General features: G+C 44.9%; 2 protein-coding genes across 7 annotated transcripts; one reads left to right on the forward strand and one right to left on the reverse strand.

Moving 5' to 3' along the window:
- Positions 1-8,479: 8,479 nt before the first annotated feature.
- Positions 8,480-191,573, reverse strand: STS (steroid sulfatase). Of its 4 annotated transcripts, XM_078064153.1 has the most exons (11): positions 175,703-175,923; positions 152,970-153,080; positions 112,870-113,010; positions 110,245-110,366; positions 110,035-110,157; positions 107,327-107,750; positions 95,303-95,439; positions 71,230-71,367; positions 53,334-53,493; positions 46,818-46,939; positions 32,959-36,193 (listed from the first exon to the last, which is right to left on the reverse strand). In XM_078064153.1, the coding sequence occupies exons 3-11, from the start codon at positions 113,004-113,006 to the stop codon at positions 35,820-35,822; spliced, it is 1,737 nt and encodes a 578-aa protein (XP_077920279.1). In that variant the 5' UTR covers positions 113,007-113,010; positions 152,970-153,080; positions 175,703-175,923; the 3' UTR covers positions 32,959-35,819. The 4 variants fall into 4 exon arrangements, with proteins under 4 accessions (XP_035943874.2, XP_077920279.1, XP_035943867.2 ...); XM_036087981.2 differs by lacking the exons at positions 32,959-36,193; positions 152,970-153,080; positions 175,703-175,923 and adding exons at positions 8,480-11,774; positions 191,065-191,573; XM_036087974.2 differs by lacking the exons at positions 152,970-153,080; positions 175,703-175,923 and adding an exon at positions 191,065-191,569.
- Positions 190,515-465,107, forward strand: PUDP (pseudouridine 5'-phosphatase). 3 transcript variants are annotated; one of them, XR_013444575.1, is made up of 6 exons: positions 190,515-190,664; positions 226,833-227,051; positions 261,553-261,782; positions 334,799-336,001; positions 351,504-351,719; positions 465,002-465,107. XR_013444575.1 is itself a non-coding variant. In XM_078064157.1 (5 exons), exons 1-5 carry the CDS (start codon positions 190,595-190,597, stop codon positions 334,877-334,879), a joined length of 714 nt encoding a protein of 237 aa, XP_077920283.1. In that variant the 5' UTR covers positions 190,515-190,594; the 3' UTR covers positions 334,880-336,371. The 3 variants fall into 3 exon arrangements, 2 of the variants coding, with proteins under 2 accessions (XP_077920283.1, XP_035943875.1); XM_078064157.1 differs by lacking the exons at positions 351,504-351,719; positions 465,002-465,107 and adding an exon at positions 334,134-334,247 and having other exon boundaries at positions 334,799-336,371; XM_036087982.2 differs by lacking the exons at positions 334,799-336,001; positions 351,504-351,719; positions 465,002-465,107 and adding an exon at positions 281,478-283,091.
- The last annotated feature ends 111,609 nt before the right edge of the window (positions 465,108-576,716 follow it).

The raw sequence follows: 576,716 nt of genomic DNA on the forward strand, positions 1-576,716 counted from the left end.
AACTGAGGAACACAATTAAAATGTACTTTCGCATTCCACTTCTCCCTATCCCTACCACCCCAGTCTCTCTGTAGATGCTGGAAAATGTAGATTTCTACTGGCCGGACTATAAAAAGCAGTGAAAAAAAGTCGAAATCTCTTGTTTTTCATGAATTGTCTTTAAAAACTGATGGATGGGTTTCAGATTACCCAAGATTGGAGGGGACTGTAAGGAGATTAGGAAAAAGGGGCAGAGGGCCCCCATAAGACAGAATGCTTACTTGTACCATCTCACTGTACTTCCCATCTCTGAAGGCTACCCGCAGAGAAAAGGAGTCTCTCAGACACCTAGCAGCCTCGCCACTTCCTATGCCATAATAAGGAGTCATGCTCAAGAAAAATCCAGCTCAACATAAGACTGCTCGATTGATTTCATGTTTGAGGTCAACTATTGCTCTTCTTAGGAAATGCATTTGAATTCCTCCCTGCTGGGTTCACCATACAATAAAAATAATTCTCTGCCACTGTCTGCATGAGAACAAGGCCTCAGAAGGAGAAAACAGGTGCTCACTCACGTTGGCTGAACTCACCCTTGTGTGGAAAGCAGGGTGAAACCTGCATCTCGGACCAGAAGGGACATGCTGGGTACATCCCAAGCACCTGCTCGTCTTGGGGCTTACCTGCCCAGGAATGACAGGTCGGGGAGATGTGATGTGAATCCGTGCTCCACCCTAGTCTAGCCTGGAAACCTCAAAAGGGCCGTGGATGGCCAGGAATCCAGGCTGCTACCATGCATGTAGGCTGCCTTTCTCTTTCACTGTGTTTCTGCCTCTGTGTTCATTCTAAGCAACGTGCCTACAGCTTTCACTCTCCTGCCCACGGTCACAGCAGCCCTGACTCATAACGTGTGGCACCAATGCTATTATATCCCGAATCTGACTTTAAGAAACACTACCACTGAGCCGGTTCAAGGCATCCAGTGAGGAGAGGGAGGATACAGAGGATGGTAAGCTGAATTAGAGTAATGCCCCTTTCCAGCACAGAAAGTGATTAAGAAAATGTCTCTACTGAAAGAGACAGAGATATGGACAAATGACATGCATACAACGTGCTTGGGTCTGTATCTGAGATATTTACAAGGACGGGTGTGATTAATTTTTGTTGAGAAGGAGTAACAGAAGACATGGGAATCACTACTCAGGCTGGTGTTGTTCAAAAATGGAAGGAAGCCATGCACAAAATAAGAAATGGGATGACAGGAAAAAGAAACACAAAATTGATAGAGAGCACGGAAGATGTGTTCCTTATTGAAGTGTGTTTCAGAAATGATTCGTAATACATCCCCTACTTGAATTTTCACATTTTCAGAAATAAAAAGGCCCAAGAAAAATCCAATAAAGAAACCTATTTAGAAGAACCAGGATTTCCCAGATGGATTGGACATTGGACCCTTTTTTTCAAGGAATACCACTTGGGACATACTGAGCCGGGGTACCGTGTGCCTTGAGAAGACAGTCTTGGGAAAGGAGGGTGCAGGGGTTGGAGGGGCTTCTGTAGTTAGAGCAAGCAGTGAGGACAACCCATCTTCTCATGGGTGCTCAACCTGAAATCACCATCCCCTACACATTGGGGAGGTCTCTCCCAGCCACGTTGTAGCTCGAGGAGGATCCTCTTTAATGAAACATGTACAACAGAACACGGATGTGTGCATGTGCATCACAAATACAACTCCCATGAAGAGCAGCATGATTGCATGGTCAGCCTATTCTCTCCCCTCCTGAGCATCATCAGGAGAAACTCCAATCCAAGAAGACAGTTACTTGATGAATGCATGTCTTGCTTTGTTAGGGCTGCAATAACAAAATACTGTCTCCTCACTGTGTCTTCACATGGTGCAAATAACCCGTCAGAGGCAGAGTCACCCCATTAGAACCACTCCTATAAACTTTGAGGCTGGTAGGTTCTATCAAAGATACTGATGTGACCTCTACAAAACGGAAATATAAATTGCCTACTACACATCTCTACTAAATATAAATTGCCTACTACACATCTCTATTAAAATGAGAAGCCAAGTCCTCAGAATACCCCCATTCCCTTGGTGTCTCTCCAACTTCCTTTGTCCACAGATCTCCATGCTTCTGCCCCTGGCTCATGCCCCTGCCTACAATACCCTCCCCACCATCTCTATCTGGCTGGCTCTTATGCCTCCTTTAAGACCTGCTCAGGATGCAACCCACTGGGGAGACTATCCATCTCTTGGCACATGGATATAAATGCTTGAAAAGTGCTGCTGAATGAATGAGGTAGTATCACTTTCATGCTTCAGCAGAATTATCTGTAGGCATGACCCAGGCTCAGTTTGCAAGTGTGGAAGTGAGCTGACAATAGTCATACAAAGGATATTGATTAGCCCTTATCCTCAGGGGACAAGAGTGAATAAAAGTTTAATTTCACACTCGGTACATTCAAGGCAGTGTATCAGAGACCCTGCATGTCAAGAGAGGTGCTGGAAAATGCTGGGGCAATCATCGGAAGGATTTACTGGCCACGGGCTCTGAGCCAGGGGGGTGGGAGGCCATGAGTATCACACAGGAGTGTGAAGAAAGGCAGAGAGTTTCTAGACAAGACCAGTGGAGGCCACTCATCTACCCCACTTCTTGAACTCCAGAGAGTGAACAAGAGGTCATGAAAATGCAAAGGCCTTGACCCAAAAGGCTGTTGAGAAAAGCTAAGAAGGCTGAGCTGGAATCTAGGAAGGACTCTGGGTTTGCCTTGAGAATAAAGCATGAGTTATCAAGTGAGGACAAGATGGGTCTACAGAGGTCGAGAGATCTCCCGTGGGGACATCTATGCCGTCCCATCACACAGGTAGATGGGGCCCATGCCGTGAGGCTCATGTGGTAGCTGCAAGACTGCTGCATATCAAACCCTCCAACTAAAAGAACCCATGTGTTGTCCATGCATCTGGAGTGGAGGCATGCGCATCACCTGGGCTTGCTCTCACGTCACGGGGGTGGCTGGATGCTGGGTGAGTCCAATGGCCCCAAGTGGGATGACTAGGGTGAGCCAGGGCTGCTGCAGCCCCTGCCGCATTCTCCTGCACCTGTAGGCAAGCCCGGGCTCATCCTCGTCTTGGTGGTGGTCGGGAGAAGAGCAAATGGCAGGACACCGATGCTTTCTCTAGCCTCTGCCTATGTCATGTCTGCTCGTGTCCCACTGGCCAGACACACAGACAGGCCAACTCTAGGATGACAGGGGAACGGCCCCATGAGCACAGGGAGGGGGGTGCACTGGGACCATCAACACTATGCGTCTGCACTCAGCACACGGGAGGGTTTGGAGGAGCCCCCTCCAACTGTAGTCCTAAACACTTGTGTTGGATCTGCTTAAGAACAGACAGACTGCTTTACTTAACCCAACGAAGAGAGTTCTATACTGGAAATCAGTGTGAACGTTGGCAGAGTACTTGAAAAGCAAACAGGAGAGGCAGAGGTGATGCCCGTGGAAATGGCTTTCATCCTGGGGCTGGTCACAAAGTGAAGAGATGATGTCAGGCCACCTAGGAGCCTGGAAAGAGGGGCCTCAGGACCTGTGCTGGGACCTCCTAGTTCATGTCTGAACCTCTGAGGGTCCAAGAAAGTGGGTCTAGAAGGTCCAAAAAGATGAGGACCTTGGCCAACGGCTTCTCCTTCTTCCTGCTTTGCTGTATCTCTCTAGCATCCCCGATGGGCAGACTCCAACAGGAATCCAAGAGGTAAAGGCGAAAGTAGACAACCCTGGACCACATGAATTGCCCGTATTCCACTGTTTTTGCCCCATAAGGACTTGTGTTTCACTTGGATCCCACCACTACTTTCCAGAGATCCAGCTCCAGCCTCCCAGAGCAGGGCACTGAAGGATGGCTAAGAACAAGCCAATACTCACCCTACAAGTTGTTTCATGGTATCTGACCATGGACCCCGTGTGCACTGGTTCAGTCTCCTCTGCATATCCATAACTCGATTCTGAACCACGTGATGGAGCTCCTGCTGTCTGGGGTAGGGCTTCCATGGAATTCTCCGTGGACGTCCAAGACTGTAGCCCAGGGCTCGCCCTGCAAAGCCACGGGACAAGAGTCTGCTGCTTCACCAAGTCAGGACGCCACGGGGGAGGGGTACGCAAGCATGTGCAGACGGGTGAACCTCTAAAAAGAAGAGTGATGTCATACTCTCAATGAGAGTATTTGTCTTTTCGTAGCAGCTTCACGGAATGAGGATCAAAAAGAAAGGCATCAGTAAACGCCCTCCCATGCCACATCTCACCATCCTCATGGTGGTCACTGCAGCAGGTGGACTGATGAAGTCTATGGCACGGATTATTTTTCACGGGCCACGTATGACATTTCCACAGAGCATGCAGAAACGCAGGATATCTCTGGACAGCCATGAGAGGCTGCCAGTATCCGAAGGATCCAGACGCAGCCGTGTGACAGGGCTCTGCCACAAAGCGTTTCCGGCTGGGCCTACAGTCTTCCTTCGGCTTCTGGTGGAAGCCGAGAAACCTCCAGGTACGCCAAAGAATGAATAAATGAAATTAGAGAATGTTCTTCAAGGCTAACCAGAGATTTTGGGTCACAACTGCGTTGAAGGAAAAGCTGAAGTCTGGACATACACTAGCTGAATCCATTGGTTTTCCATCGATAAAAAATACCTCTTCCAGATGTTTCTCTTCCTCCCTCCCCTCTGTGTCTTTCCCTGCTTTTCCCTCTGTTTTTCTCTCTCTCTCAATTATTCTCCCTCTTTTTTAAAGCTTTTATTTTTAAGTAATCTCTACACCCAACGTGGGGCTTGAACTCACCACCCCGAGCTCCAGAACCGCCATGCTCCACCAACTGAGCCAGCCAGGCGCCCCTCAAGTGTTCTCTGTAAATCTTTCTCTGTGCCCACCCACTGGGTTACACCTTTCAAGTGCTAACCCCCAGGTTCTACTCTGACACATACAGTTTTCTTCTGCTTCTGAACAAAAAACCGATTCTACCAGCAGAAACTGCGCTTTGTTCGTGGATGTGGGCAAAACTGCCAAGGCATTTACGACAGCAGGTGGATGGATGTTTCCACACATGTAAAATTTTTCAACACACAACTGTAATCCCGCTTCTCTGGCATGTCCACACCTACTACCCTTTGGGAACTCTCCAGCCTTGAAGCAGAGACAAGCGAGGGAAGTCGAAACCCTTCAGGCTAATCGAGGGACACCCTATGAATCGATGTGATGTTCCAGTGACCTTTTCTATGCCACACGTGGGAAGCAAGGGCCCTTCCTGAGCAATTGTGAACGGGTCGGTGGGCGTGCATCTTAGGGTCCTGGTGGTTCTGGGGGCTGGTGGGGGGAGCCCTACGAGACTAGTCACACCCTCTACCTCCCCACACCACGTGCATCCCCTGCTTCTTACTTCCTTGGTTCTTACCCTCTCAAGAAGGCACAGAAGCAAAGTGCGAACATTCTAGCTGAGCAGAAAGACATGGAGTAGGACGCAAGGCCAAAGTCAGAGCAGAGGGGAATGAGGCCTGAAAGTGCGGAATGCTGGAGTCCCCAGAGCCAGAGGTCCCAGGCTTCCTGTCCCTCCACTGCCACAGAGTGGGGCAATGAGGAAAGAGGGGGGTCTCTCATTCTTCTCCAAGGCTGACAAACACAGCCGGCCCAATAACCTGACCCCAACAAGGAAGGGGTTGGAGGAAGATTCGAATCTGCCTGGAGGATTGGAGTCTGCCCTGAGCTATAAAGACGCTCTTTGAGGAAGAACTTGACAATTGTCGGTCTTTATATTCTAGTCACCCCTCTTCAATCACTCTCCCCTTTATCAATCACTCTCCCCTTTAGAATATTAGAGTTGAAAATTGCTACTTACCCTAACTATAAATATGCAAAACTGGTTTATTTCAGTAAGTAGCTGTAGGCAGGGAATCAGTGATTGCATAGAAAATACACATATATTAATACATAAAGCTAACAGTCTACTTGGAGCATTAAACCAAAATAGTTTTTATTCCCCGTTGTTCCCAAGGCCGTGCCCACCGCACCCAGGGAAACAGCACAATGGGTTACTTCAGGAGAGGCCCCCGTGCCTAGAACAAAGAAAGCCTTGCTCAATCTTGGGTGGCACAGTAGATGCATTTCAAACTTTAGGGATACCCGCGTGTGTCATGCCAGGCATTCACGACAAAGGAAAAGGCTTTCGAAGTTCCAAAAGCTTTTTGTCATAGACCAAGAGCAAAACTTGGAAGGACGAAACTGGCATTTCGCTGCAAACAGTGCATGGACGGGTGCACAGGTTAACAAGTAAAGATGGTTCTCAGCAGACAGTAGGAGGAGCTGAGGGGGAGGAAGGGGAGAAGCGAAGCCAGAGAGCTGAGATGTGGGCAGGCTGAGCCACGGACTTCAGACCCTGAGAAGGGGAGAGACCCGGGAAGGTGAAGGCAGGAGTCCGAGGCACACAGAAAGCAGAGCAGAGTGCCGCGACGGCCTGGCTTGTCTACACAGAGAAACAGCCCCGAGAAACAGTTCCAGACAAACCTGCCTAACACCTCGACGCTCTGGCTCTCCAAACATCTCCAAACAACTCAGGTGAGGTTCAGTCTCTCCCAGCTGGAAGAGAGCGGACTTTTCTTCCAGACGTGGGGGAACATGACTCCGTATTGCAGGACTGCAGAGTGCAATGCCCCACACAAGGGACAAATGGAAGTAAGAGCCCGAATGCTGGGAGCAACAGAGCCAGCCATGGAAGGGGCCCCGTGAGCAGCTCCATGGGGGTCACGCTCGCTCATCCAGAGGGCTGACCCTGGGCTATGCCAACTGCAGGTACTTGAGTGGGGCAGGAAGCAAGGAAAGAAGGGAGAAGGAATGCCCCCCAGCCACTCTCCCACCTCTAAGAAGCTCTGGAGGCTCCCTGTGAACCATCTTGAGACAAGGTTGGGGGACAGGTTTTGAGATGGGTGGTAGAGGATTCTGACCTGGTCGGGAGTCTGATTCTGAACACTGACCCAAAATATAAAAGCAGAATTCACTGAGCTACCCTGGACCACAAGTTGAGTGTTTGAGAGGTTTCTTTTCTTCCCCCAGCACCAGTGTGCATGGGAGTTTTGCCAGGACAATGAGGCCACAAAGAACATAATGAAAGTTACTCCTCCGCCTCCACCCCCACGGGTGAAATGCAGTGTAAACTATTTTAACATGTTTTGTTCTTGGCCTCAAGTCTCTGGCTATTGTAGCAAGCTTTCCTTTAGCTTTTGATGGTTGTTTTGTGATAGTAATCCTCCAGGCAGATTCGAGTCTTCCTCCAACCCCTTCCTTGTTGGGGTCAGGTTATTGGGCTGGCTGCGTTTGTCAGCCTTGGAGAAGAATGAGAGACCCCCCTCTTTCCTCATTGCCCCACTCTGTGGCAGTGGAGGGACAGGAAGCCTGGGACCTCTGGCTCTGGGGACTCCAGTTTTCCTCACTTTCAGCCTGAATCCAGAGCCAGAGACAAACAAAGAAGTGTCACACTAATCCAGATCACTGGCCAGGATTCTCTCCTCTGCCAGGACTGTGTCTGGGAATTTCCCGCAAGCTTGTCTTGATGCAAACTCATCTGCCAATCTTATACGAATGCTTAGCCCCCATTGCCTTAAGTCCGGTGGTACACACGTGTGATAGTTCAGAGGCTGCAAAAAGATGCACCTGCTGCTGACAACTGGCAGCAAAGAAACCTGACATATTCAAGGAGATTCCAGTCTTCCCAAGATGCCAGGCTGAGTCTGCAGAGCTGGCTCTGAGACACATCCTGTGTGTGTGCCCACAGTAAACCACGATTATTTTAGAAAGCCACGGCCATCCTCTGCAACAACCACGTGTGTATCCACACGCTACATGACAAATGTTAAGAACCACGTATATATCCATCTGGCAAGCAGCAATAACGATAATTCATGACATTAAGATATGATTGTCAAGATGCACACAATATTCTTGGAATTAGTCAACAGGAGTGCCTTCTGTGGCAAGCGTGTTGGTTTCAGGATGGTTTCGCCGGGGCACACACAGCTTTCCCTTCAATCTCCTCGGCGATCAGCAGTTGGCGCCTCGAGCAATAAAGACTCCTTTGGTTTATGTGAGAGCACAACAGCACAGACGAGAAATCAGATCCTATCCCACGTAATGCATTCCAAATTCTGCATGGGCAACTTCTGGGTGATCAGGGAGTCATCCCACGTGACATGAGTTATATGCAGTACTTAGGGACCCTATGTACTATTTTGAAAGTACTTGCAATTACAGATTTTGCAATGATACTGTGATACAGCCTTATGAATAAATCTTTTATGCCCAGTAAGTACTCAAAACATCCTGAGCCTGTCTACCGCTGTGTTCGTATGAGTGCCGAATGCCAAGGTCATAAAATTATAATCTAACACGTTTGTGCACCTTAGATATATTTATTTAGCATCTATGGGATAATTACTCCATGTAACAGCTATATTTTGCCGATTAGTTTGAAGCATTGGATTCCTCGTGGCCTTAGCTACTTTTGTGACACGAGTGAATTGACCACCTCTTTTCTCATTTGCAGACGGATCCCGGATGCAACCTTACCCAACTTCTGAGAAATCTGAGAACCTGGCATAGGAAAAAGACATTGTCATTAAAAGGCTCATCAAAGAATACCTCTATGAGAAGAGAAAATATACTCAGCCTCATTAGTATGAGAAAGAGCTCAATCATTCCATTAAAATTAGGTTACTGAGTTTCACTATTTGACACATATTTATTCCAATTAATTTCAATTAGGAAAAGCAAGTGTAAATGGGTGTGTAGACACAGAGTCACCAGGCAGCTTGTCTGAGATCATTAGATGTGATATCCATGCATAACTATTAGTATAACTACTAGACAGTGAATCATTCCTTCTCACCATCAGCTGTACTGGGTGGAAGTCATGCTGGGACAATCCTTAAATTACATATCCATTAAGGATTCTCATCAATCTTGATATGCACATTTTTTTTTTTTGGTTAAGAAAATTAATAATGCATCAGAATTACAGAAACAACCAAAGCTGTCTTCCTGCCATCTCTTTTATCTCGTCTTGAACGCAGTGCACAAAGGAAGGTCAAGGAGGGGCTGATACTTTTGAGGCAGACTTTGGTAAGGAATAGTCAAGACAGATTCCCAACAGGATCGCCCAGTCATGGCCCATTCATCTTGGAACTTGGGATCTACCATTCATGGTACAGAACAATCAATTACAGTAGCCATATTAGCAGGGGATGTCCCTTTTTCTGAGGGTTCCAGACCCACACATCACAGAAAGTCAGCAAAATGAAAGCAGACATGTAGAACCTTTTCCCAGGGAAAAGTTTTTCAAGAACATGAAGCCCACGTGACAGATGGAAATGCAGGGCATGTGAACCAATGAGCTCAGGATACAGATGGCGGTGGCAGAGAGAGGGGGCCGCTTAGCATCATTAGTGATAAGAGAAATGCCCCCCAAAAATGTGTCTTACAAGAGGTGGTTATGGGGATCATTGAATATTTTAAAAAACCCATTTCTCGGAGAGCAGTGCATTGGAAAAACCATTATGTGAGCATACAGAATGGACCCTATGAAAACAAATTACACTCATTGCACACAATAGGATTTCTGACTTTGACAACACGATTGAACAGTAGACGTCTTTATTCCCATTTTGCAGCAAAGGGAGCCGAGACTCTGAGAGATGTCAAGGCACTCCCCCATGACCCAACACTCTTGGGACTGGTATCCCGCCAACCCGGCCATGCTCAGAAGAAGACAAACAGGTCAGTGCTTTATGACCGAAAGGTACTCCAGGTTCCATACGGGGAATCAGACGTGCAGCGGTAACACCAGGAATAGCACATGGTCCTTCATCAGAAATTTATACACATCTCCCCGTAGCATGCAAAGCAGCGAGCCTTACAATGGGAACGCCGCTGGGGCGTGAACGTTGAGAGTCACAGCTAAATTTTAAGACCACTCCCTCATGCAAGCTCGACTGATAACGGGGCAATTAAAAAACACTTGCTTTTAGAGGTACGTTGCTGTTCAATCAATATTCATTTTAAGTCCTATATATCTATCTCAAGCACGGCTTTATTTGTAATAGCCAGTGTTGCCTGTGGTATAAGTTTCTAGAAGCTTTTCAAGGTGTGCTTTAAGCAGATCAGAATTAAAAGATTGTTTCCATTTGTTTTTCTTTCCAATCCACTCTTTTGTTATTACAGAAACAAGGACAGCTCCTTTCGCCACAGGGTTGATATGCTGAACTATATCTTTATTTTCTTTACCATATGATTAGATGGTGCCCATTTCTTTTTTTTTTTTTTTAAGATTTTATTTATTTATTCATGAGAGACAGAGGCAGAGGGAGAAGCAGGCTCCCTGCGGAGCACAGAGCCCGATGTGGGACTCGATCCCAGGACCCTGGGATCATGACCTGAGCCGAAGGCAGACGCTTAACCGACTGAGCCACCCAAGTGTCCCAGATGGTGCCCATTTCTTTATCTTTATTTAACAAAGATCTTTGAAGGGTTTCATATTTCAAAGTATAGTGCAATAGACTAGGAAAGGCAAAGAATCTGCAGAGAGCTACCGAATCTAGTTGGACAGACATTTGCAAACACAAATAAATCAGTAAACAACACACACGAGTGACGTTCTGCATAAAGAAGGAAAAGGTACAGGTGAATACACGACAATTAAATTAATAAACAACCACCACTAGGAGAACCCAGGAGGCTCCGAAGACCCGGCTGTGGCTACTGACCGTAGAAATAGCCAGTAATAAGTTTCTTTCCCCGTTGAGAAGCTTTGCTTTGTTTTGGTGAACAGCAATGTGACTGATGGCAGGCAGAGACAATGGCCAGTGGAGGCTCAACCACAGAGCTGATGGCAGAGTGTGCACGAGCTCTCAGTAGAGTCGATCTTGACTTTCGTGACCTCCAACGGCCTCACTCAAGGATACTGCATGCTGGATCCTAGCTGAGCGGTTTGCAGAGTCTGAACCTTGGTCCCCTGGGAGTCTGGGAGTCATTTTTACAGGGTCCCGACGAACACATCTGTCTTCCTAATAATACGGAAATGCCACGGACTGTTTTCAGCATGCGAACCATTGCACTCAAGGAGCAAAAGCAGGGGTACGTGGAGCTGCTCTCACCTTATGCCTGATCAAGGCAGTGGTCCCAAACGGTGTTCACATCCATCACTACCACGCTCCTGAGAAGAACGTCACTTTCACTTAAGAATGTTGTGGAGTAAGCTGTAAAAATCATTCGTTTTCTCAAATATCTCTTGAGTACGTATCTTTTTAAGATTCTGCACGATAGGGCACCTGGGTGGCTCAGTCGGTTAAGCATCTGCCTTCAGCTCGGGTCATGATCCCGGGGTCCTGGGATCGAGCCCTGCATCGGGCTCCCTGCTCAGCGCAGAGTCTGCTTCTCCCTTTCCCTCTGCTGCTCACACACTCTCTCTCTGTCAAATAAATAAATAAAATCTTAAAAAAATATTCTGCATGATAAAATGGGGAGTACACATAGCGTTGTTCTCTTGCATGAGGATGTTTGATGGTTGTCTCCAGGAAAAAAAAAAAAAAGTATGCCACTGTTTGAGTTGGTGACAGGACTTAGTCGCGACCCTTTTTATGTGATAGAATGCCTGGCAGACGATTGTGGTAATTCAGACTCGGCTGTTTGGCAGACGTTTTCTCAAAAATGAACAAAGCGAGGCTGTCACTTGATGGAATACAGCTGACGAGTCTTTGCTGCCAATGACAAAAATCAAGATTTCAGGAAAAATTAGTATTTTAGACATCTTGTATCTGCCACCATAAATGTGATGGCCTCCCAAAACTTAAATCCATTCCTAATAAAACTGGTGGCGATGTTAATAAATGTGAGCTTCCCATGTTGTAAAATGAGATGTGTGAATATTTGGAAGGCTGACATAACTTAGCGAACTGCTATTTTCTGAAAGAACTAATGCATAATGTTACAAAATTGTGCATGGGTAAAATATGCACTTTAAGTGCAAGATTAAACAATGAATTTTAATGGTATAGAGAACAAAACGTGTATGGATATGGGTTCATAGGACACTTTTTAACGTGTAAAAACCTACTGGTGTTGAGTTTTGCTGTAGTACTAGAAAAAAGTATCCACAGCTATTAATTATCCTATTTTTTTTCAACTACATAACTGTGGGAAGCCAGATTTTCTGAGTACACACCAACCAACACAATACATTTCAACAGACTGAGTGCATTATCAGCAATGAGAATCCAGCTGTCTGTCGTTAAAATCGGGACATAAAAAAGACTGGAAAAATGTAAAAAATATATATATAATGCTACAAGTTTGCCATTTTGTTTTATTTTAGAAAATATAGTTATTTATTTTTTAAAAGATTTTATTTATTTATATAACAGAGAGAAAGAGAGAGAAAGCATAAGCAGGGGGGAGCGGGGCAGGGAGAAGCAGACTCGCTGCTGAGCAGGGAGTCTGACCTGGGACTCAATCCCAGGACCCTGAGATCATGACCTGGGCTGAAGGCAGACGCTTCACTGACTGAACCACCCAGGCATCCTGAAAATATAGTTATTTTTATAAATATTTTTATGTTAACATGAAATAGGTTTACTATTGTTACTTTTAAATGAATGAGTAAATATTTTTAAGCATCTTCATTTTCACTTCTAATTTAGCACACATCCATAGCTATAGCCCATATAAATATCTCTGTGGGGTCCTCAGTAATTTTTAAGACTGAAAAGGTGTTCTGAGACCAAAACATTTGAGAAGGACCATCCTAGAAGCATCCTGCTTTCAACACACAACGAGGAGCTCCATGGTGCTGCCCTATGCCTTCCAGTGGGCAGGCAGGGTTGTTAACTGCTAGACTACACCCTGATTACTTATTTCAAGGCTAGGAACTCTGGTCTTAGTCTCCCATTCATCTTCTCTCCATGTACCAAGTCAGTTTCCTCAAAGTATCACCAAGCTCTACCAACACCTGCTCTTGTTCTGTCCTCCCAGTGCACCTACTCTTCAACCCACTGCGTGACTTCATATGGTTCAACATCCCTGTCTCTGTAAAGATGGATGTGGCAGGCACACCCTTCACTGACCCCCAAAGATCCAGCCTCCTGATAATCCACACCTTTGTGTTACCTGCCCTGGTATGGGCGCTGACCTAGAAACCTGCTTCGAACAAAGAGGTGGGACGTTGCTTCCATCATTAGCTTACAAAAGATTAGAACTTCACCTTGCTTCTGGTCTCTCTGCCTTCTCAGCTTGAACTCTTGTAAGAAGCAAGATGCCCAGTTGGAGTTGCTCATGTGGGAAGGAACAGAGACAGGCCTCCAGCAAACAGCTGGGAAGGAACTGAATCTGCCAACAACCACATGTGCTTAGAGGGGACTCCTTCCCCAGTCAAACCTTCAGATGAGACCCCAGCCTGGACTGACACATGCATGGCACTCACATGAGACAGGCGGAGCTGTGGACCCACTTCAGCTGCGCCTGTATGCCTGACCCACAACGAGTGGTGAACCTATGTCATTCTAAGCCTCTGATTTTGTGATACTTGCTTATGCAGCAACACACGACTAATACAGCAAGTGTGGGGCATAGGGATGCCTGGGTGGTTCAGTCAGTTAAGCGTTTGCCTTCAGCTCAGGTCATGGTCCCGGGGATCATGTCCCACATCGGGCTTCCTGCTCAGTGGGGAGCCTGCTTCTTTATCTTCCATTCCCCTTGCTTGTGCTCTGTCAAATAAATAAATAACATCTTAAAAAAATAAAAAAATAAAACCGCAAGTGTGGGGCATATTTCTCCTTCCATGTAAGCCAGAGTGTCTTGATGTGAGGAACACTAAGGAAGATTTACCTATCATGCATTTACCTTTGTAGATTTTTTTTAATTTTTAAAATTTTTTTGTAGATTTATTTAATTATTTGAGAGAGAGAGAGCATGCACAAGCAGGGGGAGGGGCAGAGGGAGAGGGAGAGAGAATCTCAAGCAGACTCCTTGCTGAGCACAGAGCCCAATGTGGGGCTCGATCCCAGAACCCTGAGATCATGACCTGAGCCGAGATCAAGAGTCAGACACTCAACCGACTGAGCCACCCAGGTACCCCACCATTTACCTTTGTATTAATTGATGCCTTCAAATGGCTCATGATCTGGAGGTCACAGTGTCTCAGACATGTCAAGTATTTCATACATATTCACCAAACTATTATAAACATATTCATTTTATTTGACAAATGCACATAAAGCAGTGTGTTGGATGCCGCACATGAATATCAAGGTGATCACAGTGCCTTTCCTGAGCTCATGCAATTTATAATTGATGGGATGAGGCACACTTGTAAATTTGTAAAATAAAATATTACATAAAGGAAGATAATGCATTAGGAGGACATTAAGAAGCACAACATGAGGGTACTACTTTGAAGGAAGCTACTAAGCAAAAGTCACTTTATAGACAGACTGCGTTTTCCAAAATCAAAGGGCTTTTGTGTAAGCAGAATGCCCTCCGAAAGATGTCCACACCCTAATCCCTTGAATTTGTGGCTATGTTAAGTTACAGGACAATTACACGTGAAGATGTAATTAAGGTTATGGATCCTCAAGAAGATATAGAGATAATCCTGAATTATGCAGATTGGCCCAATCCTATCACATCAATCTAAAAAGGCGGAGAACTTTCTCTTGCTGGAATGGAAAAGATGTGCCACAAGAAAGAAGTCAGAGAGATCTGAAGCCTGGCAGGACTTGATGTTCCTGCTGCTTGTCTGAAGACGGAGGCGCAACATGGCAAGCAACACAGGTGGCCATAAGGAGCTGAGAATGGCTGCCGGCTGAGCCAGCAGGGGAAAAGAGAATGCACAGTCCCAACCCGGAAGGAACTGAATTCTGCCAACCACCTGAACGAGTCTGTAAGCTGATGCTCCTTCAGAGTCTCCAGAGAAGATCTCAGGCCACCCACCACCTTGATTTTAGCCTTATGAAACCCAAAGCAGACAAATCAACCAACCACCCTCCCCCCCAAAAAACTTCTGACCTACATAACTGCGAGGTAATAAATGTGGGATGTCTTAGGGTGCTAAGTCTGTGATAATTTTCTTACAGCAGCAAGAGAACATGAAGGTGGACATCCATGGGGGGCTGGAGAAAAGTCATTGCGGGTGGCACGGTCTGTTAGCATGAGCCAGGCTGTAGAGATGGCCATGAGCAAGAAGAAGAAACGGCAAGTTATCTGATGTGCCTCGAACATAATAAATATGAAGAAAAGAGCAAAGACAGACAGGAAGATAAGGTCAGGGAAGGAGCGTCGAGGAAGACAGTTGTGGTGTTTATCTGCAAAACAGATTAGAATGGGCCAGGAGCCGCAGTGGGAAAGACGATCAATCAGAAATAATCTAGATAAGAGATGACAAGACCCTAAAGTTAGAGCGTGGCATTTGGAATCAATACGAGCGTACAAGTTCAAGAGATGGTTCTCGAGTGGAATCAACAGAACTTGATAAAGTTAAATGAAGAGTTGCCCAAGAAGAAAAGGTGACTTCAGTATTTTGAGGCTACATGAATCAGAAGATGGGAGTGCAATTAAGCAAGAGAAAGAGGGGGGATACATGGGTTTTTTTAAACATTATTGGGGAAAGGGGAGGTGAGTCCATTCCGTGGGGAGTGTGCTGAGTTTCAAGTATGTGGGGAGGAATTAATATCATGGACTGCAACTTCGAGGGGGTTAGAAGTCACTTCTAACAGGAAGGATGGACAGCCAGGAGGGAGTCTAAGGAGAGAGGGCAGAGAGCTCCAGGAAAATCCCGACCCTGAATAGCAAGGCAGCAGGGCGTCAGATTAAGGGTGAGCTGGTAGAAAAAACAGGTTTTGGGGTGGCCACAAAGAGTGGGATGCAGTATCGGTATACAGAGGAGGGGGCCTGAAGGGAGTGTTGAGGGCAGGACAATCTGGTAGGAAGCAAGAGAGGCTAGAAGTTACCAGAAACAACATTCAGATGGCTCAGGGTCCTAGAGAAATGGCACAGTGACTGGACCCCAGCACTGAAGAGCCCAGCATGGCAGGTGGACCTCCCACAGGGCTCTGAGCTCTGGAGTCCAGAGTGGGGGGATGGGGCACAGGGCTAGAGACTTGAACTGGGACCCCAGGTCAGCAGCCACTGTGGAGAACGGGGCAGATCCTGCAGAGATGATGCAAGGTCTGCCAGAGGGTGGCCAATGCTGTTGGGTATCTGGGGGCCAAGGAGTGTTGGGAAATGAGGGTCAGCCAGACCGTCTACGTACTGCAAACATGCCAACACGTGAGCGTGTGTCTGTGTGTCCATCACACACACTACAGCCCTCCACGGTGACAGCGGTCTGCGCACCCACCCTACAGGAGAGGGATTCAGTGCACGGGCACATAGTCATCGACCAAGGGCTTTTAAGAGCAGGTTTGGTGGCTCGCAAGCCCATGTTCTCTGCAACAGCGTGGAACAACAGGGAAAGGGGGAGTTTGCCTGGGATGCAGGACATCTGGAGAAGTATGCCTCAACAAGGCTAGCGAGGGTTTTGTTCCTGGGACTCATGCCTCACCGTCACCCCTCACTCAACTTGCTCAAAACCACCCAATGGATGCAGTCAACAGAACGACTTCCCCGGTTAGTCACCTAGGAATGCTCCTTACACTGACGCAGCTCTTCAGGTGTAGCTGCAGTTTGTCTTTTTCTTTCTTTTTCCTCTAGAGCTGCCCTCTGCGTCATCACCATCCACCAGCGGTTATCGGCTAAATCACTGGGAAGCCCTGGCTCGGCATTGATATAAGTCTTCATGCAAAGCCAGTCCAAAGGCTGTCCCAGGACAACGGAGACTCCTCCATCATATGTGGACCAATTAACACATAAAACATACCATAAAACCCCACATTTCTTGGGGCGCCTGGGTGGCTCAGTCAGTGGAGCATCTGACTCTTGGTTTCGGCTCACGTCAAGATCTCACGGTCGTGGGATCGGGATCACGCTTAGCAGGGAGTCTGTTGGACATTCTCTCTCCCTCTCCTTTTGCCCCTCCCCATCCCCGTACGCACTCGCTCTCTCTCATAAGTAAATACATAAATCTTTAAAAAATAAAATAAAATCCACATTTCCTTCTGCTTCACATGCAATGGAACACATTCCCATGAGTCTCGCAGCCTGGTGGCTAATGCAGACGCTAAGGGAGTGACATCTGAGTCGCATTACAACTCTGACACTTCCTTGCATGGACGCTTGTGGCAAGGGGCTGCCCTCTTTAAGTCTCAGTGTCCACATCTGGAGAATGGGGATAAAATACCTCACCAATGTTCTCGGAGAAATAACGGAGTCGATATGTATAAAGCTTTTCAAATATTGTCTGGCACCTGAGCAATATTCTAAATATTGCAATCAATATTAGCTAATTTTGAGTTAAAGTGGGCTTTGTGCTTTTATAGAATTATTAGGTGTTCTCTTGAGAGAACTCTGGTTCACAAGGCACCAAATGTTATTGTAAGAACTCACCGAAAGCTCATGAAACATAGAGAAAGGCAACCAAGTATAGCCCACCACCAGGGACTCTGGACGTGGAGCCATGTTTTTGCAGAAAAGACAACTTTTGCTCACTCTGTCTTACACTGAGCTTTCGTGCTTCTCTACCTCTCTGTTCTCATCTCTCTACCTACCACCTCCCCCTATTTACCCAGCTTCTCTGTATGACTCCCGCCATCTGGTGGCTCCCAATGTCACCCCAAGAGAAGACTCATCATTGGGGTCTTGGCTGGAGGTCTTGCAGGCAGGTGCCTGACTCCAACCCAAATTGCTGGTAAGACATCTGCCCACACTGCTCTCCTCACCTGCAGCGACCCAAGATCATCTATTTCTTACCGGCCGACAGATGCATTCATCATCTACTCCAAGCTGCTTGTGTGAATGCCTGGGGGACAGCCAGGTGAGCTGAGAAGGGGATTACCTAGTTCAGAAGGAGGCATGGCCTCCGAGCAGGTGGTCTGGGCAGAACTCGCCCTAGAAGAGAGTTCATTACCTTGAAATACCTCGAGTACAGCCTGCCATGCATGGGATTTAGAGCCCTTTCACTCCCCGTACCGCCACTGTATTTGACTGTGAGGCATTTTCTATGGCACCTCAGAGTCAATAAGGAGAAAGGAGGAAGAGCCGTTTTTCCTCCGAGATATACAGTTTGGCATAGATGTCATATCTGAAGACGGCAACCAGTTTACAGTATCTGCCGCTCCTCCAATTCATTTACAACCCTCATGTGATTTAAATCTGCCTGCGACATGACATCCGAGGCTCTCCCAAAGACACTCAGTGTGGAGGGAAGTGGGTGGGAAGAGACCAGGGCTGAGCACCTCTGTTCAAGGGTCATTTCCACCTTCATCCTGGGGGTGGGGGGGCCACAAGCCTCTCGTGAAAACGACGCTCTCCCTCCTGGATGGAGATTCCAAGCCCCAAAGCACAACTCGCTGAAACGTGAGGAAGCGCTTCTGTAGTTTAGAGAATGCTGCACAGAGCCAGGTGTTTTATCCCTCCAATCCCACAGCCTGCAGTCTCTTGTCGAGACCGTGGCACAGAGACCGACTTGTTACAAATACTAAGCCTGCAACTTTTATGTCCATCGCCCTTCGGCCTGCCTGACCCAGGTGGGCTCTGAAGCTGCCAAGGAGCCACCGCGGACATGCACCTGCTGTCGTCTACACCAGCTTGGAGTAGATGATGATCGTTTTATGTCGGGGAATCATTTCAGCCCCTTCCTTCAAACTTGCAGTGCTTGCCTCTTCAACCAGACCTCTAATTTCAGCCCTCACAGGGAGCACATACAAACGCACACTCAAACATTGACACATGCACACACACAGGAATGCAGACACACAAACATACATAGGCATGCACATGAACACACAAATCCAGACATACAAACACACACAGGTATGTGCACACACACAGGAATTCAGACACACAAACACACGCAGGTATGTACACACACAGGAATTCAGACACACAAACACACGCAGGTATGTACACACACAGGAATTCAGACACACACACACACAGGTATGCAGACACAGAGGAATTCAGACACACAAACACACGCAGGTATGTGCACACACACAGGAATTCAGACACACACAAACACACGCAGGTATGCACACACAGAGGAATTCAGACACACAAACACACGCAGGTATGTACACACACAGGAATTCAGACACACAAACACACGCAGGTATGTACACACACAGGAATTCAGACACACACAAACACACGCAGGTATGCACACACAGAGGAATTCAGACACACAAACACACGCAGGTATGTACACACACAGGAATTCAGACACACACACGCAGGTATGTGCACACACAGGAATTCAGACACACAAACACACGCAGGTATGTACACACACAGGAATTCAGACACACAAACACATGCAGGTATGTGCACACACAGGAATTCAGACACACACACACACAGGAATGCAGACACATAAACACACGCAGGTATGTGCACACACAGGAATTCAGACACACACAAACACACGCAGGTATGCACACACACAGGAATTCAGACACACAAACACACGCAGGTATGCACACACACAGGAATTCAGACACACAAACACATGCAGGTATGTGCACACACAGGAATTCAGACACACAAACACACGCAGGTATGCACACACAGAGGAATTCAGACACACAAACACACGCAGGTATGCACACACAGAGGAATTCAGACACACAAACACACGCAGGTATGTGCACACACAGGAATTCAGACACACAAACACACGCAGGTATGCACACACAGAGGAATTCAGACACACACAAACACACGCAGGTATGCAGACACAGAGGAATGCAGACACATAAACACACGCAGGTATGTGCACACACAGGAATTCAGACACACAAACACACGCAGGTATGCACACACACAGGAATTCAGACACACAAACACATGCAGGTATGTGCACACACAGGAATTCAGACACACAAACACACGCAGGTATGCACACACAGAGGAATTCAGACACACAAACACACGCAGGTATGCGCACACAGAGGAATTCAGACACACAAACACATGCAGGTATGTGCACACACAGGAATTCAGACACACAAACACACGCAGGTATGCACACACACAGGAATTCAGACACACAAACACACGCAGGTATGCGCACACACAGGAATTCAGACACACAAACACACGCAGGTATGCACACACAGAGGAATTCAGACACACAAACACACGCAGGTATGCACACACACAGGAATTCAGACACACAAACACACGCACGTATGCACACACAGAGGAATTCAGACACACAAACACACGCACGTATGCACACACAGAGGAATTCAGACACACAAACACACGCAGGTATGTACACACACAGGAATTCAGACACAAACACACGCAGGTATGTGCACACACAGGAATTCAGACACACAAACACACGCAGGTATGCACACACACAGGAATTCAGACACACAAACACACGCAGGTATGTACACACACAGGAATTCAGACACAAACACACGCAGGTATGCGCACACACAGGAATTCAGACACACAAACACACGCAGGTATGCGCACACACAGGAATTCAGACACACAAACACACGCACGTATGCACACACACAGGAATTCAGACACACAAACACACGCACGTATGCACACACACAGGAATTCAGACACACAAACACACGCAGGTATGCACACACACAGGAATTCAGACACACAAACACACGCAGGTATGCACACACAGAGGAATTCAGACACACAAACACACGCAGGTATGTGCACACACAGGAATTCAGACACACAAACACACGCACGTATGCACACACACAGGAATTCAGACACACAAACACACGCACGTATGCACACACACAGGAATTCAGACACACAAACACACGCAGGTATGCACATACACAGGAATTCAGACACACAAACACACGCAGGTATGCACACACAGAGGAATTCAGACACACAAACACACGCAGGTATGTACACACACAGGAATTCAGACACACAAACACACGCAGGTATGTACACACACAGGAATTCAGACACACAAACACATGCAGGTATGTGCACACACAGGAATTCAGACACACACAAACACAAGTATATACACGCACACACAGGTATGCACACACATAGAATTTCCACACACAAACACACACAGATATGCACACATGGGGATTCAGACACACACACATGCACAGGAATTCAGACACACAACACACACAGGTATGTACACACACAGGAATTCCACACACACACACACACACATACAGATATGCACACACATATGAATTCAGACACAGACACACACACAGGTATGCACACGCACAGGAATTCCACACACACACACACACACACACACAGATATGCACACATGAGGATTCAGACAAACACGCACGCACAGGAATTCAGACACACACACACACAGGTATGCACACGCACAGAATTCCACACACACACACAGATATGCACACACACAGGAATTCAGACACACACACACACACACACACACACAGAAATCATCTGAGCACCTAGCTCTCTGCTAAAGACTACATTTCCCAGACCCCTCTGTGGCTTGGTCATGTGACTATGTTCCAGCCAATGAGAGCTAAGAGCCAGACACTGTCCAAGTTCTACAATAAGGTCCTAGACAGAACAGGCATGCTTCCCCCTTTCTCCTTTCCCCAGTGACTGTAATATCGCATGATAGTGAATTGTCTCGGAAAGCAGCACCCCGAGGATGACAAAACAACAAAATGGAAGGACTATAAACCCCTGACAAAGTATGAACAAAAAGGTGCCCAAATACTAGCACACATTTTATGGGGCAGAGAAATAATACTCAGTATTGTGTAAGTCACATTTAATTTAGGTCTCCGCTACAAGTGCAAAGCCCTTGATTGTAATTACTATGTGCAGTCATCCAAGCCCTAAATCGCAACTACTACCTGCCGTCATCAAAGCCCTTGATCCCAACACCACCTGCCGTAATCATGGCTCTGGTAAGCAGTGAGAAAGCCAAAGTTCATTTTGAGTATCCATTTCTCTTCTCTGAGCCCACGTCCTCCCGGTCTCCCCTCTTCCCATTCCCTGACTTCATGCCCCAGGGGCTCAGGCTGCCCTCAGCCTGTCCTGGAACTCATCGGCTCCCCATCTACACTGCCTGCTTCCTCCAGAGTGGGCGAGGGAAGCCATGGGGACCTTGAGCCCTTCAAAAGATCAGCCACCCTAAGAGAGGTGTCATCCTTTCCTCCTGGGGTGTTTCTTCGTGTCTCTTGTTCATCTTACTCTTTCCATGCAGCCCTCAACTATCTGCTTCCCCAGAGCTCCCTGTGTAGTCCAGCAATCCTTGTCCCCATAATTGTTAGCCATGTTCTCTGTGATAATCTCTGAGAAAGAAGAGAGACCCCATCAAGGGCTGCACCAATCCCTGTATGAGATGGGGAAGCAGAGCTTGTACCCATTCTCTACAACCCTCAGTTCCACACTAATACAACTCCCCACACCCCTCCTACTCACAGAAACCCACCTTTAGACCCTGGAGATAGTTATGGGGGGTCCCCAGCTACCCTCTATCCATATTCATATTCCTGATCTCACTCTTCTATTTTGTTAATTCACAAATTTGTTTTATATTAACTAGGCATTATTTATTACACAGCCTGACTGATGACCTTCTAGGCTCCACTCTGAGCTTGGCACTGGGGATCAGCAGGAACCATAACAGGAAGTCTTGCAAATTCCAGTGGAGACTCTGGAATAACATGGCAGTACTCAGTCATGGGGCAGATGCCCACATCACCCAGAAGGTTTAGGTAGTTTTGTTTTTGGTATATCAGTAACATGATAACACAAGATAAAAATTTCTATAGAGAACTCACAGACAGACACTCTGGCAATCAAGAGACTACAATTGGGAATCCTTACCCCAGAGTATATGTAAGATCTTTACAACTGTCCTGGGTCCCCTACTAGGGAATCTCCTTTCTTTTGCCTCAACTACTATGTCTGGTCAACCGCCAACTCTCGTCCACTTCACCTTCTAAAGAACTCTTAAATATGCCCGTTTTCCACATTCTACAATGCTACACCCAAGCCAGGCCACCATCATCTCTCACCTAGATGACAGCTATGGCCATGTACATAGTGAGCCCTTACCCCCTAACATATTGCTCTGTCCTTCCATGCAATGTGTTAACAATGCTCTTTCAAATGTGATCAGCCCTCTCCCCTGCTTCAAATCCTCCCATGGGGTCCCAACATTTTTAGAATACAGGCCAAGATCTCCTATGAGACTTTCCACACATGGTCCCTGCCTTTTCCCAGCCCCATCTCCCCTCCGTGTTTCAACAATGCTCATGAACTTGGCATGTTCTGTGACGGTTAATTTCATTATGTGTCACCTTGCCTGGGCTAGGAGGTGCCAAGATATTTAGCTAAACATCCTGTTCTGTGTGTGTCTATGAGGGTGTTCCTGGATGAGATTAGCATTTGAATCCATAAACTGAACAAAGTAGATTGTTCTCCCCAATGTGGGTGGACCCCATCCAATCCACTGAGGGGCTAAACAGAGCAAAACGGCAGAGAAGGACTTCACCTGCTGTTGTCAGTTTAAACATGGAGGAACCTATGTAGAAAGTGTGAGAAAGAAATTAATTCTGTGAATAACCATTGAGCTTGGAAGAGGCTCTCAAGCCCCAGGTTAGACCTGTAATCAACCCTAGCTGATGCCCTGATTTCAGCCTGCTGAGACCTACATAGAGAACCCAGCTTAGTTGCAATGGACTGTGGCTTGTGGAACTATGAGACAATAAATGGATATTATTTTATGCTGCTAATTTTGTGGTATGCATTACTCAGTAATGAAAACTATCTAACACAGTCCCCTCAACATCTATGGGAGGCATAGAGTTCCCTGCCACACGCTTTGGCCAAAGAAATGTGGACGGAAATGGCAATTATAGGCATAGACCTGAAGAGTAGCAGGTGTCTCTTCTTGCTCTTTGGGGGAGGGGGGTTTCTGTCCTCTGCCCCTGGGTCCTGAATGCAGTACACAGAGCAGAGCCACACCAGATAACCTGCAGACCCATAAGCATGAGAATAAATGCATATTTATATGCCATTAAGTTGGGGTGACTTGTTACACAGCATTACTGTGGAAATAGCTAACTAATACATGACACTTTCCAAGCCAAAGCCTGGGTCAGAGTGATACACTTCTCTGAAGGTCTACAACTATGTGTTTCTACTACATGGACTTATACGGAATGAGACACTAGAGTTGAAGACCAGAGATCATTACCAAACAGCCTCAAAACCAAGAAACTGACAAGAGAGCAAAAATAAACCCATACAAGTACAGGTGTGTTCTGAACCAGCTCTGCTGAATGCCACATACTGAAAACATGTGAATGTTTACACAAATTAACCACATTATAAATGCCTAAGAAATTTTACTTTTTTAAGGCACCAAATGACACAGTTCATGCATTAACAATCTATACAAAGTTGAGTCCTTCTGTGATTTGTCTCCCAATTCAGTAAGTCAGTCAGTTAATTCTGGGCCTGACATCAGCCCATTACTCAGATTGATTCCACTTTGCACTTGGAAAATCTACATCTTCTTCAGAACATCAAGCCTTAGGAAAACTGTTTCATGTCTTTAATCCCCAAAATGCAAGAACAGCTCAGACAATGAGAAAATAATTAACCAATCAATTTGGTTGATGGGGTATCGCAAACACATGCACATTAACACCCTGTTTTAAGGTTTTATTCTATGACTAAAGTTTAATTCTTGTTGCCAAACCCTAAGTATTTGATCTCTCAAATAATGGAAAGTTGTATTATGTTATATATTGTTAGGAATGATTTTAATTAGTCCAGGGCCCTATTCCTCTTATATTCAAACATGCATCAAAACTATCTTAGGTCTGTGTTATCCATATATATATATATATATATATATATATATATATATATATATATAATAATTTTTGTTTTGTGGCTCTGCTACCTTTATTCCTAGAGCTAGCTAAGGTTGCATTTTGATTTTTTATTACTAAAAATTTACCTTTCCGAATACACCAAAATATCACTGGGGATGTGGAACCCGGAAAAAGTTTAGAATCTGTTGTTCTAGGATTATCTCATGAGATGTTCAGTTTATTTCCAAGTAGCCGAAAGAAAAACAAGAAGTTGTCCTCTAAAGGGGTAAGTGGATCCAGATGACACAAAATCAGTCATTTAGTTGAGATTTTTAGGTTAATGAGAAATTAAGTAAATGTGCTGGGTATATAAATTTAGATTATTATGATTCTTACGGAATCATTACTTGTAAGAGAGCCATTTTTATTAGGTAATCTGGATGACTCTGAATGTAGCTGAGCTGATGTGGGTCTCAAGTGATCCGCACCTTCTGGGTGCCCCAGATGAGGAGACAGTCCAAAAACGTGTGCTTCTTTGAAAGATCATGTTAGCACCCTGGTCTATTAAGAATTTTTCCAATGCAGAACTTATTGGGTCATACAGAGGAGGGATATGAAAATATATACAACTCTGGAGATAAATATTATCACAGCGATTTATGCAGTTGATCTTGAAACATTGAAATGTTTATGTTTTGCTCATGGACGATGATGCACAATTTTAAAATATGGTAACACAATGGTGTTTGAAGACTGACACAGTGGTGATAATTTTTGAAGCTTGGGGATGAGTTCATGGAGGGTTCCATATTATCGTCTCCACTTTTGTGTTTGTTTGAAATTTCCCACCATGCGTTGTTTTGTTTTGTTTTTAATTATGGTTAGCAACTGCAATGCACTCTTTCTATCCTGTCTCCCCATTTGGAAGAGCATAGATAAGAGCGGATTTTAAAATTTAAAGTTTCATCTGTGTCTCTCTCATGAAACATGAGGACATTATTGTATTCTAAGCTTTCATTCCAAATTACTGAGGCTTCAATGGGTGGATTGAAAGCATGTTCCTTTCAGCATAAACACGGTGCAATCCCATGCATATTATAAATAGATGGTCTTTACCAATACCACATGTAATATAAAAATGCAAAATGCACAGAGTCTGTTCTAGAAGTTCACGTCTTATTTTAGCGTTTGATGAAGATGTGTTGCTTTTGTAACACCTATGGTACTAGCAGCTAAAATGAACCACAAAGTAGTCAGACAACTGAGTTTCGTGTTGGAAAGAGCTCTCTATTTCTCTGCCAAGATAAAAGAAAATCTAGGGCAATGTGATTAACTCTCTCCATTGGCAAATCCATACTTTATGGTTGAGGAAAATACTCATCGACCAAATAGGAAATGGTTTAGAGTACAATTTCAGTTTCCATTTGTCCTTAGAAACTACAATTAAAACAGTAGGAAAGAGATACCAAAACAGGTCTTAATATGGTGCTGCTGAAAACATTTCCTAATTGGGTAATGGTCTCTTATCAGGATAATTAAAATGTGTTCTATAAAATAATTGTGTTTAATCACAATGATGCCTTACACTTCAGCTACCACTGTCTTCACCATCCTGCCTTCTCAGGCACTAGAATTACTCACATTATAGAGATTGAATTCTTTTATGTTTGAAATCCTCAAAATTCGTGATTTGGAGTATTATTCATGGGCTGGGTCAAATCCTTTCCCTTTCATAAATGCTACTTTCTGTGGTCGTGTTGCAAAAAGGAGAAATGAGAACGCTAGCCAAGGGGGTTAGTCTGGAGAAACAACAGAAATACAGAAGGGGCAGAAGAGGACGGGGCTAGCTCCATGCCATCACAGAATGTTTCAAAATGGATGGGCGATGCTAATTATCTATGGTATTCACAGAGTGAGCATTTACGTAGCTGCCTGGGCTTCAGTAGGAAAGAGTTTTGTCACTGCCATTAATTTCTCGAAAGGGCACCATGCCATCTAGCTGTTAGGGACACTGCTCATGGCCAGATCTCATCAGAAGATAATCCAAGAGCACTGTCATTTCCTAGAATGAATGCTTGCCTCCATGCAGAGTGATTTCTTGTATTTCACGAAAACTTGTGTGAAGCAGAGAAGCAGAGAGACCATCTTCTGCAGAGAAATATGTATTTTTAAAGCTTGGTAAGTGATGAGCTGACACTCGATGCCTGCTTGGTTTTGACACACAAGACAGTGAGGGGGGAAGCTCTTAAATTCTGGCTTCTCTGCCTGCCCTGGAGCTAGACAGTGGTTTGGACAGAAGCATTAATCAAGCGCTTTCCTGTGCATTATCTAAGATTGTTGCATATGGAGTCTTACTGGGTAATTGCCACACCACGACCAATGGCATGCTGGATCCCCAACCTCTAATTTATCATCTTGAAAGAGCACGGGACCACAGACAGAAGTGGGGATGATGAAGCTTCCATCCTGCACACCAATCTCTGTGTAGCCTTCCACCTCCTTCTGCCACTGTTAACATATAACTCGTGGCCTCACCTTGCTTGGTGGTTCTAATTGTCACCGTTGTGAATATAAACAACTAACCACGAGAAGAACCATTTATAGTCCTGGAGAGTCTCTAACAATGCCTTGCTGGGACAGAAATTATACAACGTGGTTTTCAATATTTCCCTAATGTGAGATGCCCTTTAAATTGCCATGGAAGATAATGGCACTATATAATTTTTTTTTAGCACCAGAATTCACTAAACATTACTGGGGTGGGGGGAAAAAAAGGGCAAACTTAATTCAAATGATAAAAGGTCGAAAGATGGTTTACTTGCATTGAAAAGCTAACAGCAGGATGCAAATAAACATTAGTGTTCTTATTATCCTTTTTTACTTAAATTACATTGTCCCCAAATTTTAACATACAATTAAACAGGACTGAACATTTTAAACACACTTAAAATGGCATTAAAATGTAGGGTTTGTTGTTGTTAAAGCAAAAGAATTGAGCTTGCAGAACGGTTACTGAATCTCTGTGTGATGTAAGATATTCGAAGTGATATTTACCTCCCTCATTCCCACTCTGGAAAGGTTAGCAGATGTGTATATTTCTGAAGATACAGTCAATCTAAACATTCACTTCTGTTTGTTTCTTTCTTTTGTTTTAAACTGGCCCAAAACAATCATTTTCCTCTCCTCCAACTACTTAAAATATCTTTCTATAAGCCCGATTAAGCCTCAATTATTGCAGTGCCCAAAATGCCACAGGATTGCTTAGCATAAACAGCAGTGAAGTATTTTGCCCAATTTAATAACTATTCATTTGCAGGAACACGGTGGTAACAGGAGGTCTGCAAGATGAGGGGAATGTGCTCGTTCTGTCGTGACAACATGCAGCTCTCACTAACTAAAGCAACAAAAGAGTATCTTGTGGTCACCATGCGTGCCCACCAAGGGTCATCTGGGGCTCTGTCGCTTGTCAGCTTCACTCGGACCCCAGGCTGGGGGAGCAGCCTCTACCTGGGATGTTGATAACGTGCTGGGGGATTTGTATACTGGCTAATGCTCTAGCCCCGGAGTAAGAGGTGACATTTCTACTCACGATTTGCCAACAGCCAGAAGTACCTCTTACTATGTGTCTGGACACTGGAGCGAGCCGGACCTCTGTAGCAAATCCAAGGATGAGATGGTGCATAATGGTAAGCACACAAACACAAATCCAAGTGCCTTTTTCATCTTTGAATGCAATAAATCAACTATTTGAACTCTATTTTCATGATTGGCACACTCGGCTTGCTTCTTTCACTCTGGAAAGATCTCAAGTCTGTATGCCAGCTCATGGATTCAACACATGGCTTTTTAAAAAAATATTTTATTTATCTATTTGAGAAAGAGAGAGAGAGCGCATAAGCACAGGCAGAGGGAGAAGCAGGCTCCCCGTTGAGCAGGGAGCCCAATGCAGGACTCCATCCCAGGACCTGAGATCATGACCTAAGCCAAAGGCAGATGCTTAATCAACTGAGCCACCCAGGCGCCCCAACACATGGCTTTAATGCACACAATGCTTCTGTGTTCTTTGCCAGGCAAACCAACGTAAGAAGTGCTATCATTGACTTCTATATCCATCTAATTACACAATGTCACAATCTAACCAGTACTACATATGGTGGCATGGGTTGTGCACTGCACAAATTTAGGAAGCAGTCTTCCCAATGCAGTGTGTTAATGTGACCCCTAGAGTTGTGTGGTACACACCATGAGCAGTAATATCTGGAGATCATGAAAATCTATCCATTTACTTATTATTTTTTAAGATTTTATTTTTGGGGCACCTGGGTGGCTTAGTCGTTCGAGAGTCTGACTCTTCATCTCAGCTCAGGTCTTCATCTCAGGATTGTGAGTTCGAGCCCCGTATTGGGCTCCTTGGTGGGCATGGAGCCTACTTAAAAAAAAAAAAAAATTAAGGATTTTATTTTTAAGTAGTTTCTATACCCAACATGGGGCTCAAACTTAGCCTGAGATCAAGAGGCCCCTGTTCTACAGATTGAGCTAGCCAGGTGCCCCATTTTACTTATTTTCTTAACCAGGAGATCACTACATAAATCTAAGCCTAAAGCAACCTATTTATGTCCTGGTTCCATGTACCTCTTTCCTCCTCTGTAACAGAACCATTATAACATCTATTTGACAGATGCGGAGTGAAGATTAAGTAGATTCATGCACAGAAGTCCTTGGAGGCAAGCCGGGGATGCACGAGCCTAACTGAGCATGAGCCCCTATTCCATCCTCTCCCAATGGGCCAGCTCTGGGACCAGTTCCTACCTCACCTGCAGTGCTAGACAAGGTGCTACAGAAACTTGTCTGATCTCCGCTCTGGACACGATGGCTGGAAACAGGTCTCCCTGAGACCAGCTCTAACAGATGGTCTGTCCGATCCCCCCACTCTCTCTCAGCAGTTCCTGACCCAGGGCATCTCCCTCGTCTGATAAGACGCCGCCACACACATCCTCTCCTGAATTATCTGCAACCCTGACTTCTCCCAACCTCTTCACACCACGCTTGCTGCCTTCAACCTGAGAGGCAACAACTCTCAGATCTTCCTGCAGAAGGTCCTGATGTGTGGCAGGAAATGAATGTGTTCCAAAAGCATAAGAAGCACGAATCGCAGGAGTTACGTGGTATTATTTCAAAGGGTGCAGAAACAAGTCGGCTTGAAGACATTACATTGTCTTTTGATCTTTTTCTAAGACTAAAATCTGATTAACAAAAATAAAGCACCACAGTCAGCAGAGTGCTTAACGTATGCACAGGAAATATGGGTTTAAGGATTTCAAAGGTTATAAAGTTTATAGGGATTTCAAAGACTATTTTTATTTTTTTGAAGAGTTTTGTTTATTTATTTGAGAGAGAAAGTGAGAGCACAAGCTGGGGGAGGGGGAGGGGCAGAGGGAGAGGGAGAAGCAAACTCCTCGCTGAGCAGGAAGCCCGATGCGGGACTCGATCCCAGGACCCTGAGATCATGACCCGAGCCAAAGGCAGATGCTCAACTGACTGAGCCACCCAGGTGCCCCAACTGACTGCAATTCTTTTGGATAAATACTCAGAAGTGGGATTGCTGGATCATATGGTAATTCTATTTTTAATTTTTTGAGGACCCTCCGTACGGTTTTCCATAGTGGGTGCACCAGTCTGCATTTCCCCAATGCATGAAGGTTCTCTTTTCTCTACATCCTTCTCAACACTTGTGGCTTTTTTTTTTTTTTTTTTAAGTAACGTTCACCACCCTTCAATCTTGAAAAGGAAGAGAGTCCCGCAAAATGCAACAACACAGATCAACCAGAGGGATGTTATGTGACGTGAATTAAGTCAGTCACAGAAGGACAAACACTGCAGGATTCCATTGACAGGAGGTATGTACAATAGTCAAACTTACAGAAGCAACACAGCAGCATGCTGGTGGCGAGGATCTGGGGGATAAGAAAGATAGGAAGCTGCACATCATCGGGTAGAAAGTGGCAGTTATGCAAGATGAATTCTGGAGGTCTGCCATGCAGCCTAGTGCCTAAACTTAACAGTATTGCATTGTACGCTTAAAAGTCAAACAGGCTAGATCTCAGCTGAAGTGTTGGGACAACAATAAAATTAAAATAAAAATATAAAAGAACAACACACACACACACACACAAGAATTAACCCATGGGGCTTCTACTGAAAGCAACACCAGTGAATCAGAAAAACCGTCTGCAATACAAAGAGCTTTCACAACACGTCAGGCTCATCTAGTGTGACCAACCTACTGGATTAGCCAAGGTAACCAGTCTACCTGCCATGACACCATCAACCTCCGGATCTCAGTGGCTTAAGAGAGAAAAGTTTGGATCTTGGTCAGGTTGCAATCACCTGGTAACCAGGCAGCTCTCCGTGGTTGCCCCAGCTGGTGACGCGGCTCAGGGGTCCAGGCTCTTGTAACTGCACCGTGGCATCCTCATTCCTCAGGATCTTCTCTGAGTCCTTACCTGGATGTTCTGCGTTCAGCGGCCACAAGCAAAGATGACATGCACGGAACTTTCTGGCCAGGCCCGAGTGTCTCATGGTCCCAACACGACAATAAGGGAAGACAGAAATGCGTCCCTGCCTCGTACCAACAGACATGAAACTGTCCATTTGCTGCAGGAGAAAGTTTCTGTCTCAAATGTAATTACAAAGAGGCCATGCCCACTGGGGAACACGCCCTATCTTTGTAAATACGGCACTTTATGTACTTAATTTTGCACCTTGTGCTCAATTTAGACAATATGCATTTTCATAGTCAACTCAAAGTACATAGTTATAAAAAATACAGTCACTGGAGATTTTGCCTTTAGGAAAACACCACCATAGACAATACAGTTTGTAACGTGAGACTCTCACATGAACCGTGAGGCCAATTTTATATCCTAGACTTCAATACAAAAGTGACGGGTTGCACACTGGGTAAAGCAAACCTAGGCATTGTGCAATCCACCTCTAAGAAGATGTGATGTATTTGCCGCGTAAGCCAAACAGCGCTATCCTGCAAACTCATTTAGAGCATTTGAACCTCATGAGTAGAACCCCAAGGATGACCAGGGCGCTAGAGTCCCCCACTTAGACCCACGAGTGGTGTCCTGGAGGGAGCCTGGATTTAACAGGGACACTAATATCACACAGCACGTTCTTTGAGGGCTAACGAGCACATAATGAGGCTCGAAGCCAGCTCGGAGCATCTACAAGTCACCACGCGTCATCCACACAGACCTCTCCCTAAGGACCCATGTTAGCGTTTGTGCAGAAGTGCTGGGTCAAATGGGAACCCACGTGGGGCCCTCTGTGCCTGCACTCTTCCTTGTCCTTCTTACCGCTGCCGTGCTTGATTCTAACTCAGCTTCGGTCTTCCAAAGGAATCCCGTCTCAAGACCGGACGAGAGATCAATGTTTTCTGTTTCTTAATTTCGACCTGCAGACTTCTCTGCTGCAAATATCTCATGAGCACAAGAGGTGTTTCCCCCACGTACAGGGCCACTCGAGACTTTGACATGCACGCAAAGGGAAAACATAGTAAATAGGTTTTAAGATAATGACGTGTTGCGTGCGATCCTAAAACACGTGAAAACACATTAAGATCCTATTCTACGACTGTATGGGTACACAGGTGTATGTGATCTTCAACCTTCAATGTTCATCTTGTTCCTTCTGATTTTAAAAGGAATTAAGGCATTTTTCACGTGCCCCCGAAAAGACCTGAGGTGGTGTACACATCCGATCAGATGGGAGGGGCTGTTTTATTTCCTGTCTGTCTCTACACTTCCGACCCCTCCCTGCGGCTTAGGGATGCAATCAGTATTTGTCCCATTGAAACCCGTAGCCCCCATCACTTCACACAGTCAACCCTCCACATACTTGCTGCATCTAGTCACGCGAGAACGCAAAGCACTACAACACGTTTCGTTGCCAAGGAAAATTTTATTTTACTTTTGCATGGACATCAGAACGGTGTTTTCAGAAACCTTAAGCAGGTGCGTCACTTTACAGACGGCATCTTTCAGACGTGGACCAAGTCCTTTCCCTGCATCTTTTCTCCCCTCTCCCCTGTACGTCCTCCAGGACAATCCGATGTCTGTTTCTTTTCTTGAATCCTTCACGATGCAGGCTGCGGTTCTGCTTTTCACGCAGGGTTACTGACCTTGGGAAATAGGTCTGTCCATAGTTCCTGTTTGCTTAGCGTGTCAGATCTAGGACATGCTACGAATAGAAAGCCTTTTTTCTTTTAAAAGAATCTGTTTAAAGCTCCAAAACCCAGTAAGGTTTAGACGTACAACTCAAGAGGTATTAGTGAGATGTTTTGAAAACAAGTAGCCTCGTACAGACTCGTAAAAACAAAACAAACTAGGTCATAAAGAAGGCTTGCTAGGTGTCTGCTGAAAAAAGAATTCAAATGTCCTGCTGTGGACCCCAAGCAAAACTTTCAGATGGCAAGTGGGTTGAAACCTAAGAATTATGCTTATCATGAATAAATTTGATTTTCCAATACCCTGATTCATAACAGTCATAAGTTATTTTGAGGCAAATAGTTTTTTTTAAGATTTTATTTGCTTATTCGAGAGAAAGAGAGAACACAGAAGCAGGGGGAGCGGCAGAGGGAGAGGGAGAAGCAGGCTCTCCGTTGAGCAGGGGGCCCGATGCGGGACTCGATCCCAGGACCCTGAGATCATGACCTGAGCCAAGGGCAGACGCTTAACCATCTGAGCCACCCAGGCGCCCCTTGAGGCAAATACTTTAAAGCTGATTTTATTTCTAGAGGTATATGTCCTTCATTGGTTACTAACATTCAGTACACACTGAACAACTCTACACATACATACGTATTCACATATTCCATAAAAGTGCTTCCTTTCACTTAATCCTCCAACACACATCCCCACCCCCTGAAGTGTTGTCTAGAAGAGTCCACTTGCATTGAGTGTGTTAAACTTTGAGTAAACATGATCAGCGTAATACCGAAGTTTGTAATAGTGGTTTTAAATAGTTTCTGCATAGTAATACCAGCAATAACCCCACCCCGTTATTAACAAGCTAGTACAGTCGTTAGCGGAGTTTCCTAAAGCAATAGGACAGATTCTCAGCCATTTCTGGAGTTAGAAATCCACATGAAAAATAAGAAACCCGTTTGCTCGCCAACTTTCAACCTTTCCCGGGGAGGGGAGGAAAAAAACATCACTTGTACGTTGTAAGAAAAGAAAGATGTAAAATGTGAAATCACGGATCTCAAGAGGAAATGCAGTAGTACTACTGGATCTTGGAAATTCTTCCCGGGGTGGGGAACACGTGGAGAGACGTGTGGACCATGGTCAGGGCGTGTGAGAGCACACATTCTCTCCACAGGGCCATGCGGGGTCTAGGCTTTGCATCGATCTGCTGTCTCCTGGAACGGAGCAAACACCGGGCCAAGAGGGAATGCTCGGACACGTGCACTAAAGAGACGAATGGATAGGCACGGGAACAGCAGGTCCTCTCCACCGACCAGAAAAGGAATCCACAGGATACTGTTGGCAGATGTCTAGAGTCTGATCGAGTGACATGAGCATCCTCTACTCAGGTGCATTCTCTCCTCCGTGGGGGCGGGTGGTGCAGACTCAGGACCTTCCTCCTACACAGCCACTGCCCACCGCCTCCTACGTGGCCTGCTGATGCCCTGCCCCTCAATTACTGATGTTGGAGGAAGCAGGATTAAAGCGAAATTGTACATCTCATTGAGGACGGAAGGCACAGGTATTTGTTAGCCACACAAGTGTAAAAAACAAAGGTACTTATATGAACTACTGTGGTCTCATCAGTAAATTCTGCAAGAACGAAAGGTATCATGATATTGTGCATGGGTCATGGACTGCTTACGAGTTCTCCCCACCAAGTAACATGCTTTCCCGGCCAATAATTCTGCACTGCATTGGGAGGGATTCCTCGTGCTATACTATCCCCGAGGTAGCCTTTATCCGGGAACTTCCATTCACCAAAGAAACAGTAAAACCCAAATATAACACTATAAATTATGCAATGGAAATCCATTCAGGACAGATTGTCTTGGGATTACGGTTCCCGAAGGATTTCACAAAAAAGTCTGCTGCACGAGAAAAGTCTTATCTGTGAACCTCTCTTGCTTTTATCTAAATAGTGTGAAGCTTCTAGTTTTATAGTTTAAATATCTCTGAATTCCCGAGGAAAGAAACTGTGTATCTGTAAATATATCTATCATGCATAGTTTTTAATATGTGCTCTAAATAACACTGATAATAACTGCCTTCCAAATCAAATTGCAATTGAGCATCATCTATTATTGGTGAAGAAGATGGTCCTTTACTCATTCTAAGTTGCATATATTAAGATTTAGTAAGTGCTGTTTAAGTGCTATTCCATTGTTTATTGGTGTGCCAGGGAAATCATGGCGGCCGATGCACCACAAGGCATCGTGGAATAACGGCACCTTATGCCATGGGGTCCACCCATTTGCAGAGGAGTCAGCATGATACCTTCTGCTCCTTCCTACCCACCCGACCCCCCACACTTACAGGACTCTAAGAATTTTGGCCATGGAACCCCACGTCTGGCATTTATCCCTGTGTATACCGTAGACTTTGCTTTCCCCCTGGGGTAACCGGGGGGCTCCTGACGAAGCCTTTGGGCAGTAAGATGGAGAGAGCCTCCCAGTCCGAGGTGCCAACAGGGCTGGCTCTCCACAGGGCCACCGCCCTGTATGTGCACAAGGCCGGAGGTGCAGCGGGCGCCAGGCCTCTGTCCCCGGACGTGCACCTAGCGGCTCGCCCTCCTGGCCTGTTCCTCCCGGTCACACTGGCAGGACAGCCCGGAAGATGAGCAGCACATCTGAAGCCATGGCTTCCAGAGAATGTTGCCCAGTGACAGCTGATTGGGGACCTCCTGCAGGGTCTCAGCGTGGCGGTCTGCGGCCTGCCGCATGACGCCGATGATCTCCTGGAAGCGGGGCTCGGTCGTCGGCGATATCGGGTTTCTCTCCCTGGGGTCTCTGGAAATATCGAAGAGCAGCGGCGGGTGATGCTGGTTCACAAACTGCCCGTGGCATAAACACACGTGTGTGGAAAAGCACCCGTTGGCGCCCTTGGGGCTGAACTTGGGCGTGAAGAAGAAGGCCTTCCAGACGGACGTGCCTGTGGTTTACAAGGACACAGGTTGGCGTGGGGTGGGAAGCGCCCTGAGCCTCACCGCAGCGGGGAGCAAGCACAGACACTATGCGGCCGTGTGCTTCCGGAGTGCGGGGCACCGGACAGACGTCTCATCCTTACCGCTCCGAAGAAGAACACCATAGCCCGAAAAAACAGCAAGAGCATGCATTAAGCTGTAACGGCCAAAGAAGAAACAGTAAAACAGACAGAACGACAGCTTCTATGAGGCAAATTTACACAAGGCCACCATGGCGTTTTCTTCTTATGCACAAAAATCTCTCTATTTCCTCCCATCTCCTTCTTCCTCCTCTTCCCCAACCCCCAATGTCCGAGGCAATGCTGTGCAGGCAAGAGAAGAAAAAGCCTATGAATCGTCTGCTCAGAGAACTCAGCCAGGATGGTCGTTTGGGTCTCATGGACTTTACAGCTTGGAACCACAGGGCAGACGCTCGATAAACACACACACACACACGGACAGATTATTTTTGTTTGTCTCTCTACCACCCAGCTCCTTCACCTCTACCAGCTCTACCACCTAGCTCTAGCATTTCCTGCTCTCCAACCTCTTCAACCTGCGGCCTCTATTTCCGTTTAAAATTAAGAGGATCTTCTGGAAGAGGGAGGAGGCTCCCTGCCGACATGCACAGAAGAGATGCTAAAAGCACATGCACACACACACACATGCACACACACACCCATCACACACAATCTTAAACACGCGAAGACCTCGGTGAACATTGTATTTTCTCTGCTCTGAGAAAGCCTGAAAGCAGCAAATCAAGAATCAAATGAGCCTGCTAGCGAGGATGGGGAGGGACCGCAAATGGGCAGCAGAAGGGAATGTTCTCAGATTAGATTGGGACTGGGTGTGCACAGCTCCACACATTTGCTAAAAATTGTGGAATTGGAATTTTAGGGTGCATAAGTTATTTCTTAGTAAAGCTGTTAAAAATGCCAAATTAGGAGAATTCATTGACCCCAGAGTACGATGGTTACATCATTTAAAAATTAAGTTTTTTGTTTTTTTTGTTTGTTTCAATGCCTGTGCGGGGCTTGAACACGTGAACCTGAGTTCAAGAGTGAGCGGAAATCAAGGGTCCGATGCTTAGTCAACAGAGGCACTCAGGAGCCCCTAAAAATTAAGTTCTTTGAACATCAAGTCTGTGTTCCGTTATACTCCCCAAGTATTAAAATTTTCAGGAAAAACCTGCTTTACAAAAAATTGTTATCAAAAAACGGATTCCCTGTTTATTCCAGAATGTTCTGAGTCTGTGAGGGGCTGAGTGCTCATCAAACAGCCTCTGAGAGAGCTCAGCAAATGGCTTCCTTCGTGAAAAAAGTGGCAGGTAGCGAAAGAATTAGCAGCTACTGACCTACTGCAATCAGATGCAGAACGAGAATGTCCTCCTTTGCGTTTTCCTTACAGCGCTCTTAATGTCAAGCCCTGAAGACCTTCCCACTGTGTGGCATCCCATATGCATTTATTAATCCACTTCCATAATCTGCATATATTCTGGTGCATATTTAGTGACCAACCAAGGCCAATACAAAATAAACCAACGGAAGCAACTTAACACAATTGTGGTGGGTGTCCGCGTTCTCTCCGAGCAACCCCTGACCTCAGATGAGCGTATGCAAGGGAACGTGAGCCTCTCTGTGGTTTTGGGGGGCAGGTGGGAGACGTAGGAACCACAGGGCAAGCCCTGTGCATGTGCTAGAAATGAATAAACTACGGGGCATCCATATCAGGACGCCTCCCGTCTTAGCCTCGCTGATGCCAGGAGAGACTCCACCCCACACCTGTGTCACCTCCCAGGTGCTCAGCACACCTGCCTTTTAACGATGAAGTCAGGCAGACACGCCAGGCTGCAGACACCATTCCCTGAGCACCCTCTCCAGCTGCCGATCCAGAGGGCGTTTCCAACCTGACATTCGAGTCAAGTCTCCGTGTGTTTAAAACCCCCAGGCTCCCGAACAAATTCATTTTAAGGGCCCGTGCTCCCCACTTGCTTTTGAAAGCCATGCACACAGAGTCCCATGATTACCGCCTTCGCTCAGGCCTGCCCAGATGTGAACTGCAGAACTGACTTAAAGGCTGGGCAGGAAATCTCCAGCATCCTCACCCGGGAGCAGCGGGGGATCGCTACCCAGCCCGGACAAGTGTACAACGAAGAATTCATTTTTCTGATTCTTTGCTTGTTCGGTATGCTCTACGCGGTATGTGCCTTTTTATTTTCTGATCTGAAATTTCAACATTTTTGCAAAAAGATTGCTTATTCTCTGTTCTATTTCTTTGGACCATTTTGGATTTGCTCCACTTAGAGCAATGGGAATACATTTTATTGCACGTAGGCTCACAAGACATGGACCCCGTTCCATTCATTATTCACCAGGAACGCAGGAATCCACATCTTCAGAGCTGCCATTTCAAAGGAAAACACTACATCCCAGGTGTGTGATAAAATAGGAAGGATCTGGTCACCTTATAATGCTAATAGCTACATTCTGTTCTATCTCCCAAAATTATTTTGATAACATATTTCATCCTACATTTCTCCATATACTAGAAAAATGTTTTTTTAAATACATTTTTTCTCTTGTTAAAATTCCACTGTACTCTAAAGAAAGACTGTTCTTCTCACCTCTGCAGAGCCTACTTGAAAACAGAACGTGTTTCTTGTTTCCGTGGATCGTGTCGTATGATCAGCTTGAACCCCGGCTGTGACGGACGGCATGGGTTCTACTCTCAGCCCCACTGTGTCCCAGCTGTATGATGCTGGGCACGGCTATGACCCTCTCTGTGTCCCACTCTCCCCTTCCATGAAGTCAGGATTATCACAGTCCCTGCCTCGTGACATTGCTTTGAGGGCCTTCAAAACCCCGCTGCTACACAGAGTGGGTGCAGAGAGAAGACCACGTACGAGTGAGCTGTGAACATAAAGCATCCGTCCAAGCAAGACACGCAGTGGATTCCCTCTGCTCTTAAATCCCTTCACTGTCATACACGTCTTAAGACACTCCCCACCCCCCGAAGGATTCCTAAAGAGCATGGACAATTAAATGTAAGTGGCTTCAGCACACTGGCTCTTAATTCATCACTCGGACCCAGACTTCCCGTGATGGATGCCGTCGGACTGCTAGGCCTGGCAAGATGTACTCTGGACGCTTGGAGGACTCTGTGTATGTATCATGCAAGGCACACACAGACACTGTGGGTTTTCCGTCTGGAAGGGTTTCCTGCTACACCGCCATCTTGAAGTTCTTCAAGAACTGTTTCAATAATGCTTTGTTTTTGCACCGCGGGGGACCCACACCCAAGGGACCCCAGGAGTGCCTCCTCAGGAATGCGGACGCCATCTACTGATGTCTGCAAATCTGTCCCATGGCCCCCAAGCCCACAGTGACCTCCCTGCTTCCAAGATACACCTCAAACAGCACACCGTCTGTGCCCCTATCCTCAGCCAGCCACCCTACACCAACGCCCCTGTTCCCTTCTTAGACCCAGAAATGTTACATCGGGGGTCCCACCTGGAGCCGCCCAGGGGCACCAGCATCTTCTAACTCAGTACGCACTCACTGTGGACCCACACCTCGTTCTTCTTGACCCCCCAGGCTCAATCCCACCTGTTCACCTTAGCCCAGACCCTGAACGGTCCAGCACTGAGCCAGTGGATTACAGGTCTGACTGCTTCCTGGCTGGAACCCCATATGAGAATAGTAGCACAAATGAGGATGCAGCTAAGGGCTCTAGCTAAGAGCATCTGCCTCAAATCCAGGTAGGATTTCCAGCAATCCCAGCTCCCCCAACTGATGGCTGATTGTCAGAACAAAAAATACTCCCTTTGACTAACTCTCTGCTGTAGAAACAAACCAATCACTGGGGAAGAGAAATATCAACCCCAGTACAAAATGGGTACACGATGCATGCTAAATGCCCTGCCTCTTGCTCTTTGCCTCTGAATGTTGAAATCCCCCATCGTTCAAGGCTCTCCAACAATGCCATCACCGTGGGCCTGTCCAAATCTCAGTGGGACTTTATCAGGGTCTCTGTCTGCTCACCCGTTCTCACTATACATTCACTGTCTGTGGACTCACTCCATTTCCTTCACTCTCTGAAAATGAAGAAGGAGGAGGAGGAAAAAGAGGAGGAGGGAAGGAGAAGAGAAGAAGAAGGAGGAGAAGGAGAAGAAGAAGAAGTAGTTCCCATTCATGGAGGGCCAGACTCTGAAAGCACATGGCGTGGCCACAAATCCAACTTTGCCAACGACTCTGTTGTAACATGTATGCCAATTACGCAGCTTCCCACACCTGTGTCTCCCCATCTATAAATGAGAGAAATACCTGTGCGAGACACTATTACCTGTCCTCTGAGCCTTCCGCACTCAGCAGGGGTTACCTGGACACACAGACACCCATAATGAAGACGCCACTTCCCGGCCTCCTTTGAAGCTAGGTGTGGACAGGTGAGCACCTTCTGGCCTGTAGGATTTACTTGGGAGGGTCTGCATATCTTCCTTGGGAGAAAACTGACCTGCACTCTTTTCCTCTCATCATTCCCACCCATTCCTCCATCCCGCTGCCCCTCGGTGGACACTACCATCATTCATTCACCACACTCAGGAAGCTGCTCCACCCTCCAGATGGTGGGGGGGAGCCTGGAGTCTGCAACTCGAGACTGCGTAGACCATCCACCTCTACGTGTCACTCATGAGATGGACAAGGGAATCCCCCCCCACCCCGATGTACACTACAGTTCCTTTGTGTTTTCCTGTTACAGACTACCCTGACACTAATGTAATCAAAACCCCTTTAAATTATAAGGATTAGAACAGGTATCAGATGCAAAGTGTGCAGTAGGAATGTCTGATAGACCGTGGATAAGGAAGAGACGCCAAGGTTGACGGTTATCGAGTATGTTTTCAAAACACAGACAATGGCCACAAGAGAAAAAGGTGACAAATTTCAAGAATAAAAGATGAACAGAGGGCAGAGTATGTTACTACGTACAACACAGTTTTGCACAGAAGATGAGAAGATAACAAAGACTTGTTAAATAGGACGTGCCTTGCTTAGCACTCCAATGTCCCTGTAGCGAACAGCAGGTCACAGAGCACACAACAGCAAATCAGGAGGAAGCTCCAACAGCAGCAGGCATCCTGAGAGAACGGGGATAGGCCCTGTGTCGAAGAGAGGAGATGTGCAAGCCAGTGTAGACAACCGATAAAATGGTAGAACCCAGTATGCAGGCTGAAAAGGGCCAAAGACAGGACGTCTGGTAAGATGAGAACAAGCCGCATTCTGAGCTTTGACCGAAGAAGGTGTCTGAACACTCAAAACACTGTCTTTTTTGGTATTTCAGAAAGAAAATCTAATTTTGATTCATTCTGTCTCTATAAGGAAGTAACTTTTCATTTCTTCTTTGAAGATTTTATTTTTAAGTAACGTCTACACCCAACGTGTGGCTCGAACTCACAACCCCAAGATCAAGAGTCGCAAGCTCTACCCCCTGAGCCAGCCAGGCGCCCCAACGTTGTCACAAATTAACCAAAGTCACGGCTGACACTTTTTTCATCCATGATATTAATGAAATCTTAGGTCAGGCATATGAAAGCTTTAGTAGAAAAATGGATGTCTCTTCTAAAGATTTTATTTTTAAGTCATCGCTACACCCAGCGTGGGGCTTGAACTCACGACCCCGAGATCAAGAGTCAGGTGCTTCACCTACTGAGCCAGCCAGGCGCCCCTGGATGTCTATTTTAAAAACTGCCTAATACTGTCTAATATAAGAGAATACAAAGTGCCGTATGAAAATATATGTTTAATGGACTACATTGAAGAAAAAGAAAAATCCATTTATGAGGTGTGTTTTTTTTTTTTTTTTCCCCATTAAAGGAAATGAATAGCCGGGAAGTGCAGCCCGTTCCTGAGAGCCTGAGTGCTAATGAGATAAAATAAATGAAATAGAAGTCTCACAGTTTCAGGGAAGCCTCCTCCATCCTCGTACATCCCTTGCTCTCCCCGGGTTGCCACAGTGGATCCCGCTGTGTCATGGGACACCATCGGGCCCATATGGCCACAAGTGTGCGTAGGCGTGCTGTCCCTCCCACCGGGCTCAGAAGGCACATACAGCAATGCGTGCGTGAATGCCTGCAAAGGCTGAGCTCACGGGGTGCGGCTTTTGGTGCAGGGATTCACACACCAAAAGGAAAGCCTGAGACCTAACGTATATCCCTCCAGTGGCTGCGGTCTATCCACCTGCCACACGAGTCACAGCACAGGGCAAGAGCCGTCCTTCTCAAGGTTAGCTGAAGGACGAGCACATCCTTAGCGGGCCCTCGCTGCAAAATGCCACAGCCCATGTCACCACGATGTCGGCCCTTGATATTTTATTTCTGACCCTTTAGATCCCAAGTCCGACGATCAGACAGGGAAAGGCTTCCGGCGGAATGAGTCACGAAGACGAAAGCGAAGCACAACCCTGCTACCCTAGTTAACCGTCAACCCATGAAGACATAAGCAGCTGTAAGTAGGATATTCTCTCTTCTTAGGTGTAGTTTAGAGGCGAAATTAATTTGTTAACTGTGTGGAAAATTTAGATGGTCCACAAAGCGAGCATTTTTCTTTCCTTAACCACGGTCATGCTGCCTTGATTTTAAACCTTACTTATCTCTTGCATAGGCATGGGAAACAGAAAGGAGTTAAAGAAATCTGCATATTCATTACAGAAATTCTAATAATAAACAAGATTACATAATTGAGAAAGAATAAACCTTCCTCATCCCCTATTTTGGAAAGTAGGCACCTTTTAAAAAGTTGGATATGAACACATTTCTTGAGAAGGAATTCTATTATCCTACAGCATTTTGTTCTGATTTTTTTTTTTTTTAATCACAGATAAAAGTTTCCAGAAAACTTGAACTGAAAACGTAGCTGGATTTGTGAGGCCCTGTGGGTTCAGCATCAGGATAACCACATCCCGTGGATTTTTGTGTGACCAGCTCTGCTGGGGGCTTTCACACATTCACATGAACATTTATTTTATTTTATTTTATTTATTTATTTATTTATTTTTTTTTTTTATTTTTTTTAAGATTTTATTTATTTATCTGACAGATAGAGAGACAGCGAGAGAGGGAACACAAGCAGGGGGAACGGCAGAGGGAGAAGCAGGCTTCCCGCTGAGCAGGGAGCCCGATGCGGGGCTCAATCCCAGGACCCTGGGACCATGACCTGAGCCGAAGGCAGACGCTTAACAACTGAGCCACCCAGGCGCCCCTGAACATTTATTTTATATGCTATAGTCAAAAGCTTGAAAATCGGTAACAGAATCCTAGAGCCAAGTAGGTACCTGCTTTCTAAGATAAATTTTATCCATAAAACCAATTTGTCATTATGCTGAATTTTTAATAGCACTGATTCATATGTCCAAACTTAAACCCAAGACTTATAATGCACATCGAACACTCCGTTTTAACTCAAAATTCCCATTTTAATGCAAGAAAACTTATGCATGTTCTAATAATGTGTTTGTAAGTTCTTTTCACAATGTAATGGGAGTAATGATACTCACTCATGATTAAATTATGTCATTCAACTTGCTGAGACAACTAAATTATAAAATTATTATAATTACGGAATTATTAAATTATAGAGAAGACGTTGTATATAGCAGTTAAAAGGGATTCATGTTTCAAAAGGATGGAAACAGAATTGTAGCTCCAAGTGTTTGGAAAATAAGTATTTAATAAGTCCGGAATACTCCGGCCCCCAACTAATCAGGACCAATGGTAACTGGACCTTAACATTTGCGGTCAGGTCTAATGTACCAGTGACCTGCTGCTAAGCCAGCTCTCTCTGAGGGAGGAACAAAGCCCGGATTTGCTGTGTCCGCTGATTCCCGTGGGGTAAATATGCCCAGCATGGACTGACTTGAAGTTAGCAATGGTTTAACAGCACACGGGAAAGATTCTCGACCAAGCGGGAGCCGGCTCCAACACACCCCTACCTGCGACTAAATCCTGATCCTACATTTTCTTTTCTTTTTTCTTTTTTTAAGATTTTATTTATGTATTTGAGAGAGAGAGCAAGAGAGAGAGCATGAGCAGGGGGGAGACTAGAGGGAGAAGCAGATTCCCCACTGAGCAGAGAGCCTGAGGCAGGACTCGATCCCAGGACTCTGGGATCACAACCTGAGCCAAAGGCAGACGCTTAACCAACTGAGCCACCTAGGTGCCCCTGTTTTGTTTTCTCTCCTTTTCCTCCCCTGTTTTCTTTTCTAATAACATATTGTGAGCTCAGGTGGCAACCTTCTTATCTTTAAGACTTATGCACAGTGTCCCAGCACCTAGTAGAACGATCACCGGCAATCTCCTCCCAAAGTAGATCTGCGATGATCTCAGCCGACCTACCCAACCAGTACTACCCAAGTCCATACGGACGAGAGTCACACTTCCCCCACACACCTCTGCATTCCCAGCATTTGACCCCGCCGGCCGTGCATCATGGTCTAGGCTGTAACCAGCCACCCGGCAGGGCATTTGGTCTGTTTTGCTCACTGACACTCATCCTAGCATGGAAGGTGCCCCATAGCAGGTGCTCAAAAATATTTGTAGAATAAATAAATAGATGCAGTACTGCATAGACACTCCCAAAGCCATGGGAGATCGTGGACAAATGCCATTACTGAGTTTCAGATAAAACGTCAAAGCCAAGTAAGAGATGGGTCATAAAAACCATGGTGTGTCATGACCTCTTAGCTGGACGGATGCCTCCAGCACTGAAATACCGCCCTGTCTCCTTTCCTGTTGCCGGTTCAAGGCAGCAGATGTTCAAGAATTGCACAGGAGGAAATGTTACTTGGGTGTGTCTGAGAAGCAAATTTTAGCCCAGCTGCCTGTCACAATCTGGGTCTTGTTTTTCTCATGTACTCTTATTTTCTGTCTCTCTCTGTCCCTTTTGTCTTTCCTCCTCCACAGAGTGTGTTTCTCCAGCCCCTGATCCAATATGTTCCTTCGGCTTTTCCGACTGGGGGTCATGGGGGGGCGGGGAGTGTTGGCTTTACAGAAATGCGGTTCCATGAGGTTCAGGACATGCTATCGCATTTCTTTAATCAGCCAAGAGTCACAGAAACTTCATTCTGTGCATTTATGGCTCCGTGTAAACACAAGCGGGAAGGAGAACACCTCCCATTCATTGGAAGACTCACACCCGACTGTGTCGATTATTCTGAACAAGAAACCGTGTCCCTACGGATGTTTGGAATTACAGACACACTGACGAGATCAGTATAAAGAACGCTTCCTGGTCTAGAACCTTAAACTCATGCTTCTCTCATATTTATCTTCTGGAAAACATTGCAAGGAAGCCACCCGGGTTTAAAGTAGAAACTCTGAAGGGTAAACCTACTGCGATTTCTGTGGCTAATGGAAGGGTTGTGATTTTCCACTTTAAACAGAATCATGAGGCTGCTCTTGAAACAAGCCCTTGGTGAACTGGCTGGGTGTGCAGGGTGGGAAGTGGGAGGTGTGGAAAACCAGCATGAACATCATCCCAAGTTCAACAGTGAGCCCTCAGGTGGGAGGTCCGGCAGAGTATAGCCTCCTGGAGCAGGACCCAAAGCACAACACAGAAAAAGGGGAGTTTTCTTCCACCTCTGAAGATGAAACGGGAAGTCCCTCCTCGACATCTACCTGCCGCATGTACAAGCCTGGCAGGAACCGTTTTCCACACACTCCCACGTCTCTTCACGATCTGAACATCACTACGATTCTAAGTTTAAAGACACGAGGAAAAAAAAATCTAAAGCCTATCCCTGCACCGAGGATTATCGCTCGGTTGCATTTGCTCCTTTATGCCTGGGACAGATAAAACCCCAAACTGGTATCGGAAGACCCAAACGCCATCCTGATTCGGGTAGAGTGCATGGTGCAAAGAACACCCAGTCTGGGACGTACGAGGACCTCGAGGCATTTGAACTGAACGTGAAAGGTCTGAACCTGGCTCAGGCCCCACCATGGCTGAGGCTTTGGAGAGAAAGTCACAGAAACATCTAAACGCCATTCTGCTTGACAGCACAAAGCTCCAGGAGGGCGCAAAGCGCTAGAGAGAGGGCACAGGGGTGGTGTTTCAGGGGGGCACTGGACGGCAGGCGCTGCTAAGCTGCTAAGCATTCCCCAAAAGGCAAGAGAAGGAAAGTCCTTCCAGGCAGAGGATGCACAAACACAAGTCGTGTGCCCCCTAAAGTGGAACGCTGGTTTGGCTCCAAGTCACAGTGAGAAGGGACTTGTGCTACGGGCTTGAAGCTGGGCAGCCAGCCAGCAGGCCATGAAGGATGGGGACCACCGTGCCCCGGCTGCAACCTGGGGCTTCCTCTGCCTAGGAGGAAGAGCCACTCGCAAGTCAGGGCCAGGGTCCGCTGACATCGTGCCTGGACCGTGGCAAGACCAGAAGGAACAAGACAAGTCACAGGAGGAGGAGCTCGAAGCGAAGCACCGTGACATGCGGACGCATCCCCCAGCCTTTACAGAGCAAAGCGCTCTTGCCATCTCATCTCCTTGCATGGCCCCGATGGCGGACATACTAGAATCATGGAAAGGTCTGTTTTACTCACTGTTCCGAGGGCTCCAGCGCACAGCGTTTAAGTAGAAGTTGCAGTAATGGAAGAGAAACTCATGATCAGAGAGTTGGGTCTTCCCTTGAAGCAGTGGCATGAGGTCACGTCCATCGATGATTCTGTAGGACAAATGTTAGACAGGCATCAGCTGGGGAACGGCCACATCGTCTTTGGGCTAAATCGCCCCAACCTTTGACTTGTCCTTCCAGCAAATGAGAGCATGAGGGAGTCACCTAGTTATAATCCAGCAACCAACACAAAGAACACTCACTGACCCGTCGGGCGCCGTATGCAACTTTGTGAGGCCAATTCTGCTCTTGCATGAACTCATTTAATCCTGCACCATGAACTGGGACCATTATCATCCCGTGGTGATGAGTTGAGGAGACATCAATGAGAAAGCGTACATGACTTACCCGAGGTCATGGGACTGGGACCAGCTCATGGGATGCAAACCCAGCTGATTATTGGGTATCGGTGCTCTCTACTGCTCTCCCTGCTGCTCATCCTAAACCCAACTTCTGCCTATTGCCTTGGCACAGAGGAAGCTTCACTCACAAAGTACATAGCTCTATGGAAAATAAGAACATCTAATAATTTAGGTGACAAAGAGGTAATATAGAGCACAGGCACAACTTGGATTGGATAGACGTCCGTGGAAGCACATATCTAAATCATAATGAACTAATTTGTGAATAAACACTAATGACAATGATACTAAAAACCCTCTGGATGCATTGTTCCCAGATGCAAATATCTCTTCCAGGCCTGCATGTGTAAGTAGACCAAGGGGAACTTTCCAGACTGCAAACATTTGATAATATCCAATTGGTTATGAGCAAAAGCAGATTATTTGGCATTTAAAGAAAGGAAAAATGTACATTAAGAGCCACTAGACCAACGGAAGCCACAGATACCATCAGGCCCCATCATTAAAACTAGGGACACAGAGCAACTTTGAAGGAGTCAGATGGTCTCACCTGAGGATTATCTTCCTCTCATTAAAAACACACCATCCCTATCATCCCTTATTATGAGGAATTTAGAAACTGGAAGGCAGAGTTGGCTATATAATTTGGGTTAGCATTCTTGAGAGGCCCCACGTCCCTCAAGCTTTGTGTGTGGTTTATTTTGGTGTCCCTAAAGCCCCCATCCTATAATTACAGCCCTGTTGCTTAGCACTTCTCCGGCCCCCACCCTTGTTATTAATCTCGAGCTCCACAGAAGCCTACAGACTGAACATATCCCACTATTGTGAGCTAAAAATAAGAACAAAAGGCAGACTTGGCCCCCTTCCCAAGCCCCCGCTTCCGTTCGCCATGACAGGAGGAGAAGGAAGCAAGGTAGAGAGACGCTTCTGTTGAGAAACGGTACGCTCTCTGAAATACTCTTTCTATCCCGAAATGAGAGTCATTGTGCTTTGGTCCTTTCAAATCCCTTTCGAGAAAGACTCAGTCCGTACTAATATGCAATCCTGAATAGGGTGGAAAGAAAGAAAGTGGTGCACTAGAGTGAGAAGGTGTAAGTATCTGAAGAGGAAAAGCCCCAAGCGGTGATAAATGACCCAGAGGAGGGGACAGAGGGATGCAAAACGCCCCCACCCCCACCCCGGGACCTCTATCTCATGTGGAGAGCAGGCCCTTCCAGGACCATTCAGGATGGAGAACCCATCTTCATTCCCAGAACACAATCTCTACCTCTATTTCCTTGTGCTTTGGATGTAGACCTAGAGCTCATTTTTTTTTAATATCCTACACCTAACGTGCTCATATTCTTAGAAGCGGGCAGTAAATCACACGGCCATGGAGAGCCACCATTGAAGAGAGCTACAGAAATATGACCTGTCAAAAGGGGCTCGTTTCTGCCATGAAAAATGGAAAGGGACCCTACTCGAGCTCAACTTTTAAATGGTGTCTAAGCCATCAAAACACTTGGGATTGTTTTAAATCGCATGTGTGAGTCACAGTTAGCCGTGGCCATAATCCGGAGACAGCACATGACCCCTGACGTTGCCCGTATGGAAATGTTCCCATAATGTCACAGCCTGGGGCACCGGGGCCGAGGTTCTCTCAAAGTGACATGAAGCCAAATTCCACATTTCTCGGACGTGGTATTGAATTTGGAGAGTGAGGTAGGAATATTCTCCATGGGCTCCTGTCCCACGACACGGTCATGATTTCAAGCATTCATTTCCAAGCACTGTGCATTTCAGAATGTCAGGTCAAATTAAATACCGTGGGGACGACCTTCACATCATTGCAGAGAGCATGTTTTGGGAACGTTCCTGGGCTACAGTGACCCTCATTCCCCCGTGAATGTGCTGGCCTCTCTCTTAGCTCCGAACCAGTGAATCGTCTGCCCGGATGTCCTTGCCTCTGCCTGCCCGGCTCTCAGAAGGATTTGGGGATCATATGACTAGAGAAAGCTCTGGGGGTGAGGGGACAGAGAAGAGACAGTTTTGGGGGACTGACAAAGAGGTTAATTTGGGGCACAATGTTTATAAGCTACCTGTGCAATATTCAAAATAAAGTGATTTCTTCAATGTAGAAAGTTTTATCTTTCATAAACTGAGGAAAATCCCAAGAAAACAGAAAGATATTTTCATAAAGGAAACCCCAAGTGACCAGAAAGTTATAACCTAAAAAACACCTCCCTTCGTACATATTGAACTCACTGCCTAACTTGAACATAAAGTAAGGTCAGTCGTAAGTGGTGGCGCATACATGAAGAGTTTCACCTTTTATTCTGCAAAATGCAGAAAAATTAGTTTTATTTGTAGGACTCTATTGAAATACTCCCCTAGAGCTATCGGGCAGCAAAATTAAACAGGAGAATGAAGTCACTCCCCTTGTCTTCATTACACAAAACTGGTATCAAGCATTCAAGCACTGATTTCCTTTCTTAACTTGAAAAAAAAAATCACATTTTAATTTTATTTTCTTTATGGGAGAGGAGACCTAAGTATTTCACCTTTTGTAAAATGTGATTCTCAAGGATGTTGGCACCCCCCTTTTCTTCCCGCCCAGCCGAACCATCTCTGGCCAGAATATGGATGGTTTCCAAAGGTTTAACCAATTAGGGTGTGGTGCAATTCTTCATCACCAACATCTGTGAATGAGGAGCATCGTCATAGGCTTCCTCTGACAATATTCTATCTGCTTGCAAAGATGTGACTGATGGTAAGGTTTTTCATTTTTGGGAATTAATACATTTCATTATACATTCTTCTTATGTACATCCATGTTGCCTATGTTTAATATCACAAAAAAAAAAGGGTTGCCCTCCCTTTATTTCCAGAATCAGCTCATTTGGAGACACAGGGGGAACAATTTTTTCTGAACACGCCTGAGATAATGGCCACCAAAATTCTTTTGATAAACTGTGCCACTGAATGCAAATGGATCAGTGAAGTTATGTGTGAAGGAAAAATTCACGGCAGAGAGGAATCTCATGCGGGCACAGCATGGGGTTGAATGAAAGAATTATTCTCCCAGTAGCACTGAGACTCTGCTGAACGAGTATTTCTTATGTGTATCCCCGGAGCCCTGCTCTCTTGACCGTAGTAGAAACCCTGCATGGAAGGGCTTCTCATCTCCCACCAAGCTCTGATTGGTCAGGAAGGCCACCCACCAGACACAAAATGGTTCTTAAGAATGACAAGGTTGTACCTGAAGGCTAGGGGTCTTTTGAATAGAAATCCTCCTGATCCCACAAAACACACAGAAAGATGTGAGGGCACCTCATTAAGTCCTCGTCAGACAGCTTGGGGTTCGACCCTTCAAATGAGTTTATTCTCCTGAGAAATGTAAATTTAATACTGCTCATGCAAGAAATCAGGGAAGCTGACCTCCACCAATCTTTGTGGGGGAGAGTTAAGGTTATCTTCTGAAGAATAGATATTGTGAATCATTTATAGATGGATATACATATGGGGATGTTGTCCGGATGCTTTCATTGAAAAGTTTTGATGACGTTAATGCACCATAACAGTATTTTCCATAAAAGAGCAATAGTGAGCCTGAGAGCAGAATCTGTCAACCCCAGCACTACTAATATATTTGGCTGAATTATTCTTTGTTGTGGGAAGCTGTCTTGAGCTTTGTAGGATGTTAAGCAGCATCCCTGGCATTTGGATGCCAGTAACACTGAGTTAAGACAATCAAAAATATCTCAAAGACATGGTCCATGGGCCCTGGGAGAAAGAGTCACCCCAGTCACCCCAGTGAGAATCACCAAGTTAGATGTTCCCAGTCTCGAGGGCAGGTATATGAGGATGTTTTCTGGACCTGGTCGGTAACACGATTTAAATCAGACATTATGTGACTAATTTTATTTCCACGAAGGATGTGGACAACGCAGTTCTGTTTCCTTCTCTGTGCGGTCTCTAGGATGATGGTAGCATTCTCTGGGGCCTTACAGCTCCACCCAGAGACAGCATCGTTGCATTGAGCTGGGTCAACACACATCAATGAGATCCATGAAAAGCATCTTGCAAAGGCGGTTCTTACCAATGTCTTGGCTCCCACATGAAATATTTTGGGACTGCCGAAGAGGGAGGCCGCTTCTTTCTTCAGTGGGCACATACAATGAAAACAGACTGACCTCCATGAGCCTCAGATCGGTGTGGGCAGGAGGCCGGAGCCACAAGATTTCCCTCAGCGGATTTTCCTCTTTGCCTCTGACCTTTCCCTTCCCTTGTCTTTCCCCGATTGCATCGAAGCCCATTTAAAGATACTGTGAAGGCAAAGGCAGTGCTGATTTTAAGATTATGAGCCATGAGAAAAAAAGGTCATTAGTGAAATGGCCTGAACACTCTGTGTGCACTACTTAAGGAGACACGAAGTGTTACTCCAAGGGTAAGAACAAGGGCCCATGAGTAGATGAGACAGCGTGAGATTTCTGGCTTCACATAAGGTAACACTTTTTATGACTTCCTGCTGTCATGTTTTCCGTCTGTCATTGAGGTAGCAAAGGACTATTTGACCAGAGTAAATCCTAAAAGTGCCCTTCAGCCCTCCCCCTTTAGGATTCTATGATCCCGGATGATCATTGACCGTGGAAGAAGGAAGAACTGCGCAGATGTACTTCTTCCCTCTCAGTGTGGCAGGAAACCCGACAATGGCCACCATTCATGCACTTACATGCTCTCCTGCTCTCAGTCTTCCCAGGGAGCCTGCAAGGTCAGTGCCGTGACCGAAGCCACGTTCCAGATGAGGAATCAAGGCCCACAAAGTGAAACACAGACCCAGCGGGGAAGCCAAGATCAGAACCCCAGCAGGATCCCTGCTCTTAGGCACAGTACCAGATGCTCTTAGAGTGTGGCCCAGAGACCCACAGGGACCCCCAAGACCCTTCCACACGGCCCACACGGCCAACACTGTTTTCATGAGAATACCAAATGCTCTCTGCCTTCTGAGCTACGGCTCCTGTAGGAGTGCACAGTGCATTCTTCCAGTGGATTCACGGCGGGTGATGACATCATCACTGTCCGCGGATGCAAGGTGCGCTTGGGCACTCGTGTGTGTTCAGAATTTTTTCAGGTTTAAGGTCTCCTACGATAAATGTTGACAGACATAAGCCACATATACAAAAGGTCTTTGGGTTCCTCAATGACGTAAGAAGTACATGGGTGTTGAGACTGCAAGGTTTGTGAAGGGCTGAGCTGTCCAGTGTTGCCTAGTCTCTAGCGTGTGCGTGTTGTGTGTGTGCTGGGGGGGGGGGGGGAGATACAACTACAAAACAAATTTCAAAACAATAAGGAAACAATAAACGATAAAACAAGCTCAAAAGCAATGGGAAATGAGCAAACCTATCCGGACTCAGTGCTGGCTGAGCTGCGCTCTCCTCTCTATTTCCTGTTTCCTCTTCGTTCTGCTGGCAGCTGAACTGAAACAAGATTTGCAGCCCCGCCTGCATGACATTAGCCTGGCCTGCCACCAAACTAATGAAAACAATTAATCAGCATGGTTCACTAAAAACTCTTCAGATTGGTAATAACACTTAAGAAGAAACCATTGGCAATGTCATATGAAGTTGTATTTAAATTCAAGAGAAAGACATTTCATTTAGAACTTGCTAAATGAAGACACACTGGGAGGGAGGGCCGTTAACGGGAGAACCAGCTGCCTTTCTTGCTGCCGCAGCAAAGAGCAGCTGAGTGGGACCCCAAGCAAAGGCAGGGGAGCCAAACATGGTGGGTCAAAGAGGTGGCTGCCCACCTGCCCTGTGACAGGCCCGTGGAAGGCACAGCCGGGACAGACAGGATCAGTAGGATGTTGAAAGTCGAAGACTCATGAGAGCCAACACAGACACCGCACCTTGCTGCTGATTTCCCACTGGGAGAATGGGATTGACGGCTTTTCTGCGTCGGCGGCCCCATCAGTGAGCCCCCTAACTGGACGTGGATAACAAGTCCATCTGGAGATAACAATGCCGTCACGCAGACAAACCAGAACACACCTGCCCCTGTGAGATCTGAATGACACGATACCAAGCGCCTCTGAGTCACAGTACCTGTCCTTGGGCAATGGCGATCCTGCGAGGTTGACCACCGTAGGAAATATGTCCATGTTGCTCGTTGGCTCGTCAATCTCTAGCCCAGCCTTTATCACCCCTGGCCACCGAAGAATGCCCGGAATCCGGATACCTCCTTCCCAGTTGTTTGCTTTCCCCCCTGGAAGACCAAAAAAAGAGGCAACAGGGAGACGTATGTCTTTTCAAAGCTTGGTTTAAGGCTCATTTCAGTATACTCTTCCATGTTCAGCATGGGGCAGGTGATTTGGAAGAGCCAAGTGCTCTAATTACATGGATTCAATAAAAATTTTGTGAGCAATACAGCATACATGGTGGTGAAAAAAAATATGACATGGTCCCTACTATGCACGAGATAGGCCAGCATCGCCTAGTGGTCACGAGCTATGACTGTCATCGGGGAAACTCAACTCTCAGAGTAAGAAAGGACTCAAGTCAATGACTATGGAGTCACAAAGTTGAAATTCTATTTCTACTTTTGCCAGTGGTCATAGGCAAACCAATAGTACCCCAAAATGCCCATGTCTACATCCTCAAAACCTGGGGATGTGGTACCTTTCATGGCCAAAGTGCTTAGGATTGTGGATTATCTGAGTGGGTCCAGCGTGACCACAAGGGTCCTTAAAAGGGAAGGAGGGAAGCAGGTATACGGTATATCTTACAGGGGAATCATATCCCCAGGATAATCTGGAATATGACCCTGGATTATCTGAGTGGGTCCAGCGTGACCACAAGGGTCCTTATAAGGGGAGGAGGGAAGCAGGTATAGAGTATATCTTACAGGGGAATCATATCCCCAGGATAATCTGGAATATGACCCTGGGTTATCTGAGTGGGTCCAGCGTGATCACAAGGGTCCTTAAAAGGGGAGGAGGGAAGCAGGTATAGAGTATATCTTACAGGGGAACCATATCCCCAGGATAATCTGGAATATGACCCTGGATTATCTGAGTGGGCCCAGTGTGATCACAAGGGTCCTTATAAGGGGAGGAGGGAAGCAGGTATAGAGTATATCTTACAGGGGAACCATATCCCCAGGATAATCTGGAATATGACCCTGGGTTATCTGAGTGGGTCCAGCGTGATCACAAGGGTCCTTATAAAGGGAGGAGGGAAGCAGGTATATGGTATATCTTACAGGGGAACCATATCCCCAGGATAATCTGGAATATGACCCTGGATTATCTGAGTGGGTCCAGTGTGATCATGAGGGTCCTTATAAGGGGAGGAGGGAAGCAGGTATACGGTATATCTTATAGGGGAACCATATCCCCAGGATAATCTGGAATATGACCCTGGGTTATCTGAGTGGGTCCAGTGTGATCACAAGCGTCCTTCTAAGGGGAGGAGGGAAGCAGGAGACTCAGAATCAGGGCAGAGAGAGAGGCTGGCTGATGCTATGCAGCGGGCCCTGAAGATGGAGGAAGGTGCCCCACACCAAGGAATACAGGTGCCTCTAGATGCTGGAAAAGGCACGGAAACACCTTCTCCCCTGGAGCCTTCACAGAGGCACACAGCTGTGCCAACACCTTGATTTTAGCGCAGGTGGACCCATTTTGGACACCTGCACTCCGGAACTATAAACTAATCAATCTGTGTTGTTCTGAGCGACCGAATTTGCGATAATTTTCAGGGCAGCCATAGGAAAAGAAAACGCCAGCATCCGTGCCTCACATCCCCAACGCATCCGATTGAGTATTAGGTAGAATTATTGCAAATGCCACGTCCAGTGTCTAGAACAGAAGTACAGCAGCACCCGATACGGCCCTTTCCGTCAATGCTAGTACTTTTTTTTTTTTTTTTTTTTTAAGATTTTATTTATTCATTTGACAGAGAGAGAGACAGTGAGAGAGGGAACACAAGCAGGGGGAGTTGGAGAGGGAGAAGCAGGCTCCCCGCGGAGCAAGGAGCCCGATGTGGGACTCGATCCCAGGACCCTGGGATCATGACCTGAGCCGAAGGCAGTCGCTTAACCGACTGAGCCACCCAGGCGCCCTCCGTCAATGCTAGTACTTTACTAGCAGGACAGCTCTTACCATTTCGTTGAGGGAATGAGCTCTGTCCATACGAGGTCACTTGACTCTAAGCACACAGAGCAGCACAGGGGTTTGGGGAGAGCATGGTGTGGTCAGCTAGCTCCAGTGGGAGTGGCTCTGCAGACAAAATGCTCTCCAAGGCCTGCAACGGATGTGCCTGGAGGGACACAGGCAGCGACCTGCCAGCACGGGGCTCAGAGAGCCGAGGGCTGCGTCCCCCCAGGCCATGCAGGAAGCACACAGACAGGTAAAACCAGATGCATGGTTTCCCGGAAAGTCCTTCCCCACAGCTTTAAAATGCACTGAGCACAGCTGAACACCACAGGAATAATAACCATGGGATGTCAGGCTGGAAACAAGGGAGAGAATGGACGTTCAGCTCCTTGAAAATACCTTTTCAGACTTTAGAAAAAAGAATGAAATAAAGAGTGAAATGAAGAAAGTTGAAGGACAACGCAGATGCATAGCAAGGAGAGAAAGCATGAATACGAGGCATGGTTAACAAAGGATGCAAATGCCATCGAAACTTAAAAAATGGATTACCGGAGACAGAGGTTCAAGGGATCTTGAAGCAAAGCTTCACTTATGACTGTCATGCTGGTTTTTGATGATGGTACACTGATTGCAGAATGAACTGTAGCTCACGATTACAGCCTGAACTCCTCTTATAAACAAGATCTTAAAACTTCAGGCACTAAATGTTTTGTATGCACAGACATCAGGGAAAATTCACACATAAATTCATATTATAGTCTGCAGTTTCTAGAACGGCCTCCATGAGAAGTTGAAAGTATCGCACTAAATCTTTTCAACATGATCTTAAGGTAATTATCTGACAAATACTGTTATTCTTGCATCACAGATATCACATCAAAGAATAGGGAAGTTCACTTTGCTATAATTTATTCAAGTTGTCAACAGCTGAGTGAGGAATCACAACCTGTGAATTAGTCTGATTATCCTTCTGTGAGATCAAGCACATAGAACTTTCACCTGCTTATTCGTAGAGTAGATCAGGCTCACGGCATTTCACCTGCTTATCCTTCTACTCAATCAAACTCAGAATGTGCACCTGTTTACCCTTTTTACCAGATCAAGATAATGGGATTTTCACCTGCTTATCCACACTCACAGAATTTAAACTTGCTTATCCTTCTACTAGACCAAGCTCATAGACTTTCATCTATGTATCCTTCTACTAGATCAAGCTTACAGAATTTAAACTTGCTTATCCATCTACTAGATCAAGCCCATAGACTTCCAACTGTTTATTCTTCGAGATCAATCTCACAGATTATGCACATGCGAATCCTTCTACTAGATGAACCTCGTAATATTTTCAGCTGCTTGTCCTACTGGATCAAACTCACAGATTTTTCATCTGTTTTTCCTTCTGTAAGATTTAGCTCACCGGATATGCACATGCCTTCCTTTTACCACATAAGCCTCATAAAATTTTCACCTATTATTCTACTAGATTAAGCTCATGGAATTTTTAAAAAAATCTATTCTACTAGATCAAACTCATAGACTTAACTCTTACTCTTCTTCAAGTTCAAACTCACAGAATATGTACCTGCTATCCTTCTTGATGAACCTCATAGGATTTTCATTTGTTTTTCCATCTATGGGATCAAGCTCAGAGAACTTTCATGTGTTTATTCTTCAACGAGATGAATACATACAAGACTATCCTTCTAGATGCACATGATTATCCTTCTAGATAAACCTCATATAATTTTCAGATGTTTATCCTTCTTTGGGATCAAACTGATAGAATACGCACATGACTGTCCTTCTACTAGATCAAGTTTGTAGAACTTCACTTAATTTAAGAACAACAAAGGAAGTTTGCTCCGTAACATAAAGATCTTGTTTAATTAATGGCTACAGTATATATTTATTGCCCCACTGGTTAACATAAAAGAAATAAAGAAGAAGGTAGACCAAAATACCACAATAATGAAAAAGAATCCTTTAAAAATGTATCATCTAGGTGCAATGTGGCGTTGCAGATTGGATCCTGAAATGAAAAAGCACATTAGTGGAAAATATATAGTTCAGTTAAAGGTGATGTTCCAATGTTAATTTCTTGACAGATAACAGTGGTTATGCAGAAGGTTAATGCTGGAGGAAGCTGGGTACAGGGAAAGCAGAAACTATCTTTAATATTTGTAATTCTGTCAATCTATACTGATTCCAAAGTAAAAACCATACTAAATACACAGAGATGATATATGTGTGTTCCCCAGTTGATTAAATACTTGCATTCTCTAGATGACATCAGGGAAAACGATATGGATTACTTTGCGGGGTTTTATATGTACTGTTTTTTAAAAATGTTTTAAAGATTTTATTTATTTGAGAAAGAGAGAAAGTGGTGGAGAGCGGCAGAGGGAGAGGGACAAGCAGACTCCAGGCTGAGTGGGGAGCCCAACAAGGAGCTCGATTCCACGACTCTGAGACCACGACCTGAGCCGAAGTCATTCACTTAATTGACTGAGCCACCCAGGTGCCCCTATATGTGCTGTTTCTAATGGCTAAATTTAACTGATCATGTATGATGTGATATGGACTATGATATGTATTTCATTAACTAAATCCTTACATCTCCCTCACAAGGGCACTGCTATGACTCCCCATCTATAGAAGAAAAATATGACGGCCGAGAATATGCATTTCATCTCATTAAATCATTACACCTACCCCACAGTGGTGCTACCTTTACTGTCCAATTTATAGATGGAGGTTATCTATACATACACCTGAGGGGGCTGAGCAAAATTACATACTGAAGGTCACTGATCTAGTGAGCTAGAGCGCAGATAGAAAGCTTTGTTCAACACCAAAGTCTGTGAATTTGCACAATTCCTCAATACAATTTCACCTCTGGTGCAAGAGAGAGCTGGTCCTGTCTTGCCTGTATAATGTTGGAAGAGGGCCACAGGTGGGCTGGATTTAGAAATTCAGAAAGACAACTCTGAACCACAGGCTTAAGAAAAACTGGGACACTGAGCACATTCTTTTATGTTCCCAAGAGTCAACAGATGTATTCTTTAAGGAGAAAGGCAATGTCCAAGGATGGTTTCCCGGGGCTCCCCAGGTGAAGGCAAAGGGACAACTAGCTCCAAATCTGCATGTGAGCGGGCCTGAGACGTGCCAAACCTCCCATGCCTTGGCTAGAGTCTCCATGTCTTAGAATAGCACTTCCATGAACATGGGCCACAGATGTCTCTTCAAGATTCTGACTTCCTTTCCTTTGGATATGTACCCAGGACTGGAATTGCAGGATCACAGTCTCTTGAGGAACCGCCATCTTGTTTTCCACAGCGGCTGCACCACTTTGCATCCCCACCAAGAGTGCACGAGGGTCCCCTTTTCTCCACATCCTCACCGACACTTACCTTTTGTCACAACAGCCAAGATATGGAAATAAATGTCCATGAACAGATGAATGCATAGAAAAAATGTGGGATTATATAGTCACACACACAGTGGAATTGCAGGCAGAGGCAAGAAGGAAGTCCTGCCATTGGAAACGACATGGGTGAACCTGGAGAGCATTATGCTCAGTAGAATACACCGGACACCAGAACGATGAATACTGCGTGATCTCGCATACGTGAGGAATGGAGACTAGTCAAACTCAGGGAAGCAGACAGCAGACTGGCGATTGCCACCAGCAGGGGTTGGGGAATTGGGGGGATACTGGTCAAAGGTACAAGGTTTCAGTTATGCAAGAAGAGTCAGTTCTGGGATTGAATGTGCAACAAGAAACTACAGTTAACCATACCGCATTGTCACACTGTATACATGACCCGTGCTGAGACAGTAGATCTCGAGTGTTCTCACTACAACAACAACAAAAGGAAGACAAAAATGGTAACTATGTGAAGTATCAGCTAAGTTAAATAACTTGATTGTGCTGATCATTTCACAATGTATATACATCCCCAATTTTGAATTGTGTATCTTAATTAAGTGTACAATTTTTATTAGTTTTAAAAAGCTGAAAAAACCAGCAATGGAAATACTTGCTTTTATTTTGTAAATATGACTCAATCTCGTCATAAGAAAACTGAATGGTTTTTCCATCTCTCTTACCATTTCTGTAAATGCCTATCCACTTATATAGGCGTGCACACACACACAATGTAGACGGTGCCACAGGAATCCACGGGCTTGTCCAAGGTACGTATCTATCATGAATCCGACATCAGGGATCTGTTCTGCTCTAGGAAATTTGCTGAGGTCCCAGACCTCCAGGTGATGGAAGAGAAGTCTCTGAGATGTATAACCACTTGGAAAACAAAACAAAACTCCTCGAGAGATCCTCAAGACGTCACACCCTGCCAAAGATTCAAGATCCCCTAGAGAGTTCCAAGCCACGAGCAGCCCCCTGGCGGAAGAGTTCTATGTGGGTGCAGGGAAGCTTACCTGTGCTCAAGTGCAACGCTCAGAGCACCCTCAAGGAAGGCACAGGATTTCCTTGGGATCCAGTGTGGTGCAGCCCCCAAACCCAGCCGTCCACTAACCACTTGCATGTACGGGGTGGCAGGACCAGGTACAGTGTCATCCCCAGCTACTTTTCGGAAGACAAACCATCATACTCGGGACGAACTCTTACACCTTGTATGAAAATACGAACCCACTGTGTATAACCTAAGTCTCTCATCGTACAGTTACGAATTTATATTCAGAAACTAGAGAAATATATCAATAAACAGAATCTCACCCAATTTTCTAAAGCTGTAAAAGGAGTGTTTTTTTACAACAGCAATGGTAAAAAAAAAAAAAAAAATTTAAAAACTGTTTAACAGATGATAAACACATCCGTGCACACTCTCCCCAGGGAACAACATGTTTGATAAAGTATGATCACACATTTCCAGGCATGTGTTCATGAGCAAATATCCTTACTTGTCAGATGGTGTAGCTTTGAGTCTCATTCCTCATTCCCTGGAAAGGGCTATGTGCAAAATGCACCCGTTGGACTTAAAAAGGGCAGTACACACTTCTGCTCTCCCAGTAACTGCGACGGTTGCTACGGTTGTCCCCGAATGAAGTTCACAGGAGCTCGAATGCTGAGCTCCATTCATTTGGCAAGTATTTATTAAGCAATGACTTACAACGACCAGGAATAATGATGGAGTGCCCCATGTTCCAGGAATGATTCAAGCTCCTTGCAGATATTAACTCATTCCTTCCCCACCGCCCTCTATAAGGTAGGTACCCCATTCCACAGCTGGCAAATCTCTGGCCAACAGGACATGGCAAGCAAGTGATAGAACCAACTAGAGCTCCAAAATCGGGGCTACTGAACCCTAGCTTTTCCTGATTCTCAGAATCCCACAGGGAACACAAAACTGTGTGAACAAGGATCTCACCCCACAGAAACTCCAAGTCTCCAAGGACAACTCACATGACCCCACAGATCCCTCTGACTGGGAGTCAACAGCACAGGGAGGTCCCTAGGAACGCCCGCCCTGACTCAACAGAGTCTTGATTTAAGTCGTGAAGGAGAATTAAGTGCAGGAAAGTTGGAGGCAGCTTACAAGAGAAATAAAGAAAAACAGGGTAAGAAATCTGGATTTTTTTTTTTTCTGAAAATGTATGAGTAAAGAAAAGAAGCAAGGTCTAAATTTAAAATCTGGTCAAGTAATTGTCAAAGTCACATGTCTCTCATCTAGATGGTCCTTTGCCATGATGGGTAGTCACAAAGGTATGATGGCTGAGCTCGTCAGTCTCTCCAAGCAAGTGCAGAGAAAATTCTACCATTTATTACCAGACTGTTGTCAGGAACAGCTGCTTCTGAACCAGGCTTCAATTTTTGTCCTTTCTAATGCTGCCACCTGGCAGGTCAAATCACTTTCAGTGGCAAGAGTATATGACAGTCATTCTAATGCTTGATCAGGGTGCAGAGTTTTATGAAATACAGTCTTGGCCATTTTTCTCCTCTTGGGCATCTCCATGTCTGCATAACATGGTTTCTCTGGATTGATGCAAACCCCAAAGGGTACAATTTGCATTCAATGCTTTCTCACCCAAGATGCTATATTTTACTCTTTCCTTGATTTATTCAGGCCAGACGAGAGATACGATAGAATAATGATCTGCAGGGCGCCTGGGTGGCTCAGTTGGTTAAGCGACTGCCTTCGGCTCAGGTCATGATCCCGGAGTCCCTGGATCGAGTCCTGCATCGGGCTCCCTGCTCGGCAGGGAGTCTGCTTCTCCCTCTGACCCTCCCCCCTCTCATGTGCTCTCTCTCATTCTCTCTCTCTCAAATAAATAAATAAAATCTTTAAAAAAAAAAAAAAAAAGAATAATGATCTGCATTCTATCAACCTATTCTGATGGCAAAATAAAGAGCAACAGTCTCCTGATGTCAGTGCTCAAAGAGGGGTAAAACTTTGGAAAACACCCTTAAAATGAATTGACAGTTTGAAAAGAGTAATTCCTTAAGGAACATGACCTCAAACTGCTAACTCCTCTGTGTAGGGGTCGGTCAACATAATTGCTTTCCCAACATTCATCCTCTGCTGTCATACTTTGAGACATCACATCAAGGAATGAGTGTGGCTGTGTTTCAATAAAACTTTATTTACAAAATCAGGCATCGGGCTCCATTTGTGGATCCCTAACACCACAGTTGCCTTAGCCCTGCCCTGAGTTACTGAATTTAGATTGTGCTGTCAGGTAAGTGCAGCAAGCAAACCTTATTCCATGATATTAAATCCTATAGTATTGAGTGGAAATGTCAGTGAGGCTTCTACTAACAATGCATTTCTTCACTCAGCTGAGCACCTTCTTATTATCTCCTGCGAGTCGAAAAACTAAAGCATGTATCTTGGCCGAGAATGTAAAGAGAACCATGTCCTGGGACTGATCCACCTCTGCACCATCACACCTTGGTTGAGCTAAGTCTCACTTTAGTGCTGCAGGAAACAGCTTGTCCCATCTTGCCTTCTGGAAAGTTCTGTGTCTGGATGTCTGCTCTGCCAACCCCCAAATGATTCTACACATCCTTGAAAGCCTGGACAACATGATGCCCCTCCTATTGAATTAAGCCCCCAACGGCCACCACAGCAGGCGACGTTTTCCTACTGTCCATTTCCTCCGTATGTTTCCAGTTCCTTGTTTATGGGATGCCTGACAATCATGACGATCAATTCTGTGCACATCTCATCATCCCAGCAGGAACACAAGCACTTGAAAACAAACTAATTCAGCACTTAATCAACTGACGTCCTTTCCAAATTATACTGGCCAATCTATTTCTTGAATGAATGAAATAATGGATGAATCAGTGAACAGTATGGCTGGGGAAAAAAAAGGCTCTCCTGTAGATGACTGTGATGAGAAATTCTTATTTCCAACGTTCTGTTTGTCCGTTAACATTGCTAGGACTTTTCACTTCCCTCATCAACTGCATTCCAAAAGTTCTCTCCTACAGAGTCTTACCAAACTCAGAAGAGAGCCTCACCTTGCATGTCATCCAGGAAAAGGAGCTCATTACCATGAAATACCCCAACTCCCCGCCTGCCCAGAGCTCAGTTTATGTACCGCCACCATATCCTTCCCACTGTCCTGCACTCTGCTGCCATGCAACCTCAGCCTCCCTCCGCACCGACCACACTAGACCACATCACTTGCATCTGCTCCGGCTCAAACGTGAGTAAATCAAACACCCATCCTCCAACCACGAACCCTGCCCCCTGATATGGATTCTGCAACCATGGGCCCAAACTGCGGTATTTAACCTTGTGGTATCACGGCCATACATTCTACCAAATGAAAACAGTGCAATGAAATCCTTCTGTCATGGCACTAAGATGTTGATCATTCGGCAGGTCTCTTCTCTGCTTAAGTGGACAGTCCCAATCATTCCAAATGGCACGGCAGTGTTCGGGGTGCTTGCTAAACTTATCCTATCTATGTGGTTGTGACTATTGGCTCCGATCATGTAATACACCATTGTCCATCATATTCTTGCCCAAACACTGACCCCCATATAAACTCTGACTTGAGTTGACATCTCCCCAGTAAGACACCAGCTGTCAACGAAAAATGCATCTGTTCCCCATAAATCTTGATCTTCTCAGAAATTGGAGCTTCTCAGTGATGCCTTGTACGTTAGCTCTCTATGGAAGTTCACCCCTGATCATCACATATGCTCCAACCTTTCCCACGACCAAGTCCTGCTTATAACAGCCTGCCTCCCTGCACAGAAAATTTCTTAAAAGAACGTGAGAAATTTTTCCCCTTCCCCTACCCTTCCATCCGTCCAGCCTCTGTCCCCACACCTCTCCACTAAAAATATACTTGTGAGCATCATGTGGGTAATAAATGAAATGGACCTGTGTCTTCATCTTACTGGCCATTTTAGCACCACTCACCATTCATGCTTTTCCCTGAATCTTCTCTTCTCCTAGTTTTCCAGTTCCTTGTTTATGGGATGCCTGACAATCATGACGATCCACCTCTGCAAATCTTATTTCCCAAATCACTCTGTCAACATTGCCTTTATGATATCATCATTGTCCACATCACCTTTTAGGTAAGAGTTCCTCAGGGCGTGGTCCTTGACTCTCTTCTTACACGAAACAATCTCATACACCTCCCCACCTGCCAACCAAATATAGCTCTCTGCCCATGAGTCTCAATTCATGAAGAGAATGTCCATCTATCTACACAACCACGTAAGCCAAAAACACAAGACCCATCATGGATGTCTTTCCTTGTCTCCACAATCAACAACCAAACAGCAGTGGATTTACCAAGGTCTTCCAGTCCCGTCTTCATCTACTCAAACTATGTATCCTTCGAACCCAAGCTCAAGAATTTTTTTTCCACTTATGTATTCAGTCAGAAGTGAGGCACTGTTGTAGGTCCCGTGGATACAGAAGTGAGTAAAACAACACGTATGCCGTCACAGATCTTGTATTCTCATGGATGACAGTAATGCCTTGCATGTACTGAGTACATTTGCCAACACTTTGCACGCACTGACTTGTTAATCCTCACAAAAGTTCTTCATGATATTCCTCTAATAACAACCATATTATTCCAGCTCTAAAGATGAGGGACTGGATACACAGTCATTCCTCAGTTTATTATTTGCATGCGTCTACCCTTTCCTTATACTGGATTTGGGCAATATTCTTCACACACAATTTTAACTACTACCCAAATGGCAATAGTTATTTTTAACACATCCCTATTGGACATATTAACTTGGATGTGGGGTATCTCATGAGCCACATCCCCTGACACTCCTGGTTTAGTCTTCCATCTCTAGCAACGCCAAGCTACTTTTCTGCTCACCGTAAGCATCTCACTCCCACCTAGAATGAATTCCTCACTTTTCCTCTCCTTGCCAGCACTTAAAAACATCAGCCTGCAAAAGGTCATCTCTCCCTGGGAGGCCCTCGGAAGTCCAGGTTGGGCTGACTACCTCTAAGCATCCGTTCCTAAGAGTTCCCTTAGTTCGTTATTCTAAACTATCTCTGTAGATCTGCCTCTCAGCATTAGAATATGAGCTACAAGAGCTCAGGGACCCTGTCTCCTTGGCCTTCATGCCCTAGAAGCTTGCCCATGCTTAGCATACTGTACAGAGTCAATATACGAGTGCTTGTTGCTCGAATGTAACTGAATGAGCACACTCAGAAATGAAGACAGAATGCGATCTTCTTTCAAAGGTGAAAAGGCTGCAGATGCCTCCCGGCACACTAAATACCCACACCAGCAAGACAGGGCTACTTTGCCTACTCTGGGGAAGCTGATGAAAATATCTGTCAAAATCTGAAGTCAGAACCTACATGTTGCATAACCACCTTCTAATAAACTCCCAGACCCTCTTGCTGTTTGGTCTTGTTTTTTTTTTTTTTTCCTCCAACAAAAGCATCCACTGCTCTCTGAAAGTTGTGTTACTGCATGAGGGCACGACACGCCAAATTCAGGGAGTATAAGAAGCAACTCATAAGCCACCCAGACAGGAGCCAAATTGGTTGCTTTTGGAATCCGCACTTAAGGTAAAGGAGAGATGCCAGGAATGGGAGGGCCTCAGACGCGGGCGTCAGGGAATTTGGAAAGCCTTTTTCTGCACGTGGGGGAAGTCTACGTTCCTGAACGGCTCGGGAAAATAGGATTTCTACCACCCCCATGCTTATGCAGACGCTGTCGATAGAGTTACTTCATCCATCCCATTGACATTTATGACTTGTGTTTAGGCAGAGTAAAAGGGAGGTGGGGGGAGAGCCTCCTTCAGGATGACCTTGATTGGAGAGAGGAATGGAAATGAAGCCAGAGCTAGTCTAACCGTTCTCTTTCCAACACTACAGGGACTTTTCTGCTCTGAGAAAGAGGCAGAAAACTCTAAACGCGACTATAAGAAAATCTTAGGGAAGTTATTCTGGTCCCAGCAAAAAGAGGGTATTTTAGGGGAGAAAGGGGGAGATACTCAGGTATGGTACCAGGAGCAGAAGGAAGAAAAATCTGGGACACGTTCACTATTCATTCAGCAAGTATCTACTGAACACCTACAATGTGGTTATTGTAGCAAAGAGACAGAGAGGTGAATAAGGCACCCCAGATCCCTGCTCCCATGGGATTTACATTATAAGAAGGGAGATAGATCATGAGCACAAAATTATAAACAGACAACATATCAGATGCACAAGAAATTTTACTAAGTTGGTATGTTGAGTTCTGATTGAGGGAGATCTCCAGGGAGATCTTACAGAGGCAACACGGGAATGAAAGATCAAATCAAGGAACTGCCAATGGAGAGGCCCTATGGTGGAAACAAGATTAAAATGCTGGGGGACCCCAGAAAAAAGCAGACAGGCATGAGGAAGATAAAGCAGCTCTACGTCATGGTAGGACTGTGTACCGCCAAGGTGCAGACCTCACATTTCATTCTCAGTGGGTGGGAATATAGTAGAGTGTTTTAAGAAAGGAAGAACAGTTGAGAAGACAGAGGAGACAGAGACTGGAGTGATGTGTCCACAGGCTATGGGAAGCCAAGGATTGCCAGCGACCAGCAGAAGGCAAGGAAGGATCCTCCAGTAAAGCCTTCAGAAGGAGCAGGGTCCTGCTGATCCCTTGATTTAGGACTTCTGGTGTCTGGAAGTGAGAGAGAACAACTTTCTGTTGTTTGTAAGCCATCCACTTTGTGGCTGCCCTAGGAAACTCAGCACGGTACAGTGAGCGCATGTGTATTAAAGCTCATCCAGGTGCCTGGGTGGAGAGTGAATTGACAACAAAGAAGAATCAGGAAGATGCGATCATAGAGCATGAGTGTGTAGGTAAAGAAGTGAGGGGACTCAGGGCAGAGCCCCAGAGGTCCCCACCTTTGAGAGGCAGGTCAATGGAGTAGGAAGAGCCGGCACTGATGGTTGAGCAGAAGCTTCCAAGAGTTTGCTTACACCCATCTCTACAAGAAGCGTTCTAAGAGCTTCAAATGTTGACTTAGACATCAGGTGACACAGAGTGGGGTCAGCCGCTCCTTCCACGGGAGAACCACTATTTATAGGACTATTGCCTTGAGCTCTGGTCCAGATGAGTGTGCAGAATGAAGAGAGCTTTCTGAGGACTCCTCCACCACAGACCCAACACCTGCCCAGGGAACATTTACACAAACGGAGAGCCAGGACTTGTGCATCCCAGAGACAATTCAGGATCACATGGAGATCGTACATCCTCTGTTCCTTTAAAAGCACCGATTCCTAATCCCCGCTCTCAAATTAGCAATGTGCACATTTTCAATATTTTAACAGCCCTGCTGGAATTTTTACATTTAACCGCTATATGTGGTCACAGGCCAGTGTAAACGTTCTGACATTTTGTTGTTCATTTATTTATCTTGCTCTTGGCGAAAATCCTAACAGCTCAGTATGGGAACGCTGTCAGATTAACTAAAAGCACTAATGGATGCAATGCTTCCTGAATTCTTATGTGGGAACATGGATTGTTACTTGGTGGGCTAGGTTTATTAGGTTGACACAATCATTCAGAACATGTAGACAGTGGAAGGAAAATTGATTTAGGAGATTCTCAGAAGTAAATGTATCAGGATCTGTTAGGATGAAGACATTGCCAAGATTGCTACAATTTCACTAGGGTCATATTCAAAGTCCACACTGGACCCTACTTCTATCTCCCAATTTCCTTTGATGCCTTTTGACCAACACGGTTTACCCTTCTCTAAATCTAAACAGGAGATTCATGCTGCAAACACATTTCCTTCAAAAAAAAAAAAAAAAATGAGAGAAAGTATTAATGGTGTCACTATTCCTTCACCCCTATAATATTACATTATTTTTTTTAAATGAAGACTACCGCAGGGATCTTCTGTCCCTACGATTAAAAGGAAGATTGTGTTGAACTCTGGAGAAGGATGATTTAACTGTAGCCATTCTATGCAATTCACCCGCAGATTCCATTAGGCAAGTCGATTTGATTGGGTAATATGGTAGGAGCACTCACTCATACGTTTAAGATCTTTCTGAGAGGTTTTGATTGAGACTAAAAATCATTAACTGTTCAGAAAAAGATGCTCTTTTGATCAGGGAGTTTAAACAGCGCGATTCCTCTGTGTACGAGCGTGCTGGAGTTGACAGCTTTACTAAACGAGATGTGACACTGAGAAGAGTCTTTGGTCATCTCCTACGGCTAGAAGGAAACCATATCTTCCTTTTAGGGCAGCCGCCTTTTAACGATGTTGCACTGTAAGCCTGATTCCACCTCGATCTGACAAAGGGATAATGCTTTGCCACAGCAACGGGGCTGAGATATTAACACAGCATCATATGCTGGTGGTATTTCTAGCACTCAAGCGAAATAGCAGAACACTGCTCACACATCCAATGTGTTCCTCTTAAAAAAGAAAATCAGGGAGTAGCTCCTGACATGCTGTTAGGGTTCTATGATAACCCTGGTTTGCGACCGTCCTTTGGGACCCCCGACACTCTCTTTCCGACCCACAGCACTGATACCTCCACGAGAGTCAACTGTCACGGCAAAATGCTAAACCCATCTCGTCTTGCTCCTCACGCATCCCGAGATCCATCGGCCGGGGGACATCTGGTCATCTCCCTGAACCGACGCGCTTCACGGCAGTCATAATGTGACTTTCTCAAATCACGTATTACTTTGTAACCGCTTCCGTTACTGTGATTTACGTATGTGTCTCACCGGCAGCTGCTTACCTACTTTGGAACGTCGCAGGCCTTCAGCGGAAGAATAAATAAAAGGCTGAATGCGTGCATGCAATACAACCCGTCACTCCATCCTTAGAGACGCTGTCATCTCTAAAATAAAATAAAAACGACTCTCTCTACACAGGCCATAACCTCGCTGAAATACGGCGATACACCTAATCTTAATCTACGGGAGTAGAAGTTTTCACTTCTCCCTACACTAAAATAAGAGGATGAACAGAGGGAGGGCTGGTCGGAAGAGGGGCTGCCGGGGATGGGTTAATCCTGCGCCGAGGAAACACGACGGGTCATTCACCCGACCCGCGTCAAACAGCATTTGCGTGCCGCGCTCTGCCGAGGTAACAACGGCAAGCAAAGGAAAGGGCCGTGCACATCCTATGAAGGTCATCCAGACCGGCACTCAACAGGAATCTTTCTGTCCGAGGTTCCAGAGAACCAAAGGTGTGAGCAAGGTCCCTGCCCCGAGGTGCTCCGAAGAGGACGGCAGACACACATATGAAGGTGTAAAGAGAAGTACATAGTAGGCATGTTTGGGACAGATAACACACTACCCTCTCTCCACCTCTCTGCCTCGCTGCTCTGTGACGCAGAGCGATCCAACTCCTTCTCGTTGCGGGACAAGCCGCGTGCTGTTTCTCACCCCCAGTGCTACGGTATCGAGTATGCGCAGAGCTAGACGCAGAACAAGAGAGCAAGCACACACCGTGGCTAACTCCTTCCAGGCTTGCCAACTTTGCAAACATTTCCGGGGCCCCCGGGCCTCCTGAGGCTCTCCTTGTCGTATGCACCACTATTTCTTGTGCCTATAAATATTGATGCCTTTACTAAATTCCACGGTCTTGGCTTCCTGATTCCACACACTCAGTCACCCACCCAGCCAACCACCGGCTGACCCTGAGTTCCTCCAGGGCACAGATCACATTTTATATTTATTTTTGCCTCAGGCCCAGGGCCAGATGCACAGCCCAATCAATATTTCTAAACCAATTAATGGACCAAAGCATCCTATTTATTATCCTTTCCTATCTTTGGAGGTAAACTCGGATTCCCTGCATCCCTGGGAATCTCTGAAACATCCATATGAGAGAACATAAAAGGGCAATCAAGCACTTTTTCACCTTATGCTAGGGAAATTTTACAGTCACCTGCTTTCCTGGGTGTTACACATCTTGTTGTCTTAGGGAGGTGGTCCCCACTACCTGGGACACGATGAGTCACCATGGTCACCTCCACTCATCCTGCCCCATGGTGCAAAAACCCACAGCCACCGCAGATTCGGGTGGGTGTCCTAACCCTTAGCACAGATATGCCCCTGTGGGCCTGTCGTCTAAGTCTGTGGAATGGGTCGCCTTTTATCGCAATGAGATACGTATGTCTTGTATTCACCATGTGTGCACGCTACAAGCAACCTGGGATCAGGTCTGATCTTGGTTCAATGACTAAACCTTCTAAGAACCCTGCCACAAATGGGCTTTCTGATTGCATTGCATCCCTCTTGGGATCAATGTGGGTTAGCTGCCGTGTATGGGAGCATTTCTTTCCCATCTTCAGAGAAGTCAAGAGCAAATGATCTCCCTTTCTTTTGTAAAGATGGAACTGTATTAAAATTGAACATTTCTCCCCTTCAGGGCAGATCTTGAATGTTCTCGATGAGTTGAAACTGGCTAATAACACCCTCGTCTACTTCACCTCGGATCAAGGAGGTCTGATCTACTTTGGACTACCTCACATCCCCAACGACTAGTCTGATCGGTCTTGGCGGTGGCTTAGCTGAGGCTGTGTCGGGAATGAAGCATGAGCCTGAAACGCTACTGCACATCGAGGTTGGCAGAATAACCATCTCCCAAAGAGTGGCACAACCTCATCCTCCAGAACTGGTGCCTCTGAGACCGTCCACAGCAAAACAACTTTGAAGATGTGATTAAGAACCCCGAAAAGGGAAAATCAGCTGCATGACTGGGTGGGACAAGTAGAATCATAGCAGTCCTTCGGGAACCATATGTTAGAATAAGTGAGTGAGGGAGATGACATTATGGAAACAGAGGTCAGAGAGAGAGAGGAAGGGAGGTCCAAAGACTTGTGCACTGTTGGCTTTAAAGATGCAAGAAGAGGTCACCAGCCAAAGAACACAGGTGGCCTCCAGAAGCTGCAAAAGACAGGAAATCAACTGCTTCCCCAGAGCCTGCAGAATGACACAGCCCTGCTGTCACCCTGATTTTAGACCAGTGAGACCCATTTCAGACTTCGGACCTCCAGAACAACAACTTTAATAAACTATGTTGTTTTAAGCCAGAAGTCTGTGTTATTTTGTCATAGTGGCAACAGGAAACTGATACACAGCTTTATTGTTTTAACCAGCTATCCAGTATAGAGGTTGAGTTTACCCTGGGTGAACATGCCTTCATTCCAATGTCCTGACCTACAAAGTGTGCTTTTAATCTCCGTGGGGACCGTTAACAGAAACGGCGACATGGTCACTTCCCTGGTCAATGCCTGCAACGCAGTCAGGTCCTGTATACTGCAAAGTAGCGGAGGGACAACATCAAAGCTCAAAGATCAAGGCAAAGTGCCCAACAGGTGAGCTGGGAGGCCAGAGCTTACCGACGTCGGCAGATTCCTCACCTTTATAGATTCCGTTACTGCCTCCGTGGACTTCTCCCTTGGTGCTCACCTCTTCCACATGGGCTCCTTGATCCGAGGTGAAGTAGACGAGGGTGTTATTAGCCAGTTTCAACTCATCGAGAACATTCAAGATCTGCCCTGAAGGGGAGAAATGTTCAATTTTAATACAGTTCCATCTTTACAAAAGAAAGGGAGATCATTTGCTCTTGACTTCTCTGAAGATGGGAAGGAAATGCTCCTGTACACGGCAGCTAACCCACATTGATCCCAAGAGGGATGCAATGCAATCAGAAAGCCCATTTGTGGCAGGGTTCTTAGAAGGTTTAGTCATTGAACCAAGTGTCACCTAGAAGCATCATTTGAAACTCTAGGCATTATGGAGTGATTCTGTACAGAGACATGAGAAAGCATTCTGGAAAATCAGGCCCTGAGATCATGACCCACTTAGAGGAAGGTGCAAAGGGTTCTGAAGATATAAAGAAGTCTACCAGTTTCCCTTATTCAGTGCAAAACACCAAACCATCAATGTTCTTCTTCTTCTTTTTTTTTTTAAAGATTTACTTATTTATTTTTGAGAGAGAGAGAAAGTGAGGGTGGAGGAAGGGGCAGAGGGAGGGAGAGAATCCTTTTCCTTCTACTTTCCTTTTTCTTGTCACATCTTATTCCCCACACTTAAGACTGTATACTACCCGCCCACATAGCAATGCTTCAACACAATCACAGTTTCGACAAAAGCAGTAAGAGTAACAGGTACCATTTACTGAGCAGTCTCTGCCCGCAAATGACTATTACACACTCCCTTATTTAGACACTTGAAACCCTATGAGTAAACAGTGTAGGCTTCCTTTCTCAGATGGGAGGAACTGCGCTCTGTAAGGACAGTGACCTGCTGAAGCTCACACTAAGTTAGGAAGTTGAAGAGCCAGGAAGTAAGGGTTAAACCTTATTCCAAAGGCCAGATTCAAAAACCTTACATAGTTAACTGGATGGACTCAATGAGAATCACAGAGCACTAAACAACATATAAGGGGAGAAAAATAGAGATACCTACTGAAATACTCCTGGATAAAATGTTATCATAGCTGCTTGTCTTCTTCAAATTAGTAGAGGAAGAAGGGAAGGGAGGATGGGGTATAGATTAAACAAGATTAGGCATGAGTTCATGGCTGTTCAATGCACATCAGGGACACATGCAAGTTTACTGCACTTTTCTGTCTACTTTCTTTTATGCCTAAATTTTCCATAAGAAAAAAAATAGATGCTGCTTGAAGACAGAAGGGGCTGAAATATGGACGATCTGATTAGGACGTTGCTGTCAGCTGTCAGATCAGAAGTAAATGAGGGTCAAACTAGAGGAACACAATTTGTGATCTCCACAGAGAACCATATACTCATATGCTGCCAGTTTAATTTCGTAAGTTAACGCATGCACTTATACTCTGATTGAGGTATTAGGGTCTGACTCCATTTTTGATGCTTGACTGCGAAGAGCTCTTAAGCCTCGCCAGTCCTTATCTGACTTGTGCCCAATAAGCCAATAAGAAAGCCTGGGTGCTGCCCCCTGCAGTGATGTGGGAGATTCAAGCTATGCCAGCCCCTGCCTGAATGCCCCACCCAGTCCCTGCCTCCTCCCACCATGAAAGGTCAATCATTCTCCTTTCCCATCGCTCTCAAGCTATTTTCAGACCAGCCTGGGAGCAACCTTGCTCCCCGACCCCCAGAAAGCCTCATTATGTGAGTAATAAACCTTTTCATAGACTCTTGCTGTAGGTGTGGCATCATTAGTCTAGACATGGGAACCAAATTTGGGAGGGGGACCATCTCATTACTGCAGGATAACCCACAGCAATTGAAATTTTACAAGGACGCCAGGTATCCCTTGCAGCAGGAATGATAAGTGAATATGAGCACATCCTACCTGGCACATAGGTCATGCCCTGGTGGGTACAAGCCCTCTGCTTTGGGGCTGCACCTTTACCTATGTGGTCCAGAAAAGGAGGACAGGGGCTGCAGAGTCAACTCTCCACAGAGGTGGCACGGATGACTTCTGAAGCAAAAGCAAAACCCAAGTCATCTGTTACAAGACATATTTTTGCTATTTGATTGCCAATGCCACAGGCTACGGTATGTTCAATCTTCCTCAATTTTTTAACTCACATAATAAACATTCCAAGAAGCCACACCATATACATAAATGCCATACTCAGAACCAAGGAATAAGATGCATGAGGGCCATTTTAGATTTGTCTCCCATGATAAATCATTATCAGGCAGACGTTGATTGTGCTGTTATTTGGTACAGCAAAGCAAATCACCTGTGTGCTTGGGGATATTTGGCTCTAACACTAATTTAAGCTGTATCATTCTGAATATGGTAATTAGTTTAATGAGTTAAAGTAGGGAGCAGAAATAAGACAATATAACCCCCACTTATACTTTGAAGGAAAAATGCCCCTTTTGACTCATACAACAGTTTCTAAGTAAAATAATACAGACTAAGCAGTTAGCAGAGGACTGAAGATTTTACTTCCTTGTGTTGTAATTAGTATTTTGCAAAAGGGTGTGCAACCATGCACCTCCATTTCAAATATAATTCACCTTTCATATAAGAAACTTTTTTTTAAATGTGTCATCCATGATAATTTGTATGGACACAAAACCTACACACGAATATTTATAGCAGTTTTATTTATAATTGTCAAAACCTTGGAAACAACCAAGATGTCCTTTAGTAGGAGACTGGATGAACTACAGTCCACCAATGGAATATTATGCACGCTAAAAAGAAATGAGCCATCTAGCCATGAAAAGACATGGAAGAACTTGAAATGCCTGTTGTCTGGTGAAAGAAGCCAATCTGGAAATGCACATACTATAGGATTCCAACTACGCGATGTGCTGGAAAAGGCAAAACTACGGAGACAGTAAACAGATCAGTGGTTGCCACAGCCTTAGACGGGGAAGGGAGAGGGCAGTGAATAAACAGCACAGGGGACTTTTTAGGGCAATGAAAGTATTCTGTCTGATACCATAATGGTGGGCACATGTCATTATACCTCAGTCCAAATCCACAGAATGCAGGATTCCAACAGTGAACCCTACTGTAAACTATGACGTTTAGTCGGTAACAATGCATCAGCATTGATTCATCAACTGCAAAAAATGTACTGCACTATTTCAAGATATTCTAAGGGGAACTGTGTGCAAAAGAAAGGGATAATATGAAAACTGTACTTACTACTCAATTTTTCTGTAAACTTAAAACTGCTCAAAAAATAGCCTGCTACTTTTTAAAAAGCACCTTTTCAGATTCAGTGTCCCATCCAAGACTCCCTCATCCACATATTCAACCACGTATTAGGAAGCACCTACTGAACACGGGCTTTGTGCTGAGGGCTGGGGACTCAGAGCCTCCTGGAGACCCGTTTTCTTTGTTCAAGCTAGCTACAACTCCTTTTTACCATTTCCCCGGCAGGCTCTTTCCATCTCCAGATGATCCTGTGGTGGCACTTACTACCCGGACTCCTTCTACTGAAATACATACCATATCTTTCCCCATCCCAACATGCCCCCCTTCCCCATCCCAACATGCCCCATTTCCTCCAAATCCCAGTACTCCAAATGACCATGTTAAGATATTCACTTTGTCCCCATCAATTTTTCTCATTCATTGCCTAGAGTGATGACTTCATCTTTTTCATCAAAATGCCCTATACAGCTGGGCTGGGATTAATACCAAGGGAATCTAGCTGAGGTCACCATGCATCTACAAACCATAGAGTATTTGGCCTAATGTGTGCAGAAACTGTCAGATTTCTGATTTCCTTTGTGTTCTTTCTTCAACAAAAGACGCACTCTGGATCCCATACAGTTTAGGTCTTATGCCAGAATCTCATTTGTAAAGCCCAGAGTCCATCAACTGTTTAAATTTTCATAAGATTGATCCCATAAAGGTCTAACATATTTCTCTCCTAAAAATTCTGAACGGAAATCTCCCATGAGAACAAATGCTGGTGTATTATTCTTGCTTTCAGAGCAGTGTGCTGCAAGTCAGACGTCCACAAATATTATTTTTCAGTAAGGTTCTCAAGGTGTAATGATACCAATTCATACAGGATGATAGTTCTGAATTACCGATGGTGGGCTGCAGGATAGCTTATAAATGAAATGTGTTATTTCCAAAGCTTTCGCACATTGTTCCCTGAATGAAACAAATACAGAAAATAAACCATTTCAGGAGCACTGTGTTATTTAACTGGGGACAAGAGCGAGCTTATCAAAAAAACAAGAACTTCAGACCAGAGTTTTGTACACTGAAGGGACACAACTTGGAAATGTACAAATGTGGCTCCTTCCTTCTCCAGGTGTGAATGTGGCTTCCGGAGGAAGCCTAAATTCAACACAGTTCCTTCATTCCATTTATTCATTCTACAAACAAGTGGTAAGCCGCTGTTGAGAATCAGGCGGTGGCGCTCCATGCAGGAGACAGAAGGCTTCCCGATGCACATGCCAAATTCTACGTTTTGCTCAAGAAAGAAGCTATCAAACAGAACTAAGTACTCAAGCTCTGCCTCCTGGCTTCTAATAGGACCAGACCTGGTTTGAATCCTAGGTCCCCAGAGTGCTCAGTGGGCTTCTTTGCTTCTAAGTCAGAGATAATAATGTAAAATAGTTAAAGTGTTGCCAGGAGGCACCAAAGGAGGAGAATTTCATCCCAAACAGCCCAAGACTGGTCCCACTATGATTGCTCAATGCATCCTAGCTCTTACAATGGACTTAAAAAATGGGCTTGCCTAACTGAAGACTTGTGATTTCAGCTGATTTGGCTTTCTTTTTTCTCCTACGAGGTAGGTCAGCTCAGACAAAATATTGGAGCAAAATGCTGTGAAGTAACTATTTACCCTTTTGGAAGCACTGTGCTCATTAAGGAAAAAAATGTCTCAAGCAGCCACAAAACATGAATAATTAAGAAAATTTCCACCTACTCAACATGACTCCAGGGAACACAAAGAAACCCTAAAAAGGCCCCCTAAAACTATTTTAGTAAGTGTTTTATCTGATCAACAGGTTAATGGTGGGACTGAAATAATCCCACTGGGGTTGGAAGCTGAAGATAAATAAACGAGAGTAGCTAATTATAGCCCCTAGTGGTGGGACTCTCCATCGGGCATGTGCAATGCTTGGAACTGGTCTAGAAAGCTGGCTTTAACCTGTGTCCTCGTGCTCTCCCAAATCCATCATTGACGGGCACAGAGAAATCTGTCAGTGGCCCTAAAGAGGCAATTCTTTCTTAGCTTATGTAGAACTAGAAGTATAGCCAACATCCCATATATCAGGACATATCAGTCAATGTACAGATAGATTTATTTTATCTCCGGTTGGAAGCAATGCCCATTGAATTCAGGTAAACCTGACCTAGTACTTCCTTCCAAAACAAGATTTCCAAAACTTTGGTCCTGATCTTCTCTATGACATGGACCTCAGAGATTCCCCCAGATGGGGCACTGGAAAGCCTATGAGTTATCTACAGTATAAAATCAAGTTCAAAAGCTTACACATAAAAAAACAGTATACGAGCAAAAATAAAATTCCTGGGATTGGATTATTTATCTGCCCTCCTTAAGTCACCCGAGATACGAATATGATGCGCTGGCTTCCGTGGTGTGGAGGGGAGAGTTGATGTTCTTTGTTATGACTTTTGTTTTGTGAGGGTATTTTTAGAGAAGAGCAAGCAAAATATTGTAAAAGGTAAATGGACGTTGTGGCGTTCTGCCTTACTAGACTCGGATCTAACACAGCTACTGCCTAAAATGCAGTCTGGGTCTCGATTCTTCGCATGGTGCCTGTACGTGAAGGTCTAAGGAGGCTCCGAACATCAAAGTCTTGCAGGATGATTTCAGACACTAAGGAAGTGGGGGCAAGAGGGTGAACGCCCCCCTGTGTTGTATATCCATGCCTGAGTGATGCGAGAAGGATGCCGGCTTCCGCTGTCACTAATGACCAAGCAAGAGAAAAGGGGCTGGAACGCTCTCCCCAGCAAGTGACCGTTGCGAGCATGGCTGCCACACGTGAATTCTGGAGGAGCCGGGGACCATCCCTCCCAAGGCCTTTAATAGAAGGATAACTCCCTCCCTGGCCGCCATGGGTGAGATATCCATGGACATACCCAGTGCCAGATCTTGTTTGATTTCGATTCAATCAGACTCACCATACCCATTAACGTGGGGATCACCCTTTCATTACCTCACTGACTTTCACATCTCCCAAGGGAACATGAAAATTTCACTCAAAACATGTTTAGAAGAAATCCCTCATCATTTTTGCAAAAAGCTATGGGAAAGTAATCCAATGTGACAGCAAGACAGTGATTAGGCTGCTTTGCATTAATGTAGGTATTTTGTTTTCCGTTCTTCTGGGTGATGAAGACTAATAATCAAGACCTTGTATTTAGAACATAGGTTCCCTAGCACATTCATACCACACATTAGCGTTCTTCCACTTTTAATGGGCTGATCGATCACCTTGGGAACCACGTTAACATGAAGACTCTGATTCAGTACATCTGGGGCCTTCGGAACTTCTAAAACACTCCTCAATGACACCTGTCTGAAGGCCATACTTTTAGAAGAAAGCTTATATGTGACTAAATGTTTAATAAACACTAACATATAATAAAAGGATATGGTTGGTATTTTACGGATTTCAGGAACTGCAACAATATTGAGATTTGGGTACAGTTTCAATTTCACACCTAACTTTTACACCCAGGAAAGAAACATAATAACGTAGACTCGGGATTATTAGGGCAGTTAGGAAATGGAAAAGCCTAGGATTTCAATGTTGCTTTTCTACAGATAACCCTTTGCTCACTTTTGCTGGAACTTCTCGCTCCAGTCAGTTCTTGTCTGAGCTCCCCTTGTTTCTGGGAAATGCATCCTTATTTTGTGCTGTACCTGGTTGTTATGATAATGTTGTGATTTCCTCCATTAAGCCTGTCTCTGCCCTCATCACAGTTGTAATGTGTGATTTATCCCCTGCACCTGCATCTGCTCTCACCATCTGGGGTGCTTTCATGGCTCAACTCCGAGATTTTCTTGGGTTAAAAACAACCTGTGTTGTTTTTTTTTTTTTTTTTCCCCAGGGCATTGCATTGGCTGGGAATAATCTGAATAATTCCAGCCCGTTCTCATTCCCGGTGAGCTCACCGGTGTTCTGCGTCAACGAGGAAAATGCACGCAGAAGAACAGTGTCACTGTGTGTGTTCAGTGCAATCACACACGTGTGGGAGGAAACCCATCGCTGGCATACCTGTGAGCCAGAGGAAGCCACGCCGAGTGCGTGCTTGAGGTCACTGCTTCCCTAGGGTCCTAAACATCACAGGGCTGACCTGGGCAGCGGGGGCTCCAACTGCTGGTGGGGAACTGTTTTCAAGGGCACTGCTCAGAGGGAGCATATGGCCTTCCCACTCTTGATCGGGCCATGCCATTGTACTTCCTGCACTTTACTGTCTGCTAAAAAATAAGGTTTGGGGGCTCTGGGGGCAGCCCTTTGCTCTTTTGAATGGCCACCGGCTGAACCTGCCCCGGGGAGTTATCCAGGCTGTGTCATGGTGTGCAAGGTTGAATTGTTATTGTGATGCTCAGCCACACCATCCACACTCACTTTCATTTTAGGACTGGGTTTTTTGTTTGTTTGTTTTTTGGCACTGGGTTCTACCATCCATAAAGCTGAAGGTACACAATTGAAAATTCTGTTTCCTTTCATGGACACCCTGCATGTAAATCACAGAGTCAAGCCCTCCTGGGCACCCTGGCTCACACCACACCAAGTTCCTCTCTTGGGTTTTGCTCCTAATCAGTGTGACCTTCAGGTTTCCTTATGTGTAGCTCCCCTGCAATGTCTGCCGAACTCCAGGGTGAAGGGCTGGCTTGACGGGGAGATCTCAAGCTCCTAGGGGAGAGTTCAGTTGTTCCTACCAAGGCTCTGGGCAGACAGACTCTTCTGGAGAGTGTGAGGTCCAGAGCAGGCCATCTCAAGTAGAAGCTACAGTAGCAATCATATTAAAAGATGGTGTGAATTCATGTTTACTTTTTCATCACAGACTTTCTTCTCATCCATGAACTATTTCCAAGAGTTTGAGATCTCCCCATCAAGCCAGCGCTTTGCCCTGGAGTTTGGCAGACATTGCAGGGAAGCTGCACCCTGGTAAACTGAAGGTCACATTGATTATGAGGCATAATATGCACATTTCAAGCAAAGATGTTTCACACATCTGGGAAACAATAATAATAACAAGTAGTCATCGTAGTATTTGTTGAGCATTTTGAGCAAGCCAGGCACCATGCATTGTGCTCTAAACACACGACTTCACAGAATCTGATTCACTGATTCCACTAATTCAAGCAGGTGGAATAAATCTCTACAGGGGGACCGTCGTACCCGATCTTCTGACGAGCCCTGAGTGGGTCCTGACTTAAAAGCAACAGGTATTCAAGAGTCCAGATATCCCTCCAGCTCATGGTGGTAACACTATATCCTGGCTGGCGGGCAATCACGCACTAGCTACTTCACCCCTCAAAACCTCACTTTCTCACCTGTAAACGACACATGATAAAAATACCTCCCCGTAAACTCATTAATCCACGTGCAACGCTTCAATAAGTTACCAGAATACCACCAAATGATTTCACAGGTTATGGACTGTTGGTCAATAAACCTTTCTCATTCTCACACTGGTGGTTGCGGCTACCATTGGTATTATTAAAATGCGCCCACATGTTTTATTAATCCTGTTTGAATTAATTGGGACTTGATTTCCTGGATAATTTATGATGTTATTTTCTTTATGGAAAGGATTTATCAAACAGCATTAAAATCGATTCCTTTTAATTCGAGATGTAAATTCAAGGTAAAATAATATCCGTCGAAGCCCGAGAACGTGAAATTAAGCTTTGGCCTTTGTAAAAACGGTAACACTCCTACAGAGTTTATGAAACCCAGAGGTTAATGATTTATGAACTAAATTAATTTGGAGAACCAGAATCAATATTCCACACAATGCATTTACAGCTACATATTACAGCAAAATGTTTGTTGGGATTGCCAGATGTGCCTTGGTCCTGCCCCGGTGACCTTCCCCTTGTTTCTCCGTCCCCTACTCTGTAGTCTTTACACCCCTGGGCTAAGGATGCAAAAACCCCTTTTTTGCAGAAAATGGACTACTTTGCCACAATGCAGTTTTACTGGAAACTCACATAGGAATGGAAGAGAAAGGAAAATGTGCACCGTACACGTTTCCTTTATTCTTCCTGCCTTGTCATTGGGTTTTTCTGATACTGTGATTTACGTGAAGCTTTCCAGATGTGCATTCGTGCAGCGCACACATACCATCAAAAATTGGTTAATGGAGAAAAGCATGCACTGTTGAAGATAAGGATGAATCTGTTAGAACAAAGCACCTGGAATGAAGGCAGCTGAGAGCAGAGTCTGGGACCGAGCACAGCAACTATGCAGCGTGTCCAAAGGGTGGGCAAATGGGTCAGAAGGAGTCATGGAGGAAGAGACAGGAAATAACTTTAAGAGCGCCACCCATACAAGACAGGGGAAGAGAGATGATTAGATGGTTCTAACTTTATGTCCCTGGTGGCCCTAATGTGTCTATGTCTTGAACCACACACTATTTGGCTCTCTGGTAGGAACTGCATCCTTTACTCTTTAGAAAGTGCTGAGCACAAAGCCTGATAAACATGCTTGGGGAGCTCATGTCCAGTGGGCACCAAGAGTCTCACTTTCCAACGCCAGGAGGCCCCCCAAGTGCACAGACGCCTCATCCTGCTGAGCAGATGGTGACAGAAGGCCAATGGGATCTGCAGAGCTAACCTCCAGAGGGCCGATGGGATCTGCAGAGTTGACCTCGAGAGGGCCAATGGGATTTGCAGAGTTGACTTCCAGGGGGCCAATGGGATTTGCAGAACTGACCTCGAGAGGGCCAATGGGATTTGCAGAGTTGACTTCCAGAGGGCCAATGGGATTTGCAGAACTGACCTCTAGAGGGCCAATGGGATTTGCAGAACTAACCTCCAAAGGGCCAATGGGATTTGCAGAGTTGACCTCCAAAGGGCCAATGGGATTTGCAGAGCTGACCTCCAGAGGGCCAATGGGATGTGCAGAACTGACCTCTAGCGGACCAATGGGATTTGCAGAGTTGACCTCCAGAGGGTCAATGGGATTTGCAGAACTGACCTCTAGCGGGCCAGTGGGATTTGCAGAGTTGACCTCCACAGGGCCAATGGGATTTGCAGAACTGACCTCCAGCGGGCCAATGAGATTTGTAGAGTTGACCTATAGAGGGCCAATGAGATTTGCAGAGCTGACCTCCAGAGGGCCAATGGGATTTGCAGAACTGACCTCCAGAGGGCCAATGGGATTTGCGGAGTGACCTCCAGAGGGCCAATGGAATTTGCAGAGTGGACCTCTAGAGGGCCAATGGGATTTGCAGAGCTGACCTCTAGAGGGCCAATGGGATTTGTAGAACTGACCTCTAGAGAGCCAATGGGATTTGTGGAGTTGACCTCCAGCGGGCCAATGAGATTTGCAGAGCTGACCTCCAGTGGGCCAATGAGATTTGCAGAGCTGACCTCCAGAGGGCCAATGAGACTTGGAGAACTGACCTCCAGAGGGCCAGTGGTATTTGCAGAGCTGACAGTCACAAGCCTGGATGTCATCCTTCTTCCTAAAATAAGGGCAAGCCCTGCGACCTCTCCCATGGTTGCTATCAGAGCAGAAAGCCAAACTGATACCAAACAGCAGGCAAATGGCATTTCAGTCAGTGAGCCTGGGAAGCGATAGCCCTGGCCTATGACTTGCCGTTCCAGGGCCACCTAGACCCGGGTAGGAGCAAGGTAAGAAGAGCCTTCCACCAAATAAGGAAATACTTTAGGTAGGGCTGTGGAGCAATCGCAGGCGGGGGGATTGAAAGCTTTCTTCCATGAGAATAACGGCCCTACTCCGGGAAATGGCCTTTCTGAGGCTGGCCACCATGGCATGGGCATGAACTCCAGAGCGAGGTCATGAAAAACAAAGCTGTGGACAAGACCAAGCAGAGGCCACGTGCGGAGCCACACTAGCTAGGGGATCTCTTGACTGTTGGTGAGACTGTCTGGAAGGAATGATGCAGGATATTCATGTTCAAGCAAATACAGACGCAGATGAGTGCATACTCTCTAGTATGGATCCCACCCATATTCACCAACCCTTGTGGCTGTCCTGAGTCCATTTACACTGTTCTGGTCAAGGATTCCCCTTCTCTTCCCCCAGTCTAATGGACTGCAACCTGCATGGCCCAATGATATATGAGCAACACCCGCTCCTATCCAGTAGAGCTGGGTTTTGTACGGAATCCTCCCCCTGCTGGGATGCCCTCCCAGAAAGACCCCTGTGCATAAAATGACAAAGCATTCAGAGACGGAGGCATCCACCCTATGTGTGAATATGGTAATTCCTCCCGTGTCAAAATAAATCACAATGTCCTCTGACTTCTCTTCCTCCCCTTTGCTTAGCTGCAAGGCAGCAGGAAACAAAACCAAAATGTCAAGTTGTGTAAACAAGGCGAAATGGTTTTTTTTTTCCCCTCATAGTCCTCGAGGCTTCAGAGATTGTCAAACAAGCTTATTGACTGTAGGTTTTCTTCTGCCTAAAGTGCGGCATATTTACTTGTTAAAATTCAGACGCATAAATGCATTTATCCGATGGTTGTTACTGATGAAACTTGGCAACATACAGCAGTGCCGACAAAGGCACCTGACAGGCAATTCCACCTTCCAATGATTTAAGTTAAAATACTTAAAATGCTGTAGTTCTGTCATGTTCTCTCCCGAGTATTGTCTTACTTCAGAACGAAACGATATTATGACAACAGTGTTCTTTCATAACCACTTTCTATTAACTGGAGATGTGCACATACGCAGAAGTTACATTTTGCCCCTACTGGCTCAAAGGAGATTTTGCAGGTGAATGTCACTGAGGATTTGTTGTACAATTTCAGGAACTGATAAACATCAGAGGCCCATGGTGCGCCTACAGTTGGAGACGTTAAATGAACGACATCGAGGGTGCAGTACAGGGAGCACCCACTTAACTCCAAAAATGACAGACATCTGTCCCCATTTTAACTCCCTGCATCGATGGCGTCTGCGGTACCCAGTGGACAAGACCTGTTTTGGATCGAGAAGGAGTCATTTATGGAAATACGCTACTTTATAATCTGCCTTCACTTTTTTCCTACTGCTCGGGAGCAAATAAAATGACGTACAGAGTCCTGCCATAAAGAAACTGTCCTTCCGAAATGCTTGAGTCCCTAAGGAAACAGAAGAGCCCTGAGCCATCACTGTCTCCAGCCCAGAGCTCCGGCCACCATGTTGAGAAATGCGGCTCCGGTGCCTGAGCCCAGCAGTCAGCTCAGAACACGGACGGTGAGCAAGCAGCAGACTCTGAGCAAACCTGAATTTCCGTTCCACAGGGCTCCTTGGAGATGCAACTTACAGACTGTAGGCACACAGTCATGCTCCAATCATCTCCAAGGACAGAGACTGGAAAGATGGCGATTCATTCTGTTGTCTCACGGGCAGGCAGCAAACCAAAGGTCCCAAGAGGCTAGTCCATGAAATTGTGCCCTGGGACATCTATGGCCGTGTGCTTCCTGCCTCCACCAAACAAGCATTAGGAAGTCGGTGCAGAATGACAGGAGGAAGTGAGTGGAAGGTGTGTGTGCGGCCATGATAATAATAACAGGACACTGTCGAGGTCTTCATACATCCCGGGCATGCTTCAACACATCCCAGCAACACAGCCCATGGTATAATCCCATTTTACAGATGAGCCAAGAGAGGCCCAGTGAGAATGGTAATCTGCCCTGGCTTGCCCGCCAGGGGGTCCTGGGGCTGCAGCAGAACCTCAAGCATCTGGCCCCAAAGTCTCTGCCCTTCCCCAGCACTCCTGCTGCCACCAACATGCACAAGTCACATGTCATGAGGCCATCCGTCCCGCTTAATACCATTTGGGGCACAAAGGCATGGTCTTGTGTCTGAATTCCGCCCCTGCCCCTTGCAAGCTGTGAGAGCTTGCTGGGGCAAGCCACTTCCCTTCCATATGCCTAGGTTTCCATATCTGCAAAGCGGACTAGTGAGGGCCTGTCCTCAGGGGACTGGATGAGGACTAGGATGGATGCATAATGCCCGAAGAGAGAAGGTGGCCCCGAGTAAAGATGGGGATGCTTATTATTAGTGGCATTCAGTGTCATTACGGCAGGGGGCAGGTGGTAACACTGTGGCAATGGGACATCCGGAATGACAGAGGAAACCGGAAGAGACAGGAGATGCGAACACATGACCCTAAGCCTCCAATTTAACACAGCCAAGAACAGTTCACATCCCTAACAGCCTTTTGAGAACAGTCTTATTAGGTGGAAGAAAGGACCGAGCTCATGAATTGCTTCCTTTTTATTAAATCATATGTTCAGTAACATGCTAGAAATGTCTTCTAATGATCCCTAATTGTTCTTTTCCTGTTCTAAATGCAAAAATCAATGTAGCTTTAACACACGTTGTTGTATCCTAGAAACAAGGTGAATATACGCTAGTTTCTGCCCCCTTCCTGTCCCTAACTCTCTTTAAAAGTGAAACAACTAATCTGGAAGAAATACAAGTGGAGACCATCAAGGGGAAGCAGAGCGGGGTTCCAGGAGCACACCTGGAGCTTTGGGAAGCAGGTGGGATCACCAGTGAGGTCAGAATGCCCCATGGCATCAGCCACCTGCTCTCTCCTTGGTGCCCAGGAAGATGGTGGGGAGCAGAGCAGGAATGTCCTGCTGGGGACATTTGGGGACAGCCTCTCCCCTATGTGATCTCAAGGGTTTACGTCTCTGGCCAGAAGGAGAAAAAACACCTGAGAGGAACAGGTAGCGGGGGAGGGGTGCAATAGACAGTCCTGCATGCCCTAATGGACTTTAGCACCAAATCTACTGGTGACGACACAGGGATGAACCTGTCAGCACTGCCCACTCACAGAGCAGACCTTCCCTGATTCATCGTCTCGTGCTGGTTACCCCGGGAGGTGACCACTGGACTACACCTACCTGGCTGAAAGCAGCCACAGGGTTCTCTTTAGTGTGAACTCTGCATAGGCCTTGCAGAAAGAGCCTGACCTGATGCCTGCTGCCCAGAGGCAAAGTACAGCCCTGGGACACCACACCCCTTCTTCCTTAACAATCACGCTAGCCAAGAGCGCTGAGCACCTGAGCCCAGTAGCCACAGGCAAATGGTCACACACATGTTCCTTTCCATACTTTACGTACCTAACAGTAAAGCATGAGACCATACACATATCTGGAGGAAACACAAGAGAAAAGGTACGTAATTTCGTAGGTAGAAAAAGCCTTTTTAAAACCCATCATCAATCCCCGAAGTCACAAAGGAGAGGCTCTTAACTCTGACCACAGAAATTCACCACAAAAGGGTCTACAAATAAAATGAAAAGACAAAAAAGCAGGGAAGTATTTGTAACATACAACAAATAAACTACTAATGTCCTTAATATGTAAAGAGCCCATACAAATGATTAAGAAAAAAAAGATGGACAATCCAATAGAAAAGCATTCAAGAGATACAAGAATGGAATTCTTAGGAGAAAAAACATAACTGTGGATGAAAATGTATAGTTTCAATGGCAGGTGTAACAGGAAGGAAAACTGAAATGGTGAAATAGCATTTTTCACCCGAGAAATATAAAAGTAAACATCTTTTCAGAATCATAATACCTAGAGTTGTTGAGATTATGAGAAAATTAGCATTCGCACAGATAATCAATGGGTGCCCCACTGTAGAGGGTCATCCATGTCCTGTAAACCATCGCTCACAAGGGAGTCCTCAAACATACATCTCAGAAAGTGACAATAATGGAAAATCTTGCCACAGCTGATTTTATTTTCATTTATCATGAATTCATTTACTTTTTCTTCAAGGCTGGAAGGTGTATGAACCTAAATAAAATTATATCCTAGGAACAACACCACATATACGATGTTGAGGAAGCCCCGTATTTTGAAAGTATACATTAAGTGCTCTGACATGGCTGCACTGAACATTTCCTGAATTCTTTTGCGCATGTCCCAAAGCTTAGTGCATACTTTTGCAAATCAAGCATGCGATTTTTTATAGTGTCTCTTGATTAAATCAGTTTGACAACTGTGGAGAGAAAATTATACCTGGGTGGGTCCATATTAGACATCCCTTTACAATTTATGGGTTATCCTCATTTCCTAGATGTCTTCCTCAAGTTTCCACAACCTCATTAGGTATCCTGCATTCAGGTAAACAGTGGTCTATAAGGACTATTTCATTTCTCTCCTGGCTAGATATGCTGGAATAAAAAATGTGCCCATTAGGCAGGGGTGTTGTAATAGCAGGCCCCATCAAAAGTCCCTGGGAAGATACTGTCTGTCGGCAAGCTCTATGTCATGATTATCTTGGTAAGAAGGGCTTATGGTGACAAGACCGGATGTCGTATTTTTTCTGATTCAGAGCTGAGGTGTCACTCCAAGCATATACCCAAGATTTGAGAGTCTGGGATAAACTAGTAGAGTTCCTTGTTTTGTTGTCTTTTTTTTTTTTTTTAAAAAACATCAATTTCCACTTTGGGGAATTAGCATAACACTGAAGTTATTGAATTAAGCAGATTTTACAAACTCTGCCAAAAAAATATGCTATTTAGGATGCACTTGAAGAGACACCTGATGCCAAAGGACCCCATGTGTACGTACACACACACACACACACACACACACACACACACGCATGCTCCCAAGCAACTTAAAGTCTTCTGAAAATTCCAAAAGGGAATTTTCAATGAAGAGAAGCACCAGTGTGAAAATAAAATCCAATTTGTTGCTTGAGTTGAGTTTTAATAATTGTGTCATAGATGCCTTGGGATTCAGAAATGGCGAGTGCTGGCTGAGTAGTTAAACTATGCTTTGTAAGTAAACTGAGTGCTATGGTCAGCAGCGGCAACTTGGAGAAGACCAGACAGCCTTAGCTCTTCATCGGCTCATCCTGGGACTAGGGGGTTAAGAAAATGTGCTGACTCTGCTGCATAAATGACAACAGACTTTTTTTTTTTTTGTTTAATTAAAAAAAGAAAGCCAAGAGAAATGTCTGCCCTCTTTAGGAATCAATATAATGTGGCACATGCAATTTTAACAGGTTTATTGTGTCATTCATCATATTAGTAAAGATATTTTTGGGGGGTGATCATCATCATCATCATCATCATCATTATTATTATTTCAGAAATCATAATGCTCAATGCTACCAAGTGTGTAGGGATCTGACACACTACTTTGGCACAACTAAGTCCCTTTTCCAGTAATTATCTTCTAGTCAATTTCTTTGTATAAGTTCCTTCTACACCTCAGGGATTTTCTCTTTATTTTAGGTAGATACAGCACATGCTTTTAAACTGGTTTGTTACCAGTACTTTGAGTTACCTTTTTTGATGTCAGGAAATTTTAAATTTTATATAAGTCTATAAATATTGTCCTTTACTATTTATCTCTTTGCTTTTAAGCTTAGAAAGAGCTTGCTCAAGGATATCCCGGATAAATAAAGCCCAATTATAATAATGTCCCTGCATTCATTCGTGGGTCAGTTCTCCAAATTCAATCTGCATGGGGAATTCACTTAGATGAATGGGAAACAGCAGTACAGCACAAAACAAGATTAACCTTCTAGGTGTTCATATGCCACCTCCGCGAACGTGGGTAAGTTACTCTAGGTTCCTAAACTACAGCTCCCTGAGAAAACTGCCTTCTTTGTCTGGACCATCATCACTTCTTTCCTCTTCTCCTCATCTTTGTTATTTTCATTATCGTCATCTTCTTTATCATTCTTCATTTGTCATCATTTTCTTCACCACAACCATCATCACCATCACCATCATCTTCTTCACGAATCACCTTCAGCACCATCACCACCATCATCATCATCACCACCAGCACCATCACTATCACCATCACCATCATCTTCTTCACTATCATCATCACCATCACCACCACCATCAGCAGCAGCACCATCATCATCATTATCACCACTACCATCATCATCACCATCATCGTCATCACCAACAGCACCATCACTATCACCATCATCACCATCATCTTCTTCACTATCATCACCATCACCATCATTACCATCACCATCATCACCTTCACTATCATCACCACCACCATCATCATTATCATCTCCATCACCATCATCAGCATCCTCATCGTCACCACCATCATCATCCCCATCCCCTTCATGACCATTACCACTACCATCACCATCATCATCACCACCATCATCACGATTATCACTATCATCTCCATCACCATCATCACCATCATCACCATCATCGTCCCCATCACCACCATCATTATCATCACCATCATCCTCCTCTGCAAAATCATCATCACCTCCATCACCATCATCATCATCAGAACCACCATCACTGTCTCTTTTAAGTGCATGCAAAGCACTTACCACAGTGCCAGGCACCAGCAAGGTAATTATGTCTCCCAAAGTTTAATCATCCTATTGCAATTAACATTATCATCTATTCTTAGCTGTCTGCCTTGAAAGGCCACCTTTACATTTGCATGATATTCTCTTTCTGGGCTTCCTATTCTTCTCCATCATTCTACCTATTCTGGAGCCAGTGAGTCCTAGCTTCATTTCTTTATTTTTGTTTAAACTCTACAGAGCACACTCTTAAACGCAATGCAAATTAAAAACACGTTTAAGAATTCACAATGCATCCAACCTTGGCTGCAGAAGACTGGAGGTTGTACTTGTTCTACATGAGAAGCTTAAGAGTTTTATGACAAAATGCCTCCATGTTCTGCTTCACACTGCCTAAGAGTAGGGACTGTCCTGAGCATAATTCACTGTGATGTGCCCCACAGCTACAAGGTGACAATGAGTCATGTGTTATGAGCATTTCACTCTTAATACTGCCTTCATGCCATGGAGCTGACAGATGGGGCTTTGCTGTACAGAGCTGGAAGCCAGCATGCTTTAGTGTGCACAGACCACCTCCCTTACTCCCTGAAACCTACTAAAAACCTGGAACTTTGGCTGGTGACCAACCGTTGAAATAATTTTCAAGTCTCCACTGAGTGTTTGATAAAACTGGAAGCTCAGTTAACGAATGTGTGGTCCATAATGGCTCTACATTGCTCCCTATAAAGTATACTATTATTCATCCAGTGTCTTGCCCAGACATAAACCTCCACTCTGAAAATGAGTGAAGCTAATCAGCTATTCCAGTCATAGGGGAGCTGAGCTTGGTGTCTTTCATGTGAGCGCACTCACAAGGAAGGAGCCAGCTGGATGCCCTGGCTCTCCAGTCCCTTGATGTGCTTAACACAAGAAGCTTGACTTCTTGTCCTTTATTCAAACTCCTAAAAGCACACCACACACCGGTGCATACCTGTAATAGTTCTACCTCTGCCATGTAAACACTTTCACATCCTCCCAGTCTTCCAATACCTTCCCTACATCATGTTTGGATGTGCAACCCATCACCTCCCAAGCCACCAGCCCCCCCCCACCCCCCCACCCCCCCCCGCTCATTCTTCTCATTCCCCTGCCGTGGCCTGACACTTGGGTCATTCCCTAATGCCCAAACTCCAAAGCTGAATTGTCTTTTGTGATACTCTCTGGCAACATTTCAGTTATCAGTCAATTCAATGATCCATCTCCTGCCTCAACATTGGACTGAAAATTACCCAATTCCACATCTTGAGCCAACACCCAACCCCTGGTCTCCCTCCAAGCAGAACAGAGCTCAGACAGAGTCCAGTAACTTATCCCTCTGCCCACATCCCTCCATGCTTCTTGAAGGAATATCCAACCCCACTGACCCTGAGCTCCTCAAATATCGCTCATTCAGCAACCTCCTACAACCATAAAGTTTATAGTAGCTAAATGCACTTATGTCTTTTCACCTCTTCCTAGTTGGAGTTGATTGTCTTTTAAAGTGTTCTTTACCCCTGAATTCTGATACCCCATTTCTCCTACTCTTCTTGGTCTCACGGGTTCTTTTGTTTCTCTTTTGGGGATTGTTTCTATTTTGCCCTTCCTTTGAATGTTCTACCTGGCTTTCCATTTTCAGTATGCATCAGAAGTGAACACATTATTTTCACGCTTTAGAGGGAGGCCACATTTATCAAGAATATGAGTGTTTAAAAATTCAAGATAGAAAACTGATGTATTGAATCCCAAAGGAAATACACAGCATTACGGCCCAGATTACATTCCTTAGAGAACAAAAGAATCACAAAGAATATTGCCATTGCTTTCTTAGACCCTGTAATGCTAGCTGATGAGAAGTAGAAACATAGAAGTTTATTTCTAAACTTTCACCTTGAATTTCAATGGAAGTAAATCTTGAGTCATGAGTTACTCAACTGCTTTCAATATCCTTTCAAAGCAAGCTTATCCACTCCCACAGGTGGACCATTATTATCCACACAGGTAAAAGAAAGCCACATTTCCCAAGCAATCTCAGCACCTCGGACAGGGCCTTGCAAGTATCAGGCACCTGACTCCCCTGATTTCTCCCTTAAATATGATTTATTGAGCCCCTGCTGTGCTCCTGGTCTGCAGCATTCTAGAAGCAAATGTCTTCTGCATGAACCCAACCAGAGCACTTTGGCCCAGGCAAATGGGACCTACTAAGTGAGGGGTTATCCACTGCACACTACATTTCAGGGTCTCACAATGGTCCTAGAAAGAGTCCATGTTTAAATGGATAATCCATTAGACTCATGCCCAAAAAGCCAAACCCTGGTTAGAATTATGCCATGGGTCTGAGGGGCTTTGACCAACATCCAAGTCTCCTCATTTGCTTGTGTTACCTGAGGTTCTTGCCACTGTCCTGATCTGCTAAATGAGACCTTCCAATTTATTCTCCATTCCTCAGGATGGATTTGATGTGTGGCGATTGACACTGCGTGCCACGTACTCGGCTATACGCCAGGCACGGAAAGGAGGAATTCGCGCTGTACCATAACCCCCAACTTGTCTTGCATGAACCCATCTGTTATTTTCCCTTCCGGTTGGCTGTGTGTTCCATCCCTGCACCCAGAGAAGGTGGCACTGTCCAGCCCCACAGAGGGAAAGGCAGGGAGAAACTGAGGATCAGCGTATCCAACATAGGCACTAGCAGGTACTGAGCATACTGAGGTATCACAGATACTGAGCAACTGCAAACTCACTCCTGAAGACTTCTCCATGCCACCAGCAAGGTTGGTGCTTCTTCCACTAAAGAAAAAAGGCTCACGGTTTTTGTGTGAAAGAAAAAAATCCCACGTAGGCCACTGGATCCCAACCCTTGGAAGTGGCAGGAACTTTTTTTTTTTTTAATTGGAAGGTTTGATCTGAAGCTAGAGATTTACATCAGCATTCACTCATTGTTCTCGAGTTGCATCTCTCTTTGTAGGATACAGAATTTGGTACTTGAATCCTGAACAAGTGCTGATTTATGATGCCTTCCCATGGCTCTATTAATAGCACGGGGCTCTAAGTAAATGCTGAGTGCATGCAAGTTCCACCTGAATCTGAGCCAACACCCGACTCCTGGTCTCCCTCCAAGCAGAACAGAGCTCAGACAGAGTCCAGTAACTTATCCCTCTGCCTACATCCCTCCATGCTTCTGGAGGTATCGTCTGGATCGGTACAAGCCACAGAGAAGAAACCAGGGACAGCAACCACCTCCATTCCTCCACCTGCTCCCTCTGCCCCGTTCCCATTCACAGATCTCAAGTAAATATCACTCCATTTCCGGGAGAAGAAAAACAGCTAGGATGGCATGCCCCCAAGATACTCGGTGCACATTTGAACACGCTGTGATTTTGGCCGTTTGTTCCTCTCCAAATCTCTACGGCTTCAGAATTACTTGGGATTGAAAATCGCACTTTGCAACGGTGCCCCTACTGCCCCCAGGATTCGACGGTGGGGCTATCCTGCTGAAATGACATGGTGGGCTGTGTCCACTGGCCCTGTATGCCCGTCCATCCCCTCTCCAAACTCTCAAGCAGCTTATCTGCATCTTCGCTGGGACACTCATTCATCACTTTCCACGCTGTGTTATTTTAAGATCTCCTGGAAGAATCTTCGATCCCTCCGTGGCTACTACCTTCCCTTACATCAAGGGACTCGTCATGATTACACTCCCCCTCCAAAAAAGAAAAGAAAATTAGGCACACAGTATTCAACAAATTTGAGTAATGCAGGAATGAGCACTATCCCTCTGATTGATTGCAGACCATCCAGCGCTCATGAGGAGGCCTTTCTCGTTCCAGGGAGAGTGGTGGAACCAGGTGCAGCAGCCTTCACGCTCTATGAGAACACCTGCATTCGGGTTCCTGCTCATCCCTTGCATTAATTCTGTAAGTACTACACCTGAGGCCGGCAGGTGCATCAGCCTTCAGCAACCCTCACCTGCCTTACCTGCAGAATGGAGACAAGGAGCATACCACCTGCTGGAACGATGACCCACAGCACAAAGGAGGGAATGTGTGCAGGCTCCAGGGCTTGGTGTGGGGCACTCCCTGAGCCCGCAGTCACTGAGATTATGAAAGAAGGATAACAACCCCGCGGGTTACTTAGAGGGATTCTAGATCCAGGGTGTGAGCCACCCACGTGGTGTCTCGGCAGGACCCCTTCTGTGGTCCTCACTCCAAAGCTACCTGCTCACTTCCATCAGTGACTATAACCATGCAAGACAGCACCATCACACAGCTAGGAATAAGGCAATAAACACAAGGACGTGGCATGGGAATGGCCCTGGAGCACAATTAAGTAGTAAAGGTGCTTCTATTGTGACTATGCCTTTCTAGGTTCAGAGAACCCTGCAGTGGAGAAAGTTAGGCTCCATGTAATTAGGCTGCATCCAACAATTTTGAAAGAAAATGCTCCGAATGGCTGAGACGTGCCCTCTGCAGCTCTCCGCTCCTCTCTCAGGGGCCTTTCCTGCAAGATGCATCATTTTTATGCAAATATCCCCATTTTATTTTATTATGTAATTATTGAGAACACTGCAGTCCCCTCAGCCTCATAAGGAAAGGCTTTTCTTGGAAAGAAGGGATGTTCCTCGAAACGCTCAGATGTACTGGATGGGTAAAACAGCAGAAACATCCCGAGAAATTAACGTCATGGCTTAGGGGGAGGATTTCATTTTTTGGCAAAAAGAAAAGCACAGAATCATCTACAAATGGGACATCAGGTTCTAACGCAGATCTCAAAGACTGAAAAACACTCTCTGTTTTGTTCTAGAGGGGACCCGGAGTAGGAAAACACTGAAAGTCAGACTTGCTAATGAGTCAGGGCATGCATGTGTGGCATGATAATGAAATAAAAATTAATCAGTCTGCTTGATGAGACCAGCATGAGCTCACGTGCTAGTCCACAGACGTCTTCGAGGCATCTAAGAAACCTGTTACTTCATCAAGGAGATGAAATATTCTACTGACTCACACCGCGAAGGTGTGGAAAACGTACAGGGATTCACATGCAACATTTAAAGAAGCAAGAACGAAAAGAGGCAGGCTCATCCTGGTGTATGGGAGAGCCCTAGTACATGCATCTGTTCTGTAAACCTCGTGAAGGGGAATGTTGCGTCACAGGGACTCCCTTTTTGTTCTTCTACAGAATCACAGAACCCCGGAGAAGAAAAACCAAGGACTTGCCTCATCTGAATTCTTCATGTAAAGATGACAGACCTGAAGCCTAGAAACTTAAGACATCCTCCAATTCACAGACTCTGTAGATGGAGAGCTAGAAGCTAGCACAAGGGTCCTGTCCTCTTGTTTCTTAAGACGGTGCTGCTTCCGAGATTCAGCAAAACGAAACAAACCAAAACTTGTTCTTGTCATCACCAGAGTAGGCTAAGAGCATCACATTCAATTTGCAGCTTAAAACAAACCAACCAACCAAAAAAAAAAAAAAAAAAAAGAATGCTCCTTGGCAATGATCAGGTTATTTCCAAAACATCTAGATGAAAGAGTTAAAAACTATTAATTTGGTACACGAAGAAAAGGAGGAAGAATGAGAGAAGGAAAAAAAAAGAGGAAAAGAAAAGAAACACCTGAAAATCCTAAGCAACCTATGGGCTGGTGACATTTAGACAACGGTGTGCCCTTTTGTCCCCAGGGACTGCACAATGTCCACACAAGAGAGCATGTCACCGGCAAAGACAGGCGCTGAGTGACGAGTTCAGAGCCCCCTGGGTGTTCCCCTGCCTTGCTTCCCCTGCACGCTACAGAACAGACCCGACATCGCTCAGCTCTGCCAGAGAGAAGCAAAGACAGCAGGGTCCTGATGATCTCATGGAGATGGAGAGGACACTTTTTTTTTTTAAATAATAAGTCTTCCCAGCACCTCTGGAAAAACAATGGCACGTTTTTCAGGAAGAGAGCAATCTGCTTAGGAAGGAGGAGACAGGACACAAAGAATGAGACAATCTTGGCGTCCTGACAGGCGGCCACAGAACACTGGCCCTAGAAGACGCAAACAGTGGGTTCCGGCGCCAAACAGAACGGCATCGCCAGGAGACCCCGCAGCGGCGTGCCACGGCTGTGCATGCCCGTGGTCTTCTGCAACCCCAAACCTGCCACTTATCTAACAACGCTGCGGAAGACACAGTGTTGCGCACATTTCATTGTTAACAGGCCCCGTGAGGAGAAAGACTAACAGTGCGTGGGCTCCTTTTCTCCATTAACCTGTGTTCGTCGGCCCCCAGACCCAGTCTTCCCCTCCGATGAGCCCCTGCTACCTCAACCATGCACTAGGGGCTGAAGATGCTGTTTATATTCCATTTATCTTTCTGACTTAGTGTTTCGTTACCTTTCTGAAAAACACAGAAACCCATCTGCTGTCTATAAAGGCACGGGGCCCAGAGGTGGACCTTCACAGGACGTGAGGGAGAAGGAAGAAGACTCGGGCCCACCGTGAGCACATACAGAAGAGAAAGACACACATACCAACGCCCCAGTCCATTTCCTCGACAGTGTCGCCGTAAGCACCGTGTTTGCTTTTGCCGGAGAAGTCCTTGGAAGAGAAGAGGGCTGTGTGCACGTGGAGGTATGACAGGACCAGCAGGAACGGCGTCTCAGCGTTCCTGCCAGAGGAGAGAATTTCAGAGCAATATGAGCATGTGCACCTCCGTTCCCATCACCATCAAACTAGTATGACGTGATGCCATCTGAAAAGTCAGAAAGCCCCACCAGGTGATGTCTAATACTGGAGACATCACTTTTATTTGGAGAAATGGAAGTGTCCACGGCGTACCTATGAAGAGAAGACTCATGGTCACCTTGTCCGGGTCAGCAGACTCAAGCGCTATTTTCTCGACACATTCCCCGAGGACACAACTCTGGACAGAATGTCGTGGGAATGGCCTACTTTGCCCTTGAATTCTATTCTTCCTTCTCTATACGGTGATTAGTAGGAACTCATGGGCCTTCAAACGCGTATTCTCTTTGGAATATGTACACACACACACAGATAAGCTATTGCCTAGTAAACACCCATTTCTTGACTTCTTACGGCAACACCTATCTACCCATCTAATGCCAACTCAACTGTTCGCCATATTGTCCACCTTCTACAACCGAGCAAGTCTCCTAGAATAAATGTTCAACTGTCAACACTGACGTTTTGGAAGTTACATGGAACATTCTTTGAACTAGCCCCGATCTATAAAGAGTCTCAGGTTATTGCAAAAGCATTTCTTAAGTCAGAGTGTATCAAAACATCCCGTGCTGTAATGGGTGAGAACACACAGCTGGGGGAGAGTTGTAAGTCATTGTCAACGGGTGGGCCTTGTGACAACAGTCATGAGCCTGGTGAGTGTGGGAAGGTCTGGGTGTTTTTGCCCAGGTCTGCTGAGAGGGGTCAACAACTTACATCCCATCCTCTTTGCATTGTGCCAATCTCTGAGAAATGCACTTAGCTGATGCACTTTGGTTTTATGTAACCGGTTCAAATTTCACATTAGTCCAGGAGAGCGTCAGAAATGCCTTTCCGTCTAAACAGGACCATTGCCTAAGTGCCCTTCTGAAGGCTGCTGGGGCACAAATGCAGTGAATAACGGAACAGATGGGTGGCCCAATGCCATTTCTACTAGAGCATCAGGTGCACTACCCACGAATCCCTTACGTGCTTTCCTTGTCCCACTAGACCGTGAGCTGGGGCATGTCACAGACATCTCGGGGCGGCAGGGACCAGCACGGTGACTGCCAAGGAGCGTAAGCTCAGTAAACTGTGTTAGTCAATGAAACCCTGCATCAGCTCTCCCAGCTTCCTCAGGTCCACCCAGGACTCCCAGCACTGCAGGGATGCATCAGTGCAATGTGGTTGGAGCAAAAGGTGCTCTAGAGTAGGTAGTATTACACATAGTAATGTATGTACATGCATGTATGTACATCCATGCATGTACATACAAAACACATACATGATATATACACCTACATATATAACACATACTTCTATGTACCTATATTCATATGTACACCCATATACACACAAAGATACACTGTGCACCTATATATATTAGTATAGGGCTGGGTTTATATGGGCATATACATGCACATACACCTATATGTGCTATTAATATAGGGATATACGTACACAGAGACATAGACATGTACACCTATATATGTTATTAACATACATGTGTGTACACATAGATTGTACACACATATACCTATACATATAATTAGTATAGGTTTATATGTATACACACACATGCAAATAACATATATTAGTATAGCTGTGTGTATAAATATATACACACACAAATACATCTATATATTAGTATATATGTGTACACGTATATGCCTACATTATCATTAATGTAGATCGTTAATGTTCATCGTTATCATTAGTATGGGTATATATACACACACATAAACATATATATATATTCATACAGCTGCGTATATGTGTACACAACACACCTACATATTATTAGAGTAGGTACATATATACATGTACAAATATACACCTGTTGGTATGGGCACATATGTACATAAGATATGAACTCTTAAGTCAGAAATCTCTGATCATTTCGAAGGGACTGTCCCCTCTGTTCATCATCTTTGCCAGCCAGCAAGAGCTCTCAAGAAATAATCTATTTCATGAAATCAATGATGCTTTTACATATTTATTTGGGTTCCTTAAGTCCTCACGATAACGAAAACATTTCAAAGTTAGAACTGGGTATCACAACGCTAACAAGCTAAGCTCTGATGAATGAATGCATGCTTTGCTAAATGCATTTTTAATGCATTCATGTGCATGTAGCTTGGGTGCGTCCAGCCCATACAGCACCTTACGGGGTCAGTGCTCAGACCTGCTGCTTATCACACTTTACATGGAAGGCTGTTCCTTGCACTGATGTTCCCCTTGCCTTTTAAACAGAACATAAGCCTAAAACATCAACTTTGAATGAGCCAGGTCCCTGCTGGCTCAAGATCAAATTGAGCCAGTTACTGTAAATCATCTGTATGGCGCTTTAGAGTCATAGGGCTTATGTTGGATTCTGTCGCTTTCCCTTTTTACAAGAATATACAAGGAAGCGGCACTGTTATTGTTTCACAACTAACTAGAAAAGACCAAAAATAAACAAATACACAAAAAATACCCCACCAAAACCCAACCAGCAAACAAGCAAAAACCTTGCATGTAGTCTATGCCACATCTCCACATAAAGTAGAATTTGCATGAGAATCCAAACCCTAGACATCTAGTCAACCATGACTTGTCCCCATTAATTTTCAGAAAGGAAAGAAGATGCGTTCACATTCAGACGGACCCACTGGGGTTGTCATCCGAGCTGATGGTCTGCACACAACGCATCGCTCTGGGTGCTTCTAAGTGCAGATGCCTTCCAAGACCCTGGGAGAAGTGACGCTAAGCCGTGATAGGGCACGGATCTCTGCCTTACAGGAGGCCAGCCAGTGCGGCCCCCTTCCGAGTCATCCTGGGGGAGGTTTACTCACACCTGGACACAAGGCAGCTGCTTCTCAAGAAGCAGACTACGGCTCTAAAAACCGGCTTAGATTCCCCCAAATCAACATGCAGTGACGCTGTTCCCAAATAGACAGTTACATGACCTACGGTTACAATGTCACCCTCCTCTGCTCTCCTGCTTATTTCTAGATTTAAGGAAAATAGATCGGGTGGCTTAAAAATTCAACCTTCTGACCATGTATGTGATCAGAGCTGGTGATACGGGATGTGTCTGAGAGAATGTGCTGAGAACGAAGAGGCGTCGTGTGCCCAAGAGCTTCCGAAAAAATAATAAATAAACAGAAGAAGAAGAAGAAAGAGCCCGCCATCGACCTCCCTGGCAGGATCCCAAGTTGGAGGCATTTTGAAATATGAGCCCAGAATGAACAAATAGATGACCAAGTCCGCCCACCAAGCAAACGAGGGAGCCTGACATAAACACCGTTCATGACCATGGTCGTTGAGAGCCGTCAGGCCAGTAGGGGAGTTCAAGCCAAGCCGTAGAGTGGGATTCCTGTCCTGCAATGTACGCAGACCCTCCATGGAAGGGGAGAAGGCCATTCCTGCGTTCATCCTAACACCGTGCGTAGTTACAGAATGCTTGTCTCTATCATCTCTCTTACAGAGCCGTTTTTTATTGAGCAGGCTAGACACTATGGGTACCAGCCAAGGTCCTGGGAGTCCAAGCACAGTGACGAGGTTTTAGATGCACCAACAATCCTGGAAAATGCAGAGACGCGTATCAGCTTGCAAAGGACTACACGGCAAAGACTTACCGTCCAGGAACACAGGTCCGGTGGACGGTGCACGGGAACGTGGGCTACACACCCATAAATCCTCGGCAGCCTTGCACACACCCTGGGCTGTGACTGACAGACAGCCTGCTCTCCGGTGAGGGAATTCTCACTGAGCAATATCCTTCCCAATGCAGAGAGCAGGTCAGGCTCATGGAGGAGGTCTGGGTCTCCCTTTCCTATGACCTTGAAAACTCCATGACACTTCATCGAGTCGGTGGGCGGGAGATTTCCCATGAACAGCTCAAGTCCTGTGTTATTCGCCGGAGCTATTCAGTAAACAACGCTTTTGGAAATTTATTGCCACTGGGAAAAGACTGAACTTTCTGCTGCTCCGTGCCTTCACGCTATTTGTGAAAAATGCCGAAGGAAGCTGCTTCCTAGCAACCTGTAATCATTTCAATCTGAGGATCACAAGACTGACGTCCTATGAACACAGACTGAAAACATACTCAAGGGGATGGTGAAGCCATTATTTTTTTTTTTTCCTGTCTGCCACGAAGCTCTCAAACAGAATATCCCTCATCCGAGGGCTTGACCGTTTTTATGCCACCAAGGTCCCAACTTGACTGGCGTCGGCCACCACTGTGAACACCACACCGATGTGTACACAACCCAGCTATTTCTTTGTTCTGTCCACGCACTGCGCATCCACTGGAAGTACATCCGCTGACACGGTCCTAGCGACTAAAACCTAAAGGTAAGCTCTGCCGGGTCCTGCCACCAGATCGCATCTCAAGCTGGCAGGGTCAGAACTTGCTCCCGGAGAGAGGCGGATTCCAGGGGTTCGTGCAGCGAGTCAGCACCCCAACGCTCTCCGCAAACATGTTGGTGTCCGACCTATCCCCGTGCATACTCACACAGATGACAATGGCAGACACCTGTCCTGGCTATTCACCTGGTGAGCTAGAAGCACAAGTTCTATTACACAGAGCCCCCCAAATTATTCACTCAATAAATCAGAATATTTTTTAAAGATTTTATTTATTAGAGAGCGAGCGAGCACAAGCAGGGGGAGGGGCAGGCAGAGGAAGAGGGAGAAGAAGACTCCTGACTGAGCAGGGAGCCCGATGCGGGACTCGATCCCAGGACCCTGGGATCACGACCTGAGCTGAAGGCAGACGTTTAACTGACTGAGCCACCCAGGCGTCCCTGATCCAAATTTTTTTTTTAATATTTTAAGTCATCTTTAAACCCAGTGTAGGGCTCGATTGCACAACCCCAAGATCAACAGTCGCATGCTCTACCAACTGAACCAGCCAGGTGCCCCTAAATCAAAATAATCTTTAAACTAAAATCCCATCGGGGCACCTGGGTGGCTCAGTCAGTTGAGCATCTGACTGTTGGTTTCAGCTCAGGTCGTGATCTCGGGGTTGTTAGATCAAGCCCCACACTGGGCTCTGTGCTCAGCACGAAGTCTGCTTGAGATTCTCTCCCTCTGTCCCTTTCCCCCACTCACTCTCTTTCTCTCTCTAAAATAAATATGAAAATCTTTTAAAACTAAACTAAAATGAAAGCCCATAGATGTGCAAAGAAGCCCAGAAAGATACCAGTAACACACGGCCTTTGCTACATCTTGGATTGGGGAAGGCAAGTCCTTAGTGTGAAGGAGTGAAGACCAGCAACGATTTCACCTTCTTACTTTACACACTTCTATTCTTCTTCAATTTTTAGAGCCTCACATGTTACTCTTGGAGCCACAGAAAAATGGAAAGACATTTTAAAAATAAAAACGAAGAGAAGAAAAATAAGAAAGCAACCCTCTCCTCCCAAAAAAGATGAAATGGACACCCTGGTCTGTGTAAGCAGAGTTTAAAAAGCGGCCTGAGGGGCACCTGGGTGGCTCAGTGGCCCCAGGGTCCTGGGATCGAGCCCCGCATCAGGCTCCCTGCTCCGCGGGGAGTCTGCTTCTCCCTCTGCCGCTCCCCCTGCTTGTGTTCCCTCTCTGTCAAATAAATAAATAAAATATTAAAAAAATTAAAAAGTAAAAATAAAAAGCAGCCTGATTTCAGTCTTTGCTCACGCTGGATCTCTGTGCAAGGATTGTGCATGCTCACCCTTGTCTGTGGCTCCGTAGTCTCACGTTCGATTCGAGGGCTTTTCAGCCACCAAGGATGCCGGACTCAGAACCCATCAATCACCACCTGCGATGCCCGCTCCCCAAACCCACTGTGATCTGAACGCAAATACCTGAAGCCACCCACACGCCCCATCATACAACAGGTGCAGGAAGGATCCTTTGCTGGTTCTGGTTGTAAATTTCTTAGCATGCATTCATTCATTTTCTGAACCCAGAGAGTGCAAGATACTGAGCATATGCAGAAAACAGATAGATAGATAGATAGATAGATAGATAGATAGATAGATAGATAGTTTCCCTGTCGTTTAGGTAATAGGAACTAAGAAACAATTAGAATTGTTGTAATAGGAAATGAGATTCTGAGGAAGGAGATGCATTTTCCAAGGTGCCTTTGGAAAATCAATCACGTGTCTTTGACGTCACTAGAAGAGCATCCTAAAAGGGTGCAGAGAGCCTCCTTAGATGGACCCTCCAAGGGAAAAAAAGAAAAGAACAGGAGAGTATATCCACCCCATCAGAGTAAATCTGTCCTGCTAGGAATAACTGTCCTGATTCAGACAGACAATACCAGACAGATTGTCTACTCTTGAGGTTCACACTCAGCCTGGGGACGGGGAGAAAGCCCAGGAAGGACCTGAATAGATGAGCATGGGAACTGAGTCAAACTGGGGTCTATGCTAAGGGGCAGAGAGGACAGCAATTCATTCATTCAACAGGGGTTCTGAGTGCTAAAAAAAAAACAAGCTAATATCAAAAACATTGGGAAGTTTCCTCCAAATAGTTCCCTCTCGCAAACAGGCGTTTCTGCTTTCTCTGGGAAAGTCAGCAGAGTGGGAATTCAGCAACACCAGCCTGCGTCCCTGTGGGATAGCCGTTCACCACCCTGAAAGAGCTGAACCACGTCCCGTTCCCTGGGGCCTCAAGACCCATACCACCCATCCCTAATTTCGTCATCAGCCTGGACCCCCGTGAACCTGCGCGCTCCCATGCCCGACATCCAAAAGCTCATGCTTCCCGATTTCCAGTTTAGGTCACGACCCCCAGAGCATAAAAGAGATCTGTGTGTTTGATGGAAAAAGGGGGGTCTGAAAGTGCTTTATCCACGCCCCATTCAGTTAGGAATGACACGGATCGGGATGCAGAATCACGAAAAGCAAGCATCCCTCCACAACTTCATACAGCTTGCGGCGTGCTCGGCCTGGAATGGGGGCTTGTCCAAAGAGCCAAAGATCCTCTCCACTCCGAAACCTGTCTCCTGGTGACCCATGCACGGTAGAGGCCAATCGAGGGGCATCTACCCTTACCGAGCGAGACAATTCTTTAATTACTTAACCTTTCCACTGGTGAACACGTGTGCGTGTGTCCCTGTAGAATTGCCCTTAATTGTTAATCTGATGCACTTTTCTCACCGTGAATTAAAGATCAATATCACCCCTATCCCTTTCTGGCTTAAACGCTTATTGAAACTAATAAAGTCCTCCCATGATCCCCTTCTTCGGAACATGCTTTGGGCCAAATCACAGCATTCATTATGGCCACTTACACCACGGTCTGGCTGCAGATGTGAAAGGCTAGGTTGAAGGTACCCTGTAAATGCATTTCAGGATTCCAACGGTGCCAAACATCGATGGCAGCAGGACAGGAAAAAAGGTCAGGTCTTCCGATGATACATTTATCAGCTGTCCCAGGTTTTAGGGCATTATGATGACACCAACCATGTTTGCAGGAGCAAGTCTCGATTTCCTGTGGAGCTACAGAGCACAGGACACGGCAGAGGGAGCTCATGATCACGACCCTCCAGTAAGGGCATAATCTATGCACGGCAACGCCATGTCCCCCCACGACTCGTACTTTCCATCATTCCCACGGCGTGCTCACTTCCCTCTGGGGACCGGTCAGGGATCGGGGTTTGTTAAAAGTCGCAAAAATGAGATCTTACCACTCCGGGAAGTCAGTGATTAAAAACAGAACTGTAGCTCTTTTCCAAATTGTGGATTTGTTCTCTTCAGTGCTGAAGGTCCAAGACATATCCCATCCTAAGCGTAACTGAAAGTTACTAGCATTTATCTCACTTCTACTGACAACCTCTTAGAATACACATGTGCTGACGTTGAATATGTTCCATGCATATGGAACACATCCTGAATTTGTTCAATACGTGTTTAACGTGGGGGCCTGGACAACAGAACACTTGCGGTAAAGTTCATGGGAATTTATGAATCCAGTCACTGGAGATCATAAACTACACAAATCACGTGGGTGCGTATAAAGCTATCATCCTTGAAAACATCCTCTTCAGCCTGAACATCTGCATATCGCAGAGAAAAAGAGAGCGGTTTCTTTCAACTTAAATGTTGTTCCTAGCCACGAAGCACTGTTTTCGATGTATCTGGGGAGGAAAGGGGCCAACATTTCCGGCTCCTCGTGCTGCAGAGTGACCAAGGTTCACCTCGCTCTGCCGAGGACGATGTGAAACGCGGCTCGCATTCTACCCACTGCCATTAACCTTTTAAAATGTGGCCTTGACCAATTACGCGAAAGAAAAACTACTTTGTGAATAAAATTAACTTGCTGAATTCACCTGTTCCTGTGCAGCCTCTGATTTCTTTTCAGAATAAGCAAATACCTCTCCATCTCCATGGTAATGAGGATACGGACATCAGAGCTCCCGTGAGAATTATCAGGGTGCGTTCTACTTTTGGGGCATGAGACCGGGACTCTTCCGCTTCCACCTGTAAATTTCCCTGGTCTTCTTCCACCTCCTCTGTACTCAGACCTAAGCGGTAAGTCGGCAGTCTTCATGGTCCACTCCGACCGAGAAAAACAGCCTTCACAGGCATTTTGCTGTGCTTTTTGATCCAGCCTGTACTATTACCGTAGGGCTTTGGCTATTCACTCCAAAGTGTGGAGCCTCAAATTCCTCCACCAGAAGACATCTCTTTTTCCCATCTCGTACGGATGTTTCATAACAAGAAGGAGGTGATGTGGGTGGTGAAATGTGTCCCGGTGACGTGTGTATCTCCAGTCCCTAGCGGGTCATGCACAAGCACTCCACAAGGGTCACTTACACTTGAACATGTCCCAAGCTGAGCCGCCATTTGCACCGTGCACCCGAGCTGGCTCTGATTTACAGAGCCCGGAAGAGACCGATGGCCAAGGGAGCAAGCCGGGTGGCTGCAGGATCCTTCACTCAGGACACAGAGAGAGGGCTGGGAATCTCTTAGAAATCCACAGTTCATTCCTGCCTGTAAGAGCAACACACTTATCGCTAACTAAATTGCATTAAGGATCACCTGTCTGTTGCATTACGATACAGCTCATAACATATGGTGTGGTGAGCTAATTATCTAGCTTCCCCATAGAAGCAACTCCCCAAGATAAATTTTATCCCTAAGAGTAAACTAGGAGGAGGCACCATGGAGTGCACGGTGATATATTCCAAACCACTGCTCTCTTCAACGCAGAAGTGTGCACTTTACTCCAGGGGCACATTTGCAGCAAATTTGGCTAAGGAGACCTCATGTGAGAGCATCACCCACCAACGAAGCATCTTTGCCTCCCGCCCTTGCCATCCACAGCTCCATACCTCACGTGAACATCTGCAGTATCAGTCGTTCCAGAGACGAGGCTTAGAGAAAGAAGATGAATTTTAGAAGTAAGAGTTCAAATCATCTTCCTCACTACTCTCGACGTAGGAATTGCATGGGAACTGTGCACCCCCAAACAGTCTTTTATGTTAATGCACGAATTTCACAAGCACTGTCATCGCTTTTGGTCATTTTCCTTCTGCTCCTAAGTCTGAATCCGTTTCTCACACAAAGGTGGTAAAGACCTGCCTACATTATTCAGGATATGCTGGCCAATGACAGAACACTTACAAATGCGTCTTCAGAACCTCAAAATACTATTTTTTTTTTTTGCAAATACTGTTATGTTTCTTTGGTGACATATTGAGGGGATTCTCAAGATACGTGGCTATCCCATGGCCTGAATCAGATATCACACATCGCACAAGATGACAAATGTAGCCAAGGATGGTTTTATCCAGATGCTTTCGATCTTTGCATCTTCAGGTGACGTGGGGAGAAAGCTTTCTGTGAATAGCAACACGGTACACAAAAATGCGGTATTTTCACTAATACTGACCATGCACATGCTGTGCCAACATTCGCAATAGGCATTTCCTCTGGAACCACCTGTTGTGAAGGATAAACCCTCCTGTAGTAACTTGATAACCACAAGGTTCAACTGTGGTGTTGCTACGTCTTAAATCTCTAGTTCTGCTGCAAAACTACAGAAACTCCACATCATCAAGATCAACTGCACAGGCTTCAAGGCCCTTAAGACCAAATTGCTTTTGGTCCCCTCCCAAAGTCACATGCTGAGGAACCCATTAAAATGCCTTGCAATCATCTGAATATTCGTATTCTCTACAGATTCAATCATTTCTGTCAAAATACCGCATGTTTGAGAGAAGGAAATCATCTGGACGCCGAGGATGATTCCTGAACCCTGTGATTGTTGCAGGGGCCCCGTATTGTTCATCTCCTCTCATATGTTTCTGAGAGATTGCTGGTAGATGCAGGCCAATAGGTGAGTGTTCAGCTCTTTTAGCAAATTTGGCAAACAGCACACTGCTGGGTTTTGAGCTTCGACGGACAGGTCTGCAATCCCGCAGGGCGCCATCCTATCTTGGAATGGCTGTTCGCTTGCTTGTAAAACACAGCGAGGTTAACCCACGAGGTAAGAGCTTCGTCATCCACGCGGACTGTGCCCCACTCTTGAGTGACGACATTAATTTACTGTCCCAGCCAGAGAGATTTTTTAAAAATAAAACGCAGCGCAATAAGATGGAAAGTATTAGAAGTGATCACTCTGCTAGAAAAAAAACGAAGAGAACCTTGTTTCTATTAACCATCTCTGTATATCTTCCTAGATAGATGACGATATAAAATATATACCTCATAAAGTTCTTAGATTTGCACCCGATCACAAGGCATCATCCCCTTGTGGAAAAATCTACAGGCGTAACAACAGTTGTGACTTTTGCAAAAACCCAACCATGCTCCAGTTACTTCTCCGAGTGTCCTAGGAGACGTGGGGTTTAGACCCTCTCCGGGCGCATGAAGCCTTCTCTCAGCACTCCACAGTCGGAATCTCGGAGAGGTAAGACTGGCAATCCTCAGTACTCACCACCTCTGGGTTCTGCTAACACAAAGCCTGAGCAGTGGCTACTCTGGCTGTGTAGGCCAAGAGTTAGGCTTACGTAGGCACCACTAACTCAACGGTACCTCCATGTGCCCATGATGACCACAGATGCTCAGGAGCAGGACCACCAGCTTAAAATCCTCCTCCTTCTGTCCAGAACCGCATTACGTCCTTCCTCCTGCCATTTTAGCTTGGACCCACGGGTGTCTCCAGTCTTTGGTGCCTGAGAAACTCGTGTTCTCAGCATGTGCCCGGCAACTGACCACACAGACCAGGTGTGTGATTTTCACATGGTATTTCCACCTTTCTCTAAAGTTCCAAATGGAACAACAGGGTTTTGTCTGGTTTTGATAGCAGGTGTTCTTGAGATAGTCTCTACTAGGGACTGCCATCGACCCCTCTGTGGATGGTTATCCCCTTTGCTCACTGCAACCCTCAACACTGTGCACCCAAGGGGTCCTAACCGACCTAAACAAGATCATTCGCTCCACCCAGGCTCCTCATACACTTGTTCTGCTCAGAAATTTACACAGACTGTTTGGACTTCCTATGTTGTTTCTGTCACAAGAATGACACCTATACTCACCCAATGCACACTTTAAGAGTAACGACCGTGGTGACACCTGAAGCCCCTTTGATCATCTGGGAGACACTTTCTGGCCTGGCTTCAGAAGCACAGGACGTAAGGGACACCTGGCAGAGCCCCTCGGATGAGAGCCCACTCCATCACACTTCCTTGCACGTGCCATTCCACTGTGCACACCCCTCCTCCCGGGAGCCTGGCTGGAGAAATCTCCGCAGCTGGGAAGGGGAAACGTGGCTAGAAGGACCACCCTGTTTCTCCAGCCTCCACAAAAATCACCAAGCACCATGTGGCAACAGGCAGCATCCGGATAAAAGGCGATACCAACCGTCGTATGAACTGGACCGCGTCTGCTGTCAGCCTCTGCATGAGGTTGTCGTAGGACATGGGCTGCTGGGTGATCTCATGGTTCCTCATCAGGAAGCAGTTTAGGGGCCGGAAGTAATGCAGGAAGCACACCAGAAGGCCGAGTATCATGGCGGCCAGGCAGAGAAGGCAGACGAAGATCCCGGGGGGCACATGGACCAGCCCAAGGAACTTGAGCACCGCCAAGGTGAGGAGCGTGATCGCAATGATCTGAAGGGGGATGAAGACCAGCACCCTGATGCCCCCACTGAAGACGCTGCCTTCTCCGGGCTTGCAGTCCCTCAAGTTGGTCACGGGGATCCCATGGAAATAGTCAAAGCCGTGGCTCAAGGGGTGGTGACAAAAGTCTGTCTTGTTGTGACAGTTTGTCCCAAGGTGCCACTTGCCTGAGAAGACAAATGGATGATATGTTTAGACCCAACGAGCACCCCCACCTGAATGTCAGCTTCTGATTCCCACACACGGAAAAGCGGGATCGCTCTGCACATTTATTAGCCAAACTCCTATTCTGTAGAACCCCACAGTGTTTCGCTTCCTTTTCCACAAACAACAGGGTATTAACTACTCAATCTACCAGAAAACAGTAACTTAGTGCTGAAAATAACAAAATAAAACAAAAGGCAAACACCTGACATAATTAATAGGCAGGTAACAAAAATACACAGAAAAACACAAGTGTTTTTAAAAGATATTTCCTTAAAATTAAAGTCGTAGAACCAACTTGGTTTTGTCCCTTGAATATTAAAAGTGAAAATGAATCCTTTCTCAAAAAACTACCCCTGAAGCATGAGGAAATCACACTCATAACTCAGCAATTATTTTAAACATCTATGAACATTTCTTACAAAATGTTAATTACACCACTAAATTAGTGAGTGCCTAACAAAAGAAAAACATGATGAGGGTTTTATGACAAGAGGTGGGAGGAAAGAGAATGGTCATTTTGCTTCTTTGAGAGATTTTAGGAGTCATCTGATGACCGGCATAGACCTATGTTTATCAAGTAAAAAGGGAGAATGGATCATTCCTATCAACTGAATAAAATCAATGAGAATGTCAACTGAGACAAAGTCTGACACAATTTTAGTATTAATATATAAAATGAAAATGTTCAACAGCATAGTGTGTATATGTAGTTTTGTATGCTGTATGGCTATTCACGATTATCTATTTATCAATCTATTAGTTATCATCTGTCTCATCTCTGTGTCTCATCTATCCATCCATCCATTATCCATTTATCCAACTGCCCATCATCCATCCATCTACCATCTATCCATCCACCCATCACACACCCATCATCCATCCATGCATCCATCATCCATCCATCCATCCACTTATTATTCATCCATTCATTATTCATCCACCCAACCATCATCCATCCATCCATTTACCATTGTCCATTCATCCACCCATCCAACCATCATCCATCCTTACATTTAACCATCATCCATTCATCCACCCACCCACCATCCATCTCTCCATCCATCCATCTACCCATCACACACCCCTCATCCATACATCATCCATCCATCCATCCATCCATCATCCATCCATCCACTGATTATTCATCCATTCATCCAACCATCATCCATCCACCCACTTATTATTCATCCATCCACCATCCATCATCCATCCATCCATCCGTTTAACCATCAACCATTCATCCATCCATCCATCCACCCATCACACACCCATCATCCATCCATGCATCCATCCACTTATTATTCATCCATTCATTATTCATCCACCCAACCATCATCCATCCATCCATTTACCATTGTCCATTCATCCACCCATCCAACCATCATCCATCCTTACATTTAACCATCATCCATTCATCCACCCACCCACAATCCATCTCTCCATCCATCTACCCATCACACACCCATCATCCATCCATCATCCATCCATCCATCCATCATCCATCCACCCACTTATTATTCATCCATCCACCATCCATCATCCATCCATCCATCCATCCATCCATTTAACCATCATCCATTCATCCATCCATCCATCCACCCATCACACACCCATCATCCATCCATGCATCCATCATCCATCCATCCACTTATTGTTCATCCATTCATTATTCATCCATACAACCATCATCCATCCATCCATCCATTTAACCATCATCAAACTATCATCCACCCCTCCATCCATTTAACCATCATCCATCCATCCATTTAACCATCATCCATTCATCCATCCATCATCCATCCATCCATCCACCATCCATCCATCCAACCACCCATGATCCATCCATCCACCCATGATCCATCCATCCATCATCCATCCATTATCCATTTCATCTACTGATGTATCCATTCCTGCCTCTATCACCTATGTCATCTATCTTTCCATATATCCATATATCCATCAGTCCATCCATCTATCCACCCATCATTATCTATCAATCTCATCTATTTAACTATCTATCCATCCATCCATACACACACACACACACACAAAACGACACATATCTTTATTTTCAAATAGCCCAGATAGGTGCACTGCATTTTAATCTAGAATCGAAATCATTTCTTCCCCACGTGAAGTTGTGCAAACTGTTATCAGTGATGTCATCCTTAAGAAGGCAGTTGTCATGCCCTCTCCCTCTCGCCCTGCCCAGGCCCTCGACTCCCCCTCCTCAGCTGCACATACCTATCAGAGCTGTTGAATAGCCCTGATTCTTGAGAAGCTTGGCAAAGGTAATCTCACTGGTGGGAAGTCCTCCAGAAGAGGCCGAGAAGATAAACACCCCCACGAGGGACTCAGATGCCATTCCTGAAGCAGAACAAAAGATCTATTGAAAGAGGAGGTCGGGGATGCCCCCAAGAGGACACAGCCATGGCTATGGAGCCCGGGGGTTACCTGATCGGATGGGGTACCGGCCTGTCATGAACGCTGCCCTACTTGGTGTGCACAGGGGTGAAGCTGCCAGGTGGTGAGTGAGCTTCACTCCTCCTTCAGCCAACCGGTCAATATTGGGCGTCCTAGAACAGAAGACTCATGTCATTCATGATGACCTTGAAACATGCAGTTTCCACTGTGCATTTTATAGTGGGTCACCTCTCAATCATCCAGGGAAACTACCAGAAGGATGGGTGATGCATTCTGGTGCCTCTGCTCTGGGAATGGACTGGCCGATCCTGTTGGGGTGTCAAACCACACTTGCTAGGCATTCAGAAATGAACCTCTTCCAGTTCTGGGACCACGCTGAGCTCTCATCCCACATCTTCCACTGGGAACGCAGCCCCTGCCTGTCTGCCAGCCTGGCTACCTTCCATCCTTCAGATCCTGGCAGAGATGGGATTCTCGTGGGCCTCCTACCACCAACCTTGTCCCGTGAGGGGACCTGGTCCATGGGTAGGACACAGATCCTATCACAGCAGCTCCTCACTATAAAGGGAAAGCACAGCTAACTGCTCCCTCCTACACAGAGGCCCAGAGGCTGGAGCACGCATCCTGTTCATCATGGCCTGCAGGCCCTGCTCCAGCACCCACACAGACTAGCCCTTGCTAATGCACAGCTTGAAGGTGAAGGTCATTTCATTCCATTGCTCATGTCCACCTGCTCTCCCATCCATGAATTTAGTGCATGCATTTCACACTCCACATTTCCACGGTGCTTCTGCCTTCCATCACAAGATCTAGAAGGCTTAGAAGACCAAATCTGTGTACCTGACTTAAACCTCCTCGTGCCTAGATTGGCCTACGGAAACATCTGACTACTTTGGGGTGTGAGCTGACAAAATAAAAAATGAAAAATGAAATTCATAAAGAACTGGAATCCAATATGGAACAAGACAGATGTGGGGTATGTTGTGACATGAATTCTTCACTGTGATTGTGTACACTTTTTTTTTTTTCTTTCGAGATCTGGTAGAAATGGAATGTTAAAACGTGACTGTAAATATTTTGATTACAACACCTGAGTAGGAAAGGTTATCTATTATCTCAGTGAAATTCAGGAATACATATAGTATTAAAAATCATATTTGTCTTTCTCTGACTGACTGATTTCACTTAGCATAATACTCTCTAGTTCTATCCATGTCATTGCAAATGGCAAGATTTCATTCTTTTTGATGGCTGAGTAATATTCCACTGTGGAATTTAAGAAACAAAACAGATGAACATAGGGGAAGGGAAGGAAAAATAAAATAAGATGAAATCAGAGAGGGAGACAAACCATAAGAGACTCTTAACTGTAGGAAAGACAAACTGTGGGTTGCTGGAGGAGAGGTCGGGGGAGGGATGGGGTACAAGGGAGACGGGCATTAAGGAGGGCACGTGATGTGATGAGCACTGGGTGTTATACGCAACTGATGAGTCACTAATACTACCGCTGAGGGGCGCCTGGGTGGCTCAGTCAGTTAAGTGTCTGCCTTGGCTCAGGACATGATCCCAGGGTGCTGGGATTGAGCCCTGTACTGGGCTCCTTGCTCAAAGGGGAGTCTGTTTCTCTGATTCCCTCTGTCTGCCACTCCCCCAGCTTGTACTCTCTCTCTGTGTCAAATAAATAAATAAATAAAATCTTAAAAAGAAAATACTACTCCTGAGGCTAATAATACACTATACGTTAATTGATTTTAAATAAAAATAAATATTAATAAAATAATAAAGTGAAAAAAATGATAAACAAAACTTAAGAAATGATCACGACTCTGATAAGAGGAACTAAATTAGTAGCAACAGAGGTATGAGAAGCGTCCAAAAGTAAGATCTACACGTTTTACAGAATGAGGCCAAAGGTGGAGCGGAAAACGTATGTGGCCAATTGAAATCTCATCCTTGTCCGTGTGTTTCAAGGTCTAACAAATGTAGGTGAGCACACATTCCAAACACGACAAGCAGAATCTGATGCAAAGCTTCAGCTCGGGACGGACATGCACGTGCACGCCGCGTTCTCCTCAAAAGAACAACAGATGCCCGCTTTCTGTTTGGCCTGACACATAGCAATGCAACACTCTCCCAAGCTGCAGTGTGGTGTTGAAAACAAGATGAGGAGCCGGCGTGAGGCCGTGACAGTCAATCGGCGTCCACAGCACTCACCAGTGTGTCTGTCCCCCTGCTACGTGCTATTATTATTCATAGATCTTATAAGGAAATTCTAGTAAAAGCTAATGATCTCTTCCCCCAGCTTGTGCCATTCGGTTTGTACTGATCGTGGGTAAGATGAGGCTCAGAAGCAGTTTATGACATTGTGTCCCCATAATTATAAAGAGAAAATGCAGCGTTGATGCCAATATCCTATGAGACAAGGACCGACTTTCCTTTTTAAATCAAGGGGCCCTTCAAATACGTCTGTCGTGACCGTGGTGTTGTGCAGACAGCTGAGACACACAATGCCCGTACCCGTGTGCATCTCCGTAAAGCCCCACGTGAACCTGTGCGCCCGGAAGGGCTCTGACACGTGTAGGCGTTCTGCGCTCTGTGCGCGTGAGCTCATGTCCCTGCTGCCCAGCTCTTCACGCAGCAAGCCCGTCCCCGCACCTGAGCGTCTTGTTCCCATAGCAGCCAGGATCTCCGATGCCAAGGTCATCGGCCATCAGCAGGACGAAGTTGGGCCTTGAGGCTGCGTGGCTGTGGGCCTCAAACAGGAACAACAGCAGTAGGACACGGATCCTCATCTTCCTGCAAAGGCCAAGCACACAGACGGACGTGAAGGACGCCAGCGTGCCGCGCACCCTCTCCTTTTGTGGGACCTTCCCCCAACCCGTCCACCCCACACAATATGTGCTCCAAACACATGCTGACGCATCGCTGGGCAAGGAACGTGATGCTCTTATTTCCAAAACAAGCATTTCTTCCTCCAAGGACGGCAATGACCTCCCATTTCTTCCCAATGCGAAAACATACGCTCTGTTTGGAAAAATGCAAACAAGATCACGGGCCATCTCTTCCTGGGGGGCCAGCTCCATAATTCGCTAAAAGTTCTCTATTTGAGCCCTGCATGGACAGGCACTCCAGAGTCGTCTCTTTTCTAAAATTATCTTTCCTTTTTTTTTTTTTTTAAGGGTAACACGGGTACATATTTCCAAACTCAAGGAGGACCAGGTTCAATGGCTGAGGCTGCAGGCCCAGCTGCTGGATAATCGCTTAGAGCAAATGCACGCAACGTAGGGAACCCACAGCATCATCACAGCACACGCTCACACTGGGTGACGTCCACACCCTTATCCCTGCAAGTGGTGAGCACGTGACGTTCCAGACGGAGGGGCCTCTGCACATGGCATTCCAGATCTTGCAATAGGGAGATGAGCCTGGATCGTCCAGTTAGGCCCAACACACTCGTAAGTGTCCTCACAAATGGGACGCAGTGGGGCATTTGGTAGGTGACAGGACCAAAGGAGGGGTCCGTGGTGAGCAAAGTGACGTAAAAGGTGACGTAATGCGGGGCCAAGAGCCCAGGAGTGCAGGGGCCTTCTAGAAGCCGCTAAAGCCGAAAGTCCCGAAGGAGCCCACTGACACCCTCATTTCAACCCCGTAAGACTCACTCCAGACTTCCTACCTGCAGAACGTTAGCATAAATGAATTAGCGTGGTTTTAAACCTCCAGGATGGTGAGTTTGTTACAGTATCAGGGGAAACCAATTCACGCGGAACACGAACCAGGTGTACGGTGTGCTGTGTGTCTGTTCACTGCTCCATCCTACAACACAGAACAGTCCCTGCTGCGTGCTGGTGTTCATGTTTTGGGCTGTGTCGTGTTAGAGACTTTGCTCACAGATGCCCGGGGTTCCTGGTGGTCTGCTCCCCTTGAAGGGTAGGACACGGGAAGCCGGATGGAAGGCCTGCGTGTGTGTGGGTAGGATGAACTGTCAGGACCTGGGAGCCTCTTCTCCTGACCTGTGTGTCCACAGAGCACCCCTCAATCTCCTGCTTGGGGCCGGGTCCCTCTGGCGGGCCGCATTCTGGGACTGCAGTGGGGTGAGGACTTGGCTGCCCTCCCTTCCCAACATGGATGTTAATGACTCTGCCTCGATCCAACCCTTCGTTTCCCTGTGTCCCAGCTGGGCCTGATGCCCCAAGCTCAGAGCCTCCCTGATGCACATTCTCCAATGACCCAGCCTTTTCCCTCCCGGGGCTGGCTGACAAGGGGGACCTGCCAGGTCTGCACCGTTCGGACGGGGACCTAGAAATCCAATCGCTTCCACACAGATGTGCAAACCATCCTCAGGTTTCCACCCTCACTCCTGACCCCATCTTCAGAACAACCTGGAGCTTCTGCTTTCTGGCCCTTTCTGGGTCCTGGGATGCTAAGTTCAGTCTTCCTGCTGGCTTCTGCATCCACAGACAGGGAGCGACTCCCTTCCTGTCTTCGGCTAACCCCACTCCTGCTCTGCCATCTTCCATCCTTGTCTAGCCCTCTCTTGGACAGGCGGTGGGGGTCAGTGTCCCTGTCCCACTGGAACCAAAAGCCTGACCTCCTTGGAATCACATTCTCAGCTCTATGGGCGGACGTCGGCTTCCCACTTCATCTGGCATCTGCCTCCCTCCCCACTCTGCTCCCCGTCCGAGTGGTTCTCAGCCCCAAGCCCGTGTTCCTGTCCGTTCAGAGCCAGAGCTGAGGCGGGGGCTATGGTGGGGATGCCGTTTACCAGGCTGCCCGGCCAGGGAGAGGCCTGGCCCCCTGGCCCGTGGGGGCAGCAGGGAGGCGTGCAGGACATAAGGCCACAGTGTCCGGCCGCGTTCCACAGCCGTGTTCTCCGTACTCTCTCCTCTCTGAACATACCCTCTGACATCAGGCGGTCTCTGCGACCGAGCAAATGAGCAACCAACGACTGACAACTTGTGTGGATACGAGGCTGGAAAGATGCTCTCTTTCCTAACCACACTGGGGACCCCACGAGGGCAGTGGCTGGGGGAACAAGGACCCACGACAGCCGCGTAAGACAAAGCGCCGACGTTCTCTCTGCTGCATTAACAATGCCTCGCTCCAACTCCACCAAAGAGGAGATTAATGAGGACGGTACCCTGTGTTTTAGATGGCTGGAAGGATTTATGGGTAATAGAAGGATTCCAAAATTAGCATCCTTCTGTCAGCATGAGGAGTGACACACAGGAGAGCTTTGAGGATGACTAAAGACCCCCGTTAGGGATGCCCACAGAATGCGGAGGGTTGGCACGGCAGGGGTCCCTAAGTGGATTGAACGCCTTGTGAAGCCGTAACTAATACCAGCGACATATAAAAGAGCATGCTCACTAACCTCCCGTCCCCGCAAGGACGCCACGGGGGGCGTTCACACCCAGAGAAGCCGACAGCCACAGTCCTGCGGTCACATGCTTCCAACTCCTTAGTCTTTTCACGCTTCGCTTCATATAGAAAATAAATAAATACAACTTCTTACTTCAAAACCCCAGCTTTCTGAGTGCGTGCAGGCACTCTACGTGCTTTGCCTAGTTCTCTACCGAGTCAGCTCTGTGAAGAAATACCGGGAGCAGGCACTCATCACCCTTATTATTTTAATTGTATTTTTCTACTATTAATGATTTGTTATGTAAAGAAATGATGATTGGTTCTTAGCTTATTGCTGTCATTAACAGGGTTTCCCAGCCTTGGCATGACCGGCACTCGAGATGGGAGAAGTCCTCGCTGTGGGGCTTGCTGGTCACTGGACGATGCTCAGCTGCACCCCACGAGCAAAACTGCCCCCCACAGAGAGCCTCTGAGTTCCTGTCTGCCCGCCACCCTTCCCGGCATCTGTAAAGTCATCCGCAACATCTCTGCATCCTGCACCTTCCACTCACCCTCTCAGCTGTCCCACGCAAGCTGCCTGGCATCTACAGAAGAATTCGGAAACTGCCACCCATCCGAGTAACCGTGAATTTCTCCCTTGCACCCACAAGCACGTCTTCAATGCTGACAGGTGATGTTCCTCGGCCAGGACAGGCCCCCAACACTTACAGAAGCCTTTCAACTCCCAGGCACGTGGGCACCAATCTCGGGAAGGGTCTTCAAAGAGAAAGTCAGGCCCTGAGCATACCTCCTTCCCTGGCTTTACCTGCCTCCTGTCCGTCACTGGTGTGTGTGCCATGTACCACCTTCCCTGTTCACCAGGGAAGACCCATCTCCCAACACTCATGTTGTCCGCTGCCTTTGGAAACCCAAATCACAGGATCCTTAACCCTCATGTGTCAATGACCCGAAGCAACACCTTCCTCTCTGTCCAGACCTACTTCCGCTCCCCCCTCTTGCATCTCTCTCCCTCTCAAGCATCCTCCCTTCTCAGAAAAGCAAACTCTGCTCCCCACTCCTCCCGTCCTCTAAAGACAACCACGCAGGGACCCGTGGTTCTGACTACAGCAACTCGCTCATCCCTAACGCTGCCCTCAGTTCTCTCTTTGGTGCATTCTTCTCCCTGCTTGTCAGGAAGTAGGGGAATGTGTGGAGAATTACGAGTCAGGGGTTTTGTCCCTGCTCAGGCCACCAGCCACGAGGTCTTGGGCACAAAGCACCAGCTGTCTGTGCCTCGGGCTCATCCACCATTCCCTCCGATCCTGTCTCTGCCACAGGGAGTCAGCGCACATGGTGGAAATAAAGGGTTTCCACAAAACCGGGATCTCAGGGACCCCTGCACTCCCGTGTTCTCTGCATGGTTCATGGCAGCCAAGGCTCAGGAGCTAGCCCAGCATCTGCCAAGAGATGGATAAAGAAGACGCGGTCTCTATACAATGGAATATTACTCAGTCGTAAAAAGAAGAAAATAGTGCCATTTGTTACAACAGTGATGAACCGGGGGGCTATGATGTCAGACACAGAGAGACAAATGCAGTATGAAAAGAAATGTGGAATCTTGAAAAAAGAAAAGAGGTCGAACTCACAGACGCAGAATGGAACACACTCGCTAGGGGCAGAGACACGGGGGGAGGTTGGTCCAAGGGGACACATGCTCAGTTTTACGATGACCACGTTCCGTGGACCCGGTGGACAGCATGGAGACCACAGTTAATAATACTGTGCTGTGTACTTGCTACGGCCTTCAACAGTAGATAGTAAACATTCTCACCACAAGCCAAAAAATGGTGAATAATAGGTGAGTTGATGAGTATGTTAATTAACTGATTTGTGATAATCATTTCACAATCTACATGTATATGAAATCATCACGTTTCCATTTCAGATGTACACAATTTTGTCAGTTATACCTCAATAAAGCTGGGGAGTAGGGCAGGAAGAACATCCCCCGGCCACCCCACAATGAAAAGAAAAAGAAAGAGAAGAAAAAGTCTCCAAAATGAGGAAGCACTAGACAAACAGCCCTTGTTAGGAGGAAGTTAATCCATCTACACCTTTACAACTACAAGCAATTCACTGACAATTCAACCAAATCCATTCCAATTCAACACACTTATGGGGCAAAAACCGGATAACCGACACTGTGACAGCCTTGGGAGGGTTTCACGGTTGCACGAGCCGCAGAATGACCCCACATTCCTCCAGCTGGTCAAAGGAGGGAATCCACACGAGCATGGTGCCCACTCCAGTGACCACCGGAGTGACAACCGTGGCTTTGGCAGGTGATGTGAGGTTTCAATCCCGGCCCCCCGCCTGCTGGTGGAGAAACTTGGGGCCATGATTCAGCCTCTCTATTGGTACTTTCTCGTGCAAAATGGGGATAATCAAAACAATACCTTGTAAGCATCACGGAGAAGATAAAATTACACACTTAGCACTATGAACACATAAGGGGCTCATCACTAGGGGCCAGTGGTTGTTAGTAGTAGTCATCATGGCGCTATTATTATAACTTTGTGTAAACTATAAGGACAGCAACAGAGTTTCAAGCAAAATGTGGCAGCTGACTACATGCTGGCCCCCGTGACACCCTTCGGGTATTCCCATCTTGTATAATCCCCTCCCCTTGGGAATGGCTGGACCTCACAACCTGGTTCTCATGAACAGAATGTGGAAAACGGACGGCACGTGACATCTGTGCTCAGGATGCAAAAGACTGTGACTTCCATCTGGCTAGTAGACTCCTCCTCCTGCTGGATTTTAATGGAGTGAGATTCTATGTAGGAGAGACCCCCCCTCCCCATGACAAGGAACTGAGGGAGGCCTGCAGCCCTCACGCTGACCACCTACAAGGAACAGAATCCTGCCCACAACCACCTGAGTGAGCTTCGGAACGGAGCCTTCAGATGAGACCACCACCCTGGCCGGCACCTCAATCGCAATGCACCAGCTACACTGTGCCAGATTCCTGACCCCCAGACACGCTGAGATAAGAAACCCTTGTTGCTTTGAGCTGCTAAGTTTTACATTCATCTGTTACACAGAAGCAGAAAAATAATACAAAGTCCAAGAGCTTTGGATGGGAAGTTCAGTTGTGTTAATGAGGATCTGCAAAGGCTTCTGATGGCAGAGGCTCAGAGGCCATGCTGAACTTATTTTAAGAACATGCTTCATTAGCAATGAGTAGTCAGAATTTATGTAAGTAATTTAAAGACACATTGCTCAGCTCACCAACCATGTGAAAAATGAATTTTTGTTTTACGATCGAAGGTTGAAAATACCGGGAATGGAAAATGTACTTATGGTAGCCCAGAGGGATACGGTTGACAGAGAGATTAAATGAAGCAAAATCCAGGCTCCGTGTGAGTCTTAAGTAAAGTTTCACCCAAAATTCAGCTATTTCGAGCATTACTTTGGTCCACCCTGCCTTTACTGTACATGAAGATCAAAATTCATTTTTTTTCAAATAAACTATTTTGTTGTCTTTTTACTTCTATTCTGAATGTACAGAAGGAAAATATATATAAAGCCACTATGCAGAGAACCACTCAGATGATAGGTTTCCCTATCCCTATCCCATTCTTTTTCTTGTGCTGCTTCTGGGAATGGCCGAATGCACAGCATTCCTATGGTGGCACACCGTTGTTTTGGTTTTTGTTTGTTTTTCCATGCAAGACTCTCACTGTGCGTTGGAGAAAAGTCTCAAGGAAGAGCAGGGATCAGAAATGGGTAGCACTGTCAGCCCACCCAGGACATGACGGGCAGACAGTGCAGAATTTAATCAGGGGATGATGTGCCTTCTCCGTCATTCTGCTGTTCCGTGGCAGATGGACCTGGCAGAGTTTAGAGGCAAAGTGAGCCCAGTGGCCATGACGTCACAGAGATGCTGGTACCCAGTCTAGGTGGGGGCGGGCGGGACAGAACATCAGGACTGATTTGAGATGCAATTAATACAACCAGGTAATTAACTGGATATGAGGTGTCAGACAGAGAGAGAGAGAGAGAGTGGTCAAGGAGACTTCAGCCTTGCTCTCCGGAAAGACACGGGGGCCATCAGCTTTGCGGAGAACAATGAAGACAGAAAATGTCTGGGGCTTAAGATGATATCTCCTGCACACCAGGACGTTGCCACAATAAAGATCCATTGTACATATGTGTCTTCCTTTGGAAAAATCCATTCCAATTTTCTGTGCATTTTGCTGAGACGTTTAGTTCAAGTATAGACCTTTTCTTTTTTTTTTAATTGGAATTAAACCCAATAGGATATCAAAGCCCTTTAATAATTATTAATATCTACAGAGTATTAATTTCTGAATCACAGAATGGGTTTGGTTAGCTCAATGTGACATTACGTCATTAACCTCCAAAATGTGACTGCATTAGATATGGTTAGGCCTTTCAACCTAGTTGAAAATGTTAGAAAATGTAAGTTTGTTAATAGCCATTTAGAATCCTCTTGCATATAAATTACTACTGTCTGAAGTAACCAGAACTTATTTTTTCCCCACAAGCATGGACATTTATAAAGGTGTTTCAAAGTATTAAAACACAGTTAGTACTTAAAAAATAAATGAAAGTGCTCTACTTCAAAATATGAGCATGGCACATTTCTGAAAACCTGCATAATTTCCCTCCTTAAAAAATTATTTTTCTGAACAATCTTAATTTGGCAAACAAGCAAGAAAACACTTTTGTGAGGAAGTAGCTATTCCTAAAACAGAATTATCATGAAGGAGGGAGACAAAAGAATATTTTCGTAACTGGAGATGTAATTACATTAAATTTGTTCATTAAAGAAAAACTAACACTGCGTTTACATAACAGAAACTTTACCATGGCAACGAAAATGTTCCTAATCTCTTTGCTCAATGGGGGAAAAAGGCATATTGAAAATAGAGAAAACCCCACATTACAAACCATATTTTTTAGAAGAAAGGCAGATTTATTCAATTCAAACTATCTATAATAAATTTCTTGACCAATAATTGGTTAACGAAGTGTTAACAAAGCGTTATCTAAATAGACATCCTGTTTTAAAACCGTAAAAATTATCTGACAACAAAAACCTATCTGAATATGTGTTAAAACAGGTGTTTCCATAGATTTAAATAGCCCTTTAAATTGTTTATGATTTTTCTAATGTAACATTATGTGCCAAGTATACTTTAATAAAAAACAATAAATTGCTTGCAATTTTCTAAAATAAATATTTATGTTTTACTTATCTAGCGAATCGCTATTTTTATAGACTCTGCCACAGTAGACGGCACTCTGGTCTTGGCATTTCTCAATACACTCAACTACACATATCACAATTAACTTAATTATATTAATGTTAATCGTATTAATAATGAAAGCTATTTGAAAATTAAGTTTTTCTCAACCTCTTTCTTTACAACTAAAATCTTCAGACAGCTTGGGGAAACACCAAGTTCAGAAAGTCTTTGGAAGACCCCCATGGCTCCCACTGACTTCTCTGTCTTCTTTGCTGGTACGGCTTATGCTCTAGGACATGACGAAGAGGGTAGCATGCAGGGAGTCCAGCCATGATGCTTCCCAAATTGGTGGCAAAGTTCCTTACCTGCCAACATGGAACTGAGGAGCCTGATCTTTGCACACCTCTATCTACGGCTGGACAACACCAGGGCTCCTACCACGTCTAAGCTCCTGTAATATTTATGTTCCCAAAACCCGATGGTTTTTCCCTAAGTCTGCCTGGAACTGATTCCGTATTTTCTTCCAATTTGAGAGGACAGGGCTAAGCCCCTGAAAGCATCCACACAAAGCAAAATAGTCCATGAAAATTGTAAAAACCAGAGTCTGAGGAGCCTTCGACACCCCATGATGTCTGGGTTCCTGAAAAGCCTTTCCCCTCATTGCCCAGGTCCACATCTGGCTGCCTCAACTTGTATTCGGTTCCTCGGCAAGAATGAGTGTTCCCGTTGACACTGAGAAATGCTAAGAGGCAGGTGCTCTATGGCAGTGATGAGACTGAGCCTGTCATGAGATGAGACCCCTCCCAGCCCGGTCCAGGAGGTGGGGAATTTCTCAGGCAAACGGGGTAGTGGTCCCGTAGTCTCCTCAAGACCCAACCCAACCCAACCCTCCTCAAGACCCAACCAAGCCAGCTGAAGGGGAGCCCCTCTCTCCCCTGGAGTTCAGAGCAACCAGTAATTACAAACTGCACCGCAGTGGGGAAAGCAACTCCAAGAGCAAAAGGCTTCTGAAGAAGACATGGTGGTGTAGACACGCACCAGTGGCCAAAGCAACAGTAACCAGTCACAGCCTTCAGTTTGTATCAGATCATTAGCCGCGAGGTACCCATGCTCCAGAGACCACTCTCTACATCCAACGGCCAGTGCGGGAGGCTCTGGATGACTCCCTTGTTACAGACGAGGAGAGTCAGCCTGAGAGGTGACATGCCCGGCTCAAGGACATGTGGCAAGTGACTGATGGAATGGGGGGGTGCTAGTCCAGTACTCTTGGACCCCAAATCCATTCATAGAGAAACGTGACAAGAGGGGCTGGGCCACGAGGTACCACCAAGGGGCAAGATGTGGTTGGAAGGAGCATTCCATTTCACTTTATACATGGCTGGGTTGTTTGAGTATTTGATGACTGATTTTGGAATTTTTAAATGATCTTTAATTGTGGGAAAGATTCCCATAAAACTCACCCTCTTAACCATTTCTAACTGTCCTCCTCCATCAGCCCCTGGCCCCCACCCTGCCACTCTCTGTCTCCATGAGTCTCACTACTCTTAAGTATCTCATGGGAGTGCAATCATTCAGGATTTGTCCTTCTGTCCGGCTTATGTCACTCAGCATCACGTCCTCAAGGTTCATCCAAGTGGTAGCAAAGAGTCAGCACTTCCTTCCTTTTTAAGGCTGAATAATATTCTTCTGTGTGGATGGACCACATTTTCTTTATCCATTCATCCACTTGTTTTTTTTTTAAAGATTTTATTTATTTATTTGACAGAGAGAGACACAGTGAGAGAGGGACCACAAGCAGGGGGAGTGGGAGAGGGAGAAGCAGGCTTCCCGCCGAGCAGGGACTCCGATGCAGGGCTCGATCCCAGGACCCTGGGATCATGACCTGAGCTGAAGGCAGACCCTTAACGACTGAGCCACCCAGGCACCCCACATCCGGTTTTTTTAAAGATTTTATTTATTTGACAGAGAGCAAGACAGCACAAGCAGGGGGAGCGACAGAGGGAGAGGGAGAAACAGACTCCCCGCTGTGCAGGGAGCCCGATGCGGGACTCAATCCAAGGACCCTGGGATCATGACCTGAGCCGAAGGCAAACGCTTAACCGACTGAGCCACCCAGGCGCCCAATGTCCACTCATCTGTTGATGGCAATTATGTAATTTTAAAAGACAAAATATACAAAATAGCTAATCAGCATTAATTGCACTCTTGGACTACTGACCACAGTTACAGAATTCTTTTTTTTTTTAATTTTATTTTATCATGTTACGTTAATCACCATACATCACATCATTAGTTTTTGATGTAGTGTTCCATGATTCATTGTTTGCTTATAACACCCAGTGCTCCATGCAGAACGTGCCCTCCTTAATACCCACAGCTATGAAATTCTTCACAGCTCTTTGCAGGGGTAAAATTTGTGAAGATGTACATATTTTGAAAAAACTATATCATGCACATGCTAATAACATGTATGTTGGTAAATGTGCCCCTGGATATAAGACATTTTTGTAGAACCCAAATGAACATTTTTATTCATCATTAAATTTCTCATTGAGGGCGCCTGGGTGGCTCAGTTGGTTAAGCGACTGCCTTCGGCTCAGGTCATGATCCTGGAGTCCCGGGATCGAGTCCCGCATTGGGCTCCCTGCTCAGCAGGGAGTCTGCTTCTCCCTCTCCCACTCCCCCCTCTTGTGCTCTCTCTCTCTCTCAAATAAATAAATAAAATCTTTAAAAAAAAAAAAATTCTCATTGAATTCTTAAATAACTTCTGGGTTAAATTCATAAATGCATTTTTGGCATAGCACATATATGTATATATATATATGCACACTCATATATTATATTCTCTATATACATATTTATGCATATATACATATGTGTATATATACATGATGTGTGTGTATATATATACATATACTATATATAAACATAAATATGTATATATAGAAGGATAAAAAGTATGTGAAAATATATACCTGTCTCTGTTGATAGATTACACACATGCACATCTAGATCACCTTATATTAGTTCGTTGAAATATCTTCGAATATCAGTGTCTTATAAAAGTTAATACTTGAACGTTATCCCAAATGTTACAGGAGAAACTTTTACTGCTCCTGATTCATTATTTTCATTCTACACAGCTGAATGTTTTGTAGCTAGATGTTCACATCTAATGGCTTGCTTTTAAGACAAAAGAGGGTTATCAGTTTCCCCACTTTGCAGATAAAAATGCATGATTATCATAAGCAAATATTTACTTACGTTATCACGGTCCCCAGAAGATATTTAATGCCATGGAGCTTTGATCAGTGTCATTTTGTGAAAAGTATATTTTGTAACGAGTGGATTGCTTTTAAGATAAGAGGTTATCTTAACGGTGAACTGCGTTTCTCTCCACACTAAAGAACAAAGTGCATTTTGAGACGGAGTCACGCTATCAAGATAAATAAATAAATTTAATATTTAATAATAAATAAATAAATTTATCTAGCACATGCACCGATGCAAATGCCCAACATGGAATACTGCTGTCAGCACTTCGTTTCCGATGCTTCGGAAGAGTAAATGCCCTGAAAACAGTCGTTCTTTGGGGACGTCAGAGCCCTGTAAGGAAGAGATGCCTACCCTACCAGCAGCCAACTGGGACGGACGGAAATCACGTGTGTCGCGGCCTTGCACGCCCCCTCCGGGCTAGCACATTTCCACGGGGAATACGTCGGAGGGAGTTCACAAATGGGATTCTCCCGTTGCCATTTCAACTGGAACAACTCTCTGGGATCCCCAAGGTCTGTAATGTGGCAACTCTGTGACCTGGCCGAGCAGAGATGTCAAGGGTGCCCGCCGTTAAGGGCTGAAAGGCAAGTGTGCGAGAGGAGGAAATCGCCCCGGTGCCGCTCAGCCTTGTAACACCTCTCCTTGAGGTCCACATCTAAACGCTCCGCCATCATTCCCTCGTGATCACGGCGTACCTCGCGTGGTTATTTAGGTAAAATTTACTGCATCTTGCGAACCACAGGGGTCCTCAGAAGTCTGGGGAATGTGATCATGTCACACCTTCCTCTTGGGCTTGTTGGGGGTCACCAGAACTGGAGAGTTCTTGGTACCGGACAGCACTGCACGGAAGTCTCATTACAACAAGACACGGTAGAGGGTGAGGGGGCCAGACTTAGGTGACCTGTTTGCTGGCAATGCTGAATCCCAGCAGGATTTTGTGATCAAACCACAAATAGAAACTGTCATGGTCTCAATGTTTGTGTCCACCCCACACTCCAAAGAAATTCAGATGTTGAAATCCTAACCCGCCTCTGAGGTGATGTGATCAGGAGGGGCAGGACTTTGGGGAGGGGATGCAATTCGCACCCTTATAAAGGAGGCTCCAGAGAACGTTGAGCCCTTCCCGCCATGGGACAAACTGATGCTGCCTGTCTCGTTTATGCAGGACAGAAGCTCTGGGCAGGTCCCAGTCTAAGTTGCTAGATTTCTTTGGAGTTTGGTGTTGGAGCAAATAAGAAAACGTAACTTTGCCTAAGGAGGTCACTGCTCTACACAGAGCTTTCTTGGAGACCTCACAGGAAGACACAGAGCCTGGGTCAATGCAGGTTGGGAATTATGTGCATGTTCCTGGATCCCCTGGCCAGGATCCCCCTGAACACCCCGACTTCACCTTTCTAACATTTGTAGTTTCTACCATTCGGTATGAAGGAGTGGGCCTACATCACAGGCAATCAGAGAGAACGCTCAGCAAACTTAAAAGGGGAGAAGACAGAGCATTGCAGAAGGTCTGAAGGAGAAAAGGGGAAAGCAAGAAGGGTTGAAAATAGAGTGAAAAGTTTCTTTACGTCCTCGTCTTGTCATCAGGGCTGCCATGTCAGAAGGCCTCCGGGGTTGTTTGCTCTGGTCTTTTGGGGGGTGAGATGCATTCAGCTGCGCAATGACTCGAGATGAGAAAGAGGAACATGATTTTAGCTGTTAGGGATGGGGGCCAGGCATGACCGATTTCACAACCAGATCAGGGATCAAGATGGCTCAAAACAACTAGGCCATCCCCGCTAAGTGCATGGCCAGCCAGCTGTTACTGTCAACCTCACCCTTCAGCAAGCTACTTAACTCCTCCGCATGAACGGCGTTTGAGAGAATGATCATCAGCCTGGCCATCTTTGTAGGGACGAATGGAGGTGGGTGCCCCCACCCCCAACATAGAAGCTCTCACAGAATCACGACTGGTTTTTTAAGTGACTATAAATATATGGACATCGCTGTCAGCATCTCTAAGCAGAATGTAGAACCTTTTTTTTTTTTTCTTTCCATTTAACTATTTGGATATTAAGATGGTGAAATTCACATGACATCAACTCCACCATTTAAAGCACTGTAAGGTGTACAATTCAGTGGTATTGAGAACACGCACAATGTGGTGCACCCACAACCTCCAGCTACTTGCAGAACGTTTCAGCAGCCCCAAGCAAACCGTGCGTCCTCCACACTGACATTCCCCATTTCTCCCACCCGCCCGCCCGCCCTTGGCAACCACTAAGCTGCTTTCTGCAAGGATGTGCCTATCCTGGACACGTCACAGAAATGGGATCATGTACTACGTGGCCATGTACGTCTGGCTTCTTTCTCTGAGCACAATGTTTTCAAGGTCTGTCCACAACGCAGCAGGTACGAACACTTTGTTCCTTTTCGTGGCTGAATACTATTCCATCGTAAGGGGCTGCCACCTCTTGCTCAGCCATCCATCTGCTGATGGACGTTTGTGTTGCTTCTAGTTTAGGGCTATCTTCCTGACCCTTGTCGCTATGAACATTCGTGTACAGGTTTTTGCCGGAACACCTGTTTACAGTTCTTTGGGGTTACGGACATAGCAGTGGGATGGCTGCATCATACGGAGATTCTATGTTTACCTTGCTGAGGAACTGCCCGATGGTCTTGCACACCAGCAACACCGTATGAGGCTCTTGATTAAAGCCCTAGTGTTTTAAAAAACCCATCAGAAAGCTGAGGATGCACTGAAAGCCACATGCACTACAATCCAGACTTCCTACACACCAGAGACCCTCGTCTGCTTCCCTCGCAGGTGGAGGGAATGTGGAGAAGAGGGGAAACCAGCCAGCCAGGCAGTAGGCTGTAGCACAGAGTGGAGTCCTCTGAGCCTCCTGGTGGTCAGACCCCAAGCTCTGTTGGGGGGCGAATGTGGATCTCCCATAGAGCATCTGAAGCCAGAGGGAACTGGACTTAATTTGAGCTTAACACACAGCATCTACACTGAGAGAGCAGCTCACACAAGGGGCCAGATTGGCAAAGGGCTGTGATGTTTTCTTGCGGCAAATACTGAATTTAGTGTCCACCAGTCTTCTAGACTCAATGTCCGCCTTTAGAAAAAAATCTATATATGTATATACACACATATATGTAACTATTCATAAATACACATGTATGTTACATACACATACAACGTGTGAAGTCCATAGTACTGGACACTTAATGACAGTAAGTGCCTTTGGGTTAAATGTTAAATCTTGAACAAGACTCAAGATACCACATCTTCAGCCGAGAGCACGTTTCCCCCTACAGAACTATGTTTTCTGCACTCAGTTCCACCGGGGGTGTCCGAACGGAAGAGCGTCTTCTCTAAAGTAAGACATGCCCTTGGCCGAGATCTTCACATGCTGAGTTTGCTTACACTGCAAGCTAATTATCACTTGCTGATAGACGGTTATAACAATAGAAAACCAAGAAGATCCAAGTTCAAACAGCAACACGATTATACTTGACAACAGAATATAATCCTACTTAATTAATTAGCGAGTAATGTCACTTCCTTATTTTTTCACATGGTGCCTACACAAACGCAAACAATGGACTCCCAATGTAGTCACACAGCGTGCTGACCTTATTAGGGAAATGTCCACAGACGTGCATTTACCGATTGGACGGGCATGCTGCCTGATCATGTCCTCTCCTCAACAGTCACATCATGTTTGCAAGTAAAACAAGAAAGGTATTAGAAACTAGACCCTAGGTAACCAGCTAACTCAAGATGTATCTGCCACCAGATTCTAGAATCAGTATTTCTGTAGATGGTCCGTGTGCGCATAGGAAGCTAAATGGCGAACGTCTGATACCGTCCTGAGCTGGCTGAGAACAAGGCAGGTCTCCGCTGCTGGAAGGTCATGCAACCGGACCTCTTCAGTTCTGCTAGCTTCCGCAGCAGAACAAAGCATCATGGTAGCCAGGAATGTGGACATCCCATGTTGCAGGCTGGCTGAGGAGATATTGCAGAAGAGTGCTGGCTTATAAAACAGGTATGGCCACTGTGGAGGTGTTTCAGGATGTGCACCATGAGCCTGTGCTCTTAGTAACTGATACCAACGATCTGTACGAACGTGCTAGGAGAACACGCATCCAGCACGCGGAGGACGGTATGTGCCTCAGAAGAGGGGACGGTCTCAGAAGGACGCTGGTAAGTGAAACAAGAGATGAACACTCACAGAATCAAATCCAGAGGTGACACACAATCTACTTAATTTAACGAATATCATCAACGGCGGGAGGATGCTGATATCAAGAAGGTGTGATCTCACTGTGAGTCACATGGAGAAGATGTTAGCCGATGAAGGCATGGGTGTTAGCTAGGTGAGCGATGATGTGACTTGGTCCCTAAGGCTAAAATTAATGCTCCTTTAGCACACATTATGTAAGGGGATGTTTCTGAGACAAAGAAGAGAAGTTCCAGCCAAGTCTGCCCAGGTCGGACCATAGTGGAAATATTTCTCAGTTCGTATCACTGCTATTTAAGAGGGAGAGACAGACGTGGGCTTATCGAGGTGCAGGCCAATGAGATGCTCGGGGGCACAGACACCGTTCTGCATACGTGATTGCTCACGAATTGCTACCCTTTCTCCCAGCACACAAAAGACATGAAAAGTGCTTTTAAATCTGCGTGAGCAGCCATCTGCAAAAGACAGAAAGGACTTCTCTGCTGTCTCAGAGACCAGAGCCAGCACTGTGTCCAAAACCAGGAACACAATCTTACAGGAGCACCCACATGAAATGATCAGCCTGGCACACGGCATCTTTTCCCGGCCACGACCGGGTGGAGAATGAAAAACCCCATCTGCTGGGGCTATTGTGGAAAGGGTGACTTGGTGGAGAAGTAGGGAATTTGAACAAAGGGACGGCTATGATCCTTCCCAACACGCAGATCCTGTCAGCTCATACGCAAACTCAGCATCTAAGACGGATCCAAGTGGAAAGAGAAACATGAAAGTCTACCCATTGAGAGAGAAGCCCAAGCAGATGAGCACTCTGCTTGTTCTCTGCAAGGCATCCATCTGCACGATGCTCCTTGCTCTGCACGTTAAACTGTGCATGACATCTCCTGACGAAATAAACTCAATAGGAAGATGATAATTAAGAAATAATTTGGCAACATAATTTAATTATGGGTCATTTAAATGTTTGGAAGCAACCATAAAAGCGATTTGCATCTCACTAATTAGCCCCATTTATAACCCCTTCTAAACCTTCCCTTGCTAAGCATCCCAGAAAATCATTGTAATCAATGGAAATCACCAAGCAACAACAGATTTTAAACACCAGTGCGGGACAATACGTCTTAGGAGAACACCCCACGGAAGCAGGTAGGTGCCGTGCGCGTCCCAGCTCTGTTTGCTTCAAGGTGGAAAGCCACAGGAATGCCTGCTGGAAGACGTGCTTATCTGCAAGGCATCTTCCTGCTTCCACCCACCCGGCCCGTGCCGTCGGGTACACGGGCTGGTGGCCGAGGAATCTGCAACACCACTCACGTCCCCTCCTCTGTTGCTTCCTGCATCAGCGGGAGGTGAACGAGTATATTCCCAGGGAGAGCCTTCTCCTTGAAAACAAGGCCTGCCCAACCAAGTCTTGGCATCCCTCTCAGGTACATCTTCATGCACAGCTTGGCTCGGCTGCAAGAGCTTGGCCAGCTGGTCATGGGACGGAGACACGCCCAAGGATGCATTCTCTCGGAGTACCCCTGAACATTTCCTGCCTTGAAACTCAACCACAGTGAACAGAAGAAAAGGCTGTTAGGTTCACGAACAATGTTCGGTTTCACCCAAGCCCTGTGATTCTGGAAAACACAAATGGTTAAGAAATACGCCCACTCTCGCTGTTCTGCCACATGGCTGAGTGCACTCCTTTCCTTGGATGACTCAGATAAGATTTCCCGATGCCCCCAAGATGACTCTGGACAAAGCCAGACACAGACCCTCCAAATTCCCTTTCTTTGTCTCAAATGCTTCACGGAATGGCTCGCCCCCATCATCAATCAGAAGAAAATAGTTGTCAGACTTTGGTTCAGCTTCTCTCCTGCCCGCAGGACCCCGCACGTTGGCCCAACTCTCAGCCCGAGCCATCAGACAGCCTCTCCTGAGGACAGCCTGGCCCCAGGGAAAACCTTTCTCGGATCTACCGTCCCATCAGGCCACCCTCTCGTCCCATTTCCCACGCCTGGTTCCCCCTGGCTTTGTTTACTTCTCCTTATATGAGTAAAACCCTTTTTGCCTAAGCTTTGAAACTATGCAGACCTTGTGACAAGCGTGTTTTTCCCACTGAAAGAAGGCCTTCGGATAAAAGTCTCTCCTTCCTGGCTCTGCATCTGTGTGTCTATGTGTCACCGTGGAGACCAGGTTGTCTTGGGGGGCGGTGGGAGGGGGAGGGGGGTCTTGCCCGGGCAGAGATGGAGCCCTTTCCAAGTGTGGTTCTGCCATCAAATCAAGCTTCCTGTCCCGTGAGAGATCATAAAGAAGGTGCCAGAATCACAGCCCTCCGTGTACCGTCCTCAGTACTTGGGATCTAGAGAAACGCAGATGCCACTTCACCAGCATCACCTGGAGGGTCCTGGAGGAAAGCTGACGCAGGAGTGTGCCTGCCCCACCTCGTGAGGTCTTAGTCACGTAGTTGTTAGGCTGCAGGGCAGAAACATCTCACCATTACTCCGTGACTAAGGGAAGCATCTCTGCTGGGTCTGAATGAGCTACCTACTCCAATATGTTTGCTCCACACGTGAGCTGCAAAGGAGCGGTACCTGCTCTGTTTGAGGCTACCGTGGATGGCCTCTGGGGTCGACGAATGAGCTGCCATTTTCCTGGGGGCACCAGGAAGAACCCAGAATCGGTCAGACATCCCAGCGGGAAAGGGGAGATTCATGCAAAATAAGAAAATTATGGAAGAATTCACTAAAAGGTTGACAGGGGTGTGGGTAGGAATAGGGAAGCCAAGGGGGACAGGGTTGACCCCGAAGGCTGGTACCATCCTGATGCCCAAAGGGGAGAAAGGGGTCACCAGAGCCAACAAGGGTCCTTGATGGGAGCAGAGAGCCCAGTCCAGAATACAGCCCTTCCTCTGCAGACCTTTACGGAAGGACGAGGGGCTTGCATGAAAACCTCAACCCGAGTCCCCTCCCCTTCTGGATGTTATATCTCCCCTTAAGCACATACACCAGGGCCAGAGGAAATACAGCCTGCTGATGGTAGTCCCCAGGGGGCTTCCTCCAGGGAGGAGAACAGAATGGGTGAGGGGGACAAAGTGAGGACAACAGGGAGGAACCCAGGACGGTCACAATGCCGCTGAGGTCTCCCGCCGCATCACAGGGCAGTGTTCTCTCTCTGCCTGCTCAAGAGAACCCTGAGCTGACCCGCCCAGGAGTACAAGAGGCGAAACCGTGAATGGAACCCCGGTTCACCTGCCTCCACAAAACCCGTTTCTCTTCAGCACCACCCACTGCTGTGTGAGCTGCCTTCGTTCCTTCCACAGCCAGGGGGACCCAAGGAAACCAATCAGAGAAGGCCTGCACGGGCTCAGACGGCCATCACAGCACACAGACATCAAGTTCTTCTTTCTAGACAGCAGGTTTTGATGGCGGGCACCCGGAGACCATACGGCCACGTGAGTTCCTGGAGGATTTGGGGGGCTGCTTCTATGCAAAGGTGAAGAAAGGAAAGACATAGATAAATCTGCCCGAGTTTCCAGTGTTGCACTGGGCGTCCTTGGCAAGCCATCCAAAACGATGTGACTCGAAAAACTGACCGTGCTTGGGTGGGAGGGATGTCGAGAGCATTCATAGTGCACCTGCTCTATGCCAGGGACAGCCCTGCCGGTGCACATCAAGGACGGTGATACGGACAAAGAGGAGCTGAGGGCAGGGCCAGCGCCCGGGGGGGACGTGGGCACCCTGCAAGCGTGTTTCAGACGCCACCCCAGGCTAAGGGCCGTGCTCGTTGTCCCCATCATTAACACCTCCTTTCACTCTCAAAAACGCCCCGCGGGCAAATGAGGGACAGGGTGGGCCCACATCCAATCCTCACCATGGACGCCCCGTCACCATCCGCCTTCCATAAAGGAGAAAGGCAAGGAACGCTCCTAGGAGCTTAAGGGGCTACGTGGGGCATCACACCGCTAATCAGTACAGAGGCCACGATCGCAAGACAAGGTAGGTCCAGGGTGACGGTCTGCATTCAGCCACCGTAAATGACTCCTCCCAGCCCCCTGGTTTGCAGACAGTAAATCAGAGAAGGTCTTATTTGGATGGCCAAACAACCAGGGAAGAGCCTGTGAGGACTTTTCACATTCTTGTGCACTCATCTCCAAACACACCCACCTGCGATGTAATACCTCTGCAGAATGTGCTCTATTTGGCTGAAGGGCTGGCATGAGTCCCCTCAGCACTGATTGCAAAAGAGAATTTGCAGTAAAATTACAGAGAAAATCCCCAGGCTGCAGGAAATGACCCTCCCAAATTCCAATGTGAGGCTGCCTACTATATATATATATATATATATATATATATATATATATACACACATGTATGCATGTATATTTTGTATGTACATATATATATGTGTGTGTGTGTATATATTTGTATGGGCTCCTTAAGGATACAAAATGTTGAAAGGATGTTTCTGATAAAAATAAAACTCCTCTTAGGAAACTCGATCCATGGCGCCTGGGTGGCTCAGTGGGTTAAGCATCTGCCTTCTGCTCAGGTCCTGATCCCAGGGTCCTGGGATCAAGTCCCACATCGGGCTCCTGCTCAGCAGGGAGCCTGCTTCTCCCTCTGCCTGCCGCTCTCCCTGCTTGTGCTCTGTCTCTCTCTGACAAATAAATAAATAAAATCTTTAATAAAAAAAAAAGGAAACTCGATCCATGGATGCAAAAATAATTATTTTTACTCTCACCATTTCCCCTGAAGGGGTTCAGATCAAGCCTTCCCAAAATGTGCCACTTTGGCATGTGTACTATTTTGAGCTGAAGACAATCAAAGCCCAAAAGACTCAGGAAGAGCTATTTACACCCTCCCCCCACCCCACTGCCTGGGAGAATTTAGACAGAGGGGCTGGTCCAGGAAGACAGCGATCATCAGCGAGAACCACGGAGTCTGGGCTGACTGGGGCGGGGGGGGGGGGGGGCGCTGGGGGAGCTTGGCACGGCTTGTTTGTTCTCTGTGACCCTTATGCTTCCTGTGAATTCCCTCCCTCCCCCTTGAAGCCCCAGACTCTGACCCCTTTGTCCTTAGCTCAGGATGGTATATAACCTTCAACTGCCTGATTGTCTTGGGGCCCCTCACGACTTTGTCCATATGAAATTAAATTTTTCTCCTGTTCATCTGTCTTATGCCAATTTCATTAAAAGACTGGCCAAAAGCACCTAGCAAGGGAGGAAGGGAAAATATTTCTGCTCCTATAGCCCCCATAGGAAATGCACAAAAACAAGTGCCTCTTTGGAATTAAAATTAAACACTTAATAAAAATTTTTTTAAAAAGGAAAAAAAAAATCCAAGTGTCTGCTAAAAGATATGCAATATTCCAGAACTCAGTTCCCATCTCCTGGTGATCTTGTGCAATAGTATGTGAGCCCAGAATGTTGGGTCAGCCACCTTAATCTGTCGGCTGGTCCTTACAAATCTCTCCTTTGATTTATCCTAGATATGGAGGTCTCTATCATGGGATGTCCCCTGAGCTCGAAAGGACCCATACGGAAGACACTTAATGGGACATCCAAGCTGGAGTTGAGTCTGGCTCCCCACGGCTGACAGGATAACCCTACCACGACCAACCCAGTCCACTGCCTCACTGCCCACGTCTGAAGCCGAGACCCAAACACCATCCTGCGTCTTGTGGTCAGTTCTGGATTTCATTGATGGGATCCTATTTCCACACTGGACGCCGAGCAGTGACCTTCCCACACTCAGGTCTGCGTGCGGCTCTCTCAATCCTCATCCATGGGATCTTCTGGGATACAGGATTACAGACAAGTCCTTTACACAGTAAGGTCCCAAAGAGCCCATGCAGTCCTTCAACAAAAAGTAGGTAACAATCTTTGGAGCAGACAGGCAGGGATGGGTTGGGAGAAGCCAAAATCCCAATGGGACGCAGAATAAAGTAAGGAGCTGGCCTGGGAGGATGGCTGTGTATACGGTTCCTTTCCCACAGTCAGAGACAGATACAATTTTTACACATAAAGAAGAAACAGTAGCAAACCCGTGTTTTGATTACAAACCTCTTTAGACTATAGCATTCCCAACAGCAAGGAGGTGTGTGGATATTTAAATGGCAAGCATTACATTTAATGCTGACTACAATCATATCATGCAAATTCATTAAAGCACTGCATTTGTTAGCAAGAAAACTGTTTAGTGCAATTCCTGATCACTTGCATCAAAAGAGAAGAACTGTTTTATGTGTATGTAAAGAAGGAAGTATTCTGGTGATCTCAGATGGATTATCTTCAGGATCACTGGAAGACTTATCTATTTAAAACAGCTCACTCCTAGGGCAAGTCCAATGCAAGCATGACCTAAAATCCCCCCTATGGATAGCAAACTCTCTGAGATAAAGTCTGACAGAGCCTCGTCTAGCTTGAGACCTAATTCTCTCCAGAGTACTTACAACCGCATGCCCTTCTCAACTGAAATCTTCCACTAAGTCAGCCGTTATGTGACTCCAACTTAATCACAGTCCACACTGCATTTCTTTACTGATGCAGTCCTGAAAGGTTCTGACGGGTCCCAGGATGAGCAGACGGGAGACAGGAACACACAGACAACAATTTGGTACATGGATCTGCGTGGGGGAGGCCCCAGAAGGAAGGGGAGGAAAGAGGACATGGCAGGTGTTTGGATTCCATCCCAGCCTGGCTTTTAGACTTGGAGACATGCCTTCTATCCATCTGGGGCAGGGAAAGGCCGCTCCAGCCCTGAGATGGATGGAAGAAGGAAGGAAGGGTGGATGGATGGATGGATGGATGGAGGGAAGAAAGAAAGAAAAGCAAGCAAGCCAGGGTGAATTGAGTCCAAGAGCAATCCAGTCTTCTCCCTGAACCCCACCAGCAGCCATCTCGTTGCCTATTGGGAATCTCAGCAAACGAGGGGTGGCTCAGGATATAAGAATATACTATGGATATAAGAAAGAGAAGGAGGGTTGTTTGCATGCAGGACAACGTTCTACAGGGGATGAGGTCCAAATGATAGAGGCCAGAAAAACTGGGGAAGGACAGGCAGAATTCCTAGATGGCCAGCAATATTCCTGCCACCCTGGTATGCGTGCTCTATAATCCCACCCCTGTGAGGGGAGGACAGGACCTGTGAATATGACGGATGTCATTCCTGAAATTAGATGACTCACCTGTTGACTTTCAGTTCATTCAAAAGGGAGACTGTCTTGGGTGGGCCTGACCCAATCAGGTGATCCCTTGAAAGGGTCCTGAGCCCTTTGGGAAGCCAGATATGCTCCAACTGGCCCAGAGAAAGCAATAAAGAGCTCTGACATGAACTGCCTATGGAGGCTAGTGCCGTCCAGGAGGCATGGGTGACCTCTAGGAGCTGAATGTGGCCCAGGGCCTACAGGCAGCAAGGACACTTGGACTCAATTCAGACCCCAACAGCAAGGAATTGAATCCTGCCAACACCCACTGAAGCTGGACAAGGATCCTGAGCCTCCGATGAGAAGGGTGTCTGGCTGACACCTTAATGTGACAGCCTGAGCAGAGGATCCATCTATCCCAGGCCTGGACTCATGACCCACAGACACGGGGAGATAGTATAGGGGTGTTGTTTGAAGCTACTGGTTATTACGAAACGAGAAACAAATACAATGGGTATCAATGTTAAAGCAAATGTGCTCCTATCCAAACCTAGAGAGATCTCAGGCTCAGGATATTTGGATTATAAATGCATATACGTAACCCACTTATGAAAAAAGAAAATCTGTGCCCTTCATCTTTGCATCCAATTTTTTTCTGTATTCTATCTCCAAATACAAACAGATATTCCTGCACCTCTGGTGGTGTGCTCGTCCCCATAAACCCTCTGCAAGTTGAAAATATCGGAACATCAAAAATGCATTGAATCCACCTACCCTACAGAGCATCGCAGCTTAGCAGAGCCTGCCTTAGACATACCCCGATGCTTCCATTAGCCTACAGTTGGGCTAAATCATCTCACACAGGCTTTTATCGTAAAGTGTTGACTATGTCATCTCCCGAGTCCTGAAAGTGACAGATGGCTCTCTGGGGCCAGAATGGCTGTCAGGGTGTGGGTTCTCACTCCCCGCCCCCCCCCCCCCCAGGATGGTGTGACCGACTGGGAGCTGTCGCTGCCCAGCATCACCAGACAGGATGGGACTGCATGAATCTCGTCTGGGAAAAGATCCAAATTCAAAATCCCAAGTAGAGTTTCCACTGACTGCTTTCACACCATTGTAAGATGAAAAGTGGAAAGACCCTAATTCGAACGGTCACAAGTAGGGGACCATCTGCATGGAGCTGCAATGCTATGTACAGAGCCCCCCAGGCTTAGCACAGCCCCGGGCATCCAATCAAGGCCCAGGAGTCACTGTCCGGATGGACCAACCTCAGAGCCGAAGGAATAAAGAGAAGTGGGGCAGGGCGGGCAGAAGACCCGACCCCTAAAGATGTCCACGTCCTAATCCTCAGAACCTGTGACTATCTTACTTTAGGAAGCAAAACAGACTCTGCAGGGTGTTTAAGTTAAAGACGCTGAGATGGGCAAAGAATCCTGGCTTATCCCGATGGGCCCAATGTCATCACAAAGGGTCTTCTAAAAGGCTGATGGGGAGACACTGGACGATGGTCATTCCACTGGCCGTGAAGACAAAGGAAGGGGTCAGGAGCCAAGGAACGCAGGTGCCTCTGGATGCGGCACATGGCACGGCAACAGATTCTGCCCCAGAGCCTCCCGGAGGGACTGGCCTTGTGGACACCCTGATTCCAGCATGCTGACACCCACTGTGGACTTCTAACCACCAGAAGGGCTTGATAATGAATTTCTGTTGTGTTAAGCCCCCAGCTTTGCAGCAATTTGTTAGACCAGCCCTAGAAAGTTAATACAGAAGAGAAGGGAAGAATCCAAGGAAGCAGAGAGGGTAGGGAGGACATGAGGAAAGAAAGAAAGCAACTGAGGGAGGAGAAGGAGGGCAGGAGGTGAAGACAGTGATTGTCAGGAATTTCCAGGTCTAGAAGTATAGGAAATACGTCTGTCTGTCTGTCGAAAACAATAATCCTTTGCCCAAGACACCTCCCTGCACTACTGTTTTGTATCTATCTCTGAATCTATAATTGTTTTCAAATACAATGTTACAAGATGGAAATTATACAATGGAACACATAGCATGTTGTCATTTCTATATATTATCCCTAAGAACTTCTGCAAGGACACACATACACACCCAATTACAGGAGTTTGTATGGCTGATGCAATTATGGTGGGGTTTTTTTTTTTTTTTTTTAGGCTTTTCTGATTTTAGATTTTTTTTAACAGTAAACATGTCCTTTTTTTTTTTTTTTTAAAGATTTATTTACTTATTTGAGAGAGCACAAGCAAAAGGGGCAGAGGGAGAGGGAGAGAGAATCTCAAGCAGACTCTGTGCTGAGCCCACAGCTCGATCCCACAACCCTGAATCACGACCTGAGCCAAAACCAACAGGAGGATGGGTAACCAAGCGCACCACCCGGGTGTCCCAAACATGTCCTACTTTTATTACGAAAATGAAAACAAACACACTTAATAAAGTACAAAGGCATGAAGAATCAGGAAAACTCAGCACGCCATGGAGGGAAACAGCTAAATGCCCACGTCATGGAGGGAAATAGCTAAATGCCCACGTTCTGTTTATGCATATTTACACCCTCTTGTAAGCATAGTAGGACAGGAGCTCCCTCCCATCCCGGATTGTGGAGCCAACAGCCAGCTTTACTGTAACACAGAAGTGGGGACTTCAAACTCTGTGTTTGCTCCAACAGCATCATCCTCACGGCTGCATTTCCCATTGTCCTACCAACTTCGAGAGGCCAGGAGACCATTCTCCTTATGCTCCCCCAGACAATCAACTCAGCTCCTGGGATGGGGTGGGACTTAGGAAATATCTGTCATGCACTGATTTGTGCAAAGGTCATGATTTTTAACAGGTACGTGTAACCCCGGACCTGCCCCAAGTTATCACATAAATGAGTCTTTCCCAAGTTAGAAAATAATTCTTCTCTTATAAGCAAGTTCACTTGTACATACGGATCCTTCTTCTGCTAAAGCTCCAACTGGGAACACAACGTTGAAATAGCTCAAGCTCTAAATTTTCCCGTCAAGCACTACATCTGTGCTATATGGTGAAACCTTAAATTAGGGTTTGTTTTTTCACCATTATCCACAAGACCCTTTTCTCACATCATTCAGCAAAATTAAAATTTTAAAATTAGTATTTACGAATTCAAGCAATAGGGAAACTGTAAATTCAGTCCTTCCTCTGCCTGAAAGTGTAAGGAGAGACTTTCTTGACTGAATCGCTAAAGATAACCAATATTGTGCAACCCTCCACTTGTGAGAACTGCCCTACTCTCTACGGTTTCCATACATCCTGGAAATGCTCGAAGACAATGCGAACATAATTCACGTGTGGAGTGCAAAGGGGGAGATGAAAACAGTATGCTAGTTGTTTCTAGCTGAATTTCCAAAACTTGTGTTTTGTTCTGAATAAAAACGTCATGTCCTGAGCAATGCAGAAAAATCAATCAGGGCCTCTTAAAAATGTGTTTCCTCTACAGGACAGGACAGGTGTAATTTTTAATAAAATTTGTAAGCTGTCAAAATGGATTACAGGAAAAGAATATCAATTTGCTTGCCAAACCTAAACGAGTAAATTATTTTCTCTGATAGCCATGGGGTCTGTGTGATCTATCAAATAATAAGTAAAGTCACAACACAATTTTTCAGCATACCCTGGGTTAGCACTTCCTTCAACTTAGGATATAGTTTTATTGAACATGGAGACACCCATGCCTTTTCTTTAATGCTTCTGGATTAAGCTATTATTATTTTATTATCATTATGAAAAAGCTTTAATTATTGATAAATGGGACAGGATTTTTTTTTTTTTTTTTTTTTTTAGAAAGAGAGGGTTGGGGGAGTGGAAGGGGCAGAGGGAGAGGGAAAGAGAGAATCTTCAGCAGGGTCCACGCTCATCATGGAGCCTGATGCGAGGCTGGACGTGGGGCTCCATCCCACAATCCTGAGCTGAAACCAAGCGTCAGATGCTTAACCAACTGAGCCACCCAGGCTCAAAAATTAATAAATGGGGCAAAATCTTTTAATCAAAGTAGGAGGACAAAACATTTGAAATGCCCATCATGTAGGTCAGAAATGAGTATCAGCCCTGTCGTATGGCCCAAAAAGATACCACAGATGAAAACTGGTAAAATGTGAAGTTTGGAGCCAGGGTAAGCTGGTTCCAGCCTCAGTTTTAATGCATTTCCTGTGTGGCTCTCCGGAAATTTCCTAACCATTTTGAGGCTCAACTTTCTCACTGTCAAATATTGTTGTTGTACCGATGGGGCGGCAGCCAATGAGAGTTTTTAGGGTAAGGTGGCACATGCATCGTCATCAATGGCCTCTACATACCAGTTAAAACTGCAGTAAGGAAATGTTAAGTGTCTACTAACCCAGGTAGATGAAGGCAGACGGAAAGAAGGCAAGAGCAGATGGGTTCCCGGAGCGTGGCAAGCGGACGCTGGAAGGGTCTCTGAGTAAGGAACCAGGAGGGCGTGAAACCCGAGTGCCCGAAGAGGCGGCCGTGGTACTGAAACGGGGTGGGCCACCCTGCCCCACACGGCCAGGGGCCTCCTCCTGCCGGTCCTGATTCTCTGCGTTCCTTTCTGCAGAGGGTGGGCGTTCCCAGACAACAGCTATTGATAGCTGCAGGTCATGGATGTCAAGGCCAGGTCTCTGACAAGCAAGACCTATGTAAGCATCCCAATTAGCACACATATTCCCTTCAGCTTTGCACAACCTCCCTGTTCTCTATAAACACAGGCAAAGGACCACAATACAGTTGCAAAGGGTCTCTAACATGAGGGTCAGAGACAAAAGGACCAAAAAAAAAAAAATTCTTAAAATCATCAACCAACCAATCCATCAATCAATAAGAAGACAAATAAAAGATGCTTTGAAAAAAGCACATTTAGAGAACAAAACACAAGTTTTGGAAATGCAGCATATGACAGACGAAATAATTCAGCCGGGAACAGTAAGTTGAGGGTATCTCAAAGGAAGATGGAACAAAACATCGAGGTGATTGGTAACAGGGGACAAGATAGGAAACCAGGACATCCTAAGAGGGATCCAACCGGCGGAAAAAAGAAAGAGAAAGCACGTACAGGGATAAAGTACCAAAGCAGTAACACAAGACAGAGTCTCAGACATTAGAAGATGTGAATGTCCATATTGAACTGATGACCACGTGTCCAAAATCCTGAGTGAAGATAGACCCAGAGGAAAAGCCCGTTATCGTCGAATCTTAGGACACAGAGGGCAAAGGAAAGGTCATACGGGCATGCGAAGGGGGGATGCGTGACATCCAGAAACAGAAAGACTCAGAGCGGCTTTGGTGTTTCAACAGCCATACTGAATGGTATCAGATAATGGTCCCCAAATTCAAAGGCAAAATGATTTCCAACCAGGAGTTGCACACCGACCAAACCACGGGGGCCCTAGATGTGTGGGCCCAGGAACAGAGCCCGTGCGCACAACCAGCACCGAGTGTTTGCAACTCAGGCAGCTGGGCTCTACTTCCAAGGAACCTGCCACTTGGCGTAGGGCGAGAGCATTCACTCCCAATTGCCCGCCCTTCTGAATGTTACACTCTCTTCACCGACATCCCCAAACAACAACTGGGTAGAAATGTCACATTTATCTTGGGGGGGACAGCAAAACATGATTAATAATAATCGCAACAATTAAATCCCCATTCCTTCTCTCTTTTACTGTGAAATTGGGATGCTGGTGATGAGGCAGCGAAAAATCACTCTTTGCGCCCAGCGTAATTCAACTGGACGGAAGCTACCTCCCAGAGCACAGAATTCACCCGTCTTCACTGGGCGAGCCTGCAGGATCACATACTAGCTCAAGACTCTGTTTTATGGGAAAGGGACCCCAAATAGGGTCTTTCTCTTTTCTCTTTCCATGAGGTCTGGGCACCAGACATGCCCAAGCCCAATAGTGTTATCTGCAACAAGACGCACCAGAAACTGCCCTCGAGAAGAATCTGGGGTGGGAAACACTGTGAGCAGCCACAAAGCGGTTCAAAGGAAATAGGCCATTATTATCCATCGGGTTAGAATGGAGACAGATATCATAAGCCCTTGGCTAAGAAAAAAGCAGGAGGGAAGGCAGGGTGGGCGGGAAGACAGGAACAAGCAACATCCTCACTAAAAAAATGTCAAATGAACAAGAAACCAACTATAAAACTAACAGAAACATGAAAGATACCCAGTCTCATCAGGAATCGAAAATTAAGATGAACACACAAGGAAAATGCTGCTTGCAACTTACCAAATTTGGGAAATATTAGGTGTGCTAACACTGTCTCTTGCAAAAGAGGAGGTGTCATGGGGACTCTTGCTCACTGGTCGTGCAAATGCAAACTCGGACAGACTTTCGGGAGCACGTTGGACAATCACGTGTCTCAACAGTTTCAAAGTCTTGGACCAGCGTTTCCGTTTCTAGGAAATTATCTTTTTTTTTTTTTTTTAAAACTAGAGAGAGACAGAGATAGTGAGAAAGAGCACAAGTGGGGAGGAGAGGGAGAAGTAGGCTCCCAGCTGAGCAGGGAGCCCGATGCGGGGCTCAATCCCAGGACCCTGGGATCACGACCTGAACCGAAGGCAGACGCTTAACTGACTGAGCCACCCAAGCGTCCCTCTAGGAATTTATCCCATGAAAATACCAAGGGATACACACATGCCACTTATCAACTCATTCCCACCAACATTAGAAATCTGTGAACCTACAAGCATTGGGGAAAGGTAAATAAATTACATAATAAAATATTATGCAGCCCTGAAAATTCTTGAGTTTTGAAGACTATTTTTGTCATGCAAAAACGTTCGCAGTGTAATTTTCGTGTGGAAAAGGCAGAACCTGATATTAAGACAGCATGATCACAAATTAAAAAAAAAACAAAAACGATTCACATCTCTTCATGGATATGTATGTGTTAGAGGTGTATCTGTGTGTAGAGATACATGTACGTAATTGGAAGGAAAGAGGACATAATTTCATTTATAATCAGTTTTGAAGGCGTGGGATGACCAGACATTTTGACATGGTTTTCAAATAAATTCTTGCATTTATCAAATATTCCACTTATTTTTATAGTCAGAAAAAGAAAGGCCTACCGAGTACAACTTAATCATATTGCCTTTGTGCCGAAGGATAAAATGTCACAATTAAATTTACAAAACTGCTCAAATACGATGATTTGCACTAATGAGAATAAAAAGACAATGAACCTGTGCATGCAGTTGGCCTGAAGAGACTGTAATTGAGACGACTTCAGTGTGATGAGTTCTGATTTTTAAATCATGATGTTCTGTCAAAAGCTGTGCAGCTGGTCCTTGTCATGCAATCGTTAAAAAAAAAAGATTCTCTTTTTAGAGAAATCTTTTTAAGTGCTTATTCTTTTAGCACAAGCACATGGTAAATGCTTAATAAATACTCATTACTAGAGAATTGAATTAACACAGATTTCTCATCTCTGGAGTTTTTCCCTCATGGAAGAAGGCTCTGATTATAACAGCGAAGCATCTCAAGAAGCTAAAGGTCTAAAACCATGGGTCTAAATCCTTGTATCTGAAGCTTTGCAGATTCCTTTCTTTGTTGCAATTTTTTCGATATGTTTAGCTGGAAAAAAAAAAAAAGAAAACCACTACCAAAGTGTGTGAAGAGGAGAGGGAAAGAGATCAAAGGCACAGACAAAACTGTTTCAGATCGGGGTGGGGACACCGTGGATTTGAACGGGGGACGTTAAGAACACGACACCAGTGGTCATGACTTCATGGGGTCCGTCCTTGCCCGCAACACCACAAGCCCAGAGTGCGGGGAGGGCTCAAGTTCATGTCTCAAAACTGTTCTCATATTACATCGTGGGTGGGTCCACGGCCCTGCCGCCCATATAGTGGGTCAGGAAGCTCTAAATCAGTGTCCCAAGATCAGAGTGCCAAACCTCCAGGGCAGCGCCCTTGAGCAGCAGGGGACCCCCACAAACACACAGAGAAGCCACGGAGGGCCAGCACCTCACGGGGAGATTGCTCCCTAGAAGAATGCACTGGAAGAATGGCACGGATGGAGGGGATAGAAGAACATCGCCCCGCAGCACAGCCGGAATGCAGACCGGATGCAAAGTGACATCCTTCCCAGTACGTGAAGGGGCTGATGTCTACCGTCTGCAGTTACAGTAATGACTCACTGCACCTTAACTCTGCCCCGAAACGTCTCCGGATATGTGCGTGAGAGAGAAAGAGAGAGCGTGAGGGTGTCAATCCCATCGATGAGGCAGGGAAAGCTGAAACATGTCTTCTTCCACATCACATACGCCATAAGCTGATTCAAGATAAGAAAGTCTAGAGTTCCTACATACAACCTCGACATTTCCTGCTAGTCTGACAAAAAGTTCTCTTAAGGGAATGACCTCATACCTCCTGCACGTTTTTCAATATTATGAAGAACACAGATCACAAAAAATGTCACTAAAATACCATTGTCAAATGATTCACAAGAAAACAGGACTGTGGGGACTAATTCAGTTTTTGACATTCCTAATGAAGATGACCTAGAATGATATTTCAAATAAACTAAAGACCAGTATTATCAGAAAAAATAAAAAAGTTCACAAAGTTCTCTGATACTTGAAATGTGAAATAAATCTGAATTGAAAAATCACAAGTGCTTTTAGCTATCAGTATTATGTTCAGAATTATTTTATTATTATTATTTTTTTATGTTCAGCATTATTAAATGTGCTTAACACACTCCTCTCTGCACCGGGATAGTAATGTCTCCAAAAGCTAAGGATGTGGTGAGGCCATTTCCCATTTTGAGCAAAGAGAAATGTCCCTTAGAGACAAATGTATTCTGGAGTCCATGTTTTTTCTTTCCCCCTCAGAAGAACGAGTCTGATGCTTATTTTTCAAAGCAAAGAACGTACGAAAGTAATCAAGGAAATCACATCTGAGCCACTATTGTAAATATATAAATATACATGAACCGTGCACTTCATCAACCCCCAACCCGAATGAGAGATCTTGAAATACATCAACCTGACAGACAACTGAAATCAGCTCGCTCCCCATTCATGCTGTAGGAAACGTTACATAATTAAACATACTCCGCAAATCCCCTCAGGCGCTGGAAACAGACTGTAAACATCTAAGGACCCCCCCACAGACTAAAGTATGGTTATAAAAACGTAGAACTCAGGGGATGCCTGGGTGGATCAGTCGGTGAAGAGTCTGCCTTCGGCTCAGGTCATGGTCCCGGGGTCCTGGGATCGAGCCCCGCATCGGGCTCCCTGCTCAGCGGGGACCCTGCTTCTCTCTCTTCCTCTATCTATCTATCTCTCTTTCTCAAATAAATAAGTAAAAATGTTTTACAAAATTTTTAAAAAATGTAGAATTCAAAGAAAGAACGCACATCTTAAATTACAAAAGAAGGATATTAGGAAAACATGATATTCGATGGTAAATTTCCATCTTGTCGTCAAATCCAGAGTTGATTTTAATAAAATACAGATATAAAGCAGCACAGGAGTATAGTATAGATTTAATAAAGAGATCTAAAGTATCACCGCAGAACAGGTTTCCATAGTATTATGCTAACCACTCATCATCAACTGATTATTGTTTTAAAATTAGAAGGCTGTGCTTCTACATTATAAAATCAATCTAATTACAGGCATTTTATTACTGTCTCCTGACATCTTATACGAATATGAAGGTGTGGTATGGATTATTTCCTGACTTCAAATAATCTCGTATTTCATACCTGGAACTACATGGTCGTTGACTATCTTTGTACAGAACTCACTCTTTAAATGAAAAGTTTACTAATAGAAGCTTTTTAAAGGAAAAAGAATCCTAATCCGTACAACACCCCACACGTAGTGTAGATGAAGGGACTGTCTTTCTTCTTCGATATTGTCAGCTACACGACGAAAGCACGTGCGGTGGAATGTGGTAGAAAATTCAGGGACCTGATTTTAATATGTTGTTTCTGTGTATAAAGAAAAAAGAAAAGCACATGCTTCTTCCAGGAATGAGATGCTTTGTCTCCTGTAAGGAACCTGTACAGGTTAATTGGAGATCATCTTTAACGAGGGCCAGCCTCCCTCATATTTGGCGAAGACACAGCTCGAGGCACCCCAGAGTTAAAGACCGTTCTCTACACTGGGGTACGTGAGAGGCCAAATTGTATCAGAAAGGTGATTTTTTTTTTCTTTTTTGCAAATAACCTTATTTGACTAAAATCCAAGGAACGTAATTTACCATTAATAAAACATTGGAAGCATCTTTTTTCATTCATGCGTTCAGCACTCATTTATTACACAGCTACAAGGCTCTCTGTGCTGTTGGAACATCGTAGGGAGCACTGTGTGTTTCCTGCTCCCAGAGAGCATGCAGTGGGTCTGCAAAGACAGAGGTGACTCAAAGCATCAGGACTGGACCGATGATCCCATCCGCGACAGAATAACACTCCACACGGGGCACGAGTGTCGGGAGCGGGGAGGGGGCCTCACCTAGCTGGAGGCCTTGAGCCAGGAGAAGTCTGCTGGTGGGGGAGCCCCCGGGGGGGGGGGGGTGGAAGAGCGCCTGGCCAGTGGGAGAGCTTTATAATGCAATGTGTCTGCAGGGGCAGAGACTGCAAGGGGGCCACGGTTGGGAGGAGTCCCACAGTGGAGCTCCTCCCAGCCCTGGTTCCAGAATTCCATCTCCTTTCCAACGGGGAGCCACTGGACAGCCCCAACGGGGCCAGACGGAGCATCACGCCTGGGTTTTGAGAAAATGCGGTCTGGCTGCTGGTAGATGAACATAGTCCATTAGGTCCCTGATGTGTTGCACACACGTCCCTGGAGGACAGCTCAGCCCAAGGCGTGCTTGGTCCGGCAGTATGGATGGACAGATGTATGGGTGGACAGACAAGGGGCCCGTGGGAACAATGCAAACAGTGGCTGATCTTTCTGCATGAGAACCCTCCGCGTCTAAACGTCCTGTCTTCCAGTGTAACGCATGTGTCTCTGCTGTTGTTCCATGGCTGGACGGTCTTGCTGCTCACCGAACCGTGGCTAAGACCCAGCTGAGACCACGGGTAGACCCCCCTCATCTTTATCTCAACCATCACAAACACGGGTCAGCATCCGTGGTCCTCAGTTATAAAACAGGACAGACAGACAAATCAGGAGTAGCCACTGAGTTTACTCATAGCATCTTCCGCCCACAGGAAAGTCCAACATACATGAAACACAGAGTTGCTTTGCTAGACGTGGGTGGGACCAACTTGGACCACGCCCCCCAGGCCTGACGAGGCTCCCAGAGGAGCCTTCCTTACGCTTCCAACGGGAACAGTGCGCCACGCACGGCCTATGGGGCCCAGCGTCCTACATGTTTTCAGCAGAATGGGTGTCACGGTCGCAAACTAAGTGCTTGGCTCGAGTGTGACTCTAGATGCCTTCCTAAAATGGAATGCTTTATTCCTTACATATTATGACCTGCGTTTTTTTTTTCTAAATGGACAATAAAATTATTACTCTAAATTCTGAAGCCAGACTGTGCCTGTCAAAAGAAGCAAGACAGGCTTTGCTATTCCTGCTCTGATGCAAACACCCACAGACCCAGAGCACCTGAGCTAAGCCTGCTTCGGCAAACCACACAAACACAAATGCACAGTGGGAGGTCTATACCACACCACTGTTGGTATGCATCCTGAGTCAGCTCCCGTGACGGTATTCCACCGTGATCAAGCTCTCCTGGGGACCCTCTCCGGGAAAAGGAAGCAGGAGTTGGGTAAGTTTGCAAGGTGGCCCAGGAATTACCAACAACACGTTGTGAATGCACCTCTTGACAAGAACCCACTAAGCGCTCAATACCACGTAATCAAGCCACATGGAAAAGCGAGATGACAGGGCCCACGGTTATTCTGCAAACATCACCCAACAAAGGACAATAACACCCCGTACGTATTTTGCCCAATACTTATTTTTGCAAACTTCCAAACTCGCGAAACGGTTGAAAAGAAAAGCGAACTCAAGTATAGTCCTTCACTTAGGTTTACGGATTGCTTACATTTTGCAATGGTTGCTTGCTTTCTGTCTCTCCACACGTATACACATGCATATACACACCTGTATGTCCACGCATACCTTTTTTCTGTACCAGAAGAAAGGATGAGAAATGTATTTGTATTTGTGTATCATGATGTTTCATGGATACCTGCAGAGATCAGAAGCGTGACCCTCTAAAGAGCTGGGTGTGGGTCTCCCAGAATAAGGACATTCCCTCCATAACCACGACTCCTTAATACCAACCGTGCAGACAAACAATGCAGTATCAGTCAACTCACCGTCCACACAGCCCCCAAATAACTCTGCCTCCGGGTTCCTTTTTCCCCCGTTCCACATTCGGGGACCGCTGTTCTGTCCCTTCATTTTTCTAAATCTGGAATAGTCCCTGACCTTCTTTTCCATCCCATGACCTGACTACTTTGGAAGAATCCAGGTCAACTGTCTCTTACAATGTGCTACATTCTGGATTCGCCGATTCATTTCCTCGTGAACAGATTCCAGTGGAAGGCTTTCGGCAGGGACATTACACTCATGATTTCATGTTCTTGTCACCTCCCATCAGGACGCACGTGACACCAAGGTGCCCCACTGTCAAAGACATCACTCGGTCAACGATACTATCTGCAGACTGCTTTATTTTCTCTCACCATGTATCTGATCATGAGCCTCCTCTCATTCACTTTCTCAGACGCACACAAAACAGTTAACCATAATTTTCCTGGTTGGCATGATCTTGACCCCCAAATGTGCTTATTATCATGGGTATTTGCTGCCACAAAATATCCTTACTAAAGATTTACAGTCTCCTGGAAACATCTTTTCATTGCCACCAAAAGATTAAAAAATTACTCTGCTAGTATATATTTAAGCAGAGTAAATCAAGAGACCGCGGGCACGCCTTGCCAAATAACATGAAGTCTCATAAAAAGGAAATTTTTGTTTGTTTGTTTCATAAGAAAACTTTAATTGCACTAAGCTTTTTTTTTTTGGAGGGGGAAAAAAGAGAAATATCAGAGATAAAAGTATTTTCTTGATTATCACCAATCCACTTAAGGAGAGGGGGAAAGTGTAATACGCTGTATTCAAGAACCCTGAATTTTAAATTGCGAGGTACATTCAAATATCCCATGAGGATGGCTTTATGTTGGTGAGATATAATGGATACTGTTATTAGATATTTAGGCACAGATATTTTAGTCCCCACTGAAAGACTCCCACTTTGCATCAGAACATTAAGAAAGAATAATGAATGCTGTATTAGTTTATCATGAATTAACCATGAGCCTTTTCAGCTGCATACTTTTAATTAGCTACTGGGTCTGTCAATTTTTTTTCTCAGCTCTTCTAGCTGGGTCCAAAGAATGTCAATGTCCCCTCTAGACTAAAATCACACACACACACACACACACACACACACACAGGATTCAAAATATTTCCCTGCAAAATGTACAGTTGTTTTCTAGAGGAATAGAAATAAAACTCTACTTAGCAGGTGCTTACGGCTTAGAAAGCTGTCAGAACTCAAAGCCAGTTCCTGCCCTAATGATAAGTTTAGAAAATAAATTATTCTTTAAACCCCCCCGAAAATTTGTTTCTGAGACAGAGAAAAGGAACGAACGAGTCTTTTAAGGAACAAATTACAGAAATCACAATAGAAAATGGATCTGTTAAGCTGCTAAGCATTAAGAATGAATACAAGCCAAGACTTTAAGCCTCCACAGACGTTTCCTCTAGTAAGAGAATCCTCTGCTGTGTGGTTTCAATTTAATAGGGAAAAAAAAAAAACCCTAAAAGGTCTTTCTCTTTTTGTTCTCTTTAATTCTTATTCTAACGCAGATCCCTGAAAGTAAAAGACCACTGAATATATTACAGGAAGAAAGAGAAGATTAGGCGAGGAAGCAGGGTTTATGCAGCTCTGCACTGCTGAGGTTCGGGGCTGGGTGGATCTCTGCGGGGGGACTGGGCTGTGCAGGGTGCTCAGCAGCACCCCTAGCCTCCACCCACCGGATGCCAGCAGCCAAGCTCCCCCAAAGTCATGAGACCAAAAATGCCTCCATACTGGCCAGAGTCCCATCCCCGAGGGCAAAATCGCCCTGATGGAGAACTGCCCGCATGCCATCGGCAATGTAAGCATCCAGGCTGGAGTTTTAGAGATCCTTAAATCTCCCTGCCTGCCACTCTCCCTCCAGGGCCTGTCACCGTGGGGGCCAGGAGCATCCTGGTAATCAGCATCACTGTCCCCCAACAACGTCATCCTTCACCTTTCAGTCACACTAGGAACCTGTCCTTTGCACCCCCGTTTTACAAGAGGGAATGTGGACACCGAGAGCTTAATCCGCTTCCTGAGGACATGAGGTCAGCGGGCGGAGAGCTGGGATCCATATCCCAGTATCTCTGAGCCCATGACATGGTTCCATCTTCTGGAGCCTTCCCCACCGACGGGAACCCATATCTTCTCTGAAAGCATCTCTGTGCCCATTTCTCTGAGCCCGCTGACACAGGGGACGGTGACCTGCTCTGAACACCCAACAGTGCCCACCTTGACATCTTGATGGCAGAAGAAGCTGCCCTGTCCCTCCTCACTCACCTCCACCAGGGGAGGAGCTCCTCCTGCAGGAAGGGAGCTGCCCTGTCCCTCCTCACTCACCTCCACCAGGGGAGGAGCTCCTCCTGCATGAAGGGAGCTGCCCTGTCCCTCCTCACTCACCTCCACCAGGGAAGGAGCTCCTCCTGCAGGAAGGGAGCTGCCCTGTCCCTCCATGCTCACCTCCACCAGGAGAGGAGCTCCTCCTGCAGGAAGGGAGCAGTCCTGTCCCTCCTCATTCACCTCCACCAGGGGAGGAGCTCCTCCTGCAGGAAGGGAGCTGCCCTGTCCCTCCTCACTCACCTCCACCAGGGGAGGAGCTCCTCCTGCAGGAAGGGAGCAGTCCTGTCCCTCCTCACTCACCTCCACCAGGGGAGGAGCTCTTCCTGCAGGAAGGGAGCTGCCCTGTTCCTCCTCATTCACCTCCACCAGGGGAGGAGCTCCTCCTGCAGGAAGGGAGCTGCCCTGTCCCTCCTCACTCACCTCCACCAGGGGAGGAGCTCCTCCGGCAGGAAGGGAGCAGTCCTGTCCCTCCTCACTCACCTCCACCAGGGGGAGGAGCTCCTCCGGCAGGAAGGGAGCAGTCCTGTCCCTCCTCACTCACCTCCACCAGGGGGAGGAGCTCCTCCTGCAGGAAGGGAGCTGCCCTGTCCCTCCTCACTCACCTCCACCAGGGGAGGAGTTCCTCCTGCAGGAAGGGAGCTGCCCTGTCCCTCCTCACTCACCTCCACCAGGGAAGGAGCTCCTCCTGCAGGAAGGGAGCTGCCCTGTCCCTCCATGCTCACCTCCACCAGGAGAGGAGCTCCTCCTGCAGGAAGGGAGCAGTCCTGTCCCTCCTCATTCACCTCCACCAGGGGAGGAGCTCCTCCTGCAGGAAGGGAGCTGCCCTGTCCCTCCTCACTCACCTCCACCAGGGGAGGAGCTCCTCCTGCAGGAAGGGAGCAGTCCTGTCCCTCCTCACTCACCTCCACCAGGGGAGGAGCTCTTCCTGCAGGAAGGGAGCTGCCCTGTTCCTCCTCATTCACCTCCACCAGGGGAGGAGCTCCTCCTGCAGGAAGGGAGCTGCCCTGTCCCTCCTCACTCACCTCCACCAGGGGAGGAGCTCCTCCGGCAGGAAGGGAGCAGTCCTGTCCCTCCTCACTCACCTCCACCAGGGGGAGGAGCTCCTCCTGCAGGAAGGGAGCAGTCCTGTCCCTCCTCACTCACCTCCACCAGGGGGAGGAGCTCCTCCTGCAGGAAGGGAGCTGCCCTGTCCCTCCTCACTCACCTCCACCAGGGGAGGAGTTCCTCCTGCAGGAAGGGAGCTGCCCTGTCCCTCCTCACTCACCTCCACCAGGGAAGGAGCTCCTCCTGCAGGAAGGGAGCTGCCCTGTCCCTCCATGCTCACCTCCACCAGGAGAGGAGCTCCTCCTGCAGGAAGGGAGCAGTCCTGTCCCTCCTCATTCACCTCCACCAGGGGAGGAGCTCCTCCTGCAGGAAGGGAGCTGCCCTGTCCCTCCTCACTCACCTCCACCAGGGGAGGAGCTCCTCCTGCAGGAAGGGAGCAGTCCTGTCCCTCCTCACTCACCTCCACCAGGGGAGGAGCTCTTCCTGCAGGAAGGGAGCTGCCCTGTTCCTCCTCATTCACCTCCACCAGGGGAGGAGCTCCTCCGGCAGGAAGGGAGCTGCCCTGTCCCTCCTCACTCACCTCCACCAGGGGAGGAGCTCCTCCGGCAGGAAGGGAGCTGCCCTGTCCCTCCTCACTCACCTCCACCAGGGGAGGAGCTCCTCCTGCAGGGAGGGAGCTGCCCTGTCCCTCCTCACTCACCTCCACCAGGGGAGGAGCTCCTCCTGCAGGAAGGGCGCTGCCCTGTCCCTCCTCACTCACCTCCACCAGGGGGAGGAGCTCCTCCTGCAGGAAGGGAGCTGCCCTGTCCCTCCTCACTCACCTCCACCAGGGGAGGAGCCCCTCCTGCAGGAACGGAGCTGCCCTGTTCCTCCTCACTCACCTCCACCAGGGGAGGAGCTCCTCCTGCAGGAAGGGAGCTGCCCTGTCCCTCCATGCTCACCTCCACCAGGGGGAGGAGCTCCTCCTGCAGGAAGGGAGCAGTCCTGTCCCTCCTCACTCACCTCCACCAGGGGAGGAGCTCCTCCTGCAGGAAGGGAGCTGCCCTGTCCCTCCATGCTCACCTCCACCAGGGGAGGAGCTCCTCTTGCAGGAAGGGAGCTGTCCTGTCCCTCCTCACTCACCTCCACTAGGGGAGGAGCTCCTCCTGCAGGAAGGGAGCTGTCCTATCCCTCCTTGCTCACCTCCACTGGAGGAGGCACTCCTACAGGAATTGAGCTGTCCTGTACCTCACTCACCTCACTAAAGGAGGCACTCCTTCTGCAGGAAGGGAGCTGCCCTGTCCCTCCATGCTCACCTCCACCAGGGGGAGGAGCTCCTCCTGCAGAAAGGACTCACCTGTCCCTCAGGCATCGGAAGCAGAAAAGCAGTTGAGATCAACCAGGAGAACCATGAGCAGAACCCTCCCCACCACTAGTTTGTAGCCTGGGCGATTCACCTAGAGTCACCTCAAGGTCTAGGAAATGCCTTCAACCATTTATAAACTCTGCACCCCATAGTGCTCACGTTCCCCACACATATACCACATGCTCCTGCAATCAGATCATGCACACTGCCCTCCTCCATGGTAGTGCCTTTGTCTAGAAAGCACGTGTGCCCCCTACAGATGCTCCCCTTGGCAAACATGACCTTTCATGGGACGTTCACCTTGTCCCTGCAATGCCGGATCTTGCACATTTTCATGCTCACCAAGTACTCAGATGTGACTTAAACAGCGGTCACGGGGAGGCACACACTTTGTCAACAATGAAACGTAGTGAAGGGACTTCATGGGCACTTCCTATACTCACACGGGTGCCAACTAAAGATCGTCTTGGACGGTTGACTTCAGAGATGTTAGCTTCCAGAGACCACCATGTGCAGGCTCTCAGCAGACACGAACGAGGGGCACTGGACTCATCCTGTGAATTCGTTCGAAGGAAGAAGAGTCAGACGCTGCCCGAGCACAGGCTGAAATCCTCCAGTGCAACAAGCTCTTTCTTGCCTCGAGGATCTCTCCTCCTGCATGTCTCTTCTTTCCACTCGCTGCCTAACCCCTGCTTCCCTACGGGTCTCGACAGACTCGCCACCACCTCAGAGAAGCCCCCCTGGTTACCAATACCAAGCAAATATATCCCTCCCCAGCTGACTATCCTAGCACCTTGTTTCCCCTCGATACCACTGATCACTCTGTGCAATAATCTATTTAGGGGGTTTCTTCTTACTTGGTATCTGTCCTTCCCACGGGCTCAAAGGATCAAGGGGGGGCGGGCCATGTGTCTGCTACAGCAAGCTCTCAATAAATATTTTCTGACTAGAGCTGGGCTTGCAAATGCTGGCTTGTAGGACTGTCCCCTCTGTGTTTTTATAGCCCAGGAAGAATGTTTCTCACATGTTTAAATGGTTGAGAAAAGAATACTTGGCGGCACATGAAGAGTAGATGAGATTGATATTTCAGTGTCCACAAAGAAAGTGTGCGAGAACACAGCCACATCCGTTCGCTCCCTTATCATCTGTGGCGGCGTCCACACGACACCGTCGGACGTCACTAGCTGCACAAGAGATTGTTTGGCTGCAAAGCTCGAAATACTGACTGTCGGACCCTTTACGTGAAAAGTTTTTCAGCCTCTGGAATAGAGTCCTACAGGTGAGTTCAGCTTTGAATCTATTCAAGAATATATATATTTAGGGACACCTGAGTGGCTCAGTTGTTAGGGATCTGCCTTCGTTCGGCTCAGGTCGTGCTCCCAGGGTCCTGGGATCGAGCCCCACATCGGGCTCCCTGCTCAGCAGCCTGCTTCTCCCTCTCCCTCTGTTGCTCCCCTGGCTCATGCTCTCTCTCTCTCTCTCTGACAAATAAAATCTTAAAAAAAAAAGAATATATACATATTTTTAGTTGTTCACATTTACACAAAACTAGCATATGCCTTGAAACAATTAACCTATAAATCTATTGTTCATGCTTTAAAATATGAAGTATAGTCCCACTTGTTAAGTCATATTCACAAGAGAATACCACACTGGAGAAAAATTACTATTCTGTAGATTTTCATAAACAGGGATCTTGCTTTATTGAAGTTAAGCTTCCAGCAACAAATTCTTAGGTTCAGTCAGTGTCCCAGAAATGTTATTTCCCATATCTCTACCCCCTGCCCCCCACAGATGGCATTTGAAACTGCAATCAATCTTCCAGCATGGCATTTCATGTCGGATTCTGGTGGAAATGGAATGCTGTGTTGTCAACATTGATCCTTGACCTCCCACTGCCGGGATGACAGAACCACCAGCCACGGTCATCTCTTCTGCCCACTCACCATGACATTATCGGGCAAGACTAAGATCGTATGGACGTGGATTTGAACAACCGGGTGACTCCCCCTTGCGAGGAAGCAGAGATCCAAATCATCATTTTCCTTTCTCTTGTTCCACCCCTTTTATTTACAGAAAATAGATTTTAAGGTATCAGCATGGAAACGCTTTGACCCATATTGGATACTTTGTGCTCACGACCCCTGGTGACTGATGAAGAAGAAGAAACAGGTCTAAGGAGATTAAGTCACAATGCCTACCACAGCGGTATTACTGCAAGAAACCCTACCTGCCGAAGGAAAATAGCACAGGAAAATCTAAAGGCCCATGCTCAAAGGATGCTTTTCAAAACAGTAGCGGCATTGTTCTCACCCAGTGGTGATTCTGCCCCACACGGGTCATTAGGCAATGTCTAGAGACATTTTTGGTTCTCACGGCTGGGCAGGGACTACTGGCATCTAGTGGGTAGAGACCAGAGATGCCCTTAAATATCCTATGATGCACAAGACAGTCCCCCAGCATAAAGAATCATCCACCCAGCCTTCCACCATGAAGGAGGAGTTGGTCTCAAATGTCAGCAGCATCAAGGTTTAGAAACTATGCACTAGGGTACGGGTCCAATAATCACTAAAGTGGGTGTGATCACACAGGTAGGAAAAGAAGCTGGGAGGGGAGATACAGGTCATGTCCAGTTTGTTCCAATGATCACACACAGCAACAATGTTCGTATCAATGAGGCCTCCACTATTATAATGGTAAGTGACGTGAAAGTAAGTCTCTTTAGACACAATTTATAATCCAAGTTATAGTCACAGAACAAGAACACTGGAGACCAAGAGGTTATGTCCGCTTTATTATCAGGAACCTGTACAGTGATGAGTTGGCGAATTTGCAAATCGTAAGCATGCTACATTACCCCTTCCTGTCTCCATTTATCTGTAATCATTGTACCTGTCATTTACTTGCTCATCTGTCCATCACTCTCCTGCCCCTGTCAATTCAGTTGTACAAGGCTACAAACCACAACAGGGATCTAAGAATGGAGTCAGCAACCACCTCCACCCCCCGCCTTGATTTTGAGATGCAAAAAGCCCTTGAAATCAGAAAATTTTTGTAAACTCCAAGTTGTACTTGGCAGCAAAACCCCACCTGAACTGTGTGGACGTATCACGTTGTTATCTTAACCTGTCAGTCTCTGCTGCTGGCTGGTACCATGCTGCTTTGTTGTGACATCAGGCTTACCTGCGCTGGGAAAACGTCAAAAAGAGTTCAAGATACCCCATGAGTAGCAGTGAGAGGAAGGAGAGAAAGCGCCTGTCACTAGCAGTAGCCGAGAAGTGTGGTCCTCAAAGATCTCTGGTTGTGCTGTGTCTCAGAAGGAAGTAGTAAGAGAAAGACGGTAAAGAAATGGAAAGGCAGGTTGCTGAAATCTGGCTGACTGGCTTGCCATTGGATGACCAATCCTCCCAGTCTGTCCAGGACTGAGGGGTCCCAGTGTTCAAACTGAGATATCCCTGGGCAAACGTGGATGAGCTGACCAGCCTACTTACTTGTAAAGGTTGGCAGAATACAGAAGTAACGACCGCAAGCCAAGTGTGAATACTCAGAAGATTGACTGAAGGAGTTTAAAAAGCTAATGGAAACCCACGGGGAAAACCATCTTCTGAACATGAAGAAGTGGAATATGCTGTTGAGGAATTTGCAAGAAGAGCCTTGGTGGATGCCACAGCATGTGTCCTGACATCAAGTGAGGACAGAGGTCACCTTCCTTGCCAGCTGCTGGTTGTGTTGGTAACCGACGGCTCTCCGCCAAGTGGGTCTTTGGAAACTGCTCTCAGCCAGAGAGACTTGCCTTTCCCAAGGTGATGCCACCCCCCCACACCCTCAAGGTAACCATGGCCGGGTCCCAAAGGTGTACCCACCTTGCTTCAAAGTGAGAGAACTCTGAGAGTCATACAAGCTCCAGAGCTCCCTGTGACAGAGGCTGAGATCTTTATTGCAAGGGCATGACAATCCAACTTCTCCCTCTGCCTCATCCTCCTTACAAGTGCGGATCCTAAGAACTCACACCACCACCACCACCACCAAAACCCTCCTTTTCCCAGAATTTCCTGGGACTGAACATAAGACAAGGGCTGATAAGAGCTTTAATCTTGAATATGCATACAAGATGTAGATGGGTGAAACAGCCCCATCTTCCCACTAAGCTATAATCCTAGGCAAACCCTCCAAAAACAATGGGAGAGAGGTCTTCAAGCTCAGCTTGACGGTCCCTAGGTGTATCAATGCCTCAGGCAAAGGCAAGATAGAGCAGTCATTGATTAGAAAAACTAACAGCCAAGATGACTGTAATGTGAAATCAATTTACTGATTCATCAACAGGCAAAGAAGGACTTTCCAGAGAATATTTTCTGAGTAATCCAAGACCCAGCATACCAATAACAAACAAGCTGGGCTAAGAGTAAACCATGAAATAGTAGAGTTTCTGGTGTTCCCGCTCACATACTTCTTCTGAAATGTAATGCTTTAGGTACTTATTTGCTCTTTAACGTGAAATCTATGATATGGCCTTTTGACCAAGGAATTTTGCATTCTAGGAAGAGCAAGAAAGCTAACCAAAACTGAGATAATCAATACACTTGATAGAGAATTTAAAGTAATGGTCATAAAGATACTCCCTGGACTTGAGAAAAGAGTAGAGCATCTTGGTAGAACCCTCAATGATGAGATAGAAAACATAAAAAAAAAAATCAGAGATGAAGAACTCAATAACTGAAATTAGAAATACACTAGAGGAAATAAATAGCAGACTAGAGGAAGCAAAAGAATGAATCAGTGAGCTGGTGGATGGAGTAATGGAAAGCAATCAAGATGAGCAAGCGGGAGAAAAATAATAATAATAAATGAAAACAGACTAAGGGAACTCAGCAACTCCATCAAGTGTAATAACATTTGCATTATAGGGACCCCAGAAGGAGAAGACAGAGAGAAGGGGGCAGAGAATGTATCTGAAGAAGCAATTAGCTGAAAACGTCTCTAATCTGGGCAAGGAAACAGAAATCCAGATCCAGGAGGCACAGAGATTACCCAAAAAGATCAACCCAAGGATGTCCAAACCAAGATACAAAGTAATTAAAATGGCAAAAATAGTGATAAAGAGAGAATTTTAAAAGCAGCAAGAGAAAACAGATACCTACAAGGAGAACCCCATAAAACTGGCAGTGGATTTTTCAGCAGAAACTCTGCAGGCCAGAAGAGAGTGGCATGATATATTCAAAGTGATGAAAGGAAAAAAACCTGCAGCCAAGAATACTCTATCCAGCAAGGCTGTCATTCAGAACAGAAGGAGAGACAGAGTTTCCCAGACAAACCAAAGTTAAAGCAATGTATCACCATGAAACCAGCCTTATGAGAAATGTTGAAGGGGACTCCTTGAGCAGAAAGGAAAGACTCTAAGTAGAAGTAAGAAAAGTAGAAAGCTTTACAAAAGCTGTAAAATTAAGTATATCTATAAAACTCAGTCAAGGGATTCACAAAATAAAAGGATGCAAAGTATGACACCATATACCTAAAATGTGGGTGAGAGAAAAGAATGGGTATAAACTTAAATGGCCATCAATGTAATGTAAACTGCTATATGCATAAGATGTTATAATATAAACCTAATGATAACCACAAATCAAAAACCAGAAAAAGATGTGCAAAAAATAAATAAATAAATAAAGAGCAAGGAAACTAAGTATATCACTAAGGAAAGCTAGCAAGCCCTGAGAGAAAACAAGAGAAGGAACAAAGAAGAACTACAAAAACAACTACAAAACAAGCAACGAAATGGCAATCAGCACATACCTATCAATAATTACTTTGAATGTAAATGGACTAAATGCTCCAATCAAAAGACAGAGGGTGACGGAATGGATAAAAAAGCAAGACCCATCTATATACTGCCTACAAGAGACTCATTTCAGACCTAAAGACACCTGCATATCAAAAGTGAAGGGATGGGGGGGCGCCTGGGTGGCTCAGTCGGTTAAGCGTCTGCCTTCGGCTCAGGTTGTGATCCCAGGGTCCTGGGATCAAGCCCCACGTCAGGCTTCCCGCTCGGCGGGGAGTCTGCTTCTCCCTCTCCCTCTGCCTGCCGCTCTGCCTACTTGTGCTCTCTATCTCTCTGTCAAATAAATAAATAAAATGTTTAAAAAAAAAAGTGAAGGGATGGAAAAGCATCTAACATGCAAATGGCAGTGAAAAGAGAGCTAGGGTAGCAATACTTATATCAGACAAAATACACTTTAAACACAAAGACAGTAACAAGAGACAAAGAAAGACATTATATAATTGTAAAGGGAACAATCCAATAAAAGGATATAATAATTCTAAATATTTATGCACCCAACATGGGAATACCCAGATACATAAAGCAGCCAATAACAATATAAAAGAAGTAAGTAAGAGTAATACAACAAGAATAGGGAACTTTAACACCCCACTTACATCAATGGATAGATCATCCAAATTGAAAATCAAGAAGGAAAGAGTGGCTTTGAATGACATATTGAGCCAGGTAGATCTAACAGATATATTCAGAACATTTCATCTTAAAAATAGCAGAATACACATTCTTTTCAAGTGCACACAGAACTTTCTTCAGAACAGATCACATATCAGGCCACAAGACAAGTCTCAACAAATTCATCAAAATAAAATGCACGCATCAAAATAAAAAGCTTCTGCTCAGCAAAGGAAACCATCAACAAAATAAAAAGACAACCTCCTGAAAGTGAGGGGATAATTACAAGTGATATATCCAATAAATGGTTAGTATCCAAAATATATAAAGAATTTATAGAACTCAACACACAGACAATAATCCAACTTTAAAAAATGGGTGGAAGACATAAACAGACATTTCTCCAAACAGATGGCCAACAGACCCATGGAAAGAGGCTCAACATCATTCATTATCAGGGAAATGCACATCAAAACAACAGTGAGATACCACCTCACACCTGTCAGAATGGCTAAAATCAACAACACAAGAAACAAAAAGTGATGGTGAGGATGTGGAGAAAGGGGAACTCTCCTGCCCTGTTGGTGGGAATGCAAACTGGTGCAGCCACTCTGGAGAACAGCATAGAGGTTCCTCAAGACGTTAAAAATAGAACTGCCATATGCTCTAGTAATTCCACTACTGAGTATTTACCCAAAGAACACAAAAACACTAATTTGAAAAGATACATGTACCCTAATGTTTATTGTAGCATTACTTTCAACAGCCAAATTATAGAAATAACTCAAGTATCCATTAGGAGATGAATGGATAAAGAAGGTGTGATATGTATGTATATGTGTGTGTGTGTGTGTGCACGTGCGTGCTCAAGCATGTGCACGTGCATGCCTATAGCGGAATTAGAAACAGACCCTCGACTCTAGAGAACACACTGATGGTCACCAGAGTGGAGGTTGTTAGGGGGATGGGGGAAAGAGGTGATGGGGATGAAGGAGTGCACTTACTGTGATGAGCACTTGGTGTCCTATGGAAGTGCTGAATCACTAGACTGTACACCTGAAACTAATATAACACTGTAGGTTAACTGTATTGGAATTCCAAAACAAACAAACAAGCAAACAAAAAAACCCCAAAGAAAAGCAGAAGAAAAAGAAAAAAGAATAGACGGATCTCCTTAATTCTCCCTCCTAGAGCCCAGGGAGTCAGGGAATGGGAAGGGAAGCTGGAGCTGACCCAGAACTTACCTACTTTTCTCATGCCTGTCGGCTCTCACGTGTCTCATGGCCTCATTTCTACTGTTTCTCAAACCAGCACCCACCAATCCATCCCTGGAAGCCCATACAATCCATAGGCATTCATTATCGTTTAAACCACTTTCCTATCCAACAACCCACCCATTCCTCCGGTAACAAGTGGTGTTTATGAAAAGACGATCTCCCCTGGTGACGGGTAAAAGGACCTGAGAGGTCAAAGGTCAGGACTAATGCCAGAATCCATTTCGGAGTCTAGTCAGGTACACTGGTCGAAAAGCTATCCTGGAGGCCTGGATGGAGCTACCCCATGATGTGGAACAACCATCCTGTGGTGGGGCCAGGGAGGGGATGCCTGGTACTGGGCACTGGGGGGCACCTGATCAATGCTGGCCAGCATCTACGGTATGCTCACGTGAGCTAGTGTTACCTGGCTTCCTTACAATTAGCTCCTGAAGGTTTCTGGTGCCCACTGTAGGATGCACCGCTAAGTATCTGCCTCGTGAAAGTCAGGGTCAAGCAGTCATCAGCTTTACCACCGGGTAGATAAAGCCAATATGGCAAAATGTTGACAATTACTGAATCTATGATCATCGGTATATCCTTCCTTTCGATTACCAAGGATAATTCGTACCTGAAAGGAAGGATATACCAATGCTCATCCTTTCATGTGAGACGTAAATGGGGAAAATTTTATAATTCACAGTTGAGTAGATCCTTAAAAAACAGAATCAAGGTATAACAAAATTAATTACAATCGTTCCTTAGGAGGCCATCTCTGTGGCATTAACTCATAGGACAAACTTCATCTCAGCCATGACGGCGAGGCTGCTAACACTGCTGCTAGCTTGGAAGCCCAGTAGTAATTCAATACACCTGACACGCCATGATGCTGGTGTGAGCTCGTGTTCTGCTGGGTGTCTGGTGACAGTGGTCAGTTGTGTGGCCGTGGCTGATGGGCCACCAGTTAGGGACCTGCATCAGGGCACACCAGCAGGTCTTTGCAGATTCCTGTCCTTTATCAGCCCACACTGTTCAACTGGTCATGTGGGCCCCTCATAGACAGTTACCTTCCCAGATGGCTCCCTAAAACAGTGTCTGTCACTCTTCATCCTTACCCTTTCTTGGCCAGACCTTGCCCTACTCACGGGAGTTTTCATGAGGACAGCGCCAACAAACAGGGTTCTGTTTTACCCTGAGCACCCAACAGTTGGCAGACCGGTCTCTATAATCTTAACATTCTATGCCAAAGGTGATACTATATTGAACTAGTATGTGTAGGACTTTGAACACATAAATGGCTACACACCACGTTTGTGCCTTTTACCATGGAATAGAGTCCCTTATTCTTTGGATGGTAGACACGCTCGCCCTGCTGACTCAAACAGGAAGGGTTTCGTTGGTGGACATTAAACATCCCCTTCTCTACAGGCACGGGTGAATCAGGGCATCGACAATCAAGCCACCATGAAAAACACCAGCTTTGGGCTTTGCTCACTGGTACTGGGCTGGTAAGTGGTGTCTGACTTATGAGGACAGTTTGTCAACTTTCGAGTGTGGGTTTTAAAAGTGATTTAGAGGCAGACTCATAATTACTTGCTTTCAATGTAAAATTATCAATCTTGGGGGGGATTGGGGGGAATTTATGGCACATGCCAGTTCTCTCAGGTGAAGACTTTTATAAATTACCTAATATTTGATTCACAGCCCCACCCCCTAAAAGTGCAGTACCATTCATTAACACCTGGATTTACAGGCAGATGTAGACTCAGGACACTGAGTCTGGAGCCCGAGAAGGGTGGGTGTCTTGCTCAATGTCGCAGGTGGAACAGCTGAAAGTACAGCACAATCCCACATCTCTGCTATCTACCCAACACCACCTGCCTCACCCCAACGACCCACGGAGCCTTGGCCAGTCATGACAGCAGAGGGTGACTCATCTCTGGTACCGTATGCTTGTCAAGAAGTGACTTTAACCAGTAGGAACTCTGACTTTTCCTGCTTCATCCCCCACTGGGTTTAGAAACCTGAGACTACAGGTTGGAATGCCCGTGCCATCCACGGAGATCCAGTGAATAGGGAGGAAAGCAGAGGTCAATGGCTAGAAAGAGCTAACTCTTGAGAAGTTTGTCAGGAAAGGAAAGGAAAAGAAAGGACAAAGTTTTGACAGAAGAGAATATGATCAGGCAACAGCAGTGAGGGGAAAATCAGCAGACTCAGATACCCCAGCCAGGTGGTGTCCAAGCGAGGTGGTGTCCCAGCCAGGTGGTGCCCAGCCAGGTGGTGCCCCAGCTGCACCTGCTGGGAGCATGCAGATTAGGAGAGGTGGCCAGAGCTGAAACTCCCCTCATTGGACCTCCAACAAAATATCTCCCCCTCCCCGCTCCTTTAAAAATCATTAAACAAACACCAAAAGACAAGATCACTGAATAGAGTTAGTTCCTTTTAGCACTGAAGCTGTAGCTAAAAAAAATTTTTTTTGGTAATGCCCAATTATGATGAACATTCTCATTTGAAAGGTTTTGCATTGATAGAATGCATCTGTTTACAGTAACCTTTGTCTCTCTTTGCAACCATAGCTGTCCCTGAGCTGGCTCAAGAACACTGACCCGAGAAAACGTCTCTATTGTATAAGATCAATGCAGGAAGAGACAGCAGGAAAAGTGAACATTCATATTACTTGTCAGTGGACACATAGGTATTACTTATACAATAATTTCATTTTAGCAAGCAATTGCAATTGTTATTAATGAACTCCTGAACACACAAATAACTAAGTGATAGGCCCACGGAAAACCGATCAAAGTCTATTTTTATTTTTTTAAGATTTATTTATTTATTTGAGAGAGAGAGAGAGAGTGCACACCTGTTGGGGGGGCAGAGGGAGAGAGAGAATCTCAAGCAGACTCCCCACTGAATGAATGCAGAGCCTGATGCAGGGCTCGATCTCACCACCCTGTGATCACGACCTGTGCCAAAATCAAGAGTCAGATGCTTAACTGACTGAGCCACCCAGGTGCCCCAAGGTCTATTTTTACAAGCTACATCAATGGAACCCAACGATGGCCACATCCTAATCCCCATAAACCGGTGACTATGTCACCTTACATGGCAAGGGACTTTGCAAGTGTGATGAAGTTGAGGACTTTGAGATGGGGAGATGATCCTGGATGATCCCAGTCCAATGTCATCATTGGGATCTTTATAAAAGGGGCGTGGTTGGGGCAGAGTCAGAGAAGGGGACACGAGGAGGGAAGGAAGAGGCTGGAGGAAATGAGGAAGGGGCTTCGAGCTAGGAATGTGGGAGCCCTCTGGAAGCTGGAAAAGACAAGGAAACAGCTTCTCCCCCAGAGAAGGTGCGAACGCCTTGATTTTAGGATTTCTGACCTAAACGTGGCAAATGTCCACGCTTCCAACAGGTGTGATGCGGTGGGTGTGCTATTCTGTCCAAGGGCATGGAAATTCAATCAAGGTAGACCTGGGAACCAGAGCACCAAAGGAGTATTTTGACCAGTGTGTTTGGGGTTTTGATCTTCCTGACCTTCTATGGAGAAGGTAAGCCATTCATTTCATGATTCTCTCCGTCTTCCCCGACCTCGCATACATTCCCTTTCGAAGTCTGGGTTCGAGGCCATCATGCCGCTTTCTTTAATTCCTTATTAAGCTTTCCTTCCTCTGCTGGACCCTCTAAGGTTCTGTGAGTGTACTGGCAGACATTCATGTTTGAGTACATCCTAACGCATGAGTCATTCCTGTTTCAGAGTCCCCGGCCAGGAGAGAACATCCCTATTTTTCTCTAAACGACTCTGAACCCCAGGGCACATGCCGAATGAAGTATGTTGGTCATTTATGATTACAGATTTTAAAAGAGAATGGTCACTTTTCCCCAAGGATAGCTCGCTTGCCCTTCACCAACCGATTCTTCCTTGTTTATCACAGCCAATTTCAGAGCAATACTTTATCTGCGGCATGAAGTTTACAGAAAGAAAAAAGTCTACCACATATTAAGCTTTTCGCTGGGCAAGACTCCCAGTGGATGTACAATAGCTGAAGTCCCAGATCACCAATACATCAGGGCTTTCTGCCAATTCTGTTATGTGCAGGTAAGAACTCATTATTCATGGTCCAGATCAGGCCTAGTGGCCTATTGTCTATTCCCCAATCACATCATTTTGGATTTTTGTTCTTGAAAAGCCCTACCCAAATAATCCCCAGCATGCTCCCATGTCCAGATTTAAAGTCTTGAGTTTTATTTACAATGGTGCAGATTGCCTATGCGCAGTGCATTTTCCCCACCCTTATTATTAACTGTGTGTTTTGAAAAAAAATCGTGCATCTGTCCAGCTGACAGCAGTCGGGGATGCACAAGTCAGGGCGGTCTCATTGACAGGTGAGTTGGCTTGCTCAAGGGAAAATCAGTCTTAAGGGCCCGAGTGTAGGTATTTCCTTGGGAAATAACCAGATAGGAGGAGGAGGAGAAACCCGGAACAACGGCAGAAGAGAGGTTACACGATTTCACGTGAAGGCAGATGAAAGGCAAGCATTCCGAGCAGGGTCACGGAGATAGCACGCAGAGCTTTTGTTTTCCTCATGCCTGAGTGACTGAGTTCTGGGTCTTTCTCAGAAAATGATTATAGGGTCATGCCATAGAGTGATGTAACTGGACGCCTGTCAACATCCCAAGGGCACCATTCCCATGCCGTGGGTTCAAAAAACTTGGAGGGAAGCTAGAAAAATGTGCCTTCGTGAACAGCTGCTCAGGCAGGGGTCGTCATGGGGATTGGGAGATGGGCAGGAAGGTTTCTTTGGGGTGATGAGCATGTTCCAAAACCGACTTAGGGAGCTCACACAACTTGGTAACCTGATAAAAACCACTGAACCGTACAAGTGGGTGAATTAAATGACATGGAAAATGTGCCTCCACACTGTAAACATGCATCTCACCAACTACTTAAAGAAAAATAAGAAGACAGAGTGCATTTGTCCAAACAAATATATTCATTTAGAGTAGAATTCATCCTCATGGGCCCCTGGGAATGGCAGAAGGAGTTGGATCTTGTCTGATTCTTACTCTCTTTCTGCTAAGTGTGAATGTGCAGGTATGACTGAATGTTCTCCCGATGTCTCTGAAGGTCTATAGTCTTGCATCTCACCCTGCTTTAGGAGGCCTACCCTTGCAATGAGGATTTGATGGACACTGTTGCCCTAACTAGCTTCGCCTGCCTCTTACAACATACACTGTCTCATTTGGTCTTCACAGTGGGCAGGTGAAGGTGCAAAGGCTCTGCCCAGTGCACCTTCAAGCCTGGTGGGTAGCTTCCTAGGACACCAGGAGGAGAGGAAGCAGCTGGGAGATGCCTCCATTTGGAAGGAGCTTCACCAGGGTCTCTTGTAGGCAGCACAACCAGGACAGAGAACCAACATGGCTGAGAGAAGCCAGGGTCTTAATATAGAAGTCACCAAGTTGAGGACAGAAACAGAAAAGCAAAAAGCCTGACCCACAGAGCGAAAGGGCAGGAGCCAGAAAGGAGGCAATGGCCCAGGGAAAGGACTCAGGCCCACATTCAGCAAAGAGTGCTGCTCATGGGAGGCATTCTACACTCTAAGCACCACATGGACGGCGGGGGCATGGCGGCTTAAAGGTATTACAGACTTCCAGGGAGCAGGCACGATCATGTTCATCACCCTTCTTTTAAATATGGGCACCTGATGCTCTCACAGTTCAGAGATACCCCAAAGCCATGTTTTTTAGGAAGATAACCAAAGACAGAACAATATCTTCAAGGTATTTCTATACACTAACAATGAGACTGAAGAAAGAGAAATTAAGGAGTCGATCCCATTTACAATTGTACCCAAAACCATAAGATACCTAGGAATAAGTCTAACCAAAGAGGCAAAGGATCTGTACTCAGAAAACTAGAATTTTCATGAAAGAAATTGAGGAAGACACAAAGAAATGGAAAAACATTCCATGCTCATGGATTGCAAGAACAAATATTGCTAAAATATCTATGCTACCTAGAGCAATCTATAGATTCAATGCAATCCCTATCAAAATAGTATCAACTCTTTTTCACAGAGCTGGAACAAATAATCCTGAAATTTGTATGGAACCATAAAAGACCCTGAATAGCCAAAGGAATGTTAAAAAAGAAAACCAAAGCTGGCGGCATCACAATTCCGGACTTCCAGCTCTATTACAAAGCTGTCATCGTCAAGACAGTATGGTACTGGCACAAAAACAGATACATAGATCAAGGGAACAGAATAGAGAGCCCAGAAATGGACCCTCAACTCTATGGTCAATAATCTTTGACAAAGCAGGAAAGAATGTCCAATGGAAAAAAGACAGTCTCTTCAACAAATGGTGTTGGGAAAATTGGACAGCCACATGCAGAAGAACGAAACTGGACCATTTCCTTATATCACACACAAAAATAGACTCAAAATGGGTGAAAGACCTCAATGTGAGACAGAAATCCATCAAAATCTTTGAGGAGAAAACAGGCAGCAACCTCTTCAACCTCAGCCGCAGCAACTTCTCCCTAGAAACATTGCCAAAGGCAAGGGAAGCAAGGGCAAAAATGAACTATTGGGACTTCATCAAGATAAAAAGCTTTTGCACAGCAAAGGAAACAGTCAACAAAACCAAAGGACAACCGATAGAATGGGAGAAGATATTTGCAAATGACATATCAGATAAAGGGCTAGTATCCAAAATCTATAAAGAACTTATCAAACTCAACACCGAAAGAACAAATGATCCAATCAAGAAATAGGCAAAAGACATGAACAGACATTTCTGCAAAGAAGACCTCCAAATGGCCAAGAGACACATGAAAAAGTGCTCAACATAGCTCGGCATCAGGGAAATCCAAATCAAAACCTCAATGAGATACCACCTCACACCAGTCAGAATGGCTAAAATTAACAAGTCAGGAAATGACAGATGTTGGCGAGGATGCAGGGAAAGGGGAACCCTCCTACACTGTTGGTGGGAATGCAAGCTGGTGCAGCCACTCTGGAAAACAGTATGGAGGTTCCTCAAAAAGTTGAAAATAGAGCTACCCTACAACGCAGCAATTGCACTACTGGATATTTACCCCAAAGATACAAATGTAGGGATCTGAAGGGGCACCTGAACCCCAATGTTTATAGCACAAATGTCCACAATAGCTAAACTATGGAAAGAGCCTAGATGTCCACTGACAGATGAATGGATAAAAAAGATGTGGTATATATATATATATACAATGGAATATTATGTAGCCATCAAAAAAGAAAATCCTGCCATTTGCAATGATGTGGATGGAACTAGAGGGTTTTATGCTAAGCAAAATAAGTCAATCAGAGAAGGACAATTATCATATGATCTCACTGATATGAGGAATTTGAGAAACAAGACAGAGGATCATAGGGGAAGGGAGGGAAAAATGAAACAAGATGAACTCAGGAAGACAAACCACAAGAGACTCTTAATCTCAGGAAACAAACTGAGGGTTGCTGGAGTGGGGGGTGGGGTGGGAGGCATGGGGTGACTGGGTGATAGACACTGGGGAGGGTATGTGCTATGGTGAGCACTGTGAATTGTGTAAGACTGATGAATCACAGACCTGTACCCCTGAAGCAAATAATACATGCTAACTGAATTTAAATTAAAAATAAAAAAACTAGTAATAGTAAAAAGGAAAAAAATAAAATAAGGAAATCCTAATTCTATGAATATAGTAACTAATAGTTGGCAGCACTGCAAGGAGATTAACAGAATAACCTGTTCGTAGAAAAATATAAAAAAGCCATGCAAAGTGATTCCAAATATCCTTAACATTTAATTATCACAGATCAAAATAACGTTCACCTCCCCACCTTAGGTCACTACTTAAACCAAGTCGAAATAATTATACTAACCAAGTATAATTTCATAAACAAGGTTCATTTGTTGTAAAAGATGCAAGTGTAAAACGTACGACTTAAGCGAAAAATCAGAGGACTACAGTTTCCGGTAGAAAATGTTTCTTGGCAGGTATGCTCAAAGGCAGCTGGGAATTTACGGAATTTCTGCACTTCTTTACAGAACGCCCCCAGGAGTCACCAGTATTGATCCCTGCAATGGATCCAATCAGATACATAATTTAATACACAACATAATACAAATTAGGTATATTCCGCGTATCCCACTGTACCATGATATGTTTCATGGCCTAATTAATGGCCGGGCAGTGGCCAGGAGCACTATTTGCTGAGGATAATTTGTAATTAGTCACTCAGCCACTTCTATGCTATTATGTCTAATAAAATCCCTAATCTCCTAATTTGTCAGCTGGATGCAGTTTTATTGAGGGTGAGGGAACGGGCGTCAGAAGTGAGATGTAAATGAGTACAATAAACCCAAACCTAACGGCCCCTCATCAAAGGGGAGCTTAAATATTCATAAGCCACGATGCTCTGTCCTCTTCAGACCCTCCAGTTCTGTCCCCAGACTGAGGCGGGGGTGACACATGGCAGGGGGAGGGCAGGACAGAGAAGCAAAGAAGCCAGGTGCCAAACGAAAGGCAGGTGACCCAGCTTGGAGAAGTGGCCGGTGGGCAATGGGTCCCAGCTGACCCTGTGGCTCTTGATTCCATGACCCAGTGCAAGCTCAGGAGTAGATTCAACTTACCAACTCCCCGTCCCCGCACCCCTGCACCGTCCCGAAAGGCCAGCCCGCCACGGGATCCGGAATGGCCCCTCTGGATTTTCGAGTCTGGGAAGGGAGTTACGCAAAGGTGATGCCCAAGTGTGGCGGCACCAGCATGGGTCTGGTTGGCCCACCTGGACCCCCCGGCTGTGAGGCCACTCTGTCCCTTCTTGAGCTTGGAAGCATGAGACCCTGCCCATCGGTGGCCAGTTTCTGGGACTCCCCGTCCCATCCATCACACCTTGGCAGCTGACCTTCCTAATAAGCTGCAGGGCAGACAGAAACAAGTCTTAGCAGTGCTCGTAATATATGCCGAGTGCTTGCCAATTGCTCTTTCCCAGCTGGACGCATGTTTCCTCAACACAAGTTCGGATAGGAGACATTGTAATTCTGCCTCTCGGCACTGCTCAGCCCAAGCAGATGAAACTCTCTAAGACGAGGACCTCAACACAGCACAGCTTTGAAAAAACTGCAGTGGAAACCGGCACGGGGGTAGCTCAAAGAGTTACACAGACCCACCACACGACCCGGCGATTCTGCTTCTGAGTGGACACGCACGGGGACTGAGAGCAGGGTCAGAAATGAACACGTGTACACCCATGTGTGAGCAACACTATTCCAAAGAGCCAAAACCTGGAAACCACCCCACTGTCCGTCCACAGATCAACGGACAGACAAAATACAATCCAGCCATAAAACAGAATATGGTTCAGCCATAGAAGGCAATGAAACATGGATACGCACTACAGCACAGATGAACCTTGAACCGTGCTCGGTGAGAGGAGCCGGTCACCAAAGGCCATATAGCAAGGGATTCCGTTTCCGCCGAATGTCCACAATCACCCAACGCGCAGAGACGGAAACAACATTTGTGGTCACCAAGGGCCGAGGGGAGGGGGACATGGGGGTTTTGGGGAATGATTTACAAAGTCCTGGAACTAGACAGGCAGTGCCTGAATGCACGCAATGCCCCCGAGTTCCACTCTTTACGACGGTTAATGTACCTTATGTGAATTTCACCCCAGTAAAAAAGCATTAAAGATACATTGAAGCTGAAGCTTCCTGAAAAGAAAAACCATACCATCCTGCCTCCTGCTATCAATTCTGATCACATGAATTTACGTCTTCTTAAATTGAGATGTGCACAAGGGCCAAACCTCTCGTGTGAGTGGAGTGTGAGGGGAGGCAGGGCTCTAGGCTACAGCTCGTGGGGATGGGAGACCCCCTTCCTCCTCCCTGGCCGAGGGACATGAGCCTGTGTTCCAGTGGACATCCAGGGCAAGGACAGATGGAGGGGTAACACCAGGGGTGCTCACGTGACAACTCCCAATCAGTGAGAGAGCCCGTCCCGCTACGTGGCCCCGTGGGGGGCACGTAAGCTCCAGGGCTAACCCAGGACCAGGCTGGTGCCTGGCCTAATCAGGTGAGTCCCTGAAAACAGATTCCAAACAGGAGAGACATTGTCCTGCAGGCCTTGATGAAAGAGTCATGGTGTGAAATGCTTGCAGGTAGGGACAGTCCCTGGGCACCAAGGGCCTCAGTCCTACAGTCACAGGAAACTAGATTTGCCAACACCTTGAATGAGCTTCTTGGAAGGGAATCCCAAGCTCCAGATGACAATGCAACCCTGGCCAACACTTTGATGCAGCCTTGTAAGACCCTGAGCAGAGGACCCAGGTAAGCCATGTCGACACCCCTAACCTACACCTGATACCGCGAGATAATCGGTGGGCGGTATTCTGAGCCAGGACATCTGCGGTAACTTGCTATGCGCAACAGAAAACAACTACTACAGTATCCACTTCCAAAAGTACACAAAATACGGATAACAACACCAGAGAATTTAACCAGGATGCAAAACCTACTGTTTTCACATACAGAGGTCGGCCTCCATCGGCTCTCGGCAACGGCAGCTACGGCTCATGCCAATCAGCCCTACAAAGACCAGCCCGAGATCCCGTAGCTTTTCCTCTGATTCTGTGACCTTCCCGCACATGCAACTAGAAAATCCCTTTCTCTCCATAAAACAGAATTCTGCCATAAAGTGGAATGAAGTTCTGAGCTGTTACAATATGGAGGAACCTCGAAAATACGACGTGGAGGGGAAGAAGGCAGTCACAAAAGGCCACAGGGTGTATGGCTCCATTTACAGGAAATGTCCTTGATAAGCAAAGATACAGACGTTTCTGGTCACCAAGGCCTGACGGCAAGGGGGATGGGGGGTTGGCGGAATGATTTAGAAAGTTCTAGGAATAGAATGAACTAAATGCCTCTGAACTCTATTCTTTACAATGGTTATCGGTATGCTATGTGAATTTCACCGCAATTAAAAAAAAAAACGTTAAAAAGAGATACCAAAGCCGAACTTTATGAGAGAGGCGGCCTTGAGTTTGTCACTCCCAACCTAAGACCTCCTGAGTCATGCACCCAGCTCTAGACACCTGCCACCGTAACCTCCTCGATGAATGAACCTGTCACTTGGACTAATTTGCAACCAGAAGCTCCTGGAATCCACTTCATGGTGCTGACTATCGTGAGTCGGCCTCGTGATATGTGAATTATTTGATATGGCCCAGAATGCCCAGGAAGCAGATGGCTTCCGACACCCCCCTGGATGAGCCACACATGTGGTGTGTGACCATATGGTGGGGCAGAAAAGATCTTGACCCTAATGCATCTATAGAACATGTTTTGTTTTTTTTTTTTAATCAAAATAAATTTATTAAAAGTATGCAGAGACTGCTGCAAAGCTGAGCTGCCCCCAGGACTGTTTTTGGACACTCTTAATGGGCACTGCTGTTTTCTACAGAACTGCATTCATTGTATTATACCTCTTGACATTCCAAGAAACAAATATTTATACCTTCCTGACATCGTAGATGTTAAAGAAACTTACTGTGGTGATCACTTTGCAATATGTATCAAATCATCACGATATGTATCAAATCACCACGATATGTATCAAATCACCACGATATGTATCAAATGACCACGATATGTATCAAATCATCACGATATGTATCAAATCATCACGATATGTATCAAATCATCACGATATGTATCAAATCACCACAATATGTATCAAATCATCAGGCCCTATCTTCTAAACTCACAAGACATTGTACGTCAATTATAACTCAGTAAAACTTGGGCACATACATACCTCTATATTCCAGTTTTGCTGAATGTCAAATATATATTCCAGTTTTACTGAGATATAATTGACATGTGACGCATTAAGTTTGAGGTGCACCACATAATGATTTGATACACGTACATGTTTCCAAGTGACTGTCTCGGTATGTAACAGACAGACACACGTATGGAAGAACACAATGACGATCAGTCATGCACTCTGTATGTAACACAGCCCGGAACAAACTTCTGGGCTGCAGCCTGCAGTCACTCATAGGAATAGTTCTGCAGCAAAACAGAAGGAGTATTTGCATTCCGTGGGATGAATAAACACTTCAACTCTACGTCAGTTTTACGTTCACTGATGTAGAACTGCCAAAAATAAGCTACCCAAAAAACATGGTTTCCAAGCCTTTTATTTTCTTTGTTCTTGTTGGTTATGGACAAAGGGCTGTAGATCTGTAACGCAGAAGGGAGGACTTGGAAACGAGTCTTGGGGCGCCTGGGTGGCTCAGTTGGTTAAGCATCTGACTTTGGCTCAGGACACGATCCCAGGGTCCTGGGATCGAGTCCCGCATCACGGTCCCCGCTCAGTGGGGAGTCTGCTTCTCCCTCTGCCCCTCCCCACCAGTTACCCTCTCTCTCTTTCTCTGTCAAATAAATAAATAAAATCTTAAAAAAAAAGGAAAGGAGTCAAGACACCAGGCACTGGGGAGGCCCGTCCATGCTGAAAAGGATTCTGGCCAAGTCACCTGAACTTGTGTAAGCCCACACTTCCCTCGTGACAGAAGGGGCAATCAGGGACACAGGAAACCCATGCCCGATAGTGATCCAGGTCAGACCAGCCGGGACAACCTCTGGCAGCACCAACAAGCCTCCTGGAACCCTGGCAAACAGCTGAGAAGAGGTGACGAGGCTGATCTCCACACCTCCAACTCAGCAACTCTACACCGGGGGCGGCTTTTCCTGCCCAGGAAACACTTGGAATGTCTGGAGACAATTTTGCACTGGGGGGGGGCACTGTGATGGGGCATGTGTACTGGGTAGGGTCTAAACATCCTACAAAGGCTGAGAAACCTCGGAGCAGACAAATCACTTGTAACCGGGGCCATCCCAGTCCTGCGTCTGTCTCTGGACGAGACCTCCCCCGGTCCTGGAACCCCTCAGAGGAACTCCCCCCCCCCCCCCGCCACCGCCCCGTTGCACCTCCGTGCTTTCTATCAGAGTGGAAAGTCAAAGGCGCTACAGTGAATTTGCCTGGTGTGAGTCTCTGCACTGTACTTCCTCCGCATAATAAGCACTTAATTATTATTGACATTGGCAGCTGCAGTATTTACATGGAGTGTTTGTGTTCCCACTTGGACAACTCCGGAGGTAAGACTGGACTTCTGTTTCATCATCGCAAAATCTTTCATTACCTGAATCCCAAGGGTGCGAGGTAAGTGCTTGTTGACTCAGCGACCAAGTTTTACAGGGTTAATTTCCAAACAAGGTAGGAATTTTAATGAGAGGACAAGATACAAACAAAACAATAGATATGGAGAGTGGTCTGGAGAACACGTCTTCGGATTTTTACCCACAAACTTTTAATGTTTACTTTAATCAGCCCTTTAAGGGACGCCTGACATTTACTGCTCACTTTTAAATGCAAACAGAAGGAAAGCCTCGTATCTTTTTTGTTTTTGTTCTTTCCCCATGCACTGAAAGCTTTTACATTTCTGGATCCTGATATCATCAGTTGTTAGATTATAATCTCATTATAAATGAATATGGGGCAATTTCTCAGTTGGTAAATATTAATGTCACTGTGGACACCAATTCATAGGGATAATCTGTCAGGTACTATCATGTGTTTGTTGAGACAGAGTGCCTGTCGTAAACGACCATAAAATGGAATAATCTCTCAGTAAGCGTTTCATCATTTTTAAAAAAGTGACATCATCTCCAAAGACAATTCTTTTTATCACCCCTCCACTTCAATCCTCAAGGCTTAGCTCAGAGGATGGAATCCATGCATACTTGAGAAATGTCCAGGGGCGCCTGGGCGGCACAGCGGGTTAAACGTCCGACTCTTGATTTCGGCTCAAGTCATGGGATGGAGCCCCGTGTCAGGCTCTGCGCTCAGTGGGGAGTCTGCTGGAGACTGTCTCCCTTTGCCCCTCCCTCCGTCCCTCTCTCTCAAATCAATAAATAAATCTTAAAAGAAAAATGTTGATACCCAGATAAGAAGCAAGCAAGCACTTGACATAATTAACTAGGATCATTCACTTGGACGATAGCATGGAGGGTTTATCTAGAAAGGATTGTACACATTCCTTAGCATCTCTCTCTGCAAAAAAAAAAAAAAAAAAAAATCATACATTTGGCTGGCTCATGATTGCTAGATTATGTATGGCATGCATTACAAAGGTCACGCTCTCCCGGATGCTTACCTCCTGTAAGCGATATACATTTTCAGGACAAAGAGCGGTCAATTTCTGAGCCACATAACATTCCTTGCTTAACCCTGCTCCTTTGCAAAGACGGCCTACTCAGCCCAACACAATCTCCAACACTCGAGTAATGAAGTCTGCAGCCTAGAGCAAAACCAACACAACTTGCTAAGCCACAAATCGACTAACTGGGATCACTTGTGTTTTGCTTCAAGGGGTTCATGACAGATCTTGTATCTGTACACTTAAAATGAAAAATAAGTATTTCAAAAAATTTATTTTTTAATTTTTTTAAAGATTTATTTATTTATTGACAGAGAGAGAGAGGGAGAGACAGCCTTCACAGCAGAGGGAGAGAGAGAAGCAGACTCCCCGTTGAGCAGGGAGCCAGATGTGGGACTCGATCCCGGGACCCTGGGATCATGACCTGAGCTAAAAGCAGATGCTTAACTCACGGAGCCACCCAGGCGCCCCAAATATTTCAAAAAATTTTTGTAAAAAACTTAAGCAAAGAGAACTGCTATGAATTCTGTCTCAGATTTACTCTTTAAGAAAGCAATGAGTCGTAAGCTTAGGATAACACCAATGTTTCCCAGCATACGCTTGATGGCAGATACATCTTATTTACATTCATTCTATCTAACTCGCAAGCACTGGTTCTAATATTTTGATACATAAAGTTAATTCAATTTCTCTTCCGAGTAAGCTACAGCACAAAATGCAGCTCTTTATTTGCTCATTTCCTCTTGGGTTTCTTGCCTCTGGGCTCTCCTTTGTATCAAGCGTGTGTTTTCAAACTACCACTTTAATCCGGAAAGAAAGAGTATCTCGCAATTGCTTTCTTCTCCTGAAAAGACCTCCCTCCCTGCCCTGTTTCAGGGCAAAGGAACAAATGAAAACAGATGAACTCTTGTAGGTGGTTCTACAGGTTTTTAAAAAAATGTTACACAACAGCTAGGAAGGCACATACTTTCATTATTCCCCCAGAAGATCCCTGAAAATGCTATCTCCCGTAGTAGCTAAGACTTGGCTCGACCACTTCTTTAATGAACTCTCCCCCTGCGTGCTGTTTAAGGATTCCAGAAAGGGGCAGAAAAAGAAACTCTCAGATTTCGTTTGAAGCAAGAACACTAGGCTAACTATTCCCCGTTTGTCCAGCCGTTTGCTGGACATCATTTATCTCAATATCTCAGCAGCAGAAAAACAACGGCAAAAAATTAATCCAACTCACCAGTTCCTGCGAGGCTTTCCGACAGCGTGCTCGCTAGGAGACTCGACGATACCCTTCCTCCAAGGACCTCACACAGCTTTTCAAAGAGCCATGCTGGACGGCACCCAGCCCAAAGCTCCGGGGGTGTGAATAATGATGAGACAACCCGGCTGGGTTCCACTAACCATCCTCGGCCACACAGTCATCACGGGGTGGTTGGCGAATCCATCATAAAAAAGTTATTTAACTGCTTGTATGTGTGCACTTGGTCCTTCCTCACACTCTACATGGTTTACTTCTAAATCAGAGGGAAGATGCACTTCCTGAACAGAGCACATCAATCACAAGGTAGCTCTCATTTCGTTAAAGACGTGTATCAGTTTCGAACGCCTGACTGCAAACTTTGTTCACCTGTCGGCGTGCTCAGGTGGGGAAGACAAAACAAAACCAAACCCCGGACGTGCACTGAGCGTTTGCTGTGCTGACGTGCAGTATCCCAGCACCAAGGCTGGGGGACGCGGCTGAGGGTGCTGATGGCTGGGGAGACGTTCTCAGTATGCTGCGCAGAAGCCCTGTAAGCCTGTCTGTTAGGTGACTTACACCTACCTACACAGCACACAGGGCCCCGAGGAATTCATTCTCCTTGTCAACACCGAGGGTTAGGGGTGAGCAAGGTCACCACGGAGCTCCGTGGGTGGCAAGAAGGCAGGCATGCCATCCACCGTGATGAGTGATGACATGCACAGGGAGTCTCCGCTCCCACGTCCTGGGGGGGAAATCACACCCCAGAGAAAAAAAAAAAAAAGACTTCCAGGGTTTTTCTCTTTCATATTTCCCCTCCCGTCATTCATTGTGTCTCATTTAGGAGAAGAAAACAAAGGTAAAGCCAAGCTCTGCATCTTTGTTTTCATTATTCCACGTCTATAAATAAAACATTACTCATTTTTAATGATTTTGTGTGTCTCCAGGTCCTGGTAGGCACTCAAATAATTAATACATAATGTAGCGGGTGCTAACGTATTTCCCATTCTTAATAGTAACCCCAGATGCTAGTGCACCGAAACCTGAAGAAATATTTTATCCTGAATGACCAGGACCCAGATGTCATCACAAGGTGACGTCTGGCCTCCTGGGGTCTCTATAAGACTTCTGTGTTGGAGAGAAGTTTTATAAGCTCTTGGTCCAAACTCTAGCATGCCCCAGGATGCTTCTGGCCGCTGAACGCCATAAAGCTCAGAATGCAATGTCTAGGGCAATACCGAAACGCTACCCCTTTGATGCCCGGGTGAGTCACCCCCAGCAAAAGCATGGTTTTGGTGGTCCCGGAGGGGTGCATGCGGAGAGCAGCTCTGGCTTTCTCATTCATGGCCCAGCCCATCCTCAGCTGCTGTTACAGATCCAGCGCAGGGAGCGTGCAAGGAAAGATGGGGCCAAAGGGGCAGAAAGGTCTCCTCTCAACAGTCCTACTGAGAGATGCTTCAGGCACACTGGAGACAGACCCTCCCTCTGAAGGGCATCTTCACGGGTTCTTGAGAGCCTTGCAGGTGACTCTTGCCCATCCACAAGCTGGTGGTACCTTCTCTATTGGAGCTCCCCCACCTTCCTCATGCTCGGAAGATGTCTTACTGAGCAGGAGTTCAAATGGCTGCAAGCCTTCCCCTGGGCTGGTCCCCGTCTAGTCACTGAGGTGGTCGGGTTGTGTATCTTTGCGGCCGAGAGTGAGCCTCTATGAGCACCTGGAGCCTCTCCAGCTTCCTCACTCGGGATCAGGTGCCAGCCCCTTGTGCCCAGAGATGCACAATCAGATCTCATCCTCTGTAAGCAGTCTCGCCAAATCCTCCTCACCAGGCCGGGGTGCAGACAGGAGCGCAGCACCCTCGGGGCGTGCGCGGGATGCCAGTGCCAAAGAAACCCCTTCACAAGCCCCTCCTGTCTCCTTCTGCACCCCTGCTCCAGGGCCACCGAACCCACGGGGATCCGGGCTACCTACATCAAAGATTCCCCTCCTCCCCGCTTTATTTCTTTGCCCCCCTCCCGATGCTTTCAACCTAGTTCCTTACTACGATAAATATCCCCCCAGAATGATCTACCTTAGAAAGTACAAGGAGGACTTGGAGGCAGATGGACATGAATTCAGTTCTGACCCTGGTACTGGCTTACTGTGTGACCTCAGAAAAGCACTTAACCTCTCTGAGCACCAGGCCTCTTTTCTGCGGGGCAGGCAGAATACTATGTTCCAGGGAAGCATATCGATTAGGGACAACCGCCCAGGGCACAATGCCTGGCACTTAAATAGACCCTCGTTGTTGGAACACTTTAGTTTACAGAAGTGAAAATGTTTCACTTGATGGAACTATGTAAACCGCTCCGCTTTGGGGTCATGAAAAGAAGAGGCTTTGTTTTATTAATTCACGTAGGTACTTAAGGAAGTTGTTCAGTGCTGAACCTAGCTGCTGTCTGACGGCCCTCTAACGGGGCTGACCATCACAGACATAACACGGGAACCCTCAAGCCAAAACCAGGTACGCCTTCTCACTCTGGACCCTACACAGGAAGAGCCCAGTGGAGACACTGTTGCTGGAAAATTCTCGACTCCCACAGAACTAGGGCGCAATGCAGTCATTCAGGGATTAGTAAGCAAAGACTCATTCTCCAAGACCGAACCTGAAGACCAAGGCTTGCTCATTAGGGCCTTGAATCAAGGAACAAGCATCTCAATGCAAATCAGGCAACTGGACCAGCAACATGGCGCTCACAGAAGGGTTCTTGTCTTAGCCACATGGGGAGGAGAGGGTGTGGAGCCCCAGACTCCACTATGCAGTCTTCCTGTTGTATGATCTACAGCGACCCAGCACCATCTGTGTGTGGCTCTCTGTACATCCAGGATGAACCTGGTTGTTCTCCAGCAAGCCACCCACCACCTTCGTAAAGCCCAGAAATGCTACACCATCTCTCATCTTGAGATGCTCCCTGGTGATCACAATGAATGTTCCTGGGCAGCAAAGAAACCCACGTGGGGAAAGCCCCCCACCCCCACGCAATTCCTACCTAACACAGACAGGCGCCGAACAAAGAAGGCAGATGGACATTCCTGAGTTGTTTCTGGGTAGCTGCTTTCGGTCATTTATGGTTTCCAATTACCATGCACTCCTCATTGTTCAGGAGCATTGTGCGCGAATCACGCCCTGCTCTTTGATATAATGCATTCTGGGGTGTGAAGCTTTATGAAGTCCTGGTGTATCAGCTTCCCTTAAATGGCACTGTGGTCCACTCATGGAGGAAGGACTCATAGGAAGTGATTGCATCTGAGGTTCATCCAGAGGAGCTGAAATGGCCCTAGGGAACCGACTTGAAATACATGCTTTTTCAATGTTATCCCTTGCACGTTAAATATAGTGGGAGCCAACAAACATATTCAATGGAAGTGTGCCCACAGAAGAACACATTTATGGTACCTGTTTGATCCACCCATTTCACTTAAACTATTATACAACTCTCATATCTGTGCAATTATATGTATACATATACACACACGTTATATAGAGAAAACTTTCCTCTGAAGGTTCTTAAGGGCACAAACACATCCATTTACATATATGATGCACGTGTACATGTTAGTCTGTTGAAATGATATGTAATGACTTCTATTCATAGGTTTTTGAAGACCCCACATTATTTATAAGAATATACGACATAAATATGTGTATATGGAAGATAAATATAATTAAATTTTATATATTTATTCAAGTTTCTTACAAACACATACAACGAGGGGCATCTGGCCGGCTCAGTCAGTAGAACATGCAACTCCTGATCTCAGAGTCGTGAGTTCAAGCCCCATGTTGGGCACAGAGATCACCTATGGAAACAAAAGAAAACACCCCCCTCCACACACACACGCCTAGATCATCTACATACACGACATCAATGTGCATGTCTGTATGTCTGTATGTATAGACACACACATCCCTTGCTCTTCAGATCCTTGAAATCCAGGTACTATTCCAGGTACTAAAGATTCTCATCCCGTACAATTCATTATGTAGATTTACTCTGCCGTCTCAACGTGTTAGGTGTCACAAAGACGAGTTCAGATCCCAAAGTCATGCTCAACGATTGCTTCCGGTCACATTCAGACACTGCTGATGCTGATGAAGGGGTTCTAACCAAGCTTCCCCAAAATTGATCATTTTGACACATGGATCACTTTGAGCTGAAAACAATGATGATCCTGCGGGCTCAAGAGAAACTTTGGCCCATCCCTTAACTACCTAGAAGAACCTAAATGGGGGATCTTTCCCAGAATGAGAGTTATTATCAGAGATAAGTCTTATCTGAGCAACCCATCCATGTGGCAGGGCAAACATCTAATTACCGAACATATTCTTATTGCCCTGTGAACTGGCCTCCTCCCCTTGGAGGCCCCCATCCGATTCCTTAGCTCGGGATGGCACAGGTATCTCATTTTACCTTTCTGACTTGGAACCTCTCATGTATGTGGGGTTCTTGTACCGATGAAATTAAATTTGATTTTTCTCCTGTTAATCTGTCTCATGGCAAGTTAATTCTGACACCAGCTGGGAAGAATCTATGAAGGGTAGAGTAAAATTCCTTCTCCCCAACTGCCATTATGGATTTATACCCAAACTGCACGAGAAAAAACAAAACAAAATAAAAAACGTTCCTTCTTTTTCTTCTTGTTTAGTTTTTGAACCTTTTTCTTTTTTTTCCTGCTTTTGTTGTTGTTGTTTGTTTTTTTGCTGGTGGTTTCCACAATATTTTTTCCTTTTTTTTTTTTTTTTTTGGTACAATCATAAATGTATTTGGTTTTCACATTAGTTGTGTATTAGGGTTATAGTTTTGATTACTTACCCACAATATAAAACATTTTAAAAGTACGTAGAGGGGCATGTGGGTGGCTAAGTTGTTAAGTGTCGGCCTTCGGCTCAGGTCATGATCCCTGGGGTCCTGGGATTGAGTCCCACATTGGGCTCCCTGCTTGGTGGGGAGCCTTTTTCTCCCTCTCCCTCTGCTGCTCCCCTGGCTGTGCTCTCTCTCTCTCTCTAATAAATAAATAGAATCTTAAAAAGAAATATATAGAAAAATGTAAAAACAGTTCTGCTTGTTGCTTGTTTTCGAGGAAGCAAGACCAATTTGGGCTAGGACTCCACCCTGCTCCTTCTCAGGTGTGTGGCCTGAGGCGACGCAGTTAACCTCTCTCAAGCTCCATTAGCTCAATTATACGTAAGAATAATTACACTGCCTCCCCAGCGAGGTTGTTGACACGGTTTATAAAGCAGTGAGCATGTCCTACTCATTGGAGGGCTGGTGGCTTTTACTACAGTTGTGATGCAACGGAAGGCCAGTTTTAACCACGAACACCCAATCATCCTTTCCTGTGGACTCTCCACACCTGTCTTATATAAATATTTCCAAGGACTGGCGGTGCGGGGGGGGGCGGTGGGGGGACCCTGCATCGGGCCACTGCCACGTGGGATCAAAGCCTTTCCAGAGCCCCTGTGCAAGGTGTGCTCTCTGTAAGGTGAGGCTGAGCGTTCACTCTGTCCCCGGGGAGGAGATTAAGCACATCGGGCCCTGGGCAGCACTCCTGTGAGTCGGGGGAAAGACACGGAAGGAAGGAAGATGCTGAAATCCCCAGGCATATCCACCATGGGCTAACCCTAACAGGTCCTGGAGGGAGGGCACTCTGCCAGAGGATTTAGCCAGACCCCAAAAATCAGAAGGGAAAGAATGAAAAAGGAGAGGGACGGTGGGAGGGAGAGAGAGGGCTCTCCATACATGCAATTTTAGAATGCTATCATGCTACACGTGATTTTCCTCATCAGAGAATGCTATGAAGTTCATGCCAGAACTTACCTTTCCTTGTCATTCACTTGGATCTGCATCGTACTTTTATCATAGAAGTTTCTTTAAGCCCTTTATCCATCTTGTGAGGGTTGGTTTAAAAATGAAATAAATAACCCATAAATACACTTAACCCTATAACATCCGTTGCATTAACCTGAAATCAAACAAAACAGTCGAGGGCATGGATGCCGCCCCCACCCCCTTTATGCCCCCCAAGATACAGGGAAAGCTGATCGGGACACATGACCACCCACGGTGGAGATCACCCACCAGTGTCCGTGCTGATAATACACGGTGGTAAGGCGTAACTCACTGCCTACCCTTTTACATAACAATAATCAGCAGCAGAGATTCTTGTATGACATCATAGCCCAACAGAATGAGTACCCAGCATGTCCCAGCTGGGGATCCGTGGCCCAGGCTACCTGGGCACCTGGCTGATTCGGTGGGTCTGGGTGGGGTGTGACGGTCTGCGTGTCCAGCAAGAGCTCACGTGATGCTGCCCCGGGGACTTGCGTTGTCTATCACAGTGAGGAGCGAACTTGGCTCCTCTCCTGGAGGCAGGTCCTCTAGATTGTACTCTCATAGCAAGAAGATCAAGAATAATGACCCTCTCCACAAGGCATCACCCACATCCTGGAGGGAAAATGCCATGAGCGGTAAGTTCAGCCAGTTACACACATCCCTTCCAGGGCTGTCTGAGCTTGTGGGGAAAGGAGGGGAGAGTGGGGAATACATCCAAGGCCTCCCAAGCAAGGCACCCCCGAGTTCCCTACTCCCTGGCCAGCCGTATGTGGGAAGAAAGGGAAGGAATGTGAATCCGCAGTTAGCAATGAAAATCAGGGTCCCTTCAGATGCCCAGTGTCCTCAGTGGAAGTCTCACTTGCAGACGCATCCCAAGCCTGAACACAGTGCAGACACCATCTCCTTAGGGTGGAGTGAGGGGTCAAGGTTTTGAAAGAGCCCAGGGCTGGAGCAGACACAGTCCACCTGTACCCAGCCACACAGAGCACGGGTCCCTGCTGCACCCTCTCAGCATGCATGCATGCCACATGGGACCTGTAGGTCCAGACGTGAAGGAAAATACAGGAAAAGGCAGGTCATGGAACACAGGCACGGCACACTCGAAACTAGAGAAACAGATTCTAGTTCTCCACGGAGCTGCGTGGCCTCAGCAAGTTACAGTCATCTTGCTCACCTGCGGTCTCTCCGGAGAATATTCACGAGCAGGACACGTAACTGTTCTACAAACATGGAAGGCCTCACTGTCTGAGCTGCAGTGAGCATGTGTTTGCCAGGAAAATGTTATAAAAATGAGCTGGTGAAATTTTTCAGCTGCACTGGGAGTATGTTCTTAATTTTCTCCCTCTTAGATCCAAGTCAGAGAGTTCTTCAAACTGGGTCATGACTTCTTGGAGTCAAGGGCCATGGTCAAAGGTACTGCATATACGGGCCAGAGCCTCTGAATGTCCAAACCTGCTTTCCTGCTTCATTAGGCTGCTGGATTCCAACGTATGACTCCAGTATGTGTGCGTATGTATGTACGGAAGCATGGAGGGGTGCGTCGATGGAGGGATGGATGGAGGGATGGATGGAGGGATGGATGGATGGATGGATGGAGGGATAGATGGATGGATGGATGGATGGATGGAGAGATGGATGCATAAGTAGACACCTAAATACATACTTCTATCATAGGAGGTGCTACTAGCCTCTACCAGGTAGAGACTAGGGATGCTGTTAACCATCCCACGGTGCACAGGACGGCCCCCACCACATAGCATTATTGTGTTAGTCTGCCATGGCTGCCATAACAAATTACTAGAAGTCCAAGATCCAGGCATGGGTAGGACTGGTTTTTCCTGAGGCCTCCTCCCTCCTGGGCATGAAGAAGCCATCTCTCCCGTGTCCTCACGTGGTTGTCCCCTGTGTGGGTCTGTGTCCTAATCTCCTCTTCTTATAAGGACACCCATTGGATCGGATCAGGGCCCATTCCTCATTATTCACTTTGTTACCTCTTTAAAGACCCCATCTCCAAATGCCACCACATTCTGAGGTTCTGTGGATTGGGGCTCCCAATACATGAATTTTGGGAAACATAACTCAGTCCATGTCAGTTTTCCTGCCCAAACGATCAACAGCGTGGAGGGAAAACCCTGGACTAGAGGTATGTGGGTGGGTGACTTCTGCACTTACTTTTTGCCTCTCTACCCACACGCCGAGGCCCCTGGAGTCACCTGTAAAGTCTCCTTGAACGGTATGCTGTTTCACAGTGCGGTGTTTCACATCATGCTTATGCCCATGTTGGAGGGAAGACTGACCCACGTGGACACTGAGGTATGGAGGTCTACAGAATAACCTGCCCTTCCAGTCCCCAAAGGCATGTCTGGATGATCACTGACAGTGACATGCACTTCAGTCATCCGTCCCCAACCACACCCTCCCCTTGGTTTAAAGGCCAGGACAGATGGGTCCTATCGCCACTTTGCTACCTTGCTGAGACTGTGAGCTCAGTCATAACCCACAAGCTACCTTGTGGGTACCTTACACTGGGGGGCAGCTAAGGGAAGGCTACCTTGCTGAGACTGCCGGCTCAGTCATAACCCATAACCTACCTGTACCTTACATTGGGGGCTCAGTGATAACCTACCTGTGGCCAAGTGTCTTCTATGAGCCTGTGGCTGAGGGGTTCCTGGGGACGCAAGGCTTTCAGTCTGAATCTAGTACAGTCCCAGGCATGCTAGGACAACCTGGTCACTCCACGCAGGAGAGGAGTCACCAAGGGTGTGGGTTATCGAACCTGAAAATAACTCAATTGTAAAACACTCTATAATGGACTGAATGTTTGGCTCCCGCCCCCGGCCTCCCGACAAAATTCACAGGTCAAAGCCCTAATCCCCAGTGGGATGGTATTTGGAGGTAAGGCATTTGGGAGCATGATTCTGACACCAATTCCTATTTGTGGATTCTCCCACACCACGAAGCGATGCTCCAACAGCAGCTGAGTGTCCTACAATTCAACTCAGTATGTGTCAGATCCCACAGGTGAAGGACTCAGTCTACAACCCTGCTCCTCCCACCATCGGATGCCAACTGCAGGTTCAGCTTGTCACCTGTGCTCCTGACCGAGCTGCTATAGATCAGAGGTTCCCACCACTCTCTCTTGGGTTCCAGTAATTTGCTAGAGTGGCTCACAGAGCTCAAACAGTTTACTTACGGTTCACCGGATATGACAAAGGATACAGAGCAACTTGCACATGAAACAGATGCAGAGGGCAAGGTACAGGGAAAAGGCGTGAAGCTTTCGGGCAATATTCTCCAGGCATCTCCAAGTGCTCACCAGCCTACAAGCTCTCTGAACCCCATCCTTTTTGTTTTTTTTTTATGGAGGTTTTATCACATACGCATGATTGATTAAATCATTGACCACTGAGGCCTGACTCAACCTCCAGACCTCTCCTCTCCCCAGATCAGGGGTGGGACTGGATGTTACAACCCTCTAATCACATGGTTGACAATGTGCCACCATCTTTACTTTATGCCTATGTGCATATCCATAAAGACTATAAGTATAAAGCCCACGTATAATATATAATAAAGCACAAATATATGTATGCGCATACACATTCAGAAAGATACGCGTGCTTTGATGCATGCCCTCCGCTCCTCCACCATTACGTCTGAAGCCGCTCCCCTGCAAGTTCTCCAGCTAAGGTATGTTGAGCCGTGCAAGGAATGCTTGCCGTTGGAGAGAGCACCGTGGGCTCTCCAAACTCCCCACAAAGCCTGACTAGTTCGCCCAGCAGTGACCTCGAGCGTCCCTCAGGGCTTGCCTGCACACATCCCTTTGAGACCCAGGCCTGGCCACCAGCTGCTGCAGGGGTCCGCACAGGCAAAGCACAGGAAGGGCACCGTGCTTTAGCCTCACACTCCCGGGGACCAGGTCGGAGCTAGGGAAGAAAATGAGAGCTGTTCAGGCTGAACTGCAGAGCTGGGTCTGCTCCCAAAGATGACTTGGGCAGTAAGCAGCCTTCCAAATACAACACAGAAAGCAAACACATGCACGGAAGAACCAACACAACAAGATAAAGAAGCTGAAATAAGCTAAGGCATGTATATCTTTTCGTTTTACGAAGAACGGGACATTTGAGTTTATTCATTGTGTGGGAAAGGATCCTGCTTTTAAATGTGCACAATCCGTCCTGAATGTGTTTTTGATACCACCGTACTAGAGTTTACTGGATCGTCTGCTGCATTTTAAAGTTGTCAGGACGGGTACCTCGGTGGCTCAGTTGGTTAAGAGTCTGCCTCAGCAGGAAGTCTGCTTCTCCCTCTCCCTCTGCCTGACACTCCCCTGCTTGTACACTCTCTGTCAAATAAATAAATAAAATCTTTAAAAAAAATAAAGTTGTCAGGAGAAGTGAGCCATCATCCCATGGGGAAAGTACAATTTTGCAAAAATAAATTGTAATTCGTGGAAGGAAATCCATCCTGCCTCTCCAGAAGCTTTGACTGTTAGGAGAATTAACAAAAGTTAAAGTGCATCTAGTTACTTGCATAGAAACCACTTCAACTGTGAACACATTTTCAGTTTTTTAGAGTCTAGCTTATGACAAAAAAAGCATGACGGTTCTCACAGTTTGGTTTGCTTTTGTTTTTATAAAACAAAGAGGAGTCTCCGGTCGTATGCAGATGTTTCTAAAGAGTGTGGAAAACAAGGCTTAAAGAAAAAAATGATTCGGACCATGTTTTTACGTCTGTGGAGAGCATAAGTCCCCAAGACTCCCCAGTGCACCTCTTCTGAACTTGCAACAAGGTTTTTCCAGTTCAGAGGAGGTAAAGGGGAAACTCTCAGCTGGTACTTTGGTTCCTGTAAGTGAACCAACTGGATTCTCTGCCAAGAGCCATGCCCAGAGCCACAGTGGCTTGAACAGGGCAAGGGAGACAGACTCCAAATTTCTCTATCCCTGGTTGTGTGTCACCTTCTTCACGTGCATTTACGAGTTGGCTTATTTTTGCGGCAAATCTGTAGAAATCCAGACAACTCCTGAAGCTACTTCTAAGGAGCCAGCCATCCCTGACGCAGAGATCCGCCATACAGCTTCCAGGTTATTCCCTGCAGTTCTGAATTCTTAGTCTTGGCCCTGGAGGCTTTTTCTCCCCTCTCATCTAAGGAATCAACAGAACTGCAATGTTACAATGGGAGAGAAAAACATTCCCGTAGAGCAAGTGAGCACGCGCATACCGTATGCATAAAAAAAAGAAAAAAAAAAAAGTTGGAGTCCTAATACCTAGGTAGCTCAGGTGACTTTATTTAAAAATAAGAGTCTTCACCCAGGTAATTGGATTAAAGCTTGGGCATTATGGTAGGCGGTAATTCGTGATAACTGGGGTCCTCACAAAGAGAAGAAACTTGGATGCAGAAACAGACCCACAGAGAGGAGATGATATAAAGAAATGAGACAAGAAGACCATGCCCAAGCCAAGGAGAGAGGCCTGGAACAATCCTGTCCTCACAGCCCCTCGGGAGGCGTTAATCCTGCTGCTGACACGTTGTTCTACTAATTCTGGCTTTTCCAGAACTGTTCCAGAGCACATCTGTGGTTCTAGCCACCCAGTCTGTGGAACTTTGTTACAGCAGCCTGGCACGCTGGGTTCACAGTCCTGTCTCCAAGCGGCTGAGGGATTGCTTTCTCTGAGGTCCACTGTCCCCAGAAAGAAATCATGCTTAGACTCTCTCATAGCGAGAGCTCTAAAAAGGCATTCGTTCATTCATTGACCATGTACTATTTGCTGATACTAAGAGCTTGACCTGCCTTGTCTCCTTTAATGCCCACATTCCACACACAAAGAAACTGAGGCACACAGGTTCCGCTTGCTGAATCAAAGCTGCCCCCAGTGTAGTTTTTACATTTTCTCAGAAATAAACCTTCGTGTTTTAAAGCGTCTGGAACTTTCTAACGTCTGCTTCTTTAAAGAGGTTCTATCCTTACGCATAAATGTGCACATGCAACACCAACCAACACTAAACAGAAACAGAGTCAAAAAGGTGTTTGTTGAGAGTGGCAAAAAAAGAAAAAATTCTTTCCAGGTTGCATTCAGAAAGAACGGAAAAGGAAAAGAAAATTCTTTCCAGGTTGCATTCGGAAAGAGTGGAAAAGGAAAAGAAAATTCTTTCCGGGTTGCATTCGGAAAGAGCGGAAAAGGAAAAGAAAATTCTTTCCTGGTTGCATTCGGAAAGAGCGGAAAAGGAAAAGAAAATTCTTTCCTGGTTGCATTCGGAAAGGGCGGAAAAGGAAAAGAAAATTCTTTCCTGGTTGCATTCGGAAAGAGCGGAAAAGGAAAAGAAAATTCTTTCCGGCCTGCATTCGGAAAGAGCAGAAAAGGAAAAGAAAATTCTTTCCGGCCTGCATTCGGAAAGAGCGGAAAAGGAAAAGAAAATTCTTTCCGGCCTGCATTCGGAAAGAGCGGAAAAGGAAAAGAAAATTCTTTCCTGGTTGCATTCGGAAAGAGCGGAAAAGGAAAAGAAAATTCTTTTCGGCCTGCATTCGGAAAGAGCGGAAAAGGAAAAGAAAATTCTTTCCTGGTTGCATTCAGAAAGAGCGGAAAAGGAAAAGAAAATTCTTTCCGGGTTGCATTCGGGAAGAGTGGAAAAGGAAATTCTTTCCGGGTTGCATTCGGAAAGAGTGGAAAAGGAAAAGGAAAAGAAAATTCTTTCCGGCCTGCATTCGGAAAGAGTGGAAAAGGAAAAGAAAATTCTTTCCGGCCTGCATTCGGAAAGAGTGGAAAAGGAAAAGGAAAAGAAAATTCTTTCCGGCCTGCATTCGGAAAGAGTGGAAAAGGAAAAGAAAATTCTTTCCGGCCTGCATTTGGAAAGAGTGGAAAAGGAAAAGAAAATTCTTTCCGGCCTGCATTCGGAAAGAGTGGAAAAGGAAAAGAAAATTCTTTCCGGCCTGCATTCGGAAAGAGTGGAAAAGGAAAAGGAAAAGAAAATTCTTTCCGGCCTGCATTCGGAAAGAGTGGAAAAGGAAAAGAAAATTCTTTCCGGCCTGCATTTGGAAAGAGTGGAAAAGGAAAAGAAAATTCTTTCCGGCCTGCATTCGGAAAGAGTGGAAAAGGAAAAGAAAATTCTTTCCTGGTTGCATTCGGAAAGAGTGGAAAAGGAAATTCTTTCCGGGTTGCATTTGGAAAGAGCGGAAAAGGAAAAGAAAATTCTTTCCGGCCTGCATTCGGAAAGAGTGGAAAAGGAAAAGAAAATTCTTTCCTGGTTGCATTCGGAAAGAGCGGAAAAGGAAAAGAAAATTCTTTCCTGGTTGCATTTGGAAAGAGCGGAAAAGGAAAAGAAAATTCTTTCCTGGTTGCATTCGGAAAGAGCGGAAAAGGAAAAGAAAATTCTTTCCGGCCTGCATTCGGAAAGAGCGGAAAAGGAAAAGAAAATTCTTTCCTGGTTGCATTCGGAAAGAGTGGAAAAGGAAAAGAAAATTCTTCCCGGGTTGCATTCGGAAAGAGTGGAAAAGGAAATTCTTTCCGGGTTGCATTCGGAAAGAGTGGAAAAGGAAAAGGAAAAGAAAATTCTTTCCGGCCTGCATTCGGAAAGAGCGGAAAAGGAAAAGAAAATTCTTTCCTGGTTGCATTCGGAAAGAGCGGAAAAGGAAAAGAAAATTCTTTCCTGGTTGCATTCGGAAAGAGCGGAAAAGGAAAAGAAAATTCTTTCCTGGTTGCATTCGGAAAGAGCGGAAAAGGAAAAGAAAATTCTTTCCGGGTTGCATTCGGGAAGAGTGGAAAAGGAAATTCTTTCCGGGTTGCATTCGGGAAGAGTGGAAAAGGAAATTCTTTCCGGGTTGCATTCGGAAAGAGTGGAAAAGGAAAAGAAAATTCTTTCCGGCCTGCATTCGGAAAGAGCGGAAAAGGAAAAGAAAATTCTTTCCGGCCTGCATTCGGAAAGAGCGGAAAAGGAAAAGAAAATTCTTTCCTGGTTGCATTCGGAAAGAGTGGAAAAGGAAAAGAAAATTCTTCCCGGGTTGCATTCGGAAAGAGTGGAAAAGGAAATTCTTTCCGGGTTGCATTCGGAAAGAGTGGAAAAGGAAAAGGAAAAGGAAATTCTTTCCGGCCTGCATTCGGAAAAGAGTGGAAAAGGAAAAGAAAATTCTTTCCGGCCTGCATTCGGAAAGAGCGGAAAAGGAGAAGAAAGCGAGCAAGGCAGGCAGATGAGGCGGCAAGGCACGTGAACAGCTCGGTTCCGGCCCCGTGCTGTCAGCCCATCGGCCGGGGTCGCCCGGGGAGAACGCACCAGCCCGGGACCGCCCGGACCGCCCGGGACAGGCAGGCGCGGGGGATGCAGAGCCTCAGCCGCGCTCGCCCCTGCGCATGCGCCGGGGAGCCCCGCGGGGCGGCGGGCGCGCGAAACCGAAAGGGAACCCGGCGAGGGTCCCGGGACGGCCGCTCCGGACGGCTGCTCACCCGGGCCCCTTGGGCTCCCATTTACCGGGTGGCCCGCGGTGATGCCAAGCTGAGCACCTTTACAGCCCTGCCCCCCGTCCCCCGAACAGCCCCATGCACCGGCCCTGTAGGCTCGCCCTCCTTCCTTACGCCCTCTCCAAACTCAAGTCCTGCATCCGCCCCCCAGACCGGGAACTAGGCTGTGCGCGGCCCCGTTTGCCGGGGTGCACGCGGGCAAATTTGGGCCTGTACGTGGTGCATCCCGACCCCGCGGCGCCGGCTGAGCGGACCGTCCAAAACGCGCCCGCGCGCGCGGGACACAGAGAGCGGAGCGCGCGTGCGCGTGCGCGGCTTAGGGCGCGCATCCCACCACCCTCCAGAGACGCCAGAGGCGCGCGTACGCAGTACGGCTCGGGACCCGGAGCGCGGCCCCAAGCGCGCGTGCACGGGAGCGGCTCAGGGCGCGGAGGCGCGGAGGCTCGGGGTGCGCGTGCGCAGAGCTCCTGGGGGAAAGGGGGGGCTGGCGCGCAGCCCCAGAGCGCGCGTGCGCCGCCCGGCGGGCGCGCGCACCTCCCTCCGCCCCCACCTGGCCGTGACGGCGGCACAATGGCGGCTTCCGTATCCCCGCCGCGGCCCGTCACCCACCTGCTCTTTGACATGGACGGCCTCCTTCTTGGTGGGTAGTTTGCGGCCGCCACCCGCGAGGGCTGTCCGGGGTGGGCGCAGGCGGGGGCTGGGGGCCGCAGACTCTCAGCCCCGAGGTTGTGTCCGGGACCCCCGGGTGGGCAGCGGGGGCGCCGGGGGCCACGTCAGGACGGCCGCGCGCGGGGCTCTGGCGTCGACGGCGCCCGGGGCACTACTTCCGGTGGCCGCGCCGCGCGTGGGGACGGAGTGCGTGGGGGGGGCGGCGCGCGTGGGGGCGGCGCTCGGGGACCACCCTGCGGGCGGGAGGCTTCCTTCCGGGGGCGGGTGCCGGCGGCGCGGCCCGGCCTCAGTTTCCCCGCGTGCACACCAGCCCAGCGCATCCCAGCCGGCCTACCCCGGGGCCGTCGCCGCGGGCGCCGGGGTGCACGCACCTTGCTTGAAGCATCCCACAGGGCAGGGGGTCCTCAACCCGCCGTTAGGGGGGCTTCTGCAGGCGGCGGGGCGACCTAGCTGCAGGGGGCTGTTGCTGGAGTCCGGGGGCGCGCTGTGGGGGCACAGAACCGCCTCACGCCACGGCACATCGTGCAGCCTCAGATGTCTGTACTGCGGAGGCGGAGGCGTCCTGTTCAGCGCCCCGGCTGCCCGCGGTGACCTGCAGCTCAGGCTTCGCCTGGGGAGGGGCTTGGCAGTGCAGAGCGCGGGGCCGCACCCCGCACGCGCCCAATCGCCCCATCGCAGTCCGCATTTTGACCCAGGTGCACGAGAGTTCGAGAAGCTACCCCCTTGATTGGAAGGACCGTGAGTCCTCTTGCTGCCCTCGGACAGCGCGATTGACAGTCCATGGTCAGAGGCAGGAGGGTCACCGGCCAGGAAAGTTCACATAGAATCCAAAGAAGAAAACGCTCAGTGCGTAGATCAGGAGAGAAGTAAAGCCTCCACGTCCTGTTTCATAACACCATTAGGGTATATAGTGTTCTGACCTCGTAAACTCCAGAAGCCCTCCTTGAACTGTAAAAATTCCCCATGTAGACTCATGACCTGGTGGAGATGTTCACACATTATCTCTTCTTGTCCTAAAACCCTGCACAGTAGGAGGAAATGTTTGCATTCACTAATAAAAACAAACACTGCAACTCAGAGAGGTTAAGTCACTTGTCCAAGGTTGCACAGCAAAGAAGGAACAAAGCTGAGGAATGAGTCCAGATCGATCTGATTCTAAATATAAATGATGTGTTCCTCTTCCCTGGTCATTGTGACCTTGCCCCCCTGCCAATGATATTGCTAGGTGGTTCTGTGGTAATAAGACTGATTTTTTTTTTTAAGGCACACAAAAAATAGTCACTTTATTTTATGAACCCAGAGAGAGAAACGGATGAATTCCTAAGGAAGAAAAAAAAAAAAATCCCCATAGAGGTCACTAACTGCAGAGAAAAGTGTATGCAGCTCCTAAATCAGAAATAACTCAATTTCAGAAACCTTCTGGGATTCCTAAGTATACTTTGTAGGCATGAATTTTCCTGCTCAGGTGGTCAAGAAGTTAAAGTGTCCAATAAATTCCTTACTCTCAAATGGAAGGTCCGAAAACCTGTTGTGGGTGTTTCATGAATATTAATGCAACCGAGATGTCTCATTAAAATTAAATTTATTAAACTTCTAAATGAGCTGGCTGCTTACTTCTGACTCCAGATTCAAACACAGCTGTTCCCTGAAGCCATGAACATGGTGTATGTGACCACGCTACCTGCAGGGACAGCGATTAACCAGGAGCTCCACTCGCTGGTTCAGGCCCCTTAACGGTCTAGCCCCTGGCAATGTTACCCAGTCCTTTGAATTGGTCAGAGAACCAAGAATTAGTGCCATTTGGGAAGATTTTCTCCATATTTTCTGCCCTTTTTTCCTCCTCCCTGGTTTAAGTGTTCTTTGAGGTAGTAAGGCTTTGCAGGACTCTCTTGGAAATTCATTTACTCCATTCTTTTACAAAATGTCTTGTATAAAACACCGCTGTCCAGAATGTACTGCTTTATCTCGTTCGGTCTAGCCAATTACCCCTGCTCTAGTTCTTTAGCTCCTGACTTCATCCCGAGTGTCTGTTGTTTGCATAACCCTCTACCATCAGTTCATAATGAGTCCTTTTGCAGTAGGTCTGCTTTGTAGGACTGTGAATGCGTTTTCCCTGGAAGTTCCATTTGCCAGTGTAGCCCCCAGGACTGGGGTTCTCAGGGAAATGAAACTGAAAACGGTTAGTTTCATGGGGAATGCTTATATTCCGGAGAAGCTTGTTTAATCAGAGGAGGATGAGGAAGTAAATGGAGATTTTTGTAGAAATGTTGACAATGACAGGGCACTTTCCAGTACATTTGAAATGGGAGAGGCGCTTTCGGATTCTGTTTTTTGTTGACACAAGGCAACAATCAACTATGATCGAGGTAATAATTTTGGTTCTCAGATGCCATTTAGAAAAAGAGGAAAGGGGACTGAGATTGTTTATGAACCAGGACAAGATTTCGAAGGAAGAAGATGACAGGTATTCAACAGTATGTAGGCTTCCGGATAGGGAAGATTATCTAGTTCGTAAATAACTGAAATTAGGAGCACAAGGGGTGGGCCCCTTCTCTGTAGAAGACAAGAAGATTGTTCCACGGAGCACTGCTGTCTAATAGAAATAAGACTGCATGAAACGTTGCACAGCAATACTAAAGAAGGAAAAAGGTACAGATGAAATGAATGGTCTATTTTTTCCTGTCTGAACATATCGAAAATATTGTTACTCGACACATCAGTGTAAAAATCCCCCAGATCTATTACATTCATTTTTGAGACCTAGTCTCTGAAATCTGTGTGTATTTTACACTTATAAGCACATCTCAGCTCAAAATTAGCCACATTTCAGGTGTTCCTTAGCCACGTTGGGTGAATGCCTGTCGTATTGGACGGTCCCATGCAGGTCTTTAGGAAGCAGCCCATGATGTCTCCTATTCATAACGGGGCCAGGCGGAGGGTGGATGTTAAGAATATTCAGAACGTTGGACTATGTAAAATGTAGTGCACATAAAATGTATTTTCTAGGCGTCTGATAGTGATTATTTAACATCCATTAAAAATTAGCAAAGAAAAATAAGCTTCTCTTTACATTCTTAAAAATCAGAAAATAAGAGAGACATCTGTGCAAGGACATGATAAGATTTGCACTATTGATTGTAATTTACCACATCTGCGTAAATGCACACAGTTCCAGGATTTCAGCGGGTGACGTGTGGCTTCTTTGCATAGTAGAACAGGTGACCTGTGCTGGACGTCTTTGTGCTCCCTTAGTTCCCGACCTGAAGCACGTGCTGGGGTTTTAGTTCAGCTTGCTAGGTGAAACTTAATTAAGTTCCTTCCACCTTTGCAAAGAAGTGTGCCGAAATTTGGAGGCCAGTCGGAGGCCTGGCGGTGGAGGAGAGCCCACCGGAGGCAGCCCTGACTCCCGACTTCCTCAGTTTGGAGTAAGATGCTGGTGGGGGCCCCGGGCAAGGACCCTCCCGGAAGAAGGGACTCTGTTTTATCTTGTAGAACACTCGTCAGGAATAGTCCAAGTATGGACTGAAGCTGGTAAACTCTGTTCCCTTTGGGGATGCTTTCTAGTAGACCTGAACGGTGCCCCTCTCAAGTTTGTTCTTGTAGTTAGTGGTCACTTGACTAGTGGTCACCACAGCTGCTCCTCTTTCGAGAAGAGTTGAGATATCCACATGGCAGAATGGTGCTGAGAAACGAGAGCTTTGTCCGGCTGGCAAGATGGCTGAGCTCTTGAGGAGATCCCTGTCAGTGCAGGCATGTGATGCCCTGTCCTTGCTGTCTCCTACATTCCTTCACCTCACAGTGTGGTTTGTTGGGCACCTTAGATTCACAGATGCTATTGTCATGGGACAACCACCCTCCTCTTACTTTCTCATGATCCAGTTTTTACTTTGTTCCTCCTTTCTTCTGGAAAAGCAGTGCACTGGGGGCTCTTTGGTCTGTTTTTGTCTTTCTGATTACGTGCCTTTTACTCTGATTCTTTTTTTTTTCTTTTTAACTCCTGTGATTTACATTATGCTCTGTCATTGTCCAGGGGTAGGGGCAGATTTGATGCCTCATAAAAGAGCAAGGGAAATGATGCCCCCAAGAAGTGTCCACTAAAAGCACTCATTACATGGATGCCCAGATGACGCGTCACACCTTGGGGTGAAGTATTTGAAAAGTGATTCAGACACAGCCCATAGCTGGAAAATAGAATGTCGTTCCAGAGTGGATTACGTTTGAAAATAAATTTCCTACTGACAAGGGTACGTGTGTACCAGTGGGTAATAATTAGAGCATCTGATCTATGGAAACCTTCACTTAATTGTGTTAAAATGGGTGGGGGCAGTCATGTCTGTAATGTGCAGGTAGCTGTGGTTAAAACTGGCTCTAGGGCATGTATGGAGAATTTGCTTGAAAACGTAGTGGTTGTAACGCACGTCATTTCTGCGCAAGAAGCTCTGTCCCCCTTGGCTTTGTAGAGGTGGCCTACCATTCTAGCACACCTTAGCGTACCTTTTGAGCCTTTGGCGGGCACCTCAGCCCCTCCCTTTATGCTCTGGCTCCCTCACATCCTTCCCTGTGATGTCTACAGTCAAGAGCTAAGTGTCAGTGGGAAGAGTGCACGGAGAGGGGCCCCTGTCTGGGAGGAGGATGGTCACCTCCACACACCCTGGCCTGGCGGACAGTTTGTGCTTGTGCTTGTGCTCCTGGGCTGGACAGTTGGTGGCCATTGACTCTCCTCTCCTGGGCCTAGGAGCGAGATCAAGGTATATTCCCCTTTGTGATCAGGGATGCTCTACTTAAAAATCTTGCAGATGATGTGGCTAGATGGGGAGAGATCCAGAAGCAAACCAAAGTGTGTGCAACCCCCAGTAGACTGTCCTGTCTCTACACGAAATGAAAACAAGACCAGAATCATAGTTTGCACATCTGAGCTAATTTGAGGTGTTGGGGACGAAAGCCAAACGAAGCAGCAGGCTTCCCTCCCTTTCATGTCCTGAAATCCCGACTGCACCCTGTATGTGTAAGGGAAGTGGAGTGTCCTTGATGAGACCTGTCGACCTCTCTGCTGTCTGGACCAGCACTCTCCATCCCGCAGAACTGCCTGCCGTGTGGGAATGTTCGCTATCTGCACCGCGGGCAGGAACCACACGTACTCCCTGCGTCCATAAAATGTGACTAGTGCAACCGAGAAACAGAATTGTTCCTTTTATTCAGTTGTACTTAGGTTTCAGTAGCCTCCTGTGGCTGTGGTCACCGTGGTGGACCGCACAGCTGCAGAGGTGTGCATTCGCTCACCCTTGTCTGTTCAGAAACTATGTGGTGGCCAGGTGCGGTATGGGATTCAGAACAATCTCTTCGCCTCAGAGTCCAGACGGGACATAAACCATGGTGAGTGAAATCTGTGCATAACATGCTAACGAACACAGCAAGGGCATGGTAGAGACAGAGCCGTGCTTTGAACAGGAAGCGCCCGGAGGATGTTTGTCAAGTACAGAAAGGGGCAAAAAAGACAAATGGACATTCCGGACCAGGAGAAGAAATGGCTGAGCAATGCACATGTTTCCTGAAGCAGAGAGACAGTATTTTTATCAAGCACAGAGTTTGAGTTTAAAAAAAAAAAAGGATTCTGAGTATGATTGTATTGGAACGTGGAGGCGAGGATGGCCTCTTGGTCCAGCTGAAAATGCTCTAGTATTTTCCAAACGTGTTCCTCATGGTAGCTATGTCCCTTTATCCTGTTTCAAATCAGAACACTTCCCCCATCCCCGAATCGCATAACCTTTGTTTTCCCCCACGATGGTGACTTTTGGAAGAGTCCAGGCTGGTTACGTTATGGAATGTTCTACGTTTGTTCAGGATTTGGGATTTGTCTGGTTGTTTCCACCTGGTGTCTCCTTACCTGTTCCTCTATCCCCCCTGTCTCCTCTAACCTGGAAATGATGCCCAGCTGGTCTCAGCTGTTTCCACAGGAACATGCTGCGGCACGCTGTTGCGTTTTTGGGGACATGGTTGCAGGGGGTCCGTTCTGTCGCCCTAGTCCCAGCCTGCTGTCAAGTCTTGTCCTCAGAAGCATTGTGGAACCCACTGTCGTCCTGCACGGTGGCATGTGGGGCATTTTGGGGAGAAGTGTGGAGCCCGAGAGAGCAGGAGTAGGCAGTGGCCATGGTGCCCGTGTGTCTCGAAGGCCTGAAGCATTAGGCACAGAGACGGGCCGGGTGTGGCTTCGGGGAATGTGGAGGCCTCGCTGGCACCACTCACCCTGAAGAGAGGGCGTTTGTGGGAACCTAGCGTCGGTTTGTCCGTGTGCGTACGTGTGCAGCTCGCCGAGCATACTGCTTCTCCTTCCATCTCAGTCCGGTCACAGGCCGTGATCTCTCCCCGTCCAAGGGCGTTCAGACCTCTGGCATCAGACTCCCTGGAAACCAGGGACAGATAGAAAGCAAATACAGTTGTCTACACTTTGTCCACTTTGGAAGGGTTGACTTCATTTTTCTTAACTTATTTTGGCTGTGTAGACGAGCGTCCGTATTTTTTGGAGAAGCGTGCAGAGGTATAAAGGAATGAAGTGTCATGGTGTCTGCAGATTGTAAGGTTTGGTTGCACAGAGGCCTGGGTTGTATGGGTCTTTCCGGTACTACTTGGGACTTTTCCATGCAGTAGAAAGCTATGAAGATGGAACAGGAGGATTAAGCCTTTAGCTCGTAGCACGAAGAAACAAAACCAAATACAAACGAATAGGTCGTAGTCAGTAGATTCTGCTTAAAAAGACAAGGATGTAAAAAGACATCGTTAACAACATTCATGTTAGAAGTATGACGTGAGAGCTCCAGAACCCTCCCTGGACACTTGAGGCGGCATTCCTGGATGTCGTGGGACAGTGGGAAACATTCGGAGAAGACGCGTTCCCCTTCCTGTCCGGGCCGTCCGTTTCCTTGTCCTGTCGTCACGGTGCGGTGGGAGCTGGCCCGGGGATTTGCAAAGCAAGTCTGTGCGCACACCAGATTTTCTTGCGGTAGTGCGTTACATGGAAGCTGACATTTTGTCAGGAGGTCACACGCAAAAAACAGGAATAAAGGCTTCCTCAGTTCCTTCAGAAAGTGGCCACCCACCATTCTCTGTATTCACGTGGTGCACTGGTTCGACCAGGCGACCGTGTCCCTCTGTCACCCATCTGCCGACTCCCTGCACTCTGCTCACTGATTCTCATGCACTGTGTCGACTGACTTCGGCAGCTCTGGCCATGGGTTTGTTTTCTCTCTCACTACCGTGGGCTACCACGGTCTAAGGAATCTGGATGTTAGACGGAGCTTGAGTGACACAATGGGATGATGGTCAATGTGCTGCCCGCGCGCTCTCTATGCTCCCTTGGGCCCAGTCTTACTCCTGGCATCAAGGCCCTGGGGGTCACTGATTCATACGCATATATGGACTTCTCCTTCCCTTGTCTACCTCAATTTCAAGAGCCTGGAAACCCTGTAGCTCTTGCTTTTAAAAACAAAAATCACATGGTTATTGAAGAAACATTTCCTGCAGCAAGGTGTTACGCATAGTTTTGTTTTGGCCACAGATACTCTTGGATTGCATTAAATACCCACCATTTTGCTGACTTCAGTACACTCCTATAGTGCATGCTTATTTTCACTCTACATCTCTTCATTCCCCTCCTTTGTCTTTTTTTAGAAAATGATTTTATTTATTTATTTGAGAGAGGGAACACAAGCAGGGGGAGCTCAGGCAGAGGGAGAAGCAGACTCCCCACTGAGCAGGGAGCCCGATGCGGGACTCGATCCCAGGACCCTGAGAACATGACTTGAGCCGAAGGCAGATGCTTAACCGCTTAAACTGCAGAGCCACTCAAACGTCCCTCCCTCCTTCATGTGTTAACATGAAGCATTTCCTTTGGTTAAATTGATTATTGACTATAATCAAGGTAAACTTTAAGGCCACTTTGTCACTCTGTGTTCTGAGCTTTGTGCACTCATGTTGATGACCACGAATCAGCTTTTAATATGGCATGCTTAGGTGCCTGGCTTCTCAGAGTGGCATTATCCTGGACTTTGAGATTTAGAATCGAAGCACCTTGTCCTCCCTAAAGAGAAACTGAGGCAGGCCAGCCCAGTGAGCTTGTTGCAGAGCTGTGTAGAAACCCGCACCCTAACTTCTGCATATCTGTGGGCGGGCTGGGAGCCACGTGCATCTTCAGCATATCGTAGACACGGTGTCCCGTCTTCTCGGACTTTAGAGACTTATCCAAGTACAAAGACGGTTAGATCGAAGACCATGTTGATATGTGACCCAGGGCCCTTAGTGCACTGTTTAATATTCTGCAAAAGAGATTTAATCATCTGAATACGTTATGCAGCCCTTCTTTATCCTATTAGTGTGTATTGTTCGATCAAGTAAAATAACATGCCGCTTAGTAGGAGGATGGCCCTTCTGTGCGTGAAGAGCTTCCCATATTTGTGTAATCGCTTCTGTAATACCGGACGTCTTGCTGTTTACAGTCTCTTGCTTGTACTGCTGGGGCTGGGAATAGAGTGGGGTCCTGAATTTGAGGGTGTACTTCTAAAGTGGCCTCTTCATCAGTGTGCTATGTCACGGTAAGTTCATAGGAATCTGCCGGAATGGTTTCCTCTTTCCAGGCAGGGCAGGAAATGGTCCTCCTCACGCCCATGCCTCCTCCTGGACCGGGTTCCTGGCCCTTCCTTCCTCGAGGGAGGAAATGCTTGCCTTTTCTTCGGGATGAATCGCAGCTGCTCATTCCTTATTTCTAACGCTTGCGTGCGTCAACATAAAGCATGCCACATCTGCCCTTCACACGGAAACAGAGACGCTGCTTCAACCTGCTGGTCCAGCCAGAGTGCATTTCCCCCATTTCCACTTTGCCAAGTTTCTTGGAAAGGCGGCTGCACTCTGCGCCCCTGCTGCCTCCCTGCCCCATCTTCCTGAGAGCTGGCTTCCACGCCACGGCCCACAGAAGCTGTGCCCACAAAGGGAGCAGAGACTTCTGTGTTGCCACATCCACTAGGCACAATTTTCTTACAGTTCCAGAACTTTCTGCGTCAGGTGCCGCTTCTCCACTCTGTCCTTGGGAATCTGTCTCATTGGCTTCCAGGACCATGCCTCTTCTGTCTTCCTCACTCCTTCCTCTTCACTTTAATTTCATATGGGGGCCTGGTGACTGGCTTGGACCCCCTCTGTGTCTTGGAGATCACTTGTGAACCGGCTTCAGCAAACGCTCTTGCTTTCAGGACTCTTTGACCCCATGGTTTGCCTTCCCCTGTCTCTTGCATTCACCCACACTTCCTGGTCACCATCATGCAGCCCTACCTGGATACACCGTGTATCTCACACGGAGCCTAGAATTCCCTGCCTGATCTGCTCTTCTCCTGCCTTCCCGTGAGCCACACGTGCAGAGACTGGGACTTTCCTGCGAATCTTCCCTTCCTCACCCTCTGCCCCACCCCCAAAGCAGTGCAATACTTACTTCTAAGTACTCCAGAGCCATTTCTACGTCCTTCCGACGGCCACTGCCTTTCTCTAGGCTCTCAGTGGCTTCCTCCCCAAACCAGTGCCCGTCCAGAGACTTTCCTACCAGCCCCGCGCTCTTGGGAGCAGTCTCGTGCCCCCCGTCACACGCGCAGCCTGGGGCTCCCCCATCAGACACGTGGCCTCGGCCCCCCCGTCACACGTGCGTCCTTGGGCCCCCCCATCAGACATGCCTGGCCTCGGGCCCCCCCATCACACACGTGGCCTCAGGCCCCCCTCACACTTACAGCAGAGAGAGGCAACAGATCACTGAACGCAGGTCTGCTCAAGGGCAGGTCTGTCAGCTCTCCTCCCCCCGCAAACACCACTGGTGATGCTGGAGTCCGGGTGCTCCCGTGGGTGGAACTGCAGGATCCTGGCACCCAGGAGCATTTGGATGACGAGTGTAGCCCTCACCAGCAGCTTTCCCCGGAATGTGCCTACATTCCTTTGAGGAATTTGGCCGTGAACGGGTCCCTGATTCCTTTCCAAGAGGAAGAGTGTGGTGCAGATAGAAACAGTCGGTCAGCTCTCCCCGTGGTTCGTGTGGTGCCCTCTCCTGTGGGCTGCATTTTTTGTGCTTGGCTATGTGCTCATAGCACAAACGTGGAAGTCATCTCTGGCTTTGCCAGTTGCAGCCTGAGCAGCTGGTCCCTTCCGGAAGGCTCCAGCCGTATCTCAGCAGCCGTCTTGTTAAACCAGTTGTGCGGACCTTGCCTGATGGCCAGGAGCCTGATAAAGGCATTTGAACTCACCCACTGGGTCACTGGAACAAGACAGGTAGCCAGCCATCCAAGGCAGTTAAGGTGGTTTCAGGCGGCCAGCCTATACGTGGGTCCATCCAGATGGCCCAACACAGGTGGCACTCTGCTGTTGAGGGTTTGTTTGGGGGTAGAGGTTTGGGTTCAAAAGCAGCTTAAGGAAAGCGTGATAGGTCGGATCCACAAGGACTCTCAAGGAGAGAGAGGTGGTCAGTGCGTTCATTCAGTTTGTGAATCCCACAGGCTTTGCTAACCGGCCCCCCAAATGCCGGGTACTGAGACCAGGAGTAGATCCACCCGTGTGCTTCCGGGGACACGGTCAGGGCTGCAGTAGGTTGTGCATTGGGGGAAGCAGACTTCCTCCATCCTGCTGCATTGTCATTTGTCTGCTGAGCTGACCCAGTTTCCTTGGGAGCCAGGAAGAGGAAGTGGGCCAGCAGCCCAGGGTGCCTTCTAGAACATTCATCCCACGCTCTGAGCTAGAGCTAGAGGAGTAAGTTAGGTGGAGGAGGAGGAAGGTGGAGAGTATCCCAGGCCAGGGGGACAGGGTGCTCTGGCAAGGTGTATTTGATGATGTGCATGACCAAGGCTTACGCTCAGGGAGACCTCGGGCTCGGAGGCTCGTGCAGTCGTCCGGGTGCGTGACATCGGCACTGGGGTAGTTTCTGGGGGAGACGGGCTCGGAGGCTCGTGCAGTCATCCGGTTCTGCAGGCCACAACTCCGAAATCAAGGTGTGGCCATGGCTGTGCTCCCTCCCAGGGTTCCAGGGGAGGGCCCTTCCTGCCTCTCCCAGATCCTGGGGGCTCCGGGCATTCCTGGGTTTGTGGCCACGTCCCTCCGATCTCTGCCCCGGTCTTTACGGTGGCTTCTCTTCTGTGTCTGTGTCTCCTCTTGTGTCTTTTATAAGGACATCTGTCATTGGATTTGGGACCCACCCAGCAAATACAGGATGATGTCATTTTGAGATTCTTGATGTAATCACATCTGCAAAGATCCTTTTTCCAAATAAGGTCCCATGCACAGGCTCCAGGAGGGCAGCGCATGGGTGCATCTTTTTGAGAGCTGCAAGGACACATAGGGTTGGCATGGAAAGAAGAGGAGAGGCTTGATTCAGAGGCTGTTTAGTTCATGGTGGGGTTTGCAGGGACCCAGGGAGATGGAGGTGGCCAGCATTCCTTCCCACCTTGGCTGAACAGCAGTGTCTTGTCCTGAAGTACACACTAGAGGAAGCAATAAATAAAGCACAACAGAAGTGAGGAGTTCTGTTGTGGGCACGTGCACACGTGGAGTTTCAGTCGCCTGGAAGTTTGGCAACTTTGAGATGGACGTCATGGAGGAAAACTACCATGGTTTCCCACTTGACACAGAGAAAACCCTTGAAGCTGACACCCTGCCAAGAAAACCAAAACCGATGGCCATCCATCTAGGCCCATCTTTGTCTGGTGGCAGTCCCTGGAAGGCAGTTCAAGTTGACGTCTTGAAGTCCCCCTTCCCACATGCAATGCAAACACTCACAGAGCTGGGTCATGGGTCTGGGAGGGCAGGATCTGGACATCAGCTACACTGACTTCCACCCATCTTGTTCTACTATGTGTCTTGCTTTGCTTTGTTCAGTTTTGCATGGAAATAGAGAAAAAGAAATGGATTTGGAAGCCAGGAGGAAAGCGTGTGACCGGGCACAGAGGGAGCAGGTCAGGATCCTTCATCATTCTCAGGCTTCCCATCGGCCCTCTGATTCCTCCTTAAGCCCTGCGCCAAAGCCTGCCATTTTGGGTCCAGCCCAAATGGACATGTCAGCGTGCAAAGTCCTCCCATGCCCTTTGAAAGGGTCTGAGTCCTTCAACGAGACAGGGCATTATAGGCGGAGGGAAAATTACAGGCTGTTCCCTCGGATGGACTGAGTACGTGACACTTCCCAGAGAGACGGTCATTGCTGGTGAAGGTGTTTGCATGCAGTTGATGTTTTCCTGTGGGGATTTGGGACAGGCGGAATGCTCACAGCGCCTGGAAGGCACAGAAGGGCTCAGCCTGACTCTGGAAATCCGTGAGCAAAACACTGACTGCTAGACTGTGTTCTCCACGGAGGTTTGGATCTAGGCCAGTTCTGCGGACTCTCTGGGTCTGAGCACTTAGAACAGTGCCCAGACACGGCGTGTTTATCGGTGGAGAAACCTTGGTCATTGCACGCCCATTGGTGCGGATAGCTGCTATTTATGTACATATATATACAGGGATGGGGGGAACGCGCTGGATCTGATGTATGAGACCACACCCTTCTCCCCAGACTCCATTTTCTTTTTTTTTTTTAAAGATTTTATTTATTTATTTGAGAGAGAGAATGAGACAGAGAGAGCATGAGAGGGTCAGAGGGAGAAGCAGACTCCCTGACGAGCAGGGAGCCCGATGTGGGACTCGATCCCGGGACTCCAGGATCATGACCTGAGCCGAAGGCAGTCGCTTAACCAACTGAGCCACCCAGGCGCCCTCCCCAGACTCCATTTTCGACACAACGTGACCAACATGAGTGTAGAAACGAGAACAGAACCTGGGACATCACTGGGTGTGTGTCCTGTGATCTTTGAGTGTTGTTAACTGTGGTTAATGAAATGTTGAGCTGTAATTACATCCTGGCACCTCTCTCATAGAGACTTGCCTTCCTCTCATTACGTTCAAAGCCCTGGTTACCACAACTGCCAAAGGCCAAGGACTCTCTTTCCTACCTACCCACATAACAACCACGTTCACCTTGTCATTTCACCTGGAGGAACGCACAGTCCACCTGCGTTTAAATGTAATTAAACCTAATACCCAGTTGCCAGTTACAGAAAAGAGATGAAGGGGACCGGAGCTGGGAACTTGTAATCTAATTTACAAATTCTTGATTCTTCACAGAATCATCACTGTGGGCCTCACCCTCTCATCTGATGGCTGTCTGGATTTTGTCCACGACATCACTTGTGTGCACGGACTCTAGCCTGTAAATAAAGGGCCTTATGTAAGGTGGGTGTGTGGTACTTGGGTGATGGGAATGCGTGTCCCCGGATAGAGGTGTTCTAAGTGGAAACTGGGTACCAGATTCACGTTGAGAAAACCCTACTCATACACGAGGGGCTGTCGTATTTCCAAAGGTCCCTGCCCACCTCTGACCGAATATGGGAAACGCCATTCCAGGATCAGCTTGGAGTGCCGGCAGCACGGGTCGGCCTTGGGGCTGCGACTCTCTGACTGTGGTGCCATGGATGCCCTTCCTTCCTCAGTCTCTGCTCTTCTGTGGCCGGTGGACCCACGCCATCTCAGGTCCCTGATACCACCGAGGGACGGAGGGCCTCTCTAGAACTATTATGTTAGTAGACCTAAGCCATCACCGTTAAGAGGCCATAACAGTGTCTGATTCTATTTACAATTTCTTTTATCAACTTAAACACCTTTATGGTCATTAAACCACACTTAAAAAGCCAGTAGATTTTATTTCCTTGTTCAGTGGTTCTCTTGTACGAATTAACAAATAGCCAACGATCACTTAGGCCTAATAAATGAAGTTTGTAAAAATGATGAATGTGAAGTTCACTTGACTGTTCCAATAGAGTTCCATAATGTCATCTTAAATTGTGAGTGAAGATTAGTACTTTGAGTGTGCATTTCGACGTTTACGTACAGCACCGTTGCCCCAACGGGCCAAATTCAGTTAAAGAGTATAAGTCATAAAATATTAAATAGCACACAAGAATTTATTCGGTGGTCTTCCTTCTTCTAAGTGTCACTGAATATTTTGGGCACTGAATGAGCTACCTGTCCATTAGGGAAAACTAATGGTCCTCTACCACATTCTTTCCGTTGCCACCCAGCCGATTAGATTTTGCATTTTTTTTAGCATATATGTAAATGTGTTTCCACTTAAATCCAGTACTCTTTGAACTCAACAAGAACTCTACATTCTCATTATACTTCCCGGGTTTAAGCAAGTCCCAAGGAGGGCTATAAAGATGACATCTGATGGAACGCTGGTATCTTTCATGTACTTTGAGTTAGAGTAACAGCTTATAAAAGGCGTATACTGACATGAGTCAGAGACTGAACACGCAGTCAGCCTTCAGTCTCTGCCCAAGGAGCCTCTGCGGGTTCACAGAGAGATCGCCTCTCATCACCTGCCACTTACCTGCTGGAAATCAGGATACAAAGCTTGTCCCCTTTGGTCAAGAAGCTTCGCACGTCGCTACTTTTGAATATCGGCCGCATACTCTGCATAGAAGGAGGGGCCCACACCTTACTGCTCTTGGGATCTTTGCAGAAATCCTGGGTAGAGTTCAGTAAAATCTGAGATATATAAACTAGTTTCTAGTATGTGAGCATATTCTTTTAAAAAGGATCTTGATTCTTATTTCTTGATTATTCTCTTAGTCCCTCCCCCTGAAAAACAAGATCTACAGGGGTAATTTTAAGTGGTTGGTTTCCTTTGCCTTTGACAGAAGGAAATAACCAAATAGATGGAGATCTATAATGCTGTGTTGTGGACAGAATTGTGACTCCCCAAGATGCACATGTTGAAATCCTCACCCCCAGGACCTCAGAATGGAGCTGTGTTTGGAAGTGGGGTCTTTAAAGAGGTGATTAAGGTAAAACGAGGTTCCTAGGATGGGCCCTGACCGCATAGGACTGCTATCCATATAAGAAGAGGAGATGAGGACACAGACACGGACAGAGGGACGACCACGTGAGGACACGGGGAGAACACGTACACGGCTGCAAGAGCAACCAGCCTCGGCCCCGCCTGGATCTCAGACCCCCAACCTCCAGGACTGGGAGGGATAAACGTGTGTTGTTGAAGCCACCCAGTCTGTGTTCTTTGTTGTGGCAGCCCTAGCAGTCCACCCAGGCATGTAGAAAGTTTGATACCGTGAAGGGATCCAGCAATCTGGACCGCCGTTCTGGAGATTCTGTGGGCAGACTGCGCCAGGGCGGTGGACGGTGGACGCTCGGGGCTGTTCGGTGAGTGCCGCGCCGACAGGAGTCCCGCCGAACTTTGTCCAGTCTTCCTGTCTCATCTTTTCACACTTGAGTTTTCTGACATTCCTCCACCCCCACCCACCCAGGAAAATAAGTGAACAGAAAGCACACCCGAACAGCCACAGGAGGATGCCGGTGACATGTGGCCCTTTGTGTCTTTGAAGGAGGAGCTCTTTGTGCTGTTCAGCGCTGATTTCACCGCAACGTGATTGCTAGATTTCGTAATGATTAGCATCGCCCTAAATCAAAAATGTTTTCGGCACTGTCTCCGTGGTGATGCTTCCACTGGTGTCCCGTTGCAGCAGCCCTCTGGGGGGGATTCCTCCGTACCGACAGTAAGGACAGAAACACACGGGTAACAGGAGAGGCCCCTGAAAGGCAGATAACGAAAGCTGTTCTTGGAGTTGGGGGAAGAACGTCTTTAAACTTCGCATTTTGTGGAGGACAGCTCCTGGCTTTCACTTATGCAAAAGGCATAAGAATATATGGATTCACCATTAAGCCGTGAAGCCCAGAGCTTTGGGAAGCTCATTCTTCACAGAGTTTATCCGTCTAGACCATGAGAAAGACAAATCCATATGGAACGCTGTGGTCATATATTTCTCTTAAAATTGAAGAACTTAAATTACTGACATTCACTAAATGCAAGTGTCGTGATGTGTCAGTGGGAAATGGGAGAAAAGAACCTGGTGATTAATAAGGTTTATACATGTGTGATTATGATGTAGGGGTAAGAAAGACCGAGGCCACCGTGCTCTTTTAACATCTGGTGGACAGCCTCGGGGAAGCTGCAACACGTACTTTTGTGAACTGTCCGTAGCTGCCGTTGACCTTGGGTTGTGAAAGCCCGTGTGAATGAAATGCTAAGAAAGGTTTATTCGTAGAGTGTGTTTTTGATGTGCTCAAGAGTCCTGTACACGGACGCCTGGGTGGCTCAGTCGGTTGAGTGTATGACACTTGATTTCGGCTCAGGTCATGATCTCAGGGTGGTGAGGTCAAGCCCATGTCAGGTTCCGTGCTCAGCGGGCAGTTGGAATCTGCTTGAGATGCTCTCCCTCTCCTTGTGCCCCTCCCCCTGCTGTGTGCTCTCTTTCTCTCTCAAAAATAAATAAATCTTAAAAAAAAAGTCATTATACACAAGTCCAGTTAAGAAAAAATGGAAATAGATGGCCGAGAAAGTTTCTTATTATGTTGGTTTCCTGTTGCTGGAGTAACCCCTTACCACAAACCAAGTGGCGTAAGACAAGGTAAATGTATTAGGTCGGCGTGGTTGTGGAAGTCAGAAATCCCGTATCAGTACCCCCCGACCCCGGGCTAACATCAAGGTGTCCACAGGGCTGCATTCCTTTCTGTTGGTTGTAGGGGAGAACCGATTCCCTTGCCTTGTCCAGCCACTCACAGGCTACCCCGTTCCCTTGGCTCACAGCCCCTTCCTCTTCCGCAAATCCATCGACATGCCCTGCGTCTCTGACCGTTCTTCATTAACATAGGTGTTTATAGCCAACCACTTCCCTCCAAGCCGGCTTTCCTCGCACCCCATAGGTTTGGGGGTGTTGTGTTTTCATTTTCACTCATCCCACAGTATCTCTGAGTTGCCCTTCTAATTTCTTCTTTGACCTTTGAATACACAGGCGTGTTGTTTACTTTCCACGTATTTATGAATTTCCCCATTTTTTTTCTATTCTTCTAATTTCATTTCATTGTTGGTTGGGGAAATACGATGTATGATTTCAAGCCTTTGTAAGTTTATGGGGCCTTGGCCTCATATACCGCCTTTTCCTACGTTGTGGTGCCTTTTCCTGGAGAAGGTGTGTAATGTTACAGTTCGATGGAATGTTCCATAGATGTCTGCTAAGTGCAGCTGGTTGGTGGTGTTTAAGTAGTTAATGGCATTAAATCTGTTCTTCTGTTTCCTTGCTACTTTTTTTTTTTTTTTTTTTTTAAGATTTTATTTATTTATTTGACAGAGAGACACAGCGAGAGAGGGAACACAAGCAGGGGGAGTGAGAGAGGGAGAAGCAGGCTTCCCGCAGAGCAGGGAGCCAGACGTGGGGCTCGATCCCAGGACCCTGGGATCATGACCTGAGCCGAAGGCAGACCTTAACGACTGAGCCACCCAGGCGCCCCTCCTTGCTACTTTTTAATCTAATCCTATCCCATATTAAAAGTGTGGTATCCAAATCTCCAACTGCTATTGTTGAATTACCTATTTCTCCAATTTTTTTTTTTTTTTTTGGTGTTAGTTTCTGTTTTATGTAACTGGGGCTGGGTTGCTCAATTCATGCATGTTTATAATTGCTGCATCTTTGGAATGACCTCTCTATAAAATGTTTCTATTAGATTTCTTTGTGTTGTTTCTAGTAAAGATAATTGTCTTGAGTCGGATCTTGTGTCTGCCCCTCTTCTGGTTTCTGTTTACATTGGATATTTTGTCCATCCTTTAAACCTGCTACACCTTGCGGTCATGCCTTAATAGTTAGGTCATACTGTTTTTTTTTCTTAAAATCCATTCTGGCAATCTTTACCTTTTAATTGGAAGGTTTTAGCCATTTACATAAAATGCCATTCTTGATAAAATATGATTTTTGTATGGCTTGTTGTTTCTGTTTGTCTTATTTCGTTGTCGTTCCTTTATTTCTCCCCGACTGCCTTCTTTCACATTAACTAGATATCTTTTAGCGTACCATTTTAATTCTCTTGTTTTTTATTTTATTATATGTGTGTTTGGTTTTTTTCTTTGTGGTTGCTCTGAAGATTACAGTTAGTAACTTAACAGCTGACCATCTAGTTTGCATTAATGCCAACATAATTTAAAAAGTATACAGAAACTTTGCTGTGATAGGGCTTCAGTCCCACCCCCTCATTTGTGCTCTTATTGTCATTAGGATGACATCTTTCTACATTATGTGTTCATAAATAGAGATTTATAATTATTGCTTAATGCATTCGTCTTTTACGTCAAATCAGAAACAAAGATTTAGAAACGAAAACACATTTATCTTGTCTTTTATATAGCCCCGTAGGCGAAATCACCCCCCCGTTTGTGAACCATTGCTTTAAGGTATAAAAATAGTGTTACGGCATCCCGATGGAACATAATTTACAAAGACTGCCGGAGGAATTTTTGAGTTGGTCATTGGCTGATGAACCAAGAAACAAACATTCATGTGTAAAAAGTATTGCATGTTTAAGTATTTCCAAAGTGTGCATGAGGATATTTTCCAAAACAAAACATGAATGTGGATCATTCTTGGCTTGCATGCCACCTTCCAGTGAGAACTCGTCTTGGTGTGGTAAGGTCTATTCAAATCCTAAAAACGGTGCTGATGGAGAAGGGGCATATACGTGCAGTTATCACAGGGCTCTAGCAATACTGTCAGTTTGACCTGGGGAGAAGTCTCGTCGGAGAAAGTGGCAGAGTTTTAGGAGGCTCAGGTGTCGGGGCATTACATCCTGTGGGGACCCCTCTCTAACGTGACACCTCCTACATCCGCGGTGGTTTGCACGTGGGTGATCAGAACGCGAGCGTGCCGTGTGGGCAGCCTTTCCCAGTCATCCAGGAATAGATGCAGAGCCTCGTCTGTGAGTCCTACACCCTGACGTCCCGTGGGGGTGCTCGGGGATGGCCACTGGTGCCAGGCGGGAGCTGCGGCCCGCGACTCCTGCTGGTGGAGCCCCCGTGCGGAAGCAGGGGCACATCAGCGTGGGGCCCCGTAGAACAGCGGCAGCCTCCTTCCAGGAAACAGGAAAGCAAGCTGCCATCAGCTTCTGCACCTTCTGAGAGTCCGCTTTGAAAAATCCATGCGGGAAAGGCAGGCGATGGGGCCTCTGTCAATATCTGGCCCTACGAGAAGAGTCATTTGAAAAGCCTTTGTTTCCATATGCGATCGGCTAAAAGTACGCTTTTAAAAAGAGAGAGAACAATATGCCCATACAGAGTGTCTGTCGATGTTACTCACATCCTCTGGGCTCTTTCCCCTTCATTATGTGTATCAGCTTCTTGTACAAATGGATGTGAACACACTTGATAGGATTTAAGGCTTGCTCTTCTTTGGACAGCTCACCCTAAAGATCGTGTAGCTCCCTTGAATTTATGAGTCTACGCCCAGGCTCTTTGCCCCAGAGTTCCATCCCGTGACTGTGGAGGGAAACCATGACACAGCACGCCGGAGGGAACGCCCTCCCCGTGGGACAGGCCCCAAGGTTCTGATGCAGCCTGCAGCCTCCACCGGCCCCAGCCCCTCGCACCCACCTGTCTCCCCTGGGCCACCTCCCTGCGGGTCCTTTCTGTCTGGGGAGCCTCACCTTTCCATGCATGGAGCCGCCTGTCGCTCCGGGAGCCATGGAGCCTCGAGCTTCTCTGCAGTTGTCCCCGCCAGCCTGCCTTCCCCTGCCTTCTCCGTAATTAAAGACAGAAGAGGAGTGCAGCCTACTTTGGGCCAGGATGATGTGGGAGTGTAGAGATGAGTGTGCGAACTCCGTGGAGCGTGTGGTGCGTCCGGCGGTCCTGTGCCCCGAGCCTGGGGAAGCGTGGCACTCAGGCCTCCGAACGCACGGGACGTGCCCTTCTGAAGACAAGGCCCGCGAGGGTCTTTATTTCCAACCTCACTTCACGACAACCCCTGGGCGTGGAGCACGTGCTCTGCTGTGGACAATTTCCACAAGTATATTTCATCCTCAAACAACCTTAGGGGACAGGGAGCACCCTCCCTGTTGCACCACTGAGTAAACTGAGTTCTCAGTGAGTTTTTCCTTTGACAAGGTGACACCTCTAGGAAGTGGCAAAGCCAGCATGCGGATCCACGTCTGTCTGGCCCCGTCGTCGCTCTGTGTCCTCCACGGGCAGAGCTTCCTGCAGCTTCCTCGGTGCTTGTCCCCGAGACGCCCTGCTTGGAAAGATAGCTCCGCATGGCGTGGAAGGCGCGGCTGGTGATGACACCCGCCCCCTCCCCCACACCTCTGTCCTCCCTGCCCGCGCTTCACAGCAGGATGCGCTCATGCTCGTCATCGGGCAAGCATGCTCCTGCCCCAGACGCCAGAGCCATGTCGACATAGCCTCCGTGGGGGCAGCCGCCCATTCCGCCTAGACGGCGACCGGAACCTGACATTCCCAACGCCCACCTCGCAGATTTCCCAACCCAGAGAGAGGTGTCTTTGTGGCTTTCAGCCTCTAACACTTTGTCTTCCGTTTCCCAAGCGACTCTACCCTCTATGAGTGACAGTGGTCCCGACCTTCCTCTTGGCTGCTCAGTGACAGATGCCATCGGTTCCTGCTCAGCGCCATTTCGGGCATTTCTCCCACCGGCTGCAGGGGCTGAAGGTCCTCATAGATTTCGACGAAGCGGGACATGGGGCAGATGAAGGATAACGGGCCTTTTTGGGGACAGGTTCCCCGTAGGAAAAGCAGGGATTCATGTCCCTGTAGGACTCTAAGCTCATGGAACCCCCCCATGCCCCAGTTTGGGGAGTGCTGCTCCAGGTTTAAGAGAAATCTTCGGGGAGAATTCACCCTTGGGTGACTGCTCGCTTGTTGCCAGACTCTGGTAACGCTTTCCCTTCACTCCCTCCGCTGAATAACTCCAGATTCAGGGAGTACCGCAGCAAAGTGTCGCTGCTCCCAGCTTCCAGATTAGCCTTTCCAGCGAGAGAGAGCGAAACGGGGCAAACGTGAAACCTGGAGCCTGGGTTTGCACACAGAGGACGCATGGGGTTAAGGAGATGAACCTGTCCAGCCCACGTGAGAATCCAGGTGCCGGCACAGATCGGCTGTTCTGGGAGAGGAGGTTCGGGCAGCACCCGGGAGCCCGAGTGAGGAAGGCGGGGAGGCCAGTGACCCTTTCTCTGCCTCCGTATGGTGTGGACAGTGTGCCCGCCGGCGTCAGGCTGCCTGTCTGATCTTGCTGGCTACGGCGTGCCCCTGGTACATACCACGGACGCTGGTGACAGATTCCAGTGCCACTCACTCCGGGGGGAGTGGCAGCAATTACCGCCCCTCTTGTACTGCTCAGGCTCTGTCGTGTCACGGCCGTGAAGTCCTATGGCACGTTAGCCCCGCGGTTCTCACACTTGGGCAGGCGTCAGACGCTTCCAGAGGGCTTGTTACAGCCCACAGGGCCCGGGCCCCAGGCTCTGTGGTGCGTGGGTACGGGTGGGTCCCAGAGTCTGCATTTCCCCTCTAGCTCGCAGGGAATGCTGGTGCTGCCCGGCTGCCCAGAGGAGCCCAGCTGGAGTCCCCGTGCGCGGAGCTGAGGGTGTGGCGTACAGAGGCCTTGTGCAGAAGTGACAGCCCGCGGGATGGCACATGTCAGTGCGTTTCAGTGCCCAGTGGCCCGTGGGCACACCTGGAATACGCTGAAACTCACACAGTCTCCGTTTCTTATTTTCATTTATTTTATCCATTCATTTATTTCATTTTCTTGATTCTAAACTGGCCTAATAGCGTTTATGGATCAGTTACGTATCGTTAAACATTAGAAAGCAATCGGCACCTTGTAAAGCGAGTCCAAGGCTGAGTTTGGGAGATTTTTTAACTTGAAAAGCACTTTGTTATCACCGCCAAATCCCACAGGAAATTCCCGGAATTTCCCCCCATTTTAGAAGATACTCGTCTCTGATGTGGCGGTTTCTCCGAGCTCAGTAAATGTCGCCCCGTCTGCTTTTTGCCACTCTGCCTCCGACCTTCCCGTTCTCCCCGTCGTTCTGTTTCTCGGGACCCATGCTGCATCCCAGCGCTGCTGCCCCTGGATTCACAGACAACCGATGCCAACACCTGGCCTTTCCCCATCATGCTAGTACCTCTGTAGGGCAGGAGGAGGAGCGGAACGGCACGCCAGGTGCACAGGAAGCAGAAGACACTGAACCAGGGAGGCCCAGATGCAGGGAATAAATTGTCTTATTCGTCTGCTTTTTACCCGTTCGTAAGAAAGGGGATGGGGTCATTTATCCTGTGGTTTCTGTGAGAAGTGCTCTGAGTGATCGTCGGGGTACCTGGAAGCCTGCGCGGCTGCACCCCCTGGCTCACTGAGCACACCTGTACTTGACCTGGCAGGTGTCCAGGGGCACCTGGGATTTCCCTAGGGAAAGCTTAGGCTACACCTCAAATCCCGGGAAAGTCTTTATTTCTTCCTAGGCCAAAGGTACGCGGCAACACTGCTAAGTCTTTTGTCCTTGGGTACAAATGTCATGGTTTCTAAAAGACAGCTTTCTTTTTGGTGGGCCGAGAACCATCTTCATGGAAGCTGTTGTTTGTCCCCGCATTCTCGTCCTGACAGCCATGGGCTGACCCCAGGGACAGCTCTGTATTTCACAACAGTAGGACCACGCTGTGCTCCACATACCCTTTTTGACCTTGTACTGTAAACAGTAGCTCTCAATGTCTGTTATATTCAAGGGAAATCTTAATTCATTTGTCCTGTCCTGTCCTACGATGGCAGCTCTGAAACCCATGGGAAGGGCAGTGTTTTACGTGTTGGGTGATTTTTGCATGTTCCCACAACTCCCAAAAGTCCTGTGCCCCCCCACAATCCCTCCGTCTATTCATCCCATCCCAAGGTAGCTGCCAGTCTGCCTCTCAAACTATGGATTAGTTGGCACTTTGGAGAACTTTATCTGATGTCTTTCATTGCACGTAATTGACTTGAAACTCATTCATGTTACCGCATGCACCAATAGGTTGTATTTTCCTTTTTATTGCCGGTGCTTATATGGTCAACGTTCAAGAAACCGCCAGACTGTTCACCAAAGCGGTTCCTCTGCTGGGTTGAGTACTGGTTTCTTATCGATGCTATCACAAATTATCATAAATGGCTTCATGGCTAGTGGCTTGAAACAACACACATTTGTTACCGTACCGTTCTGGAGGCCAGAAGGACATCAGTCTTGGTGGGTTAAAATCAAGGTGCTGACAGGGCTGCATTCCTTCTGGAGGAGACTGCATTTTCTTGCCTTTCCAGCTTCTAGAGGCCGCCCGCATCCCTTGCCTTGCGGTCCTCCCTCTGCTTCTGTGCTCAGCCCTCCTCCTCTGACTCTGACCCACTGGCCTCCCTCTGTAAGGACCCTTGGTGATAACATCATACGTGCTGCATAATCAAGGACCACCCCCCCCATCTCAAGACATTTAACTTGATCACACTGCAAAGTCCCTTTGCCTTGTGAGGTACGATAATCACAAATTCTGGGGATTAAGTTGTACACATTTTGGGGGGGCTGTTCTTCTGTCAACGGCAGGTTGTTTTTGTCTCATCCTTGAGTTGTAGTGTTCGGTTCTTTGTATATTCTAGATGCAAGTCGCGTGCCTGTGTGTGTATGTATTGTAAATATTTTTTCCTCCATCTGTGGCTTGCCTTTTGTTTTCTTACTGGTGTCTTTTAATTTTGATGAAAGCCCCTTTATACACGTGTTCTCCTATGACTCTTGCTTTTTGTGTTCTGTGTATGAAAACTTCATATAACCTAAGATTCCCAAGATGCCCTGTGTTTTCTTCTACAAGTTTTATAGTTTTGGTTTTATATTTAGATTTATGATCCTAAGCACCAATATTCATTTTTTTCCATTATACAGGTGTATTTCCATACATATATGTGTTATCTAGCAATATTTTTTGAACCAGTTCATCTTTTAAATGACTTAAGGGCGCCTGGGTAGCTCGGTTGGTTAAGTGTCCGACTCTTGGTTTTGGCTCGGGTTGTGATCTCAGGGTCATGAGATTGAACCCCAAGCCAGGCTCCATGCTCAGCGGGGAGTGTGTTTCTCTGTCTCTGCTTTTCTTTCTCTAAAATAAATCTTTTTTAAAAAATGAGTTTTAGAAATTGAGTATGGATTACCAGGAAAAAAAAAATCCTTAGAGCAATACCCACACCTACTAAGTGGAATAATTGATAATGACAGTGAATCATGCCAAATGCAAATCAAAGGTTTTACTTTACAAAGGATGACTCAGATTATTATTACTGCTCCTTATTTGAAGCAATCACATTTATTATTACTCCTTTACGGTTCAAAACCGATAGTTTACAGCCCAGGGAAGCAATACATCCAATACTTAAATACTTTTCTCTAAGCCTGCTAGAGCAAGCAGGATTGCAGTTTGAAGCAAATATTACGTGACTCATAATTTCATGCTTGTTAATTATTCATTTCCATCGTTTACATCCCTACATACAAGGAAGCACTACGTTTTACACGGAGGCTCATTGGTAAGGGTTAGCTAGCACGGAGTCAATGCAAACGTCTCTCTCTCCCGTGTCTCACGGAGTGTCAGTGGCCGTGGGAGAAGGCACCTGAGTGCCTACGGCGGCTAAGCATCTGCCGTGTTTGCTGGAGAACACATGACCGTCCTTCCCTTCCTTGTATGTGCTCACCGTCTTGTTTTCTTTCTCCTGTCCATACTGGCAGGAGTCCTGTCCCAACACACCCTCCCTGCCTGACTTCCTCGTGCACGTCCAGGAGGACCTTTCTTGGCCACCCGCGCATCGGGCTTAGTGGACGGTGACATTTCAGCAGGTCTTGAGAAATACGTGGATTGATATATCAGCATTTTCTCAATCATTCTTTTTGCAAAGTTTCTCAAACCTTTGTAGGTATTTGCTCCTTTGTTTACTTTTTTCGACAAACATTAGTGAGCTGTTTGGTTTGACGTCACAGATTTATGTCACTTCCAGCAAGACCTGTTTAGGCCTCAATCATCAGGTTTTTCTCAGGGCCTATCACACAGGAGGTACCCAATAAATATTCTTTGAATCGAATTGACCGTATTTCAGGCATTTGCCATTGCTGTATACCGAAGATCGATGCCTGGTTCTAAAGATTGTTCATCTAGCTTCGGCTCCATGGTGCATGTCATATTTACTTTTGTAACACAGGATGATACTGATTTATAAACATTTGTTCCAGAAGGACCTCTGTGCTCAGTCATTTGAAACTTGGGCTGAACTTTAACTTTTGAGGGGAAAAATCAATTTTCTGTTGGGTTGAGCTTTAGTTTATAGCGTTACAGGTTTTTTGTGGGTTTTTTTTTTCAGTATCCAAAGCATAAATGAAATAATATGTGTTTAGCAGTGAAGAACAGTGAGCAGATAATATTTTTGGATCACCAGTAATTAAGCAAACTGAGCAAACAGTACAATTAAATATCCAGGTAGCTTTATTTTTTGTTGCGGTTTACATCGCCTGCTGTTTTTTAATGGAAGATCTGGATAAAGATTTGTGGGAATCCTGAAAGAACATGGTTTCTGTGGCTTTCCACTGCACTAGATTCTTGGAAAGCTTTTTGGTGGTTGGTGGGTGTGTGGGGGGGGTACTTCCTTTGCCTGTGACATAGTTACCTCTGGTTTTTGTTTGGACCCAGCTTCAGTCCGCTAAGGCTTTGAAGCGTCCCCCACAAACCACCATTCTTATGGCAGAATCTTCATGATCCATAGCAGGATAAGGGAAAATGTGCGGACGGGGTTAGCTGTCAGGCCTGGAGCACAGAGCAGAGGGTCAAACACAAATGCAGCTGTGTTCATGCCCAAAGCGGTGCAACAGCTCTTTAAACCGCTTTAGTGTTCCCTGACCGTCGCAGTTCCTCCGACGAATAAAGACCTCCTCATCCTCCTACAGGGTCTTTTTGGTGTGGAGGCGGCATGGGGATATTCCCTCCTGAATGGCCATAAGCACAGCAAGGCTCAGAGGATGCAGGTGTTCCTGGGTGAAGAGGCCTACTGGGGTGGACGCAGGTGTTCCTGGGTGAAGAGGCCTACTGGGGTGGACGCAGGTGTTCCTGGGTGAAGAGGCCTACTGGGGTGGGGGGTGAACAATGCCAGGCAGCAACCGAGATCCCACCACCTGCCTGGGGATATGATAAAGGTTTGCTTATGGGTCGCTGGGTGGCCAGGAAGACATGGGAGTAGGCTGGCAGCATCCACAAAGGGCCTGTGGTCCCCGATTTTTGACTGGCTCAGGGACTGTTTCCTTTAATGGGACCTGAATGTCTGGGGCAAGCCAGCACACTTTCTGCCCCTTCACAGCTCAGCAGGTAGCTTTCCGTGTTGGCATCTCGTGTCCTTTAGAGACATCTGCCCCCTGGGGTTGCATGCTCCGGCTTCCCCATCTTGGGTCATGGTCCAGAGGCAGAGGACAGCAACCTTTGGGCTGTTGAGCAAGGATGCAGTGTCAGGCAGCCAAGACTCCATGTGGTAACAGTGCCTGGGCCGTAGGTGACGGCCCAGCTCTGGCCCTCAGCCCCCCACCCCCCACCCCCCAGCAGCCAGCCTAGACGCCAGCCAGAGCGCATCCTCCGCAGCAGGCCCTGCTCACCACCGGCTCAGTCCGCAGTGACTGCCGGCCTTCGGTGCAGAAACAGCCACCAAAACCAGATATGCCCCCAAACCATCACATAGGATGCCCGCTTCTAGAGACGCACCTCCTGCTCCCCCATCCCCGGCCTGCATGTTCTCATCAGGGGGCTCTTCGCCGGCTTCCACACTTCCTCTTGTAACTTAGGACTTCGACACTCGAGGAGGGCCTCCTTTCTTCCCTTCCAAGCCTCTAGGAGAGTCTGGTGTTTCCATACCCCCCTCTGTCCTCCTCCAGCCGGTCTGTATGTAGAGCCTCCCTGCCACACCTGGGCTGACCGGCGCTCCCAGCAGACACGCTTCTCCAGTCCATACACGGACACGGCCCGCCCTGGCCTTGGCGTGTCACAGTGGCCAGGCAGGCCGGTGGACAGACGGCAGCCAGCCTCTGCCGGCGGGAGCACGCCTGGGCGCCCCTCTGAGCCACACAGTAGCTCCGCCAGGAGGATCAGGGCCGGTGCTGTGTGGCAGGAGCAGCAGGGCCAGCACTTAGCACCTGTTGCCTGGGCTGTCCTTACAAAACAGCCTTGCCCTTAGGGTTCCAGGAATTATTAAGCAAGCTTGGCTGCCTTAGGAAGTCAAGAAAAGCCCAAGGCAACCGAGATAACAGATCGAGCGCTTTCAGACGGCTGCGCTCGTGTCTCCTGTGAATCACCAGTTTCCAGGCCGGTGACCTTCAGAGCTCAGGCTTTCCCAGCTCTGCCACTGACCCAGTAGTCCAGTTTCGGAAAAGGACTCTTAGTTTGCGATGATGTCCTTCATAGGGTCGCAAGCCTGTTCGCTCGGGGGAATCAGAGGCCACCCTAGAGCATGCAGATGGTGCATGCTAGAATTTGAGAGTATGCAGACAGCAAATGCGAGAATGTGAGTAGCTGTTCTCAAACGAGGCCCCCGATGACAAGCTATGACTTTGGGTTCACTGGTCGCAGTGCTACAAATTATTCTCTTGGTTTCCAATGAAGAGAAAAACGAGCCGATTAACTAGTTCTTTCAATACGGTATATTCCAGGAAGCCGTCTATACTTTTATTCTTTAAAAGAAAGTGTAGCTATTTAGGTGTTTTTTCAAAGCACGTGCGCCCTTGCCGTGTGTAACCGTGCTGTGCAGAGCATGCCCTGGCCGGCTCCTTCTCCGCCCCAGGGACACCCAGTAACTCCGGTTCACCGGCAAGTGCAGTTAATTGAAGTCATCTGCAGGTGTTAACTTCGGAAAGAATGGGGCACATTCAGAATTTCTTACTTTAAAAAATCTTTCTTCCACTAAAGAAGTATTAACATAGATCTCATCTGGGGGCAAAGAAAGGAAACAGAAACATCAACATCGGGATTAATGTCATAGGAGATTTTTTTCCCTTAATTTCTGCTCATAAATCTATATATGTCATTATTGAAATTCAGCTTTTTTTAAAGTTGATCCATTTTTAAAATCACTGAGTTTATAAAGCACAGGGCTTCAGTAAACATGTTATGTTAGCTAAGTGGTTTTCAGCTTTAGAACACAACCCACTCGCCTGGGGGTGCTCGATAAAACACACATTGCAGGGCCCCACCCCAAACTCTGAGTCTGCAGATCTGGGGTGGGACCAGGAATTTGCATTCCTGATACTGCTTCTCTGGGGACCACACTTTGAGAATCAGTGCAGAGAATCAGAAACTAGTGGCAGAATATCTTAAGGGAACAGAATCAGTAAATAAGAAATATCAGTTCAGGGCTCCGGGGTGGATCAGTCTGTTAGGCACTCGGCTCAGGTCATGATCTCGGAGTCTTGGGAATCCTTGCTCAGTGGGGATCCTGCTTCTCCCTCTGCCTCTGCCCCTCCCCTTGCTCCAACTCCTCTCTCTCTGACAAATAAATAAATAAAATCTTAAAAAAAAAAAAATCTGTTGAGCAGTTACCAGTCACCTACTACATGCTATCGAAACAGCTTAGAGAAATGACACCCCCACATTTATCAAGCGGTATTCCATGCTGGGTATTTATTATTAAAGCTGTTTCACAGTTAAAATATGGAGTGTTCACCCCGTTCAAAAACAGTGCTACATTTGTGAGTGAGAGAAAGCCATCAGTCAGCTCCATCTTCATCTTCTGATCTGCCCCATTGTGACAATTTGATTTTCACTCAGGATGGGCTCTTCCATGTGAAAATGTATTTGTATCTTCGAGGAACTAACCTGGCAGACCAAACACTGGCTTTTGATCACCCCACCCCCTTTCTGTAATTGGAAATAATAAAAGTACGACTATTTTGGAGATAACATTGTCTTGAGAGAAAGCATTCAATTGCTTTTATTGTATTTAGATTTTTCCGTTACTGATTTTAAAATGTATTATAACGCGTCTGCTGTGTGATATATATACTCTCAGTGGGGCGGGGTCTGGGGCAGGACCCAGAAGCAAACCCATAGCTCTTCCTATAGAGAAGTGTGTGAAGATTCCCGCTAAGTAAACATTAAACCCTCCTCATGCCCGTCCACGTCACGTTTTGCTGCTAAATGAAGACGTGTCAGCTTGCAGAAGTTTATGGATTAAGGAATTGGAAATGGGAGATCATGTTCATGTACCAGGCCGGGAAGTTAGTTAACAAGTATTTCTTAGTTCCGTATGCCTGGAAGGTGAATACATTGCAGAGAGTTGACAGTGTGGTGTTTTGTTTTTTTAAGTAAAATCTGTCTCAGGAGGCTCTGTGACTTCTCAGATTAAACAGGTCTTTGCCCTTACCGGAGCATTGCTGTATGGAGAGAAAGCAGATCTTGTGGTCTCCGAACTCAGGGATGATTACTAGTTACAAGTCCTTCTGCCCATCATGTGCAAGGCAGGCGTTCCCACACAAGGGTTCCCCAGGATGATGCTGGAGTTACCCCTGGCCAGGTGCTGCACTCAGAGCTCGGCATAGACTGTTCCACGTAACTGACACAGCCACGCAGAAGGTGCGTCATGGCCCCATCACTGTCCCTGTTCTGCAGATCTGTAACCCACAGCCCAGCTGGGGGCTGAGCACCTAGCTGTTGGCAGATTTCAGTGGCTTGTGAGCTGCAGGACAGGGTTGCGGACCAGGTACCTGGCTTCAGAGAGCCTGCTGCCGCCCACACCTAGCGTCTGGTCACACCCAGCCCTGCAGGCCCGCGGTGACTAGGTATCACTGCTCCCCAGGCAGAAACTACAAGTCATGAAGCTTAAAAACCCGTCCCAGGACTGTCAGCTAAACAGTGGCCGAGCTGGGAATTTACTGTTCACCTTTCAGATTCCTAATGCTCACACTTTCTCCCAATACCTCATTCCAGGTCTGGTCTGGGAGCGAAAATGGGGTAAGAGAAATCAGGTCTTATTTTTTTTTTAAAGATTTTATTTATTTATTTGAGAGAGAGAGCGAACCCACAAGCAGGGGGCAGCGGCAGAGGGCGAGGGAGAAGCAGACTCCCCGCTGAGCAGGGAGCCCGACTCGGGGCTCGATCCCAGAGTGTACCAGGATCATGACCTGAGCCAAAGGCAGACGCTTAACCAGCTGAGCCACCCAGGAGCCCCGAGAAATCAGGTCTTATAATACATGCTTGTCAGTGCCACATTGATTAAGGAGTTTTCCTATGAAGCCGTGCAACTGCTTGTTTTTAAGCTGGAATTAAGTACCTGTTTGCATGGCCCAGGGGCGCAGCTTCCTGCAAGGGGGACGTGGGGAAACACCCTCTCCCCTTCATCTTTATGGGAAAAAATGCAGACTGGCTCTGGGAGCCAGGGATGGACTCAGCAAACATTTCAGTACATTCTCAATGAGAAGAAAATGATACCATTATAGACCCCCCGCCTCAGAGGCCACCGCGCAGGCCACCAAGGCCACCGAGCGTAGCCTTCCTTCAGGTACAGGAAGCAGGGATGCCCTTCTGCATCAGTTCAATGAGTCTAAACCTACACACCCCGTTTCCCCACCTGGGAGGGCAGGGTGGTAGCCATGACGACACGTGCCTTGCGGCCACCATGGCCATTTTCCCAGGGTCCCATCCCCCGTCTGATGCCCTCTTGTTCCCGCTTACCTGATCAGCTCACCTGCAGCGGCTCCCCAGGGCCCCATGGGCTCCCTCTTCCAGCCCGGAGGGAAGTTGGCCTTTCCAAGGAACGTTTTTCTAACACACCTGAGGACGGCGGCTGCTTATGTCGCCGTGACATGTTACAATGACGTTCTTGGGAAAAATAACACAGAAGCAAGTGGCAAAGCTTGGGGCTCGCCCCCTCGCTTCTGAACAGGGGGACCCCATGCCCCCGATAAAAAGATGGCGTCCTTTTTGCCCATCTTTGGAAGGGTTTCCTTTCAAACCGCTGTCCCTTTAATTTGTAAGTGTGCTGTCAGGCGCTGCTGCGGTCGTCATTGGACCCGAGGAGTTTAATTACTTGTTCAGAGCCTCGCTTATTCACCGAGGATTTGGGGTGATTTTATCTACGTTGTGGAGAAAAGTGGTCTGCACTGTCTCCTGCAGATTTATAATCCCACAGCTCAGTGTCTTTTAAATTAAAAGCTCTGACACGAGGCTTTAAATAAACACCGTTTAAAGCGTTTTAAAGGCCATTGCTATGTTTCTGTCTTTGGGATTAGTGTTTCTTTCACACCCCTTTCTTCTCTGTCGTCCACTTGTGTTAGCAGGCGTTCCTGAATGCTACGTCCATCTTCCGCCAGGCTTCTGCTGCTTCTCCTCGCATGCTTGCTTCTTCTCCTCACACGCCCGACTTTGCTTTTTAGACCCCGCGCTGGTTTCTCGCTCACTTGGTGCTTGGAGTTTCCTTCTGTCGCAGACTTGTCTCAAGCACTAGAGGACAATGTCCAAGTGAAGAAAGTAAAAATGTACAGCATCATTGCCTGTCCATCCTTCTCCATCCCGTTCCTCCGACCCCCTCACAGGGCTGCACTTATAAGGAGCACCCGTGACCGGAGACCCTTGGCCACAGAAGGCTTGAGAAGGCCTTTCTGCTGTCGATAACGAGGAGGAGCCATGCTTCCCTCCCTTGTCTGCCTTCCTCAGGAGGAGTACGTGCAGGTGCAGCGTGCGTTCTAGAAAACCCTGAGTCACTCAGGTGCCTATCCAAACCGTGGCTTGGTCTACACATGACCCCGGAACCGTTTCCTTAAAGCCTCACCATCTTTTGTGCCAGCAAAACAAAACAAAACCAACACAGGCATTCCCTAATGCAGAGGTCATGTGTGAGCCTACGAGGGTGGGGAAGCTGAGATCTGTTTGTTCTGTGCATTTTCTAGTGCCACAGGAAAGTTCAGCCAGTGGTGGGCAAGCAGGGGTCCCAGATGGTTCACGTGCTGAACGTGAAATTCTACCTGATACTTGGCTCTGGGGAGTTTTGCCTCAAAAAGCAGAAGGAAGTGAAAAGCTCTTTCTGCTGCTGATTGCTGTCAAGACCAGGCATCCCACCATGGGGCTGAGGGTCCAGGGCTGGTCCAGGGGATGGAGGCCACAGCGAGGTCCTATTGCAACACATTCAGAGGGGCGGGGGAGGAATAGCAGGGTCGGCAGCCAGGGGAAGCAGGTATGGGGGCTGGGGGGCGGCCCACCCTGAAAGCTGAAAGAAGAGCCGGGGTCCCATGGAGCAGCTGGTGCCAATCCCGAGAGCCCACGGGGGAGGCAGCCAGGGTGCCTGCCCAGCCCCAGTCCAACCAGGAAGAACCAGAGATCCTCTAGCAGGTGCACTGAGCCCACGGACAGGATCCCCTAGCAGGTGCAGTGAGCCCACGGACAGGATCCCCTAGCAGGTGCACTGAGCCCACGGACAGGATCCCCTAGCAGGTGCAGTGAGCCCACGGACAGGATCCCCTAGCAGGTGCACTGAGCCCACGGACAGGATCCCCTGGCAGGTGCACTGAGCCCACGGACAGGATCCCCTGGCAGGTGCACTGAGCCCACGGACAGGATCCCCTGGCAGGTGCACTGAGCCCACGGACAGGATCCCCTGGCAGGTGCACTGAGCCCACGGACAGGATCCCCTGGCAGGTGCACTGAGCCCACGGACAGGGAACGGTGATATCCACAAGCCGGCAGCAAACGGGTGGTGGGTGCGCCGTACTGCACAGGCGTCCCTTGCCCCCCCGTGGGAAAGATGCACACAGACCGCACCACGACACCGCCACAGCCCAGCTCACAGGAGACAGCACCACGCCTCCTGCCATCTGCAGGCTCGGGGACGCTGCAGTGTGTGCCGGCAGCCCTCGGACTGGGCATCGGCGGGGAGCAGATGTGTCCGGGGGAAAGCGGCCATGCGCGGGTCACACCCTGACAGCTTTCAGAACCGCTCTGACAATGTTGCCGAGTGTTCAGTTCTCACACTAGTATTATCGTAGCTCAGGGGGGTAGTAGTGCGAGTATCACTACTATCGACCTTACTTATGTATGAAATAGATGAGGACGTTATCGCGGCTCATGGTACTAGCGTTTGCTAGCGTCGCTACTATTAACACTGTTTATGCGTTAAATATATAAGGACATAAATGTAAATACACTGAGTGCTATTTATCATGCTGTAGTTAATTTACTATGCTATGTATTAGTAACACTACCAATTATGACCAGTAGTACCCTTCGACGCTTGTTAACCCGAAAAGGCCCCAGGATGCTAAGTCGTCTGAGGCTTTACTGTTTAGAAAGCCTCCAGCTGGGATCCAGTTCCCAGACTGACCTTTTACCGTGACACGATACAGCCTTGTGAAATGATAGAAACCGTACGTATTGGTCTGTGCTCCCAGTTCCTGGCACAGAGCTCCCAAACCCTCGAAATGTCCTAAGTGATGATAAGATCAGTAGGAGCATCTTGGCTCTAATGTTTGCCGTCTGACCCTGGTTCCTGGTACCGAGCTCCTAAAGCCCTTGTCCTTCCCTGAGTGACAGAGCATCTTCTGTTCTGCAGAGGCCATCCTTGTGGGGGCTCCTGCGCCGGGGCTGGTCGGCACAAACACCAAGGCGTGCTGAGAACCTTGGAACTTCCGTTCCGTCCACATCCTCCAGACGGGGGAGCAGGGCTGTAAGTGGGGTTGTTGATACATCATGCCTCAGTGATGAAGCCTCCATCCTCCTGAGAGCTTCCCTGTTGGCGGACACGTGAGGGACCGGCAGAATGGCACACTGGGGAGACCATGGGAGCTCCGCGGCCTTCCCCGCACACCTCGCCCTCTGCACCTCTTCCCCGTGCACGTTCCTCTGCATCCTTGGTCATATCCTTGCATAATATGCCGGGAAGAGTAAGTAAAATTTCCCGGGCTAGGAAGACTGGGAGCCACTCTAGCAAATCGGTGGAACCCAAGAGCAGGTCGTGGAATCCCACTCCCATCTACAGCACAGGTGACGACCGGGACTGTGATTGGCTTTGCAGGGGGGGTGGGGGATCCCACTCCCATCTACAGCACAGGTGACAACCGGGACTTGTGATTGGCATTGCAGGGGGCATTGGGGGATCCCACTCCCATCTACAGCACAGGTGACAACCAGGACTTGTGATTGGCACTGCAGGGGGCACTGGGGGATCCCACTCCCATCTACAGCACAGGTGATAACCGGGACTGTGATTGGCATTGCAGGGGGTGTTGGGGGATCCCACTCCCATCTACAGCACAGGTGATGACCAGGACTTGTGATTGGCATTGCAGGGCGGGTGGGGGATCCCACTCCCGTCTACAGCACAGGTGATGACCGGGACTTGTGATTGGCATTGCAGGGGGTGTTGGGGGATCCCACTCCCATCTACAGCACAGGTGACAGCCGGGACTTTGATTGGCTTTGCAGTGGGCATTGAGGGCAGTCCTGTGGGACTGAGCACTTTCTAATTTCGGTATGACCGATACACAATATCCTGTTCGTTTCAGGCTTACCTCGTAGTGATCGTGTATTTCCATGCATTGCAAAATCATCCGCACACTCAGTCCAGTTAGCAGGGTGCAGCGTGCACACTTACTGCAGAAGTATGGACTATGTTCCCCACGTCGTGTTCGCCATCCCCGTGACTTCTTTCATACGTGCAGTGTCTACCTCTGAGTCCCCTTCGTCTCTTTCCCCCATCCACCCCCCACCCCCCATGGCGACCACCACTGTGTTCTCTGTGTTTAAGACTCCTTACTTTCTTAGTGTTGTCTTTGAAGTTTCACATGTGAATGAAATCATACAGCCTCTGTCTTTCTCTGACTTTGCATAATACCATGTAGGTCTCTCCATGTTGTTGCAAATGGCAAGATCTCATTTCTTTTAAGTAGTATTTTCTGTATACCGTCCTATTCCATTCATCTATTGATGGATGCTTAGGTTGCTTCCATATCTTGGCTATTGTAAATAACACTCAATGAATATGGGGTACATGTGTCTTTTTTTTAAAAGATTTTTTTTAAAGATTTTATTTATTTATTTGAGAGAGAGAATGAGAGAGAGAGAGAGAGCATGAGAGGGGGGAGGGTCAGAGCGAGAAGCAGACTCCCCGCCCAGCAGGGAGCCTGACGCGGGGCTCGATCCCAGGACCCTGAGGTCATGACCTGAGCTGAAGGCAGACGCCTAACCGACTGAGCCACCCAGCGGTCCCTGTGCACATGTCTTTTCAAATTACTGTTTTTGTTTTCTCCAGGTCAATACCCAGAAGTGGAATTGCTGCACTCTATAGTAGCTCTTTTCTTAACTTTTTGAGGACCCTCCATAGTGTTTTCCAGAGTGTCTGCACCAGTTTGCATTCCCACCAACGGTGCGCGAGGGTTCCTCGTCCTCCACATCCTGAGCACAATTGTTCTACTTGTGTTTTCGATACGGCCAGTCTGACTGGTGGGAGGTGGTATCTCGTTACGGTTTGGGACCCTTTACCTGTGGGACCTGACACTGTGCACATTGTCAGAAGTGAGCTGGATTGTTGGGTACCTGCCTGGTGTCATGGACTTGCTTGGTGTGGAAAGCCCCCCTGCCCCCCCCATACACACACAGCGGGCGTCAGGAGGGCTCTGAGTGAGGTTCAGTGAGGGAGCAGTGGATGAACACGAGCCTGGACAGACGTGCTCCATTCTCACGAGCCTGGACAGACGTGCTCCGTTCTCACGAGGGAGCTTCCCAGCAGCACACCCATGGCCAGGTGCACCTGCTGTGCTCGCTGCCGTGGGGGAGTGGAAGCGTGCTCACCAGTGCAGGGTTGCCCACACCAGCCCTGTGTGCTGCCCGCCCGAGGCCGCTACAGTACCAGCTGATGGCGTCACGTGATGTCGGATGGCCGTCACCGCCCCAAGCGCCCATTTAGGCTCAGATACCTCCGTGTTTATATCAGAGACTGTTGAACAGTAAGACGGGCTTCGTTTCTTTCCCCACTTTTAACTTTGCAGACCACAGCTGCAAACACACCGTAGCAAACTGAGGAGCGGCGACCCGGGGCACTGTTGTCCGAATGCCCTGCGACGTTTCCAGCATTTCCATAGCTCTGCGTGCACGTGACCCACACTGCATGACACGTGGTCATGTGGCGGGGACTCTGCGTTAGCATAGCTCGCACCCCTAAATGTCACCGTATCTTTCTTTCTGCAGATACCGAATGGCTCTACTCGCTGGTGTTCCAAGAAATATGCGACCGCTATGGAAAGAAATACAGCTGGGACGTCAAGTCCCTCGTTATGGGAAAAAAGGCATTGGAAGCGGCGCAGATCATAATAGACGTCCTGCAGCTGCCGATGTCCAAAGAGGAGCTGGTGGAGGAAAGCCAGACGAAGTTGAAAGAAGTGTTCCCCAAGGCTGGTCTGATGCCAGGTACCGTGCCCTCCCAGTGGACGGGATTCCGTTCATGCGCCTCACCGTACTGTTTTAAGTCACGGTTAACGACCAGTGCCCGGCTGGCTCTGTGTCTTCTTCTGTCTTCATGCCTCCTCAGAAAAATCTCGTCTCGAGTGAGGCTCACAGACACTCCAGACAGAGTGTGGTTAATCCTCTGCTGTCGTTCCATCTTGTCGTTTTTAAGGGCTTCTAAAAATAATATGCGTTCCTTTCACTGAGTCCCCAGGTGCAAAGACATTTGAACGGTGTTTGTTTCAACATTACATAAACATTATCTTCATGACGGGATTGCTTCCAAGTCTGATAGGTGGCTTTCCCTTTTCCTGTTCAAAATCAGGTACAGGATGATCTTGGCGACTATTTAAACTTCAACAAACAGATGACGAGCAAGCGCTAAATCTCCCCAAAGAAGCTTAATTTTTTTCTTTTTTTGAAGTTACGGCATAATTCATTTTCAACATGTCTGTGTGCCCTTCACGCCTTTCTTTCCTTGTTTTCCTTTGAAAGCAAAGATGACTTTTCTCCCTTGGGGCTTGTTAACTAAAGATCGATCAGAACTAAATTGTCTGCTATTTCTTGCTAAAAGTGAGAAGGTCAAGAATGTTCTAGATTGCAGGGCTGAAAGATGCTTAAAAAGGGAGGGCTATTTTAAGAATCTTCCAGGAAGAAAGGTGAATACTCCGTCTTTGGAATTCCTGGTGCGAGGGGAGAAAAAAAAATTGCAGTTACAAGCAGTGATTTTGGATTTACAGTTGTGTTAATGTGAATCGTAGTCATTTTTGAGACATGTGTTTTTTAGAAATATTTATACATCCATCCGAAAGTGCAGGTTGAATAACGCTGGAAGTTGAGAATTTTCTGGAAAGGCCCAGCTAACGCCATTGCCCGTGGTGTCACATAGAGACCACGCGGACTGTGCTTGGATGAGACGCGTATCTGAACGTCAGGCGTGGGTCCAAGCTCTGCGATACGCACTGTCTGCATCTGCCCCCGTTCTGCGCCCTTTGCACTCAGACGTGTCCTCACAACCCTTCATGGTGCAAACACATCCATACAGCTCACTTTTTGAGATTTTTAAATTTTATTTATTCATCTGACAGAGAACGCGCACAAACGAGGGAGGGTCAGACAGAGAGAGGGAGAAGCAGACTCTTCGCTGACCAGGGAGTCCGACCCAACACCCGGCTCAATCCCAGGACCCTGGGACCATGACCCCGTACAGCTAATTTTTTAAATCATGGTTAAAAACAGACACAATCGGGGCACCTGGGTGGCTCAGGCAGTTAAGCGTTTGCCTTCCGCTTAGGTCGTGGTCCCAGGGTCCTGGGATCGAGCCCCGCATCGGGCTCCCTGCTCTGCGGGAAGCCTGCTTCTCCCTCTCCCCCTCCCCCCTGCTCGTGTTCCCTCTCTCGCTGTGTCTCTCTCTGTCAAATAAATAAATAAAATCTTTAAAAAAAAAAAAAACGGACACGATAAAACTTACTATCTCATACATCTTTAGGTGTCCAGTTAGGTGGCATTGCGAGGGTCGCACTCTTGGGTCATGGTCCCCACCATCCGTCTCTAAAACTTCTTCATCTTGCAAACCAGAAACTCTGTCCCCATCAACCGCTAACTCCCCATTCGGCCTCCCTCCAGCCCCTGGCACCATCATTCCACATTCTGTCTGTAGGAATTGCACTATTCCAAGGTCCCTTATAGGGGGGGCTCCTACAGGATTTTCCCTTTCCTGACTGGCTTTTTGAACTTAGCAATATGTCCTCAAGGTGCTTTCATGTTGTAGCATGAGACAGGATGTTCTCCCCTTTTTTCCCATTGTATCGCTAGACACGCTGTGTTTGTCCATTCATCTGTTGATACTCATTTGAGTGATTTCCTCTTCTTGGCTAATGGGAATGGTGCAGCTATGAACGTGGGAATACGGATACATTTCTGAGACCGTTCTTTCCATTTCTGTGGTTATATACCCAGAAGTGGGCTTGTTGGATTATATGGTAGCTCTGTTTTCAGTCTCTTGAGGAGCCAGCATAATGTTTTCCAGAGCGGCTGCACCATATTATTTTTTCTCTAACTGTCCACAGGTGTTCCAATTTCTCCACGTTTTCACCAACACTTAATTATTTTCTGTGGTTTTTTTGGTTGTTGTTAGTAGCCATTCTAAGATGTGTGGAGCGATAACTCATTGTAGTTTTGATTTGCATTTCTCTAATGATAAATGATGTGGAGCATCAGTCCGTATGCTTTTGGCTATTTCTGTATTTTCTTTGGAGATATATATTTTTAAGTCTTTTGCCCATTTTTTAAAATAGGGTTAATTTTTGGTTGTTGTTAAGTTCTAGGAGTTCTTTATATTTTCTGGATAAACCCCTTATCAGATACATGGTGTACAAATTTTTTTTTTTTTTCCTATTTCATAGGTTACCTTTCCACCCTCTTGATTGTGTCCTTTGATGTGCAGAATTTTTTAGGTTGATGTAGTCCCCTTTGTCCATGTTTGCTCTCCTTGCCTGTGCTTTTGCTGTCCTATCCAAGACATCATTCTAAAATCCATTTTCATAAAGCTTTCGCCCCCTTTTCCTCTAGGAATGTTACAGTTTTAGGTGTTTAAGTAATTTCAAGTTCATCTTTGTATGTACTATAAGGGCTGAACATCATTGTTTTGCATGTGGATACCGACTATTCCCAATTTGGTGGGAATTTGTTGAAGAGGCTGTCCTTTCCCTGTCGAGTGGTCTTGGCATCTTGTTGAAGGTCATTCAGCCATATATGTGAGGGTTCATTTCTGTGCTTTCTGTTCTGTTGGTCTTCATACCAGTACAACATTGCTTTGATTCCTATAGCTTTATAATGTATTTCCAAATCAAGGAGTTCAAGACTTCCAACTTTTACTCCTTTTCGGTATTTTTATAGCTGTTCAGAGTCCCTTGAGGGTCTGCGTAAATTTTAGGATGAATTTCTGTATTTATGCAAAAAAAATGTCCTTGAGATATTGGTAGGGATTGCTTTGAATCTGCATATCGCTTTGGGTAGTGTGGACGTTTTAACAGTATCAGATTTTCCAGTTCATGAACATGGGGATGTTTTCCATTTACTTGTGTCTTCTTCTTAAATTTTTTTCAGCAATGATTTGTAGCTTCAGTGTACAAGCGTTTCACCGTCTTAGAAGCGTATTTCTTTTTGATGTATTATAAATGGAATTGTTTTAACTTTCTTTTCAGATTGTTCATTGTCAGTATATAGAAATGCAACTGATTTTTGCATGTTGATTTTTGTATCCTGGGATGTTGCTGAATTTGTTTATCAGTTCTAACAGTTTTTGTGTGTTTGAAACTTTTAGGGTTTTTTACATATAAGATCATGTCATCTGCGAACAGGAATCACTTCACTTCTTCCTTTACAACTTGGATGCCTCTTATTTCTCTTTCTTGCCTGATTGCTTTGTCTAGGTCTTCTAGTACTGTGCATAGAACTGTTAATCTCGTTCCTGATCTCAGAGGAAACACTTTCAACCTTTTTCTCTTAGGTATGATGTTAGCTGTGGGCTTTTCATATATGACCTTTGTTATATTGACGCAGTTTTATTCTACCTACTTTTCTTTTTCCCAGTTTGAGTGTTGGTATCATGAAAAGGTATTGAGTTTTGTCAATTGCTTTTTCCATGTCAGTTGATAGAGTTTTTGTCCTTCATTTTATTAATGATTATCAATGATTTTTGTGTGTGGTGAACCATCTGTGCATTCCAGAAATGACTTCCACTTGGTCATGGTGTATAATCCTTGTGCTGTTGAAATCAGTATGCTAGTATTTTATTGAGTATTTCTGCATCAGTATTCATTATAGATATCAATTTTCTTGTGGTGTTTTTGTCTGGTTTTCATATGAGGGTAATGTTGGTCTCATAGAATGAGCGTACGTACCCTCCTCTTCAAATTTTTGGAAGAGTTTGAGGAGTATTGGTGTTCATTCCTCTTTAATTGTTTGGTAGGCTTCATCACTGATGGCTTTTTCTTTGTTGGGAGGTTTCTGATTCCTGAATACATATCCTTAGTATTTTATATCTGATCAGGCTTTCTGTTTCTTAATTTGATCTTGATACAAGGGTATATGTTTCTAGCAATTTATCCATTGCTTGGTTATCCAGTTTGTTGGCATATACTTTTTTATATTATTCTCCTAAATCCTTTTTTTTTTTTTAACTTATGTGGCATTCATTTTAATGTCCCCTCTTTTCGTTTCTGATTTTAGTTATTTGAGCCTTCTCTTGTATTTTCTTAGTTAATCTAGCTAAGGATTTGTCCAGACAGTTAACATTTGACCTGGATTATATTTCATTGTTTAACACGCCAAGCACCTAGAATGTATTAGGCATGCAAATGCCTTTTTTCTTTCTTACCCACCCAAGCCTTTCAAGTGCTTCTCCTTGTTGTATTTTGTCCTGTATTCTAAGAAATCCTTGAGATGTTCTAGGGCAGTACCCAGAAAATGTGATGTCTTCTTCCATAAAATGGAAGCATGGCTAGAACGCTAAGACGTCTGTGTCCTCAACTCCGCTTGGTGAATCCAGTCGATGCAGTGTTCCCATCTGGCTTTCCCAGTGACCAGGTATCACTTCAGTAAGGTACCAGTCACAGATAATCACAGAAGATCACTGAATCCAGACATTCCTACCTTAAAAGTGAGGCAGGAGCTAGTTCGTCAAAGACAGTTTAGTCCTACAGAACTTACCTGGATGACTTCTTTCTCTACCACTTTTTGACCTCTTAACCTACTCTCATCGGTAAAGCTGGTTACACTTAAAATCAGTAAAAGCGAGATATCTTATTTGATTCTACGGATCCTGCATAAAGTAGGGCAAGTTTTCTACCCTAAAACACACGCTTCACTGCGTCTCCCTTCCATTCTGCACCCCACCCGTTTTCTCGGTACCCCAGCCGAACCTGAAATCCACAGGTGACCTCCCAGAGCCCTGGGTGCAGGGACAATATTCGGAAACAGTGGCCACCGCCCTCTTTCTAGATCTGGGTGTTCATTTTGTTCACTCCCTGCTTTGTTCCCATTATTAAACTGTGGATGATCACATGACCCTGGATGACTTTTATCCCTTCTCTTTCTGAAGGTACTTTCTGCTGGGGTATTTTTGGTTGTGGAAGTCACCTTGAGTTTATTAGACAAGAAGGCTGCCTGTCGAGAGGCTGTATTATTAATTCACGGGCATTCATTTTTTCATGCTTTCAAGGTAAGAGCTGCGGCCCAAGCAGGTATTTAGCAAGTTAAATTGGAGGAATGGATCAGATTGCCAGGGGCAGGAGCTCCTGAGTATGATGCAGGAATGCGTCCTTGCCTAGGCCCATCACCGGGGACAGGAGCTCCTGAGTATGATGCAGGGTGTGTCCTTGCCTGGACCATCACCAGGGACAGCATCCTCTGAGTATGATGCAGGGGTGTGTCCTTGCCTGGGCCCATCACCAGGGGCAGGAGCTCCTGAGTATGATGCAGGGGTGTGTCCTTGCCTGGACCATCACCAGGGGCAGGAGCTCCTGAGTATGATGCAGGGGTCTGTCCTTGCCTGGGCCCATCACCAAGGACAGGAGCTCCTGAGTATGATGCAGGGCTGTGTCCTTGCCTGGACCATCACCAGGGGCAGGAGCTCCTGAGTATGATGCAGGGGTGTGTCCTTGCCTGGACCATCACCAGGGGCAGGAGCTCCTGAGTATGATGCAGGGCTGTGTCCTTGCCTGGGCCCATCACCAGAGGCAGGAGCTCCTGAGTATGATGCAGGGGTCTGTCCTGCCTGGACCATCACCAGGGGCAGGAGCTCCTGAGTATGATGCAGGGGTGTGTCCTTGCCTGGACCATCACCGGGGGCAGGAGCTCCTGAGTACGATGCAGGGGTGTGTCCTTGCCTGGACCATCACCAGGGGCAGGAGCTCCTGAGTATGATGCAGGGGTGTGTCCTTGCCTGGACCATCACCAGGGGCAGGAGCTCCTGAGTATGATGTGGGCTGTGTCCTTGCCTGGGCCCATCACCAGGGGCAGGAGCTCCTGAGTATGATGCAGGGGTCTGTCCTTGCCTGGACCATCACCAGGGACAGGAGCTCCTGAGTATGATGCAGGGGTGTGTCCTTGCCTGGGCCCATCACCAGGGGCAGGAGCTCCTGAGTATGATGCAGGGGTGTGTCCTTGCCTGGGCCCATCACCAGGGGCAGGAGCTCCTGAGTATGATGCAGGGGTGTGTCCTTGCCTGGGCCCATCACCAGGGACAGGAGCTCCTGAGTATGATGCAGGGGTGTGTCCTTGCCAGGCCCATCACCAGGGACAGGAGCTCCTGAGTATGATGCAGAGGTGTGTCCTTGCCTGGGCCCATCACCAGGGGCAGGAGCTCCTGAGTATGATGCAGGGGTGTGTCCTTGCCTGGACCATCACCAGGGGCAGGAGCTCCTGAGTATGATGCAGGGGTGTGTCCTTGCCTGGGCCATCACCAGGGGCAGGAGCTCCTGAGTATGATGCAGGGGTATGTCCTTGCCTGGACCATCACCAGGGGCAGGAACTCCTGAGTATGATGCTGGGCTGTGTCCTTGCCTGGACCATCATCAGGGACAGGAGCTCCTGAGTATGATGCAGGGGTGTGTCCTTGCCTGGACCATCACCAGGGGCAGGAGCTCCAGAGTATGATGCAGGGGTGTGTCCTTGCCTGGGCCCATCACCAGGGGCAGGAGCTCCTGAGTATGATGCAGGAATGCGTCCTTGCCTGGGCCCATCACCAGGGACAGGAGCTCCTGAGTATGATGCAGAGGTGTGTCCTTGCCTGGACCATCACCAGGGACAGGAGCTCCTGAGTATGATGCAGGGGTGTGTCCTTGCCTGGACCATCACCAGGGGCAGGAGCTCCTGAGTATGATGCAGGGGTGTGTCCTTGCCTGGACCATCACCAGGGGCAGGAGCTCCTGAGTATGATGCGGGGTGTGTCCTTGCCTGGACCATCACCAGGGGCAGGAGCTCCTGAGTATGATGTGGGGTGTGTCCTTGCCTGGGCCCATCACCAGGGACAGGAGCTCCTGAGTATGATGCGGGGTGTGTCCTTGCCTGGGCCCATCACCAGGGACAGGAGCTCCTGAGTATGATGCAGGGGTGTGTCCTTGCCTGGGCCCATCACCAGGGACAGGAGCTCCTGAGTATGATGCAGGAATGCATCCTTGCCTGGACCATCACCAGGGACAGGAGCTCCTGAGTATGATGCAGGGTGTGTCCTTGCCTGGGCCCATCACCAGGGACAGGAGCTCCTGAGTATGATGCAGGAATGCGTCCTTGCCTGGACCATCACCAAGGATAGGAGCTCCTGACTATGATGCAGGGGTGTGTCCTTGCCTGGGCCCATCACCAGGGGCAGAAGCTCCTGATTATGATGCAGGGTGTGTCCTTGCCTGGACCATCACCAGGGACAGGAGCTCTTGAGTTTATGCAGGGGTGTGTCCTGCCTGGGCCCATCACCAGGGACAGGAGCTCCTGAGTATGATGCAGGGGTGTGTCCTTGCCTGGGCCCATCACCAGGGGCAGGAGCTCCTGATTATGATGCAGGGTGTGTCCTTGCCTGGACCATCACCAGGGACAGGAGCTCTTGAGTTTATGCAGGGGTGTGTCCTGCCTGGGCCCATCACCAGGGGCAGGAGCTCCTGAGTATGATGCAGGGGTGTGTCCTTGCCTGGACCATCACCAGGGGCAGGAGCTCCTGAGTATGGTGCAGGGCTGTGTCCTTGCCTGGGCCCATCACCAGGCACAGGAGCTCCTGAGTATGATGCAGGGGTGTGTCCTTGCCTGGGCCCATCACCAGGGGCAGGAGCTCCTGAGTACGATGCAGGGGTGTGTCCTTGCCTGGACCATCACCAGGGACAGGAGCTCCTGAGTATGATGCAGGGTGTGTCCTTGCCTGGGCCCATCACCAGGGGCAGGAGCTCCTGAGTATGATGCAGGGGTGTGTCCTTGCCTGGACGCATCATCAGGGACAGGAGCTCCTGAGTATGATGCAGGGGTCTGTCCTGCCTGGACCATCACCAGGGGCAGGAGCTCCTGAGTATGATGCAGGGGTCTGTCCTTGCCTGGACCATCACCAGGGACAGGAGCTCCTGAGTATGATGCAGGGGTCTGTCCTTGCCTGGGCGCATCACCAGGGGCATGAGCTCCTGAGTATGATGCAGGGGTCTGTCCTTGCCTGGGCCCATCACCAGGGACAGGAGCTCCTGAGTATGATGCAGGGGTCTGTCCTTGCCTGGGCCCATCACCAGGGACAGGAGCTCCTGAGTATGATGCAGGGGTGTGTCCTTCCCTGGCCCATCACCAGGGGCAGGAGCTCCTGAGTATGATGCAGGGGTGTGTCCTTGCCTGGACGCATCACCAGGGACAGGAGCTCCTGAGTATGATGCAGGGCTGTGTCCTTGCCTGGGCCCATCACCAGGGACAGGAGCTCCTGAGTATGATGCGGGGTGTGTCCTTGCCTGGGCCCATCACCAGGGGCAGGAGCTCCTGAGTATGATGCAGGGGTGTGTCCTTGCCTGGGCCCATCACCAGGGACAGGAGCTCCTGAGTATGATGCGGGATGTGTCCTTGCCTGGGCCCATCACCAGGGACAGGAGCTCCTGAGTATGATGCAGGGGTGTGTCCTTGCCTGGGCGCATCACCAGGGACAGGAGCTCCTGAGTATGATGCAGGGGTCTGTCCTGCCTGGGCCCATCACCAGGGGCAGGAGCTCCTGAGTATGATGCAGGGGTGTGTCCTTGCCTGGACCATCACCAGGGGCAGGAGCTCCTGAGTATGATGCGGGGTGTGTCCTTGCCTGGGCCCATCACCAGGGGCAGGAGCTCCTGAGTATGATGCAGGGTTGTGTCCTTGCCTGGGACCATCACCAGGGGTAGGAGCTCCTGAGTATGATGCAGGGTGTGTCCTTGCCTGGACCATCACCAGGGACAGCATCCTCTGAGTATGATGCAGGGGTGTGTCCTTGCCTGGGCCCATCACCAGGGGCAGGAGCTCCTGAGTATGATGCAGGAATGCGTCCTTGCCTGGACCATCACCAGGGACAGGAGCTCCTGAGTATGATGCAGGGGTGTGTCCTTGCCTGGACCATCACCAGGGGCAGGAGCTCCTGAGTATGATGCAGGGGTGTGTCCTTGCCTGGGCCCATCACCAGGGGCAGGAGCTCCTGAGTATGATGCAGGGGTCTGTCCTGCCTGGGCCCATCACCAGGGGCAGGAGCTCCTGAGTATGATGCAGGGGTGTGTCCTTGCCTGGGCGCATCACCAGGGGCAGGAGTTCCTGAGTATGATGCAGGGGTCTGTCCTTGCCTGGGCGCATCACCAGGGGCAGGAGCTCCTGAGTATGATGCAGGGGTGTGTCCTTGCCTGGACCATCACCAGGGGCAGGAGCTCCTGAGTATGATGCAGGGGTGTGTCCTTGCCTGGGCGCATCACCAGGGGCAGGAGCTCCTGAGTATGATGCAGGGGTCTGTCCTTGCCTGGGCGCATCACCAGGGGCAGGAGCTCCTGAGTATGATGCAGGGTTCTGTCCTGCCTGGACCATCACCAGGGGCAGGAGCTCCTGAGTATGATGCAGGGGTGTGTCCTTGCCTGGGCCCATCACCAGGGGCAGGAGCTCCTGAGTATGATGCAGGGGTGTGTCCTTGTCTGGACGCATCACCAGGGACAGGAGCTCCTGAGTATGATGCAGGGTGTGTCCTTGCCTGGGCGCATCACCAGGGGCAGGAGCTCCTGAGTATGATGCAGGGGTCTGTCCTTGCCTGGGCCCATCACCAGGGACAGGAGCTCCTGAGTATGATGCAGGGGTGTGTCCTTGCCTGGGCCCATCACCAGGGACAGGAGCTCCTGAGTATGATGCAGGGGTCTGTCCTTGCCTGGGCCCATCACCAGGGACAGGAGCTCCTGAGTATGATGCAGGGGTGTGTCCTTGCCTGGACCATCACCAGGGACAGGAGCTCCTGAGTATGATGCAGGGGTGTGTCCTTGCCTGGGCGCATCACCAGGGGCAGGAGCTCCTGAGTATGATGCAGGGGTCTGTCCTTGCCTGGGCGCATCACCAGGGGCAGGAGCTCCTGAGTATGATGCAGGGGTCTGTCCTTGCCTGGGCGCATCACCAGGGGCAGGAGCTCCTGAGTATGATGCAGGGGTGTGTCCTTGCCTGGACCATCACCAGGGGCAGGAGCTCCTGAGTATGATGCAGGGGTCTGTCCTTGCCTGGGCGCATCACCAGGGGCAGGAGCTCCTGAGTATGATGCAGGGGTCTGTCCTTGCCTGGACCATCACCAGGGGCAGGAGCTCCTGAGTATGATGCAGGGGTGTGTCCTTGCCTGGGCCCATCACCAGGGGCAGGAGCTCCTGAGTATGATGCAGGGGTGTGTCCTTGCCTGGACGCATCACCACGGACAGGAGCTCCTGAGTATGATGCAGGGGTCTGTCCTGCCTGGACCATCACCAGGGGCAGGAGCTCCTGAGTATGATGCAGGGGTGTGTCCTGCCTGGGCCCATCACCAGGGGCAGGAGCTCCTGAGTATGATGCAGGGTGTGTCCTTGCCTGGGCCCATCACCAGGGACAGGAGCTCCTGAGTATGATGCAGGGGTGTGTCCTTGCCTGGGCCCATCACTAGGGGCAGGAGCTCCTGAGTATGATGCAGGGGTGTGTCCTTGCCTGGACGCATCACCAGGGGCAGGAGCTCCTGAGTATGATGCAGGGGTGTGTCCTTGCCTGGGCCCATAACCAGGGGCAGGAGCTCCTGAGTATGATGCAGGGGTCTGTCCTTGCCTGGGCGCATCACCAGGGGCAGGAGCTCCTGAGTATGATGCAGGGGTCTGTCCTTGCCTGGACCATCACCAGGGGCAGGAGCTCCTGAGTATGATGCAGGGGTGTGTCCTTGCCTGGGCCCATCACCAGGGGCAGGAGCTCCTGAGTATGATGCAGGGGTGTGTCCTTGCCTGGACGCATCACCAGGGACAGGAGCTCCTGAGTATGATGCAGGGGTCTGTCCTGCCTGGACCATCACCAGGGGCAGGAGCTCCTGAGTATGATGCAGGGGTCTGTCCTGCCTGGACGCATCACCAGGGACAGGAGCTCCTGAGTATGATGCAGGGCTGTGTCCTTGCCTGGGCCCATCACCAGGGGCAGGAGCTCCTGAGTATGATGCAGCGGTCTGTCCTGCCTGGACCATCACCAGGGGCAGGAGCTCCTGAGTATGATGCAGGGGTGTGTCCTTGCCTGGACCATCACCGGGGGCAGGAGCTCCTGAGTACGATGCAGGGGTGTGTCCTTGCCTGGACCATCACCAGGGGCAGGAGCTCCTGAGTATGATGCAGGGGTGTGTCCTTGCCTGGACCATCACCAGGGGCAGGAGCTCCTGAGTATGATGTGGGCTGTGTCCTTGCCTGGGCCCATCACCAGGGGCAGGAGCTCCTGAGTATGATGCAGGGGTGTGTCCTTGCCTGGACCATCACCAGGGACAGGAGCTCCTGAGTATGATGCAGGGGTGTGTCCTTGCCTGGGCCCATCACCAGGGGCAGGAGCTCCTGAGTATGATGCAGGGGTGTGTCCTTGCCTGGGCCCATCACCAGGGGCAGGAGCTCCTGAGTATGATGCAGGGGTGTGTCCTTGCCTGGGCCCATCACCAGGGACAGGAGCTCCTGAGTATGATGCAGGGGTGTGTCCTTGCCAGGCCCATCACCAGGGACAGGAGCTCCTGAGTATGATGCAGAGGTGTGTCCTTGCCTGGGCCCATCACCAGGGGCAGGAGCTCCTGAGTATGATGCACGGTGTGTCCTTGCCTGGACCATCACCAGGGGCAGGAGCTCCTGAGTATGATGCAGGGGTGTGTCCTTGCCTGGACCATCACCAGGGGCAGGAGCTCCTGAGTATGATGCAGGGGTATGTCCTTGCCTGGACCATCACCAGGGGCAGGAACTCCTGAGTATGATGCTGGGCTGTGTCCTTGCCTGGACCATCATCAGGGACAGGAGCTCCTGAGTATGATGCAGGGGTGTGTCCTTGCCTGGACCATCACCAGGGGCAGGAGCTCCAGAGTATGATGCAGGGGTGTGTCCTTGCCTGGGCCCATCACCAGGGGCAGGAGCTCCTGAGTATGATGCAGGAATGCGTCCTTGCCTGGGCCGATCACCAGGGACAGGAGCTCCTGAGTATGATGCAGAGGTGTGTCCTTGCCTGGACCATCACCAGGGACAGGAGCTCCTGAGTATGATGCAGGGGTGTGTCCTTGCCTGGACCATCACCAGGGGCAGGAGCTCCTGAGTATGATGCAGGGGTGTGTCCTTGCCTGGACCATCACCAGGGGCAGGAGCTCCTGAGTATGATGCGGGGTGTGTCCTTGCCTGGACCATCACCAGGGGCAGGAGCTCCTGAGTATGATGCGGGGTGTGTCCTTGCCTGGGCCCATCACCAGGGACAGGAGCTCCTGAGTATGATGCGGGGTGTGTCCTTGCCTGGGCCCATCACCAGGGACAGGAGCTCCTGAGTATGATGCAGGGGTGTGTCCTTGCCTGGGCCCATCACCAGGGACAGGAGCTCCTGAGTATGATGCAGGAATGCAACCTTGCCTGGACCATCACCAGGGACAGGAGCTCCTGAGTATGATGCAGGGTGTGTCCTTGCCTGGGCCCATCACCAGGGACAGGAGCTCCTGAGTATGATGCAGGAATGCGTCCTTGCCTGGACCATCACCAAGGATAGGAGCTCCTGACTATGATGCAGGGGTGTGTCCTTGCCTGGGCCCATCACCAGGGGCAGAAGCTCCTGATTATGATGCAGGGTGTGTCCTTGCCTGGACCATCACCAGGGACAGGAGCTCTTGAGTTTATGCAGGGGTGTGTCCTGCCTGGGCCCATCACCAGGGACAGGAGCTCCTGAGTATGATGCAGGGGTGTGTCCTTGCCTGGGCCCATCACCAGGGGCAGGAGCTCCTGATTATGATGCAGGGTGTGTCCTTGCCTGGACCATCACCAGGGACAGGAGCTCTTGAGTTTATGCAGGGGTGTGTCCTGCCTGGGCCCATCACCAGGGGCAGGAGCTCCTGAGTATGATGCAGGGGTGTGTCCTTGCCTGGACCATCACCAGGGGCAGGAGCTCCTGAGTATGGTGCAGGGCTGTGTCCTTGCCTGGGCCCATCACCAGGCACAGGAGCTCCTGAGTATGATGCAGGGGTGTGTCCTTGCCTGGGCCCATCACCAGGGGCAGGAGCTCCTGAGTACGATGCAGGGGTGTGTCCTTGCCTGGACCATCACCAGGGACAGGAGCTCCTGAGTATGATGCAGGGTGTGTCCTTGCCTGGGCCCATCACCAGGGGCAGGAGCTCCTGAGTATGATGCAGGGGTGTGTCCTTGCCTGGACGCATCATCAGGGACAGGAGCTCCTGAGTATGATGCAGGGGTCTGTCCTGCCTGGACCATCACCAGGGGCAGGAGCTCCTGAGTATGATGCAGGGGTCTGTCCTTGCCTGGACCATCACCAGGGACAGGAGCTCCTGAGTATGATGCAGGGGTCTGTCCTTGCCTGGGCGCATCACCAGGGGCATGAGCTCCTGAGTATGATGCAGGGGTCTGTCCTTGCCTGGGCCCATCACCAGGGATAGGAGCTCCTGAGTATGATGCAGGGGTCTGTCCTTGCCTGGGCCCATCACCAGGGACAGGAGCTCCTGAGTATGATGCAGGGGTGTGTCCTTCCCTGGCCCATCACCAGGGGCAGGAGCTCCTGAGTATGATGCAGGGGTGTGTCCTTGCCTGGACGCATCAACAGGGACAGGAGCTCCTGAGTATGATGCAGGGCTGTGTCCTTGCCTGGGCCCATCACCAGGGACAGGAGCTCCTGAGTATGATGCGGGGTGTGTCCTTGCCTGGGCCCATCACCAGGGGCAGGAGCTCCTGAGTATGATGCAGGGGTGTGTCCTTGCCTGGGCCCATCACCAGGGACAGGAGCTCCTGAGTATGATGCGGGATGTGTCCTTGCCTGGGCCCATCACCAGGGACAGGAGCTCCTGAGTATGATGCAGGGGTGTGTCCTTGCCTGGGCGCATCACCAGGGACAGGAGCTCCTGAGTATGATGCAGGGGTCTGTCCTGCCTGGGCCCATCACCAGGGGCAGGAGCTCCTGAGTATGATGCAGGGGTGTGTCCTTGCCTGGACCATCACCAGGGGCAGGAGCTCCTGAGTATGATGCGGGGTGTGTCCTTGCCTGGGCCCATCACCAGGGGCAGGAGCTCCTGAGTATGATGCAGGGTTGTGTCCTTGCCTGGGACCATCACCAGGGGTAGGAGCTCCTGAGTATGATGCAGGGTGTGTCCTTGCCTGGACCATCACCAGGGACAGCATCCTCTGAGTATGATGCAGGGGTGTGTCCTTGCCTGGGCCCATCACCAGGGGCAGGAGCTCCTGAGTATGATGCAGGAATGCGTCCTTGCCTGGACCATCACCAGGGACAGGAGCTCCTGAGTATGATGCAGGGGTGTGTCCTTGCCTGGACCATCACCAGGGGCAGGAGCTCCTGAGTATGATGCAGGGGTGTGTCCTTGCCTGGGCCCATCACCAGGGGCAGGAGCTCCTGAGTATGATGCAGGGGTCTGTCCTGCCTGGGCCCATCACCAGGGGCAGGAGCTCCTGAGTATGATGCAGGGGTGTGTCCTTGCCTGGGCGCATCACCAGGGGCAGGAGCTCCTGAGTATGATGCAGGGGTCTGTCCTTGCCTGGGCGCATCACCAGGGGCAGGAGCTCCTGAGTATGATGCAGGGGTGTGTCCTTGCCTGGACCATCACCAGGGGCAGGAGCTCCTGAGTATGATGCAGGGCTGTGTCCTTGCCTGGGCGCATCACCAGGGGCAGGAGCTCCTGAGTATGATGCAGGCGTCTGTCCTTGCCTGGGCGCATCACCAGGGGCAGGAGCTCCTGAGTATGATGCAGGGTTCTGTCCTGCCTGGACCATCACCAGGGGCAGGAGCTCCTGAGTATGATGCAGGGGTGTGTCCTTGCCTGGGCCCATCACCAGGGGCAGGAGCTCCTGAGTATGATGCAGGGGTGTGTCCTTGTCTGGACGCATCACCAGGGACAGGAGCTCCTGAGTATGATGCAGGGTGTGTCCTTGCCTGGGCGCATCACCAGGGGCAGGAGCTCCTGAGTATGATGCAGGGGTCTGTCCTTGCCTGGGCCCATCACCAGGGACAGGAGCTCCTGAGTATGATGCAGGGGTGTGTCCTTGCCTGGGCCCATCACCAGGGACAGGAGCTCCTGAGTATGATGCAGGGGTCTGTCCTTGCCTGGGCCCATCACCAGGGACAGGAGCTCCTGAGTATGATGCAGGGGTGTGTCCTTGCCTGGACCATCACCAGGGACAGGAGCTCCTGAGTATGATGCAGGGGTGTGTCCTTGCCTGGGCGCATCACCAGGGGCAGGAGCTCCTGAGTATGATGCAGGGGTGTGTCCTTGCCTGGGCGCATCACCAGGGGCAGGAGCTCCTGAGTATGATGCAGGGGTCTGTCCTTGCCTGGGCGCATCACCAGGGGCAGGAGCTCCTGAGTATGATGCAGGGGTGTGTCCTTGCCTGGACCATCACCAGGGGCAGGAGCTCCTGAGTATGATGCAGGGGTCTGTCCTTGCCTGGGCGCATCACCAGGGGCAGGAGCTCCTGAGTATGATGCAGGGGTCTGTCCTTGCCTGGACCATCACCAGGGGCAGGAGCTCCTGAGTATGATGCAGGGGTGTGTCCTTGCCTGGGCCCATCACCAGGGGCAGGAGCTCCTGAGTATGATGCAGGGGTGTGTCCTTGCCTGGACGCATCACCAGGGACAGGAGCTCCTGAGTATGATGCAGGGGTCTGTCCTGCCTGGACCATCACCAGGGGCAGGAGCTCCTGAGTATGATGCAGGGGTGTGTCCTGCCTGGGCCCATCACCAGGGGCAGGAGCTCCTGAGTATGATGCAGGGGTCTGTCCTTGCCTGGGCCCATCACTAGGGACAGGAGCTCCTGAGTATGATGCAGGGGTGTGTCCTTGCCTGGGCCCATCACTAGGGGCAGGAGCTCCTGAGTATGATGCAGGGGTGTGTCCTTGCCTGGACGCATCACCAGGGGCAGGAGCTCCTGAGTATGATGCAGGGGTGTGTCCTTGCCTGGGCCCATAACCAGGGGCAGGAGCTCCTGAGTATGATGCAGGGGTCTGTCCTTGCCTGGGCGCATCACCAGGGGCAGGAGCTCCTGAGTATGATGCAGGGGTCTGTCCTTGCCTGGACCATCACCAGGGGCAGGAGCTCCTGAGTATGATGCAGGGGTGTGTCCTTGCCTGGGCCCATCACCAGGGGCAGGAGCTCCTGAGTATGATGCAGGGGTGTGTCCTTGCCTGGACGCATCACCAGGGACAGGAGCTCCTGAGTATGATGCAGGGGTCTGTCCTGCCTGGACCATCACCAGGGGCAGGAGCTCCTGAGTATGATGCAGGGGTCTGTCCTGCCTGGACGCATCACCAGGGACAGGAGCTCCTGAGTATGATGCAGGGCTGTGTCCTTGCCTGGGCCCATCACCAGGGGCAGGAGCTCCTGAGTATGATGCAGGGGTCTGTCCTGCCTGGACGCATCACCAGGGACAGGAGCTCCTGAGTATGATGCAGGGCTGTGTCCTTGCCTGGGCCCATCACCAGGGGCAGGAGCTCCTGAGTATGATGCAGGGGTGTGTCCTTGCCTGGACCCATCACCAGGGACAGGAGCTCCTGAGTATGATGCGGCGTGTGTCCTTGCCTGGACCATCACCAGGGGCAGCATCCTGTGAGTATGATGCAGGGTGTGCCCTGCCTGCCTGGAGAATAGGGCTGATCCTGGGGCTTGAAGACAGCGACAGAAGTGAGGGACTCACATGAGCAGGGCTGCATCGTTCAGTTGTATAGAAAGTCTCTCCTCTTGAAGCCGTGTGCCATGAATGTCCCCGGCAGGAAATACTTGGGAGCAGTGTGTTCTGTAGGCATTTTGTATGTGACTTCATAGGCAAATGGAAACCATCTGTTAGTGAAGGGTTTATTTTATGAAAACAGAGCTCTTTTAAATTGTGGCAAAATTGGAGAAAACTATACAAATGTGGTTCATCTATCGTCAGTTTTCTGGGGCTTTAACAGGTATGGTTTCACACGTTGAAACGTATATTGGGTTACGGAAGGAAAGTCCGTGACTTGGCATGTAGGAAAACCTTTTTTTTTTTTTTTTTTTTTTTTATTTTTTTTTTAAAGATTTTATTTATTTATTCATGAGAGACAGAGAGAGAGAGAGAGAGAGACAGAGGCAGAGGGAGAAGCAGGCTCCCCGCGGAGCAGGGAGCCCGATGCGGGACTCGATCCCAGCACCCTGGGATCACGACCTGAGCCGAAGGCAGACGCTTAACCGACTGAGCCACCCAGGCGTCCCTAGGAAAACCTTTTTAACAACATTCCTCATGAAAGGTGTTGGATACCAACGTTGTGTTTTCGACCAGTTCCTTCATCCATGGATTCTTCGGGATCAATGCAATAATATGTTTTGGCATAACTTAGCGTAATTTGGCTTAGAAGGCCAGTAACAAGAAAGAGGTACCTTTCATGCTGTGGACTCCTCCAGAAGGCTTCCCTGTTCTGTTCTTCCACTGGCTGTGGGATTTCCCAAGGCAAAGCCTAGGGCCTGGCTCTGGTCAGTTCACAGGAGTGTGACAAGGCCAGGTGGGTGCACGGTGGTCAGCCCCGCACTGCTCCCTCCCACTCGGGCCCGTCTGGGCCCCCTGCCTCCTCGCTCCCTAGGAGATCACCCAGAGGGACAGACAGAGATGACAAGCTAGAACCCTGGTCCCCTGGACAGCCAACAGTGGGGCGCCCACGCCTCGTCCGCAGGGAGGGGCGGCCGAGGGAGGGGAGCCGGCAAGTGTCGTGGCCTCTGAGGTTGGGGTGTGTGCGTGTGTGGGGTCAGTCCCCACTCTCCCACTCTCCCACCGAGCTCTCTGATGCTCCTGGGGCTCAGGTCCCCCCAGGAAAGCGCAGGTCCGTTTCCACAGTGGATTATTGCTGCGGCATATGCAGTGGGGCGTGGGGGGGGCCTTCCCCAGGCCGCATCCGGTCCTCACTGGGGCGAGAAGTGTGTCATGCTCTTCTCCATCTCTGCTCGGCCGCATGGACAAACACCGCCCACCCACGTAGCGGGCACGACTCAGCACCGTGGGGCCCTCGTCCCATGGCTCCCCGCGTCCGTTCCGTCTCGTGTGCTAGCCTGTCTCATCCTGCGGCCTTCCGTCCGATGCTAAGTGTGCGCCTTTTCTTTCCCTGCTGTCTTCCTTGTTCGTGTCTCTTACAGCCTTAGCCCCTGGAGGCCATCAGCAGGGGTGTTAGCAGCCTCCCTCCTCTTCTGCACGCGCTCCCCACCGCACAGCTGCGCAAGAAGGCGTTCGGCCCCTTGGCGCCGTCCTATAACTTTCGTCTTTCCTCCCTGAGCCCTTCAGTGCGTCTAGTGCTGAGCGGGTGCTCAGGGGGACCCTTCCCCGTGGCGTGTGTAGTCAGTTTGAGGGACGTGCACAGCCGTGCGAGGGAAAGCCCACAGCAGCATAGTTCACGCCAAAAACAAGTTCAAGACGGGACGTAGACGAAAATAAAATAAGGCACCTTATTCCTGGAGCAGTGCGAGCTTTTTGGCAGGTGCTAGAAGTTGGGGTAAACTGAGAACAACGTAGAGGGCATGGGCAGGTGCGCAGGGAGGACACGGCCGTTCAGACGGAAAGGAGTGGATGTGGAGGATGTCAAGCAGCAAAGGGACTTGCTTCTGTGACGGGCGGAAGCCGGGCCTCTCATCGTTTGTGTGCCTGACGAATAGGCAGGCTCTCAGCTCGCTTAGGGAAGGTGCTTGGTGCCGAGCTCCTGTGTTTGCTGCTTCCCAGGGTGCGAAACCACCGGGATGTTTGAAGACGAGTTGTGCCAGGCTGAAACCTTGCTGGGGGGTGGGGGGGGCGTCCCTGGGGGTTTATGGCACATGATGACGGGGGCATGGGCGAGCTGGGCGCGGAGGACACCGGGATGGACGGACTCACTCAGGTGGAGTCAGAAAGTCTCAGTGGAGTCAGAAATGTCCCCGGCCCAGTGTCCCGTGATGTTGGCACAAATTAATACTCACCTCTGAAACCAGGGCTGGAACTCAACGAGGTGTCGGTACTTGAACGTTTGAGGCTATAGGATTGCAGTGGTGAAGAGTCCTAAATCACTGCCTGACAGCAGGTGAGGACAGAAGGGGAGTCTCAGGATGGTTTTTCACACGTGGAATTTATCACCGTAGGAGTGAAAGGACGGTCATTATGGAAACTGTCCCTTCTTGGGAACAAGCCACAATCAGTGTCGTCGACTCTGATGCTGAGTGCAGTTTGAGGAAGACATCAACAGGTTCCGTGTCCGTTATGGGGTCTGCTTGTCTCACAGACACAGAGCCTGGGAAACCCCAGAAGCCCCCGAACACGCTCCGTGTGCCTGCGCCGGAAGGAAGCCGCATGGGTGTGCGGTGGCGCCGGGCGAGCCCCTCTTCCCTGGCAGCCTCCAGGATAGCGACGCTCGCCACGGAGCCTCGAGGCCGGGCCGGCGACGGGGCCTCCGTGGCCTCACAGGGGTGAGTGCGAGTGTGCCTCTGGTCACGCACAGCATCTGCCTGGCGCACAGGCCGGCCTCGGGGCCTGCGGGATTTCCGCTTCTTGCCCCGACACTGGCCGGTGGCCTCAGGGCCTGGCACGCCGTCCAGAATGCCGGGGTCTGGCCGCAGCACAGTGCTGCTCTGACCATGTGGCAGCGGCCTCACGGCGAAGAGGTGGGCCTCCCAAAATAACGTAAAAGCCTACAGCCTGCCGTGGGATGCTGTCCTTTACAAATGCATGCAGAACCCACGCAGACAATCCTACCTGCTCAAGCACCTGGCCTTTCAAGTTGACGTTCCCGGCGTCTGCTCTAGCATGGGGGCGCTTTGCCGGTGCTTCACCCCTGGAGAAGCCTTCCAGGCTGCTGGGAGCCCCCTCGGTTTAACTTCGCCCGCTGCACTCGTTGAGCATTGCACGGTTAAAGGACACACGTGACAAGTGACAAGGAAAACCGTAAGCTAACAACCATGATAGTCCATTCAGCTTATCCCGTGCTGCTTTTCTCTTTAAGAAACAGACTCGGGCACATGCCCAGGAAAATTCAGGATTGCAGGGCGTGGGAAGAAGCCATAGGAACAGACTATTTGCTGGTCACATGTAACTGGCAAAGCTCGGAAGTTCTTCTCCCCCTTTCCTTAAAAATGCCAGCTTATTTGATGTTGTATATGGACATAATTTCTTTTTCTGGGTTTAAAATTTCCATGTTCAAAGACTGCTAATTGCTTTCATTGTTATTTACTAAATTATAATGGAGACATTGTAGACTAAGCCAAATGAGACACATGTCTTTTCTCTCTAGGATCCTAGATATTACATGCCTGTGGACATAAATGTTTTGCTCAAATAATTACAATTTCTGGGACGCCTGGGTGGCTCACCTGGTTAAGTCTCTGCCTTTGGCTCAGGTCATGATCCCAGGGTCCTGGGATCGAGTCCTGCATTGGGCTCCCTGCTCAATGGTGACCCTGCTTCTCCTTCTGCCTGGAGCTCCCCCTGCTTGTGCGATCAATCTTGCTCTCTCTCTCTCTGACAAATAAATAAATAAAATCTTTAAAAAAAAAAAAAAAAAAGAATTACAATGTCTGTTTTTAAATGTGTGGTGGTTTTGCCGTGGATTTTTAAGTACTTGGAAGGATAAGATAACGGATAAAAGAAATCCTTGCCTCAAAGACTTAGCTCTGGAAGAGAGAAAATGAGCAGGTAAAGGGTTCTCAGGGACGGAGCCGAGAGACCGGGGCGGGAGAAGAGCTTCGAGGCCCCACAGAGAGGCTCTGGGTGCGTTCGGAGCAGGTGCTCTGCACAGAGGAGCAGAGTTCGGAGTGGGTGGCACCTGCTGGGCGTGCGGAGTGACTTGTTGTTCCAGGGCGCGGCCAGGTCCTAGAAGGCTGCCCAGCTTGCCCCCACCCGCAGAGCCCCTTTCTGGCACACTGACCACGGTAATGGGGATGCTGTGTGTGCACAGACAGGATGGGGGCATATGTTGTTAGTTTTCCATCTGGGAAAGGCACACAGCCTTGTTTCAGAGATACAGTGCATGACAGGCAGAACATGTCCGCTGGGGTTTGATGATTGTGTCTCAAGAAGTAAAAAAAATTACATAGCTCGTTTAAAGAATTGAAAGCAACTGTTCGTAACAGCAAAAGGCAGAAGCAACCCCAGGTCCACTGATGGATGAACGGATAAACAGGATGCTGTAGATGCATACAAGGGGATACTCTTCAGCCTTAACAAGGAAGGACGTTCTGACACCTGCTACGACGCAGGGGAACCTTGAGGGCATGATGCCGAGTGCACTGAGCCAGTCGCAAAAGGACAGACTCTGGATGATTCCACCCCCGGAGGCACGGAGAGTCATGCCATTCATAGAGACAGAAAGTAGGAGTGTGGGCGCCACGGCCTCGGGCAGGGGGAGTGGGGCGTTAGCGTTTAACGGGGACAGCATTTCAGTTTGGGAACGTGAAGTTCCTGGAACTAGCTAATGCTGTCCATTACACAAAAATGAGAATGTACTAAACGCCGCTGCACTGTCCACTTAAATACAGTTAATTTAGGGACACCTGGGTGGCTCAGTTGGTGAAGCATCTACCTTTGGCTCAAGTCGTGATCCCAGGGTCCTGAGATCGAGTCCCGCATCGGGCTCCCTGCTCAGCAGGGGGTCTACTTCTCCCTCTGTCTGCCCCTCCCCCTGCTTGTGCTTGCTCTCTGACAAATAAATAAAATCTTTTAAAAAATAAATAAATACAGTTAATTTTATGTCACATGTACTTTACCACAATAAAGAAAAATTAAGTTTCTTTTCTAAAACGCCAGAAGCCTTGGGAGGAGGACGTAGTCGTATTTTGGTAAAATTCCTGGACAGGCGACGTGGAAAGACGTGGTGACGGTGTAGTGCAGAGGATGTTCACATGAATGTGACAAATTCGCGTGTCTCCTCAGCCCCAGGCGGCATTACACACTGCATTTGGGCAGAAACCCTTCCTTCGTGTGCACCTGAGCACCCACCCGGTGCTGAGTGGGTCCCAGTGTCAGGGACACAGTCGGATGAACTCTTAAGCACACACAGCACTGGGTACTTCTTTGCCGGCTCACCGGTTGAAAGCGGTCATCCCTCAGCCAATGGTTCCTGCGTCACCTTCCAGACCTGGTGCCCTTCTCTGCATCTCTCCCCAGCAGAACAGACACAGAAAAACGCATGGAAGCACTTTATTCCTTATTCCTCCCTCCCTCAGCGATTCCTCGGAGCACAGACTCTAATGGCAAGAATTTTATATTCGAAATGATTCACGGAAAAGGGCGTCAACACAAACATCACAACACAAATTCCGGCCACACAGTCGAAACTCGTGCAAAGTGCCAGCAAGAAAAAATAGTCAATGATGGAAACGATCATATATTAATACTGTGCTCCCTGCAAATGGGGCAAATCACTTTCAGATTATTCGGGAATCGCCGGGGTAGGGTCTGCTGTTATTTTGGTCACATTTTTGGATGCATGAGGCAGGCAAAAGGAATCCAATGCTGATGGGAGCTATTTGGAAAGTGGTCACGTTTCTTTTCCATTACCACGTACGTGTGCACACGTTGGAAACCCAAGTCTGTCTTGTACGTTCGTATCATCCGCAGCTTTACTCCCCTTCGGTGATGTCGGCAGCACTGGGCTCGTGTTGTATCGATGAGGGTGGACCACGGCTTCAGAGAAGCATGAACAGTGAGCTCTCGGCCTGTGCACTTGCAGGCTGTTAGCACACAACTGTGATGGTGAACATGGAGTTCGGCGGCTTGGTCTGCGGCGAACCAGACGCGTTCTTTTAGGCTTGGTTTTGTAACGTTCCTAGTACTTCCTTGGGCAAGTGAACTTCAAGAGTTTTATCTTATTATTCAGAGCTATAAGAGAGACTCACTAAGATTCAGTGAGCTATCAGCATTTCCTGTGATATTTTTCTCTTGGGCTATAAATAAAAGTCTATTTAAATAGCTGTTTTGTACATTGATTTTGAGCGACAAATCCTTAGAAGCAGCAAGCTTAAAAGTGATTCATAGTAAATAAAATTAACACTTTAAGCAACTTTCAGTCAAATAAACAAAGGCACAGAATGAAATTTTTCTCCAGAATTGTCAGTGTTTTGAAATACAGTTGACCCTTGACCTGCACGGGTCCACTTAGATGCAGATTTTTTTTTCTGTATTGCAGTACAGTACGGTAAATGTATTTTTTATGATTTTCTTAGTCACATTTTCTTTTCTCCAGCTTACTTTATTGTAAGAACACAGTATATAATACACATCACACACAAAATATGTGTTGATTGGCTGCTTGTTATTGGTAGTTAATTTTGGGGAGAGAGTTACGTTTGCATTTTTTTTTTTTTCTAAAGATTTTATTTATTTATTTGGGAGAGAGAGAGAATGAGTTGGCAGGGGGAGGGAGGAGCAGAGGAAGAGGGAGAAGCAGACTCCCCGCTGAGCAGGGAGCCCGATGCAGGACTCGATCCCAGGACCTCAGGATTATGATCTGAGCCAAAGGCAGACGCTTAACCGCCTGAGCCACCCAGGTGCCGTTATGCATGTGTTTTTAACTGTGTGAGGCTCAGCACCTCCACCTCTGCGTTGTTGAAGGCTCAACGGTAATTGGCCACTCTCTTCAAATATTAACGAAACAGAGGGAAGGAAACATTGAAATTCGGTATGCTTTTTTAAAGAATGTCTTAGTCTTTCTAGAATCTGTGCAAACCTAGGAGGCCCACGTACTCCAGTCAGGTGTCGAAGAATAGACTACCACGTGTTCCCTTGTGTTCCCCGTTCACTACCGACAACCGGCCACACCTGTTGAAGAGTCTCTGTAACGATCCCTGTCACTGTGTAAGGACAGGGCTCCTGATCGTCACGTCTGTTCAGTGGAGGCTCCTAATGCATTTGACAACCACTCAGGGCCATTTCTTTTGAACAGAAGAAATGGAGCAAGGACAAGACTTGCTCTCCTGTTGTCTGATCCTTTACGTGACACAGAACAGTGGCCTTTACTCGGTTTGGGAAGCAGAGGTAGCTGATTCTGAGTTTTCCAGGTGACGTCAGAAGTTACGAAGGGCAACATTTATCACTTGGACGGAAGAGACGACCGTGTGCCGAGGCGGGGTGGGGCTTCGGGCTGACTCGGAGGGCAGAGGGCAGGACCTCCGGGATGTCTCCAGATCCTCCCGGAACAAAGGATCTTCTCGGGTGGAAACCAGCACCTTTGTGAGTTGACATTCTAGCTGCAGAACAGTGCATGTGATCAAAGGGTCACGAATTTGCCGGAAATGGTCATCTTCTGAATGTCCCACATTTCAGAAAATAATGTGCAACTTCCAACTCAGATACTCTCTGGGTCATATGAATCTTATTTGACTGATTTTCTTTGTCTATGCACAGTCTATTGAAATGGCAATTTAATAAGGAGATTTCAAACATGCTTGTATATCAGAGTGATTTGATTTTTATACACACAATTTTTGCTCATTAGGGATTTCTACAGACTAAATTTCATAAGATGAAGAAAATATTTTGCAGATTTAAAAATGCTGCCCCTTTTCAGTTGCATTGAAATGATGGACCTTTGACGAATAAACTATTCTATATGGGAAATTATCCAATATCCAAAGCGAGATTGAACTGCATAGTACAGGAGTTGACCGTTAGCCATCACTAAACATGAATATACCTGTGTGCTGTGTATTTCCCCATTAGATATCACATTTTATTATACGGTGTATACAATATGGACATCCTGTAAATATTTAAATTCTCAACATTACTTTGAGTTTGCTCTGATAATGCTCCAGTAATTTTAGCATAATTAGCAAATAGTTAAGTGTATGACGGAAGAAAGCACTGGGGTTGTGGATTCATTTTCTAGAATGTTAATTCCCCGCTAAGGCCTCTGGAAGAATCCCTGTTAACTGCGATACTTCTCTCTAGCATCCCTGGCTAAGAGGCAGAAGACTTAGATCCCAATGCCTGGCTGCCTTCTGTCATGATGAAATTTACCTCTTATTTGTCCGTCACTTCCGATGTGTTTTCTCTGGTGCATGCACAAGGTCTGTTTGCCATGTAGCAGAGGTCGGCAAACTTTTTCTGCTTTTTTGGCTTTGTAGACCATGCACGGCATTTGTCTCAACTACTGACTTCTCTACCTTTTGAGCTGAAAGCAGCCACAGTCCACACAGATGTGAATGGGTGTGGCTGTGCTCCCAAAAAGCTTTCTGTGTGGACATTGAAATTTGAATCTCAGATCATTTTCATGTGTCAGAAAATATTCTTCTTTTGACTCTTTTTGCATTTAAAAAGAGGCGGCAGGCTGGATGCGTGTTTCACAGAAGGCAGGGTGAAACAGGGCAAACAGCACTGCAGGGCGGGTAGAAATCCTGGATGCGAGGGAGCTGGACACCTGGGTGCTCTGCCCCATTTTGTGCATCCAAGATGCCATCCTTCCCCACCCCAGGCAGAACACAGGATTTTCTTCCATACGCTGAACCAGAGAGGCTTCAGATGGCAAATAAGAAGGCTCCTGGAGGATGCAGAGAACATTGGGGACGAAGGGAACATTTGCCTGCTGAAGGCCCTTTACCTCAACAACCAGCAAGATCCTGGAACGCTCTTCTCTGGAGACATGAGTCACCTCATGACAAAGATGCAAACACCAACGTTTCGAGGCCCACCAAGGAAAAGGCCTACTCCAGATGATAGCTTTCCCTTGTGGAAGGCTCCCACTTGTGCCCCAAGCCAGCACTAGGGGAAGGTCCTTCCTGCCTCTTCCAAATTCTGGGGCGCCAGGCATCCCTTGGCTTGTGGCTGCGTCCCTCCCATCTCTGCCTCTCTTCACGTGGCGTTCTTCCCCACATTTCTGCATCCTCTCCTTATAAGGACACCAGTTGTTGGACTTAGGGCTCACCCTATAAATCCAAGATGACTTCATCTCCAGATTCTTAACCAATTACACCTGCAAAGACCGTATTTCCAAACAGGGTCACATTGTAAGGTTCTGGGTAGACATGAATTTTGGGGAGTAAACTCTGTATACCCCAGAATCCTGATTGGGAGTCCTCTGTGTAGGTCTACTTGCCTAGTGGGCTTCATTGTGGGGTGACAAGGTTGTAAACATCATGTGTGAGAGGCCTATTGCTTTGGGTCACCTGGGGATGTGCATCTGAGCCATAGAAATGAGGGGAACTCTCTTCCTCTGTCCAGTTTAATACAGGAAAGACATTAACTGTATCCAATATCTTCTAAGACTTGAGGGTGTAGCCTGAGCATAACGTTTTCTCCTTTGTGTCTTAGCGCGAGCTGCCATGCCAAAATGCTACGGACTGGGTAGTGTAAATCACAGACATGTATTTCTCACCGTTCTAGAGGTTGGAAGTACAAGGTCTGGGTGCCAGCATGGTGAGGTTCTAGTGAGGTGTGTCTTCCTCTTCTTATAAGGGCACCGATCTCATTAGGGGGCTCCACCTCATGGCCTCATATAACCCCAATCACCTCCCAAAGTCTCCACATTCAGCACCACCCCATTGGGTCTTAAGGCTATAACATGGGAATTTCAGGGGGGCTCCAGTCCATACCAGTGACTTTGTCTTGCCTGGAACCATGTGATGGGGACATCCCACCCCATCCTATTTTATAAATGATCCGGCTTTCAGACAGGGCATTCTGTCTGCCGTGCACAAAAGTGAAAGCACAGGAGCTGGGAAACTGGGGCGCATACCAGGTCAGCATGACCTCAGACAATGCTTGAGTTACAGAAAAGGGGAGGAGGCAGACATGAAACATTGTCATTATCACACTGTGATTTGCTGACATGCGGACCCCTCTCCAGGCTGGGAACTCTGGACCAGAGCAACATGGATGGCACTGTTCTTTCTTATTCCTTATCGTACCCTTAGGCGCACTCTGATGCTGGACACATAGGAACAGTCCAGGTTCCTCTTAGAAGCCAGAGTTTCCAAGACAGAGTCTCTCATGCTAAGGCAGGGCTTCTCAGCCTCAGCAGTGGTGACATTGGGGTCTGCATGACTCATTCTGCGGTGGGGAGTCCTGTGCACTCTAGTTTGGATATGCCACCATCCCTGCTCTCCACCCACCAGATGCCAGGAGCATTCCCTTCCCCAGTTGTGACAACCAAAAAAAAAAAAAAAAAATCTTCAGACATTGCCAAATGTTCCCCAGCAGGGATGGGAGCAAAACTGACCCCCTCCCACTTGAGAACCAGTGCCTTAAATGAAATGGTAGATCAGGAAATCGTTGTCATGTCCACCTGAACGTGGTAGGAGCCTGATGGAAATATCAGTGCTCCTGAGCTATGTCCACAGTTAGCACCACTTCCTGGAAGGGGAGCCCTTCACCTGAATCGTCCTCACTTCAGAAGGGCCTGTCTTTCAAATCCTGCATCCTGGCACGAGGGTAGAATGTGCGGTCATCTCCGTCACCGTCCCCATACTTAGGGCAGAAGGACTTAGAATCCAGGCCTGAAAGGGCTAGGGTGAGTCAGTACTTGTTGATCTCCCCGGGACTATGAACACACTGCCTGTGGGCCTTCCATCACCAGGCACTGACTAGAAATCAGTCCAGTTAAAGTCCAGGGACTGCCGAATATCTCCTCTGAGTGAGGAGAGGTGTCAAAAAACCCCTGTTGAGAACCACTGCTCCACCACCTCCCAGGACCCTCCACGCCTCCCTGCTGTTGGCCCCAGGGGAGTGACTGCCCCTTGCCAGCTCTTTGGGTCTTGGAGTTGGTAGCTAGACATTCCTGGGCCTCTTCCTACTGAAATGGAGAGCATCTTCGAAGCTGTTTATTCCTTTGTGTGTTTCTTTACCTTTCCCTTCCCGAGCGCTGTCCTTCCTTGTCTGCTGACAATTTCTGCAATGTCACCAGTACATTTTCACCCTTACTGTCATGAATTTCACTCTTTCTCAGAGTCAAGGCCCCAGTTTCTGGTCTCCTACCATGTACTAGCTTCTTGCAGCTGCTGTAACAAATGACCACAAACATGGTGGCTTACGACAACAGATATTTATGTTCTCACCATTCTGGAGACCAAAAATCCAAAATCAGGTCTTGGCAGGGCCATACACCCTCCTGAAACTTAGGGGAGGATCCTTTCTTCTTTCTCCCAGCTTCTGAAGGCTCCAGGCATTCATCGACTTGTGGCTGCAACTCTCCATTTTCTGCATCTGTCTACGCAGGGTTGTCTCTCTGTCTCTCCTCTTCTCTTACGGGGACACAGTTGCTATGGTCCGAATGTTTGTGCCCCCCACAAAATTCATACCTGGAATCCTTGATCCCCCAGTGTGAAGGTGTTAGGAGGTAGGGTGTCAGGAGGTGATCAGGTCATGGGGGTGGAGCCCTCACCTATGGGATTAGTGCCCTTATAAAAGAGACCCCGTAGAACTAGCTCCCCCTTCTACCATGTGAGGACACAGTGACAAGTTGACTGTGCTCCACAAGGGCCTCACCAGGTCGGAATCTGTGGTGCCTCTATCCTGACTTCCAACTTCCACAACTCTGAGAAATAAATATCTGTCGTTTATAAGCCATCGAGTCTGGGGGCGTTGTGTTCTAACGGCCCAAATAGACTAAAAGACTAGCCATTGCATTTAAGGCCCACCCTAAATCCAGGATGATCTTTTTTCTCAAGATCCTTAATCATATCTACAAAGACCCTCTTTTCAAATAAGATCATTAGACCAAGGGTAAGAATTTGGACATATCTTTTGGGGGGCCACCAGTCAACCCACTACACTCCATCCCAGGCCTTTGATCTGTAATACCAAGGTATTAGCCTGTCTGCCTTCCCGGTGATTGTGAAAGACACTTTGCAGGAGAGGCACTATACCCAAGCCCCTCACACGTGGGTGGGTCAGGGTGAAGAGGGGGCCGGCCATACACTATCACCAGAATGCATGTGTAGAAGGTCTAGGCTGGGCAGAGTCCTGCAGAGTGTCTGTGGTCCCAGGACAGGATCAGTGTCTATCTGGTTATAGGTAGCTGGTGGCATTCATCAACTGACATTATCTTCCTAGGTCTAACTCTAGAGAAATCTACACTCAGGGCCCACTCCATAGTTCCTAATGGCAGGCACATTTCTGTATAAGTTTCATCTCCCCCATATTGTTAACTCCTCACTGTAGGTCTTTGTGTTTAGGGTCAAGTGCTAGTCGTGCTAGTAGGACACACCGGCCTGAGCTAGTACGATGTTCACAGATATATCCACCCAATGAATGAATTCCAGAGAAATACCTTAACTCATGTCAGATCTCAATCTTTTCTATATTTTTCCTTTTCCAAATCCATTTTAATGGCAGCATCCCTGTTCTCTCTCATCAATCTTAGGTCTCTAGGATGAAGTAAGAGGAAAGCATTCTTCCTATCAAGACTGCTGATTCTTCACATTTCGTATTTCTTCCCCTGTAGATTAATCCTCCGAGAGCTGATTCTTTGTAGCAAGAGATACCTGTCTTTCTGCCCTTCCTTTAAACCGACTTCATCACACCAAGGGCCAGAAGCTGTTAGCTGGATTTCATTTATATACTTAATTAACCAGCTTCTCTGCAGGGTAGAACTCCACTTATGTTTTTAGTCTTTTACTTCTCAGGAGCAGTGACTGAATAAGAGAGTAGTTAAAGGATACAGAAGTTTTTTTACAGAGTCAGCCAATTATATATCCAGAGATTTGAATGATTTCTTAGTGACTGTATCCTCAGGTTTTATCAGATGATCATGACAACGGCGAGCTTTTATTTGGGGCTTACTGTCATGCCTGTCAAGTAGCCACCGAGGTGATTTTACGTGCGTGACCATGTACTTGCACTCCCATGTAGCAGCTCCATGAGGAAAGCTGATCATTCCTATTTGATAGGCGATAACATTGAGCCTGAAGAGGATGCATGTTTGCCTGATGTCTCACCCAGAGGCCTGTGGTCACATCCTTCTCTTGGGTTTCATGTTCACACTGGTCTCAGCCACTTTCAAGACGCTCAGTACGCTGTGGCTGATTGAAAAAACAGTCCTGCAGAAACATTTGTGATTCATTCCCCTATCAGTGCAGGTGTTGAGTGTGCACCTTCCCGTGTAGGTTTGTTGCTGTGCTTTTGTGTATGTATACTACTTTACTATTACGTTACGTACAGGACAAAACATTCACAGAACTAGAAATGTTAACGGGATTAGCTAACATGATAGAAACTATATTTGATTTTTTTTAAATGAATAGCACAAAAGAACATTTTCAGCAAAACTTTCTTTTCCCATGTGTTTTAGAGAGAGCTGGGTGTTTAAATACGCTCCATTATTTTTTTAAAATCGTGGTTTGTTCTTGTGTAATCTAGTAATTTGAAAATCTTGTTTTAAATTCATATCATTTTGATACTGTGAACATATATAAGGAGAAGCCTCACTAAAGTGGATGTGGGATACGAGAAGGGAGGCTGGTGGGTGACGCTGTCCCACTCAATGTCAATCACAGAAAGAATGATCAATTACAGTTTGAACAGGAGAATCCTCAACAAGAAACACTCACCAATTACAGGCCCCAATAGGGAAAGATGTACTCTGCATCTTCTATTAGAAACCTACCTCCCCTGCAACTCAGCCAGTGAGAAACCATCATCATTCTGGACTCTTGTGTTTCTCCAGTCGACTTTTGTTCAAAACAACCCCTCCAACTTCCTCCTTCTTCTCCATAAAATAATGTCCCTCTCTTTGGTTTGTTGGACTTGCCTGTGGTTTTGCCGTAGCTCGCTTCTCCTGGATTGTGATTCTCTGCTATTCCCGAGTCAGTCCATTTTTGCTGGTAGAATGACTGTCAGTTTTATTTTTAAGGTTAACAGTCCTCACCTTTAATTACCATATCCAGGAAAAGTTTTGTTATTGGCTATGTTTTTATCATAAGCATTCTTTCCTGCCACCCACCAGTGAGGTAAAGGTTTTTAATTGAAATTTAGCTAATAGATATAATTCATGATATTAATCAGTGGTTGTTGCAAACTAATTGAGTGTTTTGGCATCTTCATCCTTTCAACTAATGTATTCAACCTTCGTGGAAACTGATTATGTAGAAGACTAGTACTGGCTGAAACTGTTTTTAAGTGCAAAGAAGGTGTTAACGTGAGATATATGGATCTGTAGTTTTCTTGTCTGGCTTTTGTTCAGCTCTGGTATCAGAGAAATACTTGGTCTCATGAAATGAGTTGGAACACATTCCCTCCTATTTTCTGAAAAGTTTGCTCAGAATTGGTGTTGTTTCTTTCTCAAGTGTTTGTTAAGTTCACCAGTGAGGCCATCCAATCCTAGATATGAGAAGGCTTTTTTTTAACTACAAATTACTTACAAGGTATAGGGCTGTTGAGGTTATTACTGTCTTCTTGAGTGAGCTTTTTAAAGAGTCTGTCCATTTTATCTAAGCTGTTAAATGTATTGGCATAAAGCTGCTCATAATCATATTTTTTAATCCTTTTAATGAATTTAGGATCTGTAGAGATGTCCTCTGATTATTAGCACTGTTAAATTTGGATCTTCCTTTTTTTCTTGATCAGTTTGGCTAACAGTCTGCCAGTCGAACTTTTCAAAGGACCAGCTTTTCGTTTAATTGATTTTCTGTATTCTCTTTTATGCTATTTCATTGATTTCCTCTTTATTTTTTTCTTCCCTTCTATTTGCTTTAACTTGATTTTGCTCTTTTCGCTCACTTAGGGTGAAAGCTTAAATCATTGGTCTACTTCTAGTTTTTGATGGGACAACTTAGATTACCGGTTTTAGACCACCTTCTGTAATATAAGCATTTAGTGCCATCAGTTTTCCTCTAAACAATATTTCAGCCACATCCCACTAATTTTGGTATGTTAGCTTTTTGTTCTCTACAAAAGATTATCTAATTTCCCTTTGTGGCTTCATCTTTGACTCATGTCTTACATAGAAATGTGTTGTTTAATGTCCAAATATTTTTTCCCACATACCTTTCAGTTATTGATAACTATTTTAATTCTTTTATCATCAGGGAACATATTTTGAATGATTTCAATTATTGTAAAATGTTTTAGAATTTTCTATGGCTCACAGACTCGTGTTCTATCTTATTGAATGTTCCAGGTGCACTTGAAAATAATTTGTATTCTGCTATTTTGGGTGAGGTGTTATATAAGCGTCAATTCAGTTAAGTTGCTTGATAGTGTGTTTGAAGTCTGCTGTATTCTACTTTCTGTCTACTTGTTCCATTTAACCTCAGTGTGTTTCTCTATTCAGTTCTATTAGTTTTTGCTTTATGTATTTTGAAGCTCTGTTATAAGATGCATACACATTTAAAATTATGTCTTGTTGATCAATGGACCTACTTGTCATTATGAAATGTACCTAGTTATCTCTGAGACTTGTCATTCCTTGTTTTAAAGCACACTTTTATGCTATTAATATAGCTAACCCTACTTTTGATTAGTAGCTACAAAATATATGGTTTTCAATCCATTTATTTTTAACCTGCCTGAATATTATATTTAAAGTAAGTTTTCTGAAGATAGTATATAATTCGATATCAATTTTGTTTTTGTTTTATTTTTTCCATTCTGATGGTAGTCTCTAACGTGGGCATATTTATAATGTTTATAAAGCTTCTAGAAGGTCATGATATGCTAATTCCTTCATCTCAGCCATGTCTCTGTTCATTTCTGTTGATTGCTGTTTTCTCCTGGACATGCGTTGTATTTGTCTGCTTATGTGTAGGCGTGGTAACTCTTGATTAGATGTCAGACACTGTGAATTTCACATCCAGCAGAGTGCTAGATTTTGCTTTTTTTTTTTTTTTTTTTTTTTAAAGTTTTAACGTTGTCCTGGCACAGAGTTAAGATCCTTTGAATCTTCCTTTGAACATTTCAGGACTATTTCTCTTAAAGGTCAAACGCTCATAGTATTTGTTGTCTTCGTGAACAGCTTTAGCTGTTTGAGAAAAATGAGTGTGTCAGTCTTTTCTGTAGCAATTAAGAAAGTAGGGACATTGCCTGATGCAGTTACTAAAACAGTAATGATTATATGATTATTTAAAATATTGCTTTGGATAATTAGTGTTATGTGTGGATTTAGACGTTACTGTCATAGTCGGCAAAGGTTTCCAGGTGGAAAGTACTGTTGTATTCCACACATTTCTGATAACCAGCCCTCTCTCCAGTGGCTCTATGAATAATGGTATTCGCCTCCATGTTCCCTGTACTTAACCCTTACAGTTACTGAGAGCGTGGGAGGTGTTCCTTCCATGTGATGTGTTACTGCTGTAGCTCAGCCGCATTCAGCAAGGTCTGTTTCATCCTCTGTTCCCTTACCAGGTAGCGTGACAGCTCTCCTTCAGCTCTGGCCTTTGTCCTCAGCTTCTGGTAGAAGCCCTTTCAGGATTTCCTCTCCCTGGCAGTGACGAATGACTGAATTGCTTTCAGTAGCATGGCGAGTTTTCTCAGAAAACACCAACAGCATAATCTTTTTTTTTTTTTTTAAAGATTTTATTTATTTATTTGACAGAGAGAGACACAGCGAGAGAGAGAACACAAGCAGGGGGAGTGGGAGAGGGAGAAGTAGACTTCCCGCTAAGCAGGGAGCCTGATGTGGGGCTCGATCCCAGGATCCTGGGATCATGACCTGAGCCAAAGGCAGAGCTTAACAACTGAGCCAAGCAGGTGCCCCCAACAGCATAATCATTGCATATTCATTGCTTTCAGAAACAAAACAAAACAAAACAAACCATGGTCCACCAAGTGCAGAGGTACCTCCCTGGGCTCAGTCTGCCTGGCTTCCACATTTCAGCTAAAGAGGACCAGCAAACGGGCGCCTGGGTGGCTCAGTCATTAAGCGTCTGCCTTCAGCTCAGGTCATGATCCCAGGGTCCTGGGATCGAGCCCCGCATCGGGCTCCCTGCTCGGCGGGAGGCCTACCTCTCCCTCTCCCACTCCCACTGCTTGTATTCCTTCTCTCGCTGTCTCTCTCTGTCAAATAAATAAATAAAATCTTTAAAAAAAAAAAAAAAAAGAGGACCGGCAAACAAAGCAGTGTTTCTTTCCAGTAAAATTGCCTTCTGTTACTTTGGGAAATGCTATAGGGAAGCCCTGAATTGCTTTTTGAGTTTTGGTTTGAGTAGGTGTGTTTCAGAGCCCCTAGCCCTCCCGTTCAGGTCATGTGTGTCAGATTGGATCGTTCCTGAGAATAGGTGGCAGAGAGTCAAGGTCCCAGAACTAGCACGGCATCTCCAGGAGGCCTTGTGGCCCTCTACCTCCTCCACCTCCCTGAAGGCTTTCCCTTCTCTTCCCTAGGCGTGGAGAAACTCATGCACCACCTGCGAAAGCATGGTGTGCCCTTGGCCGTTGCCACCAGCTCTGGCCGCGCATCGTTTGAGATGAAGACCAGCAGACACAAGGAGTTCTTCAGCTTGTTTGACCACATCGTTTTGGGGGATGACCCCGAAGTGAAGAATGGAAAACCAGATCCCGACATATTTCTAGCCTGTGCGAAGAGATTTTCTCCTCCTCCTCCCATGGAGAAGGTAAGACCAGCAGCGAGGAGAAGTGGCGGCAGCAGCCCTGTATCCCAGTGCAGCCCCCGGGCGGGGTTTGTCCATGACTGGAGGGCCTCGTGTCCGCTGTGGGAGGGCCGCCGTGGAGAGCAGGGCCGTGGGGTGGCGCGGGGAGAGGGACACGGTCAGATCACGTCAGTTTGGGGCGGGGCATCTGCACCTGCGTCAGCAGGCCAGCGATCCGGGATGCACAGGCGGTTTGTTAGAGAGCCTAGGTTTGACGGAACACTGCCCCGTGGACGTTCTGCAGGGAAGGGGGCTGCGCTGATGTGGCAGGACAGCATCCTTATTCGCAGCGAGCAGCCTTCAAGGACCGTATCGATAACAACACCGGTGTCAATCATCAAAACTCACGGTGCCCCCCCCCCCCCGCCCAAATGCTTGTTGAGGGATATCTTGTTATTGCAAGGTTTCTGCTCATAGTGACCTTTGGTTTTATCATGAAGTTTCCAGGTTTTTGTTTTCCTGCAGGACGGGGGCACTGGTGGAATTTGTGCTCCAGGGCCCTCTGCAGCCTGTGTACAATACCTCATCATGCGGGGCGCACAGTGGACGTGGGGCAAAGGGTGCCAGCGACCGGAAGTATGTTTAGAGCCAGTGGAGAGTGTTTGTTCAGCTTTGCTTCGGATTCTCCTCCCTGCACCGTTATGTTGGGATGGATTGCTTAGCCTCCACTGCGTGCTTATGCAGATTCCAGAGCAAGAGGGAGACGGTCTTGAGAGGGGGCGGGCTGAGGTCTGACTGTGTGCCCTGTAGATTCCAGAACACCAGGGAGATGGTCTTGAGAGGGGGCGGGCTGAGGTCTGACTGTGTGCCCTGCAGATTCTAGAACACCAGGGAGATGGTCTTGAGAGGGGGCGGGCTGAGGTCTGACTGTGTGCCCTGCAGATTCCAGAACACCAGGGAGACGGTCTTGAGAAGGGGCGGGCTGAGGTCTGACTGTGTGCCCTGCAGATTCCAGAACACCAGGGAGATGGTCTTGAGAAGGGGCGGGCTGAGGTCCGACTGTGTGCCCTGCAGATTCTAGAACACCAGGGAGATGGTCTTGAGAGGGGACGGGCTGAGGTCTGACTGTGTGCCCTGTAGATTCCAGAACACCAGGGAGACGGTCTTGAGAAGGGGCGGGCTGAGGTCTGACTGTGTGCCCTGCAGATTCCAGAACACCAGGGAGACGGTCTTGAGAGGGGACGGGCTGAGGTCTGACTGTGTGCCCCTGCAGTTTCCCGAACACCAGGGAGACGGTCTTGAGAAGGGGTGGGCTGAGGTCTGACTGTGTGCCCTGCAGATTCCAGAACACCAGGGAGACGGTCTTGAGAGGGGGCGGGCTGAGGTCTGACTGTGTGCCCTGCAGATTCCAGAACACCAGGGAGACAGTCTTGAGAAGGGGCAGGCTGAGGTCTGACTGTGTGCCCTGCAGATTCCAGAACACCAGGGAGACGGTCTTGAGAAGGGGCGGGCTGAGGTCTGACTGTGTGCCCTGCAGATTCCAGAACACCAGAGAGACGGTCTTGAGAGGGGGCGGGCTGAGGTCTGACTGTGTGCCCTGCAGATTCCAGAACACCAGGGAGACGGTCTTGAGAGGGGGCGGGCTGAGGTCTGACTGTGTGCCCTGCAGATTCCAGAACACCAGGGAGACGGTCTTGAGAGGGGGCGGGCTGAGGTCTGACTGTGTGCCCTGCAGATTCCAGAACACCAGAGAGACGGTCTTGAGAGGGGGCGGGCTGAGGTCTGACTGTGTGCCCTGCAGATTCCAGAACACCAGGGAGACGGTCTTGAGAGGGGGCGGGCTGAGGTCTGACTGTGTGCCCTGCAGATTCCAGAACACCAGGGAGACGGTCTTGAGAGGGGGCGGGCTGAGGTCTGACTGTGTGCCCTGCAGATTCCAGAACACCAGAGAGACGGTCTTGAGAGGGGGCGGGCTGAGGTCTGACTGTGTGCCCTGCAGATTCCAGAACACCAGGGAGACGGTCTTGAGAGGGGGCGGGCTGAGGTCTGACTGTGTGCCCTGCAGATTCCAGAACACCAGGGAGACGGTCTTGAGAGGGGGCGGGCTGAGGTCTGACTGTGTGCCCTGCAGATTCCAGAACACCAGGGAGACGGTCTTGAGAGGGGGCGGGCTGAGGTCTGACTGTGTGCCCTGCAGATTCCAGAACACCAGGGAGACGGTCTTGAGAGGGGGCGGGCTGAGGTCTGACTGTGTGCCCTGCAGATTCCAGAACACTAGAGAGACAGTCTTGAGAGGGGACGGGCTGAGGTCTGACTGTGTGCCCTGCAGATTCCAGAACACCAGGGAGACAGTCTTGAGAGGGAGCGGGCTGAGGTCTGACTATTTGCCCTGCAGATTCCAGAACACCAGAGAGACAGTCTTGAGAGGGGGCGGGCTGAGGTCTGACTGTGTGCCCTGCAGATTCTAGGACATGGGGACTGAGTCGAGAGGCTGGTTTCTGTTGGTGCCGTTCATGTGCTGGCGGCAGGGAGGGCATTCCTCAGGGTGACAGTGGGTTCCTGTGTTCTTGTAGGTTCCTGGTTTTCGGGACTTGGGGTCAGAGCTAGCTCAGGGAAGAACATTTCGTGACAGTCCTTTTCTAGCGCTCTCCTCCCCTCACCCACAGAGAGCCAGAGATGCGACGCCGCCCTTTTCTGACACAAATCACAAGCACAGTTCGGATCACAAGACTTACTCAAAAACCTGCTTCCAAATGAAGCTGAGGGGCTGGGGCATGTTTCATCGATCTGTATTGTGTTTGTTGTATTTTGTTTTGTTTGGCTTGGGGTCCAACTTACTGACCTGACCCTGCGAAGGCAGTAGACGTGTGTGAGTGAGGTGCTCCTCTCTGATCCTTGACATCAGCAGGCCATCGCACACTTCAGTTCACTCCTGACACTAACCGCCGGAAGCAGCGCACACCCCCAGCTTCAGGGCTCCGTCTCACACGGTGCCCCCGCCTCCGGTGCCATCCGAAACTGGGTGTCCATGCCACCCACCTTCCTGCGTGGCCAACTACAAATTTGGGGGGGTTCTTAGGCCCCTTTTGTCAGTTTCAGTAATGCACTAGAATGAGTGACAGCACTCAGGGAAACATTTTATGTGTGTTTTCTGATTCATTATGAAGGCTACAACTCAGGAGCAGCCCGGTGGAAGGGATGCTTAGGGCAAGGCATGGGTGGCTGGGGGCATGGAGCTCCCGTGCCCTCCCGGGGCCCCTGTCCCAGCTCCTCAATGTGTCCCTCAACCCAGAAGCTCTGAGAACCTCATGGTTGAGGGGTCTGACTGGAGGTTTCATTACGTAGGCATTGTTCATTAAATCATTGCCCAATGGTGATCAAGTCACTGCGTCTGGAGATCGGGGTTAGGGCTGGAAGTGCCATCCCTCTAAGTGTGCCTTGGTCTTTCTGGAACCCATCCCAAAGCTATGTAAGCAATCACAGATAGTCACTTGATTAGCAGAAACTCACAAACGGGGCTCATCACGAATAACAAAAGATAGCTCCAAGATTGTTCAAGAAATTCCAAGGGTTTTAGGACTTTTATGCCAGGAGCCAGTGACCGAGACCAAACATATGTTTTTTAATAACATCGCCGCCGTAAGGGATCGTTGAGTGAAAGCAGTACCGTTGATAGGGGTCGATACACACCCTTGGGCTGGTTCAGATCTCATCACTGAATCCAACTCGACGGCACTTGTACGATGAGGGACGAGCCCACAGTCGCCGGGCCCCTGAGCCATGGAGTGAAAGAGGAGCCCCTTTCCAGGGCTGCCAGCCCAGATCCGGGGTGCAGCGTGTGTCTGCTTCATGTATCAGGGCATCGATATGCCTGCGTGCTTGGCATCCTCCTACAGATTCCATGGGCGTGTCTTCTTTTTCTAAGAACCTCACTTCCCGAAGTGTTCTGTACCTTCAGATGATGAAGCGCTCCTGCTAGGAAAGCCATTTTCCTTGTTGGGTGCACGTTGCTGTTGATTGACAAGTGACGTGAAGCTGCCACACTGGACAGACTGGTTCCCAGAGCCGTTCAGAGTCTGCAGGCACCTACTTTCAGTAGGATCTGAAGGAGCTGATAAAGATTACCTAGGATATTGGCCCGCACATGAGCTGCTTGTATGGTGGAGGCCGTTAAAGGGAAAACATACTACATCTCTTCCCATGATAGCCGTCCTTCCTTTGAAAGGTACCGTATCAATGGAAACGTGGCAGGAGACATTAAATAATCCTGAAGCCATTGTATTTTGCTCAGTGGTTGTGAGGGACCAACAAACGTGTTTTAAAGCAAGTGGGGAAATAGAGTTTATAGGGAAAGCACACGGAGCTCCAGAGCCCCCATATTGTCTGCATATCCCCATGTTCTTCTCACTGACAATGTTTGTTTTAAACTTGTCAAAGAAAAATGAGCAACTGCATATCTTAACAGTAATTTAGCTCATAAAGTGTTCTAGACATTACCCTTGTTCCTAATCCATGTTTATTTATGCATGCATTTGTCTTGTAGAAATGAAACCTTTCTTGTCATATTTCTTAGGCAAATATAGTCAAGGCTTTTGGGGTTTCTCCTCGGGTGATCTGCATGTGGTAACACTAAAGGAAGATTTGAACAGGCTCCTTGTTGTGGACACACCCTTAATTTTGTGCTTGGATTCTTTTTTCTACCTCATACATGAAGCACTTGCAAAGAGGGTTGTTGGAATAGGAGAAGGTGCTTCGAACATGTCCCACTGCTTTCTCTTTGATCCAGCGCCGGCCGTAAGAGGAGCGTGCCTGCCAAGTTCAAGGGCATTTCCTATGATTATTAAGTCACTGGACAGATTCACAGTTGCCAGCGGGAATTTATTATGCTGTGGGTGTCATCCAATTAATTACGTACAGTAGTAGTAATAGAGAGGAGGACAAAACAAGCGGTGTCAAAGGAAGAAATTATGTTAAAGTGTTAGTTACCATTTTTCCAGGAGAAGACGCCTAACAGAGCTCGCATGAAACACGTTCTCACTGAAACGATGACTTCTAAGCTGTGCATGTGTCATTCTTTGGTGCTAAAAATAAGCCAAAACGGTGCCATCTCCAACAAGTCCCGTCCACCCATCGTCAGCACTCACGAGCACTCACTGAGTGCCTGCCGAGTGTCCGGGAGGCATGCGGCATGTATGAGCCGCGCCCCGGCAGTCCGAGAGCACGCGCCTTCTGCAGCCTTGCAGGCGTGAGCGGCCGGGCCCCACGCCACCAGGCGGGTTGAGGGACAAGCTGGGAGTCACCCCCAGGTCCTCAGGGTGTGTGAGTTCTCCCTTCACCGCTCTGGTGCAAAGTAAAAAGGATGATGGCGTCATGGACACGGGACATGGGTTGACTTTCATTACAAGTCAATCCTGAAGTCCGTTCCAAGAAGCATGGTCGTTACTACTGGGCTATTTAGCTTCCTTGTTAAGAACTGAGTTTCAAGGTTTTTTGTTTATTCCTCTTTTGTTTTGTTTTTAAGAAAGTTCTGCAAATTATGCCTTTATACACCTAAAGAGTAAAAAAAAAAAAAAAAAAATAGAATGATAAAGGCATTATAGTTGGTGAATTCTAATTGTATAATGTCTTCTGGTAAAACTAGGACCATTCTCTCAATTACAGAAGGAATCACCCGAGTTCACTTTTCAATGTGGGAAAAGGGCAGTTAATATATTTTACCTGACCTCTTGCCAAAGAGACATGTTAATTTAAGAACACTTTCAGTACCTCTTTTTACCGTACACTGTCTCTGTCCCCAAAATCTGTGGACAGGTGTGGGCTGTCAACGTGCTCCTGCCATTTTTGGCTCTCTGGGAAGAATTTCTTTACCTCCCAGAATAATGGGAAGCAAGCACATGCATTGCTGTGTCAAATTTAAACTTAATTGGTGGCCAGGTGAGCAGTGGAGGGCCCTCTTGTCTTCTGCGTGATTGGATGTTCCTTAGGTGGCTTCCCACTCCCAGCGCCCCTAGTAGAGGCATGCTCGAGCACCTTCTGGGGGTGAGGAGAGTCACTGTGCCCTCGTCGTCTGCTCCCGCAGGGGCCTCAGGGACCCAGCAGCCTCTACCGTCACTGGCCAGGCCTCAGGACCACTTTCTCCTCTTGTCTCTCACAACCACTGAGCAAAATACAATGGCTTCAGGATTATTTAATATCTCCTGCAACATGATTTATCAAGCCTTCCCATATTGCATTAAAAAAAAAAATCCCAACTATCTTGAATATTACCTGCATGGTCACTACCCTTTGATTTCTTTTCTTTCACTGAACCTACCTGTGCTTGGTGTCCATACTCAGTTTCCATGGATGAGGTTGCTTGTTTTCCAGATTCCACTGTCTGGGAGGAGAAACGTTTCCTGTACTCTCTTAGGTTCTGTATCGGGTGCCTGTAAATTAAACTGACAAAAGGCATTAGTAAGAGACAAGACAGATTTTTATTCACTTATGGATGTGGCGGTTCACAGAAAAAACGTGATTCAAGGAGACAGTTGGAGTCTGGGGCTTATATACCATCTTAATAGGGGTTGGAGAAAGACAGAGGGACACTTTCAGGAAAACAAATAACCATCAGGAAAAATAAGTGGGCTCTTAGAACAGGTGGGAGATGCAATAGCTTTATGACAATGTCATAACGTTTAGGCGATTTCTTATCCAGGTGCTGACCTGTGCTGACTTGCCTTCAGCAGTAAGAGTCAATTTTCCCCAGTTATAAACTTCCCAGGGAGGGCATTTCTGACAGCTGAATTCTTTAAGAGCCTGTGCTTTGTGGAAGATAAGGAGAATTCATAAAAACCGTCTTCCTGCAGCTGTTGATTCACTTGTCCCAGTTCAGTGTAATCCTTGAGGCACTGGACCATGTTCTGAACGGACCTCCTTGACCCCCGAAGCGTCCCTCTATTCCTTTTCCAGCAAGCCCTCTGTCACTTCCTTGCTACCTCCTATGTTCAGCATCTCACTGGCCAGACTCAGCACCCTTTGCTTGCTGAGCTCCCATGGCCTCCTCGCTTTGGAATTAGCTTGTCTGTGGTTCTCAAACCCTGCCTTCATCCTGGACCGCCACCCACATCAGGCACTGTGATCCTGTGTGGCCGCGTCTTTGCCTTGTCTCTCCCGCCTTCCGGTCCGTCTACCCTCCAGCCCGTCGAGACCTCTCCTGGGACCTGCTGCTTTCCTCCAGCTCCTCCCTTCCCGCCCACATGCCTCCACTGCCCTGGTGATTCAGTCCAGCCATCCCGCCCAGTGACGTCATCAATGCTAAGGACCTCATAAATGCCCCCTCTCATCTTTCCAGACCTTCTGCGGCATCCCCCCTCCTGGCAGTGCCCTTGAGCAAAGACGACAGCACATGATGGTCTTCACTTCGGGGGGATATTTGCAATCGTCATTCAGAAATGGGCTTGCCACAATTTATAGGCGTAGACTACTTCTGTAACAATACCGTGTTTGCAGGAATCACACACATAATTACCTGGTGTTCACTGTAGCTCATGGAAGAACGGGAGAGATGTAATCTCCCTGGACAGCAGGTACGACGTACCTCCCACGCACTCTTGTGCCCAGATCAACTGAATGGGCGTTCGTCTTCGTTTCAGAATCGAGTGTGGGTACTAACTGCTCTTGATGTTTGCCCAGCACCTTCGGATCGGCTGAAGCGAATAAGCAAACACGATGACAGCACCTTTTTCCTTTGCAATTACAAAGACCGTTAACCCGCCAGGAGCTCCGTGCTCTATCCACGTGTGCTGTTTCTGGTCACTTCTGTTCAGTGTGACTCCCGGTAAACCCATCGTGAAGCAATTAATTTTTTTCCCTCATTCTTGAGATTCATACCCACAGACGCATCTATCCACGAAAAATGTGAACTGCTGAGATGGGGTGCCAGGAGCGACTTCTGTGACCATGATTTGTGACGTAACTGGAGGGGCTCCTTCATAACTTATTCTTACGACGTGGTTGTAACAGTACAAGTGCTCAGCGGCTTTCTCGGTTCCACGTGTGTTTGTGCGCGGGCTTGTGAAATCTTCACGTTATCAGCAGCTTCCGAGAATGATCGTTCTCATTAGGCCGTCATACCGGCATGAAGAGTGTGACCTATCTATATCAAGCCACCACGCTCCCAGGGACTGTGGGACAGGACACCAGGTATTTAAATGGGTGCCTTGTATCCTGGATTTCTGAGAAAATTCACTAAACAGTTGTGCGTTCCACTAATTCCTCCTAGACAGGAGCCATGTTACCACAATGGCAGAGTGGAGACAGCCAGCGGTACTGTGGGTTTCTCCGTAAATCAGTGCTTTTGCCTTTTCAGGCTTTGTGAACACTGGTGTGGTAGCGCCCTCGTGGCTCTCCCCATCTCCCCCGCCACCTTGCGGTGTGAAAACCCCTCGGCCTGGCCACTCCATCCCTCGCTGCTCCCTCCCACACTCCGTCTTAGCCTACTGCGTGCGGCGCTAACATGTCATGCACGGAGCCTTTTGCGGGGGGGGGGGGGGGGGACATGTCTGCAAATGCTCCATAGCGAGTGACCATGAATACCATGGTTGAGAAACATGGCATTCGTCACAATTTGGGTTAAATAAATACTGAGTTAATTAATACGCCCCAGCAATTTCCAAGGATGCCCTTTAACAAATCGAAGGGTGATTTTCTGGTTTTTTTGAAAAGGCTTGTCCGAACTTGGACATGTCCCCATTACTTTGTGTGTTTAAGCTAGAGTGCATAGGTCATCCTGAGTGGCTGGGGACTGTCGCAGTTCTAGCCCCGAATCTCTGTGCCCTGGGAACTCAATCCCAGGCCAACGGGGACATCTGGCCACCCGCTTCAGCCCAGACTTGGCAGCAGCTTTGTCCGAAGTGTTTGTGAGAGGATCCAAATCTCTGAGGGGTCCTGGGAGCCTTGGACCTGTTATTCTTGAACACTCTCCTAATTCTGAAAGTCCACAGCCCCATCATATATCTCATTCCATCAACAGGATTAAAATGCAAGGTCTCATTGTTTGCTAACACAAAACATCGTCCCCCAGATGAATGCACGAGGAACTTGGGTGTGAATTTTGCACAAGGAAAGCAGATTGGCCATTGGGATGGGAATTTCTTGCCCAGTTCCTTTCTCTCAGCCATCAATAAATTAATGCACATTCTTCCTTGATACTTCAGGGAGGAATAGCTGGTTTGTTTTATTAGCTAGAGAGCTCTGAGCACAACTAGAGGGTGTGTTGGTTGTTTTTTTATTTTTTTTTCCACAGTGATTTATAATATCTATAAGTATATTTGGAAAGCCTTACACATGAATTCTGAGGCTTAACCTTGGACTAGTCCCTTTTAGTCACTTCTCACTGCTGCCACACACTTATTCACTTGAAACAGCATTGGGTTTCATCTCTGGGTTCCCTGGGTCAGAATTCGGGGTGTAGCTTGCCCTCTCCAGGACTCAGGTGTGGAATCAAGAAGTCAGCCAGGCGGGGCTGGGCTCCTATCTGGAGACTCTGGCAAGAAGCCATTTCCCGGCTCATCAGGTAGCGGGCACAATCAGGTAGGACCATGGTCCGCTTTCCCTGATGGCCATACCTGGTTCTCTGCCCTCCGCTCGTGCAGGTCTGATCTGGTCCCATCTCTCAGAGCCTAGGAGGAAGGTGCATCGAACCCTTCCTGCACTTGAAATCTCTGTCTCTGCAGCATCTCTCCCACTCCAGCCAGAGGAAGTTCGCAGCACATGATGACATGCAAGTGGACAGTTTAGCATTAAATGTTAATATATATAAGCCTCGACAGACCAGACGAGACGGTCGCAAGCCTCTCCCGAGAATCAGCGCACCTTCCTGTCTGGAAATGCTGAGTTTGCCAGGGCGTGGGGTGAAAACCAGCTCCCATCCCCTGAGCGGGCGCCTTAGATGTTTGAGGGAAGGAGAATCTAGGGCGTCCCTGTGGACACCACAGTGCAGATGTGTTCACCGAGCTCTCCTCGTCAGTAAGTAGGGTGCTGGGTCAGCAGTAACAGGGGTCAGGACCCACACACCTGAAGACACGCTTCCTGCGTCGGCTGGCTCGGACATAAGGGGTGAATCCCCCCAGGCCCAGTGACTTATGTCGGCCCTCCCTGTGTGTGTATCGCTTCCCAGAGTCCTTGCCAGCCTCTGCTGCCCAGGGCCTTTCGAGACAGCGCGGAAGAATCACGTGCACAGGGTAGCAAAGGGCACTCTCGTGGCCCGTGACAAGTCCGCGTGCTGAAGCCTCTGCAGTCGCTCGCTCCAACCTCTGCTCGGCTGTGCTGTTGCTGTTCTAGGGACGTGTGGAACTGGGCCGTGGAGGAAGCGTTTATTCCCTTGGATCTGAGATGTCTAAAGGCCGTTCTTCCGCCGAGAAAGTCCTGACAGTTAGTTACACCTTACTGCTCTGCATGTCATGACGGTCCCCTGGGGCCGCCAAAGCAAGATACCACTGACCGGGTGGCTTGAACAACGGACGTTTATCCTCTTGTGGTTCTGGAGCACGTGGGAAGTCCAACGTCAGCGTGCTGACGGGGTTGGTTTCTGCCCTCACGTGGCTTTTCCTCTGAGTGTGGGAGTGGGGAGCAGAGCAATCTCGTTCTTCCTCTTCTGTGAGGACTCCAAGCCTGTCTGATTGCCCCCCTCCCAGCCCATTTAACCGTAAAATCCCCCTAAAGACCCTGTCTCCAAACAGTCACATCGTCGGAGTTAGTGTTCCACGTGAATTCGGGAGGAACCCAGGTCAGCCCATGCGTCGCATATGTAGGCGTATTAATTACGTTGATGGATAATCTTCAGGGGGCTGATGCCATAGTTTAGCTCCTAACATGCAAAACCAACAGGGGCCCCGGCTCATACCTGTGTGTCATGAATATTGTGCAAAACACTGACGAAAACAGGTGCGATTTTGCACATTTACTTGAATATATAAAGTAGGAAAAGGAAAAAAAGGATTCTGTTGACTGTCTAGAAACTACTAAGACTTGTTTTATGAATCTTTAAAATCCCCAGTGCCTTTGAGAGCTTTGTTGGGCTTTTCAATGGCTCCTGACATATTTGGTGGGCACAGAATCTATGTTATTAAGAGAGCATTAGGCGAAGGTTTCTGCGCTACGTCGAAGTCCTTTGCTCAGCAGCTAATTTGCACGCATACACTTTAAAACGGACTCTGAGAGCCCCACGATGTAGTTTTCATGAGTAAAATGAGACAGAATTTCTTCCGCATGTGCCCAAGACCACCAAGTTGTTAAATCCTACATTCCTTCAGAGGCTTTTCTCAAAAGGAAAAGGAATCCATTTAGTGGTGCCGTTCATTCACGTATGTAGCTTGGAACTCTAGAGGATTTGGTTATGAATATGTTTATGTCAGTACTGGTTTTGTTCTTTGATTTCCAGACCAAAATTAATTCAAGAAGACAGTAGCTCTGCCATGTGCAAGGTACTTGTTGCAGTACCAAAGTACTTGTCAGGTGTGTCAAAGTCAGACACTATTTCATAGGGGACCACAGCACAGCTAGGATCTACACCTACAGGTAGGGGGATGGGTGCATAGGTAGGTAGGTAAGTCAACAGATGATAGTTAGCACATGGATGGATGGATGGAGGGAGGGAGGGATGGATGATGGATGGATGGAGGGAGGGAGGGAGGGAGGAAGGGAGGGATAGATGACGGATGGATGGATAGATGGCTGATGAATGGTGGAGGGAGGGATGAATAGATGATGGATAGATTGGATGGGTGGATAGATAGATGGGTGGTGGATGGAGGGAGGGATGAATAGATAGATGACGGATAGATTGGATGGGTGGATAGATAGATGGGTGATGCATGGAGGGAGGGAGGGATGAATAGATAGATGACGGATGGATTGGATGAGTGGATAGATGGCTGATGAATGGATGGAGGGAGGGATGAATAGATAGATGACGGATAGATTGGATGGGTGGATAGATAGATGGGTGGTGGATGGAGGGAGGGATGAATAGATAGATGATGGATAGATTGGATGGGTGGATAGATAGATGGGTGATGCATGGAGGGAGGGAGGGATGAATAGATAGATGATGGATGGATTGGATAAGTGGATAGATAGATGGCTGATGAATGGATGGAGGGAGGGATGAATAGATAGATGACGGATAGATTGGATGGGTGGATAGATAGATGGGTGATGGATGGAGGGAGGGAGGGATAGGTGATGGATAGAGGGAGGAAGGGAGGGAGGAATGGGATGGATAGATAGATGGCTGATGGATGGAGAGATGAATAGATAGATGATGGATAGATGATGGAGGGAGGGAGGGAGGAGTGGATGTATAGATAGCTGATGGATGAAGAGATGGATGGAGGGATGGATAGAAGGATGGATGGATAGATGATGAATAGATGGATGACAGACAGGCATGAATGCATGGTTGGATGCATAGATGGATGCATGGATGGACAGACAAATAATATAAACAAAAATACCAATTAATAACAAAATACATGCAAACTTCTGTCATTTTTATATTACTTAAAGGTTTATTATTTACACGCCTAATGAAGTGTGTACATATTCATCCTCACGCTACTGTGGTACTTATTTATACTAATTCACTGTCTGACAAAGAACATGGAGATAAATAAAACCAACCTTAGCGATGAGCCCTGCTGACTGAAAACCCATCAAAAATAAAGTTTAAGGCCCCCTTCAAGTTTTGATGTCTCACAGTATAAGAAGTGAACTTGGTATTACAAAATGAATGCATAGAATAAAATCTGCAAAAACTCATACAGGCACAGTTTTAACTTAAAAATAGTGGTTTAGTTGAGCACCGGTTTCAGGGATTAGAGTCAGATCATACCCGGTGGATCATGACGGGCGCGCCCAGGGGAGTACTTAACCTGTGCACACAGACAATCCCAGATCGTCTTCTGAGCGTTTGGGGAGTGAACCTGAAGTGACTTCCTATCAAATTTTGCTTCACCAACAAAGGGAGAAGGCCTGTTCCCTCAAGACAATGTAGTCACATTTGGAAAGCATGCTCGTTCCGGAACAGCATGTATCTTAAAAGGGACCCTTGTAACTGCTGGAAAGGCAGGATTAGTCACCACGCGAAATCTTGAGTCTGTCTGCGCACTTCTGTCCCAAGGGAGCACAGGGGCAGAGTTGACGACTGGCCCTCGTCCCATCGGTCCTGTCCGTCTGGGGCCACCGCTGCCCTGTCCTGGCTCTGCTGACCTGAGCTGGTGAGGACACAGGAGAAGAGGGCACAGTGGGGACACTGACTCCCTCATGACCAGGCACAGTGTCGGCACAGTGTGGGGCTGAGCAGAAAGCATCACCCTGGAGTCAGAGCAGAGGGGGCGACAACAGGACGCGCTGGGTGGCCGTCCCTCCCTCCGGACCGGCCCGTCACCTGGTCCTGCTGCTGCCCCCTCTGCTCACTGTCCCTCCTGCATCTTGAGCTCACCGCAGAGAAGCCCACAGCTGCCGGGGCCCTGCCCGCTCTCCCCCGTCTGTCTTCGCAGTCACGGCTGGACACCTGGCCACTCAGCGCTGGCCTCGCACCCAGCATCTCACAAAACCAAGCTGCCTTCCACCAGCACGGTGGCCCCGGCGCCCACCGTGCCAGAAAGTTTGGAACGACCTTTGTCTTCCTGTCCCGTGCCTCCACCATCACACTGCCTTTTGCTTAAGTATTTGCTGAATCCCACCCATTTCTGTGCATCCCCACCACTGTAACACGAAGACTCTCTTATGGCGGGCTGGTTCGTCACAACATGGAACGTCTTACTTATAGGATGGTCACCTTTAAAAGATTCAAGTGCAAGGACCTCGCGATGCCCCGGGTGTAGCTGATGACCCGGCTGCGAGGAGACACACACGGACGCCGCCTGACCCGGCGCAGCTCTGCTTACACAGCTTCAGAGAAGTGGTTTCAGCACCTCCGGGCAGTAAGCCCCCGAAATACTTCACCTCCCGGATACTTGCAAATGTCATTCTTTCTAAATTAAACCCTTCAGGCTACGCTTTAATTAAGCTCATCTCCTCTTCTGGAGATGGAATTCAGATTTATTTTCGCCCTCAGCGTGTAACGTGAAAAGAACATTACATTGTGGAGACCTGGGCTCTGGTCCTAAATTCCGTCGCCTGCGTGCCCGTGTGATCTTCAGCTTATTTCCGAACTTCCCGTGGCTCGGAACCCTTCCCTGTGACAAGGCCAGGGCTGGGTCACCCGGCATCCTGCAGCTCGCACACGCTGTAGCCCCTTTGTTGCTTTGTGTGCTGGGCCAGGATACCTCCAGCATCTCTAGCAGCGGTACCCGATGCTCACTGTTTGCCATGGCACCCCGAGAACGTGCGGGTACTCCAGCCCTGCCTCCTTACCGCCAGGGGCAGTCCCCGTCCTGTGCACACAGGTGGGAGGAGGATCTTCTTCCTGCCCAGCAGCTTCCTCAAAGTCATGGAAGCGTGTTCTAGAGTACCCAGCCCCTGTGCCGTGCTACAAAAAAAAAAATCAGTACATTAATTATGGTGCACCACACGCATGTCCACACACAGGTCCACACGTGAATCTCATGGCACAGTGATGGGACGCCGGGTCAAGGACGGACAAAGGTTTCTGCTGCCCCAACCCTCCTTCCTGCAAAGAGCTAAGTGCACGTAAATAATTCCCATTTTATAAGTGGGTATGAAGGAGTTTATGGCCCAGTGTCATGAGTCAGTGCAGGCTGGGAAGGGCTAGGTCAGAGCTCGGGGAACACCAAAGTACTTAAAGTACTTAAAAGTACTTAAAAGAATTGAGGACCAGAGCCCAGGTCTCCACAATGTAATGTTCCTTTCACGTTACACGCTGAAAGAGTGAAATTCTTTCTCTGTGAGCCGGGTGTGGTGGGTAGAAACCACACAGAGTTATTTGGGTATTTGAATAAAACACATTCTTCCTGCCTTTATGTGTGCAAGATCTGAACTGTGTTATTCTAGCTTATATCTTTCAATGGTTTTATGACCTATGAGTGCTGTGATTAATAGGCAGAGTTGTTTCGGGCAACTTTCAAAGATTTATTTTTAGGTTTCAGTAGGTAGATAAGCTATGCTATGACTATTCATAAAATGTCTAGGTGTTTAGGCACTGGGCACTTTTTCCCCATGCGTGGTCCTTAGAAGCACATTGGATCTTAGGAATCAAGACACAGGCCAGAAGGAAGACATAAAAAGCTTTTGCAACGTTTTTATACATGCTTCCAAATACAGGAGTTGTTCTGCTTTGCAGTTCTGCATCTCAGAAGACTCCGGAGAACGTGTACCGTTCCAGATGCTGTGGCATCAGGAGGAATCCAGTCCCGGACGCAGCAGGTGGGGAGGCTGGCCATGCGGACCCAGCACCGGCGTGGTTCTCGGCAGTGTGCATGTTTGCTGTGCGTCTGCTGTCCTTACTCTGCAGGGAGAGCAGCCTGGGCACGGACGCTCCCCAGACGTTTCGCTGTTCTTTGTGTCTTCCAAGGTTCTGCACTCTCATGTGCACCAGACACATCACGGTTCAGATCTCAGTGCCGTATCTGGGTGATTGATTCTAAAATCAGTGGGGACAAGTTACGAATAGAAAACAGAGAAACCAATGTGATGTGCACACCGTAGGAAATGGTCACACTTTGCGAAAGAGGATTGCCAGGTGTGCTCTGTGCTGTGGCCATAAATGCCCGCGAAGCTCTTCCTCATCACTCCTAATCCCTCCTGCTTTGTCCTGGAGCGCAAACAATGGCATTTGGAGGGAGCTCTCAGGTGTGGGTGCTCTCTGCAGCGTTCTGGGCCTCTTTTTGGTTTCTGAGGCACCAGATCTCCCTCCCACCTGCCCGCCCACCATGTCCCTCGGAAGGAGCCGCACAATGCAAAGCAAAAGCTTTTATGACTTTCGCCAAGCACAGTTACCCCAAGGGATCAGCAAAATCCCTTCCTCTGTTCCGACTGACATTTCACAGGTGGACTGCACAAAGCTTCCAAATCCTCAGAGAACGTATGGCGTCATTCGAAACCACAATGCCACTGGACATTTAAGTGCCCATCCATGGTCCCAGATAAAACAATCGAGGACATTTAGAATGCAATTAGGTCTTAAGTGTGAAGAGGCAGGGATGGAAATGTCACTAAGAAGAAGTCTCTGAGGCAGAGCTAAAGACCAAAAGTGCCCGTTCTAAGCAGACTCAACCCGACTCAGATGGAAACCATTGACTCAGGGCGGAAGCCAAGAGCTTGAAAAAGAACCCAGGGGCCTTTGTAAGTTCTCAGAACAAAGGCAAAAGGACTACATGTACTGTTTCTCTAAATCTGCCTGGTTTAGTGCTCAAAGGCCCATTTCCGGGGCAAACCAGCTTCCTCTGTGAGCGTAGCCTCGTGCTGACCCAGAGGTGTCATGATGACGGGTAGGGCCTCCCTGAGCCCTCCCCTCAGCTTCCTCTGTGAGGGTAGCCTCGTGCTGACCCAGAGGTGTCATGATGACGGGTAGGGCCTCCCTGAGCCCTCCCCTCAGCTTCCTCTGTGAGGGTAGCCTCGTGCTGACCCAGAGGTGTCATGATGACGGGTAGGGCCTCCCTGAGCCCTCCCCTCAGCTTCCTCTGTGAGGGTAGCCTCGTGCTGACCCAGAGGTGTCATGATGACGGGTAGGGCCTCCCTGAGCCCTCCCCTCAGCTTCCTCTGTGAGGGTAGCCTCGTGCTGACCCTGAGCTGTCATGATGATGCCTAGGGTTTCACTGGGTCCTTCCTTCTGCCTCACAGGGGAGACGGCTCACATCTCTTAGCCCCAGGCCGGAGGGAAGGAGGGGGAAGGGAAAAGGAAAGAGTCAGGGTACCTGCTCCAGAACACTCCACCAGGGAAGGCCGTAGGTGTGTCTGTGTTTGAATGAACATGAGAGTCACTGAGTGTGCACATGTGTATCTGAGTGCGGGTTTCTGAGTCTGAGTGCTTGTGCATGTCTGTGAGTGTGGGTGCCTGAGTGTGTGTGAGTGTGCACAGGTGTGCCTGAGTGCCGGTTCCTCTGTGTGTGTGTGTGTGAGTGTGCACAGGTGTGCCTGAGTGCCGGTTCCTGTGTGTGTGTGTGTGTGTGTCTGTGAGTGTGCACAGGTGTGCTTGAGTGCCGGTTCCTGTGTGTGTCTGTGAGTGTGCACAGGTGTGCCTGAGTGCCGGTTCCTGTGTGTGTGTGTGAGTGTGCACAGGTGTGCCTGACTGCCGGTTCCTGTGTGTGTGTGTGTGTGAGTGTGCACAGGTGTGCCTGAGTGCCGGTTCCTGTGTGTGTGTGTGTGTGTGAGTGTGCACAGGTGTGCCTGAGTGCCGGTTCCTGTGTGTGAGTGTGTGTGTGAGTGTGCACAGGTGTGCCTGACTGCCGGTTCCTGTGTGTGTGTGTGTGAGTGTGTGTGTGTGTCTGTGAGTGTGCACAGGTGTGCCTGAGTGCCGGTTCCTGTGTGTGTGTGTGTGTGTGTGAGTGTGCACAGGTGTGCCTGAGTGCCGGTTCCTGTGTGTGTGTGTGTGTGTGTCTGTGAGTGTGCACAGGTGTGCCTGAGTGCCGGTTCCTCTGTGTGTGTGTCTGTGAGTGTGCACAGGTGTGCCTGACTGCCGGTTCCTGTGTGTGTGTGTGTGTGTGTGTGAGTGTGCACAGGTGTGCCTGAGTGCCGGTTCCTGTGTGTGAGTGTGTGTGAGTGTGCACAGGTGTGCCTGACTGCCGGTTCCTGTGTGTGAGTGTGTGTGTGTGTGAGTGTGCACAGGTGTGCCTGACTGCCGGTTCCTGTGTGTGTGTGTGTGTGTGTGTCTGTGAGTGTGCACAGGTGTGCCTGTGCCGGTTCCTGTGTGTGAGTGTGTGTGTGAGTGTGCACAGGTGTGCCTGACTGCCGGTTCCTGTGTGTGTGTGTGTGTGTCTGTGAATGTGCACAGGTGTGCCTGACTGCCGGTTCCTGTGTGTGAGTGTGTGTGTGTCTGTGAGTGTGCAGAGGTGTGCCTGAGTGCCGGTTCCTGTGTGTGAGTGTGTCTGTGAGTGTGCACAGGTGTGCCTGAGTGCCGGTTCCTGTGTGTGTGTGTGTGTGTGTGTGCGCACAGGTGTGCCTGACTGCCGGTTCCTGTGTGTGTGTGTGTGTCTGTGAGTGTGCACAGGTGTGCCTGACTGCCGGTTCCTGTGTGTGTGTGTGTGTGTCTGTGAGTGTGCACAGGTGTGCCTGTGCCGGTTCCTGTGTGTGTGTGTGTGTGAGTGTGCACAGGTGTGCCTGACTGCCGGTTCCTGTGTGTGAGTGTGTGTGTGAGTGTGCACAGGTGTGCCTGAGTGCCGGTTCCTGTGTGTGTGTGAGTGTGTGTGTGAGTGTGCACAGGTGTGCCTGAGTGCCGGTTCCTGTGTGTGTGTGTGTGTGTGTCTCTGAGTGTGCACAGGTGTGCCTGAGTGCCGGTTCCTGTGTGTGTGTGTCTGAGTGTGCACAGGTGTGCCTGACTGCCGGTTCCTGTGTGTGTGTGTGTGTGTGTCTGTGAGTGTGCACAGGTGTGCCTGAGTGCCGGTTCCTGTGTGTGCGTGTAAGAATCTGTGCACTTGTGTTTGTGTGATTGAGTGCGAATGTGTAGGTGTTTTCCTAGAGGCCCCAGAGAATGCAGACCTTGCAGTGTCACACTGCACCCAGAGCAGTGTCCCTGAGCCTCGCCGGGTCACCAGCAGAGTGAGCTGCCACTACCCACCGGGGACAGAGTTCCCGGTAAGAGGAGGGGGACAAGGGGTTGGGAAGGTGGAGAGGTGTGACCTTGGCACCTGCTGGCAGCTAGGGGTCAGTTGAGGGCAGCAGTGGGAACAGTGGGGGGGCATCTCACAGCCATGACTGGAGCCCCCTTTACACATGTCTGGCCCCTGCAGAGTAGAATCTTCACTGAAGAGAATTAATGAAGCTGTTTCAGGAATGAGGGGGCTTTCTAGGTACGTGTCTTCCTGGACAGAGTGATGTCGGATGACTAGCTGATCTACCCATTCGTAGACTTAGGATCTGTCGTTTTGAGAGTCCCGGGGCATTGTTCGCGGGATTGCACGTTTGGGAGCTGCCTGATAAACACAGTGCACAGAGACCCCGTTTTAAATGTGGGTGTCTGACGGGGTGGCAGTCGTCCTGATAATAGGGTGGGTTTGCACAGTAAGTCCGAGGAGATGCCGCTCCTGGCAGCTGGTCTTGGTGCTGGAGATTTTTGCTGCATGCCTTGTGCACACACAGAGGCCAGGCTTTTGCTCAGATACCTTAACCACTCCCTTTCCACACTGCAGTTCCTGAAACATTTCAGCTCTGGAGTGACTTCATGTTTAAAACACGTGTTTCCCCCCCACACACACTTTACTCTCGTGCTCTGAATGTTCAATTATCGATGGCACAGATCTGTATGATTCCAAGAAAACATTAACCCAGCATCCCGTCTTGCCGTCCAACCACACCGCGTGTCGCTAGCGCCTTGGCAGCAGGGACGGAACGCGGTCCCCTGTGAAGTCACGGCTGCGGGAAGCCCGCGGGCCCGTGGGTAAGACCCGGTGTGCTGGCCTGACCGCGGTTCACAAACTGGAAAGCCTCCCCTTCATCTCTGTGTCCGTGTACACCGTAGCAACGCCGCTGAGCAGGTCAATAATAAAAGTCATGAAAACCCAGTCTAGGTGCCGGCTTACGGGAAAGGCCGTCTCAACCTTGTCTTTCTTCCTCACCCTACAGTGCCTCGTGTTTGAAGACGCTCCCAATGGCGTGGAGGCGGCCCTTGCAGCCGGCATGCAGGTGGTCATGGTTCCAGATAGGAACTTGCACCGACACCTGACGTCCAAAGCCACCCTGGTGCTGGATTCCCTGCAGGACTTCCAGCCTGAGCTGTTCGGTTTGCCGCCCTTCGAGTGAGCGGCCCGCCATGCCTCCCTGGGCGCCACGGGTGACCCACGGCACCTGAGCGGTCCTTCCAGCCCGTGAGGTCGGCCTTCTAGCCCATGTGGGCTCGGCCTCCCCTGACGAGTGCTGACAAACCTCAACATCCCAGCTGAGAGACAGCAAAGCAGACACAGCCCAGAACAGAGACGGAAACGCTCATTTGCATAATCATACGGGAATGATCATTCGGTGTTACTGCATTTGAATAGTCATGTAATAGTCATGTGCGGCAGATACACATGCATACACGTGCTTGTTTGTGAGTGCTCCTGCATGTGTGTGTATATGTGCCTGTGTATTTATACATACTTACACATATATATGTAAAATGCTTCCTTTCCCAAGACAAAATTAAATTCTATTTGTGTTCATTTCTTTTCCTTTTCAGTTTTTCTAAACTCTGGCTAGAAAAAGTTAAATATGTGTACATACATCTATATGCTCACATATATGTGTATATATATGTATGTACAGATAGATTATATTTATATACTTCCTATACAACTTCACTTTTTTAAGTGTTGGTCTTAATGTGCTATAGCAGCTGATAGGAGTGAGATCATATCTGCATTTCATTTGCAATCTGAGTGGAAACACCGCGTCATGGACGAGCCCTGAGAAATCATTCTCCTTATTAGCAAAATGGACCATCTTTCTGTGCCCTCGAAACCTCTCTGTGGACCTCCACTCAGAGGCCGTGCCCTCGAAACCTCTCTGTGGACCTCCACTCAGAGGCCATGCCCTCAAAACCTCTCTGTGGACCTCCACTCAGAGGGCCACTCTGAACCGTGCCATCGGCAGTTTGTTTTCAGTATGAAGATAACTGTGGCCTTTATCTTACTTACATCTACGTGCATGTCCACATTTGAGGATGTGGTTTCTACCTCACAAAAAACCATCCCCCTTCTCTAAAAACAGACATATTTCTAACACAGCCTTTGATGCAAATATAATTTGAATTCAGAATACATACCTAGTGTGACCGAGAGCCTTATTAACACATTTCTGGGATCATTTATCCGACAACATTACACTTTGGCAGTGAACTCCTTTTACTGGATTTACTCGGCCTTTTGTAGCAGAAATGTTGAGAAGGGCATTGCAATATGGGAAGAACTCATTCCCTGGGTGCACCCTGCCTGCTGGTGTGTCACTGATTGTCGTGGAGCTAATTTCCAACTGGGAGTGGTAGCAAAGTCATGGTAATGAATGCAAATGTGCCCAGTGTTGGTTGTCTGTTGATGCTTGCTTCTGGCTGTTGATCAGTTTTATATATTCAGCAAATTCATTTCAGCATTATTGATCATCAGTGTACGGGTCTGTTCTCTCAATTCCCCCTCAAACTGGTTGTAACATCTTACTGGATCCCTCACCAGTTAATTGAGTTGAATAAAATCCTTGACATCAGTTCACATTGTGTATGGGAGTTTGATTTTACCTTTTTTTTTTTTTTTTTTAATTATCCTTTAACAAATGCAAGACATAAGTGTGACTCTTTGACCTGTTTTTTTAAAAAGCCAAACAGCACTCACACTGTAAAATGGCATTTATATATTGTAAGGGAAACATTAGTGCCTTTGTGAGCAGTAAAGGAAAGGTCTCTATGAAATTATCACTTGTTGGATTTGGTATCTCCTTCTTCCAAAATATGTCTGTTTTCTAATCCTTAAGCCATTTTGCATGAAGAACACAAAGTGCTCTCATGCTTCTCTCAAAGATTTAGCTCTAGATCAATGTGCACTTTCCTCTAGGGTAAATTTGATCTCATGTACGTTGTTCTTACTTTTGCTGTTATGACCAAGGCGAAACTCTTATTTTTTTATACAAAGGAAAATACTGGCTGTTGGCCAAGGTACACGTGGTCTTTCTTATTCTCCTACATCAGCCTCATTGCCCCATTGCCTCTTAGTGATGACATCCCACTAACAACCCATCAGTTTCACAGAGGAATAATAATAATGCCAATTTAGACCAGGGTGACTCCTGCCAAGAAAGTTGCTCTGTTGGGGACATGCAGGGATTAATGGCTGCTACACAGTGTTCCCCTAGCAGGCAGCTAGTGTTTACCCATCCACTGCACCTCCTTTGGAAGCATTTGGTATTGATGACAGCCCCTGAGACGTGATACAATCAGTCTCTTCTTAATTCCTCTTCAGTGAAACAGCCTCAACACTTTTAAGAACGTACTAATGACTACATATTAGGGTTCTTCTTCCCAATACTCCCTCACTTGGAGTTCAGTGAGCTATGGGAGAGAAAGGAGGTCTGGAAGACACCTGCTTTACCCTGAAGAGAATTGCCTTATCAAGACATATGGATCGTCTCTGCTCTGCAAACAGTGATCCGTTCTTGGCCACTGAAGTTCCTCTTTCTTTGAATATAATAGTTGGACACTAAATTTGCCATGTTTTGGATGGTGTTACTGATTTTTAAAAAACAAATTTGCACATGATAACCGAGTTTTATAATAAAAAAGATATGTGTATTAACTCCTTTGCTTCATGTTGTGTACCCTCTCCTATTCCACGGGATAAAATGCAAACCGCCTTGGCCTCATATGGAGGCTTTCTGACCTAAGTCTATCCCCAGCAAAGCAAAGGATTTCAGATTACATAGAGTTCAATTCAGATCCCAGCTCCACCACTAAGAAGTTGTGTTGCCTCATTTTGCTCCATTTCTACCTCAGATTCCTTACCCGTGAAATGGGGGTAATGCACACTCTGGGGTGTTGGTCTGAAGAACCGACTGACGTCACACATGGAACGAGAATACCAAACACAGAATGGATGGTTTACTGAACGGCACTTTACAATCACTGTTTCAGATCATGTGGCATTTTCCAGCAGTTTCCATGGTTTGAAGATACTTGGTTTACAAAGGACATTTAGTGATTGAAGACCGGATCTTCAGAACACCTAAAAGTATTCTGGTTTCTTGTGAGTCTCTTTAACAGTATCTTGTGCACATAGCACTTTTATCTCCTTCATTAGGCACAGGATGTGTATCCTGGTTGTAATGTTTCATCAGAAAAAATCCTCTGTTAATGCAGAACCGAGTAAGAGCCCATCCGAGGGTATTTATCAAGTCTGCAAAAGGGGGGGAGGTAGAAATGTAAGACTTGCACTCAGGTCAGCGTGTTGCCTCACCTGATTTGGTTGCTTCTCAAATCAGCTAACTTTTTCTGTGCATCTTTTGACCCAAGTGGCTTTTGAAGGACTTAATAGTTACCTCTCTCTCCCTGGTTCTCCACAGGATGACAAGTGCCTGACATAAAGTTGTTTTGGAGACTGTCAGACTCTCCCATTAGTATTAAGGCATTGTATGAAAGCATTGCTTTTTGTTGACTGAAACCCATGATTGCCAAATTCTATCTGCATTTCTCCAACATCGCATATGAAATGAGTACTTCACATTAAACTATTAGCAATTATTTACCATAATGTTAATAATGTATTTCTCTAGGGCATAAAAATTATAAAGAACTATTTAAATATCTTAATGTTCTCTAGTTTCTTAACAAGCATGAGGCCTTGGAAACATGCCATCAAATACATTGACTTAAGAAAATCCTTGTCAAAGGGATAGGGAATTCATATGTAATGCTAAGTCACTTAAAATGGCATATTTTCAAAATCCACTCTAGGAATGAGTGGGTATGCATTTGATATTCAAAGTCTTAGTAAATTATGGATCGGTATTTAACTAAACAATAGTTATTTTTCTGTAAGTCATGTCAATTCTATAGTTGGTAGTAAAAAACACATTCCATGTGAAAGTCAGAAACAAAAAAGGAAACCAACTTATGCGTAAACTTTTATGATTGTTCTAGAAATCCCAGTCAATGAGTAATAGCATTGAGTGTTTACATAGATGGGTTTCACAATGACAAATTATCTCAGTTATTTGTCTAAACATGTCTGTCTCACCACTGTTTAAGGCTGTCTTCACTGGATATTAAATTGTGGTTTGAAATTAATTTCCTCTCACCCTTTAAAGATACAATTTCTGTTATCTGACTTCCATCGTTCTGATTAAATTACCTACATTTGAGAGCAATCCGTCTCTTTCCTCCAGCTGCTGCTAATATTTCCTTTATGGTCTTTGGCCTCCCGAGGAATGGCTTGCTTTGTTTTGGTCTTGTGCGCACTTTATACATCTCCCTGAGTCTGTGCCTTGCTTTACGTATCACTGAACTTCTCAGTCATCACCCAGGCTCGCCTCTTGGGGTCCCTTCCATATGAGCAAAGAGAAGGGGTGAAGTCTTGGCAGTGCATGTAATCAGTGAGTCATGCCCAAGCCTGGGTTGTACCACCAAGGAGAGGGCTCGGGGACTGCACAGCTTGAGTGAGCTGGCAGGACAGGTAAGAAACCAGTGCTAGCTGGGCCTTAGGGATGACTTGGAAGCAGAGCACACACACCTAAAAAGGATTAGAATTGTAACATAGCCCAGAGGCCAGGCACAGTGATACCAGCCAGGAAAAGTCAACCACCCAGAGTCAAGTACACCAGTAGTCAGAAATCCAGAGAACCAAGACAGCCAAGAACCAGGGGATCCACAGAAGGCCCAGGACAGGGCACCAGCAGAGCCTGTGTCCCTGGAGGGAACCTTTCCTTCCTTCGCCTCTGCTCTGTGGGTGCATGCTCTGTGTCTTCTCTGAAGGCAAAACCAAGGCCCTCTTGACTCCTGTAGAAAAGCGCTTACCTTGAGAAGAAAGGCAAAGAGCCAGATAGTTGCTGAAATATGAAAAACTCAAAACAGTTTTAATTAGGATGAAGTATTCACATATGCAGATCACTTGAAAATTGCAAAACACTCTAAATTTCTGCATAAACTAGGTCGTGTAGCATTTGTTGAGAGTGCTCATCATGAGCTAGGCACTTTTTATTTATGAACGTACATCCTTGCCTTTTGCTTTGCTCTTTTTGTTTCTGTGTGGCTCTGTGTAGTGGCTGAGAGTACTCCCAGCTTCCCCTCTCTTACCTCTAAGGGAAGTGACTCATCATTAGGTTATGTAACTCAATAGGCCACTCGGTTATGAAGTGGTGGGGCTGAGGATCAGGGTCATAAAGTTACACTCCCTTCATGCTGCAGAAAATGTAGCTGTTCCCAACATAATTATCTTTAACCATAGGGAAAGAAGTAAGTTTTCTTGGTAGTTAGAGTAAAAAAAGGGATGTTTGATGTCCTGTAATCACCTTCCTGGTGTAGACCCAGCCCATACGGGTGCTGCCTGGGAACAGTGGATCCTACATTTAAATAGCTATCTACTCACACTGTCTAAGGCCTCGCAGAACACATGCTTGCCTTAGCTGCACTAGCAATTTTTATCAAGAAAGATACTTTCTTTAAACAAGCTTGAGATGCCCTCTAATTGGGGAAATATTAAGGTCTTTGGATGCTACCGCTTGTCTATGCATGAGACAGCTCCCTCATTACTTTGGTCTTTGGTATTCTCAACCTACCTCCAGGAAACACTGAAAAATATCATTCTTGAGTGCCCTCTCTTTGTAAGTACTTCTCGGGCCTGTGTGTGATGAGCTGTTTGTTCTCTGCTGATGTTCTTACCGATGCCTAGTTGTGTTGATGAAGCAAGTTGTTTGCCAGTTCAAGACCAGAACTGAGTCAACAAAGTTTGCGGGTGTTTCCAGCCACACTGCAGGTCACTGAAAGTCATCCCTTCCCCAGACTCTCCAGTTCCTTAGGAATGGCGTGTGGTTATTCCAAGGGAGGGTGTCGTGAAGGCCTCTCAAGGATTAAGACTGAGGCTTTTCACCCATCACTCCCCTCCCTTAGACTATTTCCAACATAGGTTCTATTCTCTACCTTGATTTCTTTCCTCCAAACTGCTATTTGCAAATGGCCCATCCCACCACCACCTCACCGCATCCAGGGACAATTCTCCATTAGGATGATGGAAGTCAGCCTTGGGCCCATTGCTTAAATTGTTCCCAGGGTCCCAGTGACGGCCCCAGAGACAGGCGGATCAAGTCCTGTGACGGTGCCTGCAGACCCGTGAGCTGCCTACTCCTTCATGTTAGCTATGAACACTCACCCGCCGTTCTCTGGCCAGAACCTCCTTGAAGAAATAGCTCAGCATGTGTCCCAAGAGTTCGAGGGGAAAAGAAAGTGCCACCCAATTCCCCTGACTGTTTTGGTTCCCATCTGTAAACGAGATGGATGTGGCCCAGACTCCTCCATGCAACTTGTAATTTAGTATAGGACACACAGTAAGGAGTCACACACGTAAAGGTGCAATTGTAAATTGTCACAAACACTGCAGAGTGAGAGAGCAGGATCTAAGAACAGCAGTGAGCACCTAATTTAATTTGGGGCTTACAGGGTCAAGGAGACCTGGCCAGTTTCTGAAAAAGTACAGCAAATGTTGCCCATACAACCCAGCAATCCACTCTTAGGTGTCTGCCTGAGAGAAATGAAAACGTCCACCCACACAAAAACTTGTACACAGGCGTTCATAGCAGCATTTTTTTGTAGCCGTCAAGGGAAGAAAGTACAGAAGCCATCAGAAGAGAAAGTCTTGGTAGAAGTTGGCTCTTTGATGAAGTTCCACAAATTCCAATGTTATTGGCACTTTTTACCAACACCCACGTGTTGTTCTAATTAGCTTGTATAGAAGTATCTTCCTGTATTTCTAACCAGTTATGTAATTTGGACAAATGATCAATGAAGATCTCAATGAGGTATTTAGAGTATGCCCAATGAATCAATGGACTCAGTCCATTTTCTAGTATAACAGATGTGCACTTTTAAATGTCATTAGCAGGCTTAGCAATGCGTGATGTTGCTGAGAAGAACCTACAGCGGTGACAGAGTGGGAAGAAGGAGCTCAAATCACTTCTTGCTTTATATTATATTACTATTGACATTGTGGTTCTGTAGTTTGGCAAGATATGGCAATACCCAGCTTGGAGGAATCTATATACCTTTCTGAGAGCCTCGGTCTTAATAGATGAGAAGGTGCCCCATGAAAACAGGTAGAAAGGAATTGGTGGTGGCACCTAGGAGAAGCCTAAAGAGCATTTCATCAAAGTGAAGGTCAACCTTCCAGTGTTGCCAGAGGACCAAGAAAGATCAGGACAGAGGACAGACATGGGGTTTGGTTATCTGTGCTTGGACACATCAGCCCAGGGGACTGGTGGGAGTTAAAAGCAGACTGCAGAAGAGTAAAGTGAAGCAGAGATCGCAAACGGAGACTGCAGAGAGGAAAAAAATGGGGCTGTCAGTACAGGGCAGGAAGAATCCAGGAGGGAGTCCTTTGTGTTTGTGGGAGTTCGGTGTGGAATGAAAGTCTGAAAGCAGAAAGAGGGGCAGAGCTTCTCAGCTCCAGATGGTGAAGATTCTCGTGAAGGAACCTTAGCTTTGTCCTAAAGTAATAAGGATCCATCGGAGATGCACAGAGTTTCCATTTGTCTTTCAAGAAGTGAAGCCTCCATGAGAGAGGGAAGGAAAGAAGAGGCTGAGAGTCTAGCCTGGTGGAGGTGAGGCACAGAGGAAGGAACTCCCCTTGAATCATACTGGCATGTTCCCATAAAATCCATTTAACCCCACAAACCCAACACAGCCCACTAACTAAAATTCTCTCTCATTGCCACGCTCCCCAGTTCTTGAGATGCCACTCATCAGAAGCCATGTGTATTTACAGGTCCACCAAGGAAGCAGCCACACGCTTGCGTGATTTAAGCACCCTCAAAATACTTCCCACCTCCCAAATCTCACTTCCTGCACCGAAGGGAGCTCATTCTTGCTCTCCAGTGCTCTGCATTCTATGCAAAATTCCTTGCTGACAGTGTCAAATGCATCCGTTAATCCCCTTGTGAAAATGCAAATACCCCTAAGAAGGTGAGTCCCCTCTTCACCTCCTTAATCAGATTGCTTCCTGCTCGTTTTTTTTAGCAGAGAACTGCTCACCAGAGGGAATCAGTTGTTGATGCAGAAGGGTGGATAGTGAAGGGCTTTTGACTAGGAAGCTTGGGAGCAGAGAAGTAGGTTTGAGTGGGCACTTCACGGGATGCTGGAGAGGTTGAGGGTAACGGGAGTCCAGCTAGGAAAGGAGAGAAGAGGGATGCCACAAGGTAGGGCAGGGGCACAGGAAGGGGAGGACCATGGGCATCCACCATCTCGCTAGTGCTAGGTCCTGTGATTTGTTGGGTGCAAGAGGTAAGTGTGCACATAGGCATGTGCAGTTAGGAAGCTTTCATCTGAGCTGCCCGGGGCCTTTCTTGAATATCAGAGGAGCCCGGTAATGTTCTTTGTAGTCTAGTAGTGCGTGCCTGCTACTGTTTGTTCAAGCTCTTATTTTTCCTCGAAAACTCAGAGCCTGCTCTCTTCTTTGAAAACTCAGCAAAGCCCCCCACGGTGGGCAGCACAAACACAGCAAGATCAGGTTCTGAGAAGCACGTGCCTTTTTATGAGGATGTGTCCCAGGACACTGTTTGGATTTGTGTCCAGCCCTGCAGCAGCACACACTGAATTCAGCTGGCTCTTCTTGAGGGTGGACATAGATTCGGTCAGGATGTTGTGTCCTAAATCACTTCCTAGGGCAGGCTCCAAGCTCTGCGGTGGCACAGAGGCCCACAGCTGGGGCTCTGAAGAGGACGGTGGTTCTATACTGGACCAGTGGGAAGTAGAGATGGGGCTGATTGTGCAGACCAGTGCCCACAGGTAGGGTTGTTACACATTGCCATGAGATCTCCTCCATGCTGAATGTTCGACCTCATTTGGACAAAATATTGAGCTGGGAGATGTCTGTGTGATGTTTTTTGCTGTGCCTCAAGCCCCGTCCTTACCTGTGAAGTTCAGAGGCAGTGTGCTGACAGAAAGAAATCTACATATACCTTTTAGGATTGGAACGGTCGCTCTTCCCAGTCATAACGCAGACCAGATGGTGGCTTGGAGAAAATGTCAAAAATGAAGCATTATTCTGTGCTATTTTCTCCACTTACCAGGGTCAGATTTTTCCCAGAAGAGTGCCAGTATTATACCCCCAAAGTATACAGTTACCCACAGCAGCATCTATAGAGATAAAGTGTTTGCACTTGCCACTGGGTAGTCATTTCCAATCTGACATCATTATGCATATTTTAAGAAAGTCCTATTACAAAATAAGCTCATAAATATCAGATTAATTCTCAAATAAGCCTTGGTAATGACTGACTCAAATTGGCCATCCTTTAAAAAAAAAAAAAAAAGACCTTCCTGCATTAGAAAAGAGGAATAATCGGAGGAAAGAAAAACACTCATCCCAATGGAATATGGAGCTCTGAGTTAAACACAGGATTTATTTCTCCTTTAAGTCTATGATTTTTCCCCCTAAAGTCACCTTATTTTACTTCAATATAAATCCATTACAATACGAAATTACTAAGTAACGTTAATTTCCACCCAACAATAATGGTATGAATTTTGAGAATTATGTTGGTCTATTTCTCAGTTTTGAAGAACCCTCCTTTTAAACCTTTTATTTTGTTGAAATACATCAACTGGTACAAGAAAGAGGTATCAAAACTCTTATCTTTGTTTAATCCTCTTTCCAAAATCACAGTTGACCTAATTTTAACTCTGTTTAAAAGGTGATCCTAAGCACCATGAAAATAAGAAGAAGCCCCTACGTGTTCACTCTTGGGGGCTCTCAGGATGATTTATACAACAAATCAGAATCCTTCTTGTATTGCCAACATCAGTCATGCACCCCAGATGGATCCTTCCCTGCTATTTCATGTAAATATCTACTGTGCTCATCTGGACCAACAGACTTTTTGCACAACAGCGCGTCGAGCTCAAACAGGGAAAATGCACTCTATGGGCAGAATCCGAAGGGAACAGAGAAAATAGAAATTAAGGTAAAAAGAGGGGGAAAATGTATCCTTTGGTACGTTTTGATCAAAATAGCTTTGAAAAAAATCGGCTATCTCTATATGCAATCTAATTGTTTTGCATTAAAGAGAAAAATTACTATAGTTTATATACTCTCCATCTGATAGAGTTAAAATTCTCCATCAGGTTTGTTCCTATGGCTCTTCATCCTCACTAATAACATTTTCTAGACTGTCCGTAATAGCATCAAGAAGTACATCACTGCTCTCTTTGAGTGTCCTGTGCCCTATATCCGTGACTATTTGAACATATGTTGTTGGATATTCTCTTCAAGTCTTCTCTCTCTGGTATTAAATTCATTGGGGAGAAAAAAAGAAGACCGGATGGCAAGAAAGGAATGACTTTCAATTTCAAATGGTTATATACATATATGTCTATCTTGTTTCTTCTATGAAACTAACCCAAAGCAGCCCAGAGACTAAGAAACAACAAAATGTTATCTCTGATGGAACTAGAGATCCCCTAGAGCCCTGGATCACAGTAGGTGCAAAAGGATGGCCAAGTACGTGAGAAATTGGTTGACAATGACAGAGGACACCAAGAGAAGACATCTTTTTCTGCATGACTCAGAGTTTTCCAAAGTGGGCAGCACCCACTGAAAGGAAAAGCTATGATTCCTTGCTTACAACAGTCAGGTCAACGTCCACGGGCTGCCTTTGGAAGCCTCCTTACATCATGCTTCAGTCATGGCATAGGACAGGAGGTAGGGGTAGTTATTAAGAAAAAAGAGCAGAAGGCAGTCTTTGCCCAGAGCAGACTGTGGGTTTGAGTTTGGCAAAGGGACGAGAAATCAGGTGTCACATAGCCTTGCAACTACTAATCTGTAGTGAAGATAAGTTCAAGGAGCAATACCCACACTCAAACATTCAGTGTGACTCCAGATAACTTGCTGTCAGGCTGGAGAAGTCTTAGCCACTGGGCATGCACAGTTAAGAAAACCCCAAGAGACACAGCCTGGGACTTAAGCTGCCCATCACTATTGCTCCTTCTGTCCATTCCCCAAAATTTTGCTCAAGTACCTCGTCCATATAGACATCTCCTTCCAACATGAGAAGCGATACTGCTTAAAAAGGTGGTAGCCAGCCAGGGGCCATTAAAAAGATGCTGGGGCACCTGGATGGCTCAGTCAGTTAAGCGTCTGCCTTCGGCTCAGGTCATGATTCCAGGGATCGAGTCCCGCATCGGGCTCCCTGCTAAGCGGGGAGTCTGCTTCTCCCTCTTCCTCTGCCCCTCCACTCTCCACTTGTGCTCCCTCTCACTCTGCTCTCTCTCTCAAATAAATAAATAAATAAATAAATAAATAAATAATCAATCTTAAAAAGAAAAAAAAGATGCTGCAAGGAAAAGCGAACAGGGTAAGATTGATGAAGACATATACCAGAAAGACTCTACCACACAGCAGCCAAAACTGTGAACCGAGAGATGTGCAGGAAATCAAACCAGTTAAAGAAAATGTTGTTTCTCTGAAATGAGAATTTAAAGAAGAGACATATAGCCTTAAGGAAAAACTGTGATAAGACATTACATGGGAGGAAGGAGGCAGAGCCTCAGAAATAAATGAGGATGAAAAGTGAGTATGAGAGAGACAGAAGCAGAGGCACAAAGACAGAAAGACACAGAAACAAACAGACACGAGACAGAAAGAGATAGAAGAGATAGAACATCAGTAAAACTGGTGCCCTGCCAAGATCAAGCATGAATGAAACAGGAAAAGTATTCAAATATGTGATTCAACGTAAAATTTCTGGAATACATGGAAATTTGAATCTGCAAGGAAAAAAATTGCACGGTGAAACGCAAGGCTGTACTTATATAGATGAATTAACAAATGTTCTAGTAAATTAATGGTATATTAAGTTTTGGAAAGAATTCAATCGAAATTCAGGGAGAAAATCTAGGAATGTAAGATTTGTCTATGTCAGACATGAAGTACTAGTACACAGTGGAACAGTATGTAAAAAATCCTGAAAGGAAGTATATCAGCTGCAAAAACCTAACCAAAGGCGTCTGTAAGTTTTAAAAGATACCACGGTGTGCAAACGCATACCAATTCAGGGAATGTGTGTTTCTGAAGAAAACAGGCAGAGAGAGAGAGGTCGAATCCTCACTAACCAAGAGCAGCAGGGTGAAAGATTCACTGCAAACATAAAGGATGCATTTAAGTGTAGAACCATCGGAAGCCTGTGCAAATGATGGTCACAGAGAGGAAGATGAATGCCAGCAACCATGGCAATATGGCAGGAATAATGTGACTAACTAAAAACAATCATACCAGCAAGTGCAGTTGGAACTGAAAACAAGATGTACTCAAAGTGAGATGCTGGTGTTTCTCATTTTTAATTCCAGGCGCTCAATGGACATTGTTTTAAAACTCACATCAAACAAACAAAAATATGTATATATATATAAGCATATTTAAGTGGATACAGGTAACCACCAGAACTAAAAAGAGACTAACATTCTTTCAATTTATTTTTAGTTTTAGTTTTGGGGGTTTTACTTTAGAGAGAGAGCACGCTAGCTCATGCATATGAGTGGGGTGGAGTAGGGGCAGAAGATAAGGGGGAGAGAGAGAATCTCAAGCAGGCTCCCTACGGAACTTGGAACCCAATGCAGGGCTTGATCTCATGACCCTGAGATCATGACCTGAGCCGAAATCAAGAGTTAGATGCTTAACTGATTGTGCCTCCCAGGCACCCCACTGTGCTACAGATTTTTGTATATTGATTTTGCATCCCGTGACCCCAGGAAGCAAGAGGGAAACTGAATGAGAACAAAGCAGAGAGTGAAGAGGTCACAGGATAAATGAGAGAGGTGAATTCCAACATTTGTCCATGCTCATCTGGAGCCTCCAACTCCACAAGTCAGATCACTTTACAAGTGTTGAAGCAGCCCCTACTGTCTACTCATATGCTACAATGAAGAGGATCAGTGTGGTTTCCACCCTGCTCACAACTCACAACCCATGGCTCTTATAGTCACTGCTTCTTATCCTAGTCCCCCATCTATTACTCACATAATGCCCACTTTTCAGCACCCCCAAAAGATGTATAAAGGTTACATGTAGGGCATAGCCATTCCATTCCAATGATGCTAAAGCCATTGCAGCACATCATCCTGAACACATGCAGACTTTGATCCTGTCAAGCTCATTTTATTAAAATCTTTTTTTAAAGATTTTATTTATTTATTTGAGAGACAGAGCAGGAGCGGGGGGGGGGGGCAGAGGGAGAAGCAGACTCCCCGCTGAGCAGGGTGCCTGATGCGGGGCTTGATCCCTGGACCCCAGGATCATGACCTGAGCCAAAGGCAGATGCTTAATCGATCGAGCCACCCAGGCACCCCAAGATCATTTAAAAGAAGAGCAATTACTTCGTTTAATGTTGTGGAAGATGTTTTGTTGCTTGCCAGTCGGTAGGCTATTAACTCCCCACCTGACTCAAACATAGTCAATTGAGAGTAACAACTATATAAAAAGCTATTGTTCTCTCTTTAACATTGACGGGGAAAAGAACACATTTTCATGAGAAATTCCAGCATGGTTTGTCTAGATCCAAACTGCAAATAGAAAGAACTGGAAACATTTTCTGTACTGTGTAAAAATTCATGTGTTCATTCTATGCTGAATGCCCCCATGCTTCTTCCTACCACCCCCGTAGCCCATGCTCCCGTCCAATTTCTCTCTTATCGTCCCACCCCCACGAATGACACATAGCCAGCTGACCTTTGGTTGCTCCCATCCTTACAAGTCCTGCATGGGCAGCACCATGTTTCATGCTTGGAATGAAGTAGGGAACATCTCAGTGGGGTCACATCACTAATTTTCTAAGAGTGAGGAGAAAACAGATGGAAGGGTGGTTGACAGCTTCATGTATTTTGGGTAACACCTCTCCTTAGTAATGGGCACAAGAAGAGTGGAGATCTGAGCTCTAGCTGCCATACAGCACCACAGACATTCACAGGCACTGATAGATTCAGTTCCCCACCCTACTATTTTGTGCCTGGGAGGCACCTACTATCCTGGGAATTTCCCATTACTTTATATTGTGTCTTTTCCATTCATCATTATTCAGGTATCCCCTTACCTCAAAACAACATTATGGAACTGCCACTAAAAATATGTTGAAATGGGCCAAATTGTGTCCCCCCCCCCACCAAGTCCATATGTGGAAGTTCTATGCCCCAAGACCTCAAAATGGGACTGTATTTGGAGACAGGGTCTTTAAACTGGTGATTAAGGTAAACTGAAGTCATTAGAGTGGACTCTAAGCCAATCCTTATAAGAAGAGAAGATTAGGACGTAGACACACATACAGAAGGACGACCACATGAGGACATGCGGAGAACACAGCATCTACACTCCAAGGAAAGAGGCATCAGGAGAAACCAGCCCTGCCCACACCTGGATCTTGGACTTCCAGCCTCCAGGACTATGACAAATAAATCTCTATTGTTGGCGCTGCCTAGTCTGTGGTATTTTGTTATGGCAGCTTGAGCAGACTAATACAGATACTTATGGAATTGTTTCAGTCCTGGCAAATCTGTAAGTTGAAGTGTTCCTTCTTGCCCATTTCATTTGGTGGCTAGCAGCAGCTGAGTGTCGTTCGGTCCTGTGACCATAGAACTAAGCACTGTTAACTACCTTGTTGCCAGTTTCCTCCAGCAAAGTGTATTTCTTTAGTACCATTCTTCCTGTCTTCCTGGCCTGACCCGTACCTTTCCCTTTGCAACTCTGCGTAGACTAGCTGTTCCAGTGTCCCCTGTCCTGACTTCATTGTCTTGCCCCTGGGTAAATTGAAACCTCTCATTGTTGTGGATTAGTCAGAGCAATTTGACAAGAGGGTTAAAAAGCCAGATTTTTTTTTTTTTTTTAACAATTATGTATGGTACCTTGCCAACAATTTGAATCTTCTTGTCTCTGTTGAGGTGTCTTTGCTCCAGTAACACACGTTTATGGATTTCACCTTGGATAAAAAGTGAGCTATATATCCTTCTCCTTCAAAACATATATATAATCCTCCCACTTTGCAAATGAAGTGTGAAAAAGTTCTCTTAGGATAGGTAGGCTCAGAGAAATCAGCAAAAATATTAGACGACACCTGAATATGTGGTTGTTTCTGCAGCAAAGGTTTACTCGATTGATGGCAGGCAGCATTTGAGAGAACTTTTGAAACTGGCATTGTTAGATATTGGCTCACGGCCATAGTTGCATCCCAGTGAAGCAAGGTCAGGTGGGAGACCTACTAGGAACCAAGGATGTGGGTGCAGGGCTGGCATGGGAGGATGAGCTGAAGCAAGTCTGCTGGGATGGTTCTGGCATGAGAATCTTTGTAAGCTAAACACAGCATGTCACGCTGATACATGGTTGGAGCAACATGGGGATACCTGAGGGAATGCAGGAAGGGGTTTCCAGAAAACCAATAAAAACATAAAGTCAATCTCCAGCTGGTAAACACTGGCAAGATAATCAGGTTTTCTGAGGGAAAGCTGGAAAAGTTTAGGTATCAAAATCCCAGTTGTGTAAATAGAGTTATAGATCGGAGCTCAATCCTAGAGGAGAGAGAATCTCAGATATCATGTCGGGCACATTAGGGTTTCCCAACCTGGGCATTAGTGACATTTGCACAAGATCATTCTTTGGTGCATGGTGGGGTGGGGGACTGTCTTATGCATGTTAGGATTTTGGGCAGTATACCTGGCCTCTCCCCACCAGGTGCTAGTTGCACTCATCCCCATTTGTGGAGACCAAAAATGTCTCTAGACATTTCCAAATGTCCCCCAAAGTGGGAGTGGGAGAATACATCATCCACAATGAAGAAACACTGAGGTATAATGGAAGGAATGGGTGCCATGCAGAATCTCAGCACCGTGGGCAAGACCAAGGAAAGTGAATTTGTGCTGTGTCCAGTTCCCAAAATGTCGGGTGGAGCTGGATTTCTGACACACTGTTTTAGAAGGATTTGAGGCCAAGCTTTGGGGGAAAGAACTGAATGATCAGTTAATGATGTGCAAGTGAAACAAAGGATAAGGAGATGACAGTGCTTCTGCCCCCTATTTGTCACTCTAGGACCCTGGCAGGTCAGGGAAGGGATGCTGTGACTCTCTAGGCCTCAGATCATGGGTCTGCTTTCCAACAGGACTTACCACCTTTTCCTGTAAACAGGGGACACTGAGCCTACTGATTTTTCCCTCTCCTTATGCTGTCATGATTGATGCAGGGGCTAGTATGGCCTGGGCAGCCTGGGGCCATCAGAAGGTCTAGCTGGACAGAAAAAATACACACTTATAGTCCAGGGAGGTTGTGTAATATAGATCCCCAATGCAATACAAGAATAAGCGATCTGTTCTCTAAGACCCTAAAGACTTAAGGGGGAGACTGACACACACTAGTTTAGAACTTCAGCAGAAACATCTGTTCAATAAGTTGTGCCTGGTCTACCCTCCCTTTCACATTTGACTAAATGATATGGCCCCCATCATGCACACTGATATCTGATGGTGTAAAACAATTAAGCAAAAGCATCTATTTGCTTACCTAAAAAATCTGAAGGTTTTATAGTCAGAAGTGCTAAATCAATTTTCAAAGTTGACATAGTATATTTATCACTTTATGCCTAATGGTCTTTCTATGATGAATTGGTGTAAGTGCTGTGCAATGGAGAATTAGCACAAATTACCTTTTTAAATAAGGGGAAGGCTGAAATGACAAGTTCGTCTTCCTGGGGTTTAAAGATGCAGTTCTCTCTTAGAAGAGGGCATTTTGAAGTTGGAAGACCTCTGAAAGCTCAGGGTTAATCCCAACTACAAGACACCCATTCACCAAGGAGTTAAGGATCAGAAAAGTCAGGCCCAGATGGATAAAGTGATGTGTCCAAGGCTTCACAGCAGGGAGTTTTCACTACAGCCCCATGACGGTAACCCTTTGCTGCCTTCCACAATCACTTTTCATACATCTGAATTTTATACATCAAGCTCAGAGTCTGGCAGAACCTTGGTGTACCTTTACAATTACTGAACAGTGCAAGACAAATGTAGAGAGAAGCCTTGCTTAGAAAAGACTTCAGGTGTAAATGGAATTTTGGAAAATGGAAGTTCCAGTGAATGGCATTAATGTATAGAGCAGACCAAGAGAAGACTAGCAGCTAGTAGAGAGCAGAGACCAATGTGTAAGTGAACCCTGAATACACCCCCAAAGAGGAGGAAATCATGGTGGATAAGAGGGGGGGAATCAAGAGGGACAGTTGTTAATAGTCAGCTGAGCAGTGAGCAGTGCCTTCCTCCTTGGAGTAGGATCTGAAGAAATCATCCCAGTGAATAACACCCTAGCATACAAACTGGAATCACACAGCCATGGAAGGGAGCCCTTTATACCTGGGCAAATTTACTCTCCTCTATTCAATTGCTTCTGAGGGCATTGCTTAGATTCCAGTGCTACCCAGTAGTGAAGGACTATAATACAATCATGTGAGTCACAGTAGAATAGAACAGAATATTGTCATTATTTAATAATTCACACACAGCTGGAGCAGGCTAGTTTATGTCACAGAAGTAGGCTACAATATAATATTGTTTTGAAACATTTGAAAAGCAATCAATGTAATCCACAATATTATCAAACTACAAAAAAAAAAAAAAAAAAGACCTCAGTAGATATAGAAACGAATTTTTTAAAACCCTATGTCCAGTACTGATGAAAACCCTGCAGCAAACTAGGAATAGAAAGGAAGTTCCTTAGTCTGATAAAGGGCATCTTCTAAAAACCTAAAGTTAACATCATGATAAATGGTAGAACTGAATACTTCCCCCTTCAGTTCAGGAACAAAATAGGAGTGTCTGCTTTTACCTCTTCTATTCAACATTGTACTATAGATTTGAACCAGTGCAATAAAAAATATAAATAAAAAAAGTACCTAGTCAGAAAGGAAAAAATAAAACTGTCTCTATGCATAGAGACATGAGCAAAAATCCAATGGAATATACAAATAGTTATTAGAACTATCAAATGAAGTTAGCAGAGATCTTTATACAAAAAAAATCAACTACATATATTAGTAATGAACAATTAAAATTTAAGTTAAAAATCAATACACTTTACAGTAGCATCAAAAATATGAAATATTCAGAGAAAAGATGCATAAAACCTGTACACTGAAAACTACAAAACATTCTTGAGAGAAATAAAAGAACTAAATAAATGAAGAGTTATACATTGTTCATAGGTTGGAAGACTCCATAGTGTTAGGATGCCAATCCTCCCAAATTGATCTATAGATTCAACACAATTCCAATCATAATTATTAAGATTTTGGCTTTTTTTCCTAGAAATAATCCTGCTGATCCTAAACTCATAGGGAAATTCAAAAGACCCAGAATAGCCAAACAACTTTGAAAAACAAAAAACAAAGTTGGAAAACTAACACTACCAGATTTCAGGATGTATTAAAAAGTTGCAATAATCAAGAGAGTGTCATATTGGCATTAAGATAGACAAGTAGATCAACAGAAGAGAAAAGACCCACACATTTTTATGGACAACTGCTGTTGGCAAAGATACAAAAGCAATTCAGGGAAAAAAAAGATAGTCTTTTCAACAGATGATACTAGAACAGTTGAATATCCTTATAAAAAAAAAAAACAACAAAAACATGGACTTTGATCTATGCCTGCAAATAATACATACAAACAAAATGCATGCTAATATTAACTCCAAATGGATCATAGACATAATTGTGAAACCTAATACCAAAGCACTTTGAGAAGAAAATATAGGGCAAAATGTTTGAGACTCAAAAGCATGATCACTTTCTGCATCAGTTAGGGGTCAGTTTTTTTTTTTTTTTTTATGTAATGTTAATCACCATACATTACATCATTAGTTTTTGATGTAGTGTTCCATGATTCATTGTTTGCGTATAACACCCAGTGCTCCATGCAGAACGTGCCCTCTTTAATACCCATCACCAGGCTAACCCATCCCCCCAGCCCCCTCCCCTCTAGAACCCTCAGTTTGTTTTTCAGAGTCCATTGTCCCTCATGGTTCGTCTCCCCCTCCGATTTACCCCCCTTCATTCTTCCCCTCCTGCTATCTTCTCCTCCTTCTTCTCCTCCTCCTCCTCCTCCTCCTCCTCCTCCTCCTCCTTCTCCTCCTCCTCCTTCTTCTTCTTCTTCTCCTTCTTCTTCTTCTCCTTCTTCTTCTTCTTCTTTTTAACATATAATGTATTACTTGTTTCAGAGGTACAGGTCTGTTAGGGGTCAGTTTTAAATTATTTTTTTTTAGTCATATGTCATTTTTCCTGCATCTTTGCATGCCTAGAGATTCATGATTGGATGCTAGACATTGTGATTTTAACTATTAGATACTAATGTTTACCTGAGGCATTCCCAACATATTTTTGTAAATATTCTTGAGCTATATTATTTTCCATTAAGTTCCTTAGAAACAATTTTGCAACTTTAGGGTCTTGCTTTTAGATTTGGTAGGAAGCTCCAGAGCAATGCTCAGTCTAGGTTTAATTATTCCCCACCGCTAAGACAAGACCTTTCTGCATGCAATGCCTTATGAATTATAAGTCTTTTTGTGGCTGGTAGAAACAGGCACTCTTCCCAGCCCTGTGTGAACACCAAGCACTATTCCTTTAATCATTTCAGGTGATTCTTTCCTTGACTTCACATAGTGTTCTCATATGTATGCACTGATCAGAACTGCTGAATCCTCAAGAGGACCCTCTGAAGATTTCTGGGGTGCTCCTTTTTGTACAGCTCTTTCCTCTCTGGTACTCCCTCCCACTGACTGTGACCACCTTGGTCTCCCTGGACTTTCAAACCCCTCTCCTCCACTCAGAGATTTGCTCAAGCCCTGCCTCAGTTTCCCCTCTCTGCACTGCATCCTGGAAACTCTTTCAAGATCAAGGCAGTGAGCTTCAGCAATCATAGCATGCATCTTGTTTGTTTCTGTCCCTCGGGATTCACTATCCATCACTATCTGATATCCAGGGTCATGAAAGTCACTGCTTCATATATTTTGTTTGTTTTTTTCTGGAGGTTTGAGGGGGGAGAGTTAATCCAGTCCTTGTTATTTTTTTCTTGGATGAAAGTGAAAGTTCTTTCATTGCTCCTACTTAATTCCCCAGAAACAATAGTACACAATGAATACCCTCACTTAAAAGAGGAAGAAATTGAAAAACAGACATCTCTGACGTCTCAGAAACATTAGGGAGAGCTGTAAAATAATCATGTCCTATGTCACCTTTGCACTCAGGACTTCCTCGGTATGGATAAAACATTTGTAGACTTTGAGGCGTGCCCTTCCAGGTATAATTCTGCCTAGATTCATAACACAATAGGGGGAACTTTCCCTTTATCACAGTACCAACAGAAGGAAGGTAGAAGAATGTACCAGAGTTGATGAGACCGTGCCCACAGTCCAATTTGTTAATGATGTGGATGACGTGGATTTTAATGATGATGATAAACCAAAGGATGCCAGCAAAGACGGGAGAACATGTTTTTACAGGTGCATGAGAAAACCCTTTGGGCAGAGAATCCTGCAGTCCTTAATTCTGCAATTACTTTTACATAAGATCAGCCATATTATAGTGCCCAGAAAATTAGGAAGCAGACTATTGTTCACTGCCTCCCAGGAGTTTGCAAGTATCTAAAAGGGAAGCGTTACAGGCATTTTGTGCATGTAACGTTGCAGTGAACATCTCTGAAATAATACCCAGCTGTTGCTGGTTCTCCCCTCAATACTAATATGCACATCTGCATCTATAGCTATATTGCTGACAATCTGAGCATAAAATTGATGTCCATAAAAATAAATCATAAAGACATTGTTAAACACATAGCTGAGAGCCTGACCCATGAAAGATTAGATGTGTATAATTTTAAGCAAATTTGCAACCAAACAATGTTTACCTAAGGCATTCCCAACATAAAGGGTTCACTGGTGGTTCATGATACAGAACACACCTTCCTGGCACTGTTAAGTAATTGGGATGGCAATATGATAAGAAATAAGGAGGTACAGAGGGCTTAAATGTATTTGGAGGGCAGAGGGGAGACACTATATTTGTTTTTTGTCCTTGAGGGCTTCTTCTTCTTCTTCTTCTTTTTTTTTTTTTTAAAGATTTTTTTATTTGACAGAGAGAGCCAGAGAGTACAAGCGGGGGAAACAGCAGATGGGAGAGGGAGAAGCAGGCTCTCCCCTGAGCAGGGAGCCCGATGCGGAGCTCAATCCCAGGACCCTGGGATCATGACCTGAGCCAAAGGCAGATGGTTAACCAACTGAGCCACCCAGGCGCCCCGTCCTTGAGGGTTTCTAGTCTATAACACAAACCCTTCTACCTAATTATATTTCTAGTTTGCTAAACAATGAGATCCCAGTCCAGGTGGCCCATCTCGTTGACTTTTCTGCCTTATGAGTTTGTACCAACAGCAGCAAAACTAACATTTTCATACCGCTGCCATTGGAATAAAAGGCAGGGCATTACTTTTATAATAAAAGGACACTTCTGTGAGCAGAGTACCGTTTGCAGCTAGAAAAGACAAACTGCTGACAGTGGCAGAAGCAGAGGCCCTCAGAGCCTTATCAGGCACCCCTGTGTACTCGAGAACTTTCTAGACATGTTGAAGGTCAGGAGAGGAGCCAGGAAGCCCAGCCTTGGCAACCTCACCAGACACATCATGGGGGATGGTTGTGTGGTTTCCCAAAAGCCATCAGGCTTCTGCTCAGAATGGCTCTGGGCCACTTTTCCATGGCCAGTCCAAGTGGTGTGTGTGATTGCACGTCCAGTTGCTAATACACAGGGATGTGTGAGCTCTCCAGCTCTGGGCTGGATTTTAGGCACTTGGGGTTGCCCACTCGCTTTGCTACCTACATTAGCTGGCCACCTGGGGATGGATGAAGGCGAGACCACGCATTCTGATCAGCAGAAGGGCCCAGGGGAACAACAGCACATCTCTATTTTACCCTTCATCAGAGCATGGCCTTAACATGATTGTGGTGAAGGAATGGTTCCCTGGTGACAAAGAGCAGTTTAATGTGGAAAATGGTAGGGAGAATGAAGACGTCACCTTAGGCCTTCCTAAAGGTAGTGGTCCCTGTGAATGTATTACACGCATGCTGTTCACATTTAAACTAGCCTTGCAGATTGCGACCATGAGCCTGAAGCCAATGGAGACATTCTTCCCCTTTCAGGATCCATGACAATGGGGAGCTTTTAGTCAGTGGAACGGCTCAAATGGGAGACAAGGGAGAAGGTGAGGTCAGAGTGTTAGGATTGACAGGTTGGTGCATTTCCGGGGAGAATACCCAGAGGCTTTAGCTAAATGCAAACTCTGTGTGCATCAGTTGATGGGCACTTTGTTTGAAAAGGCTGATGAACCATCATGCTACTTTCATGTAAAGCCGGGAAGCTTATTTCCCACCTCAGGTAGGCATCCCATGGCAATGGAAACCATCTCTGGCATCCAGAGAAGTCTCAAAAATTGTGCGTTTTTTTTCCCCAAAATTTATCAAACAGGTGCACAGCATAACCATTGACATTCATATTCCTCCAATATGTCTTGTCAGTATCTGTCCAGCATATCAAATGATCAAATGTGCTCAAACCCATCTTCCACCTTCCCAAAACATACTCTTCCTCCCTCTGTCCATCTCTCTCTCTCTCTCTGTGTCTCTCTGCCTCTCTGGCTTTCTTCTTGCCAACCCACTTTTGGGTATTCTTTTTTTTTTCCTAAGAATAATTCCTGTATCTCTAAATATTTAAATCTACCCCATCTTTCAAGAGTTTTTCATATTACATCTGAATTCATTATCCTAATAAGCATAACAGCCCCTGCCTCCCCAGAAAGTGACCACATGACCCATCATCCTTCTTCTAAAGGGAGGGTGGGACAAGAGATGCGGTCTCTTGTAGGTTAGCATTAATCTTCTTTTTTATCTTTTTTGAAAAGATTTTATTTAATTATTAGAGACAGAGAGTGCGCACAAGTTGGGGGCGGGGAGTGAGCAGAAGGAGAGGGACAAGTGGACTCCGTGCTGAGCGCAGAGCCCTACACAGGGCTCAATCTCGCAACCCTGAGATCATGACCTGAGCAGAAATTGAATTGGACCCGTAACTGACCAAGCCACCCAGGTGTTGTCTCAAGGTGGAAAATGGCCACACTCCTGTTGTGCTCTGTGGTTAATCAGTCCCATCACCAGGCCAGAAACAAATACATATGGCCTAGTCTGTAAATGATGAATTTTTGTTTTCTTTGGTTATTCTGCAGCGCTTGGTTTTCTCCAAAGTCCTCAGATACCAAAAATGCATCTGTTTGTTTTCTCAACATTATCTTTGATTTGTAATGCCTAAAAAGAGTTTTAGCCTCGATACACCAAAAGCGTGCTCTTCCTGAGACATTTGGGATTATGACTAAAAGTACAATAATATAGTTTTTCTTATTTATAATTATCGACACTTGAAAAGTGATGACCAGAAGGTAGACATGAATGTTCCACATTGACTCCTGGTACTTTTCTTTCGCGGGGGAAAAAACTGGGTGTGTTCATACCCTGAGGGTTCATCAGGCCTCGGTGTGTGCGAAGCAGGGTGTGTATCAAATAGATCATCCATAACATCCAATTTTAGGAAGAACGCCAAGAAATCTCAGCTGCCAAGAGAAAACAAAGACTTGCTTCTCGTGCATTTGCACTGTAGGTAAAATGAAGTCTATTCTTACTTCCCTACGGTCCCATCAGCAAGTGCTGTTAAACGTACAGTCTGCCCAGCCCCATTGTCCCCACTGCACTGGGGTATGCAGGACTGAGAAGGGGGTTTGGCCAGAATATCCCAGGCAGCATCAGCAGTGGGTTGTATGATATGCTAATGTTATTCTTGTAACAGCCTTCAAAACAAGCATGTTGGGTTACTAATTGTCCCTTAACCCTTCCTGAAGCAGAGTGAGCAGATGCACCTAAAGCGCTTGATACGTTCTATTACTCTACATTCCAGGTACAGTGCTCTCCTGGACCATCAAAAAATAACAGTGCATCCCAAATAATATAAAATGAAAACGTCTGATATTGCAATCTTTGAAGTGGGAAATGATGGAAGCTTTAGGGCAGGAGGGCAAGGCCACATGACTTGCATTCAAGAACATGGGTGTCTGTGGGACCATCAGAGAAGCTAGCTTATCAATGAGGGGGTTTGGCAGTTGAGAGGGAGAGGTGATGCTGAGCGGGAACCAGAGCTGCACCCCTACAGGTGTTGGAAAGACCCCTGAGAACCGTTCCATCCCCAGTCATGGAAACCTTGTACCAGGAACAATGGGTTAGCAAGCCAGGTGTGGGATCAGGGCGTGCATGAGGCTCTATAACCAGTGTCTGAAATATTGTACTGATTGTGGACTTCAGGAAAGTTCCTGTATTATCAACTCCCTCCCATGTTGATCTGATTATTGAAATGGGGGAGGGACGAAGGAAGAGGAGAACTTGTAAGTTGTCCTGCTCCATCTGTTTATCTTTTTCCAGCTTTATTGAGATATAAATGACATTTACTATTACGTGAATTTAAGGTGTACAAGGTGATTATTTGATATATATTGCAAAATGATGACCACCTCATGTAGTCACATAATTACCATTTTGTGTGTGTATGTGATGAGAGTATTTAAGATCTGCTCTCTTAGCAAGTACACTGTAATATTGTGAACCAAAGTCACCATACTGTACATTGTATCCCTGGAACCGTTCATCTTATAATTGAAAGTTTGTACCCTTTGACCAACGTCTTCCCATTTTCACCTTCCCTCCAGCCCCTGGCAACCACCATTCTATTCTGTTTCTGTGAGTTTGGCTTTTTTTTTAGATTCCTCATATGAGTGAGTTCTTACAGGATTTGTCTTTTTCTGTCTGATTTATTTCGCTTAGCATAATGCCCTTGAGGTTCATCCATGTTGTCACAAAAGGCAGGATTTCCTTCTTTCTTATGGCTGAATAATATTCACACATGTGCTTGTGTGTATCACATCTTTATCCATTCATTTGTAGACATTTAAGTTGTTTCCATATCTTGACTACTGTGAATAATGCTGTAATGAACATCAGATGGCACCTATCTCTTCAATATCCTGTTTTCATTTCCTGTAGAAATATACCCGGGAGAGGAATTGCTGGATCATATGGTAGTTCTGTTTTTAACTATTTGAGGACCCTCCATACTGTTTTCCAGAGTGGCTGCACCAGTTTGCATTCCCACCAACAGTGTAGGAGGGTTCCCCTTTCTCCACATCCTCACCAACACTTGTTATCTCTTGTTTTTGATGAGTTGATATCTCATTATGGTTTTGATTTGCATTTCCCTGATGAGCAGTGATGTTGAACATCTTCTCGTGTGCCTGTTGGCCACCTGTATGTCTTTGGAATCCATCTCTTTTCCTGTCCCCACCCACCAAAGGTCTATGACAGGCTTATGAGTAAGAATGTCTCCTACTGGCAGGCTTGGGAGTCACATGAGCATCCTCAAGGCAGGAAGTTCTAGATTCTGGTATGTACTTCCCTTAAGATTCATTACTGTAGAGCGATGAGCTTGATGTTGATTTCAGTTCACAATATGGAACACTTTATTTAATTTTTCCCTTCTGAGTACTAAGGAGGGGAAGGGGTGAGTTAGATACATCCTGTGTTACCCCAGAGGATAGAAGTGAGAACAGTTGATAAAGGTTAAATGGAGGCAGATTTTAATTTAATGTTAGAAAACACATTTAAAAATTGGTATCAGTTATCTGTGGAATGTTACAATTTGTTGAATCTTGACTTTGCTTTCCTGGACATATTCTCACCTTCCTGGTCCTCCAGATTGAGTTAATTGCCTCAAGTTTGCTTTAAATGCTTCTCCTTTGTGCTCCATACCATTTCTAGAGTGTTCTAGATAAGATATCTGTATTTTGGCTATCTCCCATGCTAGGTTGTCAGACTTTTAAGGGCAGATGTCTTACTCATCTTTGTATTTCTAGCATTGAACGTAAGTTTTGGGTACAACAGAATTACTGAAAAAAAAAAAAAATCCTTGACTTTAAATAGGAGTTGCACCTTTCAGAGGCAGTTATACTTGTTGAGAGGTAGCATTTTATGAATGTAAAAATCCTTCTAAATTTTAAGAATCTCTGAGTCTGCTCCCCACCAAATGATGCTAACCACATCATTACCAAATTAGATGCTTTGAACTAACACCCAGTAGATTTGAATGGATTCGCTCCTGCTTTCCAATTTCCAAATTCTTGGTTCATGTTGTGGCCAGACATTCACAAAATGGCTAGTTGTGGGTATGGATTAGAGTTTGAATATCTTGAAAGAGACCACAGCCAGCATGGCGTTTTAAGCAGCTTAGCTTGCTGGCAAGGCACCACAAAACTGAGGAAACAAGTTATTCCCATGGAAAAAAAAACCCAAATCACTATTGCCAAATTACCACCTTTGCTATAAAACCAACACATGCTTGTTACCCTAATTATTTTCCTCTTATTTCATTTCTGGTTGCTGGCCTCTTCTCTTGAAATTTATATTGGATGGACTGGATCCCACATTCCAGGAGTAGAATTTTTATTTTTTATTGTTTTATAAAGATTTTTATTTTTTATTTATTTGAGAGAGAGCATGAGTGGGAGGAGGGGTAGAGGGAGAGGGAGAAGCAGACACCCCACTGAGCAGGGAACCCAACACAGGGCTCCATCTCAGAACCCCAGGATCATGACCTGAGTGGAAGACAGATGCTCAACAGACTGAGCCACCCAGGCACTCCTCCAGGAGTAGAATTTTTTTAAAAATCACCCCATTCTATAGTTTGGAAAATCATCCCTAATCTTAGCCATCACTTTACAGGACTGCTGAGTGAGTACCTATGTAATTCGCTAAGCCAGTCCTCATGAAGTAAAGGAAGTTTTTGGTATCATTGGCTCAGATAATTTACTGTCGTATTTTTCTTTCCCTGTGCCTGCATACATCTTGAAAACTAATCGAGAATACATCTTATGAATTCTTTTATTTTAATCTTTAAGGACTTAATGGCATTAATCATTTAATTTATTCCCTCTTGATAATTCAGTCCTGATTTACAAAAATGAAGAGAGAAATTAAGAGTGAACATTATTCACACAGCAAGGATGTCTCTCTCTCTCTCTCCTCCCCCTCACTCATCCTCCTCCTCTTCCTCCTCTGACTTCTCTCTCTCTCTCTCTCTCTTTCTCTTCCTTGTCTCTCTGAGGCATTTCTGTCTTCACAAATGATCTTTCCCCATGTTGCTGAATGGAGAACAGTCTCAACATAAAAGAATGTCTTCGAGATCAAGAGAGGACATAATGTTGAAGATGCTTTAGGAGCAGGTCTCCATCTGTGGCAGAATCTCTATGTCCAGGGGCAACCTATTTGTGGGGAGGAATCAACAAAAAAGCTCCACTGTGTGCTCAGGGCTGAATGGCTACCATCTGTTTCCTTCAACACGGAGCGTTTGCTACAACAACTTTGCACACTTTCTCTGTACTCACCCCTCAGTGTGCCTCTCCAGGTTGATGGTCACCTCCACAGGAGGAACTCCTTTCTTTTAACTCCTTCCCACCACCAAGGTCCTCCTGCTGGGATCAGCAGCTTGTCTACCTCAGACTCCGCAAGGCGGCATGGCCGTCCTGTGATGCTCAGAAGCAAGTCTGCGCCAAGAGCCATGGCGATTCTTGTGGAGTGAAGTGGATCTCTGTAAAGACAGAACTATCAGGAACATGTGTCCAGGGGCTAAAGATATGAGGTTTTAGAAGAGAAATACTTGTCAGTTTCCAAAGATAAAATCTCCAGAGCTTGCTAATAATATTTATGGAGCAGCTAACTGCCAGAAGCTCAAAGCTTTTTTCTCATATAATCACATAACGGCTGGCATCAAAACATTACTCTGAAATGGCTAAGGGGTGTCTATTATCCCATTTTCCCACAAAGGAAACCAAGATAAAAGGTTTAAGTGCTTTTGCCCAGAGGGACAGAGAAGAATTAGAGGTAGTATCAGAAAGAGAGGAGAATCGCTCAATTTATACTCTAGACTGTTATATCATACAACTTTGTGAAATAAATAAATGCTTTGGTATGTATATTTTATTGCATAAATCACACACATACACTTCTATTCCCCAACTGCTAGAGTATGCTTGATATTTCAGTCTTCCTTTTCAAAACCCAGATTACCTGAATGAAAATGCCTATATTCTAGTCCTAGTGTTAACCTTCCTATAAGCCACAGATTCACATGGCAAACCATAGCAATCAGGTCTTTCCTATGGATATCATTCCCAGAAGGTAGGTCCAGACGCCCTTTCTTTTGAAATCTTAAGTTTAGTGTCTGAGCCCTTGGAGGATCAGAAAAACCAGTCTAGACAGGATTAGACAGAACCTGCTCTGAGGAGGGAAGCCACAGACAGACACGAGGAGGGAAAGCCAGTGAGCAAATGCAGCAGGACAGTTAGGGGGTGCGACCTTGTGACGGCCCCATGCCCCCCACAGATCTCCTCCCTCACACATTCCCGAGTCTTGACCTTGTAGAGAGTCTCCTGCTGACGGAGGGAGGGTGATGATGTCCATGAGTGAAAGCATTCATTACTGGAGAAAAGAATGGCTGAGAGACTGTGCTTTCACTTGTGATAGTTAAATAAAGGAAGGAAGGAGAGAGGGAGGGAAGGAAGGAACGAACGGAGGGACAGTGGGAGGGAGCGAGACAACAAAGTTTCTAGGCACTTTTTGTCCTAAAGGTAATAATATTGTCACTGTACAATAGCTGTTGAGTATTTCCTGTGCCAGACACAATGGTCAAGGAGCTCTTTCTCATCGACCATCCCCCATCAATATTTTGAATCTCTGAAACAAAATCCAAAAACCAAGCAGTTTACTCCCTAATTGATGCTCATGATTTCATCAAGAGAAGATTCTGTTGTTTCACACACAGGGAAACTGGAGGGAAGTAAATATTTTGGAAGAAAACCAGGCAGTATGTCTCACTATTGTGAGGATGTCCTCAGTGTCTACATACATTGATGTGATCTCCAGTGGCATTCTTACAAACAAGACACAGAAATGGTTTCAATGCTTGTACAATCATGTTAATTAATAACCATGTTAACAGCCAAACCCAAAGGGCTTTCTCACTAGGCCATGATCAACCTAGTGAGAAGTTTCTAATGAAGAGTCTTCAAAACCAGGCTTGAAAGAACTGATAATGGTTCAGTTGCTAAGGTTTGGCCCTGGCTTTGTTGAAAACATCCAGTCAGATTTGACTCTGGATCCTGTATAATGATAGCACTCACCCACTTGGATTGGAGTTTGCTTTATGGAATGAAACAAAGGGTTGGTTAGCAGTCCGTCATCCTACTACCCATAAGAGGGTGCCAGAGAAGAGAGGGTGGTCACATGGCTGGACGACAGTAGGCTTCATGTTTGGCTGCTGACCACTGCTTCATGGAGAGATTTAGAAAACCCCTCATGTCCAGGTCCCACCACATAGCATTAGGTCAGAGTCTTGATTTGTGAGATCCAGCCTCAGTATCGTTAAGGAAGGTAGTCCTCAGTGTAGGGCTTCTAGCTTTGAGAAATTGATGCAAAGCCTCTGCTTTTATTTTCTATCAGCACCTTATGGATGAAGACTTAAGGCCGTCCACACTGAAGTGCATGAGATAACAGCTCTTTTGTCTCAGATGGTATAAGACTCTATACACTGTTGACAGAGCAGTGGGTCAAATTAAAGTTTCATGTGACTGGGCGTAATGATTTGCCCGTGAATTCAAACCTTGGGGTGCAGAATCCACATGGGGGTCTGTGGCTTGCCATCATCAGCTACAGCATGGCTCGCAAACAAGATGGTGGAGAGTCTTGGCGATCAAATCCTAGAAAGAGTGGTTGAAGAAATGGAGGATGTTGGCCTTTGGGGATGGGAGATTTGTGTGGGATGACTGTCCTGGACATGTGAAGGGTGCCACATAAACCAGAGTTGGATTCATCATCTCCCACTCTGGAGTATGAGCATCTTGACTAGTTTGCTGACTGCTCTAAAAATGCCAATGGGTCCTCACCAAATTGCCTTCAGTGATCATTCCGGGGGACAGATGGCTGGAAATAATTCATATTTGCCTTTTACCTCCCCTGTGTTTGTGCACCCAAGGGACGGGGGGACAGGAAGGACAAAATTCAATATGATTTTTTTTTTCATAATCCCAAATCCTTGAGCCTCCAAAAGAAGACATGTTAAAATTTGACCTTTGGACGTGCAGGTGTCAAAATTCTTTTAGCTTGAATTCTACACATCTACAGTGTCTTCTTTTCTTAAAAGAAAAACAACCTTGGATATTGTTTTTACCCACCCCAAATAAATGTCAAAAAAGACGGAGCTTGCTCATGTGTAAGTCCTCTCCAAAGTGGGTAATGTCACCATACCAGTAACATTCCTAACAACCAAGTTAATTATATGCTCACTTTAGTTCTTCATCACACGGTCACTTGCTAGAATAATTTGTCTTTTTTTTTTTTTTTTTTTTAGCATCTATTGCATACAGTCTTTCCATCTGTCTATATGGCCACAGAATTAACTGGTCTCTTCTATACACTGAAAATAATACTGTCTATATAGGACTTCCCTTTAACTGGTGGATGAGGCACATTTTCTCCAAACTGTCTTTGCTTTGGTTTTTTACAGAGAGAATAAAAACATTCCTTCAACATCCTAAGTTCCTACCCATCCTGGATTGCATCCTGTCCCTGCTTTCTTCAAATTCTCAAAATTATCTCCTGTCCTTTGTGACTTATGATCATGACACTGTATTCTTTTGAGTCACAGCAAGAAGGTTCCAGATCCCCTTCCACTAACAAAAGCCCTCCCATTGCCAACTCCCGAGACACTCAATGCCCAACATTTACATAATATTTTCATTTCTGCCTGTGTCAGGTATTGGTTGAATAGTTAAGTATTATCCTTGGCTTTGAGTTTTTCTGAAGTTATTTCACAGGTGATACAGTTTCCTATTTTTTTTTAAAGATTTTATTTATTTATTTATTTATTTGACAGAGAGAGACACAGCAAGAGAAGGAACACAAGTAGGGGGAGTGGGAGAGGGAGAAACAGGCCTCCCGCTGAGCAGGGAGCCCGATGCGGGGCTCGATCCCAGGACCCTGGGATCATGACCTGAGCCGAAGGCAGACGCTCAACGACTGAGCCATCCAGGCGCCCCTCCTATTTTTCGTTATTAGAGCAGATATGATTTTATAAAAGCCTCTGTATCCTTGTTTTCAAAAACTCCTATTTCTGCTTCTACCTCTCAACAACTTCATGGATCCATACATTAAAAAAATGTAAATAGTTAAATAATGATTTTTTTTTTTCTTGACCTGACTGGTATAAGGCTTTTCCTTAAGTACAATATTTTTTTTGATTTATTTTAAGGCATAGGTTTTTTTTTATTTCTTTTCAAAGCATGGATTATGGTGAAGACAGACCACATCTCAGTGATGCTTATGTTTATGTCCTTTTAGTTACTTTGAGCACAGAATTTGCAAGAACAGTGTTACAAATAAAGCAGTTAGGTAAGCATTTTTCTACCTGCAGTGAAAAATCAGAGACTGAAAATTGCTTTTAATGCGAGCAGCCTGAGGTGTAGAGAAACAATGTGCTGTGGCTTTCGAGTAGCCACCTGGTATTGATCACAGGTGAGGGACCACGGAATCCTGAGGGTTTCCAGTCTTGCAAGGTTCATATAAGTATGTGAATGGTACCTGCACTAAATGTAACTCATTTCCGCATCAGATAAGACAGGATATACTTGGTTTGGAAGTACTCACTGCCTCCACATTATATTCAAAAAAGAGTGCTTTAATTGTTTCTCATTTTCTTCAGTTAGCATCAGAACTTCATCATACATAATATAGCTCTTGTGTACCTATTAGACTTTGGCATTTAGATGGTCTTCTTGGGGCTTCAAAGAATAAGATCATCATTAATTAATGCCAAAAATCCCCCAAATCCTTTTACGTTGGGTAGCTCCATAATGACCTTCATCATTTAATCCAGGAGGGAGATTAACACACTAATCCTGAAGTCTGTGTCAGAGTGAGTCACAAAGCTGGCATTAGGTGTTGGACCTGTGCGTCCGCTTCCGTGCCAAACGATTTGCCTGTGGGGGCAGCATGCGGCGCAGTGTAAGCTACGCCACCACTTGCCGTGCTCCCGCAGCTGCACCTGCTCACAGTCCTGGGGGATGGGCGGCAAAAGCAGGATCTTCAGAGATGCGTCATTGTTGCAGAGATACCTAAGTAAGGAAAATGAGGTGGCCAAGGAGGTGTTGACCTTCACAACCCTGGGTGTTGACCCCAGCGCCTAGCTGGAGTCGTAAAAGCTGAGTAGTGTGTGTCTGCGCTGTTGCGTTTCCCATGCTTTAGCTCATTTAACCCTCACAGGGATACTGTGGGGAAACTGAGGCACACCATCACATAACAGAGCTGGGATCTGAACCTCAGGTTCTGGAGTCTTCTGTCTTGATGCTTTCTCTACTTTTCTGCTGGCCTGTTCCTCAAAGGGGACCCATGGCACGGTGAGCATCGCCTTTCCCCAGTTGAAGGCGGCCCCTCTCGTTGCAGCCTGCTCCTGCATCTCACACCTCTACCGCCTTCTCACGGGCATGAGACAGAAATTCCCGAGTCGGAGAGCATTCAGGACATAGACTTGCCCTCAAACCCTCCCTGGCTTCAGATGAAACCCACACTCCATCTTGGACAAGTCATTCAAACCCACGTGAGCCGTGATCAGAATTCGACTCACATTCTCAGATTTAATGCCCGATATGGCTCCTTATGAGATCAGTGACTCAGCCTTCCAGAAGCATCACTAACATTCCAAGATTGCCTGACTCAACAACAAAAAAAGTGAACAATTCAATTAAAAAACAGGCAAAGGCCTTGAATAGATATCTGTTCGAAGAAAATACACAAATGGCTAGTAAGCACATGAAAAGATGCTCAACGTCTTTTAGTGCAATGCATATCAAAACCACCAGTGGGATACCAAATCACACCAGTTTGGATGGCTGTTATGAAAACCAAATGAAACAACAAACAAACAAAACCAGAAAGTAACAAGTGTTGGTGGGGATGTGGAGAAATTGGAACCCTTGTGCACTGTTGGTGGGAATGTATAATGGTGCATCTGTCGTGGAAAATAACTTGGCAGTTCCTCAAAACATGGAAATATAACTACCATAAGATGTAGTAATACCACTTCTGGGTTTGTCCCCAAAAGAATTGAAAGCAAAGTCTCAAAGAGAAAGTCACATGCTCATGTTCATAGCAGAGTTTTTCATGATAATCCAAAGATGGAAGCAACCCAAGTGTCCCATCGGTGGGTGAATGGATAAGCAAAATGTGACATATACACACAATAGAATACTATTCAGCCTTAAAAAGGAAGGACATTCTGACACCAGCAAGACTGTAAAATTCATGGGGATTAGAGTCTTGATGTTCTCCACTTTGTAACTCACACAGTGACATACATAATAAGTACTCAAATTGAATCATTTGACAGCTCTTCTGCCTTTTTTTCCTCTTTTTACCAGAACTTCAGGGAAGATACTGGAATTGTCTGCGGTGCTCATGAGATTTTGCATTCTCTCATTGCTTGGCCACATATGGTCTTTCGTTGAGCAATTTAAATTTTGCAGAAGGACCTCAGAGTGGCGTGAAGCTCTTTGAATGAATCGAGATAAGTTCCTTTCTGCAGAAGGAACTTAATGACCTCTTAATACTACTTCCGTGCCCTAATCTTTAAATAACATTTCTAGCAATAATTCCATTTTCCACATACATAGCAGAAGATCTGCATATCATCCAAATATAAAATCACTGTTTTTCAGATATTATTAGGTCTCTGTTTAATGTGCAGTACTAGCTCTGTCAGGCGAATGGATATAAATGTATGGTCTATTAAAGAAAATAAAAGGAAAATCTTTATGATCTTTCTGTGATGCTAAGTTGTAGAAGTTTTATAGGCGATTGTGAAAAATGAGTTAAATGTTAGGGATGGACAAAGAATTTCATATTGGTCTTTGTTTATTAATTGTTCTGATGTCAAAAGCAGTCTTCTCAGTCATCCTGCCTGGCTCCAACTTGATAGATTGGGTCATAGTAAATATTTATAGTGCTGTTGTTCTGCTATTTGAAAAAGTGATTTTCAGAATTCTTGAACAATCTCCTTTTCTCTTACTTTTTTTTCCCCACTGCTGTATTATTTTTTTGAAGGAAATTGGTTCAGTTCTTCAAATAGATGATCATATATCTCCTGCATTTCCCTGCTGCTGTTTCCTGATATTTTAAGCTGCACTTACTCATTTTCAAATGGATCCAAGGAAAATCCTTATGCACAGACACACCATACCCAAGCTCATCTTCAAACACTGTCTGATTCAGTTTCTCTTCATTCCCTAGCTTTGCGTTGTGTAGTTCTGGTTTCAAGGCGAGATGCGAGTTGCTGATTTGGATCGTTTGCAGACATGTTCTCTTTGTGAATTCCACGACCGTCTGTCCTCCATGCTTGCCTCTCCCTTAGAGCACATGGCAAGTTTGCTTTCAGCTCAGCCCTTCTGCACCTCGGTTGCCAGTGCAATTGGACCCTGTCCAAGGCGAACATTCTCTAGACTTCTCGGGACATAAAAGAGTCCTGCCACCATTTGTCAGTGAAACTGAGTCCCTTCATAGCAGTCTTTTTTTTTTTTTTTTAAAGATTTTATTTATTTATTTGACAGAGAGAGACACAGCGAGAGAGGAACACAAGCAGGGGGAGTGGGAGAGGGAGAAGCAAGCTTCCCGCTGAGCAGGGAGCCCGACGCGGGGCTCGATCCCAGGACCCTGGGATCATGACCTGAGCTGAAGGCAGACGCTTAACGACTGAGCCACCCAGGCACCCCATAGCAGTCTTTAGCCGAGAAGGGGGGAATATAAGAAACTCAGTCCTTCAACACAAAACACGTAAGTGGAAATCCTGGTATTTCAGGCTGACTGGAACACCTGTCACTTCTTAAAATTGGTAGTTTTCTTCTTGTTTGTAACTTTCTCAGGAATCACAGTGATTGTTCTAAGCTTTGAGGAAATAACACGTGTGTGAAGGTAGGGTCATTTGATATTCAATTGGATTATATGCCTTTCCTTTGCCTCCCACCAAAAACGGACATATTTGATGTTGAAAATATTAATATTTGTAGCGTGACTATAATTTATCATCAAAATCAGGACAAGTAGAAAGTGAAAGCATCTTTCATAATTAAGCAGGACAGCAGGGATAAACCAGTATGCTTCCTGGCAAACCAGCCCAGAGAGTTTCCCTAGCTATGAATTCCCTAACTCAGCTCCCTGGAGACCAATTTCTAGCTAGTCTGACTGAAGGAGCGGAAAAAGTTCTAACACATTATGGAGAAAAGAAACCATAAATCTTGACTGTAATGACTATATCTCTGTGGGCATGCCAAAAGTCGGCTTGCAAATAAAATTTTTGATTAGCTCTCCCCATCCTGCAAAGTTAGTTGAGTCCAATTTCAACCAGTAGAAGAATGCAAGAATCAACACAAGAATAAGCACCGCATTCATTCATTCATTCATTCATTCTTGTGCAAACATGCCACTCCATCCTTATCTTCTGAGTTCCCAATCAAGACAACCAGAAAGATCAGCCAGCAATCACAGTATGCTGTGTTGAGATTCATGGTGGAGGTACGCCCAGTGGGCTGCGCCTTGCTTTGTGCCCGTGTTTGTGGGAATTTGTCACAGCAGCACTAGGATGCTGATGCAGGGTTGGTGGAAGCTTCCCAGGACATCTGTGCTTTGCTGAACACAGAGATGGGCCAGATAAAAACAGGCAGGAACTCGAGGAGGACCCAGCAAGGGTGTCTGCCCAAACAGTGGAGAACACAGAGGTTGAGACAGCTTGCCCTGCTGTCAGAAACCTACAGCCTTCCATTAAGCCTTTACTAAGTGATGAGGATAGAGAGCACAGGATTAAAAACCTATTTACAGCAACACAACGGCTTTCCTGTGGGAGAATTCCTCCAGGGTGCATAAATAATTGTGACTAGTTATGCTTTCAAGGAGCCTTCAGAAATCTAAGATCTATATATACACACATACTCATATATATATATATATATATAAAATATTTGGATAGATTTAAAACAGCTGACAATCTAGTAATAAACCCCATCACGTATTTCACTGGAGGCAGATCACTTAATCTCTTTACATTTTCCTCATCAGAAAAGGGGGACAATCCCGCCTATAATGTCTGCATCCTAGGCTTCGTTGAGAATTAATAGTTTGGCACATATGCACTCAACAAACAAGGAATAGCTCCTTATTACTTACACTTAACAAAGAGAGTAACCATGTATGCAAGGGATGTACGAAAAAGGATTGTTCAGTCATCTTTGCTCTTAGAATTGTTAAGTGGCAATGCTCAAAAGCACAGCGACAGAGAAGGATTATGGATCATTACTATAGTTTTCCACTCTTGAATGGGTGAAAGTGCAGGATGGAACACTGGCTTGCCCTACTGAAACCAACAACTGTGTTTAGGGTGTCTTCAGTGCACTGCACACCGGTCTGAGACACAAATGGGGCATTGAGTTCCTGCAGTCTGCATAATCCCAATCTATGTGAGAATAGACACATGCAAAGAAAATAATGTCTATTCATTTATTTTTCATTACTCCAGTCATTCACTCTCGTTATAAAAAGCTAGAACATCATGCAAAACAGCAAACCACCAATAACTGGACCATCTGGACATAATCACTGTTAACAGTGTAGATAGTTTTGAAATCTTCCTGAAGTCTTCAGCATCCTCGTAAATCCTCTCATCCGTGTCTACCCCCCTATCCCCCTTTCAGAAAATCCTGTGGACCTGTGCCTGTTGCCCGGGGCAGAGAAATATAAAAGAATGGCATGTAGAGGAAAAAAAAAAAATCCCTCCTTTGCTTTTCAGAACCCTGAAAGCATCAGGGACCTGGACCACTAAGGGCATAAAAACTATCTCAGATCAGGGGACATGAAAATGGAAAAAAAGGAAAAGAATTTCTTGGACAAATAAAGGTCAAATAAAATAATAAAGAATTTCTTGGTCAAACATTCACTTATGCTGTCTTCTAGGTTTTTTTTAAAAATCATTTCCCTTTAAATTTTTTTATATTAAATATTGAATGCTTACAAAAGCACATATAACAGATGATTAGGGAATGGGGAATAACAACATGTCAGCCGGCTGCACCCCCACCTCAGAGCACAGAAGGTTACCAGCACCTCGATCGCCTTGATGTACCCACTCCTGAATTCCACCCTGCTCCCTCTACTACCTACTATTAACAGTCTTCCCACATTTTGTTTTTTAATCATTCCCTGGCCTTTCTTTCTAATTTTACCAACTATGGAAAGGATATAGTGCCAAAATGTTGAACAAGTATCATACCTACAGTTTGGTCTCCAAATACCCTTTTTAAACACTTGGAGACACTCATCATATTCAAAAAATAAAATAACCTCCCGTGACTTTTGTTGAATGGGATTAAAGATGAGATTCAACATAAACTGAATTCCAGGCTTCACCCAAATCCCACGTGTTGCTCAAATATTGGTAAAATTGATAAAATGAAAGGATATCTGGGAATTGCTTTAACATAACCCAGGAGTGAGGGAGGGGAAGATGCATAGAGGTGTGAGTGAGACAGAATGGGCCAGCAGTAGAGAATGGTTGAGCTGAGTGGTCTGTAGTACATGGCGTTCATTGCGATTATTTCTCTACACTCTATATGTTTCACTTTCTTCATTTAAAGAGGTTAAAAAAAAACAACAACAACAAAATCCTAGTTTTTAAAATTGGCATGTGAGGTGCCTAAGTGTCTGACTCTTGATTTCAGCTCAGGTCATGATCTCAGGGTTGGGAGATTGAGCCCCGTTAGGGCTCAGTGCTGGGCGTGGAGCCTGCTTGAGATTCTCTCTCTCTCTCTCTGGCCCTCCTCCTTCTCTCTCTCAAAATAAATAAAATAATAAAATTAAGTCGGCATGTGTGTCATAAAACTTTCTCTATACACTTACTACCATTACTTACCCACTAATAACTGCTTATTACTGCGGTGATTCCCATATTCCTACATGACCAGCAGAAATAGCATTTTGAGTGCAATTGCTAATATAGAAAAATATACAAAGTTTCCCTGAAAATACCTCCTGTTCGGAGAGTGAGAAATCATTATACAGCTTGTCCATTAACTCATGAATGCCAAACTCTACTACGCACAGAGTTCATTGTTCCCCGTGTTCTAAGGAAAAAGTATCCCAACCCCACCCCTTCATATACTTTATTTCCTTGAGCTACCTTAGAAAGCATCTATTCTAGCCCAGCGTTTTACAGATGTGAAAACCGTGGTCAAGAAACATTTTTGCCTTTTCTCAAATCATAGAGTTAATAAAAGAAGGAAAAAAAAAGCCAAGGGTAAGACCCAAGTCTTCAGGCTACATTTTCCCATTCCCCAAGGATTTGTTGAGTACCATCCATGTGCCAGGAGGAATAAAGGATGCAGACAAAAGTCCAGGCCCTCATGGGGACCGTCCACTGTCGTGGAGGAACAGACAAGGGGCAGCATGGTGCTTAACCGTACGAGTCAGCAGCTCCACTCCTAGTTGTATGCTCAAGAGGAATGAACCACCTACACAAAAGTCACGTGTGCATGGGCATTCACGGCAGCATGATTCGCAATAGCCCAAAGGTGGAAACAACCCAGATGTCTGTCAATCCATGAACGGATAAACAAACTGTGGTCTGTCCATATAATGGAACGTTATTCAGCCCTAAAAAGAAAGGAAATACTGACACATGCTACAACGTGGATGAACTTTGAAAACGTCCTACTGAGGAAAAGAAGCCAGTCACCAAAGAACACAAACTGTGTAACTGTATTTATATGAAATGTCCAGAATAGGCAGGTGCACAGGGAGAGAAATTACATCCATGGCTATCTATCTAGGGCTGCAGGTGTAGACGGATTGGGGGGTGGGGGGTGATGGCCACAGGATGCAGGCTTCCTTTGTGCGGTGACAGAAACGTTCTGAAATTGACTTTGGTGATGGTTGCACAATTCTGTGAATACACTAAAAGCCATTAAATTGTACAGCATATGAATTATTTCTCAACAAAGCTGTTAATTAAAAAAAAAAAAAAGAAAAAATACATAGGCCATGAGTGTGCCACATAGAAAAATTAAATGGGAAATGTGTTTAAGGAGTGCCAATGGGGTTAAATTTTAGTAGAGTGCCTACCCAACCATCTCTAAATTCCTATAAATAAGTAAATCTTAAAAGATTTTTTGAATCAGAGCCAACTAATGACATGCCCAGAGGTACCCACTGCCCTCCTGCTACGTTAATTAAATTGTATCACCATGGGCTTAAAAAACATCCAAATGATTTTTGGCCCCAGGAAACTCAGGGTTTGACCAACGAACGCTGCCTATAAACCCACGGGAGGATCCCGCCTCAGGAATAAGAATTCTATCTGAAGACTAATTGGGTTTCACACAATGTGCTCACCCAGGGGCTCTGCTTTGCAGGCATAATCTTGAACAAAAATTGGAAGGTTTAATAGCAACAGGCCCACTGAATCCACGGAGTCAAGAAATCAGCACCTTTCTCTCCATTTTATCATCTCTACGTATTATCACTTCTGGCCATAATAGGGCCAGAGTTTTTAAAAATGAGTACGCTTGGTGTCTTTCCAAGTTCTATTACTAAAGAGTGCTGTTAGGTTTGTCAAAAGCCTTCAGAAAGTTTTCCCTGAGATGGCCAATCTGGAGGCAGCCTTTTGCCCCCTAAAGATTCTCGGAGTGCCCACCTTCCTTAAGCCATGATTGCAGCCCCCCTCCACAAGCTGGCCTCGGCATGTCTGCCATTTGCACTTGGCTCTTGCCTCCAGAGTGCACCTGCTGCCTCCAGCCTTGGACAGCCCAGGTGCCCAGCGCCCACTCTCACCAGCTCCAGATCCATGACAGCAAAAAACCCTAGGGGATTGCAACAGCCCCATGAGTCCCTAGAGGACAGACAGACTTGGCCCTGTACGTTTATAAGATCTAATAAATTGTACCCTGAAGAAGGGATGCCCTTGAAAGCATTTTAAAGGCATAACTTGACCACGAAGTAGAAAAGTCAGGAAGTTGCCGAGGGCTCTGATCTGACCTTTCCTTGCACTTTTTGCTATTTCTGTGGTTACATTTGGCTCTGAATTTAGAGTCCTCTCTTGGGCTTCCAAGAAAACATGCATCCTGGATAGCCGCCAGCCCTAGCGGGTGATAAAGACTAGCAAATATGAAATATAGATTTAGAGGTGTCAGAAGAAAATAAATTGGGTTCACGTCTTATTTTCTTCTGAATCTGAATGTCCCGAAAGCAGAATTTCATTTCCAGTTTCAGACCCGAGGCAGAGATGGCCTGTTGAGCTCCTATGAATCAGAAGGTTTGCACACAACCTTCTCCTCCAGCTGCAAAGACCCCCGTCTCATCTGTTCTCCAAACAAAATAAAGTTAAGGGCTGGGAAACCTGCTCTGGGACAGTAACTACTTATGCAGGATACTTAGAAAACTGGAAATCACCAACAAAGAGCATAAAACGTGTGACTATCATGTGGGTAGGATGCAATGAATTCAGACAGAACAGGAGAGAGAAGGCCCAGGAGGCATGCATTAAAAGAGTCTGCAAAGAAAAATGCAAAATCCAGCATGCTTGGAGGCAGCAGAGGAAGGAGAGTAGATTAGAAATATAGCCACAAGAAGAATGAACACCTATTTTCCTAAAGAACATCATCATCATCAAGGAACGTTAACCATCAAATTAGGAAGGAGACGCCATAAAGAAGCCAGCTACAGGGGATGGAAATTAAAGATGCAGGGTTTCATTTTCTAACTGGTGTTGATCGCATGAATTTCTTAACATCCCTGGGCTCTCCTTGCTAAAGGAAAGACAGTTAATACCTATTTCTCGGGGTTGTGGGATTGACAAGTTATATATGTGACAGAAACTAAGAGAAACCACTTAATAACATAAATTGGGTATCACCACCCATGGAAAATGTTCTAGATGGGGCTCAGCACCCTATGCCCATGGGCCAAATGTAGTACACCATCTATGAATATAAAGAAAATTTCATTGGAACACTGTTATGTCCGTTCAATATGTATCCTCCACTGGTGTGTTCCTGCTACAGCTGCAGAATCGATTAGTTGAAATAGAGACCATATGGCCCCCAGTGCTGAATATATTTGCTGTCTGACCCCTTACAGCAAAAGCTTGCTGACTCCTGGTCCAGAACACCAGTTTATCATTCACTTGGGAATAGAAATGTTTCCATATATTGATCATCTGTTTTGTCTGCTCACAGATGATTTCATTTACTCTTACAAGTTAGGTATTGTTATCTCCACTTTATTTTTGAGAAAAGGGATGCACTTGGGCGTCATTTCCCCAAAGTCACATAATGAAAACCAGCGGAGCCAAAATTCTGATTTCAAAGTCAAGTGTACATCATTTCTCAGTGGCACTTTTATTTCATTTTATTCTTTTTTTAGAGAGAGAGCGCACGCACAAGCAGGGTGAGGAGGGGTAGAGGGAGAGGAGAGAGAGAGAATCTTAAGTAGGCTCCATGGCCAGCGCAGAGCCTGACACAGGGCTCGATCCCACAACCGGAGATCATGACCTGAGCTGAAATCAAGAGTTGGACGTTTAACTGACTGAGCCACCCAGGCACTCCAGTGGCATTTTTATTTTAAAAAAAAATTAAGGACACAATGCAGGAGGAGAAAAATAAAAGTCATCAATTAAATAGAGATTGTTCAGCCAGTTGATGGAAGATGGCATACCAATGAAGAGAAGCATCCAGCCTTTGGTGGTGGTTGTATTCAGAGTTGCAGAAATCCCTGTCAAGGCTCCAATTTCCTCCACAATTCAGGGCAGTCAGGCAAAGGAGGATTTTAGTGTGTTAGTCTCTGTTCATCTTTTCAACTGCACTTCCTACCTCACCCAACCTTGCACCTTAAAATTTGCTAACTCCCAATGAAAGGGAGTTCTCCTATCAACTCACACCCTAAACTCACACATAGACACATACGGTATTTCCCATACTTGTGCTTTCTTCCTCCTGAGAAATGCATAGGCAGGGGTCTACATCCTGAACCCTTCAAGGAGTTGCTTCTTCAAGAGCCCCTCTCCAGCCCCAGATTGAACCCAACGCTACCGTCTGGGCTCTCGGTGCATTGTGTGTCATCCCTACATTGAACACACCTGTCTATTTGCCCATCTATCCCAGTGCTTTGGGGGCACTTCAAGAATGAGGACCATGTCTTTTCTTAGCATGAGGTGCCCAGCTCAGTCTCTAGTTAAGCAAAAATCACTTGATTGGAAGAAAAGATTGGAGGCTGGAAGGTTGGAGATTGGAACCAATCTTTGCAAGTGTCACATCAAAGAATAGATAATTCTGAAAAGAGGAATCAATAGAAAGTTAAGTTGCGATTGCCCGTCTATCTCTCCCATCCAAAGTGCACTCTTTTTGGTTTGACTCTTCCCCTAGTCTTCTGTTAACTGTCGCTGACACCTCCATCAGAACAAGAGGAGAGCTTTCTAAGTTCTAGAGGGAGGGTGGGGGGGGGGGCCTCTTATCAGCAGCTGAGGGGATAGCGAGGAGGAGGCAGAGGGAGAGCTCACCTCATTGGAAATGCCACTGCCTCTGGGGTATGTGCCCATGAAGTCATGAGGTGAGAAAAATAGGATTGGTATCCCTCCAAAAAAGGGCGGAGGGTCATATAGGAGAAACGGCATGTCTCAGGCTCTTGAGTGCCAAGTATAAAGAACATAAGAGTGGAAATAAGAGTAGAAATCTTTGCTCATTACTAAATCCTGGTTTAAGGAGACTTCAGATGGAAAGTCTTGCACTTATCATGGCCGTGCTGATGGTTCCTTATTCACATCGGAGCAAGCCTCTACTTCCCGTGTTTGGCTTTTCTCTATTATGCTTTGCTGCCATAGGTATCAGGCTTGGGTTTGTGGCATTGTCTAAAATTTCATGACTACCTCACCCTTTTGACATTATGCTTCTTCAGTACACAACTTGCCAGTGTACTCTTCTCCCCAAGGAAAATATTTTTCTCTTTGACTCCCACACATGGAGCTGGTTACATTTTTGGCTCTTAACTATCCAGTTGACCACACAAAACCAAATCACTTGCACTCAAGTTTTGGTCTGTCTTTAAGAACTTTTTCTTGCCTGCCCTGCAGGCAAGTATCTTGTTTGTGACCACCAAAATCAGCTGCTTAGATAACCTGCCGTGGCCCATTATTTTCACTATGTATTTGATACATTTAAAAAAAATAATTTAAAATGGAAAAAGAAAGTGAGTGACAAAAATATTCTGTTTATACCATCTTATGGGAAGAGAGGAATTTGAGACTGTGGTAAATAAACAAAGAAAGGACATCTGTGTGAAAATAAAAAGATGTTCATCACTGAGGAACATAAAGTCTCTGCATGCCCTGGGTTTACCTCAATGTCACATTTATGTTGATGACATACATTATATTTTATTTTTACTTGGAGGTAAAATGGAAGTTTGAGTAACTGCCAAGTTGTTGAGCTTCAGAGCGATGCTATATGTTTCTAAGGACATAATTACTGTTGCATTGTGTGTACTTGTGTACTTATCTACTCACCTGGTGCCCAAGTTGAAAATAAAGGCAGTGGAAAGAACATGAGACCTGATCTCAGGAAACTTCGATCTACTGCTTGCTAGCTGAGAACTTGTGCATATCTCTCAGTATCCTGGCCTCAGTTCCTCAATCTAGAAAGTAAGGGAGCTGGAGTTAGATTCTAAGAATACTTCCCATTCCAAAATACCCTGGCATTATTGATCCACAGGAAGACATAAAACAATGCCAAAAATAGGAAGAAAGATACAACCAGGCTGAGTCTATTCATTGCCAAACAGCTATCTCTGAGTTTGTGAAGATATGGAAGAGGACAGTAAAAAAATTGTTCCAGGAGAATTGTAACAAAGGAAATCCAGAATCCTTCCAAGAACCTGGGGAAGCTGCATTCATTATGACATACGCACTTTTTTACATTCATAAGGAGTCAATCTGAAGTAGATTTGATATATGGATTCGATAGCAGCTCATTTGAAAATTGAGGGAAAAATAGTCACATTAAATGATGTCAACCATCTGAAAATTCTCAGTCTTGTATATACAAATAAATGTGATCAAATTTGTATTGCTCCCCCTGCCCCCAAGGACTATTATATCTTTGTATGAAATGAGCAGAGCATAAGATCATTTCTCTAATTGGGCCAATTTGACTCAACAACCAACCAACATGTGCTAGATGAGTCAATACTCATGGAATTGGCAGTCTCATAGGAGATATGAACCAAAAAGTAAAATATTAAAAACATATAAGGGACCCATATGTAACTGTATGGCAATTACAATGGAGATAATTAGCGTATTATATTTGTTTTGTATTTCCCAATTTTAGAAATAACAAATTTTCTCACTGATAATGTTAGTTATAGATATCTCTGCTTTCCTAACCAAAGCAGTGGAAAACAACAAAGAGAAGGAAAATGTTAAATTTCATCTTTGATGAAGTGAAGAACCATGTAAGTGTTGAACCACGATATATGAAGAAAGCCTACCAGTATAAGTAAAACTTGGACAGTGTGAAGGGGAGATGCCAAAGGAGGAGAAACATCTCCAATATGTTCTTCAGAGTGGTGGCAAAACCCCAAAGGCAAAACGTTTTGGGGAAAAAAGCAAATCAGAGATGCTAGGGGAGGATGCAGAAAAGAAGCAGGGAATGCAGGATGAGTCAAGGAGACATTCAGTCATAGCACCTGTGCAAGGTGTGTCTACAAGCATGGCATGACAGAACAGAGTTTAAACATGGTAGCAACTCTGTTGTGCTGATCTTGCTGAGCAAAATGGGTGAGAGTTTTCACTCCCTGCCCCCAAAATTGTGAATTTTGAGGTGGGGAGGCCCCCTGTTAACTGTGAGCAGGGGTGTCTTATAATACAAGGTACTGATGGGCAAAAATGCTTGGAGACAACAAAAACAGGCACAGAGTGTGCAAGGCCAATGTAATTGGTACTCATAGACAGAAGGAGAAAATACAACAGGAAAAAATTAAAATACGGAAAAGAAGATTGGACAAGAAATGGCAAGGAGGGGCACATAACCAGGAAGGAATCTGAAACCTTTCCATGGGCTCGTAGGAGTATTATGGGGAATTCTCAGAGAGAGGTGTGGCTTTCTTTAAAAGAAAATGCTTAAGATGATAATCAAGAAGAAGTCATTCATTTCCATGTGGAGCAAGAGCAGAGAATGGACAGGCAGTTTTCAAAAAGAAAAACACGACGGGGCAATGGCAAATAATCCTAATGGATACAAGAAGGCTGACGTTTTAACAAATTGTGATGACTACAAAGAAGCCCTCTAAAGGAACTCAGAAATTACAAGAACATGGGCCAAATATGAGAGGATGGGCACAGAACCAATGAAGGAATATAAAGTCTTTGCAGAAATTTTTAAGAAAAGTATTAAGATGTCTTAATCCTAGGGGCTGGCTGGCTTAGTCAGTAGAACATGTGACTCTTGATCTTGGGGACATGAGTTCCAGCCCCATGTTGGGTATAGAGTTTACTTTTAAAAAAAAAAGAAGAAGAAGTCTTAAGTCCAGAATGAGGTAAGGCATCTAAAACTATGAAAGATATCACAAGAGTTTTTGAGTTCACACTATAACTAGAACATAGAGAGAAGATCTCACTTTGTGTTCTATAGGATCAGTTAGCTAGACAAAATATGTGAAGCCTTCACAGGTACTTCTCTGGATTCACTGAAAATTATCCTCTAAATCTTTCTCTCACAGGGCCCAGGTAGTTAAAATTCTCTTTTTTTTTTTTTTCCTTTTTTTTAAAGTAGGCTACACGCCCAGCATGGAGCCCAGTGCAGGGCTCAAACTCATGACCCTGAGATCAAGACCTGAGCTGAGATCAAGAGTCTGACCTCTTAATCCCCTGAGCCACCCAGGCGCCCCTCTCATTAATTCTTTATGGCTGCCACTGTCCTTTCCATCTGCTGATGTTCCTCTTACTGTCTTTTCCCCAAAGCCACAGTGTAGTTTAAACAGTCATTTCTGTTTGCCAATTTAATGATAGTCCTGGAGAGAAGGATATATATTCTTTTGTTGTTTAAGGGCTTAACTAATCATCAGTAAGGGGAAATATATAGGCTATGGTAAACTTGGGAAATTTAAAAAAAAATGTCTCCATCCTGTGATATCTAACTCCCTCTCCTTTACTTTGGAACACTTCACATCTGTCCACCTTCTGCAGACATTTGTCTCTTTAGGCAAAGTTGACACTGTCTTTAATCCTCTTTGAAGTACAGATGGAGGGGTTTGAGAAACAAATATCAGTTTTTTACTGACTTCTTCCCTCCAAAAGGCCACTAATTCCCAAAGTAGAACAATCGGTGGTATTTAGCTCTGCTCAAGTAACTGCTTGTACTCAAGTAATGGACATTTTGGGGGAACCCTCGCAGCTTCCTGTCAACAAGCTTGGTAGTTGCCCTATGTAACACCAAATTTTCCTTGGATCCTTGCTTCTAAAATTATGTGATGGCTGTGGTCTTTCCACAACTCACCACAATTAACTACAGTAACAAAATGGTCTTAATTTTAAAGATTTCCTCTCATAATTCTTTATCATTTTTCATTTTTCTATTTTCCGTAATTCTTTTTCATAATTGTTTCACATCCTCTCTGTTCTCTGATTTTTAACTATTGCTCTCCTCCTCAAAACGAACAAAAACAAGCAAGCAGTTATTAACAGAAAACCCCAGAATGGGATGATTTTGGCTGGCCAAATTGGCCAGAAGATGAAGAGAACTACCAATAATTATGGTCTTACACAATATCAAGGGGTTCCACAGAAAGAACTCTAAATTCCAGGTGTTCCATCACCTAAGTAATTATAAAAACCATTGATGAGTTCTTTCATAGCAAGCCAGAATATCTCTAGGACTTTTATTTTCCTTCCTCTGCTCTGTCATTGAGAATAACCTGCAGACGGGTAATTGTGAAACTAACATTTAGAGGAACATTAAAATCCCAAGACCATGAAGATGTTAGAAGAGGAAACCAGTTGTGGAGGAAAGATTTTCTAGCCTGGATAAGCTGCTTCTCAAATTTGTGAAAGAGCTTACAAATTGTCTGGACTAATTATCATTGGCAATGTTGAGAAGTCATTTATAAGACAGCAGAAATTTCCATCCAGAAAACCGAAAGTGAACAAATGTTCTGACTTTTCAAAGACCAAGAAGATGAATTGCACAAATGTGTGAGCAAGAAAGATGGGGTGTTTGACAATGTCAAATGCCAGGAAGAGGTCAAGCAGGAATAGCTGAGAAGAGGACCCTGGATTTGATGATTAGAACTCACTTGAGATCACCAAGAAGGCAGTTTAGCTCTGAGAGAACATGAGCTTAATGTCATCCCTGAGGATAATTTAGAAACGGATTATTTTAAAGGCTGGTCGGTGAACACTTAAATTAGAAAGTGGAGGCCACTATGAGTCAGGGTGGGCTCATTTTGAAAAAATCATGCCTGACTAAAATCATTTCACTGGACTGATAAATACAAGAAATGCAGTAGACCTGAAGGATAGTATCTTCATTTGAGCAAAATTTTGACAAAGTTTTGTAATCATAGCTTTGAGGACTGGGTGATGATACAATTAAAATCAGGTTAAAATTATTGAAATTAATGATTAAAGGATAGATGTCCACGTGGAGGGTTGTTTCTTCATGGTCTCTCCCTCGCTTGCTCGTTGGTTCTCTCCCGTGGACCATTTTAATTAATGATTTGGATGAAGCAAAGGAGAGCCTGCTGACCAGGGTTACAAAGTAGAAACTGGGATGATTAGCTAATGGATTGAGTGACACACTCGAGACCAAAATAAACCAGGGCTATTCCTGGGCTGGATCAGTGGAATGAATCTAACAAGACGGAGACCGATATCAGCAAAGTACTTGGTCAAATACACCAGCCTCTCAAGTACCAACTCAGGGACACAGAGCTCAACAACTACATAATCAAAATAACCAGACATTTTAATCGACTGTCAGGGCAGTATTAGTCTTCAGTTAATCCATCTAACAATAACAAAAACTTGTCTAACTTCACACAATTGTAATGTAAATGAAATGTTGGGGGCACCCGGGTGGCTCAGTCGGTGAAGTGTCCATCTCTTGATTTCAGTTCCGGTCATGATCTCAGGGTTGTGAGATTGATCCCCACCTTGGGTTCTGTGTTGGGTATGGAGCTTGCATGGGATTCTTTCTCTCCCTCTCCATCTTCCCCCTCTCCTCACTCCCCTCCCCCACTGTCTGTCAAAGAAAGAAAAAGAAAGAAAGAAAGAAAGAAAGAAAGAAAGAAAGAAAGAAAGAAAGAAAAAGAAAGAAAGAGGAAGGAAGGAGGAGAGAAAGAAAGGGAGAAAGAAAGAAGGAGAGAGAGAAAGAAAGGAAAGGAGAAAGAGAAAAAAAGAAGTGTTGAACATGGTGAAAGTAACCCCAGTTTGGACCCCACTTTAGGTAATTGCATTTGTTAGAATAATACAGAGCATGGTAACTACTTAAAAATATTCTTTAACATTTATTTAACAGAATTGTGCAGTTTTGTCCCAAGCACCGAATAATATGTTTCCAGAGAAAGACAACTATGGTAGTGAGGAACCAAAAGGTAGACACATGGATGAGTGGAAGAAAGAGGAAGGAAAGAAAGACATAAGGTCCTGGTGGAGATAGGGAGGGGGATACGGATGAAAGAGGAATAGTGTAGAGGGACAGACTTGTACTTGAACCTTTTTTGATGATTCATGTACTTGGGTAGCTTTTTTATATTCTTATCCAGACTTCTGAGTACTACAGTACCTTACCTCCATCAGAACCTACCTCATTACACACCGTGCTTTCCCTTTGTGGCATTTAACACAACAATAATTCAATAACCACGTGTGTACTTATCTCTCTTCCCCTCTAGACACTAAGGTAGATCCATGGGAACATGCACTGGGTTGGTCTCTTTCATCATTGTATTCTTAATGCCTAGTATATAGCCATACATAACCATGTGCTAAGCACTCTGTAAACTAATTTGAATTAATTTTTGAGCATTGCTCAGCAATTCAAATACTTTCACACAAGGTGGAAATTTTTTAAATAGAAAATATAATGAAAAAAATGTATTTAATGTTAGCATGTGAATGTTGCAGGCTGCAAAGGAAAAATATGTTCTCTCATTACAATACATGGAACATTTATGAAAATTGAACACATACTTCATAAAGCAAATTACCAATAAATCTCATCAGGCTGGTGTCATATAAGTCACATTCTCTCTTTATAATTGTATTGTTAGAAATCAAGAACAAAGACATAAATAGAAAACCTCCATATTTTGAATTTTAAAGCACACTTTTTTTTTAATTCATGGGTCAAAAAAAGATCATAATGGGACAGAAGATACAGATAAACAATAATACAATATACTTTAAAAATGGGAGAGACTGTAGAGAAGGATCTAAAGGGAAATTTAAAATTTTAAGTGTTGATATTAGAAAAGAATGTAAGATGGACATCAGTGAGTTGAACATCTAGCACAGGGCATCAGGGAAAAAACAACTGATTAAACTGCTCCAAAGTAGAAAGAATAAAATAGTAAGACTGAACAACCTCTGGCAAGATTGATTAGGAGAGACAGAGAGTATGACAGAGAGAGATTAAATATACTATCAGAATAAAAAAAAAAATATAGAGAGACTGCCAAGATCAAGAAGACAATAAAATGATAGTATCAACAACTTCACACCAATAAATTTAAAAAATGTAAATTTTCAAAATCCTAGAAAGATATAACTAACTTAAGAAGAAACATAAATTTTAAGAACTCTAAGGCCTATGCCCACATGGTTTTTATATGTTGATTCTAACAATCAACAAATAATTCCAAACCAATACAACTCTTCCAGAGACCAGAAAAATAAGAAACTTGATCTCAACTCATTTTATGAGACTAGCTAACTTTAGTAACTAAGTTATCCAAGGAGAATAAATTTTGTTAAATCTAGGAATGAACATCTTAAAATAGCAACAAAACAATCTACCAACATATAAAGAATAATAATCACATCATGGGAAAATTTGGTTTATCTTAGAAATACAAAGCTGGATTAACATTAGAAAGATCAGTCCGTTAATCACCAGGAAAAAACCTATATGATCATTTTAATAGATTAACAAAAAGCATTTGATAAAGTCGATATTTATTCCTGACTTTCTCTTTTCAAAGAGATCCTTGCCAATTAGGGATAGTGAGCAACTTTCCTACTCTGATAAGTATCTATTTAAAACAAAACCGAGTTGGGGCGCCTGGGTGGCTCAGTCGTTAAGCGTCTGCCTTCGGCTCAGGTCATGATCCCAGGGTCCTGGGATCGAGCTCCGCATCGGGCTCCCTGCTCCGCGGGAAGCCTGCTTCTCCCTCTCCCACTCCCCCTGCTTGTGTTCCCTCTCTCGCTGTGTCTCTCTCTGTCAAATAAATAAATAAAATCTTTAAAAAAAATAAAAATAAAAAAATAAAACAAAACCGAGTTGAGGGGTGCCTGAGTGGCTCAATCAGTTGTGCTCTTGACTCTTGATTTTGGCTCCAGTCATGATCTTGGGGTTGTGGGATCGAGCCCTGTGTCCAGCTCCACACTCAGCGGGAAGTCTGCTTCTCCCTCTCCCTCTGCTCTTCCCCCTGCTCGCTCGCTCTCTCATAAATAAACAAACAAACAAACAAATAAATAAATAAATAAAATCTTTTTAAACATTTAAAAAACAAAACTGAGTTAAAATATATTTAATAGTGCAAAGGTAAAAGTATTTTTGTGTCTGGGTGGCTTAGTCGGTTAAGCGTCTGCCTTCGGCTCTGGTCATGATCCCGGGGTCCTGGGATGGAGTCCTGCATCGGGCTCCCTGCTCAGCGGGGAGTCTGCTTCTCCTTCTCCCCACCCTCCACTTGTGCTGTCTTTCTCTCTCAAGTAAATAAATAAAATCTTAAGAAAAAGAATGCTTTTTATTACCACTTCTATTCAGCTTCGTATTGGAGGTACGCACAAATAAGAAGAAATTAAAATAAAATCTGTGAAGGTTATAAAGGAAGGAGCTGTTATCCTTCAGAGCTTATTCATTGTCTACCTAGAAAACCTCAAACCTCAGAGAATACTTAGATAAATTGTTCAAACCAGTGAGAAGAACCTGAAAAACTGTTTATCACAGTTGCTGGATACAACGTAAATATTCACAATCACTTGTATATTGGTATATTGGCAACTACTAAACACTCATTTTTAGAAGAGACCTTTCACAGAGGCACACAAATATAAGGAATTAGTAATGAATAGAATAAAATTGGTGAAAAGACTTTATGAGGAAATTATAAACACATATTGAAAAATAATAAGATAAAAATAAATGAAGCATTAAACATAACAGTAATACCAATGTTAGAGAGTGCCTTTCTCCGTGAAACCATTGGTCATGACCAGCCAAAACTGCTGAGATCTCTACTTAGTCCTGGTCTATCTATAACTCCTGGTTTGCAGCAGGGACCAGGAAATGCCCTAATCTGTGTCTAAGAAGGGCTAGCAAAGCAGGAGACCTGATGCTATGTTTCATCTTTCAATAAAACGGTTGTTAGAACATGTACATTTTAAAACACATGTTAAACAATTATATGCAAACACTGCATGTAGGATCACACTTACCCAATCAGTTTTTTAAGCAAAAGAGTATCTCATGCATGATTACTTTGGTGACCCTATTTTTTTTATTAATGTATTTTTCACCCTTGCATTCTATTTCTTACTTATGCCTTTTGTACCTACAAAGTGACCCCCATTACAAGCATATGCCTCTTTTTGTCCAAAGTGATAGCAGCTTAGTTTTCACTTTTATTTTATATCTCCAGGGACTTTGGGGAACAAACTTACCAAGGATCTAGAACCCTATAATTTGCAATTTCATTCTATTCCCTTCACTAATATGTCTAGGAAAGGCTGAAGAGAGCATCTTATTTGCTAAGTGTTATCTAGATGTATGTGTGGGAGGGGCAGTAACCAACTTTGATTAAAGAACTAAGCAAAATATAGGATCCTGCATCGTATTTATTTTGAAATATTTTAATCACGGTACGTTGATTTTTCCTATCAAATGCCTGCTGATTTAGCTGCAAGGAGACATAATTTGGAAGATAACATACATATCATATACTGTCAGAGAACATGACATAAATTATTATAACATTACATTTTATACTAAATATTCAAGGATATAATGCCATGAGTCTTGAGGCTTTATTTCTTGTCTAACGATGCTTATCCTCCACCTGTTCCTAGATACGTGATCGTGGAGGTGTCTGCTTTGAGCTTCTCTGGATCTTTAACAAGCAATCCTATTTAGCAGTTGTTCTGAGGTCCAAGCCTGGACATCTGAAGTTCAGAGGTCATGAGGTCAGTGAATGGACTTGGTAATGGAAAGTGGACACAGTTTTATCAAGACACAGGAAACCTAGATTGTGGAATACAATTCACATTTTCTGCTGTATCAGAAGTCTTACCTTTTTGCTCATGGTGACGTCTTAGTTCTGTCATGACTAATCATCCCAATCTGTAAAAATATTCCTTGGCTAAGATGGCCCAGAATTGATTCTTGAAAGGTTTTTTTTTTCTTCTTTTGTTATATCTTCTTTGCTTTTCTTTTGTTGTTGTTTTGTGTTTTTAATCTGAGAGGCTCTGAGAGGATCATTGTCATTCATTTTTTTGTTACATAATCTTTGCTTAAACATCATTACCAACATCTGACCTAAATTGAGCCAATTATTGCTGCGTTCTCATTCCTTAGTGGTGATTTAAATCTGGACAAGGGTACAAATTTATTAAAAATTAATGAAGACTACAATTAAACCACTGGCTACTTTTTTTATTCCCAAATGTTAATGACAGAGGGAAAAACAAATCCATGTTTCCATTGTTGATTCATGTTCTCCTCTCTTTTCTTTTAGAAAGAACTCTACACGGTATTGCCCGCTGAAGATGGAATTCAACATAAAAACTATCTTGGGCTCCACCAAAGACATCACTGAAGCACCAAAAGGCCTCCAGGAGGTCGCATCTCAGGATATACAGAGGGTTATAGTGTATTCTGCAGAACTGGGTTTGAAAAATGAAGAAGGTAGATGGAGGTTAAAGTAAATTTCTCTCCTACTGAAAGTTTCTTGAACCCATGGCCATCGGCCCATTCACTGAATGCTGCATGCCCTTGAAGCACCGTTGACTTGCTTCTTGCTGCATGAGGATTCCTCAGAGAAATACTGCTTCATGACAGCCTGAGACTCTGGCCCCCAAACTTCAGTGTCCAAGCTCGTGGGAAAGATGATGCATTTTGCTAGAAGAGAAGGTTACCTGGGCCTGGAACCCAAACACGTTCCCAGAAGTACTTTGACATCTCCCTACCAAATCCATGGTCACCATATTGCAAAATGATGGTGCTCACATTCATATTCTCACTATGGATCCCACACTTTTCTCATTGTGCTGACTTCCTTTGCTATGGTGGAGCTTTGCATGGTCTGGGAGGATAAGGGCCTCAGCATTTTAGCATCAGTTAGTAGAGACTCTTCCTCCTTGCCTTCAGTTCATCAAATCACTAACCAACGAGCAGCATCACATGGAGAGCACCAAGGAAAGGAATCGAGTGGCAGTCCCTGGGATGTTCTAGCTTTGGTGTTCCTGAGAGTCTGCATTTAGTTTATATCCTTTGCCTTGATGATCAGAGGGTCCAAAATCATAACTTCAAAGTGCAAGGAAAGAAAATAATATTTTATCCAACGACTGCAGTAAATGCAGTCTGGTGTCTCAAATTTATTCCACTGATTATTCTTCAAACCAGAAAAGATGCGTGTCAACATAGAAATGGTCTTTGTTATGGGGAACCAATTCCATGACTGCGTACTATTGATTCTCAGTCACTGAAGCCAGTTTCCTATTTGTGGGACAAGGATGTCTTGCACAAAGCTCTATCCTGTAAGATAATAGCAACTAATACCTTAGTATCTACAACTGGAAGTCTTGGTATGAAAGTTTCTATGTCTCTTAGATGAGGGGCAGCCTGTGGTTTCCACAGTGGAATCCAGTTCTTTCTGCCCATTCGTGGAGTGACTTGGAGAACAGGAAGCTGGTTTGCTGAAGGACCACTGGGCAGAGAGGTAAGAAAGTCCTCATTTGTTTAAATGCAAGCTTAACTATATATAAATATAGAAAAGCATGTAGGAAGATTTCTTTTCCAGAGCACATTTCTGTTGCCTAGGATATGAATCCTTAAAGTCTTTCTAGGTAGTGATTGGAATTTACAAACAGAATCCTCCCTGTTTTGCATGGCTACCTGTGAGCCAATGTTTGAAATGCCTTTCGAATCATTAATTATTTTGTTTGTTTTCCATGCTCAGACAATCAGAGGGGAGGGTTTTCACCTTGATATTTTGGCTCCTAGAATGGTAGGTACATGAGAAGCTGTAATTTTCTTCCAGAGGGTGTAAGGTGGGTTGAAATCTCTAAATAAACCGTAGTAGGATGTCCCTTTGTTGCTGTATTGTTCTTTTAATGGAACCTGCATTCAGAATTCTCTGAGGAAGTAGCTGAGAGAATGATGTTTAACCTTACTTCAGAAGGGCTATTCCAAGTCTCCTTGAGTGCATTCATGCCGAGAATTATACCAGGAGCCACACCACAGCTGCAGGGGCACCATCGACTGTAGCCTGTGTGAATGGATCCACCAACCCACGCCATTAGCTTGGACCACCATCTTGTCCGGGGTGTGACCTTGACCTTTGCAGGGGCCAAATCTAGGAATTTCTCTGACATCTCTTGATCCCATTCATCCTACAAGTTTTTCTCTCTTTTCTTTTAGTCTACCTTTATGGATAAAAAGTTTGGCTTGTTAAGTTAGTGTCTAAATTAGATCCTGGAAATCTGAGTTTGGAGCCACATGGAGAGCACTGATTATTCCCTTCTTTGAAAAGATGAATAATTATTCTCTTGGGCAATTTCATTTTAGAAGATGAATGCAAAAAGGTCCAACCCAGACAGCCTAGCCTATTCTGCATGCCATCATATCCCACCCAGAGTTACAGTCTTTCTACTCTGAAGTTTGCCAGAGTCCAGGGTCCATCTGCCTACGGGCCCACTTCCCACCAATAGGAGTCTCCAAAATTATTTTTTTCTGCCAAAAAGAAATAGGAATTTCAAGAGGCCTTTTGCACATACCTTCATGCATTCTACAACGTTACATAACACAGAGTAATTATTGTATAAACTTTTAGTTTTACATAACAGCATACCTTCCAAAACCTGATTTTACAAAATAGCTACATGATTCATGAATGGCAGCTCCATTGTTATGTAGTGTTAAGTCAAAAATCTATTGGTAAGAGCTACAATAAAAAAGATCTATTGATAAAAAAAACTTTTAACTGATACTTTTTTTTTTTATTCAGATTTGCTTAGACAAACGAAAGTGCTCTGTGTTTAGAAGCATGATTACGTCTTCAATGTTACCAGATACAGTAGATTGTGACCCACAGTTGTACTAGGGTTTAAGGGCTAATTAGCTTCTGTAAAGAGGTCTGTTCCAAAGAGCAGGTGAGATCTGCCTTTATTCATAGAATGGGCCTTCCGTGGGGACATTTCTTCACACCCACTTGGTTGCTCACCAAGAGAGAGTCAGTCTTGGTGCAGCCTCCAAGAGACAATGACACATGTGTGCTTGGTGGAGGTGGACCACCAGGCTGTCCTGCTGTCTACACACAATGAGATGCAGTGCCTACACCCATTTTAGGAACAAATATCTTTAGGGGAAATTTATGTGAGCAGCAAGGTTTCGAATCATATACCTCACCATTTGGGTGCTTTTGGAACCACTCATACCTGCTCTGCTCATAGGGACCCCACAGCCTTCTCCTCACAGGTGCTTTAGGAACAAAGCTGTCTGTTGTTTAGGAAAGACAGTCAGTGTATTTGGGGAGTTGCTGGTCTCAGTTAATCCTGGAAGTGAGTCGACTACATTGGCCACTACTGATATGTGAGCAAGATTTTGGTGATGATGAAGGATAGTCTATTAGACATACAAGGCATGAAAGAGACGGAATCTGATCACCCTTTACCCTCCACTCCTTGGACACAGCCCCATATTAAGCCAGCCAACCCCAGCCTTACAGGTTGATGGATAAATCAAACCTCTCTCTGCAGAGGATGGGTTGGCACCACCATTGGTCTACCGATCGTAGACTCTAAGCTACGGTCAGGAGATTCACACCTTACCTTCCTCGAATGTCAAAACCATGTCATAGATCTGGAGTTCTGTTGTTCAAGGGACAGAAAAGTCAGTTCCCCTCAAATGTGTGGGGATCTTCATGGTAAGATCTCTCCGCACTCTGCCACCAGTCCAACCACATGGGACATCCATATAAAACTCATGCTTCCAATATCAGTTAAGTTTCTCTCTTTCTTTTGTCTCTTAAAAAAAAACAAATTTCAGATGGGATTATTGAATCAATGCCCATATCCTTGATTTTGGAGTAAAATAAGAACTCAGGTCTTGGCTTTTTGTCGGGACAAACTTGGATAGCCCCCCAGTGATCCGTTTTGCAATACATAAGTAATGTACTATTCAATGTACTAGATGGATAACCCAGAGATAATTTGCTTTTCCTCTCTATTTCTTGGTTTCTTCATCTTTAAAACTGAGATTATAATGGCTACCTCATGGACTATGGATGGTCCCTTTCAGAAGGTCTGGAATCCCCCAAATACCAGAGACTGCAGCTTTTTCAAGTGTAAAGTGAGAATTCTATACTCTGATTTTCCCAGGAGACTCAGAAAAAGGACCCTCTGCCTGAGAGTTTTCATGCCACTTGTTTTGAACCTAGAGCTTTTTCTTGGCTCCAGGGTAAAGCAACCCATACTCCAGAGGACCCCATCTAGAACACAGAGTTTATTCATCCACAGGTGTCAGAACACACTCAGAATTACAATGATCTCAGGCCAAGGTAAACATACTCCCAAGCACCTGGAGTTCCCCTACTGCCAGGGAAAGCAGCTAAAGCAGCTACTCTCTGTAAGTGTGAGAGTCCTGGGAAGTAAAGTTCTCCTGACCTGCAATTGGACTGGGATAGTCCTTACCCTTGACTGGACATGAGCATGATGTGGACAGCTTGTTCTGAACATTCTCAGCTTGAGGCTGCACCCCACATTAGTAACCACAGCATTTCTGGGGTGGGACCCTGGCAGCAGTATTTGTAAAGCTCCCTGGGTGATTCCACTGAGACCATAGACTAGGGCTCCCCACGTCCCTGCCTGGGAGATGAACCCATCTGGCCATCACAACTACGTCTCCTGAACTCTCGGTCCCCACCATCCTCCAGGCTCCTGACCCAGCCTCTCACTACTCTTCTCCGTCTGGGACATCTGTTCTACAATGAGCAAACACTTCCACGTTTTCAACCTTTCTTCCACTGCCTGGCTCTTCCCTGGGGCCACCATTGCCCTGCAGTGCTCTCCCAGGGACAGCCATAGATCTGGACCCTGAGAGGTTCACGGGAGTCGCACTTACGAATTCTTGGTCTTCTCCCTTCAGGATCTGCTCCTTCATTCCTCTCCAGCCACCTCCATGGCCACACCCTGCATCTAGTCTTCGTGCCATACTAACACCTGCCTGAACTCCCCACTGCACATATTCCTCTCTCTGATGTACACTTTCTAGTGTTCCCATCAGATGAACCCTCCTTCCCTTGGGAAAGCTTTCCCTCTTGTCTTGCTTGGCCTCATTCCCCACATATCTTATTTATCTTCTTAATCCTCTAGCTGATCCTCCCCTGGTATCTACCCATTAAAGGGTGTTCTCATTTTCAACCCTCTTTTTGGGCAGCGTCATCCAGTCCTTCAAAGACAGCATTAAGTGGCCCTCATAGTGAGACCCATCACAGAGCATTCAGATAGCCTATTTACTTGTGGTTCTCCCTGCCTGAATTAATCAGGTTCTCTAGAGAAACAGAACAAATAGGATATCCATAGATAGAGATATAGAGATACATAGATATAGGTATATATATACCTATCCATCCATAGATCTGTCTATCTGTAGAGAGAGCCAGAGATAGATCTCCCTAGATAGAAAGACAGACAGGTGCATAGGTATATCCAATATATCTTTGTCTATACAATGATAACTATAGTTCTGTTGGATCTATCTATTTATCATCTATCTAGAGAGACCTGTAGTATATAGATAACTATAATTCTATTGCATCTATTTATCTATCCATCTAGAGAGATCTGTCTCTGTCTCTGTAGACAGCTATATTTGTATTTCTGTCTATCTCTCTCTCTCTCTCATTATTTTAAGGAATTGTCTCGTGATTGTAGGGGCTGGGAAGCCCCAAATCTTCAGGGTAGACCAGAAGGCTGGAAATTCAGCAGCTATTCTATGTTGCAGTCTTGAGAAAAAATTGTTTCTTCTTTGGGAAACTTCAGTCATTGCTCCTAAGCCCCTCAAATGATTAGATAAGACCCACCCCGGCCCCCCATCCACTCCCCACCCAGCCACATTATGCAGGATAATCTGCTTTACTCAGAGTCTACTGATTTAAATGTAATCACATCTAAAATACACCTTCACAGCAACATCTAGCCTAGTGTTCAGCCGAATACTGGGCACCATAGCCTAGACAAAATAAATGTACATCATGCTACCTATCTCACATATGGAGGAGAGCATGGTACCTGGCCCTGTGTATGTAATAATTTTGTGTATAACTCGTATATAACAGTAATACTAGCAATGATCAGTACAGTTGTTGAGTTTACACTACGTACATAAACCATACACATAGACTAGTCTATGTACATACACTATATATTTGTTCCTTAGCTTTTGCTCACAATATTGCATTTAAACTTCACCCCTGTCTTTGAGGCAGGTGGTTCTGCTTTATCTGAGGTGGCTGAGCTCAAAAAGCTTGATTTGTAAACCAAAGGGATATAATCAATGAGAGGCAAGGCTGGGATTTGAACCTAGGTCTCTCAGCTTCTAATCTTACCCCCAAAATTCTAGCACCTTCCTCTCTTCTCCTTATTTATATTGCTTTTTTCTAATTTTTTTATTGTTATGTTAATCCCCATACATTACATCATTAGTTTTAGATATAGTGTTCCATGATTCATTGTTTGTGCATAACACCCAGTGCTCCATGCAGAACGTGCCCTCCTCAATACCCATCACCAGGCTAACCCATCCTCCCACCCCCCTCCCCTCTAGAACCCTCAGTTTGTTTTTCAGAGTCCATCGTCTCTCATGGTTCTTCTCCCCCTCCGATTTCCCCCCCTTCATTCTTCCCCTCCTGCTCCATTCTTCTTCTTCTTTTTTTCTTTCTTAACATATATTGCATTATTTGTTTCAGAGGTACAGATCTGAGATTCAACAGTCTTGCACAATTCACAGCGCTTACCAGAACACATACCCTCCCCAGTGTCCATCACCCAGTGACCCCATCCCTCCCACCCCACCCCCCACTCCAGCAACCCTCAGTTTGTTTCCTGAGATTAAGAATTCCTCATATCAGTGAGGTCATATGATACATGTCTTTCTCTGTTTGACTTATTTCGCTCAGCATAATACCCTCCAGTTCCATCCACGTCGTTGCAAATGGCAAGATCTCATTCCTTTTGATGGCCGCATAATATTCCATTGTGTATATATACCACCTCTTCTTTATCCATTCATCTGTCGATGGACATCTTGGCTCTTTCCACAGTTTGGCTATTGTGGACATTGCTGCTATAAACATCGGGGTGCACGTACCCTTTCGGGTCCCTACTTTTGTATCTTTGGGGTAAATACCCAGGAGTGCAATTGCTGGATCGTATGGTAGCTCTATTTTCAACTTTTTGAAGCACCTCCATACTGTTTTCCAGAGTGGCTGCACCAGCTTGCATTCCCACCAACAGTGTAGGAGGGTTCCCCTTTCTCCGCATCCCCGCCAACATCTGTCATTTCCTGACTTGTTAATTTTAGCCATTCTGACTGGTGTGAGGTGGTATCTCATTGAGGTTTTGATTTGGATTTCCCTGATGCCGAGCGATATTGAGCACTTTTTCATGTGTCTGTTAGCCATTTGGAGGTCTTCTTTGGAAAAATGTCTGTTCATGTCTTCTGTCCATTTCTTGATTGGATTCTTTGTTCTTTTGGTGTTGAGTTTGATGAGTTCTTTATAGATTTTGGATACTAGCCCTTTATCTGATATGTCATTTGCAAATATCTTCTCCCATTCTGTCAGTTGTCTTTTGGTTTTGTGGACTGTTTCCTTTGCTTTGCAAAAGCTTTTTATCTTGATGAAGTCCCAATAGTTCATTTTTGCCCTTGCTTCCCTTGCCTTTGGCGATGTTTCTAGGAAGAAGTTGCTGCGGCTGAGGTCGAAGAGGTTGCTGCCTGTGTTCTCCTTTAGGATTTTGATGGACTCCTGTCTCACATTGAGGTCTTTCAACCATTTGGAGTCTATTTTTGTGTGTGGTGTAAGGAAATGGTCCAGTTTCATTCTTCTGCATGTGGCTGTCCAATTTTCCCAACACCATTTGTTGAAGAGACTGTCTTTTTTCCATTGGACATTCTTTCCTGCTTTGTCAAAGATTAGTTGACCATAGAGTTGAGGGTCCATTTCTGGGCTCTCTATTCTGTTCCATTGATCTATGTGTCTGTTTTTGTGCCAGTACCATACTGTCTTGATGATGACAGCTTTGTAGTAGAGCTGGAAGTCCGGAATTGTGATGCCGCCAGCTTTGCTTTTCTTTTTCAACATTCCTCTGGCTATGCGGGGTCTTTTCTGGTTCCATACAAATTTTAGGATTATTTGTTCCATTTCTTTGAAAAAAGTGGATGGTATTTTGATGGGGATTGCACTGAATGTGTAGATTGCTCTAGGTAGGATTGACATCTTCACAATATTTGTTCTTCCAATCCATGAGCATGGAACGTTTTTCCATTTCTTTGTGTCTTCCTCAATTTCTTTCATGAGTATTTTATAGTTTTCTGAGTACAGATCCTTTGCCTCTTTGGTTAGATTTATTCCTAGGTATCTTATGGTTTTGGGTGCAATTGTAAATGGGATCGACTCCTTAATTTCTCTTTCTTCTGACTTGTTGTTGGTGTATAGGAATGCCACTGACTTCTGTGCATTGATTTTATATCCTGCCACTTTACTGAATTCCTGTATGAGTTCTAGCAGTTTTGGGGTGGAGTCTTTGGGATTTTCCACATAAAGTATCATATCATCGGCAAAGAGTGAGAGTTTGACTTCTTCTTTGCCAATTTAGATGCCTTTGATTTCTTTTTGTTGTCTGATTGCTGTGGCTAGGACTTCCAATACTATGTTGAATAGCAGTGGCGATAGTGGACATCCCTGCCGCGTTCCTGACCTTAGGGGGAAAGCTCTCAGTTTTTCCCCATTGAGAATGATATTCGCTGTAGGTTTTTCATAGATGGCTTTTATGATATTGAGGTGTGTACCCTCTATCCCTATACTCTGAAGAGTTTTGATCAAGAAAGGATGCTGTACTTTGTCAAATGCTTTTTCTGCATCTATTGAGAGGATCACATGATTCTTGTTCTTTCTTTTGTTAATGTATTGTATCACGTTGATTGATTTGCGGATGTTGAACCAACCTTGCAGCCGAGGGATAAATCCCACTTGGTCGTGGTGAATAATCCTTTTAATGTACTGTTGGATCCTATTGGCTAGTATTTTGGTGAGAATTTTTGCATCCATGTTCATCAGGGATATTGGTCTGTAATTCTCCTTTTTGATGGGGTCTTTGTCTGGTTTTGGGATCAAGGTAATGCTGGCCTCATAAAATGAGTTTGGAAGTTTTCCTTCCATTTCTATTTTTTGGAACAGTTTCAGAAAGATAGGTATTAATTCTTCTTGAGATGTTTGGTAGAATTCCCCTGGGAAGCCATCTGGCCCTGGGCTTTTGTGTTTTGGGAGATTTTTGATGACTGCTTCTATTTCCTTAGTGGTTATAGGTCTGTTCAGGTTTTCTATTTCTTCCTGGTTCAGTTTTGGTAGTTGATACATCTCTAGGAATGCATCCATTACTTCCAGGTTATCTAATTTGCTGGCATAGAGTTGCTCATAAGATGTTCTTATAATTGTTTGTATTTCTTTGGTGTTGGTTGTGATTTCTCCTCTTTCATTCATGATTTTGTTGATTTGGGTCATTTCTCTTTTCTTTTTGATAAGTCTGGCCAGGGGCTTATCAATCTTGTTAATTCTTTCAAAGAACCAGCTCCTAGTTTCGTTGATCTGTTCTACTGTTCTTTTGGTTTCTATTTCATTGATTTCTGCTCTGATCTTTATTATTTCTCTTCTCCTGCTGGGTTTAGGCTTTATTTGCTGTTCTTTCTCCAGCTCCTTTAGGTGTAGGGTTAGGTTGTGTACTTGAGACCTTTCTTGTTTTTTGAGAAAAGCTTGTATTGCTATATACTTTCCTCTTAGGACTGCCTTTGCTGCATCCCAAAGATTTTGAATAGTTGTGTTTTCATTTTCATTGGTTTCCATGAATTTTTTTAATTCTTCTTTAATTTCCTGGTTGACCCATTCATTCTTCAGTAGGATGCTCTTTAGCCTCCATGTATTTGAGTTCTTTCCGACTTTCCTCTTGTGATTGAGTTCTAGTTTCAAAGCATTGTGGTCTGAAAATATGCAGGGGATGATCCCAATCTTCTGGTACCAGTTGAGACCTGATTTATGACCTAGGATGTGATCTATTCTGGAGAATGTTCCATGGGCACTAGAGAAGAATGTGTATTCCGTTGCTTTGGGATGGAATGTTCTGAATATGTCTGTGAAGTCCATTTGGTCCAGTGTGTCATTTAAAGTTTTTATTTCCTTGTTGATCTTTTGCTTAGACGATCTGTCCATTTCAGTGAGGGGGGTGTTAAAGTGCCCCACTATTATTGTATTGTTGTCAATGTGTTTCTTTGCTTTTGTTATTAATTGCCTTATATAATTGGCTGCTCCCATGTTAGGGGCATAGATATTTACAATTGTTAGATCTTCTTGTTGGATAGACCCTTTAAGTAGGATATAGTGTCCTTCTTCATCTCTTATTACAGTCTTTGGTTTAAAATCTAATTTGTCTGATATAAGGATTGCCACCCCAGCCTTCTTTTGGTGTCCATTAGCATGGTAAATGGTTTTCCACCCCCTCACTTTCAATCTGGGGGTGTCTTTGGGTCTAAAATGAGTCTCTTGCAGACAGCATATCGATGGGTCTTGTTTTTTAATCCAATCTGATAGCCTGTGTCTTTTGATTGGGGCATTTAGCCCATTTACATTCAGGGTAACTATTGAAAGATAGGAATTTAGTGCCATTGTATTGCCTGTAAAGTGACTGTTACTGTATATTGTTTGTGTTCCTTTCTGGTCTATGTTGCTTTTAGGCTCTCTCTTTGCTTAGAGGACCCCTTTCAAGATTTCTTGTAGGGCTGGTTTCATGTTTGCAAATTCCTTTAGTTTTTGTTTGTCCTGGAAGCTTTTGATCTCTCCTTCAATTTTCAATGACAGCCTTGCTGGATATAGTATTCTTGGCTGCATATTTTTCTCATTTAGTGCTCTGAATATGTCCTGCCAGTCCTTTCTGGCCTGCCAGGTCTCTGTGGATAAGTCTGTTGCCAATCTAATGTTTCTACCATTGTAGGTTACATATCTCTTCTCCCGAGCTGCTTTCAGGATTTTCTCTTTGTCTCTGAGACTCGTAAGTTTTACTATTAGATGTCGGGGTGTTGACCTATTTTTATTGATTTTGAGAGGGGTTCTCTGTGCTTCCTGGATTTTGATGCCTGTTTCCTTCCCCAAATTAGGGAAGTTCTCTGCTATAATTTGCTCCAATATACCTTCTGCCCCTCTCTCTCTTTCTTCTTCTTCTGGGATCCCAATTATTCTAATGTTGTTTCGTCTTATGGTATCGTTTATATCTCGAATTCTGCCCTCGTGATCCTGTAGTTGTTTATCTCTCTTTTTCTCAGCTTCTTTATTTTCCATCATTTGGTCTTCTATCTCACTGATTCTTTCTTCTGCCTCATTTATCCTAGCAGTTAGCGCCCCCATATTTGATTGCACCTCATTAATAGCCTTTTTGATTTCTACTTGGTTAGATTTTAGTTCTTTTACTTCTCCAGAAAGGGTTTCTCTAATAACTTCCATGCTTTTTTCAAGCCCAGCTAGTATCTTTAAAGTGATGATTCTGAACTCTAGATCCGACATCGTACTAATGTCCGTATTGAGTAGGACCCTGGCAGTCGGTACTACCTCTTGTTCTTTTTGTTGAGGTGATTTTTTCCGTCTTGTCATTTTGTGCAGAGGAGAATAGATTAATGAGAGAACAAAATGCTAGCAGGGTAACAACGTCCCCAGAAAATATACTCTAAACAAATCAGAAAAGACCTGAAGCAGTGGGAAAAGAAAGGGAAAGAGAGAAAAAAGAAAAAGAAAGAAAAAAAGAAAAAAGAAAAAGATAAAGATAAAAACAAACAAAAGCAGAACAAAACAAAACAAAACAAAAACAGAATGTGATCAAATATGATCAGGCTGGTTTATAGATCAGTGCCACACACTAGATTTTGGGTGTATTTTGGTCTGTTAGAAGAAAGTCCCTCCCAAAATTTTAAAGAAAGAAAAACTTATATATGTACAAAAATAAGGGTTGATATAATGAAGGGATGGAATATGACTGTAAAGATGGAAATTATAAAAAGTTTTAAAAAAGGATTTGATAAGTTGTTTGAAAAAAGAAAGAAGAGGATTAAAAAAAAGAAAAGAAAGAAAAAAGGGAGAGAATGTGATCAGGCAGGGGAGTAGAAAAAAACCATACACTAGAGATTTAGAGTATATTTTGATGTGTTAGAAGAAACTATCTCAGGATTTTAAAGAGAGAACAACTTATATATATATGCCAAAAATATGGGTAACTAGTATGAAGGGATAGAATATGACTTTAAAAATGAAAAATAAAAATTTTTTTTTTAAAAAAGGGATTGATAAGATGTTGGTTGAAAAAGGGAAAAAGAAAAAAAGACAGTTAAAAAAAATAATTTTCTTTGAAAGACTAAAGAATCATGGTAAAAAGCCATGGATTCTATGTGCAGTATTCCCCTGGTGCTGGAGTTCTGCCGTTCTCATTGATCGGTAAACTTGGTCTTGGCTGGCTGTTCTCGCTGACCTTCTGGGGGAGGGGCCTGTTGCCGTGGTTCCCAAATGTCTTTGCCGGAGGCAAAATTGCCCCGCCCTTGCCGGTCCGGGCTAAGTAATCTGCTCGGGTTTGCTCTCGGGAGCTTTTGTTCCCTGCAAGCTTTCCCTACAGCCTGGAGGCGGAGAGTGAAAATGGAGGCCTCCCAGTCTCCGCCCCGGAGGAGCCGAGAACTCGGGGTCCCGCTCCTCAGCGAGCCCCCAGAGAAAAGCAGTCAGTCACTCCCGTCTCCCCGGTCTCCGGCCACACTCTGCGCTCACCTGGCCTGTGACCGCGCCTTTCTATCTGGCACCCGACCCCGGGTGGAGTCTCCAAACCCAGCAGATCCCCGCGGTGCGCTCCCGCACCTCTCCTCCCGGGGGAAGAAGGTGAGTCTCCCCGGATCTGCCGCTTGTTGGGTCCCTGCTGGAGGAGCAGTGGCCCGACTGTGCCGCGGATCACGGTCTATGACAACCCCGAGCTGAGAGCCCGCGCCTGGGCTCCGTCTCTGCAGCCGGCTTCCCCGCTCCGATCCCTGGGAGCTCTGCCGCACTCAGGCACCCCCGGTCTTTCTGTGACCCCGAGGGTCCTGAGACCACACTGTCCCGCGAGGGTTCCACCCCCCACTTCGCCACCGGAGTGACGTCCCTCAGCGGAGCAGACTCTAAAAGTTCCGATTTTGTGCTCCGTGGCTCTATCACTTGCCAGAAGCGGCCGACGGAGGCCCCTCCCCCGCCGTCTATCCTCCCGAATATCGCCTCGGATTCACTTCTCCGCACGTCCTACCTTCCAGAAAGTGGTCGCTTTTCTGTTCAGAGAGTTGTTGCTCTTCTTTTCTTCGATCTCCTGTTGAGTTTGTAGGTGTTCAGAATGGTTTGATCCCTATCCAGCTGAATTCCTGAGAGGAGACGAAATCCAGGTCTCCTACTCCTCCGCCATCTTGCTCCGCCCCCCTCATTTATATTGTTATTAGGTTATAATTGTGTGCTCAGATGTAAGAATGTATCTTTTCTCTGTCTCTTGAACTGTTTCTGTAAATGAGGATTTATGAACAATCTTTCTCCTCCCAAGCGTGTTAAAAAAATTCCAAGGGTCGCATGAAGCCTGTTATAACCCAGAGCCTCTCTCTTGACCCCCAGCTGCCTCTTGTTTTAAAACAATACTTGGAAGAAAATAAATTGTTAGCTCTCATGGCAGAGCCCTTATGCCAGGCTTTAGGGGATCATTACCATAATATTATGCGTCAGGAAGCAATTTTCCAAATGACACTTCAGTGACCCCAAAGAGCCTTAAATCAAAGCAGAGAGTCTTGGATTGTGACTATTTAGTGCAAAAATAGTCATCGACTTCTGTTTTTTTTTAAATAATCAAGCGGATATCACACAGAGGACAAAGTTACTCAGCTTTCCATTCTTTAGACTATTGTCTGGGTCCCAGTGGTTATCATCATTTTGTTGGTGAAGGCGCTAGATTTGGATGGTATTAGGAGCGGGGAAAAAGAAACAAACCCAAACTTAGAAATGTGTCTTCCCCTCACATGGTGGTTGGGGATTCTTGACTGGAATGTTCATAAAAGTAGATTGTAAATGTCCTTAGAGAAGGGACCGTATCTTATTCAATGTTTTACTCCTGCCTGCTTCATCAGTGCCTCGCTCCAAACACAAAGGAGCCCAAGACTCTTATCAAATAATCTTATCAAACCTCTCCAAAGTAGAGAATCAGGTCTTTCAGTAACGACTCGGTTTTCCTCTTTATTCAGTAACTTAGTTCTCCCAAAGGCACAGAGAATGGACGTTTCTCCTGCAGTTTCCAATACATTTTCTGGAAAATAAGATGCATGCTAATGCAATTTCAATTGAAAGAGCTTTTGACTAGGAGTATTATGGCCATTTGAGAATAATCACTTGCTATTTGTATTATGCAAAAGACTTTGTCCAAAGCACTCTGTTTGTAAATAAAGCCCAGAAACTGCCTATAATATAGATCTAGGTCCACTATTCAGTTCTTGATAAAGTACCAGAATAAGCACGCTAATGTGAGCCACTTATTTCTGTGTGGTTAGAACAGTTGTGGTTTTAGGAAAACGAGACAGATGAAGAACCTGGCAAAGAGTTCCCAAACATTCAGTTCCTCCTTCACGTAGAGTCAAATTTTCAGGAGACTGAAGTGATGGCTGTCAGACCTGCTTCTTTCCTTAGAACAGCCCACAGAATATAGAACAGGAAGGGGTTAAAACCAACAACCCAAGAGACTACCCTGGAGGAACATTAGTGCACATAATACAAAGGACTTATGGTCATCGTCCCTGTCCCTGTGTGGTGGGAAGCCCTGGCTAGAAATGCATGGATAAACACTCAGCATTTCAAGAAGATGCCAAATAGAAACTAACTCAGTAAAAAGCAAGAGTTCTGGGTACAGATCAGCTGGGGAAAGAGAAGAAAGTACCAAGAGAAAATCCCAGCCAGCTCTGAGGGGACATGGCTTGCTCTATCCCTTGCTCAAGCATTGCTCAGTGGGCATGTGAGAACACAAGGTGTATCCTTTGTAACCCACCGTGTGGCAGAAAGTCACAGTTCTCATCATAGACCGTCGGCTGCATCATCACCGAAAAAGTCCTTTTACCTTCTTCCAAAAGTTCCAAATCAAACAGCTTCTCCAAGGATTGCTGTGTTTTGAGAATCTGATTATCAGTGGTAATTCAACTTGTTACAAGAAAACAGAGGATGGACGGAGAGAGCTCCACAGATGAAGCAAGGAGATGTACTGACAAATCAATTCCATCAGTGTTGAGGAAAGTAGGCCAGGGTAGGAACTAAATGATGGTGTTGGGAGGAACCACTTGGCAATTCAATCCTGAGAGCCCCGTGTGGGTTTGGGCGTCAAAACACAAAACAAATAAAAACAAACAACCAGAAACCAAATCCAGACTTAGTCAGGAGAGAGTTTTATTCCGAAAGATTTTTGCAAGGGGGAAAGCCATGAGGGGCATGAGGTCTGTGGTCTATGGTCCGCCTCCTAGCTGCTCAGGTTGCATGCGCTCAGCATATAAAGAAGGAAGCTGAGGACGTACAGAAGGAATGTGTTGTGGATTCCCATTTCATGGGATGTCACTGGTGCCATGGCTGTGTGGCTACAACTTTTCCTTGGCCATGTTGCTAAGGGAATCCTGAGGCACTCTGGAGGCCCTCCAGGGCCTCTTCCTTGTCCCTTTGGAACAAGCTCACTGCATGCCCCTGAGAAAGGACTTCATTTCTTTTCTTGATAACACCTTCATTAAGATGGAATTCACATGCCATTCAATTCACACAGCTACATTCTACAACTCAGTGTTTTTTAGTAGATTCACAGAGTTGTGCATCCATTACCACAATTTTAGAATATTTTCATTCCCCCTGAAAGAAAGCCTCTACCCATCAGCAGTCAATTTCCATTCCACTCTCTGCCAGCCCCTGGCAACCACCAGTCAGTCCGCTTTCTGTCTTTCTAGATTTGGCTCCTCTGGACATTTCATGTAAATGGAATCTACAATATGTGACCTTTTGTGTCTGGCTTCCTTGTGCATAATGTCTTTGAGGTTCATCCACATTGTAGCACCTGTCAGAATTTCATTGTTTTTTATGGCCAAATAATATTCCATTATATGGATGGAACACATTTTGCTTATCCATTCATTGGTTGGTGGACGTTTATGGTTTTTCCACATACTGCTGCTATGAACATTCGTATATGAGTTTTTGTGGGGACATGTGTTTTTATTCCTCTTGGACAAATGCCTTCATTTCTACAAGATCTCATGACCTACAGAGGCTGCCCACTCTTATAGGGTAGGTCCCAGTAGGTACCTACTTACACGTACCTACAGAATCCAGGATTCTGGTGCTGCAAACCCTGGGCAGGACCAAATAAGCAGCACCTACCCCCAAACCTTACACTCTTGACATGGTTCATTCTATCTGTTTGTCCCATAGCTTAGATTTGCACAGAATGTCTTAGCCCTTGGGGATCAATCGTGTTCTCAAGAGATAAAAAGGCAGTTTCCTCCTGGAGGAAAATGTTGGCTGGCAGAGTGTTGGCCTGAACACAGCGATGGCTATATCCCCTATGACAAAATGTTTGTAATGAGGAAGTAGTCCATTTGATCCAATGATACTTTAATTAAGTCCAGGCATTCAGGCAGTGATGGATAGAGAGAAGATACAGGATTTGAGTCAGAAGAACTTGGCTCAGTCCTGCTCGGGATCTTCCTTAGCTATGGGGGACCTCTCCCGTTTGCCCAGCCCTTCTTCCATATACCCAGCTATGTCCATTCCCAGTCTTCCTCATAGTTAGGTGTGCCCAGCTGACCAGGTGCTCCCAGAAGTGAGCAGAAGTGAATGTGCTAGGCATAACCTGGGAAGTCTCTCATAAGATGTACCCCCCTGCACTTCCTTCCAGCCGACTGCAGTGCTGATGCCCAGAGGGTCAATGCACGATGTGAGTTGAAGATGGTAGAAGCATGACAGCTTGGATCCCTGAATGACCGTGTGGAGCGGAGGTTTCTGCTGCCCCTCAACACAAGCTCTACACTGTGCACGGAAGTGACCATGTCTGAGCCACCACGTTGGGTCTGTTTGTAGCTGCAGCTTACTCTACCTTGACGCGCTACTTCTGGTAAGTGATATTTCTCCCCGGAACCTTGTCTGACAGAGATTATAGCAGTGCCGATAGCTTCTGTTCTTCTGAGAATAAGTTCAACAACACGTGTAAAAAGCTCCGTAGCTATAAATTGTAGCACAAACATCTATTGTTAGAATTACCACTGACATGAGAAATCATGGTTTATCAATCATAGCTGAAGCTCTAGATTTATTCACACAGAGGGGAGCTAGAGATGTAGTTTTTAGAAAATGTGGACGGAGACCAGTGATCACCATATAAAGCTAATTTTGAAAACTCCGAATATTGGCTTGGTACAAAACTGAGAAACATTAAATGTAAAACCAGAACAATCCTTTGCAACAGACATGGGACATTTGAAAGCAATTTTCCCACTAGTTGAATTTCATGGCATAAATGTTCTCATTTTTGAGGGACTATAATTATTTAGACATTTGCTCAGGGACACGTTTAGCAAAATAAGAACTTTCCAAAGTGACTGTGTTATGTTGAAGAACAGCTCGTGTGGCAGAAATAATAGACTCTAAGCTAAACACAGGACCGTCTGGAATTGTCTTCTATTTTATAGCAAAGATTTGATTGAAAACCAGGCAGAAGTATGGGACATTAATACCAGCAGTTATGCATGCCTGGAATTTATTGTGTGCGAATGCTCTGGTCGAGTCATACGTAGGGGTCTAGCATTGCCATCAACCACAGTATATGGAATTACTGAGAACATGTGTGTTATTTTATTTGACTTTTTTTTTTTTTTTAATCTCTCAGTGGCACACCCTACCAGATTAAAACAGTGGTCCAACAAAATATAGACTGACATCTCTACCAGTGGTTAAAACTACACCTCATAGCATGGGGAATGGATTTTGTGAGCCCGACAGTGGGACTGTTATGGGTTCTCAATACATGCAAAATTATAATAATTGTTTCTACTTGCTCTCTGTTTCAGAATCATTAATTAATTTTCCTTATTGTATTCTAATTAGAGTACATTTAAAAATGTTTTATTAATTGCCAGCACACTCCTGGTTCCTTGGCAGTAGCTCTCCACTCTGTAGAAGCTGTTGCTTGTTTTTGTATTATTTATGAAGGGTATGTTTATTCTTTCTTAGCATAAAGAATACTTCTTCCAAGCGCTGGATTGCTCTCAGGAATAATGATGACGTGTTGATACAGAGAAGTGGAGCAATGTTTAGGCTCCTGGATCTGTCCTTGGGTCTTCCACTTACTAACTGAGCCGGCTTGGAAACTTGGCTTAAATTCTCTGTGTGTCACTTTTCTTGTTTATAAAATGAGAATGGAAACCCCAGTGTCTCCTTCATAGGGGTGCTGTGAGGATTTAGGGGATAATCAGAACCGTCTTTGGCCCCTTGTCAATGTTCAATACTTGTGAGTTATTTTTATAGTTGACCTTTTGTTCTTAGCTGGTTTACTTATTCATGAAATGATTATGTAGCACTTCCCAGGTACTGTAGACACTGCTGGTTTCTCACAAATAGAGAGATAATTACAAGGAAGCTCTGGTGAGCTTCACATGGAGGGGGAGGCACCCTGACCTCCTTTCGATGCTGGTATGGTTATGGCTGAAGTAAATTCAAGAAATTCTTGTGTCAAAGTAAGGAGTTCTCAGTTAAGGTTGAGGAAGATAAGGCTTCACAAAGGAGTTGCTTTCTTTCTTTCTTTCTTTTTTTTTTTGGACATTTTCTTTTCTAATTGTACCATTTCCCTCCCATGTAAGTTTAATACCGTACTTACATTGTTTATCTATTTATGTACCGCGTGCATATTTGTGCTTTATACATAAAAACACTAAGATTTCTTTCACCCCTAGGATTCAGTCTTGGCCCCTTAGGGGTTCTACTGTCTGCTGTAGTGAGAAATAGCACCATTGAACGGGCAGAGAAGAAATTTGGATAAGACAAATAAGAGAGTACCCCCATGGCCATCCTGGCTGAAGCATCTTATATAGAGTGACACAATCCACAACGTCTCCATGTTGACATCTACATATAGTTGTGTTTACATACGCGTGTCTCTTGTGTGTGCTGATGCTGTTTAGGTGTGTACTTAGGGTATTTTACTGTAAAACATGCCTAGTTCTAATTAGCAAGTAGAGTTTACATTATTCTTAACATATCCTTTTTAGTGATTCTTCACATAATTCATGGGAGGAAAAAGTACGTACAATCCTCCAAATATTATATCAGTGACTTACTGAGTGGACAAATCTTGTAGTTCATAGTGAACAAAACTGGATAGGCAACATGTAAAAAAAAAAAAAAAAAAAGCCTCATTAAAATCTGTTTTCCCATCCTAATTATTGAAGCAACCATTTTTGTAGGATATATGGATATAGTAGAAAAGTATAAATGAGAAACAAAAAAAACCAACCATAATCCTAGCACTGTGGAAACATCATTGTAAATGTCTGAGTGTCTGCATACACACACATGTTCTGGTTGTGGTAAGAAACATACGCAGAGCTAAGTGTCAAAAAAGAGGATGAAGGTCCTCAAAACAGTAAGAGATACCCAACGGTGTAGTCTAGAATTTAATCTTGTTCAAAAAGAGATCTGGCCTTTGCTGCTTAGTTTCTGGAAGTGACCTCTAAGCCCTTGGAATGTCCTGAGACAGGGGTATCTTTGTTTGCCCCGGGGGCTTTGGGTCACTGGGTTGTGTAACACTGTGATTTAGGGTGGGCGTGCTGGGCATGCCAGAAAACCTAACAAAGTGACAGAAGGTAGGGGCTTTGGGTCATGCGGTATCAGCTTGTCTTCCTGACTGGCTGGAGACTGAGGTCAGCCACATGGTCAGTCTGTCGTTCCTACATGATGGAGTCTCCATAAAAACTCTAGACACCAAATCTCAGGTGAGTGTTCCTACATGGCAATACTCCCTGTGTATTGTCACACATCAGTGCTGGGAATGTAATACTGTCCTTGTCTCCAAAGAGGGAGAGGATACCTGGAAGCTTTGCATTTGCAGTTTTCCCACATGCATCTCTATGTCTTTTCCCTTTGCTGATTTCCATGTGTACCCTTTCACTATAGTAAATCATAATTGGGAGGAAAACAGCTTTCTGTGAGATCTGTGAGTCCTTCTATAGAATTATAGCGTGGTCTGGGGAAACCCCCCAGATCTTGCAATTAGCATCGGAAGTGATAACAATCTGGGGCGCCTGGGTGGCTCAGTCGGTTAAGCATCTGCCTTCAGCTCAGGTCATGATCTAAGGGTCTTGGGGTCAAGCCCCACAATGGGCTCTCTGCTCAGCAGGGTGTTTGCCTCTCCCTCTGCCCTTCTCCTGTTCATGCTTGCACTCACACACTCTCTCTCTCGGAAATAAATAAATAAAATCTTTAAAAAAAAAAAGAAGTGATAACAGTCTTGAGGACTGCTCCCTCTACCTTGGTAGTTGGCTGACTTTTGCATGGGTGTGTAGTCAAATGCAAGGGGAGGCCACAGGAGGGGGTCAAAGTCAGGAGGTGGGATGTGGTGAGAAGGACATAATGCATGGCTCCAGCCAAGAAGCCAGAGACCATTCCTGGGGGTTTCCTCGTGTAAGCATTGTTAATCAGGGCTGGAACTTGTGTACGCTCCATGGCATGGTGAATGGATGGACTAACCCTGTTTAACAAGCTGGATGCAGGGGCGTGAAGACCATCATCTAGTGCTAGTGAAAGCTAGAAAACAGCACACTCAGTACAAGGGAGAAGATGTGGTTGTGGGCGTCATATTCAGTGGGAGCTTCCTGGAGGAGGTAGGCTTCAGCTTGGAGTTGAGTGATATTTGGGGTGGCCACTTGGAGAATAGGGGCTGCAGGAGTGAATGTTCAAGGCACTGATGTTTAGGGAATGCTTACAGTGCAGGGCATAGACCTTTCTTTTTTGGGGGTGGGTGGGAGTGGACCCATGTAGTAGAGTGACAAAGTCAAATTTGAAAAGTTTGTGGGTGATCTTGAGTCTTTGGGTAAAGAATCTAGGTTCTCTCATACCTGTTTTATTACTTACTGTCTTTAACTATGGCCTTGGGAAAATTAGTTTCTTCATTTGAAAAAACGGTCTGTTAATATTTAATTTAGAGAGCTCTTGTGAAATGTAAGTAAGAAATATATATAAAATATTTATTACTTTCCCTCACACCTTGGAGATGCTCCAAATATGGGTTTCCTTTTATCCTGACCAAGAATAGCCTGAAGGTTTAAGCAGGAGAGTTCTATGAGAAATATGGTATTTAAGAATTTTTTTCTGGGAGAAAATAACAAAGATAAAGTTGAATTAGAAATAAATTGAAAACAAAAAAGGAACTCAGTAAAAAAAGAAAGAAATACCACTTTAGGTATTTTGAAAAGTGATACTTTTTTAAAAAATCCCATGGTCACACAACACAAGAAATGATTAACAGTGGAGAAACGCAACAGATGCGGCCTTTACCAAGTGACCCTGGTTAACATCATTAGTGATGAGTCATATGGAAATCATGGACTCCCAATAGGACATGATGAGAAGGGCACCTCACCTCTGAGGACTTCTTCCCCAGAACCCATATCTGCAGTTTCATCATTAGAAAGCATCAGACAAATCCAGGTTGAGGGATATTCTAAAAAATATCTGTCAAGGTTACAAAAAGCAAGGAAATTCTGAGAAACTGTCATGGTGCAGAGGAGACTAGGAGGTATAGTAACTAAATGCAATGTAGTATCCTGGATGGGATCCTGGAACAGAAAAATCTCATTATTGGATAAACTGGGGAAATCCTCGTAAAATTTATAAATACAGTTAATAGTAATGTCCCAAAGTTGGTTGCATAGTTTGGACAAGCAAGCCATGGTCGTGTAAGATGTTAACATTGGGGGAAACTGGGTAAAGTTCATATGGGAAATCTCCATGCTATCTTTACAACTTTTCTATAAATCTAAAATCATTCCGATATAAAGAACTTTACTAAGAATGCCAAACAAAACAAAAAGTGTTAAGAAAAATTACTCCTGATTTACTATAGGCTATACAAAGAAATTTACTGCTAGGTAGACCACTCTAATCAAGAGCTCCAGTACCTGAGGGCAGAAGAAGATGGACATGCCAGCTCAAGAAGAGAGAAAGAGAAATTCCCCTTCCTCTGCCTTTTTGTTCCATTCAAGCCCCTAATGGATTAGATGAGGCCCACCCACGTTGGTGAAGGTGGATCTTCTTTACCCACGCTACTGATTCAAATGTTAATCTCTTGCAGAAACACCCTCACAGACACACCAAGAAGTAACATTCTCTCAGCTATCTGGGCATCCCTTCGACTGGTCAAGTTGACACATAGAATTAACCATCACATCAACATCTAAACGAAACAATACATGGTTTCTAAATAGCCACTTAAAGGGAGCAGCATCCTTTGGTTTTGTGGAACATGGAGTTTGATAGGGCATATGGGTTTAATGCCATATGGCCTTGCTTCATTGAGGGGGATGAAGATGATCATCAAAGGAGGAAAGAGACAAAGAGGGAGAATAGGAGATGGAAATCTTTAAAGGGGAACATCTCTACAAGGGAACAAAGATCTGGAGGATTAAAAGCTGTGAAATGTGTGAAGTCTGTCCCCCTTTATCTCACTTATGATATCTTTAATAAAGTCTACAAAACAAATTCACAAAACATACTTTGGGTGGCTGGATTTCCCATAGAGATTGGTGAGGGAGACAAATGGTGCATGCCATGCGTATTGCATGTTGGATGACTCAGATAAGGGGGTATGTTCTGGGTTGTTGATGTAGTAAAATTGTCTAGAATGAGTGCTCCTTGGTTTATACCTTCCTACTATTTCATGGCATCATGGGTTGACTTAATGTGTCACTGTCTTTGACTTCTGTGCAGTGAAGAGGGTTGACCTAGGAAACACCGATTTTACCTGCGTCCATCACTACCACAAAGTTGGTTAGTGTGCCTGTGTTCTTAAATTGTGTTTTTGTCCTGCCTCCTAGCAGGGCATGATGCCACCTAGTTGGTTCAATTTCCATGAAAGTAGACAGTACCCTCAGGTCCCAGACCAACTAGATTCTAACACCCTGGAACATCTCTTTCTTTACTGTTTGATCCATTATGGGGACATTTCCTTCTGTTGTAATTACCCAATCTACATTCTGGGATAAAACATGAGTATACCCAGAAACATTGCACAAGTTGACCATATAAGGTGCAAACTATGGAAAATTCTCATAGGCAAGAAAATATTATTCTTTCCTCTAGCACTGTTGACAACCTTCAAATTTAGGCATGGTTCAGGAAGCATGGGTTCACCTGAGAGCTCGTAGGAAATGTAGAATCTCAGGTCCCTTCCCCGCCAAGATCTATGGAATCAGAATCTATAATTTTAACAAGACCCCTAGTGGATTTATGTGCGCATTAATGTTTGAGAAGCTCTGCTCCACCGTATGAAATGTGAAAGCTCAGCTGCCCCCACCAATGAAGGGAGAAGGAAGCAAAGGAGACCAGAGTTTGTACTTGAGAATCTGACTCTGGGTTTGAAAAAGCAGATTTCTAACTCCTGGCTTCTTTTTTTTCTGAGAGCCTCAGAGGAGTTTCACCCTAAGACCAAGATGTCAGTTTAACATAAGGACTCTTATTCAAACACTGAGTGAGAAAGGCGATCCTTTCCTCCCCTTTTCTAAAACCAGCAAATAGCTGTCAGAACCGAAGGATCTTTTTTTTTTTTTTTTTTTTTTTTTTTTTAGGGGAGTTCTCTCCTGAATATAAAAATAGTCTGTCTGTGTGCTAGGAGAAAGGGCTTTGCTCTTTCTGGGACCTCTTCATTTGTTTTATCTGCAGTCTCCAGTCATGGAGGCATGGAGGGCTACGAATCATGTTTGATATTCAATTTTCCTCCTGTTCCTTTTCCTTTTAAAAGGCTGGATGTGAAAGCTAGTATCGTCGGAAAGCCCAGAGGAGAATGTTGTGGGAAGAGGCTCGATCTGTGTAAAGGACAAATAGAATTGTCCACGTCTCAGTATTTCTCTGTAACTTTCAGTCATGGTCAAATTAAGAATGATATATGGCCCACAATATTCACATTGAATTTAAATGACCTAATATTTTTTAAAGCCCATTTTATGTGGTTACTGCTTGAATTGATAGCCTCAGTGATAAGATGTAACAGGGGCGCCTGGGTGGCTCAGTCGGTTAAGTGTCTTCCTTCGGCTCAGGTCATGATCCCAGGGTCCTAGGATCGAGGCTCGAGTCCGGCTCCCTGCTTAGCCGGGGGCCTGCTTCTTCCTCTCCTCCCTGCTTCTGCTCTCTCTTGCTACCTCTGTCAGTATCTCTGACTCTGTCTCTCAAATAAATAAATAAATAATCTTAAAAAAAAGGATATGATAACAATCCATGTACATGTCAGTCCCCATCTATAGCCACAAACTCTTAAATGTGCCATCTGTGTTTGCTGACTTTAGACCAAGACTGCATAGGCAACTCTTAATATATCTCCTCTTTGTCAAATATCAGATTAGTACATATTCATTCTAAACCTAGAAAGTGTCTATACGCATAAAGAATGCAATGACAATCTACAATGCTCCTACCACTGGAATGACTGATGTTTACATTTTATAGCACAACCTTCCATACTGCCTTCATTATAGCGAGACCTGGAAAATGTTCTTCCACAACATGGGATCCTTAGATAAAACATCTTTGTGAATTAAAAAAAATTTATATATTGTTCATATCTTTCTGTACAAATTCATAATATCCTTTGATACCATTGTTACTGGCCAGACATGACTTATATTTGTGATTATTACACATTTTGTCCCATCTATCTGACATTATTGGGCACTTAACTTGTCAATGAATCATCATAGATTTTAATTTTTTAAATTGTCATCTTTGTTAATACGGTTTTCTCTGGTTTTCTTGTGTGGTTTTTTTTTTGTTTTTTGTTTTTTGTTTTTTTGACCATTCAGATTTCCTCCCTCCATCTTTTTGCCCCACTTTTTAATTAATGTTTCCTAGTTGTTATAGCTCGAAAACAGGTAAAATACAGATACATTCCACTTTAAAGCCCATAAAGAAAAATACTAAAATATTTGTTTATAAAGACCCCCCAAAAAGTGGAAAAAATATAAAAGTGTAAATGTAAATTGGAAAACCCTGTCTCCTCATTCCCAGCTTTCTTGCAAGTTCTTCCTCCAAATTTCCACTACGCTGGGGTAATGACCCCTTGGGTCTATGTTCTACCAGACTTTTTAGTAAGTACATGCAATATAGTATCAGCACATACAGTGTATTTGTCAAATAATATGGAATCACCCCAAATATTCTGCTCTGTGTCCATGTTTGATATCCTTGTTTTCAGTGCACTCAGATGGGGTTACACTGTGATAATCACACGTACATGCCCTTGGACATTGAAGCCCTTGGAAACATCTGCACACCTGTGTGCATCTCAGTCTTGGACACATCCAAACAGGTCTTGGGAAGTCCCAGAAGTCCCCCCACAATCCATCACTTTGTGTGCGCAGAGGAGATGACCAGCTGCATACAGACAGAGATGTATGTGCCAGGGCCATATTTCTCCTGTGAAGAACAGAAGCCCCCTTTCTGACCTAGACCCAGAAGGTAAGCACTGCCATCTGCTTTTTCCCTTTCAACAGAGCGTGTCTCACGTTTGAGTGGGCACTGTGTGCAAAATCTCTTCTTAATTCTAGAGGCAGTGACAATTCTGTGGATGAGAGCTACTTTCCCAAGACTCTTCAGGTCGCCTAATTCCACGTACCTAGGAAGGCAAGGAGGTAGCACCTAATTCCACATGCCTAGGAAGGCAAGGAGGTAGCACCTAATTCCACGTACCTAGGAAGGCAAGGAGGTAGCACCTAATTCCACATGCCTAGGAAGGCAAGGAGGTAGCACCTAATTCCACGTACCTAGGAAGGCAAGGAGGTAGCACCTAATTCCACGTACCTAGGAAGGCAAGGAGGTAGCACCTAATTCCACGTACCTAGGAAGGCAAGGAGGTAGCACCTAATTCCACGTACCTAGGAAGGCAAGGAGGTAGCACCTAATTCCACATGCCTAGGAAGGCAAGGAGGTAGCACCTAATTCCACATGCCTAGGAAGGCAAGGAGGTAGCACCTAATTCCACATGCCTAGGAAGGCAAGAAGGTAGCATGGGGCAATAGTCCATGGTGGTAAAAAAACAATGGAGATGGGTTTCAGAAGACTCAAAGAAGGATCACTGTGAAAGGATCGCACCTGTTGGAGGATCAAAATCCAGAATTCTCTGTGTCCACTCTTTGCCCAAGATGTGGGAGGTTCTATGTCTCTGTTAAATCAATATAATCAATGGAGCAAAGTAAAACTTTCTGGATAATACCGGTAGCTTTGAACTTCTTTCTTTCTTCTTCTTCTTCTTTTTCTCACCTGTGTTCCTTTTGAGTTGTGCAACCATGGCCTTAGATCATAAAACCTTGAATGGCTGAGAATGGATGTGTTTAACTGTTTTATTGAGGGAGAATAAAATATTCATGTTTGCCTCAAGTGTCAGTGTGTTTGATGCTTTGTGAAGTGTTGAAAATGTGGTACCATTTAAGAGAACTTAAGACTCCTGTGGAAAGGCACTTTATCTTTATTGGTGAAATGCCAACATCCTACATTTGAGTCTTAGATCTTGTGAGTGGAGATCACAAGTACCCACTGAATATTTCTGGCACTAATAAAAACATGGTTTTCCAGAATGCCAAGGTTTTATTCCTCACCTGTCTCTCTGAATGCATAGTATTTAGGGTGAATGTTGACTGCTTTCTCAGCTCCTTACACTAGAAAAAGTCTTTGCCTAAAATTTTCATTCAGTCCCAAGTCTGCGAACCACAACAACGAAACCCAAATAACAAAAATCTGGGATAATAAATGAAACGGTTTTGCCTAAGGCTGAAATACATCTTTGAGTCACAGCTCCCTGGGTAGAAAGACTTTCTGCTGAGATGAAAGAAACCTTTAAAATATTTTAGATATTAAAGTAATTGCTGAAATGATAATTGACAAAAGAAGAAATGTTCTATTATTCTATTAAATATTTTAGAAGTGCTAGTGATTAAGACTCTGGAGATGTGTAGGTGGTAGCACAATTTGGAAATAGATATATGAAAGCCTTGAAATGTACGTGCAGTAAAAAGCCACACGTAGCGTCCGGTATATGTTAAGAGTTCAATTATTCAATAAATAGTGCATAATAGTAGATAGTATGGCACCTTGTTGGGACTTTTCGGTACACAGACATAAATGTGAGCATGTAATAACTGAACAGTGTTGATGAGGTGTTTGTTTATGTGTATTACACTCAAACCTTGAATAATGTGGGGGTTCAGGGAGCAACCCCCCCACACAGTTGAAAATCCACGTATAACTTTGAGTCCCGAAAAACTTAACTACTAATAGCCTACCATTGACCAGAAGCCTTACCGACCACATAAACAGTCAATTAACATATTTTGTATATGTGTTATATACTATATTCCTGCAATAATAAAAAAAATGTGACTAAGAAAATCATAAGGAAGGGAAAAAAAGAAAATCATAAGGAAGAGAAAATAGATATACAGAACTGTACCGTATTTTTTGAAAAAACACAAGAAGTGGACCCGTGACGTTCAAACGTGTGCTGTTTATAGGTCAGCTGTAGTTTTCTTTGGCTGCTAGAGCAAAGTCCTACAAACTGGTGGCTTACAATGACAGAAATTTATTCTCTCCTAGGTCAGGAAGCCAAAAGTCCCAAAGCCAAGGTGTCAGCAGGGACATGTTCCCTCTGGAAACCCTAACAAACCCTCCTTACTTCCCTCTTCTAGCTTCTAGTGGCACCATGCTTGGCTCATTGGCCCATGAAAGCATCACTCCCTTCTCTGCCCCCCTCTCCATATGGCCTTCTGCCCTGTGTGTCTCTCTGTGTCCTCTCTTCTTGTAAGGATTTAGGGCCCACCCTAAATTCAGGATGATTTCATCTCCAGATCCCTAACTAATTACATCTGCGGAGACCTTTCTTCCAAATAAGGTCACATTCTGAGATTCTGGGTAGACATCAATTTTTAGGGAGCGCTGTTCATCCTTAGGATATCTGGCGGGGGTGGATAAGAAGATGCCATCCCAAAATATGCTGCTTTGGCATAAGGTTATTTTGAGCTGAAGGCAATGAAGAAGTAGCAAATGCAGAAAGAGTGCTGTGCTGTCCCACTATCTGCCCCAAAGCAGGGCATACATTTGCCTTCATGAAGGTATTTCCCTCCCCCTCCCCCTCCCCCTCCCCCGTACCAGGAGGAGAATAGCCTTATCACTGGAGACAGATCAACAAACAAAACTTACTAAAATAATCCTTATCTTCCATTAGTTTCCCCCCATATATTTACCCTCCCACAATTTACTACCCGTAGATGCCCAAACCCCTTTGCCTTTACTTGTCACTTATATACAATTCATTGTCCTTTGTTAAAATGGCGTACAAGCTCCTTAGTCTAACTCCTTCTTTAGGCTCTTCTTTTGTATGAAGGACTCCATATGCACAAATAAACCCTTTCTATTAATCTGTGTTCTAGTAATCTGTGTTTTATCAGTTTAATTCACAGGCCTCATTACTATAATGTAAGAGGGTAGAGGAAAACTTTTTCCTCCCCTGAATATGCATGGATGCTGAACTATATCCTCAATTTCTCCCCCCACAAAATATAAGCATAGAACACAGTGTCTGGAATGTGAGGATTCTGTATTACCATTCACCCCAAACCCCAACAGGGAATCCTAGCAGACCATACCAAAGTAGTGCATGCCATGCTTTAGCTCAGCCTACGGGAGACCTTGAGTAGGGACTAAAGCAACTTGCATCAGCTTTCTTCCCTTCAATCCCACACTTAGACTTGGATAGTTCCCCCTCATGGAAAAGAAAGACTTTCTTCCATGGAAAGGAGAATTGGCCCCACAGTCTAGGATAGTCAGGCCAAGAGCTTCTTCCTGGGGGCTGGTATGGACAGCTTGGGGTCGAGTGGGCATAGGCAACAGTGACAAATAGGCTTTCTTTACCAGGGCAGCCAAGCAGGAGAGAAAGAACCCAAAAGAGTGGGACCTCTTGCCACCCCAGCTTTGTGGAAGGAGAACGTGAGGGAGGGATGCTTTCTTTATAAGAACACTTCCAACAACCAAAGAGGAGACTGTTCCCTTGTGATAGGACACTGAATATCAGACACTAGAGAAAAAAATTATGATTTTTTTTGAAATGATTGATCATTTCAAATAGACTTCTTCAAGTGTGCTCAATTATGAGTAGCAGACCGCGTCTTCCAACCCCCACTACCCACAAGATAATTCTTTGATGGGTCTTAGATTGTATAAAAGAGAGTTTGCAATTTTAAGGCTTTAGGAAACTTGGTCCTGTGGTTGTCCCCAGCTTTTGGCTGATAAACAATTTCTTCCTTGTTGCCTGTAATTCAGTTATAAATATGACACTTTGGCCTGACCTACGTAATTCTCACCAACACCTATAATTGCCATAATAACTCTGTCCTTGTAGCATGAAAACAGCCATAGACTATATAGAAGCCAATGGGTGTGGCTGTGTGTGAATAAAACTTTATTTACAAAGCCAGGCAGAAGGCCAGATTTGGCCCATGCGCCATAATGTGTCAACCCCCACTATAAACCATAAGTCAAGCCTGAGCCTTTTATCTGCGAAGGAAGGGGAGGTTAGAGGTCCAAGATTCCAGCTCAGTGTTCTCACATTATCCAGAATGGCTTTTATCCCTTGATTTCAATGAATACAACCATGCAGAAGAAGAGCTAATCCAATGTCAATGATACCAAATGTAGAAATAATGGTATGCAAATCTTTGTGTTTTGAAAAGATCGTCATGTGGCTCCTTCTATAACAGCTATCTAGAATTCTTGAGCTCTTTTCATGGAATAACACCTCTAAGTGGTAACAATAAATATATCTTCAAGTGTCAGGAAATTCATATTATAATATAAGGTTATTTTCTCTAATGCTGTGGCTTCTACGACATCTTTAAGGAAGACTCTCCCAGTAACACACATCTCCCCCCACACTTTGGCAAGACTGTCAGTAAGGATAAAAATCTATCATGCCTCAGCCACAGAAGGAAGATGGCGGCTGAGTAGGACCCTAGACTCCTTTCGTCCCATGAACACTACTAAGTAACTATCAAATCATCCTAAATACCCCAGGAGTTGATCTGAAGACTGACAGAACAGACTCCACAACTAAAGGCACATCAAAGAAGCCATGAGTCTTGGGGGGAAAAAAAGTCTCCTTTGGGAATTCTTACCACTTTAAAATTTCCTAAGGAAGAAAGGCGACAAAATCATCTGCAGCTACATCCATGATAAATCATGTTCAATCCAGATAGAATAAAGAATAAACACAAATTAGGCACATTTTGTTCTCACTACCAAACTTTAAAAGGACAGACTCATAATAACACTTTAAGAAGACAATTTTTTAATAGATTTGAGTCCATGGAGGCTAAAAAAAAAAAAAAGTTTCTCAAAATAATTGCTTTATCTTGCAATTTTCAGTCATTTGCAACTGCTGAAGGATTTTTAAAAATCTGCCCAATTTATGACTCCCAGGTGCAAAGTTCCTTCTACAAAACAGGTTATTGAAAACCTTTCTGTTAAATTATATTTTGCTATGCACTAGTTAGTGATATGAAATAGCCATATTTTGTATATCACACATCTGGACATAGAGAAGCAGAAGTTTTCTTAAAGTTCAACAGCATAATAAATTAATGATGAATTTTTAAAAAATCTCTCATCTTGGGAGAAAAGAAATTGGATTACCCCCATTTTCTTAAGTGTAAAAGATTTCACCAGATCTCTTAAAATGAGGGATGGAACCTAGAGATAAAAAGTCACGGTTCACATAAATCAAAAGAGCCAAAGAGGTGAGAACAAGTTTTCAAAAAGATAATTTTAAGCATACATTATAATTGCTCTGCCACAGTACTTACCCATTATCTGCTTTTTTTTTTAGTTATTACCAATTTTCTGGGACATAATGGATAATTGTGCTTAGGAATTTGAAAGTAAAATGTGACATTTGCATAAAGGTTTCCTGTTCACCTTTGCACTTTTTAGTTTTGGTGGGATTGGTATTGCAAAAAAAAAAAAAAAAAAAAAAGTAGCTTTGTGAAGGTGGTTCTTAAATTGACATAATTCGTGTGAACCTTGACCTGAAACGGTAGCTTGCTCCGCTTTATAAGGTTTGATCTGTGCTTTAATCCTTCCCTGGGAACAAGTGCTTAACTCTGCAAGGATGAAAGCAGGGGGGGTTACCAAGGACAATGGATGAGATACACATTTCCAGGAAGGTGGCAGAAAAGAGAAAAATCTGTGCCTGTCACCCTGCACGATTAAGAACTGCAGAAACACATTCGTCCCGTGTGTAATCACAGGGGAAAGGTCCTCCTGGCAAGTGCCGTCCATCATCCATCAGCCACTGGATTGCAAGGGATGAGGGAGCCCAGGTAAGCATGCGTTGACCTGTCCGAGATGAAGTCATCGTCCTGCCTGGAAGGCTCCACTCTGTGACTGCCAAACTGAGCTAATAAGCAATTGCCGGGCCGAAGAACAAAGAGAGGCTTGGTTTTGGAAGTTTGCTTTAAGCAGTTCTTGTGTATGGCGTGCCCATAAACACATGCACACACATACATTTATGTATAGACATATATTTAATTAAAGAAGAGGCTGCTTGCATAAGGTGTTCACAGAGATAAGTGATGAGCTAATTTTTACTAATTTAAAAGCTTTGGGGCATGAACCTGCTTAAGAGTTGAATATCTTGAAGCTAGCGTTTTAAACATTAAAGATGCTTTTTGATGGAGCAAGAGAGATTGTTAACCTACTCGCCACACGGAGGCTCCAGGGAGGGTAGGAGAGAACTGTGGAGGAAAATGATTTATCTTGTTTATCTTGGAGTGAGTCTTCGGGGTATAGGCTGGGTCCTGTCCACTGCACCAGAGGTCCATGAAATCCTTTGCCTCCAGCAGAGCTTCTTGCTGCCTCTTAAATTTTCTGATTTACACTGACTTGCTCAGTCGCAATTACGAACAGAAACAGAAATAGCAAAAGCCATTACTTTATCGGCTCTATACACTTCCATCCTGTGGTGTAGAACAAATCTACCTAATTATTCCCTTTGCGTTAGACATTTTTGCTCTTAAATAGAACACGAGCTCAAACGCTGATGTCCTTAGTTTTTATCTCTCCTCCTTTCAGGAGCAAGCTTCTCAGGGTACCAGTCCATGCTTGCTGTCTCCATGCGCTAGCTCCCATTCCCTCCTGGGCCAATTTCAGCTTGGCTTCTGGCCCTTTCATCCCTACCCCTCAAACAGTTGTCACAAGGGCTCCAAAAATTCTGTGTCATTGATCACAACACACCTGTTTTTTTTTTAAAGCTTTGTTTTTATGGGACTTCTTGCCAACATGGCCTCTTGTCCACTTCCCCATGGCGTATCACTATCCTCTTTCATTGTTCCTTACTTTCCCTGTAACCTTTTGCAGGCTCATCCTCCTCTGCCAGATGATTATGTGTTATAGATGAGCAGGTCTTTGTCCTGAGCCGCCTCTTGCTCTTCCTCTGGAAATGTCTCTCCAAGCTACCGTACTCAATCCGGCAGCTTCATGGAGAAGCACCTGTTGATGAGAGTAACAAGATGGAACACTTACAAAGTGTTCACACTAGACACTCAACATACCTAATCCTCATAATATCTCTAGGAGGTAGGTCTTAATATTCTTATTGCCCTTCAACAGGTGAGAAAACCAAGGCATATAAAGATTATGAAACTTGCCCAAGGTCAACATCTAGGGTGTAGCAGAGATAGGATTTAATCCAATCTCTTTGTGCTTGTAACCATTACACTCATTACACTATCTCCTGATCTCCAGATCTGTTTATCCAACTGCCTCTTTGTGTTTTCAAGCTCAACATGTCGAAACTACACAAATGAAGTCGGAAACTCTGTTACTCTTTGGACAAGACCACCAGCCATCAGAAACCTCAGAGTCATTGCAGTCCTTCTGCAGGCATTAGAACATCTAGCCCTGGCAGGAGGAGAGACTGAACCAATCCACAAAATGAGATGAACAGAGTTGATCTGAATTAGCTCAGCGGTCCCATAGGATTCTAAGCACGGGGACAAACTCATGGTCCCAGGTACAAGTGTCAGCCCTCACAATGGGAGCCTTATTTGAGAAGGAACACGGGAGCATTCTTTTTCTTAAAGGAGAGAAAATTACTTCCCAGCGTCCTCAATGTCATTTACTCACCACCTCATAAAAAGATAGGGTAGCTCTTGCTAGTTGTATCATCCTACTGACCACAGTAGAGTAATTTTTAGTTACTTTCAGACTTAGAGGCACTATAAAGAATCATTTTCCTAATATTCATTGGCAATTGTTGCTAAGACCTTTTGTGGGGGGAAAAAAACAAACCCAGCATGGTACCAGTTACTAAAAGAAATAGAACGATTTTAGTGATGTTGGTGAGATTTTATTACAACCTGCCCCAGACAAGACAAGCCAACGGACAGACTTTCCTACCTCCTCAAGAAGAGCCGGTGGTAAAATGAGGTCATTCTCTACGAAGCACAGAAATGCTGTTGGAATAATTCCGAGTTCCATTCTTGGTAGCAACAAATGGGTGATAAAATGGTTTTGTAAAAATATAGAGAGCGGTTAAGGAAGGGCAGATACCGCTATCTTGCATTTGCAATAATTGTTTGTAGACTAAAGAACAGGATGGCATTAATTAAACTAAATTAGTGCTGAGCTGCCTCCTTGTTCCCTTTCAAAGGCTTTGTGTTACATTCTGTTTTCTTGGAATTAGAGTCCTTTTTTTTTTTTTTTAAAGGAGAACAGAGTCTTCCAAGAAAAGATCTTGCTTTTCAGACCTGTAATTTAAGTTTTGCTTTTCCCATTTGAGTGTGCCCATAATTCTTGCTTCCTTTGTGTTTTCTATTGTGTGTTTATTCAGTTATATTTTTAGACACTAATTCCATAGCGCACTCCTGTCTGTTAGCAGAAGGCTGAGAGGCAGACCCAGGTGCAGAATTTGTTTGAAGGATTTGTCTGCCCAGGCTCTCCAAAGAGCATTTCCTCCGTCATAAAACATAACGTCGTCTTGGTAAAGAGCATGGTGTACCAGGACAGAGTCTACCCAGAAACTTCCAAGTGTGGGAATCCACTGGTCTGGCTTCTGCATCCTCGCTCCCTGTCACCTATATCGCTGGATCACAGATCAAACCCTGTCACCCCACACACACCCCATGTGTTCATGCACACATGGCTGAATGGGGCACCACAATTTATCTGTTGCTTAAATAGGGTTTGAAGAGGACAAGCACAAATGCAGAACTGTAATCCCTGGCTTGTGGCAGATCAACATAGGAGGGAAAGAGAAAAAATCCAGAGTTCAGAAAGATAAGAAAAATGAATCACCTGGTTACCGGCATATTTACAACTAAGTGTTTGGGTCACACTGTTTAGATATTGGATCTGAAGGAGTGATTCGATTTCTTTTTATTAAAAAAAAATACCTTTTAATTGTAATCATAGGCAGAAATGTGTCCCTTAAAAGCAGAACATAAAGAAAATTAAAATAGAAGGTAGAAGAGAGCTTTTTCTTTGTTTGTTTATTCATTTTGTTTTTTCAAGACATGTTGTGCATCATATTTGTACTTGGGCATCATAATATTTGCCAACTGGTCTCAAGCACCAACATATCATAACTCCACCTTCCTTGGAACATTCTGGCACCTAAGAAGTACATAACCAAATCCCTATCCCTGCAGCAAATGCTTATAATGCCCAAATGCTTACAAGAAAAACAAATCTGTTGGAATACATTTAATAGCTATAGTTTATATTGACATTGTACTTTTTTTTTTTTTTTGAAGAAAAATGCAAGTAGCTCCAAAAAGACAATAATTCAGACAGTGGTCCCTGGAAACTCTAGTTCTGTTCTTCTTATGCAACTGCCCTCAAGTCTTTCAGCTCTTTCTACTGGTAGTCAGCATTCACTCAACAATTGGTTATCACACAATTCCTTGGCATGGGGATTGCAGTCGTCAATGAAACAGATAGAAATCCATGCCATTGTGAGACTTATGTGCTAATGTGGGAGACAGGTCATAGATATGATGATAAGTACATAAAATATGCAGTATGTTGGATGGAGATGACATTTCCAAGAGCACAAAGAAACAGGGACTATTAAGCATCAAGGCTGTGGTTGAAATGTGGGACAGCGCTCTGGGGAGGAATTCCTGCGATGCGGAATTTGCAGGTGCCTGAAGGAAATGAAAGCAGTCACAAGGTTGCTGGGCTGGGAGCAGGTGGAAAGGCTGTATGGAGAGGGAACGAGTTTGGGGGCCAACAAAGGGGAAAGGAAGTTGAAGCACAAAAGAGAGTGTGTGGGTGGCCGAATACACATCCAGGAAGTCATGAAGGACGAGACAGTCCACGGTGTGAAGAGTCACCGTAAAGCCTGTGAGCTTGAGTAGATGTGGAGCGAGGCGATGTGGAAGCTGTTTGCTGAGATGGTTGATGATGTGTCCTAACATTTTAGTAGGCCGATGGGATGGTGGGGGCTGTTCACACGAAGGGGGCATCAGAGAGACCAGATGATGGTACCAGGGCATTGGTGAGAAGTCATGTGATTCTGGATGTATCTTGGTGGATTTCTTAGCAGGCCCAATGAGGGCTGAAGGAGATAGCTGGCAACTGAGGGTAACAGGCACGTTTATGGCTGAGCAACTATAAGACACGCACAGTGTGGAAATCAGCAGAAGGCTGAGGGCGTGGCTGATTTGAGGGTGAGAACAAGATCTTGGTTTGGGATGTGCATTGTCTTAGCTATCAGATATCTAAGTGAAGATGTCATACAGGGATGATCATATATTTCTGGAATTCAGGGGAAGGGTCTACAAATTTGGGAGTCATCAGTGTCCAGGTGGTATTTAAAACCATGAGGCTCAATGACTCACTTAGGAGTAAGTGTAGACAGAGAGAGAGAGAGGAAGCACAAGGAATGAGTGCTGGGCGTTCTTGCCAAGAGGGATAGGAGGAAAGAAGGACAGGGGGAACCAAGAAAGCAGACGAGAAGGACCACCCAGAAATCCAGGAGGCAAATAGGGAGAGAACAGAAAACTCTTTGAAGGAGGAAGTGCACTCAACAATGTCCAGTGCCTTTGGGAGGTCAAGTTAGAGGAGGTGTCGGAGTCCTGACTACACGGACCCCACCTTTGGCCCTCTGTCTCATTCACGCCCATGCAATGACCTCCCTTGGGGCTATGTGCTCCGGCAGCCATGCCTGTTCATGAATCCCCAACCTGAGTGCAGGAAGACCTGTTCTGATCTTCCCCAAAGGGGCCCACAGAAGGGTCCCACTTCAGGTCACTGGTAGAGGTCACTGGTGCACAGATGGTGCCCCTTTATTTTTTTGTTTGTTTTTCTAAAGTGGTAAAAACAGATTTTGTGCAGGACTATTGCAATAGGGGAAAAGAGAACTCACAGTAGAATGGGGCTCAGTTCTTTTTTTTAATTTTTATTTAAATTCAATTAACATATAATGTATTATTGGTTTCAGAGGTAGATGTCAGTGATTCATCAGTCTTATATAACACCCAGTGCTCATTACATCACGTGCCCTCCTTAATGCCCATCACTCAGTTACCCCCTCCCTCCACCCCCCTCCCCTCCAGCAACACTCGGTTCATTTCCTAGAGTTAAGAGTGTCTTATGGTTTGTCTCCCTGTCTGGTTTCATCTTGTTTCATTTTTTTCCTCTCTTCTGCTATGATCCTCTGTTTTGTTCCTTAAATTCCACATATCAGCGAGATCATATGATAATTGTCTTTCTCTGATTGACTTATTTCACTTAGCATAACACCCTCTAGTTCCATCCACGTCGTTGCAAATGACAAGATTTCATTTTTTTTTTGATGGCTGAGTAGTATTCCATTGTATATATATACCACATCTTCTTTTTCCATCCATGAATGGACATCTGGGCTCCTTCCATTATTTGGCTATTGTGGACATTGCTGCCATTTTTTAAAAAAGATTTTTATTTATTTGAGAGAGTGAGAATGAGAGAGATCACAGAGGGAGAGGAGGAAGCAGACTCCCCGCTGAGCAGGGAGCCCGATGCGGGGCTCGATCCCAGGACCCCGAGATCATGACCTGAGCCGAAGGCAGACGCTTAACTGAAGGAGCCACCCAGGTGCCCCCAGATGGTGCCACTTTAGATAACGAGTACAAAGCCTCTAGCACACAGATGGCCCCATTTTAAACACTTTTCATTCCAACAGTACGTTGCCCTGGATAAAACTCTGTGTAAACAGTATTGAGTGACTTGCTTCATTTTCCAGCCTTTATGTGCCTTTTCAGTCTGGAGGATGCTATATTGACCCTCCTCCACCTTCTAACAGGAGGTGTGAGACATAATCATTGGCTTCACAGCATGGAGATCACTGGTCATTTTGACTGGTGGTGGTGGTGATGGAGTGACTGGGGAGGATCCAGGGCAAAATAGTAGAAAAGAAGCTGGAAACATGATTATAGGCCATTCTTTCTAGGAACTGTGTGATTAGGAACACAGAACATTGTGATGGTTGCATGAGGTGGAAGGAAGCTCAACGGAGGGTCTGTTCATTCTGTTTGAGATGAAAGAAATGATAGCCCATTTGTTTGCTGATGAGAACGGGGAATGGGTCCAGTAGAGACAATGGGATTCCACAGGAGGGAGAGGGCACTTTGCGGGAGCAGAGGCAGGAGAAGCGCTGGGAACGTGTTCGCATCCTCTTCCTAATCTTTCCACTTGCCTCAGCCAAGTAGGAAGCAATATTGTGAACTCAGAGTGCAGGTGGGGGTGGACGTGGAAATTCAAGGAGCCAGGAAGAGTCATTGAGGAGGGCGGTAAATGACAAAGGTGTAGAGAAATATAATATGCTTACCCGCCTGCATGGCAAGACTTCCCTGGGGATTTCCGATCTCCACTGAAGTGAAGCATCCAGCATGATCTGGATGCGTTTTGGCAAGCGACGTCCAGCTGGGGTGTGTTCAAACGTGGCGTAGGTGAATAGTGGGATTTAAGTATCTGTTTCGACAGAGGAGCTCAAGGGAGTGAGGAGGAGGAGGCGAGAGAATTTAGGGCACATGTAAACGACATTATAATGTTTGACCACAAAATTAGAGTATAAGACAAGGGGGGAAATGAATTCAAGAAGGCTGTGAGGAATCATGAAAAATGGTAGGATCAATGGAGGGAAGGTTCTGTTTGGATAGCATAATTGTAAGCTTTGGGTAAGACGTAGACTGTAGAAAAAATAGGAGGAAGTGGTCTAGGGTGGGCCAGCTGACATTTGTAAAGAAGAGGCACCATTCATATTTGCAAAATAAAGGGTATGGCCAGAGGAACAAATGGCTGAGATGTGTGTAGGACAAGACCACTGGGACACCCACTGAAAAGCCCAGAGTTGGTATGAAGATGAGTTTAAGCTGAAGACGTTTCAGATTCAACAGATGCAGAAAGAAGGCTCCCTTTTTATGAGCCCTTTCTTGTAAATTTTCATTTGGATTTAAAAGTTCTTCTCTTGTAATTCTGTGCGGCAGAATTAATGAAGGCACCAAGTGAGAACCAAATGGGTAGCAATGCAAGAGAATTCAGGAGAAGCATCTCTTGGCTTCTGAATTTCAATGAGAGATGTATCCTTGCCTCAGGATTTTCTACTTCCACTGGCAGGATAGGGTGCAGAGGAAGGAGACTTTCTGAAGGTCAGGATAGCATCGGTCATGTACGTTTCAGCATTTCAAAGAAAAGCTCGAGATAAAAGAAGGTTTGCACCCCCAGCTGCGATGCATCTCAGCTTCCACGCAGTAGGACCCTGAATGTCCATGGACTTGGAGGGAATCAGAATTGATGTGTGTGACACTGGTTCACGAATGTCAATGTCACTGGGGGCTCGTCGCTTTTACTGCAGGTGAGGGGGTCACCGTATTTCTAGTACCGTTTGATCTGAGCTGTTGAGATGTCCTGATTCAATATGCATTTAAGGACTGCCTGTCTGCAAAGAGCTGTGGGAGGGACCTTGGCTACTCAAAGGCGAATCAAGAGCAGAGTGATAAGGGCTGGTATCTCTAGTTCATGTCTTTTTTTTTAAGGTTCGTTAAAAAGCAAGAAAATGTTACGGGGGGGAAGGTTTAGATCTGACGCTGCTTGGAGATGCATGACTCCAATGTCAGCCAGAGGGCTGGGGTTGTTATCTTTAGCAGCAGTTCCTTCTGAATGCATGTGCTGAGCCACGTGGCAGGATTTCCACGTGGCTTCTGCCTCTTTTCGCCAGGGCGGCCTAACTACCCATCGCCACCTTGTTGTCCAGGGCCTCTCCTTGCTCGGTGTGATTTGGGCAATACATCCACTGGTCACAAAGCCAAGAATCAGGTGATGGTGTAAACATGCAAACCTAACACCATCCTTTAGGAGCCAGGTCAAGTTCTATTTTGTAGTATTTCACATTGAACCACCCCCTTACATGATAATTACAAAGGCATTACACACTGAAGCCTGAAGCAACAATTTCGAATGAATACAGATTACAAGTCGGAAATCCACAGCCTTCTTTCACTGTACACCGTCCCTGCTTTATTTTTAGAGAATTTTTTTTCAATGATTTCCATTGGGTTTTTTATTTTGTTTTTGTTTTTGTTTTTGTTTTGGGTGGCTATTTGTTTTTCAAACCTGCTAATATGTTTGCAAGATGTAGGAAGTTTTTAATTTAAATCAAAGTCAAGGGGCGCCTGGGTGGCTCAGTCGGTTAAGCATCTGCCTTCGGCTCAGGTCATGATCCCAGGGTCCTGGGATCGAGCCCCACATCAGGCTCCTTGCTCCATGAGCCTGCTTCTCCCTCTACCTCTCCCCTGTTTGTGCTCTCTCTTTCTCTCTCTCACTCCTCTCTTGAATCAATAAATAAAATCTTTAAAAAAATAAACAAGAAGAAAAGGAAGGAAAAAAACTCTGGCATTTTTCATTGCCCCCCTGCATGTTTTTAAGGTATTTTAATGCATGTTTTCCATAAACATAAAAAGAACAAAATGTTAAAAAAAAGTTTTGTGGATCCTGAATACTTTTTCTTTATTTTACTGACAAAACTCTATACAGACATAGAAATAATACTTTTATTAATTGCAACATTGTTTGACAAATTTTTTCAGTGAGCATCAAATGAAAGCACTGGATATTATGAATGCTAAGCATTGAAGCAAAATCAAATATTACATTTTCTTCCAAGTAGACACACTTCTGAGTAAAAGCTGTCAAAATCAAATGAAAATGCCAGTTGCATTAGGGAACGAAGTTATGTATTTGCAGGGTTGGTTTGGCAGCCCCCAAATTGTATCAGTAGCCAAAGCTTTGTCCATCTTCCTGCTCTGCCTTCTGTATCACGGGGATTTGGGCCTTATGGTCACATGATGGCTGCTGGACTTCCAGGCATCACATCTGCATTCCAAGTAGTAAAGAAGGGGCAAAAGAGCAAAGGGGGAAGAGCTGAGGGAAACCTGCTGAGTCTGACCCTTTTAGTAAACTTAATGAGCTGAAGAATCAAACCAGTACTTCTTAAATGTCTTTTTGTTTTTGATTATATTTTTTTACATCTTGTTGTATAGATTGGTTCTTTTGATAGTCTTAGTTGCAAAGAAATCTGGGGATGTGAGAGAAGAAGGAAAGGAAAAAGGAGGAATGAAACCAGGAAAGTGCATGGCCATATTGGTGGCCAGGTGGAAATGTATATGCATGGGTGTGCTGGTTAAATGTACTTGTCAAGTTAACTGGATCACGGAGTAGCCAGATACTTGGCTGAACATTATTTCTGGATGCTTCTGTGAGAGTGTTGCCTGATGAGATTAGCTTTTGACACAGCACACTGAGTAAAGCTGATAACCCTTTCCAATGTGGGTGGGCCTCACTCAATCTGTTGATGGTCTGAATAGAACAAAAGAGTGGAGAACAGGAGAATTTGCCCATTTTTGTCGGACCGGTGGAGCTGGGACCTGCCCTCAGACTGCAGCTCATACCCGTGGCTCCCCTGGTTCTCAGGCCTCCACACTGGTGCTGAATTACACCACTCCTCTCCTGGGTCTTCAGTTTGCAGGGGGCAGATCGTGGGATTTCTCAGCCTGCATGATCGTGACTGATTCTTGCTAAAAAGTCTTTCTTATGTATGTATATAAAGGAAACATGGAAACATAGAGGGTGAATATCTGTACAGGAGAAATGGAAACACAGAGGGTGAATATCTCTACGGGAGACATGGGAACGCGGAGGGTGAATATCTATAAAGGATACATATATGTATATATGGAGTAAAGTTATGTATACATGTGAAGAATATATATGAAAGATACATATAAATATGAAGGATATATAATGGATATATATGTATATGTAACTGATACTTGTGGGAAGGAAACGTAACTACAAATTATATATATAAACACAAAGAATGTATACAAAGGATACATATATATTTATATCTCCTATTGGTTCTGTTCCTTGGGAAAATACAGTGGGGGGATCTAGCAGTACGTGTGTTTGTATGAGAAACCTGGAAGAAGCATCAGTTTGGTGATTTGGAGGCATGAATATACATGAGGGACACAGCAGTGCTTTGGTTTCAAGTTAAGACGGGTTAAAATTCTTGCACTGACAGCCTCTTGTCTTGCGGGCAACTTTGGCTAAGCTACTAAAAGTCTCTTTAAAGGAGCTACAGCGTCCTTTTCTGTAAAAATGACAATAATAATCACCGCCCCAGAGATGAGGAATATTAAGTAAACTCACACATTAGAAGCTGGGGCTGTAATCATTTAACAAAAGGATGAGATTATGGACAAAGTATCAGAGAGTCAGAATTATCCACAGGACAAGATTTTGAACGGTTTCCATTTGAATAGACCCATTTAATTAAACAGTTGATTGACTGTCTCTTTTGTTGTGAGGTGGGGATAGCAAAATATATAAAAGACAGTCTCTGCTTTCGAGGGTCTTGAGCTGTATCCAGTAGGCAAGACGAGAAGCATGTGGACCAGAATATGGGAAACAGAATATCATCAGGGGTCAGATGTGCGGTCCAGATCATTATATTGCCTTAGAGTCCTCCATCCCTCCCGTCCATTTCTCGTTCTGTCCTTTCTCACATGCATGTGACCAGTGCTCACTGAAGCACCTCTTTAAGTGGGTTGGGGGACACAAAGTTGGAGGAAGCAGGCACATTCATTAACCGATTCAAAAGCACTTACACCTGAATGTTTCTGCAACTCTGAAACAGAGTCTATCCCGCCAAGGAGACATACTCACTCATTCCTTTAAAATGCCAAAAAAGATAGAAGCAAAATGGCAGCAAAAATGTGTAATTATTCTGTTTTTTTTTTCTATAATGACTGAACACAAAGCATGTATTTATGAGTTGGACACATGTAGGCAGATTTTAGAAAAATGTCTGGGCAAATGAGGAGCCATTCAAAACAGCCCTTCAGATCAGACTGTTTAGGAATGGCTGATTCTCCATGTTGCCTGAAATTAGTGGAAGGAGGTTCATTTGAATGCAACATTTCTGAGAAAAAGCACCGCTGGGAGCTGACGTTATTGTAGATAGCAATCGAACACTAACGTGACTCATGAAATTAGGTTCGGTGTATTTAGTTTTATGTTTGCAATCTTTGACTATATAATGACATTTTATTAACAATGAGCAAAAAATTACTGGTAAATTATGAACAAATTGTGGGAGGGCATTTGTCTTCCTGTCCAGGCGAGATCCCAGCAGAGAATCAAGCCCTATTTGGTTTAGGCATTTGGACAGTGTGGACCCTGTGAGCATGGTTATGCTGTAGGCATGACATGTACGTGCATGCATTCAGTCTCTGGAAATCAGGCTTGGACCAGGAAATGAAGGGGGCACACATAAATATACACTGTAAGCAATTAGGAGACACACAAACAGATAATTGGGTCTAAGCATGCCCCAGGTCCAGCGTCCTTATGGAAATGGTGACCACTGTTCCTTCTGGAGCATTGTGGGCACATTGAATACATTCAAAGATGCACCAAAACACACTTGAGTGTGCTAAAAATAAAACATGCAGGACGCTCCATGGGGCTAGAGAGACACAATTGAGACTCTGTGTCAAAACACAGCATTCCTGTGCCCATTGCGTCCCAAAAAGGAAATGCAATATTTCCCTGAGCGAACCCATTTTGTCACTGTCACGGGGATGTTTATCACTAACGCAGGAAAACGAGGACTGCCTGTCCTTCTTTCTCTTCAGCCTACTTTGGCGTATCCACCCTACACAGTCCTGCGGTCTGTATGTATCGAATCTTACTTTTGTCCCTATTTACAGCTATACTTGACTCTTGAACAAGGTGGGGGTTAGGAGCATGGACCCCCCAACAAAGTTATGCATATAACTTTAGACTCCCTCCCCCCCCCAAAAAAGCTTCACTACTAACAGCCTACTGTTAACGAGGAACCTTGCGGTTACTATGTGTTATACACTGTATTCTTACAATAGAGTGAGCCAGAGAAAACACAGTGTGATTAAATTGTATGAAAATTGCCTTTGCAGGACTGGACTGTATTACTGAATCAAATCTGCACTGTATTATTGAAATAAATCTGCATGTCACTGGGACCCACACAATTCAGACCCACGTTGGTCAGGGGTCAGTTATCCATATACAAAGCTGGAGGAAAAATTTTGACAAATATCTTAAAACCCTTCACCCGTGTGCCTTCTATATATGATTTGGATATCAGTGTCAGGATATAAAACTAATACCATGAGGAACATTTGTAGGCTGCCAGGTGAGAGAATTTGGAATGAGGGACGGCCAGTGCTTTTTGAAATGTTTTTGTTTCTTTTTTAAAGATTTTATTTATTTATGTGAGAGAGAGAGAGCATGAGCAGGGGGAGCAACAGAGGGAGAAGGAGAAGCAGGCTTCCCGCTGAGCAGGGAGCCCGATGTGGGGCTCGATCCCAGGACCCCGGGATCATGACCTGAGCCGAAGGCAGACGCTTAACTGACTGAGCCACCCGGGCGCCCTGAAATGTTTTTTCTTGAACGTTAGAGTGACATGCCGCACACGTAGAATCTCATCATCTATGAAAGGATCCCGAACTTGGCATAATTTTGTGATAACGTAGGTACACAGAGATAGTCAATTATTTCATGACCAAGTATTTTCAAGAAAGTTTCTGATGGAGGGTCAGATGGAAAAGAATGCTCCTGGAAATTAGAAAATCAGTGTTTTGTGAAAGGAATTGTTACATAATTGTCTCAATAAACTATTGATCCATCTGTAAAAAGATTACTATTAATTTGCCTAAATTATGGTAAAATTTGGACTGGGAAAGTCTTTTCCAAAACAAAAGAGAAAAGCTCTTGAAAATTTTAAATACTTTAGACCATGTTTCCTTTATGAAAATTTCTACAGTTTTTGACAGTGCTTTTTTTTTTTTTAAATAACTTGGTAAGCTTCATAGATCCAAAATGTAGTACATATTAAACCTGTAGAATCTAAAACCAATACATGCCAGTTTCCTCAATTCAAACCATATACATAACAACGTATAGTTATCCCAGGGGTAAAAGGAGTGAGTTGCTAATAATCTAAGCAATACATAGATGTATTGATCACTTTGATGCCGTAGTTCCATTTCTAGAAATTCAACTTGAAGGAATTATTCAGTGTGTCTAAAACATATAGGCCTCAGGATATTGCCCAAAGTCACTTCCAGAAAACAAACAGAGGACACAATTTATAGGCCCAACCATACTAGATTGGCAAAATGAATTTTATAAATTTGTGTTGTCAGTTATGATATAGAAATGATTTATTGACATGGAAAGGTGTTACAGTATTAAGAGGAAGAGAGAGTGAAACAAAATTTGTAAACTCTATTTGCAAATGTATGCAGAGAAAATGATTTGGAGTGATTTATATAAAACTAGAGATGCTTATTTCACGGTGGTTTTGATTTCATTTCCCTGGTGATCGGTGATGTTGAGCCCATGGCATCTTAGGAAAAACGTCTATTTAGGCCCATTTTTAAATCAGGGTTGTTGTTTTTTTTTTTTTTCCTATTCAGTTGTATGAGTTCTGTGCATATTTTGGATATTAACCCCATTATCAGACATAGGATTTGCAAATATTTTCTCCCATTCTGAAGGTTGCCTTTTTCTTTTGTTGATCACTTCTTTTGCTGTGCAGAAGCTTTTTAGTTGGGTGTGGTCCCACTTGTTTATTTTTTGCTTGTGGCTTGTGCTTTTGGTGTCCTATCCCTGAAAACGAGTGGCGAGACCAATGTCAAAGGGATTTCCCGTTTGTTTTCTTCAAGGAGTTTATAGTTTCAGGTCTTAGGTGTAAGTCACGTTGAAAATACATTTAATACACGTACCCTACGGAACATTGGAGGCCTGCCTTAAACGTGCTCAGAACAGTTGTATTGCCTACAGTTGGGCAAAATCGTCTCACACACAGACTAGTTTATACTGGAGTGTTGAGTATTTCATGTAATGTATTGACCACTGTCTGGGAAGTGACCAACAGATGGTTGTGTGGGAATAGACGGGATGTCATTGTATCGGTCGTTGGCCCTCGTGACTGCGCGGCTCACCGTGGCCGCCCAGCATCACGAGACAGGATTGTACCACAATCGCTAACCTGGGAAAAAGATCCAGATTCAAAATCTGAGGTGTGGTTTCTACTGAAAGCACACCGCTTTTGCATTATGGTAAACATGAAACATCGTTAAATCATCCTGAGTCAGGGGCCATCTGTCTGAAGGTGTCAAATCAGCACATTGTTGTGTTAAATGTACACAATGTTATATGTCAATTACATCTCGATAAGCCTGGAAAAAGATAAATTCTGTGCCAAATACCAAAAACTTCTGGTGTACCGGGGAAGCGGAGATGCAGGAAGGGGTTGGATCGCCTGCAGCCTTGCCTTCCGTGTTAGAGTTTTGCATTTTCACTGTGATGGAATCCACTGGAAGTGTTGGTTTGAACTGTCATCTGAACTTTGCACGCTTCCTACCAGCAGGGATCTACCTCTTTGGGAACAGGCGGTCGATTTTTTTCCTATCTGGAATTGGACTGGGGTTATCCTACCCTGCTCTGCCCTTCATTTGACCCTATCCTGGTCTGCCCTTCATTTATACTGTCAGACCCTCCGCACGTTGAGACCCCTTCCCCAGCAATTCCCAGTCGTTTTTCAGCCTTCGTGGCTAGCCTCAGTTTCTCGTTTCAGCCATGCCCAGCGGGTCGGTTTCCCAGGTGCTCTCGACACTGTGCCCTAACTGCACGGGAAGCTAGCTCTGACGAGAACCATCCTCCCTTGGGATCTCTGCCTGGAACACATTTAGAATTCAGTGTGTCTCTAAACTCAAAGCGATTTTCAGTGCAGCCAGGGGTGGGGGGGGGGGGCGGTGATTCATAATCACGTCTTTTCTCTCCTTTCCTTGTCTTCACACAGTGTCTGTCTTCCACAGCTCACTTTCCCTAGAAGCTGTGTTTTAAGTTTTTCACTAAGTTATTGAGTTATCTCCTGTCTTAGGGAGGAAGCTGAGAGGGCCACCCAGCAGCAGCTTGAGCATCCTCCCTCCTACTTTCTGGATATGCAAGAGCAATCTAAATTTAGGATTGTAATGGTAAACGGCAGGCCTTTGCAAACTGGCTTATCTTTACCGAAGGAACCTCTCACCCCCAGAGCAACTGCCTGGTAAAATGTCTCACAGTGAGCTCGCTATTTATTTATTTATTTATTTATTTATTTATTTATTTTTAAACAGCGTCCTGGGGAATGGTACCAGCAAAAGATAATGGAAAATTTATGATTAGCAGCCTTCAGGGATAAAATGCATTAAGTGGAGAGCACAAAGGTTGCTTCCTAAGGATTGCTGGGAAGAAAATAGTTCAATATCATCAGAGGAAACACTTGTCAATTCAATCCAATCAGAGGGAAAAATTGTCAGTTCAATGTAATCAGGGGGAAGATTGCCAATACTATCGATGACAATGGTTTCAAATTACCCCATTGAATCTGAGATTTTGAGTCTAAGTCTAGTAAAAATAACTATCATGACTGTGCTTCGGTCTTTAAGAAAATTCACGGACCTCATTCCCTCATCCTAACCCTGAAAACAGGAATTGCCATGTGCTGTTTTCTGTTAGTCTCTGAGCTGATTGCAGCACAAAGGTCGTTGGATAATCTTTGCCATGGTTATTTATCCTCCCGAGTTTACCGTTGAGCAGACCTCAGGCGAGGCAAGCCCTGCTCACTCGAGGCAGGACGCATCAGAGGTTCCGGTGCCAACAGATGTCAGAGCTTCGACTCCCACGCACATCTTCTCAGTTCAAACCGGTTTCTCTTTCCAAGAAAGACTGTTGTCGCGTTCCAGGTGAATCTCCAGGTTATCACTTTGAGGACTGATAGACTTGGCTCCTGCATGAGTGTCAAGCACAACTTTCAGGAAAATTTTGGCAGCTACTAGAAGGAGCACTACAAAGGAGGCGGGGTGAGGAGAGGAGTGGGGATGGAGTCATCCAAGGAGTCTGGGCCATGTGTTGGCCCTGAGGATCCCAAAGCAGTGAATGCAGCGGGCGGGCGTCCAGCAATCAGAAGTGAAATAGACTCAAGCAGTGAAGAGGTGACTGAATCTTGAGGAATTTTACTGTCTGGAGGCCTTGCACATGCCTGTCCCCTTGTGTTCTTCCTCGTCACTGCCGTGCTCTCTGCCCCTGGGAGGCTGATCGGTATAGATGCCACCATCCAGGCTGATGCACCTCTGGCTTCCTGTTGGGTTTGGCCGGTGGGAGCTCCAACTGCACAGGGAGTCAGGGAGAAGAGGAATGTTAGTCTACCCATTATCTTGGCTAACAAGATGCCTGGTGCTGGCTGAGCTCTCCACCAAATGCCACTGCCCCTGCCCTGATGGCTGAGTCTACACAATCTCTACCATTGTGGTGTCAGCCATGACTCCTTCCCTTTGCCCACATGTGCCTAGGGGTTCAAGCAGTCCGGATGCTACTGGCCCAAGGCGATTGCAGGCTGCCCACTGTCCCCCTAGGCCATGGTTTCTCAACCTCAGCATGACTGAGCATTTCAGGATGGATCATTCCTTTTGCATATGTTGAAAGTTGTTCTGTGCATTGTAGGATGTTTAGCCTGGCCTCTACACACCCCCACCACCCACACGCCCTCGGATGTGGCGACCAAGGATGTCTCCAGACATCTCCAACTTCCCCCTGGGGGACACACTAGCTCCCTGCTGAGAAGCACTTCTCTACACCCACACTGTTATAAATAGGCCCATTGCAAGGAGATCCTTCTCTAATGACTGTGTCTCAGTCGAGACCCTGACTGATTCAATGAGGAAAGACGAAAGAACGTAAGACTGTTTATTCCCGAGGAAGCAAAAGGCTGTTATGAAAGCTTTATATCCGTATTGCTGAAAAAGAGAGAGGGGCTGTTTTTCAAAAGAAGCTAAAATGGCATTACTTAGCTCTAAGAAGATGATGCTCATTTGCTAAAGCCTTTAGTTTTTACAAACTTAACTGAAAGATGTGTCATCTAATGTAGAACCATTTTTAACTATTCAAATCATGGAAAGATGGGTCTAGGGCAGTGATTCCAAACCACTGGCAATTTTGCATCTCAGGCGGCCCTTGGCAATGTCTGGGGGCGTTCTTGGTTGTCACAACCAACATCCGACAGTGCACAGGACACCCCACCCCAGAGAGTCATCCGGCCCCAGATGTCAGCAGTGCCAAGATTGAAAAGCCCCAGTCTAAGGAAGGAGAACCCAACTGGGGACACAGAGACTGACATCCAGTTTTACTTGCCTCACTAAAGCTGTGTCACTTTAGGCACCTAATTTAACTCTAGAGACTTCAGTTGACCACCTAGGAAATCCAAAGGGTCAGAAGAGAATTATTTCCCCAGCATCTGTCCAGTTCTTGCTTCCCAGGATACCAACTATCTTTTCCTACCAATGGTTAAAATTCTATCACCTAGTACTTGTGTGTGGCACACCCGCCCTCCCTGCCCAGGGCCGTGTCTCTGTGGCTATATGGTTACTTCTTATCGTCACGTAGACTTCTTTAGCGAGAGTGACACCTCAGATCCAGTCATGTTGCAGTTGTAATTCTGGTGGGACTGTCTGGAAGACGGTCATTGCTGCTTTTCAGATGAGTGAGTGGAGGGTCATTGTCACCAAGTGCGTTGCTCAACAGATTGAACCATAAGGCAGGTGCCTCATGGGCCTTGGAGCATGCAACGAAGTGCAAGGCTTACGTTTTTCCTTCAGTTAGCTTGTAATTGAGTGAGACAGGGAAGACGGGCTCATGAAAAGTTAGGTAGCTTTTTAAATACCCACACAAACAAGATGGCAGCATGAGGATGCGACAGAGCCAACGTTCATCAACTCACCTGTAAATGGCCCACTTGAATGGGAATCTACCTTTGATCTTGGGCTTCTAGACGCTCCATTGCTCACACTAAGGTCACATGGATTTTAATATCTTCATTTTCCCACCAAAGCCTACAAACGGCAGTTTGAGAGGGAACCATGTGTTGGGACGTACAACACTTAATCTGGAAGGAGCATGAATATTTGACATGACCACAATGAGCATTAGCATGGAAGGGTCAGGGTGGTTGACGTTCACAGACCTCGCTAATCCACCTACGTCATTGCGTATGATACCACTTAACATCGCCATCATCTTCCTCTACCATAGCCCCACTTTGTGAGTTTTTCTTCCGAGCTAATGCCATACTGAGCGTTCTAAATGTATGGTCTGTTTTCGTGCTCAACAACCCAGTCTTACTGGGTATGCATGTGTTATGATGACGACTACGGACAAGATCAATGGGACTGGTGGCCCAACCATGACTGGTCCATCTCCACTTGTCCTTGCAAAGGGAGTGGCCCATATCTCACTACAGGACCGATGGATGTTCATAAATGTGTTTAGAAGGAGCTGGACAAGCTTCACACACGAGGTGGGCCCTCAGCCGGCCCTTGAAGAACAGGCCTTGACTAAGTGAAGATGAAAGGGTAGGAGACACTTCTCTTGAGCAGATGTAGGCAGATTCTAGAGGCCCTGTAATCTCAAGTTAAGGGCCTTGGATTCTATCACTTAGAAAACCATGGCCCCCAGCTACATCCAGCCTGTCCCGTTTTCAGCATTCTTGCCCACGTGCTAAGAATGGTTGTTATGCATATTTAAATGCTTGGGGGAAAAAATCAAAAGAATATTTCATGACACATAAAAATGATATGAAATTAAAATGTTGGTGTCCATAAATAAAGTTTTATTGGCTCTTGGCCATCCCCAGTCCTCTATATATGCTATGAAGGCAAAGCCAGATTGCAGTGACATGGACCATATGGCCCCGGAAGCCAAAAATAATCCTTATCTGTCCCTTTACAGGAAGCATTTGCCGACCCCTGCTTTAGCTACTCAGAAAACAACCAGCGTTGTTTCATGTCATAAGCAGAAAGACGAACCCTTTATCACATTTGTTAGTTAAATGTAGCCATTTGAGCAAGAATGGTGGTTGTTTAAGGCAAGGCCAGAAAACCAATAAATGGGTTTGGTTCTTACATGTGTCTGGAACCTTCCATTTTGAAAAAAAACAGCTGAACTTGGTCAATCTTGACATGAATTTTGGTAGGGTGAGTCGGAAGACAGGTGTTATTTCTGGATTCATGTAGCTGTTTCCCAAAGGGCGTGCTTCCCTGATGGGTAGCCGAAGATGCTCAGAACACATGGGATCCCTCCACAGTTGTGGGCTCACGTGCCCCATGGGTCGCCTTATGCTTAGTCTTCCCTCTTGGGCTCTTTTGTCTTCTGAATCCAATCCCACAGCATCCAATCCTACAGGTGGCCATAATAGGGGAAGGTTTCTCAAAGTCTCCTACCACACATCCTTAATAATAATATTAACTAACAAAGAGCAAGCACCTGCTATATATGGAGTGCTTTTCGACGTGCACGATTTACATATCTCATCTTCTATATAAACTTACTTCTATAAAACTCACAATCCCCCAGGTAGATATGTGATTCCACTTTACGGTGAAGGAAACTGAGGCACGGGGTGGTTAAATGACCTGCTCATGATCATGGGTCCCAGTCCAGTTCCGGGTGGACCTGAGACTCTGTCAAACCAAGACCCTCTGAAGGAAAGTGAGTGTTTAATCCTGCGCATCCCGTGCCGTGATTACCAGTGGCTGTGCGGGGAAGTAGGTCTTCTGGTTCATGATAAATAATAGGGGGATGCTGCAGCCTGATCCAGTATAGATCAGATCATACACCACACAGATCCACATCTATATTTTAAGAATCATCTGTGCATTCAAGAAATCAAACCATGCTTCCAAGTTATGTGACATAGGAACCAAAAGTCTCCGCGGCAGCCTGTGTTGGTTTTCCTGTTCAAAGGATGTTTCTGTTACTTAGCGGCTAAATGATGTTCTCTCTCTGAGATGCATGGTTTCTCCTCCACCTGCCTTGTCTACTCTACTGCAGAAGGTCCAAGAGTGTAAGTGGGAGCCATCTGAGGATGAGGGCAAGGGGGAGGCCCCTCGTTCTGGATGTGTGGACAGCAACCACAGTAGATCTATAACGTAAACACAAACTTTGTACATCTTGTGAACTGTGGGATTTAAACCTGGCTTTAGGAACCAGCTCATAACATGTTGAGTGGCAATTTCCAGATTAAATGGACCTTAACTCTACTTTTCAGAAATACACAAAGACCAGCATCTGTTATCCATCCCCTGTCCTGCTAAGTTTTCGTCCCTAGAACTCTGTCAAAACATAGGCCAGAGTAGCTCGGAGCTAGAAAAGTCTGCATCTCTAAGTACCAGGGTCACATAAAAATTGAACGCCAAGTCCTAGACCCCCAAGGCCTCTTCTGGGAAGCACAAAATAAAACACCCACTGCCTTGTACTACAGGGGGAAAAAAAAATGGTATAGAGTGAAGGGAGCCCTCAGCGACATCAGAGTTTGGGGACAAAGCCAGTTAAACCACATTTAATTGTATGAAATTACACACCCACCTTATACAGTGGCTCCGATAACGTGACCCCTAAAAGAGAGCTCGGGCATCAGCATGCTCTCGGGTTCTATGTGTAGACATGTTTACAGTGTTTGATCTGCCCTGTGTCAGCATTAAGATGCACAGGTGAAAACGTCTAGCGTTCAAAGGAAACGCTTGTTTTTCTGACGGCACGATGTTAAATACAGAACTTATCACAGCACTGTCTTCTTGCATCACATGTTTGAATCACCCAATTCTGCTTCAAGGTGGAAGAGTCTGAGACTCTGAAGAAATGCAGGAGTGTCCTCTCTGCTTGATGACTGACCACTGGAGAGCCAGAAATAAAAGTGTAAATCAGTGATAACAACTCAGCATGTAAAAACCTGTCTAATCATCTGCTTCTAAAGCCAAAAAAACCAGAAAAAACCCAAAAAATCAAGCTTCATTCTGTAACACAATCAGGCATGGACTTCTAAATTGTGTGTTTTTGTGGTGGGTAGAGGTAATTTCACAAATGCAGTCCTGAGAGGGTCCTCCTAGGAAAGAATAGTGGGTGTTCTGTAGGACAAACACTATGCGTAGCATTATCCCGGCACAGAGAGTTACGCGAGTTTTAGTAATTGTGCCATTTTATTCACTCCATGGGGACCCACGGTGGGTATTGTTTCATGTTAGATTTCCCTGTCAAGGCAGCAGGGAATTCTGGAGTTTTAAAATGAGTTTTAAATTGGCCATTCACTGGCTTTACCTCTCCAGAGAAATCCTATATATCTAATATATAAAATATGCAGTGATACACAGTATTTTGTAGTTGTGAGGAATTAAGCGTTTTACGTTTTCGTTTTGTCGTCTCTTTGCAAATATGGAATACTTTTTTTCTCTACCAACAGAGCCCAAACCTTACAACCAACAAACATCCTATTCTGGAATTCCTCCACTGTTTGCTCCCATTCATCCCTTGTCAGACCTCACTTTTCCGGTGGCCAGCATCGAAACAAGAAACTACCTGACAAATGCCTTAACAGTATCAGCCATGTCCTGGAAACAACACACATCCCCTTTTCCGGGGAAATCTTTGCAAAATGAGCTTCTGAAAGTCTTTTGTTTTTTTTAATGTTACGTCCAGTCTTCTTCCATAAGTAGATTTAGAAACAAACACACCAGCACATTCATGCTTTGCAGGATGGAATGACCCATGGTTTGGTTTGAAGAAGACTTAGCTCGGCCAGGCGCCTTCAAGAGAGCAAAAACCCCACTTAGTTCTTGGCTTGACAGTCCTGTTCACATAACTTTATCAGCCTGGGAACCAGCTGGGAGATCTACTTTACACGGATATTCACAAACTGTGCTGGTGAGAAATCATTTTCATCTGCTTGTTTTCAGAAAATGAAGCTCATCTTAAACTTGTATAAAAAAAACTCTGTTCTCCAAATCCTGCTCTGAGGATGATTGAGGCCGGTAAACTTTGCAAGTCTTAACTACAGAAATGTTCCTAAAGTAATAGCCGCAAGCTGTGGAAGTTCTTGTTATAGGATACTGCATTAGAACAGTGTCTATGACCTACTTGGGGCACGGACACAGTGATTATTATTATAACTCTAGTTAGCCAAAATCCCCCCAGTATTCCAAGTATGTGACAATACCTATGTTCCTTTCCTGGGGAATGAGGTGAGTCTTATGGTTCCAAAGCATTTACCCATGTGTTCCTAAGTTTATACTGCTTGCGTAGAATCATATCACCAATAGGAATTATCATCAGAACCTACACGAATACTGCCTTCTGGTGATGAAGTGAATATCTTGACGCTTGTCTCTCTGAGTCTTCTTTTTACTTCCCCTGCACTTGGAGAAGGGGTTGTCATAGTTCTTTGTGACTAACGAGGTCAGGCTTTGTCATTGACAATCCAGGAATAGGATTCTTGGTATTTTGAAAAAAATGGTAAGAACAAACACACATTGCTCCACAGTAGCCAAACTGTGGAAAGAGCCAAGATGTCCATCGACAGATGAATGGATAAAGAAGATGTGGTGTATATATACAATGGAATATTATGCAGCCATCAAAAAAACCGAAACCTTGCCATTTGCAATGACGTGGATGGAACTGGAGGGTGTTATGCTGAGCGAAATAAGTCAATCAGAGAAAGTCATGTATCATATGATCTCACTGATATGAGGAATTCTTAATCTCAGGAAACAAACTGAGGGTTGCTGGAGTGGGGGGTGGGGTGGGAGGGCTGGGGTGGCTGGGTGATAGACATTGGGGAGGGTATGTGCTATGGTGAACGCTGTGAATTGTGCAAGACTCTTGAATCACAGATCTGTACCTCTGAAACAAACAATACATTATATGTTAAAAAATAGAAAAAAATGAAGATAGTAGGAAGGGAAAAATGAAGGGGGGGAAATCGGAGGGGGAGACGAACCATGAGAGACTGGACTCTGAGAAACAAACTGAGGGTTCTAGAGGGGAGGGGGGTGGGGGGATGGGTTAGCCTGGTGATGGGTATTAAAGAGGGCACGTTCTGCATGGAGCACTGGGTGTTATACGCAAACAATGAATCATGGAACACTACATCAAAAACTCATGATGTAATGTTTGGTGATTAACATTACATAATAAAATAAAAAAAAAAAAAAAAAAAAAAGAACAAACACACAAAACCACATTGGCAATACTAGACTCAAAAAACCAGAGATGGATATACTTGACAGTCATTTTTACAATGTCCGCTTTTCCAGGGACATTTACCTGGTGTTATGGGCTGGCTTGTGTCCCCCCTCTCCCAAATTCACATTGAAGCCCTAACCTCCAATAGGGCTGTATTTGGAGATGGGGCCTTATAGAAGTGATTCAGGTAAAATGGGGTCATTAAGGTGGCCCTAATCCAATACGACTGGTATCTTCATGAGAAGACATGAGGACACAGACACAAACGGCGGGACGACCACGTGAGGACATGGGGAGAACACAGGGTCTACACGCCCAGGAGAGAGGCCTCAGGAGGAACCAGCCTCAGCCCAACCTGGATCTCAGACTCCCAGCCTCCAGACTGGGAGAGAATAAATGTCTGTGGTTGAAGCTGCTCAATCTCTGGTATTCCACTATGGCAGCCCCACTTGACTCATCCAGTTGGTTTCCGCATCTGAAAATCCATGTCTTTTCTCCCTCAAAATTCAGCTTTAAGGACTTGTCCTGGAAACCTGAACCAGTTCATCAAACCTGACTTGAATTCTATTTTGTGCCTCCTCAGCCAGTGTCTGAATTGAGTAGAACTTTCTCCCTATGGCTTAAATCTCTTTATTCTTTACGGCCTCTCTTCACAGCTAGAAGGCAAGACATCTGCTACTTTTGTATTTCCTTAGAAAGCAGTTCATTCCAATAACGTATTGGGAATACTAAAGCTGCTCTTGGTAAGGCTACCAGATTTGGCAAATAGAAATATAGAATGCCCAGTTTAGTTGGAGATTTAAATAAACAGCCTATCTTTTGGAGTTCAAGTATATCTCTGCAATATCTGGAACAGGCTTCTAGTGAAAGAACATCCGTCGTTCATCTGAAATTCAAATTTAGCTGAGCGCACTGTATTTCATCTGGCAACCCTAGTTGTTAGAAGCCTTGATTTGCTGGAAACGGGAGAAAAGTTTAATCAGCAACTGTACAAAGTGCTAAGGACAATCTTGAGAAGCAAAAAGAGGTCACCCGTTCTGCTCTTAAGAAGCATCTGGCTGTGTGATCTGTGCACATTAACAAGGAAGTTGACTGTATCAGTTCATCAGCCGAGAGCCTCGGGCTACAGGTGCTCTGCAGAGTATAGGGAGAAGGAGGTCGCTGCAGAATGTAAGCAACACAGAGGGCTTCATGGAGGAGGTGGTCCTTCAGCTGCACTTTGCAAAGGGGGGGTGCACTTCCCTGGGAAGAAAAAGGTGAGGACGTAAAGGCAGTAGGCAATAGCTTTTCCAGGCTATAGAGAGGAGAAGAGCAGTTAGGAATTGGGGAGAACAGCTAACAAATGGTAGTGATAATTCAGCTAGGAAGTAAGCTCCTGAAAGTTTGGCTTGCATGGACGATGGAAAGAGAAGGGAAGGGAGAAACACTATGAAGTGGGGTTTGGGTGCATACGATGAAATGGGGGTTTTGCCCGAGTCATGTAAGTTGGGAGAGAAGGGAAACCGGCCAAAGACAGTTGGGAAAAGGAACTGTGGTTGATTCGCATTATCCACTGAAGCAGTGTTTACTATAAAGTCCAGTGAACACTGAATCAGCAAATACTGAACACAGCTCCTAGAGGAAACCCAGGGGTAGGTTCCTGTGAGCCTCTGCTCACAACATTTTCATTGCCCAATCAATACGTAACCTTGTTTTATGTGAATTTCTGTTGGAAGAAAGACACCTTATGGAACCTGTGGTTGAACTGGGGGCCAACAGCACGGGAGCTCATGTCTGAAAAAGGAAGCTTATCTAGCTCATGTATTTTTTTTGTAAGGCACGTTGAACATCTCTTGAGCTTAGCAATACCAAACAACACTTTAGCACTACACTCGGGCCATTTTAAACAGTGAAATCGCCAACAGAAATCACAAAAATGCAAAAAAAAAAACTGTGGCTCTAAGTCTACTGCATAAAGGACACTTTTCTCGTGGTATGAGAACTGAAACGAGGCATTGCTGCCTTGTTGGATTCCGCTAGGAAAGTGCATGTCAGCTGACTTAGAGTTTTTTGCCACTCTACACATGTCTGTAACTGAGTGTGAAAGCTTCACAAGTCTTGATGAGAAAGTTATAAATAAATGTAAGCAAGTAAGAGAGTTTGAAAGCGCAGACCCTACAAACAATGGGGTCAGCTGTGTTTGGTTTTAGACATGAGTTACGGGAGGGAGTGGAAGACGATGGAATTCCACATTCCCAGGGTTTTTGAAGGGTGGTGATCACTGCATACGTGAATATAGTCAAGGTCATATATGAATATAGTCAGTGTGCACATTTTTCCCTTGTGTGTTTCTTCAGACAGTAGGCATCCCTGGTCTACCCCAGTTGGCTCCGGGGTTAACACCAGGCAGAACAAGCACTATAGAATCTGGCACATGTTGACCATACTCCTGATTCAGACGCCATGCTTTCTCTTCTTGTCTGCCTCCCGCCTTGGTTGGTCCAACCTCAGTGTTGGCTGTCCTTCCTAAGGACACTCACCTGTCTTTCATAGCTGCCTTCCTACGCTGCTAAGAAATGACCTCTCAACTCTCCGAATCATGTCTCACGTCTGCCTGTCCACATTTCTTCAGGATTACCTGTTTGTTCACACCCCCATGCAGATGGTTCCTTCCCTCCTTCTTTCTGCCCTACCTCTAGTGGGTTTCTGCACCCACACATTCTGCTGGTCCTAACTTCATCTGTCAGGACTAAGGAGGACTCCACAGATGGGGAAACAGCTGAGCAATGAGTCTCGAGGAAAGTCCAGCAATAATGTAAAGGACAAGGTCATTAAGTCAACAAAGGTAAAACAAATCAGAAAGGTAAAAGGAGAAAGAAAAAAAATATGATGAATTCCTTTATTCATCCATCCACCCAACAAATATCTATTGAGCACGTAACAAAACAAACACATCACATACCTGACAGAAGAGAAGCTCAGACATAATGATCAATCGTATCCAACTCAACAGAAAAGTAAAGGAAAATGTTAATGCAGAAAGTCGGAGAGAGAGAGAGCCAGACAACATCACAAATATACAAGAACTAAGAACATGCTTATATCCCCTGTCACATTCATGAAGCGAGGAAAAAGCTCAGCGTGCAGTATCTTTGCCTCCAAAGATAAAATATAATGAGTTGGACTCACATTTATATTTGGCAGCATCTTGGTCTTTTTATTATACCGAGACTACATCTTGTGTAATGATTCACAGTGTGTGTCCTGGGTAATCAGCTCAGTGAGTCATACTTAATTTCTTCTTCTAGTTCCAAAACTCCTCTCTGAGACGGTGGCCAAAACAGCCTTTTCCCTCGCCAGAATAAAATATGAACTTCCAAACCCATCTTTTGTCCGGGTTCCGTTCCACGGCGTTCCCCTGCTGGAGGTTCGGGCTCTCGTTGGCGGTACTCTGGCCGGGAAGTTGCAGGGCATCTTGAAATGGTGTTTGGAAGCCTCCTTTTTGGAAGGTCCTTCCTGCTTCACGTTCAGCCAAAAACATGAGATTTCAGTGTCCTTGTCACGTTCTGGCGCTGGCCGCTCTCCCAAAGTCATTAATGAGGATGCCAGCTACTGTCAACCGTGATACGTCTTGTTGTGGGTTCTGTGCCTGTGAAATGAATTTCCTCTTGATAATAAAATGTTCACCCACATGTGGTAAATTGCCTTTTCTGGGGCCATTTGAATCCGATGTAACGCAATCTTCCTTCCCACGTGGAACTGAAGAAACACGGTCCGTGGTCATCACACAGCCATCCACATTAGCAGCCAGCTTGCTCCAAGAAATTATTCCTTCAGAAATGAATTTTTACATTTCATACCAGCTGACTACATGCTCCTGACTTCCAAACTTTTGTCAAAGAACGATGATGAATATTTTGGAATGGTGGCGCTCTCTCTTAAAAGGAGCACGTTTGGGGTTTCATGTCGCCGTAGGTGTGTGTTCTACAGAACCGACTGTAAGAAACATCGTCAACCCTTCATGTTCTTACGATGTGAACAAGACCAAGCTTGGGTTCTGATCTCCATCTTTTTGATGGTTGAGAACCTGTGGCTATAAAATCCTGCAGGCTCTTGCCCCAAAGACAAGCCTATTCCAGTTCGACCGTATCGCAATTCCCAAATTTGATAGGGAGTTGCAACATGACAGACTCTGACTCCTTGTCAAGCCATCTGAAGTCTTTGCCGTGGCAGACTCCAAGTGAAGGTGAAGACGGGGATTTCAAATAAAGCATTTTGAAGATGTATCTTAATAAACTATTGTTGTCAGATGCCTGAAGCTCATACCCTGATGTCCTTTCTAACATGTCTGTTCATTATTACCTTCCTTATTCATTGTTTCAAATTGGTTTCATTTATAGTTTTGCTTTTAAAACATTGTTATTATTGAGGCGCCTGGGAGGCTCAGTGGGTTAAGCATCTGCCTTCGGCTCAGGTCATGATCCCAGGGTCCTGGGCTCGAGCCCCATATCGGGCTCCCTGCTCAGCAGCCTGCTTCTCCCTCTGCCTGGCTCCCTCTGCTCGTGCTGTCTTCCTGACAAATAAATAAATAAAATCATAAAACGTTGTTATTATTGAACTATAGTTGACATACATGTTACATTAGTTTCAGGTGCACGACATAATGATTGAACATTTATATAGATTGCACAATGCTCACACCACATAGTATAGTCACCATCTGTCACCATACAACGTTATTACAGTATTATTGACCATATTCCCTATGCTGTACTTTTCATTCCCATGACTTACTTATTTTATAACTGGAAGTTTGTATCTCTTAATTCTCTACCTATTTCACCCATTCTCCCACCCACTTTTCCTCAGGCAACCACTGGTTTGCTCTTTGTATTTAAGAGTCTGTTTCTGGTTTTTGTTTGTTTATTCATGTGATTTTAGATTTTACATGTAAGTGAGGTGATGTGGTACTTGTTTTTCTCTGTCTGACCTGTTTTAATGAGCATGATACCCTTTAGGTCTATCCATGTTGCCACAAATGACAAGATTTCATTCTTTTTATGGCTGAGTAATATTCCAGTGTGTGTGTGTGTTGCGGGGGGCGGTTACATCTTCCTTATCCATTTGTCCATCATGGACACTTGAGCTGCTTCCATATCTTGGCTATAGTAAATAATGCTGCAATAAACAGAAGAGTACATATATCTTTTCAACTTAAGTGTTTCTGTTTGCTTTGGGTAAATATCCAGTAGTGGAATTACTGGATCATAGGGTAATTCTATTTTTAACTTTGTGAGGAACCTTCATACTGTTTTCCAGATTGGCTGCACCAGTTTGCGTTCCCAACAGTGCACGAGGTTTCCTTTTTCCCCACATCCTTGCCAACACTGGCCCATGGCCTTGAAGTTTGATGGTGTGATCTACTCTCCCCTGGGGCCCTTGGACTTGACTGCACATTGGAATCACCTGGGTAACTGAAAAGGTACTGATACCTGGATCCTACTCACAGAGATTTGAGGTTGTGACTAGGGCAACAGGATTTTACAAACTTCCCAGGAGATGATTATGTGTGGCCAAGGCCATGGACTCCAACTTTCTTAAGACCTTCTTTTGCATTTCTTGCTTTGCCATGAAGCCACCGAGACTTTTCTGCCATTAAAAGAACAACCGGGAATGTTTCTTTCAAGAAAACAATCCCAACCATCTTTAAAACAGAACAGGGGCTAAAGATCCATTTGGCAATATTTTTTTTAATATTTGGAGCTGTTTTCCTTTCTGTCCCTTGTCACTTTGAAGGAGGTGGTAATGCCAACTGTTCCTTCAGTTTATACAAAGTAAAGTTGTGTCATCAAACACTTGGCTTTTCGTCAGGCAGTACTTTAGCTAAATGATAGGATTCTTGATGCACAGTGTTTTGGTGACTTACAAAGAGACCTAGGGATTTGCTATTCTTTGTTCAACTCTTTGTGTCTTGGATTTATTAATTCTCTTGCCCTTGCATCCCAGTTGCTCTCACCCTAGAAAAAAGAGCTAAGAAAGTAGAATGCCACCCAACCAAATATAAAAGGAACGGATAAACCTTACTCTCAGAAGATGTCTCTGTCGATTACAAGAGTGTCTTGGATCATGAGTACCTATGATAGCGCAGAGGGAAATGGTTTATATCTGTACTTTCATCCTGCCTTTGAAAATCTCTTTGAAAGAAAATTAGCATTTTTTGTTACCGTTACTTTCAAAATAAACAGTTCATGTGTTCTCAAGGCAGGGGAACTCCAGTTACCAGCCCCGTGAGAAATTTCATATCAATTAATAAAGGACCTGTCTTTTTTATGTATAGACCTACTTGTGCAACAGCTGCAATCGAGGGGGTTTAAAGTGAAATACCCTTTAAATGTATTCTGGGAAATGATTTAGCCTTACGCAGATTATATCAGAAGAATGAGTTCCTATTTGCCTAGGTATTATAGAGTTAGATGTTGATGGCCAGGGAGCTGTGATAGGAGTATCACATGGACCATACTTCTGTTTCTCTGCTTCCTGGGAAGACTAAGATACAATAGATTTTTCTTTTCTTTTCTTTTGTTTAAAGTTTTTTTTTTTTTTTGAATTTCTACACCCAGTGTGGGACTTGAACTCACGACCCCGAGATCAAGAGTTGCATGCTCTAACAAATGAACCAGGCAGGCGCCCCTGTTTTGTTTCACAACAGAAAAGCATTTGGAACTTCAAATCCTGGCAAGGTTTAAATGACCATTTATACATGATCAAAACTCATTCCATACATTTCTAGAAAGTACGGTGATAGCAAACATCAAGACAAGTGTACACATATCTTTTTATTGAATTCCATTTGTTCTGTTGGAGATATAAGGTAATAAGGAATATTACCTTATCCATAGTATATCTGGTCCACACTTATGTGCCTTTTGTGATTTTCTGCAATGTACGATGCTCTGATTTAAGCTGGAGCTGGCAAACTTGGGCTGTAAGGGGCCACATAGTAGACATTTTTAGTTTTACAGCAGTTGAGACCACTCGGCCTTAATTACTTGCCACTGACATACCATGAAAAAAGGTAAGATGTAAACTGCAGGGGATCAGAATATGTCACTCCAAAATATGCCACTTTGGCAAATGGATTATTTTGAGCTAATAGCAATTGAGAAACATCAGACACAAAAAGCTCGCTGCCCCCACCTGCCGTCCATCTGCCCAAAAGCAGAGTATGCATTTCTTGTGAGAAAGGTGCCCTCCTTTCTTTTCCTTTTACCAGGACGGGGGTAGTGACTGTCATCATGGTAGAGGGGACATTAGTGCCTAGATGAGTCTGCATAAACAGCCCTTACTAAAATAACCCTGATCTTCTGTTAGTTTCCTTCATGCATATCCTAGTCATTTTGTATAACTTATCACCCTTTGTTAAAATGATACATAAGCCCCCGAGTCTAACAGCTTGTTTCAGTTTTCATTCTTTTTCTGTGAACCTCCGTTACATCAGTAAACATTGTATGCCTTTTCTGTTAATCCATCTTTTGTCAGTGTAATTGCAGACCCCAGGCACTGAACTGAAGAGGATAGAGGAAAGATTATTCTTTCCCTACAGTACAAACAGGCGTGACCATGTTCCAATAAAACTTAGGTTGTGGGCTGGATTTGGCCTCTGGGCTAATACAAACATTGACCACCTGGATGATCTCTTTTCAGGTTTATATTGAGTAGGAGGAGGAGACCCCTGGTGAGTGGACCTAATTTATTGGGATGACACCCCTCTAAGTTTGCATCTGCCTTAAGCTGTTCCTCAGAAGATCTGAAACTTTCTGCCACTAGAGTAGACATTTTTGAGCTACTTCCTTCTTACACATGGTCACAAAATCTTTATTGTGTGTCTTCTCAAGAAGACTTGGGTTCTATTTTGAGAGGGGCAGAGGGTGTGTTGTTAGCCATTGTGTACCCAGCACTGAGCATAGGAATGAGTATAAAGAAGACCCTCAGATATTCATTGACTCTGGGTTTTGTATTTACTAAGTTCAACCACACAAAATTGTCATGTTTGTTGGCTGAAAATGGTTGCGTTGCATCAGTTTCTTGTGGTTCAACCTATAATCAAAGACCGCTATGAAACTCAGAGGTGACCACTAACCATTACACTTCCTAATAAAGATAATGGGGAGTGGTTAGAAGGATGTTCTCCACACTCTTATGGTCACCCCCCCATGGATAAAACAATAAAGTCCAAATGTGTGCATCTGTCTTTTATAAGTGATACACACATCAGACCGTTATGTAACATCTCATGGCACAATATCCATTCCCAAGAAGATTCCTCATTCCTGAGGGTGGACGTCAATCTTGGTGTCGTGGTTGGAGCCTTTCAGTCACTCATCCATTTCCTGGGGGCTACCTTAGTGAAAACTAGACGGCATCATCACTTGTACATGGCGAACGAATGGTTACAACTGGCTGAAGATAAAAATGAGTAGAAACAAGCAAACCAGCCCTGTCTCCGCCATACAAACGCACCTGTAGCGTCTCACAGAAGGACCGCGTGGGGCGGGAAGCGTCAATCAAGATTGGAACTCTGACTAAACACCTTGAGCTGACTCACGATGTACGAAATGGAAATCTGAACCTTTTCCTTCCCATTCACCGAGGGATATCTTTGCAATCCCCCAGAGCTGGGTACATCCAATATAAGAGCCACTAGATCATGGAATATTTATAATGCAGGAGACGGCATTATAGTATTCTAAGCAGAGTCTTGAAGGAGCAAGGTGTGATGACTGAACTAAGCACACCCTGATCGACTGAGGAGATGCTTCTCCCAGTTTCCTGATGAGCAGAGCTGAACCTTAGTTAGGGAGTGTTTTGTTATAGGAGGGTGCACCTGCTTCCATAAGCTCTAAGTGAGCCCCCTGACTTTGGGATTGCTGACCACCCAAGTCTATATATTGGGTGGACGCAGTTGTCAAGAAAAAGTTGTCAGCTCGCAGGGTAGCCCACTGCAAGCCAAGGGAGGGTGTCTCTGGCAGTTTCAAATCCAGACACAAAGTGAAGTCTCAGTCTCCACTGATAGGTTCTGGTTGGTGAGTTTATTAACTTTTTCCCTTGCTAAGATATAAGGTTCTGGAGAGGACAGACCACAGCTGTGTGTAGGACAACGTATCTGTGTCCAGGTCCTGGTAGTTAGTTTATATCTGTTCAGTGAATGGACACATGAATGAAAGCATATAGTAAGTGGATGAAACAAGATTGCAGTTGTAGTCCTCTGACAGTAGGTGAAGTCCCGTGCAATTTCCCCATTCTCTCTGTATGCTCCTTATTTAGAATAGGCTTCTGTTTTAAAATTACTTCTTAGGGGCATCTGGGTGACTCAGTCGGTGAAGCGTCTGTTCCTTGGGCTCAGGTCATGATCCCAGGGTCTTGGGACTGAGTCCCACATCAGGCTTCTTGCTGTGCCTGCTTCTCTCTCTGCTTGCCAGTCCCCCCTCCTTGTGCTCTCTCTCTCTGACAAATAAATAAATAAAATCTTTAAAAAAGAATAAAATTACTTCTTAAAGGTTCATGTTAATATAAACATCTCTCATTTAAAAGTTACAGACTTGCAGAATGCTCTATACTGACTTAGGATGAGACACATAACTTAGTGCCAAGCTGGCTGGTCAGTGAAACGCAAACAAGAAATCGTCATAAGGTTTGAAGGGAAGCCATTTGGACCATCTGAAATTTGGGGGCTGGACAACATTTTAATTGATGGAGACATTAATACAAAACTGCCTTGAGGATTCTCTTATTATTTGCATTGACTTCTAATCCATTTGTTTCTGACGGGAAAACAGAGACCCAGAGGCATGAAATGTCACAGTGTGAAGCAGAGTTAACCCAAACCCAGGTAGTCGCTCTTGCACTGAACTGTGATGTGAGTGTGGACGGGTGCAGCTTGCATTTTCCAGCGCGTAGTCGGCTTCAGAACGCAGGCTGAATGCTAGAGAGAGGAACCTCGATAACACAATTCAGTGCCATCCTGTCAAACCAACGAAGATGGCCATGCGTTCATGCTACCATCATCTAGTGTCGGCCCAGCGAGGTGGCTCACGGGTGTGTCTCTCAGAACGCTGCAAACGCAGGGTTTCCTCTGAGCTGCATTCTCTCCAGACACCACTTTCTTCATGACACACACAGCGGTGACCTCGGGAGTTGCATGGTCCTGCGCCATGAGGAATGGATTTAGACCTTCTCCGACCGTTGATGTTAAATGCAACATGCCCTCAAGTTTTCACTTAGAAAAGTCCTTTTCCATTGAATAGGATATTCCATAGACACTTTGCACCATGAAAGTGACCGTGGAAAATCATTTTCAAGATCCTCACGCCCTTCATTATCATCGATCCTGCCCCACAAGACATCCTGACAAGAGGAAAGGATGTGATTGATTGTACAAACAATCTGATTTCTAAATGATAACTGTAGACATTTGTACATAACCACCAGTGTTGATATGCAAGGGATCTCTTGATCTTTAATGGGAGACATAAGGATTTTATGAAGCTGCCCTCCACTGGATGGCAAGTACCTTCTGTCTGTACCCAACCAGCTTTTGCCGCTGTTGGAAGCAGATACGCATTGCTACATGTGACAGCTGATGCAAATTATATCTGATAGAATCTTAATTAAAAAACTGGAAAGTTCTTCCCGCTAAAAGGTTTGCAATATACACCATCAACACGACTCACCAACACTGGGTGAATGTTGTCTTTAGATGCCTTTGATGGTACTCCAGGGACAGGAATTTCTCGTTCTTCACAATAACTGAAGATGGGCAGGATCACAGAGACACCTAATTTATTCCGTCATTTAAGCAACACAAGTTAACACTTCTCTTTTATTTGAACTTGAACTTTGCGGAGCCGACCCCCACCCCCACCCCCACCCCCGGCAAGGACAGTGCCACCATCAATCAGAACAATACCTGAAAATCATGTGTGCTTAATGCTTTATGAGGGTGGGGAAGACATTGTAGGATCTCAAACAGACCTACCATGCCGTAGCTGGAAGATAAAACTCTAAGCCAGTTGCTGAAAATACTCTTTTCATTGCGGTCAGCTCAACTCCAGAATTAGAGAAAAATGAAATTAAAATTAAATTAGAGAAAAATGACAAACTGGAGAGGGTTGTGTTCTTTCCTCTGCAGTAACCTGAATTACTTCCTCCCACCATGCATTCCCCCTGCCCTTATTCAATTTCCAACCACCTTCATCAGCATCACTTGAGGAATGGGGGATAGGTTTCTGAGCCCAAGCCTAGGAATATGGGAGGTGGGGGCTTGAGAACCCTTCTTTTAACAACTTCATCCATCCGAGAGATTCGGATGCACCCTGAAGACTCAGCTGAGTAATTACCTAACAAGCTCAGTCACTGCTTTTCAGCCATTGGGAAGTGTTGTCTATTAAAGACTTTGTGAGCTCCCTGATGAATGCCTATGGATATTGCTTATTGAACTGGCCAAATCAATGACACTCATCTGCTTTGCTGCTGTGTTTTTATCCCCGTTCCACTTCAAACCCTACTGTGGGGTGCTTGTAGGGAAAGTTAATCCTTCCTTAGTAACACCATAAGAAACCTTTCCATGCTGTGGTTCCCTCCTCTGGCCTTGTGCTGTTTAATCCCCTGCCATATTGAAATCCCCTAAGTGTAAGAGGTGTGGTTCAGAGACACTTTTTGGTGCTGTAGGCTTTCTACATTTTTTTAAATTGCTTCATCTTCTTTCTTAGGTTAGGGCCGATAATTTAGACTGTTGTCCTGAGAAGTACCTAAAGCGACAGGAGTTCAAATAAATATACAATTTTGTTAGGACGTAAGTTTACAGCTCTGCCTGCTTCATAGGAATACAGTTTATAGGGTGAACTGATTAGAATGATGCCAGATTCCAGAACAAACGGCTAACTTAGACACAATGGCCTTTGAGAAGATAGCAAACCTGTTTGTAGCTGATACACCTGCTTATGCAGTGGTTATGTGGGCAACTCAGGTTCATTGACTGACTCATGCCTTCCTAGTCCATATCCTTCAAGTGAGGCGTCTTATACGATATAGCCTGGAAGGTGAAAACTGCATTTCCCAGATGCCCTTGCAGCTAGGAAAAAACTACATATCCCAGGTGTCCTTGCAGCTAGGTTTCCAGATATAATTTAGGTTCACGTGTCAGATGCATTCTCTCAATACTTGCTTCAGGAACTGAGTCAGGTGCCTAGAAAAGGGCAGATCTGGCAGGTGAAATGGGGTCCAGGGTTAGGTCGTAGCGGCAGTTCCCGTGCCCCCCAGCTGTGGCAAAACCAGAGTTTCCCCAGAGGGCTGTTTTAGTCCTGTTGATCTAGGGGTCCTTCCTAGAGACCTAGACAGTGATTTGTAAACACATTTTCCATGTCAATTGCTTTCTGCAGAAAATAGCTAGAGTAGTGCTTGTTCTGTGCAACTGAACTCCAACAGTTATTCGACATCAGAAGCGTATGAATGTGTGCTCTTGGGGGAGGGGATAGAGGTGCAAGGTTATAACTGATAAAAATCATTTCTTGCCACATTTCAATTTGGAAATAACCATTGAATCGGCAGTGCTCACACACTAGTTAAATTGAAGGTTATTGCTGGGAAGTTTAAGATAAACTTAACTCTACTGGAATAAAAATTAAAACAAAACAAAACAAAACAAAACATTTCCCCCAAGTCTTTGAGTTACTATAGGTACGAAAAGAGAGGGGACTCTTGGATTTTGAAACATAGTTTTAAAATGTAGTTTTGAAAACTTAGTATTGAAATTAAGTTTCAATATCCAGATAAGTATCATAGCTCAAAGGAAAGGATACTACAGAGTCTTCTGGAGAAAAACATGGTTATTGCTGTAGTCTCCTGGAAGGGACTTTAGTTAATAGTCCCAGCATACTTATTTAATCTAAGTGAGGAGGCATAGTGGGGAACTTAGCCATGGGAAAGGCAATATACCTGCTCAGAAGAAAGGATGCGCTTCCTTTTTCATACGGACTATTTGACTGGCAACTAGATGGATCAAATTCACCAGAATGGGACAATTCACACTTCATTTGGTGGATGTAAACACAGCCTATAATTTCCCACTTTGAGCTCACTCCTGGGCTATTGGATGCTACACCATACCCTCATTTGACTGACATCTGTACTGATAACAGAATTGTCTCCAGACAGCCGCTCATCTTCTCAACACATTTACATCTCTATTGGTGGTCTGCTTGCTCTGTTCTTGGTCTGAAACGACTTATGGGGAATTTAACAAATAATAATCAGTGAACCCTATTAATATAATCAGATGGGGGCCTTGATTTCTCTTTGTTGAATGATGTTTACTGCTGGATACACGTGAGTTAGTTAATACAAATGCTTTCACATAAAATGGATAAGAGATTTTTAAAACGTAACAGAATTGGACCAAAGAGGGCAGGGGCAAGATCTGATGCACAGTCAGCATTCATGATTCAGTAAATGCTCAGTTTGGAGGGGGGGGGGCACAGAAATCCTAACCCATAGCATTGAGTTGAATCCTGCTAGAGGTGTTTAATCTTTAATCTTTCTGATTAGTATTTTGCTTAATGGAAAAATGGCTGCATATTCTTAGGTCATGTCAAGATATAATGCAATTTGATGTAATGGCACTGTACAAGAATAAATTGGTTACTCCATCAATCTGAATGACAACTAGTTTTTGTAGTACCAGTAAAAAGCAGGTAATTACCTAGTGCCCATGGGTGTTGACAGATATCGAATACACCGTGAATGTAATATATGGTTAGGTTTTCTGCTCCTAGCACACTTTTAACATACATAGGATATGACGTGATGTAATTGCCGATTCATAATTTGATCTTAGTGCTGATTCTTTTAATAGGTTTACTTTGTAAAAAAAAAAAAAAATTATGAGCCGTTTGAACATTGACTTAATCAGTGGAATCTTGTTCATGAATTGGGGGTGAACTCCTCATTGTTTGATGATGAGTGCATGGTTTTAGGCCACCAGAGTATCAACATTTAATGAAACAAATATTTATCAGTGGGAATCTACTCAGTCAGAAGGATTACTCTTTAAAAAATATCTGTCTGTCTATCTATTTGTCTATCTATCCATCTCTCCATCCATTTATCCCTCTATCTAGCTATCCCTCTATCTAGCTATCATCTGTCTATTATCTATCTATCTATCTATCTATCTATCTATCTATCTATCTATTATTGGCACTTGCCTTTACTTCACAGTATCCCAGAACTAAAGATGAACATAGATTCCTTACTATCTCTTTATTTTAAAAATGGGGAAAACTCAAAATGAACTATTGGGACTACATCAAAATAAAAAGCTTCTGCGCAGTGAAGGAAACAATCAATGGAACTAAAAGACGACTTATGGAATGGGAGAAGATATTTGCAAATGACATATCTGATAAAGGGTTAGTATCCAAAATATATAAAGAACTTATAAATCTCAATGCCCAAAAAACAAATAATGCAATTAAAAATGGGCAGAAGACATGAACAGACATTTCTCTGAAAAGACATCCAGATGGCCAACAGACACATGAAAAGGTGCTCATCATCACTTTACCATCAGGGAAATGCAAATCAAAACCACAATGAAGTATCACCTCACACCTTTCAGAATGACTAAAATCAACAACACAAGAAACAACTGATGTTGGCAAGGATGTGGATAAAAAGGAACTCTCTTGCACAGTTGGTGGAAATACAAACTGGTGCAGCCACTCTGGAGAACACTATGGAGGTTCCTCAAATAGTTAAAAATATAACTACCCTATAATTCAGAGATTGCACTACTAGGTATTTATCCAAAGGATACAAAAATACAGATTTGAAGGAGTACATGCACCTGATGTTTATAGCAGCTTTATCAACAATAGCCAAACAATGGGGAGAACCAAAATGTCCATTGACTGATGAATGGCTAAAGAAGATGTGTGTGGATAAAGAAGATGGAATATTAGTCATCAAAAGAATGAAATCTTGCCGTTTGCAATGATGTGGATGGAGCCTAGAGGGTATTATGCTAAGTGGAATAAGTTAGGGAAAGACAAATACCATATGATCTCACTCATATGTGGAATTTAAGAAACAGAACAAACAAATAAAGGGAGGAAAAAGGAGAAAGGCAAACCAAGAAGCAGACTTTAAACTCTAGAGAACACACTGATGGTTACCAGAGGGGAGGTGGGTGGGGCGATGGGTGAAATACGTGATGAGGATTAAGGAGTGCACTTGAGATGATCACCGGGTGATTAAAATAAAAACTTTTTTTAAAATGGGGAAAACTCGGGTACAAGGAAGAATATGAAACGGTTAAAGCTCTTTAATAATAAATATCAAAGTGTGGAATAAATCCAAGATCTCCTAGAGTATAATTCAGAATACCTCTACACAAAAAGGTTGATAACCAAAGTGCTACACTGTTGGATGTCTCCCTCAAACCCCATGTGTGGTTTCCTTTGTACTTTGGGGATCTTAAAGATTGCCTTTCTAGCAAATTTAAGATCTTTGTTCCCATCACATGCAACCAAGCCTACTTTGATGAAGATACCTCAGGAAGTCGTTCAATTCATTGATTCGGTTGAGTTGACTTTTAATGTAGGCATATGTCCCAGAGTTCAGGGACTTCCACAGGGTACTTAGGACTGCCAGGTCTTCCTCTGAATTCTTACAACCTAATTTAGCTGACATGCTAAGTAGACTGCTCTCTGTGATGTTTGGCAGGTGGTCACAAATGGAATTTGCTCCAAGCACTGGTGTAAATGGTGCAGTAGGACTCACCCTTTATCTTCCTGTTTTGTCAGAAAGGATCACTGAAGCTTGTGTGAGGGGGAAATGTGAGCATACTGATTTTGTGCATGCTGATCCTCAGCTTTCTGCATTTTTATAGGTTGAATTGTATCCCCACTGCCTCCCCACCCCCCACGCCCCCCATTATATGTTGAAGTCCTAATCCCCAGAACCTCAGTGTCACCTTATTTGGAGACAGGGTCTTTACGGAGGTAATCAAGCTAAAATGAGGTCATTAGGGTAGACTCTAACCCAATGTGACTGGTGTTCTTATAAAAAGGGGAAATTTGGACACGTTCATGGACAAAGGGTAGACTGTGTGAAGGCATAGGAAGAACAGGGCCCTCTGTAAGCCAAAGAGAGAGGCATGGAACAGATCCCTCCCTCACAGCCCTCAGAAGGAAGCCACACTGCAGACACTTTGATTTCAGACTTCTAGCCCCCGGAACAGTGACACAATAGATTTATGTTGTTTTAAGCACCACATTTGTAGTCCTTTGTTATGGCAGCCATAGGTTACTAAAACATGCATATGCAGAGTCATGTTAACATTAGGGTTACAAAATCGGAGACATTCATGATTGATGAGGGTAAGCTCGCTGTAGGTGGCCCAACCCATCCTGGTTTGTGTGGGAGTTTCCTGGTGGGGACATTCCAAGTCCCATATCAGGGAAACCTCTTATCCCAGAGCAAAAAAAGGACGATTAGTCCCTCTCAGTTGGCACCTAAACATCCAACTGTACTTCCCTCTGGTGTTCACCAGGCTGTGTCCCTGAGTTAGTTTCCTCGTTCTCAAGAGTAGCCTGTCAAAATGAAGAGTGGCAGACATGGCCTTGGGAGGAATATGGCTCAGTGATTAGGACAGGTCCTGTGAGTGCCTGGCATCCTTCAGGGCTTACTCAAAAGTGCGGATGAAAAGACTTCCCTGTTTCAAAATAGATTCCCCATTGCCCTGCAATCATCTACAATTCCACAGCCCTTTTGACTTGCAATAGATTTTTCAGTCTCGGAGATGGTTTTAGGTCAGATTTCCTGGAAGTGGAGCCTGAGCTGAGGAGTCACGGGCAAGTGATTTATTGATGGAGGGCTCTGAGGGCAAACGTCCCAGGAGGTGTGGGAAGCAGAAAGAGCAAGGAAAGAACATAGAGCGGGGTCTCACTGCAGCTGGGATTGTCTGAACTTGATCCCATGAGTGACTCTAGAGCACAAGTAGTACTGTGGATCCATCCCAACTTGTTCCATGGGGGCTGGCCTCTTGGACGTCACGGTTGCTCTCCAACACAGCAACAATGTTGTGACACCCTTCTTATCAAGAGGCGGGTCTGCATCCCCTCCTCTTGAATATCGGCAACACTGTGATCACTTCAACCAACAGACAATGGCGACGTTGACATTATGTGACTTTTTAAACATTCTGATTTGTGGTCAAATACACATAACCGAAATTTAACCATTTTTAAGTGTCCAGTTCAATGGTATTAAGTACCTTCATATTTTTGTGTGACCATCACCACCATGCATGACCAAAGCACTTTTCATCTTGCAGACCTGAAACTTTGTCGCCATTAAACAACAACTCCCCATGTCCCTTTTTCCCTTCATCCCTTCCAACTACTCTTGTACCTTTTTGTGTCTATGACTTTGACTATTCAAGCTACCTCATATAAGTGGAATCACACAATATTTGTCTTTTTGTACCTGGCTGATTTCACTCAGTATAATGTCCTCAAGTTTTATCCATCTTGTGGCTGGTGTCAGAATGTCCTTGCTTTTCAAGGCGGAGTCATACTCCATTATAGTATATATCACATTTGTTGGATCCTTGGCTTCCTTCCACCTTTTGGCCGTTGTGAACAATGTTGCTGTATGAACATGGATGTACAGATATCATTCAAGATCCTGCTTCTTTTTGAGTACATACTCAGGAGTGGATTGCTGGATAGAATGGTAGTTTCATTCTTAATTTTTTGAGGAACTGCCATATTGTTTTCCATAGCAGCTGCATCATTTTACATTGCCCCTAAGAGTGCCCAGGGGTCCCTTTTTCTCTATATCCTCACCAATATTTGCTGTTTTCTGTTTGTTTTAAATATTTATTTATTTGAGAGAGAGAGGGAGAAAGAGAATGCAGAGGGAGAGGGAAAGGGAGAGAGGAGAGGCAGAGGGAGAGAAGCAGACTCCCTGCTGATCATGAAGCCCAGTGTGGGGCTCCATCCCATGACACTGAGATCATGACCTGAGCCGAAATCAACAGTTGGAAGCCCAAACGACTGAGCCACCCAGGTGCCCCAGTTAGTTTGTTTTTTATAGTAGTCATCTTGATGTGTGTGAGATGGTATCTCATTGTGGGTTTGATGTTCATTTGCCTTATGGTCAGTGATGTTGAGCTTCTTTTAACATTTTTGTTGGATACTATGTGACTTTTGAGGCCAGATCATAAAAGGCCAACCTCCTCCTGTTTGCTGATACACTCACTTTTGGAGCCTTAATTCACCACACATGAGTCCACCTATCCTGAGGCTACATGTTGGGAGGAAGCCCAAGCTTCCTGGAGAGGCCACATGAAGGTATTGTCATCAAGAGTCCCATCTGAGCCCAGCCTGGGAGTCTTCCTAATCCAGGCACCAGTCCAGTGAGTGAAGAAGCCTCCAGGGAATTCCAATCGCCAGTTCTTCAGGTCACTTGAAGTCATTTGAGTCTTCTAACTGAGACCCCAATCATCATGGAACAGGACAAGCTGTGTTTACTCTGCTGAGTCCAAATTCCTGACCCACACAGATTATGACATTGATAAAATGATTATTGGTTTTTTGTCCCTAAATCTGGTGGGGGGGAGCCTCCTCTATACAGCCATGGATAACTGGACCATGCTCATATTAGTCATTGGCTTTGAACCACTTCTGGGGAGGAAAGTTACCTCCCACATATTTTCCATTTGGCTAAGAGTAGTTGGTGTAGCTCTGAGCTTCTAGCAGCCAATATTCTTCTCAACTGGGGAGTGGGTACCCCAAAGGGTAAAGTGGCAGAGAGTGAATCTGTTTGGGCCACAAACAGTATCTGTTATCCACCAACTGGTATCTACTAACACCTTTAGTAGTTCATCTTCCCTGGGTTAGCGATTAATATTTTGCCAGGCAGTTATCAGTGCCAAGTTGAAAATAGATTGGAAAAGTGAGTGAGGACCAAGACAAAAGGAAAACAGGAAAAGTGAGTGATGGGCTAAGCCCATAATGGCCCAAGCCCATAATGGCCCTATTTCACAATTTTTCCCAGGACTAGGCTGCTGGTTCCTCATTTAAAGACATACAAGGACAGCTAAATCAGTAGTTAGAAAATCACTAGAAAAGACTATTTTTGCAGCTGACATAGACATTTGCAGAGATGTTCTTAAGACTATAAAGATGCCAGAAGAAATGAAGTAGGCTTCCTATTTACAGCAAGGTAATAGGAACAGAACACTTTCTAGCAGCCTAAGAAAAGACACTTGAGTAGAGAAACACAAAGCAAACTTTAAAACAAATGCTAAATGCTCATCTGAATCTTTCCCTCAACATACAGCTTAGGTGATGTGATGAAAAAATTGTCATAAGAAGTCCTCAAATGTTTATAGAGCCTCGGAATGTGATTATAGGACAGTCAACCCATTCATATTCTCCATAAACTTTCCACTCAAAGTCAATGCTCTATTGCTAATCTTCTTTAACCTTTAGACCTGGTCAATAAAATCTTAATCATGAATATGGAACACAGGGTGCCCTTCGTCAAGCCACTTAGCTTTGAGATCTTGATAAATATCACGGCTTCTGAGAGCTCTTTCCTGACCATCCATCCAAAGTCAACTCCCAGGGCCATTGCATAAAGTTATATATATATTCTACTTAATGCTTAGCACTTAATGCTGTCTATTACTTCTCTTACACATTAATTTGTTGCCTACCTCTACCTCTTCCACAAATACCACCTCCACCTAAACCAACACCACTTCTCCGTTGGTTTCAAAAAACCAAAGGATGGCAAGGGCATTGTTTTTCCTTTATCCCTGCTGAATCTGTAACGCTGGAGTCCTACCCAGCTCAAAGAAAGTAGTAGGTAAATAAGTGTTTGTTGTTGAACCAGGAGACAATGGGGATCCTGCAGTGTTGACAATACCTTTGAAGAGTCGGGGCAGTGTGTTTTCTGGGCAAGCTTTAGTACACTGGCTTAGATCTCATTTCCAGAGGCTTCTTAGGGCTCTCAGCAATCAGAACATGTAGACCCTGGTGGGAACATTCCGTACGGAGAGATTCTCAGAACATTACCAGAGCCTTCCCCAGAGCAATGAAAAGAATCTGGAAACACTCTGACTATGGTTCCCCTACTCCTTCCCCTGCCTGAAATCCATGGCCATCTTCTAATGGGACCTCAGACGAACCCACTGGAGCCCAGTGGGCTTCTTTTAATTATCCAGGTCAAGTTTCATTTATAGAGCAAGTTATGTGACGTCTCTCTTTCTCTGTGTTTTATGGCACTTTGTTCCTCTCCGCCATAACGTGACTTCCACGTAGCTGAGCCTCTCATCTATCTAAATAACTTCTGTGCCCCTCCCCCCAAGTCCCAGAATGGCGGCTACTGCAGAGAACCCTGTCACTTACATTTGTCAAAAGAATTGAATGGACCTGTGATATGCTCTTCTTCTTGGACTGGGACTTCCCTGGTCTTCATCTTCTTTGGGATGGTCTGTGTGAGACGCCAAGACAGACACCATTGCTCCTGCAGTCCTTAGTGAGAGTAACAGGGAGGCACCATCCTCCAAAGACAAATCACAGAATGGCACCCCTTTCTTGGGACACTGCAGGTCAACATGGGCTCTGTTTCCTCTTGCCCTCCACCCCTTGTCAGTCAGCACTTTCTGAGCTTGTGTAGGGGAAAACCACTTCCCAACTCTATGAGCAGCCCTGGAGCTAACGAAGTATCTGGAGGTTCAATAAATTTTATTTCTTTGGTATTTAAAATACAATTTTCCAAGGGCACCATCCTTGTAGCGCACATTGGATTAAAAACAACAACTTTTAGGAATTTTTGAATTTAGTTTCTATTTGCTAATTTAAAAAATGTTATTAACCATGGGCTACTTCACATTCTGTGGTGCCCTGGAGCTAGCACAAAAAAATCAAAAGCATAAATTTTTTTTTAATTTTATTTTATTATGTTACGTTAGTCACCATACAATACATCATTAGTTTTTGATGTGGTATTCCATGATTCATCGTTTTCATATAACACCCAGTGCTCCATGCAGTATGTGCCCTGTTTAATACCCATCACCGGGCTAACCCATCCCCCACCCCCATCCCCTCTAAAACATAAATGTTAATGGAAACAAATTTTTCTTCCCATCACTTTGGTAGTTGTTTTGAAAGCAGATTCGATTTCATATTTGACTTCTAATATACTTCTAATCCCCCTCCCCAATAAAAGAAATATGTGTGTTTTGGGATCAAAGTCAAGTTAGCGTGCTTAGATGTGTATCTGCTTGTGAAGTTTGTGTAAATTTCTTCCATTCTTTGCAAGTCTGCCATGATAGGCATATATGAGGGAATGCCTAATCAAATAACAATTCCTTTGCCTAGGAAGAAAGTTATACTCTTATTTAAAACTCAGTGATCCATTCACATATTTCTTTAAAAGGAAACGTACCTTTCTGAAAGTGGATACTCTGGAAAATGTTGCTAATGGTAGGAACATTTAGTGCTGAATACTCATTCTGTTCCCCAAATTGACCCATTTACCAAGTGACTGAAAGTGTCACAATGTTTCTTGGCTTCTCTTCTTCCACATGTCTTATGGGAAAAGTCATCCTGTGCTCTGTGCACCATTTGCAAGTCTCTGAATGAGACAGCGTTTATACACCTATGGTGGAAAGGATTTCTAATGCAGAAGTTGAAGATGGTAGTTTGTAGATGCTTGTCTTGGACAGAGCTGTGCTTGGGAAAAAAACATTTACTGCTTTAGTCGGGCATCTTTTTCATAGAGCTTATGGTCTCATCAAACACAATGACATTAACAACAAAAGAGAATTATAATAAAAGGAGGCTGACATTGGCAAAATAATGCCCCTCCCCAAACATCGATGTCTTCATCCCCAGCACCTGTGAATATGTTGCCTTCCTTACATGGCAAAGAAGGAATTAAGGTTGTACATAGAATTAAGGTCGCTATTCATCTGACCTTAAGACGGGGAGATAGTCTTGGATGATCCATTTGGGCCCAATGGAATCACAAGAGTTCTCACACATAAGGAGAAAAAATAAAGCAGAAGAATCAGAGGGATGTGATTTGAGAAAGACTTGACCAGTTGTTGTTGGCTTTGAAGATGGAAGGGAGCCATGCCGCCAAGGAATGCAGGAGACTCCTAGATGCTGGAAAAGACTAGGAAATAGATTCCCTCAAAGTCTGCGGAATAAATGAATCCTTACTGACCCTTAGATTTTAGCCCAGCAAAACCTATATCAAACTTCTCTTCTCCAGAACTGTAAAATGGTAAATTTGTGTTATTTTAAGCTACTAACTCTGCGGTAATTTGTTACAGCAGGCATAGGAAGCCAATACAGGCTCCTCCTTCAATTAGGGGAATAAAGGACAAAGACATCATGAGTGGGAAATGGGAACATTTCTTGGAAAGTAGTGTATTTTGTTGGGGATAGGTGGTTCCAGAAAGGCAGGGCTGGACATAGACCAAACTTGTCATTTTCCCAGGACTTGAAGTATCATGTACTTCCAAAGTACTTCTTCTCTTATCATTTTGACTTCATCTACGCTCAGTTTTCCAGAATGTTCCTCCACCACATGAGTGAGAAATAAGGACACCAATAGAGAACACCTGCATTGCTTTGAGGATGGGGACGGGTGTAGCACATACAAAAAAGAATTTACAATCTCAGAACCATCGAGGCAAGATATTCCCTTCTCTGTCCTAAAACCCATTCATCAATTGCAACTCCACCACACACCATGGTCCACCCCAAGATAAGCTAGATTCGCATGATCCAGTATGGCAGCCACTCACCACATGTGGATTTGGCACTTATAATGTGTCGAATCCCACCTGAGATGTGCCCCAGATGCAAATTACAAAGCAAATTTCAATGGCTTAGTACAAAAAAAAAAAAAAAAAGAATGTAAAGTATCTCAATGATATCTAAAATATTGTTCACGCATTGAAATGCTTTGGGTATATCGGTTTGTATAGAATATGCTATTAAATTTAGCTGTTTCCTTTTACTTTTTTTTAGATGGAGCTACTGGAAATTTTTAAATCACATACGTGGCTTGTATGTGTGGCTTTCGTTGTATTTCTCCTGGGCAGTGATAGTCTTGAACAAAATTGCAAGTGACCACAACCCCAGCCAATTACCTCTAGAAATTAATTATCACTAGACACTGGCAGTGTTGATTATAAATATTTGAAATTTCAAACTTAAATCTGATCATGGGAAGAACCCTCTGAAAATCATGCCATTGGGTCTAAAATATATACAGGCTGTGAGTCATGCCTATATACCGTCTACGTTGACCCCCAGCCCCCCGGGGAAATTTAGATGCCTGGTCCTCTTCCTGTAGAGAAGGTACAGCAAGTTATTCAAAATGAATTAAGAAGATATAAAAGGATCATAGGAGATACAGAGTATCTTTCAGCGGTTCTTTTTATAATTTTCAACCTAACGACTCATTTTGTGTGCTGTCTAATCTTAAGATGATGTGAAAAAAGATGGTTCTAAAATTTCATTTCTTCTTTCAGACTTTTGAATGAGAAGTGAGCATCTTCTGGGATTTCGGCACATGTCCCTCTTTTCATATGACCTAAATGTTTAGGAGACTGTTTATCTATCTATATTCACATTCATCCACATTGTTAAACACATTTATTTAACAAAATAATGACTGAGTGCTTTCTGTGGATGAGGCAAATTGCCAACAAAGGAAACCTAGAACCTACCTCTGTGGCCTTCCAACTCTAGTGGGGGAGGTGATCAGGAAGAATTCTGGGGTACCCAGGAGCGCAGCCCTGGGGTGCTTTCTCATCTGGATGGTACTGTAGAAGCACAAATAGAATTGACAGGAATTTCCTTAGTATTCTGAGCATCTGAAAATAGGAACTCAAAATAAATGTGTCAGGGAGCACTTTCAGTATGGTGCCCAAAGCCTCTCTTGCAAGTTCTGTAGATGTCCTACCCTCATCCCGTTGGCCTACCCGAGTTCCCCAGCAGATGCAGTGGACAAGGGCTCTCAGCAGACGGGCAGCTTCTCAGTCAAATTCTTCTGTCTCCCTTCTTCTCAGCGGGGGGCTGGGTGGATGGGTCAAGTGCTTTAGCCTCCATCCTAGGGCAGGGGTGATATTTCCAAGACCACACTTGCCCTCTGACGGATTTCCCCAGAATGACTGCAGCCTCAATCACTGTCCAAGTTAGCCCCTTACTAACACATCCTCTTTGGCTTATCTCCTTCTGTCACTTTCTCTGCTTCCTCATTTATGCTTCCTGGAATCATCTTGTGAATAAACTCTCTACACCCAACTCCTTGTCTCAGGGTCTGCTCCCGGGGAAACTCAAAAGAAGACATCCATAAGAAGAAGATGCTATTTTGAGCCAGGATTAGCAGAATTTCAAAACATGTCTATGTTCTTGACATTTTGATACATGCACTTTCCAAATATCATAATTTTTTATTAATAGTAGGTAACATTAATGGCATATGGAATCATGCCACCTTAAGCATTGCTATGTAACATTACAGAATTTATTAAGAAGACATTGGGGAGAAGGTAGTGGTGAGAGACCAAGAGTCTCATACACAGTTAAGAATCCCACTTAAATAAATTAATTAGAAACTCTCTCGGGGCGCCTGGGTGGCTCTGTTGGTTAAGCGGCCAACTCTTGGTTTCAGCTCAGGTCATGATCTCAGGGTCATGAGATCCAGCCCCGCATCAGGCCCCATGTTCAGCTGGGAGTCTGCTTGAGACTCTCTCTCTGCTTTCCCCTCTGCCCTCCCCCCTCCATGTGCTCGCTCTTGCTCTCTCTTTCTAAAATAAATAGATTGAAAAAATAAAAATAAAAAAAATTGCATCTAGAAACCCTCTCTATTCTCATAGCATTTCAAATCTGGGGGCACAGATCTTGCTTTTTATGGTGTGGGAGTATATAAGGGACTAGTAAAGTCTTGAAAGCCATGGGCAGTGTTGGGGACTTCAACCTTGAAATCCCCCGGAGGCAAATCAGAGACTTGGCTCCTCCGTGGAAACACAAGTTATATACCAACTGTAAACGAAGTCAAAGGTATTACCCGATGAAACTTTCATCAGATCTCTCTATACTAAAGTCAATATAGACGGGATTTTCAAGGCTTTTATCATGTTGGAAAATGTCTGCATATGCAAATATGGCCACAGGGTTCAAATCAGCTGTATTTCTCTCTATATAAAATCCCAGGGAATTTACTTAGGTTTATAGCAATAAAGCTATCTGCATGGTGGTGCCTATTCCTTTTATTATAGGGTAACTGTATGCTTGTTTACCTGTCTTTCTCTCTCTAGGGTTGAACCCTCTGTGACAATAGACTGCCCACCACTGAAATAATACTATCGTTTTGGAAAGTGCAGTGGTAACCTAACTAACGTATCTTCCGAAGACAGAAGCATTTATTAGGAGGCAGAGTGGGAGAGTAGTAACAGTATAGGCTTGAAAGCAAACTGCTGGGTTCCAATCCTGTCTCAACCCTGAGAGGACCACTCTGTGCCCCAGTTTGTTCAGCTGGAAAATGGGATTCATGTGACTGTCTACCTCCAAATGTGCTAATGTGTGTTATTCTGTTTCAGTGCCAACTGTGTATACTGCAATTCAACTCTGGCACTAACTGCCTGGACTTATTAGCACAGACCCCACAAATTAACACCCCAAGAAGACTGTCCTAGCTTCAGATGCCAGCCTGTAGGTCCCCAGGCCACCGACATTTTGGACCAATTGGCTTTGAATTCAGGGGGACTCTCACAAACCCCTCAGGTTGTCAAATTCACTAGAATGACTCACAGAACTCAGGAAAGGACACTTAAAATGGCAGTTTTATTATAAAGGATGCACCTAGGCTGAAGTCTGGGAAGGAATGCAAAGCTTCTGAGCCCTCTCCCCATGGAATCAGCACTTACCACCCCAGAACACCACAGTGTTCACAAGCCAGGAGGCTCCTCTGATCTTCACTGTCTACAGCTCTTATGGGGGTTCCATTTGGTAGGCGAGACTGAATGATTGCATCATTGGCCACATGCAGGAATTCAGTGTCCTGCTTCCTCTCCTCCCCAGGAGTTGGGCGGCTGAAAGCCCCAAGACTCTGGTCATGTATTTGGTCTTTCTGGTGACCAGCTCCCCTTCCTGAAGCTATCCAAGGGCCCCACCATGAGTCACCTCATCTGAATAACAAAGATACTCCTGTCACTCAAGACATTCCAAGGATTTTAGACAGCTGGGCCCAGCACTTAGGCACCAAGACCCCACAAATGACTTATTATCTCATATGTGTCAAGGATGTTCATTTAAGGCGGGCACATAGTGAGTGGCCAATATATGGCAGCCAAACTTGGAGTAGGAAGGGGACAGAGTATCAAGGGACATACTTCATCTCATTTTAAAATCTTGCTTAATTTGAAACATGTTCAGGTGCATTTAAGTTTCTGTATTTCCACTGTTCTGTCCACTCAGAAGAAATTCTATGAGAACAAATTTATCAACTCTTCCTGTGCTCCTCCAAATTATTTGCTCCTGTTTGGTTCCCCTAGTTTATCACATTATTTTCTGTTTGTTGTATTCCTCATTTCTTTGGGGCACATTTTTATTCTTCATTCTGTCTGCTCAAGAATTTTTCCTGTGCCCCACAGTAAATGCTCAGTGATTTTTTTTTTTTTTTGAACAAGTGAATCAATATTTGCTGAATTTCCTCAGATTTTAACCTTTTGCTTTTGTTCTTAGCAGATATGTATGGAATGAACATGTGTATTCTTTCATTCAATACATCTTTATCCATCATAGCAGCCAGATGAAAACCATCTCAGTTTCCTAGTGACTGGCCATGGTTTCCTAATTAAAACTATTTGATACAAGGTATAAACAAATTTTAATTTAATTTGAATATATGTGTCTGTGCTGGAGCATCTGACTTCTTAATTGGCTAGTTTAAATCAAAACGTCAGGAATCAGGTAGAAAATCAAAACTAAAACAAGAAAATGGGGCCTATGGTGTATATAAATCAGCTATAATCTGTTTCATTAAACTGCTGACCCGTCCTGGCTGAGTTATTGCATTTTTCATAATCTATAGATTCTGGAGAGTTGCTATGTTCTACAGTTAGACATAGTGTGATTTATTCAGAGGGTCCTTCCCACAATCAGATTCAATTTGTGAAATTTCAGATATTCTTGGGAGACACTGCCAACATCTACTGATAATTAATTTATGAAGACAAGTGAAGAGGAGGATGGTCAGTTGCGATATTACTTCAAGGCCAGCACCATATAATAGGTCAACGGAACAGTCTTGTGTGAAGGGCATGTACATTGAGCATGAATTTTTTGGATGTGTGTTTGCTTAGTGTCTGGATTCCAGAGCTGGAAATGGTCAGTAATCATCAGTGATGGTTAGAGAGCCCTCAGGGGAGCCTTCTAAGGGAGATGGAGAAGGAGGTGTTTTAGGAGAAAAGGTGGTATATTTGACAGGTTCTCCAGGGAAACTGAACAAATAGGAGATATATAAAAGAGATTTATTTTAAAGAATTGTGACTGTGGAAGCTGAGAAGTCCCATGATCTGTCATCTGCAAGGTGGAAACCCAGGAAAACCAATGGTGTAGTTCTAGTCCGAGTCTTAAAGACTGAGACCCAGGAAGACCAATGAAATTAGTTCCAGTCTGAGCCTGAAGGTCTAAGAACTAGGAGAATCAATGGTGTAAGCTCCAGTCTGATGGCAGGAGAAGACCTATGTCCCATCTCAAACAGTCAGGTGGGCAAGCCTACTTAGTTTGTTGTTGTTGTTGTTGTTGTTGTTGTTCTCTTCAGGTCTTCAACTGACTGTATGAGAGACACCTGCACAGGAAAAAGCAATCTGCTTTACTCAGTCTACTGACTCAAATGTTGATCTCATCCCAAAACACGCTCACAGACACACCCAGAATAATGTTTGACCAAGTATCTAGGTACCCCTGGCTCAGTCAAATGGTCACAGAAAATTAGCCCTCACAGTTCTCAGAGGGGTGTCCAGGTACCCACATCCCCTCTTTGAACAGAGTGGGTTTCTTTTTCCTATTGCACCTCTCCAGTTCCTACAGAGTCTGAATGCACATAAAAGACATCACCCTACAGTATTAGGAAGTAAGTCAAGTGTGTGCTCTATTATTCTGACCTAAGAAACCACAGGGCTTCCCAGCAGCTCTTGTTAATATCTGTTCTCCCTCTTTTCCCTTAGTCTATCCCCTCCCTTATTGCAAGCCATACTTGCTCCTAAATTTATTTTTCATTCTAAGGTATAAATATTTGAAAAAGGTCAAGAGCAACATTTTCCATGACTTGTACTGAGGAACATTAGCCCTGATTGATAGAGGCTTCTTGAAGGAAGGTTGTGAGACCAAATAAAACTGAGAAATGTTCTAATGTCTACTCTTGTGATGTGGTATTAGCATATCGAAGATATACAAATCAAAAAGTCAGAGATAAGAAACTGATTAAAACTTTAAACTTAAAATTTTTCCGACTTACCAGATGACAGTGCCTTTCTTTTCCTCTTTCCTTGCATCTATTAGTGTCTTTTGAAACCGTTGTTCTTACCATAATTTGGGAGATGCTGGTCAAAAGTGATCTAGAAATCTAGAGTGATATGTGTATGGAATATGTAGCAAGACTTTACTTTTTAAAAGATTTTATTTATTTATTTGAGAGAGAGCACAAGCAGGGGGAGCGGCAGGCAGAGGGAGAGGGAGAAGCAGGCTCTCCACAGAGCAGGGAGCCTGATGTGGGGCTTAATCCCAGGACCCCAGGAGCATAATTCAAGCCAAAGGGAGACACCCAACTGACTGAGCCACCCAGGGACCCAGGAGCAAGACTTTAAACTCAAGACTCAGTATCTACTGTGTTGGTGTGTAGGACATAGTGTGGCTAGACATCTTGGAAAGTGGAGCCTACGATTTCTCCGACTGCATAAGAATAAGATTAAAGAAGATGAGCAAAGATGCAACATTGATTCAAATTCAACTCTACTTTATAGTAATACAATTGGTGCCTTGGTATTATTTTGTGAGAACTAGTCATTGACATGAATTGTTTAGAAACGGCTCAACTCTGGATCAAAAACATGCGTTTCAGTTTTCAAAACCTAAAAGAAAAAGAAAACCCATAGAACAATTTTTACAATCTGAGATGGCTGTTGATATGTAGTTTACATTTCTAGCAGATTTTTCTCTTTTTCTCTGATTCTGAGTGTTTTGAGATTTGGGACCCTACTTCCTTTAAATTATATGTATATTACAGTTGCTCTGGGCTGAAGTCATCAATGAGTCAGAGTGTTAAAAAAAGAACTACATGTGAAATTTTGATGGTCTTTGATATACACATGATGGAAGATTAAAAACTGAAGGAAATAGAATATTATTTGTTCATAAAAAGGAATGAAGTCCTGAACTATGCTGTGACATGGATGAACCTTAAAAGCAGTATGCTGAGTGAAAGGAGCCAGTCACAAAAGACCACATAGCATATGATTCTATTTATATGAAATGTCCAGAATGGACAAATGTGTAGAGACAGACAGCAGATTAGTGGTTTCCGGGGGTTGTAGGCAGCAGGGGAAATGGAGATGGATTACTCATGAGGTCAGCATTTCCTTTTGTGGGGGTGAGCAGGTCTGCAATGAGACAGCACGACCCTTTGACTGCACTGTATGCCATAGAGTTATATGTATATTTTGAAATGCTTAATTTTACATTGTGTAAATCTAACCTTAGTTTGCAAAAGAAAAAACTAAAGGGCAAAACACCTTAAGACTTGCCAAGGCCACTTATTTTTCGCTAATACCAATGACTCTGGACATGGGATCTAGGGGAGAAATTTTTACCATGAGCCAGAGAATCTCCTTCCATTGCCATAATGAATATGTCACACACGCAATGAATTTAAAATATTTATCTCTTTATTTTTTTTTAAAGGAACCTCTCTCTCTGTGAATAAGATGGTAGGAGCTTAACCAATGGTTTTTGCAATTGTGGTTTTGAGAGGGACTTTATGATAATCTAGTGTTTTACAGAACTCCCACACTTCTTTGGCTACAAATAGACCCTGGGGAGAATAGTAGTCATTGAGCTGTATGGTCTGTCCTGTTCTCGGAGGGTCCTATGCCCATTGGCTGTGGCTTGTCTGCTGGGGGAGCCTTACCTCCTCCAGCCTGGAAATCACATCATAAGCTCCGGCTGCTGTAGGCCAGCAAAGGGATGTAGGGTGCCATCAGGCAAATGGGGCTGTGCTACATTCATCTCCCTCATACAGGAACGTGTGACATTCTAATTTGTGGGGCGATCCTATGAGTTCTGTTCCTCTGCCAGGTGACAGGATGTTCACTGGGATACCTCACAGGAGCACTGCACCTGTGCGGGGACTGTGCTTTTTCTCTTACCTCTCCTGCACCCACACAGGGAAAGGCCTCCCAGAATTATCCAAGCCCGCTCTTCAGATGCAGCATCTTTGCCCACGTGGCCATCCTCTTGTATGCGATGTCCTCAGCAGTGCCTAGGAAAACACCAGAAGCTGAATGTGACAGACAGAAACAGAGAGATCTGCATGTCCCTTAACAGATGTCTCAACTTTGTTCTTCCACAAAGAATGGTGCACAAACACCCACTTCGCCACTGGGAATGGTCAAGATTGCTTAGAATCAGGGCATCCCAGACAGAGAGGATCCCTGGGGGGAGGTTTGCTCTTCCTCCATCATTTCATGGAGGAAGGGACTGGTCTCTCGGAAAAGGAGTTTTGCTGTTTCGGAGTAGGTCAAGGGTAGAAATGATGTCCCTGACTCCAAGTTTGGGCTTCCTGATGCCTGGGTTAAGGTGATGCCTACGTTACCTTACATTCCCCAGTACCACCTGGTGTTCTTGTGGTAGTATTGCTTGGGGCCACAGCATAGAAGGTCGATATGGTAGAGTTTACCACTGCGTATTCCCTGTAACAGGCTTAAAAATGCTCTGTAATTATAAAGACGGTGAAATAACATTTCAAAATAATGTAATTCATGGGGTTTCTTTTATGGGCTTAGCATCCTCTTCCCCCCCAACTCCTACGTCTCGCTGTCCCTCCCCCTCTCTCCATCCCTCTCCGCTCCGAGGAAGCTCATTGTAAAATTCTGTCCACGCTTTATTTTTGCAATGACAAAGTGCCACCTGCAATACGTACATCATCACCGGCACGTCTGCAATGTTTGGTAATGAGATTCAGAACAGAAGAAATGAAGGATAGCGCCTAATTGCTTTTGCTTCTCTGGAGATCCTCAGAGAAATGTTAACATCTGGCATTGTATCATTGCTTGAAAGGTGACTGGGTTTTCTGAGAGTAGCTCTTTCCTGATTTTGCAAATTCTCCTCCCTCTTCAGAGATGCTTCAGAATTCAAGAAAGGAAATTATCTTCTTTTCATGTGAATGTGATTTTGGGGTGGGAAGGAGGGGAGCACAGGTTCTAGAATGTATCTTTCCTTAATGAATGACAATTTTCCAGGGATAAAGATTTTTAAAATATATATACATGTCTGTATGATTACAACGCCTATATATAAGTTAGATGCTTGGAAGATTTTATTAAAAATTAATTTTTCAAAATATTTCATTGATTTTCAGCTTATCTTTGTCCCTAGAAAGGCTGCACTATTGATGTCGGATAAATAATCATGCAGCTTATATTTTATTTTTTCTGTATAATACTTCATGTGTGCATTCGGTTGTCTGCATTGGTTGTTAGCCCCAGATTTTTTTTTTTTTTTAATACATCTCCTGAGCGTGACTGTGGTGTCAGCTGCTTTTATTTTAATCGGTGTATTTGGTACTAGCAAAGCATGGCAATACATCTTTGGAGAGACCCTAAAGAATGCTCCTAATTTTTCTCTTCTTTAGGGATCATGAGCAAATACATTATGAGGCTCCATGGTATTAGGCTGTAAAATTTAGAATAATGTTGTTTATAAGGTGAATTGCTAGACCAGACTTCCCCTTTATTATTCTTTCTCACGTGGGTGTTCTGCTCGTAGGTGCTGCCCGCCTGGTTTGAGATTCACAGGTAATTTATCATTTAGATTAATTAAATACTCCAATTCTGTGGTTTTCTTTATGATATGTGACAAATTGGTGTCGGCTGGAATCTCAATTTTCAGTTTAAAGACAGTAATCCTTTACCCCACGACAGTCTCTCTAACAACCACCACCACCATCTCTAGCCTTGCTCTATCAGTTCCGTTTTTAAAAATGGATGTAACAGTAGCAAGGTCCTTTGCCAACTGGATATTAAGTTCCTGAACAGCCGACATGTGCTGCATTTTTCTGTCCAAAGACACTAAGCAGAGCCTCATGACCGTAGAGTGTGTTGAAAATGCTCGTTGAAACGTGCACACTCGTGTTAAGTTTAAGATGCATGTGGCTCGATGACACTGGGGGCTTTGAAATACTTGTTCTTTCAGAATTGCAATCTTCACCTATTTTTACCAGTGTTTCCCCTCTTCTAGAAACACACTGAGTGTGCCTACAGAATGGAATGTTATGTCTTGCTCCAAATCAGGAACTAGAGAAAGTCAGGTACATCGTAAGAAAGGTGAATCAAAAGCTGCTCTAAACCTCCAAGAAATTTCTACTTTGTTTTGTGATGTTAGTAATAAATAACATCTTCTATGTTTCGAATAGAAATGATCCAGGAATATAGAATCCTGTGTGGTGAGTTTGACCAGAGCACTATTGTTTGGGTTACAGAAGAGGAGACAGAGAGGTTGAGTGACTTGCCCAGGATCACACAGCTCAAGAGTGAAGAATCCAGTGTGTTCCTGTAGAGTTCTTCCTGCTCTTTGTGCTGGGCCTGATGTTCATGACTTGAAGTTTTCCTAGGATGGCCCAAGTCGGATCTAAAAACCAACCTATACGAAGGCAGTAATTAAGTGGTGCCCATTTATTAGAGGACATTCAAGCCAAGGCACAGTTGCCAATTGTCGGTGGTGAATGTTGGGGGACCCTGAGAAATTTAGCATTTCCCAGAGGGAGAACTAAGAACCAAAAATAGTTTGCGAAGATGCCCAAGACCATCTGTGCAATTTTCTGATAAAATACGTGAGAAATCATGTGGGGTCATGGATGACACCCCAGACATAGGGTGCTCGTCTGAGGCCACAGTTTAGCAATCTGTGGTTATTAATGCTCCAATAAATAAATGTGTAAGTGAATCCTAGGGAGAGTGGGGAAAACCCAGAACATGGAAAACTTCAGAGGTATCTTTGATGGGCCTTAAGCAGATCAATATACTCTTGATTTATACAGATGTGGAGAGAGGAGAGCTGTCCATCTTTTCTGTGGAAAGAGTTCAGATAGTTCCATCCGGAAAGATTGTTAGGATATTGTCAGGTGAAGGTGTGAAAGATGTGGCAAAAATTGGTAATCCAATGTGTACTGGGGGCAAAAAATGTGATTGAGTCCAACTCTTGCTGATGTGGGTTGATTTCGAGGCAGAAGTAGCGGCAAGCTTGGGTCTGGAGAGAGATACATGGTGAAGATGTAGGAGTATCTCTGCATCTCGCTGAGTTTCTGTTTCCTAATCGGTAGGATGGAGACAATGACCACCTCCTAGTGGGATTATGGGGTCTTAGTTGATGTTCTATGCAAAATACACAGCGGACACTGACGTCGCTCCTCTTCCCCTTGCTTCGATTTGTTAAGGAGAAAGATGGGGAAATATCTTCAAGGGGCTGGGAGAGGATGAAGAAAAGCTCATGTGATCCATTTATTTGCTTCCAGTTTCTACATTTACCCAATCAGTTCAACCAGCACAGCAGTTACGATGGAAGCAAAATGAAAATTCACTGCATCTCTGTTTCCTCTCTAGCTGTTATTTAGTGGGAAACTGTTGCTACCAGGTACCATGCTTTATGCAAACCCCCAAGTATCAAGTAGGCTACAGACAATTTATGTGGGAAAAAATGCAGTTGTGAATTATATATGAGAAGGTCCAGTCCATTTCAATTTCACTGAAAACAAAGACATCCTCTCTGCCTCCGCAGCTAAGGACTGTGGTTAATAGGCTGCCAGTGTTTTGGGAAGAGGTAGCGGTAGACTTCTCCTTCCCTAGTTACTATCTGGATGTTTCAGAACCTGCCAGGATCTGTTGTGGAGGCTGGAAGTATGAAGAAGTTTGAGTAGTTCAGACTTGCTGGGCTGCTGAAATGCTCCCTGACCGTATTAGTTTCCTCTTGCTGCTGTAACAAATTACCACAAACATGAGACAACACAGATTTATTATCTTATAGTTATGGAGGTTATATGTGTAAAGTCAGTCTCCTGGGGCTAAAGCCAAGGTTTCTGCAGGGCTGCACTCCTTCCAGAAGCCCTAGGGAGGAATCCTGTATTCTTGGATATTAGCCTGCCTGCTGCAGTCTCCCCCTCGGTCTTCATACCACCTCCTACCCACTCTGATTTCCTGACTCTCTTTTATCAGGACACTGTGACTACACTAGATCACCTCCCCATCTCATAATTCTTGACTTCATCCCATCTTCAAAGTCCCTCTTGCCACACAAAGTAACATATTCACAGGATCTGGGGATTAGGGCATGGACATCATTGGGGGGCATGTGTCATCCTGCCACACTGGGCTCAGTGTCCTGAGGTTAGTGGGCTCCCAGGAGACCCTCCTCGGAGACCCTCCTGTATTGAGTCAGACACAGACACAGAGGAGCGCACACCAACCGTGACACAGTCACCTGCTCCCACACCTGTGATCCTCTTTCTCTTCCCTGGTGTGAGTCAGGCACCTGAGGCAGTTCTCAGTGCATCTCACCTCCAGGGAACGACATCAAGCTCTCTCGGGGCTTCTAATAAAACTCATGCTCTTTACTCTCTTTGAAGCTTCCCCCAAAGAAATGTTGCTTCTTTCTTATGATCCACTGTTACATGCTTGATGTGGAGAAAGGATCTCAGAGCTGGGGAATAGATCCTTTCTGAACTCTGCATTTTTGTGTCTCACCTCCTTTTGGTATGTTGCATCAATTACATCCTGGAGCCCCAACATCCTCCATGTGTCAATGTATACAAAATTTTTGACAAGTGAACCAGATGAAGTCCATCCTCTTAGGGCCGTATAACAGAGAAAAGATGGCTTTATGGAAACAAACATAGATTTTGGAGTTCCACAGACCTGGATTCAAATTACTATTTGCCCGACCATGGACAACTTCTCATATTTCCCGAGCCTCAGTGTAGTGGATTGATTGCATAAATTGCCCTGTGTAACATCCATCTCCACATCCATGTCCTTTGCTATTAGCTACTTACAGCTCAGAACTTGAAATTGCTTTGCAAAAAGCCCTACTTTGTTTCCTGAGGTATGTTTTTATAAAGCAGGTCAGCATGGTTGGGATGTTAGTTTCCTTATGACTGTGAACTAGGAAAGGATTAATTATAATGATCTGGTGAAAATGCACATAATCCCATGGTATAAAGTAAGTGTGGCAAAATAAAAGAATATGCACTGGGCTCAGACCTGATCCACAAACCCACTCAGAACTCATGTTATAGGGTGCCTGGGTGGCTCAGTAGGGTTAAGTGTCTGCCTTCGGCTCAGGTCACGATCCCAGGGTCCTGGCATTGAGTCCTGTATTGGGCTCCCTGCTCAGCAAAGAGTCTGCTTCTCCCTCTGCCCCTCCTCCCACTCGTTCTCTCAATCTCTGTCTCTCTCAAACGAATAAATAAAATCTTTTAAAAAAAGGAACTCACCTTGTAGTCCCTCTCTTTCTCCTGACTATGGACTTCGTCTTGTGACTTGCGTTGCCCAACATGACGTAAGCCAACATTGGAGAAAGCACTTCTGCCTCCTGTCTTTGACCCCGATTGCTTTGATCCCAATTGCTAGCCTGTGGGAGGATCCCAGTTGAAGTCATTCTATACTAGCTAGCCCACAAACTAGACCACCATCTGACCACAAACTCAGGATGGAGCCCCACTCAAGATCCAACAGCTCATTCTAGATCAGAGATACTTCCTAGCTGACTCGGACTTGGGACAAATAATAAATGGCTGTTGTTTTAAGCCACCAAGTCATGGGAAGTGGTTTGTTATACAGCAATAGCTCACTGATACACTCAGTTCCCTCATTTGTGAGATGACGGTTATTATACCTATTGCATATGGATATTGTGAGAAATAAATGTACATAAAGAGCTTTATAATTATCTGGGACACTCAAGATGTCCAAGTGGTCACTGAATTTAAGGATGATAATGTAGAAAGACTGGGGTCTTTTTGTGTCATGGAGAAGCAAGGTTCTGATTAAAACAGAACAGATTTTTAATGTAAGAATTCTTGTCTTCTCCTTGGTCATACTATTTGAATTTTAGATATTATGGTAATTCTTTTAAGAGTTTGGATTTAGGCAAAAATGTTTTTTGCCTTTTTCTTTTTTGCAGGGGATGGGTACAGGGAGCAGCTTTAAAATCATCTCTGTTTCATATCTTTCCACTGTAATTCCTTGGTCTAAAAAATAGATTTGTATCATCAAATGTTAATGCCTGACAATCTGCCTTTGAGAAAGTAAAGGCATATGAGTGACATTCTCATGATTTCTGCAAGAGACAGTGAGCTTTTATCAAAATTTATATCCTATTTAAATGATGCCTCTGAAATCATTAATTTTACTGTTTAGCAAAGAACCTTTGCAATTAGCTATTTAGAATTCCGATCTTTAGAAGCCTTCATGAAATGTGGCCACTGAGCTTCCTGTATAGCATTTTTACAGGTTTAGGTCAGCATGACTGGACTTTAGATTATTTATGACCCTGAACTAGGAAAAGATTACATTAAAATTATTTGGTGAAACCAGACATGCTCCCTTGGTATAAATTAAGTGTGGCAGAACGGAAAGAATATACCCTGGTCTCCAAACAGGCCGTTCCTCTCGTTGGACTCCCATTTCCTCATCCATAAGGTGACTCACTCCCCTGACGGTTATTAAAAGGGTGAAAAATAATGTATATAAGATGCTCAGTAGTGCTTGGGACGTGGTAGACATTCAATAGGTAGTAACGTTTTGTTAATACAAATTGGAATTTTGAGGACATGATTTTGCTTATATCTGAAGAGATCATTTAAGATGCCAAAGCGAAGGTCAAAGCATGAAGACAATAGCAATAGAAGGTAGGGTGGCATTTGGTGGAGGATTAACTGAAAGGGAGGAAGGGTGAGCACAGATAGAGGGATCTAGGAGCGCCTGAGTACCTCAGTCGGTTAAGTGTCCAACTCTTGATTTTGGCTCAGGCCATGATCTCAGGCTTGTGAGATGGAGCTCCGTTCCATGCCGAGCTCCACACTGAATGTGGAGCCTGCTTAAAGTTCTCTCTCTCCCCCTCCCTCCCACTCATTTCCTCTTAAAAAAAAAAAATAGTAGAGGAATTTCACAACCATCGATCTGAGTCTACCTGCATCACAGCCTCAGGAAATGGAAAAGACCCTAGAGCAACACTTTAAAAAAAAAAGAATCTCCTATGTTTCATGGACCGAAACTTTTGTAAACCAAAATGAAGTACAAGAAAGATGAAGTAAAAAGACCTACAAAGTACAAGCTCACGGTCTCATTATTAGAGTCCACAGACGAGCATTGACTGTATCACATTCCTATATACATTTCAACTTGCTGACTCTCCATTCCTGTACTTAGCTCACTGGGAATGGCAGCCATCCATAGACTACATGATGGGTCACACTGTCCTAAAGACATCTGACTGAACCTTCTTCACAATGCAGTGCTTCCTTATATGGTACCTTTCACACATCTTTGAGCCACCATCATTATTTCTAGGGAGGGATCACGTGTGGTTTCATGACCTGGTTTCTTCTATTTTTGGACAGCTTCAATTTATCTTTCCAAGACCTCAATGAGTGTCTGAAAAAGACATGAGTCAGTGGCTGGGTTGAGAGAATACAGTCCTGCCTTCCTGCTGGGATGCTCCAAAGCAGAACTTAGGCAAGTCCAAGTGGGTGGATCATGATGGTTTTACCAGGTACCCAGAGACTGGAACATTGGTTTGCAAATTAGAGCATGCAGTTAGGGAGAGAAAGCGTCCAAGTTTGGACTGTAAATGCAAGGAAGGTTGTCACCAGAAAACAAAACTAGAACTTTTTGTGGTAGTCAGGGTGCAGCGTAACTGGTGTTCTTACCTCCAGACCCTTCTTCTTGTGGTCCCTTCTCCATGTTGTAGTTAGAGGGATTGTCCCAGTGTGCAGGTCTGATCATATCAATCCCCAGCTTCACACTTTTTGATATCGCTGCTCATTTATGTATGAGTACTCTGTTGAACACTCCTTGTATGTCTAATGTTCCATACACTTTCCACTTGTTAGGGAGTAGGGATGCCTGATGGGGTGAAAATCTGCCTTTTTATCACTATCACTCTTCCATTTCTCTTCCCAGCCAGACACTTTATTATATTTGAAGCTTCCCCATTAGACCATGCTTAGAAAATGTAGATTCCCTTGCTAACTTAATCTTATATGACAAAACCTGTAGGTTTTAGCATGGCAAATCCTTAATTTTGCCCATTTTCTAGGAAGAATACACCATAAAAATCCACTTGCTTGTTAATTCATCAGCTCTGGCCTTCATGCCTTGTCCGTGCTATTCCCTTTACTTGGAGTTCAATATCCCATCCCATCAATATCCCAATTATCATAAGATTAAAAATGTATAGTGTTGTGCGGCAAATGTTACAGCCACAATGGGAACCTGATACAGTCACTTACAAATAGGGGATACTTACTCAATATTGGTTTGGACAAATGAATGCAAAGTTCACCCAGGGGGGAGAAGAATTTCTCAGGGTTGTGAGTGTATGTATGAATTTGATAACAAATGAGTGAAATTCTTGTCCAGAATCCCCTTCGCGGACAGTATTGTGCTTAGGACAGTGTTGAATCTGCATGGGAGATGCTCCCATCAAGTGGATATTTACAGGGTCAGGGCAAACCTATCTTTCTTTGACAGTGTTTTTCCATGTATCTTCGACTTTCTGTTACTGAGACTCTGTCTTCCTCAACATGATCATGACTTTTTTGGATACAGACAAAACACTGATTGTGGGTTTTTTTGTTTGTTTTTTTCCCCAAGTTCCTCTTATTACTAACCCTAATAATTTGACAACAGGACCTGGGGTAACATTCACGGTACTCCCTTTCTTTCTTTATGGGGTATTCAAGTCTTGTTTCTCATTAACCTTCCACTGGGGACCACTGAGCCAACTTAATAGTCTGCTAATAGACCTGAGGCAGAATCTTTATGTTATCACGGCTACTGGTGCGTAAACACGTTGAATTCATGGAAGGATTGTCATTTCAAGGTCGTGGAGCCTGGAAGATGCCTTCCCAACCTCCTTACATTCCTGAGGGATCCAGGAGGATACAGTCCTTTCATTACAGTCAGGGTGCCTGTGATTGAGGGAATCTTTAATCACACCGTGTTCTGATTTGGTCTCTTGGAGCTTCTGGGTGCCCCCTGTACAAGAAGATGATTATATTCGTGGTCTACTGCAAATCATCTTGAAACTCAGGGGTCTAGAATGATTAAACAAACATTTTTGTTTGCTTTTGCCTTATGATTTCTGTAGGGTCAGAAATTCTGGAGCAGCTTAACTGAGTGATTCTTTTTTTTTTTTTTTAAGATTTTATTTATTTATTTCAGAGAGAGAGCAAGCGAGCATGAGCAGGGGGAGGGTGAGGAGCAGAGGCAGAGGGAGAAGAAGACTCCCCGCCGAGCAAGGAGCCTGATGCGGGGCTCAATCCCAGGACCCTGGGATCATGACCTGAGCCAAAGGGCCTCTGCCCCTTCCCCCCTTGCTTGTGCTCTCTCTCTCAAATAAACAAATACAATCTTAAAAAAAAAAAGAAAAAGAAATGCCAATGTTTGGTAATCTTATTCCATTTTCAATTTCATTTATGCGCAGACCTGAATGGATGTATTTTCCCAATAAATATAACCATACATAACTTCTGAATGTACCTTTTCCTACCTACGTTCGTGGTTGGGAGACAATGCTACGGATGGGACTATTTTGATTGTCAACATAGATCTATTTAACATTGTTCTTGTTTTAATATCTTTGCAGTCATAGAAATTCTATTAAACACTACCAAGACACAGAAACACCTGATGTGTCCTGAGTCGTGTTTTTAATGATCCGAGGACATGCAAATCGATTCTATAAAGTGGCCACAGTAAGCTTACCACTGCAGGTAAAGTGCCAACAGGAGAGTCACAATGGGTACTTGCCTCAGGTGAAAAACAAATGTTTTTGAGGATTTTAAAAGAGATTGAGTAAGTGACAGAGATTGACAATAAGACATTGTATATTTAAATATACATATGAATATATATACATACATATCTGTATGAAATTTTTCACAGTATTACTCTGCACATTTGGAAAGTATTTCTTCCCCCAAAATGAAAATTAAACTGGTGGAGAAACTCACTTATCCTTTCGTATTCATTTTAGCAATAGAAGAATATGAGCATTTGAGAGATCTTCTGAGCTATTTGCGTTAAAACAAATGGTCCATCATGTCTGCTTCAAGCTTCTTCCATTGAAGAAATTTGCCAAGTGCACCCTTACACACACAGCTCACACACACACCTACAGCACACACACACCTTCGTGTATTCTGGGCTTTTTTTTCTTTGAAGAACTACAATTGTGTAATACTTTTTGGTTATCTGAAAAATAGCTATCTTAAAATGCACAGATGTATTTACAGTCTGGGATTGGATTTTAATTTGCTCTGAAATGGTTATTTTTACAAAAAGTCTTTGTGGGTACATGCACTTCCACATTGGAATAGTCAGGAAACTTATTTGTTGAAAAACTCTTATGGGTCAGGCACGTGACAGATAATATTCCACTGTTCTCTGCAAGAACTAGACTGAATATACATTAGTATCTCTGCTTTACGGATAGGGAAACGAAGGCTCAGACAGTCTTATTGTCTATATCATTTTCCTAGGTCACTGAGAGTCACGTTGATGAATAATTCCAAAAAGAATCCAAATAGAGGTAGACAAATACCTCAATATCTGTCAGTCTGTCTGTCTTTCTGTCAATGTATTCCTGTGAACTTTCTCTATCCCTCTGTCTCTATCATCTAGCTAGCTAGCTATTTATCTATCCATCTATTATCTATCTATATATCTGTGCTTATTCATCCATCTGTGCAACATCTACTTTACAATTTTTTTTAAAGATTGTATTTATTTATTTGAGAGAGAACAGAAGCAGGGGGAGGAGGAGAGGGAGAAGCAGGCTTCCCACAGAGCAGGGAGCCCGACGTGGGGCTCGATCTCAGGACCCTGGGATCATGACCTAAGCCGAAGGCAGACATTTAAGCGACTGAGCCCCCCAGGCACCCCTACAATTTTTAATATATATGCATGTTATAGATATGCTTTTTATACAAAACTGGTATCGTAAAAACATAGTTTTGCCCTCCTCTTCACCCTAACTTCCTATTCATACCGTTTTTACGTGGTCGTAAATGGCCAGTTTTAATAGTTACCCGAATACACGTGTGGAAGTGTGTGTGTGAGTGTATGTGTGTGTGAGTGTGTGTGTATGTGAGTGTTTGTGAGTGTGTGCATGTCCAGCAGGATGTCCAGGACAACCGCAGACCTAGTCGAAGGCAGGTCTTGTTGCAGCAGTGGTTTGTACTCAGTCCAAAGTAAGAGATGAGCAGCAGGGACCAGCGGTGGGGAGGTGCCGAGCTCCACAGCAGGTTCAGGATGTGGGCAGTGCCTGAGGGGTCCCGTTCCAGCCCCCTGAGGGGCTTTGCTTCTTCACCACCTTGTCATTCTGCAACTCTGGAAATGCTCTAAATATCCTGGTGGGCATCTCTTGCTCGGTTAGCTCTTGCCTCACGATCCAGGCCTCCCAGCCCGGTCATCCTGTTCCTTTACCCCAGATGGGCGAGTCTGAGGTTGCTGTTCACGGACAGTTTAGACAGACACCACACTGGCTGATCTCTCCACTCCGTTTGTCACACACAGCCTCGGTCTCCCGGGGATGTGGGAGCTGGCCACAGCCCTGCCCTTTGGAGATCCAGTGTGGATGGTGCTGGTGGAGTTTTCTGGGTTATCTTCCGCTTATTTCCTACAGAATTACACTTGTCTCGGGAGGAGGTGTGCTGAGCTGCTCCGGTGGCCTCTTGAATTTAGGCCAATTTGTTGTACACATGGCAGAATTTCCTTGCGGTTCGCACCTCTCTTGCTGCCATCTGCTAGTTCGAACCCGCGACTGTTTTTCTTTCCGGGTTCGTGTTTCCCTCGGTAATTTTTGTCAGGTTCTCTAGGTCTTGTTAATTAGAAGCACGGGGCTAAGGGACCTGCACTTAGGCTGTTATTTTCCCCCAAATGTTTGGATTTGGGTTTATTTACCCAATCTGAGAGACTCGGTCTGTTTATGTGGGAGTTTAACCTTTCCTCTGTTCCAGCCACGTGTGAAAATACAGGCGTGATTGGCTGCACGCATCTCCTTGCTGGTGAGGGATTTTAAGGCTTCCTTGCCATTTCCTTTGTTTTCCGTCTTTTGTCCTAAGATTCTGTCTTGTTTGTTCACATCTTTTCCAAAGATTAGGAGGGCAGACTCTGCTTTTGAAAACAGGTTCTCATGGTTCCCCTTCAGTGTTTGAAGAACCTGATTGCTATAGCCCGAATGTCCCCCCGAGTTCATATTGAAACCTTAACCCCAATAGGATGATATTTGGGGGGTCAATTTGGGGGGTGCACCTTTGGGAGGTGATCAGGTCATGAGAGTGAAACCCCATGAAGGGGATCAGTGCCCTTCTAAGACAGACCCCACAGGGATATGAGGACACAAGAAGAAGACAGCCATCTATGAGCCAGGCAGCGGATTCTCCCTAGACACTGAATCTGCTGACACCTTGATCTTGGACGTCCAGCCTGGACAACTATGAGAAATAAGTGTCTCTTGTCTGGAAGCTGCCCAGTCTATGGTATTTTATTACAGTTGCCCAAACAGACTAAGACAATTATTGAACCCATGTTACGGATCTACACAAAAAATGCCGAGAAGAACACCTGGTACCTAGTAAGTGTCTCAGAAATATGAGTTACTTTCATTATTATCAATACATTGTTTCACATTATATATGAAATGGTTCTCTACACTCCTACCATATCCAATGATGGCAACTTATATTTTATTGACTCATATTTTCATATTCTTTCCCAACAGATGATTGGATTTTAAACCCAAATTATTTTTGTGAGGCATGTTACAACTAATATATCTCTTTCGACAGGTTTTTGACACTTAATTCTTTTGGATAACCATATTTGCAACTTTGTTTTTGTATGAAACACTGCATATCTGGTGTGAGTATTTACTTTCAGACCCTGCTTAGAATTAATTTAAAATCAAACCCATAATTTCTCCATTCTTTTTTTTTTTTAAGATTTTATTTATTTATTTGTCAAAGAGAGTGAGCATACGCATGGGGAGGGTCAGAGGGAGAGGGAGAAGCAGACTTCCCGCTGAGCAGGGAGCCCGATGCGGAACTCGATCCCAGGACCCTGGGATCATGACCTGAGCTGAAGGCAGATGCTTAACGACTGAGACATCCAGGTGCCCCTAACTTCTCCATTCTTGAGTTCTTCTTTGTGCTTCATCTCTTTGTGAGTTGAAGTAGATTTTATTTTTGAGAAGAATATATGAGTTATAAACAAATGGAATCCTTGAATATTTGAGAATATTTGCTTTTACAATATGACAGATTTCTTGGTCCGATATAAAACTCTTCGGATACCCATTTTTCTACTTTCATAAGAAAAAGACGTTTCTGCCTTCAGCTCAGGTCATGATTCCAGGGTCCTGGGATCGAGCCCCACATTGGGCTCCCTGCTCAGTGGGGAACCTGCTTCTCCCTCTCCCTCTGCCGTTCCCTCCACTTGTGCTCTCTGGCTCTATCTCTCTGTCAAATAAATAAATAAATAAGATCTTAAAAAAAAAAAAAAAAGACATTTCTAATTCAGGCTTCCATAGGAAATGTCTGAGCATCACATGATTTTGACTTCTTGTGGGTAGCCTATTTTTATTTTAGATTTTTGTTTTATTTTATTTTATTTCATTTTATTTTATTTCATTTCATTTTATTTTATTTTACTTATTTTCACAACCTGAATGGTTGAAGACCTCTTTTCCTTTAACTTCAAAATTCAGGAAAAGAAAGATTCTGCATAACATTTTCTGTGTGAGTGACTTCCCCTTAGTCTTCGGGTTGATAACTATGTTTCCCCGTTTTACTTTTTTTTCCCTCATTGATCCATGTCAATTTTCACCCCTTTTCTTAAATGTTTGAATGAGGAGAGCTGCGTTATGGCAACAGGCTGGGTCTGTGGCTTCTCTTTTGCTCTTCTGTCTGTCCCCTTATTTGGGGGGCAGATTTCATACTGTTTCAGGGTCACATCGCAGGGGGGCTGTATTTCCCGCTAACACCAGACATTCTCTCCTGCGGTGCTGTTTTTGCTGTGAAAAGTCCCCTTGTCCCAGTACTAGATCATGTTTTCTTTCCCATTCTGGATTAATGTGGTTCGTAGCCCCCTCCCCAGGTGCCCTGAAGCCAGAGCACGGCCTCCCTGGACCCACTCAGCATCCTGTATCCTGGGCCCATGCTTCCCGGGCCCTCTGTGTGGCTGACGGCCTCCCTGTGCTTCTCGCTCTGTGGTTTTCCTGAGAGCTGCCGTCTCTAGGGGCAGAGGGGCTGGGAGAGGAGGAGGGAAGGACCAGTATTCCTCATTAAAAAGCAACAGTATACTGTGTGTGCAGATCTGGGGCAGTTTTCCTCTTTGTGCTCTTCTGGAGGCCTTGTCCAGTGGAAGCAAGGCAAGCGTGGGGTGCTGTGTTCATTGATCGCATGTATTTTAGCTGCTCTGTTTGTTCCAGCATGCACGGTAAAGTAGGTGCTATGAAAAGGTTATGAAAAGGTATTCTAGGGCGCCTGGGTGGCTCAGTCAGTTAAGCGTCTGCCTTCAACTCAGGTCATGATCCCAGGGTCCTGGGATCGAGTCCCGAGTCGGGTTCCCTGCTCAGTGAAGAATCCACTTCTCCCTCTGCCTTCTCCCCACCCCCGGCTTGTGCTCTCTCTCTCTCTCTCTCTCTCTCACTCGCTCGCTCTCTGAAATAAATAAAATCTTTAAGGAAAAAAAAGGTGGAAGAAGAGTGAATTAATGCCACGGAGATGTGACTACAGTGTGTTAGAGATGCAAGTTGGCTGGGTTTAAGCTGGAGGAAGGGGCTGTGAGCTGAGGAATGGGGGCAGCCTGAAGAACATAGGTTCTCCCCTAGTCTAGAAGGAGGGCAGCTCCACCAAGAGCTTGACTTGAGCCCGTGAGACCCCGTGTTAAACTTGTAACCTAAACCACTGTACAAAAATCGATATATTGGGGATTTTAAGTCACTCAGTGGTACTTGGTGAAAGCAATAGCACCAGGAAACCTATCCATGTGTTTAGGTCTATTGATAGAAAATCCTGTTAATAACTACATTCTTCAAGCACAGGGCTAAGAGCAGAAACGTTGTCCTCCATGACTTCCAACTTCCTTCCACGCCTGCATGCCCATATTACCATTATATAAACACGCATGTGTCACTCTCAGAAATAATCCAAGAAATGTGTTGGTCCCTGCAAGAATCCAGGAGCCCTACTGCAGAATCCAGGAGCCCTACTGCAGAATCCAGGAGCCCTACTGCAGGATCCAGGAGCCCTACTGCAGGATCCAGGAGCCCTACTGCAGGATCCAGGAGCCCTACTGCAGAATCCAGGAGCCCTACTGCAGAATCCAGGAGCCCTACTGCAGAACCACTCAGCATGTGTACCTGCCTGTGCACTGGGAATCACGTTACACGTTGGACTCACACTGCTCTCAGTGTTCCCTTCATTGAGCAAGGATGCACAACCTGATAGAACGCGGCAGCTTCATAAGCTGAGGGTAGGTGCTCCTTGGAGAGGCTTTTGGCTGCCCCCCCCTTAGGAGTGCACACGTGTCTGTGACGTTTGTGCTCAGCTAGGCATTTTCCCCAGTTCAGAAACAGGTGGAATCCTTGCCATGCGCTTGTCCTTTCATGAAAGTGGGCGCCGATCCCAAAGAAGGTACCAGGACACCCTGAGGTTTCTGTAAGGGAATACGATACAGTGTGGGATCCCTCGATGCCTGAGCCACACTCATCGCCAGCCACACCTTCTTGCTTGAGAGCAGAAGACAGAGTCACTGCGCAGGAGTCCCAGAAACGTCTTCTGCCTCCGGGCTCTTGGTGTTTCAGAGAGGATGTCCTATACTCCCATGACAACCTGGGCTCTAGCCTCTGCAGTGCACCCAGGCTAGCTCACCGCATCAAAGGGCCAAGCTTCCTGCCCTCCCAGAACCCGCAGACCAGCTGGGGGAATGTGACCCCTGTTTCTCCTGCAGATTATGGTAGCTCTGTGGTTTTCCTTTTACATGGAAAATCATAGAAAGACCGAGAAAACCTTACAGATGATGATTGATGATGTCTAACAGCAGGAAAACCAAGAATTACCTGTGTTTCTCCATCAGTGCAAGGACTTTATAGATTTGCTCCTAGATATTCAAACCTAGGACTTATAGTTTGTTGCTACATTGACATGAAGACCAAGGTTTCTTGAATTGTTCTTCTTTTTTGCTACTATACATCTTTGTGAATTTATGCTACTATATATATGCTTATATATGTATATGTATATATATATATACACATATATGTTTATGCTGCTATGTGTATCTGTGGAAGCTTACATTGTGGTGTAGATACATGTGAGCTTATGATACTTTGTATATCCATAAGGTTTATGATATATATATATATATATTATATATATTCCTTCCTGTCAGTTGTCCAAACTGTGTATTCTGGTCAAAGGTAAAGGAGTTTAGGGAGTGACCAAGTTAAGAACTACATTCTAGGGCGCCTGGGTGGCTCAGTTGGTTAAGCGACTGCCTTCGGCTCAGGTCATGATCCTGGAGTCACAGGATCAAGTCCCGCATCGGGCTCCCTGCTCAGCGGGGAGTCTGCTTCTCCCTCTGACCCTCCCCCCTCTCATGTGCTCTCTCTCTCCTCTCATCCTCTCTCAAATAAATAAATAAAATCTTTAAAAAAAAAAAAAAAGAACTACATTCTAAAATGAGACATTAAATCCCTCTATAAAGATTCTGTTAAGCGCATCGCTAGAGCCAAAAATGAACTTAGCCTTGTTGCTGTTTGGTAGACTCTGCACATTTGTTTTCAGCTGCAAGCAGATATTATTTTTTCAAGTGTCGAAGGTTTGCAATAAATATATTGTTTTAAGATATACTATAAAGTTAAATAAAATAGCATCCCAAAGTGCATAGGAAATTTTTAAAACTCCAGCTAAGATCATCTTCCCTTGGGAAATGAGAAAAGAAGAGGAGGTGCAGTCTAAATTTGGGAGAATTTTTAAAATCCTGGACACTATTTCCGATGAAGTCAAGAGAAGTTGTAAAGGTAGTAGTAAATGTTTTGGGTTGGAATATAGACGAGATCAAGAGGCATATTTGTAGTGACTCTGAGAATTGATCCAACAAGGCTTATTCGTGGTCGTAGGAGTAGCAATGGTATTAATTTCACTTTGTTTTCCCAAGATCAAGCCGCTGAGCTGGTTTTGACCTGCTCCTTTGAATGAGTCTTAGGCACGAACAAACCAGCCAGAAATGAGCCCTGTTTGTGGTATGAAGGTCTGGGGGAGAAGGAACGTGCCTGACAGGCGCGTTCTCATTTTGAGCAGCTGGGGCCGGGCTGCAATGGCCCCAGAGCTGGGGCCAACAGAATAGGAAGGAGAAGCGGGGATTCTGGAGGAAACCCCCAAATACCGGGCACCTCGCTCCAGGCGGGCCGTGGGTTGTGTGCTGGTGAAGCATCGTGTTTGAGTAATGCTGGAACCCGCCGCCCCCCGCCCCCCGCCCCCCGCCCCCCCGCGCCACTCTGCTGCTCCCCTTGCATCACGCCTGGGGACATGGGTTGATGCCCACCAGGCCACGGTCCAAGGAGAGCCAGACACACACACCCGGCCCAACCCTCGAGCTTCCACTGGACAACTTGGCCTTCGATATCACCCCACCGCAGGGCGCGTCCTTTCCTGTTCACTGCATCCACGACATTTGCTTCCTACAGTCCAGCACATCTTTCTCACACATGTATTGCACATACCTGGAGCCGAGCGCTCCGCGGGCTCACACCACCCAGGTGGGCTGCAAACCACTCCCGCTCAGCTGTTCCTTTCTGCCCTACTTCTCTCCCTGCACCTACAAGCTCCTCTCCCACAGGGTGACGTATGGCTTTTCTTTCTCTGGGACCAGCAAAGCCTGCTTAGTGTGCCCTTGGGTGATTTGAAGAGCCGTGTGGAAGCATCTCGTGGGGCCGGACCAACAGGTATTTTGTTTTATGTCACTGTATGGGGTCCTCAGCCATTCTGCGCTATAGCAAAAGTCAGTGCCGCCTGCACGCTCTCTTGGGGTCCTGCTCCTCGTCCCCGAGGCGGCCCACACCCCAGACCTGTCCCCGAGGACTCCCTTCTCCTTCAGGAGCCCGCTCACCATCAGATGCTCCTCAAAGCATCACAAGTCTTGGCTTCCAAAACACGGGGTTTTCTTAGAGAGATTTTTAACACTGAACATTTTAAAATTTAATTTTCTAATGTGAATGCCCGCTACAGAGACAATTTTATATGGAAAAGTATAAATGTAATTGCACACATGCCTCCCAGGTATTCTCTGAATTCTTCCTTTTTGGAAGAAGGTGACCTCAACCCTAAGCTCCCCACTCCGCCACCCTAGAAAGATCACCCAGCTCTATCGTGAACCCCACCTTCACCCTGGTGGGTGTCTCTCCTGTTGTCTGCTCGCATAACCCCAGACTCTGTGACCCTGACCCACACCTCCTAACAACACGAGCATGAGACCCGCCTCACGATGTCTCGCTGCTTTACGGTGTGAATCTTTCACCGTATTGTCTCAAACTATCCTCTGTATTCTATCTTCCCCTTTCAAAATATTATGCCGAACACAAAGCACACTGCTCCTAATCTGTGGCTACACATGAATATCCACGGAGAAAAGAAAGCCCCTCAGAAAAGTGAGGAGACTGCAGAATCAGCTGTCAGAACCTTGCAATCGTGAGTGGAGACAGATTATTGCACCTGTGGGCCCGGTTAGATACAAGGAACATTGAATCCATGAAGGCTTTTTTCAAATCTGATTTTGACTGAATCCATTCTTCCTCTGCTTCATTCATTCTATGGAATAAAGAGGAGGAATGACAAATGTCATTTGTTAATGCAAATCTCTGCACTGACAGTGCTCTACATCTGTGTGTAGCCTCGCACGGACCACCCTTGGATTCAAGAACAGCAAATGAGTACTGAACGTATATAGTAGTACGTGTGAAATAGGACCGTGTCTCCTTGGGGGAATAAGTTTAAAATTCAGGAGAGAGAGACAGAGAGTCAGGCTGTGTGTTGTGAAATCAGTAAGATTCAGGGTGAAGGCATCAATAATTATGGGGTGGGACCTCCATGGAAAGCAATGAGCAGCCTTCTGAATCCTATTCTCGTCTTGGACAGAAAACCCCATCTTCACGTTGTTAACTTACATCACCATTTCACCAAATTCCTTCATTCTCCACTCATACTTAAGTACTGTCCCTTAAGCTTTAAACTTTTAGGGGTCTAAGTACATTTTACCAAATATTAGCAGTGACAGGTATGTCTTTCCGGAAGGAATGTGTTACCACGCTCTAGAAATAATAGAGACAAAGAATGAACAACTCTTACATACATTTTGTTCTTTAACTATTTCATTAAACCTTTTGAATTATCACCACGACCATCATCCTAAATGTGATTATTCACATTTCTTTTTTTAAAAAAAAAAGATTTTATTTATTTATTTGACAGAGAGAGACACAGTGAGAGAGGGAACACAAGCAGGAGGAGTGGGAGAGGGAGAAGCAGGCTTCCTGCGGAGCAGGGAGCCCGACGCGGGGCTCGATCCCAGGACCCTGGGATCATGACCTGAGCCAAAGGCAGACGCTTAACGACTGAGCCACCCAGACGCCCCAGATTATTCACATTTCTTAAATGATAAAAAAAAAAGGAGGCTCAGAGAGAATCAATTATTTGTACATACTTCTCAAGCGGTTTAATTAAACTCAGCTATACCCCCCAGATGTGTGTGCCTGAAAAGCACATGATTTTTTTTCCATTGCGCTACATGGATATTATAGTTTACCTGTGGCAGGGGACACAAGCCAGAGGAAAGAAAGCAAGCAGGCACATCCCCGATCATAGGTGCTTGCTCTGTTCTGGGCTTCTTCCCAAGGTGCATTTACCATATAGACACCCGAGGTAAATCCCATATGGACCCAACACTACAAATGTTGATGACTATTTTAAAGGCGGGGTGGAGATTGACGGTTGACACAGCTTTGCACATTTTGAAAACACAGAATTGAATATGCAGAAAATGGAAACACAGAGGGTTTGTTCCCAGTGTGCTAGGAGCGTAGCACGTTCGAGACTCCATCCACTTTCAGTCAGGACGCTATGGCTGGCAGACAAACCGATTTATGGAATCTTACACGAAATGTTTTGCTGGGTTCTTGCAATGGTAGTCACAGACCAAAGGAGAGTGCAGTCTTTCTCAGTTCTGCTGAAAACTTCTTCAGCATGTGCATTTCAAACTGCCGAGATTTGGAACAGTTCAAAATAACCTAAAGTCGGCCCCTCAGGGGGGAGGGGTGTGGCTCGACAGAGTTTCCGTGTGTGTCTCAGCCTTCAACGCTGTTGGAGAACAAAGGTTTCCCAGCTTGAGCGATGAGGCTTCATCTCTAACACGGGTTTGGAAACATCAAGCAGACACAAGAAAAGAACCATAGTGCGACAGTAGGTGTCAAAATACACGTTCACACGTCCGGACTTCTAAGTTGTTGCTTTATGGACTCGTGCAAAAAATATCTGGGGTACTGCAGCCAGATTGAAAAGAAATGTCCTAAAATAAATATAACTAAAATCTGGGAAGAAGAACAAACCCAGAGACAGCCTTCTGGTCATTTTTTAGTGAGATGGTTGAAGAACGATGGCCAAGGGTCCAAGTGGTCCAGAGGATGAAGAAATGCAAACGTGGGTTTCATGAGAGATTATCAAGTGATACGGGGATCTGGAGAAAAGAGAACTCAGAACCACATGCGTGGTAGGTGGCCTTCTGACATGGTTCCCAACGATCCCGACCTCCTGATACTCACACCCCTGTATGTGTATGTGCAGGATGCCCGGTGACTCCTCTACAATGAATAAGAGACAAAGTGATCTGAGATTAGCATATTGTCTCCATCAACTCAGGCTGCGATAGCAAAATACCATAGACGGTGTGCCTCAAAAACCTCAGAATCCTAGGAGGCTGGAAGTCTGGGATCACGGTGCCTCCACATCAGGTTCTGGTGAGGATCCTCTGCCTGGCTTGCAGATATGGGCTTTCTCCCTGTGTCCTCAAGCTATGATGTCTCTGATCCCACCACGGGGACTCACCCTCATGACCTCCTCAGACAGCAGCATGAGACGAAAGGACCTTCTTCCATCCATCATGAGGAGTTGAGTCCTATCAACAACCACATCCAGGAGCTTGGGAACAGGTCTTGTCCAGGTGCATTCTGGAGACAAGGCCATAGCTCTGACCGGCGGTTGGATTTGTAATTTGTGAGAGATCCTCCTGACAGGAGAACCCAGCAAAGCAGCACGGAGCCTTGATCTGCAGAAATTGCAATCAATGTTGCTGTTTCCTGTCACTAAATTTGAGATAATTTGATCATTGGATACACAGCCATCATCAATACAATATGGTAGCCCTTCTTGAATATTGAAAGGGGTTTAAAAGCTGAGATAGGTTTAGATTTCTTCTTTTGGTTCTCTAAGAGCAAGTCAGGGCAAATGAATCAAAGTGCAAAGAAGGGGGTCGGTGTACTTAATTAAAAAAAAAAGACTTTCTAACCATTTGAGATTTCTGGAAATGGAATAACTTTCTATGAAAAGCAGTTAAGTCTAGTCAGACAGTTTCAACTGGAGACCAAATGACCATATCTCCGAAATGCCATAGGGCCATTGAACCGTTGTATCAGGGATGGACTAGATCTCCAGTTCTCAAACCTGGATACCTATCACATGGGGGAATTTTAGAAAATGCCAAGTTCTGAGCCTCAGCACCAGGGATTCTGATCTAGCCAGTTGGCAGTGATTCTGCAAGTTGCATATTCTTTGACAAATTCCTCATTTCTGTTTGATGCGGGAAGTCCAAGGACTATTGTTGGGAATTCACTTGCCTAGAAGAGATCTGGATACCCAATCTTTGGATGTTAGTTTGCAATTTAAAACGTCCATAACTAATATAGGCAATGCTCTGTGTCCAGGTTCTTTCCAGGCTCACATTTTCTCCACCACATACATCTTCCCCGCCATTTATTTTTTAATTTTTTTAAAATTTTATTTTCTTATGTTAGTCACCATACAATACCTCATTAGTTTTTGATGTAGTGATCCACAATTCATTGTTTTTATATAACACCCAGTGCTCCATGCAGTACGTGCCCTCCTTAATACCCATCACCGGGCTAACCCATCCCCCTACCGCCCTCCCCTCTAAAACCCTCAGTTTGTTTCTCAGAGTCCATAGTCTCTCATGGTTCATCTCTCCCTCCGATTCCCCCCTTCATTTTTCCTTTCCTTCTCCTAAAGTCCTCCATGCTATTCCTTATGTTCCACAAATAAATGAAACCATATGATAATAGACTTTCTCTGCTTGACTTATTTCACTTAGCATAATCTCCTCCAGTCCCATCCATGTTGATGTAAAAGTTGGGTATTCATCCTTTCTGATGGCTGAGTAATATTCCATTGTATATATGGACCACATCTTCTTTATCCATTCATCTGTTGAAGGGCATCTCGGCTCTTTCCACAGTTTGGCTACTGGGGACATTGCTGCTATGAACATTGGGGTGCATATGGCCCTTCTTTTCACTACCTCTGTGTCTTTGGGGTAAATACCCAGTAGTGCAATTGCATTGGGTCATAGGGTAGCTCTATTTTTAATTTTTTGAGGCACCCCCACACTGTTTTCCAAAGTGGCTGTACCAACTTGCATTCCCACCAACAGTGTAAGAGGGTTCCCCTTTCTCCACAACCTCTCCAACATTTGCTGTTTCTTGCCTTGTCCATTTTTGCCATTCTAACTGTTGTAAGGTGGTATCTCAATGTGGTTTTGATTTGAATTTTCCTGCTGGCTAATGATGATGAACATTTTTTCATGTGTCTGTTAGCCATTTGTATGTCTTCTTCGGAGAAGTGTCTATTCAGGTCTTCTGCCCATTTTTTGACTTGATTATTTGTTTTTTGGGTGTTGAGTTTGAGAAGTTCTTTATAGATCTTGGATACCAGTCCTTTATCTGTAGTGTCATTTGCAAATATCTTCTCGCATTCTGTGGGTTGCCTCTTTGTTTTGTTGACTGTTTCCTTTGCTGTGCAGAAGCTTTTTATCTTGATCAAGTCCCAAAAGTTCATTTTTGCTTTTGTTTCACTAGCCTTTGGAGATGTATCTTGAAAGAAGTTGCTGTGGCCGGTGTCAAAGAGATTACTGCCTATGTTCTCTTCTAGGATTTTGATAGATTCCTGTCTCACATTGAGGTCTTTCATCCATTTTGAGTTTATCTTTGTGAATGGTGTTAGAGAATGGTCGAGTTTCATTCTTCTGCATGTGGCTGTCCAATTTTCCCAGCACCATTCATTGAAGAGACTGTCTTTGTCCCATCGCATATTTTCCCTGCTTTGTCAAAGATTATTTGACCATAGAGTTTGAGGGTCCATATCTGGGTTCTCTATTCTGTTCTATTGGTCTATATGTCTGTTTTTGTGCCAGTACCATGCTGTCTTGGTGATCACTGCTTTGTAATAGAGCTTGAAATCGGGCAACGTGATGCCCCCAGCTTTGTTTTTCTTTTTCAACATTTCCTTGGCGATTCGGGTCTTTTCTGATACCATACAAATTTTAGGATTGTTTGTTCCAGCACTTTGAAAAATGTCATTGGAATTTTGATCGGGATGGCATTGAAGGTATAGATTGCTCTGGGTAGCATAGACATTTTAACAATGTTTATTCTTCCGATCCATGAGCGTGGAATGTTTTTCCATCTTTTTGTGTCTTCTTCAATTTCTCTCATGAGTGTTCTGTAGTTCCTAGAGTATAGATCCTTTACCTCTTTGGTTAGGTTTATTTTGAGGTATCTTATGGTTTTTGGTGCTATTGTAAATGGAATCGTTTCTCTAATTTCTCTTTGTACAGTTGCATTGTTAGTGTATAAGAAAGCAACTGATTTCTGTGCATTGATTTTGTATCCTGCCACATTACTGAATTGCTGGATGAGTTCTAGTAATTCGGGGGTGGAGTCTTTTGGGTTTTCCACATAAAGTATCATGTCGTCTGCAAAAAGAGAGAGTTTGACCTCTTCTTTGCCAATTTGAATACCTTTTATTTCTTTTTGTTGTCTGATTGCTGTTGCTAGGACTTCTAGTACTATGCTGAACAATAGTGGCGAGAGTGGTCATCCTTGACGTGTTCCTGATCTTAAGGGAAATGCTCTCAGGTTTTCCCCATTGAGGATGATATTCTCTGTGGGTTTTTTCATAGATGGATTTTATGAACTTGAGGAATGTTCCCTCTATCCCTATATTCCCTGCCATGTAAAACAAAGTGGGCAAGGGGAAATATTGGAATGAGCATCTCTTCCCTGAGAGGAACGCGGTGATGCACCTCGCATGTTTGGGGGCATGTCGTTTTCATTACCTTCGCAAATACAAACACTGAGCATTTTCCATTTTCAGTAAACCTTCATTGATGTCTCTTTCCTGACAACCTGAACATTTTGCCAAAGATTGGTCAAGGACATGAGACAAGACTGTGTGTCCATTCACCCCATAAATACATACCAATGGTGTTAGCACTGAAATAGCCACAAAGAAAAGAGAAAGTCTCCATCCTCAAGGAACCCGGAGGCCAGAGGAGGCGCAGAAGCATTCTGATGTGAATGGAGTCCCAAGAGCCATGAAACAGGGAAAGAGGTACCTAACCCAGATTTGACGGCAGGAAAGGGAGACGAGATGTGGAATCAGCCCTTAGGCTGTACTAAAACATTACAACTTTATTCTAAGGGCATTTTCCGTTGTGCCGAAGAATGTCAAGTAGGGGAGTAACCACCTTGTTTCAGAAGATCACCGTTAGCTTTGGTACAGGAAAGATTGGGGCGTGGGATGGCGCATTTAATTGCATTTGAAGAATTTTTCGCAAATACAGTTGACCCTTAAACAATATGGTTTTGAACTGTGCAGGTCCACGTAGACTTGAATATTCTCAATAAATACAGTAGAGCCCTGTAAATGTATTTTCTCTTCCTTATGATTTTCTTTTTTTTTTTTTTTTTTAAAGATTTTATTTATTTATTTGACAGAGACACAGCGAGAGAGGGAACACAAGCAGGGGGAGTGGGAGAGGGAGAAGCAGGCTTCCCGCGGAGCAGGGAGCCCGATGCGGGGCTCGATTCCAGGACCTGGAATCATGACCTGAGCCGAAGGCAGACGCTTAACGACTGAGCCACCCAGGCGCCCCTTCCTTATGATTTTCTTAATCACATTTTGTTTTCTCTGGTTTTATTTTTTGTAAGAACACAGTATATAATACAGAGATCATACAGATTATGTGTTAATGGGCTGTTTATGTTATTGATAAGCTTTCCAGTCAACAGTGGGCTGTTACTAGTTAAGTTTTGGGGGAGTCAAAAGTTATACCCAGATTTTTGACTGTGTGTGTGTGTTGGGGGATGGTTGGTGTCCCACATCCCTCCCCATGTTGTTCAAAGGTCAACTGTAATTTTAAAAATCGGGAATCTTTTAAAGAAGGCTTGCAGCCAAAAATCACTTCCTTGTCCCACCTCATCGCCTCCCGTTTAAAGGACTTCCCTAGAGGCCATCAACTCTTCCACTGTTTCTTCTGGAATTTAGAGGAAAGCATTTGTTCATTTGTCTGCCTAAGAGGTATCTCTTCTCTATTAGCATGAAAATGATTTTTAAAAACAATCAGCAAAAGTAACAAAAGCACCAACCTCTCTCAACCCACTTCTTTCACCTCGCTATCATTGGAAGATGTTTGGTGTTGGTGGAAATAGGGAGGTTAGTTGATGAAACACTTTCTGAAAACACTAGAACTTACTCACCTTGCATGACTGAGACTCTATACCCACTGAACAGTCTCCCCATTTTCCCCTCCCTCCAGCCCCTGGCAACCATTGTTCTGTTTTCCATCCCCTTTCCAGGCAAGACTTCTTTTCCCATTTGTTCTGGACCAAACTTGATTTCTTAAAGCCAAGAGAAGAGCTCTTTCCATGCATGGGGACTGAGCAATCTTTAAAATCTGAAGTTGCTCAATGTCCAGCTGGGGAAAGTGTGGGTTATTGTTTTGTTGACCCTTATTCAGACCTTGATGGGCTCCCATACTTTCATGGTGCCCACACAGAAGGAGAGGCAAAATTGCCTCCTACATAAAATATCACATGAAAATCCTGTCTTTGGTGTCTACCATTCCCCACATTGCAGCTGAAGGAATCCTTCCTAAGCTCTGCACCCATCCCGGTCCCTGCCCTCACCCAGGCTCTGGGAGCAGCTTCCCAGAACCCTAGCAAGTGCAAACAGACCTCTTGGGGATGGCAATTTGCATGACAATGAAACCTTATAGTTCCACAGGTTTTAGAAGAAGGGATTACTGGAACTTTCATTTAAGACTTCAAGGGTTTGACAGAATTGTCAGAACTCCCACTCACCACCCTTGCAAGATGAGTGTTTCAAAATTCCCCATGTAACATCGCTCCCCACTCCACATGGCGCTGCTCTGAGATGTCTCACCTTGAGACTCTGGATGGTAGACGAAGGCGTGTCTGTGCACGCCTTTCTCACCATAATTTACAGCAGCGATTCTTGCCTGGAGTTGCAAATCCTTCTCCTCAGAGGACGCACCCCTAAGTCACAGGGTCACTGTTCTGCTCTACCCCTGGCATGATTCCAACCCCGGGAACATCTCAATGTTAGCTGCTCACACTATTGTTAGTCACTGTTCTCACTCCCCCCTGCATGTTCTATTTTCTCCTGTTTCTCTCTCAGGGTGACCTATTTTCCTGGAGGCCTCTCCCTCCTTCTTTTTCACTTCTGAATTGTCCGTAAGGGCGGTCAGGGATGCCTGGCTTTTTCATCCGCCATGTTTACCCACTGATTGTAGATGAACCCTCTGATTCATGCCATCCTTCCTGCATGGATGAGCTGGAAGTGTTGACAGATGAAAATGACATGCATGGAGGATGGAGGATGGCTCCCATGAAAGAACATACCTGTTCTAGAGCTATGCATCCCTGCTCCCATGGGTCACTCACTCCTCCCCAAATATTGAAGATGTTGAGACAAAGAAGAACTTCACTCACACAAAGGTTCTCTTAACAATACCCAAAGCTGAACCTTCATTTGTGAGAATCAAAACTTGATTGTTGGTGAGAAAGAGAGAGGAGTGGTTGGATTTGCTGGGTTCTGCTTCAGGACAAAGCAATGCCTTCCAGTGTGGGTTGGGCCTCCCCAAGAAGGCCTAAATTACATGTAGGCTCCTGCCAGAAAGCAGTTGTATAATGAACCAAGAGGATGAACATTGTCCAGTAAGCCATTCTCAGTGTGGAGCATCGGAAGGGCCTGGGGTCTGTAGACAGACCAGGGGGACGGTCACTGTATGGACTTGGGCCCAATATCTAAATCCTGCGCCTTAGCTGGTATTCACAATTTTCCACTCTCTTTTCCCTACCATCCCTCTACATATTCTCCCCCATCCTTCATCCACTCAGAGGTCAGTGGTTACTCACTTAATAATTAGCTAATCTCAGGGACTTCTGGGAGTTCTAATAATTCTGAATGGGGATGGTGCTGCCCCCTTATGGAGCATGTGGGAAATTTGGGGGGGCATTTTTAGCAGTTGCAACAAATGGCAGCCCTTAAGCATTGGAGGTTGGGTCCGCTCTGCATGACATGCTGGAACCCATAGGCAGCCCCACAACAAAGAACGACCCCATATCCTGTATGGCTTTCAAAAGCCTTCCTAGATACCCCTTTAGGTAAAAAAACAAAAAAACAAAAAAACAAAAAAACTTCTCATAATTATCTGTGCCTACAATGGAATTCTATTTTCTCTGTAAACTCATGTACTTTTCCCTCACAGTGTTAAAACAATGAGTTTCTTGAGTCTAAGAATCATGTATCATTAAATTATATAGCTGACCCTTGAACGACATGGGTTTGAACTGTGCCAGTCAGTCCACTTAGATGCACATTCTTTTCACCAAATACAGTACAATACCACAAATTCATTTTCTCTTCCTCAGGATTTTCTTAATCATATCTTCTTTTCTCTAACTCACTTTGTTGTAAGAATACAGTACATCATACATAGAACATATCAAATATGTTGACTCAACTGTTTGTGTTATCGGTGGGACTTCTGGTCAACAGTAGGCTATTACTAGGTAAGTTTTGGGGGAGTCAAAAGTTATACATGGCTTTTTGACTGTGCAAGCAAAGGTGGGGGTTGATGCCCCTAACCCCCATATTGTGCAAAGGCCAGGTATACTCGGTTTTGTGTAGGATTTTGCCAAAGCTTGAGCACCATTATGGAAAACTATTTCACTGACCATATTGGAATTGTCTTCCACTCCCCATATTGGAATCATCTTCACATACAGAGGAGTTTCCACGGAGGACTATGTTTTCTGTGATAGTTTGCCACAGTTTGTTTCATTCCATATTCTGTAAAGTACATTCAATACTATGCTTATAAATAAAGCCAACCCAAGCTCGTGTGAGCAAATACCAGCCTGTCTTGATTTCTCCTCTGGGACAGCCTGTAATTTGTCTTGGCACATTTGCCTAAATTTATTTGCCATTATTTCTGTGATTTTTTTCCTCTTACCACCATCCAAGAAATCTTGTCTGGTGGTCCTTATCTTAATGCTATTGTTATTAGTGCCTTTTGGGTTCTACTCTTCTCACTCTTGAATTTTCTGTAGGAATGTCTTCTGATCTCCTCCTAAACTCAGATTAGGCATCCTAAGCAGGCACCAGCATCTTTACTTCCTTATGTATGCTTGCACAATCATGCCTAATTGTTAATACGTTAGGATACATATTATTTTGTAGGAGCTATTTTCCTTGCTTTTCTCCTTTATAGCATGGCTAGGGCATTATATTGCTTTATTTTCAAATTCTGATTGTGGTAGTTTATATCATACACGAGTGTTATGTCAAGAGAAAGAAGGCATTACATTTCTTATAAAGAAGGCACTTGTTGCAGATAATGTTGAGGCACTCCAGGATACAGGTAGGAAAGTAATGTGAGAGGGACCCCCACCGCAGCCTGCCTTCTCCAAGAAACATGGCACTTCACAATGGTGCTAGAAGGCATGAAAGGCCTTGGATGCGGACTGAAAAAAAACATGAGCTCATGAGCGGGGCAAGAGCAGTGGGCCAGCATTTTGGTCAGGCTTGGCCACAGGTTTTGAGACCATGTACAGATCTCATAGGCTCCATCATCTTCATGTCCCAAACGCCAAACCCACGTGTCCAGTAACTGAGTGGATGTCCACTCAACCAACAAGAACGTGTTCTTATGTTGTCGCCTCTGGGAAGGTTAGCTCTTTTCACACTGCTTTGCAATGATGTGTTTCTAGCTATGACTCTGTGACCCAACCATTTTCTCTCTAAGGATAGGGGGTATTTCTTGTCCATCTTTGTGTCCTTGGACTTGAGTATTGAAAACTATAAGGTACTTCAAACATATGGGTAGACTCAATGCACTACTTCAATCATACATTTATTCCAAGCCTAGGTGAGTTTTACCGTTTTAACGCCTCTGACTTAACTGATTTTGAGTAGCCAGAACCATTGTTGTGCCTACTGACAATAATGAGCATAAACCTGCTTAAGAGCCACTGTGGTTATTATAAATCTCCCTTATTTTTGCAATTTTCGATGAAAGAGAAAGGGTGGCTTTATTTCCACTCTCCACTATCCAGGCATCAGAACCAGAACATAAATGTGATACAGCTTTATGCATATCAAGGGTCATTTCCTGGAGGCACACATCATAACCACAGAATAAAATTTACATTCCTGCAGGCTTTAATTTTGTATTTATGAAATTTTTATAGGTTTTCTAATAGAGAGTCTGCCTAGAGTTTGGCCAGGGTGTGAAAAATATTATATAGTAAATGGATGGCTGTATCCACCACTATTCTCAAGACGTGAGAGTAAAAATGTAAATAGTTGAAATACCTGCAGATGAAAGACTAAAATGTCCTAGACATTAATCACATGCCATGCCACACTAGTAAGTAGTTTGATATATATTATCCTATTTGATGCTTATAAAACTTGCTAAAGTAGAACTCACCAGTTTCCTTTTCTACATGAGGGAGCTGGGACCCAGAAAGATGGTTATACGGCCAGTAAATGATGGATATGTTGGAGCCAGATTTCTCTAACTCTAAAAACATTGCTCTGCTAGACTCTGTTCCTCATTTAGGTGATGTCTTTCTTTTGTCTTGACATTTTTTTTTTCAGACTTCCTTTCCCTAAATGGAGCTGCTACCATGGTTTTACGGCTATTTCCCTTCATGAACATATTTTCCCATAGTCAAATTTAGCCACTTTTCCTTGTCTCTCCTTGTTAACAAATGCTTCCCAGCGTCTATAATAGAGATGCATACATTTTCATCTCTCTGCGTATGGCAAAGGGACATTTCAGCCAGTTGGAATATTGCTTTGAGTATCCATCCTCCTACGTGGGTGTGAGGGCAAGCACTGTTCAGCCAACAGCCAGCATGGGAAGACGGCTTTGATCTTCGGGCCGGCAAGATGGTCTTTTTTGTAGGATGGTGCAGACCTGATTTTGTCCTCCTGAAAAGACATGTCATTTCTTGTCTTCTCCCACAACAAGCCCGATCCGGTCCTCACACACCACACCTTCTCTTCCAACAGCACGCACACTAAAAATGCACGGTGCCAAAGCTCCTGTTGTCCCCATGTCAAAACCCAGAGAAGCAGGGATGCAGTCTCTCTTGTACACGCAGTAGTCAAACCCTGACATGAAGGATCCAAAAACTAAATTTTGACTCACACATATTTCAATCCACCATTTCATGGAGACGCCTGCTTTGATGATCTATTGTGTTGTACTTACCTAAGACCTAAGAAAGCAATCAAGGGTTCCTTGAGTGGAAGCATCGCTTTAGCATAGCTATATAAAGATGATCTGGATTGTTTAAAAAAAAACAAAACATGCAAACTTGTGATTGGCACCCTTTCCGATGGCTCCTCGTGAGCGTCTCTTCCTGTTCTCCATCACCTCCCTGTCCCGTAATGAGTGGCGTCCCGAGCCTGGCGTTGCCTCTCTGTATCCTGGTTGCTATGCTATGCCCTTCATGCCCGCTGCATGCTAACAGAAGTCCTAAGTCACATTTCCAGTTCAGACATCTCAAGAAATCCAAGACCGTGCATTCTCCTCACTCATGCATCTGTTTGGGTTCCCCAGAGGAATTTTAGCCTTAACAAGTGACAAACTTAATTCTTGGCTTCTCCCTTCTTGCTGTCCATTGCTCAACACTTACCCTCCTGCATGTTCTCCCTGTCTTGGTAAATACGCACCTATAGCCGCAGGACGCACGTGCTACCCACGAGCTGACCTTCACGCCCTCTCTCTCCCACCATCCTCCTATCCCAACCTCACATCTGTCCCCAAATCTCGTCTTGCTTACTCTCAAAATGGCCCCCGTTTGAGGATGAGGGAGTGGCTGGAAGAGGGTTTAGGAAGGGAGATACACGTGAAAGAAAATAAGCGCAAGATAAATTGCATGTTATCAATGATACGTGCCATGAAGAATAAGCACAGGGAGGGCGTAGGGGTCCTGGAAAACCAGTCCAAACCCTTGGGAGTTGGTGGACCCATTTAGCTGACGGCACCCCATGCTCTTTCGTCTTAGATGCCGTTAATTCTGGAGCCTTTCCAATCACACCATCTCAAACAATTTTCTAAGGTTTTATGCTACATCTTCTGCATATAACATCAAAATCATCAACGAAAAAAATATTAATTTTAATATTGAAGGAATGAAAGCATTCCCCAGGATTAAATTTCCATATGTTGGCCCATGAATATAATTCTCTCGAATATAATTAAAATATCACAAAAGAAAAAGCATCAATATTATTTACCTTGAAGCCATTGCTGTAGAAAGTGACACGAACGGTTGTGCAATTATCTGGCGAATTGATCAATGCAGACTGTTAATCTCTGTGTCTCAGACGCTCCAGCCTATTTTTCTTATCTCCTACCATTATAAATTTCTCAGCAGTGTAAAATAGGATTGTACTGTTGCCTTCACCAGGGAAGAAATGCATCAAGCTCGGAGATATGTAAATCTCTTATCAAAATTTTAGGAATTATCATGTGCATAAGAGAGAAATTTGAGATAAGGTTGAATTCCCATAAGGCGGTCTTTCAAAAGGGCCCACACTTTCCTTTTGCACTCACTACCCCGTCTTCCTCTTCTGCTTAACATGGCTTACTTACAAAGCACGTGTTTCGGAAGGGATGAGGTTGGTGGGAGTGATATATTTTATCTCCTAAAAACTGAAAACTGTATGCCATCATTGCTTTGTGTTAGTCTGGATTCTCCACTTCTTTTCTGTAAAGATTCCCACCGTAAGAAGATGTAAATGTCTCTTCCAGTCTATGTCCCTTAATTGACGACTTGTTGCCACATCATACTTTTGGTTAAGAGGTAGATTCTTAATCGGACAAGAATATTGCATGGGTTTCGTTTGACGGATGGATGACAGGCAAAGGTCTCACCCAGCCTCTGATGCAGTTTCATGGCTCCAAGATCAGCTTGGGGCTCTCCCCGCTTCTTGTGCCCCCGTTTGCCACGGACTAGACCCTCCTGATGTCGTCCCTCATCTATGAGCGGCTGTCACTGAGTCTGGTGTGAAGACTAAGGGCATAGACTCTGGGGCCAGACTGCCCCCATCACACCCCTTCACGGTCTTTGGTAAGTCTCCGTGACTCAGTTTCCCCACCTGTGAAATGGGTTAACAGTCCTTCTACCATCGGCCAGTGTTATCATGCTCCTTTTATGGAAGAAGATAGTGTAGCCCATTAGGGCCAAGAGGGTGTGATCTCAGCTTGGACCTCATGGTGGTTGGAGGAGGCTGGGGCTCCCCACTCAAGCTCCCTGAGCCTCAGTTTCCCACATGTCAAATGGGTTCCATAGTTTGCCTTCCTCATATGATCCCTGTGGGGACTTGAGTGAGAATACAGACGCCAAGGTGCTTTGTAAGCTGAAACACGTAAAGCACAGGCTCATTTCCATTATCACCTAGGACGCTATTGTAATTGAAGGCAATACACACAAACACACGTCCACGCCGTCTGCTTCAAGAACCCATTTGTGGTCTTCTATTCATCCTAAAAGTCTGAGGCGTCTGCCACCTCATGGAGGCGTGAATATGTAAACCCTTGGCCTGGGTGGTGTTTACCCCCAAAGACACAGGCGTGGGGCTCTTGGCGGGAGAAGGGGCGCCAGGAAGGAAACACTATTGTGTGGGCTTTTAATGCGCTTTCCTTTTTAAGTAACCGCAGAGCAGGATTACATTAAATTAGGCTGCGCGTCCTTACTCCCCTGCGGCCTCATCAAACAAAGCTTGCGCCCTGGGATCAAACAGCAGATCTTTGAAGCTGTGTCAGCAGCTTGACTTCCCCCATCCATCAGGCTCAAGACTGGAAGGCAGTTTGGAGTCTCGTTTGTGGAGGTTGGGGGGCGTGTTCTCCCCCCTCCTTGTGATCGTAGGTGAGTGTAAGCTGCTCCCAGGAATAGGACCCTCTTTCTTACCCAGAAGCCCAAGTAATTGACCACCAGAGCTGCTTGAGTTGTGCGTATCGATCAGTGACAGTCCGAGGCTCTCTTGCCATCACTCGTCCTGGGAGGCCTAATTAACAGAGGCTTGCTTGCTGAATTAGATAAAATTTACTGTCCGTTGAAATTAATGTGATGTTGTCTGAGCATCCTTCACCTAATACTGGAAAATGAAGTTTAAGTGCTGGGAAGGTGTGGGCTGGGGCGTCCTATTGAGAGCTGAAACATTTAACAGTAGCAAAGAAGTCACTTTTTCAGAGTTTGCTTGGGCCAGCTAGAAGAACAAATATTGTGTATTTGTCCTCACACCTGATAGCCAGCATGTAAACCTAACAACTAATTGTTATGCAAAACAACTCCTATGAAGAATTATTTGCTATGGTGGCTATTGTCATTTACTTTTGCTCCGCTGAGAATTGAGATGTTTCTTCCATTAAAGATAAGCAATACAGATTTACCATGATTTGGTAGCATTGGGGAAATAATAAAAGAGTTTGAACTTCATTATTTAATACTTTGAAAGGCAGAGGAGGGAGGACTATTTCTAAATCTAGATTTGCAGTTAAATCTGAAAGAAGAAAATTTAATCAACTCTGACTATTTCAGATGCCAGGGCTGTTTTTGTATCTGCGATTTTGTAAAATGTAATTCTTCCTATTGTATTCCAATTAATTGGTGGTGCAATTTTTTAAGTAGCTCTGTTCAGGACTTCACAGATTTCTGCCAAGATATCCTTAGTCTTCTGTGTAGCACTCTCTAAATGCTATAAATATCCATTTTGTCTTTCTTGAGAAACTAATTAGAAGAAAAAAAAGTTAGGACTAAAACCATATTAATAGATGCTCTGTAAACAATTAGGGGATCATAGTTTTAGACCCAAATACTTAACAACCTTGATTTGAAGGAATAGGGAAACATTTTTAAAAAATCAATATATATTTCTATTTCTCTCTTCCCTAGGTATTTTTTTTTTTTAAAAAAAGAGAGTTTTGCCCTGGTTAGCTTGACTGGTTTGATAGCCAAATATGCATTGATCTTGGGGTTTAGTATTATATTTGAATACATAGAAATGAAGGCCTTATGAAAATCTTCAGACCACATTTCAAATATCTAGAGGTCATTATGTCTGAAGATACTGTATTTATTTATTTTGCACGTTTAGCCACGTTCATTTTGAATTCTTCTGGAAAGAGTTTGGTCTAATTCAACCAGTGAAATAATCACCTGACACTTCCACCAAGTCCTTCTGGTCATTTTAGAGTCAAATGCCGTAGGAAAGATGCGTCATTGTGAAGCTCAGGACTCTTTTTGTAGGAACAAGGGAAAGGGTAGCAGCTCATCACGTGTAACCTCTCTAGGTCACCTGTTTTTACATCTTATTTTAGACACATAAAGGATCACTGGAAGACCGATCCATAATTATACTGAGATGATTCATCCTTTTAAATGCTTACATGCATTTTATTGAGAAAGTATATCATAATTCATTTAACCATTATGCTATCTGTAGACATTTAAATTATATCCAAATTTTATTGCTATAAACTATCATTTCCTAAGTACTTTTGTCATATCCTGTGAGCTAGAACCAAACTACAGTTCACCTTTGAACAACATGGGGGGTTAGGGGCGCCAACCCCCCACATAGTCAAAAGTCCACCTATGACCTTTGACTTCCTGAAAATGAAACTACTAAAAGCCCCCGTTCACTAGATGCCTTACCAATAATATATAAACAGTTGATCAACACATAGTTTGTGTGTTATGTTATTATAACCTGTATTCTTGCAATAAAATAAGCCAGAGAAAAGAAAATGTGATTAAGAAAATCATCAGGAAAAGAAAATATATTTATAGTTCTGTAAATATTTATTTGTTGTATATATATTGATGTATTCAATATATATTACATTGGATACAAATACTGTATACAAATATACTCGTATGTTACATATTGGATACAAATATTTATTGAGTGTCTTTATTGAAAAAACAAGTGGGACCCATACAGTTCAAACTCATATTGTTCACGAGTCAATTATATTTTAATTACTCTTGCTTAAAATATGATTTAATACCTGTGGGGCATCATTTCCCCCCTTAATTACCTGAGTTTCTTTCCATGAATTTTACTGGCTTTTTTTTTTTTTTTTTTTTGCAGTTCCCCCCTGCCTTGTGAATCTTAGAATAAGCTTGTCTATTTCAAGCATAAATCTGATTAATTATATCTTTTTTCTGAAACGTGAACATGGAAGTGTAAGAATGAAAACATAAACCTCTTTTATACTTTGGGACAATCATCTGAAAAGATTCTGTATTTTAATATATTGAATATAATATCTGCAAGAATGAGATTATGGCACCTGATGGTGAGTTGCCAGTGAATGGGATTTATCATAGTCATTTACTATCAATGTCATCGATGTTATTGACACCAATTTCACTGAACACCGGTGTCAACCCATGTCAACGTTTTTGTACTGAATACTTGTCATCTCAGCCATAGTCTGCATATTTTCGTTTTGCCCCCGCAGTGGAAGATGGTGCTGGTGTGTGTATTAGTCAGCTGTCTCATGCCGTGTAACAAATACACACCAAATGTCTCATCTTACAATAGCACACATTCATGTTCTCACAGCTTCCGTGGCTCGGAAGTCCTGCAGTGGCTGAGCTGGGTATCTGTGGCTCAGGGCACCTCGTGGTGTCAGCTGGGACTGCAGTCCTTTGAAGGCTTGCCTGGGGAGGGAAGATGTGCGTGCAGGATGGCTCGCTCGCATGGCTGTTAGCTCTGAGTCCCCGCTCCTTTGGATCTGTCGGAAGAACCTCCGCTCTGTACTGTGCACAAGACAGCCGCTGGCTTTCTGCAGAAGGAGGGAGCCAAGACAGAGAGCGAGAGAGAAACCAGAATGTATTTCACGAGCTCGCTTTGGGAGGCATGCTCCAGCATGGCACAGAGAGTAGAGTCCTATTGGCCATACAAACCGATCCTGGTAGAAGGCAGTTCAGGATGATGTACGGGTGTGAACAGCATGGGGCAGGGAGCCTCACAGCCCCCTTGAGTGCAGCTACGGCAGTGAGCAAGAGCTGATACTTTCAGTTCTCTCTCTGGAGCCTGAAACGCATCATTGGTATTCAAATTTTCAATTGCGTGTGGTCCAGTGCTTTCCTTTGATAATCTGGCACCATCACCAGCATGTGCGATGTAGTGGGCTACCATGACCACAGTTATGAATGTGGCCAATAAAATTACCTTTGGGGGGGCACCTGGGTGGCTCAGTGGGTTGAGCATCTGCCTTCAGCTCAGGTCATGATCCCAGCGTCCTGGGATCAAGTCCTGCATCAGACTCTTTGCTCAGCGGGGAGTCTGCTTCTCCCTCTCCCTCTGCCTACCACTCCCCCGCTCATGTGCACGTTCTGTCTCTCTGTCAAATAAGTACATCTTTAAAAAATTAAAATAAATAAAATAAAAGCACCTTTAGGGGAAATCTCTTAAGTTATGGAGTTCTTTGTTTTAACATCATTCTTTTTAAAATTTAATGATTTTTTCCTTCTCCATAGTTAATTCTTTATTTAGGTTGAACATTATTTCCTAAACCAAAAGAGCACAAATTGTCAAAGACACCAGAGATTATACCATCTGCAATGTACCCAACAGGGCTACGTGGTGAATCGTTCCAACAAGCTGGATAAATACTTCCTTTTTGCTGGCCACATCTCACCCCTTGTAAGATCTGTACTGTGTTCCAGAAAACTCAGATGAGGTGCATGTTAAGAAGGACTAAGTCCTGTGGCTTCCTGTCCTTCCTTAGAATCTGTCTTTCTCGCTCTCCTTCTCTCCCTGCATCCCTCATCCCTCCATCCCTCCCACTTATTCTGTTTTAGATTACCCAAAACACACATAGGAGTCTATAATCCAGACAGAGTTGGATGTGCCAGTGATTCACACAGGTATAAACTACAAAATATAACTTGTTTTACAGTGCATTCTTTTTTTTAAAAAAAGATTTTATTTATTTATTTGTCAGAGAGCATGCACAAGCAGGGGAGCAGGAGAGGGAGAAGCAGACTCCCTGCTGAGCAGGGAGCCCAATGTGGGGCTCCATCCCAGGACCCTGGGATCATGACCTGAGCCGAAGGCAGACACTTAACCCACTGAGCCACTAAGATGTCCTTACAGTGAATTCTTTACTCAATTCTGTGACCATAAGGAAGGATGTGGAGATAATTTGTGGAAACTCACTGAATAGAAAAATTAAAGGCACAGTAAGATATTCTACCGTATTGGCCAAGAAGCTTTTGATCTTTCCTTTTCTTTATTCTTCCTGATCCACAATTTGACTGTCCTTAAGTAATAATTTAAGTCCAAAATATCAGTCAAAATGAAGGGACTTACCGAGAAACACTCGCTCATAAACACACATGTGTGTACACACACACACACACACACACACACACACAAACATTCTGAACCTAATTAAAACAAAACTATTTTCAATTTCTACCCCTCAGGCATCTCTAATGGGATAAAAGGTGTCATGTTTGATGAAATAATGGTCTTCCATTCAGGGCCTTCTTATGGTCCAAGAGGCCAGCTCTCTCGCAATGAGTATGACCTTGGTTTGGGATTGCTAATGATGTTGAATCACTGTACTTCACTTCTTTTCAGGGAGGTTATGGTAGCAATTAACTTCACAATTCACATGGTCAAGATGACTCACAGTTGAAAGCTCCTGAGTTGTCTGAAGATCAGTTTTTTCTTTTAGGATTGCACTAGAAAGCCTAAAAGCAGCCATGAAACAGGATGGTGTGAATAGCAAAGGTCTGATTTCCAGGAAGGAGACTCACCGTTGGGGAGTTTATCACCCCGTTTTCCCTCCAGGGACTGAGAGTCAGTATATCTCAGTTTTTGACATTTTATAAGGCTGTATTATACCTCTCAATAATTGTTATTATTTATTCAAGACATCATATTAAAAAGATGTGCGGAAAGAATTCTTCTTGAGTCTCTTGCATTTCTGCATGTATTGGAATTAGAGGTCCTGACAGGCTTCCTTCTGGAAAATCTTTCAAGGATGTTTGTGTCGCTAACAGCCTTGGGTTAGGTTGTTGCTAACAACATTGTCCTCCTCCCAAACAAGTAGCCAGTTTGCTTACTCATCATGACTTTATTAATAAAGACAATGTCTTCTGTGAGAGGAAAGATCAGACAGGCTGACCCCCCATTATTAGTATTCAGGTAAGGTTCCCTAAGTGCAGGATCCTCTCCTATAACACTATCTACTATGTGTGCACCTGCCATGGGGGAGCCAGCCGCCATGTTGTGAGGAAACCCTATGGAGAGAGAGCAAGGGGCCCAGGAAACAAGAGACCAGGGCTTACCTTCAACCACATGAGCGAGCCATAGATGGGACTACAGCCCTGACCAACAGATGGGCTACAAGCCCATCAGATACTTTGAGCCCGAGGAACCCAGCCAAGACACACCTGGGCTGTTGACCCACAGAAGCTGTGAGACGTGTGATGTTTGGGTTGCTACATTTGGGGATGATTTGTCACACAGCAGTAACTAAATAATACAAACCAAGAAGAGTGCCTAGAACATGAGAGGGGTTCATTAATGAACAAGTTAAAGAAGATACGTGTTTCTAGGTTCATGGATGTGGTCCTCTTGACAACCAGTGGGGCTCTCTGGTTCCCAGAAATGGCATTATAGTTCTCAGACAGCCTGGACAATGGAGCTGTGGCTCTTCTCCATCTATCTATCTATCAGCTATCTATCATCTCTCTACCTACCTGTCAGTCCCTCTATCCATCCATCTATCCATCCATCCATATCTCCCTCACTCCCTCCATCCCTCCCTCTCTCCATCCATCCCTCCATCCATCCATCCTTCCATCTATCTATCCATCCATCATCTATCTATCCATCCATCCATCCATCATATCTATCTATCTATCTACCTACCTGTCCATCCATCCATCCATCCATCATCCATCCATCTATCCATCCATCCCTCCCTCACTCTCTCCATCCCTCCCTCTCTCCGTCCATCCCTCCATCCATCCACCCATCCATCATATCTGTCTATCCATCCATCATCTATCCATCCATCCATCCATCCATCCATCCATCTATCATCAATCTATGCATCAAAGAAATTAAGGACAGGCCAGAAGAAGCCTCCCTACATGAGCCTACAGCCAATCCTAGACATGCAGCTGAGATAGAGAACATGGGATTCACCACAAATCCTCTTGAACAGGACTGGCTGTTTGGGAGTTACCATCTTGTAAGCCTACTGTGGATGGCCAAGTCCACCCGCTCGGGAATAAATGAACAACCTTCTCAGGAATAGATAGATAATCCTTACTCTGGAGGGAGATGCTGATTAGTTTTCAGGTTTCATATTTCTGAGTGGGGTATGCAAAACTGGGTAAGCTGAGACCTTCTTCTAAATACATATTTCAGAGAACGTCCAAGTACCTGCCTGCAGCCCCCACTTGTTGGTCCCGTCCGCAGTGTCCACAGTCCCCTCTTTGATTCTGAATCCAGGCACTTTTCTTCCCACAGAAGGGAATCCAAACTAGTACTATGGTGAGCCACTCTCTTCTTATGTTTTTTAATAATTTATTTTTTTCCCAACAAGTATATCCCCCAATGAAAATTTTCAAACATACAAAAACTTGAAGGAATTCTCCCTTGGACAGCTATGTCCCTGCTACACAGATGCTACCATTCATTAACTAAAATTAACATTTTACTAGATATGTTAGTTTCCTATCACTGCTAATTACCACATTCTTAGAGGTTAAGTGACATCAATTTGGTACCTTTCTGCTCCGGAGGTCAGAAGTCTGATGCAGCTATCCCCTGCATGGTGTTGGCAGCTCTGTGTTTTTTCTGGAGGCACGAGGAAGAACCTGTGTCCTTGCCTTTCCAGCTTCTAGAAGCAGCCTATATTCCGTGGTCTAAACTTCTCCCTGCGTGCAATCTTGCTTGTGTCCCTTTCTTTCCACAGGTGTTGATCCTGATAAACCTCGTGCTTGTTAATCACCCTCTCAGTCGGCTTCCTGCAGAACCCAACCCCAGACACCACACTCTGTCAAATAGTGCGAGGAGCATGGTGTCTCACAGTCAACTCCTGAAAATCTAAAATTATGTTCTGGAAGAATTCAAAGATATTTATAGTTAAAAAAGAAAGAAAGAAAGAAGGAGAAGGAGGAGACAGAGAAAAAGAAGGAAGCAGGGGAGAAAGGAAGGAAGGAGGGGAGGGAGGGAAGGAAGAAGGAAAGAGAGCTATCCTTCATTCAGTGGAATGTTGGGACAAGTCTTTCTTTTCTAGATGGCGGGTCAGTGTGAATGAAAGTCTTCTCTAGGGCGACTTGCTTTTCTAAGGCCATGAGTTTCAGTCCACATTCACACATTCAGGTGTTAGCTGACACTTTGCCATTTGACGGTGGAAAGGGGTATCCCATTGGGCTGAACTCTCAATTTAACTAAGTATTTCTTTTTATTTCTTTGAGCAATGATAGAGTTTCTCAGGGGGTAGTTTGCTATTTCGCTGAAACTAGCTTCACCTGGACCAAGTCAAAATAACTAAAACCAAGAATTATCTCCAGTCACTTTTTTGGTAAATGGAGAGAACCATTGAAATTTTCTATTCACATAACCAGAAAGAAAAAACAAATTGCTTACCGAATACCCTATCTATCATCTATCTATCTATCTATCTATCTATCTATTCATCCATCCATCCATCCACCCACCCATTCTATTTATCTATCTATCCATCCATCCATCTATTATCTATCCATCCACCCATCCATCATATCTATCTATCTAATCTATCTATCTATCTATCTATCTATCTACCTACCTACCTATCTGTCTATGCATCCATCCATCATCAGTCTATGCATCAACTATGTATTACCTATCATCTATCTACCTATCTACCAAATTATTAATCACTTATTTATCATCTATCTACCTATCTATGCATCCATCCATCATCAATCTACGCATCAACTATTTATTACCTATCATCTATACTGCATTATTAATCACTTATTTATCATCTATCTACCTATCATCTATTTATCTGTGTATCATCTATCCATCTACCCATCTATGTTAAACACACAAAAAGCCTACCAGACTTCCTGATTCTTTTCCTCGCCTCACATCCTGTATACAATCTATTATGAGATACCACTGGCCCTATCTATGTTCTGTCTGGCCACCACTGCCATGGTAGCCCAGATGGCCTTGAGCTCTCATTCCTACACCACTGTGCTGGTCTGTCTCTTGCTGCTTCTCCTCGTGCTTCCCTCACTGCTATATGTTCACAGTGCAGATGGAATGATTTTTGGCAAAAACACATCCCAGCCGAACACCCTCCAAAGCCTTCCCATTAAGCCCAGGATAACACGCAAACTCGTTCCCAGGACCCCAAGACTCCAAGTGTCCCTGCTTCCTACTCACCTCTCGAGCCTCTTCTCTTCCTACTCCCCTCTTTGCTCACTAGCCTCTGACTAGTCCTTTCTTCTGTCCTATTAAGTGACCAGCCCACTTCCCCAGGCTCTGCATCTTCCTGGCCCCTGTCATCACGAGGAGAATCCAAGTGTCATCTCTGCTGGGGAAACTTCCCCAACCACTTGTCGAGAATATCAACTCTACCAGCCAACTCGGAATCACTCTGAATCTCCTGGGACATTGTGACTATCCCATCTCTTTCAAATTCTCCAACATACGAGACACCATGTAGCATAAGTTATTTTGCTTTATTGTATGAATAGGCTTCACGAGAGTGACATTACCTGTTCCTTTTCACTGCCCTGTGCCTCCCCTTAGAACGTTTATCAACACATAGTTGGTGCTCCCAAATATTTATTGCATGTAGGTTTAATTCTTTTGTTATGAACTAAGATAACATTTTTTTTAAAAACCCTGAGGTTATATACAAACTAGGTCTTATTTTCTGTAATAAGCACAGGCTTTAGGAATGAAAGTATAGTAGCCAAAGTGTTGAGAAAACAATTGTCTGCTTCAAGATTCACAAGTGAAACTTTTCCCAAGCTTTTGGTGATAACTATAAAGATAATCCTTGAGTCTAATGATTAAAATAAGTGCAAACAATTTAACCATAAGTATATATTAAATTCAAGTATCAAAGACAATTCATATCAAGTATCAAAGACAATATAAAAGAAAGTCATTAATGGCCATACTGTTCCATCCTCAGCAAATAAATTATATTTTCATTTTGGGGCTGAGGTTATTATGCTATAAACACTAGGAAACTGTGTAAAAGAGTTTCAGGGAAAAGTAATTACCTACAGTTACATAAAGGATTGTGTAGTGGAAGGAAACCCTTTTCTTCTGAGAACCCAGTAATAAAAGACAGGTTAACAAGAGAAAAACAGACAGACGTTTATGAACACATCTACATCCTGTATACATGGGGGATACCCAGGAAAAATGGATAACTCAAAGAAGTGGCTTTAGAATTCAGAATATTTTTGTTTTTTAAGATTTTATTTATGTATTTGTCAGAGAGAGAGAGCACAAGCAGGGGGAGTGGCAGGCAGAGAGAGAAGCAGGCTTCCCGCTGAGCAGGGAGCCCAATGTGGGACCCTGGGATCATGACCTGAGCCAAAGGCAGACGCTTAACCGACTGAGCCACCCAGGTGTCCCAAACCATAAGAGACTCTTAAGGATAGAGAACAAAATGAGGGTTACTGGAGGGAGGTGGGTGGAGGTTGGGTTAGATGTGTAATGCATATTAAGGAGAGCACTTGTTATGCCGGCCCTGGGTGTTGTAAGTGATGAATTACTGAATTCTACTTTTTTTTTTTCCAAATGTTTCCAGATTTTATTAAAAGCTTATCATTTAATATTATATTTATAGAGTTCATCCATATATTTGTACATATTTCTTGTTTATTTTAAAGTCTGTTACTATTCCATTGTTTGACTCTATGATAGTTATATTTTTATGCCTTTAATGTACTTCGATAAATGCTCTTTTACCTGAAATAAACTTACTTTTTTTTAACACATCAAGAAAACTAAATATATGATTGTGCACATTCATCACAAAATAGTTAGAATCACACAATTACAAATCAGATCATGAAGATAAGTTTAGAGCCTCTTTTAGCCCTGCCAACTTTTTTCCATTCAGTACGTGCCCTCTTTAATACCCATCACCAGGCTAACCCATCCCCCCACCCCCACCCCTCTAGAACCCTCAGTTTGTTTTTCAGAGTCCATCGTCTCTCATGGTTCATCTCCCCCTCTGATTTCCCCCCCCTTCATTCTTCCCCTCCTGCTATCTTCTTCTTCTTTTTTTTTTAACATAAAATGTATTATTTGTTTCTGAGGTACAGGTCTGTGATTCATCAGTCTTACACAATTCAGAGCACTCACCATAGCACATAGCTTCCCCAATGTCTATCACACAGCCACCCCATCCCTCCCACCCCCCACCACTCCAGCAATTCAGAATCTGAATACCAGAAGAGACGGGGCATGTAGGCGGGGAGAGTGAATGATTTTAGGAAAGATGACTAGGCCCTCAGGAGGACAGGTGGAGGTAAGACAGTTTGGGACAGAATTTGGGGGGGGGGTGTGGAGTCGACATCTAATGTCTCCTGTTATAGGAGACCATCTTTGTGGTTGAGGACACTCCTGGGGAAGGCGCTGATGACAGCTGAGTTCCTCCTGGAGGATGTGTCTTTAGGCAGATGAGGGAGGTTCAGGGAAAGCCTGCCCCTCCACCTGCTGGTTTTCAAGGGGCTAGAGCTCACAGTCATCAGTATACTCAAGTGGCGTATTTTGGGGTGGCATGTTCTGCTACTCTCCAGTTGTGTCCATTGGATTGGTTTCAGCAGTAATGCCACAGAATTAAAAAAAAAATAATAATAACAACAGTATTCCACAGCACAAAAAGCAAAACACAATGGAATAATAAGAGACCAAGCAATGGGGAAATACTCTCTAACAATGACACAGACATTCTATTTCTTCCCTGGGTGTCTACCTCAATAAAGAGGTCAAAACATGATGATCTATACCGGTGCTCACAGCTACAAATAGCAGACACGCAGACCTTTAAGCTTATATTCAGCAACCAGCCCAAGGTCCAAAGGGTTTGAGGCCAGACCAAGCAGTTTTGTGTTCTCTCGTCATGATTTACATTCTGCTTTATTTTAGGTATTCACGATTCTGACTCTGTGTTGCTTGATTCTCGAATGGATTTTTGAGCAGCCATCAAATCATGTCTGAGGTCCGTCTACCGAGGCGAAGTCACATAAATCAGGTAAACTGTGTGAAATTTGACCAATGCTGTGATGACAGGCTGTTGCTATAATCTTCTGGTGTAAATCAACCTTCAGGGGTGGGGTGGGTTGGGGAGAGAATGCTCAGGACGGAAATGGGAAATCTGCTGGAAGTGTTCTCCATCATGGTACAGAGCAGAAAGTTGAGAAAAAAACATGGGTTTTGAAAGGCATACAATGACTATCTGTCTACTGAATAAGATCTAGGAGTGGTGGGGATATTTTATAAGATCCTGAGGAACAAGACCCAGGGATTAGATGGATGTATTGACTGTGGGCTGCAGATAAGGGGCAGTCAAGGGGGCTCAGATGGGCCAGTGAGCAACTCCCAACTTTGAGAATGCGTTAGATGATTTAATCTGGTGTGCAGAAAAGTGCAACATACTCTCCTGTCCCAGTCAGAGGTCTGTACATACAGAGACTCAAAGCATCAGAGAATGTTTGGAGTATCTCAAATCTGCACTATGACTTCTGTGAACACAAAGGTGGGTGCTGTTGCAAAGAATCTGTACACAGTAATAGAAATTATTCATCCAGAGGGTGTTTTGTTCTTGTCTTTTTCTTTAGTTTTCCCTTTATCTCTCTTTTTTTTTTTTCCTTTCGAGACACTGCTGGGAATTTCACCCAGAGAAGCTGAGATCTATATGAGACCGGTCCTTATCTTATATAGATGTTCCTCTTCTTGAAGTGGGACTCATGATCTTAATAAATAAATACCTTGTGTGTGTTTCTGCTTGATGTCTGTTTCTGCTTCAAGATTTTAAACTCTAAGAGCCAGGCATCAAATATCTCTCTCTCCCTATTGTTATGTGCTTGGATTGAGCCTTTGGGCTCATAGTAGATGATCAATAAACAGGTATTGAAGAAGCGAGTGAAACATGGGATGGCATTGAGTTGACACTTGCATTGAGACAACAAGGAACTATACTATAAATGCTTTGGGGTCTTAGAAAGAGAGAGAGAGAGAGCAGTGCGCAGAGTATTCATGGACGTGGTTCATCTTGGTTCAGACCTTAAATGGTGGATGAAATTTCGAGGGAAAGACCTTGAACATCGCCCAATGAACATGAGCAAGGTATGTTGTGGTTACATCACGCAGAATGTGCATGTGGGGAGAAGGGAAAGAGTCTCACTCCCTTGAAAGAAAGACGCGTATGGTAGGTAGGAAACCACTCAAGTCTACAAATGCCTTGCCGTGAAACCCACATCCGTTTTATCAGAGATGCTGCCCAGTTTGTCCTTCTGTACAAAATATCTTCCTTATAAAGTTATTAGAGTTTTTATTTGGTGTGTGTGGGGAAGCTGTGATGAAAGCATATTACGGTTCAAGCGTTTGGCATGTTGCTCATTTCTTGCGTCAAGCTAAGACAGCGATGGGGAAACAAAGCACAAGTTTATAACATTAAGGAACGAAAGGCAAATTTTCTGGACAGGAAAGTTACGTAGTGATTATTGGTTGCACGGGAAGGAGTCTCAAACCTACCAGATGCGTGTGAGGTGAGGACACCCTCCCGGGAGATAATGCAGTGAAGGTTCAGGAAGTGGCAATTTCTATGAAAATGGAAAACATCGACGAGAGTAATATAATTTGTAGAGGAATGATCAAATATTGAAATGGCGAATGTCTTGCAAACGCATCCCTGGATAATAGGAAATTCGCTAATGAATTTTCTCACCCATAGGTGAAGCTATTTGGTGGGTAGAGGCATTTTGAAAGAAAAGCAAAATTAAACCTTAGGTAATGCAACGTAGTGATTTAGTAGTTTAACTTCAGTAACATCTATACAGGTTCCTGTATAGAAAGGACCGTATCTAAAATTAGCCAATACTGAGTCTAAGGAGAAAACCCGTTTTGAGTCGTCACTGATGGAATCAGATCAAACAGAGTAACATTTCGTCCATCAAATCAATTGGAATAAGGAATCGCTCTTTGGTAAAACGTTCACATTGGTGGAAGGGAGGATGGCAGGCGGTGGGATCGCAGGTGTCTCTGGGAAGGGATTTAAATTTAGTGTTTCACGGCAGCCGTGCAAAGTGCAGTGTGGTGGGGAGACCCCGGGGTTGTGGTCAGTGTTTGTGGGAGACGGAGAAGCCGCCCCTGCAGGTGATGAGCCCGAGTTCCGTTTTGTGTTTGGTTCTCTGCGGGCATCGCTCTCCGTGTCTCCTGTCCGTCCTGGCATGTGTCTCCCGGCGTAGGCGACGGCTCCGTCACGGACACGTTCTCCGCTATCTCTGTCGGAAATGAGAGGCCTGCCTACACAGATGGCACGTTCATGTTCACGTGTGCAGAGACTAGGCTCTGACCTGACAAAAACAAGGTTCCGAGAAGTCAGGGTAAGGAGGGCGGTGCGTGCAGAGGAAATACAGAAGCCAGCCTGTCAGCAAGGAAGTCTCTATTATTGTGGATTAGGGAATAACCTCGTGAAGCCAGAGTCAGACTGCAGAGAGGCCTCCACTGTTATGTGCTGGATGGGACAGAACGTGTGGATCAACTACAGTGAGCACGTGGCTTCGCCCCTTTGACAAGGGATGGCTCGAGGCCATCATGCCGGGGACTTGCGCCCCTCTTCTTAGAATCTGGGTCCTCTCAGACCCAATCAGTCAGTTCCCTGCAGCGTCCCAGGAATGCAATCTGATTCCAGGAGGAGGAGGCCAGCCCCGACCTCTGGGATTGTGTCCAGTACTTACCACCTTGCAGATTCCCAGCATCAAACACAAATGACGTAAGCACCCGTCCACCCAGGACAGCCCGTGAATAACACGCCAACGGCAGAATGGACCAGGGCACATCATCCACTTGCTAGACGATGATTATGGGGATGCCTTTGTGGAGCCTCGGCCTCAGGGCACCTACCCCGCGTAAAAACACAGACCTGCCGTTCTTGAATCCTAAATGCAAAAGTCCAACCATCTGTAACGCTCCATAAATAAGAAACCCATTCATCGCTTCATTGTTCACCACCCACGTGCATTGCCAAATGATCGCCTGCTGATTAAGAAGCTTGCACTAATTCCCGGGGCTCACACAATGCACTGTTCGCAAATTCCCTCTTCTCCCAATTTTCCGAGTGAGGGAGTGGGGCCCGTTATATGTGCAGAACCTCAGGACTCACGTTTCAGAAACGATGCACATACGCTTGATAGCAGGAGAAGCATCCTCGAGAAATTAGCTAATCTGATAAGGTAAGCTCAGATTTCATGGTGAACCTACCAGCCCTCATATTTTGAAAATGCTGCCTAATCTCATTGCACACAGAACACAGAGGACATTTCTTCCTTTTTCTATCCAACGACACTCTTATCGATGACCAGGCTGCTCTCTGTGGGCTCCAACGTGCCCGGGAAAGGCCAGACCCAGGGTGGGTGTCATTATCACAGTTTCTCGGTGTTGTCAGGAATCTCAGACAGGTTTTAAAATGGCCCAGTGCTCAGACAGAGTCCTACTGTCTCAGGCGGGGGGTTTGCCTTCAGAGGAAAATGGAGAAGGAGTCCCAGGCACCCAGATTTCCCTGCTGGGCGGGGACCCAGCCGCATCCAATATGGCCCACGTTCCCAGGAATGACCCGCACATTGCTGACACCCAGGAGAGCCTGTGTTTTGTCTCGGGTGGTCCAGATGGGATGGGGTTTTATGGGATCTGGAGAGCCTTGTGGCACATTCAGAAGAAATAAGCCCCTTGCGAAATGACTTTCCTAAGCATTTTGTTTACTGGTTTGTCAAGTTCACGCCTGACTATTTCACGTAGGATTCAACCTGCCAGGCATCCGAAAACAACCACTCCTAAAGCAGGGCCTCAACTTTGAGATGACCAACATTTTGGGCCAGGTGATTCTTTGAGTGGGAGGGTTGTGTGTGCCTTGTGAGACGTTTGGCGGCATCCCTGGCCTCTGTCCCCGAGATACCAACCCTGACCTCCAGCAATTTCAAAGACCAAAGATAACCCCAGTCATTACCAGATATCCCCCACTTGAGAGCCACTTCCCTAGAATTATTTCCCCTGGGACTTTTCTGAAGGAGACAAAGATGTATTGAGATGAGAACTATGGATCTCACACCCCAGATACTTAAGGGTCATCTGTGGCATGTGGTGTCTGTCTCTGCAACAAAATCAAGGCAGAACAAGCACCAACCCTTTAACCTCGAGGGGGATTGAGAGAGGCAGGAACTTTTCCTTCTGTGGTTGTGTATCAATACCTTTATCTCTGAATATTGGGGAACAGTAGCATTTGGGGGAAATGCTGTAGGCAGGGGCATCCCAAGGAAAGCACCACACGACACCAAGTCCTCATGTCTTAATGATCACAAAATGGGACACCGTGATCGGTGACGCACAGCCTCTTGGAGGGATATGCATCTCTCGAGAAAAAGACAAATCTATATTACCTGGACATCCTGCAATGCCAGGCCCATAAAAGTTTGATGAATGAACGCTGTCTTCTCTAGTGGGTCATGCCAACGTGCTTCCTTGCCTCCTAGTGGGATATGGTGTGTGTGCATTGCTAGTTTGCTGAATGGATACTTCCTCCCATAGGTAATGTGATTAAGGTTTCCCTCCCTCCCACTTGGATTTTTACTGTTGCTGTTGTCCTTGGTTCTGTGTGTGTATATGTGTGTGTGTGTGCACATCTTTGGTTGGCTGGCACATCCTCCTGAGACGAGATACTTGGGGGAGGGGTTGCACTTGTTACCGTTAATCAAAGGAACCGCACCAGTGCAAGAACACGCTACGGAACATGAAGATGGGGACTTTCCTTTCCCTTGATTTCACAGCGCCGCCATGGTGATAGTTAGAAGCTACAAAGCCTTGAAGTTGAGTGGGGAGGCTGAAGGTCAGCCACGTGCAATAGGTCTGGTCCAAGGGCAGTTCAAATGCTGTGGATCTGAGCTTTGTATTGTGCTGGGAAGTGCAAGAACGTGGAAGTTAACGAAAGGAACAATGGACAACCATGAAAGCCACCTGGCTGACAGACTCAGTGGGTGCCCACCAGAATACGACCAGAGGTGTGCCCCCTACTCCCCTCTTTGTGTCCTAAATAGCCATTTGGAGCTCAGTGCTTCCTGTACACCAGATTCTGCGCAATGGGCTCCTTGCCTGAGTCCTCGTCACCTGAGTCTTCCAGGCTGACACCAAGGGCAGGGAGGGAATGTCCCCGGAGCCCTTTGCCTTTCTATGTGGGCACACTGAAGCTTCGCTTTCATTCCCTCTGAGAGCACATGCTCAGAATAGCTGAAATTCCCAACATTCATAAGGCGGGTAAAATAATAAATTATTGAGTAACACATAAAGGCCGTTCCAGAGCCTGGGAAATGGGCTTGGAGACAGGGCTTGCGAAGCCCAGCGTCATAAATGAGCTGTGTTGTCGGGCGCACCGCTCTCCCCTCTTCCTGATCTTTCTCGATGCCGTTCCTAAAAATAGCCCATAATTAGCAGCGGTCACAAAGCGCGCTCTTATGGGTGCTTAGTATATTTTAACCCCGGTGGAGTCAGTGTGCCAGGCTCTGGTTCGAATTGGTTTTCCAGTTTGGTATTCAGAGAGCTAATTCATTTCGTGGCAGGCACCACTGCATTCCTGATCAGCCCCTGACAATGAACACTGTCTGCATAACAAATGTGCCTTTCTCAGGCTGCAGCAAATCCAAAGTGATTAACAGGAAACAAAGGCTGCCGGTTTCCAACCAATACCTCCGTTTTTATTTAACCCTGCATTTGTCAGCTCCGCCCGAAAGAAAGCCTCTTGCTTACTTTTTTTTTTTTTTCCTTCTCCCTGGTGGGGAGCCCCTTTTCCTGCTGGGCTGCTCGCCCTTGAAGAGCTTCCTTCAGCACTCCACATGCAAATGATGCTCTGCTCCCTGCTTCTGACATTTAGGGAAGCAGACGCATCCAAAGGGGGCTGAATCACACCTTGTGTCCCTTGCAGCAAGCCCGGAGTCACCACGTTTCTTCCAGGACGAGAGAGATGCTCGGGTGGATGGGGAGGGCTTTAACTCTTGAAATCAAGCCTCTTTGCGGCAACAGGCTGAGGGAGGCTTGCCCAGACACCTGGCATAAAGTCATGGCTACAGGTGCATCCCTCCTCTCCTCAGCCGCCCCATCAGGAAACACAGAGATAATCCTATTTGCCGTGGGAGCACGGGTCCTGGTGCAGGTTGAGGGTGTGTTCAGGTTTCCCTTTTTTACACTGCCCCCTTAGCAAGTCCTCCCTTTGAAACTTTGGGGACGGTGCCCGTTTCACCGGGAAAGAGAAAAGGGAAGGGAAAGACAGACGCCCCTCTCTGCTTCCGTAAGCAGTCCAAAGCACTCTGTTTTTCACAGATCCCATGCCTTCTCTGTTGGGCTCATGAAAACATGCCAGAATCTCCTCTGATCTGCTCCAGAATCTCCTCTGATCTGCTCCAGAATCGTCTTTTCAAAACCCATCTTTATTGCAAGAAATATCATTGATGGTGCAGGGACTGGGTGGGCAAGGACCTTTTAAAGCTATTAGAGCAGCTCTATGGCCTATTATCGCTGGTGGCACCTCTCCAGGTCTAGAGATTTTCCTAATTGAGAGCGAAAGCCAAGACTTGTTACAGGCACCTCGTGGAAATGGACGGTGTTACTTATGTTCACGTTGGTGTCCTAGTTTCCAGTGAAGTAGGGACCATGCTATGGAGGTTTGGAAAAGACAAAGCACTACCAAGTTTGTCTGGCACCTTACTGTATCTGTTGGCTTGCTCGGTTTTGCTTTTCTGTTTTTCTGTTGCCTCTTCTGTAAAAAGGATTTGAGGTGACCTCCGTAAAGAGGAATATAAAAGAAATAGCACAGCATAAACATGGAAAGGCCTTGGGAGCAAATATGCTCACCAACAATATTAAATTTTCCCCTTAACTCTGCATCAGGGGCAAAAAAAAAAAAGGAGGGAGAGTGAGGAATTATTCACATTTTTTGTTATCAGGGAAGATGCAACAGGGCTGTGTTCCTCCTCATACCTGGGATGTCCTCCAAACATATGTTTTATGTTAAGTGCGCTGGGAACTTGATTTGGGTTCTTGATTCTTATCATCTCAAACTGGGCAGGTTGTTTTGTGTTATGGTATCTGTATGCTTGATGTCACTCCATCAAGACAAGAAGAGTTTTCCACGTTGACTAGAATTTATTGAGTTCAAGTATTCAGTTATTAGAGTCTCCACGTTTGTGGGCCTTATTCCTTGGCTGCTTTTTCCCACATTTTTCCTTGTTTGGGCTTTTTTTTTTTTTTTTTTACTGTACAAACCAATGACAGAGCAAAATTGCTGTGTATAAAAACCAGCAAACAAGGGGCCCCTGGGTGGCTCAGTCGGTTACGCATCTTGATTTTGGCTCAGGTCATGATCTCAGGGTTGTGGGATCGAGCCCTGTGTTGGTCTCCACGTTCATTGGGGAGTCTGCTTTAGGTTCTCTCCTTCTGCCTCTGCCCCCTCCCATTGTGCACACACGCTCTCTCTCAAATAAATAAATCTTAAAAAAAAAAAACACACAAGCATACAAGCAAGGTAAATATTCTTTTTGGACTCAAACCAAACCTAGTCATATAACAGTGATGCATTCCCTCATCCATGGCTTTTCTTTTTAAGAAGTGGAATATAATCTAGGAATATACTGTTTACAAATCCTACGTGAGATGAAGGGACACCCAGAAATTTGGGTCGTGGGTTCAAACAGGCACAGAACTATGCACATGCAAAGAACAAAGATTCTGTGGCCCCTTAAGAATTCAGAGCCAAGAAAACCGCTTAGGGCAGGCTTATTAAAGCCTCATATCAAATGAGGATACTCCTTGACGGGGCATCCTCTAGGAGTGAACTTCTCAAAGCAGTGGACAGAGTTAGGAAAACATGTCAGAAGTTGCATTGTGTTTCGGTGAATAAGTGCGTTCCCCACTTGTTCATTCTCTCACCTGATGATGCTGAACAGCTCTGCGAACTCTCTTCAGTTGTAGACAGAGAAACGACGGACTGAGAAATTAAATACCTGGCCAGAGCATCCTAAATATTGAAAAAAAAAAAAAAAAGAGGGAGACTGGAACTCTAGAGCATGAATATGGCTCCATATTTATTCCCCCCTGATTTGGGAAGTAAGTCAACCCATAATTGGTGACACAGCAACAATGTGCTAGACATCACCAATATTCCATATCGTCTTCCTCATTTGGGATGTATGAAAGTATCCATTTTCCATGCACAGAGAAAACCCACACCCACTGAATTAACCAACCCGTGTAAAGGAGGAAGGGGTCCAGACTGTAATCTGCTAATTATAATTCAAAACTTAACCAGTGGAAATATTCGGACATGATGGCAAATATTTATTGTCAAGGATATTCACTGAGTACTATTTATATTAGGCAGAAAGAATGGGAAGACCCAAATGTTGTCCCCACCCCCCAAAAGGAACAGTTAAATGCAAAATGGGCTTGTTTTGTTTTAAAATCGTATACACAGGTATTTAACTGTACTTTCAAATCATGATTCACAATGTGGGAAGATGCACAGGAGGTAGAATTAAGTGAACACATTGCAAGTGATGAAATTGCGTGGAGGGCATCAGTTCCGAAGTTGTAAAGTCCTCCGGAGGACTTGCTTAAAATGGGGACTGCCCCTCGCCACCCTCGGGGTGTCTGATTAAGTAGGCCTCACGTGGGAAACAAGAATTGACACTTCTAACAAGTTCCCAGCTAATGCTGATGCTATGGGCCCAGGGACCCCACTGAATTAAACAAATATGTATCAGGAGTGTTAACAGAGACAACCTGCCTTGTAGGACCGTCCTTGTCCACACTGGGTGGTGACAGAACTCAGTGGGGTACTTTTAAAAAACAGCAGTGTCCAGTGGCAATGTGAGGTGGTGCAGCCACTGTTAAAAAAGTTTGCCATTTCTTCAATAAATTAAAAATGCAATTAGCCTATGATTCTTCAGTTCCACACCTAGGCACAGATCTAAAAAGAATGTAAACAGGTGTCCAAACAGAGGTATGCCAGCAAACATTCATAGCCGTGCTAGTCACCATCGGCAAAGGTCGAAGACAGCCCATATGTCCATCAACAGACTAACGGATCCACAAAATGTGGTCCAGCCCCTCTGTGGAATAGTACTGGGCCATAAAGAGCAGTAACCTTCTGACACCTGCTACAGTGTGGCTGATCCTTGAGAGCCTCAGGCTGAGTGAACAGAGCCGGACACAAAAGACCACATATTGTATGATTCTATGCATATCAGATGTCCAGAATGGGAAGATGCATAAAGACAGAAAGCAGTTTACTTGGTTGCCGGGACGGAGCTGAGGTCCAGGGGCACCAGGTACAGAGTTTCTTTGGGAGCCATGAAGTGTGCAAAAACGAGGTCGAGCTCATGCTTGTGAATGTGCTAGAAGCTACTAGGTTGTACATTTTTAAATGGTTAATTTTATGTTCTATGAATGTCACCCCTGATTTAAAAAAAAAATGTCCAGACAGTGCTCTAGAGATACTGATTTCATCGTTCTGGGACCTGGCTGTTTTCTTTTATTTAATTTTTTAAACATTTATTTATTTTAGAGAAAGAGATGGAGAGAGAGCGAGCAGGAGGAGAGGCAGAGGGAGCATCCCAAGTGGACTCCCGATGCGGGACTCGATCCCACGACCCCAAGATCGTGATCCGAGCTGAAACCAGGAGTCAGATGCTTAACTGACCGAGCCACCGAGGCACTACTGAGTTAGTTTAAAAGCTTTTCAGGTGATTATAATGTGCAGCTGTGCTTGACTTGGTGGGGATTCAAATAACAGTAACTAAGGACGGACGATACCGGGTGGTTCAAATGAAGGAAGAACAAAGCACGGGAAGACAGAAGCTGCAACTTTCGTGGGTGGTCCCCATCCCTTTGCTTCTCAGTGTCTATGGACCAGCAGCATCAGCCCCACCTGGGAGCTTGTCAGAAAGGGGCACTCTCCAGCCCCATCCCCAGGCCTCCAGAATGATAATCTGCCTTTTTTTATAAAGATTTTATTTATTTATTTGACAGAGAGAGAGATAGTGAGAACAGGAACACAAGCAGGGGGAGTGGGAGTGGGAGAGGGAGAAGCAGGCTTCCAGCTGAGCAGGGAGCCCGATGCGGGGCTCGATCCCAGGACCCTGGGATCATGACCTGAGCCGGAGGCAGACGCTTAACGACTGAGCCACCCAGGCGCCTGATAATCTGCCTTTTAATAACATCGTGCAGCCCTTCCAACATTGTATTTCATGCAATGCAGGTGTGTGGGAGGTTGTTATTCTCCCGAGACAGTTTCTACTGCCCAACGCATTTGGGAAATGCTGGTTGGAAGCTTGTAAACCACATTCATACGGTTCTGTATCTCTGAGCTTTTGAGGAGCTCCTGCATCTGACAGCCTTCCATGAGTGTTGTAGCGTTTGGCTTGCAGTCGAATCACAAACCGTTTGAAAAATGGAATTCCTTTTAAAGGAACACGTGACAATTCTGAGGGGCGCTGGTCTTCTACAAGGATAACTCTGCTCCAGGACAGTTCTGAATCTTCTGCACCTGCTCCATCCAAAGTAAAGCTTCAGAAACCACCTTGAATTTGGCAAAAACGTCAAGAGCGACCCTCAGTGCCCATACCCAGAGAGACCGAATCAGAAACCATACACATAGATGAACCACAGACTTCACTAAAGTGTGGGTCTTAAAACAAGGGGGAGTTTGGGAAAAGGGGCAGGATCCCTTCATAACATGGCTCTTTGTCATCCTAACCCTTGGACCATTCAGAGGTTTCAACCCTACCGTCAAGGTAAGCTGGGAAGACAGCACACCCATACTGAGCATGTTCCTGAGAAATTCTCAACTTTCCAGTTAACTCCAAGCACTGCAGACTTTTCTACCAAATCTTTCCAGGCAACACTGGAAACACCCAAGGAAAAGTTTAATATGTGTTTTTGAAGTCCATCTTGAGATGACTCCATTTCTATAAATAATAAAACTACCCAAACAGGAAAGAAAGTTCATGAACTTGTGGAGGGAAAGTCAACAACCCTCTTTGTCCCATCAATGAACTTTTTTTTTTTTTTTTGCCTCTCTGTATTTCCCTGAAAGTCTGACAAGCCACACTCAAATTTGTTTTTCTGGAAATGGCTGGAAATATCAATGTAATTTTTAACCCGTGTGAAATATTCAAGAAGTAGGATGCATGCGAGCCTCCGAGGTCAAACATGAAATTGGTCCCAATATTGAAGTGATGAAAAATGATTTTCCCCGTTGTGTGTATCAATCTGTTATTATGAGTTCATAGATGGGATTCTGACTCTGTCTGCAACCCCTCCGACCAGAGGTGCCCTTCACTTTCACATCTCTGCAAGATTCATGAATTGATTAAAATAACCATTTTTAGAAAAATGAGGACAGATTTTTTTCCCCATTTAATAGAGTCAAAAGAAGAATTCCCACCCATGCCCACACACTTCTGAACTCAGTTAAACTGATTTCCATAGACTTAAGAGGTAGAAAACACAAGTGATTCACAAACTGTGCACAGGAACGAGCGAGCAAATTGACTAGCAGCCTGCCATTGCATAACCATTGGTCAGGTTCTGAATGATTTAGAAAGTGACATTCCATCCTTAATGCAGGTGGGCACAGTGTAAGTGTAGTGTAGCCCGAAATATCGTTTGGGAGGAAACAGCCCCAACTTAAATGCTGGCAATCCATCCATCTGCGCTCTCCTTTCTTCCTTGCTGTCATCACACAAAGACATCTCTTACAGGTGAAGTTAATTTGTGATAGAGAATGTGCCACCATGTGATGAGTGTTAACGTTTTTGGTAAATGTTAGAGACGAACTTATGACTCTATCAGGAAGCCCTAAAAACAAACATGGTGCCTGCGTCCAACCTTACCTGCCTCTGTGGTCTTGAAAAACTATCTCCGCACTCTGGGTCTCTGATTCCTTACCTCCAAACAAGGGTCAGCAAACTTTTCCTGTAGAGTACGGTTAGTAAATGTGTTCGGCTTTTTAGGCAGTGCAGTCTCTGTCACATAGACTCAGTTGTGCTATTGTAGAGCAAAACCCACCATAATACATAATGACAATACATGAATGAGTATGGACAGGTTTGCCCAGCGCGTCACAGTTTACCCATCTTTGGACTCACTCTCCCAGGTCTTATTAATATCCTCTGATGGGAAGGCAAGGATAGAGGGAAATTCAGAATTTGCTTGAGCTCTTTCATCTCACTTCACAGGAGACAGCTCCCTTTTGTCAAGGAAAAGACCCAGAAGGGGGGAAACATGCCATCAAAATAGAGCCCATACAATGGGAAAGATGTATCTACATCACTCAGTCACATGTCCTTTAAACTTGTCATGCCCAAGGCAGACTGAAGGAAACCATCTGTACAACAGAATGTGCCTCTAATTTATCTTCCTTTTAGATCACTTGGGTTCCACAGGTGAAAAGACCCCAGCAAATGCTGGGAAACTGTTTCCTCATATTGGTTCTCTCTAGCCATCCCAATTGCTATTTATTTAACTCTGACTGAGAGCCCAGCTGCCAGGCTTTCCCAGAATCCTGTCCAACAGACTCAATGAGTTTGTGATGGTTCTCTAAAGCAGCCCTCCAAGCCACAAGAAGATGCTGCCGTGATCACAAACCTTTGCAATTTTCTCAAATACAGTAAAACTCAGACAATGAAAAAGACAAACAATACAGGTGATCAGATGAGAGCCTCCCTGACAACATAAACAAGAAGCAAATAAGAGAGGAGAAGAATAATCCTGATTTTTATTTTTGAATTGTGGAATTGAAATGGAGACTCCTGACAGCCTGCCTTGTTTTCGTCGGTGTCTTGGTGATAAAGAGTCACAGGTTTCCTCCCGCCTGCCCCTGTGGATTAATGAAGGGCGAGACAGGTGTTGCAGAGCTGCCAAGCGGAATGACCTTACCTGATAAGATTGTTCTTCCTTCTCCGCTGAAGGTGAGCAGGGCATTCAGGACGCGGCCGACTGTTTTCCCCATACCTTAATGAGAAAAACTGACCTGCTTATTTACCAGCTGTCTCCTTTGTTTCTAATCCAAATAATTTCTGCAGAATCTTTGTCTTTTTACACATCCAAATCAGGCTGGAGCCCCTCAAGTATGGCTTATCTTTGACAAACTACAGGGGATCAGGTTGGAGGAGTAACCCAGGCTTTCTGGGACACTCGTGAAATGGGAGCACACATTTATACACTGTTCAACACCCATTCTTAGGAGTATTGGGATAAGAATGTGACAGCTCAAGCTCTATGCTGGTCTAAGTGGCTCTTTTTCTATACTGGAAAAATGTGGTACTGTACTCCAGCATTTCACGTTTAATGGAGGGCAGCCTGTCCTGGTTTCAACAGGGTGGCCACTTTTCTGGGATGAAAACAATGCAAAAAAAAAAAAAAAACCCTCAGCCCACAAAAAGTCATTGCTTACCTGTGATGAGCTAGCTTTCTACCTATAGAACTTGTGCAATAATGTTCTGCCATTGTGAACGTCCTGTTCAAAATTATTCCATTAAGCCAACATGGGTGCATGTTGGTTAGAAGGGAATGATCTCTACTGGGCGTAAAAAAAAAAAAAAAACCCCAAAAACAAAAACTAGAATCTCAAATTAATTCCAGCAGTCTAGATACTTTTGATGAATTTTCTGTCAATGATTAGATCTTGCAATTTTTATCTTAAAGAGAATTCTAAAGGTAGTAATAGCCAACATCAATGTACCCAGCACCATTCAAAGGAAATAACCTATAATTACTTACTCAATCCTTCCTATAAACCTGAGGCAAAAATCATCATTATTACCGTTTTAGCTAATCTACTCAAGCAGACACAACAAGCAAGTGGTGAAACCATTAGAACCAGGCAGTGTGGCTTTGGGTGCATGTTCTTATATCCTACATCATATTGGATGGAAACAGTTTCTCCACCTTGGCACCACTGACATTTGCAGTAGATGATTTTTTTGTTGTGGGGGATGCCCTGTGCATTACAGGATGAGGATCAACGTCCCTGGCCTTTACACACTAGATCCCAATAGCACCCCCCCAACACCACGAATTTCTCCCAGTTGTGACAACCAAGAACATCTTCAGACATTGCCAAGTGTCTCTAGGACGGGGAGGGGGAAATGGGAATGCAAAATTGCTACTGTTTGAGAAGAATGGATTTAGTATATGGTTCTTCAACACCAGAGGGTTGGAAAGTCAGCTGTGTCCATGGGTCAGGCAGGTGGTGTAAAGACATGAGTAGGTTCACTGTAACAACGGAGGTTCAACTGATGGTACTATTAATCTAACTACCATTAAGTTTGGGACAATGCAGAGAACAAACAAAATGATTTGCAAGGGTTATCTGTGGCCCATGGATTGCCGTTTGGCCCATGGGTGATTCCTTGGACTGTAGCAGGATTTCTCCACTGTGACCCTTTGAAATTTGGGGCTGGATGAGTCTTTGCTGTGTGTACGTGTGGCAGGGCTGTTCCCTGCATTGTAGGGTATTTAGCAGTGTCCTTGACCTCAAACTGACGAATTCCGGTACCACGTCCTCCCATTAATGACAACCCAAAATGGGTCCAAACACTGCCAAGTGTCCTCAGGGAGGGCAAAATTGCCCCAGGTGGAGAACCACTGGTCATGAACCCCATGGATTTGCCAACACTTAGTTATTCTTGACCTGTACAAATGGCAATTTCAAGTGATCCAATCTAACAGTCCCTCAGAGGTCCCTCAGATGTGGCTTGGCTGATAGGTGAGTTTTTCAGATGGAGGAGAGGGGCAGTAGGTGGTGTAAATGTGAAGTGGAGTCCAGTGAGGCCCAGTCACATCCAGCAACTCCAAGGTGTGAACAGTCTCCAAGGCACTGATGGAGAGAGGCTCAGAGCAAAGTTGCTTAAAAACTCAAGACCAAAGAGTGCGCATCACCTTTGTCATTGCTCAAGAAGACCACTCCATTATTAAATAGAGCTTCCAAGACATTTGGGTGATTTCTAGTGCACTCCAGAGCTGTGCCATGGAAGCTGGTTCTGAGCCCATCTGTGCTTCATGGATAAACGTGAAAAGACTGTAGCCCTATATTCCAAGGTCGGTAAAGGGCAGCTGCTATTAAGGGTGAAGTGGCTTCATCCTGTCTTCATTAGGAGCAAGGTGAGCCCATTGAAATGGGCTATTATTTCTGCCAGGCTGTGTATTCCACATTCACCACCAACTAATGAGGAAAATAAAATAGAAAGTAGCTCCCCTCCGGTGACATCTTCATTCAGGACGATGCAGGGCCTCATTAATGAACTAGTTCCATAATAAAGCAAGAATTTAGACACATGGTAGGACTGATACCAATGAGCCCTTTCTCTGGCAGGTGAATGATAAGTAGTAATGACACTTGGTTTTGAGTTTGTTAACAATGGGCCCAACACCTGTCATTGTTGGCCAGATCTAGCTACACTAAATAACTATTCCACAACCTTCCAGTGCTGGGCCACTGGACTATATTTTTTCTATTTGAAATGTAACAGTTGTATGGAAAAGACAAAGTGAAGAAAAATCTCACAAATTCTTGACAAAATTTTTATATATTCTGACAATTTTTTAAATGGCATATACCATTTTTATTTTTTAGGATATATTTATTTTTGTTTGAGAGAGAGGGAGTGGGGGGGGTGGAGGAGGGGCACGGGGTGGGGATCTCAAGCAGACTCCCCACTGAGCACAGAGGCAGACACGGGGCTCAGTCTCATAACCCTGAGATCATGACCTGGGCTGAAATCAAGAGCGGGACACCCAACTGATTGAGCCCCCTAGGTGCCCCCATATGTCATTTTAATGGTCATATCATGCATGTGCCTCCATCCAGTTAAAGGCTCTTCTTTGTTGCTGTTTTTGAAAACAGCTTTATTCCTTTTTTATTGTAATTAAACATGTTATTTTGAGATAATTAGACCTAGAGTTTCGAGAAATAAGAGTTGTCACATGTACCATGTATCTAGTTTCCTACAATAGTAATATTTTGCAAAAGTGTAGTACAACATCACAACCAGGATATGGACATTGATACAGTCAAGATGTATCATATTTCCATCACCACCAAGAAATCTCATGTTAGCCATCAAGAGTTGGATGCTCTACCAACTGGGCCAGCCAGACACCCCTCATTGTGGTTTTAATCTGCATTTCTGGAATAGCTAATAAAGTTGAACATTTTTCAATGTTCTTATTTGCCATATTTTCACTTCTTCAGTGAAATGTCCGTGTATGTCTCCTGAACTTAGTCTCATTGGATTGTTTGCTTTTCACTGTTGTGTTTTGAGGGTTCTTTATATCTTCTAGATACAAGTGTTTTGTCAGATATATGGTTTACAAATATTTTCTCCCACTCTATAGCTTGTCTTTTTACCCTTTAATAGGATCTTCCACAAAGCCAAAGTTTTGTATCTTGACCAAGACTAATTTATCAATGATTTCTTTTATGGTTTGTGCTTTTGGTGTCACACCTAAGAATGGTTTTATTTCTTCCTTTCTGACCTGTCTTTTACTTTCTTATTGCACTAACTAGAACTACCAGCAGTTGGGTAAGATGATGAGAGTGGACATTTTTGCCTTGTTCTCTATCTTAGGGCAAAACATTCAGGTTTGCACCATTAACTATCCTGTTAGCTGCAAGTATATAGCTGTCCTTTATCCAGCTGAGAAAGTTTCCCTCTGTTTGTGCTTTTCTGAGATATTTATCATGGATGGATGCCGATCTGTCTTTTAATTGGTATATTTAGACCATTTACATTTAATATAATTTTTGATATGTTAGTGCTTAATTATGCCACTTTTTTTTTTAACCTGTTTTTCATTTCTCTGTTTTCTATCTCCTGCCTTCCTGTGGGTTACTTGAAGTTTATTTAGAATCTCACTTTAGTTTATCTACAGTGATTTTACTGTGTCTTTTTGTATAACTTTTTGGTGGTTTCTCTAGATATTATATATTCATAACTATCCCACAATCTACTGATGTCACCATTTTATCAGTTTTAGTATACAAACTTTGTCTCCCTTCACCTTCTCCCTTTTATATTAAAATTATCTTAAGTATTTTTTCAGCAGACACCAAGAATGACATCAGACAATGTTCTGGTTTTTGCTTCAACCCTCAAATACAATTTAGAAAACTCAAGGGGAAAAAATATTTACCCATATTTTTGCGTATTGTATTTTTTCCTTCCTGATGTCCTAAGATTTCTTCTTTTACCATTTCCCTTTTATTTAGAGAATTTATTTTAGCCATTATTTGATGTAGGCCTGCTAATGACAAATTCTCTTAGATTTCCTTCATCTGAGAATGTCTTAATTACCTTTCTATTCCTGAAGGATATTTTCACTCAATATAGAAATCTGCATTGACAGGATTTTTTTTTCTTTCATTATCTGAAAAATATTGTGCCACTTTCAAATGGCCTTCATGGTTTCTTGTGAGAAATCTGCTGTCATTTGATTTTTTTTTTTCACCTCATGGGTAAGTTGGTTTTTTGTTTTTTGGGTGTTTTTTAATTTTTTAGTGTGTGTGTGTGTGTGTGTGTGTGTGTGTGTGTGTGTGTAGCTACTTTCAAGATTTTTCCTCCTGCGTGTTTAGCTTACTTTCAGAAGTTTAATTAAGATGTGTCTTGGCATGGATTTAATGGGGTTCATCCTCTTTGGTGTTCATTCAGCTTCTTGAAATATTCTGTGTTCAAACTGGAGAAATTTTCAGCCATTATTTCTTTTAGGATTTTTTTCAGCCCCTTGTCTCTTATCCTACAGAGAATTTGCCAATTGTGATATCTCTAATTGGGAAATGCAGCTCACATAGTATGGACAAAGAAAGAGTCTGGTCTCTTCTTGGCTACACCTGTGTGAATCTTATATGGTCCTCATACAGAAAATATTTTGCTATGTCACCTTAGTCTTCTCTTGCTAATTTTTGAAGGTCTTAACTAATAAGATTACTCATTAATTTCAGATGGACTTTAGAAAAAATTACATGTTCCTAAAAATATCCATTGAGGGTTTTTATTGTCATTATATAAATCTACAACATATTTGGAAATTTTTCCAAATGGAAATAATTAAAATATTCATATTTTGAATCCTGAAACATGTTTTTTTGTTTGTACAAGTCTAATTTTATATTGCTTAGTGAAGTTTTTTTATTATTCTAGATAGGTTTTAATATATTTCCTATTAAGGTTATGTCTAGATTTTTTTTTGTTTTAATTTCTATTGGGATAGGCCCTTTTTAGATAATATTTTAAAACTAGTTGTTTCTTGTGCTTAGGAGAACTGCTGTTTTATTATATTTATTTTGTATTAAGCCATGTATTAATATTTTTAATTAATGCTTTTTGTTTTTCAGTAGGATTCAATATTTTTTCAGAATATTCTGTATATTTCCTGCTTCCTACTACAGATTCCCAAAATTCAGCTACAAAACAGATTAACGTATATTCTGAAAGATGCCTAGTAAACATCAGCGCCCATTGTCAATAATTTTAGCAAATGCCACATTTTACTTTCCCACCTGTTGATTCAAAATTTCACCATATCATATTAAAGACTTAGAGAAGTCTTCCATTAAACAGCCTTGCTTAACCTCACTTAAGGCAGTGTTCTCCATTTATAAGTCATACATATATCAAAAACTCATGAGAAATGCATAGAAGTCTTGCATGAATTGTACTTAGGAGACAAAGCATTTATCTTCTTAAAATATAAAGAAATCTTACAAAGTAGTTCAAAGATGAACTCCCCAGTAATTCAAGGGGCAACTAACAGAAGTAATGCGAATGACCATCACACCATTTTCACCCGTCAAATTAACAAACCAAACCATGGTGGTATCTAGTTGCCTTTTTTTCTGATATTCCATTAGATGGAGTGCAAAGAGCTGATTTGCACTGAAATTTGAATTCTTTATAATTGCTTATGATTCTGGCTGCCCAGCCTAGGATGAGGAACCATCTGCCTTGCATTCTGCTCTATGAGCAGTTTGCCTCATCAATCTGTCAGCTCCATTGCCTTAGCAGGGATCTCTCTGTTGTTACAATTCTATTCTCTGATGCTTGCCTGGACTGATTGCTTTCCAGAGGTCAAGCAAACATATGGGTTATTTTACTGGTTCAAATGCCCACTGGGTGTTAAGATGAAAGTTTTGCAGCACTCTAGGTGCATGGACTAGGTGGATGTAGATCATTTTCTAGCTATCAATACCATGAAAAAGTGTTGTAAGAATTATAGAGAGATAAAGACAGTTAATAATTTCCTACTTGTGGGTTGGTTGGAAATGATAGACCTCTATGGAGGAAACACCATGGTGCCAATTCAGAGCCCCCATTTTTTCTAAGCACCATTGGCAATGAACAGGATATACCCTTTCTTTCTTTCTGGAAGACAATACGTGAAGAGGTATAAAAATATCCATGACCTTTGGCCCATAGTTAATTACCCAGAAAAATATTCAGATATGTCAACCATAATTTAGGTCAAGAAAATTCATAACCAAATTACCTAAAATAGCAAGGAGAAACTCCATGATGCTCAGTAGTAGGGAAATAATTATAAAATGTATAAACATGATAAAACATATAAATTATGATATATGCAGAGGTTATATAATTATATAGATCAGGGGTCAGCAAACTCTTTCTGTAAGAAGCCAAACAGTGAAAACTTCAGGCTTTGAGGGTCATATAGTCTCCATCACAATTACCCAACTGCCTTTGTGGGGCAAAAAAGGCCATAGTCAATACATAAATGAATGACATGGCTCTGTTCCAATAAGACTTTATTTATGGACACTGAAAGGGGAATTTTATATCATTTTCCTGTGTCATGAACAGTTATTCTTATTTTGATTTTTCAAGCCATTCGATTTCAGTGTGAAAACTACCCTTAACATGTGGGCTTTGTGAAAACAGATGGTGGTCAATATTTGGCCCATGAGTTCTACTTTACTGACTCCCAATATAACTAATAAAATCACATTTTGAAACACTATTTTACATGGGGAAATGCTCACAACATAATATCAAATTTTTTAAAAAGGAGAATCTAAAACCATTATTGTGTATGCCCCCATTTTGTAAAAATAAGGAATATAAAAAGGACTTGAAAGAAATACCCAAAAATGTTAAAATGTTTTTCTCTGTAGGGTGGCCTTTGAATGATTTTTATTCCCTTTATATGCTTTTCTTTGTTTGCTGAGTGTTTTATAATGAGTGAGCATTATTTTTATAATAAGAAACATTACTTTGGAAAATGGTATTCTAAAAGAATTTTTCTCAAGCTGGTTCTTTCTTCTGCTCTTTTAAGGATACATTTCCATATTTTGAAATTTATTTCCTTTCCATCATTTGTTTCCTTCTTTCAGGGATGTTTGTCTTCTATTTTGAGAACATTCCTCATTTTTTCCTTTTCCCCATCTCCCTCCCCATGATCTTTCTCATGTATGACATTTTTCAAAATTCTATTTTGAGCCAAAAGGGAGAAAATATTAAACATATTCATTATATTGGAAATGAAGGTAGAAAAGTATACTGTGCTTTCAAGCCCCACTGATTTAATTTTAATGTTTTGTGAATCAAGAGATTCCTCAATGGTGTGACCATGACATTTTCAGTGGAAAATTTAATCGTACCAAAAATGATTAAAAATAGATCTTTTCATAATGGATACTGAGCCCTTCTTAGACCATTGGGCCAAGGTTCCCTTATCCTAGGGGCAGGAAGAATGGCTTTATGCAGCTTAATGGGCTTTATGCACATTTCTCATTTTGCTCATGAGGAACACACCAGGACTACCCATCTAACCTGAGTAGATGGGTATTAAAAAGATCCTATCTTTTTGGGGCGCCTGGGTGGCTCAGTCATTAAGCGTCTGCCTTCGGCTCAGGTCATGATCCCAGGGTCCTGGGATCGAGCCCCGCATCGGGCTCCCCGCTCCCCGGGAAGCCTGCTTCTCCCTCTCCCACTCCCCGTGCTTGTGTTCCCTCTCTCGCTGTGTCTCTCTCTGTCAAATAAATAAATAAAATAAAATAAAAAAAAATCCTATCTTTTTAATGTGATCATCACTGTCCTTCTGCAGACGTTCTGCCATCACCTCGGCCAGGAAAAGGAGGCAACATGGCCACCACGCTGTGTGGCTCTCTATTCCAAACCCATCTGCATCTCAATCTCACTGCTCTAGGGGAAGTCCTATGAGAGTATTTTTCACATTCAGTCTGAGGATAGACTCATGGGTCAGACAGGTATACCTGGAGCATCTTGAAGTTGTCCAGTGGAATGACATAGCTGGTTATCCCCCTCACAAATCTTTATGAGTACCTGCTTTGCAACACATACTCTTCTAAAGGCTAGAAATTCAGGGATGGAGAAGATGGACAATGCAGCTGCCCGCCTCATGCAAGCACACTCTCCAGAGTGGCCTGGAATTAACTGTAATCAATAAGGGAATTGTGGGCTCAAAGTGGAGAAGCAGCAGTACAGTTGGCATTGAGAGTTGAGGAACTCACATAAATAGAAGAACAGGCCACGTGTCCATGATTGTGCCAGAAAAAGTGTCGAGAGGATTGCAAATGAGGGAGGATGTTGGGAGTCCATTCTTGATGACCAGACACTTGGTATGGTGCTTCTTGGGAAAACCATGCATTGTAGGTCCCCTGCAGAATGGCCTAGTCCCGGGTCTTTCATGCCATTGTAGAGGGGAAGCCACGAAGGAGGAAACAATAGGGCTCTGCAGGAATAGTTCATTCCAAAGAGTTTATACCACCTCACCCCATACCATGTGCTAGGCCTTCCTTAGCACTTTACATGCACTTTCTCACTGAGTTGTCCAAACAACCATATGGGGTTAGTACTGGCTTTACCCCATCTGTATTAGTCAGGGTGGGCCAGAGAAATAGAACAAATAGGATATGTGGATGGGTGGGTGCATGGAGGACTGAATGGGTGGGTGGATGGATGGATGGATAGATAGATTTATTACAGGAATTGGTTCACACAGTGATGCAGATGGGGAAGTCCCATGATCTGCTGTCTGCAAGCTGGAGAACCAGGTGGTATTGCCTGAATGTATGAAATTCATATATTAAAATCCTAACCAACAGTGTGATAGTATTAGGAGGTGTGATCCTTGGGAGGTGATTAGGTCTTGAGGATGGAGCCCTCATGAGTGGGATTTGTGTCCTTATAAAGGAGACCTTACAGAGCCCCCTCACCCTTTCTGCCACATGAGAATATAGCAAGAAGCCTCAGGCTACGCACTAGGAAAAGGGCTCTCTCCAGATCTCTGCCATGCTTGGACGTAGACTTCCCATAACTGAGAAATAAATTTTTGTTACTTATACCCAGTTTGCAGTATTTTGTTAGAGCAGCCTGAATGACTAAGACCCCAAGAAAGCCAGTGTTGTACTTCAGTCTGAGTCCTACGGCCTGAGAACCCCAAGCACTGGTATCCAAGGGCAGGAGCACATGGATGTCTCAGCTCAACAGAGAGAGTGAATTTGGTCTTCTTTGCCTTTTTGTTCTACCTAGGTCCTCAGTGCACTGGGTGATGCCCACTCACAATGGTGTGGAGCACATGTTTCCTTCAGTCTGTGGATTCAAATGCTAGTCTCTTCCAGAAACACCCTCACAGACACACCCAGAAGTATCGTTTCACCAGCTCTCTGGGCATCCCTTAGCTCAGTCATGTTGACACATAAAATTAACTGTCACACCATCCTGGACATGAAGGAACCGAGTCCTGGAAAGAAAAACAAACTTATCCTTGTTCACACAGCTGGTTAGCTGTGGAGCCAGAACCCAGGTCTACTCTGGCTGCTCCAATCCATGTTTGCATGGATTGCATTCCTATGTCATAAGAATGACATAACCCATGACTTTGCAATGTGAATCAAACACTCTCTCAATCCCATTTCTCCATTAAAATATATTTCAGTCCAATCTGTTGATCTTAAATTGTTAGTGCATGACAAGTGTGAATGGTAGTTATGCTATTTATTTAATGCTGAAATGTCTCTTATTAAAAAGGCATGTTCTAGTGGCATAAGGACCTCTATGTTAAAAATAAGGGAGAACAAATGTAAGAAGGAAAGCAGATAAGAATATCCTTTTGCCCATGGAGCTTGCCTACCTTAACGGAGAAGCTTACTGGACTTTTAAAATGAGCACTGATTTCCAACATGCAGCTTGGCTTTAGAAAGCGTCTTTCCTGACCTTGGCGATTTTGCCTTGATATAAGTGGAGTGCCTTGATATAAATTGATAGAGGAATTGACATGAACCATGGTCATGAGTATAAAGCTTCCACCAGCACGCAGTTGGGATGAATTCCATCTCTGCCAGAGTAGCTTCTCGTGACTCCCGTCCTGAGGAATGTTTGCAGGGTCTCTCATTTAACAGGAGGAATGAGTTCCACTGGAGTCTCAGCAAACCAATCATGTCTGACTCTACCGTGTTCAAGGGCTGATGCTTGCCCCTGAAGTCATCATCAACCCACGGGGGTCACATTTCTTCCCTTCAGTCTCAGTGCTTATGATCATTCAGGACGATAAAAACCTTAGTGGGCTGTGGTTGCTCAGAACCTCCAGGACTCAGAAGAAAGAAAATCAAATCTCCATGCCCAACCCGGAAACTGGCTGACAGCTGGGAGTGGAATGTATTTACTCCCACTGGGTGATAAGAAGGACAGCTATATAAGTGTGAGTGTTCTCTCCCCTTACATAATAAGTTGCTTGATGTGGAACCCGTCTTGACTGTGCTCCCGAAAACACTTTGCAGAGCTGTCACATCACCTTGCAGTTGGATCCTCCAATTTCCAGTAATTCACCTAAAAAACCTAGATGAATCCTCGATCAATAAAGAAAATGCAGCAACACAAAAAGGACAAGGAGAGGAAACCTTTTGTCAACCTCGCATTGTGCTTTTGACTACTTCCTTCTGAACTGATGCCCAGGCTGCTTTGTGGACATCAAGGGCACGCAGATTGTTCAACAAGAAGGGCCCTGCGTTGCCATGGCAAAACGGGAAGCGTCCACAATGTCACAGAGCTTGTTGGCAGCTCTGTGGTAAACAAAGCGGTTAAGGCCAGCATTTTTGCCAACAGAAGTCGACCTCTTAAAGCTGAGGACAGTGTCTTGAAGCATATGAAAGAAATTGACGAAAGGAAGGAAGGAAGGAGGGAGGGAGAGGGAAGGAAGGATGGATGGATGGAAGGAAGGAAGAGAGAGAAAGAAGGAAGAAGGGAGGGAGGGAGGGAGGAAGGAAGGAAGGAAGAAAAGGAAGGAAGGAAGGAAGGAAAACCAAAGAGAAAAATTACCTATGGATATAGGGGTCAACATATTCCATTACATGGGTTCTCAATGGGGGTCAATTTTACCCTCCGTGGACATTTGGCAATTCAGGAGTCATTTTTGGTTGTCACAGATGGGGAGAAGGTGATGGTGGTACTAGTGGGTCACAGTATAATGCACGAGACCACTCCCTACAAAAAAAAACGACTACCTAGCCCCAAATGTCAGTAGTGCCAAGGTTGAAAAACCCTGCTTTCTGCAACGAAGAGCTTTTTATGAGACCCTCCATAAGAAGTCTGACCTGTGAAAATCTCTTCCCTGTAAATCCATGCCACAGTGGCCAAAACAAAAGACTTTTGGCTGGAAATTTTAAAAAGTGAAGAAAACAGATAAAAAAATAAAATGTTGCACTGATGTCAACTCCCGGAATAGTAGAGAAGTCTCCTGAAAGATTTTGCTACACTGAAGACACGCAAAGCCCCCCCAAAATATGGAGTCAACTGAATGATCCAGCTCACGAGGACACAGGCAAATCAGTTGGTAAGATATGTCTATCTCTGAAGTTCCCTTGCAGAGTCTGGGAAGGAAGACGTGTGTGTCGAGCTTCTGTCCGAGGAGGGAAGCTCACAGACAAGAGCCAGGCTGAGACTGCAGGTCATCTCCTGTCTCATTAGCAGCTATGAACACCTTCTGCAGGCCTGATCTCCGTACTCACCATCACTGTGGGACGCTTCTAGGTGACACCAGCCACTTAGCCTGGGATCCCAACCCTGCAGCATGGCTCATATCCAGTGATTTCTGTACGATGGCCCATGTCTGTGTCACATAGCCGGATGCTGCATTTCATGATGCCCTTGTCATGCTTCCCATGCTCGCCTTGATGGGGCAGCTTCTCTTCAACCTTGCACAGACCCACGGTCATCATCTGGCTGCTGTCTCAACCATCCTATGACTGAGAGCCTGTTGGTTCCTGAGGGCGTGGCTTTAATAAAGGTAGATGAATGCTACTCCAGAATTTTGTGCGCAAGTCTCCTTTTCTATGTGAGAACTGAGTAGAAATGTGGTAGAAAATCCATGGTGGGTTTTGTCTCCCTCTCATATGGTGCATCATTTCATATCACCTTGGTTGGATGAAGGATGCTGTGCTAAATCTCTGCTTTGGCTGCTAGCCAAGCAAAGGACGATCTTGTTTTTGGTGTTTACTCTCATTACTATTTAACCAAGGTGGCTTGACACTGATTTTTTTTTTTTTTTTAAGTCAGTGTATGGCATCTGCCATCTTTCAGGTGACATAATTATTTATGAAACCAGTTCATTGGGAAATGTGCCTCTCAGTAAATCCCTCTCAGGAACAGAGAAAATAGCTCTTGATTATCCACAACATGACTATCCTAGAACATACAAGTGGTATCCATCTTAGGAATTGACTGCGTCTTATCTAAAGGAGACAAGTCATTGGTGGAAGGATGGCTTGTCATTGGAGAGCCATTACATTGAATTGAATGCTAGTCCATGCAACTCAGAAACGTGGTTAAACAACCTTACTGGTTCAAAACCAGTCCTGCCTGGCATCATTTCAGAAGTTGCTACTTATTACAACCTAAAATTTATGATTTGGGGACTAATAGACATATTTAAATCAACTGCCATTTTTTCTTGAGGAGTGACATGGGTACCTGTCATTCATATTCTAATGTTCTAATGTAATATGTGTGACTTTGAGAAGCTACCATGTCCTGCATAACTTTGTTCAGATTTTAGAATTGGTAAATCAAAGCAGAAGTCATAACCCCTTGCATCTCTTGCGACGATGCTTATTATACTTATCATTTCTCCTTGAGTTTTGTTCCAGTAAAAATGGTTCATCTCTGTTGTTGATGAATGTTGGCTTCCTCAGTCTGTCTACTCTGACTGGTCCCTTCATCTAGGCTGGCCTCACTGCACATCCCTACCTCCCACTCCTCACGGGAAGTCTCTTCCTGTCCATTCAGGCCTAATGCTAAGATTTTCATTTCAGCAGCTTTCTCCTTTATGTATGGACTCCTGTAACTTTCACTTTTCTGTTTCCTCTGCCCCATCATTTCTTGAACCTTGGCTAAAAGTCCAACTTGCCTCTCCAGCACTAACTGCTGAATATTTTGGAGGGATTGGTATCATACCACTTTATTCACCTCTAACTTACATGTACCCCAAAGGCCATCAGCAATCCTGACAGAACTCTGGCCCTTCTGTGCTCCTCCAAAGAATAGTGCCAAATCCTCATCCCCCTTGCTCAGGGTACTCAAGTCCTTCTTTGTCTCCCTGTTTTTATCCCAGTAGAATGTATCCCCTACTTCAGAGAGAATAGAGAATCTATGGGGATGAGCTGCTTAGTGCTCTAACACTATACTTGTCCTTATAAACTCTGTTGGGATGATCCACTTAATGCTTTACCACTGTGTCTGTCCTTATAGATTCTGTTGGGATGAGCTGCTTAATGCTTTGCTACTAAGCATTGTCCTTTTGCATGACCTACTGTTCCCACCTTCAGTTCTCCCCTCTGATCCCATGCATGAATTATCTGTCCTTTGGTGAAATAACTTGAGTAGAGAGAGAAGAAAACCTGCATACCAGGTCTGAGGAAGGAGAGGGTAGGAAACGGGAAGGCAAAGTATTGATTACCCTCCTGAGAATATTGATGGGAGAGAAAGACCAAAGCAGCTAGAAAGGATGTGGGACAGGGAGAGGGATAAGATGCACAGTTGATACTGAACCGTAATTCTTATTTTCCACACCTCTAGTGAGGCTGCAAAAGCGCCAATCACTCTTCTGCCTAAGTGCTCAGCTAAATTCCTCCTGCTGTAAAAATATCTTGCATAATTTACAGGTTTTCACACTTAAAATATTATTCATACAAACATGGAGATTTCTGAGGTAAGACACAAGAAGAAATACTCACCTAAGCATGGCTGATAATGAGTTTTATATTTCTGACATCTCTCAAAGTGTGATGAAAGGTTGTATTTATATCTTGAAAAATGATCGCAAGGCCCTCAAAGAGAGTCTCCTTAACTTACTTGGGCTACATGCTATTTTATTTCCTTTCCTTCCTTTTTTTTTCCTTTTAAGGAAAGCATTCAATGTTTTCATTGCTAAAGTATTGATGAGCAGGCTGTTTACTAAATAAACTCATAGAATGTGGGGCTAGAGGAGGTAATTATGAAAACATGACTGGAAACCAAAATATTCCTGTCTCGGTAGCTGCTGTGATTTCTTTATTGGAAACCAGAGAGTTTGCACGGGGATTTGCCAAGTGAGTTACATAAGGGACTCCACATACGGACATGATGGGGAAAGCCAGAAGTGGCTTCTGATTTTTCCCTTTGCTCTCAGTGGGTGAAGTACGTGGTATTCTTTCTTGAGGGTTTTCGGCAATCATGGCACCCGTTACAGTTTTGTCAACTAAAACATTCCCAGGGTGTTGTTGACTCTGGCAAGTGCTCAGACAGTAACTCCCCTTTAGGTCTCTCAGCTGAAGTAGTCACGGAGCTAATTGCCAAACCACAACTGATTTAAGCAAGTGCGCCTACAGCGCATCTTATCATTGGGATGGAAACCTCCAATGATTTCCTTGACATTTTTAATTTAATTGTTTCTTTGAGGGAAACACAAAGCCTCACCATACTCAGTGAGGGAACCAGTCGTCAAAGATGCCAACAGATAAATCCATCTGCCCGAAGACAGCCAGTCAGCCACACTCATGGGGCCCTTAGTGTGTGGAAAATACCACGTCTGCCTGTGGGGGTCTTTCAGGGAATCAGTGAATGGCGACCTCAGATGTTGACCGTCCTTGGGAGCAGCTACACACACACACCTTTCAGCCAAAGCACTGTTTCCAAAGGGTACGACTCAACAACCACAAACCTTGTCGTAAAAAACACAATGCCAATGGGCTGAGAGGCATAGCAGGGAACGGCCCAAGTCACCTGTGAGATTCAGTTGCTGAGGCAGTCTTCAGTCTGATGAAACCATTCTCTACAGTGTGGTTCCTTTACACCCTTAACATTGGGAAGCACAGACTGAGCCTTTTTTTTTTTTTTTTTTAAGATTTTATTTATTTATCTGAGAGAGAGAGAGAGCACGAGCATGGGGAGAGGCAGAAGGAGAAGGAGAGGGACAAGCAGATTCCCCAGTGAGCACGGAACATGACGCGGGGCTCGATCCCAGGACGCTAAGATCATGACCTGAGCCAAAGTCAGATGCTTAACTGACTGAGCCACCCAGGCGCCCCCAGACTGAGCCCTTTGCATGCAAGTAGCTCAGCATCCCGACAGGACACCTGTACCACTTTCCCATGTATAGCCTTGAACTTGTCCAGCCCCCTGATGCAGGAATCCAAGCTGCAGACCTCCTACAAGGACTCTGCCATTGCCTTTGCTTATGGTCACTTTGTCGAGGTCATCCCATTTAACTTGACTTACTTTATCCTGGATTCAGGTTGCTATCACCAGCCGGCATTTCATAATCAAATCTCATGCCCTGGGGCAAAAATCATCGCTGGAAGGGGAAAAAAAATTAATGCACTACATCGCTGTGGGCCATGGCCAGATTTTAAGGGCAACGTTCACTGTATTGTGAGAGGGTACCAATATAAGAGATGATCCTAGCAGCTCAACATATTCATTTCCTCCCAGATCACAGGAATCTGATTTTTCAGTGGCTTGTTAAACAAATGAGATGTTTTATATCTTATAAAAAGGACCACTTCCCATATCATAAGCAAAGGCATCATGGAAAGAAAATATTTAGCATGCAGCTCTCATGTGAAACTCAGGATCCACTGGCTGTTTCAGGAACCTCCACTGTCCAATATTTATTAAGTGTCCACCACTAGGTTCTTTCCATCTGGAGAATGTCCCCTACCAGTCCACTCTCCATGTGCCCTGCGAGGCAACTTCATGTGCTGTTCTCTCCTAGCAAGAGCATCACGGTTCCCATCCCCACACCCATCTCTCTCGACTCTCTTGTCCTTCCCTCAGGTCAGCTCTGTGCGCCCTCTGCCCCATCCTCCCACCCCTGTTCTTATTCCCAGATCAGCCTCCCTTTCTTATGCAAAGAGAGAGTAGTCATTTTCAGGAATAACCCTCCTTGCTTTCTCACATCTCCTGGAAGACGATGATCTTTACCTGCATGCTTTCTTACCTCCCGTCTCTGGAGAACACAGGACCAGAGATGAGAATCTCCCCATCTGCTCTGCAAACTCCATCACATCTCAGGATGCTCTCCGTCCTTCACCTCTTTCTCTCCCTTATCGCCAACCTTTCCAAGAATAGAGCATGTATAAATGAATGAATTCTCTGTGCTTCTCAACATACTTGCCAAATATCATCAATCAGTATCGTTCCAAATTTAGCACACCCACTGCTGGGCAAACATTCACAAGATTGTCTTTGCTCACATTCACGATTTCACCTCCTATGTATTCCTTAAAGCCACTGGCATCTGCTTTCAGAATTCACTATTCTTCATCTCCAGGTACCTTCAAGGTCAGTCGTCAGTGATGACTTAATAACATCTTTGAGGTCATATTTCTATTTGAGCTCTGTGAATGCATTATCACTGAATGGACATTAAAAAAAAAGTTGTCTTCTCTTTTTTTAAAGGAGTGAATAGTTTCAAACTAAACCTCAGTTGTTCAGTGCTCGCTTCGGCAGCACATACACTAAACCTCAGTTGTTCAAACAACATGCTCTTCTAGGACTCTTGTATTTGCTGAAGGTCTGGCTGCAGAGGCAAATTCGGGCCTCTAAGAGAGAGTGAACAATGATCTATTCAGTGGTGTTTACCACAATCTCACCTTGTTCTGTATTTCAGGAGTGGGTGCCTAGGATATGACTGATTTTGGTCAGAGAAATTGTTTTATCAACCATAATATAGTTATATAATAAGGCTCTGTGTCAAACCTTTATGGTTGAACATAAAAGAAGCTTGCAGGAAACCCAAGAATTATTCAGATCCAGAGCCTGAGGGTTTTCACAGAGAAAACCGAAAATGAATGTGGTAAAGGTAGTGTGATTCAGACATTCACAGAGTTCCTACTGGGTCATGACCCTTGAACTGTGCACACAAGAAAGATGATCAAGCTCCTGTAAACTTGCAGCCTGTTATTGATGAGGCCCCCAAGGTGTCAAATAGATAAATACTAATATCTAAAGGTAACCTTCCATGAACAGAGGAGAGAGTTATATTTCCCTACAAGGTTTTTTCCTTCTGTCTCAGTATGGTGAACTGAAGGACACATAATAACTTACAATGATTTTCATAGACCATCTTCACACACATTTTTCTCTTATGTTCTTTGCTGCACGTTCTGCAGACTAAAAGACGTGAGTCTAAAAATAAAGACCCACAAAGATTCAATCACTACTATTCTTTTATTTAAAGCTCTGGACAATTACTGAGGAAAAAAACCCCCAGGGGATGAAAAATAGAGATTAGAAAAATCGAATAAGAAAGTCATTATGTACAATACATCATTTGGTATATGGCACTTCACGATCTTGAATTTTAATAATGAGTCAGAGAATAGTTAGGATTTTTACCGAGTATTATGATCCCGTAAAATTATTCCCATCAGGGCATTTTCGTAAGTACCTCAAAGATTAAATTGATATTTAAATATACCTTTCTAAAGCAGATATTATTTCCTATATTTTCAAAACCGATTATGGTTGTCTAATTAACATTAGCCAATGATCAATATGGTCATCATTAATTGGAAAATTTTCCAAAATAATGCATGTAGATAATTGGGCAACAACAGAGAGTAATGTCTATTCATACCTAAAGAGTATTTAAATATCGACAAGGGTCTCATGCATATGTATGTACCTGAAAAGGTCAAGATGAGTCATAGTGTGGTACTGTACTTCTTGAGAATAGGTTGAAAAAAATGTGTGCGACGCCCTTCTCCAGCCTATGCGTCTAGCAGATAAACTCAAGCAAAATACTGCCTAAAACCTGAACCCAGAGGGAAACGTACTACCCTACTCTGGGCATCATTAATTCATTTCTTTTTTTCATGCATGCGTTACAAAAAAGCATATGTTGACTAAGGTACTGTGCTAAAGAATGATCCATGAAATACACAGCCCCTTGTTCCAAGCCACTTACTGTCTCAAAAAAATAAGAAACAGATTAATAAGTGCATGAAGCAAAATCAGGTAAATTTTTTAAGAGAGGCAGAAGCAGGAACTCTTCATGTTCCCTAGTGTAACAATGGATTGTGATTGGAGAAGGCTGGGGGAAGTCAAATTTGGGGATGACTTGAGACAATGACTTTTAAGTTGGATTAGAAAGAAAGTGTGGGCACTGCCAAGTCTAACACGAAGTAGTGCACCTGATCAGCCACTAACTTCTGAAGTCCCAGTCCCAGGGGTTTGTCATGAGTGAGTGTCCTGCCCCTCTCTGTGGAAATGTGCAGAGGAGTCAACATTGGCTCAGCAAAGAGGCCATGAGTGGCCACCCCCCGCACCCTCTTCTTTCAAGTATTCAAGTTCAGTATGGAATCTCTTGTCTTCATTTATGGTAGAGTTTAAACAATTGTAGCATAACCCTGTTCCTTGGAGATACTTGAGAGCTATTTAGATCCGGTGTGGTGAGTGTCTGAGTTGATTCTTAAACAATGAGTAGTAATCTACCTGATGAACAAGGCTTGGGAAGGTTGTGCCAGGCAGAGGGGCCAGTGATGCCAAGGCATGGGATCCTGAGGGAGTGACTTAATATCATTTGTTTGGCTAGATAGGCGTCACCAAATTACGGGCCACTGAGCTAAGAACGGTGCTCACATTTTTAAATGGTTGAAACAAAAAATCAAAAGGAGGGTAATATTTTGTAACACATGAAAATTACATAGAATTCAAATTCTGGTGTCCATAAATGACATTTTATTAGAACACAGCCCTGCCCAGGACGTAGGCACTATTTCTTACATCTGTGGCTACATTCAAGCTACAGTGGTAGAGTTGTAGTGATAGTGACTATAAGGCCCACAAAGCCTAAACCGTTTTACAGAAAATGTTAGCTGACCCCTGGACTACATCTGAGGAGGAGGTGGGTGGGGGACATGCTGAGCTAGAAAGGCAGGATCCAGAGGACAAAGAATCTTGCATGTCACACCAAGAATTTGGATTTTATTCTGTGCCAATTGGAAGCTATTGAAAAATTCTCAGCGGGGAAATGAGTGCATTTGAGAAAGTGTGCATGTTAGGAGGCTCACTTGGGTGGCCATGCGAATCAAGAACTGAAGAGCCAAAGCAGATGGAATTAGGGAGCTATTGCAGTAATCCCGGTGAGAGCAAAGGAGAGTTGGAACGTGGGTGGCAACAGCATGGAGGGAAGCAACAAGTGAGAAAAAAGAATGTAGCATATAGTCCCGAATAATTTCATGTATTGGCAGATGGCATCATCATCTTCCAATTACCTGGACCATCTTGAATACTTGTCTGATTGTTGCAGCTTTGAGAATTTGTTTTTGAATCCCTTCTAAGATTGTGGTGGATGCAGTCAGAGACCCATTCACGTTGCTTTTGCACTCACCTCCACATGCCGAAGGTGCTCACCGCTAACACTCCCCATGCCCCGCTTGGGGTAGTTTTCTTGCCATGGCAACTCCAGTGGACCAAGTACAGGATAAGCCAAAAGTGCTAAGGAGTTGTTGACCTTATAAGCACCCCTCAAACAATGACAGATGGGTGGTAGGTGGATCAATACTCAAGTTCCCTCACCCATCAGATGAGATAATTCTGAAGTGTGGCTCTCCAAGTCCCCAAATAGTGCTTGGCCTTTTTGCCTACGGGGGTAACTCACCGCTTACTGGTTTCCTTTCCTGCTCTGTCTCACTTCCCACTCTTCCTCTGGTCCTCTTGAGCACAATAAACTATTTGCACTCAAATTCCCATCTCAGAAACTGTTTCTCATAGAACCCAACCTAAGACATATTGTAAATGTAAAAAATCTTAATTCATGATGTACAATAACATTGGAAATAATTTTAATACGGTTTGCATGACCTGCCTACAAAAGACATTTCATGCCTGTGAATAATTTTACCAACTTCAGCAAGATAGCATGATGAAGTTAATGACGAATTAAGATTCTCTGTTTCCATACACTCCCCACCACTTACCCCAGCCTACAAATCCAACTTCTCTGACCTGGTCTTAGGAGAAAATAGTCATGTTGGAAATTGACTCTCACTTCCAAAACAACAGCCTTAAAGATGACATATCAGTGGAGGGCTTACGATGGTCTCACACACAGGATCAGTGAAGATCCTTGGGGGTCAGGGTCAGGGTGGTGTCAAACAACTGAGTTCTGCCATGTGTAAGAGGAGGGCGGTTGTGGTTAGCAAACGTGTGTTCAGATGGTGGCCTTATCTCCACACTCCCAGCACCAAAGTTTGGGCAGGGATCTATATAACCTCATTGGCCAGGGCAGCTCCCCATCATGAAGCATTATCATTGCAAAGATGCCCAAGCCATGGACGTATGGTTCCTGGGACCAGATATGGGACAATGATGGGACAGACCATTTGCCTCACATTCTTCCTTATTTATCAGGTCTACAGTATTGAATAAGAGGCCAACTTTTTTTTTTTTTTTTTTTTTTTAGCTGATTCATGTTGCTTGCTTAATTTGTTTGACTCATGTGAGTAGATACTCAGTTTCCAAATGACCATCCCTAAGACATTCTGTGATGTCCAGAAATGGCAGAGTGACACTGAGTAAAAGGCAGGTGGTTCATTCCATTTTAGCACATAGAGTCTGATGTGCCAGAAACACCCTTGTCCACTGGGTAGCCCATGAGATAACATGTCTACTAGATAGTTGATAGTATGTATCTGGAAAACAAAGAAAGACGGCCGTTTCAGATGTGGATTGGAAGTCCTCATGTTTCGTAGTCTGAAGGACCCAGGGGTAAAGAGACACAATCATTGTGAAAGAATGGAGATATCTGAGTCCATGTTAATGAAGACCCAAGGGTCACCCTGACACTTGTAGGACCAGCCCCATCCACCAGAGCTGGCATTCTGTGCTGCCCATCCAACGTCAAAGTAATTCTATTCTACCTGCCTGTTCCCTTCTAAGGAAAGTTATTCCTGGTGGCTTTTTTTCTGTAAAAAGTTGCTTAAGAAGTTTGGTTCAATTAAATTTAACCCTGCTTTCCAGGCATGAGATAATTGTATCCATTAGAGACAAGAGTCATGGAAGAGCAGAGCATCCCCCAACAGAGAGCCAGGAGCTGGTCTAACACTCACAGCTGGCTGTGCTATTCTCCTGCTAGACATGATCATTTCACACAACATCAGCATCAATTCTGTCCTTGGTAGACTGAGACCAAAACAAAACCCCTCTGTAATCATATCTGTGTGCCCACAAAATAGGAACCTTGTCCAAACCAGGAAATATGAAACACTCTCAGGATCCAGGAGTGACTGCTGCATCTTTGCCAATTACAGCTTTAGCTTACCTTCTCTATAGATAGGACTTATTGAGATACTCAGTCATAAAGTTGCTTCTGCTTTCTGAGAGCACCCAATGCAGAATGAACCCCTGCTTGATTGTCACTTTGTCCCTTCCCAAATCACCCAACCAAAGTCCAAATCCTATCATATTTTTTTTTTCTTATTGAGGCTCCCCATGAAGTACAGTTTTTCTCTTTGCAACAAATAGTAAGCCCATCCTGCCCAACTGATGGTCTGCCCCTTGTGGCCCTTGGCCAAAGGCCATTGACAGGCATGAGGAATCCTAAGAGTTGATGCAAGGAGGTGGCTTGGTGTGTTCAGATCTACTCCTATCAGATATTTCATACTAATCAGTAATAAAGCTGACTCAATCTAAATCTTCTCTTATGATGTTTTTCACTGCTTCCTAAGAAAAGGGTACTCATCTCTATAGTGTGTCTACAACTGGGCATTCCAGGCTTGTAAGCAAAGGAGCCTAGAGCAGTATGCAAGGGAGCCAAGAGGCATAAACAGTAGAATCTAGAGAACTCTATGCAGCAAAGGTAACCAGCCTTAGACCCTGCTGCTCTTTATATTCTCTCCCAGTAAACTTACAGAGGTGGGTAATTAACATTGAGTGACATTTTATCACCAAGAATCAATACATCCCTAAGGTGTACGAAGTCTAAACAATGAGAATCATATTTCCATGTCATGTAAAGGAAGTGTTTGTACACTGCTCCAAGAGTAAAATAGAACACACACACACACACACCCCACATGGGAGATGGTCACATGAAAACTAAACCATCATAGTAACCAGTCACTGATTTCTTTCTTGTCAGAGGTAATGGCTAAAATGTCATTATTTGGGCGCCTGGGTGGCTCAGTTGGTTAAGCGTCTGCCTTCGGCTCAGGTCATTATCCCGGGGTCCTGGGATCATGTCCCGTGTTGGGCTCCCTGCTCAGCGGGGAGTCTGCTTCTCCTTCTTCCTCTGTCCCTCCCCCATTTGTGCACTTGCTCTCAAATAAATAAATAAAATCTTTAAAAATATAAAAAATAAATGAAATGTGATTATTCAACTGTAGTTTGACAGACCCATTAAAGAAGCAGTATGTTCCACCCAGGAAACCATATACAACATACCTAGAAAAAACCCACTGGCCATTTGTAGAAAGAGGACCCTCTAACTGACTTCCATTGAGGTGCAATACCAGTCTTAAACGTTGCATAATGGTGAGTTTCCACGGTGAGACTTTCCTCAGTGTCCCCCCCCATCACTGAGCCTTCTTTTTGCGCTGTGATTCATTGTCATTGAGAGGGATGGTGGCCGTGACTGAGACTCTTATTCAGTTTACCTCAAAGAAGAAGGTGCTCGAGAGGCGCCATCATCAAATGGATTCAGGGTTTCCTGCATGCATCCAGCAGACAGAAGACCCTGAATGTGAAGAAAAAGAGTTTGTTCTTTCATGGAAATCTCTGTAATCAGCAGCAAGGGGAAGGGAAGGAAGCAGCACCAGAGAACTTAGTGCTCAGTTGTATGGTGAGATTTAATTTCACCCAAGTACAGTCACATTGTCCTTATTGCTTTGTTCAACTCATCCTCTCTACTAAACGGGTTAAGCAGTCTGCAATGGCAATCACCCTTTTTGTTTTTCAGCAGAACTGTGCGAACATGGGAAAAGAAGGGATAGTGGCTTGGTCCATTTGGGCTGCCATAACAAAACTCCCACAGACTGGGTGGCTCATACAACAGACATTTGTTTCTCACAGTTCTGGAGGCTGGACGTCCTAGATCAAGGTGCCAGCAGATCTGGTGTCTGGAGAGCCCTCTTCTGGGATCGCAGACTGATGTCTTCTTACTGTGTCCTCAAATGACAGAGAGGGCAAGGCAGTTCTCTGGAGTCCCTTTTATAAGGATGCTAATCCCATCATCATCAGGGCTCCACTTTCAGTACGTAATCCCCTCCCAAAGGCATCACCTCCAAATACCCTCACCTTAGGGGTGAAGATTTCAACATATGAATTTTGGGGGTAGGGGGATGCAAACATTCAGTCCATAGTAGAGGGCTGTGTAGCGAAGCAGAAATAGGTGGGCCAAGGGATGACACAGTAGCTGCTTGCTCCCTGGTAGCGAAATGTCTTTTTTTTTTTTTCTCCTAGAGTGTTTTGGCAAATCGGCTCAGGTAACTGTATTGTCTTTTTACTCTTGGTTTGTTAATATTATTATTTAGTTGAGCATTTTTTTTGCTATTCAGATTGTTTTCATTGTCATTATTGTTTCAATCGATCTGGGCTTTAAAATATTGCAGCAGGGATATGGTATGCTTTTAAAAATATTAGAACTTGGTTCTCTTTAGTCTCACTTCAGGGTAGGCAGAAGTTTTCTGTGAAGGGCCAGTAGGGTAAATATTTTGGCTTTATGGGCCACACGGTCTCTGTCACCGACACACAACTCTTCTTCTGTAGAACAAAATGCATCCCCATGCAGTACCTAAATAATAGATATGACTGTGTACCGATAAAACTTTATTTATAAAAACAAGAGAGGGGGCCAGATTTGGCCTGGGGCTCTAGTTTGCTGACCCTGTCCTAAATTAACCTAATATCTGAATCCAGAAGAGAATTTTGAGTTAATTCAGTAAATCCGGTTACATCATTTCCCTATTATTTATACAGAATCTTCCAAACATAAACATTGGGAGGAAAAAAAGAAATCTTTCTATCAGCATTCATTTATTGTAAAGATTTATTTATTTATTTTAGAGAGAGAGATAGGGAGAGGGGGAGAGAGAATCTCAAGCAGACTCCCAGCTGAGCGCAGAGCCCAGTGTGGGGCTCGATCCCACAATCCTGAGATCATGACCTGAGCTGAAATCAAGAGTCGGATGCTTAACCGACTGAGCCACCCAGGGCCCCAGCATGAATTTTTTTTTTTTAAATAGCATGAAACAAGTTGATATCAGGAATTTATTTGTATCTAAAAATACCAGGATGGATCATGGAATCTATGTGTCTATATGTTGACATCTGTCTTATGTATTAATTGATCAGCTATTTTCGTGTATATGTATATCTAATCTATTCATGGTTGTGTGTGTCTGTGTGTGCATATACATATATATATACACATCTGTACACACGTATGGAATTGTTACTGAATTCATATATACAAATTATTTATATATGTAACCATTTCCCTAGATATGTACATTTGAGAACGTTTTGGGTGTATGGTATCACACATTTGACATCACAAAGATAATTCCCAAAGGTTATGTTGGGATTGATCCGGGTTTTCATTGTCTCAGAGCTGCAGAGGCAAACTGATATTCTAGGAGCTACAAATGACTGAGGTTTTTGAAAAGGAGCACTGCTGAGTTTTTTAAATTAAAACAGCAACCCCTCTACCAAGTGCATAAGGACACTGTATTAGAATGCTTTGAGATGTTTTTCAAGTGTGAGATAATGGATACTCCAGCCTGATCGCTATCAGCCCCCTTGGTATCGCGGAGGTGACATTTCACTGGATGAACTCATTTGGGGCCAATGTGGGAGCTGGAGAACTTCTCAGGGATCTCTGTGGTGGGTTCCTGTTATTAACAGGGCCATTATTGAAATGGGGTGCACGACCTTACATTTGCAGAGGAAAGAGAGAATTACAATAGTAATAGGCATGCACAAGAAATTCTTTCCATTGTTAAAAGTCTTACCCTTAGGGACATCTTTGGTGGTCCTTTAGCTTTATCAAATTGGGTACAAATAAAATTTAATCTTGGAATGAGGAAGCTGGAATAGTTTACAAGCAATTCTCTAAAACAAGTATCTTTAACTGTTAGGGAGACAATCCCTTCTCTCCCTAGTAAAAAGACAAACTGTGTGAAGAAGCAGTGTCCATCCCACAACAAGAGAGGTTTAATTATTTATTTTCCAGATGGGAGAACGCTAATTACTGAGTTATGCTTTGGGAGGATATGCCAATGCAGCAATTTGCCAAAAAGACCTTTCTTGAAAAACCAGTTCCATGTAGGTGACCAACCAGCCCCGGATTGGGAAGTTCACAGGATGTAGGACTTTTAGTTCTAAAATTGGGGCAGGAGTTGGCAAACCAGGATGAGCTGACCACAATAATGGAATTGGGAATAGTGGGATGACCCTGCCAAGGTTTCAATGGTCGGACACATCAGAGAAATTCTGGCATAGATGCGGTCCAACCTTTGTTTTCCCTGTAGTCACAGCATGTTTTTTGGGGTGCTCCATACTACCAAGTATTAGAAGCTAAAATCCTTCTCAGAGGGTGGCAAGGTTATCAAATCTAGCCCAACTTCTATCCGTCTTGGAATATCGAGACTGACTCAACATTTTATTGTAAAACCCCCTTGATGATAAGGACTTTAAAGACAGCAGATGAAGGAGCAAGTATTTGGAGAAAAAAAGAGGGTATATCAATATGTCTAATGAAGCCATAGTAAGATTATTTGTAAAGGCATGCATCTTTTTCTTTACTGTTCTCTTTCCAAGGCTTGACATTTGGGCTGGGTCATTCTTGATCCGCCGGCGAGGCGGCCGGCGGTGGGGGGGTGGGGTCCTAGGCACTGTGGGATTTTGAGCAGCCTTCCAGGCCACTCCTCACTAAATGTCAGTTGTACCCCCCAGTTTGTTACAACCAAAAATGTCCCCTAAGGAGCACACTCACTATCAATTATAACTGATCATCTACTTGGGTCCATCTAAAAAACTGGCTCTCCACAAATAGAAAAAGCAACGTCAGGAAGTGCGCCCTCAGTAAACTAAATCTGCACTAGGACGTCGTCCTTGGTCTCCACCCAGTGATGGGCAGCTTCCTGAAGGTTGCAATGCAATCTTTGAAAAACTGGAGTCCCTCCCATCATCCCTGTGCAGTATTTCAGTGAAGAGCAGGCCCTTTGGCTGATGCACTGTTCAAAACCTGGAAGGCACAGACACTGATGCTCCACCCAACACCTGGCGTCTTGATAGGACTCTATCAGATCATTAACTCAGCTCTCACAGACACAATTCAGGAAGGAAAAGAACAAGCAAATACTCGTTCTGTTTGCTCTCAAAAACTGCTAATTGTCACCCTGACTACCTCCTAGAAGCACTTAGGTGTGTGAGAGATGATGTTCAACCCAGGTGTTCTCACCCTTTATCCTTCTCTTCCCCTGCTTCCATTTTGCCCTCCCACAACTTTCAATTTGTCAATTAAAACTAAAAGCGACGCACACAGACGCACACACAGACATTTAAAAATCTGGCAATTGCTCCTGGACTCATTAATACAATAATAAGATTCCCTGGGTTTGGGACGGGGTTTGTCAACCTCAGCAGTACTGATATTTGCGGTTGGATAATCCTCTGTTGTGGGGACGGTCCTGTGCATTGTAGGATATTTAGAGCATCCCCAGTCTCTACCCAGTAGATGCTAATTGGGTTGTTGCAACCCCAAATGTCTCCTGACATTACCAAGTGTCCCTGGGAAGTCGAATCACTCCAGAATACCACTAGTTTAGGGGATGAAGATGAACAGAAAATGAAGGACAGTGATGTGAGACGCATTTAGGAAGGACTCTAAAGGGAACGTTAAAAATACTTATGCCAGGTCCCACCCTTGGAGGCTTGGAACTAATTGGTATGGGGTTCAGCTTGGGCACGGGGTTTTCATAAAAGCGTCCCAGGTGATTCTAATGTGCAGACAGGGTTGAGCGCTACCAATCCAGAAAGACAGTCAGGACCGGAGTTCAAACGAAGCTTCACAAAATTCCTCAGCAATCAATACACAGGGTGCTGGCACATCCCATTGGGCAGATATCAGTTCTACAAACTGTGCACGTTTCTAAATGAGTGTCTCAGAGCTCTTTTGTGTACTGGCTAAAGGGCAGGATGTGTGCTGGGCAATCAGAAAGCGAGACTCATCAGCCATTCTCAGCACCTTCAGTTTCTAGAATTTTCCGAGATTTTCTAGGGTCATTTTGGAATCCTCCCCTGCTCTCCCACCCCATGTCCAATCTAGTAAACCTTCAAAATATGTCCAGAATATGACTCCTTCTCACGACCCCCACCAATGCCCTTCTAGAAACTTCCACCATTGTGTCTTTCAGGATAATAATAATAGTTATTATGATATAATAATAATATAACATAATATTAATGTCAACGTTATTATTGTGTGATTCAGCACTGGTATCACTACCCCAACTACCCCGCCAAGGCTATCCTAAACCTAGCTGCCAAAATCATCTTTTTAAACTACAGGATAAATTGTGGGGTGCCTGGGTGGTCAGTCAGTGAAGCATCTGTCTTTGGCTCAGGTCATGATCTCAGGGTCCTGGGATCGAGTCCCGCATCAGGCTCCCTGCTCAGTGAAGAGTCTTCTCCCTCTCCTTCTGTCCCTCTTCCCTGCTCATGCGCTCTCTCACTCTCTCTCTCTCAAATAAATAAAATGTTTTTTAAAAAATAAATAAAATACAGGATAAATTGTGTCAATCCCCCCAACAGATCTTCTCTCAGCATAAAATCTGAGAACCTCACAGTGATGTACAAGGTCCCATATGATGGGTCCCCACCCCCACCTCCCCGGTCCCATCTCCTACTACACTTGCTTACTCACTCTGGGCTTCTAGATGTTTCTAGAGCATTCCATGCAAGCTCTTCTGTCACTTCCTGCTTACTCTGCCTGGAAATCTCGTCCTGCTATTTGTAATGCTCTCCCCTCCTCCTGGAGGTCTTTGCTTAAAAATATTACCTGCCCAGAGAGGCCTTCCCTCACCATTTTAAGTAAAATTGCAACCCCGCAGCAATCCTTATGTCCCCTCTAATTTTCTTCATTGTATTTCTTGCCGCCTGAATTTGTTTCTTATGACCTCAGGAACAAATCACCACAAACTGGGGTGGCGGTGGGGGTATGTTAAAACCAACAGAAATTTATTCTCTCACACTTCAGAAGGCTAGAAGGCTGAGATCCAGGCAGGGCAGGGCTGCTGAGATCCACGCAGGGCAGGGCCGAGCTCCCTCCGGAGGCTCCAGGGGAGGGTCCTTCCTGCCTCTTCCAGCTTCTCGGGCTCCAGGCATCCCTAGGGGGTGTCTCCCCATCCCTCCAATTTTCAAGACCACTATCTTCAAATCTCTCTCCTCTGTATTCACATTATCTTTTTTCCTATGTGTATAAATCTCCCTCTGCCTCCCTCTTTTAAGGATCCATGTAATACATATAGGGCACATGTGGATAATCCAGGACAGTCTCTCCAGTTCAATTTAACCTTTAATTTAGTCACAATTTCAAAAACCCTATTTCCATATAAAGCATTGTTCACAGGATCCAGGAATTAGGCCCTGGTTTCTTGAGGGGATAGGCATTATTCCGACCACTCTATCACCTGCTTATTTTTCATGTTATTTGTTTATTCTGTCTTCCATCCACACACTGTGATATAAAATCCACTGTGCTCAAAGTATTTTTTTCATTTCATCCTCTATTGCTGCATTCTCCATCTAGAATATCATAAAAAGTCAATCAATAATGCCTGTTCTAAGACTCACTGGATTTGCAGGAGGAGGAATCAGAATACGGGATGGAAGAGTTAACAGCTGAGAATTTTATAGCATTTAGAAAAGAACACAGCTACGACTCCCGCACGGATCCATAGAAAGAAATCTGCTCCAGACCTATGCCTCCAAGCTGCAACATGCCAAAGACAAAGACGAGGAAAAGGCCAAAAAGAAGGGAAATCCAGTGTATCATTCCCAACCAGTGTAGGGAAACATCCAAAGGGAGGAACTTCAGTCCATGCAAAGAGCAAGCAAGATGGTGGGAAAAACAGTCATTTGTTATTAAAAGAAGATCAAGTGGTAGAGTCATGTATGCATTATAAGCCAGCAGCGGAATGTGCATTAAGAGGAACTAACCTATCCACACGGCAACCTTCACACACACGGTGCTCATGGACGCGTTCTGGAATCCAACAGTACACAGTTTAAGAACAAAGAAGAGACTCTGTGTACTATGTGTGCACGTACGGGCTGGAAGCATCAGATTTGTAAATGCAGTGTGAATGATCCTCTATCGTAAACGTATACAGCAATGCGTAGAACCGATGAAAAACCAAAATCAAGACAGAGGCTAATGACACAGGGAAGACCATGGAGAAACCACAGAGGCATCCCGGCGCCCTTCCCTTGTGTCTGTTACATTGTATCTCTTTCTGTAGTAGATAGAGCACTCTATTAGACACTGTTGGTTTTTATGTCTGAATTTATTTATACATAACATCTGTACCAAATAACTAAATAGACAAAGAACACGAGAAAGTGTACAAAAATATTTTTTTTATTTTTATGGAGGTTTTACCTTCTCTACTTTCAACATTTTTTTTATTTTTTTTAAAATTTTTTTATTGTTATGTTAATCCCCATACATTACATCATTAGTTTTAGATATAGTGTTCCATGATTCATTGTTTGTGCATAACACCCAGTGCTCCATGCAGAACGTGCCCTCCTCAATACCCATCACCAGGCTAACCCATCCTCCCAACCCCCTCCCCTCTAGAACCCTCAGTTTTTGAATGACCCTGTATTGGTTTTTTTTTAAATCTGAAACAAACCTGTTCTCTTCACTTTGCAACGTCCGGGGGCCACTGACCACGGAAAGCGTCTGGACAACAGTGCAGCATGGACAGAACTGTGTCTGAGTGTGGATGGTGTCAGCGAAGCCTGCCTGAACCAGAAAGATACAGTTTTTTAGCCAACTGCAACCTTCCATTAGTTGAAAAGAAGCCAGCCAGCTCTGAGTGTAATTGGCAGTCTGAGAACCATCAAATGCCGTCAAGAGCACAGAGAGAGTTCATAATACGAAGGCCAGCCCTGGACATCACTGGCTCCCAGAGCAAAGAGGATCACGCGTGAGAGCTTAAATAAATGTTTTGATGTACAGCAGGTCCAGTTCCTGGTACTTGAATGTTACGCGGCAAATTTGCTCCACCAGACATTCTGTATTAATATGATTAATTCCTTTGTAATGAGCTTGCCATGCACATTTCAGCTTTGTATTTATAAACCCCCAGCACCGAGTCTCCGATTTCTGTTTCCTCTACGTGCACCTGATTGTCATCAATTCGGGGGAACTCAGGTAGCTCTGGAGTGGCCCCCAAACACACGGTGTTGGCTAGCACCGAGCTGCGGCAACAGCCCAGGCAACATCCTTGAGGCAAGGTTTTTAAGCTCAGCTTTACAAGCGTGGAAGCAGATCCAATTCCAGGGGAGGGAGAAATAGCTGTGAAGAGATCCTGGGGGCAGAAGAAGTGGCTTGCATTCTGAAAGCAATACGAAAATGCTCCCAGTGTTGGAGACATGCCCCGGAGCTGTGCCGTAGGTCAGATCCCTGCCGGGAGCACCATTTCCCTGCAGCCCAAGCCAGTCCCCGTGTGGTCCAAAGGCTGTGCGCCTTCGCCCCCTTGGTCTCATTTCCTACTGTTCTCCTCCAACACACCCACTGAATCCTGCCTCCTGGTGCCTGCTTTCCCACACCCAGCATTCCCAGCCCCCTTTCCCTGTTATTATGAACCTCCGGGCATGATTAGCCCAGCCCCGTTCAAGGGTGGGAGGGGACACTTGAGTCACACAGTTGTAACGCTCAATGTTTGGTTCCATCCATATTCCTTCTCATTATCCTGCAACCTCTCCCCTGGTTTCTGCTCTTTACACCACCCTCAGGGATGCAATCTGACCGATCCTGATGCCGTCACCCTCTTGTGAGATGAGTATTTATGGTCAGTGCCGGGTGCTGATGGTAGCATCCTTTCCTGGCGCTGGACCACTAAGGCATGTTTAAAAGCAACCTGCAGCAAGGGAAAGAAAATGGTACTCAACAGCTAGACCTGTTTTGTAAACAAAATATATGATTAATGAAACTAACATGGGACAAATTTATCAGAGTCCTCAAGGTACAACTTTATTAATTCATTTATTCAGTTATGTTCTCAGACATTTTATTTGGAAAACTTTCTCCCTCCCTCCCTCCTTGAATCCTTCCCTCCCTCCCCCCTTCCTTCCCCCCTTCCTCCCTCCCTCCCTTCCTTCCCCCCTTCCTCCCTCCCTCCCTCCCTAACTTCCTTCCCCCTTCCTCCCTCCCTCCCTTCCTTCCCCCTTCCTCCCTCCCTCCCTTCCTTCCCCCTTCCTCCCTCCCTCCCTTCCCCCCTCCTTCCTCCCTCCCTCCCTCCCTCCCTTCCTTTTTTCCTTCCTTCCTCCTTCCTTCCCTCCTTCATTCCTTCCCTCCTTCCTTCCTCCTTCCTTCCTTCCTTCCTTCCCTCCCTCCCTCCTTCCTTCTCCCCTTCCTTCCTTCCTTCCCCCCTTCCTACCTTCCTTCCTTCCTTCCTTCCTTCCATCTTCTCTATTTCTTCCATCTTCTCTCTCTCTCTTTCTCTCCCCCTTCTTGACCTTCTCTTGGGGGAATCAGAGATTCCTACTTTGAATTTATCAATTCATCTAGTTTTTCATTTTGTAAGCCATCTACTTGATGTGTTAACATTATTTCTTTTGCTATGTGAAGGATTATTTTCCCATCTTTGAAAAAAGTATGTCCTCATCATCTATCACATGAGTAGACGTTCTTCCAAAAATCTTAACATTTACATTCTGTCTTGCACTGGTACTTATCACCATTACACAGACTTCATTCTATAGTTAAACAGATCCCCCATTTCCTACCTCTTTTTTCATGGCTTATCGCTTCCTTAGTTTGTTTTGTTTTTTTTTAATTTTGATTAATCTAACATTTCACTGGAGCCCGTCTCCAAATGCTTATTTATTTCCAGGAAGACTTATGAGTAATATGTTTTCAGCGTCCTTGCCCATCAATGCAAATCTCTCTCAGCAGGTTTTGTATGGGGGTGACATTTCCCGAAGTGTGTTTTATGACCATCTCCATGTGAGTAGAAGGAAATGTAAATCATGCTAGGATTTACTTTAGAGTATATTTATTAACCTATGTACCAGAGATAATGTTGTGACACATGGCCATAAATATCTAAATTCCTACATGTTGTTAAAATCTGTCATCTTAAGCATGATGTTCAACGATCCTACTTCTCTGAAGAAGGAGGGTGACACTGAGCCAGTGAGAGATAAGCCCTCATTTGCAGCGGGCAGAAGGGGAAAAGGAGAACTGTCTGGGCTTCATCACACGTTGGGGCAAATCCCATCCATCCTCTAGGGATGATATCCTGGTTCTCTCAGCTATTACTGGATGGCATCCTTACTGGGAGAACACACGTGTGCCGGGATTCACAGCAATCCATGGCCACATCACTGGGGACCCACCACAGGGGACTGAACAAGAAACATCTGCAGACCATGAGCGTGCAATGAAAAATAGGGGCAAGGACAGCTTGTCTCATTTTCTTCTGCTGTCCATTTGTTTATTTAAAAGTAAAACTTTTCACTTTTTCTTTTTTTTTAAGATTTTTTATTTATTTATTTGAGAGAGAAAGAGACAAAGAGCAAGAGTGCAGGAGCAAGGGGAGAGGCAGAGTGAGACGGAGAAGCAGACTCCCAGGACCCTGGGATCATGACCTGAGCTGAAGGCAGACGCTTAACCGACCAAGCCACCCAGGCGCTCCAAAACTTTTCCCTTTTCCAAGCGCCTGGTGTTGAGAATGGTCCATTTTGTCAGATCCCAGAGTTATGTCAATTAAAATAGACTTTTTGAAGTCCCTTTCATAGCTGTGATCCATGTAGATGAACTGTGTTTGCGGTGGTGGATGGTAGGGGATCTTTCATGTAACAGACATTTCCCCAAGATTTTATGGAGTGAGATCTAGAAACCGAACGGTTAAGCAACTCTGCGTAAAAGGGTGATTCTTACATTAATTTAGAACACTCTTTAATGAATGAATCATTAAACTATAGCAACTGCAAGATCAAATGGAGTTAAACGTAAGTCCTGAAGTCACATAATTACTTCAGCCCCGCGGGATTTCCTTCTCTAAAACTTCAGTTATTTTATTTCACTTTTTTTTGTGTGTGTGTGGCAGATGGATGGTTTCTTATGCATGTTTTTGTGCTTTTTTTTCCCTCAAATATCATGAAAATGTCATGAAAAAAACAAAGGGGAGATGAAAACGATAGAGCATTGGTTTGCAAACAGCAAATATTCGTAAGTTTTGTGCAGTGTAAGTTTATCCATTTTCGTAAATGCATAATGAGATGGTTTCATTATTCCTTGACCTTTCAAGGTTTGAATGTACCCACTTTGTTCTCTGAGATATTGTAACTCAGGAAACGTCTTTTTGGAGAGAATGCTAAAATGGTGCCTTTTTAGTCTTCACCATGGGGAGTAACTTCTGACATTTTTGCACATTAAATTACATTACATGTGAAGTTGCTTTTATTTGAGGTTGTTATGTTTAGATAGGGTGGCTTAATGGAAGTAAAAATGTAAGGGAAACAATTAAAATACAAGAAAAAAAAGGCTATCCTGGGGTGGGTGTGGGGAGCCACAGATTTCCTTCAATTTTCAATTAAATTTGCCATCAACATGTTTTGTTAAACCCAATCAACCTAGCTTCTTAAATTAAGCAAAAAACATGAAGTATTGCAGACTCATCGGGAGAGTCTGAAAAATTCCCCTTTCCACGGCCTTGAAAACACTTGGCTTATCTTGACGTTTGTTAAAACCATTTAATTGGTATCATATAGTAGCTCCCTATTATTTAAAGGCATGCTTTCTTAATTTTTAGGGTTTGAGCACATTTTCTTAATGTTTTTAGTTATTCAGCCTCCTTTACCATAAATTACCTTTTCATACTAGTTTGATCATTGTCTTCTTAAATGTTGTTTCCTTTTTGATGTGTAGGACTGCTACACGCAGCCGGGAACTAATCCATTTCGGGTTTCATCCCACTTTCTTGTAGTTGTTCCGACATTCTGAAGTTTTTTTTCATTTGTCAGATTTTTAAAATAGTGTGATGGAGGGATCTGTCATCATTCTCCACCACATCTGTACACAGAATGTGCTGACCCCCTGTGTGGAGTAGATTGTCCATCAGCCCCTCCCCGCCCCATCATTCTGCAATGAGGTTTTGCCATATTACCACTTTCTTTAGATGCTTCATCTATTCCCTACCCCCTCTATTCTGTTCCTTTAGTCAATATGACTGTCCAGGGTCACACTATTTTAATCACTACAATCTTTCTAATGTCATATATTGTAACAAATTACATTATTCTAACTCTTTTGTCTTTATTATTCTTCTTCCAAATGCTCTTGGACACTTACCTTCCACAAGAACCAACTTCTCCAGTTTAAAGAAATCCTCTATTAAGATTTGGCAGATGATTTGCATTGAATTTATAGCTCACTTTGAGGATAATCAACATCTTTAAAGATACTGCATCTTCCCTTTAGTGAACAAAGGAAATCTGTTCATTTGTTACGTCTTCTTTCATGTTCTTCATAAAGTTGTTTGTTTCTCTCCATAGTGGGCTTTCTTTTTTTTTTTTTAATTTTATTATGTTATGTTAGTCACCATACATTACATCATTAGTTTTTTTTGTTTTGTTTTTAATTTTATTATATTATGTTAGTCACGATACAATACATCATTAGTTTTTGATGTGGTGATCCACGATCCATTGTTTTCGTATAACACCCAATGCTCCATGCAGTACGTGCCCTCCTTAATACCCATCACCGGGCTAACCAATCCCCCCTCCCCCCTCCCCTCTAGAACCCTGCTTGTTTCTCAAGTCCATAGTCTCTCATGGTTCATCTCTCCCTCCAATCCCCCCCCCATTTTTCCCTTCCTTCTCCTAATGTCCTCCATGTTATTCCTTATGTTCCACAAATAAGTGAAACCATATGATAATTGACTTTCTCTGCTTGACTTATTTCGCTTAGCATAATCTCCTCCAGTCCCATCCATGTTGATGTAAAATTTGGGTATTCATCTTTTCTGATGGCTGAGTAATATTCCATTGTATATATGGACCACATCTTCTTTATCCATTCATCTGTTGAAGGGCACCTCAGCTCTTTCCACAGTTTGGCTATTGCGGACATTGCTGCTATGAACATTGGGGTGCATGTGGCCCTTCTTTTCACTACATCTGTGTCTTTGGGATAAATACCCAGCAGTGCAATTGCTGGGTCATAGGGTAGCTCTGTTTTTAAATTTTTGAGGAACCTCCACACTGTTTTCCAAAGTGGCTGTACCAACTTGCATTCCCACCAACAGTGTAAGAGGGTTCCCCTTTCTCCACAACCTCTCCAACATTTGCGGTTTCTTTCCCTGTCCATTTTTGCCATTCTAACTGGTGTAAGGTGGTATCTCACTGTGGTTTTGATTTGAATTTTCCTGCTGGCTAATGATGATGAACATTTTTTCATGTGTCTGTTAGCCATTTGTATGTCTTCTTCAGAGAAGTGTCTTTTCATATCTTCTGCCCACTTTTTGACTTGATTATTTGTTTTTTGGGTGTTGAGTTTGAGAAGTTCTTTATAGATCTTGGATACCAGCCCTTTATCTGTAGTGTCATTTGCAAATATCTTCTCCCATTCTGTGGGTTGCCTCTTTGTTTTGTTGACTGTTTCCTTTGCTGTGCAGAAGCTTTTTATCTTGATGAAGTCCCAAAAGTTCATTTTTGCTTTTGTTTCACTAGCTTTTGGAGATGTATCTTGAAAGAAGTTGCTGTGGCCGATGTCAAAGAGGTTACTGCCTATGTTCTCCTCTAGGATTTTGATGGATTCCTGTCTCACATGGAGGTCTTTCATCCACTTTGAGTTTATCTTTGTGAATGGTGTTAGAGAATGGTCGAGTTTCATTCTTCTGCATGTGGCTGTCCAATTTTCCCAGCACCATTTATTGAAGAGACTGTCTTTTTTCCATTGCATGTTTTTTCCTGCTTTGTCAAAGATTATTTGACCATAGAGTTGAGGGTCCATATCTGGGTTCTCTATTCTGTCCCATTGGTCTGTATGTGTTTTTGTGCCAGTACCATGCTGTCTTGGTGATCACAGCTTTGTACTATAGCTTGAAATCGGGCAACGTGATGCCCCCAGCTTTGTTTTTCTTTTTCAACATCTCCTTGGCGATTCGGGGTCTTTTCTGATTCCATACAAATTTTAGGATTGTTTGTTCCAGCACTTTGAAAAATGTCATTGGAATTTTGATCGGGATGGCATTGAAGGTATAGATTGCTCTGGGTAGCATAGACATTTTAACAATGTTTATTCTTCCGATCCATGAGCATGGAATATTTTTCCATCTTTTTGTGTCTTCTTCAATTTCTTTCATGAGTGTTCTGTAGTTCCTAGAGTATAGATCCTTTACCTCTTTGGTTAGGTTTATTCTGAGGTATCTTACGGTTTTTGGTGCTATTGTAAATGGAATCGTCTCTTTAATTTCTCTTTCTACAGTTGCGTTGTTAGTGTATAAGAAAGCAACTGATTTCTGTGCATTGATTTTGTATCCTGCCACATTACTGAATTGCTGGATGAGTTCTAGTAATTTGGGGGTGGAGTCTTTTGGGTTTTCCACATAAAGTATCATGTCATCTGCAAAAAGAGAGAGTTTGACTTCTTCTTTGCCAATTTGAATACCTTTTATTTCTTTTTGTTGTCTGATTGCTGTTGCTAGGACTTCTAGTACTATGTTGAACAACAGTGGTGAGAGGGGGCACCCTTGACGTGTTCCTGATCTTAAGGGAAAGGCTCTCAGCTTTTCCCCATTGAGGATGATATTCACTGTGGGTTTTTCATAGATGGATTTTATGAGCTTGAGGAATGTTCCCTCTATCCCTATACTCTGAAGAGTTTTAATCAGGAAAGGATGTTGTATTTTTTCAAATGCTTTTTCTGCATCAATTGAGAGGACCATATGGTTCTTCTCCCTCCTCTTATTAATGTGTTCTATCACATTGATTGATTTGCGAATGTTGAACCACGCTTGCATCCCGGGGATAAATCCCACTTGGTCGTGGTGGATGATCCTTTTAATGTATTGTTGGATCCTATTAGCTAGGATTTTGTTGAGGATTTTGGAATCCATATTCATCAGGGATATCGGTCTGAAATTCTCCTTTTTGATGGGGTCTTTGCCTGGTTTGGGGATTAAGGTAATGCTGGCCTCATAGAATGAGTTTGGAAGTTTTCCTTCTGTTTCTGTTTTTTGAAACAGCCTCAGTAGAATAGGTATTATTTCTTCTTTGAATGTTTGGTAGAATTCCCCAGGGAATCCATCAGGCCCTGGACTCTTTGTTTTTTGGGAGGTTTTTGATCACTGCTTCAATCTCGTTACTGGTTATTGGCCTATTCAGGTTGTCAATTTCTTCCTGTTTCAGTCTTGGCAGCTTATAGGTTTCCAGGAAGGCCTCCATTTCATCCAGATTGCTCAGTTTATTGGCATATAGTTGTTGATAATAATTTCTAATAATTGTTTCTATTTCCTTGGTGTTAGTGGTGATCTCTCCCCTTTCATTCATAATTTTATTAATTTGGGTCCTTTCTCTCTTCTTTTGGATAAGTCTGGCCAGTGGTTTATCAGTCTTATTAATTCTTTCAAAGAATCAACTTCTAGTTTCATTGATCTGATCTACTGTGTTTCTGGTTTCTAATTCCTTGATTTCTGCTCTAATTTTAATTATTTCTCTTCTAATGTGTGGCTTAGGCGTTGTTTGTTGCTTTTTCTCTAGTTCTTTAAGGTGTAGAGTTAGTTGGTGAATTCGGGATTTTTCTATTTTTTTGAGTGAGGCTTGGATGGCTATGTATTTCCCCCTTAGGACTGCCTTTGCAGTATCCCATAGGTTTTGGACCGATGTGTTTTCGTTCTCATTGATTTCCATGAATTGTTTAAGTTCTTCTTTGATTTCTTGGTTGACCCAAACATTCTTGAGCAGAGTGGTCTTTAGCTTCCAAGTGTTTGAATTTCTGCCACATTTTTTCTTGTGATTGAGTTCCAGTTTTAGAGCATTGTGGTCTGAGAATATGTAGGGAATAATCTCAATCTTTTGGTATCGATTGAGACCTGATTTGTGACCCAGTATATGGTCTATTCTGGAGAAAGTTCCATGTGCGCTCGAGAAGAATGAGTATTCTGTTGTTTTAGGGTGGAATGTTCTGTAAATATCTATGAGGTCCATCTGGTCCAATGTATCGTTCAAAGCTCTTGTTTCCTTGTTGATTTTCTGCTTAGATGATCTGTCCATTGCTGAGAGTGGAGTATTGAGGTCTCCTACAATTAACGTATCGTTATCAATATGACTCTTTATTTTGGTTAACAGTTGGCTTATGTAGATGGCTGCTCCCATATTGGGGGCATAGATATTTACAATTGTTAGATCTTCTTGTTGGATAGACCCTTTAAGAATGATATAGTGTCCTTCTGTGTCTCTTATTACAGACTTTAGTTTAAAATCTAATTTGTCTGATATAAGAATTGCTACCCCAGCTTTCTTTTGAGGTCCGCTGGCATGGAAGATAGATCTCCATCCCTTCACTTTCAGTCTGGATGTATCTTTAGGTTCAAAATGAGTCTCTTGTAGACAGCATATGGATGGGTCCTGTCTTTTTATCCAATCTGCAACCCTGTGCCGTTTTATGGGAGCGTTTAGGCCATTCACGTTGAGAGTGATTATTGAAAGATATGAATTAATTGTCATCATGTTGCCTGTGAAGACGTTGTTTTTATAGATTGTCCCTGTAAATTTCTGTTGTAGATCACTCTTGGGATCTTTCTCCTTTTATAGAACCCCCCTTAATATTTCTTGCAGGGCCGGCTTAGTGGTCACATATTCTTTCAACTTCTGCCGGTCGTGGAAGCTCTGCATCTCTCCATCCATTCTAAGTGAAAGCCTTGCCAGATAAAGTATTCTTGGCTGCATGTTCTTCTCGTTTAGTACCCTGAATATGTCTTGCCAGGCCTTTCTGGCTTGCCAGGTCTCTGTGGATAGGTCTGACGTTATTCTGATGTTCCTCCCTCTGTACGTAAGGAATCTCTTCCCCCTAACTGCCCTTAAGATTGTTTCCTTGGTTCTAAGATTTGCAAGTTTTACTATTACATTCCGGGGTGTTGGCCTGTTTTCCTTGATCTTGGGAGGGGTCCTCTCTGCCTCTAGGACTCGAATGTTTGTTTCATTCCCCAGATTAGGGAAGTTCTCAGCTACGATTTGCTCAAATACATCTTCTAGCCCTCTCTCTCTCTCCACTCCCTCCGGGATTCCAATTATTCTGACATTGGAACGCCTCATGGTGTCACTTATTTCTCTGATTCTATTTTCATGGATTCTGAGTTGCTTTTCCCTGGCCTCCGCTTTTCCCTTTTTATCTATTATACTGTCTTCCAGATCGCTTATTCTCTCTTCTGTCTCAGTTACCCTAGCTGTTATATTATCTAGATTGGATTGGATCTCATTGATAGCATTTTTAAGTTCTGCCAATTCACCTTTTATTTCTGCCCTTAGAGACTCTATGTTGCCATTAATTGATTTCTCCATTCTAGCCATTGTCTTCACAATTGCTGGCCTGAATTCCATCTCCAACATCTTGGTTATATCTGCATCCATTTGTAAATCTGCAGCATAAGTCATAATCTCTGAGTCTTTTCTGTTTTGGGGGCTCCTCCTCCTAGTCATTCTGTTGATGGGTGTTTGAGGGAATGTATAGAGTCCAAATTATTGACCAGAACCCAAGCAAGATGCACCTGTTTTCTTGGGACCTTAGGGTTGCTGGCCTCTTGTTTTCCCAGCCTGTCTTCTGCGGGAGGGGCCTGCCATGCTGTTACTCAGGCAACCCTATGTGGGCGGAGTTGCCCTGCGCCCCTGTGGCGGGGGATGGGCTCAGTGGGAATCAGTCTTTGGGGCTTTTGTTCTCTGGCGCCTTTCCCTGGCGGCTTTCCGCGTCTCTTCCGCAAGTCAGAGCAGAAGACCTCAGTCTGTTCTTCAGTGAGCTCTGGATCCAGGCCACACCGTCTCCGTTTCTGTCTGTGCTGCTATAAACTGCAGCGGCCTGGGTTGTGCGCCCCTCTGCAGCGCTCCCAGTCCTGCCTCCAGGTTGGGGCGCGTCTCTGCCCTTTGTGCTTCTAAAACCACCAGCCGCTCCCAGTTCGCGCGCGTGCGACTCCGCCACTGGGGGTCCTGTCCCGGGGGTTGCAGTTCACCCTCGGGACACGGCGCACCGGGTTTCCGCCTCGGAGGCTGCAGTTTGTGTGCGCGTGACCGTCGCTCCGGGTTTCTGTCTGGGGGGGCTGCGGTTCATGTGCGCGCGACCCCGCCGGTCTGGTTCCCCCCCCCTCCCCCCCCCCCCCCCCCCCCGGGGGCTGCCCTAAAGTGCTTTCCCGCCGCTACGGGTCTGCGAGTCTGTGCCCGTCCACAGCGTGCGAGGCTGTCGCTCACCAGCGGTGCAGGATCCCCACGGCCAGGCACCCTCCCGCTGCCGTTTATCCTCCGATATCTGCCCGCGGAATCACGGCTCCCTGCTTCGTACCTCAAAACCAACTGCCTGCGATATTCTGTTTGTAGAGATCCAGATCTTCTTACATCTCAGGCTGGTTTCGTGGGTGCTCAGAGTGGTCTGGTAGATATCCAGCTCAATTCCGGGGACCAGTTGAAATAGGGTCCCCTACTCCTCCGCCATCTTTCCCCCCTCCCCCCAAGGCCCATAGTGGGCTTTCATCTGTTAGGATAGGTATATTTTAGGTACTTTGTAGTTGAATTTTTGTATTTTTTTGTTGAAATTTTGTATATTTTTAATATAATGCTTGCTAAGTGGTGTTTTTTTAAATTATTTGTTGCTGGTATAAAGGAATGCAAATTCCTTTTTGCATATTGCTCTTGTATTTAACAACTTTGAGGAACTCTCTGCTTAATAGATTCCCTAAAGATTCTCCTGGATTTTCTTTGTAGATAATCATACCGTTTGTGCATAATGATAATTTTCTTTCGTCCCGTACTCTCTTCACACCCTTTGAACATTTTTCTCTAATTGCCTGGCTAGCCTGTCCAATGTTTGTTTCAGTGGGTAGTGTGTCTTGACTTTTATCCAATGATATTTATGTTACTGAATGTAGTTTACTGTTGGATTCATTGATTTATTAAACGCTCTAATTTAAATTATTATGTGGTTCATCAGGTCAGTGAGGAAAAACATTTCTTCCACCCACTTAGGTTCTGTACCGGAGGCAGTGCCAATGTGACCAACAAAGACAGATTAACGGGAGAAAAGACAAAATTTATTCACATTCACACACACACACGTAGGAGCTCACAAAGAAAGTGGCTCAGAGAAGCAGCTAGAATTTAGAGTTTATATACTATCTTCATAGTGGGGGCAGGGGGAGAAAGGCAGGTATGGAGCTCCAAATAACATTTGGGAAAAATAAAGGAGTCTACATAAATAGGTTATATAGATTTGTGACAATGTTTGTTTCTGCGATTTCTCTTTGGTGTTAGAAGTCAATTTCCCCTGGTACAGGAAGTCTCTCTGGACGGGGAATTTATGGCAGTTGAAGTCTTTTGGAAGGTCCTGTTTTTAGGCAGAAGAAAATAGTTCCAGTGATGCCTTTCCTGCATCTGTTGATTTTCAAATGTCTTCAGCTCAAAATAACTTTTGTGCCTCGGTGGGATACCCTGGATCTCTTCAACCACATTAATAAATTTAACTGCAAGCCACATTTTTATGTAAAGAACACACATGCCTCGGAGCCTCCATCTGGCCTTGGAGAGAAAGCCCTTCACTCTGTTCTAAGGATCGAGGTGGGTGTTCCTCTCTGGCTTCTGCCTCAGGGAGCCCAGTGGCTCCCTGACAGGTGTCTCCTGGTCTCAGTGCAAACCAGCCCTGCCCAGGTCCTGTTCCATTGTCCTCATGACACAGATCCCCTTCTGATATTGCCATGCTCATTTTTTGTTGATGGGACTGTCTTGTGTCTGGTCTGCTCTCTCCTCCACAATACAGGTCCCATGGGATCCTCCTTTCCAGGTATCCCCCACACGTAGAGCAGTGCCCACCCCCACCCCCCACACACAGCCGATGCTTGATGAAGAGTTCTTTCCTAAATACACGACGTGAGTCTCCCTGTGTTAGGTGCCTGCCAAAGGCAGGACTGAATCTTTTCTGCCATTACATTTTGTCTTCAGATGAGTATTGAGGTGTGTGTGCACCCAAGAACCTCCAATACGGTCTCATCATTCTGCCCTTTATTAGCAGCTGAGAACCATGCCCTGTGACCTTCAGACGTGACCAACGTGGTTTTCTACCCTCTGCTTTGCTGGGATTTTCTCCTTTTTCTGACCATCTGCAAACACGGGGGAAAATGGCCATGTATACATGTATATGTCTGGATCTCAGCCTTCCAGCCTGCAGAGCTGGGAGACCATGATTTCTGCTGTTTCAGCCGCCTGGTCGGTGGGACTTTATATGGTGGCCATAGCGGACTCAGCCTTCGGCAGAGTTCATCTCCTACGGTCTCAGGACTGAAGTCCCCACTTCCCCCCACAACAGGCTGTGACTTGGGGGCTGCTCTCTGCTCCAGGAAATGGTGCAGAGTGACTGAAGGCCATATCACTGATATTTTCTCCTACATAAGGTGAGGATAAACCCGTCCTTTTTATTCTGGAAATGACATGCTTCTGTGACTGTAAAAGGAAATCTACTGAAAAGCAAGGCAAATTCAGAGCCTCATGAAGTTGGACACAGGGAATCAAGGGTCACATGCAGTACATCCCACCGGTATCAGTGTCCGGACTTTCTCCTCGGCATGCACATCCTTTCCCTAGGGCCTGAGTAGAGAGTCCCTTGCTGAGGACACACAAGCCAGTCACCGCAGCGTGGTTCTGGCCTCTGCCGCGCGTATCCTCTCAAACAGCCCCTTTCACTTTTCATCAGCATTAGAGTAAATAACAGGAGCAGATATAAATGCCGCTGACACATCGTCTTTCAAGTAAGCTGATTTCCCATTCTGAGTAAGTGCACCAGTGAGCATGCCCTGATGCGCCTGATAGGTGAGTCTGCCCCTAAAATAGCGCGCGTGCTCAGACACGGTGGGGCGGCTCCTGGGGCGTGCCGCGAGCTCACGTGGGACTCTCCCCTAAAATAGTGCATGTGCGCTCAGACACGGTGGGGACGGCTCCTGGGGCGTGCCACGAGCTCACGTGGGACTCTCCCCTAAAATAGTGCATGTGCGCTCAGACACGGTGGGGCGGCTCCTGGGGCGTGCCGCGAGCTCACGTGGGACTCTCCCCTAAAATAGTGCATGTGCGCTCAGACACGGTGGGGCGGCTCCTGGGGCGTGCCATGAGCTCACGTGGGACTGTCCCCTAAAATAGTGCATGTGCGCTCAGACACGGTGGGGACGGCTCCTGGGGCGTGCCGCGAGCTCACATGAGACTCCCCTAGAATAGTGCGCGTGCTCAGACACGGTGGGGACGGCTCCTGGGGCGTGCCGCGAGCTCACGTGGTACTCTCCCCTAAAATAGTGCATGTGCGCTCAGACACGGTGGGGACGGCTCCTGGGGCGTGCCGCGAGCTCACGTGGGACTCTCCCCTAAAATAGTGCATGTGCGCTCAGACACGGTGGGGACGGCTCCTGGGGCGTGCCGCGAGCTCACGTGGGACTCTCCCCTAAAATAGTGCATGTGCGCTCAGACACGGTGGGGCAGCTCCTGGCTCCTGGGGCGTGCCGCGAGCTCACGTGGGACTCTCCCCTAAAATAGTGCATGTGCGCTCAGACACGGTGGGGCACTCTTTATGATTCCACATGTAATAAAATAAACAAACAAAAAACCAAATTCTTTTTTTTTTTTAATTTCTTTTTTTTTTTAAGATTTTATTTATTTATTTGAGAAACAGAGTGAGCAAGAGCACACAACCAGGGGCAGAGGGAGAGGAAGGAGAAGCAGACTCCCCAGTGAGCAGGGAGTCCAACGTAGGGCTTGACCCCAGGACCCTGGGATCATGACCTAAGTCGAAGTGCCGCGAGCTCACGTGGGACTCTCCCCTAAAATAGTGCGCGTGCGCTCAGACACGGTGGGGACGGCTCCTGGGGCGTGCCGCGAGCTCACGTGGGACTCTCCCCTAAAATAGTGCGCGTGCGCTCAGACACGGTGGGGACGGCTCCTGGGGCGTGCCATGAGCTCACGTGGGACTCTCCCCTAAAATAGTGTGCGTGCTCAGACACGGTGGGGACGGCTCCTGGGGCGTGCCGCGAGCTCACGTGGGGCTCTCCCCTAAAATAGTGCATGTGCGCTCAGACACGGTGGGGACGGCTCCTGGGGCGTGCCACGGGCTCACGTGGGACTCTCCCCTAAAATAGTGCATGTGCGCTCAGACACGGTGGGGACGGCTCCTGGGGCGTGCCGCGAGCTCACGTGGGACTCTCCCCTAAAATAGCGCGCGTGCGCTCAGACATGGTGGGGACGGCTCCTGGGGCATGCCATGAGCTCACGTGGGACTCTCCCCTAAAATAGTGCATGTGCGCTCAGACACGGTGGGGCGGCTCCTGGGGCGTGCCGCGAGCTCACATGGGACTCTCCCCTAAAATAGTGCGCGTGCTCTCAGACACGGTGGGGACGGCTCCTGGGGCGTGCCGCGAGCTCACGTGGGACTCTCCCCTAAAATAGCGCGCGTGCGCTCAGACACGGTGGGGACGGCTCCTGGGGCGTGCCGCGAGCTCACGTGGGACTCTCCCCTAAAATAGTGCGCGTGCTCTCAGACACGGTGGGGACGGCTCCTGGGGCGTGCCATGAGCTCACGTGGGACTCTCCCCTAAAATAGCGCGCGTGCGCTCAGACACGGTGGGGACGGCTCCTGGGGCGTGCCATGAGCTCACGTGGGACTCTCCCCTAAAATAGTGTGCGTGCTCAGACACGGTGGGGACGGCTCCTGGGGCGTGCCGCGAGCTCACGTGGGGCTCTCCCCTAAAATAGTGCATGTGCGCTCAGACACGGTGGGGACGGCTCCTGGGGCGTGCCACGGGCTCACGTGGGACTCTCCCCTAAAATAGTGCATGTGCGCTCAGACACGGTGGGGACGGCTCCTGGGGCGTGCCGCGAGCTCACGTGGGACTCTCCCCTAAAATAGTGCGCGTGCGCTCAGACACGGTGGGGACGGCTCCTGGAGCATGCCGCGAGCTCACGTGGGACTCTCCCCTAAAATAGTGCCTGTGCTCAGACACGGTGGGGACGGCTCCTGGGGCGTGCCATGAGCTCACGTGGGACTCTCCCCTAAAATAGTGCGCGTGCGCTCAGACACGGTGGGGCGGCTCCTGGGGCGTGCCATGAGCTCACGTGGGACTCTCCCCTAAAATAGTGCATGTGCGCTCAGACACGGTGGGGACGGCTCCTGGGGCGTGCCACGAGCTCACGTGGGGCTCTCCCCTAAAATAGTGCGCGTGCGCTCAGACACGGTGGGGACGGCTCCTGGGGCGTGCCACGAGCTCACGTGGGACTCTCCCCTAAAATAGTGCGCGTGCGCTCAGACACGGTGGGGACGGCTCCTGGGGCGTGCCACGAGCTCACGTGGGGCTCTCCCCTAAAATAGTGCGCGTGCTGAGACACGGTGGGGGCGGCTCCTGGGGCGTGCCACGAGCTCACGTGGGACTCTCCCCTAAAATAGTGCGCGTGCGCTCAGACACGGTGTGGCGGCTCCTGAGGCAAGCTAGGAGCTCATGTGTGACTAGCAGAGAGATCCAGACATTTGATGGCTTTCGATTTGTGGACCTTGCTTCATTCCTTGGGTTTCATAAAGACACATGTCTGTGGACTCTGGCGCCTCTGGCCTCCCCCAGGGTCCTCTGTCACAGGTAGCTCAGACTGCCCGGTCCCACATTCTACTTTGGAATCTACTCTTAGCCAGGAGGAGACAAGTGCCAGGTGCGTGTGCTTCCCACGGCTTTGTGGGTAAGCCTGCCTCTCTGTGGGGTCCAGTCCTCAAAACCCTGGTTATCTGCCCTGACATGATTTCCTTGGTCCGACAACCATTTATTGAAGACATTCTATGAGCAAGGCAGTTTGCAGGAATTTCTACTCAGTCATGACTCAAACATGGATGGGCAGAGTCTACCTGGCGAATACTGCAAATCTTCCGTTTACCTAAAAAAACAAAAAACAAAACAAAAACCCACCTTATTGCCCCTTAGTGTCCCCCACTATTTCCTAGTCATGTTCCCCCAATCCACTACCCTTTTCCTTGTCTTGTTGGTTCTTCACAAATTTGCCATCCTTTGTTAAGAAATATGTGTATAAGCTCTCAGTACTAACCACTTCTTTGGGTCTTCCTTTTTCGTTTGAAATCTCCTGTATGCATGCAAAAATATTAGATAAAATTTATATGCTTTTGTCCTGGTCTTGGATCTTCTGTCAGCTTAATTCTTAGGACCTGTCACAAACCCTAAGAGGATAGAGAGAATGCTTTTCCTCCCTTATAACAGACAGACAATTGGATGTTATGTGGTCCATAGGAACGATGTGAAAGCACTGAGATGGGAAAATGACTGTGATCTATTGCTAAATTTTAAAAATATCAGCATCAACTCCTTTTTTTTGTAAATAAATAAATATATATGCATATGTAACATAATATGCATATTATAATGTGTGGATAATACATGTATAAATATAATAAACATATTTCTATAAGGATATATATATGCACACTCAGACATATACACTACTACTGAATACATATATATATGTGTGTGTATATATATGTGAGTTATATATATGTCTGTAAATGGAATAGGCAAGCAGCCAATTTAGAACATCTAAGATCTGAGTAGGAACAGTGATATATTGAAAGAAAAATGAATTAAGCTTGCTTTGAAGACTCACTTACATTTTATTCTTAGAGGTCCCCTTTTTAGCTTTACTTTTATATGGTTTGCAATGCATGGTGAGCAACATATCTGGAAAAGATAGGTTCTGTCTATATCTCAGTCCATCTCTGTCTATCTACCTGCCTACCTGTCTCTGTGTGTCTCTATCTATGTATCTTTCTATCTACTGTCTATCTATCTGCCCATCTGTGTGTGTACATTTTTTGATGGTTAGCGCCGAATGGTTGAACTGTTGACAATCTAGATTTTTGCATTTTGTGTAATACACATAAAGTTCCGCTACGATCATAAGCCCTTTGAGACTCTGTGATCAGCCTTATTAGTTTGAAGTGATGACTTGTTCCCTGTTGAGCTTTCTTCTTCTCTTTGTAATCTGGAAGACGCCTTTGCTGCACACTTCCCTGGACCCAGGGGGGTGCAGCAGACAATCTACACCCATCTACCTTTAGTGCACACCTGTCCCACCTCCCCAACAGGTGCAGAGAGAAAGGTGTATATATCCTGATGAGAGACAGATTCATATTGATCTCTCCTGGGAGGTAACATTAAATGTAAGTTTTTTGAAACCGTGTCTTGACTCCAGACACTGCTTCTGGTGCAACACACAAAGCTAAACAACTAATAATCTCTCCACGAAGTTATGAATCCCCAAGGGCCCACCATTGTCCTGATAGCAGGGATGTAAAGATGGACAGACCCAATTACTGGCTTCCAGGAGCTTGCATTCTTACACAGACCAGCCTTTCCTTCGTGTTTCTTTCACAGGATTGCAAAGACCCAACCAACACTCGCCAGTTTGGGGCATCTGCCTCCGTAAAGGCTTTGGGGTTCCTGACCCTCTGGGGCTGCTCCAGTTTCTCAGAGCTCTTGAGATGCCCTCGGTGGGGATGCAGTCCCTCTAGCAAAAACCATTCAGCGTGTCCCTCTTACTGCCTATTGCAGAGAGACGTGAACTCCATATCCTCGCTCAGATTTAAACTCTAATGATTTATATATTCCAAACAACAGTTCCCCATATTAGCACTAAAACTTGGTGCGCCAACTCCCCGCAATCCGGAGTCTGGCTGCCCACCCCTAGACTACTAGGCAGTGCATGGTTATTTTATGAGTCTGGAGGGCTGTTTAGACAGGAGCCAAAGCCAGCCAGAGAGGCGGAGTGCTGACTCAGGGAAAGCACTCAGGGCTGCTAACACTGTAGGTTAATAGTCTGGGGATGCGACAAAGGGGATCAGGTGGGAAAGCAGGATGTTTGGTCTGTGTGAGTCACCCAGGCCCCGAGAGCAGGGCATGCATGGGAGAAGCAGTATTTGCCGGCCTTGGGAGCACGGCGGGGAAGCGCTGATAAGCCATAGTGACTTGGCTAGGCGAAAGGCTTTGTCCATCCCAAATGGACCTGGCACTTGATATTGAGAGCACCCTTACGCCCTTCCTCAGTCCTCCAGCTGACCTTTCCTCCCTACAGGAACATCCCCCAAAACGGTGATATGTTCACTTGATCAGCACAAGCCCACGCATGGCATCCTTTTCTTGCCCTTCACGGGACAGGGTCAATGATGGACAAGCTCTATGCTCGGTAGAGGTTGACAGTGTGCAGTTTGGGGTGGACGAGGACACCACAGGGACGCCTCCCGTCTATGGGGAGAAGCCGGGACGCACACACGGACTCATACTGGCTCCAGAGGAAATCAGACCACTGAAAATAATCATCAACCAAACAAAGAACACAGGCAGGAGCGCCTACCCTTGCATGGGGAGAGCAGAAGGTGGATCTTCTGTGGCTGCAGACCGCCACGGCCAACTCCTGCATCACTTGGAACCGCACATGTCACATCGACCCCAACAACCAGATGGTGCTAACGGTTCCTTTTGTCGCACTTAATAATAATAATGCCAAGTGTCGCCTGTTGAACGCTTGACACCAGTGGTTCCCCCTGGGTCCAGACAAAGTGGGAGCTGGGGCCGCTTGAGGGCATGGAACACCGGAGAGGTGACACCAGTGCATGAAGTGAAGAATGGATGAGCCTCACGGTAAAGACTCACTTACTTTATCCTGGGGACATGGGACGTCCTCAACTTCGTTTTAACCTTACATCATGTATCGTACACGTGCGAGCAGTGCTGTCCTGTGTGGGTCAGAGTCGGTGGCTCTGGTTCTGAGATTTTATGTGCCTCCAGCTTGAGCAGAGCTGGATCCAGCAGTGGTGACGATTCTATCATCAGTGTGGACAGACGATGACGTTGCTTAGCCAGATTCTGTGTATACTGTGTGCTAGGACTTCAAGTTCTTCTTTAAAAAATGTCCATGGGACACCTGGGTGGCTCAGTCGGTTAAGGATCTGCATTCGGTTCAGGTCGTGATCTCAGGGTCCTGGGATTGAGCCCTATGTCGTGCTCCTTGCTCAGCGGGGAGTCTGCTTCTCCCTCTCCTCCCCACTCGTGCTCTCTCTTGCTATCTCTGTCTCTCTCGTTCTCTCTCAAATAAATAAATAAAATCTTTAAAAAAAAAGTCCAGTTTCTCTACTTGTGCCTTGGGTTTGAGAAAATCAGGGAACTTTACGAGTGAAATGTATCTAAGAGCCTGCCGTAAAAGCCAATTGTCCAACAGATGATAGAAATATGTTGGCTCGTGGTCTGAGTGTAGGGTCCCGTCACGTTAAGGACCGCCCAGGGATGCCCAGCTCTGCTCGAGCAACATTTGTTGAGCTGTGCCCAGAGGGCATAACACCTCTGGATAATGCCATTTAGGGTTGGGAGTCTGTGACTAGTCCTTCTCCTGAGCCAGAGATAAAAGCTGCCCACCATGCTTTGGGTGACTCAGTCATGGTTGAGCAAAGGATTCCTTTGGTCTGGAGAATCAGGAAAGACTTTTCAAAGGAGATAGCCCGTAAACTGGGTCTTGATGGAGAAGTAGGACTTGGAGAGACAGAGAGAAGGGGAGGGAAAGGACATTTGAATTTGGAGCCTGTGCAGGCACCCGCAATTGTGTGGTGTCTCCAGGGCATCACGAGTGGATGACGAGTGGGGTTGGGGCACGAGGCACAATGAAGCAAAATGTTGGCAGGTGAGCCAGGGAGGCATGCAGAGCAGACCCTGGAAGATGCTGTGTGCCGTGTCAAGCAATGTGGGTTTTGTTTTGTAGGCAGTGCGCGGTCACTTAGTGATTTGAGTAGGGGAGTGACGTTCCCTAATCCTAATCTTTTAAGAGGATGATTCTAGCGAGGTTGGCAAAAGGCTTTGGAAGGATGTGCTACTTTTCAGAGCTTCAGGTCCCTTGAGCTGTGCTCATCTTGATAATGACTCTATGTCCAGGGTCATAGCTAAAAGAGTATAGACACCTGTACTAGGAGACTGAGAGTATAGAAACCTATGCATAGGACAGAGGGCAGAGAGTTGGCTGCACTGTGTGCAGTATTTGCCTCTGGATTTCTGGTGGGCTTCAGACTGAGTTAATTGGCCCTGATCTTTCACTCCTGCACAGTTTTGAGGATGTGTTAGGAAGATAGCATGGACAGGTAAAGCCCTTAGACAGATGAGGGACCCTTGGGACCCTGGCCCCAGCTTGCTCCTTGCTGCTTCTATTCATCCTCCCACACTCTTATGGGAATCCTGATCATAGACACATTGGCTCTAAGCTGACCATGACTGGAGAAGAACAGATAAACTCTTTATTTTCAAAGGTCATTTGATGTAATGATAAAGACTCATGAGAAGGACTTACTGTTTCCTTCCACGGTTAAGAGTCTAGTGATTCCACACAGAATCTGATAGTGATATCACTAATACTCTACAGGTGAATACCCAAATGCAGCTCATTTACATGTGCATTCCATTCCCTTAAAGCCCCCCAAGGGCACCACAGATGTCATCTCATTACCCTCCCTGGGACTTTTAGGAGCTCTATGGCTTACAGGCTAGGGAAACAAGAGGGAGACAGGCAGTGTCTGACCTCAGGCTACAAAGTCTATTTCTACTCTGGCAGAGAGGCGAGTCTTATTCTGGAATGTTCTCCCCACACAGTCTTTGTTGTCACACCGTGTGGGGGATAGAGGCTTCCGGAATGCTACCATAGGCAGTTGGCATGTCACAAGAACTCTTTCCAAGGGAGTGACCAAAAAAGATGACTCTCCATTCAGGAATGTGGAAACAGACTGGCCATTCTTTCCATAGGGCATCTGTCCACGGTTGGCCATGGTTCGAGTTACTAAATAATTCTAGGAATTCAACTTGTTTTGATGGGTGGGAAGTGCATTTTCAGGGTGAGGCAGCCATGATTGAAGGAAATCCCACTGGAGTTTTTTGGGTGTTTTGTTGTTGTTGTTTTGCTTTAGAGGAGACTGTCACAAATGAACAGTAAGGTGTTGAAGTTCCACTCAGATGGAGAAGCTACTATACACTGTGAGGATAGTGGTGGGTGTTTCTCCGGAGTCAGGTTGTAGAATCTACAAGGTTGTAGAATAAAGTGCCAGCTCCATAGGCGGGTTATCACATGGTGTTTGAGGCCGTGTTCCTTGTGACTGTAGGAAGCCATCCTGTGGCTGAGAAGGACTGACCCAGTCGCGGTTCTAGAGCATGCATTGCATGGAATCCTCTGGCACCATTCATAACACGTAACTGTTTCTTAGTGAATGCCAACCCTTTTAAAAGAATTCTTTGTATGCTATTAGCGATGTTTATTACCTCATCCTATAAAAATTGTGGCACAATCTACGTGACATAAATGTTACATTTTAACCTTCCTTAATGACATTACATTACAATTACATTGATGTCTACATCAGTGACATTAAGTATGTTCACATTGTTGTGCCACCATCACCACCATCCACAGCTAGAACTTTTCCCCTCTTCCCAACCTGAAACTCAGTACCTATTACACAACAGCTCCCCGTTCCTCCCTCCCCACCACCTCACAGCACCCAGAAACCACGAATCTACTTTATCTCTATGATTTTGGCTGTGCTGGGTACCACATATAAGTGGAATCAAGCAGTATTTGTCCTTTTATATCTGTCTCATTGTGCTAACCATAATGTTGAAGGAGAGCAGAATGTGCCACCCTAAAATATGCCACTTTGGCACAGGGATTATTTTGAGCTGAAGGCAATTGAGAAGAAGCAGATATAAGAAAACCTCCCTGAGGGGTGCCTGGGTGGCTCAGTCATTAAGCATCTGCCTCCAGCTCAGGTCATGATCCCAGGATCCTGTGATCGAGCCCCGCATCGGGCTCTCTGCTCCACTGGAAGCCTGCTTCTCCCTCTCCCACTCCCCCTGCTTGTGTTCCCTCTCTCGCTGTGTCTCTCTCTGTCAAATAAATAAAATCTTTAAAAAAGAAAAGAAAAGAAAAGCTCCCTGAGCTCCCCCTACCCATGTGCCTAAAAGCAGGACATAAATGTGCAAAGGTGTCCCTCCTCCTCCCCCTCTACCTGGAGGGACAAGTGTTAACCATCAGAGACAACTTTAGACCCAACCATCCTGGAGGACACACCAGAGGAATCTATATAACACATCTTACTAACTACCCTTCATGTACCATTAGTCTATCTTCCCACAGACTATGGTTGGGAAGCCCCAAACCATGTTCTTTTTTCTTATTATTTCTCCATGAGTTTATGGTTCTTTGCTAAAGTTGCCATAACAGCCAGAGTTCTGAGTCCCTGCTTTTAGTTACTCACTTTCCCTGGGTATCTCCCATATATACAAAAGGTAAACGTGTTAATCAGCTTCTGTTCCCTTTTCTTTTGTTGATCTGTCTTTTATTACAGGGATCTCCACCAATAACTGAGAAGGGTAGAGAGAACTTTATTCTTCCTCCCTACAGTGTCCCCATGATACATCCATGTTGTGTAACATGTCAGGATTTCATTCCTTTTTAAGGCTGAGTAATATTCCATTCTGCATATAAACCACGTTTTGTTGACTATTTAAGTCATCTTGAATCTTTTTTGTTTGTTTGTTTTAAACTTCCCATGCCAATATGCTAGTCCTCCAGCAATTAAAGAGATGGGATTACAAAGGCACACATCCTTTTTTACCAATATTTTATGTGTGGAGATGCAGTTAGCCTAGAAATAGTGTATAATTGGTGATTTCTAATCTAAATTGTTCATCTTCTGTAGAGGCAGACGTTTATTTAACTGAATTTAAGGGAATTACAGAAAAAGACAAGGCCCATCCATTTTTACCTTCAGAATCTTATAACTTATAATTTTATAATTATAATCTCATAGTGTTATAACTATGGTCTTATAACTCAGATGTTGCACATGTGTCTGGTCTGAAAGAGCCTCACATCTGCAGGTGGTAATGCAGGGGCTACTCTAAGTGCAGTGAACCCCTCTCCATGTGCTCACACCATTTCCCCTTTCAAAAATCCAGTGAGAGTTTCTGCTCCTCCCCATGCTGTCTCTGTCAATAATTTTCCAAGAGTTCAGTGCACACTGCTTAATGAAGTATCCTTCAGAAAAATGAAGCAGAAAATGAAATGATCCAATGGCTACAAGAGCCGTCTCCTCATGATGAGGGATAAAAACACTGGCAAAACTAAGGAAAAGCTTGTCTGTGCTGAATGAGTGAGCAGACGCAGCCCACTGAGTGCATTTTTGGGGTGACCATCTAGGTGATTGAGTGGGGAGGATTTATACTTGAAAACAAACACACCATATGGTAGCATCAATGATAGCATAAAATGGTGGGCGTGACCCAGGCCTCCGTTTTAGAAGTTCCCAGGTGATTCTGTTGTGCTCTAGGTTGAGAATCCAAGATTAAACAAAGGATATAAACACAGGTGTTCTCAAGTCTCCTTGTAGAAAAAATGAAAAACCATTTATTAGCCTCAGTATCCACCAAGAGATAGGCTAATGCTAGTGAAAACAAAGGAAAATCTGTAAATCCAAATGAAATAGAATATGTTTGCATATGTGACCAATTGTGAAGCAATTATAGAAATGTCTTAAGTGATGTATAAAGGATCAGCTTTATAAAGTAATTCTTAAGGGGAAAATCAAGGTGGGAACAATAGCTCCCACCTCTTGACCCAAATCAATCAATTATGTAATTGGCTTCATTTTGGCATGCTTGCTCCAGAAATGTTCTCAAACGAAATTAATGATAAAATTATATTTATCTATAAAAATGACCTACCCCATCCTGTCTAATCTGTCATATTGGGTGTTTGGAACTTGGTAAATCTATAGACTTGGAGGCATGGTAATCAGACCTATGCAATAAATACCTTTCTAATGAGGTCTTACGTTTCTATTCTTGATTGTAGAGAATATCTAAGAGACTGGCAAGTGAAAAAATAAATACACAGTGCAGGAGAGAATTATGCAACTGTAGTTTATTTTCAGTTATGATGGAGAAGCACAGAAGCATTGATTCTCTAAAACAGCAGAGAATATAAAAAATCTTTAGGACCCATTACTTTGGCGAATCATATTTACCTGGTGAATGCTTTGTTTGTCCAATAAAAAGCAATTATATACTTTCAATGCATTTTAAACATTTTTTTGATACAACCTAAGAATTTGGGGGAACAATTTAAAATGTTACATATGTTTCTGTGAAACACAAAGTGAAATGATACAGGTTTGCTTAAAGCCCCCAATTTAATTACCAAGTAATTCTGCAACCTATGTGTTTCTATGTAGGTTACAACAAATGGAAACATGTACGTTTATATACATGCACACATAAATTTATCTTTCTATACATGATACATATATTAAAAAGATAGGTTCATTCTGTGCTTATTACAATTTGTTTCATTAGGAATATAACATAGATATGTATACCTGTTGACACTTAGGTCTTATCCTTTCTGGGTTCATCCTGAGATGAAAGAAAAAAGAAGTATACAAGTGACAAGACAATTTTTTTAAAAAGATAGTTGGATATATATACCACATCTTCTTTATCCATTCATCTGTACCTCTGAAACAAATTATACATTATATGTTAGAAAAAAAAAAGAAGAAGATAGCAGGAGGGGAAGAATGAATGGGGGAAATCGGAGGGGGAGACGAACCATGAGAGACTATGGACTCTGAGAAACAAACTGAGGGTTCTAGAGGGGAGGGGGGTGGGGGGATGGGTTAGCCTGGTGATGGGTATTAAAGAGGGCACGTTCTGCATGGAGCACTGGGTGTTATATGCAAACAATGAATCATGGAACACTACATCAAAAACTAATGATGTAATGTATGGTGATTAACATAACATAATAATAAAAAAAAGGTAGTTGCAAAACTACCTTGGATCATTGAAAGTTAGCTCCTTTGGACATAAAGTCACATGTACATTTTTATTTTAATTAAGGAGAAACATATTCTGCCTCTTTGGGAAGATATTTAAATTGTAAAAGATCAGGGTGCCTGGGTGACTCAGTCAGTTAAGCTGCGGACTCTGTTTTGGCTCAGGTCATGATCTCAGGGTCCTGGGATAGAGCCCTGCATCGGGTTCCATGCTCAGTACGGAGTCTGTTTGTCCCTCTCCCTCCCCCTCTGCTCTCCACACCCCCCTCAAATACATAAATACAATATTTTTTAAAAATTGTAGGGCGCCTGGGTGGCTCAGTTGATTAAGTGACTGCCTTCGGCTCAGGTCATGATCCTGGAGTCCCGGGATCGAGTCCCGCATTGGGCTCCCTGCTCGGCAGGGAGTCTGCTTCTCCCTTTGACCCTCCCCACTCTCATGCTCTCTCTCTCATTCTCTCTCTCAAATAAATAAATAAAATCTTTGAAAAAAATGTAAAAGATCAGCTTTTCTAATGAATTATGTGCAGTTCCAACAGACGAGCTTTGAACAAAGAATATTGAAAGGTCTTAGAAAGGAGAGACTGTGTGTTGTACACCTTCTGACCTTCAGCTCCAGCCAGGTAGTAGATGGTCAGTGCGTTCGATAAATGGAAGATGCTTTCATAATAAACATCCATGGGGAGGAGTACAGGCCACAAAGAGCAGGCAGACGTAGCTCAAACTGGTTTAAAAACTGAGGGCCGGGATTTCATCTGATGCACGTGCAGGGATGGAGCAGGCCTTAGAAGAGATGGCTTGTTTCATCAGTTCCACCGTGCCGTCAGGGCCCATCCACCTCGCCTCTCCCGTTAAAGCAACAGCTTCATCATGGCTGTCGGTGGTTGCCAGTAGCAACCAGAGCGTCTTCATCCACATCCTGATGGAGGGGCAGTGACTGGCCTCTGTTTCCCAGCAACCCCATCCAGCAAATCTCTTTTTGTGAGTCATTGGCTCCATGTGACATGGGTGGACCCATCCTGGGAGCAAGGGATTTGGAATGACTAGTGTTGGTCCGTGATGATAATCTGGAAAGGGGTGCTGTATAATCTCAGGCTACAATTCTCTTTTTCTCTTACAACAGAACACGCTATAATTGAATCTACTAATAGTCATAATGTCTCAATTTGGGGTGGTGGCAATGTAGCAAGATTTGGTGTAGAAAAGTCTGATACAGAGAATGTGTAGAGATTTTCCCGAAGTGATTATTATCCATGGGGGACCAGAGAGAGACCTAGAGCCAGATAGTGTTGTTCTTTATTTTTTTAATTCAAGTATAATTGACATACATTGTTATATTAGTTTCGAGTGTACAATATGATTCACCAATTCTATACATTGCTCAGTGTTCATCACAGTAAGGGTACTTCATCCCCTTTATGTGTTTCACCTATCCCTCACCCATTTCCCCTCTGGTAACCACCCATTTGTTCTGTATAATGGAGTCTGGTTTTTTATGTCTCTTTTTTTCCTTTGTTTATTTGTTTTGTTTCTTAAATTCCACATATAAGTGGAATCATATGGTATTTGTTTTTGACTGACTTATTTCGCTTAGCATTATACTCTTTACTTCCATCCATGTGGTTGCAAATGGCAAGATTTCATTCTTTTCAATGCCTGAATAACATCCCACTGTATATATATCCACATATATATACACCACATCTTCTGTATCCATTCATTTATCATTGGACACTTCAGCTGCTTCCATAATTTGTCTATTGTAAATAATGCTGCAATAAACATCGAGTGCATATATCTTTTTGAATTAATGTTTTCCTATACTTTGGGTAAATACCCAGTAGTGGATTTACTGGATCGTATCATATTTCTATTTTTAACGTTTTGAGGAACCTCCATACTGTTTTCCAGAGTGACTGCACCAGTTTGCATTCCCACCAACAGTGCACAAGAGTTCCTTTTTCTCCACATCCTCACCAACACTTGTTGTTTCTTGTGTTTTGGTACTAGTCATTCTGAGAGGTGTGAGGTGATATAGCTCATTGTAGTTTTGATTTGCATTTCCCTGATAATGAGTGATGATGAGCATATTTTCATTTGTCTGCTGGCCATCAGGATGTCTTTGGAAAAATGTCTATTCATGTTTTCTGCCCATTTTTAATTGCATTATTTGTGTGGGTTTTTGGTGTCAAGTTGTAAGTTCTTTACATATTTTGGATACTAACCCCTTACTGGATATTTCATTTGCAAATATCTTCTCCCATTCAGTACATTCTCTTTTAGTTTTGTTGGTGGTTTCCTTCACTGTGCAGAAGCTTTTTATTTTGGTGTAGTCTTAATACTTTATTTATGCTTTTGTTTCCCTTGCCTCAGGAGACATATCTAGAAAAATGTTGCCATGGCCAATGTCAGAGGAATTACTGCCTATATTTTCTTCTAGGAGTTTTATGGTTTGGGTTGCACATTTATGTCTTAAATCCATTTTGAGTTTATTTTTGTGTATGGTGTAAGAAAGTGGTCCAGTTTCATTCTTCTGCATGTAGCTGTCCAGTTTTTCCAACACCATTTGCTGAAGAGAGCGTCTTTTCCCATTGCATATTCTCTCCTGCTTTGTTGAAGAATAATTGACCATATAGTTGTGGGTTTATTTCTGGATCTTCTGTTCCATTGACCTGTGTGTCTATTTTTGTGCCAGTACCATACTGTTTTGATGACTACAGCTGTGCAGTATATCTTGAAAACTGAGATTGAGATATCTCTGGTTTAATTCTTCTTTTTCAAGATTACTTTGGCTATTTAGGGTCTTTTTTTAAATTTTTTATTGTTATGTTAATCACCATACATTACATCATTAGTTTTTGATGTAGTGTTCCATGATTCATTGTTTGTGCATAACACCCAGTGCTCCAGGCAGAACGTGCCCTCTTTAATACCCATCACCAGGCTAACCCATTCTCCCACCCCCCTCCCCTCTAGAACCCTCAGTTTGTTTTTCAGAGTCCATCATCTCTCATGGTTCATCTCCCCCTCCGATTTCCCCCCCCTTCATTCTTCCCCTCCTGCTATCTTCTTTTTTTTTTTTCTTAACATATAATGTATTATTTATTTCAGAGGTACAGATTTGTGATTCAACAGTCTTGCACAATTCACAGTGCTCACCATAGCACATACCCTCCCCAGTGTCTATCACCCAGCCATCCCATCCCTCCCACCCCAACCCCCAGTCCAGCAACCCTCAGTTTGTTTCCTGAGATTAAGAATTCCTCATATCAGTGAGGTCATATGATACATGTCTTTCTCTGATTGACTTATTTCGCTCAGCATAACACCCTCCAGTTCCATCCACATCGTTGCAAATGGCAAGATCTCATTCCTTTTGATGGCTGCATAATAATCCATTGTATATATATATATATATATACCACATCTTCTTTATTCATTCATCTGTCGATGGACATCTTGGCTCTTCCCACAGTTTGGCTATTGTGGACATTGCTGCTATAAACATCAGGGTGCACGTACCCCTTCGGATCCCTACATTTGTATCTTTGGGGTAAACACCCAGTAGTGCAATTGCTGGATCATATGTTAGCTCTATCTTCAACTTTTTGAGGAACCTCCATACTGTTTTCCAGAGTGGCTGCACCAGCTTGCATTCCCACCAACAGTGTAGGAGGGTTCCCCTTTCTCCGAATCCCCGCCAACATCTGTCCTTTCCTGACTTGTTAATTTTAGCCATTCTGACTGGTGTGAGGTGGTATCTCATTGAGATTTTGATTTGTATTTCCCTGATGCCGAGTGATGTTGAGCACTTTTTCATGTGTCTGTTGGCCATTTGGAGGTCTTCTTTGGAAAAATGTCTGTTCGTGTTTTCTGCCCATTTCTTGATTGGATCATTTGTTCTTTGGGTGTTGAGTTTGATAAGTTCTTTATAGATTTTGGATACTAGCCCTTTATCTGATAAGACATTTGCAAATATCTTCTCCCATTCTGTCGGTTGTCTTTTGGTTTTGTTGACTGGTTCTTTTGCTGTGCAAAAGCTTTTTATCTTGATGAAGTCCCAATAGTTCATTTTTGCCCTTGCTTCCCTTGCCTTTGGCGATGTTTCTAGGAAGAAGTTGCTGCGGCTGAGGTCGAAGAGGTTGCTGCCTGTGTTCTCCTTTAGGATTTTGATGGACTCCTGTCTCACATTGAGGTCTTTCAACCATTTGGAGTCTATTTTTGTGTGTGGTGTAAGGAAATGGTCCAGTTTCATTCTTCTGCATGTGGCTGTCCAATTTTCCCAACACCATTTGTTGAAGAGACTGTCTTTTTTCCATTGGACATTCTTTCCTGCTTTGTCAAAGATGAGTTGACCATAGAGTTGAGGGTCCATTTCTGGGCTCTCTATTCTGTTCCATTGATCTATGTGTCTGTTTTTGTGCCAGTACCATACTGTCTTGATGATGACAGCTTTGTAATAGAGCTGGAAGTCCGGAACTGTGATGCCACCAGCTTTGCTTTTCTTTTTCAACATTCCTCTGGCTATTCGGGGTCTTTTCTGGTTCCATACGAATTTTAGGATTATTTGTTCCATTTCTTTGAAAAAAGTGGATGGTATTTTGATGGGGATTGCATTGAATGTGTAGATTGCTCTAGGTAGGATTGACATCTTCACAATATTTGTTCTTCCAATCCATGAGCATGGAACGTTTTTCCATTTCTTTGTGTCTTCCTCAATTTCTTTCATGAGTATTTTATAGTTTTCTGAGTACAGATCCTTTGCCTCTTTGGTTAGATTTATTCCCAGGTATCTTACGGTTTTGGGTGCAATTGTAAATGGGATCAACTCCTTAATTTCTCTTTCTTCTGTCTTGTTGTTGGTGTATAGGAATGCCACTGATTTCTGTGCATTGATTTTATATCCTGCCACTTTACTGAATTCCTGTATGAGTTCTAGCAGTTTTGGGGTGGAGTCTTTTGGGTTTTCCACACAAAGTATCATATCATCTGCAAAGAGTGAGAGTTTGACTTCTTCTTTGCCGATTTGGATGCCTTTGATTTCTTTTTGTTGTCTGATTGCTGTGACTAGGACTTCTAATACTATGTTGAATAGCAGTGGTGATAGTGGACATCCCTGCCGCATTCCTGACCTTAGGGGGAAAGCTCTCAGTTTTTCCCCATTGAGAATGATATTCGCTGTAGGTTTTTCATAGATGGCTTTTATGATATTGAGGTATGTACCCTCGATCCCTATACTCTGAAGAGTTTTGATCAAGAAAGGATGCTGTAGTTTGTCAAATGCTTTTTCTGCATCTATTGAGAGGATCATATGGTTCTTGTTCTTTCTTTTGTTAATGTATTGTATCACGTTGATTGATTTATGGATGTTGAACCAACCTTGCAGCCCAGGGATAAATCCCACTTGGTCGTGGTGAATAATCCTTTTAATGTACTGTTGGATCCTATTGGCTAATATTTTGGTGAGAATTTTTGCATCCATGTTCATCAAGGATATTGGTCTGTAATTCTCCTTTTTGATAGGGTCTTTGTCTGGTTTGGGGATCAAGGTAATGGTGGCCTCATAAAACGAGTTTGGAAGTTTTCCTTCCATTTCTATTTTTTGGAACAGTTTCAGAAGAATAGGTATTAATTCGTCTTTAAATGTTTGGTAGAATTCCCCTGGGAAGCCATCTGGCCCTGGGCTTTTGTGTTTTGGGAGATTTTTGATGACTGCTTCAATTTCCTTAGTGGTTATAGGTCTGTTCAGGTTTTCAATTTCTTCCTGGTTCAGTTTTGGTAGTTGATACATCTCTAGGAATGCATCCATTTCTTCCAGGTTATCTAATTTGCTGGCATAGAGTTGCTCATAATATGTTCTTATGATTGTTTGTATTTCTTTGGTGTTGGTTGTGATCTCTCCTCTTTCAATCATGATTTTGTTGATTTCAGTCATTTCTCTTTTCTTTTTGGTAAGTCTGGCAGGGGTTTATCAATCTTGTTAATTCTTTCAAAGAACCAGCTCCTAGTTTCGTTGATCTGTTCTACTGTTCTTTTGGTTTCTATTTCATTGATTTCTGCTCTGATCTTTATTATTTCTCTTCTCCTGCTGGGTTTAGGCTTTATTTGCTGTTCTTTGTCCAGCTCCTTTAGGTGTAGGGTTAGGTTGTGTACTTGAGACCTTTCTTATTTCTTGAGAAAGGCTTGTATTGCTATATACTTTCCTCTTAGGACTGCCTTTGCTGCATCCCAAAGATTTTGAACAGTTGTGTTTTCATTTTCATTAGTTTCCATGAATTTTTTAAATTCTTCTTTAATTTCCTGGTTGACCCATTCATTCTTTAGTAGTATGCTCTTTAGCCTCCATGTATTTGAGTTCTTTCCGACTTTCCTCTTGTGATTGAGTTCTAGTTTCAAAGCATTGTGGTCTGAAAATAGGCAGGGAATGATCCCAATCTTTTGGTACCAGTTGAGACCTGACTTGTGACCTAGGATGTGATCAATTCTGGAGAATGTTCTATGGGCACTAGAGAAGAATGTGTATTCCGTTGCTTTGGGATGGAATGTTCTGAATATGTGTGAAGTCCATTTGGTCTAGTGTGTCATTTAAAGTCTTTATTTCCTTGTTGATCTTTTGCTTAGATGATCTGTGCATTTCAGTGAGGGGGGTGTTAAAGTCCCCCACTATTATTGTATTGTTGTCGATGTGTTTCTTTGCTTTTGTTATTAATTGCCTTATATAATTGGCTGCTCCCATGTTAGGGGCATAGATATTTACAATTGTTAGATCTTCTTGTTGGATAGACCCTTTAAGTAGGATATAGTGTCCTTCCTCATCTCTTATTACAGTCTTTGGTTTAAAATCTAATTTGTCTGATATAAGGATTGCCACCCCAGCTTTCTTTTGGTGTCCATTAGCATGGTAAATGGTTTTCCACCCCCTCACTTTCAATCTGGGGGTGTCTTTGGGTCTAAAATGAGTCTCTTGCAGACAGCATATCGATGGGTCTTGTTTTTTAATCCAATCTGATAGCCTGTGTCTTTTGATTGGGGCATTTAGCCCATTTACATTCAGGGTAACTATTCAAAGATAGGAATTCAGTGCCATTGTATTGCCTGTAAGGTGACTGTTACTGTATATTGTCTGTGTTCCTTTCTGGTCTATGTTGCTTTTAGGCTCTCTCTTTGCTTAGAGGACCCCTTTCAATATTTCTTGTAGGGCTGGTTTTGTGTTTGCAAATACCTTTAGTTTTTGTTTGTCCTGGAAGCTTTTGATCTCTCCTTCTATTTTCAATGACAGCCTAGCTGGATATAGTATTCTTGGCTGCATATTTTTCTCATTTAGTGCTCTGAATATGTCCTGCCAGTCCTTTCTGGCCTGCCAGGTCTCTGTGGATAGGTCTGTTGCCAATCTAATGTTTCTACCATTGTAGGTTACATATCTCTTCTCCCGAGCTGCTTTCAGGATTTTCTCTTTGTCTCTGAGACTTGTAAGTTTTACTATTAGATGTCGGGATGTTGACCTATTTTTATTGATTTTGAGAGGGGTTCTCTGTGCCTCCTGGATTTTGATGCCTGTATCCTTCCCCAAATTAGGGAAGTTCTCTGATATAATTTGCTCCAATATACCTTCTGCCCCTCTCTCTCTTCTTCTTCTGGGATCCCAATTATTCTAATGTTGTTTCGCCTTATGGTATCGCTTATCTCTCGAATTCTGCCCTCGTGATCCAGTAGTTGTTTATCTCTCTTTTTCTCAACTTCTTTATTTTCCATCATTTGGTCTTCTATATCACTGATTCTTTCTTCTGCCTCATTTATCCTAGCAGTTAGCGCCCCCATTTTTGATTGCACCTCATTAATAGCCTTTTTGATTTTGACTTGGTTAGATTTTAGTTCTTTTATTTCTCCAGAAAGCGTTTCTCTAATAACTTCCATGCTTTTTTCAAGCCCAGCTAGTATCTTTAAAGTGATGATTCTGAACTCTAGATCTGACATCGTACTAATGTCCGTATTGAGTAGGTCCCTGGCAGTCGGTACTACCTCTTGTTCTTTTTGTTGAGATGATTTTTTCTGTCTTGTCATTTTGTCCAGAGGAGAATAGATTAATGAGAGAACAAAATGCTAACAGGGTAACAACGTCCCCAGAAAATATACTCTAAACAAATCAGAAAAGACCTGAAGCCAGGGGAAAAAGAAAGGGAAAGAAAGAAAAAAGAAAAAGAAAAAGAAAAAGATAAAAACAGAAAAAAAAAGAACAAAACAAAAAAAACAATATGATCAAATATGATCAGGCTGGTACATAGATCAGTGCCACACACTAGATTTTGGGTGTGTTTTGGTCTGTTAGAAGATAGTGCCTCCCAAAATTTTAAAGAAAGAAAAACTTATATATGTACAAAAATAAGGGTTGATATGATGAAGGGATGGAATATGACTGTAAAGATGAAAATTATAAAAAAATTTTATAAAAGGAATTGATAAGTTGTTTGAAAAAAGAAAAGAGGATTTTTTTTTTAAAAAAAAGAAAGATAAAGGGAGAGAATGTGATCAGGCAGGAGAGTAGAACAAAACCATACACTAGAGATTTAGGGTATATTTTGATCTGTTAGAAGAAACTATCTCAAAATTTTAAAGAGAGAACAACTTATATATATATATGCCAAAAATAGGGGTAACTACTATGAAGGATAGAATATGACTCTAAAAATGAAAAATAAAAATGTTTTTTAAAAAAAGGGATTGATAAGATGTTGGTTGAAAAAGGGAAAAAAAAAAGACAGTTAAAAAAAAATTAACTTTGAAAGACTAAAGAATCATGGTAAAAAAAGCCATGGATTCTATGTGCAGTATTCCCCTAGCGCTGGAGTTCTGCCATTCTCATTGATTGGTAAACTTGGTCTTGGCTGGCTGTTCTTGCTGATCTTCTGGGGGAAGGGCCTGTTGCTGTGGTTCCCAAATGTCTTTGCCGGAGGCGGAATTGCCCCGCCCTTGCCCGGTCCGGGCTAAGTCATCTGCTCGGGTTTGCTCTCAGGAGCTTTTGTTCCCTGCAAGCTTTCCGTACAGCTTTGGAGGCCGAGAGTGAAAATGTTGGCCTCCCAATCTCCACCCCGGAGGAGCCAAGAACTCGGGAGCCCGCTCCTCAGTGCACCCCCAGAGAAAAGCAGTCAGTCACTCCTGTCTCCCCGGTCTCCGGCCACACTCCGTGCTCACCCAGCCTGTGACCGAGCATTTCTATCTCTGGCACCCAACTTGGTGTGGAGTCTCCAAACCCAGCAGATCCCTGCGGTGCACTCCCGTGCTGCTCCTCCCAGGGAAGGAAGGTGAGTCTCCCCGGATCTGCCGCTTGTTGGGTCCCTGCTTCCAGAAAGTGGTCGCTTTTCTGTTCAGAGAGTTGTTGCTATTCTTTTCTTTGATCTCCTGTTGAGTTTGTAGGTGTTCAGAATGTTTTGATCCCTATCCAGCTGAATTCCTGAGACCAGACAAAATCCAGATCTCCTACTCCTCCCTATTTAGGGTCTTTTATGAGTCCATACAAATTTGGGGATTATTGGTTCTAGTTCTGTGAACAATCCTGTTGGTAGTTTGATAAGGATGGCATTAAGTCTATAGATTGCTTTAGGGAGTATAGACATTTTAATAACATTGGTTCTCCCAATCCATGAGCATTGATAGAGCTAGATAAGATTTAATGTCTGGTTCAATGATTCATCTTTGTTGGATTTTATTCTGATATCAGTCATTGCAGATAAGCTTTGTGCCTGTTCTTACCGCCAGAGTGCTTGCATTGAGGATTCTTGGAGATGCTGAGTTGTTGAACGGAGAGTATTCTTAAAGGTGACAGGTATTAGCATCTGGGTCAAGAGGAGTGCACTATATAGGAAGCAGAATTCTGGAAGAAAGTTCCAAAATGGAAGCTTCATTTATAACAGTGAACAGGAATTCAAAGTTACTTCTCTATAGTTACATCTCTGAATATTAAAAACATTAGAAGAACACCTTCACTTTCCAGTGCCTTTTAATTGTATTCACTACACAAAACATTTTGCCTAAAAAAGAATAAGTTTCATTAAATGAAGATCTTCATTCAGAGATAATATGTATACAACATTAAAAATAGTAACAAAATATATATGATAGATAATATTGGATGTTGATATAGATTATCTTATTTAGTCATGAAATAGCCCTTTGCAGAAGACACAATTTGGAATCTTTCTATTTATTACTTCTACCTATATCTGTGTGCTTATTTAATATCTTTCCATCCATCCATCTATCCATCCATCCATCCATCCACCCATCCATCCTTCCATCCATCTATCTAACCATGTGTCTTTCTCTCTCTGAACTGTATGGGAGGGAAAAAAACCTTCTTTTCCCTCTACCTGCTTAGGATCTGTATCTGGGATGTGTGAATTAAACAAACAAAAGACAGATCAACAGAATAAAAGGCATATGTTTATTTATTGATGCTAATATTTTTGTGCCCATGGGGGCTTCACAGAAAAGAAGTGAAAACCCGAAGAGGCAGTTTGACTTAGGTGCTTTATATGCCATTTTAGCAGAAGGTAATAAATTATGGAGACATGACCAAAGGATAAGGGGGTTGGCTCCTAGGAGCACCTTCACAAAGGAAAATTTATGTCCTACTTTTAGCCAGAAAGGGGTAGGGCAGAGAGTCCTTCTTGCATCTGCTGCTTCTCAGTTACCTTCAAGTCAAAATAATCCTTATGGCAAAGTGGCATATTCTGAAGTGGCATACTCTGATCATCCATCTTTCTATCTATCTATCTATGTATCTATCTATCTATCTATCTATCTATCTATTTATCATCTATCTATCATTCCAAAACTCAGGCTGCCCACAATATAGTTGCATGTATAAATATGTAAAATTATTATGGGAATGCTCTAGACATGACCCTCAATGTGTGTAGTAAAACTTGGTCCTATCATGAGTGTCTACAAAGTTAAGAACTTACCCCCTAGTGAATAGGTAAAAGAATAATACAAACAACTTTTGTTTCCTAACTTCCAAGGCACTGTGTTTTCACTCTATCAGTTTTCTTTACTATTTTGAATTTTTAGAGTTAAAAAAAAAAAAATGACTTGCTTTCTCAGGCTCCCATGAACGTTAAAGAATCAATTTAGATTCCTCATCTTTAATTTGCTCTCAGGCCAGAATCTCCCATCTCCCAAAGAGAGGAACAGAGAGATACTGAGAAAGAAAAAGATTATATATATATATAGAGAGAGAGAGGGAGAGAGGGGAGAATTATATATATCTAATATATAGCACATAATACTTTCTACAACTTTGTAGACCAAGAAACCAAAGAACTTGTCAACCATGCACGTTAGAAGTCGCACACAGCTCAAGGAAGACCTGTGAAAGTCTTGATTCTTGGAAGCCTACTTTTACCAACTTTGCTTGCTCTCACTTTCTCTGTCTCCTGCTGAGTTCCCTTTTGGCAGATTATGTAAGTCAGGAGGGCACAGTGGCTCATTATTCCAGCTTTTTCTTCTTAGCTGCGCTCCTCTTGACCCATTCCTTCCTACTGAAGTTGAAAATAGCTATGCCTCTTTGAAATTGTAGGTAGTCCTGAAGAGGAACATGCTTTGCAATCAGGGGAATTTTTGACTTCTTTCTCCGCCAGCCCTGCAGTGCCATCCTGGGTAATGCGAGCAAAGTGACGACTTCATAGTCTACATCTATAGCATACGGCTTCTCTGTGACGGGATTCTGAGGCTTCCTCTGTGCTGGGTATGACTTGCTGATGTCCTCAAATGAAAGTAATAATCACTCTTCATTGGAAAAACTGCTTTTGTCCCCCCCAAGGGAAATTTTTACCTAAACCCATATTCTTGGTTTTGCATTAACAAGTAAGTGGGCTTCATCAGTGTCCTTGATGTTTATTTTGAAGATAATAGATTTATAGATGGAGGAGAATTTTGACTGGATTTATGGGGACAGAAAACCATCTAAGGCATCTACATGTTATTTAACAATCCCAATATTAAAGACTATAAAGTGCAGGGGACACTAATCTGTAATACTATTTTTCTGTATTTACTTAAACTGTCTTTATGTTTTTTGTTTTGAATTTTTTTGTTGTTGGTTTTGGTTTTCTTACAGAGAAAGAGGGAGAGGGAGGGGGACAGAGAGAATCTAAAGCAGGCTCCACACTCAGTGCAGAGCCCTACACGAGGCTTGATCCCACGATCCTGAGCTCACAACCTGAGCCGAAATCAAGAGTCGGATGCTTAACTGACTGAGTCACCCAAGTGCCCATTTTTTAGGTATTTTTAAAAATAAGTGTAAGAGGAAATAATATCTGTCTTTTTTAAGATTTTATTTCTTTATTAGAGAGCACAAGCAGTGGGGAGAGGCAGAGGGAGAGGGAGAAGCAGTTTCCCTGCTGAGCGGGGAGCCTGACTCACGGCTCGATCCCAGGACCCCGGGATCATGACCCGAGCCAAAGGCAGACACTTAACCAACCAAGCCACCCAGACGCCTCTAATGTCTGTCTTCTTAATTTCACAAAGACATTTAGAGCTTAAAATAAGCCTTGAGTATGAAAGCATTTTGCAGTAATTCACAGCCACATTCACTCGTATTGGTAACACTCGATACTAGACACGTTGAAAGCCCTCAGGCGTCTTGGCCCTTGGATTTCACTCTATTTGCATATCTCTCCAGACGTCAGAATTTTGGACAATTTAGGACCGTCAGGCTACACAAACTGGCTCAAAGATCCACAGTACTGGCATCACCGGAGAGCTCCTGAGAGGTGCAGAACCTCGGGCTCTGACCGCCCAAGATCTGAATCTGGGTGTTCTCTGTGGCAAGAGCTCCAAGAGATTCAATGCACGTGAAAGTGTGAGAAGCACTGCTTTTCACATCCCCACTGAACAAATTCATCAACTTCTTGTACGCTGTGATGAACTGGAGAATATTCCTCCAGAGATGTGTTGACCCTGGTGTTGGGAGGATTCAATGCATGTTTAACCTTTTGGTGATCTTCCCTAGTGCCCCGGCTAGGCCGTTTCGGGGAGCAGATCTCAGAGGGCACATTCTTATCTTACCTTGCTAGGGTCTCGTGGGACCCATGCGGGGAGTTCCCAGATTGTTCAGTCCCCTGTGGGTATCAGAGCAGGGCTTGCAGCATTCAAAGGCGCGTTAAGAAGTGCAGCATTAGAAGTGAGGGGGAAAAATGCAAGCATGTCCACGGCACTCTGTGCGCATTGCTCACCTCTGCAAAGCACCCCAGTGAAACAACTGGAGATCTTCGGGACACTATGGGGTTGTCTTGTCTGTCAGGTGAACATTCTTTTGGGGGACTATGAAATCAGCCCATGAGGAACAGAGCTTGAGGGTCAACCCAAAATTGGCACAGTGTGATGTGAGGGGGGAGCAAGACAAAGACATCCAATGGGCAGTGAAATTGGGACATCATGCTTTTTGACTGTGTCAGAGGCGTGGTGTATAGGAGAGCCAGGGTGTGATGTGGGGTCAGAGGAAACGGGACTGCGTCCCACGTCCACACTACAGCTGTGTGACAAGGTACAGGGTCCCTTGACTTCTGTAGTTGTCTGTTTCACCAGCAGTAAAATCAAGATGAACCAAGTGACCTTATAAACAAAAGAAGGAATATGGAAATGGAAGATGGGAAACAAAAGTTTTCTATGGGAATAGGAAGAGAAGCTTATGCCTTAAACTAAAGGCCAGTACGCCTGACTAGGTGGTGCTGAAGAATATAGGCTCTGTGTGCCTGCCAGACTGAATGGGATGATGGGCAGCAGGCTGGGCCACACAGATGACCCTAGGGTATTTTGTTGGCCGCCCTGCCCCAGTGCCACCCAGCTGGCCATTGTGGCTGGCTGCTCACACATCCTACAAAAGTGGGCACTCCGGTTTTGATCAGCATCTTTCTAAGTAGCATTAAGAATAACTGAGTTTCCCTTTTGCGATGGCAGATACCCAAGGTTCCATGTCGGTGGGAACCCCCATGTAAGTTCTGCTCACGAAGGCAAAGGTGTGCAGAGGAATGGTAAATGACAGCGACACTTATCAACTCTTGTGTTTTAGGATGCTGCTTTGGCAGTTCATGGTATGTGGTTAAGGTCATGGGACAATCATAGCACTGTGTCCTTTTCATATGCTTCTATGAGAAGCAAATATATTGATATTTATAAAGGTGCTTAGAAGAGTGTTTGCCAAATAGTAATCAGGTATAAGTTTAGCTCTTTCCTTGTAACCGTATCTAAAATTGCAACACCTTTCCACCCCATTCAATATTTCCTGTATATCACTATGTAATATACAATATATTTTGCTTAGTTACTTTTGAAAATTGTCTTCTTTTTACTTTTTTTGTTTGTTTGTTTTCTCTCTAACTAAAATGCAAGCTCAATTTAGGGCAAGGAATTTTGCATTTTTTCATCAACTTGAGCCTAACACAGTGATTGACCCAAAATAGCACTCAATTTATTGGCCACTGACCAGTCAACTGGGGGAGAGAATGAGTTAATGAATTCATAAATGAATAAGTAAATGACTGAAATGTCTAGTCCAAAACTGAGTCTTGTCACCAACTAACGGGGGCAAATTTTATCTCTTAGATTTTGAAGAAAGATTTTCTGTTTTGGGTCAAAGCATGAGAAAAGTTGCAGGTGCAAGAGACGTTAGGGGGAAAACATTTTGTGTAGCCTTTTTTGATTCAGACACATGATTTCCCATGGATAGAGTCAAGTGAATTAGGATGGTGGTATTTCACAAATGCTATTGATTCTGTGCTCGCTTTGGCAGCACATGTACAAATGCTATTGATTCTGAAGGATTTCTTTACCATAGTTATAGGAATTTGGCGTGCAAATAGGATTTAGAAGTTTCTCTTGAGGGTTAAAATTTAAGATTGTTCTGTGAATTAGTGGATTTCATTTGCTGTTATTGTTGTGTGTTGCATTGGTTTTTTTAATTCACTGGAGCCAAACATGTGCTTGCATGCTTAGTAAGGAGAAGGCCTGCTCTAAGGGACCTCAAAAGATTATGGGGGTGCAGATTTGATGGAAGGTGGGTTTTCCAAATATCCTTATGTTTTGCATTATTGGTACCCCAATGGCTGTCATCTGTGTCCTTGAAAAAGAGTGTTAATGTTAGCATTCCGGTTAAAGAGTTTGTCTTGTGTTCTCTTCTTGATTTTTTTTTTTTTAAATCAAGCAATATAAGAGATCAGAAGTTTTCAGCTCTGTGAGTTTTAGAAATCATACAACCCTGCGTAACCACAAGCGACATCAAGGTATAGTGTATTCCTATTATCCCATTTTCGGTCAGTCCTCATGCCTTATCTGCAGTGTCTGTTTTCACCATTGATTAATTTTGCCCGTTCTTCAAATTCACATTCACATAGTGGAAATCTAGGGTGTATTTGTTTATGGCTCTTTGCTTAACATAATGATTTTGAGATTCAGACATGTTGTTTAATATATCAACAGTTGTCTGATTCACTTGGGCTGCCATAAAAGAAGACCCCAGACTGGGGAGCTTAACACCCATTGATTTCTCACAGTGCTGGAGGCTGGGAGTCTAAGCTCCAGGCGTGAGCAGGGCTGGTTTCTCTTGAGGCCTCTCTCCCTGGCGTGTAGACCCCATTTTCTCCCTGTGTTCCCACATGGTCGTCCCTATGTGTATGCATGTCTGTGTCCTCATCCCCTCTTCTTACAAGGACCCCAGTCCTATGGGATCAGGACCCACCCTAGTGATCTCATTTTACCTTATTTACATCTTTAAAAACCTTATCTCCTAATACAGTCAGAGTACTGAGGTCCTTTGGACTTCAGTGTATGAATTTGGGGGTTGGAGACACAGTTGATCCCATAGCCATGTCTACTTTAAAAAAAAAATTTCAAGTTTCCATCTCGTGTCATTTCTCTTCAGCTTGATGAATATCCACTGGATATTTTGTTTTTTAGTACAGAAACTCTGGTGAAAATTTTCTCAGCTTTCTTTTATTTAAAAATCTCTTTCTTTTTGGGGCACCTGGGTGGCTCAGTTGTTAAGCATCTGCCTTCGGCTCAGGTCATGATCTCAGGATCCTGGGATCCGCCCCCGCGTCAGGCTCCCTGCTCCGCGGGAAGCCTGCTTCTCCCTCTCCCACTCCCACTGCTTGTGTTCCCTCTCTCGCTGTGTCTCTCTCTGTCAAATAAATAAATAAAATATTTTTTAAAAAAATCTCTTTCATTTTTGAAGGATATTTTCACTAGACATAGAATTAGGGGAGAGCCTGCTTCTCCCTCTCCCACTCCCACTGCTTGTGTTCCTTCTCTTGCTGTGTCTCTCTCTGTCAAATAAATAAATAAAATCTTTAAAAGAAAAAATCTCTTTCATTTTTGCAGTATATTTTCACTAGACATAGAATTAGGGGAGACAACTTCTTTTCTTTCTGCACCTAAAGAGCTACATCATTGTTTGCCAGCATGTTGAAAATTCAGTAAACATTCTTGTCATTGTGGTCCAAGATAAAATGTCTCTCCAATTTGCCCACTCTCAAGATTTTCTTTTTTTTTCCTTTTGTTTTTGTGTTTTCTTTTCATCATTTTGATTGTGTCTAAGCATATTTTTCTTTGTGAATATCCCAGTTAGGCTAAGTTTGTTAACCCTAAACAAGATAAATACAAAGAAAACTATATTTGAGCATAGGGTACATTTGATATGCTTAAATAATTTTATGATTTTTTTGGCCATTGTTCCTTCAAATAACTTCCTTTTCCTGCACCACTATTTTCAGCTCTCTTCCTGTGATTCCAAATCTACATATGTGGGACTTTCTCTAAGTTCAGTGAGACTCTATTCATTACTTTCATTCTTTCTCCCTCTCAGTTCTTAAGATTAGGTAATTTCTAATTATCTCTGTTAAGTTCTTCAGCCATCACCAGTCTTTCCTTAAATCAACAAGGGAAATTTACTTTCATAGATGGTGCATTATATTCCTTAAATTTCTATTAGGCTCTTTTTTATAATTGACGCTGTTCTGACGGGAATTCGCAACTGTTCACTCTTTACAACCATCTTTTTCCTTTAAATCCTTGAACATAGGGAAGCCTGGGTGGCTCAGCCCCTTAAATGTCTGCCTTTGGCTCAGGTCAGGATCTCAGCATCCTGGGATCAAGCCCCGAGTCCAGCTCCCTGCTCAGCAGGGAGCCTGCTTCTCCTCCCTCTGCTCCTCCCTGCAGCTTGTGCTCTCTCTCTCTTGCTCTCTATCTCAAATAAGTAAATAAGATCTTTTTTAAAAAAATTACAAATAAATAAATATATCCTTGAACATAATTATATAAGCTGTTTTAAAGTCATTGCCTGACACTTTCAGCATGTGGGTTCACTCAGTGTCTGTTTCTAGTGACTGTTTTTTCTTGTGGTTATGAAGTGGATTTTCCTGTTTCTCCTGAACCATCAAGTTTTTGTTTTTGTTTTTTTAAATTTTATAATGGACATTATGGAGCATGGATGATAGAGTTTGGATTCTGTAACTTTCCTTTGAAGCATAGTAATTTCTGTGCTAGCAGGCAAGATATATATAGATATATAGATATATAGATATATATATGTATATAAAACATATGTATTGCATTTGTATTGCATGATATATATCTTAAATTTTATAACATCCTAGGTTCTGGTAAAACAAGTTATATGTTGCAGTTCGTTTCCTTGCAGCATGAGAAGAGACCTACTTATAATTATTTTGGAATTGTTAACCAATTATTCCAGCATATTTAACTGAAGGATCTGTTCTTCTGTGAATTTAAATTGCTAACATGATGCATAAGAAATGTTATGTACTAAACAGTCGAGTCTGTTTCTGTGGTCTTACCCATCATTGTTGACATATCTATTCCTGAACCGGTAACATTTCATTTTAATGTGGCTGTAGCTTCATAAGAAGTTTTCAATTCTTCTGAATTCTAAATTAGAATTATCTTCTAAAAAAGAAAATTTTGGTCAACTTACTCTTCCCTATAAACTTAAAATAGTTTTGTCAAATTTGTATAAAATGAGATATTTGGTTAGAACTGAATTAAATTAATACATTTCTTTGAGGATAAATGATATATTTGTCATTTTTCTGCTTTCCTTCTTTAATACTAAGTAAGATTTTTGGGGCACCTGGGTGGCTCAGTCAGTTGAGCATCTGGCTCTTGATTTCTGTTTGAGTCATGATCTCAGGGTCATTGGCTCAAGCCCCACATTGGGCTCTGCACTTAGCATGGAGTCTGCTTGTCCCTCTCCCTCTGCTCCTCCCCCCACTCAGACTCTCTCTCTCACTCTCTCAAATAAATAAATAAAATCTTAAAAAAATATTAAGATTTTTCTATTTTTACTTTTACATATGTAATTATAGTCTGGTGAGTTTATTTTAAACTATTTTCTGGCCTTGCTACTATAGACAAAATATTGTTTTCATCATATTTTAAAACTACTTATTTATAGAAAGCTTTCAAAAAATTATTTTTCTTTTAATTGACCATTTACTGAATTCTTTTACTGCTGACATTTTTTTGTCTTTGTTCTTCTAAGTGGATAATCATTTTACTTATATGTAACATCAATCAATGTCATATCTGATAATAATATGTATTATTTCCTTTTCTTGTTTCATTGTTTTATGATAAAATGTACAAAATGATGTCAAATAAGAATGGTGATAATGAAGATCTTGTCTTGTTATTATCTTTCCAGCCTTTTAATTACCTAAGAGATTTTGAAATGGAATATGATTAGATCTTGCTCTTTATTCTTCAAATAGATCTCTAATAACTTGAGTGAGGTGATGAGCTTTCATGCATTTGAGAAATCAGTTTATTTTCTGCAAATGGACTTCTATATGCTATCCCTACATTTTACATATTTTTAAATGTCTAAAAATATTTAAATTACATACTGTGTAATGCACAGATCTTAAGTGTGTAATGAACTTTGATAAATATATATACTCATGTAACCAACTTCCTAATTGAGATGGAGGACATTTTCAGTACCCTAAACAAGCTCTCTTTCTGCCAATCAGCCTCCACCATCTGTTACAACCAGTTTTCTCATTTCAATCATAGATCATGTTTTCTCTTTTCTTGAACTTCGTATACATCCAACGATATGGTATCTAGTCCTCCATATTATTTCACATGTCGGTCTTTTGCTATTTTTCAATGCTGAGTAAAATTCCATTTCATGAATAGACCACAGTTCACTCCTTCTACTAATGGGCATTTCGATTATTTATAGACTTTGGTTATTATAAACTTTCTATGAATATTCTTGCCCAAGTCTTTTTATGGACCAAAAGAGAGATTATTTCTCTTTGGTAAATAGTAAGTATATAACTATGGCTCAGTATGATTTTATAAGAAAATAGTTTATAAGAGTTTATAAGAAAATAGCTAGTTTCCCAAAGCAGACAAACCATTTCATACTTTCACCAGCAATATATGAAGTACCAACATGTGATTGTCATTCTTTTTAATTTCAGGGTTTCCAGTTGGTGGGAAGGGTTATCTTTTAAGGGTTTTAATTTGCATATCTGTATGACTAATCTTGTTAAGTACCTTTTCATGTAATTATTGGCCATTTGTGTACTTTCTGTACTGAAGTGTCTAAGACTTTTGCCCCTTCTTAATGGGCTGCTTTTTATTATTCTTTTTTAAAACTTTTTTTAAAATTTTTTATTCTGGATCCAGGTCTTTCATTATGTGTATGTATCGCAAAAATATCCTTGCAGCCTGTGGCTTTCTTTAGCTTGTAAACTCTATCCTTTGATGAGCAAGAGATTTTTACTTTGACAGAGTCCAGTTTGTCTGTTTTGTTTGTTTACTTTTTGTTTAGTTCTTTTTACATCCTTCCTAAGAAATTTTGCTTTGAAATAGCAATTTTATTGTCCAACTATGTAAAATTTATATTGCATAATTTATGATAAAGGGATGAAGAAAGATGCTATATATTCTAGGTTAAAAAAAAATAACAGAATAAGAAGGTTTGTCCATTATAAAAACATAAGCAAAAGAATATAGTGTCAAAGTGTACCAAACAACTGATAGACTGAAGGGAGAAATTTGTATATCAGCAATTTTAGTTGGAAATTGAGTTCAAAGTGTTCAATAGTAAGAAGTAAAAGAAACAGACACTAAATTTTGAACAATACAACTAAATAAAGATGTGTCATGAGATGTGGACTGAATTTTCTAGCCACAAAGAATCTGTTTTAGGAACATGAGGTACATTTACGAGAATTAACCATGCCCTAGGCTATAAAAGAAGTGTCAACATTTTCCAAAGGTTCAATGTCATTCTCTGGTCTGCTTCCCTGGACTCTGTTCTTGGCAGAAGAAAATTAAATGTGAAGACAATATAATGAGTTTAAATGTAGTAAATTCCGCCGAGCCACTGGCTTTGTTCTTGCTTGTCTCAGGGTCAAGTAACCGAGGTGGCGATTTGCATGCTGAATTGAACGTTGTGCTTGTTTTCATGTGATACTCATCCAAACTGGCGACTTTCAGGGGGCTGGTGGAACTGTTAAGCGTGGATCCGCAAGTAACATGAAAATTGTTCTTAAGTGTAGATCAGCAAGTAACGTGAAAATTGTGCAGCGTGTTTAGATGCACCAAGAAGGAAAACAGCACCACAGCATTGCCTGGGAGGGCCTTGGGCTTATAATACACTGAAATATCTAGCCTCTGCTTCCTGAGGTTGGCATGAAAGCCAACGTGGTTATTTTCAGTATTCACGTGTCTAAAGCAAAAGTTGAAAGTTTCCTTTTCAAGGCAGTGCTTTTGTCCTCAAAAAATATGGCGTTGTTCTGTATTACTTAGTGTGAATTTTAGTGTGATTTTCTCCACCTCAGTTTATTTGAATTTAAAAAATTTTTGTTTTCACCACTTCTGAACCGTCAGTATAATACGTTACCTACCAAGAATCCATTGCAATAATTTGCCTCTGAACCCTAAGAACATCTACTGCCCTGAAAACCAAGGGGAGAACTTGTAGTCTCCACACATAGACAAAGAGAAATCCCTCCAAAGATGAGATAAATGAGAAATTAACATTAAATCATGGAAACCCGGTGGACCGTCTTCTTAACTAAACCAGCAGAAAGTAATCAAGTAATCCTCTCTCTCTTTCACTGTCTGCCTTCCATCCCCTATTTTATTTTATTTCATTTCATGTTTTTTAAATTCCCTTTATTTTAAATGTTAACACTGTCAGTCCCATTTACCTTCTTTGGCATCTTGTCAAAGTAGTATCCTGCTCTTTTAAGGACCATGACAAGCTGGAGTATGTCTTTTGATCTGTCAACTCCATAAAGAAATGGACCTCTCAAGAATGTGGTCTAAATAAGTGCTCTACTTGAAACGGGGAAATGCTGCTCAAACATAAAAAAAGTTTGGGACAAATTAAAATGTTCATATTAAATAGACATATAAATTATGCTGGAAAAATTTACGGCGTTTTGGTTCACATTTTCGGTTTTCTTCCGGATGATGATCTCCAGTTTAAAGATTCAGGATATTTATATAGATGATTTTTTTTTCCCCCTTTTGTTTCTGATCAAAGTGACAGACTGTCAGGATTAAGAGGCTTTGCTGCAAGTTTCGGTTTGTTTGTTGCACATGGTCGCTGGGTAACTTCTAGTTCTGCCTCCTCTGCAATGTCAGTGTTCATTCGCTGAGTTTTCAAGGAGCTCAGTGCCTCATAACTGCTGGGGGCTGTCAAATACTGGGGGTGGAGAGGTGAGCCTCCCACTGCCGCTTCATGAAACCAGCGCTGACGGTTACAGAGAAATAGTGCACGCATGCACACACACAATGACATCATAAAGAGGAAAAATACAACCCTGCCTAACTTGCTGAATACCTCTGAATATAGAGTAACTTCTACAGATTATGTTTTTTTGTAATCTATATAAATCCTGATAGGCATAGCTTTTTTTAAGATTTTATTTATTTATTTGAGAGAGAGAGAGCATGGGCAGGGTGAAGGGCAGAGGGAGTCCCCACGGAGCAGGGAGCCCGACATGGGGCTCAATCCCAAGACCCTGAGATCATGACCTGAGCGGAAGGCAGACACTTAACCGACTGAGCCACCCAGGCGCCCCTTGATAGGCATGTTTTATATATGTGTAATGTGTATGTATGTGTGTGTGTATATATATATAGAAATATCAGCATGATTAGCCATTCTTTTAATTCATATGATGTCATAAAAATGCACCTAACACCTATTACTTTGTAACATATCAGAACAGTATATCCTGGTGCACATTTCGCGTGTGTATAAATACATATATACACATATGTACATATTCATACATAACAGCTATACACAGTTGTTATGTATTTATATATATTACAAAGAATATATATATATATATATATATTTAAAAAAAATTTTTTTAAGTAGACTCCATGCCCAACGTGGGACTTGAACTCATGCCCTGAGGTCCAGAGTCGCATGCTCCACTGACTCAGCCAGGCAGGTGCCCCACAAAAAGTATATTTTAGATGCACTTTTATAACATTACATGGATTAAAACAATTGATATTTATATATAAAATGTTGATATATATAATATCTACTACATATATAATATATATCACATTGTTTTAATCTCAGCAAGTTATATAAGTGCATCTAAAATAGACTCTTTGTAATATATAAACATATATACAAACTAAAGAGTAAAACTATTATATATGAATAAGAATATAAGTATATATGATAGCTATAGTCTTTGTTATATATAGTATAATATATAGTCTGGGTAACATACATAAATAAAAAACAGTCTATAGATGTACTACACAGAGAATATATAGACTAAATAGAAATATATATTACAAAGAGAATATTTTAGTGCACTTTTATAACATTATGTGGATTAAGATAATTGTGCTATATATTATATTACATATATAATATATACATTGATATATATCATATACTTTAATTCACATATTCATAAAAGTGGATCTAAAATATATTTTGTTATATATATACATAACAGAGTGTAACTCATATATGAAAACATATGTGAATGTATATATAGGAATATATGTTTGTATACACATATACAAACACAGTGCACCTAGGATATACTGCTTTGTAATCTCTCTATATTATAAAGCAGTATGTGTTGGGTGCACTTTTATAACATCATATAGATTAAAATAATTGTGAATCATGCCGATTTTCTAGACACTTGTAGTACCATTTTAAACACCTGATTTCTGCAACTTCTTTATTCCTAGTAGCGCTGAAACTAATGAGTCCCTGGAATGACTTTGACATCTACCATTTGAACCTGTCTCCAGTGGCAATCCAAAAGAGCATGGTTGATCTTCATCAAAAACAGTGATTTTGATTCTCCTATTCAACTCATCGCTTGTTCTTTGAAGAACCAAATCAGAGATATTTTAAACAAATATTGCCTGTTGAAGAACAGAGAATCAAAATTGATTGGTATGCAATTATGCGTTGGGGAATAAAACATATTATGGTAGATTTGCAAAGGAAAGCATTTTTTAGAAAAGCTATTGCTGCATTTTTTTTTAAACCATGAGACTATCAGTGATGCAAAATTTATAAAATTTGATATTTCTTTCTAGAAAATAATCTGCTGCTGTGTATTTCATTGAGCACACACACGAGGAGGGAGGGGAACTTTTTATATATGCTTATATAGCAGTTGATGCTGAAAATATGTGTTTTGCTTTGTGCTTGAGAGGAGAGAGGTTTAATACATAGACAAGAGGCTATATAATTTAGGGTGTGACAGGTCTAGTATTCAATTGTCTTTCTTACTTGTTGGCCGTGTTCTTAGGCATCAGTCTTAGGCATCAATGGAACCTTGGCAATGTCCTTTTTGTACGTAGAAAACAAGCAGCAATGCGCATGTCAATGGTCAATGTATAAATTAAGGAAATTACATATACATTTTTATATATATTAATCATAGATATGTATGTGTGTGTGTTCATATCTATGTGGTTTATCCCCCATAGATGTACATATGGCGTAGAGCTGAGTGCACCACACAAGTTCGGTGTTTTTAAAATACAAGTTCTCTGACATAAGGTAGAGTATTCTGTATCAACGTATGCGTTCCACAGTGTTGAAGAACAGTCAAAAGCTTTGATTTCCTTTTTCTGCAAATAATACCGATTTTCAAATGTTGGCAACCCATTCCATCAAAGGCAAGCTCATAGGAAAATAACCACAGAAACCACGGCACTCCTTTGGGCCAGACTTGGAGTACATTACAGTACTCACTTTTGACTTAATCTCCGCCCACCATCTAGAGGACTGTTCCTCCAACTGTGGAGTCCACAACAGAACTTGTTAGATGTGCGGTTCTCAGCTCGCCCCTGCATCCTACAGAACGAGAAACCGGGGAGGGGAAACCAGCTTCTGTGTCTTAACAGACCCTCTGGGTCTGGATCCGCAAACAAAGCCCAGCGTGCCGGACGTGACCCACCATCTGCCTTTTTATTGCCACCAACTAAGAGCCCTCTTCACATTTTTAAATGGTTAGGAAACAAACAAAGACTCCAAAGAAGGTGTCGTCTTTGCGACACCTGGGAGCTGTACAAAATTCAGTGAAGGTGAGTATGGTTCTATTGGGACACAGCCATGCACATGGAGGTCATGTTACCTGCGGTGGCTCGAACATGACGGCGGCAGCATTGAACAGTGATGACGAGGCTGTATGGACCCCGAGATTGGAAATTCTCATTATCTGGCTCTTTACAGAGAAGGCTTGTGGACCCAGCACGGCGGTGATTCCGTTGTGTGTTCAAGTTGGAGAACTCGGACTTCAGACTGCTTGTTTGTCTGCCACCATCACTGAAACCTAATCCTGTGTTTATGTCGACACGAAGAAGACAGGAAAAAAAACATATGCCCATTATTCTGTGTGCTCATTGAGCATCTCTTTCTGATTCCATCTTAGGCAGATAAGCAGAAAGAGCTTTGGCTTTTGGAGAAGATAGACAGCGTTGAGATTCTCAACCCCTTTCCTGGAAGTTGAGAAACTTTAAATCATTGGCAGTCCTTTCCTGTAAACACAACAAATAATCCATACCAGGCAGGATCACTTGGAAGGTGAATTCAATACATGAGATTATATATAAAGTGTGTAACAAACTTCTGGACACAAAGCATGTGTTTCAGAAACAGAATTCTTGTTTGAGTTTTGAGACTGTTTTCACTATGAAGAGATACCAGGAACTGACCCATCAAAATTCTGTCTAGGCCTGAAAAAAAAAAAAAAATTCCCTCCATGTGATATATTTCGAAAAGTACCAGGACCTGGAGGAAAAGTTTGCCTTCTCTTTTCAGCAGCCAACATGACTTTTCTTCAAAACTCCCATAAACAGGACTCAAGGAAAATTAAGTTTTAGATAGCTGGGTTGTAACTGACCGTCTGAGAGCCCTCATCAAAATTTCTATCAAACAAGAGACATGTTTCCCTGAAGTATTCATTAACGATATATTGTGTGAACGATATGCCTATTGTTAACCATGGATCCGCGTTGCAAGATCCGTTGTTTTCGTAATCTGGTCTGTTCGATGTCATCTTACTTTATGACTAGGAATGGTCGTCCCGCATCTCCCAGGACTAAACAAGCCCCCCGCCCCAAAAGACAAGATTTGCTTAGCTTTTATTTACTGAACCTACCCAACTCATAAAAAGCCCCATTGCTGGCCGCCCCTCTGTGATAGCCAGACCACTTTGCACCTTCCTCGGGGAACCCGGCAGCCAGCCCCGCACAGAACAGCCCTGTGTTCTGACAGCCACCTCTCTGGAGACCCAGCTCCAGCCCACACAGGGATGGAAGCTCCCTCCCACCGACTGGGCTTTGTCTCATCCCCGTTCCCCTTCTCCGAGGCGCAACCGCACAGACTCCCCTTCACGTCTGCCTCCTTCCCGATTCCTTCCCCAAACACCGATGCTTCTTAATCTATTTATTTCCAATAATGTGCCTTAATATATCCATTGGGTTTGAAATTCCCAAAGTGAGAAGAAATAAATGAGAAGAACTGGAATTTCCAGGGACAGGTCTTTGATCACCCACTTGAGCATGACATAATAGATTCCAAGTATTTTTATTCTGTCCTTCAAATGAAAGTGGGAAATGCCAACTGATCGCCTGGAAAATTGCCTCTGTCTGCCAACTCCCTTGAAAGAGATTTCGAATTGGTAGATGCACAAAGAAAAAAAAAAAAAGCTTTGAAATTTAAGTCTGTACGATTCTTTTGAAGATAAACATATTGATGACAAAGGAATTTCTCCAGGCTAGGATGCAATGGATAAGACACTGTCCCATTGGGCACCTGTGTGGCTCAGTCGTTAAGCGTCTGCCTTCAGCTCAGGTCATGATTCCAGGGTCCTGGGATCGAGCCCCGCATGGGGCTCCCTGCTCAGCAGGAAGCCTGCTTCTCCCTCTCCCACTCCCCCTGCTTGTATTCCCTCTCTCGCTGTGTCTCTCTCTGTCAAATAAATAAATAAAATCTTAAAAAAAAAAAAAAAAGACACTGTCCCATAACCTCTGTTATTCCTGCTCTGCCAATATTCTCCTTCCCCCTCTTTTTTTTTTAAATAACATTCCCTGGTGAGATCCATTTTAGTAAAGTCCATTTTAGGCATAATTTAAAGAATAAAGTCTGCAGGTGTAAACACAAGCTTTAAGTGGGAAATTCTTCTCAGGCGTATATGATTCATACATGGCCTGGCGTCTATAAACATAAAACTAATGGACCTTATTAAACTCTCACTTAAAGGGTATGTTTGAATACAGAGGAATGAAGAAACTTCTCTTATCCCATCCCTGTGTTCGTTTTGTCTAATAATCACCACAAATCAATTTGTTTAGCCTTGTTACAGATTTTATTATTCGCCAGAACATTCATCAGTTTTTACCTGACCTAAAAATTATTTCAAAAACCTAAGTCTTTTTGCAGCACAATTAAAAAAAAAAAAAAAAAGCATTTTGAAAGACTTCATGCTTTCATCAATGGAGCCCCAGGACTGGTGTTGAAAAGTGGGTGTGACTTGGAATTAATCATTCATGCTTTCTTCATTTTGGTTAAGCGAAGAAAATAATACTTGTCCTCGTATTTCCTTCAGTAAAGAATCACATTTTATTTGAATAAACATGTATGAAAATCAGAGGACTAAGAAAAAAGTGATCATAGTGGGAATACATACGCAGACTGAATATAACCAGTTGATTTACATAGAATCATGATTCCTTTTCTGTAAGGGTGGCATAAACCAGTGAGGACATATTTACAGTCTAAAATAAATCCAACCAATTACCTTTATATACATCAGTTTATAAAGCCACTCTGATTTTCTGGAAGAACCATCTATTGGAGTGTCAAAGTCTTTAGAAGGGTTTGTTCGTCTGTGGAAACAGAGTTACTAAGCTGTAGTCAGGCGGGTTCTGAAGACAAGCAGTAAACTCACCTGCCGCTGTGTAATAGTATCTATTGACTTGTTCCTACATAAGGCACTCTAAAAATTCTCACTCATATTCCTCAGACTGCTGTAGAACGGATGATTGCATCCTTTCCACCTGCCGGTACATTGCTAGGCTTGGTCATTTGCCCATTATTGAAGTAGGCTAAAATTACCTTTCATTTTCCCCAATTTCTCCTTTTGTTCCCCTTTTCCTACCTTATAGCGACATGGCAAACTTCTACTGCATTGCATTTATATTCCTAATAGACTGAAAATTGAGATGCATTTTCTATCTCAGTTGTACCAAATTATAAATGATTGGCCTTGGTTCCATTTGTAAAGCTCACTTCTGGCTTACTAGAGGGCAAAGGCTTAAGAGAAAGGAATTAAGTTCAGCCCGTTTGCCTTGGGGCGCTTGGGTGGCTCAGTTTGTTAAGCGACTGACTGCCTTCGGCTCAGGTCATGATCCTGGAGTCCTGGGATCGAGTCCCGCATTGGGCTCCCTGCTCGGCAGGGAGTCTGCCTCTCCCTCTGACTCTCCCCCCTCTCGTGTGCTCTCTCTCTTCTCTCTCTCAAATAAATAAATAAAATCTTTAAAAAAAAAAAAAGTTCAGCTCGTTTGCCTAAATACAGAAGGAAAATATGATTCATTCACTAAAAGAAAGAACCATTGCAGTTTCATCAAAATACTATTTGACTAAACTTCTGCCTCCCACATCCGCCTGGTTGTCTCAGACAATGCATCCTGCTGACAACAGGGAGAAATAAAGAGAAAGATTGAAGACATCAGAGAGCCGTCAAGAAAGTCAGAATTTCCAAAGATATATTTGACTGGACACACACACACACAGACAAAACCACTAATCGTAAAAGACAATACTGGTATTTTGGTGAGGCGTTCTGATCGCAAAAGACACCATGAAGACAGTAAAACGGGAAGGCACCACTTAGGAGACATTTATAGCATTTTAAAATAGCAAAAGTTTCATATCCTGAATACAGAAGATACTCTTACGAATCGATAGGTAAAAGATTAACAAGGCAGTTGAAAGGTGGGATGAAGATTTTAACCAGCCCCCCAGACTTTGGACATCCAAATGCCCGGTGCACACATGAAAACGATACTCAACCTCATTGAGCAACCAGGAAGATTCACAGTGAAGCCATGACGAGAGCCCTCCACCCAACCACCACAATGGCGGCAAGCCTGACCTCACTAAGGGTTCATTAGCCAAGGTATACACTCCCTCACATTGCTAGTGTGTGTAGAAATTGGCACAACCCTTTGGAAAATTGTTTGCCAATGCTCTATTCCATTTCTATCCATGAAAGCTGTCCATAGATACACATAGCTCCATTCTTCTTTTTTTAAAGATTTTATTTATTTATTTGAGAGAGAGAGAGAGCATGAGTGGGAGAAGGGGCAGACGGAGAAGCACACTCCCCGCTGAGCAAAGAGCCATTTGATTACAAATTGCCCAGGACCCTGGGATCATGACCTGAGCCGAAGGCAGACGCTTAAGCGACGGAGCCACCCAGGCGCCCAGGAGTTCCATTCTGGACAGCAGTGTGCACAAAGGTGTGCAAAACATTTGCTCGTTCACAGCACCACTATCCAACCAGCCAACCACAGGAAAGAGCCTGAAGGTTTGTCAACAGTCCAATGACTACGTTGAGGGATATTTCTACAACAGCATCTTATACAGAAATGAAAAATAATTCAAGCACCACCCCATGCAACAACGTGGATAAATCACAAGCATAATATTAACTGAAATAGGCTGGACAGAATAATAAATGCTTAATAAATGGTCCCATTTATATAGAGTTTAGAAACAGGCGAATCTAACCTAGGGTGTTAGAATTTAGGAAAGCAGTTATTTTTGGCATCTGGAGTGGTAATTATCAGGAGGAGTCTGGAAGATGCTCTTGAGATGCAGGTAATGCCAGATTTCTTTTTGTTTGTTTGTTTTTTGTTTTGTTTTACCTGAGCGGTGGTTACGTGTGTTCACTTTGTGACCATTCATTTCACTGGGAACCTTTTCTTTTCCAGTATTCCATACATACAAAACGTTTGTTAACTTTGTAACGTTACTCAATTGAGCCAATTACCTGGGAACTCAAGTTTTATGTCAAACCAAAGGTAAACAAAAATTTTTAGATATCCATTAACTTCCATTTCACCACCTTTTCCCTCCCTGCCAAACTGAGGGTACCTCTTCCCTTTTAGCTTTAGCTAAAGTTACAAACATACAGGTTATGGTTTTCCAGAGACTATTTTACACATGGCCTGACTTTCGAGTCACTCCTATCCCCATTAAGATTTCTGAAACTTGGTGGGTGATTTCTGACCAGTGGGGGTGAGACTGGAGGGAAATGCAGGGATGACCTGATGTCCCCAGGCAGGTGTCAGTAATGGACATGTGTGTTTATAATTCCATACATATTTTTTTTGGACTCTTAATTGAATAGAATCGCTAAAACTCACTAACCTTGTCTTGGTATGAACACTAAGGGAAAAAAAAGCCCAAGAAAGGCTAGTATTTAATGTCTATTCACAGTGACTCACTCAATAATTTCCCTCTGGAGAGTCAATATAAGAACTGATGTTGACATTTATCACTAAATGGACTGATTCGGGGACTCTGTGAGGCCACCTTCCAAACGTTCTCTCTCCCGCCTCGCTGCATTATTTGTTGTTGAAATGGGTGTTCCTGCAAAAGCCCATTGTCCCATTCTCTATGTGTTCCTGGACAGAGCTGAGAATTAACCCTTAGCTCCACAATGGATTAGAAACCACATAGGACCAAAGACTGAAAAACAGGATGAATCAATTAAAAAAAAAAAAAACTCTAAAAACCAATCAATCAGCTGTCTTCAGTTTTCTATAATTTGAATTCTGTCTCTGCTTTTCTCTTGATTTATTCAAGCCTCAAAAGTGACATGTATAATGCCATTTTTCAGTAAGAAGATCAATAATGAGCATTTATAGTTTCCACCATCGTGGGGGAAATTATGAGAAACAGTTTTGTCGAAGACAGTAAGAGACTATCTTTGAAAGAGTCATTTGATTACAAATTGCCAGCAAAGATTTTAGGAGCTGAAGCATTTTCTGAAGCTCCCTTAGACTCCCGTCTCGAGGGATGTTAGGGATGTTTCTGCTGCATGACCCAGTGGCCATTCACTGACTGCTACATGATTCGATTTTCTAAAAGCTTTGGATAGCATTTCACTGGTTAAGGTATTTGTTAAATCCAGGTGCTAAGAATCACTTGATAAGAAAAAAAAAAAAAAACGGGTCGACATTTCTCACCAGCAAGACTCCAGTTGTGTGTAGGAAAGAACAGGTCTCTTCTGACTTCAGTTACAAATAAAACCAGAGGCAACTCCTGGAGAGTCACCCATCCTTTGAGGTGCAACATGCTTCTCTGTGAAATAGAGGTGCCTTACTTATAGGCATGGCCTCTTCACTCCAACAGCTTGTCCCTCTGAGATTGCTAGAGAAAGATGGGGTTTCTCTCGTGTCTACCACTGTCTGGGCCATCCTAACCCTTGCCCCCTAAATACGGAGCTTGTCCTGCTTCTTCTGCTCTGACCTGTGTCATTGATTGATTTCCCTGTGGCTAATCCTTCCCCAAAGCTCCTGGTCCCTGGGACCCCTGGAGAGATGCTCTTCTTGCACATGATCAACAGAAATGGGTGGGCTTTGAAAGGTCACTGCCAACCCTCCAGGCCAACATTTCCTACCCTGTGTTGCAGAGGCTGAACTGGTGCATGCGAAGAATTATAATTGTGTGTAGCACAATTATACTCACCGGTCACTATGTAAAAATTATCAGTATGGCTCAGACTCCAAGATCTCTGAGAAAATCCCACAAGTATGTACTGAGTTGTTGCTCTATGTATTATGGCATGAGTTCTTGTCAATAATTTGTAGGCTGCTACATACATTGGGAACTATATAGCTACAGGGAAATAGCAGAAGGAGAGAACATTTTAAAACCATAAGCTTCCTGGGGCGCCTGGGTGGCTCAGTCGGTTAAATGTCTGTCTTCGGCTCAGGTCATGATCCCAGGGTCCTGGGATCGAGACCCACTTTGGGGGGTGGGGGTCCCTGCACAGCTGGGAGACTGCTTCTCCCTCTCTGCACTGCTCATGCTCTCTCTCAAATAAATAAATAAAATCTTTAAAACAAAGCAAAACAAACAAACAAAAAAAAAACCGTAAGCTTCCTCTTATTGCTCTTAAATTCCAAGGAAAACACCAGTCCTTAATGTTTATCCTGTCTTTAGATGCTGGTCTCTTGGAAGAGCATTTCCTCTTTCCATATTTCACATGAAAATCCCCTCCTTTTTTCAGAGAATAAAACTCCCAAGTGGTGGGTCTGGTTCTAGGATCATCCCTCTGTCTTCTCCTTTTCTCTGGCCCAGTGTCCAGAGGCCATGGAAGAAGAGGGGATTTGGTGAGAGAGTCCGAGCTGACTTTTCGTACCCTCGGTTACAATTCCCTGTGAGTCTCTCTAGTTATGCAGGATTGCAAAGTACAGCTTTGCTTTCGCTTCTGTCTGGACCATTCAGTGGGTGACTGTGGACCCTCAGAAATGACGCATTCCAAATCCATTGAGAGAGAGAGAGAAACAATTTTCTCACCACCCCCTTGCAGCCAACAACTTGCAGATGATGGGTCTTTGCCACCTGCCAGTATAGTTTTGCTTCAAGAGCAAACGCACCTTTCCCCACGCACTCTGAACAGGTGGGCTGCCAAGAATGATAGCCGTGTGTCAGTGAGTATAGCTGCATGAGTCCTTTCCCCAACCTGACGGGGCAGCACCCTCATTGCCAGCAGCAAACGCTTTCCTACATCGCCTGACAGTTTGGGGAAACGCTATGGGGAGCAGATATGAGCAGTGCTATCAGTCCTGCCAGGCTGAGCATCATATGTGAGTCGCATCGAGGGATCTGGAAGAGGGGTAGGCGGCTGTTGCTGGCATTGGCATCATGGGGGTAAAGCAAGGAAGCGAAGTGCCAAAAGAGAGCATTTCAGAAGTAAAATACATGAGGTGCAGAGCTTAGGGCATTGCAATAGAGGAGAGCAATCCTGCTCTAGAAAACAAGTCTTCCTGACCGCACAAATGGCAAGCACAAGAATGAAAATGTGTGTGTTTGTGCCACAGCTGAAAACTCACCCCAGAGCACCTCTCTCACTAACAGCTTTGTATTTCCTTCCCGTAATAAATGCATACGTGTGTTGAGAGACTACGACCCATTTACCAGGTTCTGATCCTCATGTAAATATTCCTGGGTCTAGCTCAAAAATTATTTTCAATCCCTCGGTGTTGTTCTCTGTGACCTATTTCTTTTCCTTCTTTCTTTTCTTTCTTTTTTATTTTTTAATTTTGCCTGTCTGTCTGCTTGCTCTTCGTACACATTCATGTTGTTGGTGGATGGATTTGCAGTTGTGTTTCCATGAGGATAAGCTGTTGACGTTAGACAGATGTCTTCATAAGATTCTGTTGACTCTGTTAGAAAGTGGAAGCTCTGATTCAGGGAAGAGAAGAAATAGGGTGGAATGGTTTGTTCAACACCCCGGCTGGGGGTTTCTCCAGAAGGCAAGTTTGCAAGAATGCAGCTGCCACTCCACCTCAACGCCCAACCAAACCAAACCAATGTCACACCTCTCCTCCTGGTAGCCATGTCTAGTGGCCAGATTGACTCTCAAGGTAAGGTGCAGTAAATGCATCAGGATAGGTTTCATGCACTATGCCGCATTAAAACAGGTGAAAAGGTGAATGTGTGTGCCAAGGGAGTGGGAGATCTACACAATGCCCGTGTCTCATGAAACATATTCCAGTTTTGTGGTCCTAGTAAGATATTCACCCAAGATCCCCTAGGTTCCTGTTGGTGATGCTCGTCATTGCATATACAACCCATTTGTGTTTGCATCCCCTGATCGTAGGCACTATATCTGTCCTGTTGGCTGTGACTTCTTGAGTGTCGAGCATGTGTGGTAGATACTACAGGGATTTTTTTTTTTTTGCTTCAAAGGAGAAATCAAGGCAAACAGAGGTACTGTGTTTTAATCCATGACTCACTCATGGGGCCACATTCTCAAATTGTGAGCAAGCAAGCAATAAGACTCTCTGCTAACGCAAAAGAGGCATTAGCCCTAAGTGTGGGAGCATCCTGGGCCATGTGCTATGGGTTCTACTGGTGAGTTCACTCGCAACGCCGCTTCACCTGCTTGGCTCATAACCCCTCCAGACAGTCTGCAAGCTTCAGAGACCCCTGTCATCCCCATGCTGTATGAGGGACCCTTGTGGAGACCTAAGCTCCTGGTGGGTTTGGGGTGAAGGGAGTTAACCAAAAACAATGCCGTGACAGCTCAGTAACAGAGAGCAGGAGGGGCTTTTCATCTCCACTGGGAAACGGCACGTTCATTTGTCACTCCTCATTTAGAGAGAAAGAGGCAAGAGGCCAGTTGGGGGCCACATTTTCCAGTTGCCTGTTGGAGGCGATGTCCCTTTCTTGCCAAAGCCCATCCAGACTCAACTGTTGTGCCCGAAGATGATTGACTCTGGTTTACACCTGTGACCCTCCTAGAACAGATGGGCGATCTTCTAGAGCCAAAGGCAAGAGAGGAAGTTGTTCATGCATTTGATAGATGAAAAGAGAAAGTGTTCTCTGCAGTATGAGTGAAATCCCTTGACTAAGTGTCTCTCCTTCCTCTTTCTGATGAGAACACATCATCCGAGAGAAAGGTCTCGATAATGCCGTGCAGATCCTCCCATGAGGGGCAAGGCAGAGAAGGGGAGTGGCCTCCCACTTCATATCTGTTTGCTGGAGATTTAAAGAGGAGCAAGAGAGGGATTTGTGAAAGTTTTGCTTGAGGGCTCAGTACTCAAACATATGTCTCCACAAATGGTCCATATGTTATGGTCTTTACACAGGCAGAATTCCCAGGGAATCATGGGGTTTCCCTAAGTAAAGATTAAAGTTCAGCACATGCTTTCAAAGCTGCTCCACAGAATTTTGCAGCTGGCCAGCCCTCGAGTAAATCAAGCAATTAGGTTCAAATAAACATGTTTAGCTCCTATTCTCCTTTCTGTTGTCCACTGGGTTTTCTTGGGAGTTTGTGTTTGTGGGACAACTGTTATTATATTTGGTGCAAGCAGTTGTTTATACACAGTCCATGTCTGAGAGATCAGAATGAATAAAGTCATGGTTATGTGATTCACACACACACAGCCGTATCCTTTATGGCTACCAAAAATCTATGCCTCGTTCCCAATTTCTGTGCTTATGGGGCTCGCTCTGCAGGATCCTGGACATCACAATGACAACAGTAAAATAACATACATAAAGAAAAACTATTTGGCTGGCAAAATCTTAGGTGACTTTGTTCGACGCAGGGGGTCCAGCACGCCATGGGAAAGGGGCACTGTCCTTTTTGAGGTGCAGCGAGAGAGGGAACATTTTGGAAATCTTACACTGACACAAGAGAAATATCTCAGCTTATTCTGGCCAGACACTGTCTCCTTTAGGAGTGCAATGGTTTCAACCTTTCTAATAGTCGATCAATGAGATCTGGAAAACAAGTTCAAAGCCTGCCACGCCTACCATCAGACCTTGCCGCCCTCATGAATGCTCGTGGAAATAATAGTGACACTCAAGACCAATAGTTTGGGGGCATTGAGGACAGTCAAAGGCATTCTTCGTGGAGTATCTTTGGTCTATAATGGAAGAGGGAAGTCACATTTACAAATGTTCTACGTTCTCAGAACTTCATATAAGGAATCCTCATAGGACTCTGTTCAATGATTAATAGGATTTTTTAACCAAAGCTGGCACAGGTATCCTGCGTTGGAGGTGAAGTATTCGTATTTCTCTTGTACAGACAGATCAGACACGCTCAGTCAGAAGGGCAGACACATCTAAGAATGCAGAGCCCGCTTGATAAGAACCCCCACCCCCTGGGATCCAGTCTTCATGATTCAAATTTGATGAATTGCATGGCCTGCCCTTCTGCACCTCAACTTCCTCGTCTCTCAGCTGGGTATAATAATACCTGTTCTACCTCACAGACCATTTTGTTTCTGCATGATTGGAGACAAGTAAACGAAAATGCTCTGTGGTTCACTGCACAACAGTGAGCCCTTAATATATGAAGACCCTGCAGATCTCTGTGCCCAAATGAATTTTCATGAATGAAACAGCTCTTCATGCTTGGCATTTAATCTATCGTCTGATATTAATTATGACGAATGTTGAGCTGCTTTGCATTAAATAGTAAGTTCCATAATAGCAGGAAGAGACCCTCTGCTTCCAAATACTTACAACTCGGGTGTGCCTCACAGGGTTTCTGGGAATGTGGAACTGGGGAAGAAAAGGCATACAATCTGTCAACCAAACAGAAGACACTTTGGGGAGTGAAAGGAAGCACGATTCATCATTCCACGGGGAGAACAGGTGTATATCAAGACTTTCCTAGACAAACTGGGATGTGTGGCCACCTGATCTATAAGGATAGAACTTGGAAATTCACCATGTGATGACAATGAGTCTAGACTGAGGGATTCAACACCCTCGCTCTCCCCTCACTTCTAGCCCTGTGCTACTCATCTCACCAGGGACCCCGTGAGTGCTTGTGGGGATGAAGCCCTCCTTCCTCTATCGAGTCTACATCAACACTTGATCATCTCACTTCTTACCTATCAGTCGGTCATACCACCTGGAATCTGTTTCACACACTTACGGTGTTAACATATCCCGTCACAAGGGGGGGCCGCTGTAATCAAGGGTCTGAATCTTTTTCCTTTTTTAACGATTTTATTTATTTATTTGAGATAGAGAGAGTGAGAGAGAGCACAAGCATGGGGAGCAGCAGAGGGAGAGGGAGAAGCAGGCTCCCCGCTGAGCAAGGAGCCCAATGCAGGACTCGATCCCAGAACCCCGGGTTCATGAGCCAAGCCAAAGGCAGACACTTAACTGACTGAGCCATCCAGGCACCCTGAATCCTTTCCTTTTTTAAAAATACAACAAGGTAGGTACTTTTATAAAGATCGCAGGAGTGAAGAGAAGAGAATGACTCCCATCAGTTCAGTTTCCACTTGGGTGCATCAGGGAAGGGAACATTTGAACTGGGTCTTCAGGGGTGACTAAGAGTTTCCTAGGATCAGACATCTGACTCCATTAAAAAAATTTTTTTTTTGTATAATTGACACACATGTTACATTCATTTCAGGTGTACAACAGAGTGATTTGACTCCTATATATGTTATGCTATGCTCACCACACCTGTAGTCACCATCTGTCACCAGACAACACTACTATAATATTATTGATGTGTTCTCTATGCTGTGCCTTTCATCCTGTTACTTATTCACTCCACAACTGGAAGCCTGTATCTCCCACTCCCCTTCCCCATTTTCCTCATCCTCCCACTCCCCTCCCCTCTGGCAACCATCCATTTTTTGTCTGCATTTGTAGGCCTGAATCTGCTTTTTGTTTATTCGTGTTTTAGATTCCACATATGAGTGAAATTGTATTTGTCTTTCTCAGTCTGACTTACTGCACTTAGCATAATACCCTCTGGGTTCAGTCATGGTGTCACAAATGGCAAGATCTCATCCTTTTTTATGGCTAAGTGATATTCTGATACTATCTAACTATCTATCTTTATCTCCATAGATCTATAGGGCTACGTCTATAGATATCTATCTCTATATACTTATCTCTATATATGTCTCCATATCTACATATCTGTATATAGCTGTAGACCTAGCTATAGTATAAACACACATACCTTACTACCTCTTTATCCATTCCTCTATGCATGGATGCTTGGGCTATTATAAATAATGCTGCAGTAAACATAAGGGTGCATATGTCTTTTCAAATTAATGTTTTTGATTTCTCTGGGTAAATTTCCAGTGGCAAAATTACTGGATCTATGGTAGTTCCATTTTTAACCTTTCGAGAACCTCCATACTATTTTCCAGAGTGGCCGCACCAGTTTGCATTCCCACCAAGAGTGCACGAGGTTTCCTTTTTCTCCACATCCTTGTCAACACCTATCGCTTCCTGTATTGTAAATTTAGCCATTCTGACAGGTGTGAGGTGATATCTCATTGTGGTGTTCATTTGCATTTCCCTGATGGTGAGCGGTATTCAGCATCTTTTTATCTGTGTGTCTGTCATCTGTACATCTTTGGAAAAAAGTCTATTCAGGTCCTCTGCCCATTTTTTAATTAAATTGTTAGTTCTTCTGGTGTTGAGTGGTATAAGTTCTTTGTGTATTTTGCATATTAACCCCTTATTGGATATATCACTGCAAATATCTTCTCGCATTCAATAGGTTATCTTTTCATTTTGTTGATTGTTTCCTTTGCTGTGCAAAAGCTTGTTATTTTGTTGTAGTCCCAATAGTTTATTTTTGCTTTTGTTTCCCTTGCCTCAGGAGACATATCTAGAAAGAAGTTGCTATGGACAATGTCAAAGAAGTTGCTATGGACAATGCGTGTGCTCTCTTCTAGGATTTTTATGGTTTCAGGTCTCACATTTAGGTCTTTAATGCATTTTGAGTTTATTTTTGTGTATGGTGTAAGAAAGTGGTCCCGTTCATTCTTTTGCGTTGCCCAATTTTCCCACCACCATTTGTTGAAGAGACTGTCTTCTTCCCATTGAATATTCTTGCCTCCTTCGTCATAAATTAACTGACCATATAATGGGGTGGATTTCTGGCCTCTCTATTCTCTTCCATCGATCTATTGTCTATTTTGTACCAGTACCATACTGTTTTGATGACAACAGCTCTGTACTAGAGCTTGAAATCTGGGATTGTGAGACCTCCAGCTTTGTTCTCCTTCCTCAGGATTGCTTTGGCTATTTGGGGATCCAACTCCATTTTTGATGTTTGACAACTGACAGATTTTTGACTTCCCCCTCTTTCCCCTTTCCATTTAGTCTCACAGCTGGACAAACTTATTTAAAAAAAAAAAAAAAAAAGACCATGAGCTACTTCCCTTGAGGGTGGTGAGTGAAGTTCAAGCCGCAAACATCCTAACTTGTGCATACAGAAAACCTCACCCTGGTCCTGTCCCATAACCACAATAAAACCCAGTCTCTATCCTCCCTCTTATGGCCCCCCCATTTCTCATTTTACACCAGACTGAACCTGAGCCGTTCTCCTTGGGAAATTCTTTTGTTATTTCCTGTGTGTGTAACAAACCATTTTAAATCCATGGGTGACTATGCATCGTGTGTCCTTATATCCATAAATTCCTGGGCAGAGGGATGACCAGCATCCAACCAAGGATACTGGTCACCCAAATAATACACCATTTTATCTAGCAGACTACCATTGTTAAGTAAATAAATCTCTCATGGAGTTGTAAATATATCTTGTACACACCAAGCAACTCAACCCTTCTTCCAGAGGATGATTCTGAAATGGTGTGCCCCAGCTTTGCAACAAGTCAACTTTGTGGTCACCCTACACTTGTAAGTCAAATCATCTGCAAACATAATTTTCAAATCTGACTCAAATCCATGGAGCTGTTGTCATGTGATATGAAAATAGACTAACAAAATTTGCTTTTAATTTATGTAGATTTCTTGGGGTGCCTGGGTGGCTCAGTCATTAAGCGTCTGCCTTCGGCTCAGGTCATGATCCCAGGGTCCTGGGATCGAGCCCCGCATCGGGCTCCCTGCTCAGCGGGAAGCCTGCTTCTCCCCCTCCTGCTCCCCCTGCTTGTGTTCCCTCTCTCGCTGTGTCTCTCTCTGTCAAATAAATAAATAAATAAAAATCTTTAAAAAAATTTATGTAGATGTCTTGGGTCTAACTTTCTTAGGGTTCTAAGCCAAAGATTTATTTTTTTAAACGTTTTATGCAAATCTCAGTTAATATACAGTGTAATATTAGTTTCAGGTGCACAATATAGTAATTCAACACTTCCATGCATCACTCACTGCTCATCGAAAGTGCCCTCCTTCATCCCCAGCACCTATTTCACCCATCCCCCACCCAGCTCCCCTCTGATAACCATCAGCGTGTTCTCTATAGTTAAGAGCTTGTTTCTTGGTTTGCCTCTCTGTCTCCCTTTTTTTCCCCAAGCCAAGGATTTTAAATTCATGCTAGTTACCTATTGCTGTGTAACACATTACCACAAAATAATCAGCTTCAAACCACACACATTGATCATCGCATGGGTCCCAGAAATCAGGACTCCAGGTGTGGCTCAGCTGGGTTTTCTGCTTCAGGGTCTCACAAGGTTGCAATCAGTTCATCAGCCAGGACTGGGGGTTTCATCCCAAGGCTTGACTGGAGAACAATTTGCTTCCAAACTCATGTGATTGTTAGCAGGATTCAGTTCCCCACAGATTATTGGAGAGAAAGTTTCGGTCATTTACTGATTGTTGCCCGGATCTGCCCCTCTGTTTCCTGTCTTTTGGACCTCTCCATATAGCAGCTTATTTCATCCAAAGCCAATAAAAGAGAGTCTGCTAGGAAGACAGAAGTCAGAGTCCTAGGTAACCTAATCATGGAAGTGACCTCCCACCATCTTTGCTTTATTCCATTGGTTAGAATCAAGTCACTAGGGCAGTCCACACTCAAAGGAAGGGATGAAATAGGAGCATAGACCAGAAATAGGAGCATTTGGGACCACCTCTGTTTGCTCACCATGCTCCTTAAGAAGAGGAACAAATTCCTAAAGTTGTACTCCCTTGTGCATCCATTTACCCATTTCCTCATACTCTAATAAGAGGCCATGAATTACAGCTGTTGGAAGTAACCTGGTGTTTCTCAATTTTGTTCATTATTGCTCACTAATGTGCTTTTTCACACATTGTTTCTTAATCCATCCCCCCATGAGAGTTTAACAAAGATATAGCTTATCTGTACTGTATTTCTGGACTCTATTCATAAAAGGAGTAGGATTTTTTTTCATCTCCCAAGAACCAATTTTTGCCCCACTTGGAATGGTGTTGACCCCAGGAAGAATGCATGCTGTAGAGTCAGGCAGTCAGAGTCTATATCTATCCTACCACTTAATAGTTTCGAGATCTTAGGCAAGTCACTAAATCCCTCTGAACCTTAGCCTTCTTAACTGTAAAATTAGAACCATGATAAGACCTCCCACTTATAATTGGTATGGAGATTAAACGACACAGTACACATGAAATACATAGGAGAGATTTAGTAGACAGTGCAAACTTAGTAAATGCTATTATTCTATTATTGCAATGTGCAGAACACCATGTCTAGCGCTGAAATGCAAAAATAGAACAAAACCAAGAGCCTGTGCTGTTTGTTAAAGGAGACAGATCACCAAGGGTATGATATGTGCTATAAGACAGCTATATACATGATGATTGGGGCATAGAAAAAAAGGGGTATCTAAATTCTGGAAAGAGAGAAGAGGGCATGAAAAAGAAGAGTTTCTCAGAAAAAGGACAGTTGAAGAATGAGAATTGATTCAAGACCTGAGGAATAAAGAGCCAAAGTAATGTAATGTTAATGGTGAGGGAGAGGGAAAAAAGGAGTGGACAAATGATCATGCAGTAGAACACAGCATTTAATCGAAAGATTTGCTGACGTAAGTATGTGTTCTTTCAGGTTTTTTATCCATTCATTCATACATACATTTATCTACCCACTTATCCATCCATTCATACATCTCTCCATCCATCCATCCATCCATCCATTTATCCATCCTTCCATCTATCCATTTATCCATCCATCTGTCCATCCATCCATCCATCCATCTTTCCATCTTCTGTCTTTTTCCACAAAATTTTTAAGATAGCTTAGAAAGACACATAAAATATATAGAGGGCGCCTGGGTGTCTCAGTCTTTAAGTGTCTGCCTTTGGCTCAGGTCATGATCTCAGGGTCCTGGGATTGGGAAGCCTGCTTCTCCCTCTCCAACTCCCCCTGCTTGTGTTCCCTCTCGCTGTGTCTCTCTCTGTCAAATAAATAAAATCTTTAAAAAATAGAGAGAGAGACAAGATATCAATAAACCAACAGAACAATGAACAAACCAAACACAGAAGTTAAGTGAGAATGTAAAGGAGAGAACTCCATTATGGACATAGATTAGAGCCAGGGATTCGATGTATGCAAGTCTGCATTGCATATGGCCCCATATACCAGCCATATCAGGGTCACCCATTTGGTATGTTAAGATGTTGGGTTGCCTGTGCTTCCAATGTGGCCTCTAATTGTACAGAAATTTCTACTGCCTGAAGTGTCAATGGAGAATCCTCTTAAGATATTTACTGTACTCCACATCAAATATTTGATGGCATATGAATAGACATGACAAATACAGTCCATCTCTCAGTTCATCCTTCATCAGCATCTAAAGTGAGTCAGGCAATGGAGATGAGATGACACTGGTTAAAATCAAGTCAGGTTTCAAATATTTTTTCCAGAAAATCCATTTTACTCCTTTGCTGTTGGCAGCATTTACTACAGGAAAATGTATACTTAACATTTAGCCAAAAATAAAAACCTCTGCAAAATACCTAAATATAGATTGCTTCATTACCTTCCAATCAGCCCGAAAAGAATGCAGAGGTTGGCACTCAGGAGGAATCAAGTGCTTGTGTAACCGCAGTGCTGTCTGCAATCAGAAGGAATTACAATTATGGCACTGAGCGCTAATCCTGGAAAATCAAAACACAGTTAGGCAGCCACTAAATCCCATTATAAAATATAATAATCATGATTAAGGCTTTTTTTCCCAGAAAATGAAGAGTTGGAGACATTATGCCATCCCTTAACCATTTTCCGTAGCAGGGTCATTATTCTTTATGGCGCTACTAAATATACTCATCATTTTACAAATCCCAAGTTCACCTTCCAAATACATGATCTCGTCCTTCTGTGTAAAGTTAATCAAAGTTGTAAAAGTGTTTTATTCCATATCTTTATTTTCCCCCACGGGGATGGGGGAGCGAAAGTGTGATGCATTGGAGGAGAATCACGGAACTCAACAAAAAACCTTGAGATGTTGTTGTCTCTGTCTTTGCTCAGAAATGATCCATACAGAGATTAACCCTCTCCTGGAACATAGACATCTTAGGTGTTTTCAAAGAAGAGCATGCTTTTTTGTTAGGAAGTTCTTTATGTCCTACCCTGGCTTCTTACATGCTGTACTAACCTTTGCGTCCCTAGTGAAAATTAAAAACAAACCAGGTAGTATCTTCTATGAG

Source organism: Halichoerus grypus, chromosome X (genome assembly GCF_964656455.1).
Source record: "Halichoerus grypus chromosome X, mHalGry1.hap1.1, whole genome shotgun sequence".
NCBI lineage: Eukaryota > Metazoa > Chordata > Mammalia > Carnivora > Phocidae > Halichoerus > Halichoerus grypus.

Bases quoted from the DNA above. Each gene is read 5' to 3' on its own strand.
- PUDP (XM_078064157.1), top strand. From the start codon at position 190,595: ATGGCGGCTTCCGTATCCCCGCCGCGGCCCGTCACCCACCTGCTCTTT. The intron at 190,665-226,832 runs GTGGGTAGTTTG...TTCTTTCTGCAG, and splicing joins CATGGACGGCCTCCTTCTTG to ATACCGAATGGCTCTACTCG. The intron at 227,052-261,552 runs GTACCGTGCCCT...TCTCTTCCCTAG, and splicing joins CAAGGCTGGTCTGATGCCAG to GCGTGGAGAAACTCATGCAC.
- STS (XM_036087974.2), bottom strand. The intron at 110,367-112,869 runs GTGCGGGGACGG...CTTCTGTTCTAG, and splicing joins TATGGGAACAAGACGCTCAG to GACGCCCAATATTGACCGGT. The intron at 107,751-110,034 runs GTATGTGCAGCT...TTGTCTTCTCAG, and splicing joins CTATTCAACAGCTCTGATAG to GCAAGTGGCACCTTGGGACA.